Source organism: Oppia nitens, unplaced genomic scaffold, assembly GCF_028296485.1.
Source record: "Oppia nitens isolate AA-2021 unplaced genomic scaffold, nextdenovo-longstitch-racon4-pilon3 scaffold13_pilon_pilon_pilon, whole genome shotgun sequence".
Classification (NCBI taxonomy): domain Eukaryota; kingdom Metazoa; phylum Arthropoda; class Arachnida; order Sarcoptiformes; family Oppiidae; genus Oppia; species Oppia nitens.
In genome coordinates this window covers 2,052,230-2,628,945 of record NW_026533192.1, presented here as the reverse complement: position 1 = coordinate 2,628,945, position 576,716 = coordinate 2,052,230, and the positions used below count along the sequence as shown (strand labels likewise).

Sequence of the window (576,716 nt, the reverse complement as noted above, 5' to 3'; positions counted from 1 at the left end):
TTGAAGGACAGGTCAATGTGTTCAACAATTTAAGTTAATTAATGATTTTATATTTTGTATTATAATTTTATTTAGATTTATTAAGTTTTATATTTTGTTTATTTTAGACAGTCTCTAGACATTATTTTAAATTATAATTATTATAACTTTATTAAAAGTTATATTTAAAAACAAAATTAATAAATTGATAATGAATCAAATATTACTTAAATTTAAAATAATTATATTTAAGTTACGGTATTATTTAATTTGAATATTATTTACAATAACTTACAATAAATTATAAATTAGTCATTTAAATATATTATATATACATTTTTGTGATCATTAACTAAGTAATAATCAAAATAAATATAATTTTGATTTAATTTTGTTTGACACTATTTAAATTAAAAAAAATACTATACTTATAACTTTATGTAAAAGTTTAATGATTATTTTTGTCAGACACTTCAATAATTAAATATAAATTTTGTAAATTAATTAATTCAAAATTAACTTAATTAAATGGCTTAATAAATAATACTAAATAAACAAAAATTAAACTTAGGTTTTTTAATTAATAAAATATTATTTGATTATTAAATTTTAATTATAAATAATTGAATGCAAGTCTATAGAGTAGCCGTCTATTGATTTATATTATATTCAGTAGTTTTGTTATAAAGTCAAGAGATGGCGAAAATGCAGTCAATAATTGTGACAAAAAATACTTTCAAATTAAAACAGTATTAAAAGTGTGGAACAGATAGCGTATGCATTGGCAGAGTATTCGCAAAGACAGGTAATCCAGTGTTAGTTTATACTAAATATCTGATAAACAATACATTGAATTTAAAAATGACATAATTGTAGATAATATTAAACTCAACAATATTGTAATGTATTGTATTATATTGTATTATATTGTATTATATTGTATTATATTGTATTATATTGTAATTGGTCATTTTTTATTATGGTAATTGTAAAATTAACTAGATAAGTCAACTATACTATGTCGATGCTATTATCTAGTTAATTTTACAATTAATAAAAAATGACCAATTACAATTACAATTACAATTACAATACAATACATTACAATATTGTTGAGTTTAATATTATCTACAATTATGTCATTTTTAAATTCAATGTATTGTTTATCAGATATTTAGTATAAACTAACACTGGATTACCTGTCTTTGCGAATACTCTCCTAAATGTATACGCAATCTGTTTCACACTTTTAATACTGAATGAAAACCACTTCATGACTGATCAACACTCAAGAGTCAATCAAAGACATAATTGAAGATATTTTTACATTATTTGAATATTTTTTTGCAATTTGTTTTGTTTTAATTTATGTTTGACTTTACTTTATTAATGTAATGTCTTTTACATTACATGAATTTAATTACTTTATGTTTGAAAATCTTAACTAAGATCTCAACTTATCTTTTGTCTATAAATAGGTTAATCTATTTTTTATAATAATTAACAAAATTCATTGTTTATCACAAATGGTTAAAATTATTGTTAAGCTATGAATCAACTTTTTAATGATATTGAAATGACTTACAATAAATTGCATAAAATATTACAAACGATAACCACCGATGATATAAATATATATAATTAAACAGTTTCTTAATATTTCTAATCAATAATTGTTTTTATATATTTAACGCAAATTTTAATCAATTTAATTGTTAATTCATTACAATATATATTTGATTAACTTTTGGCACATGTTTAATATCAATAAAATAATTATTGTTATTATAATTACAATTAAAATTATTAAATAATGTATGATTTAGAGACCAATTACAATATGATATAAATATAATTATAATAATGTGAACAGTTATTTGTATTTTATTATTATAATAATGACTATAATAAACAATTATATATATATATGTATAAAATGACAAAATTAAGTTAAATAAAAATCAAATAAAAAGTTTAATAATTTATCTGATATGACATATAAAGGAAGCACATAATCGATCGATAAATTACTAAACCTATTAACAGGTCTTTTAATTATACAGTTGTTTATACTGTATATCATTTTTATATAGACATTTGAAACAATATACACTAATGATTAATACTATTATTTAATGGTTTGAAAAATTTACATCATGTCTAAAAATATTTAATATGATATATACTGTATATATATAATATTGATAGATAAATGAAATTATTATTGTTTAAATTAGACACTTGTTTTTTATCAAATAATTAATATTAAATTATACCAGAGATGACCAATGCATTTGATGGCAATTAGTTTGACGGTGCGAGTGATGACAGCAGGAAAGTCAATCTATATTAATGAAACACCCGGTGCTAAATCATATTACTTAATATTGTAGTCTTTGATTTTGATTGTTTTCAGTTTAATATATTACTATCACTATTATTTCTATACTGACATATAAACCATTAATTAATCGAAAAAAATTATATTGTGACGGGATATTAAGGCATTTCTAGATTGTTTGTTTTAATTTATTTAATAATTATATTTCTGTCTTAATATAAACATTTACTAAATATGTTTTATTTATCTAATAATAAGTTGCTAAGAAAAGATAAGTGTTGGGTATTTTATTAAATCTTGATTGAAATTACATTATAGACTAATGATTTAGTTGTCAGTATAAAAATAAATGTAATTAACTTTTAATAACTCAAATAATGTCGATATTATATCAATGATATATTTTATATTGAAATTCTTAAATTTCTTAAACAAACATTATTTTAGTTAAACTAACTAATAATAAGATACTCTATTATTATGACCATTACATTGCATTATTACTGTATGTCTAATTAATTTTGTGTAACTTATAAACGACTATTTTGTTTGGTTTTATTGACTGACTTTCATAGCTGACAATTGTGAATAATTATGGCATAAGTATAACAACTTACTGTATATACATTTTTATAATGTCGTGTTAATTCTGTATCTAATAACTAATCTATGTTTTATAAATATACAATTAAATAATAAATTTATAATTACTCTAAATAATATTAATTTTTGTGTTTTTACATATACAGTTTGTTTATAATATTAATTAAATTAATAAGATTTAATATATTTTATAAATTATTTTCATATTTTTACACAAAACAGTATATAAGAAATCTTAAAATATGATTAAATATATTTTATTATAATTATGTCATAATTATTATTTTAAAAATTCAGAATATTGTTATTAGTCATCTGAAATAAATATTATATTATATTAATTATTATTTTAGCATTTAATTAATTGTTGATCAATAGTCTAATATTTAATGATTGCGATGAGTATTTGGTAAATGAGTTTTGTTTCATAAGTTAAGGCGTTAGCGCAGCACTTAAGACACGAATAATCGCTGCAATCGATGACAATGTCTTATCTGAAGATTTGCAATCATTTTTATGACACGTCTATCCTTTTATCAGCAAAATTCTTGGCATTAATTCCATTGATTCCATTCTTGTCATTACAAGAATCCATAATATTATTGAAGACATTATTCTCTATTTTCTCTAAACTCAATGATTTATTTTCATATCGATTATGACTACCAGTGCTCGCAATAGAAGACTTTTGTTTATTTAATGTTAATTTATTTGTTTGACTGTCAACACCTATTGCACTGATACCCTCTTTATCGTTGACATCGTCATCAACGATACCATTGTTTTCATTTATATCGTCGTTGTCATCAAAAGCAACGGATGAGTTATCTCTATCGGTGTCTAACTCTTGATCCGCAATTCTCAAAGATCTGGGACTTCTTGAGTCACTGTCATCGCTATCATCTTTTATGTCAAAGTCATAGCTATTGCTAAAAGCATTGCAACCATTTGTTTGTTGATCTGATCCGGCATTCTTAGAGGTCGAACAGTAACTACTGTTACTGTTATTAGAAATATTACGAATTGTCTCATCACTTGTTTGACTACTTGTAGACAACTGTCCGACAGTCGACATGTTAGGCGATAAACATAATGGCAAAGGTTTCGGACTATTACTGGAATTGTTTGCAATGTTTTTGGATTTATTAGATTTGCTTTTACTAGAAGACGATCCCTCTTTTGGTCGTTTATCTGCTCCAACCTTATAATCTGCGGCTTCAGTATTGGATATGCCGTCCTGTTTCTTCCATTTGGTTCGCCGATTCTGGTCATCAATAATAAGCACTTTATTAGTTATTTATGTTTTTATTATACATCATTTCAAAACTCACCTGAAACCATATTTTGACCTAAATTTAAAAAAGATAAGAAAAATTGAGTTATTAATCATTTTATTCATTCATATTATCAAATAAGTAATAAAATTCTTTAAAATAGCTGTAAATAAAATGTTAACTCTTTAAGTGTCATTAAACAAGAAAAGGAAAAGCATTTTTCAGCAATAATTTGATGTATTTTTCATAGAAATGCTAATTCAGAGAAAAGTTGTCTCTAAATAACTGGTTAAGTGAAGTAAGTGTCGGTGCGCTGTAAGAGAATCGCTCAAACATTTAGGTGGAGAGCAATGACTATAAGAAATCACACATTAAATGGGTTTCTCTTTGATATTGATTTTGTGTTTCAATTGAAATGATCTCAAGTCTCACAACTGCTGGCGCTTTGAAAAAACTCTTTTATAGTTAATACTCTCACAGTCTCTCTCTTTCTCTCTCTTTTAATGTCTCTCTTTCTGAGATTTATCACTCAATGCTTAATATTTTATTTATTGCTTTTCATTCCAATGACTTTATTTGAAGATTCAATAATCCATGAGTTACTCACAAATAGTTATAAACTCTTTCAACAAAAAAGCGATAAATTATTTTTCTTTTGTATTCTTCCAGTGATTCAAATAATCTCAATGTTTGACTCAATGAATAACACAAACCGTTATTTTTTGGTTCCCAAAAATTACTTTAAATATGTCATCAAAATATGTAATATTTATATATATTAAAAATATTGAATATAATCTTAGAATGATATATAACTTAATTATACTTTGAATATTTTACTATTAGATTGCGGTATTTTGCAATTATTTATAGACAAATAGTTTCGATAAATAATTATTATTTTATAATGAATGACTCAAATATAAAATTGATTTATAAAAAAAATCTATATATGCAATAGTATTATTAATAGTTTTATTATATAAATATAAAAATGAGAATAAAAATAGAAAATGAAGTCAAAAATAATCATAAATAGAAGACAACAATATTTACACATTTTTTGTTTGAATGATAAAACTATAAGTTTTTTTGCTTTTATTTAACGCTCAAAAAAAGAGAAATCTGGTAACAGTAGTAAAGGAAACAATATGTTAAATATATGACAATAGCGGCGTAACACTGCCTAACACTTATTGATAGTGTAACTCAAATATCACTGCCTTTCTTGTAGAGCACAGCCCTAACACACATAATCATTATATGAGTTTTTGGCGAACAAATGTATATATAAAGTAAAACACAAATATAAAAGTGATATTTTCATTGCACATATAGATACTGTATATACTCTAATATACAATATATTATATTGAAGTGTAGTCTCATATAGTAAACGATTGAACTCAAAGACAATTTTACTTTACTTACAGACTATGTCTTTGTCTTTAGTATTATTGATAAAATAGAAACCAATACTATATTTAAGTTTACGCCACTATTCCTAGATCTTAGTCTCCAAACAACGAATTTGGTATTTGTTAAGAAAATATCTCAAATATAAAACATAAAAATAGCTGTATTTTCAGCATTTCTTGTCTTGTATTTTCTATAACTATTTTAAAAAGATTTTTTTAAATTTGTATACAATATAAGATTTTTTTAGGAGAAATAATAATACAATAATATTATGGAAAATAAAGTTTAAGTAATATAGAGAAATAAGTGAAGAATAAAAGGATCACTTGAGACCTGAATATTCATTCATATGTTTGTTTAAAATATTGTATTTATAATACATTAAAATAGAAAATTCAGTGTTTATGCCATTGATTGCAACATTAGTTTCAAACTATAGTAAGGCATTGCTTTGGTTGAGTGTTGTTTGACTTAATTATGTTTTGCCTCAACTCTGCAATTGAGAGTAAATAAGTTAAAAGAAAGACTTTTCTATAATAGTATTATATTATTATAACTGTAAGTCTTGTGATTCTAAAGGAAACATTTGCTTCAATTTAAGTGCCGAGTGTTATATGTGGTGCAGTAGTACGGTATGTATGCGCTCAATGGCACCGGCAGCTGAACACAGGAAAAGCCACAAAACATAAGTTAACATATAATATATTGATTACTGATTGTGCTTTAGATGAGTTGCCTTTTATGACCCACTTTCTCACTGTTATATTGTATGTATGACTTATACATTGACTTTTTCTTTATATGTGCTAACATTTAATCCTTTATAAATACAATCAAAAAGAAAACTCGATTAACATTTGATTTTCTTCACATAAATAGTACCAAAAAAGTGCATCAAATTCTCAAATGTAAACCAATTATCATTAAACGCACAAATCAATTATCATATAATATACTCTATATAAATACATTACCAGTTTTTGCACTTTTTTATTAAATAAGTCTTACATACTATTAATTATAATAGTATTTATCTTTATTGTTTAATTTCAATATAAAAAAACTTTAATTTTAATTTTTTAAATTTTCTAAATATAAATTTTCTTAATCAATACTTTTAAAAATTTATTTTAATTTTGGACAAGTTTTTGATAAATTATAGCTGATATAAAATTTATAAAATATCTTATATGTTATTCTTGTATATGTAACGCACAAATTTTATCTAAAATATATTATTTTTGATGCAAAAGATTTTTTAAAAATATTTAAACAAAATATCCATAAAATATCAAATATATTTATACACACTATATTAAGACTATATATTTATATGGATTATAAAACTTAAATTATTTTACAAGAATCAGAAACGGGAATAAAAGTAAAATACAAATAATAGTTGTAAAGTAATAGTTGTGATTCAATAGTGGGAATCAGTGGTGCATTTTGAACGGCGAAAACATTTAGCTCCTGTTTTGACTGTCACTTACATTCAATGTTATATAAAATTCAAGACATATATATATATTGGAAAAGTGAAGAGAGAGAGAGAGAGAGAGAGAGAGAGAGAGAGAGAGAGAGACTAAATAAGGGAAGAGAAAGAGACATACAATCTCTTTACACGACAACACAGTTCCTGAAGAGTATGTCTGCACTGAATCGATAGCTTCGGGTTAAAGATAGAGAAATGATTCACAAATAGTATGTATTCCTCAATATTACTCTTATATTGGATGCCATACTTTTGTCGCTCAGTTATATTAACGGCAGACAATCCTCACAACATAGAAAATTGCAATAAGAGATCAAACAAATCTATAAGAGAGCGAAAGAGAAAGAGAGAGAGAGAGAGAGAGAGAGAGAGAGAGAGAGAGAGAGAGGCTTACAATAGTAATATAAACGCTTTAAGTAAAACATATGAGAAATGGAAAAAATGAAAGCAAAATATATATAAAAAATAGATTTAAGAATATAAGACAATATAAGATACAATGAGAGATATTTTGAACATAAAAATTGAGAGAGACATACAATAGTAACAATTTTATTAAATATTTGTGTTAAACATTGTTTGGCATAAAATAAGTAACAAAAGACTGATTATTAATAAAAACAAATTTTTTGTAATTTAAAAAATATCAAAATATGCAATTTAAGTAGTTTTACATAAATTTAAATTATTAACTTGAAAATATTTGTTTGTTTAATTAATATGTAATTGTTTATTTAATAAAAGTTTAAAATATAACTAGAATATTGATTATGGTGAGTTAATAAAATTGTTTGTATTAATTAATACCATTAATTCATATTCTAAATATACTGTACATTAAAATATAATTTTTTAATAAAAATGCATAATTTTAAAGACTTAAACTTTGATAATATGTGTAAATATAAATACATACTTGAGTTTCGGTGACATTCAAAAGCTTAGCCATATCTGCCCTTTCAGTTGACGACAAATACTTTTTAACTTCAAATTGTTTTTCGAGTTCAAAGATCTGTCGTCCGGTGAAAGTAGTTCTCGCTTTCTTTTTCTTTGATTTATCACTACTATTGTTACCCGAATCGTTGGCACCGGTATTATCAGTGACCGACCCATTTGAGTCGCCTACTGATGACGGCGACTGTAAATTGCAATCAATGCCAATGTCATCGAAGACATTATCACTACAGGAATGTATAGAATTGACAATTGATTTCTTTATAGTTTTTATCGATAAATTTGTGGTCAACTCTAGGGGTAAATCAGTTGAAAGCACTTCTTTTGTTGACTCAAGTGTTGACTCTTTTTTACGTTTAATTCCTTTGCCATTCTTCTTGTTGTTTGATATTTTGCTATTTTCGAGACACAAATCTGTTGATATAATAATTTAATATTTAATACTTTATAATAAAGTTTAAATTGAACTATAGTTACATACTTTAAAAATAATTAATATCTAATTAATTATTGTATATATTATAAAATTTTTTATAAGCTATAATACAAATAAATTAAATTTAGTCTTAGTTTATTTATATTTATTATTTTAATTTAATTCTAATTTGTATTTTAAATTGAATTTTATATTATACTTTTCTTTGATTTTTCGCTACAATTGTTGACCAAAACAATAGCATTAGTTTTGTTAGTGACCGACCCGTTTGAATCGGCCACTGATGATGACGAGTGTGAATTGCTGTCTAAACCAATGGCATCAAAGACATTATCACTACAGGAATGACTGCAATTGACAACAATTGATTTTTTTATAGTCTTTGTCAATGAATTTGTGGTCAAATCTAAGGGCGAATCGATCTCAAGTTCTTCTTTTGTTTTCTCGCGTGTTGTTTCACGTGTTGTTTCACGTGTTGTTTCACGTGTTGTTTCACGTGTTGTTTCACGTGTTGACTCTTTTTTACGCTTACTTCCTTTGGTATTCTTCTTATTTGATATTTTTTTATTTTCAAGACACAACTCTGTTAGGATAAAAAGTAATTGTTTACTAAAATTTTTAATACAAATTTAAATAAAGTAAAGTAAAGACTTTATAATAAAGTTGTGTATTATTGACACTCTTTATGAATATAAATTATATATCAATATAAAGGCATAAGTAAAACATTAAAGAGATGTGAGGGTAGACTCAATTAAAATGTCATTAACGACCAGTAATGGTGCAAAAATCTGATATATTTTTAAGGCACATGAGTTTAATGGTTTCAAAAAATTGCTGAAAATGCATAAACAGATGCATATAGACATAAGCAAAAATAAATTATTGCAAACATATATATCAAAGATCATTGCATATATGATGTGATATTATAAATAAATTTATGAAAGTAAGCAAAAATGTTTGTCTATTTTAGTGACTAAAAGATTTTTCTGTGTTTTGGTGAGCAAATCATAGCTGAGATCTGTTACAATATTACTTGAATATTATAGACTGAATCAACTCTAAACTTAATTAACTTAATAAATGCCTATTTATTTATATAAATATTTACCACTAAAAATTGATAAATATATCAAAAATTTCAATCAATTTATACATTGATTATTTTAATGTATTACATTTGATAGCATTGATTCAACTCACAAGTCATTACTATAAACATTGATTTGATTTAATTTAGTGAATCACTGAATGGATATATAAAAGCATAGAATTGAAAGCAATCGATGTCTTCAATGATGATCTGTATATTTAATGAAGTAATCGCTTCAATACATCTCAACTTTTAGCAAAATTCAGATCCAAAACACTTTGAATATATTGTATATAAATAAATGAAAATGTCTTTTGCTTTCATTTCAAGCATTACGAAGAATATTGTATATAAAAATATAAGGAATTTGTTTGAATATATGTCAACAAATAAATACATAAAATATACTGATATAGACTCAGTCAATAATATACATGAATTCAGATATAAATTTGATTCAATATAAATTTGTATAAATTTTGACTACAATTTTGTCAATTCCTAGTTTTGAGCCATCATTTATCAAATATATATAGTAACAAAATTTATTATTTAAATAATAACAATAGTAATAACAACTATCTATATAATTTTTATTATAGCATTTTTATTTATTTTAAATTGTGTCTTACTTTTAGTAATTTTTTAGCTAATAACTATTTTTATTATATAATAATTGAATATAAATTAACAATAAAATGATTATGTTATCTATTGTTATGAAAATTTATATATACTGATTTGCATTTTAAAAAACTTAAATAAAATATTTATATAAACAATAAAATTTTGAAATATCATATAATGATGATGTAGCTAATGTAATCAAATTCTTATATTAATTTATAGTAAAATACTTATAATACTGTATTAATATTTAATATAATATTATTTTCAATATAATAATTTATTTCAAATTATTTATATTAAAAAAGATTTTGGATATTATTTATGAAAATCGGTCAAAAGTTTTATAGATAATATAAAATAAATGCAGCATAAAATCAATTTGAAAAAACACTGTTTTAGGGGAAAAAACTTTTTATCATTCAATGAATTTGCGACTGCAGTCAAAAACTCCGGAGATTTAAAACTCATTGGTGTTATCAAAACGTTTGGGTAAATGACAAGTTGTTGCCAATGAAAATGCATTACACAAAACATGATATTTTACATGAATTCAATGTTTAGTTAAAATCTGTACATTTTATTTAAATGTCTTTTATCTCAATATAAACTGTTTTATATACTGTACCTGTTATGCAAAATGGTTGGCAAACATATTTAGCATACATTTAAATCTGTTTTTATAATTAAAAAGTGATAAAAACATGTCAAAATAATATTTAAAAATAAATATATAGACTGTAATTCAGAGTTTTTATTTGCTATGAATTTATATATACTGTATATATATATATTGTGAATGTAATGCAAGTATTTGACTTATTTAAAACATACATTTAATAGTCATTTAAATTAGACTTGAATTAAAATTCATATTAATATTGTAAGAATTATTCAATATATTTTGTTTTATAGTATTGTTTATATTGTATATGCATTGTTTCTCAGCATAAAATAGAAAAATAAAATCTTTTAATTCTCTTATTTTATCGTTTTATAATGTATTATACTGTAGTATACTATAAATATAATCTACTTATATGTGTTAACCAATGAAACATATTAAGTTAAAATAAAATAGAAATTGATAAAAATAAAATAAGTCATTGTAAATAATTTATGTAATATTTTAGAATAAAGTTTTACATTATAAAGTTTTATAATTTATATATTAAATGAATATACTGTATGTAATAAAATATAAAATTTTGACAACAAATGTGAATTTATGTAATTATTTTGTCAACTCTTTATTTTGAATACAATAAATCTCTTGACTTCAATTAATATACGTATTTTAATAAAAAATATGACTTATTTAGCTTCATATATCATTATTGGTTTAATATTACTATAATAATATGTAATAGCATATAAATATATATATATATATATATATATATATATATATATATATATATATCTAATTAATTTAATTATATTAATTTCCATTTGATTTTTTGTAAATCAATATTAAATTTTAACAAATTGTCTAAATTTTATAAATATATTTCGTTAAATTAATTATTTATGTTAATTAAGTATTAAAAATTAAAATATAAGAATTATTTATATATATACAGCTTAATATTTAACTGTTATTTGCTTAAACAATAACAATTTATGAATATTATATAAATATAACAGTGTAACTTAAGCGTTACTTAAATTAAAAATTTTGTACTATTATATAAAAATTATTTAAAGAAAAATAAAATATTTTATTTATTAATTGTATGATATTGATATTAAATTTATCTTATACTAAATGTTTTTAACTATAGTTAGTTAATTGATTTAACTTTTACTTAAAATATATGAAGAAATATTTTATATTGTAACTTACTTAATACTATATACTATATATAATATTATATATTTCATTTAATAAAAGGGAATACAAATATTATTTTTATAATTTTAACTGATTTTCTTTAAATGTTTTATAACGTTGTTAGATATACCGCAATATATTTTATCAAATAAAAGAAGTTTTATGAGTATATATTACTTTATGATTTTTTACAGCCCTATTAATGATGATCACATTATAGCTAAATTAATAAGGATTAGTTATTCTATAAAATTAAAAAACTAATTTTGTTTTGTCGAAATATGTTAATTTTTAATATACTTATTAATTATTTCATTAATTTTTGATTTTAAATAAATAAGCATTTTTCTAACATTTTGTTGAACACAAAAAAATATAATTACGATTATGCTTTGAATTCATATTAAGAGTTATCATACATTGTCATAATTGTAATTTAAGTTAAAAACAAGTAACAAATTGAGGTTTTAAAAAAATTTTCAATATTATAATGTGTTGATAATCTACGTTACAATTTACTTCTTCAAGTTTGGAAATTATTTTATGGATTCCCTTTATATATATATTAAAAACTTTTTTATTCATAAGTTTATATTAAAATTATCGTTGAATATTGTATGTAATAAACAATATTTGTTTTACAATAAATATTAAAACTGATAAATTGACAATAGAATTATATTTAACTGTTATTATTGTACAATAAAAAAATTATGTATTGATAAAAAATATTATAATAAAAATGTTTTACTATTGTATTTTTAGATAATGTATTATACTTTATATAAAATAGACAATATATTATATTGTATTGTAAGTATAATGTATTGTAAATTTATACGCAGTATTAATTAATAAATGAACAATTATTGATAGTAATTGATTAGTAGTAAAATAAAATATTTTTATTTCATGATAACTTTAATAAATATAAGTTTTTAATAAATGTTAGCAAACATATTTTAAATTAATAATCAATGCATAAGATAATGCTTAAAATTATGTATATTTTATTCTCTATATATATATTGTAGTAATATATCGGCAAAATTGTTTGCATTGAATTCATGGCACGCACTGCACTGGTATTACATGTGATGGCAAACCAAATATAATAGTAAAACACTGCTTTTGCATCGATTAACAGTTTTAACACTAAATCTATGTTCACAAACATAACAAAACTTTTATGATAAGACAGAAACTCATTTTGATACCAACCAATCACTTCATACAGTTTTAATTATTAAGATTTCATTTTAGTACCGGTATATTATGAGAGGTCATTGAGTTTAAAAAGTAATAAAACATTAAAAAACTATTTTGCAACTATTAATACATCAGAATTTGTTACATAAAGTATAACAATTAAAATAATATAAATATGTTTATTATAAAACATTACTTAATTATATAAATTATGATTTTATTTGTCTATAAATTTATTATTATGAATTTAATAAATATTAAATACAATTTTAACAATATTCTAACAAATAATTTAAGTTTATTGAATTGTAAACAAATTTTATCAATAAAAGTGAAGTCATATTTATAGCAGAATATTTTTCAATTTATTTTTTATTTTTATAAGATTTATTGAATATTATATTTTAACTAAATAATATTTAGACAGAAATACACAAAAAATTAGTGTTTATATAGTAATAAAACCTCATTATATTTAATAGCCATATAAAGTTACCACCCATTTAAACCAATTTATATTTATTCTGTATATTCACTATAATTTGGCGTTTAAATTGAAATTGATTTATGTGTGTCTCAATTATGAACCAAAATCTGATGATTCAACTCTTGTTTTTCTCATTCATTCATTCGACTAATATATTTATCAATGTATGTATGTATGTATGTATGTATGTATGTATGTATGTATGTATGTATGTATGTATGTATGTATGTATGTATGTATGTATGTATGTATGTATGTATGTATGTATGTATGTATGTATGTATGTATGTATGTATGTATGTATGTATGTATGTATGTATGTATGTATGTATGTATGTATGTATGTATGTATGTATGTATGTATGTATGTATGTATGTATGTATGTATGTATGTATGTATGTATGTATGTATGTATGTATGTATGTATGTATGTATGTATGTATGTATGTATGTATGTATGTATGTATGTATGTATGTATGTATGTATGTATGTATATATGTGTAAATTATGTACTGTATGTATATGTATTGTATTGTACTATATATATGTGTGTGTGTGTTATAACTTATAATGTTTTAAGAGTACACAAAAACAATACAAACAATAGCTCAACAAAATTTTTACACTAATTGTCTTATATACAGTAACTGCTTATATCTATTAGTTTTTGAAATTAAGCCAAAATAGTGTTTAGACATCAATCATTTAAAGTGATATATTTGTCGCCTATTTAAAGAAAATATATTTAAATTTAATTTATTTTTTATTTTTTTAATAATATATTTTTTAGTAATTATTATTAATTAATTGTTGATATAATTATATAACTTTCAATTTATTCAACAATTACTTTCCATTTTATTACATCGTTATTACTGTATATATAATACTTAATAACTGAATGTCTTATTAAAATCATTAAACTTTGTAAACATTAAAGTTAAACCTTATTTTAATTGGTAACTCATATTCAAAACAACGATTACTGGTATTTAAATGTTATATAAATTAAGTGTGAGAGCAATGCAATAAAGACAACACAATAACAGAGTATTATTGTATTTAATATAATAAATAGTGAATATGCGCTAAATTCTTGTGTTTTGTTAATTGCATGGATTCGAAGCTATCATAATATACAGTATTTGTTAAACATTGTAAATACAGTATATATATAAAGAAAAATTTAAAAAAATTATATCAGTATTTTAAAAACCAATAGTTTTATTTTGACAATAAATAAAATGAAAAGAATATTGGTTTAAAGTTTAAAATTCAAAACTTAATCTGATATTTAGTTTTCCGTTTGAATTTATACACAAATTTAATACATGAGTGAAAAAACTATAGTATAGTTATATAAGATACACAACAGAAGATACTATATATAAGAGATGTAAGAAAACAACAAATAATATAAAAGTTTGGGAATTATTTTCATGAAGTTCTCGACTCTCGTTTGATTTGAAGAGCATATGAAGAAAAAAAGAGAAATAAATAGTGAATTGAAAGAGAAAAGAGATTTACAAGTCTTTTATATAAAATTGTTGTTTTGGTTGTGAACGAGAAAAATGTTTCGCTTTATATACCATTTGTTACTTTAGACGAGTATTTGTTTGTTTGCTTCACTGCTGTTGTCTGTTATATAGTTTGTGTGTTATATTATATATTATGTTAGCGATAGTAATGGTGAGGACAAGAAAATAAAAATAATTTCAAACAAAATATATAACACAAGAATATTGTGTAATATAAAGCAATAAGAGCTCTAACATTAAAAATAAGCGATGAATTGAATGAATGAATAGATTTTGCGCTATTTTATAGCTATATATAGTTATATATAGTTATAAATTTGATTAAATCAAGTGATGAGCTCTGCTTATATCGGACTTTACTAAAGCTCTACACTATTTGCACTCAACTCACTAACTCTATTGATGTCTATTCTATAAATACAATATATTTGATAACTGGGTATCACTATTGGCAACATTACTGCCATTGCTTTTACTATCCATATATTGACTAAAATATCATCTCATCGGAGCAGCAAATCATTTGAAGCATTAAAGGGGAGCATAAAACTGACACTTTAATGGCCTATTAATGGTATGAATAATTGGCAACCATTGACAGTACCAAACAAATGAATGACCACAACTTTAAGCATAAATATTGCATACAATAAGTTTCAGCTGAAGTGCACAACTTATATAATCCATATAATCAATAGTATCATATAATACACTTAATAGTCGATATAATATGAAAAAGAGAAACAGTATTTGAGTACTCATAAGATGAACATATAATATATATATATATATATATATATATATATATATATATATATATATATATATATATATATATATATATATATATATATATATATATATATGGACTCATCATTACTTTTAATACTGTATTACACTGAATACTTCAAACTTTATTCAACACATCATAAACTATACACAGTATGTGTCACTACAGTATATTTTACTCTTTTTTCTATTTTTATTATTAACTAATTCACAATCCAATCAAATTATCATTAATGTATTTCAATCAGACAAACTTATTGCAGGTTATCAAACAAATTATCAAACTATAGTCCTCTCTCTCTCTCTCTCTCGGTCTGAGTAACGATAAATTTGTGTAATAATGTGAGTTTCAGTGATGGAAACTATAAACACTTGAGTGACTGATTGGCAGTCATTTAGGCAATAGAGATGAAAATTGAAGAAAACATGTGCCCATCACTATCACTATCACTATATACCCCATACAATATAAGACTGCTGTAAATGACATTAAAGTAGACACATTAGACACGCAAAGCGCTCATCAAATAATGTTATTTAATGCTTACATTACACATATATGCAATATTTACTGTATTTTATACTATCATTGCATTTCATTTTTATTTAGTGCTCTGAATAACACATTAAATACAGAGTTTGCGATTTTCCATATTTTTATACTATCATACAGTAAATAACTCACTAATATATTATACAATTATCAAAGTCAATGATCAATACTTGGCAGTGATAATAAAAGTTTAAAAATTAATTTTTATTTTTTATTGAATTTAAAAATATTTATAATTTTTCAAGAATAATTTCAAAATATAAGCATCTTAATTAACAAAATATAAAAATAAAATTAATTAATTGCTTTTACTTTACTTAAGAATTATTTTTAATATATTTTTTTAAAAGTAAAAACTATTTAAACAAAATCCTATTAATTGTATGCAATATCAGAATTTTCCAAATTCTTTATTTTTATAAATTTATTTAAATTTAAATAATAAATTATATAGTTTTCACTTTTATTTGAGTATATGAATTGAGCATTTGGTAAAATATATAACTATATAAAATATAATGAATCTTTTGAAAGCAGTCATATCTATGAGTATATCTTTTATCGCTATCTCTATGTTTTACTCGCTATAACAATATATGCGCTAAACTGCAACTCAAACATGCATTTGATATTTAGTGTAACTTTTGTGCAAAACTTGCAATCGTTTTGTTGAGTTGTTGTTCAGTTGAATCAATCGATTACAATGTGTTGCGCGACTCATAGCCCACACTATAACTGCTTTTCAATTGTCTCTCATATATATATATTATATAAAGCTATCGTTTTTGGCTTTTATTTGTACTAAATATAACAATATCTAGCAATCAATATTTCAATTCATATTACTATAGCTTTATGATACACTTGGAAAACATAGAAAGCATATACAGTAGTATTTAAATGTTTATTTAAATCGATTGCTATAATGTTTAGATAAAATATAGCAATTAAAATGTAATGACAAATAATATGTGTAAGTTAGTGCACGCGTAATGTTATGTAATCAATAATTATGAGGTGTAGTGTTGTCACTGTTAATCGCAATTCACGTTATAATTAAATGATTTGAAGCTTATGAGCAAAGAGGAAAACTCTGTATGTATTTAAAACCACATCATATAATACTATATATAACAACACAATTTATCTCATATTTAAATATAAATTTATATTAGAAATAGTTTTCTTTTGATTTTATCAAAAAGTTAAGAGAAAATTGTCAATAAATGAAAGCAAATGTGAGGCAAACAAAAGGGAATTACTGGTCGGGGAATACATGGGCTCACAATCGCCTTATTATATAATATCACAGCAATAACAGTGAATAAGGCATACATTTGTATACCATATTACATCATATATAGTGTACTATACTATAGCTAATCCATTACATCAGTGCAATCGATGCAGTCATTAGTCAGGAGCCTAATTGGTTACATAATATTTCCTCTTTTCAATCCATATTGAGGTCTCATCTCATCTGCCATTCCCTCACTTCTCTTCTCTTTTCTATTTTATCTTTCATTTATTGTATGCCTTTTCCTCTTTAGAGCTCAACTCTAATAGAGGTAAAAGAATAGACAATATTGTATATAATATATAGTGAATGACTCATATATACACATATATACACACATTGTACGTATATATACATTCATATACTGTATATATTCAGTGTTGTAGAGTATGTAATATAATGTTATGAAAGCATTGCATAGATTGCTAGTGAATGAGTAAATCCATTTGAGTATCGCATGTAAAATGAGACCAACATATCAAAGGTAATGCTTTCACTGACTAATAACACGTATATCATGTTATGAATACTCTCATCATTTTATACCAACTTTTCAATTTGTAATAACAAATCTTTTTTTCTTTTTTCCTCTTTTTAAATGAATACTTAAATGAATATAACGTGTGATATATATATAATATAATATATTCTTAATATATCCACATTTAATGCATTCAAATAAATTACTCGTTAAGAAATGGGTGTGTTTTTGATGCTTAATAGTAGTGAAACACATTGAGTGGGAGCAGCAAAATGTTAGTTACTTTTAATTGTTAAGCCATGTCTTATGGGAAGACAATGCTTGCATCAGACATGACTGCAACTATTATTAAAATAATAGAGTATTAAACTCAAACTTATAATATAACAAAACCAAAGTTGTGTTAAATTAGGATATTATGATATTTTTAGGAGTTGTGTGAAAACGATTAAACATTTTGTTGCCAAATAAAATTAATAGCTAAAAGTTGATAAAATGAAATTTATTGTTGAGGTGTGGACTAATCGCTGCAAAATGACTGATTGTGTGCCATATTGTTGGGTCAGTAAGTCATTGGTAGGCAATGGTAGTACCGAACAATTACTGGTAGTTTTGATTCAATGATATTGACTGTCATTTTGAATTAAAACGACTCATGAAAAGACTGACAGTTTAGCCCACACAACATCAGAGAAATGAGTGAATAAATAAAAACTTCAATATATAATAATATACAATATATATAGTTTGTCTGCAATGAGACACATAGAGCATAGTATTTATAAGCTTTATATTCACATATCACTAACAATGGCTTTTATAGTTGATGTGTAGTTTAAGCTCAACTCAAACGGTATGATCAATGAGTTGGTGCACCAGTTTTGCGATTAAACATAGCATGAGGTAGTCATTTAGGGCCCGCATTTCAATATCACTGTTTAACAGTGCTCTCAATATAACACAATTGCATTAGTTTTCTGTATTTTGTTAACTAAATACAATAAATGCCAAATATTGTGATTAAATATGAAGTAATTGAGGAATTACCTAATTTCTATAATATATATATAATATTTATACATTATAACTTTATAAACTTTGTATTTGTAATTTAATTTTCAATTATAGTCATGAAATTATTGTAAATTTTAATTATAATATTCATCTTATTTGTCAAACTTGTTAAAATTGATAAAAATAATTTCTCTCAAATTTTCGATAATTTATAACTTTATACATTAACTTATTTTAGTATTAATTTAATGTTTCATATGTTATCAAATCTTTTAAAGTAAACAAAATAACGTATTAAATATAATAACAGTATACCTGTATATTATATATATAGAAGAGATAACATAATAGCAATAATAACTAATATTTAATGAATAACGACATACCACTGCCTTTTGATGAAGTTGTAGTAGTAGTAAAAGTTGTAGAAGAAGCAGTAGTTGTTGTTGTTGTTGTCATTGTTGATGATGTTGTTGTTATAGTTGATGATGTCTTTGATGATAACGATTTGGAACCGTTTTGTTTGATTCCCAGAATATCTTCGATGAGATAAGAAGTGGGTTGTTTTGGAGGCTTTCCATAGACATGCGGGTGCCAACTAAGACCATATGACAGTCCATAAGTTGATAAATTGTTTGATTGGTAAAATGAGTCTAATTTATGAGATCCATTTGTGCCACAATTACTACTCTTGTCAATCATAGTAATATTGTTATTAAAACTTTTATAATAAAAATTATTATTACTATTATTATTATTAGTTGTTGTTGTTATTGTTGTTGTTGTTGAAGTTGTTGTTATTGAAATATTATTATTAATAATGTTATTATTGCTTGTATTTGTACCGGTAGTAACATTAACTTCCTTTTGTTGCATATTTAATAATATGATAAATGCTTTTACATGAATAGCTGATATTAAAGGTTGAGATTTGAAATTTGTATAAATATAATCATATTATAAATGATCACTTTTTGGCACAAATTTGTGGTGCAATTTGAATGCAATTAATTGAGTATTCAATGTTCAGTGTTTTTGTTAAGAAGTTGAAAGTAAAAGTTGTGAACAGTTATGGTGTTATACTTTATTAGTTGAGTGAAGACAGCATATAGTAGTATAGAATTGCTATAATGTAAGCAATCAATTGTTGGTTGTGTGCAATGCTTTTAACATTAAAGTCATTGCCAGCGCTTTATAACATCCAAAGCACTTAACAATCGTTAGCAGCGATTCCATAGCAAAGTCTGCTATCTTTAACTATATTATAGTCAATAGAGAACTGTTATGCTTAACGATGGTATGGTATGTTATACGCTGGTAAATGCCAGACACTATGTGTGAATATATACCAACACACATACTATTAAAGCAAAATACATGTGCCTTATGAGGCTGTGCTCACACAACAAAATAGAGTTAGTGCCGTGAAGTTGGGTATGGATGTGATGTTGTGATATTGTTTGAGTCACTGCAACGGCAACTTATAACAAGTTGGGCTCACATTAACTCAACTTTGTAAGCATTGTAGGCATTGATGCCAAACGTTTAGAGAGATGGCACAGTCATACACAGTCTGTACATACACTGAATCGATAAGAAAGCGGTTACACTTTGCTGTGATGTTAGTCTAACTACACTTTTGCTATTATATCTCATATGTAATACTCTCTCCCTTTTGATGTGTTCACCGTTTATATCCATCTATTATAATAGTCTCATAATATAGCACAATATGTAATGAGCACTGAGAGCAATGAGCATTGAGAGCATAGAGAGCATAGAGAGCATAGAGAGCATCAGCACTTTACTAACTTTCTCTTATAAAAGCATCACTTGTGAAATACACAGTATATAGAGTTGTTGTGGGCTTCAAATATAAGTGACTCTTAATTAGTCGATTGATGTATAGATGCAATAGTCGGCCGCCAAACCACAACTTATATGATATCTATTTTTATTTATTATATAATACATAATTATTTTTCCAGTAAATAGTCACTAATTCACTGGCTCTTCAAATGATGAAAATCACATAAAATTAATGATTAAAAATTAATAATTACTATATAAGCAATATTTTCACTTAATACTTTAAATACTTTATATATATATATATATATATATATATATATAGTGTTTATATTAAATGCGTAAATGCTATGAAAGCAAGTTTCAAATAAGAAATAATAATTTATAATATAATTATTAAAATAATTACATGTCTTAATATTTTACTGATAATTTTTTTGACACCATAAAAAATTTAGTACTGTATTAGTAAATAGTACTGAATTATGCCAACAACAACAACAAAAAACAGATTAAACAAATTAAAAGTTGTCATTGAAGAAGATTTATAAGAAAAATTGCTAAACAATTACTAATATTCACTAACTATATACCGGTATATCAACTATTTCTTGTCACATAAAGTTGTGTCAAATTGCTGTTAAAGTAAGTCATGAGTTGGCAATTAAAGAGAAAGTAAACGATATAAATAAATCTATTTTAAATGTCTTGAAAGAGGCTAACAATTAATGTTAAAAATGTGACAAATATATAGCAAAAATGCATTTCTTAGATGTAATACATAAGCGCTTCTCGTGATTTAAATTTATTAATACATAAAATATTTTTTAAACTAAATATTTCATGTTTTTGTTATTTTATAAAGTAAATGTAAATACTTTAAGTAAAAAGAAACGACTAATTAATAGATTTAACAAATAATTTATAATTTTCTTATTTTCTTTATTCCCAGAATTCACTGCAATATAGCATATAATTTGAGTGAAAGGATAAAAGTAAAAGCAATTATGCAATAAATGGTTAGTCGTGTTTCATATGAAATTCATTGCATCGATAGTAAAGATAGCATTAATAGAGTTTGTAGTGTTTGCAGAGTTTGCAGTGGCAGTAGTACTGTAGTAGTAATAGTACTGTAGTAGTGATGGTGTGATAGACTGATAAGCAAATCAATATATTCTGTGTTAGTGTTTGGGCACTGGTATTACAGTACTATTTTGCCTCAATTCTCATGCGTCTACACACAACATGACGAGAGTATTACTCTTTTATTTAATGACAATACTATGCAATACATGAAATACAATGAGTTTGTTATATGTGACTTCAATAAGGTTACAATAAAGAGTCTTATTATATAACAAAGCTATAAGTTTTGCCAGATTTGGTCGTCAGCACTGACTATTAAATGTGCTGCCATTGCATGTGATGCAAGCGCTGCAAAAATTAAGTGTTAGTTCACTTAAACATTATCTCTAACACAGAGTATATACAGACAATAAAGTAAATCTAATGACAACCCATATATAAAACAGCGCTTACAAGTTAGGCAATTGCAATGAAACACTTATAAAGACTATGCAATATAATAGTTTATACTTTCAAGGCATACCATACGATGCTATTGCTTTAGTGGCTTACAATTGCTATTTTCTATATTATATATATATATAATATATAGTAAATAGTTTACATTAAAGAACTAAACAATAGTGTAGTCAAAGTTATATAAGTTATATACACTTAAAGCACAATTTACTGATATATACTATGTATATACTGTATATATCTATACATTTGATAGAAACGGAATTAACGCATAACTAAATTGTCAGACAAACAGTGAGAGAAAGATATGATGTGAGAGCACACAGAGCTCAACACAGCTGCCATACACTACATATATATATATATATAAAGCATTTGGTTTAACTAAAGTTATAATGTTTCACAATTACAGCATTATTACAAGTGGAGGAGGACTGGCATCTCATACCCACTCTTTCAATAAAAGTTATTACTGTATACCATATTATATACTGTTTTCTGTGCTATTGAAAATTGCAATGAGATCTCATAACGCATTAAATACAATATATGCCACATATATGTTGAGAGAGCACAGGAAAAGACTAAAAATGAGATATGAAAAGCACAGATACTATTAAAGTTGTGAGTAATATAGCAAACTGTGGCCACTTTAGCCCAGATCTTAGTGTCGATGGCTGAGAGACAGCTACATAAACATTGGGAGAAGCGCTTAACCAATGCAACCAATCATAAACACTAAACACTTAATAGCATTAAATGAAGTTTTGAAACTCTATAATGTTTATCAGTTATACAATAAATATATAAATCATTTTATAAACTCACCAAATGAGAGAAAGTATTAGTTTTGAAGTTAACATTGATTTTGTATGAAATGCATTGCATTTATGACAACAACGAGTAGAAGTGCGGCACAAAAATCTTTTAAACGCTTAATTGACAGCATTTTGGCTGCAATTCATTCAATAGCTTTGTGTGTGTTTTGTATAAAAAAATGATTAATCGTTGTCTTATTCCATGAATATCATTGAATAACATTGAATATCAACAATAATTAATAAACATTTTTTACTCAAACACATAACTGATTGCATTTGTGACTAAAAGAGCACAAAATCTCGATTTTTATGCCTTAAAGACAATCCAAAAGCAGTAAAGATATTGGTTGTCGTTATTGTCAGTTGAGATAGTGTTTCAATGAGACAAATGCTTAAAAGTATTTCATAGCTTTCAAACAGACTTTATATGAGAAATAAATTGCAAAAAATACTGTTGTATTAAATAGTGATGTAGTTCTCAATGTTGTCTCGTTTGTTGTGGCACTTCAACCAAGCGTTGTATTACTTGTGAACCAATGCACCGAATATTTGATGGCTAAACATGTCTCACAACTTTCTCTCTCTCTCTCTCTCTCTCTCTCTCTCTTTCTTTCTTTCTTTCTTTCTCTCTCTCTCTTTCTCTCTCTCTCTCTCTTTCTTTCTCTATGTTATTCCCCTCTTTCTCTTTCAATCCATCTTCAAGTGACTTGACTGCAATGCCATGCAATGTGAGAAACGGGAGTTTTCTCTTTCTCTATATGTTCTCTCTGTTTCTCTCATTTTTGTGAGTAATAAAAGAGGATAATGTAAGCGATGGAAATCAAGTGCTGTATTTCTTTAAGTTTTACTTATATTTAAGTAAAGCTCAAAATTGTTAAGCCTGTGAACGACATTAGACTCACTTACAAACAACATGTTTAAAAAGACAGACACAGAAAACTAATAATTTTGACAAAATACCAGTTTCTCTGAATTTATATAATGAGCACTCAATTTACAGATATGATGTAAGACATACTAGAAAATTGAGATATTTTCACTCAAAATACTGTATTTTTCATCATTTACTTCATTCAAATATAACTGAAACTGAATTGTGTTTGTATATACTGGTATATAATCTTATGTGTATGTGTATGTGTATGTGTATGTGTATGTGTATGTGTATGTGTATGTGTATGTGTATGTGTATGTGTATGTGTATGTGTATGTGTATGTGTATGTGTATGTGTATGTGTATGTGTATGTGTATGTGTATGTGTATGTGTATGTGTATGTGTATGTGTATGTGTATGTGTATGTGTATGTGTATGTGTATGTGTATGTGTATGTGTATGTGTATGTGTATGTGTATGTGTATGTGTATGTGTATGTGTATGTGTATGTGTATGTGTATGTGTATGTGTATGTGTATGTGTATGTGTATGTGTATGTGTATGTGTATGTGTATGTGTATGTGTATGTGTATGTGTATGTGTATGTGTATGTGTATGTGTATGTTTGTTTTTTTGTGTTTAACTAAAAAAGAGATTATTTTTAAATATTTTTTTTAATACATAGAATACTTAGTACTTTTTTGTAGCTACAAATTACTGCAATTTATAAAATATACATTTAATAATTATATTTTTTTTATTATTTATTAATTTATTTTAAACAAAATTAACATATTAAGTTTATTTTCTAATTATAATAAAAAATACCGATATAATTTATATTATATATCAGATCTGTTAATATTAAATGTTAAAATGTCATCAAAATTATAATTTTATATTTGATACTAATAGACTAATAGGCGATAGTATGTCTTGCTATTAAATAATCAACTTTTTTAATAACTTAGTTCAATATAGTCATGATTTTTAAAGTTAAATGATTTATTTATGTTCAGTATCCTAGACATACTTGAATCAAAATTATTAATAGTTTAATAAAATAAGTTTATAAAGTTAGCTATCTATTAGTAAATTAATTGATTTTTTCTCAGCCTATTAAACACTTAAGTTGTGTTTTAATAAAAAAAAATTGCAATAATGTGTTAATAGCATTTCATTGAAGATTTTTATTATATTTTTATTATATAGTAGTTAATGTAAGCAACAAAAATGCATAACTTTGACGACATATCAACGCATCAATCATTTTAAACCTCGATTTGCAATCAAAATAGAGATAAGTCGCTAACCTTTATATAACAGTCGTTGAGACACAACTTCATAAATAAGTGAATAAATATTTCAACTGATTTTTAGTTGAAAATCGCATACAATTTTTGAAACAAAAATCAAATATATTTTAAACAAATTCTTGACGAGAAAAATCTTAAAAATAGTTATGTATTTTGTGTTGTAATGAGATTAAAGACTACATAAGACTTATTAGTTAATCATTTAATAGTTTACAATTTAAGGCACAGAAAATGTTTTATTATTGCAAAAGTTATTTGTTTTTTAGGATATATTAGCAATTGCTATAAACATTTAGTGTTTTATTTAGTATTTATAATGTAGTGACAAATTTAATTGTAATTACTATTATACAAAAATTCAAATAAAAAACTATTTTTTATAATACATTTTTAAATTATTTAATATTAATAATTTTTGAGTTGTTTTAATTTAATAATTAAGGTATTATTTAGGTATTCAAAAAAACAATTATACTATATAATATTGAAATTGTATTATAGCAAAATATAGTTTATTTTATTATATTATTTATATTTAGTATAATATTTTTATTATAGATATAATTTTAATATAGTATATTACTGTATGATTTGATATTTATATAAATAAAAATCCATTGTGTTATAAACTAATATATCGCTAATATAGTATATAATATGATATTTGCGAAAATCCTAACAACCACTAGTAGTTGAATTTATATTAGTTATCATTTAAGTAACTATTAAATTATGTGAAATAAACATTTGAAACATAAAACTTGTATAATAAAAATCTTTAAAGTGTTATATTGTTTGAAATAAAGATATCAACTTTAAAATAAGCAAAAGGATGTAATATTTTTAAAGACAGACAGAGTTAAAGAAATACTGTAACAAAAAAGTAGAAAATTAAAGCTTAAACTCAATTGTGATTTTAAGTTTTAGTATTACTTTTCAAGAGCTTTGATAAAAATATAAGTAAATATCTATAGATTTGAGACAATAAATAGAGAACTTGAGAACTGTTATTATACTTACAAAACCGTTAGTTTGTCTTATTTTATATTATTTTTATAAAACAATAATTTCTCAAAAACTTGTACACCAAAAAACAACACACAATTAATTTTAAATGAATGGTAGTCAACAAAATAATATCAATGAAAAAGTTTTAGTTTAACACAAAAATAGTCGATAAAATCTTTGAAAAAAATAATTGCAACAGATTTTGGTCGACATTTTTGGTCTAACAAATCAATAGATATTTTTTAATAGAAAGTAAAACAGATAATACATTGTGTATTATATTGTTATTTATATATATTTGATTGTTGTATGCAATAATATAGCAATTTTTTCGGGTCATTCCTATCTTACATTCCTATTGCTGTACATTACAAACACAAAATACTTTACAATAGATTATTAAAGTAAAAGTAATGACAACAACAGCTGACAAAACAGTAAATAAAATTATTGGTCTCTCAGTTGTCGCTCAAAGGGAGCGATAGAGCACTTAAGGCATACATATATCGGTAGGTTTTGTACCGCTTATTCAACATTTACTGTATATACTGTTTATACCATTTTTTATTAGATGTATTGATAATACAAATATTCTCTTTATTATATTAAATAGCATTTGCCATAAAAATATAATCCTTTTGACAATACTTTATGTGATATTAAATAAATATTACAGAATTGCAATAATTTTAATCACATTTTAAACATTTCTATTTTGTTATAAATTTTTATACTTAAGTTATGTCTAAATAGATTCTAAATAATATGTGAATACTTATAAATGTATTATTAATTGATTTGCACTTTTTATACGATTATCAAAAACATTTTATAAATTCTTGATAAATGTATACATTTTAAATTAAATCCTTTTGAAAAATAAATAAATATTTTTTCAAATAACAATACTCTAATGTTTTTATAATATATCAATAGACTATCTATAGTTAACTGCTATATGAAATAAAATGTTTTTTGAATATTTAATAACTTAGTATTAATATTTACGTGTATAAACCATGCACTAACCAAGTTGTATAAGTACCTGTATATTACACAATACTCTATTTTAAATACTTTGTAATATAATACTATTAGATATGTGTAAAGTATAAACACTTTATGTTTAAAAATAACTTTTAAATATCAATATTTCACTAAATTTTAGCAATAATTAAATTATCATATAAATTTTAAATTTAGTATTTTTGCCATTTATAGAAATTATTCACTTTCTATGTTTATTACTTTTCAAATAACTGCCGACTATTTCATGGGTCAAGTATTGCCTAAAATCCCAATATAAGAGTCAGCACTGACTTTACATTTTATGCTTAGATATATCTGTGCTTTAAAACTAAAATTGTAACAAAATTTCATATTCAATAAAATGATTTAATAAAAAAATACAATTAGTTTTTAATATATTGGTGCGTCAAATGAGTAAATGCAGTAAAATTCAACTTATATTTTACATATGTTATTATAGTATCAACAATAAAATTATTATAACTATTTAGTTATTTTTAAGTGATATAGAGACAAGAATATTAAATCTACGGTATTTATTTTATTTATAGTATTAAAAATATATTAATACTAAATTATATTTAGTTAAAAATAAATTTAAAATAAATTAAAAATATATTTAGTTATAAATAAAATAGCATAAAATTACTATTAAAATAGTATAAAACTTCAACAAATAAAAATCATATTTAATAGTTATTTAAAATAAGTTTTTTACTATCTATTAAAATTAAATTTAAAAAATAAAAGTAAAATATAAGTTGTGTTTTGCAGAATTGACAACAAAATTGTAAGTAAATTGTGTGACAATTGAATGCTTTACAAAGACTGCAATTTTATAAAGAAGTCTAAATTTTCGATAAAACAAAAGCTCAAACAAATGTGTATTTGAATTGACCTTTTGATGATATACTGAAATATAAGTAGAAATTGTGTTAACACAAAATAATTCTTTAAAAAAGTTTAAATTCAAGTTTGACTTTGCATTGTGTGATAAATATTGTTTTTAAAACACAACACTATCTCTAGTTTAATATCGATCAGTGTGTCTGTCAAATGAATTGTTGTAATAAACTGTATATATTATAGTCTATGCATGAAGTAAATAGCTTTCACATCGACTCCAGAATATTAAATGAAAGATTACATTAAAGATTTACTCAAACACTTTGACATTTTTATTTTTACCTAAATCTTCTTTTTGTGCTAACAAACAAACACACACAGACACACACACACACACACACACACACACACACACACACACACACACACACACACACACACACACACACATACATACAAACACATACACTCACTCACTACTCATTTTTAATATTACCCCTTAAGACTTATTTCCTAAATTTTTTTATTTACTATTAAGATATTCGTATGAATCGATTATACAGAATAAGTTTTACACTATTATTATGTGAAATATAATATATTAAATGTAAAACAAAAAATAATTTGTTAGAGACGACTGATTTTTAGTCAATTGAGTTGATGTTAAATGAAACACATGAATGTGTAATACATTTTGTTTAATGTTGTGTTAGACTCTGTTATGTAATATAAGTTTATAAATGATCGATAATATGTTAACTAAATATATAACACAATAGTTTTAAATACTTATTCTTTTTCAAAAAGTTTATCTGAAAAAATTATTTATCTGTCAATAAAATTATGTCGATTTTAAATAATTAATTTTGTTTTCTAAATATTTCCACAAATAATATTAATAGAATAAAGCTTTTAATTATTAACTAATTATAAAGTCATTTAACATACAATTTTATATTTATTGCTAAAATATAATTTTATGTTATATACTATATAATATATAGTTATGTAAAGTTAGATATCATAGTTTATATTTATAGTAATAATACATGTAAAGTACATCATATATAGTTTAGTGCTTATGTTTTAATGTATTAATGCATTGAATATTGATATTTGAAGTAAAAAGTGATGTCAAACACACATCACTTCACCGATTCCTACAACTCTAGCATTTACTCAATGATAGAGATTGAGAGACACAAAGTATTCACAACGACTACTGAATTGCATTGTATGTCATATAAAGCTATTGGGAATTGCGATCAAAATTTTGCTAACAGTCCTTTTACTTGAGTCACTCTATCATTGCTTAGGCATCTGTTGTATGTCTGGTCTCGTTTCTAACCATTAAATCGAGAGTACATGTAATCATCACTGATTGCAACGTTGCGCTCATTTATTGACTCAAACTCTACTTTAGATAATAGATGTAAACAATTCCTTATCTCTTTAAATGAATTTACTCTCTCTCTCTCTCTCTCTCTCTCTCTCTCTCTCTCTCTCTCTCTCTCTTACATAGATTTTATCACTGATTTATGTATCTTATAAATTATATGATTATTATAGAAATAAAAATATTTTTAAAGAAATACCTCATTTTATAAAAAATTAAGTAAAAACTTGTAACGACTTGTTATTATATTACAATTATCTATATTATTATATTATTGTATAATATCATTTTTTAATAATATAATTATAATTTTAATTTATAAGTTGATTTTCTTCCAAATAATTTTTACATTCAATTTAATTTTTAGAGATTATAAAAGTTTTATATTTTATTATTAAGTCTTATTGTTTTTAAAAATATTGTTATTATACAACAGTTATTTGTTATTAACTTTTAAATTAAAAATGTAACTAAAAAATGTTTTATCAGAGATCACTTATTGATCACATAAAATGCTAGCAAAACATTATATGAGATGATCTCAAATAGTAGTTTATATAAAAGACATTATCTTTAAAAGTCTAAAGGGAATAGTAGTCAAAGGATAGATGTTTTGATGATTTGCTGAAACAATACTCTTAACATTGTTTAGATAGCACTGGTAGGTAGTGATGAACATACGGTAAAATAGTAAAGTAAAAGCAAAGCAAACCTATTTGACGATACTATGATTTTTTTTGAAGAGTGACTAAAAATTAATGAGAAAACTAAGAGTCAGTCAATTGGGCACAAAGTTAGATGATTGTGACTATGATTACTAATTTAAGTAGAAATGGTTGAATTGAACAATACGTTACATCAAATCTCAATAACCCCTCTGAGCCCTCATATATAGATATAGCATAAACATAGACAACAAGCAAAAGCAATGACAATAGACGCCCATATCTGCAATGATGAGGCCATGGATTATATGGGTTTAAATGATGCGTGCATTTGATTGTCATCTTTGCTATTATTGAGTAAAACTACTACTGGTTTTGCTATAATAGAGCTTATGTATGCAATTATTGGAGAGTCCCTAAAACATAATAACAAAGTTTGAGGCATATATATAAAGATAACGTTTAGCAAAACCACTGCTTTTTATCTATAAAAAGCATTTTATTGACAAATCCTGAAATTTAAATGGAAAGCCATTGAAAAACTATTAAAGTTTGCACTCGTTTTATGTTCAATAATGCTATGAGAGTTGAGCCCAACATATAATAAGAGTTATTTCATCGATGACTCTAATAGTGAAAGAGAGGCCTTATATAAGTTCGTGTCATATCTGCTTTATCTGTCCAAATCAATTGCATATATATGCCATCGGCTATAATGTTGCCATACATGTCAGGTCTTTCTCCCTGTGCTTAACCACTATATGGCTCATACAGTACTGTAGTTGTGCTGATGTTCTCAAAATGTTATATAACTCACAATTCATATATTGGCCATCAGTTTAGTCCAAAAATGAAATACAGATTCTTTACGTTCACTGCTTTTATGATCACATTTTGCAGATAAATACATATATTAGATACTATATACAGTGATGTATAATATATATATAGTTAAAATGGATCCATATTATATTTTACTTATATTATTTATACATATTTCCAATATGTAGATAGTATATATATATATATAAAATATATTGAATAAAATATCGTAGATACAGTGTTATATTATAGCAAATAGTAGATATACTAAAGCTTTAGTTATTGCTTACTATACTATACTTTGTGTATATATATATATATGCAATGAATATCATACATATTTATTTATAACAGTAAAACACATTTCGTTTTTTATATAACAAAATCTCAGACAACAATTCAAATAATAAAAGAGAAAAGACATCTAAAGATGAGATTCAGACAGTGATACATATGATTTGATGTGCCTTTTGATGGCTTTTCATTTGAAATGCCATTTCAATGAAACCTTATTCAACACAAAGTACTGTATGCACTCATAGTATAATTATATGAAAGAGCATCAAAAACATCAAAATAATGATATTTTTGGCCCAAAGCGTAACATATTTACACTGTTATATCAACTTGTATTTAATAATTATATTTAAACAAATAAATTGTTTAAGTAATTGTTTGTGATTTACTGACTTATTTAAAATTAAATTTTTAAAATGACAATATTAAATAGATATTTATATCATATAGATTTTTAATAAAATAAAAAAATAATAAAAGCTTAAGATTAAACAGTTTTTAATACACAAATTGAAAATTGCTAATATTTCATTATAATTATTTTATAATTTTAAAACTATTATTCATCCAATAAATTAAAAAAATAATTAAATTATTTTATTTAAATCAATATAAAATTATTTTTTAAATTTATTTTTCATTTTAGCAATATATAAAAATTTGGTTTAATAAAACAAAAATTTATGGAAATGTACGTCAATCTGATAAAGCTATCGGCAAATATAAATTAAAATAAAAAGTTATTAAATGATATTTACAAAGCATTGTTAAGTATAAATTATATTCAGTACTAAATCATATATTGTATATATGATATGATAAAAATTCTAAACGAGTGAATCAATGGTTATGATTATTGCAAATGCAGTTAATTGTAGAAATTTTGTTAATAGTAGGATAGAGATGTGAGACGTGACACAAACAATAAGTCACAACAAAACAGCCGCCAGTATTGCTATTGTGATGAATAATAGGTCTAACATTGAAAGTAATATAACATTACATTTAAGAGTTGCCATCAAATGAAGCCATTGAATAAAATCAATACTTTTATCGCTATTTATAACAGAATATTCCTAACAATTACTCTGTAATATGAATGACTTACAAATCAATTGTTGCAATTCTTCATTAAAGTTATATTCAATTTTCTATTATATTAGTCATCAAAATAAGTCAATTGATATTCATTTTTGTGTTAATTCAATGTTACTAACATTATAAACATTTATTTATATAAAAAGCATTGCATTTTCAAAATTTTTTATGTACTTTACAAAAGATATTTGTGTATTTAGAAAAATAGCATAACATTTACCATATTAAGAGAGTGAGTGAGGGTGTATGTGTTTGTGTTTGTGTGTGAGAGAGAGAGAGAGAGAAAAAAAGATATTATATTTAGGAGAGAAGAGTAATGACTAGTATATTATAGCACTGGTAGTAGTGATGCGACCAGAAGTTATCATTGCAATTGATTTTTCATTGGCTATGATTTGAGGAAACTATAAACAGCACACAATAGACTTGAGTGCAATTTAATGCAATGTAATGCAAGTGTACGCATAATATACTATATATATATAATATATATAAAAGCCAAACGTAAAGCCAATGTTGTTTAGTGTACCCATTCTTTAGGAAAAATAAAGTTAAAGATTTGGTAAATGCCTGACGGCTTATACACATATTTTATATAATATTTCTCTATTGTATATAATATACAGTTTCTGTATAAGAGCTCATAATAACTCAAAAGCTATTAGGAAAGGACTGCAAACTATAACTACTCATAACATCTCTCTTTAATACTCTTATGCTTTGATGGCTTTTTCTGTTCAATCATTCAAATACATTAACCATTGAATTATTAGACAAAATAGCAAATGATAACAACAACTGGTTTTATATATTGACTTTAGGGGAGTGGGAGCTAACTATTACTCTCCATAACTTATGCACTCACTAATGATTTTAATTAATTACAAACAATTGTTAGACAATCTTTATATTGTATAATATTTTATGTTTTATCTATATGTTATTGTTAACCGTTTAAGTTAATAACTTAATTATTTGATAAAATTAAGTATAATTTATTCAATTTTTACAAAAATATAATAATTGTTTCCATTGATCAAACATTAATTTTAAATTTGTGTTTTGCTTGTTAATTTTATTTATTTATTTTTATATATAAAATAAGATAATAAAATAGAATAAAACAGATATAGTATTTATATTATTTCAATTTAGATGTATTTAATTTTTAAAAAGTACACTATTAGTCAAAGTTACTCTTTTATCAATAGAAAGTTTATAAAAATAATTTTTTATTGAATTGGAATTATTTTAGTAATAATTTAAATGAATATCTAAACAATTGTTGTATTTTTTATGCATTATTTATACTATTGAAATATAATAGTTAGAGAATAAATGAAGGCTAACTAAATAGTGATATACAGTACATATAAATTTACTGTAGTTTATACAGTACTGTATAGTATGTGTAAAAAGTAAAGAGAGTTATTAATTGATGAAAATGTATGGACTCAAGCAATAACTCATTAAGTCGTTAGTAAAAATAAAAGCGCAAAATAAGTGACAACTTATGTGAATATAATGTCAAATATAAGGTTCACATCAATGACTTACAACTAATTACATCAAACAATGTGTCGTTAATTGACTTTCATGTGTTTGTAAATATATTTGTTTTTATGTATAGTATAAGTATAACCCAAGAAAACTATATTCAGTTGCAATTTTAAGTCTCACTTTTTCAATGATTTTATTATTATTACTGTTTCTTATAAGTGTATATAAAAGTTTAAGTCATTTTATAAGTGCTTATAACGATAGACCAAACGATGATGTTTTAGGTCAAGCTATTGATTGCAAAGGATATACTGTAGACTCAATCATAAAGTCCTGATAAGTGTGTTGTGTATATGATATACTGTATATAATGTTTGTCGTGTATATCATATAATGTTTGTCGACCGGCTTTATGTGGTTCGCAGTACTGTCTGTTTGGTTCATCGATTTTTGGACAGACATTCATATTAAGCTCAGACCTCATGTTCTTCAGAAAGGCTTTCAATGCTTTTTATTTGATTCTAATACATAAAAAGCCAAATAAATGTATCCAAACTTGTAATACTCAAATAGTTTTACTTAAATTTTAATAACACAAACTTATTTAAAACTTATTATTTATAATTATTAGGATTAATAATTACAAAAAACATGATATTATAAATAATATTTTCAAATCACTTGAATAAATTAAATGAAGTCAAATGATTTTAGTTATTTTATTTAGTTTTCATGAATTTATGTATTTTCTATTTAGTACTTTTGAATGCAATCGCTTTTATTGCTATCTTTTTAGCAGAACTGTCATCACTATCACTATAATGAGCTGAGAATTAGAGATGAGTTTAGATCACTAATGTATAACTAAATACTCAATTCACGAATAACTATTAAAATATAACCAAATATAACTCATTCACACACACACACACACATATATATATACATCAATAAAATTATAATTTTACATTTTTTATTATACAAAAAGTAAAATAAAAATTGCTAATTGTTTTATAAGATGTTTGTAAGTTTTAAAATACTAATCTACAAAACAATTATTAATAATTATTCTTTAAGTATTTCCTGTATATTACAATAGAGTATAAAAATGTTTTGTAGTTTATTAATATTTAAATTATAATATAAGATACAATATAATTTATATAACATAAACTAATTAATAACTTATTTAATAATATTATACAAATTATAAATAGTTTTGCAAAATAAATCACTATTTACAAACTAATTGAAGGTTAAATGCTATTTAAATTCAATTTTTATGCAATAATTAGAAACCACATATAAATGAATTTGATAAAAATTTAAATAAAATGATATAAAAAATAATATTTATTTAGTTAGTATAATAATTTATCTTGATAATTATAAGTTATTACTATATATTAATAATATAGAGTTGATAAAACTACAAATTCAGTCATTAGAATCATTTAAGTAAATGCTTTCAAAAAATCTAAAAGTATTTTAATAAAATGTATAATTTTTGAACATAATCTGTACTGAAATTTAAGTGCTATGCATTTAATATAAAGTTATATATAAAACTAAGAGAGCAGTTAGTAAATGGTTTGTCAAAACTTATATATTGCAGTGAATATACAGTAATTGTGTGTACACAAAGAGCACAGGGATGTAGATATATGTGTCATCTTTGCAATGGTTGTGCCTCTCACTCAGTCTCTATAGTTGTAGAGTTAATGCCTGTTTGATAGCTAAACACTAAACGCGATCAATGAATGCTATTCACTGTCTAATAGTAAAATGCAATGCAATGCAACTAAACGTGATGTGGATTTGAGGCTATAAAAGCATACAACAAAAGAGATATAACATGAATAGTATGTGCTTTTCAATAGTAAAGTATTGTATAAAAGTTAACCTCATGGGAGCTCAACATATATATGCCATAGCATTCACGTAACGCATTTGCAGCACTTTCTAACTTTAATAATATGAGAGACTATTACTGCAATTCACTATATATTGAGAGTACAGTTGTCTATTGCATTGCTTTCACACAACATGTAAGCAAAAAGAATGCAATGAAATGCAATGCAATGCAACTCAATGCCCATCTAATTATATTAAATGCCATACCAGTGATCACTGATGCCAGAGATACCAGTGATACAAACGATACCAGTGATACCAGTGATACCAGTCTACCAGTGACATCAGTAATACCAACCATACACCAGTGAACTCTCCATAACTAATATACGATTGACACACAGATAGGCTGAGACAAACATTCAAACATTCACACAACTTATTGATTGTCACATTAGTTTGCATTATAAATAAGCTATTAATATCAATAATAATTACTAAATGTATATCACTATTATTTATATTTCTAATACACTATAATCATATTCATATGGATGGCTAGATTTTTTAAAAGTCAAAACTCCATATATTTGTTGAGTTATTAATTATTTAAATATATCGTACATAAAAACACCAAATTGGTAATTTTTAAGTTTTATTATTTGAAATTATTCAAAATAATTTGCAAAAACTTATTATTTTTAGATTAAAAAAGTTTGAAATACATAATAATCATTGATTATTAATCAAATTAGTTGTTTTAAGTTAATTTTGATTTTTTTATATTCATGTACAAAAAATAATATAATTTATAGATTATTTTTAAAAATGTATCATAAAATTTTTATTAGGTTTTGCAACTATTTGGTTTATAAAATCAAAGTAAATATAACTTAAATATTATTCTATTGTCAACATTATGTATAACTAAAGATAATTGAATATAAATTTCTAAAAAAATATATATATCTGTAATTTAAAATTAAGATTAAATTAAAATTAGGATTTAAAGAAACTAATAATAAGATTTTTTCCATAATATAAACACAACAGTTTAGTTGAATTTATTTTTAAAAAATAAGTTACTGATAATTGTTGTTAAAAACAAATCTAATACAAACATTTTTAAAGCATTTTTGTGGTATTATAATATCAAATGTATAGTATGTTTAATTGTAAAGTTAATTACTAATTAATTATAATAAATTTGAAAGTAATATTTATATTTTTTATTAATAATTTGTATTTAAATTTTTAAAAATCAAATAATATAATTTTTATAAATATAAAAACTTTAATTATTTATTTAAAAGATATTGTCTTTGAATAGTCTTTAGAAATTTTGCTAATGTAATGGTATATTAGTCAGACTGAGTCTAATAAAAGATACAAAAAGTATAAACCCTTTTATTACAGTCAAAAAACAGATGCAATACTTAATTTAGAGGCGGAATAGCAAATAATGGCACAAATGAAGTGAATTGGCGATTGAAAGTCCAGTTTATTATAGTATGGCTTTTCATACAATATAATCTCTGGAGACAATCGACATCCAGAGTCGCAAATACAAGTAAAAGGCGTTTATATTGACAACACTATTGTACTCAATAACAATCTCTCAGTGAACTCACTTTAATTGACTCCAATCTGACAAAACTTTTAATAAAAGTAATGAATTTAGTTTTGTTTTTTCAATTGCTTTCACTATTTTTAAATAACTTTTTTTATAAAATTTTTAAAATACTCTAAAATATTTGTTTTAAGTATTATGTTTATAATTTATATCTTAAAAATACTATAATTTTTCATTATTTTTTATTAACTAATAAATAATTACTGAATAATATTACATAACACATAATATTATAATTAATAGAATATTAGATGGAAATTCATGAATCTTATAACCAAATTTTAGTATTATATTTTTGAAATTTATTATAAAATAAATTATTTTCATTAATTATTAAATATTGAAAAATTACTTAAAATTAACAAATTTGTATTAAACTTTCTAAAACATTAGTTAACATTATTATATAAATTACAATATTTAATCAATATAAGAATTTAATAAAAAATAATTTATTTTTATATAATTTATAATATACTGTAATTTAATTTAATGTTTAGGCATAAGAACACACAATAAATAAAAATTGTGTGACTTATCTTAAAATCTCATTTATATTGTCATTCAATGAATACTTGATTTTGTAAACATTAAAAGTTATAAGAAATAACAATAATTGTATTAAATTGTGATAAGAATAGTCATAAAATATATAACGTATTTAATTTGTTAATAATATATTTAATAAATTCACTAAAAGTTTACTTCTAATTTGATAAAAAGTAAAATTTATTAAAATTAAAATCAATAAAATATTTGAAAATACAAATAGTATACTATAAATAATTGAAATTATAATATAAAATAAAAATTTATTTACTGCAACATTTTTTAACATGCAAACATTAAACTCAATTTATATACGCAATAATGTCATAAATTATTTTAAACTAATAAAAGTTTTCTATTATTAATACAGTATATTGAATACATGATATAATTAAAATGATCGCACGCTATACAAGTATAATATCTAATGATTTATCATTATTTAGTAAATGATTTATAAATGACTTAACAATTAACACAGTCGTGAAATCATTGTATATATATATCGGAGATCTAAATGATAGTGTTTTTTAATGACAATTGAAGTCAATGTTTTGATGATAACTTTGATCCAATAAGACAGACACTCAATTGAAGTGATGTGCAAATTGTAATCATTTAGTATGAGGTATTGCCTAAGGAATAATAGTCTATCAATTTTGAAATATACTGTTTATCTCAAAGTTAGTCTTACACTTTGTCAGACTGATAGAAAAAGGTTAGTTTGAAATGTTATGTAAAAGCAATATAAGCCAAAATACATGCCTAACGCAAAACATGCAACACTGCAACACAAGTATCCAATATATCATTTAAAGTGCAATAGCTTTTTGCTGTCTTTTTTGTGTCTATTAGTTGTGACACTTTTAATCGACTGCCAGTCTATGCCAACAACACTCCAAATACAACAATCCATTGCTAAACATAAACTATTTGTGCTTTCAATTTAATCATCTCTACAGCACTTTTACCAAACATTTCATACATTTTCTTTCCTATCTCTCTGTTGTCATCATCTTTAGTCATATTTTCTTCATTTTATGTTAACACCAATAAAAAGGGAATCGACACTAAATCCTGATCTCCAGTTCCAGTCTGCAAATGACAACCACTATTGCTTTTTATACATACATATATTGTACTTACATTTACAGCAAATAATATTATATATATATATATATATATATATATGTTTACTAAATTTATATCTATATATTTGTACTGAAAATATTTATACTTTATATAATATCTATATTATATAATATATAGATTTTGTAATAAACATGTAAACAATTGACACTTAATCTCCTATTATAATGCTAAGCTTCAATAGTAATAAACTTTTCAAATTTACAATTGATAATTGTTGTAAAATAAGCAAAATTTAATGACAATATTGCCTTATTACAAAATATAGTTTATTAATACATATATATATATATTAGATTATTATTATTATTAAAATTTAGACTATTTTGTCTAAATTATAGTTAAATAAGAAATAACTGGATTGAAAAATATATGGAAATAAAAGTGTAGCCAAACATTGGATGCCATACATCACTAATGACAACAACACGACTCTATGACTAAATAGAGGACAGATATGTGTCCAGAGATTGTATTGAATGTGTGTGTAATATAGCCTAATATAGGTAGCACTTGATTGAGTAAATAACATGGAAAGCAATCTCAGGAGAGATAAAATGCTGTTTCTTTGCCTTTAGAAGGGATCAAATGCGAGACACTGTTGTTGTGATAGCCAGTAGTCGAGGCATTAGTGCCTTAAAAGCCATTCTCTGAGCGCATCAAATGTATAGCAATATATGGCAACAAAAACAAAATTCATTGCTTAAACTTTCTCTACTATTGCAGTAAAGTCTGATAAAAAGCTATTAAATGTTGAGCTCTCTGTTGATTGCTTTCGACCTCAACTTAAAATGTTTAGTTTGGCATCAATTCACTTCACTTTCTATACATTTATACACAATTTAGAGAAAGATATTGCACTATATTTCTAATTACCCATCACTACAGATACCAACTATTGCCAGCAAATAACTATATATAACCATATATTTATATACAGTATTAGTGTATATATTAGTGGTGTAAGTTGAGCCAAAAACATTGTCTTGTCCCGTCTTATCCCGTTTTGTCCCGTCTTGCAATTCCTGCTAAATCTATTCTAAAGCTATTGTACTTTAGTAAACATAATATAAATATATATATATATATATAATAAATTTTAATACATTATTTAAAATATAAATTTGTATATTATATTTTAACATGACTGTGTTTGTAGCAATAAATAACGTATATTATTTTTGTCCCGTCTTTTTTTTCCTGTGTTACATCACTGCCGTCCTGCTTGTAGTATATATTAAAAAAACCGTCCTGTCCTGTCCTGTCCTGTATAAGACCAAGACAGGATCTTGCAAGACCAAGATCCTGTTTTACACCTTTAGTATCTATATATATATATATATATATATAGTATTGATTCACATCATTGACCGACAATTCATGTCTATTATATTCAATGGACACAACATTTTCCATTAGAGATTCGTCTTTTCATTTATATATCAATAAAAATTGCCTCCAATTGTTTAAATGCATTTCATTAGACCTGTAGTTATTCCAAACACATGTAATGACCAGTTATGTTGCTTAAAGACATATTGTAAACACAGTCAAAATAAGTTAAATATTGTCAAAAATTGCTAAAAATTGAGTAAAAATATAGAGTAGAATATGTATGAATCAATGTATAGCATATTAACTAAAACTAACTTAACATTCATTCAAACTGATAACTACTATAACAGATATAGAATAATTATATTACAATGAATAAAGTATCCAAAAACACATTTACATCGATACTAGATATGAAAAATCAAATTTAATTATAGTTTTTATATACAACTATTAGTTTTAAAATTGTTGTCTTATTAACTATAATTTATTCACTATATTGTATTAAGAATTTAATATAAAATGTAAATATACAGTAAATATGTGTTATGCTATAAAAATAACTTATAGACTCTCTATTTATTTATAGCTAAGAACTTGAATATTACCTCTAAATTATGATTTATGTATTAACTAGTATTTAATAACTAAAATTTTGATTTCACACTTAATATAATATTTTACTAAAGCAATACTATTAAAATATTTTTTTTATTTCAAAGCATAGTTTCAATTGCATCTTTATATAAAATAATAAATATATCTGAAAATATATTTCATATTTTAAATATATGCAACAATTTATAATTATTTATTATAATTTTTGAAATGTCTTAGAAAATATTGAAATGTATTTATATAAAAATGTATTACTAAAAAATTTATTATAATTTCAAACATTTAAAGAGACGATACTCTATATTAACTATACTGTATTAAACATCATTCATGTGTTAATATTGAAGAAATTGATTGAAAATTCGTATTAATTAAATCAATGTAATTGTTGCTAACAATTCATAATATTCTACATTATTTCTCAAATGTTTCAATTGTATTATATTTATGTCATTAAATTAAACATCATATGCGACGACAATATTATTTACTGTATTTTCAAAGTTATAGTAAAAAATAAAAATACATTTTGACAAAAATAGTACTAATAAAAATTTTTAATTTATATTTTTTCAATTTTATTTGTTAAAATATATTTTTAGTTATATTAAATAATGAATATATTACAATTTTATCAACATTATTGTAAACTTTAAAAATACATTTTTATATAATATATTGTTTGTAACTAAATGAAAACAATTTGAATATATTTAACTTTATTTAAAAAATCAAAGCAAAAAAATAAGAAATGATAATCGTTAAAAATAACTATATTTTTAAATTTTTATTTATTTTAAAAATTGTATTTGTAAAACAAAACAAAAATTAATTTAATTTTTATACTAATGTAAGCTTTATAGCTAATTCTAAAAAAATAATTATTATTTATATAATATGATAGAATTATTACATTTAAAAATAATTCGATAAAATAAAAATATTGTAAATGACAAGAATATCTAAAAATTCTATATTGTATTGAAATAAATTATGTTTTAATTAAAATATAACTTAACCAGCAAACTATTTATATATTATATAAGTATATACAAGTACTAATAAAGTAAGCAATAGCAAGTAAATACTATACAACTATATTAGTAATATATTGTAAAAATTTATACTGTTAACTTTATATAGTATAAAAATAACAGTATTAAATGTATATCTTTATATAAGACTTATATTTATAAACCATTAAATCACTAATTTTTATGAGCATATAAAATGTAAACTGTTAACAAATACATGAATAATTTTTATGCAAATAATTTCAGTATAAAAAGTAAAACGAAAATACATTTCTCTTAAAATACCTCTCTTTCTCTCTTTGAATCTTTATTTTATTTTTTTTCTCTTTAAATCTTAACAATTATTTATGCAGAACACGATCATAGCATCACTACTCCATTACATATCAGGATATGTATACACCGGTAATATAAGCAATAAAGCACTTATATATTGTACACTAATATATTAGAGTTTCATCTTATAAAATAAAATAAAATAAAATAAGATATTATATATATATATATATACTGTATATTTATAGTTATAATGTCAATGTGGCTAAATATATAGTGTAAATGTCAAATATATATTTATTTTCTTAAAGCATAAACTATATTTTATGTAATAAATATTTTTTGATATACAATAATATTACAAATATAACAATGCACTTCATTTTAATATTTTAATAATATTTTAATTTTAATTTAGTTTTTACAATATTAATGATTAATGTTTTATTATAGATTTTTAATTAACAATATAGCATTGTATAATAAATACTATTAGTAAAATAAAAATCTGTAAATATTATATACTTATATATAATTATTAGATAAAATTTAATAAGCTAGTTAATAATATTTATAAAAATATACAAAATAGTGTTATTTTTAAATTTAATCAATTTTATAATATAATGAGTTTTAAAAATATTTTACACATATATTGTATATATAGGTTTAATTATAATTGCGGTTTAATCACACATAGTTACACATGTAATACATTGAAACAAATATTGTTGTTATATGCAAAAGATAGTCAAACTATAGTTCATGAGCTGTTTGAATGTCTAAATGTCATCTATTGAAAGCACAGTTAGCAACAAAATCATATATTGTATATAAATTATATATATATAATAGTTTATGTGGAATATACAGTATATAATATGATATTATATTATATACTGTATATTATATACTGTATTATAATTTATAAAACATGATTGATATGCAACAGTACTATTATTTATTTATTTATAAATGTGTTAAACTATATTATATTGCTAAAATATTTAAAATGTAAGTAATACTAGTTTAAAATTAATTAGACAATTTTAAAAATTGAATATTAGCTGTCTATTATTTGTGCAAAAATGGTTATGACTTTATATTCAACAATAATATTAGTACTCAAATGATTTAAGCATTTCTGGGACAAACCTCGAATGAAAATTATATTTTAAACAATTAATTACATGATTTGAATTAATAATCATATTATCGGCGAAAAGATGTTTCATATAAGTTAAATGCAACACAAATCTAACAAAAGCCAAACAAAATAAATTAATTAATATTCTGTTTTCTCTATTGTTGTGATTGTTAGCGACAAATCATTGGTTTATAATTTAATTATAATGATTATATAGATAACCCGTATTTTTCAAAACAAATTTTTAAAACACGACACAAACTGTTTGATAAATTTTGATGGAAACATGAGATAATAGTTTGATATGTGTATAGTATTAGACCATTTTCTCGGTGCCAGTCAGGCATAGTATGCTTGTGTTTGGCATCAAATGAAGTACACTTTGAGAATATCAATTGATATATAAAGTAATGCATTGCAATAGATATAAGTTATATATATATATATATATATATATATATATATATATATATATATATATATATATATATATATATATAATGACTATAAGTTGATGTTTGGCACAAAAATTGACAAAAGCTGTTCATTCAATATGGCTTTCCTTTCATACAGTGGTCCTAACATTACAAGTATTGCCAACTTTTCTGCAATCGATTTTAAATCCCATTTTTTGTCACAAAACTATTGGAGCTTTGCTTGTGTTTAAAGATATATAGAAGTGAATTGTATGCTATAGTATGATATTGTATGGTATTGTATGGTATTGTATGGTATAGTATAGTATAAACTTAGTATATATGCTGTTCACAAATGTCTTCGTGAAACAGCATTTGCTTTTCAATCTGTTTTTCTCTCATCTCTGCTGTCTATCACTATTTAGAGAGCATTAAGTTATAAGAGTCAGAAAATTGTGAGCACCAGTATTGGCAATAATGGTATTAGAGTTTCAATGTATACAATATATACTATACATTATTAAAAGCGAATCGCCTGTGCCTTCATATGCCTCGCAGTTACTGCCAAATGCCAACACATAACATGAGATAATAGCACTGATAGCCTAAACCAATGCACCGACTCTTTAATAATTAACTACTCAATTGAGTTCAATACTAAGTTCAGTTAGTTTTTCAAATAAGTTTACCAATAATTGCAAAATCTTATAATCTATTTAAATATAATTTGTAAATATAAATATATTGTAACTATATTTGTTAAACATTTAAATTTAATCTTTTAGTCAAACCAATAGTTTGATTTTATTTTTTAAAGTCTAAATTATAAGTAATTTTTATTACCAATAAATTTTTAAAATTTATATTGAATATAACAAACGATGTAAGTTTACTTAGTATTATAGTTTTTGACACTACTGTTAAAGTTATTAAATATCGACAAATTACTCATCAAAAAATTGAAACATTTTTATAATAAACAATAGATAACTATAATTACATCCACAGTGCTATTTACTAAAAAATATTTAGATAACATTTATTGTTAAAATATATCTTAAATACAGATAAATATTAATTTCTATGAAATATTTTAATACTTTTTATCAGTTTTTTATTCTGTTATAAATTGTCGCTTAAAAACCAGGAGAAATAACCCCTAATATTTCGGAACTGAATTTTTTTTAAGTTTATAAAAATTCTAATTTTAATTAATAATATTTATTGAGTGTTATTATTATCTTATAAAATATATTACTGTAATTATTGATTAAAGATAAGTAAAATTTTTAGGGAATTTTCTATTGATTTCCCCATTGACCCCCATTGATTTTGGATTTTTGAAATAATTTCCATTTAAAAGTGCATAAAAGTCTACACCCACCCTATACTCACCAAGATTTTTAGAGATTTTTATCATTTGACCACTCCCCCTAGGCCCCCTCCCTAAAATCCAAAACTTTGCTTAACCATGATATATAAATATATATATTGGAAAGTAATTTTGCAAATTTTGTGAAAAATTAATTAATTAAATAAAATTTAATTTAATGAAAAAAGTAATATTTTGTCTTAAAGTTTCTCTGAATGATAGACAGTCAGGAAAATAGTGTTCATTATTGTGTTTATGAGGACTGAGATGATTGTCATCTCATTGACGGCACAGACATTTAGGTCTATTTAATAAATTTCATTCATGTCATATAGTATGTCATATAGTATGTCATATACATTATAATCCCATTATTTACTATTTTTATGTATTTTAACAAATATTGTGTATATACAGGTAGTTATTTCCTCAAAAATACAAACAATTTCTATAAACTATAATAGTTAAGTATATGATAAATAAACTAAAAGAGATTTTATATTTAAATTAATTGAATTTAATATAACTTCAAGTAAAAAGTTATGATTATAACAATTACAATAATACGCCGATAACTCTTGTAAATCTAATATAAGTAAAAATAGTTAACTTTTGTGTTTTACTGTATTTTAGATATTTTTATGTATTACTGTATTAAAAGTTAATTATGTTTGCATTCACACATCAAATAGCAGATGACAACTAAAAACAAGATTATCTAATACAAGAAATCACAATTAGTGTATATATTATGGACATTACTTTTATGTCTTCAACCCAAAAGTTAAACATCACTTGAATGAGAAAGTGATAAATGAATGCATTGATTAGTAAAGTTATCAAATGTTTTTGCAATCACACAAACATATAAAATATATAATGTTATATAATATTTAAAAATACGGTACATACAGTATATATATATATCAGGGTTAAGTAAGGGGGAGTAGAGGAGGGTAAGGCCAAAATACCCCCTAAGATCGAGATTTTGAGATTTTACCCCCCAGACTTTTTGACCAAATGGAAAAAATTGTCGCTTAAAAAAGAGTAGAAATGACCCCCCTCTAAAATTTCGGCGCCGAAATTTTTTTTGAAGTTTATGAAAATTTTAATTTTAATTGATACTATTTTAGTTAATGTTTTTATGTTTTTAAAATTTATATCAATCTAATTATTGATTAAAAATAAGTAAAATAGTTAAAATAACGTTAAAACTCATCAAAAAATAACATTATTTTAATTAAAATATTAAACTAAAAGATTAAAAATTACTTATTTGTTTAAAAAAGTAATCATATTACAATTTAAATAGAAATTTAAGATAGTTTAAAAAGTTAATAAATCAATAAATATTTATATTATAAAGTTTTTATTAATAATTTTTAAAATTTTAAATAAAAAATTGAAAATATTTTCAATTTTATAATAATATAACTAAAACTAACGAAAATTGAGTTAAATAATTAGTATTCAATCAATATTTGTATATAAATAACATTTAAAAAATAAAAATATATAACTATAAACATTAAGTATTATTTAAAAACTTAATTATGTTAAAAGTTAAAAATTATTAAAATACTAAAAATAACTCATAGTGTATCATTAATGCTTTTATCAACTATATTTAAATCTTAAATACATTATTATTTTATTTTTTGTTAAAATTTAAGTTAATAATTTTTTTTTAATTTTTTAAATATTTTTTTTGTTAAAATTTAATTTTTTTATTAATTTTAAATTTTTTTTTATTTTTGGAAATTTTATCTATTTTCCTGGGAATTTATACAGGAACTTATGGGAACTTTATGGAATTTACATGGGAATATTCGGGAATTTAAGGGAATTTTAGAAAATTTTCTCTTGACCCCCCCCCAAGATTTTTTGAGAATTTTGTAAATTTTACCCCGGTCTACCCCCCTAAAATCCAAAACCTTGCTTAACCGTGATATATATATAAGTTAACTTAAATTCATTGTTTATAATGCTCTGTAAAATTAAACGTCAAAAGATAAATGAATTATAATATAACTGTAAGGCATATAAAAACACTTTTCATTTAAAACTAACTTTACATTTAATTCAACAACAAAAAAATCTTTATTTTTTATAACATGAAATCGTTGTTTAAATTCTCAATAAAGTTATTCAACAAAAATAATGTAAACTAAATGTTATTTTAAAACTAAAAACATCAGTAAGCAATAGAAATGAAAATAATATTATAATTATAACTTATGGCAAATAGTGTAGTCATTGAATTGTCAACAACTTGCTTACTATTTGCTAATATTGTATTGTTTTTTAATTATCAACAATTATTATTATTACTATTATTAAAATTTATAATTGACAATAAATTTTAAAATTTTGATGCATTTAATATTAAACTTATGCTTTTGGCTTTAATGTATTTATTGATTAATAATTTTATTAGCAATAAAAATATTTAATGTAAATTATAACAGCTATGTATTCACGTCTTACACATGCCTTAACACAAAAACCCTTAATTGGTTTTAATATCAAATTTAGTTAATAACTAAAACTTAATTATTGTTTAATATTTTACGCCGTTTTATATGAAAAGAGGTGGAGTTGTATTAACCCAATTAATCGGTAGTTTAATTGGTTTGTCAATAATAACTTTTAGAAACAATTATTAAATTATATCGTATATGTTATCATTTAATTATTATTGATTGTAACCGATGTTCATTTAATAATGGTATATCTCAATCATGTATCATATAATGTATTATATAATATTAATATATTATATTAAAATGTTTATAATGTAATTATTAGACTCTATAATGAGTATTACGGAAATCCTTATACTTTTATATTATCTAATTATATATAAAATTATTTTGTTTTTAACATTTTAAAAAAATGAAAACTTTATTTAAAAGTTTAATAATAAATAAAAATAGTATTTAAGATTTTTATATTAAATATGAATTTTAATGTTAAAAATTATATTATTTTTTATGTAAAATTTGTTGAGTTTTTAAAATTCATTATTTCATTTTATGATTAAATCACTATAAATCTCATTGTGAATACATTGTATGCCAGCATTTAAATGATAAGCAAACTTCATTACAATTCATGAGTTTCCATGTAATCCACTATTGTTTTCAATTTATTGTAAAATTAATTGTTAGTTATTTGTTTATTTTGTTGTATAAATTTTTGCTTATTTTTGCAAACTGGTAGTTATTATAGTATAATATATTAATCAATCAATATATTATATTAATTAACTAATACAGTATATTATCATTTGTTAAACAATTTATAAAGTATTTAGAGAAAGTTATATCAATTATATAATAAATGCAATATAAATTTATAGTATTAATATGTACTACAAGTGTGTAAAACAAGTTTAAACTAATATTTATAAGTGTATTAATGAACTGAGCAAAAGATAATGACATTTTGATTTTTTAAATACAAATAACACTAATTATGTACAAAATGTATAATCCTTTAATTTTGTTATAATTAAAAACTTCATCAATAGTGTTGTTCGTAGAAATTTAAAATTTTGCAAAAACTTGTTAACTTAAGTTATATTTAATAAATAGATTTTTATATTTTTAAGTTTTTTAGAATAAATAAATTTTTTTATTTCTCTGTAGTTTATAATAAAACCTTTTAATTGACAGTGTGAACATTTTTTATTTAATTTAAGATCCAGGACAGTTTTTCGGAAAAATAGCATCTCTCACATGTTTTGGGGAGTATAAAAAACATTTTAATAAATTTTAACTCATATCAGCAATTATTTGAAAATTTTATAATTTTTTCAAATAGCACTATTGATAAAGTTTTAAATTAATTTAAAAAGGGTCACAATTTAAATAGTGTTATTTATATTCAAAAATCTACATATCATTATATTTTGCTCAAACCATTATTTAATATTAAATTCGTGTTATTATTATATATTTTTATTCAAATATTGAAAACTTAAAACTTAGTTAAAATAACTTTAGTTAAGACTTTAGAAATTAATACTGTTTTTCAAACAAATTTTTCAAATTTGTTTTATGGATTCTATATGTGTTTGGTGTCTTGATTTTCAAACTTCGAATTTTGAAATTCTGATTTCAGATTCAATTAGATCATCGAAAATAAGATATATCGGATCAGCATTCAAATTTTGATATCTCTTCAGGAACATAGAGAAAATGGCGGCCAAAGTACAAAAAAATTAGTTAAAAATTTTAAAGTTTAGATTTGAATAAAATATTAAAAGTAAGATATAGGAATCAGAATTAAAATTTTGATCTCTTCAGGAACAGAGAAAATGACGGATAAATTTTTAAAATTAAGTCTTAGTTATCAAAATTTGAGTTAAACATCTAAATGCAGTTAATTATAATATTAAGTTATAACAATAAATTATTTTATTATAAAATGGTTGATAAATATCCATAAATCAGCAGAAATATTGGATCATAAATATAGTTTCAATATAAATACGTTGTTATGAACATATTGTCAATTAATAGTTTAATAATATGTCTCTTATGAACTAATGGTTATCAGAAATAAATATTTTGTTTATATTACAATAACAAGTAATTTACGCAATAAAAATTTGTTTTAGATAATGCTTTCTAGCATTTTCAACTGGTTTAATTTTGAAATTTTTGATAAAAACCAATTGATATTTAATTCTAGAAAAGCATTGACAGAAAAACTTATAGAAAATATATGAAATTTTTGTGACTTAACTGATGTTATCTTATTCACAGTTTTCACTTCTATTTACACAATCCCTTAGTCATACAAATATAAGTTTATTGAAAACAAAAAATCTTTGTCTATCATAAATAAGTTTGGTTACAAATATTCAATTAAATCAATAATAATAATAATAATAATAATAATAATACAACTATATGATTTTTATACAATTTAACAAGATAAAATAAATGATAAAAATAACACTCCTATAAATGTATCATAATTTTTTTTAATTTTAGCGATAAGTCATTTTAAAATAAAATTAGAAACTAAATAATAATAAGTTGTTAACAACTGGACTAGATTTAGAAAGATTTCATATAACTAACAAATTTTATTTATTAACTTTTTTGTCTGACATTAGTTGACATATCATTTCATAAAAATATATATTAAATAACATTAAATTTTAATAAAATGCTATTTTATTATTTTAAATTATAAACATTTAATATTTGATTTACTACTTATACAATATGTTTACTGTAAAAATATTAAGTAATATTTATTTAAAAGAATGCAATCAAATAAAAGTATATTTAATCATTAGTTTCTTTTAAACTAAAATTAATTATAGACTCAAAACATTTTAAACATTTCTAAATACAATACAGTATTTTAAAGGTTATAACTTTTTATCTCAAATACTAATTTATAATACTGTATATACTGTATAATAATCTACTGTAATATCTGAATATAAAATGCTTTTCAAGTATTAATTTTAAAATTTTATTGATTATGTGATAAGTTTGTCACCTCTTTTAACCACAATCTCAATGATATGTAATCCATATGTAAATAAATAAATGTAAATATAATTGAATGACTCCAAGGAATATGAGTTATCATTATTTAAATTCAATTCATGAATAAGTTTTTTATTAAAACTATTTGAATGCAACATAATTTGTGAAACCTTTCAATTAATCAAATATTAGTAAATATTAGTCTAAGAAAAACAATCTTATTTTTAATATTTAATTTACAATTGAAACTGTGATTGTAATTAATAAATTTGTAAAAATTATTTAATAATATACAGTATTACTCTAAATTTGATAATTATGTTAAATGGTTAAAAATATTTAGTATAAAACTCTTAATTTCATTGCCTTTTTAATCCATTTTAGTAACAATTAATACCGTATATACAATATATGTGAATATATACTGTATATAATTATATAAAAAGATAAATAAACTTTTTAAAAAAATAATTGAAAGCAATTTGTATAAAACAATAAACGATTTGTCTGAGCAATAGTTTTTAGCTTTAAGTCAACGTATGATTATTATGTTATTAATGGTTATTTTGATTACTGAATATAACATAATTTGTTGAATAAAAGCTATATAAAAGCGATTATTGATTAATATGAGAAAACAATGAAATTGTTGAACCAATGGTTGAACAATATCTCATATATTGTACAATAGTATTGAAAGCACTATTTGATAACAAATTGTGAATATAATCGATGATATAGTCGTTAGATTGAGATTCAAGTGATTAAAGTGTCGGCATCTCATGATATGCACTATAAAAATCATTTATTCATTTAATAAAACTATTAAAATTCAGTGTAATATAAAAATGATTAAACATTTGTCTAATAATTAAAACATGATTTTAGCAATAATTGTAAATATATGTAAATATAAAAATTGACTATTTTTTGTTTAATGTTTTCACAGATCCATCATTTGATCCGAAATAAACAACAGAAGTCATATCAATGAAAAGTCCCGTTTCGACGACACCAGCAATCAGTTTGATTTTGGTGTTAACTTCAGTCCAATACTTTATATCCCTTTTTTCACTTTCATTGATTGGAAATATCCAATCAATTATGAAGTTTCCATTATCTGTGACTACAGGACCAGCTTTAGCTTTAGCCATACGAAGACATGCTTTTCCATTCAATTGTTGTTCCAATTTATTGATCACCACTTTATATGCCATTGGAATCACTTCAATAGGCAATCCTTTAGTCCAGTGTTGTCCTAAATATTGAGACTCTTTAGTACAATCGGCGACAATTATTAACTCTTTTGCAGCCATCGCTACAATCTTTTCTTGAGTGAGCGCTGCGCCGCCGCCTTTGATTAGAACCAATGTCTTGGTGTCCACTTCGTCGGCGCCATCAATGGCTACATCCAGATGTGTAGTCTCTTCCAAATCACTTAAACGCAATCCTTTTTCGCGAATCAATTGCTTTGACTGAAATCAAAAGTTTTATTAGATATCATTTGAAATGATGTGATAAGTGGTGGTAAAAGACCTGAAAAGAAGTGGGAATACATATGACATCCAATTTCTTTTGGACGATCCTCTCGACAGCAAATACTATAGTACTTCCGCTACCAATGCCTACATTCATACCATCCTATTATTGAACAAATATCATAAATAATAAATATCTTATGGATCAGCTCATGGGTCACACCTTTAAGTGATTGTCAACCGCTTTAAAAGCGGCGTCTCTTTTGGCTAAAGCAAAGACATCAGGATTTGCAGTCATTATTGATCTTTGATTTGAATATCGACTAAATTTGACTAAATTAGTGTAAGACTTGTCACCAAAAGTCACTGTAAAACCCGTTGACAACAGTGTTGTAAACCTTGAGGTTATGCTTAACATTGACTCATATTTACAACAACTGGTGTTTGACTTTCAATGCAAACAATGCATTGATTTGTGTTTAATGTAAAACATATATCAATTGAATTGACATTTAATTTGAGGAAAACATTGATTTCAATGTATTTTTGTATTACTTTTTCAAAACCAAAACCACTTTCAAGTAATCTATGCTTTCATTGACTATAAGTCTGTAAATACTATCATAATATGAGTTGATTTTTAAATAAATTGTGTTATAAATAACGTCAAAATACAGACAAAAACATGTATTGACTTTATATTAAATGGACTTTATATCTGTTTGACGTAATTGATGTTTAAAACATTTATTTGTGTTTTGATGCAAAACAGGTGAAACACGTGGTGTTGGAAAAGACATACATCTGAATCAATTTCGGTGACAATACATGTGATCGACTCATTACAGACATGACTGACTTCAAGACAACAACTCTGGCAACTTTGCCATCAATTGTTGAACCTCTGAGTGATTCGGCAAAGTATTGGCAAAATTTGTTAGATTCGGCAAAAGTGGCCAAAGAGTTTTCGGGTATCAATTGCATGGATATTGGCCAACACTCTCACGATATTTTGGTGACCTCTTCATCACGACTGGCACTCTATGAATACTATAGTATGGAAGTGAAACGATCCTTCTCTGCCCCGAACTTTGTACAACTATACGGCGGAACATATCGTAAATCAGATTCAAAACTTATTGTCTGTGGCGGTGCTGACGGTGTAGTCAGAGTGTGGGACATCACTAATAGTAAGCCATTGAGAGCTTTGGGTCTCAATAGCAAACACAAGACATTAAAACATTCATCAGCTGTTAGAAGAAGTCATTTTTCGGGTAATTCAAATGTCATCTCATTTGGTGACGACTATCACATCAAAGTTTGGGACATTACTGAAGAAGCACTTATCACGACATTTGGTGACAATAAGAGCGCACACAATGACTACATTAGGGCCTCATATGTCATGGATAACTCGTCAACAATTGTTTCCGGTTCTTATGACCAAACAGTAAAAGTTTGGGATCAAAGATCACCACTGAAGACGGTAAATGAGTTTAACTTTGGATCACCCGTTGAATCTATTACTGTCCGTAATATGATGGCTATAGCTGCCGGTGGAGACGCTATAAAGATATATGATTTGATTGCTGGAAAGGTTTTGAAAACTTTATCCAAAACACATCATAAGACCATAACTTGTGTCTATAATTACGGTCAATATTTGTTGACCGCATCAATTGATGGACATCTTAAAGTTTATGATAGCAATTTTAATATCGCCACATCTCTCACATATACACCATCACAACTACTCTCTTGTGCTTTGGATGATAAAGTACTCGCTGTCGGTGCAAATGATGGACTCTTTTCTGTCAATAAATTTAAGACAGAAGAACAACAACCGATTGACAAATATAATAAACGCTTCAGAAATCGTTATTTTAACGGACAGTTAGTTGACTCGGAGACAAATAAGAGAAAAATAGATTATTTGGAACAATTCGTTGTCGTTAAAGGAAAACACAAATATCAGAAATTGTCGAAACATGAAGAAGCGCTTAAAAAGTTTAACCACACATCAGCTCTTAACACAGTTCTTAATAAACACAGCAATGAACCGGAAGTTATCGTAAGTTTTATGCAAGAATTGATTAGAAGAGGAGCCTTAAGAGCAGCTCTGGCCGCCAGAAATGATAAACAACTTCGACCTATATTTAGATTTTTGTTAAATTACTTTAAGGACCCGAGATTTAACCGTATATTAGTGGATGTGGCGCTAATGCTAAGTGATCTTTATATGAACCAAATTAACAGATCCGATGAAATTAGATATTTGTTTAATAAACTTAATTCTGTGGTTAATTTGGAACTCAATTGTGTCCAACAAATGCTTTCAATTTCCGGTCAACTCTCGGCTATTGTAAATTCATCGATTAGTTAGTAAACAATAAATTATTTTAATATGTGTTTGTAATTAATTATTAATTGTTTAGATCGTTAATAAAATATTTGAATTTTCTAAAAAAATTTTACCTGTAATTTAAATAATGGCTTAAAGGCCTCTAAAATGTATGAATAGTGAAGAATAAAGTACTGTATATTTAGAAAATGGGTTCCTGTGCTTCTTGTTGTGGATCTGATAAGAAACCCAAAGATAAAAGAGCCGACACATTAAAATCACAAGAGACGGGTAGTTCAAGCAAATACAGGTTTGCAAAGAATCATGTATTTCGATTCATACCATCCTTACCACCGCCCGATCCCTTACCAAAAAATACATCGTTCTTGGAATGGATTAAACCTGAGTTACAGACAGAGATTGACAAAATTATGACCACTTCAGAGTATGAGGCCATTCAACTCAATAGACTTCTTAAATTAAGACATGAGTCTAACAATACATACAGTGCTTCCAAATCTATTAGCGGTGATTACAGTCAACACCAATAAGTGTAGACTAAGTATTATTTAGTAATAGATTTCAAGATATATGGTATAAGACTCATCAAAAATATGTATTAAAAGATTTCCAAAATTTATTGAAAATCATTTTATAATTTTATTTAATAACAAAGAAATAAAAGTAATAAAATGCATTTTATTTATTTATTAAATGAAAGTTAAATATGCGTCACTTATTTGCCAAACTATATTATACTTATCATCAATTGATTACAATATCATAAATATTCAAATTATACAATCATTTAGTTTCACATTTTTACTTATCTTAAGCCACATAATGATACAAATTATTATTTTCTTTATCTCTCTCGAGATAATCCCTTTCAATAAGACTTTCGATTCTCTTTTTCAGATCCGCGGGCTATAAGACAAAAGGATAAAATTGATTCATAAATAAAGATAAATAAAAATAAAATATTACTTTAACGGGAAACTTGAGCTGATCGTAGAGTTCAGTCAAAAGGAGATTATGGGTCAGTGTTTTTCTTGTCTTCATTATACGAACAATGGCGGCATCGATCTGGTATTGTCTGTCTTGAAAGACCCTCTCCTGAGTGGTTGCCTGTTCTTCTTGCTATTTACCGAAATTAATTAATTATTAATAAATTATTATCAGTTATTTGTGTGAAAATGATAAAAACCAACCGTTTCTTTGAGTTGTATTTGGTTTATTTTAATTCTAAACAATTTATTTTTAAATTCTATATTGAAAGCGAATCTGTCGTCATCCAAGACATCCCTTCCCTTAGGAATCTTTGTTAGGACTCTAGCCTTTCCACACGCCAATGACTGCAACGTACGGCGTAACTCACTGTCCTCTATAGATGTCGATTGTTTTATATCATCTAAAGACAGTTCGTCGCAATCATTGAACAAAAGCAAAACTAATGCCTGAAATAGTGAGACCTGAAGTTCTTTATTCCCCTAAAAATTATATAAACATTCAATGATTATTGTTTTGAAATAATCCAAAAATAATTACACGAACCGCTGTAAAGCATGCTTTGAGGACACAGTGACCTAAGTTCGGCTGCCACTGAAGTTTACGTCCGCTATGTTTCGATAGATAAAATCTTTTAAATATCTCCTGATAGTCAACCATTTCTGAGGACATATGTACTTCCATTGGCTGATAGGTTGGCCAATAACCCATTGTTAATATATTTACATTCATTTCAATGGAACCGTTAGGTTTGGCATTATTAAGATATTGTTTGAAGTTCAACATCAGTTCTTTAGAGAGTTCCATATCTTTGAACATTCCCTCTAATTTTGATGTAAAGGCTGCCCCGCATTCCTGCTTAAGCTTTGAAAGCATAGACTTTTCCGCGTCAACTGAAGCAGACTTTCCCACTAAAAGTCTTTTTGCTAAATCTTTTTTATAAAATGCTTCGAAAACATCTTTTCCGTGAATAAAACGAAACAAAACCATAATTTTATCCAAAAGTCTTTCCAATTCCTCTTCTGTCGCCTCTTTATTACCGGCTCTTAGTTTTGAATCAACAAACTTAGCGATCAATTCCGCCGGTTTGTTAGCTCTCTGGTTAATGAACTGTTCAAACGCTTCTTTCAACGAATTTGTAAACTTTTCATTTTTAGTGAAACATTGATTCGACACTAAATCCATTTGATCCTTAAAGTCGAGCAATTCTTGAACCATAGTCTTATCTTTTTCAGGACTCGTGACAATCACTTTTCCTTTTTTTTTAATATATTGATTAAAGTGTAAACACAACTCTCCCAAACCCTCCTTCACTCTACTCAATAAATTATACATCAGAGACAAATCAGAAGCACGATTGGCGTCTAACAACTGATCCAATCCTTTTGATAATATGTTTGGCAAATGTTCAGAAATCAACTGTTTTTCCACTGTTTGTATTAATGGTTTGCGCGTTGAATGATCTAAATAGTGAAGCAATCGCTCCCATTCTTCATTGACTCGTTTGTCAACGTGTATCAAATATTCCGGTACTTCCATGGATTGCATCAATCGTTGTCCTTCAGCTGCATATAGCTGTTCCGTCGATTGCAAAAATCTTATTTCAAAAGCGTTTCGATATATTGACAAATCGGAAAGCATTCGCAATAAACTCTTAAGCAATCCTCTATCGACTGCCTCACCATTTCTTTCACTTTCAATCAACTTTAACAGTCCGTCAACTGTTCGGATCTGAACTATAGTGTCGTTTGTAATGTATTTGCGAAACATTTCTAATCCCATATCCCTATAATTTCAATATTTCATTAAATATATTTCATTTAATTTCATAATATAATTAAAAAATATGAATAAAACTAACCAAATGGATAGGATTTGTGCTGTTTGTAGTACATATGTCCGGTCAAGATATAGAAAAATACTCCGAATCATTATCTGTTAAAATAATAATAATACAAATTATAAATTTATACAAACATTCAAACATTGCTTACCATTTGATTACAATGTGATTGCCAACAATTATTCATTAATTTCAGATAAGAGAGGTGATCGACATCTGCATTAAGGAACTGCACCACACAGTTCTTCACATGAATCTCGACTAAAGACTCTAATTGTTTATACAGATCGGGTGACATCTTATGAAAACACAGATTTCCAACTGCTTGATACAATTCTTCCAATGAAGTACTAACCGGTTCCGACTTCTGGATGGCCACAACTGCTTCCTTCAATCGATCCCATGTATGAGTCGAGTAGTTTTCCGGCAATTTTGGCTTTTCTTTAATTGTCAGTCAAATGAGTAAATCATTAAATATATAATAAATTAAATTATTTATCAAATCTATTGATAACTCACCGAAATTTTTAATAATCAATTTCTTTGCCGCTCCAGGTTTGGCGTTAGTAGTGGTCAGTGGCGTCTGTTTATTGATACCATTGGATGACAAGGAATACCTCTGATTTTGATTGTTGACAGCAATTGTGTTTTCACTCATTTTATCACTGATTAGGTAGTCTTGATGGTCAAGACGTTGTCTTTTATAGCAAAGACTATTATTAGTGTTCAATGCTTTTCGTTTATCACTCAATGTCTGCAAAGTCTGTGAACGGACTGTCACTTCAACGCAGTTATTGTCTTTCAATTGGCACTTGTCTTGAGTCGACACCAATCTCTTAGATGTCGATGCATTCAATTGTGACATTCGTCTGACCACTACTTAAGTTACAAACACAACAATATATTAATGATTGACTCATTAAATGTTGGATCCAATCATTGATATGAAAAGACAATGATATCACCAAAATGTGTGAACAAAGTGTTTGTTGTTTTTGTTTTGATCGACACTTAAGACAATAATAATAATAATGAATGAAATGAATGACTGATTGTGTGATTCAATGCATTCAATAATTTAATGCTTTTTTCACTAAATTTCAACAATACATTCAACACATTATTTAACACATGTTTAGTATTTTATATAAACATAATGTGGACCTAAACTATGTATAAAATGCGTGGAATTAATATCACAATCAATGTATGAAACAGTATTATAACGTATTGTATATAGACTTACCAAAAATAATTATTATAATCCTGTATTTTATTATATTAATAAAAATTCTCCCATACATTCATGTACTGTACATTAATTTTTTAAATATACTTACATATAATTATAAATATATTATAAATCATAATATATATTATTTAATAATATTTAACTAATTTATGTTAATGAAATAAAAGATTTTTAAAATTTTATATATTTTATATTTTGTGGTTTGTTTATATTTTAATGTCTATAAATTTATTAAATTTATTTTTAAAATTAGTTAAATTCTTATTATTTTACATTTAAATTAAATCATAAATTTTGTTAAATAATTTATATGATATATAACTATTAATATTATAATAATTGAATTACAATTAACATTGAGTACCAAATGTGTGTCTTTATTGTGAATAAAATATGAATTACTGTACATTCAGTCACTCTTATTGTATGTTTTGTTTAAGAATTAAAAGACAAGAACTGTATTATCGGTGATAATAGTCTTGAATTAGTGGTCAGCGATGGGTGTGACGGGTCTGTGGAGTGTTGTGGACAGTGTCGGACATCCCATCAATTTAGAGACTTTGAACAACAAAGTGATTGCTATCGGTTTGTACACTATTTGTCTAATTATTATCACTAAAACTTTAAATAATTTTATTGATAGATATCTCTGTTTGGATCCATCAGTCGATTAAAGGTTTTCGGACAAAAAATGGTGAATCGGTGGCCAACGCTCATGTGTTGAGTCTCTTTCACCGAATATGTAAACTCTTGTTTTACAAAATAAAACCCGTCTTTGTTTTTGATGGTCGCTGTCCTGAACTCAAGAAAAACACAATCTCTAAGAGAGCCGAACAGCGGACTAAAGCTGTCGACAAAAGCCGTCAATTGTCACTCAAAGTACTCAAAAATTATATATCATTACAATTACCAAAAGATAGTACAAAACAATTGACAACTGATGACTGTTTGCCATCTCTTGAGTCATCAATATTTCAATTACCAGATAATCAAAGTTTTAAAATTTATCAAGAATTAAGTGATCGACAAAACGATAAAAACCAATTGCAAGAGTTTAGTGATGATTCAGATGACGATATTGAACCAAATATTGCATTTACTTATAATCATTTGCAAGATATTGATTCAATTGACTTCAATTCAACTGATTTTAAGAATTTGCCGCCAAATATCAGATATGAACTTTTGAATGAATTAAAGCAAAAATATAAAGGATATCGAAATATGGATGAAATGCCTAAAGAATCAAATGATTTCTCCTCATATCAAATGCAAAGACTTATTAAAAAACGAAGTCTTCAGTCAAAAATCGAAGATACAATTAATCAATTGAATGGACAGCACTCGGAGGACATCATTGAAAACTTTGGTAAAAAAGATTTCTGTTTTGAGAGCAAATCAAATGCCGGACGACTGATGTCTGATGAAAACACAAGATATTTATTTTTGAAGAAATCGCAAACAAATTCTGTAAATACAGATTTACATCAAAAGGATAACAAAAATCAATTAAATAGTTTATTAACTAAAGAAACAAATGTTTCTTCAGTGTCTAAAGACAAAGACACGGTTGAAGAATGTATTATTGTTTCAGATGAGACATCAGATGCTGACAGTGAGTTTGAGTGTATCAGAAATTTGGACACAAATAAAGTAAAAGATAATACTAATGAATGTAATTATGGCGTCAATTGTATAAAGAGTGACAAACAAAAAGATGAAGAATATATAGATTCACTTAATCATGAAATTGATTTATCAGATAAAAGTGATTCTGAAAATGAGTGGCAATTAAGTGAAATTAAATCAATTGTTTTTAAAAATGAAATACAAAATTCATTAAAAAGCAGTTATGATAATGAGATAAAAAATATTATTACCGGTAATACAAATAATTTTACAAAAATTAAAACCATTGAAGTGAATAGCGATTCAAACGACGATGATTTTGAAGTTTGTTCAGAAAATCGCATTAAAGATAATAACATTCAAAATATGTTTAGATTTCAAAACAAATTAAATAATAATTTAGATAAAACTTTACAATTAAATAATGATTTAATTGATGGAGAAAAGTGTAGTTCAAGTCAACGATCGTCTCAATTGACAGAAAATGAATCAAAAGTTAGCTTAAAGTCAAATAATAATAATATCAGTGATTTGTCAAAAACCAGTTCTTCAAAATCAATTGAACTAAATCAAAGTGAATCGAGTTTACGGAAAGAAATTATTCAATCAATGAATGAAATGTATAAACAAAACCGTTTGGCCAATCATACGACAGATCAGATGATGAAAGACTGTCAACAATTACTTCAACTTTTTGGTATTCCTTATGTCTTGAGTCCTACCGAAGCAGAAGCTCAATGTGCGACACTTGAAGAGTTGGGTCTAACTGATGGCACCATTACTGATGATAGCGATGTGTTATTATTTGGCGCACAAACTGTTTATAAAAATTTTTTCACTACAAGTAAATATGTGGAGCTTTTTAAAGCCAGTGATATAGAGAGTAGATTTGGTTTATCCCGATCTTCATTGATATGTATTGCAATGCTTTGTGGCAGTGATTATACTGATGGTGTCAATGGAGTCGGAGCCGTAACTGCTGTTGAAATATTAAGTGAATTTCCCGGCGATGGCATAAAATCTCTCATTAATTTCAAAGATTGGTTAAAATTAAGGCAAACATCGAAAGACAAAAGACCTGATAATTCGATTCGCAAGAAGTTCTTAAAGTTGAAGTTAAACGACTCGTTTCCTAATCGCGTTATTTTTGATGCTTATATGAATCCAACAGTTGATAAGTCAAAAGAAAAGTTCTTGTGGTCCATCCCTCGTCTCGATGAACTCAGAGACTATACAAGACATCACTTTGGATGGTCTCTCGAGAAGACTGATTCGATATTACTTCCCATTATGAAGAAAGTAAATGAAAAACAAGTATAATAATTCATTTATACTATTGTTATATTTATTTAACTAATTTTTTTATCGTTAATTAATTTCAGACCCAAATGACTATCGATAGTTACTTTAAAATTCAAGTGCAAACCAAATATATATCTCAGGCCAGCAAACGATTAAATACAGCAATTAATAAATTGAGTGGAAAAGAGTCGATACCCGTGACATCAATTGCCAAAACATCAACAATAACTAAATTAATACAAAAAGTTAAAAATCAGAGAAAACGTAAGCAAACGAGAAATTATAAAAATGATACTAAAGTGAGTCAAAAGCGTAAAATGTTATCAAATTCATCAAAACCTCAAAATGAAATCAATTTATCTGAAAGTAGCAGTGAATCCGAATAAACTAATTTCTGTTTATTTACTATTTTGCTATAGTTTTAAATATTTCTAATAAATTTGTGTATTTATACAGTAAATGGTTTAAAATGAGACAATTATTGCTCTAAAGTTAACTACAGTTTGTTTAGATAATTCTTTTATTGTAATTCTATTAAATTATATACTTTTTTAATTCTTGAATATTATTTAATATTGAAATGTACTGTAATTTTATAGTTTATATTTTTAAATAATATATGAATATATATACTGTATATATACTGTATTTCCAATTTACGGTAATTATTAAAACATATATTTTTAGAATAAATACATTCAATACTGTAGTCAATAAATGTCATCAAATTATTACTCTATTTGAAAATTTAAAAAAAATGACAACTTTATGCCACTTAAAGCAACCAATAGATGTGCAAATTTTATGGATAACATGATATCAGTAGTTACCAACTCAACTAACTTAGCTTGATAAATTATATTCAATTATGTCTACTGATAAAATAATATATTTAATCTTTGAATATTAATTGAATGGCTGTTTACAAAAAAATTATAATTTCGAAATACATAACTAAATACATATATTTTAATATTTAACTACCATTTGAAATACATAAGCAATTATTGGTTAATAATCTGAATATTAATTAAAATGAAACAAAATTTTTTGAATAACTATTTTGTTGAAAACAATTTGTCGCCATTTATGCGCCCGGATTGGTATCGATCTCTTCCCAGAACTTGCGGGCGGGAACTGCTTTGAACCAATAACCACATTCACAACGTTTAGGTTCACTCAGATGTACCCACATATAGTTAAGATGTGTCTGATCTTCTTCACAAAGACAACCAATCAGTCGTTTGTCCTCAAAGCTCGGCACCAGATTTGGTTGCTCTGCAATACAAATATGTTAACCAATTATACATTAATTACAATATTATATCCAAACAATTAAATCAAATTAAAATTATCAGAGTTTTCCCAATTGATATCATCTGTGACCACACCTTTAGTTCCGGGCCCTCGCTTTCGGGGCTTAAGACAGAAAGGGTCGTCAATGCCTTTTTCTTCAGCTAAAAGTAGTAGTTTTTCGAGACCTGTCGCGTGCTCTACAGGTTCGGCCAATTTTATGTCTTTAGACGACACATCTGTTCCGTCCACTCGACGAAGTTTACCAAATAAATGTCTTTTCTGATCAATCGTTGAATTGGCTGTTAGTGCTAATACTTTGCTTGTCTTAAGCAATGATTGACAAGCGATTGGTTGCGATACTAATCTCAACAACTGAGCCATCGGTGCCACAAATATTAGCCACAAATTAGTCACCAATTGGTCACAAATGGTTTGTTTAGATTCACTCTAAGGTTAAAGTGTAAGCAATGACTGATTCATACAGAGTGTCGAAATCGGTTCAATGTATTTATAGCATTGTATTGAATAACACTTTTAAAATCAAATAAATATCCGAAACCGCACTCTATATGTTTGTAGCAATAGATTGTGTGATAAGCAATGTTTGACTGTTTGTATCAATAGATGTCATTGAATGCAGTGTTGAATGCATTGAATGAATGCATTGAATGAATGTTTTGCTGAATCACTGAACTTCTCGTTACAAACAATTTGACAATTGATTTGATCCATCAATTTATCACATCTTAAGACACATTTAGGTAAGTGTTAGTCAAAGACTTATATGTTGAACATTAAGACGTTTACATCTTATTTAGTGACACCTAATGGAGGGACTGATTGGTATCCGTTTCGATAACTTTTGTTTGATGGCTTCGGACCGATTGGCCGCTCACTCGATAATTGTTGTCAAAAGTGATGAGAAGAAGTTGTATCCATTGAGTGATCACTTGTTGCTCGGTGTCAATGGAGAAGCCGGAGATACGGTTCAGTTTGCAGAGTTCATTGAGAAGAATATAAGTTTGTATTCAATGAGAAATGGATTTGAATTGAGTCCTTCTTCAGCCAATCAGTTCATTCAACGCAATTTAGCCGATTATCTTCGCTCAAGAACTCCATATCAAGTGAACCTTTTATTGGCTGGTTATGACACGATAACTAATAAACCAGAACTTTATTTTATGGATTATTTGGCCACTGCTTGTGCCGTACCTTACGGTATGCATGGCTACGGATCCTTTTTCGGTACTTCAATACTTGACAGAAATTATAAAAGCAATTTGACTGTTGATGAAGGACTGGAACTGCTTAAGAAAGTGGTTCATGAAATTCAGAAAAGATTGGTCATTAATTTGCCCGCATTTCAAGTGGCAATTGTCGATAAAGACGGTGTCCGACAACTCGATGATATTGTCTTCGATCCGAATGCTATTGGACTCAACAAGAGTTTACAGTTACCCGTTGGCCAACAACCGGTTCCAATGAGTCATTAATTGTCACGTTTTGTATTATTTATATTTGCAAACTCTTTGATTCAGTTTAAATAAACATTGAATTTATTAATAAATTTTTTTAAAGCAAATTATATTTTTTATGATTCAAATTGATATTGATTTTAATCAAAGAGTTACTTTAAAAATTAATAAAAATTAATTTAATGTTTGATTACATTTGAAATAACACTTTTAATAATCAGATATATTATTTTATTTTTTCTATAATACCTGTACTATAAAATTAAGAATTTACGGTACGATAAATGTTTCTATAAATAAGTTTATACTGTATTTGTAAATTAAAATGCGAGAAACTAGAGGTAATCAGTAATAATTATTATGAGAAAATTCAGGTATTATACAACAAACTATTACCGGTAAATACAATTTGTTTATTATATTAAATAGACATTAAAAAGTACAGTATATTGACTGACTTCTCTCATAATTACCGGAAACTTTCTCAGATTTTAATTTACAAATACAGTATAAACAGTAGATATACCGATAAACTTATTTATATAAACATTTAGCGTAAATCATTTATTTTATAGTATTATACTTTACTAGTATTTTGCTATAAAATTAAATAAACTTAATTGTATAATATATTTGACTATTCATTCATAATTACAATCTTTAATTATGATGAGTAGATTAGCTTAAAAACAGTGAATAATAATTTTAAGTTAAATAACATTATACTACAGTATATACAGTACTAAAATTATATTACGAATTGCTGAGACGACAACAATGTAATAAAAGTCCTATTCATTAACTAAGTTATCATATTTAATGCTTACAATGACTGTAAAGCTTAGACTCTAATTGTAAATATGATAACTTAGTTAATGAATAGGACTTTAAAATTAACATGTATTATTATACATTGTTGTCATCTCAGGATTTTGTAAAAAAATTTTATATACTATATATACTTTCAAATTTTTCAGAGAGTCTTAAACAGCGGCGATGCTATTAATTTCAATTATCTGGACAACAATACATTGGATTTAAAAGTGACCAAGGGCAATGTTGTAATTGGTCATTTTTAAATTAATTGTATGATTGGCCATATAATGTACAGTCGACTATCATTTTTACAATTTTTAACAGTTGACTGTGTATTACTGCCAATCATATAACTGTAATACTTATTTAGTTGTGAAATGTTTTATACATCTATAATATCTCTTTTGAAACATATTTTAAAATTAATATATTTAGCCAAATTTGATTGAAATGACTTTTAATTAATTTTTTATTATTATATTTTATAATTTGTAATTATTTAAATTTAACTTATTGTTTATATAGAATTATCAATTAAAAAGAGAATTAAAAATATAAAATATCTTTTAGTAATTTACAGATAATTTTAGAAATGTGTTTAACAAAAATCTACAATAATTAATAATTATTTTATTTAAAGACAAACTAAATTCTATATAATATTAAAATTTAAGATAAAAAACTTAAAATTATAAATAAATTAAATTTGATATAATAGAAATTAGTCTTAAGATTGTTAACAAAATAACTAAATCTTACTTAAATTTTGTAAATAATTTTAAGATAAATATAAGTATTTAAAGTAAATTTAAATGATTTTTCAAGAAAGAGAGGACAGTGTGATAGTGTGTCTATTTGTGACCTCAATCTTATAAGTTATAAGCTTTGAAACCTTTTGGGATATTTTGAAAGGATTTTGTATAAACTTTTGCCTTTTATGACACTATTCCTGGTACTGATTATAACTAATTATAGCCTAATATTGTATATTTGATATTCACAACAATTATTGTCTGTTTTTGGACACAACTCTACGTACTATTTCTAAACTGATTGAAACCACCATAAAGTTTGTAATTAAATAATGTTTATTACAACAAACATTTTATGATTTATAATTCAATATAAAACCGTTGAGAAAATGCTTAAAACAAAGTAAAAAAGACAATAAATTAACTAAATTATTACATTTCATTACTTCGTAAAGATTTATTAATTATTTTATAGATAATAATTTTAAAGTATTTGAAAATGTTATTTAAACAATAGTAATAATTAATGTGTTATATTAATAGTTATTTTACTATTTGAAATGCTTCAATAGCTAATAAATTACAAATATAATATTAATTCATTTTAGATCTAATGTTTTGTTATTGATTTCGGAAAACATAAAAATTATTTTTGTTGATTACCTTTAATTGAGACCACAATACTATTAATTTGAAGAATATATTTTGATATTTTAAAATATAATAATTTATTAATAAGTTAGGCGTTGTTCACATATTACGTTCGCACTTGAGGGGAGGGGGGGGGGTTAGCCAAAGCGAACTTTTGCGAACGAGGGGTAGAGACTTTAAGAACGTTCGCATTTAGATAATATCTTATTTCTTGTGATGGGGAGGGAGGGGGTCTAGATTTCTTAAACAGTGCGAACGTAATGTGTGAACCACGCCTTATAATAGAATGTTTTAAAGCACCAATGAATTAGTTAATTAGTTAAAAATTGTTAAATAACTATTTAGAAATAATTACTTTTAATCTTTTAATAATTCAAGCAAAAAATCTGTACACAAAATTATTTATATTAAAAAATTAAACTAAAAATTATGACAACAACATTAACTTTAACACTGTATAGTATATTCAATAATAACTAAAGCATCAATATTTATTTAAAAATTGAAAATATTCAATAAAATATTTACTAAAAACTACCAAAATATTTACTTAAATATTTATTTTTTTAAATAGTCATTTATTAGTAAAAAAATTTATATATTTAATCAATTTGTAATTTATTTAAATCTCTATTTAAATTATAGTATTACAAATTGAAATCATATTTTTATTAAGAAAAGGTAAAAATACACTTAATTTTATTTTCAAACTTAAAAACTAATACAACTCAATAATATAATTTTTACTAATTGATTGCATTCACATTAACACAACTAATGCTGTTTTGCATAATATTTTTGCTAATTTTTATATCATAGAGTTATTTGTATATATTTACTATTCTTTAAACTATAATTTTAAGTAAAAACTCTGACATATTTAGTACTTTATAATCTATTTTTATAGTTTTAAGTTAAAATATTTAATTACATTTACTAAAAACACAAAATATTTAATTAAATATTTCTTATTTATTTATCACCAAAAAATGTATTATATTTAATTAAATATTTTTTATTTAATTAAATATTTTTTATGCACTAATAATAAGCTTTGATTTATTATTACTATTGTAATTTTAATGCATAGAAACATTTGTCAAATTTAATTAGTTATAGATTATTAATGAATTAAGTAAACATTATTATACATTTCTCTAATGTTACCTAAACATTATATAATTACAATAAATATTGCAATTTTAAAATTAATAAAATAAGTTTAGATAAAATGAAAGACAATTTTAGAACAGTTTTAATATATTTCAATATTTTGTAAATTTATTTTATTGCACAATAAATTACATATAATAATATACAGTATATAAACTTTGACAAATTTTAAGGTTTTAATGATTATAATTTTAAAAAATTGTTTTTTATAGCGGCGTTTAACTTATTTTTAATCTTTTAAAAGTATAATTTTAAAATACATTACTTTAAAAGGTATAAAATTGATAAATAAACGAATGACTAAATTGAATAAATGAATGAATGGATAAATGAATGAATGAATGAATGAATGAACAAAATGATAGGATTGTAGTAAAAATGTGTGTAATTTTCTTCAATCACTGAATACTTATTTTTGGAGATAAATGTAAAGATAAGGGATTTTGCAAAAATCAAAGCTATGAATGACAGTACAAAACCAATGAATAAATATTTATGTTTCGCACAAATTATATTTGAAGTACAAACAAATAGTTGGCTATCAATTTGCTGGTATATTATATACTGTGTGTATATATTATATATTACATACTGTATATAATTTAGTATATATTATTATAATATAATGTTAGAGTAGAGTAGAGATTAGTTTATTTGCTAATTGAGTTGAATCATAGACATATATATCAAATATAAACTACAGATGTGTAACAAAATATTACTTTATGTAAATGTTTAGCAGATTTTGACAAATTCAATGTATTAATAATATATAACAACAAAAAAGTGGAAAATATATAACGCATTGAAATCTCAAATAAAATAAATTGATAACAAACTATACATATATTATGAATATTTTTCTTTTGTTAATCTCGACAATAATTCTATACATTTTCTACTTATTATACATTTTTAAAAAAATTATTAATAAAAATTGAGGACTCAAATGTAACACAAAAATTTTGACAGTTTTGTTAAAAGGGACACAAAAAATAAAGATAAATTTGAATATAAATCTACGCTATAATATGAGTCGAGGTTTTACAAAATATTAACAATTTTATATAATAATAATAATAATACGATTGTTTGATATGTAGTAATATATTCACATCAAATGACATATTTTTAAGAGAGTGGGAGAGAGTCTGTCAATGATTTATATATTTTTTGAATACAAACATCGTTTCTAATATTTCGATAACAGAGCCGACAATTGTTGACAATTTGAAAACATAAGTACTTTTCAATCAATGCAATCATCCAATGATTTAAAGCACTTTTACAGATGGCTTTTGTGGCAAATTGTTTGGATCTTTCACTAAAAAAACTATTACCTGATTATAATCAGTAATACAAATGACTCTTAGAAAATATCTCTTATATAAAAATATAAAACTATTTTTTCAGAGATGACTATCACTTGTAAAGTACACGAAGACAGTGTGTGTTCAATGAAAACATAACTTTTTTATTTAGCAATTTCAGTGTTATTTCACTATTCTATTGAATACAATACTAATAATACTAATACAGTAAATACTGCTTTTGTCAAAAGGAATTTGATTTTATTACTCCAATAAATGTTAATTTCATTCAATGTATTCAATATTATTGAAAACGTTTTAACAAACAAACCATTCATTTATCTCATGACATGTCATCTTAACATAAGTTAAAAATTGGTAAAACATTAAAGGAATTCAAATAAAAGTGTCTGAAATAAAATAAAACTGAGCATAAAATGTGGTCAATTCAAAGTTATATTACTATTTTCGATAAATCAAATTTATTTCTGTCAGTTATCATATATTTTATTAATAATTTTTACTATAAATAAAATTTCTTTCATTTTATAGTCACTTATAGTTCATTTAATAGTTAATTAAATATTCAATATTAAAAAAAACTCCAATGACCTTTATTATAATTTTATTATAATTATAAATACTTTTTACAATTGTTAATTTATAAAATACAATCTTAAATTATTTACATTAAACAAATAAAATTATAAATTTATATATAATTAGAAGATAATATAGTTAATAATTTAACTTTTTTTAATTTATAATATTTAAAGTTTTTTATTATTATTTAAAAAATAGTTTTTAAATATTAGTTATTCAAAAAATACAAACAAAAATACTGTGAATTAAATTAACAACTGATTTATATTTTAAACAATTTGATGTAATGATAGAAAAAATAAATAAATCATTGATTCATTATAATTTACTTTATTGGCACAAATACCTTAGTTATTATTTAAAATTTCTATAATTTTATTATAAATATAGCTATTTGAATAAAATTGTGACAACTTATAATACAAAATAAAAACAAAAAAAAATATACACAACATATTTATATTACTAAAAAAATGTGCAAAATAACAATTTTTCTTGAGTTTAGATTTAATTCACAGACAACCTTTTTGGCGATTTTATTTCAATTGTTAATTTATATAATAAAATATTTAATAAATTAAACAAAATAAAATCAAAAAAAAAAAACAATATACTAAATCTAAACTTAAGAAAGTTGTCAATCATTTAATTTATTTTATGAATGTGTTTTTATAAAGAATATTAAATATTATTATTCAAAAAAATATATATAAAAAGCTCACAAATTGGAAATTTTTTGAAAACCCAAACTCGAGATATCAAATATCAATAGATTTTAATATATTTTCAGTATAATAATTGCGTGTATTTTAAAAACACAATATTTTACCACAATTATAGTCAAAAATACCAAATTTGGGTTTCATTAAAAATAACATTAAAATTGACTTAAATTTCAATACAAATGTTGTTTTTGTACAATTGCTTTGATTAGTCTCAAATATGTTTAAACTTAATGTTTGAATATGACTTAAGCCTATAGTTGACTGACTGCTAAATAAATTATAACTAATCAAAAATAATCTTAAATAATTGAAAAAGTATGAACATAATATACAAATTGACATTACGGTATATATATATATATATATATATATATATATATATATATATATACTGTATACTAATAGCTATCAGCGATATTAGCTAAATTCAGTCATTTTAAGGATTAAAAATGAAAATAATTAAAATATTCAATTTTTAAACCTTAAAATCAAATGATTTGTCAAATGTCTATTAAACAAACTATAAGCTAAATAATAATTTTAAATAAAAATATGAATATATATTTATATACTGTATAATGGAATAAATTGATCAGACATTTTGTGTCAACATTTTTATAAATGACGAGATAATGTTATAAAAATTTTGTTCATATATATTATTATTATTTATATACATTTTTATTTAATGCACTATTATAAACGCACACTTTTTTTAATTTTATATCAATTTAGTAATCGTTTAAAAGTAATGTTGACGTAAATGCCAAAGAATTTATTCATAATATTAGTCTATCTTTTATCACATTTCATAAAAACTTGTTTTCCAAAAACATTTTACATTTTAAAATAAAAAGTTTTAGAAAAAAGTCGTCTTTTTCTCATCCATATATCAGTGGACACATCACATATCATCATAAGGACAGTCATCAATAGACATAAACATATAAACAACACATAAAAACACCACTGTTTTAATGCCGTCAGCGAAATGATGTGAATCTTATTGTTAGTTAATTAATTAAAATCCATTTTTGTCACACATTGTAAGCAAACACACAGAATATATTGTATTTATAATTACAATATTTAAAAGTTAATTTAGCTGTCATTTTGACGTTATAAAATTTATGAAATAAATATAAAATATGAAGCATTAATTAATCTTAAAAAATAATTAAAATTATTTTTTAAATGTTAATTAGTAATCACAGTCTATCAGTTGAATATAAAACACAAATATTGATAAATAATGTCCACATAACTAATGAAATCGAAAGACTTGACTTAAATGATGAGTCTTTAGACATGAAAGGATGGTTAGGCTTTGGAGACTTCGACCAATTATTTCTTGACTTAAAGTCATTGGTTTCGCCATCAATCAGGTGAGGCGTTCTCGGTGTCGATGGATTAAAGTATATATCATCAGTGACTACATTGTTAGAACCGGGATCTCTATAATCATTATCCTCGGCTCCATAACCACTACCGGATCCACTACCTGAACCATCCGGTTCCATATCAGAGTCAGCTAAGATTAAAATAAATTAATATGTATAAAAAATAAGTTTCAATTTTTTATAATTTAATAAAATAAAATAAATTGCTTACCAGTGTCAACAAGCTCTACATCCTGTCCATTATAAGCTAAATTTAATTTATTGGTGATTAGCTTAAGAGTCAAGTTTTGTTGATTTATGATAGCGTTGTGACGAGTCGTCTCTATATTTAAATCACTTGTTTGATGGCTTTCCGGCTTATTGTCCATTTCATAACTATATAATAATAAAATTCTATATCATTACCGGTAATCCCATTTTATTTAAATTTCATTTAATTATAAATTTGTTTTAATTTGTAAGAAAAATAAATAAAATTTAATAGAAAACAATTGTTACTTACTGTACATTATCTGAGCCATTAAAACAAGTCATATCATCGTTAGCTACGAGTAAAGACATTTGTTTATCGGCACAAACACTTTGAGGAAGACGTGTCCAAAAACTTTTGGTTTTCTTAATTTTCTTTTTGATGTCATCTATGAGCTGATCTAAGCCCGATATGGTGGCTGAGGTAGGATTAGCCACATAAGGCTGTGGTTGAGCTAATTTGTTTGACTCATTAAAGTTAGCGTCTCTTGTCTCACGTTTTGGTGCATCGATATGAGGTTTGCCACACGATTCAAATAACTATATAAACATAATATCATTTAATATAATATACAATATAATCAAAATAAATAATTGATACAATCTTTTTTATGTCTGATACTATCATCAAAAAAAAGACATTGACTTTAAGTGGTCATACATTACCTTATTAGAGACAACGCCGCCGTTTTCCTGGAAGTTCATAATAGCGTCAGATATCTTGATATCGATTGGATCAACAACTGACTCAATGTTGAAAGAGGTCTCTAAACGTGAGGCTAAAAGTAGAAGAGCGTCGATATAATTGTTCCACTCTTTGTCCAGTTCTGTATGAAATGCTAGACATGTGTTGACAACATTAAGGCAATAGTTAGCGCACGGCTTCAGTTCGTTAGATGTCTGGCAGTGCGGACAATACGACATCTTCATTAAGGCATTACTACATTCGGCAGACGTTTGGATCTATTTGTTTGAATAAACCAAATAAACATTACATATATAGACTGCTATATAAATAGAGTTAAGTATAAACTCAAATGTCTATTAAGTCATATGATATAAAAGCGAGAAAAAGGTTTATATGGGAGTAAACTCTTGACATAAGACTTACTTCGAGTATGTTTTTGATAACGTCTTTGCCGTTATTAAGCGCCTGAACGAAGGTTCGGGTGGCTATAAATGATCGCTTTATTTCTTGGTTTAGCTTTTTGGGCACATCTCCGAAGGGTTTGAGCTCATCCATGTGTTTACTCACACAATTCAAGTACTTATCGTCAAACTTATACTGACTGTTCAACACCTGAAACATCTTTTGGTACAACCGATGGAAGAAGAGATCGAGTGCTTCGCTTAAATCCAGACCTCCATTATTGTAATAGTCTTCAAGATCTTGAAACATATCAGTAAATATTGACGAATGCTTCTCATATAGTAAACCATAGGTTTGTAAAAACATTTGATGAAAGTCTCGCTTTGAGGTCTTCAATAATTCACGAAAGAATTCTTTTGAAATATCAAAGAAAAAGAGTGAAAAATATTTTTAAATATTTCAACAAAAAAATCTTATTTTCTGTGTGTCTCAGGAATGCCCTATTTGTTGGATGGTATGGTTGGTTGCGGTGTTTGTTTGTTTGTCTATAGAAAAGTGGTCTCAAATATTCTCATTTCTCTTTTTTTCTTTGACAGCACATGTAGTTTTCAGTACATCTGCAACACTATCAATGAATTGACATTCATTTTTGTGAAACTATTTGTCACGATTTCCGGTCACTATTACAACAACACTAAAAACTAAGTTCTTATACTAAGACTAAGTACTGAATATATGTATGTATGTTAACGGCATCTCTGAATAACATTAACGCTATAAATATTTTAAATGCATTGTTAATATAATATGTACAATATATGTATACTTATTATTATTATTATTACAGTATTATACTATAGTTTGCTGTATTTCATGGCACATAATAACTAAGAATTTATTATATAAAGAGAGCAATAATTTTACCACATTTTATATATCATTTCGTGTATAGTATATATTGAATATGTATATGTGATAGATATAAAAGTTATTTATGTAAACAATTATTATTTCTCATAGCAGTCATAAATATATGAGAATTCATTTCATATTAAACCTGATTTTAGATATTTTTGTGTTCATTAATAGCATAGCCAAGGATTATAATGGAAAGTGAGATGCGATTGTGGCCCACAAAGTCCTTTAAACTAACAGTTAAATAGTTTTAATTCAATGCTAAATATATATATATATAGAAATAAGATTATAATCAATGATTAATTGAGCGAAATAGTGGAGAAAAACGGCTGAATTGAAGACATTTTGATAATAATTGAGGCATTTATTAGCCCCGAGGACATAGAGTACGTGAATGTGTGGAGTCTTGCTCTTTGGCTTAAGATTTTGGTTGCTTTGCTCCGGTGTGTGTATGTATGTGTGTGTGTGTGTGTGTATGTGTGTCGGTATGTCTATTAAGCTTAAAGTTTGGAGTTTGAGTTACATTCCTTTAGTTGCATACCTGAGAATAGTTAGCTTTTATGAAACAACTCAAAGAATAAGTGTATTCACTATATTTTAGTACTATATAGTTATAGAGAGGAATGCAAACAAATGTTCACTTAAATGCATTTCAATGGCCATACACTATACCCCATACAACAAGGTATGAGCCCATACCATACTAAACCATACCATATATTGCTAACAGCCCTATAACCGCTTCTCTTCATGAATATGTCCAGAGGTTATATTGTGTCCAAATGTTTGTTAAAACTTCAAACCAGAAACACCAATACCTTAAACCTATGCCAACAAACCATATATAGCCAAATAAGTTAACTAAAGTAAAGGCATTGCGTTTCTCTAAATATTGATCCCAAATAATCAACACTTACTTTAAATCACTTACAACAATAAGTACTGTATTTTAGTAGCAAAAATCAAACAATAATTTTCTCATACATTTGTATTCATTTGTAAATTAGATTTCTGTTTTGAACTGTCTTTAAGTGCTTTACTATAGATAAATATATATTTTTCTTATTTTATTTCAAAATACTTGAAAACACATCAAAATATATCTAAAAAGGCATATCTAAAGTGTTGCTTAACGTATAAAATTGAATTTATGAATATCTAAATAATAGCAAAAATAATAATCAAAAACTAATTTGTGATTCAAGAAAACCAGATTTTTAACATAAAAACTATTCATCCATTTTAGTCAACACTATATTCATCCAAATTTGGCAAAAATGAGATTTTTATTCAATAATAATAAAAATAATTTTATTTTTTATATTTTGATCTCAAATTCTATATACAATTTTATTAAGCATTAAAAGAGTGTCTAACATACAGTATATAATATACAATAATATAATTTACTGTATTAAATCAATTTATATTTAATTAAGCTAATATCCTGTAACGCTTTCAACCCAAATAAATATGTAATTCAAACTTTAAACTAAATAAAATTAAATAAACACTGAAATCAATAGTTTAATAACTAAAAAATATTGAGATATAAACTAATATATGAAATATATTTTTTAAATATCATTTGTTTAATCATGATTTTTAAAGTTATATTTACAAAACTCAAATATAGTGTATTTAATATTTTTTATTAACTAGTAATAACTAAATCTATTATTAAATCTATTAGTAGTTTTTTGTTTTATTAAATTGAATGCTTATCATTATTACAAATAAACCCATTTTGTTAACATTTCTTTGAATATAACATTAAAGAGATTTAAGTTATAAAAACAGTTTTGCCGTCACTTTTGGCTATAATTCAATTGTTGACAACAAATCTCCATCTCATATAAGTTTAGCTAAATTCGGGTCAAAAGTTTGTCTCTAATATTCGTTTCATTTGAAATCATTTTTCGTTAAAAATATTTTATTTTTCCTCAAATAAAAAACACTTAACATTTCAAATTATTTATAAATTAAAATTATTAACAATTTTCAAAAAATATTGCTATTAAAATATCTATATATAGTAATGTGTTATATTATGCTATAATTATTCGTTTAGTTGGATAACTCTAATGATGGACTCAAATGTCTTTCTCTTGTGTCATAAAAACGAGTTTTAAGTGAATATATATTATATAAGTATATAAATCTATTGCCATATAATGAATATAAATAATAATTGAATGTTTTTTTTGCAGAGACTGACAAACAGTGAGAGTTTGGACTTTCATTCAAACTTATGGCAACACTTACTGTATATTAAATACAGTGAGCCTTCAATTGTGTCTCAGATAACAAACATCTATACTCTTATGTCAGACACATACCTATTATATACCACACGAGATATGAGACTATTATATCACCAAAATATTAGATAAATTATTACATACTATTTGCCTATTATTTAAGTCTTTTGTTTAAATTTTGATTAATGTTTACAACACTTAGTAATTCAGGTATTAGTTATGACTTTCCTTTCAGTAATTAATATACTCTTTTGTTTTATAAATTGTTGTCAATAAATACAATGCAATCGCTTTTATTATTTCTTAGTAAAACTTTATTTCATCAAATATTGATAATATTTAATATATATAAATGTTTATATATTTATTTAGCATTTATTGTCATCAATATTTATTTTGGCAATAAATCACTAATGAATTTGTGAATATATAAATACAAAAACAAATATATAATACAATATATAGTGAATTAAACTGAATATTAAACATTAATTATAAGTGTTATTTAATAAATTAAATAAACCAAATATATAATAAAAATTAACAAACACTGCAAATTAAAATTATTAAAAAAAAATTTTGGCATTTAATTTGAGATAAATATAAGCTAATTATTTATAACACAATTTAAATAATTTAAATGATTTTATAGTGACTTTTGAGTATTTAAACACAAAATATTTGAGTAAATGAATGGATGTATTAATTATAAAATCAATAAATTTTGTTATCACATAAGTTATTATATTTATTAATATATCATATATTGTATAAAAGTTTTTTAATTAAAGAGTTTGAGAGGGCGTTGTCTTGTATTTAATGATAATATCATATGATATGGACTTACCATCAAATTTGGATGTTTTGTGTTGTAATAAAGTCTTCAATTCATTGATCTGTTGTTTCAAAATAAATTCAAACTGTGTTTTGATGTTATGATTGTTTGCAATGACTTTATGATCAATAGGTATGCCATTGGAGACAATCATTTGGTTACAAATGATTAATAACTTAATTATTATGAAAATCAAATGCAAATTCATTTTCATTTGTTTTATCAATTGATTGTAGTATTTAAACAACAAATCATAATAAATATATAAATATAATGACAATCATTAAATAATTATCGTATAATTGATTGATAATCATATCATTATTGATGTCACATAATATATACAATTATTTCACACAAACTTATAATTAAAATCAATGATTCAAATGATTCAAATAATTTGAAAGTCAATGCAATCAATGGATTGTTCACATAATGTATGTCTCAGAGCACAGGAGTCGAGTCGAGAGGACAGGCCTTACAATAGTCTTGACTAAAGAGTCTGTAAACTCATGTCTTATGTTATGTTTGATGAAAGTCGTGACTCACAGACATTCACAGCAAACAAAAACCGACTAAACATTGCTTTCAATGCTTTCAATGAATACAACGATCGACACTCTCTTCAAGACTTAGGTTAAGACTGAGTCGACTCAACCAACACTGGGATCACCACTGGAGAGGCATATATGACAGACATATCAGGCATTGCATACAAGTTATTATACAAACAACCACAAAGAATTCATATCATAACATTCCTCTACTTTTATACCATCCATTGAATCCATTGAATCCATTGGACTTTCCACTACTTTCTTTCATTTCTCATTACTTTTACTATCCATTACTTAAACAATAAATCTTCATTTGTTTCAAAACTACTTAATAAATACTATAGTATTCATTATATTATAATTTAAATTACAATTTTAAGTCACTGTTAACTAAATGAAAATTAAAAATAAATTGTAATAATTGCATTGTCATCACTTTAATCAATATATAAGATAAATCTCATCAATGTTTGCAACTTATTATTGTTGACCAAAAAATCATAACATATTCATAAAAATCACTCATTTTTAGTTTTATTATTAGTTTATTCAAGAATTTCATTAAAATTCATTATTTTTATAATTTATTACTGACTTATCTTTCATTATGAGCGATGATTTGTTAACTTTTAAATAGTTTTGTTTGTTTTTTTGTTTGTCATAGTGTGTCAAATATTATAATAAAAATACAGGACTGCATGAAAAGGTAAAAATATTTATTGCAAAAATATTAAGTGGATATACTGTAGAACCAAAAATACAATTTTTACAATTTTTTTTGAATTTTCATTATTTTTGTTTGTAATTTTCTCATTTTTATTATATACAGCATATACTGATATATATATAGTCAGTTATATTATGTATATAAAAAAGAGAATACTAAAAATAAATAAATAATTATAATTTTATTGTTACTTATATTTTAGATATTTGGTAAATAATTGATATATTTTTGTGTAAATATCAGATGTTTTATCAAAATATAAATAATTAATAAGAATTAACTATAATATACATTTATTTTTTACACATATATACATATATTTTGTACTTTATTAGTTAAAATAATATGTTTAATACATAGTAATCAAAAATGTAATTAATTGTAAATATTATTAACGCATAAAAATACTAACATATGTTTAACTATTATTTATATTTAATTTAATAATTTAATTAAATTTGTTTTTGACATTTTTTCAGTTTATATTGTTTTGTTTACTGTAAAATTTTAGACATTTATAGTATTAAAATAAAAACAAAAAGTGGTTTAAATTGAACAATGACTTTGAAATTGCAATTTTAATGCCCATAAGTTATATAGTAACTAATTTTGATTTGATATAACAAACAATTGTTTTATTATAAGCATTTTAGTTTAGTTAATAAACTATGAAATAATACTGTATATAAAACATATACAATAGCTAAATTCTTTACTATGATTAATATTTACAATATTATGAATTATATATTTTTTCATATTTATTGTTTTTAAGTGAAATTTATTGATTATAAATTAAAACTTATAATTTTGTTTTTTAATAACAAATATAAAAACATCAGAATTTATGTAAGTTATATGTTATTTTGTGTGTGTGTTTAATCGCATTGTCTATTATTAAAATTTCAAAAAATATTAAATAAAAATTAATGTGTCGCTTAAAAAATATGTTTTTTAATATAAAAATTGTATTAATTTAAAATTAATATCGGTTAATTATTTTTCCTGTAGTACCGTAAAAGTATACTGTAATTAAATATACTATAATTTAATTATTTAATATAAGTATACAACATAAAATCTATAATTATTAAGTTTAATAAAATTGATACAGTTAATACTTTAAAGTTTAAACTAATAAAACTAACAAATTAATGACCATGATAAATTTTTGAAAAGGTTATTCTCAAAAATTATTTTTCTTTATAATAAATCTGTTTTTACAATTTGTTATTGTTTTAAAAATAGTTTGTTTTTTATTTAATAACTATAAACAAGACTATTACAACAAAACCTTTAAGTGAAAATAATTAATAATATATTTAATAAAGTGTTAATTTTAATTTAAAAACAGCTTTTAGTAATAAATCAAAAATATAAATAATTAAAATATTAGTCCTGACATTAATAATAAACTAAAAAATATCCTTAATTTGTAATTAACTAACTTTTTAACCAATAGTATAATTGAATGAGACGTCACATTTGGCTAATGTAAAGATAATTAATAATAGTAATACTTAGTAAATAATAAGTAATAATAATAAATAGTATTATATGTAATATTAATTATATGGCAAATAAATAATATTGTAAGTTATTTATAATATTGTGATAAGTTATTTATAAATTAGTAATATTTAATACAATGCATTGTTTGTATATAATTGAAATTAAATTTATATTAATTTTTGTCAACTCATTGAAAGTGTTTCTACTTTTCAATGCATTGATTATGAGTTAGTGGTTATGTTTGAATCAAACATACGGTGTTTTCAACAATGTTTTAAACGTGTTTTAAGAGCTCAAATTTTTATACTATACTATATTATCAAATATATTGTTGTTATGTGAAGTACAGTATATATATACGGTATACAATATATGTATGCATATTATAATATATATAAACAAAATATTTTTAAAATGCTATGGTGTGGGTCATTACCGGCACTGCTTTGAATGTCTAGTAATATGTAGAGAATGTGAGAACCAGTTTAATAGTAGGGATTGCTGTGAAAAAATTTATGTGTTTTCTAATAATGTAATATAAAAGCTAAAAGTGCTCACAAACTTATACATATATTACTGCTGTTTATAACATATCGGCACTGATAGTGAAAGTATATTTAAATAACATTGCATAAGACATTGCATTTGAAGTAAATTTATGAAATATGTTTAGCAAAGAGTCAATTGCCGTCAGACAAGTGTTTTTTAAAAGCATAAGCACTGGTGAACGCTTAGCCTATCAATTGTAGGTAATCTAAGTTTTTGTTTGTCCGACAACACTCACGAAACTATTTGATTGCATAGTAGTTTCAAATTAAAGTTTAAATAACTTTTTAAAAACATTGTGTTTAACTTTAATATATTTGTTGGTATTTTCTTTGATAAGAATCAACGGCAACACAACAACAATAACAACAAACATAATAACATTAATACTAAAGTATTTTTACTGATAAAAAAATATTATTATTATTATCTATACTTGAGTTAAAATAAAGTTCATCAAAATCTGTTTTACAGCATTTTATAATTTAGTTACACTTCACTAATAATTGTGTTGCGTGTAATGCAAACTATTATTTATGTGTTTTTATTTAGGAATTTTATTTATAATTACTAGTAATGTTATTATATTAAATTTTATTAAATAACAATAGATTTCTTGACAATATTTTTTTGTATCAGTTGCTGTTATTCATCATTTATAATATCTTTATAATTGTAGTACAAATACAAACATGTTGTAAAAATAGTATTTTATATAAATTTCAGTTAATTGTATAAATTGCTACTACGTTTACAATGAAATTATTCATAATCTAAAATAGTAACTTAAGTGAAAGCATTATTGGTTTTAAGTGAATTCAAATAATTAATTCAATTGATAGGTTTAAAAACTAATAAATAAACAGTTATTGTATATTATAGAGATTTATTGACTTTTTAAGTGCTATTTTAAACAAATTCTTGTCTTTTAAATTCTTATATAGAATTATGTCAGAAGTAATGCAAGTTATTATAAATAATAATTCAAATCAAAGAAATAATTCATATGAAAAATATCAGAATTTAGTAACGAGTGAATCAATCAGCACTTCAAATGGTCAAACATTTACACAATCAGCTGTCACTACTACTACTACTATTACTACTACTACTACTACTACTACTACTATAAAGCCGTCGACAACAATAGCAAGCAATGGTCTGTTATCTCCGCCGCCAATCAATGTCCGTAAATATAGTCTTCCTTTGATAAATGCAAAGCAAATATCTCCGAATCAATATATGGAAAGTTGTGAACCGAGAAAATCATTTCAGTCGACAATTTTGGATAGTCTTGATCTGACCACTCATAAGAAACGATTATCTCAGGTGGGAATCGCTGTCAGTCATCACTTAACGTCAACTATTGGTCTTAAGCCGAGTCACAGCAATATTGTGAAGGAATCCAAGTGTTTGTGTTCGCGATTCATAAGATTTAAACTTAGAAAGAGTGGTATCATTGATAACAAGCGTTTTAATCTACAAAAACTACGGAATCTCTGCAATATTACTGTTGACTCGCGTACTAGTCTTGTGGCCAATCAGTTGAAATGTCTGGTCCTTGAGTTAGAGACAAATTATCCCAAACTATATAACAGTGTTCTCAATAATATAACATCTCATCCGTTAAAATCTGTTAATGAAATTCAATCAATTCTTCAGATAATATCACAAGAGTTGTTCCGAAATGACATAACGTGGGCTAGAATTGCGGCACTTTTTGCTATTACTGGTGCACTGGCTGTTGATTGTGTACAAGTAGGTCATCCGGAATATATACTTCCTATTATAGACACATTTACAGCATTTGTTGATAGAGATATTGCAGGTATTTAATTAATTGTATATTAATTAGTTTAATCAAAATAAATATTTGATATTTTGGATTAAGGTTGGATCGCACAACAGGGAGGTTGGGTTTGTATTTATTTATTTCAAATAAGTTAATATTGATTGTATTACTAATACTACAGTATGTTATATTGTATATATTAATAATATAAGTTTAACATATTTTTATCAATTTAAAATTAGTTTTTAATTTGCTATAAATACTATAAATTTTATTTTATTTATATAAAAATTAATACATGGTTTTGTTGAAAAAGATAATAGGTTTGTATAAAAAAATTTACAGTAAATCATTTTTATAATTAATTTCATAAAACTTTATATCATTTAAGTTTATGATAATTATTTAATAGATTAAATAATTATATCATATGCAGTATACACAATATTTTTACTTATGACTATAGTCACACTATAGTATAATTATAATCCAATATTATTAGTTTTATTTTAATATAAACAGTAAAAATTATATATAAGAACTTTAATTACTCATAATTTGTGACATATATTTAGCCGATTTTTGTCTTAGGCTTAATTGCGGACAAATTGAAAATTGTTTTATTTGAAATTTTAATTTTATGAATGTTTTAGAATATAAATTTTAAAAATTATTAATTTTATTTTTTTTATTTCTATAAACTATATTATAATATTTTAAAATGTTAAATTAAGTAAACTTATTAGTATATGTATTTCAACAAATATTTATTAATTAACAATAAACTAATAATTTGTTTAATTCTCATAAATATAGGATTCATTGATATATTGGTTTCGTTCCGATAATCACTACAACAAAGCCATTAATTATATGTTGTTTTTATTTACAATCATATTTTGGATTATATTTACATATTTTATTATATTTTAAATTTTTGTTATTGATTTTAATTAAATTTATTTTATTATTTTGTTAATATTTAATTAAACCTTAAAAAGATTATGAATAATTGCAAATTTATAAATTATACAAAAAATAACATTAGTTATGTTAAATCTGCATTAATTATTACTTTACAACTTATAAATTTATATAAATATTTTTATATTAGATAGTATTTATAAATAGGTAAATATTTAGATAATTTTAAGTAAATCGATATTTTATCAAATTTAAATGTCAAACAAATTAATGGAAATTAATAAGTTTTTGTTTTGTAAACATATACCCATACAGTACTTATAATAAGATTACTACTTATTTTGATTACACAATTATTTTAATAAAAATTATTATCTGATGTTTGTTTTCTAATGTTATTTTCTAAACATTTTCTAAACAATTTCTAAAAAATATCATTGTTATAACATAACATAAACATTATGATTGTATTGTTTTGAAAAACAAATATTAAAAACATTTTATTGCTTAACATATTAACTATATAAACAAACTATATAAGAATAGTTTATCTTAAATAATTGATCAAAAGATAAAGTATAGAAATTTTTAAAAACATTTAAAGCATTTAATAATAACAATAAAATCTTTTATCTATTAAGTCATTTTTATTATAATATAAGACTCTAAAACAAATAAAAATAAATTGAAAATTTAAAAATATAATTTTAGATAAAATCGATGTATTCATTATTTATTTGCAAAAACTTTTTGGTAAAATGAAATTACTTTATAGTATAACTGAAAGTTTTCTGTAATTATAAAAATATATTTATTTTTCAATAAGTAGTTATATAATAAAATGTTAATTTTATTAATCAAAGGATTTGTCAGCAAATAAAATAAATAAGATTGTGATGAATCGTATTATATGAAAACAGTAAAATTTTAACTTGAAATAACTTTTAACTAAATAAAGATATTTAAAATATTTTTGTATTTTACTAATAAAAATAGTATCATAATATTTATCATATGTGAAAATTAAGTTGCTATCACTCAATAGTATTAGATTATTATAAAAAGATTATAAGTGTATATAATATCCAGTTAGTATATAACAATAAGTTTAACGTAAAATTATTATATTTTTGCATTAATAGTCATAATTTAGTAGATTACTATCTATTGATTAAGCCTTCATTAATTGATTAAGTTTTCATGATAAAAACTTTAAAATAAATTTTTATTGTATTATTTATGATTATATTGTAAGGTAACTATGGTTTACATTTATACAGTATATACTTAAATATAATTAAATTTATTTTCAATTAGTTATGAATCACAAATCAGTATTTAATTTTAAAGCTGTTTTTATTTATATTCTATTACAATTAAATTTAAGTGTTATTTTATATTACTAATATTGGTATTTAAATAATAATTGCTTAAAAATTATTTATTTTTATTGATAATATAAAAATTATAACAATAACTGTAATAATACTGTAATTTATATAATATAAATTAATAACTGAAATATAGAATTATTCTCGTATTTTAAGTAATCCTTTAATACTTTTTTATTTTTATTTACTTATACAATAAAGTTGTTGGATATACAGTATATATAAAATTGATAAAACTATTTACCATAATAAAACTTTTTACTTAAAATAAACTTGATACAATCAAGTCATATTACAGTATAATGTTATAAATAAAATCACAAAAATAATTTAATTTGAAATATTTTATGTAAAATTTATTGATTTGATTGGTTTAATAATTAACAATACAAAGTATTTTAATATAAATTAAATGATTTTACAATTTAAATATATCTAAACATAAATTTAATTAGTATTATTATTTAATTTATTATATAAAATCATATGCAACTAATTTATTAATGTCAGACTATTATAAAATAAAACATATAATAATTTATAAACTACTGTAAAACAATAAACGATAATTAAGTTTATTTATTTTTAAATTTTTTTTTAGCTTTTGTTAATTTTGTTTGTAAATCAAGACTTTTATACATTTTATATAACTTTTTGGCTGAATATTGAATTGATTTGTTAAGTCCAGCCGTGAAAAGTCCTTTAAGACTTTGTGCAGTACTTGATTTTTCGACAATAGTTTTAATGGCAAACTGGATCTGTTCTCGACATTCAAAACTATGAGCCAAACTGTCAAATAGATAGTCCACATCAGCGAATTGATGATCATTGTATTGATTCCACTCTTTAATTAATATCTCCTCCAAGGATTTGGGTAACATATTCAAGTGGTAGAGTTTGGCTTTCGGTGAACAGTCTTGTGAATAGATCCGAGAGTTCGGATCCCAAGTGACCAATTGGGACAATGCTTTCGATGTCAATATTGGTTGATATAAGTGACGAAAATTATCAATTTGTGGTAAAACTAACTTTTGGATCTTTTGTCGGTCTTCTCCAATAGTCATCCGAAAGTCGCCGATGTATGAAATGTTAGCGATTCTCATATAGAGTTCCTCTTCGGTAAACCTTTCGGACAATAAGAGTAACGCCGCGTGAATTGCATTTTCGGTATTCTTGTTGATCGCAACCGACAACTCATTAGAGTTGGGTTCGATGAGAGTGACCACCGGTTTATGCAAACGTCCGCTTATATACAATGTCTGCCAATCGAGACAATCACTAATCAGTTGTTTATTTGATATCACACCGTATTTAATAAGATGTCCATTAAATGGGATCAAAGTATTGAAATATACATAAGCGCTAAACTTTTCCTGAATAGTGGACAACCATTTCGGTCCCAATGAACCTAACATTGAATAATGATTTCGGTTTTTGATTAGATTGTGATAATGAAAGTCTAGAGAGTCTTCGGTTACAACAATCAAATCAATCATATTTTTGTCGGTATTTTTGACTACATTTTGATTGAAAACACCCGAACCGTAAGCAAATGCATACGAGAGTCGAGTCGGGAACTGTTGGATCAGTTGCTGTAAAAGAGATTTGGAGACATTTGAAGTGAATGTCATTATCGGTCACCAAATTATTGGCCAAAACTTTTTCGGTCACTAAAACATTGAAAGCATTTGTTTTGAATTTATTGCAAAACTATATTTTCATTATAAAACTTACGTTATTTGTGACCATTTAATGATTGAATGAATGACAACGTGTTTGTCACTAATTGTCTGGTCTTTACTGTAAACACTTGATCCCCGAAAATGTCTTTTTATTATGAAGAATATGAAGAGGTAATCACTTTGTTTGACTTATTTACTTCATATGATAATCAATTGTTATATTTAGGACTTCAACAATCCGTCTGATCCTTATGTTAAGGATAATTTGGATTCGCGTCCCGACGGGGGTTACGGCCAACATATGATTCCCGATTTGGTTCAGGACTTCTTGCTCTTACTCAAGAAGGCTATCATTGAGCGCAATGTTTATGACATTCAAAACTTATATGAAAACACTTTTATCAAACTCTCTGAAAGCTATTACTCTGACAGTCCGTGGCCTGAAAAAGAAGAAGTAGAACATCTGATGCCAGAAGACAACAATATATTCATTATTTTATATAAAGAACTGTATTATCGACACATTTATGCCAAGTGTCAGCCAACTCAGGATCAAAGATTTGATTCGTACTTTAATTATTGCCATTTGTTTAATTACATCTTAAGCTCTGAAAAGCCGGTTTTGTTGGAACTGCCAAATCAATGGCTTTGGGATATTATTGATGAATTTATCTATCAGTTCCAATCGTTTAGTATTTATAAAGGCAAGTCTCAGAACAGATCGGCTGAAGATGAAGAGCTATTGGCTGCAAGTCCTCAAGTCTGGAATGTCCATTCTGTTATTAATGTATTGCACTCATTGGTCGATAAATCTAATATTAATGAACAACTAAAAGAGTATAACAGTGGTCGAGATCCGGATCAAGTGGCCGGCGAGTTTGGCCGACAACCGCTATACAAAATGTTGGGTTATTTCAGTTTAATTGGTTTACTTCGTCTTCACTCACTGTTAGGCGATTACTATCAGGCCATCAAAGTGTTGGAGAACATTGACCTCAACCGTCAACAGTTGCAAATGATGGCAACGGCTCCAGTGCTTGCGTGTCAAACAACTACTTTCTATTACGTTGGCTTCGCTTATATAATGATGAGAAGATATTCAGATGCTATTCGCACTTTTACTAACATTTTGGTATATCTTCAGCGCACTCGACAAATGTATCATCAGTACCGCACATTTCAAATGGACTTAATTGAGAAGCAAACGGATCAGATGTATAAACTATTGTCAATATGTCTGGCATTACACCCCCAAAGGATTGATGAAACAGTTTTGTCGCATATGAATGAAAAAATGTCGGATTCGATGCTGAAGTTGCAAAGGGGAGACCTAAAGGAGTTTGAAAATGTCTTTAAACTGTCGTGTCCTAAATTTCTGTCACCAGTGGTCGGTCATTATGATAATCCACTTTCAAATCAACCCTCGGGTCCAAAAATTGATCCGTGGAAACATCAGATGAAAGTGTTTCTTGATGAAGTTAAACAACAACACCCGCTTATGGAGATCCGCTCTTATCTAAAGCTATACACAACAATGCCTATCGAGAAATTGGCTAATTTTGTTGATTTGCCTGAAGATGAGTTTAAACGCAATTTGCTTTGCTTTAAACATAAGATGCAAAACCTTGTTTGGACTAAAGGACAGTCGGGTCTCGACGGAGAGTTTCACTCGGGATCTGATGTTGACTTCTATATCGAAAAGGTTTACAATTAGTTTGTTATTTTAAACAATTTATATAACCGTAAATTTATTTGTATTTTTCAAGGATATGATACATATCGCTGACACTAAAGTTGCCCGACGTTATGGTGACTGGTTTTTGAGACAAATCCATAAGTTTGATGAACTCTACCGAATCATCAGTAATATTAACGTTTAAATCAATATTTTATTTAAATTTAATTCAATAAAATCTGTCAATTTTTTGGTATTTGAATAATAAAATAAAATAAATTTCAATTTTGGTATATTTGTATAATTATTTTGAATACTTATAAATTGTAGCAATAATTACCAGTAATTTATGGTAATAATTGGTTGTTTACAGTACTATTGAATCAATCATTGTATTGCATTTAGGACTATAGATAGTGGTAATAGAGAAGACAATAATTTAGAGTTAATAAATAATTATAAGTTTTAAAAAACAATTAATTTATCAATTTTAATAAATGCATTATTTTTATACTGTATATCATAATCTTAACTTAGAATTAGTAACTAATGAAATTCAATGAGGAGACAGTCCCCTCATTACTGTAAAGTATATATGTTTTGTTTGCAAACGTTTTGTTGTCATTTCGGTAGTTATGTCCAGACATTCACCGATTAGAGACACTGACCGACACCACTATCACTCGTATGACTCAGAATCACATCGTCATCGAAGAAGACGTGAACCCTCACCTGATTATCACAAAAATCACAATTCAGACAAATATCGTCATAAATACAATGATAATCACATTAATGAGGACTTTTGGACCACAAGAAGACTCAAAAGAGAATCGATTGGCGAATCCGGAGTTATCAGTGTTTGGGGACATTTGTCTTCAAGACATGAAGACATTGATGACTCTGATATGTCTACTGATGGCAAAGTAGTAGGTAAACGACGAAGTGTGTCGACATCGGAGTCAGATTCAACTGATGGACTAAAAGATAAGAAAAATAAGAAACACAAGAAGAGCAGTAAAAAGTCGAAAAAAGATAAGACATCGCATAAGAAGCACAAACATAGAAAGTCAAGAAACAAGGAAAGGAAAAGAAGTAACTCAAGAGACAGATATAAAAAAGACAAGAATGTGATTACAAATGAATACAACAGATATAACAATGAAGAAGAAGAGAAATTTATCAAAGAATTAAATGAAAAGAAGAAAAGAATGGAAATGGATGAAGAAGAAGACGATATGGTTGGACCACAGCCCAAGTCAGCGGTTCAGTTGAACCAAAAAGATTTTGGTAGAGCTCTATTGCCCGGTGAAGGAGCGGCAATGGCCGCCTTCATTGCTGAAGGAAAACGTATTCCCAGAAGAGGTGAAATTGGTCTGACATCTGAAGAAATTGACTCATTTGAAAATGTTGGATATGTTATGTCTGGTAGTCGTCACCGACGTATGGAAGCGGTTCGTCTCAGGAAAGAGAATCAGATTTATTCGGCGGACGAGAAGAGAGCATTGGCTCTGTTTAACAAAGAAGAGCGAACCATACGAGAGACCAAAATATTGTCTCAATTTAAAGATATGATTAGAGCTAAACAAGAGGAACACCAAACTAAACATTAAACACATATTTGTTTATTTAAATTAATTATATATATGTTTATGTAATTTTTTTTATAAAATAATGATTTTTTTTGTCTAAATATGATATTTCCATTATTTGTTTAATTCATTATTTTGTTAATAATTATTTGTAATAATTCAATAATAAAAGGACAGATCATATGTACAAAAATAAAAATAATTGTCAAAATAAACTTTGCATACATTTGAACAAATAATTGATGTAAAAACTATAGATCAGGTTTTAAGTGTAAATGAAAAACTACCGGTAATTACAAAATTAAAATTAAGTAAAAGGAAGGTATAAAGTAATAACTCCTAAAGTAATGATTTTTCGACAAGAATGCGATCAAAACCAAAGGGAGGATCAAATTGAAAGTTCGTAAAATTGACATCAAGTATAGCGCCATCGTCTACGTAGACAACAGGATATATTTCGGAGCCCTTGACACCATTGACAGCAAAATCAATTGATTTATTTTTGATATAAAATTTGAGTTCAATGTGATCATAGGTGACACCAATTATGTCACTTTCTTGTATGTCTTCATTAAATGTATGAAGTATTTGATTTTCAGTCACTACTGTTCCATCTTGTCTTAAGACCCAACTCTGACTGTCGACTCCTAAGGGAACTGAACTTAGATTGGCATTAGTTGTGGCCAACCCTACGCCCCAAATGCCTGTTTTGACGATACATACAATTCATTATTAATTACATTATATTAATGTTTATTCTGGCAAAAGACAGACCCGTTTGCTGTACTTTGACCTCAAAATATGCCTTATTTTGAACTATCGGTGTTGTAGTGATAGCACCACCAGTGCCACAGATTCGGTGACCTCTCTTAACGATCACCACATCATTACCTAATAAATGTATTAGTAATTAGTCAGTGATTGAAATCATATACTGTAGTTGTGGTACCCATAGTTGTTGTGTCCAAAATCACTTTAGGGATCAATTGGTCCTTAACTAGTGAATAGCGTGTCTGACCAGACATACCAAAACACCGTCGGATACATAATAAGCACTCCATTTGTGTTTACTTTTAATGTTTTTTATTCAATCAAACAAATAATACAAATTATAATACAAATAAATCAATGAAATCAATGATATCTATGCCATATATGCCATCAAATAGTTATACAATTGAATGTCAAACATATAAACAAATGTTTGGCATATGTTTTGAGTGATTCATTGCACTGACTCTCACTCTCTCCACATAAACACTACATTCACTAAAGTGACTAAACATTGCATTACTCTCTCATGTCTACAGACTATATATATAACTAATTTATGAATAATTTATTAAATAACTAATGATATCATCTCTTGATATCTTATATTAAAAAGATATCATTTGATAAAAATATAGTTTTCATAAATGCAAGAATAATACGCCAAATCTTTTAACTTAAAAAACTTATTAAATGATTATTTCGCTGTAAAAATCCTAATAATGACATTACTGGTATATATGTATATATAAGTATTACAAAACTAAATAATAAATTACAATTAGTTGAGGTCATTGTTATAGTTGGGATCAATTTGATAGACATTTGTCATCACATTTCATATCAAATTATATTATTATAAGTGAAGTTGAAATTGTAATAAATTGACAAATAAATTACAATTATATTGCAGTTATCATTAAATGAAATACAAGTATTATAACACCTATACATTAGTGCAGATATTATAATACTTAAGTGTCATTATTAGTTAAATTAAATCGTTTGTTTCGTAGCAAATTGTAGTCAACAAAATTGCATTTGGATTCTGTGACAAATGGCACATAAAAGGCCCGAAACAGTGTCGGCGAGTTCTTTGCATCCAAAAATGGTAGCGATTGCAGGACTTCCCAATGGTCGTAGTCTCGCGAAAATTGCGGCTCTAAGTCAGTAGATTCAGTGGCGTCGGTGTCGATCAGGAAATGACAATCAGCTACTTGTATATAACGGGAGAGCTCTTCCCGGTTGAGATCATTCATATTCGAAGGTATGACTCGAGTGCCACCATTGTATGGTTGTGGGAGTTGTCCCCGAAATTCTGATTGAATAAACTGTAACTTCCAGTGTTGGACTGAAGGCAAGAAGAAACTGGATGGGTATCGGTACCACTCTTTACCAACACAAACATTAACTGGTGTTTTGAGGCTCGAAATATTGTAATCGTTGTGAACGCGACCCAAATCCATGTAAATATCGAGTGGCGCGTGATATCCTAAATATTTATTTAAAAAAAACTATTAATATTTTACATATTTTTCATACAGTATCCGAATAAAACCTTTATAAAGAGCTAATCCTCGAGATATCGACAAAAATGCAAATATAATCACAAAAACTAAGACTAGAGACGAATAGAAATAAGTTAATCGGGGGATAATAGCGACCAATGCTTTTTGAACCATTTCTATGGCAAATGCGGCGGACAAACATATCAATGGATAGACAGGAAATATAAAGCGCTCTTCTTTGTGGGGCTGACTGAAGAAAACCAGATACCAAAGCAACAGTGAAGTCACACATATTATATGACTTGAATTTACTATATTTCTCTTTGACTTCACTAATAGCTTGCAAATGACCTGAAAATAAAAAAATACATCAAATTATTAATGTTAATACAGTAATAGTAGTTACAAATATATAATATGATAAAATTCAATTATATGGTACCATAACCGGAAGTGATGCCAAAGATAAAATAAACACGAGATTGAAGTTAAGAAAACCATTAATGAAATAGAAATGCCAGGGTTCAGTACCGTATAGGTTAGGACCGTGCTTACTAAACACGTTATATAATACGATATTGAGCGGTGCTAACACTAACTTCCCATAATAATAGGTGTCTATCAACACTAATGGTAACTATATTATCGAAATTGAATAAATAAAATGATCAATTTTTTAAATAATAATTACAACTAATAATAAATTAGAAATGTTTGTATTTACCAAAATCGATAAACCGATAATAGCCGACCACTTGGCGAAAAAAAATCGCTTCTTTTTGTTGATCAACATCTCAATAGCAATGGGAAGACCGAGTAATGCCGTGAATGGCCAACCAATGAGCGAACTTATTGCTTGTGTTAATATAACAATCTTGTGGTGTTGTTGAAGCCAAGCACCAAATGTTAGAGCTGTCATATACATGGAGAACGAACTCGGGAGGAATGCTGTCGACGATATGAACATCCCGTTTGATAAAACCATAAACAATAGAAACAGTCGTGCAATTGATGGTCCAAATTGACGTAATATTCCTCTATATTTATAATTTAAAGTATAGGTAATATTCAGTTTAAACTCAAAACAAAATTATGGATTAAAAGAACAAAACAATTAAAAATAATGAGATAACTAACCGATAGAGATATGTCTCACAGAGAGCACAACAAAAGGCAAGTATACATCGGGTGTAATAAAAGACAAGCAATTGATTAGTTTGTATGAGATGTGTGTATATAAATGCCGGTAAAGCGTAGATCCAGAGGAAAGCATACGAACGGATGGCATAAAGTGGTGAATATTCCCACGTTTGGAAACCCAAGCCGTGAATCAAGTAATGAGTCGGTTCCCAGTAATTGAATGTCTCGTCGCAATCACTTATGTTGTTCCACACGGCGGCCGATAGTCGGGCCGATAATAAGGCTTTAAATGCCGTCGACGGCGATGGACTCCATGGACCCAACAAATGGTGAACTGAATTATCTCTCTTTTCACTTTCAAACAAAACATATGGTAATCAAGTGGTGATAATAGCAAAGATATGATATAAAATGTGTAATACTTAGTCTTATTGTTGATTGATTTGACTATCGGTGGCATCGATTTGTTGGCCAACACATCATTTGTTGAATGACTTTTGTCAAGTCGTTTGCCTTTAGGTTTGCTATGGGTGTGACCACTTTGGTGGCCACTGTTTTTCCGATTTCGTGCACCCATTCATCTAACGGTGCAATCAATCAAATGTCAATACAATTGACGAAAACAACATTCAATGCAATACTCAATACATTACATAACATAAGGGATGAAAAAATCAATGTTTCGATTGCTTTGCAAAATACAGTCAAAGCTATAATACATTACAAGTATTGCACTGTTTGTTAGACAACTATAAGACCAGACTCTCATTGTTTGATACCATCTCTTCATAAATTGGCATCAATTCAAGTATACATATGTATAGTATTATACACTTAAATAATCTTTTAAAACACCATAATTTGTTATGTGATAAATACATAATATAATTGTAACCTATATTATAATGTCATTATTATAGTATAAATACGAGTATTTGTCTAAATTTGTTGACAAATCTATTTTTATTAATATTCACTACTATTGTTAATATTTGTCTAAAATAGACATCATTTTATGTAAATATAAATTTATTAGTTTTAATTGTCGATTGACTGGTAATTTAATTATTATACTATTATGTTAATTATATGACTGACAGTACAGTATATTCCTGAGAATATTCTTTAATTTTTCACATTTAAAATATCAATATTTATTTAACGGTAAACCAAACATACAATTTGCTTTAAATACCGGATTAGATATAAATGTTAATCACGTTTAAAATATATAAATTATAAGAAAAGTACATTAAGTATACAAATTTAAATTATATGATAAACTTTGTATTGTACTATACAGTAGTACATTATTAATGATATATAATTTAGTGAAAATATTTTTATTTGTTATTTGCATTAAATACATATTTTTAAAATATTAATTTTTAATGTCCAAATTACAACAATTTGTATAAATCTAATATTTAATAATATAAATATACATATTTTTTTATAAATATTAAGTTATCAACAATAAATTTTACATTATTCACAATTTTATGCTTATAGAGTGTATACTATACATCAAAACACGCATTATGTCTATTGTAAATGTGATAAGTATTATAAACATGACTTTCATATAATAATCAATTAAAATTGTTAATTCATTCATAAAATTATTATTTAAAAATAATTATTCAAATATTCAATCTAAGAATTCAATATAATGTAAAATTCTGTAAAAATACAATAAAAATCAGACTAAAAGTAAAGCTCATCTGGTATTTGAATAATAGTCAAACATAACATATCTTTTAGTGTTTTTTTGTTCACCGCTAACATGATATTAAAATCATAACATTTAAAATAAAAATTTTAAGCAAACATATGATTAAACTGAAGTGAATCAACTTCTTGAGCATTTGCGTGAAGCAACTCTTGTCTAAAATAATCAATAGTCCGTTTAAGTCCCTCTTTAAGTGACACTTTTGGAAACCAATTAAGATATTTTATGGCACGAGATATATCAGGTTTACGACGCTGAGGGTCATCCTCTACACTGTCTTTATAAACTATATCACTACTTGTAATTCCCACTAAATGTTTGATCACAGAAGCAAATTCATCGATTGTATATTCTTCAGGATTGCCTAAATTAACGGGAAGTGTTATGTTGTTATTCATGAGTTCAATAAGTCCATCAATTAAATCAGTAACGTATTGAAAGGAACGGGTTTGTCGACCCGATCCGTAAACAGTTATTGAGTGGTTTTGAAGTGATTGAGAAATAAAATTGGAAACAACTCGGCCGTCGTTGATATGCATTCTCGGGCCATAAGTATTGAAAATTCTGGCCACTCTTACCGATACATTCTCTTGTTTAGCGTAAGCATATGACAGTGATTCAGCTACACGTTTGCCCTCATCATAACAAGAACGCGGACCAATTGGGTTCACGTGTCCCCAATACTCTTCACTCTGAGGATGCACTTCTGGATCGCCATACACTTCGGAAGTAGAGGCAACTAATACCTTAGCGCCGACACGTTTGGCCAAACCTAACATATTTATAGTACCGACGGTATTTGTCTTAATAGTTTTCACGGGATTAAACATATAATGTGGTGGAGATGCCGGTGAAGCCAAATGATATATCTGATCCACTTCTATATACAATGGATTGACAATATCGTGATGAATCAGTTCAAAATTTTTGTGTCCAAACCAATGTTCAACATTTCTTTTACGACCCGTAAAAAAGTTGTCCACAACAGTCACTTCATGACCATTGATCATAAGTCTGTCCACAAGATGTGAGCCGACAAAGCCGGCGCCACCGGTCACTAAAATACGCCGGCGATCAGCGTATGACAAGTGTTTCACTTCGGGATACTTATGGCCAACATTTTGCTCCAAAGTGGTCACTCTTTTCTCTAAATCTTTCAATTTTGTCTTAAGATTTTGGTTTTCAAATGACAAGTCGTCTTCAACTGAGTTAACCAAATGGTTATATGTGGACAACACTGCAACACATCCTATACTTATTATATCAATTCAAACACAGTTTGCGGTCATTACTTACCGAAAGCCAGTGATATAATGGACAGTAATGTATATATTAGTGACATCTTATTGATAACAAATCGATTCAATCTTTTCATAACTGGGTTTCAAATAAACAGTTATAATATGTTTCACTCATTTGTTGTCTATTAAGTGATAAACTAATAGTCATTTAATATATGTTTAACAAATAGTTTGCATTCTATTGTCATTTCATTGAATTAAATGCTAAATCACTCAATCATTTCAATCATTATTAACATTACATTGATTTTAATATTTCGATTGAAATTACTTTCAAAACAATGTTTTCAAAACAGTGGACATTCTATTTATATAGAGATCAATGCATTCAAATGTAGAGATGTTAACATTTGTATGAGTCATTCATAAACTTATGACTATTAATACAATCTATGTTTTGTTCCCTCTTTTGTTTCAACAAACATATGGTAAGTATAAGTCATTTGACATTTTATTGTTTGGTAACGTTGTATATGTATGTGTAATGCAGTATTAAATCAACTGTAATATTATAATGTGTTTTCAATATTTATTTTAAATGTATTTTAACTTTTGTTTAATATTTATTTTTATTTATTTATAAGTATTATAACTTACAATAGGTTTCAAGCTTTCAATAGTCATGTAATCACATGACGTGATATCCAATCTATATATCATGTGTCACGTGATGTCAATTCAAATGACGTCATAACTTAATAGCAAACTCTTCACCGAAAGACTGCTTTTCATGACTTTTCCCGCCATTCGTGTCAATGGTTTGAATGTTGTTTTGTTTTTATGGATTAGTTGTGTGATAAACAATTGAAATGAAGGGCAACAAACATAATCAAAGTATTAGTAAAAGCAATGGCGATGTCGGCGACCAACAGATAGTCGACGACCAGGAATTGGACGATGAATTTGACGACGAAGAAGGAGGAAGACGTAAGTGTTTTTTGCATTACTTTTGTGGTGACAATCGGTCATTGGTTTTGTCTGTTTATGTAAGGTATCGGTGATATCTATATCCCGCCCCCACCGGCAAAACCCACTTACAGCGGTGAAGACACGGGAATCCGTTTGGTGATCACAAACATCGAAAATATTAACTTCAAGTCATACGCCAACCGACAAGTGTTGGGACCCTTTCATAAGGTTTGTTATCAATTTGTTTGTTGTGTTCACCGATTTTGTTGACATTTTTATATTACAGAGTTTTACATCCATTGTAGGACCAAATGGCAGCGGAAAATCCAATGTAATTGATTCCATGTTATTTGTGTTTGGATACAGAGCTCAGAAACTTCGGTTAAAGAAGTTGAGTGGTTTGATTCATAGCAGTGACACTTATCCTGATTTGTCGTATTGTAAAGTCATTGTTCACTTTGCACTCATCAACGATAAAGTATAACATTTGATGACTAAAAATGATTATAATTATCGATAACGTATTGGTTTTGTTTTGTCAGATCGGAGACGACTTTGATATTATTAGCGGTTCCGAGTTTACTGTGAGTCGTACGGCTAATCGGGACAACAGTTCATATTATTGTATTGATGACCGAAGGGTTCAGTTTAAAGAAGTTTCAAAACTACTTCAATCGCATGGAATTGATTTGCGTTACAATCGGTTTCTTATACTTCAAGGAGAGGTCGAACAGATAGCTCTAATGAAACCAAAGGCCGATAATGAAAATGAGTCGGGAATGTTGGAGTTCTTGGAAGACATTATTGGGACAACACGTTTAAAGGAACCATTGAATCAATTATCGCTTAAAGTAGAAGAATATAATGAGATTCGAGCGGAAAAAATGAATAGAGTTAAAGTGGTTGAGAAAGAACTGAAGACATTAGAAGATGCCAAGAATGAGGCCATCAAGTTCTTAGAGGCTGAGAATGACATCATGTTTGAGAAGAGCAAACTTTATCAGATGTATAGACACGAAGCCAACAATGAAAAAGATAAAGCTTTAAGTGATTATAATAGAGCTAAAGATGCTTACGATAAAGCTATGCAAGAATGCAATGATTTAAAACAACAGAGAGAAACATCTGAAGCGGAACAAAATCACATGAAAGAAGAGTTTAGTTTAATCGTTAAAAAATGTGATTCTTTGAATGAAAAGTTTAAAGAATGTGAAGGACGTGATGTCCAACTGAGAGGTAAAGTCAAAAATATCAAATCTAAGGGTAAAACTCTGGAGAAAACCGTTGAAGAAGATAATAAAAAATTAGAAGAATTACTTAAAATGCCCGACAAATACAAAGAAGATATTGAAAAGTTGACACAAAAGAAGCAAACATCAGAAAATGATTTAAAGTTAGCGGACGAGCACTTGACTGAAGTGATGGGACAGATCAAGGGAGACACAGAACCGCTACAGAAAAGAAAAGATGTCATCGAAAGAGAATTACTTGAATTGCAAAAAGGTGTCAACGAATCGCGTTCTCGTATGGAAATTGCCAAACAAGAACTTGATCTCTATTTAAGTGCCGAACAAAATGAGAAATCAAGACTACAGCAAATGATGAGTAAATTAAATAAGAATACCTCCGACGCTAAAGACAAACGAGAAGCTCTTCAACGCTTTGAAACTGAGATACCTTTGGCTGAGAATAAATTGAAAGAGTTTACCGATAATATGTCTAAACTTGAACACAATAAATCAAAATTGACTGAAGACTATATTAATCGTAACAATCATTTGCAAAGTCTATTAAATTCTGCGAAAGACATGAATTCAAGGAATAGAGTATTAAATGCATTGATGGAACAGAAAAGAAAAGGCAAACTTAAAGGTATTTTGGGTCGTTTGGGTGATTTGGGTGCAGTCGATGCCCAGTATGATTGCGCCGTTTCAACTGCTTGTGGTCCACTCGATAACATTGTTGTTGAGACCATAGATAACGGTACAGAATGTATAGATTTTCTTAAGAAGAATAACATTGGATTTGCAAAATTTATGGCATTGGATAAAATTAGTGAAAGACTTTATCAAATACCAGAATCTGAAGATTATCCCGAAGGAGTTTCACGTCTTTTTGATTTAATTAGAGTTAATGACGAGAGAGTTAGAGTTGCTTTTTATTTTGGATTAAGAGATACTTTAGTTGCAAAAGACTTAGAACAGGCTCATAGGATATCGGCGCCAAAGAACAGTAACAAACGATATCGAGTGGTTACTCTTAAAGGAGAACTTTGTGAAACAACGGGTACTATGTCTGGCGGTGGACGACCTTTTACCGGTAGAATTGGATCATCGGTTGCCATGACTCAAGTCGACGAACAAGAAATCAAAGATCTCGAAGAAGAAGTCAATCAATTAAAGAATAGAATTAATGAAACAAACAATAGATTAGACGATTTAAGAATAGACGTCGAAAGGTTGTCTAAAGATATCAAAATAATGAAACAAAATAAACCACAATTTGAAATGGAAGTCAATCAGTTCGATAAAATGCAAACTGATCTCAAACGTGCCATCAAAGAACAAGAGGAAAAGGTTAAAATGGCGGCACCCGATGCCAATCGGGTAAAAGAACTCGAAAATAAACATCAAACTGAAGTCAAAAAGTATGAAAAAGAAGAACAAAAGTGTTCCAAATTTAATGAAGAACTCGAAGAATTGAATGATAAGATTAAGGAGATTATGGACAAGAAAGTAGGAACTGCTCGCAAAAAAGTGAATGAACTTAAAAGTCAATTGAAGAAAATTACAACAGATCTTAATAAAGCTAACAGCGATCTGATAGCGTCTGAAAGAAATATTGAAAAATGTAAAGAAAAAATCAAATCATTTGAAGAAGAGATGAACGAAGCAATAAATACTTTAACGACAACTAAAGAAGAACTCAAAACATTAGAAGTATTGGCCACAGAAGTGACGAACAATTATGAACAGGCGGTTAATGAAAAAGAAGAAGCGATTAAAAAAATAAAAACAATTGAAAACAAAATAAGTAAATTGAAGACAGAAGAGGCAAAACTGAATAACGCAAATGTGGACACAAAACATGAGGTCGAACAACAAAAGATAAAACTCGATGAAAAAGAAGCCGAAGTCAATTCTTATACATTAAAAATCAATGAACTTAATCCACATGAAATCGATGGCAAATCTAGACCTTTGATACCTGAACTAAACTCAGAAGAAATAGAAAATTTAAATCCAAATTCATTACAAAAGATCATTGAAAATCTCGACAAAGATTTGAAGAAAATGAAGCCAAATATGGCTGCCATTGAAGAATATAAGAAAAAGGAGACCGTGTTTCTGGAGAGAGCTCAAGAATTATCGGATATTACATCACAAAGAGACGCCTATAAAGGTCAATATGAAGAGGTCCGAGAAATGCGAGTCAAAGAATTTAAAGACGGATTTTTAACAATTGCTCGAAAATTGAAAGAAATGTATCGAATGATAACAATGGGTGGCGACGCTGAACTCGAATTCATTGATTCATTGGATCCATTTTCCGAAGGCGTGACATTTGCCGTCAGACCTAATAAGAAGTCGTGGAAAAAGATATCCAATTTATCGGGAGGAGAGAAAACATTGTCTTCATTGGCACTTATATTTGCTTTACATTATTATAAGCCATCGCCGCTATACGTTATGGATGAAATTGATGCCGCACTCGACTTCAAAAATGTGTCGATTGTCGCCAATTATATTAAACAAAGAACAAGAAACACACAATTTATTATAATATCGTTGCGAAACAATATGTATGAATTGGCTGATCGTTTAGTTGGCATTTATAAGACATACAATTGTACTAAAACTGTGACAATAAATCCGATTATAATTGAAGAGAAGCGATCCGATAGACGAACAGTTACCTTATCGAGTAGTAATACTGTGACCAATGAATCGACAAATCAAGTAATCAATAGTCAACAACAACAACAACAACAAATCGAACAGAACATAACACAAGACAATGGAAATGAACCAATTGTTGACAACAATGACAATACTATTACTGATAGCACTCATTCAAATGATAATTCTGTTTTTGTAAACTAAAATTCATCATAATTTTAGATTATTTATATGTTTTAACGAAAGTTTTAAACATTACATGAAAATTTCAATATATAAATAACTATAAATATACAGTATATTCATAAATGTAATCAATTTTTTATTCAAGCAAAGTTATTTATTGAATAGTAATCTAATTTTAAAATAAACAACAATTCACAATCTAATAATACTGTATAATTTATTAAAATTTTTAATCAATTAAGTTTTAAACTCCTAATAAATTTCCGTACTTTTATTTTATCAGGTATTAGAATATATAGTATTTTTTGGATTTAAGACGACTATTAAAAATGATTGTCAAAAAATTTAATTTATTTAAATAAAGGCATTTAAATGAAAAATATCCATTTTATTTGTCGCAATTTCTAATGAATTATCAGTCAAGTGAATGATCTATTAAATCATTAATATATTTATTAAGTTTTATCCAACAAATTATACTTTGCTTAAAATGATTATAAAAACAATAGTTTCACAAATAGTTCTCATTTTATTGAATTTTTCTATAAAATAAATTGTTTTCTGTATCGTTATGTATACTTATATTATAACGCATTAACTTACTGTACATCATATATAATATTAGAACACAATTTAAATTATATTATATTATATTAATGTATATACAGTACAGTATAAGTATAAGTATTAAGTATTAAAATAGAGATGAGAATTCGTTATTTAATAAAATCAGTGATTCAATCATTGAATGCTTCAAAATTTGTTCATTCATTTGTTAAATTTATTCAAACACTTGATTTACAAATCTAGTAATTACTAAATTTTTATTAATATGTGCTGAATATAATACAATACAAAAAGTGTTGGCAACTAATTTGTAATTTATTTTTTAGATATTCAAGTATTTCTTTTATTATAAATATATTATAATATTTTGATTTTTTTACATATTGAAAACACAAGGAATATAACATTTAATAGAAACAATATTATAGTTAAATAAATCAAAATATATACAATCTTTAATATTAATTATTTATAAACAAATGAATGCCATTATGAATGGGTTATTAAATATATTATATAATACAATAGATATTACATTAAAAATTGTATTAAAATAAAATACTTATATCAACAAAATGTAGTTAAGTAAGTAATGAACAAATAATTTGATATACATTGATATGATATTTTAAAAATATTTGATATAAAGAATAATAAAACTACAAACATTACAATACTATATATTTGTTTATTGTATTAAAAGTTATTTATTAAAATATTTAGTTTATGATGCTAGTTTGTGATACTATTAAATATGTAAAATTAAATAATACTGTATATAGTATATTTTACTATATTGAATAAAAATACCATTTTATAATTTAATTTTTTATAATAATTATAATATTTTTGACAACGGATTTTAGTCCATCAAAAAAGTCATTAACTAAACTACCGATTCCTACCATTGCTGAGCTAATCTTTGCTATAACTACCTAACCTATAAAAATGTTAAAAATAGAAATATTAAATGTTTTTAAAAAATAATATACAATTATTTATTGAAGGAAAATGTCAAAAAATTTTAAAAATTGTTTTTTTACGTTTGAACTATGCTTTATTAATCATTCAATTTTTGTTTCACAACAAATATTACACGCAAATAAAAATTTAGATTATTAATGGTATTTATTATTTTTAAATTTATAGAAGCATATTTTTAAAAATATGTAATAGTTAAAATAGTTAATGGCTAAATAAAATTTTTATTGTGAAAAATATGGAATTTAATATTATTGACTTAATTTGAAAATATAAAAATTTTAAAAGTTAATAAAATATAAATTTTAAAAAATAATTGCAATTATGATTGATTGATTTAATATTAGTTTTTCTAATAATAAAATCAAATAATTACAATTGATACTACAATATTAATATATATTTTAGTTCAAGTATTATATAATATAAATTTTATATTCATTATAACCTATCTATAAATTTTTAGTTTTTATAAATAATACGATATATATGTGAATACATATGAATAAAAATTATATTTCTGACGTAAAATAACTTTAAGAATAAAACTTTTCCAAAGTAACTAAATTTTTGTAAAATCAAAAAATCGATATTAAATATAAAATATCATTATTAGTATTTGTGATGTATTGTATAAATAATTGAAGATAAGGTTCATAAAATACATACTACTGTATACTGTATATAATAAAAATATATACAGTATATTAGTAGATATATATATTAATATATATATATATATAATGTTTATCTACTATTTATTTATAATGAGACTCTGACTCTTACAACAAACTAAATACATATTCAATAATAAGTTTCGCTAATAATGGATATGTTAACTACAATACAAAATTTGTATGACCAATATTAATGCGGATTTGGGCTCAGGTAGGTTGCGATCAATTTTATTTTTGTTATCTCAATATAAGGTATTAATATAATATTATAGATATTTGATAAAAATAACTAATAACTCATATCTTGTTTGATGTAAAAAACTGTTGTCTAATGAGAAACTAATCACATGAGAGCTGACAAAACTGGAAGTGATGGCTAACTAAATGATGTCTAACTTTAATATAATATATTTTTGTCAACAATGACTGTCCTATGTTTTGAAATGAAGTGTCATTTCAGGAAATGAATGGAAAACTAGTCATTAATGAAAGCAAAGTATAATTTATTACATTTTAAATCTATTTATTTAATTGAATATCCATTTTATAACTATACTGTAAAACAGTTTATTATTATACAATATATTTAATATATCACATTATGACACGTACTGTATTTGAATATGTAATATATCATAAAATAACATAAAATCATTTACTTTAATGACAATTTTAAAAGAAATTTTAAATATGAATTTATTGCTACTAAATAAAAAATAAGTCAAATACTGTACGAAAATAAGTATATATTGTATATTTTGTTATCGTTGAATAATTTATCATTTAGATTAAAACTATTAAACTTATATTTATATAAAATATTTTGTGTGATGAATAAAACAACAATGTAATGTAAACTACACATGTTTAGTCAAAAAAATTCTTACAAATAAATTAAAAATTAATAATATTTATATGTATAATTATATATATGTAGATAAATAATTTAAATTTATTGATATTAGTTAATATATTTTTCATACAATTTGTAAAAATTTAATACACTGTAATTTATAATTGGTTTGTATAATAATAAAATTTATTTTTTACTAAAATGTATATTAAATACCAGAAAGTTGCAAATCAGACATAAAAATAGCAAAAAACTTAATAATAATAATAATAATAGTTACTGTTATGTATACTACAGATTATATATATATATATATATATATATATATATATATATAAATTAGATTGTTTTGTGTATATAATCTAATATTGATATACATATGTCAAAGCAAATCAAATCAATTCATTATTTCCTTAATGCACTCAAACCGATGTCATTATTTGTTTTATTTATTTTCTCTTTCAATCTATTATCGTGTGATCTCAAGCACTGTATTTTTGATAGCAAACAATGTAATACTAGAATATATATACATATACTTTATATAGTTGTATACATACTATAGTAAAGAATTACTTTATCGATGAGTTTTAATAACATTTATTTGCCGACCCATCACTTGCAATGCAATGCACTTATTGTGAAACAATACAGTTATTGCAAAAGTTTTGCACGAACTCAACAAAAACGGCTAATACTTTATTTAACAAAATATATTATTATATAATATTAACAAATACAGTATAATTTACGTCATCAAAACAACTTTAAAAGTCTATTACTGCTATTTGTCTGACTGTATGTCTGTCGCAGTTTTTTCAATTTTAAAATTCTGACTTAAAATTTGAATAAAACATAAAGAAAATAAAATGTCTTTTAATAAATGTTGTTAAAATTACAGAAAACTATTGTCTAAAATTAATATTTTTAAATTTTTTAAAAACTTGCTTTATATTACAGTATTATTTTAAGCTAATAGACATTTTTAATTTTATAACTAATAATTTATATTAATCTTTAATAAAATTATTGTATAAATATTTGAGTATTAAAATGAATTCTTATATTTTACAATTGATTTACATTAATCTATAATAAATTATATTATTTATTTTATATAAATACTAACAAATAAGTTTGCATTACTCTATTCAATTCTTTTAGCATAGTATACCACAATACTAAACATTTAAACTTAATTACTTATAAATGATTGGTTTTAATTGATTAATTTAATTTATATTAGATAAAAGTCTAAAGTTTGTAGTATTTTAGTACAATACATTTAATGCTATGAAATATTGACTATATAATACAAATAATACAATTTTATTCAGTATTTTTGAATGGCTTGTCTATCTATTTGTAATACAAGTAAACATTTGTAAATTCTGTGAATTTAATTTAAATTTTTTTTATTGTATTTGACTTTATGTAAGACAAAAATTGATAAAATAATAATAGAGTGACAATCATTTGAATGAAAGGGTCGACCCATATGTATAGCCATTTGATATGTAATAGCAGTAAAAAAGTTAGAAATCGATTGTTATATTTCAAGTAAAACCTATTGACTAACATTCATCTATTGCCTGTTATACTGTACACTACTATAGCTACTTGTAATGCAATCCCTATACGAGATATTTTCACTTTCTATGTATTGGTTCTCTATGTGGTGTCGGTGTCGGTGCTGTTGTGTCTGTGCGCCAGTGGATCGGCTCAACAATAGAGAAAAAGTGGTGTTCAAAACACAACTGCCTTTACTCCAAGTCTTTCACTATTGTGAATGTGTGTTGTATTTCATCAACAATTCATTGTTAATACACTTTACATTTACTGTAATTATAAAGTTTTCAAATCACTTTTATAACATCATTTTATTAGATTTTTACAAAAAAAATCAAATGTTTTGTAAATCAATCATATGTTTAGCTCAACTAAATTCAATTAAATAATTACCATTTATACTGTTGTGTAATATTTTAAATTATTATTTTACAAATATTATTCATTTTTGATTATAACTTATCTAAAAATTAGTTTTTAACAAAAAATTGGTAAGCTTCTTTTTATTAATTTATTATTGTTTTATTTTGTAGCTAGTTAAAATTAATTAAAATCTTTAGTTTTAAAAAATTTATAATATTAAATAATATGCTTAAAGTATATTAAATAGTTATAACCAATAAAATAATATTGCATCACAATTATATCAGATTAATATAATATATTTTTGAGTCTTTATTATAAAAAATAATATATATATTCATTACCCCAGATATTAAGTTTTTAATATATTAGCATTTTGTCTAATTAATTCATCTTAAATTATTAATTTGATTATGTTTATGATATTAATTTCATTTAATTTATAATTAAAATTACTAACTGATTATTTAAGATAATTTTTACATAATAAAAATATATTCTGTGTGTTTATTATAAAATTTATATTTAATGTACGTAACATAACTTTCTATTAAATAATAAAATATTGCTATTATGTATATAAATAACAATAAAAATAATGCATTGATTACTAAGGTTTGTGAAACAATAAGTTTGTACGAGAAGAAGGTTAGAAAGAAAGATAAGAGAGAGAGAGAGAGAGAGAGAGAGAGAGAGAGAGAGAGAGAGAGAGAGAAAACTAATAATTTATCGATAGATTTGTTATGTAATTCTTAAAACTTTGCAAACCTTTAGCTCGCAATCCGTAAATGTGTTATTCACTGACACAACCTATTAGTTAACTTTAAAATATAGCTATAAATCGACAAATTTTGATCAAAAAAAAAACTTTTTAAAGCATTTTTTTATTTTTACTTAATATTATATCCCAAGCAATATTTTTTATGTTATATACAGTATTTGTGCTATTACTTTGTTACTGTAAACATGTATCATATTATTTACAATATTTTTACACAACTAAACTATATTTATATGAGAATAAAATTTTGAAAACAGTATAAAAGTTGCAAACAATTAATGCTTACATTTTATTATTATATAAAATGTTAAAGTATTTTAATCAAATAATGTTTTATATATTAGGCTAAGTTTTTTTGTTATTGAAATAAAAAAAATATTATTTTTCAATTCAATTCAATTCACATCATTATTATTAGTAAATTCAAACACAAATCAATGCTCTTATTTCAAAAGCTTTTCATTTCTTTATTGTAATAATTCTTTTATTCAATTTTCCTTTTTATTAATATTTTAAAGTAAATATACATTAAATCTTTACTTTATTACTATTAATATTATCACATATAATATTAGTTTTTATATTCACATATACTATCATACATTTAATCATGTTTCAAATAAGTGTTTTATATGAAAAACTATTTTCTATTTATAATAATTTATAATTTATTTAACTAAAAATAAATTTCAATATTGTTAGAAATTCGTTTACATATAATTTTATATAATAATTTAGATTTATAATTTATAATTTTGATACTAAATTGATAATTAATAATAATAAAAGATATAACAAATTAATAATAAGTTAATAACAACAGAATATATGTATTGATGTTTCGTACACTTGTAATACATATGAAACATTGTAATGTAAATTATAAAATAATTTCAATATAAACTTAAAATTCGATAATATATAAAAAATTAATGAAACTTAAACTTAAACTAAATACTTAATATGAATTTATGTTTAAAATATGTTTCTTTAATTTAATTGTTTGTTTAGATTTTTGATATAAATAATATTGATAATGATATTAATTAAAAAATTGATAAAATATTAATCTATACTACTGTATAATTTATATATTGTTTGTTTATATTTCACAAAACTTTTTACAAACACGTATTTTAGTTGAAGCTGAAATATTATCAATACTAAGAAGTTAACTTCTAGGGGTCACAACCAGGGTTTTAAAAATGGCAGACATAAACAATAGATGCCAATTTTGCCAAATGCCTGCCCTGCCTTTGCCATGCCCTGGACATCTATATTCAAGTGGTGACACTTATTATTTTGATTTTATATTATTATTTAATTTATAAAACATTTTTTATCGATATATTTGTGTGTATTTTGTTTTGTATACCTTTAATTAAAAGGTAATATCCTTGGAAATAAATATATAAATTGTAAAACACGCTAAAAACAGTAAATTACATTATATTTATAAATACAGTTGCTTTTTAGCAATTTAAAATAGCAGACAAATAAAATAGCAATGCATTTTTGGTCATTTACAGGGCAGGCATCTAATATTTCATACCCTGAATAATACTAATAATATAATATAAATATTTTGAATAATATATGTTGAATCAAACAATATTAGTTATGCATAATAGTTATTCATATTTGTCAATAATTTCCTTTTATTATTAAAATTATAAATAAACTTTAAATTGTAATTAAAATAAATAATTTATTTGGCAACGAAAGAAAATTTTTCAATAAATACATAATATTTTTATATAGATTTTGAATTTATATAATGCGTGTCACAACACATGCAAACTGTTATACTTTTAATCAAATTCTGAAAAAAATTGAATTTTTGTTTTTATTTTTAAAGAATATTCAATTTTCTATATATATTAGTTTTTTAAATAAAAATATATATATATAGTATATATTTATATTTTAATATTAAACTGCTGTAACAAGCGCTCCGATTTAATCATTAATAATATAATTGATACTAAATTTAAAAGTGTAACTATTAATAAAATAAAATAAATTTTTTCAGAAAAATTTTATTGTGAAAATGTTTGTTATATTATAGCAGTTATACTATTACTGATTAAGACTCAGATCAGTCAGACATGTTAGCCAAGACTATCCTCGGATGCAATTTGAGTGTAACTTCAGGTCTGAGACAACTACTTGAGCGCACTCTTTGGTTAAATTGGTTTCGGATAACAATTTTTATTTACATGTAATTTGATTTTTGTCTTAATTAAGACATAACAGTATAGATTAAAACATTGTTATTGATTAAAATCAATTAAATAAATTAACTCTTTATTTAATAGTGTTTAACTAAATGTGTGAATCAAAAATTGAATTAAAATGTTTATTTGTATCATTTGTCTTAATGTTATTTCATAATAAATAATAAATAATTTAAATTAATTTAATGATCTTTATAATTTAATTATAATTAAAACAAAATTTAATAAAAAGATATAACTAAATTATATGATATATTTAGATATATTAGTACAAAAATATGTTTAATGTAAAAGAGCTTTTAGTAAAATATTAAATGACATTAAAAGAGTTGAATTAGTTTAATGTAATTAATGTTACAATTGCACGAAATTTTATAATTTGTATGACAATTATGACATTAGATTTTAGAGAACAAAAATTTAACAAAATATTTATTTTATTTTTGTTAACTCAATATTTTCGATTAAGTTTATATTAAACTTATATTTTAGTATTAATAAAATAATGTTAAAAATACTGTATCTTTTTGAAATTGACACAGACTTACATTAGATATTGTATAAAAATTATACTGAGATTTAATTTTAATGCAATCAAAACATATAAAAAAAGGATAACAAAACTGATTTTAAAGTTTTGGCAAAAAGTCACAAATTTTGTGCTCCGAGTCGTAAAAGAGATACGAATTGACTGTTGACTTAAAATTATTTTGTTTTATATAACCATTGGTTGTCATTCATTACAGAATATTTTTCATAGCAGTTAAAACCAAAATAAATACTAATTGTGAAAATTTTAATAAATAAAGTTAATTAAATTTTATGTATTTAAGATATATTAATATCAAATTATTTTATTGATTTGTTAATAATTGCATAAATTAAGTGATAATGGATTAAATCATTTTTTGTGGATTACAATATTTACAGGTAATAATTAAATCTTTTTAATTGTATATTTTATTTACATTTTTAATTTAATTTAATGTTGAAAAATATGATTAAATTAGTTATATTTTAACTAAATATTAAAATTAAAAAAAATAAAAATAACGTGAACTTAAAAATAAATATGTTAATATTTATATTAAAATTAATATTTGATTTACCTACAATATACTGTATAATACATTATAGTTTATTCAAATTATACAATACTGTATTAACTATAATATAGCAAATGAAAAATCGATAGTTTACCACTAATTATATAATAACATTAATTTAACTAAAATCATAGATAATAACATATAACTTTCGTTATTAAAATTATTAGAATTTTTCAATTTATATAAAATTTTATTTTTATTATTTATTTTTATATAAACAAATTATATATAATATAAATGCTATATAGTTAAATTATAAATTATAATTATATACAGTATTAATACATGGATGTATGTATATGGATTTAATAAAAGCAATAATATTTTTAAAAAATACGTTTTTAAAAAATATTTAAAATTTTAGAATATAAAATTTAATTATTTAGATTTATCAAACATTTTATTTCAATAAATTGTTTTATTTTGTATACAATATATACAATAATATTAAAACAAATCATTAATACCACTATAGATAGTATCTATATTTTCATGAATTTTTTATAATTAACTCCTGAATATAGAAAGTAAAATATTTTTTTTTATTTTTAAGAATATTTTAAATGATTTGTAAATTAATGAAACCACAAATATTAGTTTTATAATTTTAACCGATTTTCTTATAATGTCTTATTAATGTTGTTAGATATACCTAGTGTTGGCAAAAAAGAGAAATTTATAAAATAATAGAGAAATTTCTAGAAAGTTTCTAAAAGAGTTTCTATCTATGGGGTTAATTTTGTTCTCTCGATATTTGTTATCTTTAACATTGTTATTACAAGTAATAATTAAATATTATTATTAGTTAAAGAAAAATTAATTTATTTAATAATATTTAACTATAATATAATAAAATGATGAATAAAATTTTACAAAACTGATTATTATTAGATAATTATAATTATTTATATAGGTATCCTATTTGTATAATATTATGTCTCATTAGTATATTTATAGTATTTCCAATAACTATAGATATGGGAATCCCATAGTATAACAATAAAGTTAAATTTCTATAGAAATTTATTCCTGAGAAATTTTCTAGAAACTTTCTATTTGCCCATCTCTAGATATACCACAATATATTTTATCAAATAATAAGAAGTTTTATGAGTTTATATTATTTTATGATTTTTACAGCCTTATTAATGATGATCACACTTTAGCTAAATTCAGTAAAGATTTAAAAATTAATTTTAATATAAAATTTTAGTAATAATTATAATTTCCTCTATTTATTTGTTGCCTAACCGGCAATCATTTCGACAGTTGGCCACAAACTGCGGTTAGACTTAAAACTTAAATGATTGTCAGTTAGGCAGCAAATAAATAGAAGAAATTGTAATCATTATTAAAATTTTATAATTAATTTTCTTCCTCTAACTAAACCGTTATATAATTTTAATATATTTATTATTTTTTCAATCAGTTTTTAATTTAAAATTAATACGACTTTTTCTAAAATTTTGTTGAACTAAAAAACAATTACGATTTTACTTCAAATTCATGTTAAGAGTTAACATATTTGGTAATAATTATAATTTAATTTGAAATTAAGTAACAAATTGAGATTTTAACAATTTTTTTAAATTTTAAATATTATAATGTGTTGATAATCTACGTTACAATTTATCTCTTTAAGTTTGGAAATTACTTTATGGATTTCTTTTATATATTAGATTATTTTATTGTTAAAATTAAATTTTATACATTTTTTGTTTGTTGTATCAAATATAATACAAATTATAATTTATTTTCATCTAAAATGAATGTTAATATCCTTATAAAAGCGCAAAACTCAGTTTTCAAAAATAAAATTTTTTGGTCCTGATGGTGCTGATCATGGTGAATTTATTGTCAACTAACCCATGTCAATTTACACAGAGGCTACAATATATATAATATACTACCTGTTTATGTACTGTAATTTATTTATCTCGCAAAAAAAAACACTGTGCTTTCATAAGTATGAATTAAATTATTACTATTACAACATTGCACTTCATTTATTTTTACAATATTATTGTAGTTTATTATAAATTATACTAATTTATAATTTTATACAGTATTAAATTGAGTTTTTCCATCCATATCTTGATTATTTTTCTACAAATAAAACAAGGTATATTTATTTATTTTTTAAAAACATCGATTTAAATATTTTTTTTCTCATATTAGTTGTTGAAAAATATTTAAATATAAATATATTTTAATAATATAAATAATTTTTGCTTTATTAATTAAAAAAGTTAAAATAAAATTTATTACTGATTTTTTTTATGTCTACAGCGGTTCTAATGTTTTTGTGTAAAATATAATATATATTGATTTTATGACTTTTATAACATTATTATATTATAGCAATAATTGAACAAATGATTGAATAGGCATTCAATCGATTATTTCTATTTATATAACAAATATAAGTAAATATTATATTTAATCAATAAATGATTAATGCATATTAATATAAGTGTAAATAAAAGATGTTATAATAATTATAATATTATAGATCAGATGTTTAATATATTTTAATTGTATATTATGTAAGTAATATAAATTTAATAGATTCAAAAAGTTTATATCATATAATTGTCAATTTAGTTTTTAATAGAAAATTAATACATATTTTTTAAATAATATAATAACTACTTTGTATTATAATTATTTAAATATTCTACAGCAGTAAGGATCACAATAAATGTAATTATTATACAGTCCATAGCAATTTGTTACGTTATTATTAAAAAAAAGTTTTAAAAAAGTAAATAATATATATATATATTTATAATTTATAACTAATTTAAATATAAGTAAAAAGATAACATTAAAAATAAGTTGTTCAAACTAGAGGTCGGAACCTAAACGGTTTCGGTTTTGGGAAACCGTAACGGATTTGTTTCGGTTTGGTTTATGTTTAACGGTTCGAACTTAGTCTCAGTTTTAATGTTTCGTTTTTATTATTAATAATTATAAAAATTTAAGTTTTGATTTACAAAATTGCATCCTTGACTCCACATACGGTTCGGTTCGGGACCCGTATGACTGAAATATGTTTTGATCTCTAGTTAAAACAGATTAATAATCAAATTTCTACACTTTAACTCTTCTGAGTGTTTGTTCTGATATAATATAACTAAAAATATAAATAAATAAATCAAATATATATTCTTTTGTTATTTAGTTAATTAAAACTTAATTTTATAATTAATTATATGTCTATCAATCAATTAGATGTTTATATTGATGACTACTGGTCACTAACAATCAATATTAGCCGTGATATTAGTATAATAAAAAACCTATGAAATATTGAAGGCCTCGTTACCTAACCTAACCTAAACTCTATTAAATTGAAATACACACACATCTAATAAATTAGTAAAACATAATTTTAAATTTAATTAAAAACAAAAATAGTTAAGATATATGATTTATTTGTAGATATTTACAGTAACGTTGTATCAAAGTTAACATCAGTAATCATATTTTAAATTTTGTACAGTCAAGTGGGATAAACAACAAATTAATTAATAATATTTTATTGTATTATATATTTTGATTATGAGTTTATTTTATAATTTTCAAAAAGTTACGTTTAATAGTTTTATATACAAATAGATGAACATCTATGCTATTGATCCTTATTGTTCTACAGTATAACTCTAGTATATACATATATATATACATATATATATATATATATATATATATATATATATATATATATATATATTATAATAAATTGATAATTTTAGTACTGACCGATACATTATGACCACACAATTAAAGCCCATATATGTTAACTTTAGTCATAATGTATTTAAATAGGCTATAGTTTAATATTAATAGACGATTGTCTTTAATAGATGTGTTTATAATCATAACTTATTTAATGCAAAATTACTCAAATTAATAAACATATTTGTGCTCTAGTTATGTGATTATAAAAAAACATTTATTTTATGATTTCTAATAAAAATGAAATTTAAGATATAATTGTAAGGAGTAGTCATCAAATGCCTCATAAATTTATTTGTCATATATTTATGCTTTAAGTAAAATAATTTATAAGTATATAAATTTTAAGTTATTGATATAACAACTAGTATTAAATTATTAGTTAAAAATAACTTCTATAGTTCTGATATATAAAAATAATATATAATAAATACATACAGTATTTATTATTGAATTAAATAGTAAAAATTATTATACATAAAAATTTAAGATATAATAATATAAATACAAGAAAATATAGACTAAATAAACTTATATAAGAAAAATATAAATCTAATTTCAGACAAAATAGTTTATAAAATAAGGTATTTAAAGATTGGATTAATGATTAGTGAAATATAAAGTTCAATAAAGCAATCAAATCTGATTTGTCTTTTCTTAACGTATAGTTGTCTCACAAAAGGATTACTATTTTCTGTCTTTAATACCAACAGTCGCTTAAATTTGTAATAAATCCAAACCCTATATAATATCTTAAATTTCACAACCAGTTGATTAAATTATCTCTCAATTCATTGAGGATTTAAGAAATAAATTTAATTTCTATTGGTTTAATAGTCTACAGTAAAATCTATTAAATTACAATTATTTATAAAATAAAAATAACTAAAAATAAAATTAAAAATATATTTCTATGTTATATATAATTTTGTTTTTAAAGAATTTTTAAAAATAAATATCAAATATTTGATGTTTTAAATTGAAAACAATTAATTAAAGTAAAGTAATCATCGATTTTGTTTATATGACATTTTGTCTTATTTTTCTCATTACAAATCATGTCATTTACTTGAAAATCCTGTAGTAATGAGTGGTGTCTTAAAAGATTTGAGTCAACACTTAATTCATCACTGATTTGATGTCTTTGTTATTGAATTCCTGTAACAATTGTTTCCGTTTCCGTTAAATACTTAACTTTTACTATTTTAGTGTAGTATTATATATATTACTTATTTGAGAGCATTTATATGTTATTTACTAAATATTGTGTATACTTGTAACTAATAATATCGATATTTTTGTTGAAACCTAAAATATTGAGTATTGTATCATTTATTATAGTATTTTTTAATGTTTTATACTCACAATATTTAGAAATAAATATAGTTTTATCAACAAAAATCAATCTTCAATGTAGTATAAGTAGATGTAATACCAAATTTATTAGAATTTTTAATATATATTTTATTTATTGTAAAATCAATTTATTTTTAATATTTTAAGGATTTTTCATAACATAATACATATTTAGTAAACACGCAAAGTGTATAATATTTCAAAAACTCAAAATTTTTATTTTAGATGTTAATTTATTTTTTAATATATTAATTTTAATATTGTATTACCAATTAAATGGCTTATTTATTAATTTAATTTTTTAATAACTTAATTATTTTGAGTAATATTCTTATTTTAAAATATATTAAATTAACAAAATTATTATAATAATTTTTATAATATATAATTTTTATAATATTAGTAATATTATAATAAATTTACTAATAATATAAATAATAGACATATTATTAGCTAAAAGTGATGAACTCCAGCAATAAAATAATGTGTTATTTAAAATGATATGTCATTGAATAGTGTAGTGAATGTGAACCAAAATAACTGTCATTGAAATATAGTTTACATCTCAAGAGTATTTAGATGTATACTAATGCATAAACAGTTCATAAATTGATATAACATTAACAATATATTTACATTTTGCAGTTTTCCTAATAAATTGTATATTAAATTATATTTTTAAAATAAAACAAAAAGATAACATTTTGCTGCAAACAATAGGTATAATCCTAGTAAATTTATATTATATTTTGTATTAAAATTTTATTATAAATTTTTATCTCACATTTTAATCAATTTACTTTTTCTATATTATATATATATATATACTATGTGTATATATATAGTAAAATATAGCTATAATATTGTTATTCCAATATTAGATAAGAATATTTCGATGATTTAAAAATAACTTAAACTTACGATTATATTTCTGACGACGTTTTTGAGTTAGTCTTTCACTCAAATATATATTGTAAGTCTCAGTGGTATGTCTTACAAAATAACTACTTTTAAATGACTTCAATTAAATTAATACATGTTTTCAAGTAGTTTTAAAATAACATTAAATTTTTAAGATTAATGACTTCTTTGGAGAATTCACTGTATTTTTAAATTTGAAAGCTTTATAAACAATTTTAACTAAATAACAAAAAAAATCCTTAAAAGTAAAGATCATTTGAGACAACAAATTGAGAATCGGTTAAATAATATACATTGAAATACATATTTTTTGTGTTATAAAAGTTTTACATAAAATTATTTTAATTAAATGTTGTTAATATACATGTATAATATTATATTGTATAGTAAGAGTTATCCATTAACACTGGTTTTTGCAAACTATTTTATTTTATTGAATTTTAATTTAACCTAAAAATAATCTAATTAATCAAATTAAGATAATTTATAATAATATAATATAATTAATACAAAAGAAAAATATATACATAAATATTTTTATTCATTAAATTTATCCAACTCAATTTTTTAACTAACAGGTTATTTCAGATTATTAAAAGCAATTTTTTAATATTAAATTTATATTTTTAATTATTTATTAAACATTAATTGTTATTTAAAAAACAAGAATGATTATTTTATTATTTTATACTTTAATTATAATTGACCACAAATTTTTATAATACAAATAGACTAAATGCATTTTATTTTTTTACAATTGTAATTTACAAATACATAATATAAAAAATATTAAATGATAGATATAAATTATATTTACTTACTTAATGATTGATTGATACACATTTACAACACGTGCACTAAATATTTGATTTCGTGACAAAAATTGGCAAAATATGCAATCATTTATAAAATATTTTTACACTAAATCAAAATCAGACACTACATTGTTATCAATTTTATAAATATTAATTTTTTTTAACGTTTATTAGCCTTAACACAACAAATATTTTGTATATATTTAATTTTAGGTAAATTATTCTAAAATAGATTTTTTTGTATTTTTTAAGTAAGTTTTTTATGTGAATCCCATTATAATTAATTAAAATAATTTTTTTTTTGACATTTTAGCAAATAGTTGCATTTGGTTAAGTAAAATTGAATACATAGTTATAAATTATAATATAGATATTATTTAATTCAAACTTTTATAACTTGAAATATAAAAATGATAATAAAAGGTTACAAAAATGTTTTATATTAATTATTATATATTGATATTTAATATCTATACCTACAGTAGAATTGATAGATTCAATTGTTTTGTTTAAAACTACATTTACTAGACTTTCATTATATAATTGATAAGTTGTTGTGCAATGAAATGAAGCGAATAATAATAATTTATTATTGAAATATTGGTCTCAAGAGAAAAGTTATCGAATATTTGAAAACTTATTGTCTCTTAAAACATAACATTATATTAGATAAGTTTTCTTATAAAATCAATACTTACTTTAATATACTATTTACGAGTTTCTTCAAATTTATTACATTTTATATATAGTGATATAAAATATTTGATAATTTTTGATTTAAGTTAATTTATGTAATTTTTTGTTAGATTTTTTGTATTTTAAAATTTATAAACATTACTCTATAGACTATATGATATATTATATAATTTTTATTTAAATAATTTGATTAGATTTACAGTATTATATAATTATATTTTTAAGATATAATTAAACAAATAGATTTATCATTTTGTTATATGATGTCATTTTTGTGTCAAACTATCAGAATATATAAATTTTAAATATTTTTACAAATTGCAGATGCTAATTTATATATATATTTAATTGAAAAATAATAATATTTCATATTGTTATTATTATATTAACATTGAGATATATATTATAGAAAGAACTGACATATATTAACAATAATTTATAAGTAATCAATAAGTCATCGATAAGTCATAATTTATAATAAACAAATTGTTAAATAATTTATTTAACTAAAACCAATTTAATCCATAGTAATCTAATTGATTTTGATAACTAAAGTTAATTTAACAAATAATACATTCATCTAATGAACTAATTTTATTTAAAAAACTAAACTAAATTTAATTTAATTACCAGATGAATTTTAATAATGGGTTTCAATAAATATATTTATTAAAAATAAATTATTACATTTGAAAAGTTAATTAAGTATATCTTGAATATCTTATTATAAAATAGAAAAAATATATAACAGAAACTAATACAACTAACATTGTTTTTTGAAAAACAACAATAATAGTAATAGTAAACAATAAATAATTTTCTTTCAATGTATTAGATGTCAAAACTGTATTTATGAATATTAATATAGTCGTGATATTATTAAAAAGATATGAAAATTGTTGTGTAATTTTTTATCGATTATGTATGTTATGATAAAATTAATGTGAATCTAATTTAAAATATTATATTATATAAAATCAATAATAAATGAAAATTTACTTTTTTATAAACTAAAAACATTATTTTAAAAAGTATTTGATTCTTATAAATAAATAATATAAAATCAAATACATTACTTTAACAATAAAAATATATAGTATTATATAACCAGTAGTTGTAATATTATAAAATAGGAATAAAAGAAATTGAAAAATAAACTTTTGTAAAAATTACTAATATATAATAATTTTCTTAGTCATAATTTCCTTGAAATTACATTTTGTAATATATAATAATTAATTAATTTTAAAAGTTCTCTATATTTTAAAGAAATTTTTAATTTTTCTATCTCTAGTCAGTAACCAATAGGATTGTATAAATGCGATGATATGTTATTATATTATATTATATTATATAACATATGACTGATAATCAATATTTTAGAACTAATAAAATGTTTTTATTTTTTTTGTGTTCTTCTTCTTCTTTTTTAGATCCGATTCAATCACTTCTTGTATTTTTTTTGCTTTTTATTTTCATTCAAACCATACAAATAATAAATAAGAATAGAGTAGACAATAATATATTGTAAAAAGACTGACATTATATACAGTATATATATTGAGTATATCTATTGATTAAATAGTTTGATAGTCAATAGTGTATCATTGAGGAGCCCATTCACCTGTCCATTAGTGGCATCACTTATATATATACACAATAACACTCAAATAACTAACACAATAACAATTTTAATATTATAATTGACTTTATTCTTAAAGAATTTGCTCATAACATAAATTTATATATTGTATTATGTATTGAATAAATTTTTATAATTTTTTTGTAAATAATATATATAAATAATTATTATGATTTAAATATTAAAATAAAGATTAAACATATATTTAATGCAATAATTTCACCAAAGATTTTTTAATTATTAAAATATATTTTCATTCATGTATTTAATATAAATGATAAATGAATATTAAATATCATTATCTAAAATACATGTCATGTATAAAAAAGTATTGTTGCAAAAAAAAATAAAAGATATTTTATTGTTTAAATTTTGATATGTTATCAATTTATAAAAATTGATTTGTAATTTAAAATGAAAAGCATTGGAATAGATAATTATACTCCAAAATGAATATTTGAACTAATGTTTTATTTTGAATGTAGTGTATTAATCAATTTGTTTATTTAAAACAATAACAACATATGGAATATACGGTATTAAACATAAATACAAAACACTGTAATTTAAAATTCTATTGCATTTTTCGTTGTAAATATTTTGAATTTTTTATAATATATATTTTAAAATATGTTAACTACAAATTCCTAAATGCTAGAATTAAATTGTTTTACATATTTTTTAACTTTATATTCAAATACAATTTCATTTAATTTTTATTTAAAAAAAACTTAACTAACTTTTTTATTATATATTTTTTAAGTTTAAAAGTTAAGTATAAAAAATATTTGATAAATAATTTAATTTAAAGTTTTAAATTATATAAATAAACGTTGGTAAAAATATTTATATGCAGTTTAGAAATCATAATAAAATATTAAAGTATTGTTATTTAAAAATATCAAACATATTGTATATGTATACTATATTATGTATATTTATAAAAAAATCTATTATAAAATAGTGTGATTCAAAATATTGTATTAAGTTTATGGCAATATATTTTAAGAACATAGAAATTTATAAATTTAAGTTATCGTTCCAAAAGCATCGCTCAGTTTTATTTCAATGTATTTTCAATATATTTAAATTCAATTGTAAAACGTTTTTATATTCTTTATTATTGTATTTAAATTTATTATAAACTAAAAATTATGTATAATTTGTGATTCAATTGTAATTTTTAAAATTTAATAAGAAATTATACTATTTTTTGAGTATCATTATTATAAGGTATACATCACTAGATGGAAATGCGCTACATTAGTATAGATGAATCAAATATACAGTACATTATACATTAACTATAATTATATTAGTGTTTGCCTCACAACCTAACCCTAATTATAATAGAAATACACATTAATTTTTTATACCATTAGATTTAGATTTAGCTAAAATTAGTAATACTCTATTTAATGTTATTGTGTTATATGGAAAATAAACTAAACTGTATTCCAATGCATTGCATGATATATACAGGTATTGTATAACTGCTATGGTTTGTAATGATCCCTCCCTTGTTTTATGTTCCCTATGTTCCCTATATTCCCTGTACTCTGGAAATTCCTATGGAATCTATTTCTTTGCGCTACCACCTATTGAACTCTAATCAATCCATTTTATTATAATGTTTAAAAACAAATATATTAAACTTTATTTTTAGTGGTATTGATAAATAATATGACTAAATTTATGAATTTGAAATTTATTTTTGAATATTTCAATGAAATATTTTTCAAAAAATTTAAGTTCTGGTATATTTATTGTAATAATATGAATTAAATATTATTGAATTAATAAATCATTTTTAGTATATAAAAAATGGATTATTTTTGTCAAAGATTATTATAACTACAATAAAAATATATAATTTAATTGTTTATATTTTTGTCCCAGCTTAAACTATAATAAAATTGTGTAAATATTATTAAATTAATTTTTATTTACTGTTAAGCCATTTATATAAAATTTGTATTTAAGAAACTGTGGAAAGGGTTTGCTTAGTCGTTAATATTTATTTGTGTTGAAGTCGACAAAAATGAATTGAAATCTAGTATTTAGGGGAATCTAAACATAGTTTGGAGGCAATAGTATTGAGGTTAAGAATATTTGATAAGTTTGTGCCACAAAATAACTGATGACAACATCTCTACGGTTTACACAAAAATCTTTAACTAAATAAGTCGATAAAAATGTAATTCAATTGAATAACTTATCACATTTATGTGCAAAAAACTATTTAACTGGAAGTCTATAATAAGTTATTTTCCATTTTAAATCCACAATACAATCATTTTGCTTATTATTGTATTTATGGTAATAATGTTATATTTAACTTATAGTACTATAATATTGATATATTTTAAATATAAAAACTGATTTTAATATTTTTAAAAATAAGTTAATTTCATAACAAAGTAATTTATATGACATAAAAATTTATATTTTTATAATTTCTAAATTTAAAGATTTAATAAAATTTACTAAAATTACTAAAAATCAATATTACTAATAATATGTTTGTCAAGTAAATTAAATATAAAACAAAATAAAACCAGTGATAATGATAGAAAGCATTGCCAGAAACAAACTTTAATTGCGTAAAGAAAAAAATTTATGAATTGGACAAAAACCAAATCATTACGGTTCGGGATTTTCACGGTTTGACATATCATTGCATTTAAATATTTAATGCTTTATATGATTCTATAGTCAAAATAAATTAAAATTAATTTTTTTTACTTTGACCGCCATTTTGTCCAAATGTTATACGTTTCTAATGAGATGTTATTTTTGATGTTCTAATAGAATCTGAAGGAACGGGATGTGATGTGAGGTCTAATTACTTATATTGTCTACAACTATATAAACTGCAATCTTTTGAAACTAAAATAATAAATGCCTTAACATATACTGAAACTGTTCCCTAAAATTTAATTATATTAATATATTTTTTTGTATTATTATTTGATATAATTAATTTTTACAAAATATATCAAAAATACATGAGAATCAATAGACTATTTAGCATATTTTTATTTAAATAACTAATTGATTAATATTATTGATAACATAATCATTTTATAATAATATATTTTTAAATATTTATTATAAAATTGTACTTGTTCTATTATTTATTAGCTTTAAAAATATTGCATTTTTAGTATATGAGAGTCTAGTATATTGTATTTTTAAAATATAGTAACAATATATGTAATTTATAATATCTATAGTTGTGATTATATAGATTCTATAGATATCTACAGTTGTTCTAATAATTTATCATTTTTTCATAATTTTATTAATGTTTTTAATGTGTTAAATTATTATTATTATTAAAATTACAAAAATGGACAATAATTATTCTAAAATTCAACATTAAAAATATTTTGTTTATTTAACAAAATAACTATTACTAAATAGTATATTATTTATAAATTATAGTTAAATTTATTGGTTAAATGATGAATGGAATCTTATAGTGATATAAATATTTCAGTTAATCAAAGCTTATTTAGTATGCAATGAATTAATTTAATGAATTATTATTTAATATAAATTTAATTTTAATGCTTAAAAATTGTTAATTAGTTTTTAAAAAATTTCTTTGGCTTATATAACTTGTATAAAACTTAATTATTTATTTTTATTTGTAATATTTAAACGTGTTTATTGTATATTTATTACCGTACATATGTACTAACACATCAAATAGTGTTTTATTAGATAATTATTAGTATAAAACAAATCAATAGAAATCAATTACCTTCTAAATTGATTGAAAAAGATAAACACAAAGTAAAAAACATTTAATGACTTTTATTGGTCTCACAAAATAAAAACCATTTGAACAGTTGATATCAACAAAACAGAAAAAGTGATAAAAATCAAAAACTATTTCATTAGGGTTTGAGATTTAGTTCAAAATACAGACTAATCTGAGAGTTAGCTCAAATTGTATACAATTAGTGCTGGTTTTCTCATTAAACGTATTTTAAGTGATTTACTTGTATTTATTTTTACAGATTATATATCCCAAGAAATATAAAAACTAATGCAACAACAAAAATGAAATCAAAGGGAAAAATGTTATTTAAACTAAAAACAAGACAAAAATAAAAATATAATATAATATATGCATTATATGATTATAAATAATTAAATAATAGTTAAAATTAAATTGAAATCAAACATAAATATTATATTATTAAAGATGGCTTTGGATATGTCATTAGCCAACTGGTCGTCGTCTTCTATATTATCAAATAATATGAAAAATAGTTTATTTAATAAAAGTTTATATGAGTTGCAAAAAGATAGAAATGATATTAATTTGAACATAATTTGTTCAAATGATAACATAAGTGACATAAATGAGGAGTGTTTGCAATGGTTAACACAATGGGAGTCCACGCGAGACATTCAAGTGATCCAAATGTCAGATACGACAACAACTATTGATATGACAATCAACTCAATAGAGTCAACAGTTTTTGATCAGTTATTCACAATCAATATAACCGAAAAAGAGATTAACGAACCATTGATGCCGTCATATAAGTGGGCCTTTCTTTTGCTGGGTTTGCTTGTATTCACCGGTGGTTTTGGCAATATTCTGGTCTGTCTTGCAATTGGTTTTGAAAGGAGACTACAAAATGCCACCAATTATTTCCTGCTCAGGTATTTCAACCTAAAACATACAATTGTTTTCTATATATACAAACATATTTAATATATGATTAGTCTGGCGGTGGCAGACCTACTCGTCTCAGTGGTAGTCATGCCATTTGGTATCTTAAATGAATTTTATGGTAATTATTATTTTTTATTAGATAATTATATATTGATGTACAGTATATCTATATAAGTTAGTAACTTATTTATTAAGTTTTTAAATGTTTAAAAATATTTTATAAAACATTATGTTTAAATAATTTTTAATAAAAAATAGTTAGTTTTATATTAATTGCTAATTTACATTTCAATTTTATTGTATATTATAATAACTAAAATATACAATATTTACTTAAAAACAAACTTATAAAAGAAAACAAAATAAATTTATTAGACAAATAAAAACGTTTTTAGATGTGAATTAACTATTTAATTAAATTATATTATTTGAAAGTTAAGATATTTATTTAGATTATTAAACAATAAATGAATTAATATAATATTTTGCTAATTAAGATATTGTTCTTTATTTAAAAAAGTAAATTATTTGAAAACATTAAATTAAATAAATAGATTTATATGTCTTCAGGCGTTAAGATTTTGAGATAAGGTATGATCCACATATTACGTTCGCATTTTTTAAGAAATCTAGACCCTCCAATATGTTAGCAATTGCTCGCATGTATCATTTAAAAAATTACGTTCGATTGTCCCCAAGAAATAAATAAAATATTACTATATTTATAAATAAGATTTAAAATTAAACCAATCGTTTAATTCATGTATTATAAACATGGAATAGACTATAATTTTAGAAATGGTGTTTGAAGTTAAGTTTGACATCAATTAATTTAAATAATTAAATAATGATTTTAATGAATATTTTATAAAATTATTTTCACTTTTTAAAATTCCAAAAATTGGAAATAAAATTATTTCTATTCAAAAGTCACAATTCAAACTTTTTTTTATCAAAATTAATCTCTTAAATTATTTAAATGCGAACGTTCTTAAGGTCTCTACCTCTCCATCCCCTCGTTCGTAAAGTTCGTTTGGCAGACACCCCTTCCTCAAGTGTGAACGTAATATGTGAATCAACCCTAAGAATAAAATTAATTTATATGAAAAATGTAAAGCAATTATTATCTCATTTTTTTATTGCTTTTCTGCCAAAATTTTTGTAATAATCTTTATTTTAGTCTTTATATATATTCTATCAATAGAAGTTGTTTAATGAGTAGAGAGAGAGAGAGAGAGAGAGAGAGAGAGAGAGAGATTAGATTAGACACCTTTGATGCCTATGTTTAGGCACTAATCGATCACTGTTTGCGGCTATACTTTCAATGCTTTCGTTTCTCATGTTTTTTCTTTTACTTTTATTTACTGTTATTTTACTCATTATTTTGCTAACTGTTATAACAATCTTTGTGTGAATCTATCAAAAATGAATTAATATCACATATAAACAAATCCATAACTTATGGGCCATATGTAACATATTATTATACGGATTAACTATTATATATTATGTTTCATTGTTATATTTAATTGTAATTAGTTTCTTTAAAATATAATATTTTGTTTTAAAGATTTTAAGTCAAAATACTAAAATGTTATATACTGTACTGTATGCTGTGTACTGTACACTATAAAATAATTTATAAATGATATATATTTATAAATATATTGCATTCAGTTATAATAAATTATTATATACATTATATATTAATATTTGTTATGTATTATAGTTATAATGCTCAAAAAAATAATTTTTATTATATTTTAGTTAATAATTTTATTTAAATTTTTATATATCTAAAATTATTACTCATCATTAAATTATTATAATATAGATTACATCAGTAGTTATAATATTACAATATTTAAGTTAATGATAATAAAATTAATTATAAAATATTAATAAGATTTATCGATAATATTTATAACTTCAATATAGTGTTTATATAATGTTTATAATTATGATTATTGTTTTCTCATGTTTAATATGTGATAGTTTGTAGCTATAAATTATTAATGATAATAATGTGTCAAATATTTTACTATTTAAAGTATAGAATAGATTCATTTAATGCCAAATATGTTGAGTAAGTTGTAGTATTAATATTGCTTTATATTGTAAAATAAGTAAATAAATTATTTTAATAATATTCAAATTTAATAGCTATTATTTAAAAAACAAATTTTAAATAATTTATGTAAGTTTTATTACTATATTAACTAGTTTTTATATTATTATAAATACCTTATAGAATAAGTATATATATATTATTATATCATATCTTATTAATGTCTATTCAATACATTATGAATAAATTGATTTATTGGCAATTATATAACAAATATATAAAATTAATCAATAATAATGTTTTTAAAGCACTTTATAGACATTTAATGAAAGTTGTGAATATAATTTTATATTATCAATTAAATGAAAATATTTATATAATGTGTTCATTGGATTGTATGATTAAAATCTAAATTTTATTATTAATGCATTAATCGATAACTTTTATGACGTGTGTGTTAAAATATTATAATTTATAATTAATAAAATTTATCGTTAAAATAATTAGTATTTTGGTATAGTATACGTAATAGCGTGACTAATTCATATCAAATAAAATAAATAAATTTGTATAAATATATAAATTTATATTCTGTACAATAAGTTTATTTAATTTAACTGTTTTAACTGTACAACTAAACAGTATATAAATAAGATTTAGTAAATAATTATGTATTATTTATTATTATTATTATTTGGTAATTAATTTATTAGTTATAATTTGATTACCTCTAAAAACGTGTTTACATTAATTAAATGTTTATTAAATGATAATAAATGATAAATAATTGATTTAATGACTGATGTATTAGGCATTTGGCCGTTTGGGTCGTCAATCTGTAACCTATGGGTGACGTGTGATGTTCTTTGCTGTTCGTCGAGTATTCTTCACATGTGTTTCATATCTGTCGGACGGTATGTCTATATATTGACAATTGTCTTCATATTTATCATTTGATAAATTGTTATTTCAATCACTACATGCCATTGACTACGTGTTGTTTATCTATTGTATGATCAGTTATGTGGGAATTAAGAACCCATTGCACGCAAGACAAGCGCCACTTCTGGTTTCCAGAAGAGCTGTTCTCTTAAAGATATCGTTTGCATGGCTTTTGTCGGCAGTCATCACTTCCCCCCTAACTATAATGGGTTTGTATTATAATTAGTTATTGTACTTATAGTATACTATTATATTATACATATATTATATATTATTGTAATACAGTATATTAAAGTTTTATTTATTTAATGATTTATTCATTAGTTATTGTGATGAGTGACCTAATAATTAAATATCGTTAAATTTCTTAACATTTTGTTGTATTAATATTATTGTTGTTGAGGTATAATATGAGGTTTAATATATATAAATATATTAATTAGTTGAGACCAAAATCAAGTTTTCTGTAACTATGAATTTTATTTATATATAACTGTATGATTTATATCTATATGTTTGAGGTCATGGATGTGCAATATCTAGTGTTGGCAAAAAAGAGAAATTTATAAAATAATAGAGAAATTTCTAGAAAGTTTCTAAAAGAAATTTCTAGTTATGGGATCCCCATGGTTAATTTTGTTTTCTCGATATTTGTTATCTTTAACATTGTTTTTATAAGTAATATTTAAATATTATTATTAGTATTTTAATTATTAATTAAAGTAAAAAATTAATTTATTTAATTATATTAAACTATGTTATAATAAAATGGTGAATAAAATTTTATAAAACTGATTATTATTAAATAATTATAATTATTTATATAGGTATCCCATTTGTATAATATTATTATACAGTAATCTACATTATATAGTATAATATTATATGTATAGCCAATATCTCAAAAATTATTTAAATTCTATTAATATATTTACAAATAAAAAATCATTTAATATGTGTTTTAGGATTTCTCTTTGAATTGATTAAATGATTGATAAATATTGTAAATATAAAAATTTAGAAGTTTTAAAAATACCATAAAATAAGTGTCTAGGTTTTTGATAAAATAAGTTAATATATTATTATTAAAAATAAATTATGATATATTTATTATTACTTATAATTTGAGATTTAATTTTTTTAATTATGTTTATAGTATTGTATTATATTATAATAATTATATCATATTTAATTCAATAACATTAATTCAATTAATTCAATTAAATAAATAACTATTCTATACATATATTAAACAATATTATTTTTAAAGCATTAAAGATAAGTCATGAAATATTAATACATTATTAACATAATTACAAATTATTAATTTAAACAAATATAAAATTAGATAAAAACTAATTCAATGACATTGAGTTAAAATTGTTAATAATTTCGGTAACAAAAGTAAATATTTGTTTGAAATTGAAGACAAACTTTGTATTTATTAAGAAAATAAAAATAGTTTCACAATCTCTTTATTACAAATATTTACTCAATCAATGTTTGAGTAAATTTTGATGATTTTAGTGCATATGAAGTAATCAGTGATCATTTTCATCTAAAACCACACTTTATTTATACAGTACTGTATAGTAATTTCCCATTTGATCTGTCCTTTGTCTGCCACCAAAATCTATATATAATATACAGTATTAGTATAGTATTAGTGACGAAATTGACGACATTTGCACAAAACATATGTTTGAATGCAATTTTGTTGTATAATTCAATTGATTTCATGTTTTCACTCATTCTTATAGCTATTCATACAAACCAATGACTCTCAAAATTACAATCAATACTTCTCTTTAATTATACTATAATTGTGTTATTTTTTATATAAAATATAATCAAATTTGTAACAAAATACGGATATATCTGTATGTTTTAAATGGCTATTAATACTTGAGGTATAAATTAAAACATTTTTAATCCCAATTTAAATGTATTGTATGGTGTCTTTAGGTAGTAAAGTAACACATTATTTCAGCAGATATTTAAATTCTATAAAAGTAAAAATATATTATTGATAAATAAAAATTATTTAAATAAGTGTTTCAGAATTTTCTACTAATTACTAAATTAATCGCTAATAAAAAATATAATTAATTAACTATTATATTATAGAATTTGAGATATTAGGCATTATTTATATAAGGCGTTCATAGATGCAAAAGGATTAATAAAATTATAACTGTATTTAAAATGTATATATTTTTGAATATACAGATAGATTGATAGATTATATGCTTTTAAAGGGAATAAGTTTAAATTCTGAGTACCTTTTTATACATTGTAACAACAATTATATGCTATAAACAATTATATTAAAAAGTATTAATAATTAATAATTAGCAGTGACTTCAAAATATGTAATAAAATATGATAAATGTTTTAAAATTTTCATATTTATTGATACCTAAATTAAATCTAAAATATTCTAAGTTTTTACAATTAAAATAATATAATATTTTCATCAGATTATTTTGTCATCAATATTTTGAGAATACATACAATAATATACTGAAGAATAAATAATAGGTTTAATATAAAATCGATTTTTCAATATAATGTATATAAAGAATATTCCTTATAATATACTTATATTACTTTATGTATAAAATTAGATTTAAAAGAGTATTAAAAATGCAAAAAGAAGGAGAAATAGATCTCAAACACAATATTTATAAATGTGAGTCCATTTGATTGATAAATAGCTTCATTATTAGAGAAACATTATAAGTGAACATAATTTTGCTTTTGTTGAAAAATATTTTTTATTTTATACTATATATTCATTTAATAGTTGAGCATATTCTGGTTTATTTTATACATACTTTATATGTACAATGCATTAATAATTTATTGCAGATTTTTTAGTTTGAATTTATTATATTTTAGTTGAAAAATTTCTTAAATATAAAGAGTTTTACAAAATAATAAATTTATTGTAATTTACAGCAAAAATCACTTAAAATAAAAGCAGGTTTTAAAAATAAATATAATATATTTATTAATTATAATTAAAATGAATGAACGAATAGATAAAAACATAAGTATGTAAATATAATTGTATTTATTATTATTTATCAAAAGATATTTTGATTAAATTAATTATTTAAATTAGAAAATAAAACTAACAATTAAATACAAAAATATATATATAGAGGTCATATTTATCAGTACTTGTGTCAAATGTACTTACATTATATCATTATAATGAATATAACTGTTGTACAATAGATATATAACATTATAGTTCACTAATTTGATATACTGTACTGTGTAGTTAATACATGTTTAATATTTATATAATATAATAATTTATTATACATAAATAACTAATAAGTTTAAGGCTTAAATATAATATAGTATACGATAATACATTATATATAATATATATATATATTATTTTAATTACAGCTGTATTCGATAAAACTAATATACAACCGGAACCGTTAGTCTGTGCCATATCCAGTCGTCCCTTTCAGATATTGGGTCAGTAATATTGAAGAAAGTGCTTAATTTGCACAAACATTGTACCCAATAATTGGCTAATATTATTATATCTTTAATTATTATTTTTTTATGTATTTTGAATAGTCATAATAGTTTTATTATTATTATAGTCAGCATATAATTAATCAAATGATGCAAATCCTAGCATTACTGAGTGTTGACAATTAAAACTCGGTTAACATAAATATAATATAATGACATCGATTAACAATTACTGTAATGTAATCCAAATTATAGGTTCATTGAGTGCCTTCTTCTGTCCGATGATTGTTATGCTATCCTCTTATGTGCTAACAGTAAGACTATTGAGAAGAAAAGCCAAATTTTATGAGGACTCGTGTCATAACTTCCCAACAACTCATACATCTGATAATGAATTCATTGAATCACATAATAGATTCAAAAAGACTACAACTTCTTCATCATCAGGTTTGTAGACAAACTCTAATGAATCTAATATATACTAAATATATACTAAATATATACTAAATATATACTAAATATATACTAAATATATACTAAATATATACTAAATATATACTAAATATATACTAAATATATTCTAAATATATTATCTAATATTCTTTACTCTAATAAAAACAACACTTTTATTTGATAAATTAAATTCTCTAATTTAGTCGTTTATTAGAAATAGACAAAAAAATGAGTGAAATAAAAATAAGTTGTAGAATCACCCACACGTTTGCTAAGAATTTAATGAAATTTTTATTAAGTTTGTGTTTGTTTGCCTCAAGAAAATATAAAACGAGTAAATAAAGTAATAGTAAAAAAATAAATTATTTTAAACTTCAATTATCAATGATTATTTATCAATATTTACATATAATTTTTTAATTAGTAAATTATATTTTAAGTATATTAACTAATAATTTTTAAATTTTGTCAAAATATATTTTGTAAAACATATTATATTTAATCCTAATATTATTTTTATAAAACTAATAAATAGACATTTTTTGTTTATATGTATTAAAAAATCAGAATTTTTCAACGTTTAAAGTTATCAATCACTTAAAACTGCTGACTTGTATTTGATAGAAAAAAGGGAACTCATGTCGAAAAACCTATTCATTTCCCACTTTCGTTCAAAATAAAACATTTATATATATATAACTAAATATAATATATAATATCATTTTGTCTGTTCAATATAAAAAACATACAAAACGTGATAAACAAAAAACATTGAAAGGAAGAGAAAGCATTACTCAAACATCATATACAGAATAACGGATCATTACACTCACTCACACACACACACACACACACACACACACACACACACACACACACACACACACACACACATACATACATACATACACACACACACACACACACATACACACACACCTATATATTCGATGCAAAATATGATATTTATGTATTATAATCAAGTACTGTACTATACAATACATAAATAGGTAGTTTTTATATAAAGTTATGCACAAATATACAAATTTACATAATGTTATACAAATACTGCATGTATTGTCATAGATATCACATTTGTTGCATTAAATTGTCATTTATTTTTTTAGTCCAACGTTATGATAGTTAATTAAAGTATGATATATTTGAATATATTTGAATTACTTTAGGCAAAGAGTATTATTTAGGTAATCGCACGGTTAGCTTGAGCTCAACCTCATCAGCAAATAGCGCCACTTCTGGTAATTTACAATTAATGGTCAATCAATGTTCAGTATCACAGTATGAAATGAGTTGTACGGACTCTCACCTTAGGTTATATCAAATGCTAACTTACAATCAAATTGATTATTAATTATCTATTTGTCATAACAGACCAATTAATGTCTCACATAATAACTTATCTGTAAAACGTTGGGATTCTGATTCAAATAAGTCTGAATTAACTAATCACAAGAAAAAACACACGAATCGTAAAACTCAACCATTAATGTTAAGAACATTGGGATCTAGTCTTCAGGTGCGAAATGAACAAAAAGCTACGAAAGTGTTGGGTCTCGTATTTTTCGCGTTTGTCATATGTTGGGCCCCTTTCTTTAGTCTCAATTTCATGTTTGGAGTTATGCCTAACCCTAACATTCCCGATGAAGTGACCACAACTTTCCTATGGCTCGGTCAGTCTTATCTTTTGTCCATATATTATATGTTTTCATTAATTTATTTATATATTTTCAGGTTATATCTCAAGCATTATAAATCCGGTAAAAAAATTTTTATTACAATTTCGAAATTATTTTTTAAAAATTACATAATATTTTGAAATTAGATTATATATACAATATTTAACCGCAATTTCCGTCGGGCTTTCAAACGAATTATTTTGTGCCAAATCTGTGCCAACGATTCTGTTCCGAAAAGTCGGCGCTTTAGTCGTACAGCTTCTCAAACTCGGGATACGACCCATAAAAGGTGTTCCGCATCTCCCGTATCGCCCGCACGCCAAACATCAAGATTATGTGATATCAGCACATCTTTTAATGAGTCAATACATGAAGTTAATGACAGCAATAACCATAAGAGTCAATCTCAGAGTAATTGTCATAATTGTGGCTATCATTACAATAAGTCGCTCTCTTGGAAATTCAATACAACCTTTAATATTCAAAACAATAGCTCAAAATCAAAACAAAATGTTAAAAATGATAATCAAAGCAATAACGAGTGCTCACTATAAATGACAAAACATTTGTTTTCAGATCACAATTGCATTTATTTATAAAATTATTAATTCAATTATAGATTATATATTTTTTATAATTATAAACTTAAACAAAATTAACAAATAATTGCAAATATTCTATGCTTTGTATTACAAAGAGTTACAAATGTAAAAATAATAATCTATTGCCGAAACTAATTAGGATAATAAAGTATTAGATGTTTGGAAATAAAATTAAAAAATAGTTTTTGGTGTTCAATAAATTGATGGATACTTTTGTTGATCAGTTGTATTAGAGAAGCATTGAAAGCCAGGCAAGGATTAGGGTTAAGCCTCCATACGGTGTGTATTTGATTATATCCTTATTATGAGTCAATGAATAGACATAACATGTGCCACAAAACACACACATTCCCGCTGTCATCAGTGTTCCCACCTATTCATCATAATTTGCCAATTCATAGATCATTAATATAAATATCAATTTGTTTAACCAAATATTTTGGACATATATTATAACATCAAAAATAATGTGATTATCATTTGTCACATTACACATTGACAAATAATGCTTTTAATTATTAATATTTAATATATCTCTAAGTACCAAAACATTGTACTACATATTGTACTGTATATAAATTTATCAATATATAAATATATATATACCAGTATATATACAGTATATATATATAGATATATTTAACATAATTGACATGACATTTATAGTCACATTATTTTAAACACTGTATATACAGTATTATACCATATACTATATGACATATAATAAATGTTACTGTTAATTATTTAATAATATTAAATTAATATGTATTATGTAAATATAAAAAAGTATCAATTATTTTATATTTTAGTATTATGCTAATTATAAAATATATTATTAAAATGTGAAAAATATAGATCTTATGGTAATATAAATTTATGATATATAGGAATTTAACGTTTGTAAGCTTAAAATCAATAATTTTTTACATAACAATCAAATCAACACTACAATCGGTTAACTAATTTTAAACAAATAGATGAATAAAATATTTAGTTTTCCTAATACTTTAATCATAATATTTTTTGTAGACAATGATTGTAATAAATCCCTATTATTGTTATTTGTTAACTAAATGATTAAAAATAAAATGAAAAAAATCAGTTATTATATGTATCGGTAATCATATATAATATTAATAATTGTGTTTTGTTGTAATTACTAATTGATGATAATTTGAACCATATATAAGTTAACATAATTAAATGATAATTAAATTATTAATTATAAAAATGATTAACGAAATAATTAAATATTGTTTTAAATATCATTATTTACATATACCATAATTTGCAATAATATATAATTTGCATTATATTTACTTAAATATATATATATATATATATATTAGTTCTAAAAATATATTTAAAAATATATTTAAGTTAATAAACAATTAAAAACTTACGACAAGTGGTCGTCGGGTCAGAGGAACCGCCAATAAAGCTAACGAATGAAAGAAATGGTATTTATTGGCCGTTTCGAAGACATGTTTGTATTCTATCGGTACATCGGGTTTCGGGTCAAGTCCTGTGAATATTAACCAAATAAATCATAATTAAACCAATTATCAGCTCATCTGTTATCACTAGACATCAGGTCATACCGTGTGCTCCATAAGCACCCATTGCAACGGCCGTCGCACCAAATATAGCAGCAATGCGTGTCCAGTGAGATGTCTGCAACAACTCTAAGACCTCCCTTCGGGTCGCAATCTCAGACAGTTTAACGACTCGAGCAGTGGTCACCAATTTGGTTACCATTGGATCCACTGGAGGTGTCTTTTGCCACAAACTCGTTAATGATTTCAAAACATCACACGTCGTATCTTTGATAACACCATTCAATTGATTCAATTTATCCATCACTTGATTAACGATATAAAGTCGACTGTCAGTCAATCAGTGATCAGATAAAGTGATGTCTTTGAGACTCAAGTGACGGATGTTTTTATTCAATATTTTGTCGATCACTGACTCAAACCAGACATCAATTATGACATTATTTTTTGACAAATGTTTGTTTAATTCACATAATTGTCATTCAATTTGATTCATATTTCCTTAATTTTGGACATCTTTTTCATATATTTAGTCATAAAAATAGTTATCAATTGAGATAATTGTTGAAAACTCGAAGTCTAAAGACATTCACTAAAAATTATCTCAAATTTCTTGACGTTATTAATAAAAACAAATTTATTTTATTATTTTTAAAAGTTATTTCCAAGAAATGTATTTTTTAACAATGAAATCAAGTGTTGAATAAATTGTTGAATAAATTGCTAAACAATGGCACCAAAGAAGTCATACACAAGAAGTAAGACAAAGAGCAAAGAATCTTCAATAACAAGCAGTAATCAAACAAACACTGGTTTACGACGCTCTTCAAGAACTTCGTCCAAATCGTTGACCAAATCGACCGCCAAAAGCGTGTATTTTGATGATGAGTCTGATGTCGAAGACATGGATGCCATCAGTGATATCATCGATGACGTCGACGACGAATACGACGAACAAGAGTTTACGCCAAAGAAGAGCAAACGCGAGACAAAACGTAAACGAAATGTAAAGAAAAATAGTAAACGAGTTGTGAAAACAGCGATTAATAGTCAAGAAGACAATAGCGATTCAGATGACAATGCAGACGATTGGGAGGAAGTAAAAGACGACATCTGTCTCGACGACTATAATCCTGAAATACCTTCAGAAGGCGTTGAGATAACTATCAATGGAGTAGAGGTCAAGAAAAATAAGAAATCCATTGATATAAACACTTTGATTCGGCAAAGAATTAATGGTTTTAAACGTAGATTACAAGCAATGAAACACAAAACCTCTTTAGTTTGTCTTATTGCAAGAATTGTGTATTTAAATAATGTTATTAACGATGAGTTGATTCAAGCGATATCTTTGTCTATTGTTGTCAATCAATTCAAATCCTGTTCTCAAAAACTTAACAGTAAATTCTTGAATCAATTTATTGATTGGTTTTCAAAGAATTTTAGTGTCAAATATAAGAAATGTGATATAAATGATAATATTAAAGATATTTTATGTCAATGTCTTGAACAAAGAGTGGCTCAAAATAGCAGTCAATTAAATATGATTTTTATTGCTTTATTGAGAAGTTTGTGTCAAAATTACAATTTAAGACTTTGTTATGCTTTAAATCCAGTTGACATTAAACCAGACGACTTGATTCTTAGTGAAAATCAGATGAAATTAAAGAAATCATCTAATTGTCAGTCTTTGGATGAGTTAAAAGAAAAAACAAAAACGAAGACAAAATCAAAGAAACGTAAAGTTGAAGACAATGATTGCAATGATAACGAAATGGTTACAAATTTATCATTAGATCTCTGGTGTGAGGCTTATGTGGAAAGTGAACGCAAATGGATTTGTTTAGATTTGTTTAATAATTTTGTGGACAAACCAACCGATATATCCTCTAAATCGTTGTCTCAATTAACTTATGTCATTGCAATTGATTCTGATGGATATCTTCGAGAAGTGACTCAACGATATTCATCAGACTGGATGTCTGCTAATTATAAAAGACGTAGAATTGATGATAATTGGTGGTCACAGACATTGCTATTCTTTGAGCGAAAAACAAAAAGTTGTGCCGAAAAATCTGAGGATTTAGAGTTTAAAGAAATGACTTCAACAACACCTTTGCCGACAAAAGTTAGCGATTTCAAGAACCATCCGTTATATGTACTTAAAAGGGATTTATTAAAATTTCAAGGCATTTACCCCTCAGACGCACCTCCTCTTGGTTTTATAAAAGACGAAGCCGTCTACGCCCGAGAATGTGTTCATTTGTTGCGATCAAGAGATTCATGGCCTAGAAATGCTAGAACTGTTAGAACCAATGAAACTCCCTATAAAATAGTAACCTCTAGACCTAAATGGGATAAATATGCAAAAGTATTTCGCAAAGATTTACCACTGGAGGTGTTTGGTGAGTGGCAAACGGATCCCTATACACCACCCGAAGCTAAAGATGGTTTAGTCCCTCGCAATAGCTTTGGTAATGTTGATCTCTTTCAGCCCTCAATGTTGCCTAAAGGTTGTGTGTATTTGCAATTACCCGGACTTTTACGTATTGCCAATAAGTTAAAGATAGATTGCGCACAGGCTATAGTTGGCTTCGACAATAACCTTGGCTGCCAAGGGGTTCATCCAAAAATGGACGGTTATGTTGTTTGCCAAGAGTTTAAAGATATTTTAATTGACGCCTGGGATGAGGAACAAGACATTTCAAGAAAACGTGAAATCAAAAAGAAAGAGAAACGGGTTTACGATAACTGGAAAAAATTAATTAAAGGTTTACTTATTAGAGAAAATGTTAAACAAAAGTTTAAATACAATGAATAAGTTATTGACAATAATAGTGATCCAGATTTTGATGAGACTTTCGCCTCTTAGCCATAATTATGACATTTATAAAGGTTTGCCTTAAGTCTATAATAATGATAATTACAAATATAGATATTATGATAAGCTGTTATATAATTTGCATAATTTGAAGGCAAATCACTTGAATTTTTTAAACAAGTAAAAGTGTTTTTAGTAAAAAAAATTGATTTATTATATAATTAAAATGATAGTTTTATATCACAACTACATTATATTAATGGTTTATTTGACTACAAATAAATTATATATAAATTAATTAATATCACGACAGGTTTGGTAGGAATGTTGTTGTTTTTGCTGTTGTTAGGGTTGGCACGAGATTGTAGTGTAAAATATTTGATAAGACATGAAAGGGTTAATTGTGTTAACAAATTAGTTTTGGGTCATATTATGTAATAATTATATATAATGATGACAATCAATATACCAATTATTTGCTCTTCTTTGAAGAGAAGTTTTCAATTATTTGATTTGTTTTTTATTTGAACAAATTCATTAAATAATTGTTTGAAAATTTATGATATCAATGATTATTTAATGTATAAATTAAATTAAGTAACTATTTTTTAAATGATTTATGATATAATGAGATACTTATTAAAAAAAATTCATATATAAAAAATATGAAAATAATTATATTAAAAGTAAACTTAAACTATGTTTTGTTGCAATTATGATAATACATATTTGCAATAATTGCACAATTATTGCTATTGAATTGTTGTTATAATTTTATATAATTTAAAAAAATAAATTCATTAAATCCAATAAGCATTCGTCTAATAAGCCATCCATCAGTTAGTTATAAGTTTGACAACAAATTAAAACACAGTTTATATGTATTTTGTAATATAATAAATGAACCAATTCATGGTATTCATGGTATATCACCGGTAGCTGACCCATAAAATAATACATATTTGAAAATTGAAATAAATAGAAATAGCATTAGTATTGGGTTAGTCTTACAGCTGAGTGAACTGATAGATGTTGTTCCTGACTCCCTGGCCATTGCCACCTCGTCCTGATCAGGACGACCGTGCATTCGCCACTCTTTGTCATCTTTATCTACTTTGACTATATGTGCGTCCATTGACTTTGATGTGCTGGTCCTCTCATCGGCCATATATTCCATGTCATTGCTATCACCATTGCCAACATAGACGGTGTGTTTGTCATCTTTAACTAAACTGCCACTCCTTGTTATGATACTTCCCTTCTTTTGTTTACGACTAGCGGCCTGACAATCAAACCACCACTGGGCTATAAATTATAGTTCAATCACATTATGTATTAATATTTATCAATTATATAAAATTTATTACTAGACTTACCAGTTTGTCGAGGGAATGGAGGTTTTGCTTTAGTGTCCACCTATTAATAATTAAAAAATATATATGAATTTTAATAATAATATTAATTGATGACAAATGTTAAGTAACTGACCTCAAAGTCGACATCATTGAAGCGGAAATATTGTGATCCTTTGAAGAAATATGACATTCCGTTCTCCCACTTGAAAGCGGCGTCGATATTGTTGGGCAATCCGTTCCAGTTCTTGATTGGCTTTGGATATTGTTTGCTAACCGGCGGATCATTTTTGCTGTCAAATCTCCAATACTCGTTACCTAATAATTTACATACAATTAAATACATATATATTTATAATAAAATTGCTAATAAATTATTTTATATATCAAACATTTATCACATTTCAAGATAATTCAAAGGCCAATGATTTTTAATACCTTTAAAGAAATAAGTCTTTCCATTACCACTCCATACGAAAGCGGCGCCCACTTTGTCTGGAATGCCAGCAAAACCAGTGCTAATAGGTTTAGGGTATCCCTTATCCATATGCATATTCTTGAACCTCCAATACTTATCGCCCTATCATTTGATTTTAAAATAATGATTGCGTTTGACATATGATTGATTAGCTTTAATATTATGTTTCGATAATCTCAATAGTTTTTATTTTTTATAGAGTATAACGATAGGAGAGTTGCAATCATTAATAATTACCTTAAAGAAGAATGTTTTGCCGTCAGCCCAAGTGAGAGCTGAGTCCAAATTGCCGGGCAATCCGTCCCAATCACTCGATATTTTTCGGGGATAGCCATCTGCGATACCAGTTGTCTCTATTTTCCAATAATGCTGTCCTTTAAACACATAGGTCGTACCATCACTAATACGAGTGACCGCATCGACTGAGCTGTCTTGACATAGATCAGGGCCATCGGCACTCGGGTCTGGATCTAATGGCTTTGGTTTATCGACCGGTTTATCTGCCGGATCACTGGCAGTATGGCGAACACCATATAGTGCTTGTATGGCCAGTATATCATCCTGGTGCAATCGGAACTTAGGTTTATATTTTTGATAGAAAGGTGCCATTAGTGAGTCCCGGACACTACTGTGACCCAAACCTAATGAATGTCCTAATTCATGAGCTGCCACTTGAAACACATTTGTACCTATATTTGAATATTTTAATTAATTATTAATTACCTCAATTGGTATTAAAATATATATAGATATTAAATGAAGAACAAACCGGCATATGAAGAGATAGTCCAATACTCTTCATTGTCAAAGTGAGCGTCGCCTCCATATTGAGGGAAGTATGCGTGGGCTAGAGTATTGCCCGGACCATCAAACGGGTCTCCATCCCCGTGCTCTGCACTTACAAATCTGATATCAATGTGTACCCGACCCTCCTTTTTGGCTTCAAATGTAAGCGGTGTTACTTCTGACCATATCTTGAAAGCTCGAGCCATCTCTTTATCGATTTCTTGTTTTTTACTCAAAAATTTTGTCGGATATTGTGATATCCTATACGTTAGGTCTATTCGTCTCCATTTAGAACCTATTTATTTAATAGAAATAATAATAATATACAGTAAATGTTTTTTATCTATTAGATGCCTATCATATCTTTTTTGTGTTATTTGCAGAGTTATGTATTATAGAGATATAAAGTCACTATTTATCGATAATTATTATTTTATTCATTAGAACTAAATCATTAAATGCCAAAACAATAGTATATACACTATATATCAATAATACATCATATTTTTATGAAACTATAGTATATTATAGAGTATTGTATATAAAATTCAATTACCTAATTGATATTTTTATAGTCTAGTAAGTTTTTATAAATGATTTCATAGTAATTCATTGGTTATTAATTTTGAAATTTTCCCATTTCTACTGAAAATTTATTAAATCAAACATTATAATTGCTTATTAACGTACAAAAAAGCATCTGATACTTAAACATTATATCTGATTTGATTTATATAATTACTGTTTGTCTCACTGTTTGTAACTCATTAGTATGCAATCAAGTGTGTCAATGTTTTTTTTTGTTTTTTGGAAATGACTTATTTTAACATTGAATTTACAGGTTTAAGTTGTTAACCATTAAATTATTGAATAGCATTTAAAGGGACAGTTAGATCGCACACCGACCTTGTAATGCATATCGTTTCCTTCGTTTGGCATCTTCGCTGTGTCCGACTTTGTCTTTGTTGCCACAACGCGGAGAATTCATTGTTTGAATGGTTTCATCGTCCAGAAGGCCTATAAAAATCATAATTTTTGATACAAATGTTTAAACTAATAGTTTTTTTAATGTCACACCTGTTTGGTTAAGTCCAGCAAACCTCTGGAACTCCAAGACTGCATCGGAATAAGTCTTTTCTGAGACCAAATTGGCCGCAACCGACTCATTCATATAACCAAATCGTTGCAAATATAACTGAAATTAAAGTATTTATTGAATAATTATTATGTAATTAAAAAATTTATGTGACCTCTAATTTTTGAAGGACCAGTATATTAACATATTTTAAAATTCTATATAATATATAAATGAACAAAAAAGTGTCCTTAAAATATATGTTTTAAGTCTTTTATATATTTTTGTTTATTTAATATCTTCAAAATCGCCATAAAAATATAATTATAAAATAGATTATAAGCTTTAAGATTTTTGATCTACAATATAAAATTATATAGTTATTTTTATGTAATACTATCACTAGGATATTAAATGTTTTACTAATGCATTATGTTTGATAACATTTATATCATATACTGTATATTGTATTGTATATAATATATATTATTCAGTATTGTCTATATAAGAGTTCAAAAACATATTATATGATATTATAATATACAGTAGTATGAGATGAGTTTATAACCTCAAATTATAATGTGTTATATGTTTTAAATATTTATACATCAAAAAGTAAATAGTTTTAAACAAACAATGACTTTATAGACATAAGAGGAGAGTGAAAGTGAATGCAATATAAATAAAATGAAATCAATTGTGACCTTCATTATCAATCATGCATTTAATTTTTGCGTGAATTCATATTTTCAATATTATCATCTATTTTTTATTTCAATTTTAAAATTATTTTTATTTAAAACCTGTTTCGACAGTTTTAAAGCTGATTAAAAATTATATGAAGTTATTTAATAAGTTTTTATTTCAATTATATAAATTTTCTAAAAATTTTGGTAATTATGAAATATTAATTGCAATAATTATTTTTTTTATAATAAATTGATTACAAATAATTTAATACAAGGGATATCCCAAGTCTAATGTTAAAGTTTTCAATTAAACATTTACAACAATAGAATATCTTATAATTTGATCTCAATTTAAAAATTAACTTAAATAGTTATATGAAATTGAGTACAAACATGTAGTAATATATGTTAAATATATATAATTTCACTCTCTCTCTCTCACATATTTATTTCTATAAGAAATTGTCGTTAAAACGGCATTATATTTTGAGGAAGAAATAACAAGAATTATATGACTAATAAAATAAATATATTAATAAACATAAGGTATTGAAATAGCAATTGAATACAAATGTTGTCATTATTTTGCGGAACACTTTAGTCACTAACATATTCATTGATAACAACAGAATATAAGAGTATATTTATTAATAAATATATACACATTTTTAAAGCATTTTTGCTATAATATATTTATTAGTTATAATGTTATTTTATAGTTTTATAGCAATTTTAAAAAAATGTATGTATTTCATTGAATATATAATTTTGCGTCAAATATATTTTAGTTAAGTTATGATACAATGATCTGAAAGTTTAATAAAAGTTAAGAAACTCTTTAGACTCCTGTGGAGACATTAAGAGATATTTGACCATAAAATCAGAATCAGTGGGCGTTTGTATTGAAATGAATTCAATTAATTATATAAATATTGTTAACACTTGTTGTCATTTGTTTGAAACATATCTCAGTTATCAACGGAAGAGTTGTATCGGAATATATATGTAATGTTTGGGACATTGATCTCAATCTTCATTAAAAAGATTTTTATTACTAAATCAAAACAAATGACTCATGAATTTCATGTGAAAATTCTTTTATTTAATTCATAATAATTATTTAAAACAAATATTTTTTGTTATATAATAAAATCGATAACTATTGCACTCAAATGTAGTCATCAAATTTAATGTAAAAATACCTATTTTTAATTATATTGGTTTCCAAGCAATTAATTCAATGTTAGATCATAATTATATGGAAATTAAAAAACAGTATTAATTTTAAAAAATAACTAAAATATAATATTAAAAATATATAAACAAAAAATATTAAAAGAGTGTAAATGAAAAAGTGTTGACATTTAGCATATGATGTCTATTGAAAAGCCATTGATTTCGTGCCAAACAATCATTTGAGAGAATTTGTATTATTTGTAAATTATTTCTAAGAGATGTATAGTTTATTATTAGTACATTTGTATTATGAATTATAAATGTACTATAAGTCTGATAGCGATTACATGTATTTTATTAGTGATGAGTTTTGTGCAAATATGACGGATGGCATAATTCAGGGTCACTCCTAATAATACCGTTCCCTATTGTATTAATTTTATACATAACTATACTATTGATTCAATTCAATACAAAATAATTACAATACATTATAATAGTAGTCTATAAAGCAAACTATAAAATAACAAAACAGTATATTATATATAATTTAAAACAATAAAAAATATTTTAATATTACAATGTTGTTATAACAATTGTCATTGAAATTATCTTATTTTTAGGATTCATGAATATTATATAAATTAAAATTAATTTTCTTTAAATTCACTAATTGTTTTTTCTAAATACGATTTTAAATAAATTTATATGAATTATTTTGGCTAATATTCAAATGCAAATAAATTCAATGATAAAAAGATATGTTATTGAAATGATAATTATTTAAAAATATTATACAAATAAATTGCAGACATATATCTATATGAAGACAATGTCCGATCACAATATGTTTTATTAAAAGTCTTGAGGCACAGGTGAGGCTCATGTAATGGCTTTAAGCTATGCTTTAAGGGTGTCTTCAAAAGTAGTATTATTATTATATAAAATAATAATACAGAGGAAAGGGTCATTTGTCTGAGTTTGTAAATAACAAATTGAGAGAAAGAGAGAGCAAAAGAGAGAGAGAGAGAGAGAGAGAGCAAAGAGAGAGAGAGAGAGAGCATGAAATGCATGATTACATTGATGTTGATTATCATAACTTCAGTAATGATGACACCCACACATCCCAGAGCTTCTCTACACTTATATTTTCAGTCACTTTTACTTTTAATACTGGAGTAGAGCTTAAAGTTTAGAGGACTCCAACAGTTACCCACTATCTGACAGTTCAGTGCACTTAATGAGCAATTTTTAAGTCTTATTCTCGAGAAAATACCACTAAAATTGTTGATCTCTTCACTCAAAAATTCAACTCTCTTTCAAGTTTGGGATCACAACTCCTATACCAATAATATAGCAATGGTTTACATATTGTTTTGATTTAAAGAGATTATTCAACTTTTTACACATTTTTTGTTGTCAAACAATTCACAAATTTATTGATTTTTTATTAAACTTTCTCTCTATTCATCTATCATTGATCTATAATTTATAACAATAAAATCATATTTTATACTAAATCGATAAAATAATTAAAAGTACTCTATAATCATCCTCACTATAAACAATCACTAATTTTTATTTAATCTAAAGTTTTTATTAAATATACAGTATATACTAAATTTATGCACAATATACAGTATAAATATATATTGTATACGAATATACAGTATAATATTTAAAGGAAAATATTAGTTTGAAAAGTTTGTAAACTTTAAGATTAATTCGAAATTTTTAATTAATTAAATTTTACAACATTTTACTTAAAGATTTTTAATTTTTATTTACAATTTTTTATTCTATAAAATTAATTTCAAACTTATATTTTATATTTTTATAAAGTATTATAAAAACGAGTTATAAAATAATGAAAATGAAATTATTATATAAATAAAATAAATATCAATACATACCATCGCACCGACATCTGAGTGCACGTTTCGGGTCTGTCTTGAGATGATTGGTAAGCATATTGTTGTTGATGTTAAACACAACACAATTAATATAATATTAAATATAACTAATATATGATTGTCTTTAACTAAAATCTTCAATAGTGTTGAAGGCCTCAGCCTTGTTGTCAACATTTTGATTGTTTTATATTAAGTTTAAAAGCTTTTATTACTTTTATAACATACTATAGACAGTCACGTGGATATTGTGACAACCAATCAGATATACGATTACTTGTGACGTCAGACTCCGCCCTTTAATGCATTAAATGTTTGGTTATTATAAGTATTAGCTATACTATTGTACAGACATATCGATAAACTTTGTTTTAATTTATTAATTATTTTATTCAACAAATTAAATATACATTTAATAATTTAAATTGAATTGTTATTTTCAAAATTAATACTACTGTTCATAAACACATATTCTTCTATTTAATATTTAATATTTCATTTTCAATAAAAAACTATTTTAATTGAAAATATATATTATTATGTGTTACATTAAAAACTACATTATATATTTTTAACATTTTAATTAATAAATTATATTCAATAAACATACTTTATTATACAGTATTAGAATTTATATACAATAATTTTATTTAATATTTTATTATTTATTATAACTGAAAACCTGTAATATTCTGAATTATATTTAATTATTTTTTAAAATGTATATCAAAGTCACTAATTAGATGGCGCTTTAATTACTTTAATTTTTAATCTGATTAAATAACAGTACAGTACTGTAGAGTTTAAAGTTTAGACTTAAACTTGTATTAATTAACTAAATTTAAATACAAATGTATTAAAATAATATAAATTTTAATAATTATTGACCGAATCGTTTATTTAATAATATTTAATATAAATTTACTTTTTTATATAACAAATTATATTTAAAATGACTAAAACATATAGATTTAACAAAAACAATTAATAAATGATTTTTTATAACTATAAATTCTTTTAAAACTTATTTAATATTTTTAATCTTAATAAAGTTTTAGTACATATTTGTTGAACTATATGTTAAAAATCGGTTTAATGTACTTCTAGTAAATTGATTGAATTCATAGACACATTGTTTCCTCTTTTTTCTCTAACAATGTAAGTCTAATCAATAAATCATAACATATTAATATATTATGATTTGTTACTAAATGTTTTAAAATATATTGTGATGTAATAATCACGTGACACAAACTTTATATTATAAGCTCTGGTTATATAATAAATTATAATTTATAATACAATATAAATATTATTATAATCGTATAATTGTTTATAATATGATTCATAAGTTATGATTCATAACTAAAGTCTAATAAAATAATAAAAACATTTAAACGAATCAATTGGTCTAAAAACAGACCTAAAGTATGCACTGATATGTCTGTGACATCCTATGGATTATTTTACATCAATTTGTTTTAATTAATTGTTAGTTTATAAGTTTTATTTTCTTATTTTAATTATACTTATTAATTATTAAAAAATTTTAATCTGAAAATCGTGATTATTGTTATAAATATAAATTATTAAAAATATTATTAATATGAACTTTTATGTGACGTAAAATAATAACCAAATTAATTCATCTCAAAAATTGATTAATTTTATAACAAGATTACTGTAAATAACAATTTATAATACAAAAGTATTTCATACAGTATTTATTGTATTGTAATTACTTTTTATGGATTAACATAATTACATGTTGTAATACATGTTTATACTCTTTATTATTAAGATATTATTACACATAATAATAATAATAGTGCTGTATGTTAGTAGTAATAGTAGATAGATATTCACACTTTTGACATTTTTGACAATTTAGTGACAATAATTACTTGATTGTTACAAATAAAAGGGAGAGAGAGAAAGAAAGAAAGAAAGAAAGAGAGAGAGAGAGAAAGAGAGAAAGAGAAAGAGAAAGAGAAAGAGAAAGAGAAAGAGAAAGAGAAAGAGAAAGAGAAAGAGAAAGAGAAAGAGAAAGAGAAAGAGAGAGAGAGAGAGAGAGGGAGAGAAAGAAAGAGAGGAAGTTTAATAAAAAAAATCAACAATTGTGTGAATTGTTTGACAACAACAAAAATGTGTAAAAAGTTGATACACTGAAGAAAAAAAGTTGAATAATCTCTTTAAAGCAAAACAATATGTAAACCATTGCTATATTATTGGTATAGGAGTTGTGATCCCAAACTTGAAAGAGAGTTGAATTTTTGAGTGAAGAGATCAACAATTTTAGTGGTATTTTCTCGAGAATAAGACTTAAAAATTGCTCATTAAGTGCACTGAACTGTCAGATAGTGGGTAACTGTTGGAGTCCTCTAAACTTTAAGCTCTACTCCAGTATTAAAAGTAAAAGTGACTGAAAATATAAGTGTAGAGAAGCTCTGGGATGTGTGGGTGTCATCATTACTGAAGTTATGATAATCAACATCAATGTAATCATGCATTTCATGCTCTCTCTCTCTCTCTCTCTCTCTCTCTCTCTTTCTCTCAATTTGTTATTTACAAACTCAGACAAATGACCCTTTCCTCTGTATTATTATTTTATATAATAATAATACTACTTTTGAAGACACCCTTAAAGCATAGCTTAAAGCCATTACACGAGCCTCACCTGTGCCTCAAGACTTTTAATAAAACATATTGTGATCGGACATTGTCTTCATATAGATATATGTCTGCAATTTATTTGTATAATATTTTTAAATAATTATCATTTCAATAACATATCTTTTTATCATTGAATTTATTTGCATTTGAATATTAGCCAAAATACTATTATTAATTATAAGACAATTGATAATTTTAAAACATTTATATATAGAAAAATATATATTAAACAATTATATTATTAATAATTTATATGAGCCTAGATAGTGGTTGTGAAAATTATTATAACAATTTTAAGTTTTGAAAGTTTTTATTATTTTACAAATAATAGTTAAGTCATTATCAGTTTAAAGTGATGTATACGATGAGTACTGAAGTATTATATTAATAATAGGGAAACGGTATTATCAGGAGTGACCCTGAATTACGCCATCCCTCATATATTTATTATTTGCACGAAAGTTACTGTAAATGTAATTGTTATCTGATTTACAATACATTTTCAATATTATATTATACTGTAGTTATAATTTGTAATTTGAATATATTGTAGTAATTATTGCTTTGAATTAATTTACAAAAATTTATTCAAATTATTATTTGGCACGAAATCAATGTTTGTTTTATTAAACATTATTTTCTAAATGTCAACAATTTTATAACTATTAAAATCAATTATTTTTTAATTTGAAACACATATGTTTAATAACAATATTTGGTTACAAAGTTATCAACTAATAAACTATTTATTAAAGTTATTTATATAAACTTCAATTATTTAGAAACTGATATAAATAAATAATTGAAATGAATAAATGAAATTTTTACAATTTTAAATCATATTATGAATTCATTCATAAAAAATTTTCAACAGAAATTCATGAGTCATATAATGTTTTGATTACTTAAATTAAAATCTTAAGATTGAGATCAATGTCCCAAACATTTCACATAAATTTCTAACACAACTCTTCCGTTGATAAAAAAAATAAAACATATGACTCATTACGTGTTAGCAAAAAAATATAATTAATTGTATAGATTTGAATACAAACGCCCACTGATTCTGATTTTATGGTCAAATATCTCTTAATGTCTCCACAGGAGTCTAAAGAGTTTCTTAACTGTTGATACTTTCAGTTCATTGTATCATAACTTAACTGAAAAGACTATTTGTCGCAAAAGTACTTTATTTATAATTTCAAAAAATTCTTTAAGACTATAAAAATAACTGAAAATTCATGTTTAAAAATGTGTGGTATATTAATAAAAGAGCTAAAATACTTTAAAATAAATTTATGTATATTTAAATAGTTATCAATGAATATGTGAGTGTCTAAAGTGTTCCGCAAAATAATGACAACATTTGTATTCAATTGCGATTTCAATACCTTATGTTTATTAATATATTTATTTTATTAGTCATATAATTCTTGTTATTTCTTCCTCAAAATATAATGCCGTTTTAACGACAATTTCTTATAGAAATTATTATTAAAACTAATTTTTTATTTCAAATATTTTTTTGATAAGTTTTTACTTTACATAAAATGTTAAATTGAGATCACATTTAACTGACATTCAATTGTGAGTAATGTCTGAATTAAAGCGTCAAAATAGTCTTTGGGATATCCCTTGTCTTTTATTACATTATTTTGCAATCAAAACATCAATTAAATAATAAAATAGTATTTTTTAATTAAATTTTTATTTTAAAACAATTTTTGAATACTCAGACAATTTAAAATTAATAATTATTAAATAACTACAGTATATTGAATATTGTAAGGTTTGTAAAGTATAAAATTAAGTCTTATTAAAGTTTTTAAAGTTTTAATTTAAAGTTTAAACAGGTTTTATCTAAAAATAAATTTTTATATTGAATAAAAAATAGATGATAATATTGAAAATATGAATTCACGCAAAAATTAAATGTTTGATTGATAATGAAGGTCACAATTGATTTTATTTTATGTACATTGCTTTCAGTTTTTTCATCACTTATTATATTTATAATGTCATTGTTTTTATAACCCATTAATATTTACTTTTGATGTATAAATTTCTGATTAATAAACATATATTAGACATCACATTCTGGGGTTATAAACTGATCGCTTATTATACTCATTATTGATTATATGATAATATTGTATGTTTTTGAACTCTTTAAATCTTTAACAATGAATTAAATAAATGTCTAAAAAATAATAATTTTATATTATAAAACATAATACATATGTATTAGATATTAAAATTTAAGTAAAAATATTCTATTTGCTAAATCAAATTACATAGTTTTTTACATAATTTTACATTTTTGCTAATTTTTAAATTAAGTAATTTAGAACTAAATAAATATTTGTTATTAAACTTTCAAAAATTAAAAGTAAAACTTTTATATTATATATTTGTTATATACAATATTTGTTTATTGACTCAATAATATTTACAGTTAATTGGATTATAGATTATTTGATTTCAATAATGTTAGCAATGCTTCTGTGATATGAATTTTATTTGCGATAATTTATTGTCCGAACAATACATATTCCGATACATTCATGAGTTTCACTGTTTTCTGTACTTTAAATTTGTTATTCATGTGAGACATTCAAACACTTATAAATATTTTATTTAAATATATAATCCATAAGTAATTACTGAAAGTCGGGTACAGCCAACAAATACAAGGTCAGTGTCCTATATAACTATCTATTGAATGGTTTAATAGTTAAATTCAATGTTTAGTTTTTCAAAATTCAAAAAATTTATTATATAACCAAATAAACATTGACACAATTGATAAAATTTAACTTAGATTATGTATAGTATATAAGAATTTTATTGAACATATCATTATTTTATTTTTAAATAAAAATATAAAACAGTAAAAATATATATAAAAGAGGTGTATATAACACTGTAATGCAAATATAAATTAAGCTAAAAATTATTACTATAATCATTGGCAGCAATAATAATGATTAAAAACTTTTCTGCTAATAGTTGGTCCTAAATTTCTGTCCATTAAACCACTTTTCAGTGATGACAACAAATTTTCTTTATCTTTAACAGTCATTCCAATAGAAAAGGCATCCAAAAGACTCTGAAGGGTCGGGTAGTGCTCTACAATAGCCTTGGCTTTAGCTACAGAAATGCCTTTTATTTGCAGTAAATGTTTTAAAAACATCTCCTTTACAGTAAAATTAGTGATTTTGTTGGCATTTCGACCAAATTCATTATAACTCATAAAATGATTGTAAGGAACCTCTTTATTAATGATCTGTTCCCTTAAACAAGAATATATTGTTTTATATCTATACTTTGATTCCAAATATCTGGTCATTAATGTCAAGTATCTGATAGTATCTTCAAACGATTCGCAACGTTTGATTGAGAAGCCATCGACTTGTGCATTGGCAATGGCCTGATCCAAAGTATCACATTTAATGCCTCCAAACTCTGCTTTCTTGCCATGAGATCCAAAGTATTCAATAATATAGAATGGTTTACGAATACCACAATTTCTTAGTCTGTATTTTTGTTCGTCCCAACGTCTGTCTTTTATACTTCCGGCCAAATCGTCTATACGTTTCCTTTCGATCACATAATCTAATACCAATTCCTTTCGGTTTCTTGTATTAATTGACGTAATGTTACCATTCGTATCGACTTTTTGTTTTGCAATCCAAACAAAATCACCGGCACTTAGTGTTCTCATCTCAACTTTTACACCGTTTTGTTGTAAAACAGACATTAATGCAGTTTTTCTCATATCTCGGTTCACACCACTGGCCTGTTCTCGAGTGTCGATACACAACACTATTTCATAAGTATTGGGTAATAATGAGAACCGATCGCACATACGATTAGTCAAAGAGCTTGTGCTCTCCGTAGTTACACTTGTTTGGGAAGTGCTGACCAACCCATTTGAAACCAATGTTTCGGGAATTATAGATTCTGTATCACTGGACAAATCACCAGTACTTCTATCAGATAAATCATTCAATGGTTGTTGATTTGATTGAATGCATTTATTTTTCTTTTCATTATATATTTGATACAATTTTGTGGCCAAATCTCTTCCCGATTCAGTTAAATAATAAGTAGCATATCTTTGAGTGTTTCGTTCAATCAACTTCTTATTGACTAATGTTTTGATTGAATGCCAGCCATTATAATGACTGCCATTGGCTCCCGATGTCATAGACGTTGAGCTGAACTCTTGAGATGCATTCTGGAGATCAGATTTACCCAAACAATCCACACTATTCTCGATTTCCCACTTAATTAATGCCATTAGTATAGCATAACCTCCCGAACCTTCGGCCGGAATATAATTAATGTTTCGTTTAGTTTTTGCCACTTTTTGCAAAGGACTCAATCCTTTGTTCGGTGTATTCATAAGCGATCTCTTCTTCCTTTTCGGTAACATATCTGTTATTTGTTGATCTCTTTGATTACCATTTCCGGGACGTCTGGATGTTTGACAATCAATGGTAATGCCATTCATTTGAGACAATCTTTCGTCAATTCTTTTACATAGCTTATCACCAAATCCTTTGAGTTGTCTGCACTCCTCTCCGGTAGACAATTGGTTCGGATGTTCTCTCAGTGACCGCAATGCCTGTCAAGAAATAAATTGATTGTCAATAAAAGTGATCAAATGATAACAAATAGTGAAATATCACTAACTTTATTGAAGACAAACTCCATCTTAGATCCCATTTCTTTGGCTGAATTTCGCCATTCAGTGAGCCATTTGATGAATAACTGGTTATTACCCGAATCGGTGGTCACAGAAGTCGTCATCTTTGGTAACAATTATGTAAACAATTGATTATATGTTTAAATGGTTTTTACAATAATAATAGTAATAATAATAATAACAAAACATTTAAATTTAAAAAACCGTTTCCAATATAACTGTCGAATCGTTACACAAACAATGTCTTCAAAAGTAAGTTCAATAAAGTTTAAAGTTTTTTTAGATTTATTACTTATTTATAATTTCAAATATCAACCAATTTATTCATATAATATTTAATAATTTCAATAACATTAACATATAAGGCCGATCGGAAGTATAAAGCCCAATGATAAAACAGTGTTTTTTCAACGGAAAATACTTTTTTGGGTCCTAAAAAACATTAAGTGATAAAAATAAAAGTACGGAAACACCTAAAACCTACTCAAATCTAACATAACATAACTGACCCCACATACATAAACATAGTGTAAAAAACAAACTTAAATATATAGAAATTATTAAACATGCATTAAAGCACGAGAATAAAAATTATAATTATTAACAATTATAAAATAATTATAAAAACATTTTCATAATAAAATTATATAATAAATAGCTAACATGGTGTTCCTTCTCAACCTAATCTAAATTTCAATGTTAACCTAATCTATACAGTACTGGGGTTACCGAATCAGTGTTTGTCGCGTTACCTAACCTGGTGTTTGATCCGCAACCTTAACCTAATTATAATGGTATTACACAAATGTTAACATAACCTAACCTAATGTATTAGTGTTCGCTCCGTTACCTAACCTGGTGTTTGATCCGCAACCTAACCTTATTTTCAATAGTAACTTAACCTACTCTATATAATACTGGGGGTTTTAAAAAAATTATTCTATCGAATAATTAATATTAAAAATATTAATCTCGCGCTTAGTTCTAAAAATAATGTATTATTATTAAGTTTTATCAATAGTAATATTCTCGCGCTTACAATAACAATTAGTTAGATTAATGTTATAATAATGTTATGCTATGTATGTCAGGTGTCAGGTCAGGTATGTTAGGCCAGTTTTGAGTAGGTTTTAGGTGTTTCCGCACTTTTATTTTTATCGGAATATGTTATTTAGGACCAAAACAAGCATTTTCCGTTGAAAAAAACACTGTTTTATCACTGGGCTTTAAACTGTAGTGTCCACTACATTACCTTAAGCTAATTTAGTTATAAAGTATTTTTGTATTTAAATTCCCAATAATTTTGTATACATTTATTTTATATCCTATTTTTGTGCTAAATTCTTAGTATTGCTTTTCAATCGGTTATACAGTTCCTTATACTTACCGGTTGCTGACCTCAGACCTCTGGCACCAAACTAACTGTTCAACGGTTCCCACATTCAAACTATCCAATGATAGCTAACCATTCCCTATACCTACCCGTCCTCTCTCAAACACTATAAATACTGTACTACAGTATACACATACTTTAGTACAGTGCCAGCCGTCATACACAACAGTCATACCTGACTCTCACATATCATACTGTACTCACATCATACATGTGCTCCACTGATAGCACCATTTTAACCATACAATCCATTGTATCCTCAATTGTCTTAAACTAATCAATAAATTGTTATAATTATCTTATACCTGTGTTAATCATACGATTCATTACCATCGCTATTATCATCATAGAAACTATCACTTCAAGAGTCCAACCGGTTGTTCACATCATTAAAGACATACATACAACCCGGTTGTCCATCAACTCTAACCTACCGTTCCGTATCGCGTGATATCAAGAGATAGTACAGACATCCAGATTGGGATCAGCTCTAGCTTTACGCTTGGCCACCACTACTGCAAGTGATCTACCCTTTTATCATCCGATAGGTCTCATACCGACCCTTCAGGTGATAATCTATAAGGAATTGGTTGATAATCGGTTGTAGGCCTCATACCGACCCACGCATAACAACCGGTGCTCTCCTATTCCTCTAAGTTGTGTCCAAACATACAAACTCAGGCACAACAAACAAACATTGTATCCTACCGACTGCGCCAATTTGTTTTGTTTTGTTTGTTTTGTCAAAAAACACTGTTTTATCACTGGGCTTTAAACTTCCGATTAACCTTAATATTTTTAAAAACCCATAAAGCACCTTGGCATTTTCAATTATCAATGTCATTTTCTTTAAAAAAGCACTGTATATATTCATAATATGTTATTAAAAAAACATACCAGTACCATGCTAACATACCAGTGTTAAAAACATAACATATATGTTAAATCAATGTACAGTATATGTTACAAAAACACAATTGAAAAGAAATTAATTAATATTTTTATTTAATTTTAATTTACATTAGAAATAAAATATTTAAAAAAAAATTCGTCTATTTTGAAACCGATTTATAACTTTTTTTTTAATTCTAAATTTGTATATAAAAATTTATTCAGTCATTTAAAATAAAGTTTTAGATTAACTGTTTATTATTTTTTATCAATTATCAATTAAATAAATTATTTATCGACTATAAACTACAAAACGTATTAATTTTTCTTAAATAAATTTACAATATTTTTATAAATTGTATGAAATTTACTGAAAACTTTAGAAATCTTTTCAAAGAATGGTTGACCACTCGGATCATTAGATTCATTCAATTGAGAATTGTCTTTGTTGTCCATTAAATCGGACTTAAATGAACTCTTTTGGCATTTAAGCCACCATTTGGAGGCATCTCTTGGAAAGGGAGGGTTAGCGCTGTCGACCTTTTAATGATAGTTAGATATCAGATAATCAAACAATATAAGTGACAAACAATATCAATAATAATGGATAACAACAAACTCACAGAACTTATTATATCATTAAACCGATAATATTGAGAACCACTGAAAAAATAAGTTTTTCCCGTTTTGGGCCAAAACATTGCGGCATCTATTTTGTCGGGAAGTCCTCTCCACGCTTGTGTTGATTGAGGATATCGTCTATTTATTGGATAACTTACTCTTTCGGGTTCATATCTCCAATATTTATCGTCTGAACATTAAATAAGTGCATATTATTTATAATAAATTATATTTTATTATAAAATAATACCTTTAAATAAGTAAATTTTGCCATTAAATCCCCAACGAGTTGCAGCATCTAATGAGTTAGTATCCAAACCTCTAATCAAATTATTAATTGAATCCTTAGCTCTAATTGGTTTATTCATTGGTTCTTTAAAAACCCAAACTTTATTTTTTTTGAAGATATAAGTTCTTCCACTGTTCTGATCAGTGATTACTGCATCAACTTTGCCGATAACACCGGGAAATATATCAGATATTCGTTTGGGATAACCTGGATATACACCGGTGTCGTCATTAATACGCCATATATACTCATCTCTGAAGAAAAAACATTCATCCAATGCATTACAATCTGCGGCATCTATTCTGAAGTCTGTACATAAGTCAGGTGCTGAAGACAACACTTTAGGTATTCGTCTTTCGTTAACATCAAGATATGAGGTATCCTTTTGATCATTTGGTCCGTAAAGCATTTGAATCCCATTAATATCGTCTTTCTTAAGTTCTGATCGTTTTCCGGCATAAGTCGGATACATAAGCGAATCCTTATTATCGGAGTGACCCAAACCTAAGGCGTGTCCAAACTCATGAACCGCAACACTTAAGAGGTCGACCCCTCGCTTGCCATCAATACTCCAACGTTCGTGATCATCAAAATGTGTATTTCCACCAAACTGTGGGAAGAATGCGTGCGCCAAAGTCCTTCCCGGGCCATCAAAAGGGTTACCGTCCCTGTGATCCATCACTTTAAAGCCAATCTCAATCATAGCTTTTTTGTCACCTCTTTCATGAATAAAATTAAGTCCACTGTGTTTACTCCACTCCTATATTTAATATTTTATATTAAACAATATAAATCATATTACTGTAATAGTGTAATAATATTTACTATACATGTAATGCATATTTCATGAGTTTATCGATATGTTTATCTTTTTCCCGAAGATTATCTTGTGTTGAGTATTGGGTTACTTTCCACGTAATATTCTTCGTCTGCCACATACTTCCCTGTAATGAATATCTTCGCAAACGTTTCTTCAGTTTCATATTATAGGGGCGTAAAGTTTGACTCAAGATATTATCTTTGACACCACAACGCGGCTCATTCATCATTCGCATTGTATTTTCATCTAAAACTCCCGTTTCTTGGATTCCCATAAATCTTTGATAATCTGTAAGTATTGGTTTCATTTGCGGTGAACTCATTGTCATATTAATTGGCATTTTCTCCATATATCCAAATTGATTCAAATATTTCTATAAAAAATATCATTGACTTAACTATTATAACAATAAATATAATATGAAATGTCTAACCATTGCATCGTTTTCTGAGTGTACAGACATTGGGAAATACATTCCGTGCGATTCAATCTGATTCTCGTCATTATAAGATTCACCAATTCGTACAATAATTGCTATTATAAAGACTATAATTATCAATGAATTCATTTTTATCGACAATTTGTTTGCCATTAAAATGCAATTCTTGACTATTAGTATTACTTGAAAAAACTTTTGTCGAAATCATTTAAAACTCAATAAAACGGATGAGTTTTGTTAATTAAGGGAAAGAGACATCCGTTTTGATGAACAATTAATGACAATTAAATGTCATCTTTTATCAATCAATGAAAGCATTTTTAAAAATAAAATAAACTTCTTAATAATAAAAAATAATAATAAAACGATATAATATTGTGAAATGTTTTATTTTACTATTAAATTATAAATAAATATATTATAATTTATAAACAATATTAATGTGTATTGATGAGATTATAATTCCATAAATGTAATTAACCTAAAATATTTACATAAGTTATATTATACATATAAATCAATTTACATTTAGGCACTAGAATATGAAACATACAGATAATTATAACAATTAAAGCTATAATTACGGTAATTGTATGTCCAAACAAACAAACAAAAACTATGGATTAGTTTAAAACTCTATCCATAAGTAAATTTAAAACTGTAACCACCATTAGAACCACCAAATGGATTGAATCCATTACCAAAAGGATTGAATCCATGAGATCCTGCGTTGGCCTGAGCCTCAGCATCAAGTGGGTCCTCGCCGTTATCAAACTTTTGTCTTTTTTCTGGATCCGTTAGCACCTCTTTAGCTGAGGCAATGTCGATAAACTTCTTTTCAGCCATCTTTTTCTCGTCACCTTGGTACTGATCCGGATGCCATTGCATCGCTAATCTACGGTAAGCTTTGGTGATCTCCCGTTTGTTTGCATTTCGTGGTACACCTAATATCTTATAATAATCTCGTTTTTTACTTTGCTTTTCCAACTTTTGTGTTCTTTTAATGCCTTCCTCAGCTCTAGACGAGTGTTCGTCTATTTGATGAGCTCTCTTAAAATCGTTTAGAGCTATATAATTAAAAAATTTTATCATTAAAATGCAATTAATTAAATTATGTAATAAAGTATGTCTAATATAAGCAAATATTTTCATTAGGTTAAACAATAAATAATTTACTACATTATTAAGATTTATAATTGAATAAAACATCTGTTATTATAAATGCATTTAAAATTAGATATCAAAATATTTAATCAAATGATACCTCTTTCATAATCTTCATTATTGAGATAAGCATCAGCTCTATCACACAATACATTAACATCTTCGGGATATAACTTTAAAGCCTCTGAACAGACAGTAATGGCTTCATTGGCGTCACCGCCCTATTCATTGAGAGATTATAAAAAATAAGTAAAATTAAAACATATGTTAAAAAATATTGATATAATAAAAAAATGGTCGCACTTTAGTCAAACAGTGGCACATCTTTGACTTAATCATATGAATCATATTAGGATTTTCAGACTCAGTCTTGAGAGCCAACTTTGCTTTGTCAGAGCAGTCATTATATTGTCCTTCGAGTGCAAACTCATTCATGGTCTTCACTTGTGCGGCCAATTTCTTTACTTTCTTATAATGATTGAAACATAGCTTGTGGTCGGGATCTAACTTTAGACATTCTCTAATAGTATTAAGTGATTCATCTGCTTCTCCTAAATCATAGTGAAGTTTACTAATCTTTAGATAGCCATCAGTATTATCGGAACGCATTTTGGTTGTGGCTCTCAAATCGGAAATGGCATTAACAATGTCACCCAACTTTTCATAAGCCATTGATCGCATCTCACGGAGCTTACAATCCCACGGAAGTTCATGAAGTAATCGAGTCAATAGTTCTACAGCTTGTGGCCAATCGTGATCTTCAATCAGAAGATATGCTGTTTGTATATCATGTTTGAGCGGTTCAATCATTGAATAAGAATGAACAGCTTCTTCATTATATGGTTCTAACCGAAGAACCCATTCATAATCTATGTGTGACTCATCGAGTCGGCCCTGTTTTAGAAGAACTGATCCCCTCTGAAGACGTGCGGCCAAAAAATCTGGTTTCAAAACTATCACTTCGTTGAGGTCATCGAGAGCTGCCTTATGTTTACCTAAAGCGAGATAAACTGTGGCTCTTTTGAAGATTGTCAGGTAGTTATTCGGATCAGCCTCTGGTTTAAGATTTAATATTAATGTTATATAAATCTAATTAATAGTTAATCCAAGACATACCAACTGCCATATGATAGTGTGACAATGCGTCCGAGTATTGACCTCGAGATAGCATCTGTCGGCCCATCTCTAAGTGGTTCTCAATTTCTTCATTACTGATGGTTAGACATGCTTTACATATAAAGATAATATCGTTAAATCAAATTACTGGACATTAGTTTCAAATTACTTACAATCGATGACATAACTGATCACTAATAAGAGTTTGACGGATGAAATGATTGATTGCATAATCAACTGACTGTCCATCACTTCCATCACTGGAATAATTGATATAAATGTTAACAATAGTCAACAGTCACTGATGGCTAAACTGAGACAATAGACCTCAAGAACTCATCATTTAATATAAAGACAATTAAATTATTAATTAATTAAACAATAAATGTATGAATAATTGAATTGAAAACAAAATATATATGTATTTAAAGGCAGTATTTATACATATATTGTATGATAACTGCTATTAATATACATTGCATTCAATTGAATGTTATATTCAATGCAATGCAAGTCGTGTTCGATTGCTATTCGACGACAAAATCGATTAAAAAACGCCTACTTTTCTGCCATACATTCAAGTGATGAGTATTTCAGTAATAATTGTTACCATATATTACCAAAACTTATCAAACATTTTCATCAATTTATTAATATTATAGTTAAATATACTTTAATTTCATATTCTTTATATGTTATCTCAAATATACTAATCTATTGATTAATTAGTAAATAAATTTATATTTATTATTCAATCAGAAAATTATTTATATTTAAATTTTAAACAATTATTAAATATAGAGTATTGTATAATACGGTACAGTATTAAGCAATGTTTGAGTGTAAGGAAAAACACAAAGTTTAAGATAATTACTTAAAAATGATTTTTTAAAAATATATACAATATATACCTGTATTTGGCTTTAATTATTATTTAATTAATATTGACTATAAATATATCTTATTTACAATTTATTAATTTTTATATTATATTTTATAGTTTTAAACAGTTTTATAGTTATAGATTTTAACTTATAGTTATAGGTTTATACAATAATTTTAAAAAGTTGCGTATTTTAGACATTTTTTAGCAAACTTTGTAAAAAGTATATAATTAATAAAATATATAAATTTTTGATAAAATAAAATTAATTTCAATTGTATTATTGAAAACATAATATAATACATATATACTGTATATTAATGTATTAATTGTTATATGAATTGACGTAATTTATGTATAGATTTTGTATGAAAACACTAAATAATTTCCTTTTCCTTTTGAATGAGTGTTCAATACATTAGTTATTGTATTAAATCATTGATTTAGACATTGATTTAGACAATTAAATCAATCGTAAGTACCAATTGTGGTGATAATGATTGACACAAACAACTAATGTCTTAATAATTGATTAAACAGATAGACAATGAACTCTCACGTGCGATCTGTTGGTGTCAAAGACGTGGATCAGTCAGAGTTTGTCAAATCATTGGCGGCATTCCTCAAGAAGTAAATGATTTATTTAAATGATATCTAAAGTGAATATAATTAATAATTTTGTCATTTGATGGACAGGTCGGGCAAACTGAAGGTTCCCGATTGGGTTGATTTGGTCAAAACAGGTGTGTTTAAAGAGTTGGCCCCTTTTGATGAAGACTGGTATTACATCCGATGCGCTTCAGTCGCCCGACACATATATCTGAGATCACCCGTCGGTTAGTTGACAATTTAGTTGCTTGTTTTTTTTTACATGTCTTATATATCTATATTGTTATAATTGTATACTTAAGGTGTGGGATCACTGACCAAAATATATGGCGGACGATACAGAAGAGGTGTGCGACCATCGCATTACTGTCGCGGCAGTACTAACGTCGCCCGAAAGGCTTTGCAATCGTTAGAAGGCGTCAAATGGGTTGAAAAGGACGAAAATACTGGCGGAAGAAAACTAACAAATCAAGGAGTTCGTGATTTGGACAGAATCGCCGCTCAATTAAGAAGTGCTACCAAAGCCAGACAATTAGCCGAAGCCGTGGCCCTAACCGCAACTGTTCAACAATAATAACTTCTTTAATGTTTTGATTTATTTGATTATCATTTGAATAAAATATCGATAAATTACTTCATTACACTTGTATTAATCATTTTATAATTGTTGTTTAAACGTAATCTTTTTCACTATTATTACAGTACTGTTATCGTTAATATACTTTTTGTAATTACGGTAACAATATTGTCTAATAAAAAATTGATTAATATTTAGTTTAGTCCTATCGGTAATGAAATTATGCCCATAAGCTATAAAATAAATTATACAAATTTACCGATAAATATATTTATAATTTATAACAGTATTGATAAAAAAGACAAGCAATTAGTTTTTTATTGATTTGATTGGACTTAAAAAAGAATTCATTTTATCTGTATATTCATAATGTATTATATTTACAATAATTTGCAAAAAAACAATAATTTATAACATAATATGAATAAATCATATAAAGAGCAAAACAATTATTATTTATTCATTTATAAATAAATCTAATTGTTTAACTCATTTAACTTACAGTAATATTAATTTATACAGGCTATTTTGTTAACTGTGATTAAAAATTTTATTACATTTGACTACTTACAGGTAATAGTAATTACTAATTAGTTATAGATACATATATTGTCAAAATAATAAATATAAATATTGAGGATATTAATACTAGATAAATATTTTTTATTATATTAGTTTATGATTTAAGGTAAAATTAAAGTTAAGATACTGTAAATTATAATTTACTATAAATTTATGGTAATATTTGCAGAATACTACTCTATATTTGTATATAAATTGATAAAATTTGATGAATTAATAATAAACTTTTTCAAAAGTTATGTTATTTGTTAGTAGTATTAATATTAATATTTAAAAAGTAAGTTTAATATTTATATAAAATTAAATTAATTATTAGTATAAGAAATCAAAAATCAAATTTATTTATAAAAAAATAATTTGAATTAATTATCTCAAATCTAAAAATAAAGTCATAAATTTACATACAGTATATAATACAATATTATTGATAACATAAATTAATTTTATATACAATTTACAATATATCACATATTTTACTGTATATACAATTATTGAAAAGCTTATATAAAAATTACAATAATTTATTGTAAATTACAATTTATGATATGAAATATTTGATTTGATTTGATTATAAGTGTTTAATGTATAAGTGGAGGACAGGTATCTATGATTATATAATAGGTATTCATATAATGAGCGCTCGCTTTTCAACTCAACTAAAGCTATGATAAGTTGATTGCATTATTAGAGTGCATATGACGTCCATATGTAGTGTAGTATTGAATGTATTGAATGTATTAAATATTTTGAATGTTTTGAATGACTCGTTAATACATTACTTAAATTGAATCCAGTATTTGATTAACAATTTTGATTGTCATTCAAGTAATGATTAAGTGATCATTAGGTGAACTTCGCCATCGGTTGTGTCCAATCAAGTGGTGACCAACACTGATAATAATGACAATGAGTGAAGAGAGACCACCCATTTGTTCACAACTCATATTTCCTATACTTTTGCGACCAATTCTTCATAAGGTTTGACATATGATATCTTTATTAGTATTGAAATGTATTGATATTTAGGTTGAAAGACATGACCCGATGGCCGCACAGATATTAATGAATGCCATAATTAAAGTATTATTAAATAGTTTTTTTATTATAATTTATTAATCAAATAATTTGTTGTAATATTGATACCTAAAGGCCGAGACTCAAGAACCGGGACTTTTGCTTGAAATTGTGAACAGTATTTTAAAACGAAGAGATTTAACTGTAAATATGACGGAATCGTTACTCAGACTTCAGGCACATATACCTGAATTTGATGGTAATATCAATTGATAGCAACTTTGATGACAAATAACAATAATTATATTATATTTCAGACCAAAAGTGTAAACGACAGGATGAACCCTTCCAAGAGTTGAACCGAAAAACATATTCACTTAAGAAGATATTGAGTCGAATACCCGATGAGATCAATGACCGCAAGACTTTCCTCGAGACGATTAAGTATATATTGATTTATTTCACAACTTATTACCGGTAATTAAATATAATTACTTTAAACAGAGAGATAGCCAGTGCTATAAAAAAACTCTTGGATTGTGTCAATGAGATATCCAATAGTTCTCAACAAACGTCTTCAACAGATAGAACAGCTCTCGAGAAACGCAAACGAGAGTTCATTAAGGATTCAAAAAAATTCAGCCAAACTTTGAAAGAATTCTTCAGAGACGGACAGTAAGTATTAATTAATATAATTAGTAAAAAAAGTAATGATTTGTTTGTGTCTCAAATCAGAACACAACCGGTATTTCAAAGCGCAGCCCAACTAATATATGCCACGAATACTATTCAAAGAACCGTTAGAACAAAGTTTGATTTAACGGTTAAATGATATTTATATGTATAGCACATATAGTATACTTCAATTTAAATTGAAATTTTATACAATATTTAAATAGTATTTTGCATACAAGTGTTGATATTAATTAAGTAATAGTTAGACTTTCCAAATGTTTAGTAAATTCCAACTTATGGTTAATCGGATATTACTGTATATTATATAAATCTATCGTTTGTTTATAAACAAAATATATAAACTATTGTATTATTTAAATGATAAAATTATTTTAATATTTATTATTATTATATATACATCTAAATAAGTCATTAAAATCCATAAAAAAAATGTGACAAATTTTTCAATGATTTATTATTTATAAATTAAGCAAAATATATAATTATTAAAGCAATTATATAATTAAATTAAATATATTCAAAAATTAAGTTTACAATAGCATAATTTTGCCAAAAAGATAAATTGATTTACCAAAAAAACTTTATAAACTATTATTAGGTAAAACTTATAAAATTGTTAGCAATAGAAACTTTAGTAAATATATCTATTGAATGGTAAACTAAACATTTAAACAAACCTTTAAATATTCATTAATAAATCATACAGTAGTTGCTAAATATTAAAATTAGTTTAGATAGTTTTGTTATTTAATACAATAGATATTTTTATATTAATAATCCAAACTCACTATTAAGCAGTTAATTATTTACCTTTAAATAAAACTCTTTGGTTACAAACATTTTGAAGACCAACAACTCTGATATGAGATATAATTTACAAGTAATTGAGAGGTGTCTATATATAAACACTATATATAAATTTGAGATATTGGAGGAATGGGATGTGCTATCTTATGGTACATTATTTGTTGCCCTTTGCGTCGTGAAGATTGACAATTTGAAACTCATGAATACCTTTACCAGCGAACTCAGAAAATATAACTTTTTTGTTTTCATTTTCATCAATACTTCGCTTGTAAACTAAAAATTAGATAAATATATAGAAATAGAAATCAATAATAATTTAATAAATCAAATACCGGGTGATGTTATCCTTTCCAATCGATATGTTGGTAATGTAGCGCATTCTCTAGCGATATAATAGCCTAAGTTCTTAAAATCAGTTATCGGAGGCGTCACTACTCTATACAAATCTCTGACAATTTGTGTGTCGATATCATAGTATCCACTCTTCATCTTAACCACTAAATCAAACAATGATTGTGGCGGAAGAACTTGACTTCGATTCAATGGCAATACAAAGCATCGTTCCTCATCCAAGTCAACAATTCCAGTCTTATTCTAATAAAAAACAAATTATTTTATTTATTATTCAAAAAAATAGACTCAAATATAAATGAATAAATGACTAACTGTTGAAAAATCGTGAACAAATCGACCCCTCCTTCCGTGTGAAAAGTTGGGCACTTCTATGCGTTCGTATTGTTGTAATTCAACATCGATGTCAAATTCTTCATCAAATGAGTGATCCATTTCTGGCAAATTATTTCTAAAGGTATCGTCCATTTGTTTTGATAAATCATTAATCAGTGACTCGATATCCAGAGGTTGTCCATTATTGTCTCTTAAGTCGTGTGTTTCAATTGCTGGTTCCGATTGCATGGCATGTAAGTCATGATAACGTTGGTTTGGTTCGACATATGGTATTGTACACCAACCACGGAAATGTCTCAACTAAAATATGCATTAATTTGTTGTATAAATGCCAACAATGCTAACAATATAACAAACCCTGTATTGTGCAAATTGTCGATACAAATAGATTCCGCCAACAATTCCAGTGGTCAACACAATAAGTGCTGTCAATGTAACGCAAAGAGTTGTTAAATTGTTGACCCTTTGGGCCCGAATCCTAATACTGGCCAACGATGCTGTGCTACCACTCTCTATATCCTAACAATACGATCAAACATTCAGTAATTCATCATAATTTCAATCTTCATTAAATATTTCTTTTGAAAATTGATATTTTTATTATTATAAAATAGTTTTAAATAAAAATTTCAATTAAATTCAATATCCGATAATAATATCATATGATATTGTACTTTGTTTTAATAATTTATTTGAAAAATGTTCATTAATCAAAATATTGTATTAATATATCATAAATAAAAACTATTTATATACTGATTATATAATAAATATATACATATGTATAACAATCATACAAATTATTCAGATTTTATTGAATACACTAATTTAAATGTTATAATAGTATAAATAATGATAATTAATAAATCAAATAATCAATATATTACTGAATTAAATAAATATCTATTAGAGTAAAAAATGAGACAAAAATACAAATGTATTGCTAACTATGGATATTAATAATAATTGATAAGCAGTTATTTATTTGCTTTCATTTCAATTAATAGTTAATTCAAGATTTGAATGATACTATATTTGCTATAATTGTCTTTAAATTTTAATCTCATTAATGGTAGATATAAATGCAATATATTTGCTAATTAAATGTCAAAATCAATTGAAAATGCATTTTAATTATAAATATCATAATAAAAATGTCAAAAAATTTATATCATAAGACATAGTATAAGATTACAATTGAATGACGTCAGCAATTGATCTCTTCGGTGATCAGCTTTGTATTAATGACACGAGTAATTAGTGTGTCTATACAAACCATTGTCACCAAAATGGATCAATTGGTAATAGTTATTACGGGTGACAATAATTTCAATATCTTAATATTAAAATCAATTATCTTATCAATTGATATTTGCAAAAAAGATTATTATAAGATATATTATAATATATTTATTAATTATATATGACTTAATATAAAACATATTGAATGTATATTTCATATAAAGACATACAATATATGTAAATAATGGTAGAGATTATCATCAAATGTATGACAAATATATGATATTTGGTGTCAAACCTTAGGAGCCGATGCCTCGACCGCACCAACCAATGGCTTACTGTCCGATGGTTTGTTCAATAACTTCTTGTTACTGATTCCTTGAGTTAAAATAGTCATTGCCTTTACTTATCATATAATATCTGCCGATTGTATGGATCAAGTTTGGTGACAATAAAGCAAAAACAGTCAAATTTATGGCACAATTCAATTGACTATAACTGTTGTAGTCTTTAGTTGTCTTTAAACTAAACAATAATGACTGCAATCAATACTAGAGTTATCATTATATACAGTAAAGCACTCCACTATTTTCATCTATTAATTTCAATTATATAAATAATATCTTATTATTATTAGTTATTAAATAAATTTATTAATATTTATAATTAGATAAAAACTGCATTTAATTAACAATTTATGAATCATGAAATTAAAATATTTAATTAAATAAATATGTAATAATAAATGTGATATACTGTAAATAATATTATACTGTAGTTGAATCTAGTTATTCATAACATGACTACAGTACTGTATATAAAGTTAATTTTAATTAATTTTATTTTTTAATTTTATAATATATATATATTTATTTATTTTAAATTTCTTTTAACATTAAAGACTAAATTAAAGTTATAAATTAATGCCAATAATAATCCGTAACGTATTAACGAGTTATAGTGTAAGTTATATATACTGTATTTGATTGAATAAACAGTATATTTATATTAATATAAAAAATTAATCGATTTGTTAGTATTGTTTGTACGCCTACTTCACTGTTAACACCATTTGCTTACACTTATTGATGATATGTCTAACACAACGACCTCTACTGTAGTTTTAAATGCAGACAACCAGTGATGACAACAAACATCATATGATTTGTGATTAATATATTGACAAAACATTTGATGGCATATCATATCATATCATATGATATCTTAATTGATAACTAAATGACTGGTTTGACAACAATTGTCTACAATAATAACCATCAAATTGGTGGCTAATTATTGTCTAAATATTCATAAAAATATAAGTAAAACTCAACTTTAGTACAAATTTGTAAGTTTTATCAAAATTACTGTCAAAGATGTTTGTGGTAATGAAAAGTCAAAAATTATATATTTTTTCTAAGAAATTAATCACAAAATGAATGACGAAGACGAACGTCTGGAGCGACCATTGATTGCACCGATAGGTCAGAGTAGCGGTTCTCGAGATCAATCATGCGGTGAAAGCGATACCATTATTATTGAAGAGTCTGGATGTATGGCATCCCCTTTATGTCATCCACTATACAGTCTTCATCGATATTTTGTGCTTATCTTTATGTGTTTTCTTGGTTTTGGTATGCATTTTGTTTGACATACAGGTGCTGTTAAACTAATGTATTTTTGTTGTTGTTTGTAATGAATAATAGGTAGTTATTTCTGTTACGACGGTCCCGGAGCTCTACAAAAGCAGATCACGACAGACATGAATGTCGGTGTGTCTGAGTTTTCTGCACTCTATGCGTGGTATTCGTGGCCTAATGTCATACTTTGCTTCTTCGGTGGTTTTCTCATTGATCGCTTGTTAGGCATACGATTGGGTGCTATTATATTCAGTGTATTCATATTGATTGGACAATTGGTGTTAGCATTGGGCGCTTTTACCAATAGGTTTTGGCTCATGAATTTTGGACGATTCATGTAATTATTACTTTATTAATGAATAAAATAATATATTTATATTATTATTAATGGTAATTGATCCAATAATAGTTTTGGCATCGGTGGTGAATCATTAGCCGTCACTCAAAACACATATGCCGTGTCGTGGTTTAAGAACAAAGAGATAAATATGGTGTTTGGTCTTCAGTTAAGTTTTGCACGGGTGGGCAGTACTGTCAACTTTAATGTAATGAAACCACTATACGATACGGTTAACAATTATATAACTCATACAACTGGTCACACAACTCTTGGCATAACATTATCATTAGCTGCCAATACGTGTGTCTTTTCATTAATATGTGCTTTGATTTTGGCTTTTTATGATAAAAGAGCCGAACGTATCTTAAAGCGATCCAACTGTCAAACCGGTGAAATCGTACGGATAACTGATGTTAAAGACTTTAAGACATCATTTTGGATGATTACCTTCATATGCATCACATATTATGTCGCAATTTTTCCATTTACTGCTTTGGGAGGGTTTGTATTTAGTATTATATATATATTTATATTATTAATTGTTTCGAAATTTTAGGACATTTTTTCAAAGAAAATATCAAATGGACCAAAAAGAGGCCAATGGTGTCGATAGCATTATTTATATAATATCTGCAGTGTTATCACCTTTTTTGGGAATAGCCGTTGACCTAACTGGTCGTAACATAGTTTGGGTGTTTAGTGCAGTTGTGATAACTTTAATAAGTCATTCATTATTGGCTTTTACTTTTGTGAATCCATGGATTGCTATGATTTTAATGGGTATCGGATATTCAATATTAGCGTGTGCTTTGTGGCCAATGGTTGCAATGGTGATTCCCGAACACCAATTGGGAACAGCGTATGGTGTCATGCAATCGGTTCAAAATTTAGGTTTAGGTTGTATTGTATTGTTGGCCGGTTATATTGTAGACAAAATGGGTTACATTGCTTTAGAAGTATTTTTCCTATTATGGATGTGCTGTGAGTTTGTTATCTTTCAATAAAATACTTATTAATAATTTTTTTCTTTTAAAGTGTGTCTCATCTTTGTTATCATTTTATTTATAAATGATTTAAAACATAATGGTTTTTTAAATATGTCTACAAAACAACGAAAACTTTTAACCGAAGTGAATGAGTAAGAAATATCTTAGTTTATGAATAATTAATTTTATTTTAATCTTATTGTATAAGAAATGACAGACAATCGACAAATAATATATCAGAAACACTTTCATCACATGATATACTGACTTATGGATAGGACACTAATATAAGGAATAATTAACTAAAAATGTAAGCATAGGTTTGTACTGTACTGTACTTATTAAGTTAACTCATTTGTATTAAAGTTAACATAATTATTAATTATCAATCAAATAATATTAATTAAACCAATAAAATATTGTAATTATTTATTTTTAAGTATGCATACAAATATTATAAAATTGATACATTAGATAATTAAAAGATTATAGAAATATCTTAATTGTTTTTAATACGAAGTATTTTATCTTATCCTATAAACTTAATAAATATTTATATAATTTTTAATTATTATACCAATACAGTTAAACATTTAGTTTTAGTCAAACTATCTTAAAAATGTATGCTAATTAATAAAATTTAATAAGTTTAATTAAGTTTAGTTTAATATTATATATTTAGTAAATTTACTATTAATTAGTTAGAATTTTATTTGTTTAAACTTATTGTAATTATAATACAGTATATTTATAATGTGTTATTTAATTATTTATAGAATGTTTGACATTAAACTATTTGATATACAGTAAGTATTTATATGTCATCGATTTATAAAAAAATATATTTATTATTGATAACTTTGTTATATACAAATGTGTATTTACCTGTAATTTATTATTATTAATTTTCAAGACTAATTAAGTATGTATATTATTATTAGCATTTTTATTTATAAATATTACCAATGCTTTATACAAAAATTCTTTTTCATTAAAAATAATAATTATTTAAACAAATATTTTAATTAAGTTTTCTTTGTATTATAACTAGAGTTGGTTTAAACTGTTTTCTCAAAATATCATATATTTAAAAATGCATATTTTTGTTGTTCCTTTGAAAATATCTGCAAACATACTATTCAAATGATACATTTGTTGAACTTTTTCATTGATTAATTAGTTAAATATCACATTGTTTGTCAAAACTATGTAATCAACATGTGTTTATGATTTGTTGATAAAATTATAATTGATATTAATTATTTTTCAAAAATAATCATCTTTACAAATAAGTTTTATTTTTTTAAGACTACATAGAAAATATATATTATAATTTATATCTTCTAACAAACAAGAGAGAGAGAGAGAGAGAGTGTGAAAGAGGTATTAAATATATATATAAACTTGATATATTTTATTACAGTAAAAAACTGTTTATTAAAATAAATGTTTATTAAGTAATAAATCACATTTTATAATATAATAATGTAATATATTAAGGATAAGTTGTGTTATACGTGAAGTTTGTGTAAAATATAAGTTTTATTTATGACCTCATTTACAAATGACTTATAAAATCTATTTTTAAAAATTATAATAAATATTTTTATGATTTTATATTAGCATTTAATACTGTTATCACATGAAGTTTAATAAAACTCATAAATTAATCAATACATTAGGCATCCGAAGAATGTGTTAATGAAATTGATTTGAAAGAGTGGTAAACAATATACAGATATTACCAGAAATTCTTTGGGCTAACGATTTCTCCTTTTATTAATATAATGTCATATTTTATTCACACAATACTTATAATCACTTTTATTATCTAAACTTTTATTAATTATATATATATATATATAATACTTTATTGAATTACAAATAATTAATATTTTAATATAATTTATTATTTAAAAGCTTAAAATTTTAAAAATAATTTTTGTGCTAATTTTTCGATACTACTGTAACTATAATTACAATACAATCTATAAACTGTTTGATTCTCTTATATAACAAATGAAAACAATCGTCGATAACATTGTCTACATATTAGGCAATATGTAGTCATTTTGAGATAACTCTACAAATTTAGTTGTCATATATTATATGATATATTTAGGTCTAAAAGTTGTATTTTGTATTAAATCAATTTCGTAATACAAATGTTTATAATAATGTATATATAATATAAAAGTAATATAATTGTCTTTAAAATTTGTCAGATGTTAGACAAAAATTAAAGAAAAATTAAAGTTTTTAAATAAAATAATATAAATTTACAAATTAATATTTTTATAAATATAAATTAGAAAATATAATGTACTACAGTATATACAATATTTTATATAATTAAAAATTGATTTATTATTAATTAAATAATGATATACTGTATATTGTATTTAAATAAATAATAATAATTATTATAATATATTGAAAGCAATGAGTGAATCGTTGGTTACAATGAATACATTAATTATGAAATGAATGCGTCATTCAATTAAAGACCGATTCTATTGAATAAATAAATAAATTGTTTGTTTTTATTACAACTAATTGTTAAACAATTGATTAAATGATGTACTCATCGGTTGGCTCCAGAAGTGACCAAAACATTGGTTACAATGATCTGAGTGAAGATGGATCAGTCAGTGATGACACTCTTTTAGAGACAATCGACGATTCACTTGATATAAGTTATTTGTGTATCAGTTATAGTGACAATAAGTGTGGATCAACTCTTTACTATTCAAACACTCACTCCATTCAAGTGATACAAGAAGTTGAAGACAATGACTTTGATTCCGTTTTCTTACTTTTGATTCAAACTCAACCAAAACATGTGATAATCAGCTCAAGAACTGATCCAAAGCTGATTGAATTGTTGAAAACATATTCTAATAATAAGACTAATAATGAATCACAAATTACAGATCAACCGATCGGATCCACCACTGGATCGACAAATATATTTACAAATGAGAGTTCAATTGATGTTAATTCAAATATTGATAATAATCTTCAAACGTCTCAATCATTTGCGGATCTCTTATTGCAAATGGATTTAAAGTTTGTGTTACATATCGTTTCAAATAATTTATTCAATTTCGAGAATTCAAAGACACGGATCTTATCGATTGATTTCGACAATCATTTTAATGTTGAGTTTAGTGACGAAAAACAAAAGATTTTGTATATATCGTCAATATTTGACTTTTCGGATAACAATACGTTTCGATCGTTTGGAGCTTTACTTAGATTTTTGGATCAAAACTGTACCGAAATTCATATGCAAACCGAGGGATCAATGGTTGAGATCTCAAGTATATCTCGTCTATATTTACAACAATTAGTGGCAATTAATCGCAACGCTTATGAATCGCTACAAATCTTTCGACAAGAATGGCATCCGTCGGCAGCAAAACAAGGATTCAATGCTAAAGAAGGTCTCAGTTTATACGGACTTTTTAACTGTTGTGTCTCTAAAGTAGGCGCCGCTTATCTGAGAAAAATCTTTCTGTTGCCCACTCAAGACGTGGACATTATTTTGGACCGATTGAATGCTATTGAGTTCTTCGCCACACCAAATAATATGGGACTCAAAAACAATGTTTTACATTATCTTAAACACATCAAGAGTGTTACCACTCCTTTCAATAGATTGATGACCAATAGATTCTCTGTTATGGATTTGAAGACACTATTCAATAATTTAATAAATGCCATAAATATTAGAGCCATAGTTAGCAGACAACAAACATCATTACAAATATTTGATCAAATAATGTCAATTGATAAAGACATGGATGAGATGGCAATTGTTATTAACAAAATTGTTGATTTGGATAAAACATTTAAATTGCAAACGTTTGAAATCAATTATGGCATTGACCATGAATTGGATAACGCAAGAAATCATTACATTCACATCCCGAAGATATTGCAAACCGTGGCTTTAAGTGAAGCTCAAACATATGGACCACTTCTCAAACAATGCGATTGTGTTTATATCCCACAAATTGGTTTTCTCACGAGTAGTCTTTGTGATCTATCTGTTCCCACACCGACTACAAGCTATAATGACTTGAATGAGTCTGGACTTCACTATCTATTAAAAGCTGGTAATCGAGTTTATTACAAAACAATGAGAACTAAACAATTGGATGAAGAATTTGGTGACATTCAACCAGAAATACTTGACAGACAAATTCAAATAATGTTTAAATTACAAGAAATGATGGCAACTAAGAGACATTTGTTTCAATCAATAGTTAAATTTTGTGCAAAATTGGATGCTTTGATAGCTATGTCTCAAACGGCAGTCAATTATGGATATATTAAACCTAATATAATAAGTGGTGAAACAATTGAAATAATTGACGGCAAACATCCACTCAATGAATTAGTTTCACAATCTTTTGTTTCAAATGATTACAAAAGTGGTGAACAATACACTAAAATTAAATTGATTTCGGGTCCAAATGGTTGTGGAAAAAGTATTTATTTGAAACAAATTTGTTTGATTGTCTTTATGGCACACATTGGCAGTTATGTACCGGCAGTTAAAGCAAACATACCAATAGTTGACCGCATATTTACCCGATTGCAAACACCGGAATCCATAACTAGCCGATTGTCAACATTTGTGTTGGATTTAAATCAATTGGCGAATGCAACTAAAAATGCCACAAAACGTTCACTTGTAGTGATTGACGAGTTTGGAAAAGGCACTCAATCTGTAGATGGATTAGCTCTAATGGCCGCTAGTATTGACTATTGGCTCAATAATATTAAACCACATCTTTTAGTGTCTTCTCATTTCCAATATTTGCCATCATTTCTAAGCAAAACTCATTTATATAGCTGTCAAACATTTGAATTTATTAAAGATGAACATCAATTGGTTTATTTGTTTAAACTCATTGATGGACATATCAATCAGTCAATTACATCACATATCGCTTACTTATCATCAATACCTGTACCAGTAATTGAAAGAGGACTTAATATATGTCAATCTATATCGACTAAAGAAATCATAAAACCGTTAAATATTGAAGAAATGCAAAATAAATTCAAAGATTGTATCAGAATTGCCACAGAATTTCTTGAAAGTGACACTAATTGTGATGAATCGATTCATCAGTTTTTTCAATCAAATTTCGTTTCAACTGATAATTCAAATGATCAAACTTCTCATTAATAATTTTATTCAAAAATAACTGTTTTTAACAAAAATAATTTTTTTTATAAGTAAACTATTATTAATATTATTATTTGTTTCTATACTATTAATCATTTTAATTCTAATCTGAGATTAATAATTATCTAATTTATTAAAATTATTATCTAGAACTTAATTTTACGATACATAAATTATTGTACATGTTTTATAAATTTTATAGATATTTTTAAATGTGTTTTAAATAATAAAATAAATTTTTATTAAATAATATATAAAACTTTGTTTATTTAATTTGAAGTAACAATAATTAACAAGTAATAAACTATATTGTTTACATAGTCATCTAAAATAGCAATAAATAAACTAAATGTTTGATTTAGTAATGTATTTATTATAACAATGTTGTATAAATAACACCAATAATATTAACTGGAAAATAAAAATCAATAAAATATTGTATTTGTATCTATGTTTTACTATTGGTCTGAGTTTCAAACATATATTATATGAGAATAATAGCAGAATAAAAATGAACGTATATTTCAAACTCTTATTGAAAAAGCAATCGATTTTAAGCTATATTTGACTCAAAGTATAGTTTTTCATAGAAAACATGTTTTGTTTTTTTATGTTTAGTGTCTATAAGTGTAACACCTTTTTGCAATATTTTTAAAAATCATTAAAATAATTATAAATTTTCAAATATCATACATAAATATATTGTTAATTTGTTATTTATAAATTTATTAACAATATTTTATTTAGTACTCAAATTTATAAAAATAAAGTTATAAACAACAAAAGATAATTTGCTCGTATTGTGTATTATCTACTCCTAATGGGTGGTACTCATGACGTGTATATTATAGAGCACAGGGATGTGAGCACACCATCGGCTCAGTAGAGCATCAAAGCTATGGCTGAAATCTAGAACAAGAGTTTAGCCAACAGTCAGTTATTCCATACTTTTAATGAATTTTTGCAAAATACTGTCATTTATTTGTTTTTTATGTTTAAATTAAACAATTAATTTGACTATCGATTGTATTAAAAATTAATCAATTTTAAAAAATAATATATATATATTTATGTATTTACTTTTTTAAATAATTAATTGTCTTACATAAATTTAACTATTTACATTAATTACATTTTATCACAAGTGAATATATATAATTAATAAAAATTATTACAACCATATTAAAAATAAGGTAAGAATTGTTGAATTTAAATTATTTTTATTTTATATGTAAAATTTTAGTACATTAATGAAGTAATATACATATATTATATGATATGTTTTGTTTTTTAAATAATTTTTTATTAAACATTTAAATTTATTATAACATATATTAATGATCTAATTATTATAACATTATATGGTGTATAAATGTATAAATTTTAAATCATAAATGAATATAAAATCATAAAAATATTGTTTTATTTACAAAAAGATATTTAACAATTCAAGTGAAGCCAAAGTTAAAACCACTTGAGATTATTTTACCGTAAAAACCACTTTTTGGCAAAACATGAATTAATATTATATTTCATTTTATTAGATTCACAACACAGTAATTAACAATATATTTTATCTAAAATTTTGACCATGATAATTATTAATATTATATTTTTTGTTTTCTATTAAAAAAAATATTAATATTTAAAAAATTTATTTAATAAATACTATAAATATACAATTATATAACTAATTAATAGTGTTTATTTGATTAGCAAAATATAGTTTTATTCTAGACTTTTAAATTATCTTTTATATGTTGTAAAACATTTGTTGTTTAATAATTCATACAATAACATGAATTGAATCAAATATTAAATTAAATATATTATATAAGAAATATATCACTTATTAGCATTAGTGTATGTCGTGATGTAATAGCATTAATAGCTTTATATATTTTTTATTTGACACACAAATGACATAACAATGTCTCTTATATTTTGTACTAATTATACTTCAATGACATTTTATTTTGAATATATTATAAAATGCTTTTATAATATCTTTATGAAGGCGTTTATAGATAGTTAAAATGTTTTGTATGATTAATTCAAAAAATATATTTTATATTATATTAATTTCATTTAAAATTTTTCATAACTTTAAAAATTATAGTTTGCAAACATTTTAGATAAATAATTATTTTTTAAAAATCATAGCTTATCTGAAATTGTAAATGAAAATTGATTTTTGGCGGTTTTGTTAGTGAGTATAAATAAAATTTAAAATTGATTTCTTTAGTGTTTTACTTTATAAATATTAAAAGACTACAAATGTATGCAGACATCAATAATCCTTAACATGTTTGCCAATACATTGAAGTGACATTTTAAGCCAAACAAACTAAAATTAGTGGTCTTTATAATAAACTTTATATAAAGTTTTCTCATTAATAAATTGATTTTGTATTCTTTAGTTAATATAAGCAAAATTTAATTTAAATATTTATGTTTTGTGTCGTAATTAATAATATCTTTTAATAACAAATGAAAATAATTATAATTAATTGTTTTTAGATAACTTATCTAAGAAACGGTTAGTTAATAATATTATAATTAGAGATGGGTAAATAGAAATTTCTAGTAAATTTCTCATGAATAAATTTCTATAGATTGAATCGGATCGGAGTCAGTAATACTAGTCCTTTCAGACAGGATATACTGTACACTACTTTACTAAAATGAATTTCAATGTTCAAACTTCTAGAATTTTTTTTATTATTTTAGAAATTTTTCTTTTTTACCAACACTAATTATAATATAATTTATATCTTTTAAAACATTATATATAAATACTGTATATTGTATTATATTGTATTATTATCTATAATCTACTTATTGTAATTTTCTGTAGCTAATTAGTGCCAAACAATATTATATTATAGTACTATATTTATAATATATTATATTAGTTTTATACTAATTGCTATCACTGATAGCATATCAGTGTATTATACTTTTACGATTCAGGTTTATATAAAGCATTTACAATTTATAATATTATTTTCACTTAAATATTGTTTGCACTTTTGTAAAAATAATAATTTCTGTGTATTGTCAATTACATTTAATGTTTATAAATAATTTCAAATACAATTTCTAGATATTATCAATTAATTACTATTTTTATGTATCTATAAAAAAATATTAAGATAATCTATTAAATGTATTTTCTAATTATTAGATTATCCGCATATATAAGTATATCAACAATGATGTGCATTGAATTCAATTTGTTATTCTTGACATTAACTGTATTGATATCATGGACAACAAGTTTATCATTAAATGAAATCCACTCCTTATCACACAATTTTAAAAGCATTTCACATAACAATAATAATGATAAAAGTCTTAAAGATGCCATAAAAACAATACAAAAGCGAAGACAACAAACATTATATCCATTGGCACATCTGTACGGCCCATATAGTCTTCCTGTGACAGCAATTGAATATTACAAGAGATTAGTACCGATTGACACACATTTTGACGAAGAATTAATTGATGTACCGTTTGATGTAAGTTTGAATTTGTATTATTAATATTTTTATAATTCTTAAATACAGTAAATTAGTATACATTTATACATTATTAATAAAAATTATGTGTTTGTGTTAAGTGAAAATTATTTTTATAAATTAAACTAAAACTTTAATTATTAAAATTATTATTAAACAATTTTTATAATGATTAATAATTAGTTAGTATCTGAAAGTTATATGCAAATCGAAACTTTAGTTTAGAAAATAAAAATATATCAAAAGTTATTTTTATTAAGTATTATATGATTTTTATTATGAAAACAGTTCGATGCTATAAGAGATAGTTATAGAGACGATTCAACAAAAAATGATTTAATTTCGACGGCATTGGCACTCAAATTATCACATGTTTTTGACAAACAAAAAGATAAAACTAATATAAATCATAAAACTTTGAGAAAAGAAATCAACAAAAAACGCAAAAGAAGTACAAATGTTAAGCAAAACACATTTAGAAACGTAAAACAAATTGCTTTTAAACCAAAAGATGAAAGTTTTAAAAATAATAATTTTTTAAATTCACATAAAACTAATGGTATTATCAATAGTAATACAAAACCTAAACATAAGTCAGGAAGACGTGTACTTACCGATCATTTTCATATTGAAGAAGATATTATTGATAACAATAAAAATCTTATAACAAAACGAGATATAATAAAGAAATTGTCACCAATTTCTAAAAATAGTAAAAAATTAAATTTAAACAAAAAGTCCAAAACAACTAAAAATCAACTTAACTTCAAACACATTAATAAATCTCAAACTTTGACAAAAAAGAAATCAATTACCAAAAGAAAAGCCGAAAATAAAGTAATAGAAATAAAAAGTTTATCTAATAATAAAAACAATAAAACTTCCAAATTTGAGACCACAATAAATACTGATAAGTCAATTGTTTCTGAATTATATGATATTTTATCGGATGATAATAAAAATAATGAGAAAATTATTACTCAATTAAAATCAATCGATAAAAATACATCAAAAAATGATAATAAAAGTCAGCCAAAAGAAATTTTGATTAAAAACGACACAGAAGTGAAATACATTAAAAAAGTTAGCAAAAGAAGTAATCTAAAGGATCAGACAAATAATGAAGACATAGTAGATAATGGCAGTGATTATAATATTGAAAATGATAACCAAATCATTTATCCAATTGAAACAATTGATGACAAAACAGAAGTAACAGTTGAAAACACGAGTGAAGATCAGTTGCCAATAAATAACAAAGAAATGAATGATTGGCTTAGAAAAGAGTATTACGAAACTATTGCGGCGGCTTTGGCCACAATGAGACGCAAAAGAAGTAATGACATCAATGACAATGATGTGCAAAATGATGAAGACTTGGATGACTTTACAAATATCAATAACATAGAAACTAAAAATGAAGATCTTATAGCTATTAATCAAAACAATAAAAAGCAACCTTTTGATGACAAAGATGATGACTATGTAATTGCAACTCTTTATGATGATAATGAAGACGACACCGACATAATTAATGATAATAACAGAGAAGACAATAATGAAAAGGATGATTCAATAATTTGGGAACCAATTCAATATAATAATAATAATGTCAAACAAAAGACAAAAAGAAGTGTTAACTCAATTGATGAAAGTGATAGCGAAGAAACCAATGATATTGATTTACAACGTTTTTCTCATATTAACAGCAAATTGGAGTCAATTGAAGACACACTTCTTAGTGATGCTCTTGAATTAATTGATGGATCCGCACGAAGAGGATCTCATACTGAAGCAGAAAATAATAAAATTGCCGATCGATTGGATGCCGCCTATGATATCGAAAATATGAGAAATTCTTTGGAAGACTTGCATAACACCATCGATAATATCAACAATGAAAATATCATTCAAGACAATGACTTAACCACTTCTACATCTGAATCCAGTGATAACCAAATTGATATTATAATCCCTGAGGATTATTCAGGTATTTATTTAAATATATTATTAATTTTTGTAAGTTGTGATGAATTATAAATCACTGTATAAATGTTGTTTTAATTAAAGTAAATTTGAAAAATAAATAAATAAAGTAAAGCAAAAACTTACGATAATATAAGTTAAAGTCAAAGCTATAATTAAATAAAATAAATTATATATATATATATATATATAAAGCCATACGAATATATATTAAATAAATGCTAATCTTTAATTTAATTAATGTAATGTAAACTGTATTTAATTGAATCAATGATAGACTCAATAGACGAGTGTTTTGCAATTGAGATGCTTTCGAGTGACTGTTCATCGGTGGCTAATCTGATGCCTAACTCTCGACTGTATAAAGCATTTAAATCTGCCTGTGATTGGCATAACATTTGCTATACTTGTGTATGTTATTCATCTCATAAAATATAACAAATACTGTATTAGATATAAAGTGATTGCATAGAAACCTAAATTAATATAATTAATGAAATGATTTTGATGTTAGGGTGAGATTTATGGTCTCCTGTCCAGTGACTGTGACGCTGGCTTTCTAGAGGCCGGTCGACTCGCTTGTAATGACAGTCCTTCATGTGAAACGTTTTCGAGGATAGTATTAACGCCTTTACGACAAAGCCGTGTCTTCTACAAGAGCTCTGTTCCCGACACTTGCTTTCGTTACCATTGTATAAGAGATTACTTATTTCAGACGCAAACCAACAAATGATAGATATTATGGTACCTATTGTTATACTATAAACTCATTTGGCCTCAAATACTATATAATTATGGTATAACTATTATTATTATAATTATAATTATAATTGTTTTGTTTTTATTATTTATTTATCAACAAATTCGGTGTTTGTTTGTTGAATAAATCATTAAATCATTAATAAACTATTATATAAATAACTAATATATAAATAACTTATAAATTGACTTATTGTATGAATAATTTATTTAAAATACTTATATATGTTACTTGTTATAATATATCTATAATTAAATTATTCAACAAATTTTATTTATAATTGATATATTTTTAATGTTTTCGCATTAATTACATTTAATTATAAAATATTTATTAAAAAACTTCATGTAATTTATATGTTTTTATTATCAATTATTCTTAATATGTGTTTATTTACATATTTTATAATAATTTACTTTAAACGAAAGTAGTATTTGAACTATAAGATTTGTAACAAATTAATTTATAATTTAAGATTATATTATTTATTAAATAAAATTTAATAAAAACAAAATTGTAAAAAATATTTTATTATAAAATATTATGTTGAAAATAATTTTATTTGATTAATTTATAATTTGTTACTTCTGTAATGTGATTTATTAGTATTTAGATAACTTTTATGATTTTAATAAAAGTTTTAAAATAAAAATGTTTATTTTATAATAGTGAATAAAATAGTATTATGTAATATTTTGTTAAAGTTTATATAATTTATTTAACTATAAATTCATAAAAATGTTTTTATTTTAATGACATAAATTATAAAATGTCATTAAATACTAAAAATACTATAGTATTTGCAATAAAAAACATTTAATAAATCTTTCTATAAAGTGAAATGAATAATTATAAACAAAATAATAAAGTAGTTATTAATAATATTTATTTAGGATTTCAATAGTAATGCATTGTTTGCAACGTTGCATAGTCTGGTATTAGACTTACAAATAATCCTAATTATAAGAGAAATACATATATTTAATAAATCAATTAACAATAACTTAAAGTATACTAAATTCACAAACAATAAAATTTAGTAAAATAACAAATTATTTATTAACTTATATATGATTGACATAAGTTGTCCAATACTTTATGATGTGATGTTAATCATACATAAATTTGTATGCATACATACAACAATATCAACAATATAAATTTACATACATGTATAACCAATTAATAATTGAATTTCAATACAAAATGATAATCTAAATAATCGGTAATTAAAGGACAGTTGGGTTCCTTCAACAATATTATATTAAAACATTATATTTTCAAATTTACACAAAAAACACGCAAACAAATACAAAGTACTATTAAACTAATTTTGCTATTAATGCCATACAAATCATAAAATAAATTATGAAATTGTTTAGTTCAGTATATCATATCTATAGTAGTGTTCTAACTATAAATAATAAGTAATTATAAAATATTATTTTTATAATACAATACAATTAGAAAGAATACTTTTTAATTGAAAGTTGCAATAAAAACAAATGTTGTAATTGTTAATCAATAAACCAATAAACAAAAATGAATGATTAATATTTATATGAAAAAATTTCATCATTTATCTCATTTGAAAACATTACAACATTATTTTATTGCATAATTTATACATATAATATAATTTACAGTATATCAAATATGATAGGATAAGTTTGTATGTAAAATAATTATATAGGTTTTATGATATCATTTAATATTAAATAGACTCAAATTGAATGAACAAATCAGTGTTTAGGGACACAATCTCTAAATCTAACGACAATACATTTACTTGTAGTTTACTTTCATATACTATACAAAACATAATTGAATATAATTAATAATTGTCTACACATTTAGTTATTCATATACACAATCAAATACAGTTAATCAGTAGTCAATAATCAAGAAATTGTTAATTATTTAGACATGAGTAGTATGTTTTGACTAAATGTAGGTAAAATATAGTATCAAATTTTGACATAAAATAATATAGTACTGTATTATACAAATAATTATTAGTACTCTACTGTATTATACTGTATAAATTCTCTTCAAAATAATGTAAAATACATTAAAATATTAATGACTTATTCGTATTTTAATATTGTTGATTAAATTGTTGTTTTATTTTTGTTATTGCAGTACAAAGTTTGTTCAAAATAAATTTAAAAATTAAAACTTGAAAAATAAAAACTTAGCAAATATCACATGAATATCATAAATATAAACTATATATAAAATAATATTTTCCAATATATAATAGTGTTTATAACAATTGTATTGTGTATATCAAAAGATACTGACATAACCTCAAAGACTATACTTTACGTCATTTTTACTTTGCTTTTAATTATAAAAAATATTATATAAAATTCAATAATCTTTATATTTATGTATATTTTATTTTTAATTTTTTTAATTTTAAGTTGTTTTTATTTTATTTGAGCGCAAACATGAAGATAGCAATTTTTACCATCTATTTTGTTGATATTTTAACCGTTAATAAATGTCTTTAAAAATATATAAATTGGTAATTTGACAAATCATATATTTATATTAAATGTTAAATATGACAATTTTTTAAATTTAATTTTTAAGTTTTTACAGACCTTTTTCTAAAAAATAGTCATTTTTACCGATAAATTATGACTAAATTTATCTGAAATGTGAAAAATGCAATTATCTTTTTTAAATTTAAATCCAAATGATTTCAAATCTTCAATATAATATTTGTAACATAAAAAATAGAATTTTAATTTTAATAATTAAGAGTAATTTTGAGATTATTTATTAGTTTTTTTTCCAAACATTAATTTTAATGTTTAATCTCACTTTCAAGTTTGACTGTCATTATTAAAGTTAATTTTTATTTAAAAAAATAACAAATATGATGTAAGAGAGGTTGTATAAACAACATTTAATTACACTTTAAAATTTTTTTAGAAATATCATAAATAATGCATTTCATATAATTAGACTAAAATCCTTATACATAAATTTAGACAAATAAATTAATTGTTAATTTTCATTAAAAAGTATTAGCTCACAATTAAATTAATTGTAAAATAAAAAAATACAGTTTTGTTTGACAATGTGTGCGGATATCTTTTGGTATACAACACGTACCTAACATATTAAAACATTCATATTATTAATATTATATAAAATTATATTATTTGCAATGTTGTCTTTTACCACAATTACTATTACTGGATTGTTGTTAATTATTTTCTGATATTATTATCATATATTTTTTCATAATATAATAATTATATTAAAAAGTGCAGAAAAGTATGTAATTTTAGTGAGAATATGCATTCAATAGACAAACAAATATATCTTTTATAAAATTGATGACACAATAAAATAATTTATTCTGAATTTTATTTTTTTCTGCTATAAGACAATAAATTTTGAAATCACTCAATATTTAAGTTTTGTAAATATAAAAAAATATTTAAAATTATATTATTTGCTCTTAAAATTCTAAATGTATATCAATTTAAAATCTAACAAAATATATATTAATAGTTTTCAAAATGTCTTTAAAAGCAATAATGACTGAAATAGACTACTAAGTGATTTCATATATATTCAGATATTGATAACTCAAATGAATCGAACAAAGCTTTTATTATAAATTATTATAACATTTTAGTAAAAGTAAACTATAGTAATGCAAACATTAATTTTAAATATATGCCATTTTATATGAATGTATATATTGTATTAAATATATAAATATAAATATACTGTATATATAATTCCTATATTCCTATATTCCTATATACCTGAGCTGTAAGCGTAAACTGTTTCCATATTTGAATCAAGTGCTGCATAATAAAGAAATACATATACCGTAACTTTAATGTACTGTATATACAATATGTACAATATTTATATTATTTTCAATTATTCAACTGTAATATTCTGTAAACAATAATCATATGAATGCTTCAATGAGTTATTATAATAAAAATAACATTTTATGTTTTCCTTTATTTACATAACATTTATAAATTATAAAAATATTAGTATAATATGTTTTGTAAACCTTATTAGTATTATTAAGATCTATAATATTTTCTAAATATAATTTATACTAATTATAAATGTATTATAATTTAAAATTTTAAAATATATTCTTTGAATATGAAATTTAAAATAAAGGATTTGTCATATATTTAGGATTAAATAATAATAAACAGAATGTATTGAAACACTTGTGTAATGACCCGGAGCTCATTGCATGACATCTCAATACTATAATTTTCAAAATTTATTTGATGTTATTTTTAATGATAAATAGTTTTAAATGACTACTTCTTAATTTGATATTTCTATAGCACGACATTTACTATAATTAAATTATTATTAATTTTTAAAAAGTCGTAGTTTTTTTATATATTTAAATTTTTTAATTATTTTACAAAAAACTAAAATGTAAAATTAAATATAAGTTTAGCTTAATTTGTTGGTCACATTTTATCCGCTAACTAGCGCTACATTTTTGGACAATTGTTTCGTTGAAATCGACTCCTCTTCATCAGCAGTGGTCAACTGAGTATCATATCTGATACTTACAGTTGTCTTAATAGACATAAGCGAAGGGATTGTAAGGAAGAGATATGTGATAATTGGTATGACTTGTGTTAGGATTTGTGTAAAATGTGTTTAAATTTCTTAAATTAATTTATTTACATTTATATACAACTTTTCAATAGAGCCTATAGTACTTAGAAACTACAAAAAAAACTTAATAAATTAATAATCAAATGATAAAGTAATTAAAATAAACACTTTTATCAAATTTATTAAATATAAGGTAATATCATATCATATATGATATACAATAATAATAATAGTTAAATGTATTAAATTAAAGTCTTAAATGTATTAAAGATTTAATAAATAAAAAAATATTTAAACTTATTATTAGAGATCAAACTCAAGTTCACATATATCTTGTGTCCTAACGATCGCAGACTTCTCTAAACCAATTGGTGTGACAAAAGACGAGACAAAGATGTGTCGCAAATCATAGTCACAGCCATCGAAAGTGGCCGACAATACCAGTGGACACTCATATAGTTTTAATAACACTTTTCGCTTATGAAGTGATGATAAAAGTCTTAAGAAATCGCGTCTCAGTTCGGATCGTATGGTTTGTTGTGGAAGAAGTGATTTGCATGTGTTTGGACTCATGAGTGGTGAAGTAGACAAACATGAATTAGTCGTCAGTTTGTCTTCATTTGACTTCTTCACATGACTATCGACTCGTAGTTTATCTGAAGTGACATCAATGGTATCATTTGTCACATGTTTCAAGCTATGGATCAGTTCTTCATCATCACTGATATCGCATATATTATCCATTCAATTGACAATAGTCTCAATACATATGACTTCTTGTATTCAAAAAAATCATTAAATTGTCATTTGTTTCAAGTTTTCAAAATTACAATACAATTGACAACAATTACGTTAAGTATAATATTATACAACAATTTTGTGTTTATTTTAGTATATATTTGTGTACTTTAAATGTGTGTCAAAACAATTAGACTTTTATTATAATTATTAATTGATTTAATTATTATTTAAATGATATGATTACTAATATAATAATATATAACTACTTAAAACTAATTAATAGCATATAATTAGTTGAAAAATCAAATGTTAATCATATGATTCAATTGATATGATTTGCTGAAACGTTATTCACTAAAAATAACACTTTTTTGGCGCAAAACTATTACAAAGCCTTCAAATGTCAGTAAAAATGGATTCAATTGATGAAAAAATAGATGAAAATAAGGATTTGGTCGATGATGTGGTTAAAGAGTTACACCAATTGGTGATTGAAGACAAAAAATGTGTTAGTAATACAATTAGCAAACACTAGATATAAATCTAATTATGATATCAATTGTTTGATTACAGATAACATACAGTTATTTAAGTCTTCGTTTTCGTACTCACGTGAAACTGGCCATCAGGTTAGCCATCATATGATATGATTGTATTCATGATTTTTATTGATTTCTTTTATTTACAGACTTCTGGACCAATTTGTTGAGCGACAATACAAACGAGGGAATCAATTGTTTGTCAATTATCTGTTGTCTGGCAATAATGACAGCAATGATAACGACAACGAAATTAAGGTTTGTATCAAAGTTTTATTTAATGGTATGATTTTACAAATATTTTATATATTTATGAACAGATGGAGAGGTTTATGATTGTCGATGAGTCTGAAGTTGATTCGGTCAGTCAGTGGTTCCGCAATGGTTTCACTAAACATATCTATAGTGTTAGTGTAACTCAAGAGAGCAGTTCACTTGATCTTAATTTTAACGAATTTGATTATGAAGTCAAAGATAAGACTGATTTAAATGATTTACAAAAGTATGTAATAAAAGATTTGATATATTAACAGATACTAACAAATTATACATTAATTTAGGTTAACGTATATCACTAATGATGGCATCGATTTCCGACAATCTAACAGAAGACAAGTCGCTAAGTTTGTCGTAAAGAAAGAACAAAGTGATAACAAAAGCACAACAATTGAGAAACAAGAAAATCATAGCAAAGCTAAACCTAAAATCATCAGCAAAGGAAAGAATAGATCGAAGAAGAAGATCACAGAAATGTTTTCTAAGAACAAAAAAGACAATAATGAAGAACTTGTCAATAATGATGATAACGACCCGTTTAAGAGTGACAGTGAAACTGAAGATAAGGATAAAAATGAAGACTCTTTAACCTCTAAAGAAATAAGTGACGAAGAAATTGAGGAAAAGGTTAACATAATTAATGATAAAAGAAAATCCAAGAATGATTCTAATGACACATCAGATGAAGAAGAAATATTTACCATTAAGAAAAAGTCTAAGAAATTTAAAAGAATTAAAATTGATTCCGATAGCGATTCTGATGATGAATGCAAAGAAAAGACTGCTATCGATAAGTTTGTTAATAAGAATAGTTGTAATAATGATATCAAGAAAGTAATGGAACAAATTGAGACATATGAAGATGAAGACGGATTTTTAGTTACTAAAAAAGTTAAAAAAGAGGTAACAAATGATGATAAAGACAATAGAATTAAAGATAAAGAAGAAAATGCTAATCAAGAGAACAATGAAATAAAGACAAAAAGTGAAGAAAAGAGAAAGAAAACGAAAAATGAAGAGAAGTCTAAACAAGTGAAGAATGAAGTGACAAATGTTGACAACAAGAGTGTGAAGAAACCGAAGACACAACAAAAAGATAAGAATGGTATGACTCAGTCATCGATTACCAGTTTCTTTAAACCAAAACAAATTAATTGATAGAGAATGACAACACATCTATTATATTTATATTATTAATTTACATCAATGTTTTTAATCATTTATTATATTTTATTTACGGTAAATAAATTGAAATATATTTTAATTAATGATGATTTATTAAATTATTCATACAATATACGGTATTTTGCATTAGTTTTGTATATAAATGATATACCGTACAAATAGTACAATACAAATGAATTATATAATTATATTTTGAAATGAAATAAATTATATTATAAATATAAGCACAAAATCATTTACAAACAGACAAAAAATTAATACAGTTTATTATACGATTGTTTCATCATATAATACAGTGTATACTATTTACACATTACACTGTATAGTATGAAAGCAATCGTATAATAAACTATTAATTTTTTATTTGTTTGTAAATGATTTTGTGATTATATTAAAATGGTTTGAGTGTCGAAAATAATAGAAAAAATATTAGTACTGTATATTGAATATAAAAATTGGTCTAAAGTTTAAACTCTAAATTGATGTTTGGTTTAATAGTTAATAATAACTTAAATATCTGATTAAGTCACTAAACTATTGATATATGTTAAATTCAAATACATGATAATAAAATGACAATAACTAAAAATCTAAATTATGTATTTGTTTGCATTATTTTTCAATAAAATCTAATTAAAATTATAAGTGTTTTTATCGCACAAAGTGTTTGTAACAATAGGTTTAATTCTGAGAGATTTCTCCAGTCTTTCTACGCGTGTCTTACAGTTTTGCTGACAATTTATTGGAAACTTTTTTGCTTTTTTCGCTAATTTTTCAACAAATTCTGTATTTAAATGATAAAACATAATTAGGTAATTGATTTGATAAATATTAAATAAAAAATACTTAGTTTGGTTGCACCCAATAATTTAAATTTAAAAGTATTTGATAACACCTTGTATTCATCGTATGTTAAATATTGTTGTGAAAAGTCTGTAATTTTGCCTAAATTTGAGATTTAATTAAAGAAAAATAAATTGAATAAAATATAATATATGTGTATATACTGTATATTAAGTATATAATTTGATTGATACCATCTTTAAGAGTAAAAGAGTATAAAGTGGTACTCCTATTGGTTTTGTTGGTTTGAAAGGCGTATTGATAGTAAGCACTGTTACTGCTTTGAGCGTGACTTCGGTAGACAATTGTGTCCAACTTTAGTGGTATACAAATCTGTTGAAAGTTGTCATTAATTTTGCTGTTATTGTAAGACATTGAATGAGAAAATGTTTGTTGAGTTCTATGGTTATTAAGATCGCTCTTTTGACTCTCTATTAGGGATAAAAGTTAGTCCATTAAAGTAAGAAAAGACTATTAAAAAATCAATGAAAGTTAGTGAAGGCATTCAAACCAGTGTTGATGGGATCGACACAAATAGGACAACATTGGCCTTGAATTTGCTTAGTTTTGTGGCAATCTTTGATTAGATGGTCACAACTAATACGAGAGCACTGGACAGTACCACTCATACAGACACAGATGACACAATCCATTTGACCGAATGGGCCAATCATTGGGTGCCATTTGGCGCCGTTTTCATAGATCTTTGCTCCAGACTTACAGTCATTACCACCAAATGGTTTATTATTGTTGTTATTTGCTGTCGAGTCATCATTAGGACTATAAATACTAACTAAATAGTCATCATTTTTGCTGTCATTGTCTGAATCGCTAATTGGTTTATCTATTAAAAAGTTAAACCATTTGTTTAATTTACATATAAGACTACTATCAGTACAAACAAATATGATTAAAACAAAGCATATACCTCGACAACTAGATCTTAATGGACAGCAATCCTCATTAAGTCTATTACTATTGTCGCCAACTGTAGAACAGCTATTAGGATAACATGTCTTAAGTCTACAGAGTACGAGACCGGCCTATAATGTAATTGAGTTCAATTAAAAACAAATAATTTATCACAAAAACCAATTGTGCGATAAATACCTGACAAATACATTGAACACATTGATTGGATTGACTTTTTTGAATGGAAGTAGTATTTGAAGCAAATATCTGATTGTCATAATAGAGATGTCCGTTATGAAGACAAGACATCTTTTGGATTGTCGGCCTTTCATTATCCAAACCTTTATCTACCCTTCCCTTCACTTGAATTTCTACTCTTTTGGTTTCATCAGTTTCTATCAAATCATTTATATTATGATTAATATAATTTTTAAAATTTTATCAAATTAAAATTTTAAGATAAATAATAATATATTAAATATGTATTCTAAATAATATATTCTAACCATATTTTAAATACAAAGTATGAAATAATATAGTAATGACCTACCGGTGCACTGTTGACAGCAGCCTTTCTCAACTTCATTTAAATTAGTGGTCACTTTGCATATTTCAATCAAACTGTTACATGGTTTACTGGTACAGTTAGATTTTCCTCCCTATTTACCATTATTATTAGTAATCCACAAAAAATGCGATTTGTATAAATTAATAGTTAATGTAAAGTATTAATATTTTATACATTAAGTGCTAAAGTTCCTAATGTATTAAGTTATATTAAATAATAAATAAATTTTTAAAAATAAACATAATTAATAAAAATATCTATATATTCAAAATATTTTATTATTTAGTTAAATCAATTAAATCTACTGTTTTAAACACTTATACAACAAAAAGTATTTTTGAATTCTGTATGATTATATTTGAAATATTAATTTTAAATCAATCTTAAATCAATATTAATATATTACATAAAATATAATGAAAATATTAGCTAAATAATGACTAACTTGACTGCAATTACAGGCCAAACAATATGACAGGTCATGTGTATCGAGTCGTCTAAACCAAGTATCTCCCGGCGGATACTTTGAACCCGAAAATGGACACCATTTGTATTGCAATCCTTTTTCACCATTTTCTTCATTCAATTTAGTTTTTTCTATATTTTTGAATAATTTATTGCATTAATAGGTGTTTATAAATCAAACGGTTTGAATCTTTTTATTAATAAATTTATATTCAATTTAATTTTCTTCTCTCACTTTCACTAACTTTCTTTCTTCTAATGTATAAATATCTACAAATAATATAATACAGTAATATAGACAATATATTAGAAAAAATAGTATTAAAATAAATTTAAAAGTGTTAAAAATATCATTTATATTAGTAATACATTTGATTATTAGAGGATAAACTCTATTACTTTAATTTACTTCAATTAAATAACAAACAATTCATCACAAGCTTTGTCTAGTTTGCTATTATTGTTGAGTTTGACTTATAATAAATTACATCTAATTATAAAAATAGTCTATCATTTATATTATATAATTAGTAGATCATATTAAATAATATAAAATGATGACTAAGTTTATCAAATATTTTATTGATTAATATGAGTAAGATATTTAATTAAAATTACTTTTATTTTAGTTCAATTTTTTATATATTTAAAATTTTAAATAAATTTACACAAATTATAACAACTTACCACAATTTGTTTGCTGGTAATACATAAATATAATTATAATAATATGTAAAACTTGATGCCACCAAACCATTGTATAAATATGTTAAAGTTGTTCAATTTTAATATTTATGATGGTGTATATATTTAATTAATTAAATCATTAACTATAAAATAAAGTTATAAAAATATATATATATTTATTTTTATTATTTCAAGTTTGTTATAATTAGTAATTACAAAACAATTAAATATTAATGAAATCTTTAATTATATATATATATTAAAGTCATGTGTGGGCAAGTCGTCGTTAATTAACTCAAACATAAAATATAAATTAATAAGTGTTGATAATATGTAAAGTTATACTTGATTTCAGTGAAATCTATTGTATCAATCTATTATATAATTATATAAATAACTATATGACATTTTGTTTTATGTAAATTACACCAAATATAAAGTATATTTATTTTTATTAATAATAAATAAGCTATTTAAACAAATTAGTATCAAATTTCATAAAGTAAAAATCAAATACTAAGCTAATAGCTATAGTATAATAAGTTTAACAATTAATGGTGTAAATGTGTAAAGTAAAAACTATAAAAAAAACTTTAGTCTAAATCAGTTATCGTTTATACACTATATAAAATTAAACTGTTCACATAAACTAATACAAATTAATATATATATATATATGAATTTATCTTGCTCATTTTTGATATAAACTTGGGTTCATAATATTATTAAAATTAGTTATTTTCTATATGTTAGACATTTAATAAAAAGTTATCATGATAACACTTATAACGATAACTGGTCTAAATACTATACACAATAATTTTACAAAACAAAACCGATTAAAATATAAAGTTTTTATATAATATTGTATATACAATATATACTGTAATATAGACGAATGCTAAGTCCAATAGATTACAATTTTACTACAATAACAATCTGTTCCGATATTATCAGATATTTACAGTATTTTCTATACAATAAATGTAAAATCTATTTCTATAATAACGGCTAAAATGTGTTGAATGAGTCAAAATGGATATCCGTTTATCAGAAATATATGATCTTTTAAAGTTTGTGACTAAACTTTGTATACTATAACATAAAGTTATAACATTGTTTATTAGTTTAAAATAAAAATTAATTAAAAAATTTTATTTTTATAAATATTATTATATAATATTTAAACTTTTTATGCTAATTGAATTAAGATAAAAATTAAAATATTTCGAATTTGTTAGTGTAAGTGTATTGTTTAAAAATAATTTAATTTCTTATATTAATGAAATTAATGAAAATACATAATCAAGTTAATATAAATTGAACTAAAATTGTTAAACCAATGGAAATATATATACTTTACTCAAAATATTTATTTATTATAAAGTTTATACAACTAGAAAAATAAAATTAAATAAGATATATTGACTTACCATAAATGTTTTATATGTTAAAATTAGTTGTCAAAAGTTATAATTAAATGGTTAAAAGAGTTGTTTTATACACAATAAAGTAATATTTTAGTCATTAACACAAATTATTTTACTAAAAGCAGTAAATTATAGACTCTTTGGAACTTTTAAATCACTGACATTAATATTGTCTCTAAAAACTGATGCTTTAATTTTAGGTCTAAAAAACACTATTATTCATCAAATGTATTCTCAAACTAACAAATGTATTGATACAACCATCACATAAAAACAGTTATATAGTGTACATCTTTCATAGTTTGACTGTTCACTCCTTTATAACTCAAATGCTAAAAGCATTACAATAGCCATACAATCTCTCTCTCTCCTCTCTATTGCAGGTCTGGCCAATGCATGTGCTCCTCCATACACTTTAGTGATCCCTCTATTATTTGTCAATACATGTATTATACTATATATGTTATACTTCATATAGTGTAGAACATAGACGTTGGTATTTGTGACTTACGGTACATATAATGAAATATATAGTAATGTTTGAAACGCATAGACACAACATTGAGTCGACGGGCAGACAAACAAACAGTATGTTTGTTGGAGAGTGTGTTCAGTAGTGTACAGTTGACCCAACAAAAGCAAGTCTATAGCAATTCATAACTATATATACTGTATATATGTTATAATACTCTACACTCTAATGTATGTCTGCAATGTTATATGGATTGTAAGCCCTGTTGACTATAGTATTGCATCCCTTTCAGTACAGATGTATGGGTAGTACGACTACAACAAATCCCATTTCTGTCTTTACTCTAATGTTTTGACCCTCTCTTTAACATTCATTCATATATCACATAAAAGGCCTCTTTTATTATAAAAATATTTACATATTCTGTGTGTTTCACAACTATTATAATAATGAACTACATTTTGTTAAAACCAAATACACTCTTAAATCTTTTTACTTAAAGCTTTTATCAGCAAAAAAAGATTACATATTTTATTTACATATTGTAACCTTAAACTACAAAAATATTAATAGAATATTTCTATTGCTATAAATATTAAATAAAAATATACAATAAATAAACAAATGATATTAAATGATTTTAAATTAAAAATAACTTAAATATTATACATTTGTATTTTTATAAACTAATTGTTTTTTTAAATTTAAAAACTACTAATCTTATGAATTGGTTTTCAAAATATTCACCTGTTTTATAAAAAAAAAATTATATATAAAAAATTAATACAATTTTAGTATAGAAATGTGACTATTTTTAAATTAGTTAACTATAGATTTAATATGAAAAATGTATATTTTATTTATGAAAGTATTTCAAATGAAGCGTTAATTGTGTGTTAAGTGGGAAAGTTAGCTTTAGGGGGGAATAATTGGGTGTATTGTGTAAAAGGGTGCAACTTATTTGTTGACCATATGTTTAAAAGTATTTTATAAAAATTAGGTCATTTCAATAAATGTTTTTAAAAATTATTATTATTATTATTAATAGTATGATATATATCGTACTTTTTATTTATTCTAAAATTTAAATGTAATTCAATTACATTATTAAATATTACTTTTAATAAATAGTTTAATACTGTATAATGTATTCAATAATAAAGTATATAAAACAGCAATGGGGCTTAATTAAACTTGATAAAATTGAATTTTAATTACTATATTTTAACATTTAATGTTATTTTACAAAACAATATATAATTTTATTTCATTTAAATATACAGTTTTAAAGTTCTTAAATAAATTTGATTTTGTTTATAATTAGAAGTATAGAGAGTTTTTTAATTGATTGAAAATAATAGTTTTTAAATGAAAATTTAGGTCAAAAACGGTCGACAAATGGCTCTATTATACATTGTTTATTACCAGTGTTGGCAAAGACAAAGTGTATGTATAATACAAAGAGTATTATACAGTATAATACAATGTAAATTACATGATAATTTTGGCTTACAAAAAATTTTTAGCGCCACCTAGTAACAAAAATTCACAAACAAACACATGTTTTGTAATAATAATTATTTTTTTATTTAAAAAAATTTTGAAATTAACTATTCAATTTAATTCTGGTATTGAAATATATTAATAAAATAATTAATATTAATTTTTAATAGTTTTAGAAAACAACGATTCTAATAATGATATTGAAATTAAGTAATAATAATAATTTTAATAAAAAAATAAATATTTTATCATTGTTAATGTAATTTTTCTATAATTGTAAAATACATCCAGTACATTGTATTTTACTGTAATTTACAAAGCCAAAATTGAAAACCTTGTATTTTTCCAACCCTGTTTATTACATTGTATACCCTGTTATTAGTCCAACAGATAGCCTTTAGTAGGACTTAACTGTAAAAGTTGTTGTGATGTTGGCTAACGTGTAAAACACTTAAATATATTGTTTTATAATAAAGTAGAGATTTTGTATTGGGCTGACACACAATACATAAGTTATGAGTTATTCAAGTAATAATTAATTGAAATATTTGAAACTTTGACTTCAGAAAACACCCGTTCCTATCACAGTCAATGATAACCACTTTTGTCACATTAAGGCTACCTATAGATGTTTTTAGGAAAGTATAGAATATTAATATGAAATATATAGTATATTGTGACGGAACTGTAGTTTAGTTAATACTGTATGTTAAATGTATAAATATATAAAATCATTTGACAAAAAATCATTTTTCGATGAATTTGTAAATTAAGTGATTCTATTGGCAAATAAAGAAAAAACATTTGTCATTAATTATTTTAATAATACAAATAACTGATATTATAAATTAAAATTTATTGGATATTCATTCTTCACTAACTGTTAATAGCGATCACTTGAGTCATGTTTTATTAAATAACTTGATTTTATGTATTTATTTATAACTTGTTAATCTAAAAATCCGTCACAATATATACAAAACTGAAATAAACACAAGTGTTTTGATTAATTAATTTATTAAGAAATGCAATTTACATATTACATACATAAAATAAGTTTACAAATTAAAAATATTAAATATAAATTAAATTAAAAATACACATTAGATAATATACAAGAATATTGTTAACCATTAAATAATAGGTCATTGATTTTAGTCAAAGTAAACGATTGTTATTTTTCTAAGATAAAAATATTAAGAAAAGCAATCACTTTAATCATATTATCAGTACTTAATTTGCATCCTTTTTGCGTCATTTATAACAATAGACAACAACTCAAACAAATTAAATTCAATTACCAATTGTTATGTATGTAGTGGTCTGTCATTTGTGTCATTCATATTACAAAAAATAGTTAAATTACATATTAAATAAATTATAGATTATTGCATTTCTCATATTTATTCTCATATATATTATTATTAATTAACTTTAAATAATTTTATATATTTCAAAATTATTATAAAATAAAATAGTAAATATTAATTCGATAGTATTAATATTAATTTTTTATGGTATACCCATTTTCATATAGTTTTTATATTTACTATCTTGTAATATAATGTAATTGTTGATAGTAACTAAATATTATTATTAATTTTTAATCAATTTTTTAAGTTAACAAAAATAAATCATATTATTGCATATTTTTTGTAAATTGAAAACTGTATTTACTGTTTACTAATCATTTAACTAAAAATAAAATTTTAATAAAATCAATTAAAATTAAAAATGTTTTTTTTATAACTTTATATATTTTAATCCATACTTTAAACCTGAATATATATTGTAATATACATTTTATACATTTTATACATTATCTAGAAAATACTTACCGTTAAATGTGTTTTCTTTCCCATATGGAAATGTCAAAGTCATGGGAAATAATGCGAGTTTTTCCCAAATAAAAAATATATTTTTTTACTTTGAATAATAATTTCCCACTCCTTAAGAATAATAAATCTTTAATTATTCTTAAAAATAGTCTAAGTTTAACTACACTTTTGAAATATATGTTAATTTTTTAATAAATATTTTTAATATCAAGTATATTTAGTATCAAGTAAATATTTAATGCTATACTGTATAATCATTTAAATATTAGTAGTTTTAATTTTAAACATTTAATAAAACGATTTCTTTAAATAAAATATTTGTTATATACAATTTTTTAAATATTGCTAATTAATATTTATCAAAAATATCAGGAACTTTAAAATGTTAATTAAATTAAGGAAATATATTAGAATTAAAAACAATCTCATTTTTTAAGTAAAATGAATTATAATATTAAAATTAATGTTTTAATATAAATAATTAAAAAGTAACATCAATAAATTTCCAATTTTATAAATAGATAAAAAATACTAAAAATATGAATTTTTAATATCTTAAATAATTATACCGCTATAAGTATTATATGAAGAAGTTGTAACTATATATATATACAGTATTTACAATGTTTTCATATAATACTTATTAAAAAAAGTTCATTTTTAAATGTAGTCATAAAGAATAAAATAAATATTTCAAACGTTTGCAAAAATTTCGATACATTTAAATTTAAAACTAATTACATTTAAGAAAATCTTTTTTCAAGTCTGGTTTTTAAACATTAAAAACTGATAAAATTATAAATATGAATGTTATGTGTGTCTGTGTGTTAAATCTATATAATAAACAATTATATCCAAAATTATAGTGTATATACTAAGAATAATATGATATTACTATAAATATAATTAATAAATTCAATAATCTTAAAGTGCAGACACTATAATAATATTAATTGAATATAAGTGTTGGCGAGTCATACAGTATGTTAAAAAAAAGATAGACTAATGTATAATATAAATTAAACATATGTTTGTATATTATATAATTTATTGCGATATTTATAATATTATACTCATCTGTTTATATATAGATCTTTAAAAAGACGAAACAATTTTTAAAATTATGAAATTGATTTAAATACTTGGCTTACAAATACAAAAAAATACTAAAATATTAAAATTTATTTTCCGAAAGATTACATAAGCTAACATAATCTAGCCTTCTATAGATTTAAATTAGATTTTTAGGACATTTAGTAAGTTATATAATAAATATAATAAATATAATAATTTTGATTAATCTTTTAATAACTATTTGCATGTTTAAAATAATTTCAAAATAAAGCTTTTTATTAAACCTTCATTAGTTTAATTGTAATTTAAAAATATGCAACTAATATAATGGCAATAATTGATTTATTGATAAAATGCAAATCTATAAAATTTTCTTATCTTAAGCATATTTATGCACAAAAATAAGCCACAGATTGAAATTATTGATCAAAATGTGTGACATTGAAGTATAGCATTAAATTTATATGAGTTATAGAAATTTTAGACACATTTTTATGGTACCAGACATTCAATATATCAGACATTGTAATGAATGTCTGGCCATAAGTACAGTAAAACAATTGGATTGTAAGCACAACGATATGATATGAAGCTATAAATCGTTAAATTATTGATAATTCAATTAATTACAAGCAATCATGCGATGAATATTGACTTCAATTGTTGTCATTTAAATCATTTTTATTACTTTTGCGAATAAGTGGTACAAAAAATATAGAAAATGTATAAATAATAGTATATATGATATACAGTACAGTATATAATGACAAACTTGTCTTAAACTTTGAGCCATTTATGTGATTCATGTGAGTCGTGATATTTGAAGCAATTGTTGTGAACGTGAGCTCATGAGTGCATCTTCGAGTACATCATGAAAACGGATCAAATTAGTGATATCAGTCTTCATCACCACATACTTATCATTTGCTAAACTGTCAATCAATTTAAATTTCATTATGACTTCAGCTTTCAACTCATCTCTGGCCGATCGGGACGACACTTGTGTCTGTAGTCGCCATTCGACCGATGAGTACTGTAGTGGTGGACACAATTGACCACAATTTACGGGTATAGTTGTCATTGAATCGGTTATATTAGTGGCCAAACATTAATCATATAAACAATCACTTTATGTAATCATTGAACGCCTATTGAAATCACAAACAACTCATAAATAACGTAACATTTGATACAAAATATTTAAAGAATATTCCGAACAATAATTGAATGAAGAATATTGTGTTCATTAATATAATAAATAATAACTAATTAATAGACAAATCATTTCATTATTTTAGTATTAATTTTCAAATATATCTGATTTATTGCAACATTTGTTTAAAACTATTTTCTATATTTATTGATTGGGAAATAATAGTAAATGTTATAAATAAAGATAAATTTGACTGAATTGGCAGGAAATTGGGACAGGGATTGGCAGTAATTCATTTAAAAACTGATTCATTAAATTGTTAACAAATGATTGAATAAATTTTGTAAATAAACACTTTATTTGTCAAATGATTGACATTTAAAAAATGGTAATGAATTTTCATGTAAATCAAACATCAAATGTCAAGTACTGCTAATACAGTGAACGTTATGTGTGAACACTATTGGCATTACAGTGAAGGCCAGTCAGTGTTAGGGCTTATAATGTGAGGCAATGAGAGACTCATTGAGAGTCAGCTTTGAATCACTCACTCATTGAATCTCTGGTCGTGTTTTGCATTGACTGTCAATACATAAGTCAACTGTTATTTGCATTCAATTGAATTGAATACTAATTTGATTGCTATTTAAGTATATCTATCAATAGATTAATTGCAATAACATTACCAATAATTGTCTGTTTAATACATTGTTTTGAGTTATTAATCATCGTTTCAATTAAATAAGTAAGTATTGTATTAATGATTTGATTTATTAATAATTATTATAATCGATAATAAAAATGCGTTTTATTCAATGGTTTTATTAATAATAATAATAATATTATTATTATTAATATTAAAATATTTGATAGACATTTGATATGTTGTTACAAACAATAGCTCACATATCATATACAGTATAATATGATATTGTCATACATTGAGTGTATTGTTAGGATATATATATATATATATATCTAAAACCATATCTCTATTGATTATCAGTGTATCCATTAAGATGTTGTGTAAAGAAGTACGAGTGGGGCCGCAAAGGTATGGACAGTGCAGTCGCACGAATGGTCAAGAATCAGATCCCAGAGTATGTGGTCGACGACGACTCACCACACGCTGAGGTTTGACATACATTGTTGTTGACTGAAGAATATTCTGTTAATAATATAATTGTTTGACAAATGATTTAGTTATGGATGGGAACCCATCCGTCGGGTCCAACAATGATTGTCAGCTCTGATCCGGAATTGGACGGCAAAACACTATTGAATTTATTGCAGACATACCCTGAATATGTGGGAACAGTGAATATAGTGAACAAATATGGAGACAATTTGCCATTTCTGTTTAAAGTATTATCTGTGGGAACCGCGCTGTCAATCCAAGCACATCCAAACAAGAAATTGGCCGAAGAGTTACATCGAACTGACCCATTTCACTATCCCGATGCCAATCATAAGCCCGAAATGGCTATTACATTAACTGACTTCGAGGCGATGTGTGGATTTCGACCACATGCAGAGATTGAGGCATTTTTGGACAACGTTCCCGAATTTAGGGCTGTTATCGGCAATGAGGCGACCACTAACTATAAGAATGCATCCGACAAAAAACAAGGACTCAAACAATTATTTGTGACTCTTATGTCTGCTCCTGAAACTGTGGTCATACAGAATCTCGAAGCATTGGTTCAAAGGTGGTCCAGAGAGGAAACTATTGATCCCGATAAGGAAGCGCTACGACAACTGTTTCTTAAGCTATACTCTCAGTTTCCCAATGATATCGGGTGTTTTGCCATTTTTTATCTCAATTATCTTAAGTTAAAGCCAGGAGAAGCCATTTACTTGGGACAGGATGAGCCACACGCTTACATCGTGGGAGGTATTGACTGATCGATCAATAAATATTTGTTTAATATTTGTTAAGTAATGTAATTCTGATGTAAACCTCTTTAAAGATTGCATGGAATGTATGGCCTGTTCTGATAACGTGGTTCGCGCAGGACTGACACCCAAATTCAAAGACGTCAAAACACTGAGCAATATGTTGACATATATTAGCAAATCAGCTAAAGAGCAGATTTTTGAACCAAAAATTGTGGATGAATTCACTAAATCATTTGTAGTACCGGTTCCCGAATTTGTCGTCGACGAGATCAGAGTTGATGAAAGTCATGTAAGTCTAGCATTTGAATACACGGTAACCAAGAAAGAGAGCGGTTCTATACTGATAGTGATTCGAGGAGAGGCCAGTTGTAATGGCACTCAATTGACTCCCGGATACGTGGGATTCATTCCTGCAGTCACTGCACTTACTATTAATCAACTCAAATCTCCACTTCTCATATATAGAGCTTATTGTAGAACTGATTGATTGCTTAAAAATTAGAATTTGTCTTAATTTGAATTTAACTAATTGTTTATAATTATAATAATGCCTTTAAAAGTAATTAATACAAATTTTATTGTCAATCGATTTATGAAATTGTATTTCAGTTAATCGTCTAATATTTTTGTGATAATTTTAAAAAAGCAATGAATAATCATTCGATTAATTAAATAGTTTTATTTAAATAAAAGTATGAAAACAAGTAATATAATTAATAAAATTATAATAAATTTAGTCATTGCTTTGAACGCGAGAATATTCTTTGTTTATAACCAGTACTTACATTGTTTGAGTCCGGTTTGTTGGAACTGGTCTTTTGTGAATCACTGGTACTTTGATGTGATCCCTCAGCTGTACTATCGTTTTGTGTACGTTTAGAACCGGGTCTATAGATTTCACGGGTCGGACGATCTTTATTACGAATTCTCTCTTTTCTTGTTTCCAATGATGTCTTAGATGTACTTCGTTTTTTGTCTTCTGCAACACCACTAGTTTTGCTACTTTCATACAGAGGTTGTTCACTAGATTTGCTCTTTTCTTCACTTTTTTCTTTAATTGTTTCATTATTATCACTGATACGAGAGTTCAGTTTCTTTTCGGTAACCATTTTCACTACAAATGTCTGATCAGTTGCTTTGGAAGGATTAGCTGAACTGGTCTTTGATTTATAATCAGTTCGGTTTCGATTCGGTTTTTTATCGGATTTTTTTGAATCATATTTCTTCGCACTTTCAGACAATTTGACATCTTTTTTATCACTTTTATTATCAGAATTTTTAGATTCATTTTTATTCTCCAAATCTCTAGTTTTGATTCGTATCTTATCTTCTTCTTTCTTCGTCAATCTTTCTTCAATTTCTTTCTTTCGTTTCTCTTCCTTATGTTTTCGACGTTTTTCTTCTTCTTGAAGTCTCTTTCGTCTTCTTTCTTCACGTCTTTCGTCTTTAATTCTATTTTTTTCTTTCTTATTCCTGAGGAACTCAATCAAAGGAGTGGTCACTTTTAGGACTCCGTGATTGGCCTTTAGTTGTTTATCTCTGGCTTCAATTTCTTCGAGATATACGTCAGCCGATGGCATATTAGTCTCGTTCTTCATTTTGTCTAACTTTTCAAGAAATTCCAGATATTCAGTGTCCTGTTCTATAGTCCCGCACTTGTTGTCCCGTTTTCTGCATGAAATTGGTTGACCATTTGGACCAACTCGACATCGGATTGTTTTATAATAAGGTGCGAACTCAACAATTGCCTGATATTCGTTGCCTTTTGTGTCAATAAAGACATAGCCATCAAATTTATCCTTAAATATAAACACGTCCTCCACTTGAATAAAGTTAATATACGCCCGACAAAAGGCAAACACTCCTAAACTGGGATCTGATTTGCAAAAGTAATATTCATTGTAATCGGGAGTCGGAGATATGGCTTCAATAAACTGTTCCGATGTCATAGTTGGTGGCAAATGACGAATTACTACCTATTCAAAGATAATTCAGAAAATACATTAATAATCATCAATTGAACAAACAATCAAAAGTCTTGACAATAGTTACTCTGGTTTGCGGCAAATCCTTTGTCTTATCCTTCTTAACTGTCGATGAAGTGTTCTTAGTTGTTGTACTGCTTTTGATTGTGTCTTTGTTGACATTGTTTATGACCTCTTCTTTGCTGTCATTGTTAACTTTGTCGTCCACTTCTTCAGTCATTATGACATCAAAAATCAATGATATAAACAAATAAATGAGTGGTAAGAGTGTTGTCTTGTTTTGAATGCAATTTACAATTTGACTAATAATTAGTAATTAATTTAAAGTAAAAATATTTATCAGATATTTCTACTGTAATACAGACTCTCTATTAATACAGTATTTATTATTACTGTAATACATATGTATTGTAAACTATTGTCGAGTATTGCAAAACAAACGCAATTAGTGAGCGATGCTTTTCATTACACAAAAACAAACATTCAATTTAACATTTAATTGATAAACAATTTCTAAACTAATTTCTGTTAAATAATAATCAATAACTAAATTAATGTTTCATTTAAATGATTATTTAATTAAATATTAAATGTAAAAATGTTTGTTATAATTCAACGCTCTATATATTAATGCCAAATGTATTAAATAATACATGTTTGTGGCCCATCTTGTATAACATGTGGCCCAACATAGTGTGTAATATAGTTATTGTTATATATTAGTTGTGTGTATGAGTTGTAATGTGTTTGTAGTGTTTGTAGTGTTTGAGTGAAAGACTGAATCAATGAATGACTGAGTCGTTGAGTGATTGATGTGATTGTAAATAATAGTTGTCTTCAAATTGATTACTAAAACAGTGTCAGAGATGTCATCTTCAGGTGATTTCGGTAATCCTTTACGTAAATTCAAATTAGTATTTCTTGGCGAACAAAGCGGTAAGTAATTGATTTGATTGTCTGATAAGTATTAATATATATATTGATTGTTGGCCACTGACTACAGTCGGTAAGACATCATTGATCACCCGATTCATGTACGACACGTTTGACAACACATATCAGGCCACTATCGGCATCGACTTCTTGTCCAAAACCATGTATTTAGAGGACCGAACAGTTTAGTAGACTTTTAATTTTGATTACTTGACCACCGATGACGATAACAAGTCATTTAATTATCATATATTCATATCTTTATTATCATATTTTATGACTCATTACGAGTTAATTGTCGTAATTGTGTTGTTATATCAATATATTAATATAGATATACTGTATATCTGTTTGAATGCTTGAAAAAATTTTTTTTAACCTAATTTATGTCTGCATAAGTTATAATTGTTTGTTAATATTTTTTTATTACAATTATTGATAAATTGTAAAACTTTTAAATTTAAACATAATTTTGTTTTTAAAATATCTGACTATAACGGAGTTACGCTTTATTCCCATAAAAGATAAATATTTTGATAAATTGGTTAAAAAGTAATTATAACATTAGCTTATTTTACAAATTAGATCAAACATTTTATACCATAAATGTATAAATGACCTCAACATTTAATATATGTTTTAAAAATGTAAATGTAAACATATTATATGTTGATTTATAATTACAAAACATTTTGTAATTTTGTTTTATTGGTTATTATATTTTTGATATGTTTAAAATTTTATGAATTTTAAAACATTGTAATTATTTACCTAATATTATTATTTAAAAAATAGTACAATATTTTTGTTTTACTGTATATATTAATATATCTTAAATATTGAATATTTTAAAATTTAGCCTGATAATTATTGTAGATTTTGTAATTTACTTTTTTTATTTAATATAAATAGTTATTAATTACCAATAATTCTTTTAGAATATAATATATATTATCTATAATAATATTATTTAGGCATTTAAATTTATACGTACGGTATATTAAATATTGACATAAATATTTAAAGTTATCTTTATTATTTTTTAATATTATTTTATGTTAGCTACTGTAAAATCTCATAATATAATAACTAAAAACTAAGTTAAATAATGATGAAAGACAATTATTTTAACTAAAAATATATTACTTATAAAACTTATTTTATATCTACCGCTACTTCACTATTATAGGTATTAAATTCTATTTATTTAATATTATTATGAAGTTTAAAATTGACAAAATATAGATTTATTAATTTTTTTTTAAATAAATATGTCACTCATGTTGTAATTATAGGTACGATTACAGTTGTGGGACACCGCAGGTCAAGAGCGCTTCAGAAGTCTTATTCCTAGTTATATAAGAGATTCAACGGTTGCTGTCGTTGTATATGACATTACAAACGCCAACTCATTTCATCAAACGTCCAAATGGATCGATGATGTGAGGACTGAGAGAGGAAATGATGTGATAATTATGTTGGTTGGAAACAAGACTGACCTCCAGGATAAACGACAGGTGACTACTGAAGAGGGAGAGAAAAAAGCCAAAGAACTGAATGTTATGTTTATTGAGACGAGTGCTAAATCCGGTTACAACGTTAAACAAGTTAGACATAACTCTATTAACTATTAATTTCTATATTATATATCTATACTGTATATACCGATAGTTGTTTAGAAGAGTTGCCGCAGCCTTACCGGGAATGGAGACTAACGATAGAGCACGAGAAGACAGTATCCTTTTCTATTATAATTAACTATTTTTATCATTTTATATAATAATGAAAACATAAGTAAGTAATGTTTTCAAATGTTAGGACAAAATTAATTAATTATATATGATTTTGATGGCATATTTAATGAACATAATAGCTATACAATCAATTGATTGATTTAGTTGTCTGTTATAATCCTTAACCCGCACTCTTATCACTATCTGTTGTCTAGTTGTTGAAGTTGACCTAAAGGACGGTCCTTCAGAGCAGACCAGTCAAGAGGGCAAATGCTTGTGCTGAGAGAGAAACCGAATAAAATTATATTTTTTATTTAATTTTATAGATTATTTACTTTGTATATCTATTGCATGAAATTATCTCAAATTTATTTATTGGAAATTATCGTTAAATGCATGGATCGAAAGCAGCTCTTAATTTGTGCCGTAATTTACATTAAATTAATTTCATTCTGGATATCATTTGCTTTCCAAATAAAACTTTTTCAATAACTATGGTTTTGTTATAATATTATTTTAAATTATCTTTTTATTAATATAAATAATGATATATTATAAATAAATATTTTTAATTACTGCAATGTTAAATATTTTAATATAAAAATTATTTAGTGAGAACTTGAGTTAAGAAATAAGCGTATATTATATTAGTTATAATTAATTTACAGATTGTGTAATATGTATTAAAACTTTAAAAATAACAAATGTTTTATTATAACTGAATTTTTATATTATTTGACTTTTATTAACAATATCTAACAAATGATATTTCCTTGACTTTTATAACTAATTTTCTTTAGCTATACCTTTGAGACCTTTACCTCTGGAAAGAGATCAAAATCAAGGAGAAGAAAGTGGATGTTATTGTTAACTACTCTTTCGATTAAAGACAACACAATTTTTTACTAATTTTTTCTGATAAGCAATAATAATGAATGCTTTTTAAAAAATACTCTTCTGGTATGTCAACAATTTTTTGCTATTTTTAGAGGAAATGAACTATAAATCTCAATGAAATCTCATATTATTTATTTAAAAGTATTAACTTTTGCAACCCTTTTTTAAGTCAATTAAGTCATCAATATACAAAAAATCCAGAAAATATTAATTCAAAAAATGGATAAATTAATAAAGAAATTTTATTTAGAAAAATAGATAATTTTTAATAAATCTAACTAGGATATTTTAATAATATATGAATTTATTCCAGTTTATATAAAGTTTTTACTTTTAACAGATAGTATTATTTATTTAAATTTAACGCTAAAAATATGGTATATAAATATAAATATATATAAATATATTATAGTTTTATAATTAATTAATATTAATATTTATTATGTAATTATTTTGTTTTATTTAAAATTCAATTTTTACAATTAATATTTTTTGTAAATATCATATATTAAATGAAATATAATTTATTTGATTATATTTGACAGGTATTTATCTTATAAAATAATTATTAAAAATAAATGTTAATTAAAAAGTGGTTATAAATTATAATGGTAAATTACAATAATTGTATTGTATTAATAAATTGACATTGGTATTAATAATACTGTATATTACAGTATAGCTAGTCGTGTCATCTATTGTTGGTTATATAGATATCCGGATCCGTTTGTATTACAGAGCCATTGCTTTTGCAGTTAATATTTAAGAGCAGAATCAGTGAAGTATTCATTCATATTATTAGTTGTTATCAATTGAATGCTTGTATTGAAGTAATATATTTATGTGTGAACTGAATGTTAACACAATATTCAATACAATATTGAATACAGTGTTTGACAGTTGTATTGCATTTGATAAGACAGACAAACCAATAACAAACAACACTTGATTTGTGTGACCAATGCTGTGATCATTGCCATCACTGGATGTATCAATGGATAACTCTCCAGATGACAACAGAAGACCCGGAACCAGGTTTGTCACCATTTAGTTGATAATTGTTTTTTGATGACCGCATAATACAGATGTGATGACCATTTGATACTTATTGCTCATTATCTCAAACATCTATCACTATATGACTAGTATTATGAATAGTAACAAAAATTTCATTTTATTTATTAAATGCATTTTCTATATATTGAACCACTTTTTAATATTTTTGATGTTTTTTAGTATTTTTATTTTCTATTTGTATTATCACAATCATTATAATGATTATAAATTTATCTCTTGTAATATTAATATTAATTATATGCATAAACACTTGAAAAAACATTTTCCCAGTTTTTGTATTATTAATAAAACATTAATTAAATACTTGATTAATAAAACAAATTACATACTTTTATGATAACAATTTGTTGTGCTATCTATTAAATTAAATGTCAGATAATTAAAAACAGTAACAAATTAAATATGATATGACTTTTAAAATTATAAGATATGATTACATTTGATGTATATATAAATGGATATAAAGTGTGGCAAATGATTTGACGTCAATTAATCGTCAGTTAAGCAATAATTTAATTTTTTAATTCAATTATCAAAATGATTGCATTGTTTGCGACTCTAATGCAACAAATGATTTCTTGTGACTTCAAATGACTTGACATGAAATGAATGTACTTTTAATAAAATCTCATCCAATGTTAAGCCCTTAATATAATTAAAATTTATGATTTAATTGCTTCTAACAAAACAAGACTAATGTATTTATAATAAGATGCGTGCAATTGTCATATTAATTGATTATAATACTGTACAGTATATCTAACATGAACTATAAAATTAGCTTAAATTATGAAAATATAAATATCACTAACAGTTATGTTTAATATAATTGCAAACTAATTCATAAGAGAATATATTCTGGATTTATATGATATTCAATATAAATATAATAAATATTTGAAATGATGTAAAAATGTCAATATTTTCATACTTTCTTTGATTTTCTTTCAATTTTGTATATCCATTGGATTTTACTGATATATATTTAATTGAATTTCAGTATATATTGTATATCTAAATAAATGTTGGCTTTAGTGGAGATTTTCATTGTTTTTATATCTATTAAATTTATTATGAAAAGACAATTGCTTTGAAGCATTGCTCATATGATTACAAATAACAACTAAACTTTGATTGCAAACATTGTATTACACGTTAGCTTTTAGATGAAGTGATTGATTCAATTATATACGATTTACAGTCTAATCCTCTATGTATACCTTACTAAGTATTATACATTATAAGTAAATTTTTATTATAGTTAACATTTGTATGAATTTAATTTTATTAGATGAATGCAATATTAAATAAATATTGATAGTACGGTACTGTATTAAGTTTATAATAAATATATAACAACATATCGGTGTCATATATAAAGTTATCCTAACATTAAGTTCAGTTAATTATTATATTACATTAAATCGTAAAGTTCTTCCGTTAAGTTAATGATAGTCAAAGTCACTTATATTAATACATTAATAATAAAATATATTTAAAATATAGCAAATAATTAGCATAACTACAGTACTTATGATTGCTATACAGCTATGCTTTTGCAAAATTTATGTCATTTATCGTAAATTTGTGTAAAACTTAATTGATTTTAGTTGAGAAGTAATTTATTTTTGAAGGCAAAACCCATAGATACTATACCACTGCTCATGTATTCGTGTATTCATATTAAACAAATGATATATGTATGCTATTTGCTCTCTGTTTTGACTATTATCTCATTTTCCTAATTACTATTTATTTATATTCATCTCTTTATAAGTATATTTTTAATACATAATTATTTGTTTTTTTAAAGACACACAAACTAAAGATTGTTTATATAATTAATATTACAGAGATATATAACTTACTATACATACATAAATTCATATATTATATACATTATGATTATTCATAAGAAATATATATATATATATTTATGAAACATAATGTCTCAAAAACTGAAATCATGTCTCATATTTATCTCAATGTTATATACCACTCACTAAACATCACTTTCCTCTAAGTCTATACCAATTTATATATGTGTTTTTATAAATTATATATATATATATATATATAAACCAAACAATCGGAGCACATATACTATGTATAAATTACATCCCTTTTACTCGTTTGCAGAGACTGTTTGTTTTTGCACTTGAGATCTGGTTATTAAAGTTTACACATATTTTCAATATTTATTATTATTATATATCATTACTTTTAAAAGACAACTCGTAAAACATTTTTGAAATATTTTATTTGAATGTGTTTTTCAAATGTTAATTTAAGGAAATATTATTTTTTGAATTTTTCATAGAGAAAAACTGTTGATGTGATACACAAAAGTCATAGATTATGTTGTTATGTCATCGAAAGAGATACTTTCAAAAATAAATTAATGAATAAAAATTTTATATTCAAATAATATCACAAACACAAAGAATTTTTATTTTAAAAAATAGAAAATATTGATTTAATTAAATGATCTCAATTTGACTGTTGTTTTGAAAGTATGATTGAATCCGATACTAATAATATAAGGTATGATACTATTTATACTTATTATACCTAACTTATATCAATACTATATCTACTGTCTATACTATTTATGATACAGTATAATAATACAGTATTTATAGTTGAAACATTTTATTTTTATTAACATTCACTGAGACTGATATAATCGCACATTTAATAAATGCTTGTCACACATGTATTTAGTTTTTATATCTGATATTATAAATGCAAAAATTAATTCTATTGTTGTTTAAATTTTTTTAATTACTCTTTATTTTGATATTATAATATAATAATATTATGTGTGACTTATCCAATGATTGAATTTTATTTTAAAATTGCTTTTATTAATCTTAAGTTGTTTGTTAGTAACTTATAAGCATTAATAATAATACAGTTTTTAGTAGTTATTCTATAATATAATTTTCAACAAAATCTGATATATTTATTATATGTTTAATTCTCTGATAGGGTCTTCAAAAAGAGCTCTCCCAACGGCAAAGTAAGTATCGATTTATGTATTATATATTAGTGTATATTTTATATAACATATACAATATATTTTATCTAATCTAAAATAAAACATAAAAATAAAATAAAATTAGTACAGTATTAGCTGTTTTTTTACATTTCCTATGTATAAGTATAATATTTACAGTATTTACGAGTTTTAAATTACAGATCCCTTGAAAATGCATTAAAAGTTTTAAGCAAAGTATTTGTAGCACTTTTGCTTTTATTGATTAGTTTACCTGTAATTGACAATGTTTTATATGAAATTTTACATATTTTTTTTAATAAATTTTAAAATCGATTATCTATTTAAAAAATGTATAACAAGTTATTAGCAATGTTTTGTAAAATTATTTTTAAACAATTGATAACAAACAAAACATGAATATTTAGAATAATTTATTTTTAGTATTGTTAACTAAAGATTAATATATATATATATATTTATGATAACATAAAAGTTATTTTATGTAATAAGGATGTTTGTATTAGGAAATTACGAAAATGGGATTATATTTTTGAAATGCTGTATTTCCAATATAATTGTAGTTTTTTATTATGATTTTTTATTAATATATATAATTTTATTAATTTAATATTATCAATTGAGGCACTATTATTTTTGTTGGAAATTACTTTTATTAAAATTACAGGAATGTTGGAAATTGTATTTTGCATTAAAATATATTTAATTTATAAATAAAATATAAAATTACAAAATAAAGAAATCGAATAAATTTATTATATATGTGATAATCAAGTAAAGAAATTTACATTTATCATATAATCATAAAAATGATAATTACATTTCATATTTTTTTAATTGTTTTAAAATTATATTACAAGTTAGTGATACTATAATGTGTTTTATTTAATTAAATATTATTGGATAACTTTTATTTTCTTTTAATTAACAAATTAATTTTAAGCAAATTTTTATTATTAAATTTATTATATTAAATATTTTTTTAAAAAAAATTTAGATAACAGTATATTTAGGGAAAAGAGATTTTGTCGATCACTTAACACATGTCGATCCCATTGGCAAGTGATTACTTATTTTAAAAATAAATGCTTTTTTAAATGACTAACATATACTGTATGTTAATATGTGATGGATTTAGATGGAGTAGTATTAATAGATCCGGATTATATAAAAGATCGCAAAGTGTTTGGTCATGTTTTGGCCGCATTTCGGTACGGGAGAGAAGATTTAGATGTCTTAGGACTTACTTTTCGTAAAGATCTCTACTTAGCGTCGGAACAAATATTTCCGGCAAAAGACGAACCAAATTCAATAAAAAGACAATTAACTCGACTTCAAGAAAGACTTATTAGGAAATTAGGTTCAAATGCTTTTCCATTTTTCTTTGAGGTAAAGGATGAATAAGTTATAATTAATTAGACAATTATAAAGAAATGTTTTCATAGCTTCCTCCACATTGTCCGGCATCAGTTACATTACAACCGGCACCGGGAGATACAGGGAAGCCATGTGGTGTTGACTATGAATTAAAGGCATATGTAGCTGAAAATGTGGATGAAAAACCACATAAGAGGAGTTCTGTACGATTAGCCATCAGGAAAGTGGTGTACGCGCCCTCCAAACAGGGAGAACAGCCCAGTGTTGAAGTTAGCAAAGAGTTTATGATGTCTCCCAATAAGTTGCATTTAGAGGCATCACTGGACAAGGAGTTGTATCATCACGGAGAAAATATAGCCGTCAATGTCCACATTGCTAACAGTTCCAACAGAACAGTTAAAAAAGTCAAAATATCTGTTCGTCAGTTTGCAGACATTTGCTTGTTTTCAACGGCTCAATACAAGTGCACAGTTGCTGAAGTCGAGAGCGAGTATGTCCTCTAATTATTAACAATTATTAGCACTTTATTTAATTTAATAATTTAATATTTACAGAGATGGTTGTCCAATAAGCCCAGGTTTTACATTATCTAAAGTATATTACTTGAGGCCACTCTTAGCAAATAATAAAGACAAACGCGGCCTTGCTTTAGATGGTCAGCTCAAACATGAGGACACAAATTTAGCCTCATCTACAATGTATGAATATATCGGTTTACTGTATACTATATTATTGATTTTATCAATATATTAAATATTAATCAATAATTATTGTCAAAACAGTGTAACAGATCCAACTCAGAAGGAAAACTTAGGGATTATAGTACAATACAAGGTTAAAGTAAAACTATGTTTGGGTCCATTGGGTGGGGATGTGGTCGCAGAACTTCCGTTTGTTTTGATGCATCCGAAACCCGAAGAAAATGATTTTAATTCAATGCCATTTGATGTCAATAATGCCGACAATGGCGAGTCTAATGCTAATAATCCAAACGAAAATGTGGTCAATGAGGCAAACCTAATACAATTGGACGCGTAAGTCATCCATAATTTATTGATTATATTACTTTATTTGTGCCGTAATTTTAAAAACTGATTATTATTAATAATACTTTATACAGTGATTTTCTTACATACTTTTAATAAATATAATAAATTGAATTTATAGTACAGAAGTATAAGAATTAATGTTTAAATATTTGTTATTTTCTGCAATATTACAATAATAACTCATTTTAATATTTTTGTCGTAAATTTAAATTATTTTTCTATTTATTATAATCCTTAGTGTTTTGTTTTCAAATCAGTTAATATTTTATTACATTTTTATCCCATTTCTATTTATGATATTTGCATTTTTTATTTAGATATAGAAAGATAGGATTGTATATGAATCCAATTTTGAAAGTCACTGTTTTTTAGCTTTTATATATGATATTTAAATTTAATAAACATGTTTAAAATTAATATTAATTATAATTTTAGTTAAGCTTTATTAAAACATAATACACAATATAATTCATATATTTGTATTATGTATTTTGTAATGTATATTATAATTATATAGGGACACTATTTCAACTTTGTTATAATTAAGTTTAAATTTTAAACCAACATTTTATTAAACTAATTGATTAATGAAATTAATGCTCAATGAAAAGGGAGACTTACCGTAATTTAATTAAATAACAAACACTTTTATATAAAAATTAGATATGAAACACTTTTATATAAAATTTATTTTAAGTTTAAGTTATTTATTTCAATTTTATTATACAATATTACATTTATTATATTTCTATTTTTATTACCACACTGTTTATATTATACAATATATTTATTATAAGTAAATACTTATTAACATTAAATTCAATGAAAGATTAACATTGCTTTCAATATTTTTATACAGAGAAGACACGGATGATATTATATTTGAAGATTTTGCGCGTTTAAGACTTAGAGGAGAGACTGAGGCCTAACTATTTAAATATGAAATAATAAAACATCAACTGTTTGTTTACTGGAGATTGCAATACATTATAATTAATGGTTTTGTCTGATCCAATGAATCCCACGTCAAATGTATTTTCATATTGTATATCAATTTCTTAGTTATTTATAGCAATTCTTACGATTACCTCATGTAATAAGTGTAATGTTAAATTGATTGAGTAATTTAATACTTTATACGTGTTTTAAATATAACATTTCTTAAATAATTATTTATAAATTTATTATCTTAATATTTATGTTGTAAATACAGTATAAGTTAAATATATTTTTCAATAATTCTATTTAGTTTTGTATTTTTATGGTAAATGTGAAGCAAAAATTAAAAGTACCTTTAATTGAATTTTTGCACACATTCTGTGTTAAATAAAATTACAAAACATTGTCATTATTTAAATAATTAATTAATTAATAATAAGTAAATTATTTAACTTGTTGCTAATTATTTAAAAAACTTGTCAACACTTTTCAATTAATATTTTATTATTGTATATCTTAATTCATAAAACTGTTTAAAATGTGCCAATTTATTATAATTTTATAAATTTATTATAATTTAATTTATCATTTTAAATATATAATTATTTTTAAATTAAGTTATCAAAATTTTATTACCTTTATACTACTATATACAGTAAAATTAATAAAAAAATAATTTATAATCTTGCATTAGAAATATAAAAATAGTCATATAATTTAAGTGATTTTATTGTGATTATATTTTGATCAGTATTTTGTTTAAAATAATTTAAAAATCTTTATAAAAGATAATTTCATTGTTGTTTTTTAGCTATATTTATATCACATGTATTTTCACGTATATTTAAAAATGTGTATCACTTAAGCACACATTTAATATATCGACACAAAAAAAAACTGATCAAAAAATATTATATCAAAGATGTAATAACGAGATTATCGTATAATTATAGAAAGTTTGTACGTTTTTTGTATATTATTACTTATATTTTAATAATTATTCTGTATTTGTATATGAGATTAGCACTTAATTGTTGATATATTTCAATGTATTTCACATTTGTTTATATTATTTGTATATTTATGAATTACACATCAATATGCATTAATAAGTTATTATATTTATTATTATAACTTGTTATATCACTTGTAATTATAATCATTATTGTATTAACGCATCAATTAATAAAATAATTTAATTTCTCATTTATTTAAAAATCTCAAATTACACATAAATTTAATAATCATAATTTTATAATTAAGATTTATCTTATTTGTTAAGTCTTTACAGTTGCTCTCAATAAAGTTACGATACCTTTTAAAGTCAATAAAAATGTAGTCAACATAATACTGATTGCTAATTGAAGAGTCTCAGCAAAAAATCCATTACCGGTACTTTAAGTTGACATAAATTGACTACAAATCCAAACTAACCGTAAGTATTACAAACTTACGGTAAAAGTACAGTATATACAGTATACGGCAATTTACATAAATTATTAAATACAGTACCGGTGCCAATGGACATATATGTTATTACACTATTTATTATAACAGTATAATAAATTACAATTACCGGTAGGTATTATAATATTTGCCAACTTTAAATAGGATATCAATTTTATTATTAACTAATTATTTTTTTGTCTTTTATTTACTTTAATTATTATTTGACAATTAAATTTAACAGTATATGAGAGAAACAAATTTATAAAATAATTTATTTTACGGTAATATTTAAAAATGTCAATAATTTTCTACAATTATTTTTTGAATTATTTTTATTATTGAAAAAATTATTTTTTACTTTTTTTAATGTCTTTTTTATGTCTTTTGTGTTTCTTCTTATGTTTTCTCTTCTCTTTCTTTCTTTTCTTTTTATTTCTTTTTTTGTTTGATTCATCACTTGAATCATCGGAAGTGCTTTTATTTGAAGCTAACTCCTCTTCATAGAGCTCTTTAAAGCCATTATGAGTCCATCTGAAGTGATAATAAATTGAATTCAATGGTAACCAATAATCAAATGATCAAACCTTTCACCGGACAGTTGTTCCTCTGCGGTCATCAATTTTTTGAGCCAATAGTTATCCTTTTTATTGTTTGATTTGTGTCTTTTGCGATCACCACTGCAACCACCTTCTGTTTCACGTCTTTTGTTGTCATTATAGTCTTCATAATTGTGTCGTTTATGTCTTGTATTTCTCTCCAACTCCTTCTCATTCTTCAATTTACTCCACATTTCTTTCTCTTCTTTAATCTACTCAAACACAAAATGACATACAATTAGTCAGTCTTTGAAGTACTTCTTCGACAACAAAACCTTATTCTGGAGTTCCAGTGATTGAATGGTATTCTTGAGTAACATCTTTCCCGCGTTGGACACCATCGCTGGCCAATAGATGAACCATAAATTGTGATCATATATAGGTAGCCAAAGATTATATCAAATCATCTGTAAAGATGTCAATCAGTAATTCAAATGTTGAGATCCAATGCAAGTGTCAACACGTGTAGCACTTCAGGTGTCGCCACACGTGTTAAGCGATGAGCGATAGTATTGATGAGTGAGATATCATTGACTTTGAGTGCATTGAAAGCCATTGAAAGCAATTGAAAGCAATTGTAATAATAATAATCAGTTAATGCAATCAAATGGCGACTCAAGTGACGCAAAGTGTGGTCTCCAGTGAGGTCTCCGGCGATGACTCTCTCTATCCGATCGCTGTCCTCATCGATGAACTCCGTAACGATGACGTGCAGGTATGTAAAACACAGTCGAGGCCACCAATTGACCAAACAATTGATATGCCGATGATTGTTGTCTTTTGCAGTTACGTCTCAACTCAATCCGCAAATTGTCGACAATAGCTCTGGCATTAGGTGTTGAGCGGACCCGCACTGAACTCATACCTTTCCTCACAGACACCATCTATGATGAGGACGAAGTTCTACTGGCTTTGGCCGAACAGTTGGGCACTTTTACATCATTAATTGGTGGACAAGAGTACGTCCACGTATTGTTACCGCCATTAGAATCTTTGGCGACGGTTGAAGAAACAGTGGTCAGAGATAAAGCTGTCGAAAGTCTTAGGATTGTTTCACAGCAACATTCACCTCAAGACTTGGAGACTTATTTTGTACCTCTTGTCAAACGACTTGCATCAGGTATTTGATTGATTTTACCGGTATTTTAATTATTTTTTAATTAACAATTTTTTTGTGATATTTAGGCGATTGGTTTACATCGCGAACGAGCGCTTGTGGTCTCTTTGGTGTCTGTTATCCTCGAGTTTCAAATCAAGTGAAAACAGATTTAAGAAAGTAATTAATTTTATCTAATCTCAACTCTCATATCATTTTATTTTTCTTTATTAATGAATTGTTTGTCCGATAAATGTCAGTGCGTTTCGTCAGTTATGTCAAGACGACACTCCAATGGTTCGAAGAGCCGCCGCATCTAAATTAGGAGAGTTTGCAAAAGTGTTAGAACCGGAATACGTTAAGTCGGAAGTAATCTCTTTGTGGTCACTATTGGCTTCCGACGATCAGGACTCAGTACGACTTTTAGCTGTTGAGGCGTGTGTTTCCATTGCATCACTTCTTTCAAATGAAGATATTGAACAGCATGTGATGCCTGTCTTAAGGTCAGCCGCTGAGGACAAGTCATGGCGCGTCCGATATATGGTTGCCGACAAGTTTACTGAATTACAAAAAGCTGTTGGACCTGATATTACACGCAATGATTTAGTGCCCGCTTTTCAAAATCTACTTAAAGATTGTGAGGCAGAAGTGAGAGCAGCAGCCGCTCAGAAAGTTAAAGACTTTTGTCAGAATTTAACGCCCGCCGACTCTCAGGAACAGCTAATAATGACTAATGTTTTGCCATGTAATGCATAAACTAATATAATATTATTTATTTGATTTATACTTATTTATGTATTAATTTATTAAAGGTGTTAAAGACTTGGTTTCAGATCCTAATCAACACGTGAAGTCTGCTTTGGCGTCGGTTATAATGGGTTTGTCACCCATTTTGGGCAAACATAACACTATTGAGCATTTGTTGCCAATGTTTTTGTCTCAACTAAAAGACGAATGTCCTGAAGTCAGACTTAATATCATTTCAAACTTGGATTGTGTTAATGAAGTGATTGGAATTCAACAATTAAGTCAGTCATTACTGCCAGCGATTGTTGAGTTGGCCGAAGACACAAAATGGCGCGTCCGGTTAGCTATCATTCAATACATGCCATTACTGGCCGGACAGCTTGGCGTTGACTTCTTTGATGAGAAGCTCAACACGTTATGCATGACTTGGCTCGTCGATCAGGGTTTGGCTTTGAATTGTTTGAATGTTTTGTATTTACTGGTAATATGTTTTGACATTTAGTATTTGCAATCCGAGAGGCGGCCACACAAAACCTTAAGAAATTAGTTGAAAAGTTTGGGTCTGATTGGGCCACGAATACAGTTATTCCCAAAGTATTGCAAATGTCAAGAGACCAGAATTATTTGCATCGAATGACTTGTCTTTTCTCTATCAATGTATTGGCAAACGCTTGCGGACCGGAAATTACAGCAGTCAGTGATTGTTTCAATTTTCATAATTTTGGTTTTTAAATAAATTTATAATTTCTATTATTATTAAAATTGAAATATTAGAAACAAATGCTTCCAACTGTGGTTAGTCTGGGCTCAGACAGTGTACCAAATGTTCGTTTTAATGTTGCGAAGACTTTACAAAAGATTGGACCAATTCTTGATCAGAAGTAATACTTATAATTAAAGTACTGTATATTTATTAAGATATTTATTAATTTGTAGTACAATTCAAACCCAAGTGAAGCCCTGTTTGGATAAATTACAAAACGATTCCGATGTTGACGTGCGCTTCTTTGCCAAAGAAGGTCTTAATTGATTGTGTTTTATATAATTATATACTAATTAATATAATTGTATTTTTATTGTATATATAGCCGTGTCATCCCTTAATGAATCCGGATTTCTATAATTTATTTTATATTATTATTATTATTATTCACATTGAAATCATTGTTTCAATTAAACTAATGGTTTAATTCAGTTATTAATTATCCAAAAAACTTAGTCGTAAAGAAATTGCAATTAATTATATAATTTAATTGCAAAAATTAAATGTTTTGATAATTGGATGTAATTTTTTTTCGTTAATAAACAAAAAAAAGTGACCAAAAAAGTGTACGTTTTATATGAATGATGTGATTTGTGGCCATTTTTGTATGAATTGTTGTCAATGTTTGTCAATGTTTTGATGGTATTATTGGATCACATGATAGTGTGACTCGTGATCTGTATTAGTATTGTTTGCCAAACTTGAATCAAACATTGAATTCATGGACCCATTGAATGATAATAACAGGTCTTATATATGATATATACATTTGATTTGATTTTATTGATTGATTACATCATAACATATGATAAGTAAACCATTTGTTTAAAATCAGTTCACATGAAGACACCAATGAAGAACAGATTACTGCTAATGAAGATGAAGGTATGCATTGTTGACAACTAATGACATAATTAACACAATTTGTTGTCACAGACGCTGCCATCGATTCAAATGAAGAAAACTCGGACTCAATGAGAGGTCAATCTCAACAAAGTTAGCAAACGTTAAGACAATTATTGATTTGAATATTTGTTTAATTTTGTTGATATCATAGCTTTTGATTCAGATAGCGGTTCTGTTCAGTACCAGTTCAAGACTGAGAATGGACAGGGAGGTGATCAGACTATTATTATTATTATATATAATATATGTTGTATTAAACTCATTGCTAACCATTTAATTATAGGATCAGTCACTTATAGAGTGGTCACTGTTGATGACTCGCATCCAACGCATACAGGTTTGACTAATTTGTTGATAAATGTATTATTAAATAATATACAGTAAAAACTGATATTAATATAAATAATTATAAATTTAATTATTATTTGTTACAATATTTGTTTGTCATATCAGTGGTAACGCCAACTATAGTGAGTCCAAATCAACACAGCTCTGTAGCACTTTTAACGGGTCTGTCTGTCCAATGTTGACCTTTTTGTTTAGTTATTAACAGAATCTGTCATTAATGACAAAATAATGTTATTTATGAGAAATTTTATAACTTATAGCCCATTCGGGCAATCCTTTTGGTGCAGCGACTCAACAATTGGCGGCCGCCAGTGGTACCGATGGACCTTTCTATGTGATGATGGCTCCCACTCAAGAAATTATATCTCATTCCACAACTAATATTCGCAGAACAAGTAATTGGTTTTAAAATGTTATTATTTTCTCAGATAATTTGGAATTTGCTATTTGAATGATACAGGAAGTGCTACTGAAGGAGGGGGTACTACTCGAGTGGCTAGAGATGAGAAACGAAGGGCCACTCATAATGAAGTGGAGCGCAGGAGAAGAGACAAAATTAATAATTGGATAATAAAGTTGTCGAAAGTTGTTCCCGATTGCCAACAGGACCACACAAAACAAGTTATTATTTGAATTTAGTAAATATATGTTTAATTAATTTAATGATATATTTATACTTTTTAGGGACAATCAAAGGGAGGCATTTTGGCCAAAGCCACTGAATATATTCAGGACTTATGTGCAGAAAACGCCCGATTAAATGAAGTTCTCAAAGAAAATGAAATATTAAGGTTTGATTATAATTTAATTAATATATTATTTATTTTATTAATTTTTGTAATATTAAAGTAATGAATTGGATGCAATTCGGCAACAGTTTGTTGACACCAAAAATGAAAACCGACGGCTAAAAGCACTTTTACAAAAGTACAGCATTCCTATCGATGATAACAATTAAATAGATTTTAATTAAAATTAACTAATATTGATAAATATATTATAAACTTATAAATTTATTGTTATATCAAGAATATAATGGCATTAAATAAAATGTTTTATTTATGAAAATGCCTTTCCTTAATATAGTTTTTGTAGTTCAATAGTTTTTGTATATATTTGTTATTAATAAAATGATCACAAAATTCAAAATAAATCCACTAATATAAATATATTTCATATAATACTAATTTAATGCAAATAAAAATATTTTTTTAATTATTAAAATTATAGATTTCAAAATATTCTTTATTATAAAAAGTATTGATAGTAAATGTAAATAAATTATAATTAAAACCACAAAAAACAGTTAATTACATTTATTAGAATATATTTAAAATTATGGATAAAAATATTTATTATAGTAGTATTTATTATTATTTATTTTCGTAATTATAAATATTTTACATATAATATAAACATAAAATTAAAATTCATAAAAGCTATGAAAAATCATTTTAATAATTCTAATTGTTTTGAATAAAAATAACAAAAAGTAATGAATTTAATAATTTATTTATTAATAAAATAAATAATAACAGTAATAGAAGCAAAAAAAAATTTTCTTAAAAATTAATTAATTAATTAAATTAAATATAGTTGCAAATGTTAATTTTTATTGTAGAGTTTATTTAGATTAATATATTTATACGTATAATCAATCATTTATTATAAAATATTCACCAAATTAGACATTTATGAGTAAACAAATGATAAATGTGTGTTAAATTATATCCGCAAAAATGCATTCATTAACTTTATTTAAGTATTAAACATTTATTTTGGTCTATACTGTATACCACTGGTGATCACAAAGTGATTTTTGATTATTTTGATTAAAATGCACTGTAGAAGCTTATGGTCTATTAAAATATATTTCATCTAGCTCAAATACACTGTTACATATTTATTTTAATTAAATAGTATATTTTATTTAATATTATATAAAAAAGGTTATTAAATTTGTGTATTAGAATTTTTTTGTTTTTTATCTTGGTCAGTAATTATGTTTTCAAGTAAGGGCTCATTGTGAGTATAATCATTGTGATAACGGCTGCTGTAGACTGCAGTGATAAGTGATTATAAAATTAGTACAGTATGTAATGTAGTAGTAATGTATATATATACATATAAATCAAGGTTAAGCAAGGGGGGGTAGGGGGTCAAGCCAAATGACCCCCTAAGATCGAAATTTTCGGATTTGACCCATGACTCTTAAAAATGAGGAGAAATAACCACTCTTTTTGAAGCTTATAAATTTTTTTATTTTAATTGATACTATTTTAGTAAGTGTTTTTATGTTTTTAAAATTTATATGAATCTAATTAATGATTAAAAATAAGTAAAATTGTTAAAAGCACGTTAAAACTTATCTAAAAATAACATTATTTTAATTAAAATATTCAACTAAAAAATTAAAAATTACCTATTTGTTGAAAAAACAGTAATCATATTACAATTTAAATAGAAGTTTAAGATAAATAAAGTTAGTAAAACAATAAATACTTATATTATAATGTTTTATTAATAATTTTTAAAATTTTAATGAAATTTTTTAAAAATATTTTCAATTTTTATAATTACTATAACTAAAATTTTAACAAAAATTAAGTTAAATAATTAATATTCAGTCAATTTTTATATAAAAATAAAATTATGTACCTATAAACTATAAACATTAATTATTATTTAACTATTATTTATATAATTAATTATGTTAAAAGTTACAAATTATTAAAATATTAAGAATAACTCATAGTGTATCATTAATGCTTTTATCAACTATTTTTATAAATTTTAAATACATTATTTTATTTTTTGTTAAAATTTAAGTTTTTATTAATTTTTAAAAAATTATTTATATTTTGTGAAAATTTACCTATTTTCTTGGGAATTTATGGGAACTTTATGGAATGGGAACATGAGAATATTGGGGAATTTTAGGGAATTTTCTCTTGACCGCTCTTGATTTTGGATTTTTGAAAAAAATGCAGTTTAAAAATGCAATAAAAGTCTACACCCACCCTAGACTCCCCAAGATTTTTCGAGAATTTTGTAAGTTGACCCCACCCTAGACCCCCCTAAAATCCAAAACCTTGCTTAACCCTGATATAAATATAACTTACATATACTGTACTATATATATATTATACTTTAGTAAAGTTTATGCAGTACACACATAAATTTACTATAACTACAATAAATATATTTATATAAATTATAATTTATAATATTACACCAAATATTTAGGGTTAAGCAATGGTGGTAAGGGTAAAGGTCATCTCAGCCCAAAAACAATAATTTTATGATTTAATCTTCAAAAGATTTTTTAAAATAAAAAAGCAGGTAAAAAATGCAAAAATATTGATCAAAATTTTGTACATAGTTTATATAAAATAAAAAATTTTAAAAGTTTATTAATAACTTTTAAAAACAATGTCATATTTAATTTATATTAAATTAGGAAATAAAAATAAAAATAGTATAAACATAAGTATAAATTAATAAATTAAATCAAAACATAATTTTAAAAAGAATGTATGATTATTAAGTTAAAAACAAATTATTTTTTTAAACAAAAATATATAAAAATATTTTTATGATGAACTTAAAATAAAATATGTTTCTAAGATAATAAAGAATAAAATATATGAGAAAAAATGATAAAACTATATTATAAAATTTTGTATATAAAATTATAATAAAATTTCACATAATATATTTAATTAGCATAATTATAATAAATATTTAATTTTTGTAATTTTAACTTACCCCATATCCATCTAAAATCAAAAACATTGCTTAACCCTTATTAATTATATATTATATATTAAATATATTTATTATTTATAAACCATAAGATGTTTAACACTAGTATTACTTACTATAGTAGACAATAGATTAGTATAATTTTATTATTATGATTATTATATCGGCATAAATATTACAATATGTTGGCTAAAGTTTAATCAATTATTTACAACAACACTGTTATATAATTTTATATTCTATATAAAACTGTTTCAAACATTCAATTTAGTTGTAGATAATTATCTGAATTTTAATGATATCAACGCTATCTTCCATATATAACATGTCTTTGATTATCCCTTACGATCTATTAAGCCGTCACTAATCATAACCACTTTCATAATATATGACTAAAGCAATGATAAAGCAATAATCTGAAAGGTTGTATATTTTAGACAAACTTGTAAATGTTATTTAGTAATATTTTTTGTTGAAAAATTATCTGCAAATTATAGCATATTAATTATTTGTGAATTTCATAAATATCTATAGAAATATCATATATCATATAAATATATGCTCTAATATAGTATTGTATATACACTATGTATTGGCATATACTGTAACAACAGGAAAATGAATGGCTAATAATGTTAAAGCACTGTACTATTAAATATTAAACATAATGTATTGCACGCTATGTTGTGATGCGAGAAAAGCTAAATATCGGTAACAACAAAATCATCATATTTTCAAATGTGTTTTATTCTGATAGCACTACATATACAGCACAATATACTGTAATATTTAATATAAAGTTATATAAATCTTAGATATTTTATATTTGATTACAAATTTGTAAATTTACAATTCAATTGATTTTCTCTATTATATTAATAATATAAAAATATAACACCTACAATAAAAGTTTTTCCTATATTATGTGTAGTACTGTATAAATTATAATACAGTATATCATATATAATTCAGTAAATGGTAAGCACTGAATAATCCATAAAACATGTAATAAATAGAAATGTAAAAATGCTATGTTTTAAAATGAATTTTCTCTAATAATAATAAAAAAGTCTTATTTGATAAAGCAATAGCTTTAGTAGCGATCCGATAGTCTTACGAGTAATATATAACTTATATTTTAATATTTAATCAAATAATTTAAATATTTAAAACACTATATTTGAGTTTTGGTATGAGTTATGCTAAGAGTTATAGCAGTGAATGAATTAGATAAAGAAAGGATGAGAGAACTAATATCAATGAATCTCATATAAAATATTATCAATTGACTTAACAAGTGATTTGGTGTCCAATGCATAGATGGCAAGGATGTGCACATAAGGGACTAAAGAGATGCAAGAATTTTATCAGTGATGTTGAGCTTTGAGAGCACAGGGAAGGAGGAAAGGGAGAGAGAGAGAGAGAGAGAGAGAGAGAGAGAGAGAGAGAGAGAGAGAGAGAGAGAGGAGAGAGAGAGAGAGCATAGAAAAGGAAAGCAATTTGTGAATTGGTTTGCGTTAGTCTTTCCTCACTCGAGTTACTGCTATGTTTGCTCCGCAGTCTTCATACTCATGTAATCAAAACATTTATTATTATTATTGTTATAAATTATTATTAGTAGTAATATAATTGTTATTAAACAAAAAAATAATATTTTATGTTATTTTCTTATTTTATTTTGTAAAATGTTAAGTTGTTTCTAATAATAATGATTTAGAAGAAGAATTATGTTAATAATTGAAAAAAATTTAGTATTCAAGAAGTTGTGTCCACTGAATGATGTGTTCAAAGAATTGTGTGAACACTCAGAGTTTGCAATCAGATTCAGTGACCCGAAGGACAGTTTGCTGTTGTTGTCAGCAGTTATTGTCACAATCAACACATCTCTTATTATTGTTGTATTATTTGTGGCATCAATTCATCGAATATTCTTGACGTCCATCCCATCATTGGTCATAAGTAATACTATTGGTGTCGGGTTTGACTTGAATAAAGTGATTCACTCGAGATTATCATATATAGTGAATAATATTAATTAAAGCAAATTATTGACAAATCTGATACTTCCTATTATTGCGATTGTTGTGGCCGTCAAACCTATCTCTTAATTCTATGTTTTTATCGTACATTAGTTGTCCTCATTGTTGGCCCAATCCATGCCCTAATCCCATGAAATATGAGATTATCTGCTAGACATGGGAGGCGTATATTGAATAAGCCGTTGACCAAAGCACTCCATAAATGGCTAATCAGTGTTTCACTCTTAACACCGGCACAGATGTGTGCCATCACTTTGACAATACTCCTCTTAATGAGTAGCTATAGCTATGCTGCAAATGATATGACTAAAGTCAGTCGTCGTCAATCAGATCACACAACTGATAACATGATGGCTGACCACACATCACATAGTCATCCACAGACTTCCGAGGATAGTGACTACTGGCCACTCAAATATACATATAGCCAGTGGTTGCGCAAAGAGTTTATAACTAATGTTAATGATGAAGACTCTATGTGTGAATTAGTGACCAAAAGAACCGACAATTGCCAAACTATATTAACTTCAGATAAATCTGATATTCAAATAATTAGTGAACAAAATATTAATATTTTTTCAAATGTGTCCAATTTTAATGAACCATTTAATGAACCATTTAATGGTGGTTCAAATAGTGTTGGAATTAATACAGAATCGGTGACACCAATGGCCACGACGTCAGTGACCCACGAGTCAGTACTGACGGCTACCTCATCCGGACCTAAGCTTATAGATAATGTATCTAACAATCAGTGCCTTTTTCTGGACAAGAAATCGGCCAAAAGCATCTGTGATTCGCCGACTGGAGTGACCCGACTCAGCCTTTTGGAACGGTATCACCTCAAGTATTGCGACCGATACCCCCTATCAAGTGTGCTCCGGTATGACACTCGGGAAACGCTATTATATGGCAATCAAAGTGATCAATGCCAACACATACTGTCCGAATTGATTACCATTGATATTACAGTCAATCAACTCATTTGCGATTATCACTCAATACTTGAGCGCTACGATTGTCAAAATGGCTTTTCCGTCATCTGGTCCTGTGATGACTGTCGGGTAAGTCTATCATTTAGTACATCCATTTGATCTCTATATAATAGTATATTACTAAAACACATTATACATTTTATTCATAAAATACTATAATCAACATTATTTTAAAAATTATTTATATAAGCTTATGCTTATTACAGTAAATAATAAATAATTATTATATGTGTGTTTAGATTTTGCATTTAATATTTAAAATATACTGCAATATAAATTACATAAAAAAATAATTTTTATAAAATTTTATAAAAACAAATTTACTTTACTTTAACTTATTAAAAAGCTAAAACGTAAAGAATATTTCTAAAATAAAAATACAACATGTATAAATTAAAAAAAATCCAAACTAACATCAATAAAAAATTTAAATAAACATAATTTATTAAAATTCATTTGCACATTACAAATTATATGAATTATTTTATATACTTAAAAATATTTTTAGTATTTAATAAATTTTATTAATTAGTACATTAATGCTTAATGTTGAATTTGTTTTGTCTGAGTATTTTAATCACAGTTAAAGTTTAGTTAAAGTATAGTTAAATATTATAGAAATGCATTATTTGTGAAAATTATATAGAGATATAAGTAGACATCAAAATGATTCAAAACAGACATTTTATTTGATATACACAATACTAAATGACAACTTAAATAAATAACTTTTAATTAGAGGATCACTTCAATTAATTGAATTTTTAAAAGTCTACTCTATTTCATACGATTAAAATAAATATTATTAATTGCAATCGAAAACTTGATTTGTAGTATTAATACATTAAATTTTTATCTGATTTATTAAAATAAATGAAACTGATCATTAATTTCTAAATTAGAGCATCATTATATGAGAATAATAATTATTATAATTTATTATATGATTTATAGGTTATTATAATTGATCAGGTTAATATATATTTAAATTAATAATTATTAAATATTAAATATATATTAAATATATATATATATTGTATATTAAAAAATTATTAATAGATAAAAATATTTGATAATTTTATTCATTAAATGATGGAAATTAAAATAAAATGTATAAAAATAGCATTTTAAAAACATTTTCAACTATGCTCTAAATTATTTTGAAGTTATTACATAATAATAAAATAAAATCATAATAATGAGAAATATTTATTTCCATATGGAAAATGTTTGTTTGATTTGAGATAAAGTATGAAATAGAGAGACAACTAAAGCATCCATTGTTATGATTACCAGACATAAGAGGTATGTATTTGTTAAAAGCATTTGAATGAATCAAATTTTAACTCATCAAAAATGCCGTTTATTTTTTATTTTGTTTGAAAATCTAATTTAATTTCAATTTTCTTTATACTTGAAAAGATAGACAATCAGATGTTGTATTTTCAATAAACTCAATGTATAGTCAATGATGTAGACAAACATTTGACGGCATAGATAACTGTATTGCACTAACACATTGGCTTACTTTCTTCATTTAAATTAAATCATTTCACTTTATTCAACATTTTCTTTACTTTTACTCTAAGACTTAATATTTATTCTGAATTTAAATACATTAAAGATTTTTGTTAAGAAATAAAAACCAAAATTAATTTGTATGGAAGCCATAGACACATAGACTGTATAATACAATATATTTGATATAACTTTGTGTTATAAAGTGCTTACTTTGTTTTAACAATGAAAATACTTTATTGAAAGTAATGTTTAATAGTTAACTAAAAACTATATACTATGTTATATACTGTGTAAGTATTTATATATATAGTACTATGAATTTATTGATTAAAAATAAGAAGTATTCGCAGATGAATTAAATCAAAGATAAAATACCATTTTTTAAAAAAAGGTTTTATCATAAAGAAAGAGAGAAAACAAAGATTAAATAAAATAAAATGTATTAATGGATAGAAACTGTTATTAATCTCAAGTCCTAAATTGAAGCATTAAATGCAATTTCAAACTCTTTTATTTCATAATAATTATTATCATTTTTATAGTTAATTCATTTATTTCACATTTTTAAATGAATTCTGCATTCATTTTGAATCATTTGAAAGACAGGGTTTTCTATTTGCCGTTTGAATTGATTGTTTTGATCTTTAATTTAGTTAATAATAAATAATACATTTATTTTATTATACTAAAATAAAAGTTTAAGTTTATATTGAATGTATTATTGTTAATAATTAATATAATAAATTGTTTTTTGTCATTGCATGTGATTGCGTGACCAACGACTTTATTTAAAGATCTAATAAAAGAGTCTTAACGAAGGATTAAATCATTTGACTATTCAATAGGTTAGACATATGGAAGAAAACTTATTGTGATTTGTCATCATTTGAAGTCATTGTTTGCAATGGATAGTAAAATATGAAATATTTATATAATAATTTAGAAAAATTATGTTAAACTGTATACAGTTAGCGAAGTCTTAAATAAATTAATTAAAAATATTTTTCGGTTTAAGTATTTGCTCTCAACTGTTATTGTAAATTAGATATCGATTCTTTAATTATAACATTATATATATATTATTATAATATATTGGAAATAAAGTAAGATCTTATATAAATATAATATTTTTTTCAAATATTTATTTTCTAATTAGATATTTTGAGAAAAAAATTAGTTAATAAGTATTAATGAAAATGTTTGTTATTATAATATTATTTATAATATATTTTTATGAATGTTTTTTAAACATCTATACAATGTTGAATCTGTAAATTACAATCAAAATAAGTAAAATGTTTTGAAATAAATGATCTCTATTTTTGTATTTTCTGTAATATATAACTATAAAAGATCAATGTTACTCAATGTACTGTACTGTATATCAAATAATATAATTGTTACATTCATACAGTAACTGAAATACAGTAATATTTGACATAACGTGTTGTAATAATCAATTTTAACCACTACTGACAAAACTTATCCCAATTCATACTATCGACGCCTGAACTCCTGTTAAACCGTTTCAATATAAGTTATATTATATAACAGTATAATCATTATTATCTATATTTTTGCAATAAAATTTCATCTTTAATTAAAACCCAACTAACTCTTTATTAAATGACAGTTAAAATTGATGATTAGACCTAAGTTTAAGCATAATAATAGAATTTTAGATATAATAATATGACTATACAGTACAGTACTGTACTATTTCTCATCTATAATTTAAGTCTCCATCAAATAATGACACACCTGTAAGCGTAATATAGTTATAGTCTATAACTAGTTATATAACTTATAGATAATATACAGGTATATTATTTATTACATATAATTTATTATTTTATTTTACATATCTACCACTAGAGTAGGATTAGCATTAATATTAAATAAGTGAATCACTTACAGTATTATCAAAGACTTAATTTATTAGGAGTAAAAATGGCAAATTAGGTATTGTAGTTAAATAAAAATTAATAAAAATAATTTTAGGATTTTCTAATATTTTCTATAAATTTGTTTAAATTAATGTTAATTTATATTATTAAACATAAATATTTATATAATCTAACATGTCTATTGCATTGTATATTAACAAAACTATTAATGTAAACTGGTTTAAAATAAATAAACTTATAATATTATATCAAACTATCTAAATTAAAATTACCAAATGATTAATAAAAACCTAATAAATTCACTTAAAATCACTTTTAATAGCCAAAATTATTAAAAATAATTTGAATAAATTGTTTAAATAATTAAATAATTATATAAAACATAAAATTTAGTTTTATTAAATACAACTAAATAATACTAGTTTTTAAATATTATTACTTTATCATAATATTAAAAAGACAACATTAACTTATGAGTAGTGTTGTTAAGATTTTCAATTCTATTATTTAATAATTGCTTAAACAATAGCAGTTCAAAATAATTATATATAAATTATATATTCTTGTTATAAAATTGTGACAATAAGAAATTTGCGGAAAATTAAAAACACTACTTAAATTAGTTACAATACACTACTTGTAAACTTATGGGCAAATAGAAATATATAATAAATTTTAAAACTTTGTGGTAATTTATATTTATACTTAATTATATATATATATATTAGCATATGTTCTTATCAAAAATATTAGTCATTACATAAGGTTATATGACTTATTATTTTATATTTCAAATATATTTATATAATGATTTTAAATTGATGGTTATATATTTTAATATAATAGTATTGTTATTAGTTTAGTAAAAATTAATAATGCAAAGCAAAATAATAATTTTAATTTAGTTGTTAATAATATAATAAAAAAATTAAGATATTAATACTAAAATTATCTAAAACTGAAAATTCAAACACAGAATAGCTGATCACCAAATTGGAAATCGTGTCAAAAAAACCAAAAATATAAACCGAAACTATTCTCAAACCGTTTTTGTTTACGATGTCTAGTTTCAAGTATTACATTAAGCAATGATATATTTTTGCAAATGTGTATATCATTGCACCAACTAATGAAACTAAATGTGGGCGTATTTAATATGAAATATAAAATCATATTTGTATAAAGGTATCATTTTGTTATAACATTTGATGTCAATCTACATATTATATTTTTATTTCTATTATTTACATATTTGATATATTGTATTATTTAAGTTAACAGTTGATTTCTATTGTATATACAATATGTAATACCGTATAATGCTATGTATATGTAGTAAAATATAAAAATAGTATCAATAAATAAAATTTAAGGTACATTTATTACATTTATAAATAATAATATACGGTATATTTGCAAGTATATTAAATAATATATTGTATTTGCAAACATAGAATAAAATTTGTATGACAAACAAAACTGTAAATCAATTTTAATTATTTTTTTAAACAGTAATCAATAATTTGAGATTATTATATTAATTACTTCATAATTGAAATATTAAGTACCACAGAATCATAAATATTATTTATTAATGAAAATCTAGAGTAATATACTAATATATATATATATATACTGTATATTATATCATTATGATATTTATTAGATATTATACAATCTCAATTATTTTTTAAAGTTAATGTGGACGATTACAAAATATTGGTTATTACAAAACTTAAATTTTTATATCAATTATTGTTTAGCCATACAATATATATAATATATAAATTACTAAACAAATTATTTGTAATTGTTTACAGTATTAAATTAATTAAGTAATTTAAATAAAATGTGTCAATTGAAAAGTCAATTACTTTACATTTGACTGAATAGTAAAATTTACTGATTCTGTTGTATGTGTGTTACGCATGTCTAACTCAACTACTCTCTCTCTCTCTCTCTCTCTCTCTCTCTCTTTCTTTCTGGGCATCTCTGCATCATTTTATATATTGGATATATTTTCTTGAGATTTGAATGAAAAACATATTAAATATAATACATATTATTTCTATAGCAAAAAAGTAAAACCAATTGCAAAACATATGGATTATTAAATAAGATCAATATTTTTAGGCTTTTTATCGTCTCATATGTTTAGCCCAAAGCCATTGGAGACACACTTGAGAAGTGATTTTAGGTTAAGTCTGCTATCAATAACAACATATTTTTATCATTTTTGCAACCATTGCCTCCAACAATGTCTAAACACATTTAATGAATACATTTTTCTATATTTATTACATTGTTTAACTATGATAAATAAGAATAATAATAATACTAATAGTAATTTTGTATTACATTATTATTATTATATGATTTTTGTTGTTGTTGTATATAAATTTATCTATCATGTTGTATATATTGTATAAAATACAGTATTATAGTTTGAATCCATTATTCATCATATAATGTATGACAAAATCTAATTTGATTGTATTCGACAATACTATGCCATACAATGCAATGTTATTTTATGCTAAGCTATGTCAACATATATTCAAACCATTTGGTAAAGCATTTGACTGCTAAAGTCATTTATAATTTTATTCATTGATCTATAAATGATTTTATAATGCTTTTATTTTTTGTTTAGCTTAAACACATTATTCGGTTATTGTATATATTAATATTTAAATGTGTCTCAAAAATATTTTCAAAATAGCTGTTTTTATAACTAATTAAATAATTTAGAAATTCATACTTTAAAATACCTATAACTCTTAGAAATAACAATAAAAACGTACATTTAATGATATATTCGATCGATTGCTTATAAATTATATTTGATTTTTATAATAATTAATTGTATATTTAATAATCATATTTTAGTTCAAAATAAACTTTATATTAAAATACATTTATTAATAACTATACAAAATTTTATTATATTTTAAATACTATTATATATTTATTTATTATTGAATATAAAATATTGCCAAAAATACAATTATAATTCAATAAATTTTATACAAATGATATGTTTAAGTAATTAGACTTATATTCAAACGATTCAATTTAAATTTAATTTGAAATTCTTTTATTATTCACTCTTTTATTAACTATAATTTTAAAAATTGAATTCATTGGAAGCTTAATAATTTATATGTTTTATAAAAGCAAAATCTATTTACTTTATTTATAAAAATCATATAATAACTTACAATCAGTTCAATGTTAAATATGTTAATAAATTTTATAAAAAGATTATAAATTAATATTATATAAACATATAAATAGATTCAAGCAAATCTTATAGAGATAAGCAAATATAAATTTTATAATAAATTTCCCTAATAAAATTTTTAGGGGGTTTCTCAGGGATAATTTTCTATATAAATTTAACTTAATCATTATACTATGGGATCCCCATATTTATAGCTATTGTAATACTGTACTAATGATACATAATATATACCACACACTACTATATTAATGGAACTCTTAGTTATAAAATTAATATAACTATAGTTTTTGTAAAATTTTATTGTATTTTATTGTAAAATTTATTTATAATTGATTTATATTTTTAGTTCAATGTAACTAAATGAATTATTTTTTAATTTGAATGTTAATTAAAATACTAATAATAAAATTTAGTTAATATTTATAGTTATAATGAATTGTTTTAAGACAACAAAATTAATATGAGGATCTCATAGACAGAAATTTCTCTATTATTTTAGAAAATTCTCTTTTTTGCCAACTCTAAGTGTAAAACTATATTAACGAGATTATACATATAATATTATACTATCATATATATCAATAGTACACTACTATAAAAATATGATTCTTATATATAAAATAATTATAATTATTTAATAATAATCAGTTTTGTAAAATTTTATTCATCATTTTATTATATATATATCATAGTTTAATATAATTAAATAAAACAATTTTTTACTTTAATTAATAATTAAAATACTAATAATAATTTTTCATTATTACTTATAAAAGCAATGTATTGTTACAAAATAACAAATATAGAGAGAACAAAATTAACATGGGGATCTCATAGATAGAAATTTCTTTTAGAAACTTTCTAAAACTTTCTTTATTATTTTATAAATTTCTCTTTTTTGCAAACACTAAGTGTATTATGAATAATATGAAATACATTATATATAGCACAGAATAATGGTATATAATGTGTGGACACATAAGTGAATATAAACTGTAATAATAATTCTAACATTAATTTACTTTTCTTTAGATCGTTGATTACAAAATATAAAATTATTATTTATTAAAACAAATTTAATGTATTACTTATAATATTATATAAATTTTTATTATATTCTTAAAATAAGTAACAATAAGTATACACAAAGTAACAAATAATAATATGACAAATTTATTTATATTTTTATTTATTTAATGACTAGTTTAACGATAAGTAAAATTAATCAGATTTTTAAATGAGAACTTCAATTGTTTTCTCATATTTTTACATTTCATATATAATAGTAATGTAAACTTAAATATAAATACTTTACATTAAGACAAAATAACTATTATTTGAAATAAATTACATGATATTATTTATATAACATTAATATATAAATATTAAAAGTGTAATATTTAATAGCTTAAGGGTTATATAAATAAAAATTAATAATTTGTAAATTTATTCTCTCTCTCTCTCTCTCTCTCTCTCTCTCTATCTATCTATCTATCTATCTATCTATCTATCTATCAATTTATTTGTGTGTGTGACAAAAAATCATGTTTTTTTCTGATACAAATGAATATTAGACTAAATATATGTATTATATTTTAGTAATTTTAACAATTTTTAGACAAAATGTTTATTTACTAATATGTTTTGATTTATTAATAAAAATAATTCAAATTATTTCATAAAATATATATTATATTTAAATATATATATATATATAACAGCTTTTATATGAACAAAAAATCTATGATATTAACAACTAAACCGAGTCGATGCCAAAATCGGTGCGATTTCACTATATTATGTACATTATGTGTGTCACACAACTGTTTTCAACATCATAAGCATCCCATAACATATAATACTGTATAATAATACATAAGCTATTATATAACTAACCCAATCATAATTTTAACTCAGCAAAAGATTTGTGTTAGACATTTACATTAGACTAGTAAATCATATAATTTTATGATTCAACAAATGATAAATACTTTAATATAAATTGAAAATTGAAAATTATATATCATATGTAGTAATTTACAGAATTTTAAATTGAAATACATTAATGCTATTAATAATATTTGTAAAATATATAAAATATTTACTAATTTTTTTGGATTATAAATCTCAACGAAAATCACTTGTTTTATTAAATCTTATAATGCAATATATTGATAATAACATTTATATTTAAAAAACTAATGTAATAATATTATTTAATTTAAATTTTAAATTTATTCTCATTTAAAAAGAGGAGTGAATATGTGCTTAAAATAAATAATGAATTCACTCAGCTTTACATTTTGTCTCCAATGAAACTCTTTTTATCGATTTTATACCCAAACACATACATATATATATATATAAGCTATAAATTTATTTAATAAAAAAATATTTTATGAGATCAATACTCATAGTCCCCATTGTTTTTGTACAAAATAATGCTACACATATAATATTACCACAAATTTTGTGAATAAAGTTGTGTTATTAAAATCTTTTTAAATATCTATTTGATGTGATATTAACTTATTTTATAATATTGTCCAAAAATGGATTAGATATTTAGCCATTTGATTTTATACAAATTGTAGAAAAACAAAACAAAAATTAATAAAATAATTTTTATTGGGTATTATAGATAAAACAAGTTTACAATGCTAGATAATATTGTCAAAATTAACTTTACTCATAAACAACTCAAATATGTATTGTTAACATGGATTAGTACATATAAGTTATATTTTACCCGACATATACCCGACATATTTAAGTTTATAGTATTTCATTGACTTTTGGCTGTAATACTAATTTTAAATATTGTATATTATTTTAATATTGCTTAATAGTTAAGATATGTTTATAAAAATATGAATTAATCATTTTAAAATTTATAAAAATAAATTGTCGTCCATTTTTATCAGTGTATTAAAAGATAGATTATTTTTATTTATCTTATTCTATATTTTGATGATTTATTAAAATCTCAATTAAAAATTTTAAACTGTAATCGACACATACGGACAAAAAATTAAATTTTTAAAAAGTGCGGTAATTGTAATAATAGTGTATACTGTAATACTGTATACTGTTTAACAACAATTTATATGAGTTGAATTAAAAAAAATATTATAGACACAATAAATACAATAATTATTGTAAAAAACAATCCTAATAAACATATGATCTAATACTATCTATTTAATATTTAGTAAACTTTGTGTTTTATAAAAAACAATTTTAACAATACATTTAAATGTTTATTATAAAATTGCTTTTTTGTCACAATATTGCAATCTTATCAACACTATTATGCATTGTTTGATATGAATAATATAATAACATATTTGCGTGTTTTGCAGACATTGAATAAATATCAATGAATTGTATGAATATTTATAAACATTAACTTTATTTAGTGCATGAATTTTCTCACCGTTTAATAAAACAAAATCATTATTTATTTCTATTCAATAATATTTAATTCAATAATCAAATAATGAATAGCTAATTATTTTTCAATTTTTCATAATCTATATAATATCGACACTCAGATAGTGTCTACACATTAAATGCCATTTTTAGTTTGAATGTCAACTGATTTTTAATAAATATTTAACTAAATTTAATTTAAGGTTTGTTTGATTTTTTAATTGTGACCAAAAGATTTTAAACAATTTAATTTGTCAATTGATTAGTTGCTTATAACTTATACGCATTGTTATTATTTTATTTTACTTTATACTTCATGATTATAGATGTCAAATGTGACATTCAAATTGAATCATCCAATAAAAAATAAAATAACAAAATAATTATATATAAAAAACATTAATATTTTTTATTTAATATTTATATATAAGGATTCTTTAAAAAACTATATTTAAATTGAATTAATTAAAGATTGCTTACAAATGTTTGTGAAAAAATAGAAATAAAGTTTGTGCTGACATCTCATCTCACAAATTCATTTGTTAAAATTGTTTTATGAAATCATGATTTTACTGAAATTTTCAATACAAACCATTGTTTAGATAAGTTTTGCATTAATATTAGTGTTGCCTATTATAGCAAATTCAATATAAACTAATTATATTTGATGTCAAAAAATTTTACTTTATGTAATACTTTCGTACATAATATGCTAAAGGCGTGTTATATTGATTATTAAATTAAATTTACTGGTACTCGCAATTGAAAGAGACGCATTTTATATATAATAAAGTAACTTTGTTTTTGTGTGACCCATGTGTTATCTACAAATTGTATTTTTTTACAATTAAGTAAAATCATCATTAGTCTATAATTGTCTTATTCAAGATTTTTGATAAATCTTTTTATTAATCTTTTACATGGGTTAAAGTCACATGACGTCTAAGGCAGATATACCATAAAAAACATATATTGTCCTGTAATTATAGAAACAATGGCCGACAAAAATATTAATAGAATATATTCTAAAGCCTTATGTGTGAAGACTTGTCAGACATAATAAAAAAACTAAAAAGATGAATGATTAGATGTGGAAGACAAAAAAAGTTCATAAAAAATATCAAAAGTTAAAATCGAAAATTTGTATGAATTTATAAAAATATTTCACAAGTTTTCTTGAAAATAAATAAAAGAGATATTATATTTTTATTTATTAAATACTAAATAACATTTGCCAACAATTTTCGAAAGATATGTATAATATCTCTAAGTACTATCTACTTTTACTTCTTATCTATGGGCTACATATGCAAAAATATAGCAATTATTATTTTAATATCAAATAATAACGGATTTATAAAATGAAATTAAACCTTTTATATATCATTATATTCAACATATATTGCTTTGTCAAATTACTATTTGCTTTGATTAATCTAACACTTCTTTGAGTGTAAAAAATCAAAATTTGTGAAGGGGTCCAAAATGGTAATCGAAGGGGTTTTCGATTTAAAATCATAAGAAGTGGTTTACTGAAGATATTCAAAATTATCATAACAAATGAAGAGATATTATAGAATCAAATGACATATAAATAATTAATTAAACTTCAATAACTTTTTAAAAAAATTAATTTAAAAATGTAGTTATGAATGCGTCTCTTATAATTGCGATCCCTAGTATATATACAATATAATAAAGCATTATTTATTATTTTGCTTCTTATTTATTTTGTTTAATGTTTAACATTTAGCCATAATTTAAATTTTTTAATAATAAATACTTTTTTGTTTGTCTTTTTAAAATAAAAAATAATATATAATCTGATTTTAAAAATCTTTAATTTAAAAATGAAATTTATCTAAAAGATCTAAATAGTAGTTTAAAATTAATATTACATTATGTTTACTAAACTGTGTCGGTTTAGTTACAATTGGAAATAGTTTTTTTTTTTTTTAATAATTCTGAGTACTTTATTAATAATTTTTAAATTAATTACTATTACTAATAAAAAAAAGATTTCGACATTTTAAATAAATTAGATATTTGTGAAAATTGTGATATTTATATTTGAATATTTACTTAATAAAGATAAGAAATATCAATATTATTGATATTTTACTCACTAAAGTAAAAGTATTTATTACTCACTATTTATTATTGTGTATTTCATATATTATTATTTGATAGATATTTATGGCTAAGGAGTATTATCATTAGAGACATCAAAATATTTGAAAAAACCTATTTTTGAGGTTAAATATATTAATCGGTAAAATGATATCTTTCACAACCATATAATAAGGATCCGTTTGACAAATTTTTAAAATAAACACATTTCCACATATTACTACATTTTTACAAAAATATAACTTTAATATGTATAAAACATTTATTTTTATACAAAATTACTAAATTATCAAATATTTGAAATAAATATTTAAGAACAACGACTTTAGATTAATTCAAACAAATTTCATTAAAAATGAAATGATAAAACATATTAATATATACTTTTTTAAAATTATAGTATAAAATAAATTTTTATTATATTATTGTTATTTTTTAGATAGATAATGTCAAGACAAAATTAATTATGAATATAATACTACTAAAATATTTACAAAGTTTGTCAATTATAAGTAAATTAAAAAATAAACCATTATTTTCACATATTTTGATAATTTTAAACTCATATTTTATTAAATATTTTTGAAATATCGATAAAATAATTTTATCTCTAATTATTACTAATGAGAACTATTAATATATATATATATATATTGATATACAAATTATATTATTACTATTATAAGTAATATGAATAGTTTTTAAATAAATAAATAACAAAACAATTGCATAAACTGTTATGCACTTTATTTTTGATAAATCAATACTATTACATTTACACTTACATTAATGTAATATAAATAATAATAATAATAATAATTTTATTAAATCATAACTATTTTTACTGAAGGGTCTGTCAAGATTAATTATTACAACAATTTAATTTGTATTATGAATTTATAAATCTGAATAAAAATTTAATCAAATGCTTAATATTTTTTATTTATGTTATTATGTGATTAATATATAAAATAATATATATATATATTAAGTATTACATATATAATGAAAATAAACAATTTGAGAGATTAAGTACACAATGAAGAATCATAAGAGCTTTCATTGAATATTCAAGTGCTTTGCAGTGACTGGAGTTAACATATGTGACAATTGTAGGCAATTGTAGGTTCATTATACACATCAACACTATCATCCATCCAAATAAATATATAATATATTTGTATTGTTTTTATAATATTTTTTATCATTACTCACAGATACTTAATATTAATAAAATTAAAAAATGTTATCAAAAATGTTGATAAGTTGTCAAACACTGTTCACATTACTATTAATTACAATATTTGCAGTTATAAAATGATAATTTTTATGATAGTACACAATGTATGGTTGCTATACATTTTGAAAATACTATTGTCTATTGTCTTCTACCCTCTAGTACTCTGCTTGCAATAGGTTTGTCCTTTAATTATAACTATTTATTAGTTAAATCAATATCAATTGCTTTTTAAATATATTTTAGTAATATATTGATTACATGTTAGCTATATTATAATAACCAACTAATAAAATTAATTATTATGTCTTTCAATTGTTATCTGAAATGCTATATTTTTGTTACATATTGTTGCTATTATATTGTTATATTATTCTCACTTTTTAAAATATAATCTAATTAATAAATTATTTTATTTAATTATATTTATAATTTTTGTATAGTATTTTTTGTAATTTATTTTACAATTTCTACATAAGAATGACTTAAAATAATATATAATTTAGTTTTATATATTGAATTATAACTTTTAATCTTTGAATAGCAACTAGGATTGCAAGATGTCCTCCATTTCAGAGGAATTTTCTCCGATTTATGTTTTTGATACAGTTCTCCGATGACTAATCTCCTGAAATGCATTTGTTGTCCACTTTTATATTTTTACATTAATAATTAAAAACATAACAAATTTATTATATAATTAAATATAAATAATATAGTAAAATAAATATTTTTGCAAATTACTGATAAATCATTCATGTATTTATAAATGTTTAAATATGTAAATACTAATTAGATTTTAACAATAATATTATTAAATTTATAAAAAAATCTACTTTTAGATGAAATTTATAAAAGTTTTGAGTTTTGTTGTATTGAACTATTAATGAAGTTTTTAAAAACTATGTTAAAAATTGTTATAAATTACAAAAATCTGTTGAAAACTAATGAAATATATATATAACAATAATTTTATAAATAAAATATTTAATGAAACTCCGATTGACCTCTATTATTTTTTCAAATATACTCTATCTATAAAATTTGACCTAGCAACCCTAATATCAACTATTAATATAAGCATCTAAACCAAAATTGTAAATATATATTGTAAGTTACAATATGTAACATACCGTATATGATATACTGTATTATAATTTAACAGAAGAATAATTTTATTAAGTTTTAAGTACTTTATGTACAGTATATACAGTTTGTACAGTATATTAATATATATAACAATTTATCAATATTAGAGTAATAATAATATTAAATGCCATTAAAATGCTTTGATTAACTCAAATGACTAAATCTATTTGAATGAGTATTTTGTGAACTAAAAAATAATAAAATTCATTAAAAATAAATGTCAGGTAATGATTGTCAAATTGATTAACTTATGTCTACAGCTTTTAAGAATTAAATTGAATTTATTATTATTATATTAAAAGTATTAAAGTATATAAAGATATAAAAAACATTTCAATATAATTATGTTTAATAACAAAATCTAAAATATTTTTAATTTTATTGATTTAATATTATGATACTAAATATATTAATTAAATTTATATTTACTAAATAATATATTCAGGTAAATACTTATTTATGCCTCATGTACAACAAGTTATTATTTTCAGTGTTTTATTATATTAATGGATTATATGATTAATTAATGAGAGAGAGAGAGAGAGAGAGAGATGTATAAGTTTAATGCTAACATAAATTTATAAAAATATATGGTTTACTATTCGTGTATTCAATATTGACATAATTGTGGACAATAACAATAATATGAGGAAAATAATATTAATTTGTTTCAGACATTCATTTTTGGCTTAAATAAAATAGAAAAGTGATTCAAATATGTATTTTGTTATATTATTAATACATATTAAGCATAATATAAAAATATTGATCAATTTTTTATTCATCAAATATATGTTTTATCACACATTCATTTGTTTTCATAACTCTTACAATATTATATATTATATGTCGTACACTATACTACTGTAAATACTAAAATAAAACAAGAAAATGTATCGCATTTATTACAATTGACTTTTATATTGATATTATTAAGCATTTGTTTACAACTACTTGTGATCACTAAGAAGTGATCAAATCAAAGATAATAAGAGAGAGAGAGAGAGAGAGAGAGAGAGAGAGAGAGAGAGAGAGAGCCCTGCGGTGACTATTTGACCAAATAGTGACCCAACAGAGCACAAGTTGAATGGAATATTAAATCAAATATAATATAAAGGTTTTATTGAATATTTATTTGCATTTTCTGTTGATAACAGCTTAACATATCGTTAATATTAATACAATATTGTTATTAATTCAATATTAATAATATGACTCAACATAATAACTAAACAAAGAAAGTTTTTCTATTATTATAGTCAAATGTAAACCCATTAAAAGTATTAATGTTGTTAAAAATATAAATTTAAAAAATTGAAATATCGTATTAAAAATATTATATTCAGGTATTTTGTTTAATAGCAACCTATCTTATAATATTAGTATTTAGTATAAGAATATTAAGAATTGTAAAAATAAGATATCCATTAAATACTTTAGTATAATTTATATATATTTATATCATATTAATTAAATGTTTATATCGACATTGATTTATATTATATAAAATTAACTTATTATACTGTAGTACTCCCTAAGCATAGACTGTCATCAAAGTTGACAATATTTAACAAGTATTGAACATTAATTATATATATGTTATGATATAACTCATTGTTAATTTTAGTAATAGTTATATATTAACTCGGATTTTGGTCTCAAAGTAAACTGATTCGTGAGTTGTGTCACAATATATTTTATATCTTAAAGTATGTGTTTTATTGTTGTAAAGCTAGTGATTGCTGAACACATATAATGCTTATAATAATATAATAGTTCAACTTTGTCTGTACTGTCTGTAATGGTAGCTGTGCTTCAAATATATTGTATATAACACATCACATATAGAAAATAGATTTTTACAGAAACTCAAATCATAACTGATATCGATTAGAGATAGCAGAGAGAATTTGTGTGTATGTGTGTATGTGTGTGTGTGTGTATGTGTGTATGTGTGTATGTGTGTATGTGTGTATGTGTGTATGTGTGTATGTGTGTATGTGTGTATGTGTGTATGTGTGTATGTGTGTATGTGTGTATGTGTGTATGTGTGTATGTGTGTATGTGTGTATGTGTGTATGTGTGTATGTGTGTATGTGTGTATGTGTGTATGTGTGTTTGTGTGTATGTGTGTTTGTGTGTATGTGTGTTTGTGTGTATGTGTGTATGTGTGTATGTGTGTATGTGTGTATGTGTGTATGTGTGTATGTGTGTATGTGTGTATGTGTGTATGTGTGTATGTGTGTATGTGTGTATGTGTGTATGTGTGTTTGTGTGTTTGTGTGTATGTGTGTTTGTGTGTATGTGTGTTTGTGTGTATGTGTGTATGTGTGTATGTGTGTATGTGTGTATGTGTGTATGTGTGTATGTGTGTTTGTGTGTATGTGTGTTTGTGTGTATGTGTGTATGTGTGTTTGTGTGTATGTGTGTTTGTGTGTGTGTATGTGTGTATGTGTGTTTGTGTGTTTGTGTGTATGTGTGTATGTGTGTATGTGTGTATGTGTGTATGTGTGTATGTGTGTTTGTGTGTATGTGTGTATGTGTGTATGTGTGTTTGTGTGTATGTGTGTTTGTGTGTATGTGTGTTTGTGTGTATGTGTGTTTGTGTGTATGTGTGTATGTGTGTATGTGTGTATGTGTGTATGTGTGTATGTGTGTATGTGTGTATGTGTGTATGTGTGTATGTGTGTATGTGTGTATGTGTGTATGTGTGTATGTGTGTATGTGTGTATGTGTGTGTGTGTGTGTGTATGTGTGTATGTGTGTATGTGTGTATGTGTGTATGTGTGTATGTGTGTTTGTGTGTATGTGTGTTTGTGTGTATGTGTGTATGTGTGTATGTGTGTATGTGTGTATGTGTGTATGTGTGTATGTGTGTATGTGTGTATGTGTGTATGTGTGTATGTGTGTTTGTGTGTATGTGTGTTTGTGTGTTTGTGTGTATGTGTGTTTGTGTGTATGTGTGTTTGTGTGTATGTGTGTATGTGTGTATGTGTGTATGTGTGTATGTGTGTATGTGTGTATGTGTGTATGTGTGTTTGTGTGTATGTGTGTTTGTGTGTATGTGTGTATGTGTGTTTGTGTGTATGTGTGTTTGTGTGTATGTGTGTATGTGTGTTTGTGTGTTTGTGTGTATGTGTGTATGTGTGTATGTGTGTATGTGTGTTTGTGTGTATGTGTGTATGTGTGTTTGTGTGTATGTGTGTTTGTGTGTATGTGTGTTTGTGTGTATGTGTGTTTGTGTGTATGTGTGTTTGTGTGTATGTGTGTATGTGTGTATGTGTGTATGTGTGTATGTGTGTATGTGTGTATGTGTGTATGTGTGTATGTGTGTATGTGTGTATGTGTGTATGTGTGTATGTGTGTATGTGTGTATGTGTGTATGTGTGTTTGTGTGTATGTGTGTATGTGTGTTTGTGTGTATGTGTGTTTGTGTGTATGTGTGTTTGTGTGTATGTGTGTTTGTGTGTATGTGTGTTTGTGTGTATGTGTGTTTGTGTGTATGTGTGTATGTGTGTATGTGTGTATGTGTGTGTGTGTATGTGTGTATGTGTGTATGTGTGTATGTGTGTATGTGTGTATGTGTGTATGTGTGTATGTGTGTATGTGTGTATGTGTGTATGTGTGTATGTGTGTATGTGTGTATGTGTGTATGTGTGTGTGTGTGTGTGTGTATGTGTGTTTGTGTGTATGTGTGTTTGTGTGTATGTGTGTTTGTGTGTATGTGTGTTTGTGTGTATGTGTGTTTGTGTGTATGTGTGTTTGTGTGTATGTGTGTATGTGTGTATGTGTGTATGTGTGTATGTGTGTATGTGTGTATGTGTGTTTGTGTGTATGTGTGTATGTGTGTTTGTGTGTATGTGTGTTTGTGTGTATGTGTGTTTGTGTGTATGTGTGTTTGTGTGTATGTGTGTTTGTGTGTATGTGTGTGTTGTGTGTATGTGTGTTGTGTGTGTATGTGTGTTTGTGTGTGTGTGTTTGTGTGTWTGTGTGTATGTGTGTATGTGTGTATGTGTGTATGTGTGTATGTGTGTATGTGTGTTTGTGTGTTTGTGTGTATACAATATGTATTCTTTCCTTTTTCTGGCAAACAATTATTTAACTTTTTTCAGCTAAAAGTTAGTGCCTGTGATATGAGTTATATAGTTAGTATAGTGTTAGTACCGGTGCTTCACATAAATATATCAAACTTAGAGACATTGCTCTCAATACTTCTTTTTAAACCAACTGATTCCTAGTCATAGGTTTTGTTATTCAAATTATTGTTTTTTTAATTATTAAAATGAAATTTTTATGAACATATTAAACATCATTCATTATAATAATGTCAATAAGTGGTCACACACACAACACAATAACTTGGATTATATGTGATTACATAAAACTGCAATATAATTATGTTTATATTTAATTATTTTTATTTTATTTATAAATATATGTTTAATAAATTTTGGTCTATATATTAATTAATTATAATTTTTAGTTATTGAATATTATTTGATAATAAATATAAGATTAAAATCATAAAATCTATTTTATCAATAATCAAAAAGTATAATGAATGTTATTAATATATTCATCTTATAAATTTACATTACAAAGTTACAAATTTAATATTAAATAAAATTTAATTAATATTAATATTATAATGTATAGTTAGTTTCAGTTAATTTTAATAGTAATAAATAAACAATAATCACATTTATATTGCCTTTAAGCATATAATGTGAGATTTATGCATTCAAATGCATTAACACTAAACATATTAATTCTGACTTTTCATTTGATTATTTGTTTGGACATTCAAATTGGGTACTAAACACATATCAATATATTATAAGCTTTTGATTTGAGATTTAAATTGAGACCCATTTAATCAAATAAGTGTTTCCATAGATTATGAAGAATAGTATGTCATTTGATAATTGCTATATTGTTTGGGTATTTGTTTGTAGAATAACCTGTTCTTTGCCATCAAATGAAAGCAATTCATGAATATACAGAATTGGACAAAACAATCTGTGAAAGGTTTGAGACCTATTATCTTAAAAACTACTGGATCAATTTTGATACAGTTTAGTCGTAAATGTAGAGTTTCATTTCATATGATAAATATTAATTTTTAAAAATTAGTCATTTAAAAGTTATAATAATATAACTGAAAAGTTTTGTGTTTAACATTAACATCGTTACCAGCGTTAAGGGTCGCTTCCATACATTTTGTCATTTTTTAATTAATTTTTAAAAATTTTATTATATTATTTTTGAACAATTTTAGTAATTTTATATAAACTAGATTATATACTCTACCTTTACCATAAACTGTATCAAAATTGATCTAGTAGTTTTTAAGATATTAGTTCTCAAACTTTTCACAGATTGTTTTGTCCAAGAGTGTATATATATATTAAATATAATATAGATTTTATTGATTTGCTGATATGGAAGCCGTTTCTAAATAACCTAAAAATAACTGTCAATAGTATGTATTATATAAACTCTTGATATATCGTTTTATTCATAAATTTGTTATTTATTTTAAATGTTCAATTTAATACTAATTGAAAAAAATTGTTAATATAATTATAATTTTTAGATTGAATATTTTTATGAGTTATAAATAGGAGATTACTTACGAAATAAATTAAGGCATTAAATTAATAAAATAGTTTTTGATTAAATTAAATGTTTTTATTTGTTAGAAAATTAGATGTGATGACTATATCTAAATTAAATAATTTTACTATAAAATTAACAATTATAATATTGTGTAATATTAATATTGTTTAACAAAATTAATTAAAACTTTTATTAAATCAAATGATTCTAAGTTAAGTTTTACTATTTGTATTATTACAATTAATATTATACAGTATTTATTTATATTAATGTTTTATATTTTAAATCTTAAAATTTTAGTTTTGTTTTCTATTATCTAAATATTGTCTTTTATTTTTTTTTAACTTACCAATAATAAGTTATGCCATTGTTGCACATTTATATAATTATTACCACATACACATAAACTATTTCAAATTAACTATTATGTTTACTTCACATATACTATAGTTTTGTATTATAATTTATTTTAAACCTTTAATAAATATAATTAAATTGTATATTATGTCATGTTTATCGTCTTATCAATCTTTATTTATTTAAACATTTTATCTATTTTTTCTCAATTTTTAGTTTATGATATATTATCAGTTTTGCAATAAATATATTTTCAAATGAGTTGCGTATAATTTTTGTATAAATTGATTATATTATTTGTTGACATTATAACACCAATAATGTACAGTATATTCATTTTAGTTTAAGATAATTATCAAATAAATTAATACAATTTATGAAACAACATATCTTTTAATGAGTTTTATCTTATTTTTACGTAATAAATAAAATAGTAAAAACCGGACATAAATTGTGTCGCTTTTTGTCAATATTACTAATAAATTTTCGCTTAAATTTGCAATTTGTGTGACTTTTTGTCATTTGTTTTTCTATAATATATTTCAATATTTCAACTCATGTCTCGAATAGCAATATTTGTTATAACATATTATATTTGTTTGACATTTTAATATCTCTATATATTGTTAAACTATAACAAATTGTTCAAAGATATTATTATTTGTCACATATTATTATTTTTTGTTATTATAAAAACTAAAAAGCATTTTGTTATAAAAAATGTTACAAAAGAAATTATTTTATTATATTTTGTTAATAAACGGTTTTTAATATTCAGTAAAAATTTTAATAAAACATATATAACAGTATATTTTACTTTCTTAATCATTTAAGTGTAATTTTATAATTTATTTTAATTGATGTTTATTTAATTATAACCTGTAAAATAGTTAATTTATTTAAATATCATGTTTGATATTATGTATAGTATAATTCATTGAATACTGTATATGATATTTAAATATTTCACTAATTAAAATAGTTTTTGTAACTATAAATCTATAGTTCGTTTACTGTATAATGAGATATTGGTTATTATATTAAATAGATTTTACTTTATAACGTTTTTTTTGACCCACACATCACTTTAAATAGACATTAAATAAACTAATATATTGTCTGTATCTAAAGTTAATGTAGTTTATTGATTAAATACAGTATATTGCATAAAATCTCGGCTATTTACTACTATCACTAAAAGTGGTATAACTTTAAATATAAAAAATATAGAAAGGGGTGATATATATCATTGGAAAGGTTTTTATATACACTTTCCAATGATAATAAACACACCATTCCTAATAGTGAGCGCGACCATTGAAAGTCCGCCCGAAAACATGCCAACCGAAAAAAATAGGGGTAGTGTATGTGCTCTACACATAAATCACTGCTATTGCCCCCACCATCGCTAAAATAACCGAAATTATTTACCCGAATAGCGGGCTTACAGTTAAATTTTTTAATTAATTATACATATTATTAATTATTATATACTTATTTATTAATTTTAAAAATTATTTTTTTCCTGTGATTTATTTACCGATTTTTATGAGCAGTTAAAAAAAGCCGAGATTTTATGAAATATACTGTATGTGTATTACCATTATAATTATAATTAGGATAAGCTTTCACGGCCTATACCAGGTTAGGGAAGGCGGCAAACACTTATAAATAACACATGATTTGTTTTTATAAGTTAACGTATTTTTGTAGGTCTACTCTAAGTTTTATGATATATACTCAGAAATATTAAGTTATAAATAATAAAAGAGTTAAGCGCTAGGGGTATGGGGTATGACTCGTCGAAACTTAAAAGTTAATATGAATTATTTATTTAAAATAAGTAATTATTTTAAAAGTATAGTATGATTTTAAGGTAATTATAATAAAATCTAATATATTTATTAATTAATTTTACATTTTAAATGCAAAATTCTTATTCATTTTTAAAATTTAAGTTAAAGTTAAAGAAAATAAAAAGTTAAGAGAATATTTTTAAAATTTGGGAATATTTATATATTTATTTGGGAATTTTTAGGGAACTTTGTAAACGTTGAAGAAATTCCAGTTTAAAACTGCGATATTCCACTTAGTACTCTCCCCAAGATTTTTCTAGATTTTAGTCATTAGACCAAAAAAACTTAACAGTGAAATAATGAAATAATAACTAATATTTAAATAATATTAAATGCAATTTTTAATTTTCTTAAATATTCAAATATCATAGCTTTATTCATTAATGAATTTTATTTATAGTTCTATTAAATTTTATTTCGATAATTTTCGATTTAGTTTTGAATAGAATTTTCAAAATAAGTCATAATGAACATGGTCAAAATAGAAAACAAAATTATTTATTTTTATAACTATTATATCTGGAATACAATTATTTACATTTAATACATATTAACCTACAATTACTAAAAAGAAATAATATTTTGTTTGAATTTTTCAAATTGTAATTAATTGTTTTAATTTTCACAAAATCTGGAATAAGTAGTTGTGGTCATTGATGAATCATTATAATATTTTTATTATAATATATATATTGGTGATAATATTTTTAGGTATCTCTTATCGCGTTTAAATATATAAAACATATATTTTTTATAACTAAATAAAAACAATAGAAAACAATAAAAATAGATAAAAATTATCATTTTTACAATCACAAAATATGGATGATTCCAGTATAATGTAGTCATACAAAAAAAAACTATTAACATAATAAAGCTGTGAATTTTGAATTACTATTTGTATGTTTAAATTTTGATGATTAAAATTGTAGATTACATTAAAAGACATTTACTATCATTAAATAGTGTCGACACTATTTCTTACTATAAATTTTGTTTATGAGTTAAATATTGAGGAATTAAGTCTTTTACCGTATTCTAGATATTGACACAAAAATATATAAAATAACTATAAATGACAACAAGTTATTATATATTTAAAAATACTAATATACTTAAAGATTATAAATACTGGTTTTTTCAATATTGGTTTTAATTTGTCCAGGTTAACTATACTTTTTAATGAATATATTTAAATTCAATTTACAATTTGGATAACACTTTATGTGTAATAATTAATAGTTTGTTATATTAAAAATTATTAATTTATAAAAGTTTATTACAACATATGAATTTAGAATTAAATAAAATTGAAAGTTTAGAATTTAAATATAATCTAAAATAACTAAATAATTTTTTGAACACATTTTTAGTTTAATTAATATTTAGTTTATTAAAATATGTATATTTAAGCTAATTAATCACAAATTTAGTCAAGCAATAATTTTAAATAGAATGTATTATTATGTTATTTTATTTAAAAACTTAATTTTATACATTTTACTTATTATTTTTTATATAATTAATAATATAAAACATTACAGTGAATACAAAAGTAATACATACTGTTATTTACAACATAATGCTAAAATTATAGTCTAATTAAACTAAAATGTTTGTCATTTACTACCAATTTAATTATTGAATTGATTTTGTCGTTCAATTTTATTATAAATATATGACTGATTTCTCAATTTACATTATAAATACAGATAATGATTCTACACTATTATTAGTTTCTAATAACTTTTTGAAAAAAATAATTAAGATATTTATATTATTAGTTATTACAGTACAAACTATCTATAAATAAGCTATACAGTAATGTTTAAGTTAATTAATTATAATTTTTTAAAATAATTATTTAAATTTTACAAATGCAGCTTATACATTATATTTAAAATTTGCTTTACATTGTAATTTATATTGTTATAAAACATATTTGTATTATTTAAGGATATTAAACTTTATAATACAAAAATTTACATTATATTAATAAAAAATAAAATTCTATTAATATAATTTCACAATACATTGTATAATACATGTAAAAACATTTGTAGAAATTTACGTAATAATTACTTTTTATACTCACAAATACACAAAAAGTATTGTAACTTATATAGGGGTTAGAGTTAAAGGATTTACCTATAAATAGATCGACAGATATTTGAAGATTAATAAATGAAAAAAAAGTGAAATCCTTACTAAATAATATAAAAACTATTAAATTTATGTAAATTTATAAATATAAGCATTTATTTTATTATTTTATAAAATTATTACTTAATTTTGTTGAAGTATTTCCAAATTTAGATTAATTTCAAATAAAAATTATTTAAACTTCACAAACATATTATGTAATAAATAGTTAGACATAATATCCTATTTATGTCTCAATAGATGCCTGAGCTCTAAGAAAGGATACAATGAATGATATTATATAATAGTAACTACTCTATAGTCCAATCAATTTCAATCATTTGTCAACCGTTTTGACTTTTCATAACAACTCAATCTTTTTATTATTTTAAACACTAAAAATATTTATTTTACTTATTATTATTATATAAAAATTATGTCATTAAAAGAAACATTTTATCATAAAATATAGCATATCATAAAAAGACAATAAGATTTTATTAATTATTTAAAATATAATTTTTATTCTCATAAAATGTTGACAATATATGAATAATTTTAGTATACCTATCACAGTATACCTGTCTATAAAATAATCAATATAATTTTATATCTATGAAGTAAATTATATATGTAAAATTCATTAGATAATGCAACGAAATAATAATTAATTACTCTAGATATCTATAATTAAACTTTAATATATAGATTATATAACCTAAACATTACACAATTACTTATATATTAATTTTTATATAATATTGAACTCTACAGTATAAGACTAATACTACTTAGATTTGGCCAAAAAAAGATTTTTTTTTAATTATAAAATTTCTATTTTCACATTTTTATTACTAGTATTATGACTCCGATTATTAGCGATTCCAAAGATTATCGATGAGTATTCTAATAGTAATACTGTTATTATTCTTGATTTATATATTATTAAATTACATTTATATTTTCGTTAATAAATTTTTTAAGTAAATATTGTATTTATACAAAAATAAAAACTTACGATTGTTTAACATTTATACTAAAATTAGTTTTTTAAATGTTAAAATATATCATATTAATTAATATATATTGATCAAACTAATGTAAGTTAACATACATTTGTATTATATTTTAGTATAGATAATATTTAGTACTATGAATGGATAGTTGTATATAAAATACAAAATGGACTTAAAATAAGTGCTGAAACGGCACTAACGATACATTGTATGTATTATTTTATTGAAAATCATATCACTTTCACGACTACATTGTGTTCTCTTATTACAGAATTTGTTGACTTTTTGTTTGGTTTCTAAATTCATTTCTTTGTGAGTTATTGTCTGATATTACACTTTGAGTGTATGTAATAAAAAGTTGTATTAATTTTTATTACATTTATATATACTATAATAAACTGCATTTATTATAAATTCTAAGTTATATAAAAAATATATTACTAAATCTATTATTTATAAATATATTGTATATATTAATTATCTGTGTATAGAAATAAATATTGTTTATTATTTATTTTAAACAATAATTGTTTGAATAATACTTAATTTAAAATGATAAAATATTAAAATTATTGATTATATGTTATTACAGATAGTATACCGTGAATGGGTGTGTTCAATGTTAATCCCATTTCATATAAACCGTGTGTTAATAAAGCCGTGTTGGAGTTTTTGTGAACGCGTTGAACAACGATGTCCTCATCTCCATCCATACGGGAAGGGACAGTATGCTGGAGAACCTGTCTTCTTATGCATCGGTATGTCATACTATACAAACAATGCAGACATTTATTTAAATTAAACTAAATAATATTTTTGCTAATAAATTGCTAATTTATAGATCCAAACATACCATATAATCCATCGATAACACCGGACACTCCATATGGAGAGCCTGGTGTCTGCTACGACACGTGCCATCTACTCATGGATGATGACCAGGACATGAAGGAAAGGCAGGATTGCATTAGCAATAGTGAACTCCTCCATAAGGCATATAATAAGGCAACGAATATGACCAATAATATCAATATTACTACTACTTCTACAACTACTAGTACTACCACTACTACTACTACTTCTTCTTCTTCTACTTCTGCGGCTCCGACTGTCACCGATTCCAATGATTCCAGTGCTGCCAATCATTGATATATTTGCCAATTAAACAAATAAACAAACAAACAATGGACAATATTAAGATATTGTATCATATATCTACAGTATATGTATACATGTATACTACAATTATATATATATAATTTTGATCAAAATTCTACAATTTATTTAAAACCCAATGTTATTTACATAACTAACAAAACAGAATAATTTTTTCAAACTATAAGTGACACCAATATAAGCATGAATTTGTTGAAAAATGCATTTTTTGACATTTACTTATTTTTGTTATTTATAATGTCCAGAGCATACAAACCAATATCATTATAAATTAAATTCTTATTAACACTAATTATATTATTTTTAAATATAACCGTTAATAAATAACATAATACCAAATTGATATATAAATATAAAAGTATATTACAAATCAATTAACTTAAAATAAAATACAAATAACATTGGGATTTTTTATTAGAATGTAAAATATGTTAAATAACAAAAAATTGAAAAAATAGTATCTTATGCGTTTACTGATCAAAATAAATTCATGCTTAATTTATTAAGATACTTTTATATGTTATATATTTTTATGATTTTTAACGGATATTTAAAAATTAACACAATTAATGCTTATAAATTTATATTATTTAAAAATAGATATAAACTAAAATCTATTAATGTAATATTTTATGTTAATTATATTTTGTTTAGAATCAATTTAGTGAAAATGTGTTAAATTTTAACTTTATAGTAAATTTCTAAATTTAGATAACAATTAACTAAATAAAGTTTTGGCCAAATTTGCTCATTAATTAAATAAAAAATAATGGCAAACATAAATTTTGTTGCTAAAATCATTGTCCGGTCCAATACATTAAATAAACTCATTATTAGATAATTATAATAATATAAAACGTTATATTTAATTGATTTGTTTTTGTTTCATTCAATTTGTTTTAAATAAATTATATAAACATTTTAACAGTAATTTATTTCAAGTTAATAATAAAACGAAAGAAAGGTTTTTTGGAGACTATTATATAATTATATAAATAAAAATAATATCTTTTAAAAATTGTTGAAAAATTTATAAAATATAAAAAGTTATTTCAAATTAGTTAAATTATTATTATTATTATTATTATTATTATTATTATTATTATTATTATTATTATTATTATTATTATTATTATTATTATTATTATTATTATTATTATTATTATTATTATTATTATTATTATTATTATTATTATTATTATTATTATTATTATTATTATTATTATTATTATTATTATTATTATTATTATTATTATTATTATTATTATTATTATTATTATTATTATTATTATTATTATTATTATTATTATTATTATTATTATTATTATTATTATTATTATTATTATTATTATTATTATTATTATTATTATTATTATTATTATTATTATTATTGTATTATTATTATTATTATTATTATTATTATAGTGAGAATTTAATTATGTATTAAAGAAAACAAATGTAATAAATTATAAAATACTAAATCTGTTTTTGTAATATTTAGAGTTTTGTAAATTAAATTGTAAATCGTTTATTATTTATCTTAAACATGTGTTATAAATTATTTATTAAAATTTAACAATAATTAACTAACGTATTCAAAATGGAATAACTATGTAGTTATTGAATATTATAAAAAATATTATTTTTTTTATATGATTTGATAAATAAGTTGACAAATATTAATAAAACTATAGATTATTTAAATCGTCAATTGTTATATTTTTATAATCATTCAGATATTTATAAATTAATAAAAGCTAAGTCATTCATTACATCAATTTAATTGTATTTTACAATTAATACATTACAATCTACAAAAGATTTAATTGCAACAAAATTGATGTAAAATCTGAACTTATTATACGATTTTATAGCTAAATAATGTAGAATTTAATTTAATTAATATAATTTATTACTAAAATGATATTTAATATCCGCTTTTAAATATACGACAATATAATTTAGACGCTTATCTCTCTCTCTCTCTCTCAAATTATATTAAATTTATAAATACATGAAAATTGCTTTATATTTATTATATTTGTGATGTAGAGTAATATATTAAATTAGTTTTATAATTTAATCTATTTTTACTGAATCTATATTTACTGTCTTTTACTTTAAATTTGTAACTCTAAGTTACAAATTCATATAATTTTTACTTTTGAGTATTACTTTCAACCTTTTGTGTTAATACTTAGCCGATTGTTAAATCTAATCAATGGCTAACTGAGACCCGTCCAGTCATATCCATAAGTGATTGGATAGACAATCTGTTGTCGGCCTCACACATACCTACGCTAACAATCGGTTCCTTCTAATCGTCCAAAAGTAGTGGCCTAATCCTAAACCAGTCATTACATATTAAATTAATATATACCGATAGTAATATATTTTAAATAATGTTTTATATTATAATTTATCAAATTTTAACATTTTTAGCAACAATTTTATAACACTCTTATAAATATTTTAAAAATAATTCAACTTATATTACAACTTAATTGTATTTTAATATTTATAGAGAAAGATAAGTTAATATATCATAAATACATATATTATAATTAGTAAATATTAAATAAGATGGTAATAAATTAAGAATAATAATAATAAATCGATAATATAATTATATTCAATTGTATAATAATTGTCATCAATTTTTAGATTAAAATATTTACGTCTATAAGTCTCTTACTCTAAGTTTATGATTAATAAATATTGCAATATATTATAAAAGCAAAAAGTGATCAAAAATTGCTAATATAATGAATGCAAATATCAATTTATAAAAAATAAAATTTTGATTATTATAAGTTATAACTACAAAAAAGTGAACTCTAGTTATTATTAATAGTGTTTTTATTTATATATTAATTATTTTAATTTTGTTTTAATTAGTGAAAATAATCTTATATATGATTTTATTGATTTTGTATTATATATATATATATATTTAGTATTATGTATATTAAAAGTAATAAATTTTTATATTCCTATAAAAGTCTATTACAAATAAAACGAGTTGAGAATGCTAGAAAGCATTTCCAGACAAACTCCTTATCCAAATTAAATATTAAATTAAGTCATGTATTATATAACTCAGTACAAAATAAACTTTATTAATATAGGGCATCAGATGACTTAGTATAACAAAATAAAATCAAATTTAGACATGTAGGTTATCAAATGATTCAGTATGACAAAATAAACAACTTTAGTCATATATTGTATAAAATTACTCAAAAAATTATGATACTTAACACAAATTTTAACTAAAAAATTGTTTCAATCTCCATTTTCTCTATTTCTGAAGATATTTTTTTATATTAATCTCTTATATCTTATTTTTGATGCTTTATTCAAATCTAAACTTAAAAATTTAAAATCAATTATTTTTTACTTTGACCGCCATTTTCTCTATGTTCCTCAAGAGATATCAAAATTTTAATGCCGATCCCCTATACCTTAATTTTGATGATTAATCTAAATCTAAAATCAAAATTCAAAATTTATTTTAAAAAATCTAAACTCAAGGAAATATAAAATTCAAATTCGTATTCCTTTGAGGAGTTGGTCAACACTTTTATACATTACTATCATATGTTTATAAATAAAAATTAATATAATAATAATAATAAATAAATATTAAATGAATTTTGAAGGAAAAGTAGTTTGAGGGAGGAGTGGGTCTGTATTGTTGATACCACTCATAACTACAGTATTACTGAATAAACAATTATACTCTTGAGATTCAATTTATATCTAACAACAAATAACACATTAGAAATTATACATAAAATTATAATTATATATCAAATACTGTGTATAAATTATATAATACAGTATATCAATAGTTTCAGATAAAATTTGCAAATATTAATAAGTAATTTTTATTATTGAATAATATTGAGTGTATCATATAAAACAAATATAAGGTTTTTTAATTATTGAAAGCATTTTAATAATACAAAACAAATTAATATCTAAATAGTACAGTAAATACTTTATATAATATAAAATCTATTGCAAATTACTCTTTCTCAGGTTTTTTGCAACTATTTTCTATTAAAAAACTAATAATTTTAAAAAATATTATTTATCAGTTCAGTTATTATGGTAAACGGATGTGTTGTATCTCTAAAACTATAATAAATATAAAGTATATATATTTTTATATTAATATTTTGTAAAATGAGAATCTAAATACCTGTTTGAATATGATTAAACACATTTTTGGCATTTTTAATAGCAATAAAACAATTTTAGTCAACACATTTTTATTCAAAATTTTATTGAAAGTTTTAATCTGAAAATACAGTATTGTATTTTGCAACAGATTTACTGCAAATAATTCATATGAATTTAATAACTTAATAATATAAATCATAAAATAATTGTTAGTTTCTTAACTAAGTTATGGTTTTTGTTTTATCTATTTTTTTCATTATTTTTAAATGACTTATTTAATTCTAAAAAATATTGCAAAAATACTAATATATTGATACTAAATGATATTTGACTTACAGTAATGTACTATAATATTACATTAACACCATAATATGTAATTTATGTTAAATGCAATGCAAATATATCAAAAATGTGACATTGGGTTTATAATTTTAGATGTTTTATATTTATAAATAATTTAGATTATATATGAATATAATGACTTGAAATTAACGAAATGTAAATATAGCTGAATTACAATATAAAAACATTTGAGTAAGTTTTATATTGTAGTAATACTATATTATTATATACTATATAATATATAGTAACTTATATACCATTATTAGAAACCATTAATGCAAAAGCCATAAACCATAATATAATATAATACTATATATACTGTATATAACAATCCTATGACTACACAACAGTTTTATTAATATAAGAGACTAATTGTAAGCCAATACAGACATCGACTCCAAAAGCGATACACTATTTTGAAAATGAGATGAATTTACGGCTCAAACTCATACATACATAAGTACAGCGTTTAGTTAACTTAAAGACAACTGTCAAATGTTTCAATGTTTTATACATTTTTATTTTATAATATATTAAATGATCAGTTATTTTTCACATTTACTAATTTGTGAAAGTATTTGCATTCAAATGTGTTGTAAATGATTATGACTCTTAAATTTGACAGCAATTTGTTAGTATTAATGTTATTATTGCTTAATATAATAATATTATTATGTATTGAAAAGTCAATAGCATTTGTTGTCGAAAGTGACAATAGATATAAACTAAATAATAATTATAATGAATATAATGAATATAATGTGGACTATTGATGATAGAGAAAAGCTCAAGTATAAGATTTGACCTAGTTCATATTGGACCTGCCATTGACATTGCCATTCAAGTTTGTATAATTATTATATATCAATAGATTATATGTTTTTATAATATAGTTTTGTTTATTGACTTATTTAAATTATGAACTGTTATATTACATTTAGGAATATAATAAAAATTAAATTATATTTATTCTATAATAAATTCAATATATTAATAGTTAGTTAAACAAAAATATATATTTTTATTTTATATTATATTCTTATAATCAATTGTATAATTATAATATTTATATTTTAAAACCAAAATGTTTGCATTTCTACAATTATATATTATGAATATTTGTTTATTATTTATCTAATTAAAATGATGAACACAATTGTATGTATAATTAATGATAAAATTTACATTTAAACTAAAATTAGTAAATAAAAATTTTCAGATATATTTAGATTTTAAATAATATGTAAATAATTTTCATTCAAACAGAAATGTTTTGACGATTATAATGTTAACCTCAAAGTACTCGAAGGTAAGTATTCTTTAAAAATTTAATTTTTAATTTCCATTAAACATAAGCAGAAAATATTAAATAAATAATATAAATGAATAATTATATTAATAAATTTACATCAAAATAAAAATGTTTTTAATGTCAGCCGTTAATAGTACACAACAAACTACTTTATATTATATTTTCACACAATTTAATAATAAAAATATTAGATTCTATCATATTATAAAAATTTTAATAAAAACACATTTTAAATTTATCACATTTAATATGAAATAAAATATAAAATTTTTATTTATTGATTTAAATGTTTTATAAAGAATTTTATTTTAATACTAATGATAATTGCAAAACTTGTTGCATTTTAAATGATTTTATTTATAAATTATTATTTTTATAAATAGTTTAATTAGAAATTTAAATATAAAGTAAAAATAAAAGTATTCTAAAATATAACATTGATTCTTGGACATTTTATTAAATGATTTTATATTTTGAATATTAGGAATAATTATATAAAATATACGGTAAAATAACTAAAAATAAAACTTTATTACTAAATTGATGCATAATATTTATGATATGCAATGCGATAATATAATGATTACAATTTAAATAATAATGAATATTTATAATTAATTAACTTATATATTCTGCAATGTTAGCTATTTTATTAAATTTATAATACAATATTATGTAATTTTTAATCAATTATTATTACATTATATCATATAAATAGATTCGTAATATTTTAATTTGAAATTTCAATATGTTATTAAATTGTAAGTTTGTCAGTGAGTTATAAATTAAAAAAAATATTTACATTATATACACTATTAGATTTACATTCAAAAAGTTTATTTTGTTAATGCTATCAACAAAATACACAAATAATATTGTTTTTGTTGTTGTTATGATTAGATCCCTTTCCAACCATAAGTAGATTAGTAGACCAGTTGATCGATCAATCAGGTCAGTGATGGTCCGATCGATCAATTAGTTGCTTGTGTGGGACGGTATGAGTCCAATAACCAGAAGTAACCAATGAATAGGTCTGTTATCTGGTGTGAGTCGGTATGAGACCGATAATAGACATTAGTTTGACCGATAGAGACGGTATGAGACCTAATAGGTTAGTGTGAATCACTTGTGTTATCGGTTGGAGACAAACAAATGATAAGTAGATCAATGCAGTAGTGGTGACCAAAGTGTAGGCCATAATCGATCCGTTAGTACTCTTGAATCACTTGTATTAGCAATAATGAATGGTTAGACAAACAGTAAAATTAATAATTAAATTAAAGCTAAATTTAATGTCATAACAGTTGTAAAGTATAAATACTTATCTGAAAATAACTTAAAAATAGAAATATTTCACTAAATTTTAACAATAATTCAATTAACACTTTTACTTAAAATAAATATTTATGCCATTTATAGAAAATAATCACTTTTTTATAGTTTTTTTTATTTTTCAATAACTACTGACTATTTTATGGGTCAATCTATTGATTTAAATCCCTATATAAGGGTCAGCACTGACCTTACATTTTATGCTTACGACTGCAACATAAAACTAAAATTGTAATACAAATTCATAATTACATAAAATAATAATTTAAAAATAAAAATGAGTTTTTTAGTGTATTTGTGCGCCTAATAAACAATAGCCTTAAAACTCAATTTATGTTTTACACAGTATTAATATATTCTAAAATTTTATATTAAGTTAATATAAAGAATTAAAATGTGTTAGTTATATATTATTTCTTTGAAAATATTTTATATAATAAAAATGTTATTTTTTCATATGTAATTAATGCTATGATATTTACTTATTTAGTAGTGATAATAGTAAAAATTAATGTAAAACTTGTAAATACATATTGTATACTTATGTCTGACAAACATTATTTTATAGATATTATATTTATGATTAATTGTTTTGTGTGTCAATATTTATATTGTTTATATGTTATATGTATTGACAATATATTTGTTGACAAATTGATGACATAAGCGGAGCAAAACAAAATTGACTGCATTTATCATATTAGACACTTTGACTAAACCTTATCCACACATTTCATTATTTTGTCTGCTTATTACATACATATTATTATTATTATTATTATTATTTTAATTAATTTTTATATAAATATTTATTATTTCTATATTTTAAGTTTTTATTAATTATTATCAACTAAATAATAATAACTAATAGTCTTTAATAATAAATAAATGAATCTTATTAATAATATTTATTTAATTCTATTATATTTTTAACTAACTATAATAACTATTAACTATTTAATTTATATCAAAACAATTAAATTTAAAACAATTAATTTAACTTCAAAAACAATTAAACGCTATGAGCTTTCAGTACAGTCTATATGTTAAAAGTTAAGTCAATTATACTGTATTATATGGTATAGTATTTATGATATTAGCTAAATGTACTCAACAATACAAATAACTGTTTTTGACATAACATTAATATCTGGAAGTAATTTAATGATTAAACTAATTACAAGCTTTTTGGTTAATAAAAGAATAAATTATTAAACAATGTTTTTTTTGTTAATTATTATAATTATATTATTTATTATAAGTAAAATTTAATTTACAAATCCAATAAATAGTTGACAACATAATCTCAATATATTCAGACCGCTGACTTATCCAATTTATTTTTTTTAAATATATAAAAGTAAAGATAATTCAAATTTTATTAATATTAAGATAAAAATAATAATATTACAATTTATAAAAAACAGGTTTAATTTATAGGTCAATTTATCAATTGTTGGCTAATATTATGATTACTGTTATTCATAATAAAGGGTTATAATTTATGCTTTGTTATTATTAAGAATATATATCACCAAATATATACAGTAATCAGTGATATTATTTAAATATATTGAAAATAATTTACTATAGTCAACTCAAAATTCACAATCACTAATTTGACAAAAATTAAATTTTTAAAAACATTGATTTGTTATTATCTTAACATATAATACAGGTTTAGTACTACATTACAGTATAGTCAAGTCTACAAAAGTAACCTTAAACTGAGGTCATGAGCGGACACTATAGTTTCAGCACTAAACGATTGTTACAATAATTGGTTGCTTAATGTTAAGAGTTTTTGTCTACTTTTAGGTAAATATTTAGGGATGAGAAAGTCATTTGCAATATTTATGGTAACATTTTACTTTAAAATAATATATTTATTTTTTAGAATAAATATATCAATAAATATTATATTAACAAAATTAGAAAACAAATAATATTTTATTAATATTACATTTAGCTATAAAATGTATTTTTAAGCAATTCAAAAAAGTTATTTAAATAAAAGCTATACTTTTAAATTATATTAAATATTTTATAGTATAATATTCTAAGAATCTATACAGCATTGTCGTTTATAAAGATAAAAAAGTGTCTATTATAATATTTTTAAAAATATACTGTATAATACAGTATAATAACTATTACTATAAATTTTAAACTAAATATTATTTTACAAATCAGTCAATAGATAGATTTGTATAACAATACATTATTATTAAATCATTATGAGGGACTAACAAAAATCGTTTAATTCATTCATTGCTTTATTAGTTGAAATTTTAATACATAATTTACTAGAAAAATATACAGTACTGTACATACAATAGTTTAACTTATAATACTTGTGTTAAAAAATTGATTATTTGTTTGTTTGTGATAAATCTCTTTCTAGAGATTTGTAGTAATTGAGACCTGACTTGTGTTCAAATGAATGTATGAATAAATTCAATGATTCTGTAATTCACTTGATTTTCATTTCCTGTAAAATACTTTATATCTTTGACATCAACTTTAGTTCTCCATTGACTTAAATTATATGCATTTCGTTAATAATCCATTTGAACACATTTAACACATTTAACACATATAAGTATTTTATTATTTATATGTTAAAACATATGCAATCAAAATATTTACTTTTAATCTCTTTAATATGTCATATCTAAAATATTGTATAGTATTTATAATTGTTTTATAATGTATTTAAATATAAAGGAATTTATACAAATAAATGCAATGAGACGGCATCGTTGGGTAAAGCGGTTGATTTAGTTCATAACAACGACATAATAGCATTTATAGGACCAGCTTGTAGTGATGATCTGCAGGTTTTTAATAATTTTTCAGTAATAGTATTTGTATATTATTTAATAATAATGAATATCTAACTAATTAGGCGGTGGGACGGTTGGCTTCATATAAGGGCATTCCATTATTGACTGGTTTAGGAGATGTCATAAGTGGCAAACGATCTACATATAGCACTTTAATTAGGGCTTCATATGATCTCTGGGATGAGGCCCGGGCTATATTGGCATTCCTTCATCAACTGGATTGGCATCAGTTTGGACTTATCTATCGTTACGGTGATGTTTATTACTCAACACTAGCCGATGAACTGTTGAATCTATTGGATAGACCAGAATATAGTAGTTTTTTGTGTACCTGTAAGGAGTCATATATACGAGACATGAATAAAACAATTTTGACTGATTTGGAGAAAGTCATCGATTATATGACTTATTGTGCCAGAAGTAATACATCACTTATTTGATTGATTTTAACATTTAATACAACTTTCATTTTGTGATCACGTTATGTGAGAAATCAATTAAACTTGTTTGTTGTTAGCATTAAAATAACTAATAATGTTTTAATCAACAATTGAATTAAATTGAAATATAAAATAATAGTTATTTAAGTCAATCTAATTGGATTAATAGATAAGATACAACTTATATATGTACTGTATATACTATATTACCAATTTTAGAGATTTCATGTTTCATATAGTTATTATTTGATAATATTGATTTAATATTGTTATAGATTATTATTGATGTTTCACTATATTATTTTAGCTAAAAATGTCAATTTTTATAAAAAGACATTTCATTCATATATGACTTATGAGTTGTTTTGTTTTATATATATATTATTATTATAGTTATAGTTATTATTGGGGGTGAGTTAGAGGTACGGGCAATGATGACTATCGCTCACCGCAAGAAGATTACTCTATCGGGAAAATATGCTTTCATTTACACTGAACTTATTGAAGGAGAAGCCGTTGGAAATACTTCATGGGCTGGAGGTTCAGGTATGGCTTATGTAACACATTGTATTTGATTTATTATTTTATATCATATATCGGTATATTAATCACATCAATTTTTTTAGTTATAAATATTTTTTAAATTTAAGAAATAGTAAAAATTTTATTGATTGACTAATAAAGATTAATTATATTTTGTAAACAATCTATTATATTAATTTATCTAAGTTAGATAATTTATAAAATTATTAATACTTATTTTTGATATACAAAGAATTGTAAAAATATTTTTAATATTGTTATTTAAATTTAAGCGTTTCATAGAAAATTTATAATATTTTGTATTAACAATTTGTATATTATGCATTGATACACTATTAGGAATTAAAAATAATTGACAAAAATATTACCATATTATAATGTTTTCCGAGTATAATATACTTTATATGGTTGTGTATATAATATAATAAATATTTATATAATATAAAATTTAAGTCAATAAGTTATTGTGTCAATATCGGAGAATTAGTTGATATAAATATGAGTTTATTTAAAAATTACTTAGGCTAATATTTATGATATTACATCAAGTTTTTTTTAAATAATTACACAAATTATTATAATAACTAACAAAATTATAATAATATCATCACTTAATGATTTATACTAAATAAGTTAATGTTTTTGTAGTATAAGTTCACAAAAGGTATTAAAGTATAAATATTAAGTAATACTATGCATTGCTGTGTTTATTATACGATCCAATTATATTATAGGCTATATCGACGATCTGAAAATTAAACTATTGTTTGACTAAATAATCTATAGTATAAAGTCTATAATATATGATTGAGTAATGTGTTATCTGTGGTATTGTTATATGGATTGTACAGAAAGTGATGAGACAAAGGAGACACTGAAAGAGGCTTATCAGTCATTACTGATTGTAAGTCTGAATCAACCTCTTGGAGACTTCTATAAGAACTTCTCAGATCAAGTCAAACAAACAGCTCTCACCAAATATAACTACATTTACAACGAAGAGATGGTATGCTTTCATTATTATTAGACCAAACAGTCTTAAATCAGTGATATATTAATCATTTTTTAATAATTCAAACGTTGATTATAAAAAAAATATTCATTTATTCTTTATTATAACATGTTTTAATATTTTCATATACGAGTAATATTTATAGCATAAGAATATTTAAAATTTATTATTACATCAATACATCATGCAATGTATGCAATATATTAAGTTAAACATTTAACTTATTCATTAATTTTATCATTACAATAGTATTTATATTATATAATAAGTCTTAAAAACATAGTTATTATTTAAAGACTATTTTTTCAAATAATATTGAAATAATTATATATAAAAATAGTGTAATATTTTTATCAATACCTAAGCTTATCTATATTACAAACGCATATTAAATAGATGTTATTTTTTAGGTTAACTACTTTACGGCATCTTTTCACGACTCGGTTTTGCTTTTATGTAAAGCCATTCAAGAATATCATAACATAACCGATGGCCAGAAACCCATTGATGGTCGACAACTGGTAGAGCTAATGAAAAATGTTTCGTTTAATGGGATCTCTGGAAACGTCACTATTGATAGTGAGGGCGATCGCATTGCCGACTATGCACTACTCGATCAAACAGATACAGAATCGGGTCATTTCAAAGTAATTTTTAAATCTAATATATATATATATATATCAGGTTAAGCAAGGTATTGGATTTTTGGGGGAGGGTAAAATGGGTTACTTAAATTATTAAAAACTATTAAATTTTGACCAAAATTTTAAAAATAATAAATAAAAATATTAATGTTTACATTATAATTAATTATTATTCTTACTTTTATTATTTTAAAATGATTTTATACTTGTAACATAGTTACTTTAATGAATAAATAGTTCATGTTTTAGTTTTTCGTTTTAATAAATAGATATTTTGTAATAAATTAATTTATTTAGATATTAAAGAAATATTAATTATTATCTTTATTTTCGGCTAATATATTGACTCAGTTAATTCTTAACTCTATAATTATTTTATTTTGACTAAAATTTAAAAAATAGATAATAATTAAGCATTTAAAACTTTTAAAAAATAATAATAATAACCTAACTATATGCTGTATATTTTATTATTATTATCTTAATTATCTTAAAATAATATTTTACTAGTAATATATTTATTTTTTTAAATAGTTAATTTTTAATATTTTGTTTCCATATTTTAAATAAAATAATTAAATATTTAGATTAATTTTAATGCAATTTTAACTATTTTGTTTATTTTTAATTAATAATTTAATTTAAATAAGTTGTTAAAACAGTTAATTAACAATTATTTATTTAAATTATATTTTTAATTAAAATTTTAGGTGTATCTATTTTTATACGTTTTTAAGCGACAATTTTTTGTTGATTGTGTCAAAAAGTCTGGTGGGTAAAATTTTGATCTTAGGGGTAAAATGATCATACCTTACCCTACCATTGCTTAACCCTGATATATATTAATCACTAAATTTAAAATAAATAAACTATTAAAAGGTTGTAATGCGATATTATGGCGCTACGAAAAAATATGTTTCCATTGCATCTATTAATTGGCCAAACGGTCAAAAGCCTGTGGATATACCTGAATGTGGTTTTGATGGCTCTAAGTGTCCACGTATTACCAATTTATTACTTAATATTATAATAAATAACAAATATTTTTATTGATTTTTTTACACTATTTAAATACATATTAAATCATAAAAATACAATAATTTTTCTTATCATAAACATTGATAATAAACATTGTAATTAACTTTAGTGTAGTTAGTAATTTTGAATTTATTGTTAAATAATGGGTTAATAATACTTTACATTATGTATTTAATAAAATTATTAATGTGATGAATGTAATGAATGTAACTTTTTATTTAATTTAGAGTTACCTTTTTGGGATATATTGACGGCTACATTGCTGACTGTTATAGTATTTTTATTAGTAGTTGCAATACTTATATATAGGTATATGTTTTATATAAGATAACTATTATATGATTTAATATTAAAGTGTTAACTCATTGATTATGTTATCTGAATTGGATGTATTGATTGACAAACAAGAAAAGTTAAATTAGAGTCAGCCCTAACCAACATGTCATGGCGTGTCCGCTGGGAAGACATCACTTTCCCCGATAACATAGGAATTAGTGCATTGAGTCGATTAAGTATTTCAAGTCAAGTGAGTTGTAGACTAATTGAATGATTTATATTTACTGTATATTTGAGATCTAAATCTCGAGATTGAAAATTGTAAGCAAAATATATTATAAGACTTATTATTAAAGTATTGATTTGTTACATACAGATGTCAAATAAGATGGAACAGGAATTGGTTTGTTGGGCACCTAATGAGCACAGACAGGTCAGACATACAATATATACTATTATATTAATATACAGTATATATATATCAGGGTTAATCAATAGGGTAGGGGGTATGGCGAAAATACCCCCTAAGATAGAGATTTATGGATTTTATCCCCAGACTTTTTGACCAAATCGGAAAAATTGTTATTTAAAACCATGAGAAATGACCACTAAAATATCGGCGTCTAAGACGCCGATAATTTTTTCAAATTTATTAAAATTAAAATTTTAGTTAATTTATTAATTGTTTTTGTGTTTTTAAAACATTAAAATTTAATTATTTAATAAAAATTAATAAAATAGTTTAAACTACGTTAGAATTGAGCCAAAACTTTAAAATTAATTGTTTGTTCAAAAATAAAACACTACTAGAAAATCATTTTAAGATAATTAAAATAATGATAATTATTTTTATAATAATTTTTTATCTATAAATAATTTTTATTTCTTTACATTTTAAGTTTAAGTAATTGTCGATTTTTAAAATTTTAATCAAAATAAAATAATTATTTTCAATTTAAGAATTAATTGAGTTTAAAATAACAGAAATAACAAAAAAATAAAATAGTATTAAGTTAATATTTATCTATGTAGCATTATTTTAATAAAAATATATAACAGATAAACTTTTAAAATTTAATTTTTGAAAAAATAATTATGTTACAATTAGAATAATATTTTAAGATAATTAAGATAATAATAATAAATTATATGGTAAAATTTTAAAGATCAAATTATTTTTTATTTTTGTAATTATAATTAAAATTAAAGTTCTTATTTATATAAGAAAATATTTCAAAAATTTAAGGTATTTATTTGGGATATTATTAATCTTTAGGGGAATTTCCTCCCATTTAGATGGGAATATTCGATTATTTTCTCTTGACACCTACCCTGAATTTTGAAAGTATTGTCGTTTAAAAATGCAATAAAAAGTTACACTCACCATATACATTTTCGTGATTTTTTTATTTCACCTCACTTTATACCTCCTAAAATACAAAACCTTGCTTTACTTTGATACAGTATATATATATATATATATAGTATATATTATTTATGTTTCTCAACATTTTCACTTTCTCTATATTTTTATTCAATAATTGTTAAGTGCTTTTTCATAACAATTTAGTTGTTTTTATTTTGTATTCAAACTGTGCCTCAAAATAAAACATTTAACGCATTTATATTCTTTAGTCTTTAAGTATCGATTGGTCGCCAAAAAACAGTACACAAATTCTCACCGGTTTTTATAAAGTAAGCAAAACATCGATTGCCAAATATTTTTCACAATAAAATACTATTAAGTTATATATGCTTTTAACAATTTCACATTTAAATATATAGTAGTTTTTACTAACAATATGATAACAATAAAAAAGTAACAAAATTATTTTAAATAAAATACAAAATATTTACTTTTTATATTTTACTAGATTTTGTGTGTGTGTGAATATACTGTAGTATTGATATTTTAAAATTTATTTATAATATATTAAAGTATTCATATATATATACTGTACATATTGTAATTTATATTAATTAGTTATTTATTTTTATTTTTAGGGAAATTTGGTGGCAATTAAAAGATTACTTCAAAAGCGTATAGAATTGAGTCGAGAAATCCTTTTAGAGCTTAAAGTGGTTTGTATTGTATTTGATTAAACATTTTAGTGCTGTTATTGTGTCTTAACGGCAATCACTGACCGATACACAGTAACGGTATATCAGTTTATTTATAAAGGTTTAAGTACTTTATAACATTTATTATAAAAACTTATAATATAGTATAACTTATAGCAATAGATACAGTATATGGTTACATAGCATTTAAAGTGCTATATTTTTTATAAAAGCATTAGAATATTATTTAATTAATATAATATTATATTTGGTTTTGTTTATTAGATTAGTTTGAGTGAAGTCCGTGAAGTTATTAATAATTTGTAAACATTGCAACAATAATTTTATATCATATTTAGTGTCTTTCAGTAAAGTATATTTGTCTTAAAAGTTTTATAATACTATACTGATATAAGTTTATACATTAAGACAGATTGCCTGGTATATTGTCACTGACTTTTAATAATAAAATTAATAATAATAAATAATAATAATAATAATAATTATTATTATTATTATTATTATTAGATGCGCGAAACATCACACGAAAATTTGGTACGTTTTAATGGTTGTTGTATTGATGGCACAGTTGCTATATTGACAGAGTATTGTTCAAAAGGGTCACTCAAAGATTTGTTAGCAAATACTAACCTTAACCTGGACTGGCTTTTTAGATATTCACTCATTAATGATATTATATCGGGAATGTGTTATTTGCATAATTCAGAGCATATATATCACGGAAGACTGAAATCAAGCAATTGTTTGGTTGACTCTCGATTTTGTGTAAAACTAACCGACTTTGGTCTCCGAAAATTTAAAGCTTTAGCCGGTTATCAAACAACAGGAGAGTCGGAGCTTATAATACCACAGAATTCATCAATAATTAGTTTGAATGAAAGATTGAAAAATAAATGTCGAATCGATTCGTTATGTGAGTTCAATACAGGATTATTATATTTAGCACCAGAATTGTTGTGTCAAAATAATCAATGTATGGGTCATACTATGGGATCAAAAAAGTGTAAATTTTATGATTATATTAATGGATATATTGGTACTCAAAAAGCAGATATTTACAGGTTTTATACTATATTTTTTCTCATTTGCTTTCATTCTTATCAAATCAATACTCTATTATTGCTTTAATTTTATATTTTGGTATATCTTTTAAAATTTCTAAACATAATAGCTTTGGAATTATTCTGCAAGAAATCATATTAAGAGAACAACCATTTTTTCCTCATTATATTAATCTGGAAATTAAAGGTTTACTATCGCTTCACTTTACATTAACTGTAAATATATATATATATATATATTTGATAAAAATCATATTAAGAAATTTTGTACCAAAATAGTAAAATTTTGAAAAATAGTTTATTAAAAAAAGTTTATTCATAATTTATTTAAATCAATGTACATTTTAAAATTATAAGCGTATCTTTTCTTTGACATTGTATGGCTTGAAATCCCGGTTATGTTTCATAAACATCGGGCAAAAACCGAAAAATATTTGTTTTTATGTAATTTATAATTTAAAATAAAAGATTATTATTTATAGTCTTTTTTAATTAGAAAATTTGGATCTCTTTTAATTTGTAAAATATATATTTATATTATTACAATGTTTTGTGAAAAAGTAACTTATAATTAAGTTTTAAAGATATTCTATTTAAAATAATTTTAGTTTTTGAATTTAGACACTATTTAGTATATTTGTCTATTTTTCCTAATTTGATTTTTATCGTATATTCATATTTAATATTACTAATCTAATTTCTAATTTTTGTTGATATATTTATATTTTATGAATATTTTTTATTTGATAATATTATACTTATATTTATTTTATTGTATATTAATTTTGTAGTTATTGTTATTTCAAGAAATATAATTTAAATTTATATAACTATAGATATATTAAAAGAAGTTCAGACATCAAATATGAGACCATTAGTGCCATCGGATTCATGCGATGAGAGATTGCATTCTCTTATGAAGAATTGTTGGTCTTCTGACATTGATTTGAGGCCAGAGTTTAATTCAATGAAACATGAAATCCGTGCTATTATGAAGTCTATGGGTGTGGGAGGCATATCAGCGGCTCAGTCGACTCTTACAGAAAATCTATTGGTGCGAATGGAACAGTACGCCAATGAATTAGAGTCTATAGTCGAGTGTCGGACCGCAGAGTTAGCCGAAGAAAAGAAAAAGACTGAAGAATTGCTTTACCAGATATTACCAAAGTATGTGATAATTGATTTAAAAATAAAATAAAATAATTATATTTATATAATAATATTAGTAATACTACTTTTTAAATAAATATTAGACCAGTTGCAGATCAACTCAAAAGTGGGAAAATGTTTGAACCCAACTTTTATGATACCGTTACCATATATTTTAGTGATATCGTTGGATTCACATCCATGAGCTCTCAAAGCACACCAATGCAAGGTATGCTTTGAATTATATTTTAACAGTAAATACAGTATTAATAACATTCTGGCAAAACATTTTCAGTGGTCGATCTCTTAAATGATTTATACACCTTATTTGACTCAATTATTTGCAATTATGATGTCTATAAGGTATTATTACCCTTTATATTAGAGTAAAAATAATTAATATAATTAAAACATTTTTGTAAATATTACACAGAATAAATAATTGATAGTAATTATGTAATTACTATATAATAGAGTTAAATGGAAAAATAATGAAAATAGTTTATTTTAATAATTAAAGTACTGTACAGTATATAATAAATAAATGTATAAGCTTATACCGTTATTAAATAAAATAATACAATATCTAAGTTATACTGTATAATTTATATGGTAAATACAGTATAAATTTAAGACAGTATTATATGTAAATTTATATACACACTGTAATTAAAAATTATATTTATATTAGACAAATTAAAATTATATTTAGTATTTAAAAATATTATTTAAATTATTTTTGTCTTTATTCTAAATATATTTATATGATATGATAGATGTATAGAATAATGAATATTTAATTATGATTAGGTAGAGACAATAGGTGATGCATATATGGTAGTGTCGGGACTACCGGAGCGCAATGGTGTGGAACATTCGCGACAAATTGCAAGAATGTCACTTAAAATTAGAGATAATGTCCAAAGTTTTGTAATTAGACACAAACCTAATGAGAAACTACAACTAAGGATTGGCATTCACACCGGTATTATAACACAAACACAAGCTATGAATAAATTATATTTACATTTCTAATCCTTGTTTTATCTCATTAACAACAGGACCCATATGTGCTGGTGTTGTCGGTTAGTATACTAAACGTTACACAATTGTATTGATTAAAAACAAAATATTTTCCATACAAGACATTAATGTTATATTGTTTTATTAATTTAATAATTTAATAATTTAGGTAATATTAGGCCTCGATTTTGCCTTTTTGGTGATGCGGTTAGTGTTTTCATTATATAATTGCATGAATTTTTTATTGAATATTTTTTATAATAATCTTTAATGATATTTAGGTAAACACTGCTTCTCGTATGGAAAGCAATGGCGAGCGTAAGTGTGTGTGTGTTATACAATTTGAATGATATATTAAATTTATATTAAATCATTTAATTTGTTATCACACATTACATTACTTAAACAAATTTATTGTAATTATACATAATATTAGTTTATTTGATTATTATAGCCCTCAAGATTCACATAAGTCCCTCAACAAAGTCTGTATTAGACTTATTTGGGACATTTGTTTTGGAACCGCGAGGGGATATACCTATTAAAGGAAAGGGTACTATGAAAACATATTGGCTTATTGAAGAAAAGTCATCTCCAATTAATCTTAATTAATAATTAACACACAATTATCTCTTGTATTTTACTGTTATATATTTTATTATATTTTTAAATATAACGTTTCAAATATTAACATTATTTTTAGATTATTTAATATTATTTTGATAATATAGTATTTACTAATAACATTTTTTGTTGCACAATTATTATTATTATATATCTAATTTATTGTAATATTAAATATGTAATGTTACTAATGTAAATAGCAATTATCACTTTATATTACGGTAATATTTTTATTTATACCATATTACAACATTAGATTATAAATTAGATTGTATATGTATTTATTATTTTTTATAATTTAATGTTTTATTTTATTTATTTATTTAAATTCATCCATTAAATAATTATATTATAAAAGCATATTAAAATGAATTTATTGTAATACATTTTTTTAAATGATTATATAAAAATATTACATGTTACAATGTATTAATTTATCTTAAGGAATATATATATATACTGTAATATCCATTAAATAACATTATATTATATCGTATAGAGTATACAGTAGTATATCCTATACATTATATTGTACTGTACTATACATATAATACAGTCTACAATTGCATAGGAATTTGATATTATATGCAAAATAACTAAATGGTCTCTTTATTTACTTGAAATGATTTTATAGTTTTATATAAACAGTTACAGTTCTATCATATAATCAATTATTGATTAACTAAAAATACAATTTTAATAAATTTTACATTTTCCAATATTGACAAAGTATCAATATAAATGATCAATAATAACAATAACAAAACAATTTTTATTGTAGAAAATAATACTTGTTTGTATTTTAAGAATTTTTGCAAATTTAAAATTTTGACTTCAAATTCATAAAAAATAGAATATTATTATCTAAAAAAAGTAATGTCTTTAGTTATGCAAATTATTAAGTTTTATATATCCAGTAATTAAGTTTATTGTTTGCAAAATATTGCTATAAGTTATTTTATTTATTATAATTTTTATTTCTACTATAGTATTATACTTATAAAAATCTTAAATAATAGCTAGAATATTAATAAAATTAATTAATAGAATATAAAATAATTAGCAAATAAAATAACAAAATTCTAACAAATTAAAACTATATTAAATCATTATTAATATTTTAAATCAAATTTTATAAACATATTTCATTCAATCAATTTAAAATGTAATTCAAATTGATAATAATTATGAAAATAAATGTAATATTAAACGAGTTGTTATCAAACATTGTAAAACACAATCAATCAACAATTAAAACTTATTATCATTTCAACATTAGTTGACTTGTTTTAAAATTTCAATTTTAAATATTAACTTCATTATAATAATATACACCATTATGTACATTATAAATATATATACTGTATAAACAGTATATTGTTTATTGAATTATTATTACTATAATACTGTATATTATTATAACAGTAATTTAAAGTATAAAATCTTGTTATCACTATTGTATAAAATTTACAGTAAAATATAATTTAATGATATTTTAACCTCGACTTAATTTAAAAATAAATTTAAAGTACTATTATACTAGGGTTGCGTAAGGTTCTCGATTTCAAGGGGCATAGGGTGGGGTAAATTTTTTAAATTGTATTTTAATATATTATATTTTCTTTTATAGCTATAAAAAATTTAAATATTTGCATTATTTTCCAGGAAAATAGAGAATTTATTAGGGTATTTTCTCCCAAGTGAAATTGTTCCAACTTTACACATGTAGTATTTATTTAATATCTCGATTATTATTATTTTAAAAGCATATTTTGCGTTAATTGATAAATAAATAATTATTTTTTATGTTTAAGTAGAAAAACAATTAAACTTATAATACTGTAAATAACTGTAAATAATGTTATATTGATGTAATTAATTATAATTTATAGTATTTAATTAATTTTTATTTATTTATTTTGTAAACATAAACTATTTATTTATTTTAAAATTCGCTTAGTTTTTATTTTATTTTTTCATTCATATTGGGCCGATAATTGGTATGGGCCCCCCTAACTTTTTGGTATCCAGGGATGGTAAGATCCAAAAATTCGTTATCTCAGAGGGTAAACCGACTTACCTCTACCTACCCCTCCTAACACACCCTGTATTATATATACACACTGTGTATTACACAGTAAATACAGTACATTATCTTATCAGTGATGTCCACATTTGACTTTTTCATTAATATAACTATCTATTTATACAACATTTTAGAGTAAACCATTATAAATATTGAGGTAATTTAGGAATTATGAATTGAGGAATTAAGTAATAATTATTTTACGTTATTAATGCTTTATATTTATTTAAAGGATATTTTATATATTATTTAATAATAATTTTTATAAAGATTCATAATTTTTTGCATTATGAAAGCAATTATATCTTAAATTAGACTAATAATACCAGTTGAGAATGCTAAGTAATTTAGAAAATATTTATTAAATAAATATTAAATAATACAATTATTTGTAAAATTATAATTTATTAGATTATTTATTTGATAAAATTTGATAATTATTTCTATAATAATTATATTTTAACTGTGATAATATTAATATCATTTAACATTTTGACACTAAAATGTTATTTTAATATACATATAATTATAATTTGTTAATTTACTTATAAAAATTTATTTGTTATAAATGTACTGTATATTAAAATGAATTATAAATATTTATTAATTAATTTGGTGCTAAATTTCATTATATTTATACATTGTTCGCCAAATATATTGTTTTTAATTGTGGATGACTTAAGACCTATCTTAAGCAGTTATGGTGACCAACTGGCTATAACTCCAAATATGGATCAAATAGCTGCCAATGGATTTACATTTACTAACGCTTTTGCGCAACAATCACTGTGTGCTCCGAGTCGTACATCACTATTGACTTCCCGAAGACCTGATTCATTGCATCTCTACGATAGTCACTCTTATTGGAGGACAAGTGTTGCAAACTATACAACTTTACCACAATATTTCAAACAATTTGGTTATTTTACCCAAAGTATCGGCAAAGTCTTTCACCCGGGAATTGTCTCTAATCATAGCGACGACTATCCTCTTAGTTGGTCTGCTTTTCCATATCATGGCTCCACTGAAAAGTATAAATTTTCATCAGTTTGTCCTTCAAGTGATGGAAATCTTGGCACAAATATTGTTTGTCCGATAGATGTGACAAAACAACCGGAAAAAACATTACCTGACATTCAATCGACAGACTTTGCCATTAATTTTCTTAAAACTTATAACAATTCACAGAATATTCCTTTTTTCCTGGCAATAGGTTATCATAAGCCACATATTCCCCTTAAATTTCCCAAACAATATTTAAATTTGTATCCAATATTTAACATAAAATTAGCAAAAAATAAATTTATTCCCAAAAATTTCCCAAAAGTTGCTTGGAATCCATGGGTAGACCTTAGGATTAGGGATGATATCAAATATCTCAACATTAGCTTTCCGTTTGGTGTAATTCCTGATTATTACCAAAAATATATACTTCAGTCATATTATGCCTGTGTTTCATATATTGATGATATGATAGGACAAGTTTTGCAACAATTAAATGATAATAAATTAACTAACAATACTATTGTAATACTTTTGGGAGATCACGGGTGGTCTTTAGGTGAACATAATGAATGGTCAAAATATAGTAACTTTGATGTATCACTTAAGGTACCATTGATTATAGCTTTGCCATCAAATAATTTAAAAACACAATATAAACATATAAATCCAATATTAAATACAATCACWTTTAACAAATCTAATAATTTAAGGAAAATAGACTCAATTGTTGAATTAGTTGATGTTTTTCCAACAATTGTTGATTTGTCAGGACTTCCAGTGCCTGATATCTGCACTGAAAATAAAACTGAGTTATTTTGCAGTGAAGGTGTTTCTCTCAGACCTTTACTAATCAAATCACTGATAAAATCAAATAAATCGATAAAATGGAAATCATATGTCTTTAGTCAATATCCTCGTCCATCAACTAAACCACAGTATGATAGCGATCAGCCAAAGCTCAGAGATATTAAAATAATGGGATATTCAATGAGTAATTCATATCTTAGATATACTGAATGGATTGACTTCAATAATAAATTATTTTTGGCCAATTGGTCTCAAGTTTATGCGCGAGAATTGTATTTTGATTCACAACAAAATTATAATATGGCTTATGAACCAAAACTATCAAAATTTATCAAATATTTATCATTTATATTAAAGAAAGGTTGGAGAAGACAATTAAGTTTAAATAAAACTTGATTACCATTAGTGTACAAAATATTTTAATAAAAAATAATATTGTTAAAATAAAATTTAATATTGTTAAACATTTATCGATAGTTAAAATTTTTCATTAATCAATATATTTATACAATTAATAGATTCATTTTTTTAACAATTCTATAAATTAAAAAATACTCTAATTTCTTAAACTTAAACAAATAATTATATTATTTTGATTATTATATCAATATATACTGTATATTGTATGCATCAATACTGTATTGTATTGTATTAATCAAATTATTGTAATTATGATAATAAATAAAATTGATAATTTGTTAAAATATTTAATAAATTCAGATTTTCAATAATTTCAATATAAATTTTATTGTTTTAACAATTAGCGTAATTGAATTAAAACAATGATTTCCATACTTTGGTATAAACAAAACACATAACAATTATAATTTTATTTAAAGTTTTTTATTTTAAAAACATATTTTATTATTTAAATATTTCTTACTTTTTCACAATAATTGTTTCTCAAAAACTTTATCCAATACTTAGATTATAATTTTATTAAATAATCTATAGTTTCTTAAATTTGTTGAGCCATTCAAAAGAATCATCACTTTTGTCTAAAAATTAAATAAATAATTTTGTTGATAATTGTTTAATTAAAAAACTGTTGTAAAACAGTGATACTTATGTATTCAAGTCCCACATAATCATCATATACTTGACTAATCTGTTTGAGGACATAGTTGTGATTGATTTCACCCTCATTTATGGGACAGTCTCTTAATGGCACCTGAGATACCTGGATGTGACCAATGTATGGCTTCAATGCCTGATTAGATAGAAGTCCTAATTAACTTTTGTCGTCATTTAATTAATATATTATAAATACCTCAATATATTGTGTGATATTTCCGTGTAATTTCTGTAAATGATAGGTATCGAGCATTAACTTAACGTTTGGTTGATTGATCTCTTGAACCAATTGTTTGGCCAAATCATATGATCGCAAGTAATAATTGGGTCGTATAGACAACGGTTCGATAACACACATCACACCCAATGGTTGCAAATATCGGGCACCAAATGATATGAGTTCCCGCATCTTAGGACTAATTTATAATATTTATGGTATATTACTGTACAAAAAATACTGTACAATATATTTATAAAAATTAATACATTTCTGAATCATTTTTAATATCTTTAAGCAAAAGATGAACTTTTGAAACATTGAGAGTTTTGACGTAATCAGCAGTTTGTTGAAGAAATAGTTGAAATTGTTGACAATCTGGTGTATTATGACTGTAATGATCCCAAAGAGGAAGACTATTAATCAAAACCCACTTAAGAGTTGGAACTTTTGCCAAGAATTGAGTCCACTCTTCAAGTGACCTCTCGTATGGATTTCCGTCTTCAATGGCATCAAATGTAAAGTCTTTTCTGTTAAATAAATGTCAATTAAATTTATCCATAAAAACACTTAAATTAATACATAGTTTACTAATATTTAATATAAACCTTTTGAGTACTTCTTCATATTTATTGATATGATTGGGTATGTCCTGGAAAACAGTATTGATATTAACACAGAAACGCATCGTCCGTTTGGATGCAAATGTATTTGAAAAGCAAAGACTTTGTAAAATAAATTGACTTTCAATTGATTTTAAACACAATCTAAACATCAATTTGTTTGTATTCACTGTTTTTTAATATTATTTGGCCTTCAATTCATTGACAACTTTATAAAAAAAGTTAGATATTTTAAGTAACAAACAAATTGATTAAAAATAATTATAATATGCAAATAATTATCAATATTTATAAATTATATCAATAAATATATCACATATTCATGATTCACATGATATGATATACATATAAATGTTTAATAAATAAATTAATTAATAGAAATATATGTAATATTATAAACATTTACGATATGTTTTGACATTTTTTGAACATTTTATCTATTGATAAGACATTTATTGCATTAATCATATGATTAGTGAACAAACAGACTATTAGGTTGGTATTGATGATGCAGATGGTGGTCATGTCATGTCATTCAAGTGATTACAATGACAATAATGACCACTATTTACATGAAATATATCATCACATCTGATGACTGATTCAACAGATGAGAGCGTTATTATTGTTATTAGTGTTAATGTTTTGACACAATTTGAATGACTTGTTTGATGATAATTGTCTTCATTTGTTATAATGACAACTGAATGTAAGGTAAAGGGCGTCAAGAGATTGATGTGTATTGAATATCCCGGGTTTGTCCACAACGTGTCCAATGCATTGTCCACTTTAAACGGCATTCAAGCTATTGAACACACGTTCAACACTCCGACCGATAGATTAGAGCTCCGGTTCCGACCCGAAGACAAGTACTCACACCCGACATTCGGTGACAGAGTGGCCACTAATGCACTCTTCATTAAGATTATCAAACGTACCAAAAGTGATGGCACTATTGAATATGAGTCCCGACTTATCGGTATTATTGAAACCACTTATCGGTTCAAGTCTTTAGCAGACTTTCAGTATTTACCAATGATTAAGATTGACGACGAAAATGATGTTAAACCACAATATATGTCAATCATTGATAAACTTATACCAAAAGATCCTTTTAATGTAGAAAAGAAAGACTTTATGAAGCGGTCATTCAATGCAAAGACACCGCTATTTGTTTTGCCAACTCTTTTCTCACGATTTGATTCTTCCATTGATTACTACTTCAGAGATGACCCCAAACATAAAGACGAAACTTTGAGAAAAGAGATTGAAAGACAAGACTCGCTGTCTGTCATTGGAAGAACTAGAAAGTCTCGAAGCGTTTTGGCCACTCTTCTCAATTGGTCAGATCCAGTACCTGAAGCGCCATCAGAACAGGTCCTTAAGCAACTTCAAGCTCTATCTATTAATGATCAGTGGCTGAATCCACTGATGAACTGTTTTGAAGAGCGTCCCATTTGGTCTCGTAATGCACTCGTTGGTCGTCTCGGGTGTGAGAGAGTGGACATTAAATTGCTTTTACCAAAAATTGCTTATTATTTCATAAACGGTCCCTTCCGTTGTTTGTGGATTAAGTTCGGTTACAATCCCAAGACATGCAAAAACTCGAAAATTTATCAAACTTTAGACTTTCGAGTTAAACAAGTCTACGCCAAGAATATGAGTTCCAGTAAAATACGAGCCAAACGTAGTATATATCAATACCAGTTGCCGCTCAAGAAGAAAGATTCCGATAAAATTAAACCCAAAGAGTCTACCATTTCTAGCGATTCATTTATAACCAACACTTATAAAGACAATACCGCTGAACAACATCTCGAATACAGTCAACAAAAAGCGGAAAAACTTTTGTCCAGTTATTTGTTTAGACCGGGACTTATGCCCGCCTATAGACAACTGTTTTACCAATTATGTGACATTCAAGTGCCTGAAGTACAACAACTAATACATTCAAATAATGGCAAAGAACCTGATGTTTGTGATGAAAGAGACGGATGGTGTGTATTGGGAACTGTAGATAAAATTAGAGTTATTATGTCTAATATTATTGACTCAATGCTTGTCAACTCAGCGACAACGGAACAAATGAATGTCAATCACGACAACCAAGAAGTCGATGATATCTATAATACTAATGATTTACAAAATGACGAGTTCTTAGAATACTTTGGATAAATTGAATGATTGAATAATAAAATTTATTAATTATTTCTTTTGACAATTTTTACTATAGTATAAAAAAATTTATAATAATTTAATAAATATTTAGTAATATTGTTGTAAAGTATTGTAAATAAATTGTATTGATTTATATTGTAATCCAATTTTATATTAAAATAAGTTCAATCATTTAAAACTAACCAAAATAAAAGTTATTTCATTTAATGCAACATTTTTTCATTAGTTAAACACATTTTATGTATCCGTATTTATTTATTTTTGATAACTTAATACTGTATTAATAGTATTAATTTAATACTGTAGTATTATAATGAGCTTTTATGTACTATTATTAGTAATAATTTATTACTATTAATAATTTATATTTACAGATATTACACTTTATACTCTACAGTATGTAATATAATAAATATTTTTTGTGGTTATATTTGGCCACAATTTAGTACAACAGAATTATTCACAAAAAAATAATTTACAATTTATAGTCATAAATGCAAATTATTTGTATTAATATGATATAAATTTATATATTGAATAGTTTTACAGTCAATTTCAAAATCAGTATTAAATTAATATTATTAATACTAAATTTTATGAAACAAATTTTGGTTAATTTATTTTTAAATAATTTAATATTCAATTGAATTTTCTGAATATTCATTAATGAATTTTGAAAATTTCCAGTTATTTACAATATTAACTATAATAATATCAATTACTTTATTAATTGCTATTAAATTTAATTTGATTGACAAATCAATTATTATAAATACATTGAATCGTTATTTGTGTTATTAATATTGATTTCAATGTTATTAATAAATCAGATGTTGTTTTGGTTTTAAAAAATATTAAATTACAGCAATAGTTAAGTAATAATTAGTGAGACATTTGAAGACATGCAGACCTATACCAGTGATGTGTCGATGCAATCATATGGTTGTCCTCTGAATGCAATTCAATACATGAATTGCACTTTCAATGCAAACAATTGTATGTCTGAAGAGTTGTCTCATATAAGACCATCACTTGTCGACAATAAGTGTATGACAAGTGTGCCTCTAATCACATCCCAAATGCCATCCTCTCAATGGCTTATAAATCCTTTTTACTCTTCGGCACCACTTATGACGACTAATCCAGAAATGGCATCACTCTTGTCATCAAATTATTTAATAACTAATAGTAATGCGAGTCATTTGCCTTCATTACCATTGAGGACATCATTTGATAATACGAACGATACAAATAAAGAAGTTATTAATTTCAAGAATTGTAGTCTTTATCCGCCAAAAACAAATCCAAAAATCACGACAAGAGAGCGACCTCTCGGCTGTCGGACTGTATTTGTCGGTGGATTACCAGAAAATATTACTGAAGATATTATTAAAGAAATATTTAATCAAAATTGTGGTGAAATTTGTGCCATAAGAATAAGTAAGAAAAACTTTTGTCACATTAGGTTTGAAAGCGAAAATTCAGTTGATTTGGCCATTGGTTTATCGGGATATAGACTAAAAATTAAGGATTTGGATGATGTGGCCAACACTGGAAGACTGCACGTGGACTTCGCTCAGGCCAGGGATGATCTGTACGAATGGGAATGCAAACAGAGATCTCTTCAACGAGAAATGAGACACAGAGAACAACTGGAATATAACCGGTTCTGTCCTCCCAGTCCTCCAAGTGTTGACCACTATAGCGATCACGAAGCCATTGAACTAATTGATAAATTAAAAAACGATCAAAGCTTTACTCAAGCGGTTCACGTACTGATCAATTGGTTAGAGAGAGGAGAGTGTCAGAAACGAAATTGTAGTCAATTTTATACAATGATTCAAACAACTAATAATCACATCAAAAGACTTCAAAATGAAAGAAATGTCGCTGAAAATGATTGGTTAACCGCTCGACAGTCATATCACTCAACAAATCAATCAATTTTATTGCAATGTATGTATTAATAGATATTATAATACAGTAGTTATATGTATTTAACAATTAATTTATTATTATTACAACAGTTAATCAAATCGAGAAAATATTTGAAGCAGCGATGAGACAGAAAGCGTGGGATCACTTCACGAAAGCCCAACGCAAACATATCGACGCCTGGTTTAGACAAACTAAGGTTTAGATTAAATGAGTATTTCTTTAATATTAATATTAAGATTTTGATTTTTTTTGATTTGGTTTTCATCTGATAGGAAATGAAGAATCAACAAATTGAAGACGTAGTCAATAAACGAGAAGAAGACGAAATGGATTTAAGTGATGGAGACGATGATGCAAATGAAATAAATAAAGTTATTACTCAAACAAATGTTGTCCGCAATACAAGCACTTCTACATCTGAAATGAATCTTAGAGACGAAAACGATGTACTTCTTTGTCAGATCGAGTCATTCAGAAATGAGGCCGTCTTTGTCCGCGAGGAAAGTCGTCAAGAAAAAGAGTATTTGGAGAAACAGTTGATTGTCTTAAAACAAACACTTCAAGGAATGCAACACCAGTTGATTGCACTGACAAAACAAAAATCAGGACAACAATCACTATTACAAGAGACACATAAAAATACAAATGATTATAACAATAAAGATAACATTCATAATAGTGATAACAGAGCTCTTTTAATAAGTTTAATATCAATATACTTGAATATTCATCCATTTGGTACTAACAGTGAAGACATCACTACATATCTGTCACAACAAAGTTATATTCGGGACTCGACTCTCCTGTCGACCACTTTTATCGACTCATTTCTTTTACAATATCCTCAACTTTTTACTCAATTAGAGTCCGATTCTAATGGCAAAAAACTTTGGAGGTTTTGTGCTTTTCAGACACAATTGTTTTAGATTTTAAGTTTGTTTTTAAGTATAAATTATAAAAGATTGTTATTAAATGAAATTTTCTCATTTATCGCTATCAAGTATTTGTGTTACAAATATAATCTCACTGCCAATCAATTGATAAAATGCTATAGTTGTGTGAATTTTGTTATTGTTATAATAAATTATACATTAAATGCAGAATTGAAACATTTAAATAAGTTAATTAATAGGATTATTAAAGTGTTATTACTAGTGCATCAAGAAATATTTATTTAAAAATTGAAAATATTCAATAAAATATTTACTAAAAACTACCAAAATATTTACTTAAATAATTATTTTTAAATAGTCATTTATTAGTAAAAAATATATATTTAATCAATTTGTAATTTATTTTAATCTCTATTTAAATTACAATTATTAATAATGCATAACAGTATTACAAATTAATATCATATTTTTATTAAGAAAAGATAAAAAATACACTTAATTTTGAAAATACAAATTTTTAGGTATTAAATAAATAATTATTAATAGAGCAAATTATATGATGAAATTAAATGATAAAAATAATAATAATGTTATTATTAGTAATATATAAATAGTTAAAATATTACGGTAATTAAAAGATTATTATTTTCTTTATATAAAATTTCATTTGAAACTAATGTTAGAAAACATAAAAGTAACGCTAAAACAAAAAGTTAGCCAAATGTTTAATGTATTTTTTGTTATAAAATGTTTGTGTAATCATTAATTTCTATACTACATATGATTACAGTATAATTATATAAAGTTATTAACCAAGAGTTAAATATTATATTAATATATAAGATTGATATTGAATTCCTATAGTCTATATTTAATATATAATTTTATATATAAATAATAATTAGTAAATTTATATAATTATAATCAGAAATGGATTTATTAATAGTTTTAAAGTTTAATTGATCTCAAAATAATTGGCACTTGGTAAAAAATTATTTTATTAAAACTGAAAATGTGTAAACCGTTAAAAATCAAAATTATTTTTTAATATTTTAAAATATAAGTGTTACTATTTTTAAAATTTTTACAATAAATGCACTTCATATTCATGAACTCATGAAAGGAGTACTTATTTGAATTCTTTATGTCCGTCTGTCACCATTTATTCGAATTTTGATTTCAGATTTGAATAAAGCATCAAAAATATAATATAGGTTATTAGCTACATGACTAAAATTAAGTTTATTTTGTCATAGTATCATTTAATACCCTACATAACTAAAGTTGAGTTTATTTTATCACAATGTTATTTAATACCGAAATTTATTAAAGTAAATTATTATTTAATATTTAATTTGGATAAGGAGTTCGTATGGAAATGCTTTCTAGCATTCTCAACTGGTTTATTAATGTTATAAACATAAGTTATATAGTATAATATTAGTTTGAATAATAATAATTTATCAATAAAAACAAGTTTTATAAAAATTTATTAGTTAGACAAATAAAAATTTAAAATAAATTTTTCCTTAAAAAATCCAAAAATATTTTATTTTGTTATTTTATTGAGACCCCCCCCCCATATAAAATTTAGACCAAATATTATCATTTTAGACTACTCAACAAATTGAATCTCATATAGAATTGATATAAATTATATTAATATTTTTTATAATCTACTCTAATATTTTTATAAACTATATTTTAATAAATAAAATTATAGGTAATGTCGGTCTAATAATTTATACACTGAATACTCATTTCTATTATTAAATAAGTTAATCTAAGTATAAAGTATATAAAAACTAATTCAATCCAAATACTCATTGATTTTAACGTAAATATTAATTATTTAATAACAAACTTAATTAAATTAAAGCTAATAAATCTTTTCTTTTTTTTAATTGAAAAATGTTGAAATACTTTTAATAAAATGGTCAAACTTATTATTATATTGTATGTATAATTTATAAATAAATATTTCAAAAATATTTCGACAATCACTTTAAAAATTTCAAAAATGAAGGACATATTAATAGATATGAATTCAATAAACTATTGAATACTATTTATATTTGCATTGATTTCAGGTTTACTAAAATATTTTTGCAGATTCTCTACGTTTTGATAAGCGTTGAGTCAAACAGTTTTAATAAAAAGTAATTTTATTAGTTTTATGTTTTATATATAAGTATTCAATAATAAAGAGAATTAAATAAAATTATGGATAACTTAACTAAAGTTCTTCAAGATTTTCAAATCAATGGTTACGCTATTATTGAGGATTTCTTGTCAAACAAAGAAGTGGAAACATTGAAGAGTGAATGCAAAACATTGATTGATAAGGGATTAGATTTACGGGAAGACCAGACTATCTTCACGACTGGTGATAGTCAACAAACAAACGACTATTTTATGAACTCTGGCGACAAAATTCGCTATTTTTACGAAAGTCATGCCTTTAATGATAGGGGAGAGTTGGTTGTAGACAAGTACTCGTGTCTTAATAAGATTGGACACGCATTGCATTGGATGAGCCAACCATTTAAAGAGATCACATTCAGTGACAAAGTTAAACAATTAGTTAAACAAATTGGTTTTGTTGAGCCAGTGGTCGTCCAGAGTATGTATATATTTAAAAACCCGGGCATCGGTGGTGAAGTAATGCCACATCAGGACGCAACATATCTGCACGCAATACCTGATCCTAAAGTAATTGGTCTTTGGTTTGCTTTAGAAGATGCAACGGTATGTCATCTTAAATGGTTTACTGTATATTATATACTGCATTACAAAAGTGATGTTTTTATAACCAATATCTGATTAGACAGAAAATGGTTGTTTGGAGTTCATCCCCGGTTCACATCATGAAGGACTACATACTCAATGGATTCGTACGACTGATCAAAATGGATCAACTGTTATGAAGTTAACTAAAGAGTGCAATCAATTTAAAGACAGACAGTTTGTGAGCGCACCCGTCAAGAAAGGATCAGCAGTTGTTATCAATGGTTTTGTCATTCATAAGAGTGCAATCAATCGGTCAACTAATCCAAGACCTATCTATACTTTCCACATATTTGAACAAAAGGATAGAGTTTGGGATTCATTCAATTGGTTGCAACCGACACACGATATGCCCTTTCCTTCTCTATATAAAAATTAATTTCTATTTTTAAATATCTAATTATTAATAATAAATCAATGTTTTTAAAGCACTGTTAACAATATAGATAACAATAAATGATAATGGTCATTTATGATTTAATTTATCATAAATTTCCATTTATAACATTAACTTTAAATATTATACAGTATATAAAATTAGATTTATATGATATATTCGACAGAATTTTTAATTAATAGTTATATTAATTGATTGATAATCATTAAGCAATTGTTTAAACAATTATATTGTCATAGATTTAAAATACAGTATAAATATTTAAATATCTATAATTTAAATATACATTTAAAAGGTATGACATATAGTGACATATAGTGGCATACAGTATGCCATATACCTTCAAACGTTATTTGACAACTACAGTATAACATAATTATAATAACAAATATTTATTTATATATTTTATATAATATTATTAAATAATTATTTATAAAGTTCAAAATGTTGTCAATTATTTTCAATATGCATTCGGATTCTTATTTTTATATCTTTTCTGCAATTTTCAAGCAAATGATTGCATTAACGGACATTGTGTCCAATCAAGTAATATGTCTACAATTGAGTTTCTAAAGTCTGAAACCAGTTATAATGATTTAAACTCATTTTTAAAAGTCCCATATTTACGGTTAGAAATAAAACAAAAATAAAGTACGCTTTTAAAAAACAATAAATAATTTATTAATTAAATACAATTAAATACATATATTTTCATCACTTTCTACAACATTATTATTATTATAATTACAATTAATTTCTTTAAAATAAGACAAATAAAATTTTTGGTTATCTATATCTAAATATTTTAATAAACTTAAAATATCTTTATATTTTTCTTTAGTAATACCTACATTATCATTTATTAAACTTGTGTCAAAATTTGATATTTTAATATCTAATAAAGTGGATTTAATTAAATTAATTTTAACAACATTTTGATCGTAATAATTATCATATAAAAAAATATCACCATTAGGATTGAACAAAAATTTTACATAATTTGAAATTTGAATTTTTGTTCTTTTTTCGGTAAAAAAATTATTCAAAAAATTATTAAAATTATAAACTTCTGATTCTATTGTATTAAATTTGCATTCTTTAATTAATTGAATATATTGGTTAGGATTTTGAATAATTTTATTTTTACAATTTTTACTTATAATACCAAAATTTCTATCACATGTACAAAATGTATGACCTTTTACCTTTTACCTATATGTGTTAACTTAATATTTAATTTAATTGAAATATAAGAACAAAATTTAATCATGCACCAATTTTTATTTTGTGCACAAGTATTATCAGACATAAATATAATTTCTTTATTTTTTAAAACTTCATTATTTATAAAAATTTAATACTCTATATAAATTAGAAATAATACTATTAGCGTTTTTTGGATATTTACCTTCAATATTATAAAAAATAAAAGAATCATAATTATAAACATGAATATTTAATATAAAAAACCATAATAATCGTTTATAAAAAACATCTGATATTGTTAAATAAGGTAAAGGTTTATTTTGACCATAGTCAAATTCAATAACTAAATATTTATTATCATTTATATAACTATTTTTTAAATTTTTATGTGTTAATATTGCTAATTTATGATTATTATATTCTAAATCTGTTATTAAACTATTATTATTTACTTTATTATTATATTCAAAACAAAAATCACATTGATCAGATTTAGGTTTTTTAAATTGAATATTATAATTAGCTTTAAAAAAATTACTAAATAACATTAAACTAATTTTACATTGATTTTTATCTTTAACATAATTAATATAAAGTTTATATAATTTAGTTAAATTTAAATCATTATTATAAAAATATAATTTATTACTTTTTGTATAATGAGAAGGTAATGTAGGAAATAATTTAATAAAATCATTAAATATAATTTTATCAATTTTAGTTTTTTTAATATTATAACCTCTTAAATCTATTAAATTAATATTTTTGTTTATTTTATTTTGAATTTTTTGAATTCTAGATTTATCTATTTTTAATAAAAGTGTTATAAATTTTAAACAAACTTTAACCTCATAATTGTCTTGATTTTTAATTGCATAGTTCCATATATTATTTCTTTTTGAATCTTGATTATTGTTAACTTTTTTTAACATTTCTTTTAACATATAATCTTGTTTTTCATGATTCATTAAATTTAAAATTATCTCATTTTGTTGTATTTCATTTACTTTTTGATAACATTTCAATCTTTTGCAACACATTTCAATTTTTGTAAACTCTTTCTTAATAATTTTTTACCATTAGGTGATATATATTCATTTCCCTGTATTTAATAAAAATATAATTTAATTTGACATAGTATAACATAAATTAACATAATTTAACATAAATTAACATAAATTAACATAATTTAACATAAATTAACATAATTTAACATAAATTAACATAAATTAACATAAATTAACATAATTTAACATAAATTAACATAATTTAACATAAATTAACATAATTTAACATAAATTAACATAATTTAACATAAATTAACATAATTTAACATATATTAACATAATTTACCATATATTAACATAATTTACCATAAATTAACATAAATTAACTTAAATTAACATAATTTAACATAAATTAACATAAATTAACATAATTTAACATAATTTAACATAAATTAACATAATTTAACATAATTTAATACAATTTAATTTAATAATATAATTACCGATTGTCTTTTGAGTTTATTTTCTACTTTTTTTCGACAAATTGGATAGCTTTTCTTATTTTTCGATTTACTTTTTTCTTGTTTTTTGTCTTTAATTAAATCTATTAATTTTTCTCTGTTTGTAATATCATTAAAATATTTAATATTATTTACATTAAACGATGCATTCATTGCATATAAAAACACAATATACAAATATTTAATCATTTTAATAATAATAAATAATCACAAATAAATAAATCGCAAATTTAATTTAGTTTAAAAATATTATCAATTAATTTGTATATTAATAAATTAAAAATAATATATAAAGTTTTGAATAAAAATAATAGTTAAAATATTTCAAATAAAATGATAGATTAAGAAAGTTTTACATTTTTTTAAGGATTAGAACTATTTTTGATAAGAGTCATGAGTTTATAACTGGTTTCAGACTTTAGAAACTCAATTGTGGTCATAACTTAACTAAAAATTTATTAATGGTTACACTTTTGTCGACAATCGACTAAAGAATTTACATAAAATGTATTTTAAAAATTATATTAAACTGTATTATATATTTAGATACAAGTGTATCCATAGTATATTTCAGTGCATTTATATACAGAGAACATTTCGATTTATGCAGTATAGGAATGGATACAATAAAACCTAACTACTAATACAATAATATATAAATTAATTAATTAACTTAATTCTTTTAAAAATTTAAGTTATTATTATACCATATAATAATTAAATATTAATGTATCTTAAAAATATAATTTTCTAATAATTTTATGATATTAAAATTTAACAAAAAATTTACGGTTGATGTAACGTTATCAGGAAATTTAAAGTAGCTTTATTATTGATAATTTATAATCATTCTGCCATATTATTAATACTTAATACATTCACAATTTAAATATTTAAAAATAAAATATAGGAAATATTAATTTTATGTTATTTGTTTAGAAATCAAATTTCTAAATGTTATATTTTAATTCTAACAAATATTAAATTTAAATTTGACTGAAAAATGTGATCTAATTATTCAAAACATTTTAATTTTTATTTATAACGTAATGTATAAAGGCTTTAGTTAATAAATTCAATTTTATTTTATTAATTCCTTAATTTTAATTTTATTGTAATTAATTTAAATTTTTTGATTAGTATAGTTTAAACTTATTTTTAATTAGTTTTAGTTCAATTTTGTTAATAAATTATTTATAAATAGTTTTATATAACAGTATTTTTTAATTTTTGAAGTTTAACTAAACTATTAATATTAATAAACTATAAAATTATTACTTTATATATTAATAACAAATAATATTAAACTATAATTTATCTAATTATTTTTATTTTTTAATTTTATTAAAGGGGCGGTTAAAAAATTGAGTTGATAGAATTCAAGCAATTTGGTAATTATTAATATTTAGTTATTTATATTAGTTGTTTTTATTTCCTGATAACGATACACTAACCTTATAAATTAATTATTAATTATATTTAGTTAGTTATATTTAGTTGTTTTTATTTCCTGATAACGATACACTAACCTTATAAATTAATTATTAATTATATTTAGTTAGTTATATTTAGTTGGGTTTTTATTTCCTGATAACCATACACAACCTTATGAATTAATTAGTAATTATATTTATTATTATTTTTAAAGTTTGTGTTATTTCAGTAAGTAATCTTTTTAATTAATATTATTATAGCTTCAGTTTATTTTAGATTTAATTTGAAAATAATATTTTATTTAATACTTGATTATTTGTTTATTTTAATTAACTTTTAGTGGATATCATGTAAGCATAGTATAAGCAGTGCTTTCCTATACTGCACAAATCGAAATGTTCTCTGTATAATAGCTGTCAAATAACGTTTGAAGGAATCGGTACTATATTATGTCTATGAAATACATGACATGTTTTCCACACATTTGTTATTTTAATAAATTTAAAATACATTTGTTTTGTTAAATACTAAATAAAATTCATAATTTGATGAATTGATGTAATAATGGATTCAAATGATGACAAATCAATGGATATGCAATTGATATCAAAATTGTTTTTCAGTAAACAACCCATTAATATCATAACTGATTATTTGGTAAATTTTGACATTAATTTCACTTTTAATATCACATGAAATGTCATACAATTTATATGATTTCTTTGTAATAGAGAGATCACATACAAGAGTTATCATCTGATGAAACTCAAGAACAGCTATTAAATGCAACAATTGGACACAAATTGATGAATAAATATCCCCTTTCACTCAAATACAGACAATTGTTTGCTAAAAAAGTGATACAACTCTTGGAAAGTGAAGACTTTACTATTTGTGATACTTTTTACATATTAAATGGTCATCTCTTGAGTCAATCGATGGACACAATTAAAAACAATTATAATTTTAATTACTTAAATTATGTCCTGACTAGCGGTCAAATTGTTAGTTTACAAGAGTCTAATAATTTGGTTATCGACGGCACCACTGGACTCACCACTTGGTCTGCGGCTAAACATTTGGCATATTTTATTGAATGTAATCCACATATAGTTAAAAATAAAAATATCGTTGAATTGGGATCAGGTGTTGGTATGACTGGCATTTGCGTATTGAAGACCTGTTATCCACATTCATACACATTCAGTGATCACCACCCGTTGGTCTTACAAGTGCTTCAAAATAACATCGATATTAATAATTGTGGTCAAAATTGGCGTATTTCTAATATTGATTGGTTTGATCCCTACTCTGTAGACAACTATCTCAATGCCAACGATCCCGATATCATTATTGCATCTGATGTGACATACGATCCACAAGTTATCGGATATTTATGCGATGTTTTAAATAAGTTATTAAAAAGTTGTCATAAAAGACGAGTTTGTTATATATGTTATTCCCATAGAACTGATGATTCTATTAATTATTTCTATAGTCTTATTGTTGATAAATATAAACTAAATATTAATGAAATTAATTTCAATTCTCAAGAAAATGATATAAAATCATTTTGTTTTAATTCACTTAATGTAAAATCATATATATTTAAAATATCTTATAATTAATTTATTTCAATTTATTAATTACTAACCATTATATAAATATTGTAGAATAAAATAAGTTTGTGACCAAAATTATAAACTCAAATATTTATCACATTTATAAAATAAACATTTGTCATCAATATTACAGTATTATTCATCAATATTTAATGACTTATGATAATTAAAAATTTTACATAAATCTCAACTATTTTATGTACTTAATATTTGTAATAAATGACAAAATTTTAATAATTAAAAAAATTAATTATACTGTACCTACAAATTAAGTACATTATATTTCTACAGTATATATTTCACATGCTTAGCCCATTTAAATAAAAAAATTCAAAAATATTTTACACATTGTATAGAAGTAATTAATATAGATATTAAAAAGAAACTAGATAATTTATAATGGTATATATAAATGTGTAAATCATTTMTTTAAGCGCAAATATTTTTTATATTTTAATAAAATTAATTATATGATAAATAATATAAAATTATTAAATCATATTTAATGTACATTATCTTAAAACTCTAGTTTTTAAATGTTAAATGTTATAAATAAATCTCAAGCTTATCACAAAATTATCGATATATTATCAAAATAATAAAATATTTACATTTAATGATTAGACTAATTTGAACACTTTTTAGCATTAGTCTCCATATTAATAATTAAATTGCATTACTTTTAATTATTTCCATTGAAGATGAAGTATTTGTTAATAATTTTGTTGTCACTTATAATAAGTAGTGGTATTACAAGTTGTGATCCATTGTTTTTTCGTGGCCGACCTTTCAATAAGCATGGGATGATCGGCAGTCCTGTATCTCAATTAGATTTATCTTTAAGACATGCTGTCCAACCATCAGAGCAATGGTACGACCAAAAGCTTAATCACTTCGATCCGGTTGACACAAGAACCTGGAAACAGGTATTTAGTAATAAATAAAAACTATTAATTAATTTAATTATATATTTTAAAAAAATAACTTAAAAATAATTTTAGAGATATTATGTTAGCGACACTTTTTATAAAAGAGGTGGACCAGTATTTCTCCAATTAGGTGGTGAGGGCACAGCTGATCCCATTTGGTTAGTCGAGGGACAGATTGCCACTAATTATGCCAAAAAATTCAATGCATTATCAGTTCTCTTAGAGCATAGATATTATGGAAAGTCATGGCCCACACCGTAAGTATTATCTTTGAAATGTTTTTCTATAAAACAAATTATAACTATTAATAATATTTAGAGATATGTCTGTCGATAATCTGCGATATCTGACGAGTCAACAGTCACTTCAAGACAGCGCTTCTTTCGTTGAATATCTAACAGAAAAGTTATCATTAAATGGCAGCAAATGGATTGTTTTTGGCGGTTCCTATTCGGGTTCATTGGCGGCGTGGATGAGAGCTAAATATCCACATTTAGTGGACGGGGCCATAGCATCCAGTGCTCCCATTCAAGCTGTCGTTAATTTCAAAGAATATTTAGGAGTTGTCAGCAAATCATTGGGCGATAAATGCGATGAAGCCATCAGAGAAGCAACTAATCAATTGGCTGAAGAACTTAAGAGACCAATGGGTTGGAGAACTATTGAGAAACAATTCAAACTATGCGATACTCTCAATGGCACTGTTGTTAATGATGTCTATAATCTTATGCAAACTCTTGCTTCAAATGTCGAAGGAGTAGTTCAATACAATAAAGACAATCGAGATTTTGAGGTTAATATAATACAGTATTAGTTATTAAAATAATTATAAATTGACCATCATCATTTACTTGAAAGGGTGCCAGAGCTACAAACATCACCATTGATGTCATCTGTGACACAATGACAGACATATCAAATCCAATAACATTAGATAAATATATCAAAGTTAATGATATAATTCTTGAAGCTTATGACCAAAAATGTCTTGATTTTAAATACAATAAATTTATTAAACAAATGCAATCAATTGACTGGAAATCAAGTGCTGCTGAAGGGGGTATTATCTGATTTTAAATACCGGTAAATATCTTTATATTCAACTAATTCAAACTTAAATCAATAGGAAGACAATGGACTTATCAAACATGTGTTGAATTTGGATTTTATCAGTCATCTGATCTAAAAACACAACCGTTTGGTCCATATTTCCCAATAGACTTCTTCACCCAACAGTGCACTGATATATTTGGTGACAAATATAACTTGGATTTAATTGAGAAGTCAGTTGACTTCACAAACAACTTTTATGGCGGTTTTGGTCTTAAAGTTCGCAAAGTATTGTTTCCCAACGGATCTATAGACCCGTGGCATGCATTGGGGGTCACCACTGATCTCAATCCAGAAGCTAAGGCTCTAATGATCAACGGAACCGCTCATTGCGCTGATATGTATCCCAATTCAGATAACGACACCATTGAGTTAACTAATGCCCGAAAAATTATTGTCAACACTTTACACCAGTTTCTCAATAATCATAATTATAATAATTATTATGAAGTAACCAATCAAATCATTTTCTAAATTATTTTTAATAATTTACTTTTCTATGATTTGAAAAAATATTTGTTATATAACTTATTAGTTAATACTGTAATTTGAATATTTCAATCAATACAATATATTCAAAATATTAATTAATAACTTATTGATATATAATTGCAATAAATATTTATTCCACTAATGAATAAATTTAATAATTTCCGGTAATTACTGGTAATAATAATAATTTAGAAAATGTATCGATTGTTTTACAATATAATTGTAAATTTGAAAATTTTTAAAATCATTATTTCATAATAAATATTTTGATAAACTTTACTTAATTACTATGATATACAAGTCTATACAATAATCTACATTATACTGTATTTTATAAAATAACTAATTATTGAGTTTAATAAATAGCTATCAATTAAAATTTATAACATAATAGAGTAAAAACAATTTTAAATTTCCAAATGTATTATAAATTTACTATATTGTATAAAACATTAATGAGTTTATAATTGATTATTATATTGAATGCACTATTGATTTAAATGACATTTAAATATATAGTTAATACATGTATTGTACTGAATATATGTTGTAAAGTATTGACCAAATGATGTATTACTGAGTTATGCAAATGTAATGACAATGTAATGTAAGTACAAATCGATTCAATGTATTGTTTATATTATTGACTGAATTTGGCGCCAATTGTTAGCATTGAATGAATCGTCAAAACAGTGATAGCTTTGCATTGCTTTACAATTGATTGATATTTCAATGAATTGTGTTTCAACTGATCACTTGTTTTCGTCATTTGTTTGCATCGTTTCAATACATTTGACACTTAAGTCACACTTAAGACATGAGTTGCCATCAATTGGTAACATAAGTAGAGATTAACACATTGGATGTGACCATGAATTCAGACAATTGTGTGCCAAACGTATCGGTGATTCAGTTGCCATCACTGGTCTATAGATTGTGTGCCAAACATTTGGGTGAAGACAGCAAAGGTTTGATCAATTGATTTGTTTATAGTTTTGTTAAATATTTTGTTGATATATATATATATATAACAGAAGATGTGTCCAAATACTGTATGCTTTCGTTTCAATTACTCGAAGCACCGAAAGCACCGTTAGATGAATGCAATGAGTTTTATGTGATTCAGAAAATCAAACAAAAACGTATGTATTGTCAAAATGGTTACAATTTTGATGACTTCTCCAATGCATTGATTGTCCGCTTCTTTAGTTTCGCGTGAATTCCGCGACGCAGAGAGTCTTAGAGTTGAAGAGTTATATCACAAACTGAAGCGAAGTTCGCACTTATGTCGAAATCCAATGGCTTTACTCGAGTTTTTGTATCACATGTCCGGTACTACTGTTGAAGACTTGAGCGGTGATTCACTTCCTTCGTTGACAACCAATGGATTAGATCCGTTGACAATACAACCGACGACATCACTTTCTCCGAGCTCTCCATTGCATTCAAATGGTGCCATAAATGGTGGACATATATTTCATGACATCGCGAAACTATTGCCAACAGACGATTCCACGACTATTAATCATTTTATGAGTTCACCCAATCGGCAAATGATGACAAAGAAAAGGCCGCATACAATACATTTTGATGCCAACAACTCAAAAGTCATTGTCACTGAACAAGAGTTAATACGCGAAATATTATTTTCATTTCAAGGACTCAATGGAAAGATAATCCAAACGGACACTTCCAAAGACGGAAAGTTTGTAATAAACAGTCAATTTTATATACCGGCGTCACAGCAAAGATTGGCGTTACGTCTAACTCATATGGGATGGCTGTTCAATAAAATACAAAAGTTCTGCAATTATATATCAAAAGAGAAGTCAAAAGGACATGTGTGTCAATCATTTGCTTCTGCACTTCAGGACGAGATACTTGAATATTATCGTTTGATTACTGTAATTGAAGAGCAAATGCATGACAGACGATCCGATAACAATCCTCGCGTTACTTTACATCGACTTCAAGTATGGAGTTATGACTCTTTCTTCAGACTCAAAGTGTTGGCCGCATTGGTTGAACAATGCAAACATAAGACCGGCGGTGCTTTGGCCAGTGTTGTCTACCACGTTATGAGACACGGAGACCCAAACATCAGAGCTTGTTTAACACGAATTCTCAATCAAGTAGTGCTTCCAATTAGACGTATGTTAAGCCAATGGATATTTCACGGAGAATTAGAAGATTATTATAAAGAGTTCTTTATTGCAACCAATCGGTTGGGTGTTACTCATGCATCACCACTCAGTTCTGCCTTTTGGCACGAAAGGTATGTCATAGTTAAGCATCATTTACCCGGATTTATAAGCAAATCACAGGCCGATAAAATTGTTTCGACCGGAAAAGCTATATATCTGTTACATCAGGTCTGTCGTAATGAAGTGTCAGTTCATATTCCCGGATACTCTCAGATGAAAGAGTCATTTGAAAGCTCTAATTTGGAGTCACTTTTTAACCGAAAACGACTTAAAAATGAAGACATTAACGACTTTCATATACTTTTAGAAACGGCTTATAAAGAGATAAGTCGGACGTCGCTTAAAATTCTCAATGAAAACTATAGACTTCAGGACCACTTTAGAGGTCTGAGACAATACATGCTTTTAGGTCAGGGAGACTTTGTTAGACATCTTATGGATGTTCTATCACCACATCTTAATAAACCGGCAAATAAGTTGGCCAGACATGCAATTGTACAGCTCCTGGAAAGTGCCATTAGAGCGACAAACGCTCAGTTCGATGATCCAGAAATTGTTAACCGAATTGATATATTGCTGTCAAACGAGTCAACCATCAATGACTTGGGTTGGGATGTATTTGCACTCACCTATAGAATTGATGGTCCAATAAGTACTATATTTACAAATGAAAGCCAAAAAGCATATCCAAAGCTGTTCCGACATCTCTGGAGATCTAAAAGAATGGAATATATATTGACTTCAATTTGGAAAAATTTGGTCTCTTATATGAATTTACAGAAAGGTATTCCTCGACTTAAATTTGCTTTCAATTCAATTCATATGCTTTTGGCTGAAATGATTCACTTTATTCGCCAAATGGAGTATTATTTGACATTTGATGTGATAGAGTGTGAGTGGACTCATCTCCAGTTACAACTCGAGTCTGTGCCAGACGTTGATTGTCTAATCAGAGCTCACTGTTGTTTCTTAGGACAAGTCATGCACAGAGCTCTTCTCGATACAGAAGCTGAAGATATATATTTGCAATACAGAGCTATTTGTGATTATATCCTTGAATTTCAAACACATGTCAACTACTTTTTGAAAGCAATTGACTCTGAAATAAGTGCCAGAAATAAGTATGAAAGCAATCAAGAAATGTGTGCTAAAGTTGGCGATTGGGGTATTGTTGACGTCGAAGACAAGGATGAAGAGAAACGTAGAGATCAGTTTGAAATGGACACCATTCCCAAAACGGTTGCCTGGATGAACTATGTCACTGATAACTATAGAGATAACGTTCACAAATTTCTTGTTATGTTAGCCGATCATCCGGATCGGGAACTCCAAGAATTAAGTGCAAGACTTGATTTTAATGGACATTATCGCCGTAGAGATAAACGTCTTGAAACATCTTTCACATTTGCATCACATAAACAAAGATTATCCATCGATACGACATCCAAATCACAATAAACACCAATTATCATAATTTTTGATTGCATCCACTTTTACTATACAAACATTATTATTAGTACAGTATATAAAATATATCTTTAATTTAAACATTTTTCATCAGAAAATGTATTTTTATATTAACTTTTAAAAATCTAATTAAACTAATATTAACACTATTTAACAATTGTTTGTTTGTTGATTGAGATTTTGTTTAATTTTTAAAATTAAATCCAATAATAAATATAGAAATTTAGTCTATTTCTACATAATATCTTCAGTGTAATTAATTATCATTGTTTTATAAATTGAATTTTGATAATCACTCCGATTATAAAAATATAGAAACAATTCTAAAACTTCTTCAGGCATTAAATCTCCCAAATATTTAAAAACAGGAATTCCTTTTCTTATGAGATCCGGACCACAGTTTGGGAACCAATTTCTATGTTTGATATAAAATGACAATTAAATTAAAATAATAAAATGTTTATATATTTAAATATGTACTCTAAGAAAGGTATTATCCATTGTTTTCGTTTCATAAAAGTTTGTGTCACGAAATAGAAATAGTCTTTCAATTTTTGTTCGTCAAAGTCCTCCAAATAGATCTTTGGTGTCAAACGAATCAATTTGGCGTTTCCTTCAATTATCTAACAAAACATTTAATTAGTTATATTCAATACAAACAAACGTTAACTAACTTTAGGTTTCTTTAAATTATTATTGCCATATAAGACAAATTGATTGTATGGAACTGTTTCGAGATCATCGATGTCGAAGAGTGTGCTAAATATGACACTAATTGCCCGATAATTTATATAATTATCAACGGGTTTTGCAGTCATATATTTTAACTCTTTTTCGGAGACAATGAGATAGAATTGAGTTCTTCCGAAGTGAAAGAATAAGTCTCTGCAAAGTAGTCTTCGGATAATAAAACGCGTAAAAAGTTTTGAGTAAATCGGCGATAAAATGGCCACAAATTTAATTGGCGGAGGACTCGACCACTTATGGACTTCAATATCCGAAAACCAGTTATTGATTTCAGAATCAAAACTTTGATTAATATTTTTTAAATTAATGATTTGTTTGTTAAATATTGTCAAACTGTTTGGATATTTTTGTTGTAATTTCTGAAAATCAAAATAAATATATAATAAAATCAAAGTATTTTAATTTAATTCAAAAGACTTGCCTTTAATTTGTTCAAAAAGTTGAGTTCGTCTTCAAAAACGCGGACCGAATGGGCGCCGCCTTTGAGCAGTTCTCGCGTCAGATATGTCTCGCCCGGACTCGACTCAAATATGACCGACGGGTCGGCCGATAGATCATCGCTAATATGTTTGACTACCAATCGAGATGTTTGACTATCTTTGCAATACATGTATTGATTGGGAGTTTTCTTCGGTATCTTTAACCCCGACTTTTGTCGAGGCGTTTCAGCTATAGTTTGGTTCAGTCGTCGACTAAGAAGTGAAGTAATGGTTGAATGTGATGGTCGATGAAGACATCTTTGACACACATTTGTTGTCATTGATAGCATTGATAGCATTGATGACATTTTATAGCAAACATTAATTATATAAAAGCAAACATTTATTTATTAAATGACCCCACTTCTATTAAAATGCCTACAGTTTTTTGCCTACAAATTTGCACTATTTATTATACAGTGCTATAACTCCACCCATTTTACACACAAAAAAAGTTAATGTAAATAATAGTACTTAAAGGTCTATATTTATTTGCCTAAAAATTGAGCGAAATTTTATTTATTTTAATTATTAATTTATTTTTATTATTATAATATATAGTTATATACCGATTCCCACAATTATAGTTACAAAAATACAGTAAAACATTTTTATAAGTTTAAAAAATTATAAATATTTTATTTAAATATTTTTTTTACTTATAATAATTTAAAATGTTCAAAATGCTTACTATTATTAATAATCACAAAAACAGATAATAACAATCTATTGATTCAATACAATGGTTGGTAGAGCTCTTTAAGGAATTTAAAAATCCTGAATAGTGATGGAAAATTAGACCACATGAGTCTCCCCATACCACACACATAACTATCTGACGTCAGAAATTCGATATATTCGACTTTAGTCGAATATTTTTTGACGTTAGTTATGAATATGATATTTTCTATGTATTTTTCAATACTAATTATCAATACAAAAAATAATTTTTATTGTGTAGAATAGTTTTCGATATATTCGACTTTAAATTCCTAAATAAATGTGTTAAAATGTAAATTATTTGTTTTACTATAAATAAAAGATATTTTTAAAATTTAATATTTATAAATAAAAAAACATTTAAAAATTTAACATTCTAAAATTATTTTATAACAAAATATTTTATTTTAATTTAAAGTCGAATATATCGAAATCTATTCTACATAATGAAAATTAGTTTTTGTATTGATAATTAGTATTAAAAAATATATAGAAAATATCATATTCATAAATAACGTCAAAAATATTCGACTAAAGTCGAATATATCGAATTTCTGACGTCAGATAGCTATGTGTGTGGTATGGGGAGACTCATGTGGTATAATTTTCCATCACTATTCAGGATTTTTAAATTCCTTAAAGAGCTCTACCAACCATTGTATTGAATCAATAGATTGTTATTATCTGTTTTTGTGATTATTAATAATAGTAAGCATTTTGAACATTTTAAATTATTATAAGTAAAAAAAATATTTAAATAAAATATTTATAATTTTTTAAACTTATAAAAATGTTTTACTGTATTTTTGTAACTATAATTGTGGGAATCGGTATATAACTATATATTATAATAAAAAAATAAATTAATAATTAAAATAAATAAAATTTCGCTTAATTTTTAGGCAAATAAATATAGACCTTTAAGTACTACTATTTACATTAACTTTTTTGTGTGTAAAATGGGTGGAGTTATAGCACTGTATAATAAATAGTGCATTTGTAGGCAAAAAAATATAAGCATTTTAATAGAAGTGGGGTGATTTAAATTTGAATTTTGTAAACAAAAACACATGACTTGTTGTATGAATGCATACAATATATTACTCTAATGACTATACAGTACTGTAGTCATCAAAATATATACAATCGGAGACAAAATTATGGACACAATTATTGGCTATAACTTTAAAAGTAATGAAATTAAAATAATATATATATTAGCATAGCATAAACACATTTTGTACACGGCTTATGATCTACCGAAAACTCGGGCCCTTTTTATGTATATTACATATGTTTTTTGTGTAACTATATCTCTATTAAATAATTATATAATTACATAAATGATGTCGCATTTTTTTAAACAACTCATGACAATATGGTATCTTTTATAATTACCAAATGTAGCACAAAAAACATAAGTAACATAAATAAAAAAGTACCGAGTTTGTTCTGAAAATGTTTAGTGTATAATACGGCTCCGGGATGCGGGGTCAGGGATGCGGGGTCAGGGATGCGGGGTCAGGGATATTCGAGATCTCAAAATCTATAAAGTTTATCAAATCAAAGTCTATTTGCAATTTTCACGAACTCCTGAAAGGAGTACATACTGTATATGCATTCTATAAGTCTGTCGGTCTGTCCCACGAGGATATAGGTTCAAATCCACTCTCTGCTACAAATTTTTTTGAATTTTTTTGATTTTTTAAGTTTATTTTTTAGAAAATTGAAGAAAATGGTGTCCAAAAATTAATAAATTTTTTTTTTGATTTTTTTTTGATTTTTTTTGATTTTTTTTGCATTTTTTCTTTTTTGAGTTTATTTTTCAAGAAAATGGAGAAAATAATAGCTTATTTTGTAATACTAAATCATTTGATACCCTACATGACTATAGTTGATTTTATTTTATCATACTGAATTTAATTTTTAATTATGATTAGGAGTTCGTATGGAAATGCTTTCTAGCATTCTCAACTGGTTAATTATAATATTTAGTTTTTGAGATATTAAAGAAAAACTTTTTTATCATTATATAATTTTGTCATAAAATTTTATTAATAATATTTGTTATTAATTTATATAATTGTAAAAAAGATTTTCTTTAATATCTCAAAAACTAAATATTATAATTAAAAATTGCAAATATAATAGTGTTAGTGATATGACATCTGTTTGATGATTCCATAGTACCAAAAATTTTTGTATTATTTTAATTTCATTACTTAAGTTATAGCCAAAAAACCGTGTCAAACATTTTTGTCTCAGATTGTACAGTATATACTGTAAAACAGGGAATTAAATATCATTTCAAACATACACTATGCGCCAGATATATTGCAGATAAATTTGTTTTATTGAATTTAATGGTTAATAATGACAAAATCAATAATTTAATTATCATAAAAAGTATTTAAAATTATATAGTTAATATTTATATATATTAATATGATTTACCGGTAATGTCATCATTTGGTAAAATATAGTACTGTATATAAACCTATTTTCAGATATAATTATTACATTTTTCATGTTTTCAATACTTGTTTTAATTATTTACAGGTATTCATACTATTCAGTACTTTTAATATTTGATTACATCACTAATTTGTTTAATAATTTATTAGTTAGTTATATAATTAAGTTATGAATAAATTATATTATTCCCTAAATATAATATTAATTTTATTGAATTTAAATATTTATTATTAATTAATGTATTTATTTATACATTAATGTACACTAATTTAGTAGTATTTTGTAAAGTATTATCAACTATATAATAAATTAATTTTATTATTTATAATCAGAGAAAATTCAGTTATTATTATTGATAATACAGTATTAAACAAATTTATACAATACTTAAACATATAATTTTGTATTACATTTAGAAAAATATTACTATTAATACATGCAATTAAAGATGATAACTATTAACTCATCCAAAAACTAGTTTTTAAAAATTTTTTTTTTAATAATTTTGTTATAAAATTTTTAAAAACATTTGACGAATTGTAATAATTTAAAACTTATATATTTATTATATTATTAAACAGATATTTTTTATTATAAAAAGATAATAAAAATAATTATTTTATTAAACAATATAACAAAATTGATCACAAAATGAATCACCAATTCTTAACAAACTTAATGCTATGATTTTGCTTTAAATTTTTAATTGCATTAATTATATCCAATATGTTTTGATCATTGTTTTCATTGTTGTTATCACAATAAGTGACAGCAAAACATAACAAATAGAGTTTATTTTCAATGATATCATATTTATCATTAAGTCCTAACTCAAGACATACTTTCCAACCAATTTTATAACTATTTTTGATAATCATTTCACAACAATTGAAACAATGTTTAAAGTCATGACTATTTAAGGCCATGTTTGCAATCAATGATAAAATGGTTCCATTCATAAAATCACTTCCGAAGTCATGGCAGATATCTAACAATTTTGCAATTTTTAATATTTGTAATGTCTTTGTATAGGCTTTTGGTGAAGACTTCAATATCTTCTCAATTATTTCAATCCGTGGTTGAGGTATGAGTCGGATTTGAATCGGTAATAATTTCAGATTAAAATTGTTTTCAATCAAATTTAAACTTTCAATTAAATTTAGTTCTTCAAGAATTAGTGTATCTTTTTGTTGTTCCTTCTCATCGAGCATTTCAAGACATTCTTTTGCCAAAACAATATTGTAATCGTGACTCGAATCGGATGAGTTTATGTACTCTTGAGCCGCATTTAACAATAACTTCTTAGTCTTCTGTATTGGAATAAGTTTTTTCTTAGATTTTGATTCGGTTTCTAATTGCATATAAGTCGCGGCTAAAGCAAAGTTTGACTTTTGTGATGAACAAAGCAATGTCTGCACAAATATCTCAAACAACTGATCCTCAGTAATGTTGTCACTAAAACACATTTTCCAGACTTCTTCTAAGTTCTTGAAAACTTCAATCCATTGATTAACAGTAAAAGCTTTATCTTTCTTACAACAACTTCTTGTTAATCTAATAAATAGTTGTTTAACTTCTTCTTTATTATTGGTGATCTCGAGGTCTCTGATCTCCTGAATAGTGGGTGGAGTATCGTATTGTTCAATAATTTCCGCGACAACTAAATAGTTCTCAAGTTTGTCGGCCAAATCATTTAAATGATTTAATTGATTGATTTTAGTTATATCATTGCCAGCAATAAGTGGAATCATATCTCTTTGTGGTAAACACTCCATAATTTTAAAACAAGTTTCTAATTGCTCTGAATTTTGCGATTCATAGATACAGTCGATTGCAAACTCAATCAAATCACACGGATCTTCAATTAAAGGCTTTTTGTTTTGTCTATCGATTTCAGTATTACTTAAACTGGAATTTTCAAACACTTTAAGGCAAAAGTTTAAATCAATTTTAGCTACAGATAACAAATAGTCTTTAAATAACTGTCTGCCAATTGATTTCAGTTGTTTTGGATCATCTTTACATATCTTAATTATATAAATATTAAGATAATTATAAATAAAATTCAAAAACTCTTGTTCGTCATTGAGGGCAGAAGTCATCAAAACATCAATTTTCTGTTTATGTGAATACTCTTGAAATTCATTGAAATCAATATCATATTCGAAGTGTGATTCGTAAACAACTAATGAAAAAATGTCGAGATCTAGACAAAGATTATCAAGATTTGGGACCAAATGTTTTATACCAATTTCGACCAAATCAAGAGCATTGGACACAATCCATGTTAGGGCTAATATCTGCCGACTTCTCTCTGAATACCATTGCGTTACCAATGATTTTGATAAATGTTTACATTTATAGTGTAATAAATGTGTGTTTTCCGCGTAAAAGTCAGCCTCAAATTGACTACTATTGAGGCCATGGATTGAGTCAAACTCTGATTCGATCCAATCTTCTTCTCTTAGAAGAATTTGGTTCCATCCATACACTTCATATCCTTTAATCTTAGGTGAAACCAATTTAGGTAATAGTGATGAATACCTTTTAGGTGACAGTGTCTCATCAATATTCGACAGTATAACCAATCTGTGCTCTAAGATATCTTTCGGCTCATAAGTCAACAGTATTGAGATGGCGTTATAATCTGAATTGTGGCCAAAATGAATGGCTGCTTCTAATGAAGACATTTCACGAAACATTTGATAAAACTTATGATTATATCTACTGTTAATGTGTTGACGATTGCGATAACTGAGAATCATTTGATAGACATTCAAACGATCCAAATATTGTAAGAGACGTTTGCGCCAAATGAGGACCTGCTTTGACTCCAAAGACAATTGATTCCAATCTATTTTATTGTCATTGCATTCGCTATAGTCATCCACTTCTTCATGTGTTTTAATATCAATTGTATTTGAATTAACGCGACTATAAAAATGACTTTTAAAGTTATCATAATTAGTAAGATTGAGACCAAATTGAAGCAAATATTTCATTGAATCCATGTCTTCGGCCACACATTCAATAGATTCTCTCAAAATCCACATCTGTTTAGTTATTTTGCTTAAGACATTATCGACTGACTCTTGACATATTTGGCTATTCCTCCACATCGGCTGATACACTAAATCTTTGTCAAAGCCGTATTCAACGGCCAATTCGAGGGCCAAATCAAAGTCATTGTCACTCAATGTCTGCTCAAAGCGTTCTTCAGGTGAGAGTGAAGACGAGTCATCTAAAGGAAACTTTTGCAACAAATTATTCAGTATTTGTTTGGTTGGCTCAACACTTCTTATGCCAGTAATCCTGAAGATGACGAGTCTTATGGTATTCACAATAAACAACAGATAATATGTGACATAAAGACTGAATCGGTTAACGAGTGTCTCGTTTGCCACCAAATCGTTGTTTTGTGAATCACTTGAATTGTCGACTGTTTGGTCATCATTTGAATGAATCCGTGCCGTCAATGGTCTGACATTCTTGCGATGTCTGACCACAAACTGGTCATTGGAGTCAATGATAGTCATTGTTGTCACCACTGGTTGTCATCATTTGGTCAACAAATCAGTAAACAGTTAGTCATTGTATGTATTGTTTTGCAGTCAAACACACGTTTGCAATGTTTGTATCATTAATAGAGTCTTCAAAATACATGTTTACATATTTAAATAAATAATAGAAATCAAAAATTATATTAAATATTATTATAGGTTTTGATGTTTTTTAAATTTTCAATTTTTCGAAAACTGTATTATTTTAAAATAATTATTATAATAGATATTAACACAAAAACAATAATAAACTTAAATGGATTTATTCATATAATGCTAAAAAGTATTATAATTTAATTTTAATAGTAAGCTTACAATACAAATGTTAAATATCATTATCAATATATGCTATCAATTGRTTCAAGTTATTTATATTTTACATAAATACTATTGAATTTAATTAATTTTAAATTTTAAATAATAAGTTAATGAATTTAATAAAGTTTACTGAACTATCTTTAACTTTTTTGCGTGGATACTATAAATAATAAATTTATTTTAATTAATTTTGTATATTAATAATTATAATAGTTAACAAAAATTAATATAATATTGATTAATTTATAATATTTAAAATGTATTAAAAACAATTTATGTTAAATATAAATGACTAAAATTATGGAAAACTTGTAATAAACCAGTTGAGAATGCTAGAAAGCATTTCCATACCAACTCCTAATCATAATTAAAAATTAAATTCAGTATGATAAAATAAAATCAACTATAGTCATGTAGGGTATCAAATGATTCAGTATTACAAAATAAACTACTATTTTCTCCATTTTCTTGAAAAATAAACTTAAAAAAGAAAAAATTCAAAAAAATGCAAAAAAAATCAATTTTTTTTATTAATTTTTGGACACCATTTTCTTCAATTTTCTAAAAAATAAACTTAAAAAATCAAAAAAAAAAATTGTAGCAGAGCGTGGATTCGAATCTATGTCCTTCGTGTGACAGACAGACAGACAGACAGACTTTTAGAATGCATATACGTATTACGTACCATGGGTTGAGTTTCACTGAGGATGACGTCACATATATTGTGTGAATACACAATAATAATATATATAAAATGTACAGTGGTCCTAAATAAATTTCACCAAAATTATATACGAATAAATATACAATGTAAAAGTGTAATAAAAATTTATAATAAATAATTTAAAACATTAATTAAATATTAATTGAAAAATTAATCAAAAAATTAATTAAAAAATTAATTAAAAAATAAAAAAATTAATTAAATAGAAAAAATAATTATAGAAAATAAAAAGTTAATTAAAATTTTATAATAATCTATAAATTCAATATTAAATAAAATTAATATTTTATACCATTTTATAATTGTGTTTTATATATTAGGCAATTATGTAAAAGATAATTATTGAATAATAATAATAAAACTATATGTATAAACTTAATTATCAATGGTCTGCATTTTGGAAATTTGGGTAATTTTTATTTATTGATAACTTATTTTAACTATTTTATTTTTTAGATAAACATAAAAAAGCTAAACTTGATGATAATAACGAGGAAAATGCTGAAATAATTAATGATAATGATGTGTTTAATAATTTTTCTTTTTAAGATTTTTTTAATTTTATTTATGATTAATTTTTAATAATTTATATTTTGTATTAATAATTTAATTAATTAATTTAAATAATAATAATAATAAAATTATTAAATTATCATTTTTATATTGTATATTTATTTGTAGATAATTTTGGTGAAATTTATTTAGGACCACTGTACATTTTATATTTATTATTATTGTGTATTCACATAATACATGTGACGTCATCCTCACTCAAACTCAACCCATATTACGTACTCCTTTAAGGAGTTAGTGAAAAGTGTAATATATTACATATATTTTTATTTATATTATTAAATTACTTATTTTTAGATACACTAGTAATAAAAACGTGATATAAATGTATTAATAATATGATTAATGTATTATACGTTACATTAGATAGCATTAGCCAACTCATTACAAAACATTATGCAATACTTTTTGAATAATTAGTATTTTTTATATTTATAAATAAATTAATTCATAAAATATTTTCAAAATAATTATAAGAAATACTAATATTTATATATTTTAATTAAATAAAATTTTAATGCTTTTTAATATTATAATATAAGTACAATATTTTATCCAAATAATAATATTTAAATTGAATTTACATTATAAATATTAAATTCGATACATTAATTAATTAATTAATAGATTAGATTAATTTGTGCAGAATATTGAATACAAACTAAATTTTAAGCATATATTTAAACAAATGAAATAATAATAAACAAAAATATATATAGAAGTTAATCACAGATTGATTTCTCGTTAAATTTTTTTTGCAGTCTTTAAAGAAAGCGTTGTTTCAATCAATTATTGCAATCATTGGTTATCATTAACTCCGCTATCAAAGTCAGAGATCATTAAAATAATTTATTTATTGACTCAATATATCATATCTGAAAACAAATGGACACACAATCGGTGGTTACGAGAGATGGAAAGAAAGCTGTCCCTCATTTATGGCTATATTAAGCTTTTCGCGCATTATATCAATTGTGATATAATCGGGAAGTTTGAGATAATTGACACAAGTCATCACTGATGGCAAACAATCGGGATTATCCACACCTTCGATCGTTTTGCGGACAATTGTTAGCGGAGGCGATAGACTACGGAAGCCACCGACAGGAAGTCGTGGCGAACCACTAATGAATTGCAAGAACTTTCGTTGATCTTCAACATTATATGAACTCAATATCTCAAACAAGAAATGAATGGCACGACTGTCGTGATTGTATCCGTGATCTGTTTTACAGCACTCCATCAACATCTTAACGTCCCATTGTTTTTGATTACTACCACAAAATAATTGTTCCATTTCTTCGGCATAGAAAAGCTGCAAATGAGATGAAGGAAACACTGAATCAAAACCCTCGCGAAAAGCCTCCATTTGTCGGATCACTCCTTCAAATAAAGTCCAATGAGTTAGCAAACGGATGTAATTCTCGATGTTATCAATAGTAACGCCTAAATCTTTGCCTCCTTTTCTGAGCTCAATATTTGGATAACCGGGAAGTGTATAATCGAGGTTAAGGTCTTCAATACTACAGCCATGAAGTTTAAGTGACTCTAAACTGCTCTCTTTATTGGCATCAGTTGTGTTAAGCTATTGATTAGATATTTATATAAAATTGAGTATTAAATTATGTAAATATACAGTATATATATATATATATATATATAATACTTACAATTTTAAGCTTTTGTTGCGCTATTTTCTCCATTTCAATGACAGAACGAGAAAATGTTGAATCAATTTGTTGTAAATCACCGATACTTAGGGATAACTCATGATTTAAAAGCCATTTATAAAATATAGAACTCAATGGAATGTCAATCTATAATAAAATATATAATTATCAATAAATAAATAAATAAATAAATTTCAATTATGATTACCATTCGTGAATCCATTAAAGCTTTTGCAACAAATTTTCCCAAAAGTTTGAATCGTTGTCGCGCTTTAGAGACTTGTCCGGCACGGGTTTGTCGTCCCAATGGTGCCGGGAAAAGACCATTTGGACTGTAGATATATTGAATAGACTGCTGATTATTATCATTGCTCTCAATTTGATTATTGTTTTCATTAAAACTAGTAGAAGGTGTGGCCGTTATCTTGTGGTTTGGTTGAGGATTAATCACTTTGGGTGCGGAAACAGCCTCTCCTCTCCACATCTCGAGGTCTGCTCTTTGCATTTCTTTTGATACGAGAGCATAAAACTCAAGAGTTGGTCCCAATCCAGTTCCCACTTCATTCTCGTATTGAATTTCGAGTAAAGCTTTAGAGTTACCCAAATCATGTAAAACATTTTCGGCCTGTTTTAAGATATCATCTCTTGAAACGGTTCTCTTTCGTCTGTCAAGTCTTGGAGTTACTCTTTCACTCGAATCATTTCCCGATAGTTCGGGTGCACTGTCTAACAATCTTTGTAATGCTCTGTCTCTATCAAAACATGTTACATAAAATAACAGATATCTTGTCTCAAATGGAAACACAAAAGGACAGGCATATGCTATTTGGGACAACCAATTGGGTATATTACCAGTCATAATGACTACTGGATCTTGAAGTTGACGATTAGCTTTTGCTGTTAACTTAACATTAATGAACTCTTGAAGTGGTAAAGCACTGTTGTATGGGTCGGCCATGGAGTAGAGCCAACCCCAATATCGAGATAGACCATAAATTACTCGCAACAATGCCAGTACTTCTAATGACAAGTCCTGGACAGTTATGTTTGACGGTAAGTGTAGCTTAAGATACATATCTAATGGTGAATAAATAGCAGGTGTTTTGCCTTCAACCCAAAGTTCGTCTTTCTTTTTGTTTGATCCCTTTCCACCATTATTTCCTTTACTACTTTTTTTACCGCTTTGATTACTAGAGATATGATTGTTGTTTGAGTTTTTGTTGGCCAAACTTGAGCCAAGAGTAGATGACAGTGTTGAAGGACTGGTGATACCGTCAACATAAGCTTTATAATAAATAGTATGCGTTGCGACCCATATGTTTGCGTGACCCATGGGTGCCTCCGACTCATCTGTTTCGTGTCCGTCTGAATTGTGGGCGTTATGTCCGTAAGCGTATTGTTTGATTGCCTGATAAACTGTCATATTGTAGGGCAACGCTTGTTCTCCAATATAAAACTGTAGTCTATGTCGTCCTTGATTTTGACTGATCATCATTGCAACCATATTGTCATCAAATTCTTCATCTGAAATATCATCATCACTGGCGTCTTCATCTTCATCCCTAATCTTGCCATAACCTCTAATAACTAAATATCGTTCAATTGCTTGTACTAAAGCTAATGGATCTATTTTGACGGGTCCGCCTCTCCATTGTCTAAGATTAGTACAATCGGGATGTCGTTGTAAATTACATTTCAATTGATGAGTATTGAAAAACTTGAGAGCACTGGCACCTCGAATACTACCAGAGCCAGAGCCCATCAAATCATGAACTTTGACCGGAAATTGTTCCAATTGTGAAACACAAGCATTTAATTTGTTGACTAATGCTTGAATCGGCGCACTGTTAATATTGTCACTCAATATTGAATCCATATTACACGTGTCTTCAAGTGGTGTCCCGAAAAATACGTGAAGAAATGAACGAAGTCTGTCTTCACGACTTACTTTTGAATTATCATTAGATACAAGAAAACTAAGAAATCGTGTAACGAGTCCCGAGTGATTCAATTCAAATGAAGAGATATCACCCTCCATAACAACGACCCGAATATCTTCCAACCCTTTAATATGATTTTCGTCTAACATTTCAATGGCTTTTGTTAAACGATTTATAATATTGAGAGATGGATGTGAATTGTTGTCGTCTCCCAAATAATTTATGTCATTATCTTTAAAATATTTTTCTTCAAATATCTTTGCCTGTTCTCTAATCCATTGTTTTATCTTTTCTCTATTTCCGCTATTGTTAGGAGATCGCGGAGATGATGACCGAGAAATGGACGAGTGGTCAGAGGCGTGAGACGAGAGTTGTGATCGGCCAGAAACCAGTCCACTATTAGAAGAGACGAGAGCGGGTGAACTACTGTTCCAACGCGCCCAACGCGATGGATGTAAACTTTGAAAAAATGCACTCGTCTTAGCCGCGGCCGAACTGAATCTAAAAGCTGGTCGACCCCGACTACTATGGGATGAGCTATGTGTTGGCACTGAAGTGTTTGCGCTCAACAAATTGCTGGAGTTATTATTACTGGCAGCAGAATTATCACCGATAAAGATAGGCAAAGATATATAAGGAGTGCTAAGAGTTGCTGACATTTCTGGTTCATTGGCAAAGTGTCGGTTAACACTAGAGACTGAACTATGGGTGCTGTGGTTATAATTGCGTAAATTAAGGGATGAGGTGTTGTCACTTTCACTTCGGGTCTTACGGGTGGCGCCAGAACTGCTCGTGTTTACTGTTTTTCGCGTTCTCTTCCGTTTTAATGTCTCATCGACTCTACTAATGGCAGCATTTAATATAAATCAATCATTAGGTTTGGGTATAATTGGGTTATATATAAAAACTAATTGTTATTTAAGTGCTATCAATATTCAGAATCCGGTAAAGCAGTAGATATTAATCATTATATATATAAGATTAGGTAAGGAATTCATCATTATTTATACAATATGTATATACAGTATATCTCGAGATTATCGGTAAATCATGAGATTTATGACAATTATAGTTACAATAAATAAATATTTGTTGCAAACCTGGAATTGATTGCTTGATCTGAAATGGCAACCGAATCATCAGTACTTCTGGCAGATGTCATATCAGGTGAAGGTATTGTTGGTGTCACCGGAACAGATGTGCTCAATAAAGTCAATGGTTGAGCTGATGCACAATTAGATACATTATTATTATTGTTGAGTCCATTTTCTAGAGCACTTTGAATTGTATTTGCAAACAACTCATTGGAAACATCACAAGGAGGGGATGCCTCGAGAGGAGATGAGTTGTTTGGAGGACTTATGTTCATAGTGTTCTCAATAAGCATTGAATACGGTTGTGACAGATAATCTGTTGGAGTGGCCAAACCAGAAGTAGAAGTCGACGGTTCCATTTTGGTTATTGAAGAAGAAGGTACGGATGACGTAGATATCAAAGTAGAAGTGTTTTCAACATTTACTTCAACTTTAGAAAGCTTTTGTATTTGATGGATAACACCTTCACGTCTAAAATATATGACAAACACTTCGGGAAGTTTTTCCATAAGAATATTAGCCATTTGAATGGCTCCGACAACTATTTTGAGATCAGGTGAGGCCAACATCGTTGCGATATGGCTCGAGACCTCCTGATTCTTGAGCACAGACTTTAGTAAATCGTTTGGTGCATAATATATGATACGTAATAACGATATGAGGCACTTCTGACGCACTGCTGGTCCCGCACTACTGCTATACACTTCATATAATACATTGAATAGTGACTTAATAAAACCAGTGGCTGTTTCCGGCTCATTCTCAAGACATTCGGCTCTGGGATCTATTAAACGTAAATTGCTTTGGGATAAAGCATTAACATCAGTAGCGCAGTTCACTTTACGTTGAACTGAACGGGAAGTTCCCGTTTCTTCGTTAATTTGTTGCATTGAATTAAAGTCTATGACATAAGTGCGACCCATAGTTGATAAACTGATCTCGTCTTCACCGGACTGATGAGCCGTTTCTATAATACGACTATCAATGCCATTATAGTCGTGCCATAAACCTCTGTCGTCCTTCCACTGCCATATTATGGCATCAGTTTGAACACCATTTTTGATACAAATCAAACTGTCCACTGAAAATATGCCATCCGATGGCAATCTAGGCATAAGTTCTGCAATCAGTGATGTAATTTCAAAGAGTTCTTGTGGACTACGATTCACTAATTCAATGTCATCTTTGGTAGCACTCGTACCCAGTAATAAATATCGTAGTGTTTCACAAATATCTTTAATAAATCAAATATAATTTAGATATTTGTTAATAATATAACTTAATTAATAACTTAATGTATAATAATGTATTACTTACTTAATCTTAATAATTGGACGGCTATTTCAGGACATGAAGAGCACATAACAGACAACATTCTGATAACACTAACGAATGTACCGGTGCTGATGATAGGTGGTATAGCAATCAATAATTGTTGTAAATTAGTTAATAGATTATTAGATGCAATTTCACATATAATAGTGTACTCTAATTGATAACAATCGACTAATCGGGAAAACGCCAAACATATGCTTTCAACCGATTTTTTATCGGGATGTGTCAGATGGGAGCTAAGTGTGGACAACGATTCCTGAACGTACGGAAACTCATCTACAGTTAAATTCTGACAACAATTAGCTGTTATTGAAAGAGCAGAGCGTTGAGCGTTAATCGAGAAAAAATCCAAATATGTTAAACACGCCGACACTCCTCTTGCGTGAAGTATAGCTTTGCTATGACGTCGGGAAAGCATTTCTAAAGCAGTTAAAGACTGTTCTGCGACATCCATACACTGAATTATTTGCAACTTTTCCAGAAATACTGGAACAGCATCCACAACAACGGCTGAAGAACGTGGCAATGACTCCATCATATATGTCAGGGCACGACACGCGTGATTCATAATATCAAAGTTGTGTTCCATTCCCAGTAGTGTTATGAGTGCCGGAACAACTGTTTTGACGGGAAAGCCCGCTAATGTGTCTTCATTGCCCATAACCAATAATTGGCACATTTCCATCACTGCCTGTAATTGTTGTCCTTCATCACCATTAGCCTGTAATCCTTGAAGCAATTGATGTGCTTTACTGCTAGAACTCGTCCCAATTGATCGATTCAACAGATGTTGCATTCGAGGACCTAAAGCGCCAAATAGATGCGGTGGTAAACCTCGAGCTTCAAGTAAGGCCTGCAATCGGCCCATTTCGCTCTCATCGGACTCACTATCAGCTGAGGTCACCAATACGTTGGCCAATGAAGCAGCGACCGATGATGATTGAGCACTCGCTGTTAAACTAGCGGCTGCACTGCTCAAYGGGGCATCTGATCTGGAAGTGTCAGCATTTGTGACATCTTCATCCATACCACTACTCCTAATATTACTTCTAAAAAACGCGARTCGGCCAGAAGTTCCTCCTCCAGAATTAGAGGTAGAGTTAGGTCTAACAGATGACGTTCCGGCACCAGAACTTGAAGACGACGATTGAGTGGGAGCTTTGGTATTGAGGCGGGAGGAACGCCGACGTGAACTGGCACACGACCCCGTGGTAGATGTCCGCTCGGGACCTATTTCTTGCTCCCCCGACAATACTCGTGAATTACTCGTCCCAATTCTGCTGTTTGTCGCTAACTTTGAACTACTTTTAAAACGTTTTGCGAGAAACAAATTATCAATATTTGTTTCTTTTACTTGATTTGATTCGTGACGAAGTGATAACTCTGAAGACGAATCAATTAGCGATGAATCACTTGTGTATGTCTTTCGTGGTCTTCCTTTGCGTTTAGGTATTTCCTCAGAAGAAGAAGAGGCAACACAACTATCTTTATTTAAGCTTAGATTTATTGCAACAAATTCTTTGTCTAAGAAAAAAATGGCCAAAAATGGTCACAAATTTTTTAAATACATTATAAATAATATGTTAAACCTATTGACGACTCCTTTTTGACTCTCTTTCCGGGAGAGCTTTCTTCGTCTGAAAATCTTTTGTTTTGATTGGTTTTGCTTTTAATTAATACGTCGTTTGGTTTATTGTCTTGTATTTGTGATGAACTACTTGTTGAAGAAGTTGTCGGCAGATTTCCACTGCTTTTATTAATTGTATCTCTTTTTGATGCCAAAGATCGAGACCTAATCAAAGACATTGTTTTATACCATACTATAGGTTATGACTCATGAGTTCAATCAAGACCTGGTTCTGATGGGTGATCGCGAGCCGAGATATCGTTGAGACCTTTTCAAAGAAGACGACCCGATTGTCCCCTCTTTATGACCCGATTGTGTGTCTGCCATATAAGACACTAATAATCGAGACTAACATTTGATACTTTCATCCATTCAATTAAAATGGCGTTTTGTTATACATTTCACTCAATTGAGTGGCACTGAGATTGAGTAGCACTGTATGACTGTATGAATGTTATACCAATGTATAAGTAATAGTAGTATTAGTAGTACTATAACCACACAATAGCACTAAATATCAATGTTATCGATGATTACACTGTAGTTATACAGTCATACAATCATACAGTCAAACACCAAAACAGCTGTAATGTAATCATACATAACGTAGTCTTATTTGTGTCAAAACTTTATCAACTTTTACTTAAAACCATATAAACAAGTCTTATATTTTTGAACCCAAAATATTATTTATAAATTAATTAAATTAAATTAAATTAATAAAAGTTTCACTAAACTTAACAATACAACTAATTAAACAAATTACAAATTATTTTATGAAATATAATTTAGTTATTAAGCGATAAAAATGTTTTAGTGATTTTATGTATATTTTTTTATATACCAATGCATCAAATCATTTATATTATTATTTACTTATAAAAAATGATCAAAATTGATGCTATCTATTAAACAATCTATTATTGTCACATATGTTGTGTTAGTTTTAAAGTTTATAGTTATTTAATATTAAATATAGTAGTTTGATATGAAAAATGAGGTTTATATTATATTAATGTAAATAATTATTTGTTTTATTTTGGTATTAATAATAGTCAATGAGTTAATTCACTAATGTTTACAAATTATCACATTTAATGATATATATAGTTAAACACAAATAATAATAATAATAATAAACAAAATAGTAAATCGTTGTTATAAGCATATAATTCATTTTATCAAAACTTATATACAAAATAAAATTATATACAACAAAATAATTGCAATCAAATTACAGTATAGAACTACTGTATAATAATAATATAGAAATACAGTACAGTTTTATGATATATATGATGCGTATACTGTATTATATAACATGATTTGTTAAATATATATATATATATATAGTACTGTATATACAGTATAAACAAATACTGCAATTAGATGACAAAATTAAGGCAAATATAAATTGATAAACAATTGAAATAAAAATAAATTAATCTATAAATCTTGATAATCACTAATCAATGGACTGCATATCAAGTAATTCTTTAGTGGAAAGTTGGTTATTGAGTGTCCGGTAGGCTATGATAACGGCCTCATTGCAAACGACTCGTGCGCTTATCTTTCTTTCCAATAGGTATTCATAGAGACCCGACAAAAACAAATTGATTTGCTGTATAAAAAATATAATTATTTATTAGTTATCAATCAAAAAATTAATTATAAATAATTACATGACTCTTATTATTGGTATTCTTCTTGAATGTGCAATAAATAATAAAATCCCAAAAGTCGTCTTCAATATACTGTAAACTCTTTATTTTATCGATGATATCCGCAAAAGTGTTAGTATGCGGACCATAGAAATCCTTAGAACTGGCCATTCCTTTAGCTAATAGTATTAATAGTTCCAAAACAATGGGTTCTTTCCATTGGTTTTCTGTGAGATTACGAACCAAGTGATTGAAAGACTCGTCATATCGTTTACTTGTCCGCAATGACTGAGCCCTATCTAACATAGATTTGGTGTCTTGAGAGTCCTTTTTAGGTATTTTAAAGTTAAGTTCATTTAAATTGCTGTTATAAATGGAAAGTCCATTATCTTGTGATTTGAGTCCAATTTGTTTACTCGATATGTATTGATATGTCTGTGGCTTTCTTTGTGGTTCACATTTAGATTCAAATTCTTTCAATTTTGTAAATTTAGATCCATTTTTATCATTTGATGTCGATTTGTCGGATTCGCCATTTGTTTGATTATTAGTCTTCAAATATTTTTTACGATCTTTTCTGTCCAATTCATTGTCGATATCATCGTCACCTTTAAAGATATCAATCAATTCATATTTTCTCTTTTTGTTAATTTGAAAATCATTGGATTGTTTGATATCTTTGCGCTCTTTGTGTTCATCATTACTCTCATTATAATTATTGTCGAGTCGTTTACAAAGTCTATTGAGTTTATCGTCAGTTGTTTTTGAAAATCCCCGACTCTTCACATAAAGAGAGCATTTGTCGAGTTTTGAAGACTGACTGAGTTTAACAAATGGTAAGCGATGTCGTGAATCTGTCTTTTCTTTTATTATATTTTTATATTCTTTAAATCTTTTCTTTAAAATCATCACCAATTCATTTGATGTCTTAAATATTATTGGCATTTCAGACACATTTTTAGTAATCGTTTCGTCTATCGTAACAACTTTTGATTCGGTCATAGATTCAAAATCTTTTTTGGCCATCGCTTCGATGTCTGTTTTGGCCATCAGTTCGGTGTCTGTTTTKGCCATCAGTTCGGTGTCTGTTTTTGCCATCAGTTCGGTGTCTGTTTTGGTAATGTTTTGAGTTTCGGTCGTCTTTTCGATGAGACTGTCGTTTGACGATTCGGTCATTGATTCGGTCAAAGTGTCGGTTTCAGACATTTCCGTTTGTTTGTATGCATTGAGATAAGACACCGAACCGTTTAAAACAAGCTTTTCGGTGACAATAACCAACTCTTTGTCAAACAACATGTTATACAATRTGTGGCCAACTGTTGGTTGTATTCAATGCTTACAATTGGAGTTCAATTAATTGCCAAATCTATACAAATATCATATATTACTAAATATTTTCAAAAAATATACAAATGTTTAGACAGTTTGTCAATCAATGTATTGTTTAACTCCTTTAACACATTTTGTTAATACTTTTATATTATTTATTATTAATAGTAAAATACAGTTATTATTAAATTTTATAAACAATAGACTTATTTTATTATTATAAACATTTGTTTGGTCCGGTTATTATAATTTAAATAAATAAATTGATAAAACAATTAATATTAATATAACATATTTGAAAATATATGACTAATGGATGATTAATATATCAATTGTATAAATAGTTGTTTTAATTACAATTGAAAATACTATAAATTGGTTTAAAAAACTAGATATTAATTGACGGTTTGGACCAAATTAATAGTATAATTCACGTCTAATATACTGTATTACTGTAAATAATGTCATGAAATGAATGAATGAGTCGTTATTTATTTGATTAAATGGTTTAATAATTTGGAGTTTTATTACTATTATATGATTTGTTGACACTTTGAGTCGTGACGTGTATTACAAGTGTTGAGTGAAACGTATTTATAAATAAATTGCAATCAATTGATTGAATCAATTAGTCTATGATTTTTGGGCCACAATAAGCTCTACACTCATACACGTGGCAGTCATACACTACACTACACTACACTACCAGTACTCACTACAGTCACAATCTGTTCTCAATTTAAGTCAACCATTAGTCTAGCAGTTGGACCAAAGCTAAGAACATAGTCTTAAGCAATGGTGAGATCGCAGCGCATGAGAGTTGCCAACGAAAAGGCATCAAAAAATGTGGCCAACAGAGGGAATGTACCGAAGACAACGGTAAGTGATATTTATTGGTGACAACAGTGATAATAATGATACATATGGTATATATATATATATATATATAGAAGACTGCGGATGACAAGTATCCGGTGGGTCCGTGGATGTTAGCACTGTTTGTTTTCGTGGTCTGCGGTTCCGCCGTATTTCAAATCATTCAAAGCATCCGATTTGGTTAACAAATGGACACATGATTTCAATAACAACTAAAACAACAATAAATGCAATTCTCTAATAATTTTTATTTGTTTTATAATATAACCTTAAAAGTTGTCTTATTATTTGTAATGCAATTGAATTAATGCTATATTTTTCTGTACATTCCTTTTCAATTCAAATTTATCTTCTAATTGAATGAATTTTAATTAAAATTGTAAAATATTTTTATTGTAATTTTATATTTTTTGGTTTCACAACAAAATTAATATTTAATACAATGCCTGACTATTTTCATGAAAAAAATGTTGAGTATAAAAATTACACCAAATGTTATATAAATACAAATATGGGACTTAAAAAATCAAGTTATAAATAGATATAATGTTTATATAAATTATAACATTTCAATAAATAACTAAAAGAAATAATATGTATTTGAGTTGACAGTTGAGGTGATTGTGTGACCAATTAATTGAATGATTAAATATGACAAATGATTTGTTGAGTTAGTCATTCGTCTTCGGCCTCATCGGCTGATTCTCCTTCGTGTTGATCGTCAGCATCGGCTTCACCTATAAAAACAAATGCGTAATAAAGTTATGCAAACATATGGTTGTAGTAATCATGTGATACCATCTTCGTCGTGACCCCTCTTTCTCGCCCTATATTGTCTTCCGGGCGCTCTATTGACCGGTAAATCAAACTCATTGTGTTGAATAAGACTGGCTCTATAGCTCATCAATGGTTGCCATTCATCGTTATGAATGCCGGGTAAAGCATTTTTCACATACCGATCCAAATATGCGAGTCTGTTATATAGAAATACAACTTTTTACTAAACAATTTGCAAATAATTGTTGTTTAATATCATACACAGTCTTCTTATCATTTTTAATTAATTTGTTAGAGAATTCACTGATAATCTCTAGGAATGGAAGATTAGGTGGCGGTCCCAATGGATTCTCTGGATTTTCAATAGTATTAAATGTAAAATGAATGCCTTCTCGATGAATGGCTGCCACAGCATCCCTGTTCTTCATGTTATCCAAACCAAATGAAAGAGCAAAACGTTTGGCTAATTCTTTCAATGCTTGAAAGTTTTCGTCTTGTTTTGTGAATGCATTTGGATTGGTATGAGCTTCGGATCTGAGTTCTGTAAATACACTGATCAGTGCCGACGCCATAGTCTTAGCACAAATCACTTTATTTATTTCACGGGATTTGCCTAATGTTGTCTTAATTATATCTCCATATTGTCCATAAAACTATCAAAAATTAGTTAAAAATAATATTTTAATAAATATTAAAATACGGTAAATTTAATTGAATTTTGTTTAAATAACATACTCTAACGTAATGTTTTATAACACAAGCTGCATGTCTTCCGGGAATTATGTTATAAACAATTAATTTACAAAATGCTGATAAATAGTGACGCTTTTTGTGCAGAGACTCTAATCCACTGTTTGTTTTATTTGGATCTTCACTTTCATCTATTAAGACAAATAAACCAAAATATGATTAACAAAGCGATAGATAACAAAGCGATAATATTATACAAACCTTCTTCTTCTTCATCAACAAACACTTTTTGTTGAATAAAACTCTCGAGTTTTCTGATGAGATTAGCGTCGGGTTTATATACAAGATGTGAAACATTTGGCGAATCTTTTTCCAGTTGAGAGCAAAATATTATTAATAAATCACAAATTGAATTAAATGCCTATAAAATAATTAATAAAAATAATTACATTTAAAAGGTTAATAAAATCACTAAAAGTTACCTCTTCTTCGAGTTCGTCACTCTTATGGTTAAGTAATGAACGCATTTCTGTCATAAATGCAAACAACATGTTCTTAACATTTTGAATGTTATCCGTTTGAGATCGAGATTGTGTGAAAAGATAGAGTTCCCAAACGAGTCCAAAATAACAGCCCTGTATTGCATATTTGACTGCATTGTATGGCACATCATCGGGATCAGTGTTGGCAGTTTTGATCCACCGCTCAAACATATCATTCCAGAGATTCCAAGTCGTCAAGTCATGACATGAATAAAAAGTTGCAATTTTCTTCAGTTGCATTATTACCATAAGCTTCTCCTCATCGCTATTAGGGTTGAGCTGAAAGTTTTCAATGGATTCCTTGTATTTATTGCAAAGTGTGTCAATAGCTGTGCTCATCGATAGCCAAACATTCTTAGCGTACGGAAAGTTCTCATCGTTCAAGTATTCGTAAGTCTTGACCGCCGAGTCTAAGACATCTTTGTCCGAATGAATTTCAATTATTTGTGAAATGAGTCGCAAAAGTGTATCTAATTGTTGCGTTTGATTCGTGAAGTAACTCAATTCAAAGCACTGCGGAATTGTCAATAGATTGGCCATCTTTTCCGGATCTGTCTTATATTTGTTGATTAAAGCGGGCAATGTTTGAACAAAATGTTCAGAAATATGATTTTTATCGTCTTGTATTTGTTTCGTTTCCTTTGTCGTCAACTGACGCTTTTGTGGACCTCTTCCAATAGGTGTCTCAGCAGTGGCCGCTTGTTTCACACAACAAACCATTAACTCTATTAATGATGTTTCTTGTCGATCATCTAATGCTTCTTCATCAGGTCCGGCTTCTTCAAGAAGCAAATCAGTTATGCATTCCCAGTCTTTCATCATGGGATGACTTTCGATAAGACTGTCCACTAAGTAGGCTCCGTGTTCGTGAAGTTCACTTTCGATGTAAAACTGTATGAGATCTCTTATCAGTGGTGAGTGTGGCGATCGCTTTTTGCCTCTACGGCTGCGAAGATTAGCAGTGGCCTCTTCGTCCACTTGAAACAGTCGTTCATTGAGGAACTCTCCGGCCGCCTGGGCTACCGATCGATGAGTTGCATAAACTAATTCATAGACGTGTTCACAGTCTTTATCGCTAAGAATATCTCTGTGATGTTTATGTATATTAATTATGAGACGGACGGCTTGTACGGCAACTTCAAACTCCTTGTCCAAAGTCATGGCAACAATTCTGTCTTTAAACTTATTGGTAAATAATTCCATTTTACGAGTTATCTCTTCGCTTTCATAAAGTGGTAAAAGAGAGTGAAGACATTTGAGTCGTACGTCACCAACTTTATCGTGAAGAGTCCATCCAACATATTTAAGATACGAGTCATCGAGGAATATTCCAGGCAATCGTTTCATCCAAATTCCGATTTCGGTCATACAAATTGACCGAATCTCGGGTATTGTATCTCTGTATCGGTGAACAAATATTGATTTGAAGAGATAGCCTAACATTGTTTTAATGTCGTCATTATTTTCTTCGAGTTCTTGTCGTTTACTCATTAATAGATCTAATCGTTCTGACGGACGCTTAGGATTTGATGGTGTCTTTTGTCGTTCGGCTTCATATTGTCGCTGAGTGTTGTCTAAGTTAATACTTAATGTGAGCGCAACATCAACTAAAGCTGTCATCAATTTCATGGCTGCCAACGTTGCCGTGTGTCTGAATGCCCGAACTTGAGAGTCGGACAAACCAATCAATAATGATATAATACTTTCCATAAGAAATTGATCGTAAATTATAGAATATTGACACTGACGGACCAATGTATGTATAAATTCACAGAAATTGCTTCGAAACTTCTTCCACTGCGGACCAGTCATTACTAATGGATAATCAGCGCCTTCTTCATCAAACTCTTCCACCAAATGTCTGATAATCTGTCCGTTGTCTAGTGTTTCTCTCATCTGTCGTGTAATCTTTCCCTTACAACCAGAACTCCTAATAAAGAACTGCATTAACTCCAGAATGGCTGCATCCCTGTCCTGTCTGTATGACTCAATCCACTCGTCGACTACTGATTGAAGTGCCGATCGGCCGCCTCTCACGCTCTCAAATAAAGTATTACTGTCTTCAAGACTGCAATTAAGTGTCAAATCATCCGTTCTGTTTAATGAAGGTCTTCCACGACCGCCACCTCTGCCACGACCACCGCCTCTGCCACGTCCTCTACCTCTTCGCCGTCCATCTTCATCAGTGGCCACTGATGTATCATTTGAATCCTCTGTTCCCTGACTCGTATCCATTGATGGCATGTATTCAGTGTCCTGATGGGTGTATGACTGGTCAGCAAATGAAGTTTCATCTGTTTGATTGGTATACATCTGATTGTTTTCATATTGAAGACCAATCTCTTGGCCGTCAAGCGATTGGTTTGCTTTACGTCTTCCGCGCGGCATATCTAACATAATGACATGCATTGCAATGAATAAAGAAAGATTAAGACATTAATAGTGGACTTACTTGCGATGAATGTATTGATGGACACTATGAGTGGTAAATGTAATGATTGGATCAATCAATTGATATTTGAGAAGACATTCAAACAAAATGACAGTCACTCTGAGTTTGCGCACTCATTGCGCGCCAAACATAACCAATCAATTACTCATACATTTGGCGCAAATTTCAACACATTTGACAAACAATTAAATATAATATAAATATTTATTATAAAAATAAAGTAAATTAGTTAGAGTTGAAGCAAATTATAAAAGATTCATATATTTCCCTCTTTCTGGTAAATTCCCAACATATCTAATAAACTAATAATATTAACTAAATGTTGTAAATATAATAATTATTATTATAAAATATAGAATACAATTCAATTAATAATATACCGATATTTTTAATTTACGTTATATTCAAATATTATAATTTTGACATTTTATTAATTTTTTATTCAAATACAACACATTTTCGAGAAAATTCCCAAAACACGTATCTATTTATTTCGGTTGGCATGTTTTCGGGCGGACTTTCAATAGTCGCGCTCACTATTAGGAATGGTGTGTTTATTATCATTGGAAAGTGTATTTAAAAACCTTTCCAATGATATATATCACCCCTTTCTATATTTTTTATATTTAAAGTTATACCACTTTTAGTGGTAGTAGTAAATAGCCGAGATTTTATGCAATATACTGTATAAAGTATACAAAGTATACATGCTTTTTAAAAATTTTCAATATCACTACAGTTTTTCAGATATAGAACATCCCTGTCCCCACATCCCTGTCCCCACATCCCTGTCCCCACATCCCTGTCCCCACATCCCTGTCCCCACATCCCTGTCCCCACATCCCTGTCCCCACATCCCTGTCCCCACATCCCTGTCCCCACATCCCTGTCCCCACATCCCTGTCCCCACATCCCTGTCCCCACATCCCTGTCCCCACATCCCTGTCCCCACATCCCTGTCCCCACATCCCGGAGCTGCAATGTAAAAAATGTGCTAATGCTTTGACATCCGTTCCATGATTTCATAGTACCGAAAATTTTTATATATCTTTAACAGTTATATAACTTTAAAAGTTATTGTCAAAAAACCGTATCAAACCTTTTTGAAACCGATTTATATTAATTATTACTGTATTTAATATTAATTTATTTATTTTATTTACTGATATGTAAACTGTTCAGAAAAATTATATACTTGTGCTGTATATTGTTTACTTTCTTGAATTTTGTTCTGGCAATGCTATCTAACATTTATATAATAAATTATTTAATATATTTTTATCATTTTAATTATTAAAATTATATTATCGATAGAATATATATTTGAGATATTGGCTGAAAGCTATAGCTTTGTGTAAACAAATGAAAAAATAGTTTTAAAACTTTTATTATACACTTTTAAAAGCGAGAGACTGTTATGAGTAGAAAATAAAAATATATTTAATTGATTAAATATTTTACATTTTATATAAATATTATATAATTCAATAATTTGACAAAATCTAAGATTAATTATATATTCTTTTACTTATTTTATTTTTACAAATAGTAAAATGATTTCTAATGATTTGTATACTACAGTATAAAAGTTAATTAATGTATACTATATTACAGTATTGATAAAACATGCGTCGATTAACAAATTAATACCAATTTTACAAAAATTAATTGTTATTCAAATGCAAAGCAAATGTTCCCACTATTGATGACATCTGTAAACACTTAATGTTTAGCATTACGTCAACACATGTATAACACCTCAGCATTTGATAAACATTTGATGCAATCATTGGAAACATAAGACAACAGACAGTGAATGTGTGACTCAATTGTTGTGACTTTCAGTTAAGTTTTATAACAATAGGATATATAATATGATATTATATACAAATATAATATAAATAATTCACTTATTGGCCACATATTAGTGTTTTACCGAAAATGATACGAAACAGAGGTCAGCCTCGGGCGCCGTCTTTTGCCATACTTTTGCTAATTCATGAGTTATTCCGTACGGCCACTACTTATGGCATACCGACGGTTACATTGGCGACAATTGTCTCACAAGTACTCATTCATCTTCATATAATTCCGGTAAACCATTTGATGTCATTATTTTGTTGATATTTATTAGTTGTTATATCATTTGACAATAGCTTCCGATGTCCAGTGTTTGGGACGTTTGTCTCAGTTATGAATCGATAGTTCAACAAAAACAATACTTAAGACTATTATTAAGTCAATTAACACACGGAGATGATTGGCATCTCTATTATAATATGGTGTCATTCTTATGGAAGGGAAGAACTCTGGAGGTCAGACTTGGATCAGTTAGATTTGCCACAACTCTCATTGTTTTCACTATATCGACAGCCTTTACATATGTGTTAACTAATAGATTGATTGCTGATGTGATTGAAGATCACTCATATCTATATCATTGTTCAGTTGGCTTTTCAGGTAGTTTTGTATAGACTTTAATATTTAATAATATATATATAATTACCGATACTTTTAAATAATGCTATCATTTCATTATTATGTCAATATTACAGGAGTTATATTTGCATTAAAAGTTTTAACCACTCATTATAATGACAATAATATTTTGAATTATTTTGGATTTATACCGATTGCGGCCAAATATGCCGTTTGGGCCGAACTTTTCTTTATACAAATGGTTTCACCAAACGCTTCATTTGTTGGTCATTTGGCCGGAATTTTAGTCGGTTTTGCATATATTTATGGACCACTTTATTACATCATTGAATTGATAACAAGTAAGTGGTCTAAAATAATTATTAATTTTCTAATATAGATATTTATTTATTACTACTATTTATAAAATAATAATAACTGATATTATTAATGGTTTAATGTATTTATTTATAGATATATTTAATGCTTTAGTTGGAAATTCAAACACCAATTATCAAAGCTATGAAAGAAGAGGTTATTCTAACAATACTTCCCAAAGATATACAACAAGCGGAAGAAGTGGATACTCCAATCATACTGACAGTCAATCGACATTTCAATCTAATTACGCGACATATTCGCCGAGTGGTATGTCTGAAGAGGAACAATTAAGAAGAGCTTATGAAGAGAGTATCAATGATTATCGACAAACAACAACACAACCCACAGCACCTCCAGATCCAAATGAAGATAATTTTCCACAGCATTTAAATCCGGAACAATTGAGACAATTAAGATTAAGAAGATATCAAAATTAAATATATTTATCACTTTTTTAAAATAATTAAAAACTTATAAATTGTTACAAATTATTTTGATATTACCGGTTGTGTATAATATTATAAATTATATACAGTTATCATACATATTGTATAAATACAGGTAATTTATACCATAAGTTTAAATAATATTTTGAAAATATTTAGATATTAAATATGAAATTAATTTAAATCAAGTTTTATTGTTGCGGATCCTTTTAATGCCCAAATGGACACTCATTTTGTGGGCCTTCATATTAGATTTCTTGGCGAAACATTGGTCACAGACATCACATTTAAATGGTTTATGTTTTGTATGAACTAATTGGTGTTGCCATAGATGAGTCCGTGTGGAGCACTGGACTGAACATTGAGGCCAATCACACGCAAAATTTTTAACACCATTATGTGTCCTGCGGTGAGCCGGTAGTGAACACCGATTGTTTGTCCGATAGTCACAACCGATCCAATCGCATACAAATGGCTTTAAATTCATATGAGTTCTCTTATGAGTTATTAAAGCACTGGACTGTGTGTAACGTTTGCAACATTGAGGCCAATCACACACATGAGGCTTATTGCCGGAGTGGACATACATATGACGAGTCATATTAGTCGTGTATTGTGTCTCATATGAACATCCGGGCCATTGACACACTTTCATCTTCGTCTTATTATTCGTGTCTTTACATCGACTACTTGTTTGACACACATTATTATCGTTGTCTCCAATATCTTCATTGTCCACATTGTGGTCATTGTGACAATTGCTGGCAGTATTGTCATCATATTTGGCACACATTTGTTTAATTTGATAGTTGAGTCCAATGACAACCCTATCGTTATCGTCAACAATCAGTTCAAACTGTTTGCGTAAGTTTTGGTCATTTAATTGTGTGATTATTTCGCGAAACAATCGCTGATTTATCTGTAATGAAATCATAAATGATTTACATTTTTCCAGTGATTTATCTATCAATGAATTCATCATTTGTTCAAACAATTAATACTTGAATATCATATCAATTATTAGTTTAATTTATATAAAATATAATATTTTATAAAACTTGAAAAATGTTGTTAAAGTGAAACAAAACTTATTGTCATTTGAATAACACTTTCTCTATACAGTAGACTACAGTATAGGACCTATTAGTTGATTAATTTAAGTCATCTGTCATTTAAACAATTGTTAATTATTATACACTGTATAGTAGTTTAAATCAATGTTGATTTATTCAAATAAATATTCATATTATTTAATACTGTATTTAAATTGATACATATATTCATTATAATTAAATTTATATGTATTTCACTTTTTTGAGGACAATATTGAATATATGAAAAATAATACATAAACGATGTATTGTAGTATTAATAACTATACACTGTATACACTGTAGTGTAGTAATCAGTGTTGGCAGAGACAAAGTGTATGTATAATACAAAGCGTATTATACAGTATAATACAATGTAAATTACATGACAATTTTGGCTTACAAAAAAAAAATTTAGCGTCACCTAGTAACAAAAATACTAAAATTCACAAACAAACACGTGTTTTGTAATAATAATTATTATTTTATATTGAAAAAATTTGAAATTAGCTATTCAATTTAATTCTGGTATTGAAATATATTAATAAAATAATTAATATTAATTTTAATAGTTTTAGAAAACAACGATTCTAATAACGATATTGAAATTATGTAATAATAATAATAATTTTAATAAAAAATTAATATTTTAACATTGTTAATGTAATTTTTCTATTATTGTAAAATACATCCAGTACATTGTATTTTACTGTATTTTACAAAACCAAAATTGAAAACCTTGTATTTTTCCAACCCTGGTAGTAATACAGTACATGATATAGCCATATAGAAAATTCCCAAAAAAAAGAAAGATATTCCCAAATTAATTTCCATAAATATCCCAATTTCTGTATAATTTCTGGAATATTTTCTCAATTTAATTTTTAAAAAGTTAAATATAAAATATATATAAATTAATAAAACATTACAGTAATACAATAATTTTTACTTTTTTAGTTACAATAGTTTAACTAATACATGATAAATATTTAGTATTTAATAAAATTTCAAAATTATAATGTTAGTAATAAAGAAATTAATACTATTGTATTTATTTTTAAGCTTAAAAATTAAAAAATTATATAATAATTAAATTATAACAAAATTTACTATAAATATTACTTATATTACTAATATTTATTTTAGTATTTTAATCTTGATCATCTTGAAAGCATAATTTGTTTTGAATGATAAATTTACTATTTATTTTAAATAAACAAATAATGCACTTTCAGCTTTAACGACATATTTTTAATTAAAATTATGTTATATTTAAATGTAATTTATATAATTTTGTATTCAATATTTATATTTATTTATTTATATTAATATCATTCATATAAGCAATAAAATTGCAATAAAACATAGAAATTCTTTTGTTAATTTAATTTTGATTTTTAAAAAAATTTGGTGGAAATACTATAAATAAAATGTCAATTCTTGATCTAATAATTTGACAATTTGTTTGTTGTAAAATGTGTTTACTATCGCATTACTTAACACTAATTACATCATTCAGTTATTTCATGTATTCAATTAGCAATCAAAATAAATTATTAAAAATAAACTTTTTAAAAATTATAATTAAAGTTATAAATGTGTTTTAATATTAAATATGAAACATTTGGGACAAACATTATCCCAAACTTGTTTACCACAATCTTTATAATAGTCTAACATATTTTGCACTTCAATTGTATTGCATTTATCCAATAACTTGATATCAGTTTCAAAGTTGCAAATAATTATTTGCTTGAATTCTTTGATTCCGTAAAAATGTTGACAATTGAATACAATTATCGTATCGTCAGTGATGTCAATATCAATAGCATTATTATAATTGTTATTATTATTACTATTAATTAAGAAAGAGTTTGAATCATTTGGTGTTTTAAAATAAGTCAAAATTTTTTGCCACAATTTTTCTGCGGGAAATGCAATGTCTTCAATATCTGATGTAATGCTTTCGATGTCCGTCTGATACATATATAATTTATCGGGTCTTTTGGCAATAGTCTTGATAGTGAATTCAACCATTTCTAACATAAAATTTGATCTAAATTTATATAAAATATTTTGATTATATTTAAGATAATTGAAGAAAGAAATACCAAACATTGAATCGTTAATTTCATTTTTATAACTATTGTCAAAAAGTTTTTCGAGTAATTCAAAACTTAAATTATTTTGTTTCCAAAACTTTATAAAAACATCAAATATTTTGGTCATTATATTCAAGTTATCAATAGCTTTATAGACAAATAAGTTAAATAAAACGGTATAAAATTTGTTAATATTTATGTTATTATCTTTAAGAAATTGTAATTCAAGGGCTTGTAATTGTAAATCTAAAGCATTTGAAAAATCATTTTGTAATTCACAGACAAAAGCTGCCAATTGATAGGATTTAAAGCTTTTGAGACGATTCAGCAGTGAATTTAAATCTAAATCGTGTCTATAAAATGCTATTATATATGCAAGAAGTTGATTATCATATGTGGCAAACGTTTCACTGAATAAACAATTTATATTGTCATCAATTACTGAAAATCGAGTCGATGTCTTCATTGCATTAATATCCAGACTATAGTTAAGACTATCGCAATAGTTTTCAATATCATCTGATATATCAATTTCAATTGGCAACTGTTCTGCACTTCTATCCCCAGAAATAAAAGATAACAATCTTCTGGTAGCTTTCATTGGTATCCTTTTATTATAATCTTCAAGCAATTTCTCTCTAACCATATGTTGTTTTTTGGGACCAATTTGTGAATCGCTGTTATTTCCAAATCCCCAGAGTTTTCCTGATATGTCTAATGTTAATGAATAATCATAACCAGCGGCAATATCAGTGATATTTATATCACATAACGATTCAATTTTTGTGGGACTACTTAATTCCTTAACATTTATGAGACCTAACTGTCCATCTAATCCTCTCCCAAACGAATAAACACTTCCATCAGTAGTTAATAATAGAGAATGCATACCACCTGAAGATATTTTGATAACAGTTTCATTCAATTCTGAAATATCAACTTTTTGTGGCAATAAATGTTTAGAATAAATATCTGAATTTAAAATTTCTTTTCGTAAATTCATTGAACACTTTTTAAGACAATTTGCATCAATTTTCATAAGTTGAGGGTTTTTACCCCAAATATAAAGCGTTTGATTGTCACGACTTAGAGCTAGAGTATGAAAATATTTTGTGGATATTTGACTAATTGGTTCCTTTAAAAGTGAAATTTTTTGTGGTATATTATATTTAGAATTATTGCCGAGACCTAACTGTCCATATGAACCGTTACCAAATGAATAGACGTAACCATTGGAGTCAAGTGCTAAATAAAAAACCAAATAAAATCAAAAATGAATCTTAATATAAACTCAGGGTTAAGCAAGCTTTTCGATTCTATGATGGGAGAGGGCGGGGGGGGGGGGGGGAGACAAAATAAAATAAAAATCTTTTGAATGTATAGTTAGGGAGAAATGTATATTTTTCACAAAATTTTAAAATCAAGTAGAGTAAACATTTTCTAAATTTTTTTTGTGTTGGCAAAGAGTCTGGAGACCAAAATTCTAAAAGTCTTCACCCCTACCCCTACCCCTACTTTGTTTAACACTGTATAAAATATAACCTCTCATCTTAACAAACCTATTGTATGTGAAAATCCTCCAAATGCTTGTATAATTTGAATGTTATGAAAAAATTGAACCACTTTAGGTGTATATACATGACAAATATGACCTAAACCCAACTGTCCATGAATATTCCAGCCCCATGCCCACAATTTACCATTGCTTGTTATGGCCAATGAATGGTATTGTCCGCATTCTATTTTTACTATATCTTTGTTGACCAGTTCATCAATAATCAATGGATTTCTTGAAAAGACAACATCATTACCTACACCTAACTGTCCAAAACGTGACGACCCAAAAGAATATACTCCAAAATCGGTTAAAACAAGTGTGTGCTGAGACCCACATGATATTGATTTGACAGAAATGGCCAAAATATCTTTGAATAAATCCAAACGAGTTGGTCTGGAAATAATTTTATGAGGATTTATAAAATAATCACTTTGTATACCACAGCAACCAAATTGAGATTTTCCCCATAAATACAAACAACCATTTCTTATAAGTGCTGAATGAGAAACACCGGCACTTAAGTTAACACTTTCTATAGTCAATCGTTTTCTGTTTTTAGTAATAATTTCTTCAATAAATGGATCAATTGATATAAATTTATTATCAAAATTTAAATCTGTTTCGTTGTTTCGTAAAATAGTAAGAATAATAAAAATAAATACATTGAGAATATCCTTCTTTTCAATCATCTGCTCATCAATATCTTCAGAGTCCAGATATGTTTGTTTTAATTGAGTTAATGCTCTGTGGAGTAAAAGTTGTGTCGAAGACCGTCTCGGATCAAAAATCACCGCTAATTTAACTAAAAAAGACTGATCCAAATGTGGCAACAAGTTTACCACAAATCGTAAATATTTACCAATAAGTTTCTTGTGAAGTATCAGTGAGTATGTAATGGTTGATGAAGTAAAACAATTCAAATAATTTGTATTTTGGTTTGTATTAAACAAGACTTTGTAATTGCTATTTAAAATAGTTTCATAAAATTTTTGGTTTAATGATTTTGGCTGCAATTGTGAAGACATGAGTAAGTATTTGACTAAAAGTCCCGATTGTGACCTCAATTGTGCACAATATTGGGCCAAATCATAGAGACCTTCATCTATGAATAATTGTAATACAAAGCTCTCATCAAAATATAAGCAATTTTTCAGAAATACTTTCAATATTTCCATAAAGTCTTTGGCATCATTTGAAACAGATTTTTCAATCAATTGTTGAACCAAACAATTGACAGCAATATTAGCAAACTGTGTCCGCTCTGAATCAGTTAATTCAAACATTTTGGTAGAGAATAGATATTCAATATAATTGAATGTATGACTAAAATAGCCAAAAGACAACATATTTGCCACTCTTTTCTTATGACAAGTTTTGGCCAATTGATAGAAACGAGTCGCTAATGTAAACTCTTGTCTCTCAAGACATAAATCGGCGCTCATTTCATATAATTTTGACACATTTGGTATATTAAACATTAATCCAAATTTATTTGCGTTAACTATTAATAATCCTTCATTTTTTAAATTATTATTTGTGATAATTGAATGAAACATTTGATGTAAAGTTTGTTTTTGTTGACATTTATAAATACAATTAGTTGTTATTACAACAAATGAATCAAAGAGTTTGTAACAATTATTATCATTTGATTGAATATATTTAAAACAATTAATTATAATTTCGGATTCATTGAAATGAAAATTTTGAACAATAGGATTATGTTTCGTTAATTTCTTAAAATCTGAAAACTCACGCGATATGATCGCACAGTTGTCTTGAGAAAACACCATAAATAAGCGATCAGTTAAGACAATACCATCTATTGAATGATACGATTGCTTTGGTATCAAATGTTTGGCAAAAAATGCATTCAAATTGTAATCAAACTCTTTATTTAAATACAATTTGATGACGAGTTGGCCCAATGGTTCCGATTTAGGCAACACTTCAGATAAGTTCATAATTAATGAACTCTGATATAACAAAGTGGTTGACTTAAGTTGATTTGTGTCTTCATTATCATTGATAAAGTCAATCAAAGTTGACTTAAAATTCCAGCAATTGTTTGGTCCAATAGGTTCTCGTTCTTCAGAAGGAGTAATAAAACAATTAAAATAATGATTTTCTTGAGTCGACACATAAGTGTTGGCTTTATTTTTCAATGAATTTCTATTTCTGGACTCTTCGAGAATATGTCTAAATTGTGATCCGTTTTGACAGTAAATTATAAGACTCACTGAACTCATGTCGTCAATGATCTTAAACTCTTTGATTGAGTTCATTACAGAAGTACTGCCGACTTCTTGTTTTGTTTTAATATTAATGAAATAAATTTTCCCTAAATTATTGCCAACAATTGCTATTTGACTGAAGTCATCCAAAGATGTCCACCAAGTGATGACCGTTGGTTCGGATGCGTTGCAGCTTTCAATGACCACTACATCGTCTCGTAAGACATTATCGTCTAATTGTCGGTTAAGAAGTGTTTTAATATCAATAACAAAAATCATTGAATTGGCGAATATTATCACTAATTGACTATTATTTGGATTCAAAGCCATTGATCGCAGCTCTCCATTGGTCTCATTCAATGGTATTTGTCTTAAAACAATGTCTTTATTGTCAACATTATAATAAAAATCATTTTTTATATCATTTTTGTTGAGTCGACAGCAAATCAATTGATAATTATCACAATACAAGACTAGAGTCAATCCATCTCTATCTTCACCGCCAATACATTGTTTTATCTTCACTGATGATGGCATACGAAGAATGCCATCCAATGAATATATGTCATACATATTGTCTAATCAATTGATTCACACAAATGACTCAACAATTTAATCAAATATTTTTAGTTTCATTCAAATAAAACATTTCTTAAAAATCATTTAATAAAACATTTATTTAAATGTTATATAAATATCTAAATATTTATTAAAACATTTAAAACATATTTTTAATTATAAATTAGTGTAAATTAATTGTTATCTATATTTAGATCATAGTATGATATACTGTATTGTATTATCGCAATAAAGTATGCAAACAATTATTATCATAATATCAAACATTCAATTGCTATTAACTTTAATAATAATCTCAAAAATTATGGCACAAATTATGGTCTAAATAATAATAATATTTTTAAAAACATATGAATTAATAGATAAATTAAATGACATATTGTTGTCAAATAAGTCATGTATTAAAGTAAATGCAATCATATGTTGACATTCAATGAATTGATTGCAACAAATGTTTGACAATTTGTGTAAACAAAACAAAAGTATTGTCAATGAATGCAGTCTTCACTTAAACACTTAAACACATATATATTGTATACAATGTATTATAACTTGACGTCATTTATGTCCTATTTTTCATTAATTGAAAGCATTGTTCAATGGTTTACACTATAACTTAATTATTATAACAATAATTAATTTAAAATAATTATTAAACATTTAGTTAATAATATATGGAATTAAATTAATTTAATTTTGTTAATGAATTTTTGATATTAATTTATTTAACAGAAAAATAAATATATAAATTGAATAAATTGAATGAAATAATACAATGACTGTATTGTTATTGAAGTGAATAATAGTTGCGATAAAAACTCGTTTTCATTGATTGTATGAATGACTGAATGAAATCGATTTGAAATATAATATAAATATCAATAAAATTGAAGACATTATTAATAAACAAAACAATAATTATTTGTTTAATTTGTTTACAAAATATTTTGTTGTTTTTATTAATTATTGTCAAAACTGTTGACCATTTGATTGATCGCAAACAATGACCAAAACTGCTGATTTGAATCGGGAGCTCATTCTCGACGAACTATCAAGTAATGACTTATTAACCATCGATGACATTGTGATTATCATATGTTTTAATACTAACCGATAATATGTTTTGTTTGTCAGACTTCGAGAAGAAGAGGAATGGAGACATTCCGGACATTCTGAACAAGTATTTGGAAAATGTGGCACAAAATGGTGACACTGTGTATGTCTTGACATTTGTAGACATCAATTGATGTTTTATTAGTTTTATATATATTATAATAACTAAACTAATTGTTTATATCTACAGCTTTTCGTGGACTAAATTGCAGCCATTATTGAGACGAAAGTTGGAGATTGTGATGAATGAGTTTCATCAGATGTGTCCGACTGACCATTTGATGCCATTACCTAATGTCAAACCCTTTGATTTCGATGAACTTAAGAATCAGATCCTCGAATCTATCGATACCTTTGGTTCGGCGCCGTTCACTATTCAGAGGATCTGTGAATTGCTGACCAATCCATCAAAACATTACAAAAGGACCGATAAGTTTATGCGAGGGATTGAGAAAAATATTTTAGTGGTTTCAACCATTGAACCCAACTCTACCAATGGGTTTGTTATTATCTATATTTTAAACATATTTATATATTTATTATATATTATATCATTTTATACAAAGAAATGAAGAAAATGAATTTCATTCGCCATCAAGTTTTAAAAATTTATTCACAGCATTGCACTCAACTTCCTATTCAACAAATACATCACTAACCACAGCCTCCACTTCAATGTTGGTTAACGGTGTAAATGATGTTTTGTGTGACAATCAATTGAATTTAATGCAATCGTCAAACGAGTCGACTCTTCAGCCATTATCAGGTCCCGTATCGCCGACATCATTGCCATTGTCACCGAATACTACATCCCCGCCTAACCAACATTTACCTCCATTACAACAATTGGATAGCTTTACTAATGTATTTGCTTCGTCTTCACCATCTAATCCATTATCTGTAGTATCAGATCTTCATTCATATGAACAATCGTCAAGTTTATATCAACCAATGACTTCTAATGATAAATGTTTATTATCTTCAACTAATATAAAGTCTTCAGATGAATACAAAATTACTTGTAATCAGGATTTAGATTCAACGATAACAACTACAACGAGTTCTTCATTGCAAAACAATACTCTAACTGATATTAGCAATGATGTCAAATCTAATGATAATATTATACAAAATGATTCAAATCATGAAACTAATGAAACAAAAAAATTTAAACCAAATGAATCCATCGATAGTTTAAAAGTTAATGAAGAAGTGTCTCATTCAAACTCTCAAGAAGAGAACAAAGAAGTAATTAATACTAATCTCAATAATGAAATTAAATGCGACGAAAATACTACTGTAATTGAAGACAAGTTAATAAAATCAACTGATAATTCAGTGGATACTAATAATAGGACTAATATTCAAAGTAATGAAGACATTGGAAGTGAAACAATTACAGAGAGTTGTAGTAGTAGTAGTGATATATGTATACAAAGCGATGAAAATAAAACACCAGTGGATAAGGAATTAATTAACGAATCACATAGTAGTGAGACGTTTGACAATAACGACAATATCAGTGAAGAAGATACGAGTCAACCAATGGATTTCTGTGGCTCTAATAATGGTAACTCCGATCAGAATAACACCGATATAACAGACTTGAGTGATAAAAATAGCGATAATAATTCAATGGATGAAACACTGACCAGTTCTGATCTATCGGAGCCCATGGATGAAGACTAAAACATTGTTTTATTATAGTTACAGTTTTACACTTAAATTTAGAAATATTTTTATTTAAAGCTTATATACAATATATTATAAATAAATTATGAGTTTATTATATAAATAACTTTAAATTTACAAACTACTGTTTTGTGACAATTTAAATATTAGTTTTTTTAATCATAAAATAACAAGAAATCAATAATCATTTTGGTTTTGATTACAATTTTTTCAATAATTGTTTTGCTGTTATTTAGCTTCAACTTTGTATCTTAAAAAATCAAATGTAATTTTTATCAAAGGATATAATTATAAATATAAATAATGAAACAATGCAGTGAAATGTGTGTAATTTAATTAATTTTGGCGATGAATTGCAACCATCGTAATCACACGTTAATATACAGCCCTATTTACATAATATAAAAGTAAAATATCATTATTAGGATATTCCGGTAATTATATTTAGGTAGTTATTTATAATGTAAATTATACTTGAAGTGTATCATTTTCAAATCTAAAGTTTCCGCATTGGTTGTCCATATTTACCAGAGAACAGGCTCTTATCACCAACTCTTCACCAGTCGTTGCTATCAATAGATTATAGATAACAACATTTTTTAAAATTCATTTATTATTAGTTATTAATATTTTTTATTCTTATTTCTGTTTAAAATTTTGTAATAAAAATAATTATTAATATTTTTTAATAAAACTATAATATATAATATATCTTATTTTAATTTGAGTCAGTAAAGTTTAGTTATAAATATTTAGATTACCGCTATATCTATGAAAATATTATGCATTTAATTATTAAATTTTAATACATTGAAGTTATGTATACAGTATAGTATACTGTATTTATGATTATTTTTAATTTATAAATTAAAATTATATAATATATAAGATATTTAATTTAATTGGATTTATGTAAATAAAGTAAAAATATAAGTGAAATGTGTTTAAACCTGTTTTGCCGATGACTTTAACACAGAATCTCGCGGGAAATACTCCGATGTGATTCTGTTTGGGAACCTTACAGTTCTCGATATACTTAGACATTGCCGGATGAAAAGGGTCGGCACAGTATTGGTCCGATCCGTTACGGGAACTACACGTATAACAACTTATGGAAGCACCGACTGAGTCATCAAAATATCGATTATTTCAATTTTAATTCAATATTTAACATATAATTCTCATTAAATAAAATATTTATACAAACTTCTCCTAATAGCAGCAAATGATGTAATGAAAAGCATTGAAAATATAACCAAAAATAATATTATTATTAATGAGATATTCATTATTTTGAAACACAGCTTCAGATGATTTCATTCACTTTAATTAATAAAAATAATAAAATTATGATTAATATCTTTATTTAGTCTTAAAAAATAATTAAAATAGCTTTTAATAACACATTTAGCATTAATTATGTATTATAAAGCCATATTTAAATAATGTTTTAAAATTATTTAATACTGTATATTTTATTTCTACTACTGATTACATTAATTTGAATACATATATTTATAAAATTCTATTTAGATAAAGTAAAAAAATGTATTTTTAAAAATATAATCATATAATATGCTAAATACTAAACTCTTTTGTTTATAAATTATAATTTAGTTTTAAAATAATGATAGCATTGTAATACTAAATATTGATAATAATAAATATTTATTTAATGCGTTTACAAAATAAAAAATTTATATAAATTTAAATTAAATGTATTATTCTTACAATATAAATTTTTAAAGATTATTTTTATATAATGCAAATAAACATTCAATTCTCGAAAAACAAAAAATTATAATAAAGTATTTAATTAAATATAATAATTGCTAATAAAATTATATATTAAATTATATAATAATAATTTAAGTATATTATAAAATATGAAATATTGTATTTTACTTAATTTTTAAATAGTATAATAAAATAAATTATACTCAAAAAAATAAATAAATGTATTATAATAATAAAAAATTTACCTTCATTAATTATCAAATTGAAATTTTCATTGAAATGCGACACAACATAATTAATATTATAATAATAATTTAAATGACTACATGCTATTTATTATTAAATATTTGCAATCACTAAAAAATTATTTTTTTAAATATATTTAAAACCTTTTATAATCACAAATAATGAGTAATATATAGAGTATTTTATAGTACTGTGTGTTTGATTATGCCATCACTTCTAAGCACTGGTATGTATGAAACGATTATTGTATTGACTGCAGACTTAAGCTATAGGAGAGAGAGAGAGAGAGAGAGAGAGAGAGAGAGAGAGAGAGAGAGAGAGAGAGAGACTGAGACAGACATCACATCTTATAATAGAGTATTATATTGAAACGGTTTCGTGACATCGCTTTCATCGATTATCAAACAATACAAATCATAAATTTCAGAACAATTATATAAAATGTGTTTTAAGTAAATTTGTATATACAGTATAACCGATATATAAAATAAATGATTTTTATTAATTTATTAGTTATTTATAACTTTTAAATTAAACCATAACAAAAAGAGTTAATTATATGATACAAATGTTTTAATATTAAAGAAATTAACAAAAACCAAATTAACATAAATTTATTTATATTCTATACTATAATATAGTTACTATAGTATAAAATTTATATAACTTTTAAAAAACAAACTAAACCTAAACCGTATGATTAAACCTAAAATATAAGAAAATAGTTTTCGGTTAATAATTTACGGTTAAACCGAACCGAAATATATACAATTCAGTATTTAAAGGTTATTCACATTTAATGATTTAATAAGTTATTATAATTATTGTTTAGATTAAGTATTGAAATATATATTTAGTTTTGAATTATTTTTTAATTTAAAACATAAATTCTATTATATTGTGATATGTTATACACATCTTAACATTTATAACAGTAAATTGTTTTAAAGATTTGCTTAAAACTAAATTCATATCAATATTATATTATTATTAAATTTATTGATTATATGTTCACTTCTTAAATGACGGCAGAGTTGCGCAAAACAAATGGTTACTAAAAATCTGTTCTCTTTTTCCAAGTCTTACATAATTTTATATTTGTTTTAAAACTGAATTTTAGAAATTATTTTTATTGTAAACATTTAAAAACTTTTATTATTCAATATTTTACTTAATTTCTAAGTGTAAATGCAATCATTACATTATTTAAGGATATTTAAGGATACAATTTATTACTTTATTATCATAACTACAATAAAATTATATATTTATAGATATTGTATATTTGTATAAATTATTTATTTAAAAAATTAATATTTGTTATTAAATATATATTTTTATATAATTTTCTATTTTTTAATCATATAAAATCTATTAGTATTTTTGAAATGAAAATAAGTATTAATTGTCAATTTATTGTTTCATAAAAAGTTATGCCAATATTTTAAAGATTATAATTTAATTATAATTGATTCAATTGATTATAACTTATAAGTGATCATAAAAAGTAAGATTAAAGACAATAAATCCGATTAATCCACTCTTATCTCAATTATTAAAGTAAATATAATTGTTGTCATTATATAACTTTGACAAACATTTATATACAGTATATATATATTAGCATTAATAGTGATATCAATTTAATACTAATAAACGCATTACTCTATAACTTAACTATTAATTTACAAACAATTGATACTATTTTAGGTCTAAATTGATGTTAGGATAGGATATAGTGTACTGTATTTAATAATTTCAATTTAAATATTAAATACAAATTTAGGTATATATTGATTAGTTTTGCATACTATTTGTAATCAACAAAATATATGAAACATTTAATATTTAATATATAATTGATTTAATTAATGATTATTAATAGACAACTATTTGATGGATCGATATATCAAACAGTATTGAAAACAAACAGTTATTTCAATAATATATTTATTATGACTTTTAGGCCTTTAGTTCATCACAAGGACTGACTCTTATGTTTTGAAGACATAAATAATTATAAAAATAAGTATCACTTAATTGAGAGGTTTGTGTGTCTTATATGACATACAATTACTATTGAAATGTATGTCTCAAACACTAATCGATTAAAAAGGGAATCAATTGTTTGATAAATAGTAACGATATTTATGTTTGTTTAGTCAGTGATCGCCATTCACTCACTATTTAGTTAACATTAATATGTGTTTTGAAGTGATTTTTTGTCAATCAATTGAAAACACGCTTTGAATTGATTTGTAAACAATTAATAATTAGTTAGTGTTTTGAAAGTCGACTAAATGTTTGACACAACTTCTGATTGCATGTGATTTGAGTGTCATTTGTGAAGACATGACTTGTTTGCTGATCTTAAGCAACACTTTTCGGTAACACTTCTTGTATGACATTTATGGCGGCATTTGAAGTGGTCGTCAAAGTGACCATCAAATGAATGACCGATCGATGAAAAATATAAATTAATAAATAGTTTATTTAAAATTCAATACAATATTTGATATGATTTTGTAAAACGAGTCATAAGAATCACTTCCAAAGCAACCACAAGAAGATGTCTACTAAGCGAGCAATGACTTCAAACAAGACAAACGGCGACTCAATAGACAACTCGAAAACAAATCTAATAATCAATTATTTGCCGCAACAGATGACAGACCAAGACTTTCGGGTTTTGTTCGCACAAATCGGTGACATTCGGTCCGCAAAAATAATTCGCAAGAAGTCTAATGGTTACAGCTATGGCTTCGGTTTTGTTGATTATTTGCTACCCGAAGATGCCGAGCGGGCTATTAAGTCATTGAATGGCCATTTAGTTGAGCACAAGAAAATTAAAGTAGCGTTTGCCCGACCATCCAGTGATGACATAAAACAGGCCAACCTTTACATCAAGAATTTGCCCCAAAATTATAGCGATCACGACATAAGACAACTGTTCTCACCCTTCGGTAATATCATTCAGTGTCGTCTCGTTGCACATAAAGGTCTGGCCTTTGTGTTGTATGACCTCCACGACGAGGCATTGACTGCCATCGATGCCATGAATGGAAAGACACTGCCCGGTGCTGTCGCACCACTTAATGTCAAGTTTGCCAACGATAACAACCAAAAGGTATGATATATACAATATAGTTATTAGTGATTCACTATTTTTAACATTATTTTAATGAGTTATCAATTATCACAGTTTTTAATGAAATACCGCAATTGAATTTAATTATACTACTCATAAGTATTGATCAATATTTCATTGATTTATATAATATACTATAATTTTATATTAGCGTTAAATGAAACATATTTGAATAATTACCGGTACCCGTAAATATTTTTGATATCTGAAATTCATTAAAACAAAATGATATTTATGGTTGAAATTAATTATTATATTGTTATTAACTATTGTTTTATTTGACAGCAAAATAGTAAACTTTATAGCAGTTCAAGGAAGACACGCGTTTCAGGACAAGGAAGTAGTAGTGGTGGCAGTCCTTATGGGTCACAACGTAGTTACTCTTACTCACATATGCCGTATGAAGGGTACGGTTCATCCGGTCCGATGAGACACGTATCTCATAATCCTCGTGAACATCGATTCAATCCGATATCAAATAATAATTATAACTCAATGCCATACCAAAGCTATAGTGACACACAAACGCCATTAAGCTATGATTCAATGCACCCGTCAATGTCTCAGTCATACTCAATGTCTGCTCCACCGCCACCCGCAACATATGGTGCGTCGGGTACTATAAATAATGGATATAATGCTGAAAAAGGAGGTTACATATTGTTTGCATATAATATCGGTCCCGAAACAAATGAGGACAATTTGGGCGCTTTGTTCTCACATTACGGTAAAGTGGTTCGCGTTAATGTCATTAGAAAGGATTCCCGAGAAAGTAAAGGTTTCGGTTTCGTGACAATGAAGAACTATAACGACGCACTCAATGCCATCAACGCTCTCAATGGTTACAACTTTACGGGCAAACCATTGCAGGTGTCATTCAAGAAGTGATGCTTCCATTCATAAAATTATAGTTCAATTACCAATTCATCTCATCTTCAAAACATAAATCATAATTCGTTCCTTTAATTTACTATATATTACATTATTTATAACACAATTTTGATTTTCATTTTTTTTAGTTCTTAATTATATTGTTTAGGAATCTCGACATTAAATTAAGTTAACCGAGTGGTCCATCAATTGGTCATTTGGTTAACTCATAACAATTTGTATGAATTATTTATTTAAAATGTCATACAAAATGATTTCTCTAAATTACATTATATAACAATTATGCCTATCATTCCTATCGTATAATCATTTATTATTTTAGTCCTCCATTTGTCTCAATGCTTATATCCAATCAATGAATTTAATTAGTATTAAAATAAAAATAAATGAACAAATAAATTAAACTTAAACTAAATGAATTCATTATAATTTACTTAAGCCGTAATTTTGTCAATAAATATATAGATTTAAATATAGAAAATATCATTAAATGAGATGTATATTAGTTGTTGAGTAAGTTGACAACTAATATAAAAATCCCCGACAATTATCGGCTCCACAGCGACACAAAACTCGCTTCGGTTTGTCCTTTAGCTCACCCGATGAAGTGTCGATCCCCGAGTCATTACCACTGCATTCGTGATTGTCCTCACTTTCAGTTAAGCCATGAACTGTATTCAAACATAATGTAAATATAATGTAATTTTAGAGAAAGTAAATATAATGTAATTTTAGAGAAAGTAAATAAATAGTTGTTTACCACTAGTAATCTTGTAGTCAAATGTCAGTTCTTCATTACATCGGATATGTCTGACTGCAAACAGTGCAATGTGTGGCATCAATGGATCCAAATTGTTGATCCAAACACAACGTGTGTCCAAATTGGGATCACACTTTCAATTATAAATTTATAACAATTAGCTTATGATATATTTAGTAAAACACTTACTGAATGATTGACAAAATGTGATACATTTCCACATTGTGTGGCATCTAATGTGTATTTATACATTTCGTTAGTATCCTCTTCTGGAGTAAAGTCCAAATCAAAGAGATAAGTACGTCCTTCGGCGTCATATTTAGCACCTCTTCGGTCGGCTTCTTCAACGGCTATGATTTCTCCCACGTATTCCATTACATATTCCCCTCTATTAATAGGTTCGAGTGTTCGTACGCCCCAACCCTTACCATCATCAGTGCGAAAGATGGATAACTTATGCTAATAAATAAGATTTATCGGTAATTAGAAACATCTAATTAGTTCGTAAATAATAAATATTGAAAAAACCAAACCTTTCGTCCCTTTTGTACGACTCTGTTGACACAATTTTGGTCACATTTGCAATGCCTATTACACTCGTAAATAGCATTGACTTTTTGACTTCTTAAGTCTTTGAGGAAACCCTTTTCATTGTAAGCGATGTGCACCTGATTTGTTGACACACAACATGTGTCGTAACTATCATTACAATTAAAACATTGGCAATAAACAGGTGGGTCATCACTTATTTCAATGTTTTTATTTTTGGTAATACATTTGGAAATGTATGTGAATGTCGGTGGAGGCACTTCATAGTCCACATAGTTCTCCACTGTTATGGGCAGTCCTTCCTTATCACTCTTAATGATAGCGTTTACATTGTTTTGCCATTTAATTAACAATTGTTCAGTTAGTTTTCGTTTGTAAAAGAATTGAGTGAACAAATTAAAATCAGAGAAACGTTTTGTGATATTTAATGACTTTAGAAATTCATTAAACTTTTTATCGATTTCATGTACTCTTTGACCAGCCATTGGTTTTTCAACGATTTCATCGATAAAAGACAAATATTTGTCTCTTAACTCTATTCTCATAGTTCTAATGGCTGTCTTTGTGTGACTAAACGATTTGAGATTTATATCGTTAAAAATCAAAAGCATTGTCGTTAAAACATTGGTCTCAACTTTCTTCTCATAGATATCTTCGAGAATACCTTTCAGTTTATAAAACTTCTGATAGATATCTAACAAATATTTCTGTTGAGTACTATCTTTGATAAAACAAATGTGATTATATTCTTCAACTAATTTTTTACAATTTGAAAGATTGTAAATCGGTTCCCATGTGTTGTTGTCGGAGCAATAATTCTTCCATTTGACGAAATACAACGTCTGTTTGGATTCGACATCAAATTTCTTATCATAAATGGCTTCCACTTCGTAATTAACACCACTTGATGATCGTGTATACGATTCGTCGTCTTCGTCGTCATTATCTTCAAAATCAATTCCTAAAGCCATACATTCTTCTCTAATTTGTTTTGCTGATTGTAATGCCGGAACAGTTATCACATTCTCATAACACTCTTGTATTAGTTCCAACTCAAGATCTAGTGTTATCTTTTCTGATTGAATTTCAATTGTGTTGGCCATACATTCAAAGTGGTCATCACTAGTCAATGAAAATGGTTTTACGATTGATTTTGTCACCGATTTGGTTATGGGTTCGGGTATGGCTTGTGGTATGGCTTTTGGTATTGATTGAGGTATTGATTGAGGTATTGATTGTTCATCCATTGAGTCACTCGTGTCTTCAATTGTGATGACATGAGTAGTGGTAGTCGTCTGTAGTTTATTCTTCTTATTTGCCAAATTTGTCACATCTATTGTCAGTTTATTGTTTGTGTCAAAGACTAGTTTTGTTTGTCTCGATCTCGAGTTTGTTGACTTCTTCCGTCGTTTGTTTGGACATAGATTTTCATTCATTTTATCTCTAATTGTCTACAAATTCAATACAAAATCAATGATTCAAATGAAAGACAAAACAAAACACAAACACAAAGTCAATGACTGACTGACTCAGTGGTGAAAAGTGCGCCAAATCTGATTGGATGTCAATTCAAATGTGGCTCTCATTGATGAGCCAATCAAAGACTGCCACAACTTTCATGTGTTGGTTTTGACCAATCATTGTGTGACTCGAGTGATGACTGTATGTATGAACCAATGAGAGCACTGAATATTGTGGTGACGTTACCGGTGTTTGCAATGAATGTAAAAAGTAATCGAAATTTTCATTCAATTCAATGACTTTTAAATGAGATTTTGTTTTCAATTAGTTTTTATTTAATTCAAGTTTTTCTTACTTTCATTGATTTCTTCTTCATTTATCTTTGATTTGTCACCACTTTATCAATACTTATGACAATTATGAACAACTGGTCATCAATACAATGGATGACAATTGTCTACATTTGCTTTCAAATGTTACGATTGAGTGAATGTCTGCGAGAAGGCGAGTGTGAGGGTAGGTATCAATTGGACACACAATACATACGTGGATCTAATGACTTATTTATTTATTTTACCATTTAGTTTGCGTTGGAGTTATCAACAAATTGATCAATAGATTAGATAAGAATGAAAAGTCAGATCCTCTGAAGATTGAGAAAAAGTTTAAAGAGTTGTGTTTGGAATCCAAGAAGTCTGAGAACCGATTCGTTAGTTTTGCTCTTTTATTAATTACTTTATAATCAATTAATGGATTAAATTGTTTTAATTTGTTTCTACTATTTAGTGCTACTATATTGGAGGACTCGAAGAGTCGGCCACCAAAATATTGGGTGAAATGTCAAAACCATTGAGTTGGGGATTACCGGCGGATAAAGTTTGCGAAAAGTTGGTCAAAAAGGACTCTCAGATCTGTGAACTCAGATATGGTTTGTTTTTTCACTCCATAATGAATGAAAATATTTAAATATTGAAACTATTGTTTATAGAAAAGACAATAGACTTGAAATCAGTTGACTTGAAGAAACTGCGGGTTCGCGACCTCAAGAAGATCCTAAACGATTGGGACGAGACATGTGATGGATGTATAGAAAAGGCAGAGTTCATCAATAGGATAGAAGAATTGAAACCTAAATACATTCGCGAAGAACTTTGATTTTAGTGAATAACGATTAGTCAATAGGTTTTTAAATTAAATTATTTACCTTATCTTTTGTATAACAATAACACTTTCACTATTAAGGCTTTCATCACTACATTGTTTTCAAACAATATTTTATAAGTTATAATAAATTAATTTTTAGTTTATATTTATTCATGTATTTATACTGTATGAATATCTCCATTAAATTAAATAATAAATATTTATTATATAAGTTTTTGCAATAATTTATTATTTAAATAAAAAATAATGAATGTTTGAATCATTATTTCGAAAATATGGCCAAAGAGTAAATATTTTTTTTTTAAATAATCAAATAATAATAAATGTGTATCAATTAAAAAGCAGTGTTCAATGTTTTGTTTAGCAATACTAGCTTTTAAAATAATGTACAATAATTGTTATAAAAAGTATTTGAAAACAAACTTAAAATCCCAAATATAAATACAATAAATTTACCGCAAATTTTTATACTATTTTGAAATTTAGCTCAAATTTAAGATAATTTAAATTTTTTGTCAATAATTCGTAAATTTTGTTTGTCAATTAAATTCTCATTCAAAATATACTGTATATCTCAAAAATTAATACTTAGTATATAAATAAAATATTAATATAATCTATAAATAAATACTGTATAGTGTTAACAATATAAAAGTGCACTTACAATAATTTAGTTTAATTTCAACTCAATTTAATTGAATTAAAATTAACTAAAAGTAGAGATCAACATAATTGTTATTGTATAATACAGTACTACTGTATAATTACTGTATATATGGCAGCCTATTAGGAAGTTACCGGTATACTGTGCTTTTAATATACCAATAATACACAATTACAATCACAATAATCTAACTAAAATTGTAAATAGTATTAAAAATTATAGCAATTATATGATTTTTCTATTACCGGTACAGTATTTTGTCATAACTAACACCAAACTAGTTTAACTCATTGCAAACTTATAAAAAGATATTACCGTAATTTGATTTGTTTGATACAAGTATTTTGGTACTAAACAAATCTGTGTTAATTTATCACTATTGAAACATAATGACAAATATTAAATACAGTTTAGATATTGCATAACAATATTATGATACAAATAAATTAATGAAATTATTGTAATAAAATTTTTTTGCATAAAACACTAAAATACCATAGAAATAGATGATACATATAATTAAAGCACAGTATAGTTAGTGTTAATTTAATTATGATCTCTACATATTGTATATAATAAGGCTCTTAAAATTGACAATTATTTAACATTATAATTACCGTAAATACTTGAATTAGCTATTATTAGCTATATTATTGAGGATTGTCGTCAAAATAAACTTTGGTGATAACTATATCTCCAGTTGACAGAGTCTGTACCCCAGAGTCACATAATAACCTATTGTCTGACAGACTTTCATTAATCACTGATCTACTTGTTATTGAATTCAATTCAATGTTTAAGCCGTTTTGATGACAACAACAGTTACAACAGCTCTTGTTTGAGACGAGAGAATCAGATGGACTGAAGACTGTTATATTATGATTATTAAGTTCTGAGCTCGGGATCGAACAGTCCTCGTCATTGTCTGAATCCACTTCATTGTCTGAGTTTTTATCCGAATCATCGTCACTAAAGCTCATAGTATTAGTGTCCAAACTTTGACTACCATTACCCGAAACGGTATTTGCATCCATTGACTTTTTATCGATACGCTCCAGCTTTTTGGCTACTTTTTGTGAGCCCTCAATTTTGGCCCGGATTTCATCCGTCAGATCAATATATCTAAATAAATTAATTATACTGTTATTAAATGTATTTTAATTGCAATAACTTATAATCAATACCTTAATAATCTAATCTCACGATTACTTAAAACAATTTGTTTGGCTTCAGTATTGAAGAGTTTCATCTTCAAGTCTGTCACTTCCATATCAAGTTTTCGTTGTTTTTTCATATGTTTTACTTTTTCTGTGTCTATCTTAGCATAGATTGCCTCAAAATTTAATTGTTTAAGTAATGGTAAATATTGTGTATGAATTGCATTTGACATTTTGTTGTAGACATCGGGAATCAATGAATAGACATCAGATGCCGCATAAAATATCATTTCGTCGCTAAGCGGTCTATGACTCCAATATTTAGGATCTTTTCGATAGATTTTCTTCATTTGATCCTTCTTTGCATTGCAAACGTATGTATTATTACCGTATATTTCGCACAAATTGTTTAGTGATGTATATTTAGCTTTATATGCCGGACGTCCAGTATTTTGTTGTTGTATTATTGAATGCGAAACTTGAGTGTCAAAAATGTTAGCAATAGTTATCCCGTATTGACCATAAAGACAACAGCTGTCGTTTTTCACGTCATGAATCACTTTAACAATATCTTCGGATTCAAGCAATGTTTTCAAACAAGACTTCATAAGATCTGGATTTAAGAAAACGTCAAAAATACAGACTTTAGGTGTCGTTTGATGAGAAGTCATGTAAGCCAACTGAACTAAAGTGATTTGTCCTCCGGTTCCTAAGTTAATCCCTTCGCAATCAATGGCAAAATATTTGCAATTTTTGTTTATATCGTTAACAACTTCTTGTCCTTCTTTTATTTTTGTAATTATTCGTGTATTACGCATAATATTTGCCTCAATATTGGTCGACAAGTTATGGCTATTATTTGTATGATTTATATTCTTGTACTTCATCTGCGAATTGTCTGAAACTATTTTCATTATTTGTGACCGAATTCTCTGATTCATTGAACTGACTGAAGAAGCGCTGTTTATTCTTGAGGGCGAAGATATTGGTGTCGATGTATTGGAAGATTGAGTCGAAGGGTTTGATTGTAAAGAGATATTATTATTAGAATTATTAGTATTATTATTATTTAAATTAAAATTATTAATATTATTATTACTATTATTAGAAATATTATGTTTATTATTAATATTTTTGCTGTTAATATCGTTTAGTTTGTCTTTATTATTCCTCTCCGGTGTCAATGAAACAAAGTGTGATTCAACAAGAAATACCTTTGAATTCATTTTCAAGAATGTTATTAAATCATTTGAATTTTTAACACATTTGGTCCATAATTCTAGATTACAATTGTTTTTCATGTAATTAAATAGTATATCAATAGTTAATTTAGTTGAGTATTGAGGCGTCAGTCTTGTAATTTCTGTCTCCAAAAATGATATAAATTGTTGCGTCAAATATGGATCAAAAGGCACCTCTTCAGGCATTCTGGTTAATGAACCTTTAGTCTTGCCGTCGGCTTCAAGATTATCGATAACACTCTTGAGAACAACATAATCATCAGAAACGACAAAAACATCCGAATGTCGACATAGAAAGTCTTTGAATTCCCTCGAGTGCTGTCCTGAGACATGTCTTACTTCAGGCGGTGCTTGTGATCGATGTCCTAACAGACTCTTTAGAGGCACCTCTGCGTTGCCATATTGTGACAACTTCTCCCTGAAGAACTCGACGGCCTCTTTAGTATAATCTCTTTTGCCAATTAGTCCTCCATTAGTCTCTTTAACTAACGGTGTGATCGACACCTGATCGTCTTGTATACAGAAGAGAGACGGATATTCCAATAGAAACTTCTTGAGTCCCGATTGACTGCCGCCAGCTATTTGTCTCATTTCTTTCGTGAATCCTTTGGTGCCGAACTGACACGAGAGGTCATGCAGTGTCCGCGGCTGGTCTTTCAACATAAGTCGGTCCAAGAAGAACATCAAAGTCATATTCCTCACGTACTCGTAGTCGTCCATCGCTGACATAAAGACTTATTGTTTACCAAAAGTAGACAATTGTTTAATGATTAGTGCAATACAATTGTGGCACTAATTTGATGATTATATGACACTCAATATCACTAATGAAGTAACCATTCATAACAAATGGTCTTTAATTCAAATACTATCACATAATGTCTTCATTGATCAACATATTCACCATTCATTCACTTTATGATATTAATTGCATTTCATTTCATTATATAGTAATTATAATTTAAATTCAATTAAATATTTTTAATTAGAAAAATAAATAAATAAATAAAAAGTGAAAATAAAATAAAATGTTTGAGTTTTGAGATCAAAACACAACAAAACAAAGCAATGGTTTAAATGCCAAACAATTTGAATGCTTTGAATGCACTAAATATTTGGCAAAACATTTGTTAATTGAATTACTTTATTATTATTACATTTAACTACAGTATTAACGATTCATTTATTCAATATATTGACAGTAAGTATGTTTTTGTGACATAAAATACTTTAAATAATATATAAACTTTTTGCTATCAATTTAACATAAATTCAAATAAAAATTACATGTATTTTAAAAAATAAATATCACATAAAAAGTGGTGTTTTAGGTTTAAATATATCAGTCAATTCTTATATGCATTCAATAGTAAATTTTAAGCAAAACTTAATTTGGTTTACATTGTATTGCATTGCATTGCAATCACTTACTGCTTACATACCTTAGACTGCTCTATCATTTTGACTGATTATACAGTATATTACATATTGAATAACTACTTAATACTTGTTGTTTATATGACTTTATAGTTAATATTTACTAACTTATAGTATAATGATTGCCTGTTTTGACTATAAAACTATTTAATTTTATTAACACTTGTTTTTATGACAAATATTTCCTTCATTATTAAGTTGTTATAATAATAATATTATTATTATTTTCCATAAATAAATTTGTCGTTTTCATAAAGATTTTTATTTTTGAAGCTAATTCTCAACTTAAATAAGAAAACTTATGTCTGAGTCTGAGTTAAGACAAAACTATAAAAATAACAAATAAAAAAAATAAAATCAATATAAATGATAAGTATTAGTGAGAGAGTAATGACTATAATCTAGTTTTTTGAGACTTTAAACATTAAAATGTAATGTAATTCTTATCGATTTGATTATAATAACTAACAAAACAATGTATAGTTATATTCAATATATTAATAATAAAGCATTTTTGTTTATAATAAAATAGATTCAATAATTTTATTTAAGTTATAATAGTCATATTTATCATTAAATCTAAAATTTTACTTATCAATTAACATCAATTATTATCAAGTTTTCATAATAATAATTTTAAATAGTAGTTATTATTAATTAGCACATCTAATCATACATTAGAATCGACATTAATTTGTCGGTCAAATTGATTTATTTAGGTGTGGGAGATATCAAACTCTTAGCCATTAAATAAAATATTTTAACCAATAATTATAAAAACTGATTATTGTCACATAAAATGTTGAATATAACTTTTTAAAGTATACTAACAAGTAAAGTAGTTTTTGCTTTAAAGTTTACTTTTAATAAAAAAAATAATAATATAAACAATTGAACACAAACTTGAAAACTAAAAAAAATATTTGTGAGTTAAATTTAATCCTTATATGTATAATTAGCTCAATTGACATTACACTGTATTATTATTACTAATTAAATTATATAAATTATACAAATTATAAAGTATATATTGCTATAATGACAAGCAATTTCCCAAATAATTTTGACAATTGAAATAAAAATATGCATTATTTAGATTAGTTAGCATTTTTGGTTATATTTTCCTTATCATCAAAATATATATTATAAAAAAGTTATGATGTGATATAAAATTTGTATAATGAGTCAAATAATACTGTATATTATTTAAGAGTTTTTAATGGCTATTTAAAATAAATAATCTCGATTTCTCAATATTAATCTAGAATTATGAATATTAAATAAATAATAAGTATATGTTGAGTGAAACATCAATATAATAATTATTTTATTTTATTTAACATACCAGATAATTATATTAACAAACAAATATAATTTAATTTATTACACTCACTGTATATTTATGCTAATAATTTTCTAGTTTTTATTGTAATAAAAGATAAAATTTTTGATTTTTTAATTTCATTTGGCAAACTATACAAGAAATTCATTTTTGAATTTTTTCCCTAAACATAGCAATGCCTGGCATTTAATAATAATTATTGTTATGCCTAAACACGTTTAGCAATTATAATATTATTTTTTCAAACAATACAACAAACTCATGCTTTTTAATTTTTTGTATTAATTTGTTAATAAATAAATTGAAATAAATGATAAACAATTGTGTAAACATCTTTCATTAATTACATTAATCTTAAAATGAAAAAACTACAGGTGCATTTAATTGTTATATAAAATAGTAAAATATTATGAAATAGTAGTATATTTTAAATCAATTATTATTTATGTTATAATTTTTTATATAAATATATAGTTAAGTAATTAAATAAGTTTAAAAATATATAATTATAAATCATTAAAATATGAATTTTACTTAGAATTATTTAAAAATCCCAGAATATATTTTTTATGAATATATATCCCATATATTTTAAGATTATTGAAAATTAATTTAAATTATTAATCATATTTGGGATTCTTTAGTAAATGTAATATTTTGAGTACATTTTCTATGGGTTTGTATATAAATAGGTGGATAAGCCGTGTAACTGAACCCATTATGAGGTATTCTTACGGGAAGTCCTACTTCATTGATATCACCTTTCAATTGTTGTGGTGGTCTCTCATCTTTAAGTTCTGCTTCATCTTCATGTATATCATCCATTAAATGACTAGACATTGAAACAACTTCTTTACAATTTTCTGAAGTCTTTTTTAAACAATTGGATTCTTCTGGTAATTGACTGTTGCTTTCGTTGTCATTAATTTGAGATTTATTACGAATAATAAGAGAAACAATAGTAAAAACAATTGAAAGGATAATGAAAGCACTGCCGATACTCATCAATACTACTGATATTATATATGGAGTTGTATTGAGTTCTTCTCTATATTGAAACACAAACGGGTTGTCCCGATATGGAGAAGTTGGAGACACGGAGGACATGCCTATCACGATAATACCGGCCATCAGTAAAATAACACCAAAGCTGACGGCACAGGCGGCACAACCACAGCTCAATAAAAAAGGATTAAATTTATGATTTGAATCAATAGACATTAGTATTGGTTTTTTTTCACTAATTTTGTTTAATTATTGTTTATTTGATATTTACTTGAGTTTAAACATTTATTATAAATCTAATATTGTAATCAATCATCAAAAACAATGTAAAAAACTAAATAATGCCAGTCATTGAAGAATCCACTTTATATATGAAAACTATATATAGTTTATATGCTATTATTAAATTATTTAGCAATTCATCATAAAATTACTTATCAATTGACAAATTTCAGTAATATTATTATATAATTAAATAAATAATATTCAGTACAAAAAAATCTCCAAGTGATCCAAATCAAAATTAAAAGCAGGAAAAAATATATGAAACAAATAATCAATATTTAATTTTTTTAAATAGAAAATATAATACAATAGTTGGCACATATATTTTAAAAAATTGTTAATAAAATTATGAGCATTAAATCAATAATATATTAAATTTGTTAATAATTAACGATAAATGTTAGAAAATGACAAAATTTAAATTTAACAATTATAACAAAACCATATTATTTAATATAAAACTAATTTGATTTAATTTGTTTGCAATTAGTGTTGAAATAGATTTGTTTGAATTTATTGCGAGAATAGCTTTGTTTATAAAATGAAGCAAAAAGTATGAGAAAAAGCGCCGCATTTACTATCGATAGATAACTGAAGGCTTTCGGTGCGGAACAGTTGGGAAGCAAAAGAAGACGAACACTATTTGTTATGATTAACACAAACTGAATGATCTGTAACTTTGTTAAGTACTTCTTCCACCACAAGTATGTCTGTATTTTCGGACCAAATGTAGACAATGCGTAATAGCAATACATAATAACGTGAACCAATGAGTTGATATATAAGAAGAAAGCATTGTTACCTCCGGGCAAGAATTTGAAACCAATCCATACTAAGATTGGTACCAATGAGTGATGTATTACATGAAGACTTGTCAGTTGATTATATTTTTTACGTAATATAAAGAATATAGTGTCGGATAACTCAATAAATTTGGTTATAAAGAAAACCCAACCGAGAAGTAGTTTGCGATCTTCTATCGGGTCATTAGCCGTATGATTAACTGGTTGACAGCCCCACGTGTCGAGACCCCAATTCAATAGAAGACAGGCCTCTGTGAACATCCAAAGCGATATAAATACCATCAAAATATTATAAATTAAAATCAATTTCTTCAGATTGTATGCATTGCGGCCTTTCATCAGTTCTGGACCATAGAATTTCACGAAATAAAGATATGATGCTATAATGGCCAGTGTAGACCACGGACCTCCTCGGAAAAATGGCCACAAAGTACTACGCGGGTCATCATAAAGTTGCCAAATGTCGTAATAATAAAAGATGAATGACTTGTTTGATATTAATAGACACCAATTGGTGGCAAAAGACATTTTTCTATATTTCTGTCAATTATTATTATTAACTTAATTATTAAAATTATATTTATAAAATCAAATCAATTATTTGTCTCAAATCAAAACTTACAATTTTGATGTACAATTAGTGAGTGATATTATTTTGACCAAATCATCTATATATGATAGTTGTAAACACAATTTTTTACACTTTTTAAACATATATTAAAAGTCACTTTTAAATTTAAATCAATATATTTTTGAAGATAAATACTTTTCTATAAATTAAAACATTTTCATTTACACCTCATTTGAAATATTGCAATCGTATGAGTTTTTTGGACAGTAATTGAAGCATAGTTTGGCCCATCAATTGTTGGCTTCAATTGTATTGTTATATTATTACTCTTATAAAATGAAATTATTAGCTAAACTCACAACTCATCTCAAATATCTTAAACACTATTAGCTAACAATCTTATGAGTCTTGAATAAGACACAAATATTAGGGTCAATGCCTTTACAATGGGAATGTTGGTCACAGAACCTAATAATAGGTCATATGGTATCTCATGTGCGCTAACATCAGGGCTAATGACCACCCATTCAAACAGTTATATACACTCTTTGAGCTTTTAATTTATTACCAAACTATTACTATTATATTATTATTATTATTATTATTATTAGATATTTATATCAAATATTTGATTGCTATACAACAAAATCACTCATTAAATATTTTAATTATTATTAACTTTGTTTCTAATTTTTAAAGCTTATTAATGTGTATAAAAATTAATTTATTTTTAATGTATAATACTTTATAAGCGTTTGTTATATTTGGAACTAATTTTATAATTTTATAAAATATGTATTTAATTAAATAATAATTATATATAAAGAATAAAAAAATAATATTTAAAAATGAGATTTAATATAAGATTTAATTTTGAAATAATTTAAAAATCATATTGTACAATTTTATAACTATAATATTTTTAAATATTATAAACTATATTATTGATATATTTATTATAAACTAAAATAAGTTTTTTAAAATGAATTTTTAATAAAAATTATGGATAGACACTTATAATAGTCTTTTAATAGTTATTAATTAATAAAATAATTTAAACTCATTTTAAAATATCTTAATAATTTTGATACAACTTTTACTACTGTATCACATCATTAAGTACTGCATATAATACTTGTATATTAATCAGTATAAAGTATTTTATGATAATTAAACTTTAATGAAATTTTTATTATAAAGTTAATAAAACAACTAATACTAAATTAAGTTATAAAATAAATAAAATTTAAAACATGCAATCATTACAAGGTTTTTCAAATTGTTGATTAAATGTTGTATTCAAGTAATAATAGTCTAACTGTAAACTAATTGCAGTATTCAATTGAAACTTAATATTAAATACATTTGTATAGTCTATAGTATAGACTCTATAGTTTGTACGTAATTTGTATTACATTAGCTATGATATGATTAATTGAATTGAAGTGATTGTCATCAGTAATAGTGTATTACATGAATAAATCATAAATAGTGTTAAATCGCTAATTGATTAACAAAGATGAGTGTCAGCCGTCGGCTCTTATTGTTGTCCAACTCGACGATGTCGGACAAGCCTTACATGGAGTGGTCTAAAGACCTGATCTATCAATTCCTCGGCAGTAATGTTAAGAATGTTGTGTTCATACCATTTGCTGGCGTAAGCATTGATTGGGATAAATATGAAGATAAGGTTAAGACAGCACTGAATAAGTTGAACATCACATCCATTCATAAGACAAGAAATTATTTGGAAAGTATAGCTACAAGTGATGCCATTATGATTGGTGGCGGCAATACATTTCATTTGCTTCATCAACTTCAACATTTCAATTTGATTGATGCCATCCGTAAGCGTGTCATCGATGATGGCATTCCATACATTGGTTGGTCGGCCGGTTCTAATGTGGCCACTCCTGACATCGGCACCACTAATGATATGCCAATTATATGGCCTCAAACCGAAAGTGCCCTTAATTTGGTTAACTATAATATTAATCCTCATTATAATGAATGGAAACCTGAGGGACATCAGGGAGAGAGTAGGTCTGACCGACTCAATGAATGTATTGTCGTTAAGAAGAGACCTATTGTTGCCATTAGTGAAGGGTTGGCCATTCGCGTGGAGGGCGACCAACACATTGTGGTCGCACCCGATCTTAATATACCTAACAATAAGAGAATGGTTAAGATTTGGAAACATAACAAAGCAGCTAATGGTGACAATATTCAAGTGATTGATATCAGCTATGGTCAAGATATTGCTCCCATTGTTAACAATTGAATCATATTTTCTAATAGTCTTTAAAATATTTTATTATATTACGATAAATATGAATTTAATTTTGTAAAAACAATGTTTGTTTAAGAAATGATTAAATTTATACATTTATAAACTGAGATAAAATATATTTTATAAAATACAAGTACCGGTAAATAAATAAAATAAAATAAGTCAAATTAGTGTAAATAAAATTTATAGTTAATTAGTTTTTAAATTTTGTTTAAATATAATTAAATGAGACATAATTTTATATGAATTTGTATAAATAATAAAGTTTTGACGTCCAATCAATAGATCAGCTAAAAGATCTAAATGTAACACTCGTGAGTATATGTTTAATACATAAACATTAAATATGCAAAATGTAATAAAATTATTACCACTAAAGCAAATGATAATTAAAATTATATGCTATTTTAAATTATAACGATAATAATCAGATAATGTGATGTTATAGATGTTGTGTATAATCAATCAATGGTTACTTTTTCTGAATGTTAGACCGATCTCCGCGACAATTGGGACAAAACCATTTGCCTTTTGGTTTAGTATTTAATGAAACGCATTGAAAGTGAAACCATTCAATCTTACAGTCGCTGTTATCACAACAAATCATTTCACCGAACGAGACCTGATCGCAGAGACAATATGTCGGTTCGTCGGGATCTATGGGCGCGCCCTCATAAAGAGGTGGCGAACTGTCGCCCATTAATAGTGAACTACTTGAGCTGTTTAATGAATTTCTGCTGCGTTTCATGTCTTTGTTGGTCACTTTCATTCCTCGTTTGACCGATCGTTTCGCTGACCGATCGTCGTTATCTTTGTCGTGATTATTACGAGAATTATTGTTACGTCGAGCCGACGCCCTCTTACTCGCCGATGAATTATCATTTTGATGACCATTAGAGTTGCCATTAGGCATGTCTTTTGTTTGCGAATCATTACTTGAATTATTAGTGTTGTTGTTGTTGTTGTTGGTGTTATTATTATTGTTATTATTATTATTATTATTAGTATTATTACTATTATTATTACCATTAGAAGAACTGCTGGTTGAGTCGGATCGTTGAGCCGAAGAACAGTTGGTAGTGACTGGCAATGCATTTGTATTTTGTATTTGAAGTCTTGAGTTATTTGTTTGATTGGTTTGCGAGTTGTATAGTGTGACCGATCGGAAATCGTAGTCCAGTTGCCGAGCCTTACAATCCAATTGATCTAAAATTGATTGAATAAGTAATAGTTTTTCGTCGGCGATCTCTTGTATATCAATTAAACATCTTTGAAGTTTAATAAGTGATTTGCGTTTTCGTATATCATTAGTAGTCTTATTTGAGATGAGATGTAGATTTGTGTCCAAATGTTGTAACAATTGATGATATCTGTGGTTGTGTTCATGCAATTGAGTCATTTGTCGGGCGATATCATTGGGTATATTCTCAACCAAATCCATATAGTCTTCAATGTATTGAACAATTGACTGCAGAGGAGATTCAGACATAGATGTCCTATCACTCAACACGTACTGACTCGACGACCACATTGTTTGGTCAATCAATGGTCAAAACACACCCGAAATGATGTCTCAAATCAATCAAAACAATTGTTGTGTCAAATGTCACACAAAGTGTTTGTTTTGTCAATCAATCAAATGTTTCAAAATATTTATATTATTTGTCTCTCAAATCAAACCATATTTTAAGTCACTTTTGTCAGACATGTGTCAAAACTAACACTAATTATGTCACAAAAATTATCAAATTTATTAATCATTATAACTATTTATATTCAAATATAATTCAATTATAATCAATTAAATGGTTTAATAATAAGTTTTATTTGAATTTATTATAAATAATTCACTAAATAATATAAAATATAATAATATTAATAAATTATAAAATATCTAATGTAAACGTTATTTGTGGTAATTTTACTATTAATATAATAAGTATTCAAACGTTAGTACAAACACTCAAAGTATTTGTTTATAGTATAAACTTTATATACATTTATTTGGTTTGTATTATACATTGCTTTAAATTATAACTATTATATCATATATGATATTATAATACTATTAATTAAAATATATTAAATATTAGATGCAATATATTTTCAATTAGCCATCAATTAGTTATATCTATTAATTTAAATGAATATATAATTTTCTATATCATAAATATATGTATTTATATAATTGTTAGCCTATATTGTACTATATTTACAGTAAATTTAAATACAGTTATATTACAGTAATAACAGCTGACATAATAAACAATCATATTATAAGTTATAACATAAATATGTTATAAAATCTATAAATTATAACAAATCAATAATAATGACACTATTATTGTATAAAATAATATACAAAACTATATAATTGTGAATTAGATATCAACTAAATTAACTAAAATATTAGAAAACTTATAAATAACACAATATATTAATTAGTTATACATTTATATGACATATATTATACTGTACTACACATTATATAATATATTTTAAATGATATATAATATTACCGTTAAATATGATATTAAGAAAATATATTTTACTATTACTAAAATTTTATTTATCTTTAATAACAAATGTTAATAATATTTTTTAATGAAATTTTAAATCAAAGTGTTATAATTTTATTTCATTTGTTCATTACTTAATTATTTGGTATTTGAAATATTTATAAAACAAATATATTGATTATAAACTGCTTAGAAATAACAACTACTGTATTATATAATGTATATATAGTTTAATATCTAATTAATTGTTTTAATGCTATTTAATATTATTAACTCTTATTATAGTAAAACATATCTCTGTTTCTCTTTATATTTATATTTATATTAATTATTAATATATTATATAATAAATTCAATATAAATATTAATGAATTTATTGTCAAATATTAAACTTTTAGCTAAAGAAAAAAGTGGTAGAAAAAGACAATCCCTTTCTCTACTATTATTTGATTACAATTTGTATTAAAAATCAATTGAATTCAATGTATATTTCAATACATTATTTAAATTACAATTGAAAACAATCGTAGAGTCTGTGTATGTATGACGTCATGCATTGACTTAGACTACAGTCATATCATAACACAAATCATGTGATTGTCTAACAATTGATGCGAATTAATGTTTACATTGAAATGTTTCGACCATTTGATGACTTTTTGTTTATTAAAGATAACTCATTTGATTCATTGATTCATTGATTTATTGTTAATATGTCTGTCATTGCAATGACAACCACTACTCACTTACCACAAGAAGTTTCTCAACAATCAATGGACACAAGTCCTGAAAATGTGGACAAACTGCGGACAATCCGTGCGTTTACCGAAAGCCAACTCTTGAGTCTCTATAATAATAGTCAATTGGATGACAACCAGCTATTTGTTGATACTTTCCTCGAGGTATGAGTACTACCATCTGATTAATTGTCTATTTGTTATTACAATTATAATATTTATATAATTATGTTAATAATTAAATTGAAAATGAATATAAATTTATTGATTGAAACACATATTGTGGTCAATTGATTGATAATTATGATAAAATTGGTCCAATGGTTGAAATGTCTATATATTTGTTATTAATGTTGTTATTAAAAATATTTGTAAATTTGAATTTTAAATAGTATTTTAATAGTATTTTAAGCAAAAGAAATAATAACTTTGTATTTATATGAATATCATATATGATATTAATTATAAAATTATAGACAAATTTACGAAATAATGGCAATAAATTGTATGAACTATTTGTTGAATTGGAGAAGAGTCGGGAACGACATAAAGATATCAATAATAAAGTGCAGACTTTGAGAGGCAATTGTGAGACACTTATGGAAAAAGTTTGGAATTTGGAGAATAAGACAATTGTACGGAACGGTCGGTGTTCTGATAATCGGACCGTTAAAGCCATTCATAAATACAATGAGTCGACTCTAAGCAAAGATAATTTGAAACAATTGGATAAAACATTTCTTTTACTTAAAGAGTCACTTTGTAATGACAACTGTCTTAACCATTATTTGTATCAATTTATTCGTCTGGAAATTGAAAACTATTTGATTCACATTATTAATGAAAGAGATGTCGATAAGAAACCAAATCAGTTGCGAACCGCTATTTCAGATTTATTTGCTTATCAAAGAAGATGTTTAATAATACGTGACGAAGAACTTAATAGACTAACACTTAATTGGCTCTTAAATACTGTATGATTTGACACATAAATATTAATTAAATATTTAAATAATTTGAAAATTTATGTCTCTAGACATCTGAATTTTTATCGATTGCCACATTTGAAGATCACCTGTTTGTTCTAAATCATGTACTTCGATGTGCTGCTGGTTCATCAGTGCAGTTCGCATGTCTGATCCAATGTGCGTCTCCATTATCTACCAGTGATCAAGAACTGGCCATTCAGTACATGAATCACTGTATAACTGTTATATCAACTATATTATCACCAATTAAGTAAATATTTCAAAAAAGATTGTTATTTGTGAAAAATAATATATTATTACATAACCGGTATATTATTGTTTAGATTTCGGGTAAAATTTATTGGAATCATACAAAATGACAAAATGAGTTCAACGAAAAACTTAGGCACTGATGAAATGTGGCATTTGGTCGATAATGACTTAAATGTATAAATTTATTTATGAAAATTAATTTTATGTTTCATTAATTAATTATATTTATGTCTTAATTAGGGCGAAGACGTGACGAGTAGTTGTCTTGAAATCGCCGAATTAGATGTCATTCGTTTTCTAAAACAAGTTCCGTTTAACGATGTCTTAAAATTTGCTGCAATTAATAAATGTTCAAAAGGTAATTATATTTATATTACGATATATTTATTTATTTTTGATTATATAAATTTTGATTATTTTTATTATTAATATTAATACAGAATATTCAAATAGTAATTCCTATGGAGAGGCAACTGAGCTTCAAATGCTTAAATTGTTAGCATTTAGTACGAAATTAATTCAAATACTACGACAAGGATTGGAAAGTTTTAATTGTTTACGATTTAAGGAGTTAACTGTTTATATAAGTTCAATGATTAGGTTTGTAAGGAAATTGTTTAATTATATTATAATAAATAAAATTATGAATGTTTTTGTATTAGACGTACTGTTTTAGCCGTGTCTGACCTTTGGGTGAATTGCAAATCTGAGTTCAAAAGTGGTGACAACGCAATGATTCTTCGACTTCAAGTAGAGTTCGATCACTTTATGTTGAGATCAATAGTAGCCATATTGACGACTAAAAGACAAGGCGTTTGGAATTTTTTATCTGTATTTTCTTTTGATGGCGTTTCTGAACCAATGATGTGGCTTATCCTTTGGGTTATATACAACAATGGTAGCGAAGAATTGAATGATTTAGGAGGTGTCTGTCCTTACTTTGATGTCAATCAATGGAAACGTAAACTTAATGATGTAGACATACGCTATCAATTTAGACAAAAGTTAAAATCATTAGCTTTAACTGAATCACATAATATATTGCAATTATTATATAATATGGCGATCTCGAGGAATGAATCCAATGAAATGGACATAATTTCAACCATATTTAAAGAAATTTTTGTTATTTCTTTACAATCGCCTGAATTAAGCGAAAATATGTGTGAAAAGGGACAGCAATTAATTGTTAACTCAATTAGTCGATACAACTCACTATATAGAGTACTTATTCATGAACTCATTTTAAATGATTATAACAACGATAATGAGGTAAATAAATTTATTTATAATGTAATATTAAATATACTAATAATTTGTTTATATATTAAATTAAGAAATACATTGAACTATTCTGTGATCTACCACTTAATATGTGGAATCCAGACGATGAAGATATGAATTTGTTAACTGAATGGTTGACCATTCATCCAATCGATCACTTATTTAACAGAATTGCGAGAATTATTTTCTCAAGCCTTAACTGGTCTTATAATTTGCAAAACAAAGAGTTGTTTATTGAAAAGCAAAAGCATCAGAAGTTAGCCATTGCTTTATTTACTTCAGTTAATAATCAAAAATTACTGAAAACACCAAAAGATTTTCAAAATAGTAATTATAATGATTTTGGTTGCGATTCTTTGTTATTATTTGCTAAGTCTAGTAATTGCAATGACTTTACTAAATGGGTTTGGAATCAATTGATTGTTTTAAAGTTGCAATCATTGGAATTGAGTTTCGAGAATTGGGATTTTATATTTGATGATAATTCAGATAACAATAATAATAATAATATAATTCAATTATATTATGAAACTAATCTCATTCCTCTATGCAAAGCTCTTGAAGAGCAAAATTCAATAGCAATTTATTTGGCTTTTATTATGACTGACTTCGGACAGAGGTTTGTCATTAACTAAAAACTTTATTAATCATATTTATAATATTATTAATTTTTAATTTATTTAAAATATTTAGCAAATTAACAGATAAATGCGTGGATTCATTGGAAATATTGCTAACAAATCATCATTATTTGCCATTTATTCACTTATTATATACATTAATACCATATCATCTAAAACAATATGAAATATTGTTATCTAATTCAAAACTTTTGAATTTATTGAGTCAATTATTTGCTAATTACAGTAAAGAAACGATTTCTCTGATTTACCACCAAATCTCAAGATTTTCTAATCAAGAGAACAAATTAAAACTTATTATTTGTTGGACTGAACTGTTGTTTAAAGTGATTATCACAATAGCAAAAGCAAATTCTAATTCTTGGTTTAATTCTTGTGCTAAAAAGTTTCAACAATTTGGATATATCTTTGAAAAGATTGCAATTATTTTATATATGGATAACGAGTTATTGGGTTTATATTTGAAATATTTAAGTGAATATCAATTTGACAATCAATTCTTGAAAATACAGAACTCTGGATGGATGTCATCGATGTTTAATTTGAACTCTTCTTCTAACAAAAAATATGAGTTCGTGACTCCACTTCATGTGATTTACAAACAAAATGCAACCAATGTATGGCTCGGATGGCTTATCATACAATCAGATATTATTCGTTTTGATAAATATTGGGATCAAATAGTTAATGATATCAGTGATAATCCGGTAATTACTCCAGAAATTGCTATCAAGGTATGAGTTTACAAATATTATATTAAATATACGATAATTACCATACGGTAGAGCATGTAATTAATTACGGTATATGTTTTAGTTTATTTCAATATTTTATATTATTGTTTAATAAATATAATTTACTTTAAAAATATATACTTTTAGTCAATATCCAAGAAAAATAGTGAACAAAATATTTCAACTGATTTATTGCCAATTAATTCATTATCAATACTAACCATGAATTCGCCTTCAAATCCTCCCAATGAGTTGGAACCATATATTTGGTTCAAGTTTTTTCAATTTTATTTTACAAACACACAATCAAATCGTTCAGTTGGAGAACTATTCATCAGTGAAGATAAAGTTAAAAAGTTAGTCAACAAATTGAATTCATTGGTTGATTATCATCTCAAACAATGGCTAAAATGTGATGCAAATGGGAGTGCAGTTAATGATATCGATGATAATTTGACAAAACTATATCGCGCTTATATCTCATGGCTGGAAGATTCACAACTTCATGAAGTGTTTGTCAATATTAATGAACTTCCGCCACAATATCTTAAAGACATACTTAAGTGTGCCATTAGTAACACAGAATTTATTAGTTTCAGACATAAATATTTTAGTATCAAAGTAATTGAAACATCAATCTCAGAAATAAGTAATTTATGGACACAAATACATTCAACGTTTAATAAATTTGATGTCTTTGTTGAAGACTATTATAAAAGTTATGCCATTGAAAGTAATATTATTTTTATAGATTCTTAATAATATATTGTAAAGGAATTTAAAAAATTAAATTTTATGATTGTTTACTAATTGTCTTTACAGATGAAGAACCACTTTCGGCTCCTGAAGTTAAGAAATCAAATTTGGATTCATTTAATATAGATATTGAAACTATAAATAATAGTTCAGCACTTCTTTTATTGATTCAACACAACGTCAGAGTTATCTTAGAAGAGGCGAAGTTAGACATCGATTAACTAAAATATATGTTTATTTAATTAATATATTTTTTTTATCTTTTATTGTTTTACAGGTTTTTTGAAAGTCTTCTCAACAAATTCGTTGATTTAAATAAAAAATTAGTGCAATTATTACCTGATCTTTATCCTAAAATCAAAAAAGATGTAAATCACATTTAAATTTAGTAGTTTTATATATAATTATTATTATTAATTAATCAAATTTAACTATTTTTTAAAAATAAGATCAAATTAACTGCAACCTGCGATAAGGATAATTATGACGCTTATGGATGCGCCGGACCAGCCGTTTTCAATATTGAAGTATATTATAATAGTTATAAGCTGTGTGTAGACTATAATAAATTAAATTATAATATGATTTTAGATAACTGAAGCCATAATTAATCAACACTCGGAAAAATCAATTGAAAGGAATCGCATTGACTTTGAGAACATAATCATCCAATTAATAGAAACGCCGTCTAATAAAGTGGTTTTAGCCTCACTTTTCATCGAGAAAAGCATTCCGTTTGTTTCAATCAATGTTTGATTTATTTGATAACTAATATTAGTTTTATTTAGTTTACTATTGGATTGCTATGACTTTCACGACAAAGATAGTCAAATTGAGAGATCATTATTGGGTTCATTATTGTCATGGATTAATGATACCAATTATATGTATGCGCCATCCAAACGAATGTTTACTAATTTATTGGAATCATTGGAAACGGTATGTCTTATAATGTTTTAATAATTGTTTGTAATTATATTAATGTTATTATTGTAATAATTTAAAGATTTCTGAACAACGATGCGATGAAACGAATCAATTTATATTAGAGACGGCCATAAATCATCCGAAAATGAATGAATACATGACTCCATATTTAACGCCATCCAAGACATCGACCAAATGCTTCCTCGATATGTATAAAATGATTGATCAAAAATTATTAACAACACCACCACAGGTGTCATTTGTCCTCCTAAGCAAAGTATGATTTATTATAACTTTATAATAATATTTTATGTATATTTGTTTAAATTTTAATATATTAAACACAATTATAGTTTGATGTCTCGCTCTGGTTTAGAAATGCATCTCCAGAACAGCGTTTATCACTTATTCAAGTGGTAGGCAATGCTATCAATAAATTTGGACACAATCCTAAAGATGAATATCTTATGATATTAGAGGTACAGTATATTGTGATTATAATTAATTAATTTTATTGTTTTTACATTACTGTAACCAAATATAATTTAACAGTTATATAGAAAACATTGGAAATGGATGTGCGAGTGGTCGCCACTATTTTAATTTTATGGGAATATTATATATTTTTATACATTTGTATAATAAGATATTTATTAAAAATATATTTATAACTAATAATTAAAATTAATGTAATCGATAAGATATTGTGGTAAATAGTAATTTGATATTAGTTTTTTGAGTGTTTGATTTCGTACCAAAACTTGTCGACATAAGTCTTGAAGAAGTGGCGGTTGTTTTTCGGTCATATAAAGTGTTTCATATAAAATACCACTTTTATTAGGTATCAGTTCAATGGGTTTTTTATTATTATTATCAGTTAGTGTTGTTTTAGCACCAAATCTCAACAATTCGAGTGCACTTTCCGTATGGTTCATAGAGACTGCCAAATGAAGTGGTGTTTCATGAAATTTGGTGGCATTTATGTGAGCGCCGGCCTGTAGTAACCGTTTAATACATTTGTATTGGTTTTGAAACACAGCCGCATGTAGTGGTGTCCCGTAATTACAGTCATATGTGTTTAACAGCGCTCCACACGATATCAACAAATCAGCGCAATTAACATTACCTAACAATCAATTATTTTATTAAAATCATATTTTTTGAAAATACTTTTTTGTAAGCAAATTAATATTTGTTTAAAATTATTAATAAAAAATTAAAAGAAAAAATAGAAAGTAGTTGACTAAAAATAGCAATTTGAAAATATTAATCAATTATTAATAAAACAACTAATATAAACACGAAAACATTTGCTCATTTGATTAATTATATTAATAAAAAAGATTTATGAATATTGTATTATTAATATGAGATCATATTTGTGAGTATTTTAAAAATTAGTTTTTTTTTTGAAAACTGAAATGTAAAGTCAATATTTGTTTTGAAAGCTATAATTAAAGACATTGACTTTAGTTTAAGAAATACAAAAATATAAATTAAATTGCCTTAAATTGATAAAACACGTGAACATAAAGTTGATATTTAGCCAAAAAAGCCAAATCTATTGCAAAGACTGAAAGAAATAATTTTTTTGATATAATACATACATAAGTTAGTCATCACATGTTTGGCAAAGAATTGTCTTTTAGAAAGAATGAAATAATTTGTTTTATAAAAAACTAATTTAATGTTTATTAATAATTGCGTGACTATTGGCATAAAATCGAGTTTGTAATACTTTAGGGAAAATTAATGTAGAATTTGCATTATATAAAGTTTTAATTATATAAAATGTTAGTTATCTTTATATCTTTATATAACTTCAATGTTTTTAAAGTAGTTCTTTAGCTCTTAAAAAATATTTAAATAACATTTGATTATTGACTTAAAATCCAATATTTCAATAATATTACGACTATTGATTTAAACGGGTTAAACAATTATCATATTTTAGACAGTATATATCTAACAGTAATTAAATTAAATTATTGTATGTATTGTGGAAATAACTAATAGTATTTATTTTTTAAATTGATAATTTATTCCTTTTATTTTTAACTATTTATCATTAATTTATATGTAATAAAATATAAATTATCAAAAATATAAATAAAAATATGTTTTTATAAATTATAATAGTTTCAGAGATAATTCAAAAAAGCATAATTTACAATTATTAAGTGCAATTGAATTTTGCATGACAATTTTTTTTTATAGATATCAAAACAATTTATTAAAAGCTAGTTTTCATAAAATATTTTTGTGATTAATAATAATATTAAATAAATAATATTTATTGAAATCATTGACACATAACATACCAGCAAAGGCCGCCTCATGTAATGGTGTGGACAGTGAGTGCACGGGATTCACGTGCGCGCCATTCTTGAGCAACAGTTGGACGCACTCATAGTTTCCCGAAGCACTGGCACCACATAGAGGTGTCCCGCCATCGATGCTTCGGGCGTTTACTTGAGCGCCAAATTGAATGAGCATTTGGACGATTGCAATGTGACCCGAGAAACATGCGATATGTAGTGGAGTCAAGTAGTCGTAATCGGTCTCATTTGGCGACAGTTTGTGTTTGACTATCAGAGCCTCAACTGTAGCCATATCTCCCAATTGTGTGGCCGCGTGTAACGGATAAAAACGACTGTATGTCCACTCTTTTAGTCATTCAATTAATATTAAAAATCACAAAAAATCATTAATTTGAAAAATATACCTTCATTCGGTTGGTCATCCATTATATTTTAAATTAAATTATTTTTAAAATATAAAAATTTATGTATATAATTATATTTTGATTAAAAAATATTCAAAAAAGTATAAATTACTATAAAAAATATATTTTAAATCAATTTAATGTCAAATGTGAACACATTTAATGTTTTAAATGCCTTAACTCTCACATCAATGTATTTCACTGTTAAATGTCTTTAAATAAGGACTAAAACTCACGAATATATGATTATAATTATATAGTGATTCTGTTTTAGTATTTTTAGCACAGACTCAGCTAATGTTGAGATTATATATAGCAAATCACATTGAAATTAGGGTAAACATCATTTTACTTATTAATTTTTTCCAATATTATTATTCGTATAATAAAAATTATTTTTTAGATAAATTTAAATTATATTTTCTAAATAAACATTGCTTTAAAAAATATTAGATAAATTAACTGTATAATAAACTATTATCGTGAAAATACTATTATAAAATAATATACTGTATATTGTATATACCGGTATAACATTTGTATAAAATTTTAGTTTATATTATACTTTTTAATTTATTTTAATCCATTTAATTTTATAAGTTTTTCAAAATTAAATGTGTGAATCATTACGATTGGAATGCAATGTATTTAATAAAGATTATTATCATCTAATGTATATCATATAATAGACAATCATATTTTAAGATAAATGTATAATAATTCAGTATATAATGTATATATAAAAAATACATTATATATTTTATTTTGATAAAAAATTAAATATTATTTGAATTATGACAAATTAATCTAAAGTTTTTATGCTTAAACAAGTATTTGATTTTCTGTATTATACTAACGTTACTTATAATGGCATATATTAATAAAATATAATATTAATAGTATTGAATTTAATACATTCGCTAATTTATAATAAATAAAATTAGGAAAACATTAGTTATGATCAGTATTTGTAAAAAATGTTTAAATAGATAAAACAAATTATTACTACTACTTTAAAAAATAATAAATCAAATATTAGAAAGAAATAAATTAAAAATAAATTATTTGAAAATTGGCAAAAGTGGTGATAACTTGAATTTAGTTCATCTTTATAGTGAATGATTGTTGAATAATACTTAATTCAATGTCAGACAAACAATTGTGTAATTGTTGCCAAATTATAAATAAAACTTAATTATTCAATGATCTTATATAAATTATAACATTTTTTAAATATAAAATATATTATATTATTTAATAAAACTCGGGAAGTATTAGACAACATCTGACTCTCAATCAAAACATAAATCTTATTAACATTTGTCTCTTAAAACAATGTATTAATAAATATTATTTATTAATTATATAAATAGAAAATAATACTAATTTGACATTTTTATTATAAACTATATATTATTATATTTTTATACTATCGATGTACAGTATGATAAATAAATCACTATAAAAATCAATGTGTATAAATAAAAATAATATAAAAATAAAATTAAAAATAATAAGTTATTAGTATAATTATATTATAAATATTTGTTAAATATTTATAAATATTTTAATGATCTATTTGAAATTAATGAATTTTTAAATATCTAATTGTTAAATACCAAACTATTTAATAATTGAGTATTTTTTACATAATAAACATTTTGCAAGTAATACTATTTAAAATGTCTTTTAAGCTATTAATATAAAATACTTATTTAATTATTTGTATATTTTGAATTTTGAATTTATTTATTAAAATGTGCAAATATTTTATAACATATTCAACCATTAGTTTTTAAAATTTAACTATTTTTTCATATTTGATTTTTTTTTTGTTTCAGAACCAAAACATTTTCAATTACATACTAATAATGAATTACTTATAATTAAAATTATTGTTAAAATAATTTTTATAACTATGAAAAAACTAAAGATTAAGTTAAAGAAATTTCTAATTTATTCTTATATTTTTTAATTTATAGAAAAATTATTTTAAAATTAATTTAAATACTGATAATCATTGAGTCAAATATCTTAATATGTAATCAAATATGTGTTAAAAATCAAAATATGTTTTAGAAATTCTGTTTTATTGGTATTCAAACCAAATTATTAGATAATTAAAAAAAATATTCAAAATAAGTTAAACGAAGTTTTATTTAATTAAAATTAAATTTAATTTTTTGTTAATATTTGACACCAGTCTTAATAATAAATAGATTTAGATTAAGAATATATTTAAAACAATTAATATATGTCTAAAATTTTATTTGTTTGAACACTTAATTCTCTTTATAAATAATAAAATTCATTTTTTATATATACAGTATTAATACAATAATATTATACTTTTTATGAAAACTTTTATACTATAAATTTGTACATTTTATATTAAAACCAGTTGAGAATGCTAGAAAGCATTTTCAGAAAAAAACTTGAATATTAAAAATATTTTGATAACAATTTGTTTGTATAGTCATAGCGGCTATATGTAAGTTATAAAAATTGGAAAACTGGTCAAACATACATAATAATTATAATCTACAAATTGTATATTATTAAAAAATTTTAAAACATTCCACAAATGGTTTTACTCTCGATTGCAATTTAATTTTTTTAATTTTATCCGCCATTTTCTTTATGTTCCTTAAGAAATATCATAATTTTAATCCTTATACCTATTTTTGATGCCTTATTCAAATCTAAACTTTAAATTTTTCCACTAATTATTTTTACTTTGAACGCCATTTTCTCTATGTTCTGAAAAAATATCAAAATTTTAATACTAATCTCTTATATATTATTTTTGATTATATAACCGAATTCGAAGTCAGAATTTTAAATTTCGAAAATAAAATGCTATTTACATACAAACACATACTGTAGACACACACACAAAGGCCAGTATAGATTTCAGAAAACAAAACTTCAAGTTTTAAAAAATATGTTATTATAAGCAAATGTAATGCGTGGATCTGCTACACGTGCGTGTGCTAGCATGCGTGTCCACGCGTAGGTAAGTGCTCCGACTGTTTACTCGACTTTGGTCCACCAACTGCCGGGTGACCACTGCGCTCAGGGGTGTGCGCAACGCTTATGTGCGGCTAAACGGGAAGTAAGGGCTGACGCCACGTGTCTTGTCTTACGGCTCTACTTTACGGCTCTGATCTCGGCTTTCCTATCTTCTGAGGCTCCCGTCTATGGCTTCCGTCGGTGTCTTCACGATCGATGCACTTTTCATATGACTCAGACAGCAATCAATGGTTAAATTGTTTATTAACGAAATATGAATTAATGTAATACAAAAGGTTAAAACTTATTAAATGATAAAAAGGTATTAATTAATTAAATGACTGCTTCCGGTACTGTCCTCACGAGTCATGGCTATCCGATCGCTGGCCTGATCTTAAGGTCTATTAAACAACCGCTCTCTTCAACGGCTAACACACGCCTGACTCTTAATAGTCTCACTTTAACACAACGCTTCAATCACGTGACCCCTGGTGTCAGCTCCTGTAGCTTAAGGTTAACATATAAAACGTAACTATAATAGTATTGCTTTTCGGGACGGGTATGTCTGCGGGACGTTTCACAAATATGAGTTTAAATGATAATAAAATTTACTGAAAATTGTTATTATTATATGATATGTATAGATCAGCAATGATCAGAATAGTAATTTTTGATCATTTTATGGTTACCCCTCTATCTATTATAATTTATGTTTAATACTCATTACTATGATTAATACAATATAATAAAATTATTTTTAACTATTTTTTAAATAAATAAATGTAATATTTTTGTTGAATTATAATTAGGGGTTATATATTCATTAAATTCTATCTGATCATTGCTGGTATAGATATTAAATAATTTTAAGGATTAATATTTTATACAATAATATACTATATATTTATTATAATATGAATTATACCGTATATACAGTAAATAAATGACTACTTTATTAATACATTTTGTAGTATAACTGCAATAGTTTTTTATTAAAACATTTTATCAATTAATTGGTCGTAATATATGTTAAATCATTGGTTGTATTGAATGTAAAATAATGTAAACATTTGTTGATTCTTACAGTTATTTATTATAATATAATAATTTGTTTGAATTTAATTGTTATTCATTTAATTGATAACTAAAGACAAAATATTATCAAAATCACCGAAAAAGTGGTCACAAATTGATGATATAAAGCAATGTCGACAACTGTGGACCCGAGCGCCACGTATGGCAATAGTGGCCAATCATTGGACGCGTCATCACCAATAACCACATCATCAGCCGATACGTTGTCAGCGGACAAGCAATCAGTACCACTAATGATGGAACCGATGGGCGAATTGGACGGCGCTATCAATAGTCTGGCCGTTAGTGCCAAATATAATTTGACACAAATGTCTCCGAAACAACTGTTGTTCAGCCGATGGGCAGTCATGAAGAGTTGGGGGTCTTTCGTAGACACGAACCGAATGCAATTTCCGACGGCTATTAGTCAGTGGTCACGGCGTTTGGTGCGGAATCTGCAACACTTCCAAAGCAATTATATGTGTGTATTCATCATATTATTTATATATTGTATCCTAACGTCACCACTACTACTACTGGCCCTCTCGGCCTCCTTCGGTGCCGCGTATATACTGACCCTTAAGAATGCCGAACGACCGCTCAAGTTCTTTGGCCGTCGTCTAACATTAGGCCAGCAGTACCTGTGTGTGGCCGTCGTCTCATTGCCGCTCTTTTACATAGTAGGCGCCGGTTCGGCCGTCTTCTGGGTTATCGGTGCCTCACTCTTTGTCATTGGACTTCACGCCAGTATTTACGCCATCGAATCGGTGGACACCGACTCACTCGATGGACAACCTTTTAATTATGGCATACAAAGTGTTTGATTCAAAACACTTGATTACATAATATTATTATAAACGTTAAAAATTGAACTGAATTTCCAATAATAATAATAATTTCTATATATTAAGTGACAATTAATCTAAACTCTTAATACTGTTATTTGTGATCAAACAGTTTGAGACTAAAAATTTTCGCAAAATCTATAAAATATTGTAAATCCACAAAAAATAATTTTTATTACTAATTATCACAATTTGATAATTGTATTATTTGAGTAAATTTGAACAAACTTTAATATATTTATTTAATAAGTAATGTATAGCTATTGTATTTTATAATAAATTGTTATTTTTAATTGTATTTGAGTATTATTTATTTGAGTTTTTTTTTAATAATAGTAAATAACTTTAAAACCTAATGTCAAGATATTTGAATTTGTAAATTTGTATTAAAATACTAATTATATATACAATTATGTTAACTACAAAAAATGATTAGATTTGAATTACCGGTATTATACTGTATTTATCATTATTATTATACAATGTATTTGTTTGACTAAAATGTAGTTTTAACTGGAATTGAAAATCTAATGGACAAGTAATTGATTAATAATAATATTATGTTTGGTTTATAATAAATAAAGGATACCATCTTTGGTCAAACCATATGACGCCCTAAGATCTAGATTTTGTGATTTGACCCCCGGGTTAAGCCCCCAGACTTTTTGACCAAATTATCGCTTAAAAATGACGAGAAATGACTTCCTCTAGAATTTTGGCGCCAAAATATTTTTCAAGTTTATAAAAAATTATAATTTTAATTTATAATATTTTATTGTGTTATTATGTTTTTATAATTTATATATCATTTAATAATCACGTTAATATTAATCTAAATATAACATTATTTTAATTAAAATATTCAACTAAAAATTAACTATTTGTTAAAAAAAACAGTACCGTAATCAATCATATTACAATTTAAACAGAATTTTAAGATAAATAAAATTAGTAAAATAATATATACTTTATATGATAAATGCTTTTATTAAATTTTAAATTCAGAATTATTTTATTTATTGAGAATATTTACCTATTTTTCTGGGAATTTTCTCCCCCTTGCCGTTTAAAAATGCAGTGTCTATACCCTCCCACGATTTTTCGAGAATTTTGTCATTTGACTCCCCCTTCTGACCCCCTCTAAAATCTAAAATATTGATTACTCCTATTATTATTAGTAATTTAAAAGATATGATTTCAGTCTATTTCGATATAATATATAATTTTATTTTATCGTATATTGTTTATATATACGTCAATATTTTAATAACACAGAAAATACATATACAGTATTATAATATTTCATTAAAATATTATACAGTATTATAAACTTATCAGTGAAATAACAAATGATAGGCAATTGTTTGTATAATTCAGTGTTTCACTATTTTATTTCAAAGGATTATATAAATATTTAAAAAATAATTTGATATTATTTAGTGAAATATTATAATACTGTATATGTATTTTCTGTGTTATTAAAATATTGGTAATAATTTCATATAATATAATATTTATATTTATTTTTAATAACAATATAAAAATATTGACGTATCAATCTTACAATACATTACATATAAACTAAATACAAATGAGACCATAATTAGTGGATAGTTTTGTAAAGAATAACTATTACTAATTAAATATTAGTTGAAAAAAATATGATATATTGTATTTCATATTAGACGCTATAAATTATTATAAATATTTATTATTCATACAAACTTATAAAGTATGGACTATTAGGTTAAATTATTTCAGTTGCATAAAACATATTTGTTAAATTATATTATAATTAATCAATAAAAGATATTTAATTTTAAACATAAATTACATAAAATATTATTTTTAAAAATATATAAATTAATATATAATTAAAATGAAAAGAAATACAAATAATATATTATTGACTTATAATGTGATTAATTGAATTCCGGTATAAATAAATGATTGATTATAAAACACACCTCAAGCCCACCTATAAAGTCAATCTAACATATAATCGAGTGATCAGTGATTGATAATTAAGTAAACTTTACAAAAACAAGTCTTTTAAAAATATTATTATATTATTATTTTTATTAAAATATCAAATATAATGGATATTTTAATAATCAAAAAACATAAACAACATAATTTAATATAAACAAAAATAATTAATTAAATCTTTTCAATTTATTATATACCGTATCTTCCCTTTGTTTCAATGATTAATAGCTATAGTTTGTTTAGCTATTGTATAAAAATAGTATGACTCGGATCATACATAACTTAGACAACAGTTATTGAATTTAATAATTAAGTTATGTATGAATTAGTCACTAAAATATCGCAACGATTTCACTATTAAATTAAATTAAAATAAACAATTATTATATCAGTAATTACCCTAATGTTCAAACATTACCGACAAACAGAAAATCAATATAGTATTACCCAAACTAACTAATAATTGTATGACTCTTTAATAACATGTAAAACAGCAACAATTATAAAAATGATAAACCATTTGATATGTTTAATATTAACTAATATTCAAAAATTTTTATTAAACATTTAATTTTTGATAATAATTTACTAAATTAATTTATTATAACAAATTTATAAAATCATAAATATAGATTTATAATAATATTAATTAAATAAAACAATATTTAATTGAAATAAACATTGTTTTAGAGAGTAGACTGTATTTTGTTTAAATTGATTTATTTTAAATTAATTTCGTACAAACAATTGGACTAAAAATACTAAATTTTGATTTGTTTTTTGCAGATTTCACACTTAGATTTAATTAGAAACAATTAGATTTAGGAGTTAAGACAAACATTACTACTTTTGGTAATTTATGATCTAATTGTCATCCATTAAGTATTATAATATATAAATAGATAATATATTTTTAAAATAGTATAATAACTTATATAATAAATAAACAATTTACTGATAAACCCGGTTTAAAATATGTATCAAATAATTAGAGTTCTGACAACTTTCCAATGGAAGGAAGTTCACTAATAAAATCCCTCCAATTTTCCCGGAAATATCTTCACTCCCTTTATCTTAAGAAAAAAAATATTTTATATTATTACAATAAATAATACTAAAACATAAATATTTTACATAAAATTTAATTGAAACACTTAAAAATACTGTTTAATATAATATTTGTTTTTTAAACCTTATAATAAAATTTCTTGTCTAGAGTTCAATGTGTTAGCAAAAGTAAATAGATTCCCTAGGAATTTCCAGGGAACATGCAAAATAGGACTTATGGTTAATAAAACGAGGAATGGGATTTGATCTAACCCTACATATAATAGCACTAAAATGAACTACTAATCCATTAATAATGTTAACGTGAATATACAGTATTATAATGTCTTAATCATATTTTTATTTTTGCAAATCTGATAATTTAATTGTATGAATAATAATTTTATTATTAACTAAAAAAAGTTATTAAAAAGTAAATCTTTAGCTAACAGTAATTTATAATAAAATAATTACTATTTATAAATATTAACTTTTTAAATTTTATTCTAAAAATAAAAACTAAGATTATATTTTTCAAGTAATTAATATTTTTTATATCATAAATAATACTTGACTTGAATTATTACATAATCTTACATTAAATTTATGTAATAATATTTTATAGTTGTTTAGTTTGTGATTTAACATTAGTTTACATATATGTATAAGTTGTTGTACTACTGTTAGCTTATTTTAAATGTACAACATTTTAAAATACAAATTGAAGATTAAATAGTTTTATAAAAATAAAAAACAAATTCATATGATATCAGTAAATAATGACAAAAACTAATGTTATTCAGAGGGGTTTATATTGTTAGCAATTTCTAAGAACTAATAATCAATAAAATGATTGAACTTTTGGTGAAACGCTACTTATTATTGTCACCATTGGGTAAATACTATACTTTTGGGTGCTTTATGTCATTGCTGTATATTTTTCTATAAAACAGACCATTGGTCTAATGGACGCATATCGGTGTGTACTGTAGTAGAGACTCTATATTATAAACTCTAATAAATAGCTAACTTTAAACCTAAAGCAATGATTCAAACCCAAGGGGTGTCCTAATGATAGTAACAATAGAAGACCTAAACATAGGTTCCCATTAGTGACAGTCAGTTGTAAACAATAGCAATAAATGCATTTCTCTTACAATTTTACGATTCAACTAGACTTTCAATTGAATGTATTTATGATTTTACTTTTTTTGTGTCTAAAACTATAATTTGCTTTAGCTATTAATCATCTCTCTCTCTCTCTCTCTCTCTCTCTCTCTCTCTCACACACACACACACACACACACACACACACACACACACACACACACACACACACACACACACACACACACACACACACACACACACACACACACACATAAGCGTCAATCGCCCATAAAGTAAATATTGAAATACTGGTATTGTATAAAAAACAATGAATATGATATAAATTGCAATATTATATGAAAACGATATATGAATAATAATACACTAAACATTTTCAGAACAAACTCGGTACTTTTTTATTTATGTTACTTATGTTTTTTGTGCTACATTTGATAAGTATAAAAGATACCATATTGTCATGAGTTGTTTAAAAAAATGCGACATCATTTATGTAATTATATAATTATTTAATAGAGATATAGTTACACAAAAAACATATGTAATATACATAAAAAGGGCCCGAGTTTTCGATAGATCATAAGGACTGTATATGAAATATACAGTAAACCCAAATTATTGAAATTGCAATTTATTTACTGTATATTTGTTATGATTAGCAAAAAATTAAAACTTAAAATATTTTGCTTTTATAGACAATTATTATTGAAATTTTATCATAGTAATATTAAAAAAGTATTTGTAATTTTTCAATTGATAAATATTGTATATTTGATATCGACATAAAGTAGTTTATAAACTAACAATTGTGAGAATAATTCAAAATAAAAACATAAATTTGATTTGATTGTCATTTCAAAAATAAATAATATATAAATACTCGATTCAAGTGAAAATTGTGATGAAATAAATTTATTTGATATTTTTATTCAAAGCTAAAATCAAATTTCAAGTTTTAGATCTCAATGTCTATTCAACTCAAGCCAGAGAACTATTATTATGATTGCATTCAACTCTGTATTTGAATTAAATTATTTTTTGGCATTTATTTATAAACTTTAATAAATACAAACTTTTTTCGGAGAATGAGTTTTGTATCAAATAATATATTATATAATAACAACTATATGAATATTGCATATATTGTATTGTATAACATAAATACAATACAACATATGATACTACAGTAATATAAAGTTTATATAATAAGCTTAATTAGAGGGCCAGAGGCCCACCGGAAAGAGTAATGGATTGCATAAAATATAATAATAATTTTAATAATAATAATAATAAACTTAAACTAAATATTACGCAATGGTTATGTGCGAAAATAGTTTGTTTATGATATACATTACTGTTCAAACATACGGAACAGCGTACAAACATCCCGGTGCCCATTAGCTGGTGAAATGCAGTGTAAAAACATTTGCAGTATATTTGCCGATAACCGAAACTTTTTATTCAATCAAGTTTTTATGGGTTGAAGTGCTGTCAGAGAGAGAGAGAGAGAGAGAGAGAGAGAGAGAGAGAGAGAGAGAGAGAGAGAGAGAGAGAGAGAAACTTAAAGTGAATAATTGCCGATAAGTAGGAGTGTCTCAGAAGCTTAACATTCAACGATGTGGTCCTCTATAGACACGAACTCTCTTAAAGAAAGAAGATTTAGTAGAGAAGTGTATACTTTTGGTTTCATTAGTTTATGGATTGTATGTTAAATCATGAAAAGTACACCTTTTTGTCTCATATAAGGTATATATTGTTGTTATACCTTATCTTTTGCCATAAGTTTTATTAATGTTATTCTAAAGTTTAGTTGAATTACAGCACCAGTTGTTGTGTGGCTTTCCTCTGGTGTGCAGTACTTATACCGCATAAGTTGTGCGGCAATAGATATACTATATATACATAAAGTCGACGCATAGTTGGTTTGATTGGCCGTTCCGTTGCATCTAATTTTTAATATGTGTTTAGTTGTCTGGTGTGGCACTGGTAGTTGTGTTTGTCTACTAATTTATAGTGTGTGTTATAACTTATAACACTTACTTTATAACACACAATAATTCTAATTAAACTCAAAAACTATAACATAATTATTTAATACAACTTATCCATTGATTTGATTGATTGGATGGTTAGTTTAGGGAACTCATATTTAATGCCAAATAAAATCCATAATTGTGTTCAAAATATTAAAACTTAAAAAGTTTATTTAATAATTTTCTAAATAATAACAAAAATGCAATCGTTTACATATTTTCAAGTTTTTAAATTCATCTCTATTTATATATTACTGATCATTACATTATTGGGACCATTGATTATATGCCCAACAAAGGGACTGTCAGTTTCGGATATATGTGATTATAGTAGTGGACAACAAGTTTATTGTAATTGTGATAATCAAGGAGCGGATGAGGCCCGAGAGGTCACTTGTTTTATCATCAAAAGCGAAGGACTCAACCGGTCTTCTTCTATATGGAAAGGATTCAAACTCCAGAAAAACATAACATCACTGATAGTTACCACAAGATTTGATGCGAGAATCACTTTCATACCGATGTCAGCCCTCAAAAATATTGACAGTTCTCTACAAAGATTAACCATCAATGAGATGAAGTTCGGACATCTCGAGAGATATGCAGTCAATAATTTGACTCAAATAGAAAAAATAATTTTAGAAAACAATGAGATCACTGGTCTTAATGAATATTCTTTTGCTTTTCTACCGGCGCTTAAAAGCCTTTCCATAGCTAGTAATTCATTACAAGTATTAAAAGCTAAATCATTAATACATTTACCGGCGTTGGAGTCATTATTTCTAGATCGGAATCGACTGATAACTATTGAAGACAATGCATTTGATGGTCTTAAGAGTCTTAAAGAGATTGATCTTCGACTCAATGATATATCAGTCATCAGTTGGACCACATTTAATGGTCTGCCATCTCTTAAAAATTTGGATTTGTCTCGCAATCGACTTAAAACTATTCCCGAAAATGTATTCATAGGCGCACCACTTCTTCGTGAATTAAATCTCAATCGAAATCTTATAGAAAGTATTGATGAGAAGGCCTTCCGAAACACATCTCATTTAATGTCTTTACTATTAAGTGTCAATAAACTCAAACATCTTTCGAGTCTAACCTTCAAAGAGAGTCCAAACTTAGTTATTATTGATTTGTCTGAAAATATGTTACAAACTTTTGAAAGCGAACTCATCAGTGATTTAGTGTCAAAAGGACAGCAGTTTGTCGTTTATCTCAGAGGTAATTATCCATCTGTTATATAATGTATTATTATTTATTATACTTATCATATAATAAGATATCACTTTCTATACTATAATTAATGAGCGCTAAAACGTATGATAAAAATTGATGCTTTGTTGTAGAGTTGTCTCAATAATTAAAATTATTTATATTATATAAACAGAAAATAATATAATTTTCAAAAATATTTAATTTAAAATATAATTTACGCTAATTATAATTGCTGTAGTCAATACTATATATGCTTATTTTTTAATATATGTAATTACAATGCAAAATTGAATTATTAATAATAATAATATTTAGTTTATGATTGTAAAGTTTATGTCGACTTTAATCAATTACTGTAAAACGGGGACAGTTGGTAACCATACTTATTAAGTCTGCTAATGAAAGTATTGTATTTTTATTGTTTTTTGCAATTTGTTTGCAGAAAACTCTAAAAATGAATAATAAGCTAAGTTTTTCATATAGCATATGATTTAAAGCTAAAATTTTAATATAAGTGTTTTATGCTATTAGAGTATATTTTACTTTAATGTAATTGTTTGCTATTATAATAAGATATATGACATAATATTACTACTACTTGTGATAAGTTTAAATAAATTGATTTTAAGATAAGAAAAGCAAACATAATATACAGATAAATATTACACAAGATTTTGTTTCCACGTATTAATTGCATTTAATGTTCAATATTTGTATATTAAGTTTTATCAAACTATAAAAGAGGTATAAAATATGTTATCATCGATTGGCGCAGTGTTTGTAAATAAACCTTTTGATTTGACTTCACAATAATATTTTATGTTTACCTCAATCTCTATTATCAATGGCTGTATTAAGTAATAGCACTTCAAAAGGTAAAAAAAGTGCGATAAAAATGAGGCACCCGTTAGTCAATTGTCAGATCAATTGACTATCAAAATGCATGTAAAATTCATTGGTGTGCTGTCTATCTGTCTATTTGTATATATCTTTATTATTAAGTCATTACAATACAAACAAAGGAGTGGTTGGAGAAGGAAGTGGTCTTAAAATATTTGTTTTGGACACATGAGTGCCAATGAGTGCCACTTATTTAGCACTGAGTTATTCATAACTTATGTATGTATGAAAAGCTGTAGTTTCTGGAGTCCGTCCGATCTTTTATATAAAGTCTTTCAAATTGTTTATTCTGTTGACTCTATTTTTAACAGATTTTTATTTAAACAACTTTTTTATCCATTCACTGATTAAACATTTTATAATATGTGAATTAGGGATAAATTAGAGAAACAGACTCTTTAAAAGGCAAATGAATTTGATATCATTAAACTTCATTTAATTTGCAAAACAATGTATAATGTATTAAACCATTTTAGACAATAGAAAATAAACTGTGTTTAACCGAATTTTATGCAATATTTGATAAATAGTAACATAGTTTTATGAAAGTATTTGATCAAATTATTTTATACAAAATAGATTAAAATTTTGTGAACATAGTTTTTTAAAAGTAAATAATTATGTATAAAAATTATATATATGCTTATTTAATATAACGAGCTATAAGTTTATGCAAATAATATACAATAGATTTACAAAAAGGTCAATAAGTAGTTTACATAATAGTTTATATCCACTTCTATTCACAATTAGATCTGCAATTGTATTTATAATACAATATAATTTATATCATAAATTTTTTTAATTTTAATAAATTATGATTAATTGGAAATAATGGATTAATACAAAATTGGATAAGTGGTTAATTTTAAAAATTAATATTTAGTATTCATATATACTGTAAATCATTAATTTTTAAAACTTGTTTCGGGTTCAGTTCGATAACAAAATTGTTTGGGGTTTCACGGGAGCAGTGTTTTACATGTTTTATACCTCCTATAGCACAGGTGTCACGGATTATAAGTTTGGTTTCAAATAGCGATTCTTTCAATTAGACATAAACTGGTTTCAAGAATTTGTGTACCGAAGAGATCGGTTCAAGAGTTTAGGAATTTTGTCTTAATTCTGTTGATTACCAAAACTCATACATTTTTCCGAATTGTATTTCACTTTATTTTGTTTGAATTAAAAATAAAATAATATTTAAGAAATCAATGATATATAGAAATCTTCAATAATAAAAATTATAAATAAAAGCATTTATTTTATTAAATATAAAATATTAGTCAAAATATTTCTTATTATTTTTGCATTTCTTATGTTTGCAGTTCACTAAACAAATAAAATGACAAAAATTCTCTGATTAGATAATTTACAGGTTATTATCATTATATCATAAATTTACTTCAATTTACACATTTAGTATAAGAAGTAAACAACAAAACATCAAATAGTAAATTCACTTTCAAATCAACAAATATGAGTCAAAAACCCTAATAGACTTATTTGTTGATCATTTTTGAATAAATATTTTTTCCTTAATAATAAATAATTTATTGTTTTTAAGATAATTTTCTAATTAAAGTTTTGTACTGAAGTTTGATGTTTTAGTTGATTTCACATTCAGTTTTATTGTTCAAAAAATGTTGAATTACTGCAAACGACTTTTAAAGTAATATTTTTGAGAAATTTTGGGCAAAACTTTATTCAAGTGTTTGATTTTTTTCACAATTATATGCAATACTGTATTATTTTTTAAATATATAATTATTTACTCTCTATAAGTAAACTATTTTACTTAATTGTACTTGTTTATTTTATAAAAAATTATTCGAATCCGCAATGATTATTTATAATTTATATCTATTAGAGTTACCAAATACACAAAATTACTTTAGAAATAGTAAAGGTATCATATATTTATAGTCTATTAGTATAATTTTATTATTCAATTACTTCAAGTTTATACGTTTAATACTTTTTGTTATAATAACAACAAATTTATATTTAATCAATACATACAATAAGTAGTTATATCAAAATAACTATCAAAATATTATTAAAATCTTATTTAATTATTTTAAATATTATTCAATAAATTATAAATAAACATATTGTTTCTAATTAAAATAAATTTAGATTATAATAGAAAATAAAGTATTTAATTTATCTACTAAATAAATATGATAAACACAGTATCAAAATTAATAGTATACAGTGTTGGCAGAGACAAAGTGTATGTATAATACAAAGCGTATTATACAGTATAATATAATGTAAATTATATGACAATTTTGGCTTACAAAAAAATTTAGCTCCACCTAATAACAAAAAAACTAAGATTCACAATAAAACACATGTTTTGTAGTAATTATTTTTTAAAATAATTTTGAAAAAATTTTTAATTGGCTATTCAATTTAATTCTGGTATCGAAATTATTCAAATATATTAATAAAATAATTAATATTAATTTTTAATAGTTTTAGAAAACAACTATTCTAATAACGATATTGAAATTATGTAATAATAATAATTTTAATATAAAAAATTAATATTTTATCATTGTTTATGTAATTTTTCTAAAATTGTAAAATACATCCATTACATTGTATTTTACTGTATTTTACAAAACCAAAATTGAAAACCTTGTATTTTTCCAACTCTGATAGTATATATATATTTAGATTTTTGTATTTGGTCATACTATCTTATAATTGAACAATAATATTTCAAAAGTAAAGTTTATAATGATAAATAAAATGGACTTTAACTCAATAAAAATTTATTTTATAATAATATTATTCAACAAAATGATGTCTAAATACTGTATTTTGTTAATGTAAAACAATAAGCGCTTTACATGAAAGATAACAATAAATAAAATGATTTTATGTCAGAGAAAAATAAATTGCAATCATTTAGCATATAATCATAAATAAAATGAGACATAACTAAAATATAATATATAAATATATAATATATAAACATTAAAATTCGTGTCAAACATATAGACAATTTAAACACACAAATCAAATGAGACTTTAATTCTAACAAAATTTGTTTTCTTTCTAAACAATCTGTGATATGTTTTAAAAATTTAAACATATATTTGATTTGTTGTTGTTATTTGTTGGCTAATAAACATAATTTACGGAAATATTTAATTAATTGATTGACTACATTGCGTCTATAAATACATATCAATAACTGTTATAATAAATAAATGTCACGCAAGTATTTTTATAGTTTGTTTTCAACTAAAATAAATACCTCATAATCTTAAAGACAAAACATTTATTAATGCAGTTATTTGTCAAAAATAAAATTAAATTTAAGCATTATTTTAAATTATCATATACTGGTATAATATGCATAGAAATAACAGTCTCTTAAATGTTAATACAAAGTTCAGTGAATATAGACTGAAAATAAAAAGTATTTTGACTGCAATTTGGCGGAAAACTTAATAAAATAGTAAATATTTATCATAAATTCATTGTACTATTTATTGAGTTATATTATCGTTAATTTTAGCCGCAAAGTGAGTAATGACTATAAAGAGTTAATTGCATATTCATATAATTTATTTTGTGGTCTATATGTACAGTATATACTATAGAGTATTTAACACTTTACACGTAATACTTAATAAATTTTTTAAAAAATATTTAAATATGTTTTATAAATATTAATTCAGTTCTCATTTTTTTACTTTTTACAATTTTTTTTAACTATCTTAATAATTACTCAATGATTCACTGAATACTAAAACATTTAAAAATAATACTCACAAATAAATTGTTTGTAATAATTAGAATCAACCAATAAATTACATAACAATAGTAACATTAATAAATTATTTGTTGCATTTAACAGCAAGCAATTAATTTTTCAGTTATTAACAATTAGTCATCAATTATAGTTGAAATACTAATTGTAAAATGATTTCAATTTTCAAGTGTAAAATACAATAGATTTTAATAGAGATATGTCTAAGTAAAGTAACATTTATTATAACTTACATTATATTTAAGTATAGATCAATAATTTGATAAATTGTAACATTAAATATACAATTTGTTGTTATGGATAATTTCTTATTTTATATGTTATGTATTATTTTGTTTTTAACAATAATCATTGTAAGTCTAATACTAGTAATGTATAAAAAAAATTTTAAAGAAAAAATTTATGACTTTCAGTAAATTTTTTTGTATTTATTTCCAGCAGTGATAGCGATGACAACGACTAAATGCAGTTATGTTTTGCTAAAATTATATACATTATTATTATTGACCTAAAATTTCTTCCATAAATTTTCGCTAAATTTTTTCTTACTTTTTATTTAGTTTTACATGAAATTTGGAAAAAAATATTAATAATATATGATATAATATTTTATACACAAAGTTTTATTACTCAAACAATTACCCGTTTATTATTAAATACAAACATTACATACATTTGGGCGAAGTTTAACTTTTTAAAGATTTTATTGATTGTGTAGAAGGGTTGGAAAAATACAAGGGTTTTAATTTTTGCTTTTTATAATATAGTATAATTAGTGTATTAGTATAATAATAAAATAATAAAGAAATTTCTAGAAAGTTTCTAAAAGAAATTTCCATTTATGTGATCCCCATGGTTAATTTTGTTCTCTCGATATTTGTTATCTGTAACATTGTTTTTACAAGTAATAATAAAATATTATTAATAATTTAATTATTGATTAAAGTAAAAATTAATTAATTTAATTATATTATATTAAACTATGATATATATATAATAAAATGATGAATAAAATTTTACAAAACTGATTATTATTAAATAATTATAATTATTTATATAGGTATCCCATTTATATAATACATGTAGTATTATACAATAATCTACATTATATAGTATAATATATGTATATTATTATGTTTCATTAGTATATTTATAGTATTACAATAGCTATAGATATGGGGATTCCATAGTATAACAATAAATTTAAATTTCTATAGAAATTTATTCCTGAGAAATTTTTTAGAAACTTTCTAAGTATAATACAATTTATATCGTACAATCATGTATTATACATTTATAAAAACTAATATTTATATATAATGTTAAAGAATTTAAAACAATTATTCAATAACTATATAATTGTCAGAAAATCGTTATTTTTATAATAATTGTTATTTTCTAAGAATAAAAATAAAATAAATTAAGGTAAAAAATAAATATCAAATCTATATTATTATAAATCATATTTATTTTTGATTATATCAATATTTTGATACTAAATGGTGCTAATTTTTATTTTGTATAGAAAAATTGTCATGTATTATACATTGTGGTATACTGTATAATACGCTTTGTACTGTATTATACAAACATTTTGTTATTGAAAACACTGTTGTGTAGAAATTTAGTTTTGCGACTGTTTTAATAAATATAATATTTATTTATTTAATAATTAAATATCTGAGACATTTCATCATTTATATAAAAATTTATTGATTATTGATTATATGTTTATCATATTTCAATAAATGTAATACTTAAACTCACATTAAAATATTTTTTGTTATTCATTTAACATTTTACTAATTAATTTAATTTAAATTAATTATGTTATAAATTTTGCATATATGACATCAACTACAGTATATTACACACTAACACAAATTCAAATCAAGGTCTGTCTTAAAATAGTAATAATAATAATAATAATAATAATACAGATTAACACATTTAAAATTATTTAAATTTATGTTATATATTCGAAATTATTTAATATAATTAATTATTAAAAATTTAAATTAAATTTAAATTACTTAAGAATGTAATTTATTTTATATAAATTTAGTTCTCATATTTATTGAAGTACAACACATAGATGTAAACATAAAAAATATTTTTTATTAACGACTTAAAAGTTAAAGAAACCACAATTTAACTAAAAAACATAATAAATAATTGCTACATTTCACAATTTATTAATAAAAATTATGTGATATTTATTATAATGAATTATAATGTTATTATTTGAGATTTATAGAAATAAAAATACATATACAGTATATTGTGATTAATAAATATTACATTTCTAGAAAATCATGATAATTATAAATACTAATTCTTTGATATAAATTACTATTTTAATAACAGTTATAATATTCTATTTACAGGCATTAAAATGGTGTTATGTATATATTAATTTCAAATTTATTATAAAAAATAAATTATTTAATAGAATTTTAACAATAAAATAGTAAATATTAATAATATAATATAATATGATATACAGCTAATAAAATATTTGAAGGCTTGTCTATATCGTGTCTATCCTATATCCCGCAGTTGTTTGAAAGGCAATTATGTTAAAATAGTTTTTATATTAAAAATCTGTTTATTTGATGCTATTTAATGTTAAGGATTGCCTTTATTTATAGAAATCACGAAACCATTTCATTAATTTATGATATAATACTATATGTGTAAAGTTGCCGCAATTTACAGTATTTATATTGTATATATATATTTTATAATAGTTTATATACAATGTATTTTCTATGTATATCATAGTGTAAATAAAAAGAATTTGATTGATATAAAAACACATTAAAAGTTATAAAATATTTTCTATTTGTCAATATTTTATATATAATATTTAAAACAAATTAATATGTGTTGAAAAAAGTAAGAGTAATATCAAATAACAATTTCATTGGAAAGTTGTGTCAACTAATTCAATGAAAATGATGTTTTGCTTCAATCATTTTTATGTAATTTAAGCATTCATTTAGAGTATATTAACCCTGAGTTTGTACAGTATTTCTTGAAGAGATTTTCACATAAAAATACTATTAAATATAATATAACAATAAATGTCTATTTATGGTAAACTTCCTCATCATTTATTTTAAAATATTTTGAAACTTTTCTATAGACTAGTGTTGAAAACAAATTAATGATTGTGTGTTTGTGTGATTATATTTGATGGCATACAAACTCTGTGATACAATATAATAATTGTCGGAAAATATAGTTATATGTCATTATATGGTAATAATCATTAGATTATAATATGATTCTAACATAATATGTAATACAGTATTTACTACTTAATTATAATTAAATTATAAAAATTTCGGGCAATAATTTGATTTAAATGAATCAATGAATACTTACTATTTGATACAGTAATACATAAATATATAATAATAATAATATAATATTTAAAATCAAAGTAAAATTTCTTATTTTGCTATACTTTTAGCTTTTAATTTTCTTTTGTATAAATTCAAGTTTTATATAAATAAAAAACAGATTAAATGACATTAGATTTGACTAAATTTTAATAAAAATTTAGTGTATAAAATAAATAATACATAAATATCAACAAAATTTTTAACTAACTATAACATACAGTATTAAAATATCAATGATATTAAAAATAGTTGATTGTATGGATTGAATAATATGTTTGTAAAAATTGTTGTCATAACAGATGTGACCCAACATTATATTCACTAAATTTACATTCAATTTATCGCAACCACACAAAAACATATTGTGTTTCATATATTATATACATTTGTTATAAACAAATAAGTAAACGTATTTTAATGACATCGGACGCACCCACAGATCATTATGGAAGCACTGGAACCACATTAACATCATATTAAAAATTTTATTATATTTAATATTAATATAATTATAAAAATGCATTATTAGCTTATTAGTCAAAAATACAATATATATGATTAATATATAATATGACTTTTAAATTAATTTTGTCATTATATATACTTTAAATTACATTACAATTACATTATATATATTGAAAAACTCAGTTATATTTGTTTCCGTTATTTCAAATAATTTTAAAAATAATATTTTAGATACAAATGAAAGATAAAAAATAATAGAAATATGTGTAATCAAATAATGGCATTATCTTAACTACCTGTAAGTTTTTATAAGAAAATAATTTAATAAATTAGTATATTTAGTACAATATTACTAAAATAATTGTAATATATTTTTCTAGAAAATAAAGAAAAAAACTATTTTAAAATAATTATTATACTATATATTAAAGTATTATAAGCTTATATCGGTATAATTGGTTAATTTGAATTAACTTTTATTATTATTTATTTAATTTACACCACTTAACATAAAAAATCATTTAACAAGTTTTGAATTTGATTTAAAACATAATAGCTTTAAACCACATAAATTTTCTGACTTATATTATACACAAATTTTTAATTTATTTATATAAAATATGTGCATAAATTATATAATTAACAATGATGTTTTCTATAAATATGTATTATATTTTTTGTTTTCATATTTAAATATTTAATCGTATTTATAGTGTAGATAACAGATGTTAAGAGTAATAGTCGATGTAATAGTCAAACATAAGTCCATTTACTATTAGTTGACGACTTTGCATATATTTAACTTATTTTTGTTGAACTAAATACTGTACAATATTACTATACATTATTGTAGTTGTTTGTACAATATGTTTGACATATGTTAGCTTTTTGAATGACAATAAGTACTTTTAATGCAATTAATGTTAATTATTGTCCATTAATGTAAATTAATTAAAAAATAAAATAATAAATTGCTGTAGTGCATAATGTTACAATACTGTAGATTATTAATATACAAAAAATGTTATGTTAGATATGAAGCAATTTATTTTTTAAAGTGTTATCTTAAAAATAAAAAAATTATATAAGAATGTTATGTTAAATACGGTATTTTATATATTATAAAACATGTATGAAAAGCATAGCTTTATGAATTGCCTTTTAACTTAATAATCACGTATAAGATTTAATAACCATTAAGATTTTATAATAGTTTTAATCTTAAGATTAATTTTTATTTGAACTTTAAAATGGTATTTAAACTCAAAGTGTTATTAGAATTATTAATTTGCATTTTATAAGTATTTTTAAAAATCCTTTTTAATATCTGTAATATTAAGTATATTAAGTATTTTCTGACAACATTAGCATAAATAATAAATTTGATTTCAAAAATTTATCAGGCAAATAACTTAAATATATAATAATAATAATAATAATTTGTTTAAATATTTGTTTTGCACATTGACCCAAATAATTAATACAAATATTTAATGATTTTGCAAAAAGAGTCTCTCTCTCTCTCTCTCTCTCTCTCTCTCTCTCTCTCTCTCTCTCTCTCTCTCTCTCTCTCTTCTCTATAAAAACATTTAATAATAATTAAAATAATGATTATTTGCGACAAAATCAACATAACATAAAAGCGTAGAAATAAACATTAAACTATCAGCAAAAGTAGTGCCATAAAAATGTTTACAAAATACATTTGAAATACTAATATTATTAATAATACTAATTAAAAATAATAATATTATTATTTTAATACTATTTCAAACTTAATATGTATTAAACATAAAATTTAAATTATTGAATGACATTCACATTGTTTTTAAAAATACTGTATTTATATAATAAAAATATAACTAATGAATTATTTGGTTTATTTAAATTATGTTACCAACCCATTGTCAAACCCATTTCCATATATGATAATTAGTGTTATATTTTTTTACATAAAAAATAAGTAAAATTTTCAAAGTAAATTTCTTATAAAAAGTTTTTAAAACTAAAAAATCATTTACAATAATATAAATCTAAACAAAAAAAGAGAAAAATAAACACATCATTATTCATTTTGCAGAGATTATAATAACATTAATTTATATTACATTACACTTAACGGCATTACAGTGTAAATGCTTTTTAGTAAGTAATTGTAAAAATTATTATTAAACAATTAAATCATAACTTACTTCAATAACCGTTACCATCATAAGCATCAATAAAAATTCAAAATATTTCATATTGCATCATACAATAAATGTTTTATTTGAATTTTGAAAAAAACAAATTTATTTGAAAATTACTTTTTAAAATTTTCTAATTTAACAACACTGTTTTTAACAATACTAGTGTCTATTTTATGTATGTTTGTACAATAAAATATGTTAAAAATTTATGTGTATTACACATTGTGTAACTTTAAATAATATATTAAATTATTGTAAACCAAATAAGTAATTATGAATAGTATCGTATAATAAATTAAAATACCATTTACTAAATCAACAATAAATTGTAAATAACTAATGAATAATATATGCAAATACATGAATATAAATCTTTGTTTTTCATAAAACATTAAATTCATTTGTGTTTTATGTTTATAAAAAAGGAAAACGATTTTTTATTCAAACAAATCAAAATCAAATATTTGTTTTTAAATATTTTTTTGTTTGCAAATTTCCATTTAATAAAAAGCATTAAATTTCATTGATTTTATTAAAACCATTTGCTTTGATTAGTTTAAGTGGATATACTGTAGTCACTAAGTATACTATTGTTTTACGTATAAATATGTAGTTCACAGTTATTTATTAAAATTTTATATTTGCATTTTTGATTTTGTTAAATAAATTAAAATATTTATTTTTTAAACCGAGTTATCAAAAGTGTTTTTTTAAATTTTATTTATTATTAATTGCAATTTTTTATTAAATTTTTTTTGTATTAATTTAATTTTAATTGATGATAATTTTGTCTATAATTAGTTTATAAGTCTGGATAAACTATTATTAATATACACTAGAATATGAATTATTTATTTTTATTAAGGCTTAAGAGGAAATTAATAAAAATGAAACACAAAACATTAAGCCTTAACTTTAGGCAATTTATAAAATTTTATATAAATAAAATCTATTGATATAAACAGTATAAACATTGCAGAGTAGATTATTATTTTATAATATAGATAACATTTGTATCAAATATGATATTAAATATATATATAAAAACTCCAATCTTTAAAGTTTCTTATAATAACTATTATATTTGATATTATTTTAAATTGCTTAAAAATAAATTTATTACATAATAGCACAGATACTATATAAAAATATAATAACAATAATCTTTATGTTGAAGTTTTGTTATAACATTATATTTTACAGATTGTTAATTCATGAAAGACTACTATTTGTCTATAAATTGTTTTAAATGCTATAAAGATTTGTTAAAAAACTAGAACAATATTTATCGATAACACAACTAAATTGAAAAAATATATAATAAATAAAATAACAAACAAGTGTTACTGTTTTTCACAAAAATCACTATAAAAATTGCCATAAATATATAAATATTAAAAAATATATTTTGATATTATTTGTAAAATAATATTAATTAAATAATAATTTGATTATGATTATTTATTAAGGTATTTTTTTATTAAATATGATTTGTAATTAATTTTTATTGTTATACAAATGTTAAATTATATATTATACAAAAAGTTAGTAAATCATACAATACTAGTGATAAAAATATTATATGAATTAAATAAATATTTGATATAATATACAATAAATTAATTAATATATAAATTTATTTATAGGTAATCGACTTGAATGTGATTGTCATCTGTTGTGGTTAAGCGATAGAAAACAAAACTTTAGTGAATTACTTCAACGGGAGTTAAGATTTGTTAAGTGTGTGTTTCGTACAAATATTATGGGTTTCAATGTCGACGATGAGATCAAAGTATTGGATTTGGGCCGAAACGAGTCGGTCCGCAAAAGTTGTTCACATAATTCACTTGATTTTGAAGACATTTCAGACAATACCAACAATAACCACAAGAATAACGATGACTCGTATGAGAATGTTATCGAAAACAAAGATAATAATAATAACAATCAAAGTATAACACAATCAGAGTTTGACAATAAAAATGATTTGAGTTTAGAAAATAAAAAAGAAATTTTAGAAACAAAAATATTGTCGACTGAATTGAGTCCTAATGTTAATATCAATGGTATTGACGAAGAGATCAAAGAAAATCATTTAACTGAAACAAAGAGGAAGAAGACTATGACAGACAAAAGTCATTTGGGTGCCAGTCGTGAAAGACAACCGACCAATGGATCATCCATTTCCTTAATTTATTATAACTATTATATTATAAATATATTAATTCCACTTATATTTTATTTTATACAAAATAGTTTTACACATTAATAATATTTAATATATAATTGAATATTATATTTATAAGAGTTTGGACACAAATTCTGTGATAATGATAAACACAATAAATTTTAAATTATTAGTTAAATGAAATCTAAATAACAAACATATAATTAGAATTGTCGTAATTTAATCAATTGAGTGAAATCTATAAATTGATAAATAATATAATAAAAATTATTACATTTTTTTATAAAAACGATAAACAGAATAATAATTAAATGCAATACTAAAAATATTTTGAGTGCACAAAACAAATCAATGCTTATATTTGAGTATTAAGATTATGCTATATTAATATATAAAACATTTTTGTTATAAACTTAGACAATTGCCAAAATGTAAATTATAAAATTTATTGTAATTTAAAATTACAGTATATTTAAAATACTTAAAATGTTAAAATAAAAAACAAATTATTATTTGTAAATAGAAATTATCAAATAACTTAAATATGCACTTTAGATAGTTTTTATATATTAGACTTAAAATAATTGTTGCATCACACATACTTGTATTTTTCATTAAATTTATTCAAATAAAAGTCTACTAAAAATATATATTATTAAATTATTAAATATTATATTACTGTAATAAAAAACAAAATAGTTTTAGTTTCTATAAAATACGTGAGATGTCAACATTGTATTATTGAATTCAATATTTTTCTTATAAAAGATAGTGATTTGGTTTACAGTACAAAGAATAGGAATTTTATATGAATTATTTAATATTTTAATAATTGATGAACATGGTCAATTATTAAATAAATATAATATAAACAGTTAAATAATGATAATTAATTATTTTAGTTTTGTGTATTAAAATATATATTAATATTTTTAATGAAAATTGTTGTATTGTATTTTAACTACTAGAATTTAACAATTTGTTATTAATCTCATAATAGTTAGATAAACTATAATATTAATAAATGCATAACTTATAAATTTTACTACTTGTGTATCACAATTACTTATAAATAAAATCGTTGTTTGCCATAAACACAATTTTATTACATCAATATCTGTAAAATAATGTATAATAATATTGTGAGTTATATAATATACAATTCAATTGTGCTGTAATATGAATAGTACTGTAGATAAAGTAATGTCACGACTAATATTATTTTATATAAATAAAAATATAATAAAATTGTATAAAATAGTTTATGTATCAATAAACAAATTATGTTAAAATGTTTATTTTTATAAAAAGTATGTAACGGAAAGTTATGTTGAATTGATGTTTTCACATTTCAAGTATCAATTAAATTATTTCTGTTGTTGTCAAGTTTGATAAAAATAATTCATAATAATTAAATTTATTTATTTAACTAATAAAAACATGATTTATGATTACGTTTAAAATAACGCCTATTCAATAGTCATATAATTTTAAACCTTAATTTTAAATTAATAATAAATTAATAATAAATATATTTAATATAAATTAACTATTATAATAATTATATTAGCAAATACATAGATAAAAATTATATATATTTCGTCTATTATTTAGTAAATATTACACTTAACAATTTATTTATGAGTCAATTATTTTCTTTAAATTTTATATAAGTACCAAAATTGATCATATATTTCATGTCTCTATATGTATGTGCTTCACAATTGCAACAATTAAATTAAATATTCTATAAAAAATATATTAAATTAAGACAATAATTTAAAAATACAATAAGTATATGAAAAAAAATTCACAGAATGTTTTATTATATAATTTTTAAAAATTATTTTACATTTAAAATGTGATCATACAATTTCTCTACTTAAAATGCACAGTTTATATTAATACCATTACTAAGCGTTTATTACATTGCTAAAAATATTTAGCTTTATATTTAAGTTATAAATTATCGTAGTTTGAAAGTTTAGATGTGATATATCGAGTTAGCATAACATTAAAAACTACTAAAAACTTTATACAGTATTTAAGATTAATATTATAAAATTGGTGAAAATCAAAGTTTGTAATAATTATAAACTTTATAAGCAAATCAATACTTAGATTTGTGATCATTAAAACCGATTTATGAATAACTATTAGTTTCTGATAAATGTTTAAATGTATTCATTTTGTATAATATGAATAGTGTTAGTAAAAATCGTGTGAGTATTTAGTCAAACATCGACTATAATAATTAAGTGTTGAAAAGCAATAAATATAAACTGGACTAATATTTACATCATTAGTAACATTAATTGATTGAATTGTTGGACGACATGTAGTGCTGAGACAACTGTGCTGTTAATGTCTTAATGTAATAAATGGTAGAATAGGAAGATCTAAGAGCTCATCAACTTTTGCAATGAATTCACTACAAAGTGAAGACCAAACAAGTGATGACTCGACAACTATAAGACATTTCGCAAATAAATTAAGGGATTTTCGTTGTCTTTATTGGTAAACAATTCAGACATTGCTTTATTTTTGTAACAATTTAATCAATATGTGGATTAAAGCAAACATTGAATACAAATTTTATTATTTGTTGTTTCTAAACAACATTAGAAAACTTTTATATAATTATCTTTAAATTCAAATGTAATGCTTAATAAAAGATTTTTATGTCTAATATATAAAATTTTTCAAATAAAGTTGTTATTTAGAAAATTTTATGTTTTTCTAAAAATACTGTACTATATATTGCATATATTTAATAAATTATATATTCAATATATCTCAAATGAAATAGTATAAAATATTTATATATCATTTCATGAATATATTGAATATAAATACTTATTTTTTTGCAAAATGTTATGTAAATAATGTAAACTCAGTGTTACATCTTTATTAAAATTGATTTGATTTTTTGCAATTTTTTTTTTGATGCATACAGTTTTGGCATTTGGGAGATATAACAGTAAAAGTTGTTTGACTATAACTGTATTTATATTTCAATATAGAGATAATATATTGTATATAAAAATTGTATATAAACTCATGTTTTTCAGTTTTATAATACAGAATATCGGAATAAATTTGAATTGCATTTTATATAATATTTTTCTATTGATAGAGAGATTGAAAAAAGTGGTCCTTTAAATCACATTTGCTTAAAGTCAGTCAATTGAATGCATTCAGAAAATGATATTTTGATTTAAGTTAAATTCATAATAAATAATTGTTTAAAATTAATTTAAATATCAACTTAATTAAAAATTTAATAGTTTATAAATTTTAATACAAATAATAGAAATTTCCATGAGAAAGTTTCCATAAAATATCTCATGAATAAATTTCTATACAAATTTAACTTTATCGTTATACTATGGGATCCCCATATCTATAGTTATTGTAATATTATAGATATATTATACTATACAGTATAGTACAGTACTATACAAATGTGATACCTATATATAAAATAATTATAATTATTTAATAATAATTAAAATAATAATAATAATATTTACGTTAATGTATTTTTATATGATAGCAATATCGAGATAACAAAATTAAAATGGGAATCCCATAGATAGAAATTTCTTTTAGAAACTTTCTAGAAATTTCTCTATTATTTTATAAATTTCTCTTTTTTGCCAACTCTAATTGTATTGTATAAATACAAATTGTTAAAATGTTTTTTGTAAAAAAACATAATGTGATTAAACGATGATCTTTAAAATATAAAACTATAATAATAAAACTGAATAAACTATTAATTATTATTTTTATAAAAAAAATTATTTATTTAATTTACCATATATACAAATATTATATTTGTAAAAATATTTTTTTTGTTATAATAAAGTGAATAATTTAAATATTAGTAAATAATTAAATTAAAAAATTTTACAAAAATTGATTAAAACATTTGCTAAAAATTGAGTTACAGAAAATTAATTTTATGAATACAATGAATTTTAGATTATTTAATTTTATATTAAACTGATATATTGTATTTGTTTTGAGATAAATTTATGGTCAAACAAACAAAACATAAGTTTAAATCGGTTCAGACATTATTGTGGGATATATTTACTCATTTGTACCATTGATTTGTTCATAATGTATAACATTTATCACCAATGGTTTGACATCTTTTTCTAGTCATTAATCGATTATCTAAATGTTTGTATCATTTATTGCGTTCAGCTTTTTAAAGACCAATACTTTGTGTGCATAGCTTTGAACAACAATTCCCTAAATAGTTGTGTGATTTTGTAGTGAACGCCATTCAAACACGTATTTGGTTTGTAATAATTTTTTTAGGAATTAATCTGTTATTTAATATAACTATTAATTGTAAAACAATATATTAAGAAAAATTCATTAAAATTTCTATATATTAAACTAATTTTACTTTATATATATACATTTATAAATAATTTTACTGTATATACAGTATAAATATATATTCATATATTTTTATGTGTTATTATATATTGGTACTATATGTATAGATAAATATAATTTTATTAATTAATTAAAATTCATAATAGTTAATACCTAACCTAACCTACCTATCATTGGGAAATGTAGTCGCTTATGTATCTAAATGAGCTGTTTTTAGAACAAAGCATACAATCATATTTTAAAATTTTGAAGTTAGATATCTGATTACATATATAAACACATATGCATAATCTCTCTCTCTCTCTCTTTATTTTTTTCTCAACACATTTGGTACGACACCCGGGGTTCGATCCCTGATGGGCCATCGTTGTTTATTGTCATTTCAAAGATAACAGATAGTTTGGGTATAAAAAGCCGTCTCCTTACCAAGTTGATTTACTGTTTGTAAATACTCCTCTAAACTTGTGAGTTTAGATTTTATACACATGCTATAGACACTAATATAAAAATGGACAGGGTCTCCTAAAAGTTTACCATACATGTGACGTGCACTTTAAATCCTATTCCTTTCTCTCTCAAAATAACTTATTTAGTATTTAGATACATAAGCGACTGACTACTTGTCCCAATGATAGGTAGGTATTGGTAAGTGTTATTCATTTTACAATCCCTAACCACCATTACCTTCTGATAAGTTCTCCCGCATAATAATGAACGACGAAATAGCGGTACTGTATTAGTTGTATCGCAGTTTGTGGCCAAATGTAAAAAAAAGGTTTACCAATTAGAAAACAAAACATAAATTTAAAGTAAATTGCATTTAAAAATTTCAATAATAATTAGTTTTATAATGATTTAAACGCTTTCTAAATATCTAAGTATTGAACTAAGATATAATATATTTATAGTTTAAATAAATATTAGAGTTTTCAGTAAAAGAATTATTTTTAAATGGATTTTACAAAAATAAAAAAATGATGATTGAATTATTTAAAAAAAAGATATAACATTAGATTAGCTTTACATTTGATATTTACTGTATTTACTAAAAATATAAAATATTAAACTATTAAAATTTATCTTTTATGAATACTAGAGTAATTTTTTAAATGCATAATAAAAATAGCTATAATATAAATTTATTTTATATTCCAATTTTCAAAAATAATTTTTACAACAAACTATTTTTTAAATAAATTTATTTAATATTAAAATTTTGTAGCAAAACATCTGCCAATAAAAAATTCGTTTATTTAAAATGTAAATTATATAAGAAAAGCCAATTGTTAATGATATGTCATTAACTTTATTAGTAATACTGTATATAATTTTAAATATCATTAGTGTTGAAACATTCTATTCAATGTTTTATTACAAATAATAAATTTATTTTTTTGAAACTATTAAAAATATAAATGAAAATATGATATTTACAGTAATGCATAAAAGTCTCTATAATAATATTCTCTATTTTTGATTAAACATCAATAAGTGCTATTTATGTATACTTTTATAAGCAATTCAATTGTGAGAATAAAATTAGATGACAAGGATTTGGATAAACAATAATTTGAAATATATTTTGATTTCAAATAAAACTAAAAAATAATATTAAAATTTATTACAAAAAACAAATAGTAATATAATATTCAATATAATTATTACAAATACTAAATTGATTAATTATACTTGAATTGAAATATTGCTTTATTTGTATATTTATAATAAATTTAAAAATGTTAATATTAAATGTAAAGTATTTTTGTCTTACAAAATTGTAATTTTATTATTAAAAGTTATACGTTATAGTATTATATAGTATTATATGTATTGTTACACTATACTTAAAAACTTAATAGTTGCAAATTAACAGAATTTGTTTTAATTGATTTTTAGAATTATAGTATAGCTAATTAATCAAATTGTAATTATAAATAACTCATTTTTAGTTTGAGTGTTTAATATAAGATTAACAAAAACTTTTAATAATATATTAATAAGTAACTTTACGTAGATATTATGTATTTAATAATTAAATCAAGTTATAAATATTTACTCTACTAAAATAATATATAAAAATATTATAATAACTAAATAAATACATTTTTTATAATAATAATTGATGTTAATATTTTAATTTAAAATATATAATTATGTTGCGATAATTAATATTAATTAGTATTTTTATAAATAATTTTTAAATTATCATTAAAAACAAATTATCAGATGTTGATAACTGTACTATAATATACATTATATAATTTATATGATAATGACTTACAACATATTCTGTTATTGAAAAGTAACTAATAATATATACTGTATTCTAATATCGTTTATATCTTTATAAAAATATTTATTATTAATTATCTAAAAAATTAAATATCAAAATACAAATTAAATTAAAAGTAAATTAAATAATAAAATTTAAGAATTATTTAATTATATAAAAAATATAACTTGCAATAATATTGAGAAATTGCAAAAAATGGTTATTAGTTATAATTAAATATTTTTTATATAATAAATTTCTAGTATTTTATTAATATTTTGGTAAAATTTAGATAATATAATAAGTATTATATATGTTATAGACTATAGTGTAGTTTGATATAAGACATTCATTATCACATTATATCAAATTATTAGTTGTTTTTAATATAATTTAAGGTTTGAGTGATCTAAAAGTTTGGTGAAGTTTTTGTAACAAATATAAGAAAAAACAGAGTATTACGTGAATTATCAAATGTTGTGTTATTTTTACTGACATATAGTCAACACTCTGGAGGACCAAAACAGTGGAGACACTGATCGTCTTAAAGAAAGAAATGACAGCAAATTTGAACAAAATATTTGACATCTGAAGACATTTTATAGACTTTGATATCAAAAAATTTGAACGCATTGTACGTGACTTATAATAAGCTAACAAAAGCTGACATTACATTCAAACCAAAATTTTGATAAATTTAATCCTATAATATATTTGTTTTTGTTTATAGTATTTAAACGAATATTTTTCACATATTTTGTGTGCAAAAACAAAAAATATTTCATTGTTTTATATAAAATATAATAATTATGATTTCGTAAAATTTTGATTTATTTAGTAATTAATAAATAATGACATTTTACGGTTATAATATTAATAAATATCAATTGTACTCTATTTAATAATATACTATATTTTCATAATAGCATTGAATGGTTTGATTTGAGATAAATTATACAATCATTTTGATCAGTCATTTATAAAAGTTATTGAGTATTGAAAAGTTGACGCTTTTTGGTGACGGATATATTAATCATGCGATACAAGAGCTATAATATTAAACATACTATCAATTGTGGCCTTAATATCCATAGACTTTCATTAGTATAACACAACCCTTAGTTGAGATCAATTTGTTGAACACTATATGTGAACATTTGAACAGAAAATTAATGATAAGATTTGATGTTTTGATGAATTGATTTTGTTATAACCGATGTAAGTTAGTGTAACTTATTATTAGTTAAATAGTAACGAAAATGCCTTAAATATTAATACATTATATAAAATCATATTTAATAATATAAATTTTATGCTAAATTAACAATAATTAATATCTATAAAAATAAATTAAAAACTCTATTTTAAATATATTTTTGTTTATCAACAAATCGCAAATAAGTTTCAATGTACTGCTTAGATATTATAACATATAACATTGAAAATTATTTTATAATACTTCAACTATATATAAATACCAGAAAAATAACAATTAAATATAATTTTATCATATAATTTGTCATATTTTAAAAATATATTCATTAAATTGCAATTACATGTAATTTGAATTACTTTTAGTCCTTTTGTTTTTTCATACATTTTGTTATTCATTGTAAAACTATTTAATACATATTTTAGTTCTAATTTTATGCTTAAAATGCTTTTATATGTTTTAATTATTTAATATCAAAGAGTACATTACTTACCTGTTTCTAGAAATAATCGCTATATGATAGTCATCTCATACCGACTCTATAGTTGAAAAACTGTCTGTTATGTTCTCATACCGTCCCACGTAAGCAACTAACCAATCGATTAGGACAATCACTGTCCCGATTGATCGATCAACTCATCTACTTGTGGTTGGAAAAGGATTTAATCATAACAACAACCAAAACTAATTAAAAAATTATATAATATTTAGGAAATTTTCATTTTTATTTACAGCACAAGTGATTATATTATAATTAAATTATATTAAGAGATAGAATATCTAAATGTAAATTGTTTTCATTAAATAAAAACTAAATTAAAATTATATATAATAAATAGTATTTATATTATATTATAATTAATGAGATTGAGTTGGTATAAATCAATAAAGTAAAATTCAAAAATACCAAATATTATTTTATTAAATTTGGCTTAACTTTAATATTTGACACTAAAATTTTTAAAAATGTGATTTATGTCAAATATTTTTAGCATAAATGCAAAATTTTGCTATTAATGTAGAAAAACTGTCAATAAAACAATTGAACACAAAATAATATTTTATTTTACAATTTTAACATATATTCAATTTCATTCAATAAATATCAAATGAAAGTATATATATATAAAGTATATATATTATACTATACTGTATTTTATTTTTAATCCGATTTTCATTGGTATTCAAAACATTTTAAAATTGAAAAATTTAAGATATTTGACTTTAAGATAATTATTTTTAAATTTTCATTTGGACATGTTATTCAAGAAACACCTAATTATCAATTATGTTCAAAAATATTATTAATAGTAGTTAATAATTTAAATGAAATTAATTTTGTATAAATTTATTAATAATAAAGTATTATAAGTAGTTAATAATAAAATAAATATAATGTGTTTATACTTTTATTTTTAAAAATTATTTATATTTTTCTATATTATCATAAAATATAAAATTAAATCAATAAAATAAATTTAGTACGTAATGAATATAATGTATAATTAATATTTTAGTATATACAAATATTTTGGTAATATTTTTGGTTTTATCAATAATTTAAAATATCAAACGCATATAAGTTTATATCATAAATAATTATCGGTATTTTTTAAATATTATATTTATAGCTTATGTTACAAAACAGAATTGGGATTAAAAACAAAATATAAGAAAATGAAATAAAATGTCACACAAAGACTCATAGAAAAAATTACATTTAATTTGATTTAATTTAATTCAATATATGTCGTAAAAAAGTATTCTGGGTCATTCTTAGTAAAATTACTTATAATAATATGAATATTTTTTCTAAATTTTAACAATTAATATAACTTATACTTATAATATAAAACCCAAAAATAGTCAACTTAATTATATTATATTCTTTTTGAATTAATAAAATATAAAGCAATATTATAATTTAATTATGAATACTACAATATAATCTATTAATGTTTAAATGTTATTTATTATCATTATATTAATAAAAATAGCACTTAAGAATTGAATCCATCTTTTATTTAAAGACAATATAAAAATAAATCAATATTATTACTATTACTAATTTATAGTAATTTATAGTTGTCAATAATGCTATGATAATAGATTTTTAAATTTAACTTTTTTATGTAATGTATGCTAATGTTAATCATATACAATACATTACTTATTCACAAATAGACTCTTATTAATAAAATTAATTTTTATCCCTTTATACTGTTTAGTTGTATACTATAGACTCTATAGTATAGACTCTATACTCTATAGTCAATAGTACAGTATTTAAGTAATGTATATTTTTATAAAACTATAACTTTCATAATATTTGTAATATAATTGGTTTTAAATTTCTTAAATATTTGTATTGTTATTTGAATTTTTTTTCTATAAATAATAATAATAAATTATTATAGATAGTAAATCTTATAATAATTATATTTACATTATCGCATTTAATACTTTTAATAAAAATTTATCAATTGTTTGTTTACAATATACTATATATTAATTTGTATTGTTAATCTAGCAATTATGAGTTTCTGTTTTATATTGAGGAATGCAATGAATAGTTCCGGTAATTTAGGTCAAAATAATCGCACAAATTATATAAAATAATAGATAGATAAAGGGGGGGAAAGGGAGGAAAAGCACCGGTAGGGTTGATGTCATTGTTGATTGCAGTAATGGATATTTTATTGCCGGTCTTTTCCATTCAATTGTATTTTCTTTTGCCAACTAATGGCAAAAATAAGAAAAAAAGAGAAAATCGATTTTATGTTATGTTTTGCCCTATTTTTGGGCACAAAATATAATTCGTTTCTGAAATACATTTATTTTGAATCTCATTTCTGTTAAATCTTTGAATTATATTTTAGTTTTCTTTTCTCTTTTCTATAAAACCTATGTTTTATAAGAAAGAGATGAAAATTTTGAGAAAAATTATGAAACGCTTATATATTCAGTGATCTATTATTTTGTGTTGGATTTTCTACTAAAATCATATAAATTGGCAAATAATCCGCAATATATTTCTCTACTTTTCAAAAATGTTAGCCTTTTTTAACTTGTCGTCAAAAAGTAGGCATCATTTGACTTTTGTTGTTAGGCTTGGTGTTAGCCAAGCACTGGTAGCTGTTATTTGTCTGCCAATCTTTTTCTCTTATTTTTTGACAACTAATGGCTGAGAAAAGGAGTCAAAAAAGAGGTTTGTATTTCTGATAAGACTCTCATCAGTCACCTCTTAAATGTGATTCAAAGTCTATAAAAAGCTGTAAATAAAAGTCAACTAAATATAATAGTTGTAAACCAATCATTTATTAACTTATTTTATTTTATTGTCTTATATTACAAATATAAATAAGAAATGAATTAATAATAAAAATTGAAATAAATAAAAAATACTATTTTTAATGTTTAAAATGATAGCAGTTTATTTAATACTAGTTAACCTACAGTGAAATAAAATTTCAATTTATGTCAAATTGATCTCTAAATGACATTTGGCAATACACTAGCAATACATTTGGCACTACATTGCAAATACATTGACAAAAGAAATCAATAAATTTGCCATCAAATGACAGTATAATACTTTATAGATATCCATGAAAATAGTCAAAATCAATGATTTAATTAAATATAACTTATATGTTGTCTCTAACTCTAGATTTTATTGTAACATATATGATGAGGATATCATTTTGACCAATTAATATAAATGTATTTCTTAATAAACGACATAAATATACCGTTTATTTATAAATTTAAATGTTTATACAAATTAATTATTACAATTTTTGTTAATAATTTAAATATAAGAATAAAGCAAATATATGTAACAATTTATCAAAAACATTATTATAGCACTAAATATGACACAAATATGTGAATAGAATTTAAATGAGACGACAACCAGAAAATTGTTAATCAAAGTGAAGATTAATTCAATTGTTGGCACATATAATGTGAGACAAATCAATGTATTGGTCATAATTTGGATGCAATGCCAACTCCTCACTCACTTACTTATATACAATACTATTGATATAAAGTATATACCGTATGATATATAATGCAATCTAAACGTGCATTTTGTGTCACATATGAGTTTGACTGCAAAAGACTTTATGAAAAATGACTTCAGAGTTGTTGGTAATGATAATGATATCGCCACAGGACTTGAATTTCACAATCGACTACTACTTCAATAGGCCGTCACTTACTTCCCATTGTTTTACTTATAAATATGGTTTACTTATATAACAAAACTAGCGTTTAGGGTCAACACCAAAAATATTAACCGTAATAATTCACTCAAAATTATATTATTTTATCTTTTATTTATTATATATATAATATGACACAAACAATTGCTTTCATTTTTTACTAATATTTATACAGTATTAGTTAAAACTAAATAATTTTAAATAATACATTAGATAATGCAATAAATTATGTAATATAATATATAATTAAAAGATGCTTTATATATATATCTTGAATTTTTTTATTAACATACACCTAAAAACATTTTAAGTGAATTAGATAATATAGAAAATAATATAAATAATATATATTTCATTATTAAAAAATATTCAACTATTTGTGATAATTAAACAACTATTACTTTATAGATAATCAAAATATAGCTTTGAAATTAAATGCAAAATTGTATAGTAAACTAATTTAAATTATAAAAATATATTATTATTTTACTTAAAATTAATTCGTAAATTACAAAATTATTTCTCTATTTAAAAAATTTATATTTTACTTAATATTTTTAACATACATTTAATTTGTTATCTGAAATCTATATGTATAATATCTGTAAAATATATAATCGATAATACTAATAATGTAATGTATATTATAAAGTATCAAAAATTTTGAATTTAAAAAATTATATTTAGAAGAAACTCATAAAATAAATGTATAATAAATGTCTGACTCAAAGATAAATGAATTAATAAACAAAACATTGATTATAAGGTTATCATTATTATTATAGTTATATCAAAAATTGTCGTTTAATGTAATTAGAAAAATATTGTACATTAAGCTTGTGTTGGCATTAGTTGTTATTTATATGTAATGTTTGATAATTTCTCAAATTTCACTGAAAGTTTCTAGAAAATTAATAGAAAATCATTGATTATTTTTATAAAATTTAACTACAATTAAGGTATGTAAAAGTATGGTTTAATATAATTTATTTGAATATATTAGAAACAAAAAAAAATGCTGTAACTCAAATCAAAATCACATAAAAATCAAAATATTAATCCTTTTTATAAATTGAATTAATGTGTTACTAGATATCATACACACAGAAACAAATTAAGTATCATTTTTATAATACAAAATGTTTTATTATTTATTTTCAAATCAAAAATAAATTCTGTACGTAAATTTATATTATTGTACTTATATGTAAACGTATTTATTTTAATATTTAATACTTTTTTGTTATAAAATACATTGACTTCAATCTATCTATAGTATTGATTCTATACAATACTATGTCTATAAAAATCAATTTACAGTTTACAATATTCATTAATTTATTGATATTCATGTAAATTACTATTTCATTGTTAACTTGTATTTAACGTTTAATATGAGTTACTTCTTATAAGTAATATGTTCTCATGTTTTTAAGTTCAAGTATTTATGAAACAAAGACACAAACGTTTACTACTATATAACAAATAGTATATAATTTAATAAATGTATAGTAATATATTGATAAACTTTACAATAAAATTAACTATAATAAATTTTATATGATAATTAACTATAATTTAATAGAGTAATATTATTAAATAAGAAAATAATATCTAGAAAACATGTTATTAAAAATATTGTTGATTAATTTTTATTAAAATAATACTGTATATTTTCTTATCTAACTTTCATTCAAATAAAATAACAATATTAATTAATTATATAATTTTTATAGAGAAATTTTCTAAAAACATTATTTATAAACTTTACGTAATTTTTATATCAACATTATATGAATGACTCGTAACTTCACTATAACTAATGAGAGAGCGATTCCATTAAGTTTTGCTTTCATTTATTGTCTGAAACATTACTAAATTTATGACTTTCTTGTATTATATTGTCTTAAGAGACAATCAGAGAAAAAAAAGAAAAATCGCTATTTTTGAGTCACAAATCAGAGACGAGTATTTGGATACACATATAAATATATAGTTATGTAATGATTGCAACTATATATAAGTTTATGTTTTGTGTAAAATGTATGTGTGTTGTGGAAGTGTATGTATAAATAAATGTATAGTACTGTATATACAGTATGTTAAGTGTAAAGGAGATCATGATTTGTGTCAACTCTTAAAAAATTTCCGGATTTATAACAATAAAAATATGTTGTTATATATATGTTGACCAAAGATAACGATAGGAAATGAAATCATTGATACAACTCTGCAATAAGTTTTAATAAGACATATAAAATAATGATAAATATGATGAGACAATTAAGTAAATGTCAAATATATTAAAAGCAAAAGTTTTGTAAGTTATGCATATAAAATGGACTCAAACTTTTGATTTATATGTTAAATAAAGAATATTTATACCAATTTTTATGTCATTTATTATATGACTTAACAAAATATAAAAAACACTATATTTGAAAAAAATATTTAATATATGTATTGACATTATCGTGATTTGATAATAAATAAATTATTAATAATTTAAATCTAAACATAAATTATTTCATTTATTTTATACAATGTAATTATGTAATTAATTTTAATGTAATTAAATCCAATTCAATTATAAGCAAAAATATCGGTCAAAATTAATATATAAAAAATAAAATCAATATAAAAATATAAATTATGTAAAAATTTTTTAATAATAAATTTTCTTAAAGTTTCTCTTTCATCGAATAAAATGCTTTAAAAAATAATATTTTAAAATTTTTATCATTTTATTTGATAAACGAGTTTAGAATTTTCAAATCATAACAAAAATATCAATGAATTTTGTTAAATAAAAAATATATATTAATGTTTTATGAATTTTGTCTACTATTATTAAATAACATAAAAATTCATTTATTATTTCTATTAATATCATGACTGTCATCTAACAAAGTAATTGATTGTTTGAATTTTCAATTGAATGGTTAAGTAAATAAACAAATATATAACATAAATATATTACATGAATTAATTTTTAAGAAATAAAAATTAAATTTTATAATTCTATTGAATTTTGCCATAAATTAAAAAAATAAAGTCAAACTTTAATAGAGATTTTTTATAATTACAATAAATGCAATATTAGAAATTGCACATCACTTTCGATTTATTTCAATATAATTTAATAAATTTTAATATTAAAATACAATAAAAATAAATAAAAAATACATAGTTGACATATAAAGTGTATTCAGATAATTATTTAAGTGATTCGATATAAGCAAAATTAATGAATTAAATTGCCCGCAGATTCATAAGTGTTGCTTAAAATGACATTTTTAAATGCAATCACTTTTCCTGTTACACATCATCTCATCTCAAGTGTACTGAAAAAGTCATTCAAAAGACACGACTAAACAAATGGATTTGTGTTGAGTATTAGGATTTACAGACTAGTTATACACTAACTGTGTATTTCATGGATAGTAAAAAAGTGAAAAATAATGGCAGAAACAGTAATCTTAAGAAATGTCAAAATGCTTTGAGGGGTTGCTATAACTCATTGATCCGCTGATGACTTTTCCTTTGAATGAAAATACAATAAAAAGTTAAAACTTCTCTAAGTTTCTCTCTCTTTCTCTCTCTCTTTCTCTCTCTCTCTTTCTCTCTCTCTCTCTCACACACACACACACACACACACACACACACACTCACTCACTCACTCTACTGTTACTGTAATAAATATCCTCAAATATCTTATTAAATGAGAGAACATTTAGAGCACAGATTTCCCTTAACTAAGGATTCACTAAAAAAATAAAATGCTATAAATAACAAAAACTTTATTTGTTATAATAAATTTTTGCCACAAATATTTGATATTATTTGAAATAATTTTCAAAAAACATTTCAAAACTTTGTGTATCTAATGTTTGGATACAAAAATAAAAAAAAACATTATAACATGTTTTCAAATATGATAGTCGTGTTAAATGATGTTTTACATGAGTTATTACCAAAATGTATTGACTCAATGATTTTATCTCTAAAATTCTATTTAATTTTAAAATAAAGTATTAGTTATTTTAAAAATTAGTTTTTATCTATAAAGATGTTTACAAATCAAATTTACATTATTTAAAACACAATTATAAATATTATACTATATATCGTATCAATTAATATACTTGTAGTAAAAAAATCACAAAAAACATATTTATATAATTTATTGTAAAATTGAAAACATAAAGTTTGTATAAAAAACAAAATGACTGTTTAGAGATTATGAATTTCAAATGAATCCCAAAACAATATTTTTACACATTTTTGAAGACAAATATGACCCAAAAGAAAAATTGTGGCATAAATTTTTAAATATTTATTGCCATTGTATTGCATTGTGGTTACGTTGCGTTGTGTATAATAAATACTACTATATATAAAAATTCAAAATATATTTAACAAAAAAATTGCTTTTTGCGTTAAGAGGACAATGATTAGTAAGTACTGTGTGTGCCCTTAATATTGTTTGTCATTGTATGCAAAAATAAAAAAGAGATATTAAATTATATTGCATTATATTTTGAGAGCAGTGTTTTGTTCAAAAAATAAAGATCTAATGTTTTGCTTGAAAATGCATACTTGGATTAACTGTTATGACATCCCATATTTTATATGCCATATAATGTTCAACACATAAATATAATATAAATATATAAAAATATTAATACTATATATTCTACTATAATTCTGCTGTAATTACTTGAGCTATATATTCAGGTTCTGTTAATATAATATAAATATAATACAGTATTACACAATATATTAATATAATAAAAATATCAATATAAATATATAAATATATCTATATAAATAACAGACATTTTTGTTTTACATAAGAAACATAAAAATTATTATACATATTATTACAACACCATTAAATTTTAGCTGGCAATCTAATAAAATTATATTTAATATTATTTTAATAAGATTTATAATGATATTAGTAAAACTAATTATATTTTATCAAATAAAATGAACTTTAAAATACTGTATAATTTATTCAAGCACAAAAATATTTACATGATTTATATATTGATTTTTTATAATCATGAAAATATTGCATTAAATTTTAGTATACAATATTTTTAATGTTATATTTCAACAAATATAGTGCAATCTTATGATTTTCTTGTAGTAAAAAATTAAATATATTTGAATGTTAATAATAAATATAAGTTTTGAATATATAATTCAAATAAAATATATTTTATTTGAAACATAAATTTATGTAAGAAACTAGAAGCTTTATAAATTATTATTATTATTATCATTATTATACATAAATGATAAAATAAAAATGTTTTTGAAAAACTTAACAAAAAATCATATATAAGAGCAAACAAATGATAGATGCGGTGAAATTAAAGTTTAAATTTTTTTTATATTTATTAATAAAAAGGATAAAAATGTTGTTTAGTTTAAACAAAAATAACGTTTTAGTCATAAGGAATGCATCATTAAATTCACCAAAAAATCTAAAGATTAGTCTGTTTTTGCTTACATTTCTTTTGTTAGATTTTTTATAGAAAGAGAAAAATGAAACGATTTCTTCTTCTTCTTTGATCAACAAATAAAAGTGATTTACGATTGAAGTTATAATCATTTGTTTGACATAAGAATCATATTATCTATGAATTCATGGAATATTTTGACAACTATTTGCCATTTGCCCCATACATACATCCATACATACATACATCCATACATACATACATCCATACATACATACATCCATACATACATCCATACATACATCCATACATACATCCATACATACATCCATACATACATCCATACATACATCCATACATACATCCATACATACATCCATACATACATCCATACATACATCCATACATACATCCATACATACATCCATACATACATCCATACATACATCCATACATACATCCATACATACATCCATACATACATCCATACATACATCCATACATACATCCATACATACATCCATACATACATCCATACATACATCCATACATACATCCATACATACATCCATACATACATCCATACATACATCCATACATACATCCATACATACATCCATACATACATCCATACATACATCCATACATACATCCATACATACATCCATACATACATCCATACATACATCCATACATACATCCATACATACATCCATACATACATCCATACATACATCCATACATACATCCATACATACATCCATACATACATCCATACATACATCCATACATACATCCATACATACATCCATACATACATCCATACATACATCCATACATACATCCATACATACATCCATACATACATCCATACATACATCCATACATACATCCATACATACATCCATACATACATCCATACATACATACATCCATACATAGAGTTTTGTACTATTTTCTACAGTTTTATATAAAGTAATATACATACATCAATACCATTGTTATATGCTCTAGCTTTGATTATTCAATATACAATATATACTAGATAAATGTGAATGAATATGATATATAATATATATAGAAAGAAAGAGAGAGAGAGAGAGAGAGAGAGAGAGAGAGAGAGAGAGAGAGAGAGAGAGAGAGAAAGAGAGAAAGAGAGAAAGAGAGAGAGAGAGAGAGAGAGAGAGAGAGAGAGAGAGAGAGAGAGAGGGGATATGCATTTATATATTCAATATATAGTTCAAACACAATATTATAGGCAAGTGAGAAAATTTTTGATTGAAATAATATTTGCCATTTTTTATTGCTGACTGAAAAAATCAATTTTCAATATAAGTTTATATATATACTGTATATATGAATTGTGAGAGCGAATGAAGCAAACATTCCTCTTATGTAATCAATTGATAGCTTGAGTACAATCATTGAAGCGATTCTGTTGTATAATATTAATTAAACGGACACTTGAAAGATAAGTCAAAAACTATTGAATCAATTTTTCAATACTTGTATAAAATTATTAAATCCTCCCTTTACTATGAAAACATTTTTGTTTTAAATAATATTTTGATTTATTTTAGTTTTATCTTAAAACGAATGCATTATATACTGTATATAAACAAAATCAATATTTTGTTTTATATGTATTACGCAATATAATATAAATTTTGAAATATATTATTAAATTATATTAAAATATATTACTTTGATTTAAAAAAAAAAATTATCAATGAATTGTGAGTTATATTCTTAATAATTATTAATTCTTGATAAATGCCAATACATTAAACTTCTAATATTTTCTTCTTATTTATTTTTGATCTGATGTCCTAAATATTTAAGTGTATAACTAATTCAAAGTGTTAAACATATAATGTTATTATAAAGTTATGTTAATTATTATAAAATATTCCTTGATAATTGTAAATTATATTAATTAAAAACTAATTTGATGTAAAAATCTATATTATATAAAATATAATATAATATTTTATGATTTATTTAGATTATTTTTCAAATAGTTATTTTAATTTTTTAAATAAATAATTTGAACTAATTGATAATAATAAATTAGTAAAATGAGTGAAAAATCAAATTTTTAAATAATAAATATACCGCGTATTTTATTTTCTTAATTACAAACAAAAATTTTATAATACAATTATTAAATTATAATAAATAAAAATAATATTTAAACTTATATATATATATATATATATATATATATATATGTATTTAATTATGCAAATGAGTAAAAATAATTTGTAATAGTTAATATATATAATAATTATAATACAGTCCATTTGAAACATTGGCCACTTATACAGTATTACTTACATAAGTTATAAGTTATACTGTAGTATAAAATATTATGTTAGAGGAAATACTGTATAATCTGTATGAAAATATATGATGAAAATATCGCATTAGTTATTGTAGCCCCAGACCTATGCTTTATGATTTTAATGTATTATTAATGCTTATTAATGCTTATTAATAATTTATCAAGCAAAACTTTATTTAAAATGATAATTATTTAGATATTTAACTTTAAAATCAATATTTTTTAAAATAAAATAATGTTTAATAATTATTGCCTTATATATATAAAAAAAATTATTTAGACAAATATTTAAATTATTATTTTATTTTATATATTTTGATTTTTAAAAGAACTCACCGTAAATGAAAAAAATGAGAAAAATTAGCACCGATTGTAGTTAAAATATTATATTATTTTAAGCACAATTAAAGGTTTATATTGATATATAATTTTTATTTACAGTGTAAGGGGAAGTCATACAATTATTGCTTAAAATGTAAATATAATTCAAATTGCTATGCTTTGAGTAGAGATGGGCAAATAGAAAGTTTCTAGAAAATGTCTCTATTATTTTATAAATTTCATTTTTTGTCAACACTAGTTATTAATATTAATATGAATATTATGCGCAATACTAGCTAAAGAGCTGAGTTATTTAATGTTGAAAATGCTATCATTATAGTAGAATCGCTTTTTTGCACAATAAATAAATTACAGTACATAAACTGTATAGTATATCATATATTTTGATAGCACCTATGTAAATTGACAAGTTTTAACATGGGTTAGTTGATAATAAATTCACCAGGTTCAGGTTCAGCACCTAACAGAGCATAAAATTTTCATAAAATTTTTGTTTTCAAACTGACATGGGACCATCTCCTCTAATGTTTTCAATAATAACAATTAAACAAGCACAAATAAACTATTATAAATTATTTTATTTATTTACTTATTTGCTTAATTGAAAAAATATAAGTGATATACAGTATAGTAAAAAATGTATTAATTAATGTTATATTAATTAGAATAATAATACATCAAAATAATACAAATAATACAAACTTATATAAACTCATAAAAAATACTATAAAAATTTAATATATTTTAGTTAAATGTAAAAATTTTTGTTACACCAAAAATATAGATTAAAAACTAAGTTATAACACAAAGGATTAGTATTGAATGCAAACGATAAGTGGTTTGGAATTATAGGGTTTTACAAAGTTTTAGACGATATCAGCACTTTTGGGTCTTTTAATACCCCATCAAAAGTATTACAAGAAAAGTAAGTGTTTCCCAACAAAATAAAATAGTTTTTCAAAGTTTGGGATTATTTATAACAGAATCTAATCAAAAGTTTGCCTCAAATTTATTCCTTTATTATTAAAGTAATTCCTAAGAAAACAAATTAATATTTGTATTGTTGTTGTTATTGCTGTTATTGTTGTTGTTTATAAAGTATTTTTTGTGAATCACAGAAACTCAATGACAATAATATTTACTAAAAACAGTATTTAAGGCGAGAAAACATGAATTGGTTTCAACATTTAAAGTGTGCTTTTGATGAGAGTGTGAGAGCAATATATTTGTGAGACATTGAACACACATTGATAGAGAAGATGCCATTTGATTTGATTTGATTACTGGTATACCAAACAAAAGATTAAGATTGCCTTAATTTATCATCAAATCAATGAATTGCACCTATTTTTGCTTTTTATACACTTTTTATGTTATATTTTCTTTATTTTGTTCTCCATTTTAAGCCCACTTCACAAACGCATAAAAATAGCAAATGTTTCAAAATAAGAAAGAAATGAAGAAATAAAAAGATTTGATACTATTTTTGTGTTTCAAATAACAAATGAAAAGATATTGCTTTGCTTTGCTATAATCGACAAACTCGTGAAAAATTTATTACAAATTTATTATTTTATTCTTAACCAAATGATTAATACAATTTGTACTTTTATTTTAATCAATTATTATTTTCAATTAAATTTTGGCATTATTTAAATTAATTTATATTATATAATATTGCTATATATAATATTATATTATATAGTAAACAATACAATATTTATGAAATGGCAGTTAGTAAACTGTATTTAAAATACATTTACAATTAGTGCATACAATTTCAAAATTATTATTAATAATAATGTTTAAAAATGTCAATTTTAAAGAATAAAGTTAGAATATTGAACTTATATAATAATGAGTGTCAAAATATTATTTGACATACATATAGTATTGGCAAAAAAGAGAAATTTATAAAATAATAGAGAAATTTCTAGAAAGTTTCTAAAAGTTTCTAAAGAAAACAGCGGCGGCGGCGATGATAGCAGGGATGCTATTATTATAATTATATGGTCAACAATAGATTAGATTTAAAAGTGACCAATGGCAATTTTGTAGATAATTTTTAACTAAATAAGATTGTAATTGGTTATTTTTTAATTAATTGTTTGATTTGGTAGATAATTGCTGTAATTTCAAAATTTTTCAACAGTCGACTGTAAATTATCTACCAAATCATACAAATAATTCTTAAATGACCAACTTCAATCTTATTTAGTTTAAAATTATCTACAACATTGCCCTTGGTTACTTTTAAATCCAACATATTGTTGACCATATAATTGTAATTAATAGCATCCGCTGTTTAAGACTCTCTGGTATTATTGTTTATGTTTTAGTAATCACATTAATCTAATAGATCTAATAGATTAATCTAAACTATTTATGTTTAAAAACATAAATATTCTTTATTTTTTATTAAGTGAATTATACAGTATATATACACTTAATAAAAAATAAAAACTAGTAACTACTATATAAATAAAATAATAAATAAAGACTTGTAGACTTATAACTTATACATTATAATATTATAAATACATTATACAATAATATACTGTTTTGTATAAATATAAATTTGTTTAAATAAAAACAAAATTAATTTATTACAAATCAAAAAATAATTAAAATGTTATATAAGCTAAACAATTCTACTGAACTATCGAGGCAATTAAATGCTAAAATTAATAGAAAACTTATATAAAACAGCTTAAAAAAGTTTCAAATAAATAAAAATGTCAGAAAATTTATTCTAAATTTTAATTTAATTCCCGACAAGTCGTGCGATAAATATATAAAGTTTATATATATATATAAAGTTTGGTAATATATTTGCTTTTTATGGTTACCTTACAGAATATGCCTTAAAGTCAAAATCGATGTTATTGTCATATATATACAATATATACAGTATATGAGTATTATATAACTGCCTATTTTCACTCACAAACTTATATAATATTATCATCTTATAGTTTGACTGCTATGTTGAGCTCTCAACACATACTCGAGCTTATGGGGTATTTGACGGACTTTGACAACACATACACATAGACAACAACAACAACAACAACAACCCATTTTGTAATAGGAATCTATGAAACATATAATCAGCATTTAGAGTGACTTTCTCGGAGATAATTTAATACTTGTGTCAAATCTTTTACTTATTTTTTCTAATCAAAACTCTTTGATTACTTGTAAAGTCATATAAACAACAACAACAACAACAATAGTTTATACATATAAGAAATATTGATAAACTTATACAATAGTCTGAATGTGATATAATTTCTCTATTAAATTGAATTAATTTAATATTTATTAAATACTTTAATTATATTATATTGTGTTTATAAATATTATCTAGAATATTCTCATATAATTTATTATTGTTGTAGTAATATATAAATATTAATATAAATTATTTTTGTAGCATAAATACCGGTAATATCTTTTATTATTTATACATAGTATCGACTTTGAATATAGTAAACATTTTATGTTCAAAATAAATAAAATTAATTTTATTATATCGGTACTTGATTTATAAAATAATGATAATAATAATAATAATTTGTCAAAACTGTTTTTATTTTGAAATGTATTGTATTTATGTAAAATATTGTACAGTATATAATGAATATAATTTTTTTGTACATATTTTAATTTTGTTATGTTAATTCAAAAAACTTTTTATAAAAATATTATTGTCAAAATTTAATGATATACACTATATAAATGAAAATAAAATGTCACATTAGCACAAATACAGTATTTATATTATATTATTAATAATATAAATATTTTTAGTATTCTAATGTTTTTTTGGAAAAAGTGTTATTTGATATAAATTGTGTAATATATTGTATCAATTTCTATATAAACAAAACAAATCATTCTTTAAATAAAATGATTGTCATTTAAACATTAAATCATAAAATGATATAAAATATATTGTTATTAGTTATGACTAGAAAAATGTTTCAAACATTAGTTTCAAACATTGAGTATAAATGATTGTCACATAAACTATCAGTGCTCTCACCTCAAGCCATAGTTATTAATAGTTTATAATTCCTTTAAGTTTTATCACATTTAGCACAGTTAGCCTTATGGCCAGTCAGTCATGTAAAACGTTAGAAATGTCTTTAATGGCTGAATCTTGTCATTTATTATTTTCAATATACAATATGTAATACAAGAGCTCGATATTAGTACAAAAATTGACACAAATTGTGTAAAAGAATATTTGCATTAAAATAAATATTTAATACTAAATCATATTTCATATTATTAGATATTCAAACACAACTTAAGTTATGTTCAACATATTAATGTTATTTATTTGTTATGCATATATAATACAGTATTACATATACATTAATACTGTATATACTGTATATATATCATATTGATATTTACTATTTCAATTAATCTATATTATTAAATTAAGATGAACAAAATTATCAATATACTTTATTAATAAATGAAAATGTTTATATAATTACGTGTATTATTAAACTTTTATACTTGTATATTTACAGTTTTTTATTATTAATAAATTAAATTGAATTAAAAACACTTAACTAAAAAATATTTTTTTATTATACTGTTAGTTGTATTAAATAAAATAAAAATAATATTCACTAATTATAAATATTATGGAATTATAGAAGAGCTTTATTAAGGTATTAATATGCCATCAAAATTATTAACACTATAAATGTTATTACAATACACTTATAGGTTATGTTAATTTAAATATTGTAAAAAGTTTAATAATTTAAGACAAATAGACATATAGTATAATAAAGAGTATTAAGTTTATATCATATTTCATAATTATAGATCAAATATAGTATTAGAGTATTATATTATAGTTTATGAATATAACCCCAGAAACCAAATTAGATTCTCAAATGACTTACTCTAAAACATGATGTATTAAATGCTAAACCATAGCTATAACTTGATCTCTATTTTTACATTAATGGTCTTAAATATGTTTTCTTTATAGACATAAACTAATTTATTTGTTTATTTATTATAATCCTTAATAGAGTATTACCTAATGTTTAACTAAATTATCCATAAAACAAATCAAAAATGTTTCATAAATAATACAAATATCAAACACTATAAACCACTTTAATAAAAGTACTAATTGACAATAATATATAACAAATAATATTTAAAATAAATATAATATTGGCATCAAGTTTTGAGTTATATATATATATAGTATATTATATTATATACCGTATATGTAGTATATACAGTATAATATATACATATTATGCTCTCTCTCTCTCTCTCTCTCTCTCTCTCTCTCTCTTTCTTTCTTTCTTTCTCTTTTTCTACAGAATCGATAAATGGCATAAATGTCACCAAAAGTTATTGCAAACAAAATCAACTCAGACTATCATAAAATGTAGTTTCCATTTAACATTATTTCTTATTATTGTTGCAAATATAGTAGTAATAAATATAGTACTCCAATAGCAATGGCTGGTTGTATTTTTATATATATCACAAATTAAATTAAATACTAGATTTACTCTTAAGTTTATTTTACTTTATATATACTGTGGCCTGTATATATTATATACAAATATATACTGAATATATATATATATAAACTATAGTTTATATTATTAATCTGAATATAAAATTATGATTTTTAAAAACAATATAAACTTACTAATTAATAATTATCTTAAATAAATATAATTTATATATATATATAATAAACATTTAGTAAAAATATTACATAAGATTCTTTATATGTGTATGAGTTTGCATTAATTTTACAAAATTTATAATTAATTAATTACAATAATTAGCATATGTTGGGAGGAATTAGTTAGGAATTGTATGTAATTTATTTATAACATAAAACTAATTTGTTTGAATTGAGTGCTATTTTAAGTACTATACTTAAATATACTATATTTCTAACTCTACAGATCTACATATATATAGCATATATCTGTAATAAATAAGTTATATAAAAGTATACTCTAATTATTTAATTAGCAAAAGTTGTTCTTATTTTTATTCAATCAAATTACAGTTCAATAATCAAACTATCAATTAATACTCGAAGTAAATATATAATTAAATTAAAAATAAATGATCTATTAGTTTAATGTTTACATTTATATGATAATATTGTATTAGTTCTATTAACTTAATTTATTAGTTAGTTATTATCATAAGTAATAATAATAATAAAACTGTAAAATAATTTAAAAATTGTTGTTAAAGTTTAATTTGCTGAGTATACTATAATGAATATATTAATTTATGATGTATTATATTAATAATAATATATTTAAATTTAGCAAAATCTCGAAATTGATTGTACAGTTTATCATGAATTTGTGTCATTGATTTAATAGTATTATCCATCACTTTATTATACATTTGCAATCCATTAATCGCTTACTAATTCAAAATCGACACAAATTGATTGATTGATGATTTATAACAAATTTACTTTTAGGGTACAAATAAATGTTGAACCATTTTGTAAAGTCCAATTTTCTAATAAAATTTATTAAAATTTTATTCAATGAACGCTATATTATATTAAAAACATATCATTTAAGCAATTTGTAATATTATTCGCATATTTAATCATTTGTTTTTGTAAAAATAATATTTGAAACGTTTATTTAAAGTAAAACTTTAAAACTATTTTAGTTAAGATCTCATTCTAAGACAACATATCTTGAATTCATAAACACATGTCTTGAAGCCATCAAATGGACTGTTGATTGAATGGTTGCATAATTTTGTTATCAATAAGTTTTGAGACAAAATATAAAAACATTGCATTTGTGTTGAATTGTTGTCCATTAGCTGTATTCTAGTCACGAATTTTGTGAACTAAATACAGAAAATAAGAGACATTGCTATCGATTATTGCTGACCGTGTAATTGATGAGCAAATTTGCAAAATAAGAAAATTTGTCAAACAAATTGAAATTGAAAATTATATATATATATACAAATAAATAGTAAATGTCATAATATTCTCTTATTATTTAATAAATAAAACATCTATTTTTATTACAGAATTTTAATTTCAAATAAGAAATTTAATATAAATAAACTGAAAATATTATAGCAAAATATCACTTATGATCTTCATCTGGGAATTAATTCAATTAAAAATTGAGTAAAAGCTTATATAAATCAATGGTTGTATAATAGTTATTATTGTTTTGTGTAAATAATACTGCTGTAGTATAGATATAAAATATAAATTTATATGTCGTGTGTTCACAAAATCAAATCTATTTGTGCGATAAAATCAACATAAAAAAGAAAGAGAGAAAAGAAAAAAACTTATTTTTGTAAACATATTTACTTTCTCTGGGATTTATTTCCAACTTATTTATAATATCGACAGTTTATAATAGAGTAAATATATATAATAAAGAATATTCTTTATGCATATATATATATAGATATATAACTATTCACTATATATAAGGATTTGTTTTCAGATACGAGACATAAAAATTCCATATTTCTATTCTTTCAGTTTTATGTAATATAAAAATACAGCAATAAATCAGATTTTTTTTAGTTTTTCTCAAACCTTTTTAAAAGATGTCTAACAAAGAATTTTACTCTATTTTTAACGATATTTCTCATCCCTAGTGTTCGGGGTTTTATAGATTACAGTATGAGATTGTGTTTATATATACAGTCTATATTTTAGGCAAAACAACGTTTATGATGTATTTTTGTTGTATATGAAATGTGTTATATATAGAAAAAAATTATTGACAAAATAGTAAGATATGTTATGCAAAAAAATGTTGTATAAAAAAGTGTTGAAACTATTTTACATCTTAAGTGATTCCCTTTAGAGATGTATCCCACATATCCATCAGTGAAGAAATGCATTCAATTTTTATACAATCATTAGATGCTGTATAACAACATATAAATTGCTTGAAGGAAACTTTGAATTTTCAATTTACTGTGATTCACAACAACTATCAATATTATAACAACACATTTATATTGTATTTATATCCCAAAAGCTGAATAAAATATTTTGGTCGACAACAACATTATAACACTTATTATAGAATAATATTTTATATAGAAATTATTATTTAACAAACAACATAACAAATACATAATATTTACAGTACATTATTAAACTATATCTAATATAAATGTTATGTATTAATACTATATATTTTAATAAGTTTGTTTTTAATTAATTCATTCATTGTTTAGAGTTATATTTGATAATATAAATGTAATTGTGTAAATAATTAATGTCAGTTTTATTCAATTAAATGTCAACGTTAATTAAATTGATCAAAATAAAGATATATATACTGTATATATTAATATAATTTATATATCATAATACTATAAATTTTATTAAACATTATAAAATTACATGTATTTACTCTATAAATATTGTATGCCAGTACTGAACGTCCTTTTGATTTTGTAAAACATTATTTTTTCTAATAATTAATGAAAACGCATATAAGTATAAGTATAACAAATAAATACAAATTAATTAATTCGTTTACTTCATTGACGTATTTTTAGTATATTTTTTACATATTATGTTATAACAAAAATACTACTAATGTTTTTCTATTTTGATAAATATTATGCTATAATATTTATGTTTTTATTAATAATAGCAACAAATGTGTTTTAAGATAAGTTATGTTATTTATATAAAAAAAATAATATTATGATATTAATAATATTAAAGAGAGTAGCAGTATTAAACACAAATTATAATTTATAATGTATCACAAAATAACTAGACATATACAGTACTTTATAAATAGATGCAATTTATTTGCACTAAAAATTACAGATCAATATAAACATGAAAAACATTTTTATCTGAATTGCTTAAAGATGATAGAAGTAATTGATAAAATATGGATTTATTAATAAATAACATCTGTACAATATATCTATAGATTTACATGTATAAAAAGTACAGTATACCATTTTTATAGTATACAAATTAATACACATAACATAAATTATATTTTTATTAATTAAAAAGAGATCAATGAGAAAGAAAGTGAAATAAAATAACTTAATGATAGACACAAAATTTGTATCATAATATTAATTATTTATAGATAAAAAATTATTATTAATTGATTGATTGGCTCAATGTTTAAATGAAAACAAATGTTTAATAATTTTTCTGTGGATATTATTTATGTTATTTAAATTTGCAAATAATTTTAATAAAATCATATTTGCATTCATGTTATTGAATAACAGTTCAATAAAATAAGTTTATATATATATATATATTATGCATTAAAATAATTTACAATAATCTCATCCGATAATATTCTTACTATATATATATTGTAATATATATGAATAATGTGATGACGTTTGACTGTCGGCAACATTTCATATGTTAAGAATTGCATAATAATAATAATATACTAATATTTTTGTGATAAGAGAGTGCAGTCAAAGGAAAAATAAAGTGATGTCTGATGTTTCATAGGATACCGTATAATACATAAATTGATTAAACCGTTATTTTTATATGATATTTGATACACTAAACAAAGCTATAATTAAGTTATGGATTAAATAAAAAACACTAATATTTTTAAAATACATTAACAATTTATTATAAAGTTTTAAAAAATAATTACTATGATTAATATTTAATATCTAAATTTATTAATTTTTCTATTATTCTAAAAATGTATAAAAAAAATATTATTCTTAAAAAATAATAAAAAATTATGTAATATACTAAGATTATATATTTATGTATACTGAATACTTAATATGTATACTGTTATTATATATAGAGTCACATTATAGACACATAAAAATATATATGAAATAAAAATTTAATATTTATTTTAATAATTCAGTTTAATCAATAATAATTTTATGATTTTTAAATTAAGTTTCCACTTTACTACTATTAAGATTACATAAAGAATTATAGAAAAGATGAATAAATATTATAAATAAATATTAATTATATATTTTCTACATATTTATATTATATATGTATGTTTGTTTGTTATATCATATATATATATAGTATATTTTAATTTCTGTTTGTTTTCATATACTGTAGTTCAGTAACTCTATATTGTTTTATAGATTTTGATATACACTACAGTACAGTATACAGAATATATAGAAAGATATCGTATATTAAATAATACACTAAATATTATTGAACATACATATATTGAACATACATATTATTGAACATAACTTATACATATAACATATATAATGAAAATAATGCAATGTATGAAAGAGAAACTAAATTATCATCAATCAAATTGAAGCACAACTCAGTGATGTTAACGATACCAGTCTTTTCCAATGTCTCACAGCAATGGATACAATGGCATCAATGCTGGCATACTGTATGAACTATATATATATATGAGCGTATATACATATTAATATATAAGACATATTACATGAGACCATATACTCAAAAGCTATCCTCACTTTTTGCCTATCCTTTAACATAACAGTGTATTTGTTAAAGAAATGCATGCTTTATGACATAAGCCTACATACTATATATATATATCTCTCTCTCTTTATCCTTATTGTGTAAGTATACTGTGAGCCCTCATGAGTATCAATGGTTGAGTTAGTGCAAAGAAAAGCACTACTCGTGTCATCAAATTATTCATTAGATGACGTGTGGACTCACATAATAATAATACTATTACTGTATATCAATATATGAGCCCATTTTGGCTCACTTGACAATGCAATGAGTTATTTGAGGTAACAAAAAGCTAACAGTGTTTGTCCTAATAAATACTTCTCTAAATGACCACATATTACATAACATCAACAATTACAAGGAGTTCACCCATTATTCAAATAGATATTTGCTTTTCACATGTAATTTATTTGTTGTACACCAGTTGCCTAAACATACTATATATTTAAATATATCTTCCAATAACTTCACTGACCATAACATAAGTAAAACATTGCTAACAAACACATCAATAGCAATAATAATAGCTTTTATGTAAAACTCTAGCAAAACATTTTATCAATGAATTGTATTTTTAGAATAAATAATTAGATTTTCCATTACTGGCGTCTATTACTCCATAAGCTCTTTATATTATACCTTTCAATATCCTTATCCATTGTAACCATACATTACAACATAGATGATAAGCAATTTCAAAAAACTGCTTCAAAATTATTGTTGAAACACTTTATTTAATGAGTTTATACAAACAGAATATATGCCTCCCTTTTGTTTATCAATACTTTATATGCCTTTCCATCAATTGATTTATTATATAAATACATGTATAATAACTTTGGGTTCTTTTAATTTACACTTTACTCTTAAATTTGAATAAAAAATAATATAAATTTTTATTGTATTTTACCCAAAAAATACAATAAAATAAGATTTTCTTTTTTGCATATAATATAGTTTTTTTTATTACGTGAAGCAAATCAGCAAAACGACTACACATTGTTATAATTTTTATAAAAACTACAAGAGTTTTAAGACATTTGCTCATATATTTTGTACTATCAAATGCAATACAATTTACAAATAAAACTATTTAAAAATATAAAATTCATAGCATTTTTACCGGTCTTTCATTGTGTCATTTCAGATGTAATTTCTTTCTTTTGTCACTTTATTTTCACTGAAAATAATGTGTTTTTTGTGCGATTTTTTGTGTTTTATGTTGTGTTTTGCTATGAATTTAATAACAAATTGAATTTTTTATTCATTTATATTCATATAATTTTCTGTTTTGTTTTTCTCTGTCTCCAGTGTTTTGATGTTTGAATTTATGAGAAAACTTTCTCTTTCCTTATATTAACTCTCATATATATATATATAAAGTTATTTTAATAGAAAATTGTTTTAATTGAAAAAACTCTTAATTATATTAATATATAGTTAGCTATGGTGTCGAGGGCTCAGTTGTTTTTGTGTCAAAATATAAAAAGAAAGTTTAGGTAAAAACTGATGAACTTTTTTTTGTGATTACAATGACAGTCAACTCCATAGCGTCTTCTGAAGGTTTAGTTAAAAAAATTTTGTACCAAAGGATCGATTAATCAATAGTCAAATACAATGTAAGTATCACTTCCTTTGTAAGCAATGATGGTTTTTGTGGAGCGAAAAATAAGAAAATTATTGAATACAATACTGATATGTAATCTATGACTATAAAAGCAAAATGAAGTCTTTCTCTCCCCTCTTATGATCTGAAAGTCCAATATTGTGCTAAAAAAAGTCTAAATCTAAATACAACTAAAAGTATTGCATTTTCAATAATAAATTGACTAAACATTTGGCTCTAAAGAGGTTGTGATTTAACATTCAATTCAAAAGAGTTCGTTAATTTCATTTCATTTCAACATTTTATCCAAAAAAAGACTACATTATATGTCATTTGGTGCCGACATCTTATACTCAAATATAATATATATAATACAGTAATACTTTATGTCTATTTCTGTCTATTTCTGTCTATTTCTTTCTATTAGATTCTTTATTTAATATACTATCTCTTTATTTAAAATCACTTTCATGTTATCGCTGTTTAGAGTCACTTATTTTGTTTAATATTATTAATGCATTAATTAAATTTTGTCACAAAATTAATTTCTATAAAAATACATTGATTATTTGAATAGTACAATAAAATTTAATATTCATATTAAAAAGTTGTATAATTAATATATTAAAATCTTAATACAATTATATATATATATTATTTATATAGATTATTATTTGAATTAATTATTAATTTTATTAATGTCGAAAGTTAAACAAAATATTATATTTCAATTATGAATATTTTAAATACTTATATATATTCGATTCAATGAAATGCATAAGCAATGCAAATAAAAACTATATTTTATATATAAAAAATACTGTTTAGCATGTTGCATATATATTGGGTTATTTTAAATTTTTATTATATAATAAACTATATACTTTATAAAAAATTTAAATTATTTATAATCGGCTTATATAAAGTAGAAATTTACTTTATGTTATACTGAAATGTCTTTCTTTAACTTTTGTTTTGTTTGTGTTTTGAGTTATAAATTAAAATCCAGAAAATATTGAATTAAATTTTTTTATCTTTTGTTGTTGTATTAAATTATTTATTGGTTGAGTTGTTATTAAGTTAGATACCATTGATATACAGAAGTATATCTATATTGCATTTTCATGAGTTAAGATCAACAAAACAGAAAATTTTATAAATTTTCAATACATTATAAATTTCAAATTATATTATGATTCAATATTTTATATGGTGTACTATATCTACAGTGTAGTTATATATTTATTTTATACTTGTTTTATAGTTGTTTGTAGAGGTTATTCAATATAAGTTTACTGATAATAATTCATTACTTATATAGTAAATGTTTGAGAAAACTTTGAATTAATATAATTTATATATATATCTGTTTTTCTCTCTTTCACTCACTCACTATCTTTCAATCTATGAATCTGTGTTTAGAGTAAAAATTCAATAAATATTGCAAAATCCTCTTTCATTTCTTGAGATCACATTTTTTAATCAAAAATGAAAAATAAAGTTCACTTTGAAAATCGATTGCCGGAATCTAAAGAATAAATTCATGGATCCTCTCTCTCTCTCTCTCTCTCTCTCTCTCTCTCTCTCTCTCTCTCTCTCTCTCCCACTCAGAGCCAGAGATTCTAAACAATTGTATTATTTGCTTATAAGTGTAGAGATAGTAGTATTATATGTAATACCGAAGCGCAAGTGTAATACTGGCAGCAGTGAAGCCGATCAAAGTACGACCCAAACATAAAATATACTTTTTATTTACTGTACTGTATATCAAAACTTACAGTAAATATCCTATGGGATCACATTTTTCTTTAACAATTGCTTTTTTAAAAAAACTAGGTATATCTTATAAATAAAACTGCAATTAAAAAATATTTTAAATATTAATTATTTACACGACTAAACCAATTATTAATAAATTTTCCTAGTTGAGAATCCTAAGATAGCATTGCCAAGACAAACTTCGTCAAATTATATTTAATTGTGTATAAAATATTAATAGTTATATACTTGACAGTATCTATCTAACTTAAATCAACTAATATTTAATTACTATTTGGTTATTTACTTATTCAAGTAATTAAAATTTAACAAAAACAACATCATTCTAATAGAATGTGTTTTTTGCAAAATATATAAATTACAGTAAATAAACATGGTAGTATATCATATATTTTGAAGCCCCTATGTAAATTGACTAGTTTTAACATGGGTTAGTTGACAATAAATTGACCATGATCATGATCATGATCAGCACATGACGGAGCATAAAATTTTCAGAAAATTTTATTTCTGAATCCAAAATGCGACTATCCTTTAGAATAATTTTATTATATCCCAAATTAGGGTTAAGTAAGGGGGGGGTAAGGCCAAAATACCCCCCCCTAAGATCGAGAAATTGGGATTTTACCTCCCCCAGACTTTTTGACCAAATTGAAAAAACGAGGAGAAATGACCCCCCCTAAAATTTATAAAAATTTTAATTTTAGTTAATACTATTTTAATAAGTATTTTTATGTTTTTAATATTTATAAAAATCTAATTATTGATTAAAAATAGTTAAAATAACGTTAAAAGTCATCAAAAAATAACATTATTTTAATTAAAATAAATTAAAAAATTAAAAATTACCTATTTGTTGAAAAGAGTAATCATATTACAATTTAAATATAAGTTTAAGAAGTTAATAAAACAAAAAATACTTATGTTTTTATTAATAATTTTTAAATTTTAAATAAAAAATTTAAAAATATTTTCAATTTTGTACTTAATATAATTAAACTTTAACGAAATTTGAGTTAAATAAGTAGTATTCAGTCAGTATTTGTATAAAAATAAAAATATATAACAAACTATAAACATTAAGTAGTGTTTAAAAAATTAATTATGTTAAAAGTTAAAAATTATTAAAATACTAAAAATAACTCATAGTGTATTATTAATGCTTTTATCAACTATTTTTAAATCTTAAATACATTATTTTTTTGTTAAAATTTGTTTTTATTAATTTTAAAAAATTTTTTTTTTAAATATTTATTTTTTGTTAAAATTTAAGTTTTTGTTAATTTTTAAGTTTTTTTTATATTTTTGGAAATTTTACCTATTTTCCCGGGAATTTATACGGGAACTTGTGGGAATTTTATTGAATTTACATGGGAATATTCGGGAACTTAAGGAATTTTTAGGAAATTTTCTCTAGACCCCCCCTCTTGATTTTGGATTTTTGAAAAAATTGCCGTTTAAAAATGCAATAAAAATCTTACCCCACCCAATACCTCCCCCCCCCCCCCAAGATTTTTTGAGAATTTTGTAAATTTTACCCCGGTCTACCCCCCCCCCCCCTAAAATCCAAAACCTTGCTTAACCCTGATCCCAAATGTATTTTGTATTATACAATACAATATCGGTACGAATCATATATAAGTTACAAAAATATATATTACATTAAAATCTGAGATATTTCTCATAAGTCAAATTACACCTCACATATTGATTGCTAACACTGGTTAACTTATATTTAATATTATACCCCATATATGCATCAATAGACTTTCATTTATTATATCAACTTTTAAAAACTATCATTTTTATTAAGTTTTTTAAAAGTTAGGATTTTTATACAATTCTATTTTACTTATCAAAGATGAAATCAGAATTTTAAAATGCGATGATTTAAAGTTTGTTGAAATTATTTATATCATTTAATAAACTTTTTTAAAATATCAAAGTAGAAATAATTAATGTAATATTTAATATGTATGTTATAATTTGTTTAATTAAATTAAAAATCAATTTGATGTTTCATACATTACTGGATTTACTTTTAATAACTGTTGCATATTTTGTCAATACTTTTTTTTATACTGATCTGTTAAATATGATATTTATAACTTAATTCACACAATAAAGTAATGCTATCTCAAGGAAGGTTCGAACTAGAAGTTGAAACCGAAGTATATTTCATGAATCAAACCGAAACCGTTTGGAACAAAATTCGAGAACAGAATCGTAGTTCTTTCACATAGTTTTCAAAATATCTAAATTTTATTTTCATATAAAATACATAATCGAATAATTATAATATAAAATATTTTTACTAACAAAACCATATAAATAGAAACTTATTTTACAACTAAAATAGTTATGAAAACCGGAACCGAAATTTAGGAACCGAACCGAAACCGTTTAGGTTCCGATCTCTAGTTCGAACTTACGACCTAGAGGACACGATACGAGTCTAGAGGACAATATCCAACTCAATAGCTAATCATGTATTTTTCAAAATGTGATAATATATAATATATATATATTTAAATACCAATATTTTAATAGTTAAGTTAGAAAAATATATTTAAATACTATTAATAAGTTATAAATTTTATAAATTAAATATTTAATGAATTAACAAATAATTTATACAAATCGATAATAAACTTATTATCAATTATTAGTATACAGTATTGACGAAACAAAAACGTTTATTAAAAATGAATAAATTTACAGTAATTCAAGTAATTAAATCATGCTTTAATATATTAACGAAATAGTCTATCCTATCAATTATATTTGTCGACTCAATATAATATAAAAATAGTCTATTTTAAGAGATAATAGCTATCATTGATTTTGTTATTTTTGCTGATTATTAGAATATTCAATTATTTATATAACAAATATAAATTGCATTTACATTTTGCAATATTCACATTTATTTTGACAATAGATATAAAATTTGTTAATAATTTCAAATTTATTGTTTAGTATGTATTCAAATAATGTATTCGTGTTTTTGACAGAATTCAATGCTTCAAAATTAAAGTCGACATTAAATTATAGGATATAATTACTATACATAACTTTCAAATGAATATAAATAAATTTATTTATAAAATTATCGATTCTTATTGTATTCATCAGTAGTCACATAAAATACAGTCAAATCCTTTTACTTATTTATTGGGAAATCAAAAATTCTGATTTTATGATACAATACATCAATAATTCTTATTAAAAAATAAATACTAATTAAATAATATTATATAATTTCTAATAAAATCACATTTTATGCTTTTAACTTTAATTTTATGTTTTGTGTTGATTTATGCAAAAAAATTATTTGCTATAATTATTAATTTAATTATCTATACGACAAATATTATTGTTTATTTTTTGTTTAATTTATAATTGATGCACCTTTTATTCATTTAATTATTTATATAAAACATTATTTAATAAATTGTTCATTTACTTAAAACTTTATTATTAAAATATATTTTTTCGTATTTTTTCATAAGTATCATGTGTTTTATCAAGTAAAATTAGATAATTATTTTGAATATTAAATTATATATTAATCTCTTTTAAAATAAAATTTTATTATTCAAAAAATTATATGTATTTATTTATAACATTATCTTTCTATTTCTGTCTTAAAAATATATTCTTATAACTTATTAAAGAGTATTTAACAATAAAATATCTTCAGAATTACTGTATTTTAATCAATAAATTGTTACTAATATAATATTTATCACTAAATATAGTACAGTATATACTTTACAAAAATATATTTCTAACACTCTATTACTGCGTCTAACAGTATATTCTGTGTAAAAACTTTAAAAATAATATATATATATACAGTATATATATATATTTGTAATTTTCTATAATATTGTGTAATTTATATGCTTTTTAAAGTAATAAAAATGTGACAAAATTTCATTTATTTTTTACCTTTGAATGAGCTCTTTATTGTTCTCTGTGTGAATAAATTGAAATAAATCTATTTTAAGATAAAATGCAACAATAAAATTTTGATCCCATTTTATTTAATAATTCAATATTATTCGTATTATAATTCAAATATTTTAGACACAAATATATTTCATTCTTTAAAATTCTCTATTATTTTAATTTATTTTTTCAAAGCAAAAAAATACATCAATTTATGATTAATGTTATTATATACATATTTTTATATATAAGTTTCTAATATAAGCATATTGTATATGCTTTATATAAATAAATTAAATGTTAATAATGAAAATAATGTTGATGATCATAAAAATGTTATTTAAAATATTTATATAATAATTTTTTAAATTTTATATAACAATATAGAGTTTAATCAGTCATTATATATCTACTACTATGTAAATAAAAATATATAATACTATACATACTTCATATAATATCATAAAATCATATAATATAAAACATTGACTGTAAACTCAAGATTGAAAAATTCAGACCCAAATATATGTTAATAATGAAACTATTGATTAAATTGTAGAGAAAATATGCAAATTAAACATCTATTCATTGCGTAGACTATGTTATTAGGGCTTAAACACTACAACAACTACTGCACTGTTTTTCAATGATGTAGACTATGGCCGCGTATTTTGTACAATCACTGTATCACTTGTTAATTTGATTTTTAAAGTAAATAAAATTAATCGCAATTTTACAATCACTTATATATACTTAATATACATTTTCTGTAATATAGTATTATATAACAAATTTTGTAAAAATTTATTTTTGATAATTTCAATGGTATTAACAAACATTATAATAATAATTAATATGAAATATATATATAAAATGTTGAGCTGTTATATATAACTTATATAATGTGCTAAAAAACCATTTGAAAGCAACACTAATTGCTTAATGTTGCAAAAATTGTTAAATTTTAAAACTTTTATAATAGAATTTGCATTATAATTAGCAATAAAAACAAAAAATATGTTAAAATTACAGTACATACAGTTTAATGTTATTGCACAAACATAATATTATAATAACAATTTTAACTTATAATATTGATAAATTTATAGTTTTTTGTGTAATATTATTAATAATAATGGGTATATTAATAAATATACATTTTTATATAATGCATGTTTAATGCTTAACAAGCAAATCACAATTAACAAATTAATATGTGTTTGCAACTTTTGTAATTTAATAAATTAATGTATATTATTAAAAACTATATTTTTAATTTATATTATAATTGTTTGAATTATTATACTTTTAATTCAAGAATAGCGGTATATAAATATTAGTACATTTATTCAAATAATAATAAAATAATAATATATAGTATTTATTGTATTAACTCTTTTTGTTTATAATGAATGTTAGATGTTTGTGAAGCGCCGGTATAAGGCATGAGAAGTGGTTGACAGTCAATAGATGTGCCACTATTTGCTGAGTTCGGTACTGATATGACGTCCGGGTCGTCGCCAATACAGAGACGAGGGATGTCTACTCTCAGACCACATCCCGGAGTGTTCTTCTTGAGTCTGAGAGTTGACTTTTGCTTATGTTTGGCACCAAATAGTCTCACTCTTATGTATTCATTTAACTGTAAAGTTAATGCAATGTAATGTACTGTATATCCATTTACAAAGCAACAAAATATTTGTCTCATTTTTATGCTAATTAATGCTTTTATGTGTAAGTTATTCATGTTTTTTATTATTGCCACTAAAAGACAGTTCACTAACATATAAGTCATTTTTTGTTAAGTTTACTCAATAAATAAACACAAATATAAATAATTCTATAGAAAATAATTCTCAACTGAAATTGAATATAAATTTTATAATAATGTTGTTTAATGTATTGTATAGATATAATTGAATGTCAATAGTATATGAATCTAATACTTACATCATATCTCTGGTAACAGTGAAATAGAAATACCATATAAGAGAGGACCAGATTTGATGCACCGAATATGCACTGGAATGATGTGGTGTAGGTGTCCTCCAGTGCCAAAACACTGAGAAACCAATTGACCGCAAATAGAGGCAAAAGAGTGACACCGGCTCTCAAAGCGGGTTGGGTTTTGTCGATCTCCCTCTTGTGGGTCAATGGCTTGGTCTCAAAAAAACGCTTCAACACTAACAACATTATAGCCGTATTTGTCTGCAATTGAAGTCATCAAAAAATGTTAGCCAACCAACCAATACATGCATTATATTGAATAGTATTGTATACTATGGCAGTGTTGCACTTAAAACTCATCAAACATCAAAAGCACTAAATGTTTGCCACAAAACATTGTATATTACACTGTATTATATTATAGTTATCTATTTGTGTGTTTGAATTGAGAAAATTTGTGTGTGTGTTGTGAAAAACATTTGATAAAAATTGAATGAAAACGTGAGAAACTTACCAGAATAAGGGTAGAGACAGGCACTATAAACGAGTATTGCATCCCTCCCTCAATCGACATCCAACAGCTAATTGAGACACAAAATAAACATTACATTATAGTGAGCACCGGTAGCACAACATATACACTATTATTATATAATTTCTAAATCTAACATTCAATACATAACACGCTTTTCCATCAATTCTTTTTTATATTTCATAGTATTATACTGTATATAACACAATGATATTAAGGATATTTATGTAAATTATTTGCTATAAAACATAGTCTTCATATCAAATATTTTCTATCCTTTTCTTTATATTTAACATTATTTCTGAATTTATGGAAATTATATTCATTCGCATTTGGATTAATGCTACCAAACACACACACATAGAGAGAGAGAGAGAGAGAGAGAGAGAGAGAGAGAGAGAGAGAGAGAGAGAGAGAGAGAGAGATTTAGTTCATATTTTAATATAAATTTTAAGCACAAACATAATATTCATTCAGTATATATCTATACTTTGTGTAAATTTAGAAAATATTATAATATAAGAGACATACATAAATTCAATTTATTTATAGAGTCTTTAATAGCTACAAATTGTTAGATAGCATTTAGCATTTAATTATATAAATATACATATTATATACATAATTTATTAAAATTGTATATAAATTATATATTTTTTATTAACTACAATATAATAGATAAAAATAAAGTAATTAAGAATATAACGAGAGAATACTTCAATTTTTTAGAATTAAATTATAGATAAAAATATATATATATATATAAATAACATTTGACACATATCTAAATTGTATGACATATTTAGGAAAATATTATAGAAATTATAAACAGAATTTAATAATAAATACTTTAAATATATATTTTTATTTTTCATGTATTCCCCATTCTTCCAGTTTATCATAATATATCTCAACACTTATAATAAGAATATTATTACTATAGTTAAAGTCAAATACAAAAAAGTAATATTTTATTCTTTAAAATAAAATATATTTGATATTTACGTTTTTGAATCTCAATTTTTGAGTTACAGTATTGCCTATCGAGTGTTTTATTGATTTATGGTGAGATAAACTTTGTGTAAATTATAATATTTTAAAACTATTATAACTTTAATATTTATTTATATTAGATTTTGTTTTTATCTCATTTGAATTGAATTTTTCAGTAACGCTCTATTGATATACATATGAAAACATAGTCATTTGAAATGCAAAAACATAATACACTGATGTATTAATATAATAATAGCATATCTACAGTAGATTTTATATAGATATAAAGTATTGATATTACATAGACATTCAGGTCTATCCCCAAGGAATTGCATTGAAAATTTCATATTAAATATTTGAATACCAGTACTATATTTATGTTATAATATTTCTATACATTTACTAATTTATTATAAAACGGTTGTGCAATAGACACATAATAAAGTATTACTGTATAAAAGATAAGTAAAATAAGGCTAATAAATCATTTATTAGGAGACAAATGGGTTGCCATTAATTTTGCTAATACTTTATACATCATATCGGAAGCAATTTAAACAATTGATCTTAAAAGCTGTCATTAATTTTCTTAATTATTTCTTTTTAAATTTAATAACGAATTATTTTAATCATTAATTAAAACTTTTATATTAATTTGTTTAATTTTGTACTTATAATTAATAATTTAATAATTGCAAACAAAATCTATATTTATTAAATAAATTTTTAAATAAAAATATTTGTTAAAGTTTAAAATCTAAAATTAATAAAAAAATAAATATATTGTATATAACTTGATAAAAAATATTAAATTAATTACAATTTATATTTTCACTAATGATTATATATCACAATGATATTATATTATATGACAATATACTGTATGTATATATATATACACTGTATATTATACAAAATTTAATTCTAGTATACTGTAATTACAAAAATTAATTAATTAAATAAATAACAACTATTACTTAATTAATTTTTTTAAAAATTTTGTTTACCAATTAATTTACAGAATTTCGTTTATTTTATATTTTTATGTTTAAAATCATAAAGTAGTAGAATTTTATAAAAATATGACGTTTGGACAATAATAAAGTAACATTTTTTCAATTAAAATAGCATTTATTTTATACTATATATCAAAGAATAATTGAGAACGAATAACGATAAATACAAGCAAAGAATAACGATAAAATTTTTTGGTAGCACATAAAAATATAAATACAATATATTAATATCTAAATAAATATTGAATATAAACCAAACTAATTATTTAATTTATTATAATTTTATTTTCACATAATTAAACAGTATTAGTAATATATAAGACAAATTATTATTTAAAAATTAAAGTATTAGTTTTAATGTTACAAAAAAATAATACATATTTTATATTAAGAAATCAATAATATCTTTTAAACTTTTAATTAGTTAATATTATAAATAAATATATTTATTTCTATACTATATAACTATATATTTATATATTATTACTGATATAAATATAAAATAGATATTGAGTTCATTAATCAATTGATTTAGTTATTAGATTCTAAAACATAAAAAATTTCATTTGACTGCAAACATAATTCCCATTTGAATTGCAATGAAGGAGAGTATCTTAAAACTCGACTGATTTCAACTGTTCGACTATTTATATTATATGTTAAATATCTGGTTAACCATACTTTAAATTAAAATGACCAAGGGCATAATTATAGATAATATTAAACTAAACATTATTGTAATTGGTCATTTTTTGATTAATTGTAAAACTAGCTATAAATAGATAATAGCATCGACTGCTACAACAAAAATAGTCAACTTTTTCTAATTTTACATTTAAAGTATGATTAATCAGATATTTAACATATACTGTACTATCAATAGTTCATCAGTCGATCAGTCGAAATCAGTCGAGTTTTAAGATATTCTCGCAGTGAAGCACTTCATCAATAAAATATTTTTAAAACCCATTTACAAAAATAATCATTTTAAAAATTTTTATTTATGTTATGCATTTTAATTTGTAAATTGATAATCTAGAATTTTTATTAGACATCATTTAAATTCATGTCCCAAACTTAACATTATCTGCTTATTTAATATAAACAAATAGTTTGAATATACGATAAATTTTGAATTGCTATATAGAATCTAATTTATATAATTTAGTATTTTGTTTATAATTATAATATAATTTTATGAGACAAACATACTATACATTATATAGCTTTATTAATTTTATGCCTATATATTGTACTTATCTTATACTGTATAATAAATTGAAGTCATTTCATATGTTTTAATAGCATATCTTTGGAAAAGTTTTAAAATTTTAATAATGTTTACAAATTAAATATTATTTATATGTTTTCAAATTTTATACTAAAATGTGATATATTTAACAAAAAAATTTCATTAAGCACTATATTAAATAACTCTTTTGTATAATAATATTAACATTATTTACCATTAGTTAGTTATTGTAGTCTATGGCCTAGACTCAGCTAATAGCAGGTTTTGAAAGCCATTAACAGTTTAACAGTTTTTAATAATAAAGATAACGAATAAAACATAAAGTAACTAAAATTTAAACTCATTTACTATTTTGTTGTTGTTATTATAAAGTTATAACAATATTTTAGTTTTAAAATGAGTTAAACACATAAATGCAAAGTTGTGTTCAATTTTGAGAGAGAAAAGCCTTTTAGCGTATTATTAGTGATAGAAAAATGCATTTATAAATAATCTAATTATAAAAGGCATATGTTATATATAAATACAATAAATTGAATGTATTGAATATTTTTTTAAATTTTGCTATTTTTAAAACACTCGAGTTGTCTAAAGTATTAAAACTAATTGAATGGAAATATGTTATAAAAAAGACTTTAAAATAAAAAAACAATAAAAATCTCGTCACTTACTATCGTTTTGTTTCATATCCTTCTGGATTCAGATAATACGATATGAGGACAGAAAGTGCTGGAAGTGCTGTAGAAAAAAGTGTGAATTGTTTGCAATCCCACTGTTGGTTAAAGATCCAACTGGTTGGCAATGAAGACCACTTTGACCAACACTTAACCGATCGCTTAATTGATTGATGAGATTCAGAAAAAGGTAGAGATGTCGATGATGTTCTCGACAGTGGTTTCCATAGCCGTTGGTATAGAAATATGGTGTGCGATAACATCCAAAATGCTGAGACAAGATGTAAAAAGTGAAAAATAAGAGGAGCTATAGAGCAGAGTTGGTGACTGTGCGTCCATTTTGGTGCAAATGGAGCCCCGGAGAGGAACATCAGCTGAATGGCCATCAATGATGACACTAGACTTATGAGGATAAATGATGCCTCATATGATTCACGACTTCTTTGGACAATTTGACAGAAAAGCGAAATTAAAAGCAGAATCAATGACACAGAAAAACTCAGGTAAAGAACTATAGTGTGGACCAGTAGTGAGTGGTTGTGTCCGGAATTGTTGGCCATAGAGTCGGTTAGGGATGTCTTATGAATGAGTGCTGCAATTATTCCGAGTTCATCGCAAACACAATGAATCGATGATAGATTGCGTGCTATTGTTTCACAACCTTTCCTCTGCCATAAACTAATTAAAGAAAACAGTGAACCAATTGTTAGCAATGGTAGTCAACTGATATGTCATATATTTATATAACACAATGGATATGAAAGCCATATAACAAAAGAGTAAAAATAACAACAAAAACATATGAAGTTAAAGAAAAGACAATATAAATAGACAACAAATACAATGACAAATGACAGATACAAAGCACTAGTAGTTAACTCTAAGATATACAGTATATTATAACTTAGTTATGACTTACTCTCGGCTAGATTTGATTCGGCCACAACTGATGTGATCACATTGTCTAACGGGTCTCTTAAAATGTAACTCAACCTCTACTTTAGGTGTCTCTTCAAAGTCCACTTCAATACTAACTGCCGGCACCACTGATACTAATACAACATCACTGATTACTTCGTAGAGAGCGTTATCCAAAACAGATCCCATATCTCGGATCCATACGGAAGATATACCGACACCTAACTTATTAAAGTCTAATATATGATAAATACAATATATTAAATAAATCATATCAATAATTAGAATATATAATAATTATATTCAAAATTTGAATTAATATATTATGTTGTATTTTATTTTGTAAAAACTTATTATTATATTTAAATAAAATAAAATAACAAAACAACTAGCAATATAAAATAATTATTATCTATTTATTATTATCATTAAAAATTAAGAGATTTATATTATTATTTAAGTCAAGTCATGTGAATATAAATTGTTTTAATAGTAAGAGTACTAATAATAATATTACTCTTATGAAACTGTTTATTGTATACTATATGCATGTATAATACTGTATATTATAAGTAAGTAATAGTATAAAAATTAGTTGAATATAATGTTAATCATAGTTACCTTCGAGATGAATGATAACTTTTGGTATAATAGTATTGTTAATAAGTGTGGTATAATTGGATGGCTGGACGAGTGGAATCAATGATCCAAATGGAGTCCTATGTGTTAGTGTCATGACTGCAAATATTACAGACAATCATATATAATAAAAGTTATATACAATATATTTATTTATTTATCAGTAAAACATTACATAAGAGGCACTGGCATCGTATGACATACAACATAAAGAGCGAGAAAATTGATATCAAATAATAGAGTTTTAGAAACAAAAACTTAATATAGAATTATAGGGCAAAACATTAACTATCATTTATCTATAGATTTCCTCATCACATATACACTGTATATATACATTGATATATACACTGTATATATGGACTTAACTGATATATTACTTACTTATATTGTTAGCAAAAGGAACGATAGGTTTGATTCTTCTGATGGTTCCGTCATCGCAGACAACAATCAGAGCTCTTAATATATTTTCTGAAAGTACACGAAATCCAAACAAAGCCTCCGCTGTCTTCTGTGTTATCAATGACTGTATTGTCATGTATTGTAGCGTTTATTTTGCAAACAAAATTCAAGTCAAATATATATTTTTTCAAAATATTATGGTCTAAATTACATCAAACAATGGGTTAGTATTTATTAAAGTGATAGATAAGCTTCAATAAAATTGTGTCACAAATCTCATTTCATTTTATTTACAGCCATTTCAAAGCATCACTTTTTCATCCTTTTTTAAAACTTATATTTTGTTTTTATTATATATTCGTTATTTTAAATATATAGTTTTATATTTTATATATATTGTTAGTCATCTGTATTATATTATTATATTGTTACACAGTATATATATATATATATATATATAGTCATTTATATTTTTATCAGTAATTTTATCATAACTTTTATTTTAATTTTCAAATTGTTATCACAAGTAAAATATTATCAAAAATGTATATATTTTATAATTTTAATGTATGTATGTGTGTGTGTGTGTGTGTGTGTGTGTGTGTGTGTGTGTGTGTGTGTGTGTGTGTGTGTGTGTGTGTGTGTGTGTGTGTGTTAAGAATGTTAACTAAACAAAATTAGATTATATTAAAAATAATGTTCTCTAATGTGCTGTTAGAGAGTGAGAGTCGATATGGGAATTGGTTGACGATATGGTAAAGAATTTGAAAAACCGTTAAATACATACATTTTTTTCCGTTTCAATGGTAAAGACAACAGGAGTTTGTGTTAAAACCTGATCGCAAATCGTCGTCAATGACTGTAAATACCATACAAATAAAGTACAATAAGTATAACATCAATATTAATGAACATCTATACAGTAGTATAATACTGATGGCATAGGAGGAGTGCAATGGGATTGATATATGAAGTGATAGTATAGATATAAGTGAAATATAAGACTGACTTGAATTAGATTAACATTTTTGTCTTCATCTTCCATACGGATCTTAATTTTAGCTCTCAGTATAGCATTGAGTGAATCGATGGCATCTAACCTATCCATTGGACTCCTGAGAGGAAATCGTCCCGAAGTTACTAATCGACTCAAGTCTTCTGCCAATGGGTACAGACCATCGACTAAATGCTTGTGAACGTGATATAAGATCTACATATATATACACAACAATACCATCAATTAATCACAATTTCAAGTCAAATAGAGTAAACAACTTTTACTTATATTATATAATTTATATATTATACCCGATTCTTAATTAAATAAATTATTATCAATAAATCCAACAAAAATACAAATTTTTTTTTTTCTTAAAATTTTGTCACAAATATTGATATGAGACACTAATATTAACGCTTTAATATTAATTAAAAATGTATACAAAAAAGGTAAGTTTGTTTGAAAAATAAATTATATGCTATAAAAACTGCTAAAAATATGCTAAAATCTTGTGATACTATTGATTACCTTTACTCACAAAAGATTAGATTTTTATAAAACATTACGGCATACAGTTTGAAAACTCATTGAAATGTTTGTGTAAATATTTGGTTTTTAATAGTTATAATTTTTGCCTATAAAATAAGAAAAAATAGTTGTTTTTGTTTTTAATATAGAGATCTATAAATTGTTATATATGTATATATATTAAAATAAATTATTGTTTAGAGAAATGAATTGTTTAATTATTTGTTTTTTATATCAAATTAATAAAATATGTTTAATTTATCATTAAATGAATTACAACATATGAAAAAAATATATCATATTCGTCAATATTAGACATTTGTATTAATATAATTTAAATAAAAAAACTAAAATTGCTTTAAAAATATTTTATTTATCGGATTCTCTTTTTTTGTTAACAAATTCAATGGTGTTTTGTACTATCAGTCATACTATGTGAGCTAACGGTGCCATTAAATGTATAACAAAATTGCACTATTCATGTACTGTATGTGAAGCATAATTTATACGTTCATTTCATTTACAATTAAATAGACAGACGTTTTCTTATAATGAAATGAAATCAATTGCATAAATGACTGTCTTTTATCAGACAATAAATAATAGCTAAACAAAAAATTAAGAAACATAGTAAGTATACAGTACTTGTATATAATAATTTTATATCTAAAATAACAAACAATATTATGTAATATTTTCAAATATGAAGGATTCTTAATTATGAATATTATAATAAAAAATCTTAAACTAACAATTTATTTGATGTGTTATTAGTTTAATGTGAAAACCTGATTAACTTTTTTTTACTATTAATAAATAGTGTTTGTTTATATCACAATTAATATATATATATATATATATATATATATATATATATAATATTACTTAAAATATCCAGATATTTAATAGAACTATTTGATAATAAAAATTGAGAAATAGCTACAAATAGACAATTTATATAAATTAGGAACAAAATTTTATGCTAGTGTATTTTAATATAAATAATATAATATTTACTATAATATATGATAAATATTACAATCAAACTATATGTAGATTTATTTGTATATGTTAATTATTATAATAATTAAGACTTATATTGCTAATGATAAAAAATAAATCAAAATCTAAAGCAATGCAGATATGTTAATATTTTTTATTTATAAATAAATATTAATTGAAAATAATAAAATTAAAATCTAATAAATAAGTACAGTATTATGTCATATTTAATATATTTTATCATAAATAGTATAATTAATTTTCTAAATGGTATAATAGTCTATTTGATTACTAAATACCAATATTATCAATTTAAATTAATATGATAAATTATTAGAATTTTATAATAAATTATTATTGCCATTATATAATTTAATAATTCAGTATACAATACATTTAATAATCTAACAGTGCATTAGGTATAAAGTGTTATGTAATATAAAATGTTAAATACATACCAGACTTTGTATTTCTTTTAGCTGTTCAAGTCTACAGTCACTATAGTCAGGTTCACCCCAACTACCCGATGGATAACACGGTCGATACAAAGTTCCGCTGTATGGCTGCGGACATAATTGTGAGGATAATATTCCCGTTTCACTAGACGTCCAATTGATGCCATTATATTGTTGCAAAATACAATGTCGTTTATCCTCTTGAATAGACTCATTATCATCGTATTGGACTTCAATATACTGTTCACTATAATTATAATGTATTTTTGAGTCTATAGTTATTGTTGTTGTCGGCAATGTTAATGAATTCTTAGTGACCATTGATCCCAATAGAGAAGTCCTTTGGGAGGACTGGGAATAAAGCAAAAGAAAAATTGTAAATAATGTGGACTTATATAATGTACTGATATATACATTGTATTTATATATATCAGTATTTATATATACTGTATATTTGATAAAACTAATTATCACATATAAGAAACATAATATGACTATTACTTCAATTGAATCATCACTTGAATTCATTGATAATAAGCTGTTGGCCGTCCCATTGGCTGTTAAATCGGTAGTATTATCTACAGTCCAATAGTATTGAGGACCTCCCGGCATAGTTATAGTTGTACTTGTAATAGTAGTTACTGTAGTTGTGGAATCTACCTGAGCTACTAGTGTTGGTAATTGAGTATCATTGCCATCAGATATGTCCAGTGGTGGTAATATAGTGTTAGTAGATTTAAGAGCAATTTGTTTAGTAGTATTTAAATAAACGGAAGTATCAGTAGATATATTGCTGGCGGAGTAGAGTATAGTCAGCCCAATGGATCCCTTAGTAATGGACTTATTTGAAAAGCTCAGTATTCCAGTAGTGTTTGATTCACTAATATTTTCATTATTATTAATAATGTCTATCACATCAACACTACTATTGTCACTGTATTTCATTTGATTTACATTAAGATAGTTTTCTGTTGATATCATTGATGCCAATGTTGTCATGAATGTGTTTGAAGTGACTTTCGGTTTATTTGAAGCAATATTTTCATTGAATAATCCAAAAGTATTAATGGATTTATACGATTCATTGGCTCTTTCATCCCATTCCCCATTAGCTGCCAATTTAGGCCAACTTTTATTAGACTTTTGCTCAATACTGGCATTGATTTTAGTAACGGAAGGCATAGGTGTCGTCCAACTAATGCCATCAAAGCTTTCATTATGTTTGTTAGCTTTAAGCTTATTGTCACTCAACACTAAGTTATAATAATAATAATAATAATAATAATAATAATAATAATAATAATAATAATAATAATAATAATAATAATAATAATAATAATAATAATAATAATAATAATAATAATAATAATAATAATAATAATAATAATAATAATAATAATAATAATAATAATAAAAATAAAAATAATAATAATATTTACTATTTTTATAACTATAAATATCAACGTTATTATTATAATTAATTTGAATAAAAACAATGTTATTTAAGAACAAAATATTTTAATTAATACAGTATTTCAATTATAAATTTTTAAATTTAAAAAATAATAAGATAAAAATATTTTTTAATTTGAAGTTTGCTATATTCAATGTCATTAATAATATTAATAACTTATTATATACTAAATTTATATTTTACATAATGTTATACATGTACTATATAAGTACTGTATAATAATTATATACAGTCAAAATGTATTCAAATGTGTATCTAAAATAGTATTGACAATTTTTTAGTACTTTATATCATATCTTTATAAACATTGAAATTTAGATTAATATATTATACTATTCTAAAGTATTATTACAGTAAATATATATAAATAAATTAGTACCTTGAATAATATTTGCCAATAATGATGGCAAAAGTAATGATGTAGTCGTAAATATTAAACATAAATTTATTAGATATGACATCATATCCTCAATAATTATAAAGAATTTAAATGTTGTCTAAGATTTAGTGAAGTATATTGTAATCCATAACTATTTTCACATTTTAGTCAATTATTGAGAATTCTCTCATGAATTTTAATTTGATTAAGTTTTTTGTTACGTCTAAATTCCATCAATTATTACAATAACATATAAAATCATATACACATATTGTATATAAAAGTTAAGTCATATACTCTCTATTGACTCTTACAGTAAGAGATAACCACCGTTTGTAAAGAAAAATCAGTGAAAACTGTATGGAGAGAGCATTGAGACACTCGTAGACCCGGTATCTAACAGTTAGAGAGAGAGAGAGAGAGAGAGAGAGAGAGAGAGAAAGAAAGAAAGAGAGAGAGAGAGAGAGAAAGTTTGTAATACAACAGTGCATGCGTTCAGTGATGTACTGAATCCTGAAGATTGTTGAGACCATTGGTGTATTGCATCGGTTTTCCATTGATTGTCACTATAGTGCCAAACAATATAAATGTTTAATTCATTAAAAAAACCCATAAAAATCATTTATTTATAATTTATAATATTAATATACATCATAAATAAATTACAAAAATAACTTTTTTAACAAAATACTGTAGAATTACATTACATTTTTGAAATAATACACTTTTAAGATAAACAAATAGCTCAATACATAAATGTCCAGACAAAGCCGGATAATTTGGTTACTATAATAGTAATACTAACTCAGGGATCGACATCTATAAGACATTAGCAAAATCAATGTTGTTTTATACTGTAGTGAGTCCTCGAAACAAATGTATAATTTAAAAAATAATATATTTGGTTAAATAATAGAATGAACTATAAATTATTAATTTATTGTAATATTATTTTACAATAAATAATGAAAATATTGAATTGTAACAAATTTGACGTAACAACAGTAAAATAATATACAATTACAATAAAAATAAGATAAAATATTTAATTATTATTGACTTAAATATATAAATCGATTAAGACTTATGCTCTAAAATTATTAAAATCAAAATTATTATATAAACAGAATAATTAATTAATATATATATATGATAATAAAACTAAATCAAAAATATTTTTAGTTATATAATATATAATTATCAATAACATAATATACTGTATGTACTGTATATATTTAACACAAATTATATAGAGTTTATAAATATTAAAATAATTTATTTTTATTTATAATTTTATACTTAAATTTTATATTATAAGCTCTAAATTTAAATTTGTATTAATATGTTTTATATCTTATTATTATAAATAATATAATTAAAAATTTTAATAAAAAATCGTATTATTATCATAATATAAAAATTATAGTCTATTTAAATAAAAACAATATTTTAATTTTTACAATTATTTGTGTTTCATAAGTTATATACATAAGTTAAGTTATAATTATGTTTTATAATAAAAAATGAAATAAAATTATATTTTTGCATATATTAATATTTGGATAATTATATTCATTATTTTTTTAAAAAATACTTTACTAATGAAAAAATATTATTTAAAGATTATTTATAATAAAATCTTTATATAAAACAATTAAATATAAGATTTGTTTTGATTTCTATGTGTTTGTGATGTAAAATGAGAAGATAGGGAATAAAATGAACAAAAATGAGTTTTTGTTTCTTATGCCGCAAGCATTTAGAGATAAGATATGATATGATTGATGGCATTATACTAAATGTTTTAACAGCACCGGAGCCAACAAATAATTCAATGCAATGAATTGAATGCAATGTATTTACATTTTTGCATAGATATCAAAATATACAATACACTACTGTGTTATGCTATAACATTGGACTACAGAATATTCTGTAAGTAATGATTTAGACTTGCATTACAAACAAAAACACACACGCATATACATACACACACATACACACACATACACACACATACACACACATACACACACATACACACACATACACACACACACACACACACACACACACACACACACACACACAAACACTTATAATACTTTTTGTATAAACCAAAGTTAATGTGATTGTCGGAGTTTACTTTTTTGTTGAACACCAAATTTCTTAGTGTTTTTGAGACTTATATTTAATGTGTTTATACGTCGACAAAATGCGAGCCATAATGTGTTTACTGTTAGTCGTTATACGTATAGTCTTGTAATGCAATTGACAGCACACTCGTAGACCATTTCCTCGTTAAAAATTTATTAAAATAACACTATTTTTTGAAAAAAAACTGTTTTTGATGTTCACATTGAATAAAAAATTGATTTTAAAAATCATCAAATTTATAGAGTTCATAGTCAAAGAGAAAATTATGCGAATAATTTAAATAATAGATTCAATGGCAATATAAATACTCAATAAAAATTATTTACTATTTTAAAAAAGTTAATTTTGTCTGTACTTTATAATGAAATATTTCTAAAATTCTCAAATAACAATAATAATAATAATTGAATTGGTAAAATATTTTTGCAAATAACATTAGCAGTGTATTCAAAGATCCCAAGCATGTGTTAAAATAATAGCTATCAGCTATTATAATGGCAATGATATGTCATAGAAAATAAAATGTTAACTCTATTGATGGCCTCACGTATTAAACCTATTGTAATGTTTGGTCTGTCTGTTTGACTCAGAGAATGCATTACCACATGAATAATGACAACAAATATATAGGAGAGACCATCACAACCATCAGTACCAGTATTATTGCCATCAAATAATGTCTTACGATAGCTAACAGTCATAACTATGTGAATAATTCGGTGCCATTAAGTTATTGCCAAATATGAGACTCATTTTATTTGAACAACAGTTATCCTAATAATTTTTTTTATATATAACTATAAATTATTTATTTGACATTTGAATATTTGTAAAAAATATAATTAGATTTTTTACATTAATATATTTTTTAAATATAAAACATTATAATTAATTAAAAAGTTTAATTGTCATATACTGTTTTATTTAAATTAAATAAATATTTTGAATTATTTTAAATATCATATTTAGATAATTAATGCCTGAATTCAATCATAAGTTTTGTTTTCATAATTTTACGAAAAAAGTTTTATAATTATTTTAATAGTAATATGCAATTTATTTTCACTTTTCATTTAATCGCATCAATAACTCATTTGTACTAAAACTGTTATATCATATCATGTAAATGAATGACTTCAATAAGCACTACATACACATACACATACACATACACATACACATACACATACACATACACATACACATACACATACACATACACATACACATACACATACACATACACATACACATACACATACACATACACATACACATACACATACACATACACATACACATACACATACACATACACATACACATACACATACACATACACATACACATACACATACACATACACACACATACACATACACATACACATACACATACACATACACATACACATACACATACACATACACATACACATACACATACACATACACATACACATACACATACACATACACATACACATACACATACACATACACATACACATACACATACACATACACATACACATACACATACACATACACATACACATACACATACACATACACATACACATACACATACACATACACATACACATACACATACACATACACATACACATACACATACACATACACATACACATACACATACACATACACATACACATACACATACACATACACATACACATACACATACACATACACATACACATACACATACACATACACATACACATACACATACACATACACATACACATACACATACACATACACATACACATACACATACACATACATACTATTGCACACATCCTATGCACTCATCTCTGAGTTTCAATAGTTTTTTTTTTGACAAAAATATCTGTTATATTCTCTACTAAGTAAATGAATCGCATTACTGAACGCTTAAAATGTTTTATATATTTTATTAATGTAAAGCCATAGGTTGGCCATCAGTGATACAAATACAATACGATTGTAATATACAGTAATATTATTAACATTAAATATGTTATTATTGTGGGAATACTTTAAGTTCTATTAATCTATTTGTCTTTGTATTAAAAATTACAAATTTTTTAAATATTATTATTAAATTTTTGTATTAAATCAACTTTAATATATGAATTAGTAAACAAAAATCTAAAATATACTTTTATGTAAAGTTGTTGAATGTGGTCTAGAGTTGGCAAAAAAATCTAAAATAATAGAGAAATTTCTGGGAAGTTTCTAAAAAATATTTCTGTCAATGGGATACTCATATTAATTTTGTTGTCTCGATATTTGTTATTTTGAAAGAATTCATTATAACTATAAATATTTATTAAATTTTATTATTAGTTTTTTAATTAATATTCAAAGTAAAAAATTCATTTATTTACATTGAACTAAATAAATGATAAATGAATAATTAATAAAATTTAATAAAAAAATATAATTTTAATTAGATAATTATATTAATTTTATAAATAAGAGTTCCATTAATATAGTAGTGTGTGGTATATATTACATTGTATGTATCATTAATACAATAATATAATAGCTATAGATATGGGGATCCCATAGTATAATGATTAAGTTAAATTTATATAGAAATTTAATCATGAGAAACTTTCTAGAAGTTTTCTTAGAGAAATTTATTAGAAAATTCTATTTGCCCATCTCTAATGTGGTCACTAAATGTTTTAGTTTCTAAATTTTCTGTCTGAAAGATAACAATATTATGATAGTTTGACATAAATCTGTTCAAATTATTTTGATAAAATAAAAATTACTTATTAAAGTATAATAAAATGTTGTAAATTTGAATGGACAAAGCATCCTATTTTTTAAATTAAACATTATAAAATTTTATTATTACAATCTATTATATAATATGTTATAATATTTGTATTATTTTAATATACAATATTATTTGTATTTTATTAGTTTTGCTAATATTTTGTTTAAAAAAGTGTAATTTATTTCACAATTTTATGTTATTAAATTTGTATAAAGTATGTTATAAAATGTATTTTTTATATATTTGAATATAAAAGTAAGATTATTTGCTTTTGAAGAATTAGATCCGGGTTCGAGCCCAAGGCATAAGACTTGTTTGGTTAAAAATTGGATTAATAGTTTGTACTAATTGTTATTAATTGGTATTAATTATTATAAACTAAATTACTCTTATAATTAAAATAAACTAGCTAAAGTAAATTTAAACATAAATAATAAAAAATAAAATTGAATAATTAAACATGATCAATATTACATTTTATTAACTATGTTTTCTTGCATCAATGTATACATTATAATGCACTTTATTAGATTTCGACACAGGAGTGTGAGGACAGGGATGTTTAATGATATTTTAAATAAAATTATTTTATACAATAAAATAAGTTTTAAAATGTTATTTAATATTAAAATGCTAAATAACAAAATTTATTGCTTTATATAAATTTTTCTTATCATTTATATTATAAATTTATGTAATACATAAATCTATTCTTTTTTTGACATTTTATAATAAATTAAATATGATAATATAATATAATATAATATTTATAACAAGAGTGGGATGATAATTTTATTAAATACAAAATATAACATATAAAGTACAAATCAAAGTTTATTTCAAAGTACAATAATGTTTCAGAAGTTTTGGTAATATTTGTTTCATAATTATTCTAATTATAAGTTAAAAATTGTATATAAAACACAAGTATTTTGTTTTGACAAAAAAGTGAGTTTTAAATAGTTTAGTAAAACGTAACCATTATTTATGATAGAAAGAGTCATTAAAAATATAAAATTATGTTTTACAAAAAACTAATTCAAAATGAGAGCTATTAATCAAATTTGATTATCATTTAAATAACTCAAAAAATAAAACAGTGCTTTAAATGGTTTATCATCTCAAGTGTGTATGTTTTGTCAGATTATTATATTGAGAGAGAAAAACTTAAATGAGTTGTGATGTACTCTCATTGTATATGATATACAGTATATATTGTATAAACATAAAAGTTATCTGAATTTATGCTTTGGTTGACAATTAAATTAGTTTAAGTTCTCGACTTTAAGCACAGTTAGGTTCGTAGTAATAGTGTTATCCATCGACTAATGAAACTCTAAGTCAAATTAGATGCTATAGATTAGTCTAAAATACAATGAGTTAACCCATTGACTCACTTGATAACTACCGTTACATCAGAAAATACTTTCGGTTCAACTATTTTCACATATAATGTTTACTTTCGTTTCATTATATGAAACCCATTATTATTAATGAGAACTTATTTTGTTTATATCATATTTAATATAAAGGACATTAAAAGTTATTTTATTCTCAATGAATAAATGTTTTTTTGTATTTTTTATGATTAACTTTATAAATATTTGTTTTTATTGTCATTATTATTGTAATAAATGTTATTTTTTAAAAATATTCATTTTTAAAATTTATTATAATAAAATACTTTATTAAATTGGCTTCAATTCAAGTTTTCTTAAATAATTTAGTTCAAAAACATTTGTTTATATTTATTCAAAACAATTATTCATGAAAAGTATAGTTATTACAAATTTATTTTTTAATCAATTTTGTTTAACATAATCACTGCTTCTTACTAATAGTCATTATAATATAATTTATAATGAATATTATTTTATACTATAGATATAGAATTATTTTTCTATTATAATAAATATGTATATTTTTGTACATACGGTAATGTCAAAATAATGCTATTTTTAATTACTAAATTGCATTTTATCAACTGATATATTTAATGCAACTTTTAAATAACATTTAAAAAATAACATTATTATCTAATTTAATGATATTAACATAAATTACTGTATATAATATATAATAATCAGTTTGCTCATATTTAATCACTTAACATTATAAATATACGTAAACTATGTTTAGATGATAATTTTGTGTTTTTAATTTTAACTATCAATATTATAACTGTAAAACAAACTACTCATATAATTACTAATAAAATGAAATACAAATGTTGTATACAAATAATGTGATGGACTATGAGTTTTTAATATTGCAATCAATGCAATGACACAAAAATAAATTAGTTTAGTTTGCTTTGATGTGTTTGCTTCCCACTCTGTTTTAAGCATTTTCAGCTCTAAATTTTATAACCTCTCTCTCTCTCTCTCTCTCTCTCTCTCTCTCTCTCTCTCTCTCTCTCTCTCTCTCTCTCTCTCTCTCTCTCTTTCTTTCTTTCTTTCTTTCAGATTGTGTGTAATATATAGTTAATATAAAACATTATAATATACTACTGTATACTATGTATGTATAGAAAAGTTATTATAAGTACATATAATCCAAATAAATGTTTAAGATTTGTGTGTATCGGAAATGTCCATTCATTTCCTTACCATAAATAGCAACGACTACTATGTGTCACAACTTAAATGATTTAATGCAAAACTGTCTATGAATAGTAACATTTGGTGATTAAATTAAATTATATATAAGTATATATATGTTTGAAAATTTACATTTCACATATTAATCAAATTTTTAATTTAAATAGTTAACGAGAATGATTCATTATATATATATATATATATATATATATATATATATATATATATATATATATATATATATATATATATATATATAGAGTATTATATACCATAAATATATCTTCGTTAAGCAAGGTTTTGGATTTTAGGGTGTATAGGGAGAGTCAAATGACAAAAATCTTGGGGGTATAGTATGTGGTGTAAACTTTTGTTTCATATTTAAAGAACAAAAATCCGAATTCAAGAGAGGATCAAAAAATAATTTTATTTAAAGTTTCAATTTAAGCGATTATAAAATTGAAAATATTTTTTTTTATTTTTAACAAACATTTTAAAAAACATTAATAAAAACATTATCATATACAGTATATATATATTATTTTACGAACTTTATTTATCTTAAAATTCTATTTAAATTTTAATATGATTACTGTGTTTTCAACAAATAATTAATTTTTAATCTTTTAATTGAATATTTTAATTTAAATAATGCTAGGTTTAGATTAACTTAAGGTGATTTTAATTATTAAAATAATTTTTACTAAATTCTACTCAAACTTCATTCATATAAGGTATAAAAACATAATAACATTTAATTAAATATCGATTTAAATAATAATTTTTATAAACTTAAAAAATAATTAGAAAGGGATTATTTCTCCGCTTTTTTGAGCCAAAATTTTTTCAATTTGGTCAAAAAGTCTGGGCTTAAAATCTTAAAATCAATCTTACTTTTTTATCACCTCCTACCACCCCCCCCCCCTTAGATTAACCCTGATATATATAATAAAATGTAAAGTAATTTTTGCTGATTTTTATTTATATTAATTAAATTATACATTTTTTCAATTATTGATTTTCTTTAGTTCAGTAATATTGCAATGTTTAGTACCGGTGATCATCAAAATATAGTGGAGAAGCAATTTCACTATTTTCTAGTCTCTGAATGTGTTGTCGAGTGTTTGCTGGACTCATGTGTTGTGATAATAATGATTAGTCAAATAGAAAGTATAAAATACCATATAATAGGCTATTCTGTAAATTATATGCTATAAAATCAATATTTCTTTTTAGGCAACATCTCAATCATGAATTGCCAATAATACCCAAAGTCTTACTTAATCTAATGCCAAATGAATCGTAAATAAAAAAAGATTTATTTTTTATAAGAATTGGACCTAAAGATGGACATCACAGACACCACACATACAGTAATCATATGATATATTTTTGTGAAAAATTGTAGTAAAATTCAGAGATACTGTAAAATAATCCAATGGTGTTGTATTGATATGTGTTGTATTATATCATACAAGTTGTACGACTAGTAGGCTAAACATCAATCACTTTATTTCTCTCTTTTAGCTAATGTTTAGGCCATAAAACTTACTTAACTAAAACCCTTTTATTGACTCCCATATTGACTATAAATATAAATAATTTAAAGTAAAATTTCTAGCATGTGCTGTACAAATTTTTTTCAATAAAAACAAAAAATAAACCATAAATTTATTTGTAAGTTTTATCAAATTTAAGTTAAAACTAATTGTATTATATTAAAGTTTCTAAAAAAATCTTGATTAAGACATAAATTTTATTTGATTTAAAAGATAGATAAATACTAATAAAAGAAAATTGTATAATTATAAGAAGCTTTTTATGCACAATAAACTCAAAATTTATATTTCATTTTTTAAATACTAATTTTTTATTTTTAGTATAACATGTCTAACATTTTTGTCTTCAATTTGCTTTATTTTTTTGCCGAAAGCAGTATTTTATGCGTGAAATGAATTTACTTGACTTTCAATTAATATTATCTTAGATAAGGATATTGTTATAGTATTAGTAGTGATATTCAAATTGAAGTCACTTTTGAATCTTTAATTTACAATAAAAACCTTAATTCTTCTCTTAATAAGCCTAAAGACATTTGACTTAGTCATCAATAGTTTGTTATATTTTATTATATTTTTTTTTGTAAACACTTCAATAAAATACAGTAGTTTTTATATATCATACAATAAAATAGAAATAATAATAAATATTAAAAAAAACTTAAAATAGAAACTAAGCGTATTATCCTAATAACTTTAAGACATTTGTTTTGTCTGTTTGTTTGTTTGTTTGTTTGTTTGTTTGTATGTGTGCACACTTCCTCAACAACCATTTTTTAATTCAAAGCTAAAAATATATTGTTATATTTTCAATTTTAATTTAAAGCAATATTATTTCTATGGGAAATTTTAAATGATTATTGAGCTCAGGTAGGTTTTAGGGACAGGTAGGCTGGTGTCGTGTAATTACACTTTGCTATATTATATGAGTTACAGGGCACCGGGAGGTAAGCTACCTGTGCTAAATTTTTGCAAAATTTTCTCAAATGCAAAAATTTTCAATTTGTGTTAAAATTTTCAATTTTAATTTAAAGCAATGTTATTTCTATGGGAAATTTTAAATGATTATTGAGCTCAGGTAGGTTTTAGGGACAGGTAGGCTGGTGTCGTCTAATTACACTTTGCTATATTATATGAGTTACAGGGCACCGGGAGGTAAGCTACCTGTGCTAAATTTTTGCAAAATTTTCTCAAATGCAAAAATTTTCAATTTGTGTTAAAATTTTCAATTTTAATTTAAAGCAATGTTATTTCTATGGGAAATTTTAAATGATTATTGAGCTCAGGTAGGTTTTAGGGACAGGTAGGCTGGTGTGTCGTGTAATTACACTTTGCTATATTGTGTGAGTTTATGGCACATGTTAGCTACATGTGTTAAATTTCAGTAAATTTTTTTCAAATGCAAATTTTTTTTCGCAAAAATTAAATTTTCAATTTTTATTAAAATTATTTAAATATATATAAAAACTAAAATTTCTCAAAAGTTTAGTCGAATTAATGTGTATTGGTTCAGTAGTTTTGTTACATTAGGTTATGTAGTAGTTGTATAAACAAATTAAGTCTCATTCAAATTACTTATAGTAAATATTTTTAAATTAGTAAAAGAATTGCACGGCTATACATGTTGCTCGGGACAAACTAGTTAATTTTAATAATTTAGTTTTTTCACTATTTTTTCATAAATACGTTTAAAATAGTCATTTAATAAGAAAAAATTATTTTATATTCAATATAAATATTTAAAAAATTAAATACATATTAATCTACCGTAAAAAATGTGTTTCCCCATATGGAATTCAAAAAAAAATAAAAATAACATTTTCATACGGTAAAAATTTACCACCCCTGGTAATAATTAAACAGTAAATTATTATACAAAGTAAAAAACTATATTTTTGCATATTATGGTACAAAACTCGCATTATTCCCCATGACTTAGACATTTCCATTTGGGAGAAAAACATGATTTTACGGTAAATGTATATTTTGTTAAATAAACTAAAAGTTTTTATTTTAGTAAATATAATATTCTTATTAATAATATTAATACAAAAATATATTAAGAATATCCATAAATTACGTCAATTTATTTAGTTTCCATTGAATATAATATTAATTAAATTGTAATTAAAAGTAATTGACGTAATTGTGTGTAATTAGAGGCCAATCACTGAAAATAGTAATCAAATGTAAACAAAGTGTCACTTATTTGTTGTCCGATTAATAAGTAATTGTTATTATCATTGATAAAGACATGAGAGATGATGGATGTGGAGGACAGTCACCTGAATTTGGTCATTGATATGATCAACACTATTGTCATCACAAGCTGTCAACCACTCAAGCATTTGTCTCAACACTTTAATCCCTCAGAATTGGTCTACAGATTGTGTCAATTGATAATAATTTACGAGAAGAATATTGGAAGTGATTCGGCAATCGATAGTCTTCTGCAAACTGATACAAAATCTGCAATATTTAGTCAAACTATGTGTTCAATCGTCAAGTATTGGCTTCTGGAGTACTATAAGACTGATTTTGTAATCATCAATGGTTTGAATGTAAACAATGGATGTGAAGATCAAATGATTTTGACAACACTTATGGTTTTGAGAGTCTTATATCGTATGAGACATTTGATGGATCAAAGGATAAGACAGATATTAACCAACGGATGGAAAGATTTGCACGACTTTGACAAACAATTGGATGATATGTTTCAACAAAATTCACTTAAATTTACGACACTTTTGGTCAAACAATCAAATAATTATATTTTAAGAGTTAATTCTTATGTCAAACAAATTAATGAATTGAACCAAAAGAATAAGGATTTAATGGATCAGTTAAGGATAGCTGAGGAAAAAATTGCAAATCAAAACTATTTTAATGGTCTGTCACTCATGAGGATTGCGACAACCTTTGCTAATAATATCACTTATAATGATAACTCTATGACACAAAAACCTAAAAGAAAGACATCACCGAAACGAACCATAAAATCTAATAATGAATCCGCTATCAGAAAAAATACAGTTATGACTGCCAGCACTCATAAGACTAATAATGCTGTAAATGGTATTATTTTTCGTAATCTTAGAAAAAGTCAATCACCAAACAAAACGGTTACACCAGTAGACCAATCATCAGTTCCTATAACAAGAAGTTGTTCGGCAAAAATACAGCGCATTATTAATGGTATGTCATCCGTAAAATCAGTCGAAACAACTTTCAGGGAAATTCGGGCCATTTTTAGCGAACCCGACGATTCAGAATTTGAATATTTTGAGGCCAAACAACAAACACAACAAAATACTGAAATGATAACAAACTTTGTAACTTCAAAGAAAAGAACCCATTCCTCAAATCACATGGAAATTAGTTCACAAACATTGAAGAACAATGAAAATAAAGTTTGCAGAACTTTATGGCCGTCGAGAAATCGGGAATATCCCCGCAATAAACGCTATCCATGCAAATGGATGGGATGTAACTATTTGGCTGACAGACCATCAACTCTTGTAAGATAATGCTAACATAAATACAGTATAAACAGAAATATTATTTATTTTGAATAATCAGATAAGACATGAGCGCCGACACACTGGAGAGAAGCCATTTGCTTGTGATTGGCCCGGTTGTGATAAACGCTACAAAATGAGTTCAAATTTAACGCCACATAAATTGACTCACAAAGGTATTAGGCCTTATATCTGTGATCGGCCCGCGTGTGGACTCGCTTTTACTTATCCGCAACATTTAAAGCGCCACCGAATTGCACGACACGGCCTCTTATCGTAAGTCCATTACCGATGTTTTATACAATTTATACAGATATACAATATATAATATACAGGTTTAGGTTATTATTGATTATAATTTAACTTTTATATTACGGTAGTATCTACAACTAACATATTATCAAATTATAAATTAAAAATAATGTCATTAAAAACTGATGCAATTATATATATATTATAAATATTAAAAATTTTATAATACAGTAGATACAATATTGAACCCATTGGTAAAATTAACAGTATTTAATAATAACTGAATTATAACAATTGAAATATTTTTATAGAAATATAAGAATTTTAATATTAGTGATCCTTATAGTGGTTATCATCAGTAAAGTGTTAATTACTTCGATATTTTCATTATTTGATATTATAGTAACTATATTATAGTCTTTAGGTTTAAATGCAATGTTTTGTCATTTCTAACTATACTTAGTTAGCATTGTGTTTGATATTAATTAAATAATTTGTTTCAATCATTTTGTTTTGTATACCACAACCACTCCTTTATCATATCATATAAATACTCGATCTTTTCTATCGTTTGTTTTATAATCATCTGGTGATGTCATTAATATAATACTGTATTAGGGATAATAATAACACTTTGACAATAATTGGTACATTATCTTAAATAAATATCATTATCTTAAATAAAAACTTAAATGATGGCAACTATAATTTATGAAATTATATAATTCAATATATAATTTAATATCATTAAAAATGGGTGCAACTAAATATAAATTACGGTAATTGCATCACTTGCTGACACTAGTGTATACAATTATTTTGTTAAATTATAAAAATTATTGAATGTTAAAAATATTTAAACAATTATAGTATAGTAATATCGCACATATTTATTATAAATTTATTTTGTTTATTACTGTAATGTCATTTCGATTTTTTCATCTTTTGTATGATATTTGAGCTTAAAATATATAAATTGTTAAATATTGATAATTTGAATCATTTATTAACTATATATTGTGATGTTATAAGTCTATAAATTCATTTAATGTTAAGTTATCAAAATTTATCTATCAATTGTTATAAATAATTAAACATTTAAAAATTTACAAAAGTTTAGTATAATATAGATAATTTATTTATAATTGTTATTTAAATATACCGGTATTTTTTATATAAAATTCACATATATATTATATTATTATATACAATCTAATTTATTTATGAATAAATGTTTATTATTTTTACAAATAATAAACATATAGTTTCTAGTAATAATTTATTGAATTTTTTTAATTTGAAAATTAAATTATTACAAAAAAAAACAAATGTTAATAACCAAATTATTATATCAATTTGTCATATATAGTATATTTTTAAAATTTATAATTGACATTTGTATTTTAGCAAATGTTGAGCAATGTATTTATAGTTTATTTGCTTAACATATCGACATCGTTAAGTTATAAATTTACAAAATTGTTTAAATTCAATTGTTTAAAATAAAATTAATATATCAAATAAATATATAATTTGTATATAAGTTTGTTTGCTTCAGTGATTTTTAAAAAATATACTGTAATGTCATCCAAAAATCAAATCAATTGCAATGGTATTCAAGGTATTCCTTTTTGTTCGTGAGATTTCTGATGAAAACAATAAGTGATTCCCTGATCCCATGCCTTCTTCAGTATTGTGTCCACAATATTGCGTTTGTCGGGAGAGTGGAACCAATCGGAGAGATCGCGGTTGCAGTCAGCGTCTGGCGGCGGACTCTTAATCGGTATATCATTCATACAATTTTTACAGTTAAGCTTACGATGCGTATCACTTTTGATCCCTTCCTCTAATCTGAACAACTCTTTGAGTTCGGAAAGAGTGAAATGTCTTTCGACATTCTCTTCATTATCGACAACACAACTGCTCAACGCTTTCTTATGTGTTTGTCTTTGAAATATTTTTTCTTCAATAGTTCCCGTCGATAGTAATCTATAAATAAAACATTGTTTGCGTTGGCCATCGCGCCAAACGCGGGCCATTGCTTGTCCATCATTAGCTGGATTCCAGTCGGGATCGTACATAACGAGGCGATTCGCGCCGATTAGGTTAAGACCACAACCACCAGCTTTACTGCTTAACATGAATATGAATTCAGAACTGTGAGGGTTATTGAAGTTTTCGACTACTTTTCCCCGTTTCTTGATAGACATGGAACCATCTAAACGAACAAAACCATAGCCACGGCTTCTGCAAAGTCTTTCAAAGAGATCTAAAGTTTGTGTATAATTGGAAACTAAAACAACTTTGTCTGTCGTTTGGCTTTTAATGAAAGCTAAGAGTGTGTCCAATACTCGCATCTTTCCAGACAATTGTGGCATAACTTGTTTGCCATTCAATGTTCCGAAATCGGAAGGAAATAAATCTAACAATGAATTCAATTCATTTTTCGGGTTTTTGCACATATCGTACGCTAATTGAGGACTATTACAAAGTTTCTTCAAAAATGTTATCGCAATGAGAGACGCATTTCCTCCACCTTTTGCAGATGAAGTCTGGTTTTGGGACCCATTGACAGCTCGAGTAACAGCTTTTGATTTCAGGAAATATGAGTACAAAGTTTTCTGAAGTGGAGTTAATTCACAGCAAACTATTTGTTCATATTTTACGGGCAAATACTTTGACAATATTGAAGCAGTCCTTCTAATCATACATTTGTTGACAATAGACAACAATTCATCCAACCTTTCTTTAGCAATAGCTATGTCTGCATCTATGGCCACAGCATCTCTTCCTCTAAGTATTGGGTTTTCATACTTTTTCTTAAATTCTTGAGCCGTTCCCAGTATGCCTTCATTGACAAACTGAACTAAACTAAAGTATTCGAGTAAATCATTTTGAATAGGAGTTCCCGATAATAGGATTCGTCTTTTGGCATTAATTTGGTTCAATGCGTGGTATGTTTGGTTGTCCTGATTCTTGAGCCGATGTCCTTCATCACAAATAATGAGTCCAATCTCTCCTGAGTGAAGAACATTTGCGTGCAATCGAAATGTTTCATAGGATATGATAAGTATTGGATTCACACAACGCCTCCCTTTAATTGTATTAATAAATGAATGCAATTTCTGGTCGATCTCAGCCTTTGATCCGCCATCGATGGCCATTGCATTTAGTTTATTGCCCAACCATTTGTTAAACTCATTATACCAGTTCTTGACGAGACTACTCGGCGCCACAATCACTACCTTATCAATGGTTGGCTTACATTCAGGACTTTGTTTCAGAAGTGTGAACACAAGTGAAACGCATTGAAGAGTTTTTCCTAAACCCATTTCGTCGGCCATAATACAGCCATAACTGCCGGGCAATTGTACGCCCGTCACACAGTCCCACATAAATTTAACGCCTTCTCTCTGATGCGGTCGAAGCACATCCGTTAACAGCGGATCCATCACTACGTGAACCAAACGTTCGTTTTGTTTCACTTTCATCATCTCTTCTTTAGTCATCGGCGGCGGAGTGTATAATATTAATGCGTTTTCTGCTTCGGGATCGTGTAGTGGATGTCGACCACCACTCAGACGTACACCAAGTGATCGGTAAGAACCACCTGAAGACAAAATAAATTGATAATTAAGCTAATCATCAGATTTAACAATAATTGCAATCAAAACCTTTATATCCATTGATTGGTATAACAAATGGTTTGCTTAATATCTTTCGGATGTACTCTTCGTGAGCTAACCGTTGGTCGGGTGTGAGTCCAACTGATTTACCGAAAGTGATGTTAATATTATCTCTTTTGGATGGACTCAATGGTTTTGATCGGCCATTGAATGACCGTTTTCTTGCTGTGCGGACATCATTGTCATCACTTTTTCTCTTCTTGAGCTGAGACGGACACAATCTTCTTAACATTTCATCAGTTCTTTGATGACTTGTTTTGTGACAAACAATCAAATCATTGTTCAATCAGTTATGAAATGCAAACAATTGATTGAAAAACATATTTAGTGTTGACTTTAGAGCCAAATAATGCATTCAAATGTGACATTCATTCAAACTATCAATAGATGGCATTCATTGATATTTCATGTGATGTAATGATTACTTAATTTATACATTTTTATTGCTTTATTGATTGATTGCATTAAATTACAAGATATTGATATTATTAATATATTATATAATATTTTGTTATTTTGTTAACTACTTTTATTAATAATTTTATTAAATTTACAAAAACTATATGTTTTTATTAATTAATTAACTAATTTTTAACTTACTATAATGCTTTAAGTTAATGATAAAAACCAAACTAATTTTGAAAGTATTAATTTAGTACTAAACATTATAATATTTATACAGTTTAAAATTTAAATAGTATTTTTGCTTTATCTGATTAATTTTTACATTTTAATTATATAATTTTTTTACTTATTATATAAATTAAATACCAAACTTATAATATAATTACATATAAATAGCATAATTTTATAGTTTATCTTATAAAATATAAATAGAGAATATAATTTTAGCTTTACTAATATTTATGATAAAACATTGTTAATAATCTCATAAAGTAAATGAAAATATTAAAAATCTAAGCACTTATATAAATAGTTTTATAAATAACCAAATTATATAATTTACTGTATGTACAGTCTGTATACTTTCATAAAAAACTTATGATAATTGGTGTATAAATATAAAAATTACAAATAATAACAATTATCAACCCATAACTGTAATAAAAACTTAAACCATTGATTAATTAATATCCGGAACCTATTGGTTGATATGAATATTCTTCAGTAGTGGAGCCTTCTGTGACCTCTGCAGTTGTAGTCGTAGGACTGGTTGTTGTTGGTGTAGTTGGTTTGGCTGTAGTTGTATATTGTTGTTGTTGATACTGAGAAGCGGGCACCGGTACCAGTAAGACAAGCAATGGTTGATAGCCATTACCACTGGTGTATCCCATTAGTGACTGCAGACCACCATTTGAATAGCCGTTGTAAGTGTTGGCCATAGTTGTAGTGCTGGCGACTGTAGTAGTGGTTGTAGTTTTCGGTGCTTTGGTTGTAGTCTTATATAAGTTAGGCATCGATTGGTACTTCATTCGCATTGATTTGAAATTTCGATTACCATTGAAACACACGTTAAGATCAATTAAAAGATAACAAAATATCAATATTACAAACAATTTATTGCAAACCATTTTTTACAAACATTTATCACAATAAACATAAAAATATGAAAATATAAATTTTTTAGTAAACAATTATTATTAGGAGATTGTTTTTATATAACAATTAATATCTAATTATAGATTTATAGTACAGTATATTACTTTGAATGACTTTTCACTTATTTTTGTGTCAAATGAAAATATTACACAAATCTTATTTGACATCAGATGAACCCATTTATGTTGACTAAAAATATTTATATTTTTATTTAATTTTAATTAACTAAATTACTCATCAATTAGTGTGATGTTATAACCTAAGTATTAGTTAAATTCTATAAAAATCTTAATTTAAAAATAATATTTATAAAATAATTTTAATATTTTAACGACTATTAAATACAATACAATGAAAAAATGAAAATAATAAAGAAATACTAAATTACAATAATATAGAGTACAATATACAATGTATTTAAGCAAAATTATTATATAAATTCACAATTAGTTATATGAATTAAACAATATTTTTCGTTGATCTTATAAAACATAAATTTATACTACATTTTCAATTAAATTAATTTATAATTATTTTTTATAAAATATTTTTACAGTAAATATTACAATTTACAATTATATAACAATATTACAAGAATATTACATTTTTGTTTTTATCAAATAATTTTTTTTTGATTTTTCAAAATGATTAGAAAATGATTAAATTATAATATTATTCACAAAAATTAAAACTATAAACATTTAAAAAATTAAAATACTTAATGATTAGAAATTAAGATTACAATAATCAAAAATGTTTAAATTGAAACAAAAATTAAATATAATTTTGTTAAAAATATTAATGTCTTAATAAAAACATATTTATTATTTAAAAAAAAGATTTACTAATGAAAAGTCATTAGTCGTTAAAGTTTTTAAATACAGGAAGTCGTGAATCAAAGATTTAATTAAAATTGAAGCCATCATTGGTTATATCACTTCCAAGACTAGTTTCGGCGCCAAATTGTCTCATCTCTGCTGTTGAAGTGGCAATCGGTGGCAAACTTCGGGTCGATTCAGCAAAACGATTGAGTTGATTGATAATGGCGTTGATGTCTGGTTTAGTGTGTATATAAGCACATCGGGGGCCGAAATCGCACAAACCTTTTGTATGAAATGGTCGACACAATTGGGTCTTATATTTCTTATGCTTATATGTTATTGGCCTCAGGTCTTGATCCGAATGGGCATAAAAACAGCGGTCATTGAACCGACAAACCCCTAACTCCATGAAATTTTTGCAAATTTCTGTCCGATATCGGATCGGATCAAACGTCGGCGCAGATAATATTGATTTGGGAACCGATGACAACAGCTCTGAAAGACTGTAGACTCGGTTCGGAGATAAAAATAGTGACGACGAGTGACCACTTGACGAACTCGACATCGGAGATGACATTATTACTAATTGGACGCTCGGGTTAGGTCTTTGACAATCACTAGATCTGATCTATAAAGAGGACCGTCTGTTGTGACACTTTAGGCGTCAATCAGTCTAACAATGCTTTCAATGCTATAAAACTTAGTCCCCATTGTGTCTAACGTTTTGTTTTAACCCCTAATGTATGCAATATATGACTAATGAGTCTATTGAATGACGAATTGAAGAGTAATAAGTTTTAAGCAATAATGCAATGCTTTATCAAAAGCTTTTAAAACATTTTAATAATAACTAGAGATTGTATTATTCAAAGTTTGTTGTATTATACTATACTAATGTGTGGTATGTACTGTCCAGTCCAGTATGTGGTACAATATACTGTACTATATATATATACAAAAATATATTTCTATATTTATTTATATTTTTTAAAAACCAAGATTATAATATTTATATTGAAATAACACATTATTAAATAAATATTATTAATATTTTAAAAAATTTACATTACATAGAAAAAAACAATATTTTACAATTATTATCAAATAATAAATTGTATAAATATTATATGATACTATACTGTACTGTATTATACAGATTAGTATACAGTACAATACAATACAATTGTAAACTACAGTATATATTATGTCAAACCTGCAAATAATATGTTTTTAGCGCCAATTGCTGATGACATGCTTTTTGATGTAATTTCGTGACTTCCTGTTCCGTCCCGTTACCACTAATTTGGTGACAATTGTCAACAAGAGTTGTATCAATTCAATCGCAATCAAAACAAATTGTATTTCAAACAACATTTAGTGCACTAAACAAATGACAACTGAATTTTTATTACCAAATATTATAAGAATAAAAATTTTATTTAATGTTAACTAAACTTTTAAAAAACTTTATTAAATATTTTTATATTGATTATAATAGTGTTAAATAATTTTTTAAAAATAATTTAAAACAATACAATTGTAACTTATATATTGAACAATACAGTATCTACTGTACAGTATTTTTAATTTTATTGTAATATATTTGTATAAAACTTGATTTGTAAAACTAAAATAAATTACAAATAATTTAGTTATTAAATCTTATTAAATAGTTGTTAGAAATAAAATGGGTATTAAATACAATTATAAGATAATGATTAACTTAGATGTGTAGCGGTGTCTGTGATTTGATATTGATTTGAGGACTGTTACCACTCTTAGACAAGTCTTCCTGTGAGGACAGCGATGATGTCTTGTTCTTCTTATTTCTTCCGGTAATCATTAAAAAAGCGGTAAATATAAAGCCGACAATCAATACGATAAATCCGACCAAAATGATACCAAAAGCTACCGAATTGACAGAACTGGTTGATGGTTGAGGTAACAGGTATTTCATTATAAGACCCATAAATATCCAGAAGAATCCGGTGAATGTCGAGAACAAACCGCAATAGAAGAGCATTTGTCGACTTTCATCCAAATGTGAGATACAAGAAGGGGTTAATAGTAATTGTGTAAAACCAGAGATCATTATTCAATCAATTTTAACCGTATATACAGTATATAGAAAAGCACTGAACTATGGGTTCAGTTGTTAACTCTCTTATGACACGAATATTCTTTGAATGCAATTCTGCAACCGTTTGCTTAACGCATAAATCCAGTGAACTCTCAGTTATTAGACATAAGGCTAATGGACTTCCTATTGATTTGTCTCACAGTTTAATGTACTCTTATTTTTTGTTGTTTTGTTTGTCCTCACAATAAATGTTATGCTTTTTAAATGCTTTTATACAAATCAGTTTCGACTCTTGTTTTGAAACCTTAGCGACAAAATAGTTAATCGAAAGTTTTATATTAAATGTATACAAATATTTTGTAAAAACTATTCTTTAGTTATGTTCACTACTTTTTTTTAATAAATATATTCACACTTTATATATAACTCGTTATTTTTATGCTCATAAAAATCGATATTATTATTTTTTTATAATGTTTAATAATAAAATAATTGTAACAATTATCATTTTATACTGATTCATTATATAAAATATATTGGTAAGTTATATAGTGCTTAAAAATCAAGTACCATAATACAAAATTATTGATATTATTAATAATAATTTAATTTAATAAATATTTATTCAATATTTAAGTCTAAATGAAAATTATTTGATTTAAGAATAGAATAGTTTTGTATGAATTTATCCGACTCTTCGGGTGTCAACTGTTTAACCGCTTTGTAGTAAATATCTGCCACTTTGTTGGCGTTGTATTTCATCTCAAACATCACATAATCGATCCAAAGTGTGGCATCATTTGAGCCAAAATTATTGACAATTTCTTCATGTATGCCATGAATTAAATGATAATTTGGATTTGCGTTTTGTTTTTCAATTTCCAACATTTTTCTATGAAATGATAACAAATTTGGGGGAAATTTTTTGTATGAATGATAATAATGTCGAGTCTTTTCAAGACCATAGACAGAGTTAAGTGCGTCCAATATTTTGGGTTTCATATATTCATTGATTTGTTTTGAAGTTTTTCCTGAACTTAATTTAGATAACTTTTTCGTTATATTCATCACTTCAATTGGTTTTAAATACACAGTCGACCATTTGATATATTGTTCCCAAATATCAAAAACTATTGTAATAGACTCGTCACTGATCTCCTTATAACCAAATTTATGTAAAATCTTTTCAAAGAAGCACTTAATTTCACTCTTGGAATCAATTTTCATGACATAGGGTATACAGAAATGCCAAATATCCATATTATCGGACCATCGCTCACAACCTTTAACTATAATTTGACTAATTTTCATACAATTATCATATTTGTCTTCAGTAGAAAAGTAAAGTTTGATCCACTCTTTAAACATCTGAGTAGACAAACAATTTTGATTCCACGCCCTCTCAATCACATCCAATCCTTTCAATAATATCTCTCTTTTTTTGGTCTCTTCTTTACATTTAGACAACTGTTGTAATCTATATTCTATATAATGTGTCCAAATGTTTTCACTTTTAAATTCATTGATCTTTGTTTCAAATAAACCAATTACTTGTCTTTCAAACTCTTTTTTCTTTAATTGTTCTTCAGCTTCAGTTAAAGTGTCATCCAATTGAATCATTGCATTTCCATCTTCTATAATACGTTTAGCCATCAGATCCCATGTTTTCTCTAATGAAGCAAATCTTAATTTCAAGTCTTCATATATCATATCTTTATGTCGTTCAGTAAGTCTGTGATCAAACTGTGAACAAATGGGAAGAAAGTGTGCGGCGAACTCAAAGTCATCGAAAGTGAGGACAGCATTCTTGTAGACAATACAAGCAATGACTCCGTTATAGACCTCGTCTTTCATATTGTCAACTACTTGTTCTTCATTATCGATCTGTTCTTTACTATTGTTTTCACTAATAGTGGGAACGTTTAGTTCAAGAACTTCACGTCGTTTACGGATTTTTGTGCAAAACATGAGCTCAAGTTTGAAGTATTGATGCCAAAGAAGACGAGAATCACTATTAAATCTAATTCCTCGTTGAAGTAGATTTCTGGCCGTTTCGGGAGAGTTGTTGTCCTCAAACTCAAACTTTGCGGCTCTGATCCAAAGCCAGTCTTTGTTGGAGTGAACGGAAAGCATTCGCGTATAAATAGACGACACTTTAGCTAATGATTTGTTGTTTCGGCAAAAATCAATAAATGTGAGCCACATCTGAACGTCAAACTGGTTCCTGAAGACTACTTTGCGATACAAAGACATGATATGTAATGATATCATGTGTTCAATGTGTGCCGTCTTGTATTTAATGCCACTCTTGTCTCTTCTTAAATGGATTAACTTCATTAACGATTGCTCGTAAGCAATATATTTGAGATAATCCTCTTTAATCTTCGTATTCCTCTGCAGTCGATATTCAAAAGCCTTTCTCTTTTTGATAATGGCTTTGATCTCAATGTCTGTCAAAAGTCCATATCTTTCCAATTGTTCCAATTCACTGATTGTCTTCTCAATGTTATACTCAACCACTTCAGCCATTATCTTATAAATCTAGTTGTCGTCACCAATGGATCACTTGTTAAGACTGGTTATTATCAACAAATAATTTCAATCAATGTTAAGACAACACACCATAACATCAGCACATGTTTTATGCCATACATTGAAACACCAATTGTTGTCATAAATAACGTTAATTTCATTCCAAATATTTATTAAATTAATACTTTTTTTTGTTAATTTCTAATTAATTATGTAATAAATTATGACTTATTTTACAATTAGTTTGTATTATATATGATGTAAATTGATTTTCCAAATAATTATTAATCTTGATATTTATAATTAATAAATGTAGACAATATTTGTAAAATTATCATAATAATAATTATTGTTGATCCATGAAATATAAATAATTGAAATGTATTATTAATCTTATTTTTAATTACATTTAATAAATTTATTTTCTATATAATTGTGTTTAAGATTTTTTTCAAATAATTGAATTAAATTGAATGAGAATTTGAGTTTTTATTACTTTTAATGTAAATAACATTTTGTATGATTTATCAAATCATTTATAACCACATATAGAGTGTTACAGAGTTTGTTATAATAGTAAAGACCTAGTTATTACTAATTTTTTTATAACTACTTAATTAGTTGTTTAAAAAATTTAAATAAAATTATTTTTTTTCAATTGCTATGTTTTTTCTGATAAATAATGATACAAATTGAGGACAAACTTTTCACTCGATTTTTTTGGTGACATTTCAGTTCAAATAAATTTTCAAAAACTCATTTGATTATATATTAGAGGCAAACCTTAAATTTTAAAATAAATAATATTTAGTTTTCCATATAAGTATAATTTTATTAGTTTACATTTAAGATAGATTATGATTTGATATATAAATAGATTCAATGTAAATAAATCGTACGTGTGTAAAAATTTATATCTCTATTTATTTGTGTTAAAAATATAATTTATTTTATTTTTCCATAATATTATTAAATTTATCGCATATATTAATAGATACAGTATTTTATTAGTATATAGCTAAATGTAAATAATTAATACATGTACTGTACATTAATGACTACTAAAATAAAACATTTTAATTAGAATTTTGGAAATTAAGTAATAATCTAATAAAATTGTATTGTTTTATAACTTTATTTTAATAATATAAATAAATTTAATTATAATTATTTTTTTTAACTATTTCAAAGATATTAAATAAATTATATTATAATCATAAGTGAAATACAAGTGAGAAGGAATTATTAATATATTTATTTAACTGGTTTTTCAAATTGGTTTTACTTACATATCAATTGTGATTTTTAGTTACTAACTATTAATATATTAATATAATTTTTTATTCAAAAAATTCATCAATTAAATTTTGAATAATTAATTTTTAAAACATTTGTTAATATAATACAATTTTTATTCACTGTAAGCTCTTGTTTGATTTTAATAATTAAGTGCTAATATTAATTTTGAACTATAATATAAAAATCAATATATTACTGGTAAATTAAAAATAAATTATATTAGTATTATTAAATAAAGTATAACGGTATAACTGTATTAATATTGTAAACATTTAAATGTAATTAATGTAATTTTAAATTATTAATAAATATCAATATTGTACATAATAATTATACTACAATTAATAATTATAAAAAATGTAAATTATTAAAATTATAATGTTTACAATTTACTATTTATTTGAATAAATATTTATATTGTACAAATATAAATATAATAATTAAATTTATTATATATTTAATTGAATACAAATTGTGATATAATATGTTTAGTGTATGAAAAAAACAAATAAAGTAGTATATCCAATATCCTCAACATTTCATTGAATATACTATTTTGAAATCATATAAATTAGATATTCATTTAAAATTTTTTGAAAAATTTCAATTAAAAAATATTTATTTACTTATAATTATTATTTTTCGTTTGGTTGTTAATGAATAAATTACTAATATATATTTATAAATATATTTTCTAATTTTAGTAAATTCTTAATTAGAATAAATTAATAAATTAATAAAATACTAAATTATAAATAATTAATTTAATGATACGTTAAATATTACAAAAATATTTATATCTACCTTAAATATGGATTTTAATTTTCAATTAATTGTATGTGATATACAAACTATTATATTATACTCTAGAATCTATAATATAGATATTTGCATTAAATATAAAAATAGACGAAAATTATCAATAAAAGCTATTAGATTCAAAATTACTGCATAATATAAAAATAAATAAAACAGAAATATAAAAAATAATATTTTTCAAATTATTCTTTTACTTAATTAAAATAAATTTTATTAATGTAAATCGATTTTATAGATATTATAATGTATAATAGTTTTTAATAGATAATACTATACCTGTATTGAATTAGAAATAATAAAAACGATAATAGATATACCACTACGTTTAAGATATTTATTATTTTATAAATTTGTGTTACAAATACATTAATATGTAATTAAGTTTGTTAGTGTTTTAACGATTTATTTAATATTTCAATTTGATATTCATTATAATATTATTAATATTATGGTTATCTAAAAACAAAACTTCAAAACCTTGACCTCAATTAGCATATGATTTGCTCTCTTTTAAATTGCTAATTGCTTTTTTATAAATCAAATGAATGCCAAAAATATATTGTAATAAACATGACATATAATATATGTCTATGATGTGGACATTTATTACTGTAAATACATTAGACTGTATAAAACAGTAATTATAAAAATTTAAATTTGTTTTTTTGTATTTTAAAATTATAACACATTTTAATTTATTTTATTAATTGAAAAAAAGAGTTGTTTTAAGGAAAGGTTGACCACATTATAAGCAACGATAACAAAGAAATGGTGTATTTGTTACACATATTGTCAATTAACCTCAACTTTCACTGCAATATATTCTCATTATTTTACACTTCATTTAACTCATATAATTGACTTTTGTTTAAAAATACAAAATAGTTGTAATTATTTTCATTATTGACTGCAATTTAATAAGATAAAGTAACTATAACTACTAAGAAAATTAATCGCAAAAATGTTATCAATTATAACAATATAATACTTTTGTGAAAAAATAACATACATTACATTTTTATTTAAGTATTATTATTATACATTAAGTTATTAACAAAATTACAGTACATTATAAAAGCATTTCAAACATTATTGATATAAATGTTATAAAAGGATTGTATGTGATATTTGTGATATTTTTTATATAAAAAATTATTTTAAATAGTTATTCAAATCGTAGTTATAAATAATAAATTAAATGACATTTTGATAATAATTAATATAAAATTGATTAATTATTTATTAGACAGTTTGATTAACTATGAGATAAATATAAGCTTAAGTAAAACTGAGATCTAATGACAATTTAATAGTTGTAAAACTAAATATATCAAATAAAAAAAAGTTTTACGCTGTTTAGCAAAATATTTACATAAAACTAATCAAATGACTGCAAAGGAAAAATTTTATTACAAAATATGTGATAAAAACATATGAAAAGATGTTTTTAATTTTTTTAGTCACATAAATATCCTTGACTTTAGCTTTTTATGATTAACACATTGATATAATATATCATACCTGCAGTCTATAATACTGTACTAATGAATATATAAGTTATTTAAATACACATTTGAAACATTTCAATATTACTACAAAAGTGAAAAACCATTAAACAATATTAAACGCGTTGTTATCTTAATAGTTAATGAAGCGTTCATTCAATTAATTCATACATTCATACAATGTATTTATTAACTTACAATCATTTTAACACTATGTTTGACTAATTGACAAATTTTCACAAATGTTTTTTCACAATTTCATAACTATTCAGTTCAGTCAAACTTAACGACTCATTGCTTTAATAAATTGCTTATAAAAAATGAAATTTTTTGAATACAGTGTTATATATTATATAAATTTTTATTTAAATATAGCGCTTAATATCAAAGTTTGCCTCAATTTTAATTCAAAGATGACGTTAGTGTGATATTTGAAGTATTATTAGCATATATTACAACATTTAAAATAAATAATTATTTTAAAATCTCCTAAACATAGCTAAACGATTGCATTTTAATCATAATGGGGGCAAACATTTTAGTAATCCCTGTGAGACATAATTTGTTAATTATTTGATTAATTTTTCAATACAGCTGTCAAACAAATGTTTTGCGAAAATAAATAATGTAAATAATATTAGTTTTATAATTTATTTATAATTGATTATTATTTCAAAATATAATATAAATTATAATATTTTATAGATTATGTAATTTTAAATATAATTTTAATAATTATTAATTAATAATTTTATTGTAAATATAATCTATTAATAGTTTATTAATTTAATAATATTTGTCTATTTTTTAGTCATAAGTCGTTATTTAGTGTTTAGTCATTAATAGTGACGTAAAGCGAGTACTAATTTGTGGCATATTTTTGTATTTGTATTCATATACTGTATATTACTGTATAATACTATATATACTGTAATATATATGTTGTGCGCTATATATACATACATATGATATATGTTTTGTATAATACATTAGTTTAGAGATAAAAGAATTGACTGCAAAATGAATGCATAACTAAAACAATAATTAGTTTTGAATTTAGTGTTAAATCAAATAAAAGCCGACTTTTTATACTATAATTGTTTTGAAAGCAAAAAGAGTTAAATATTTGTTGAAATTTATGTCTAATTTATCGCAAAAGTATTAAAACGATTGACTAATAGTTGTGTTTTGTATTATATTTGAAGCGTTTGTCTCACATATTGTTTGAATAAAAGGTTGTGTTTTGTGATCTTCTCTGTACTTAACCATCGATTTGATCCAAATATTGTATTCAATTGAATAATGTCTTTATCGATGTCTTCATCGTCTTCGTCTTCATCGTCGCCATCATTAGGAGTGGGATCTAATAATGAGGTTATATTTGACTCTTTATGGTCATCGATAACAACCAACACAATGAGAGCAACTGATGGAAACAATGGTGATGTCCTCCAGACTATCAATTGTCTAACGAATACCATCGAAGCAAAACTGTTTGCAGTGAAGAATAATAATAATAATAACAATAAGATGAGTGCCTTTGACGACAATAATGATGTGATAAAAGCGTCTCAAGAAGTGTCCAAATTATATGCCATCCGCTGTGAATGTTATCTAACAATAGGTTTATATCAATTGGCTTTTGATGATGCAGTCCATGGATTATCTTTAGACCAGAAAAACGCTAATTTTTATCACCTAAAAGGTATTACTTTTATTATATTTTTATAAATCTACTATATTTTACTCATATGAATCAATTAATTTTAAACATAAGTTTAATGTTTAAGATATTTAATATCAATTATTTCTATGACTTAGTTTTCAATTTAATATTTAATTATTTATTTTAATGATTTAATTATAAATTGAAATGTTTTTAAATTGGTATCAAATGTCTTACAATAGTAATCAAACATTTGGTAAACATATGAGTGAATGCTCTAACCATTTGATGTATTGAATAGCATTGAATAGCAATTGCTTTAATTTACTGTAATATATATATATATCATATAAGTTTAAAATATAAAATTAGATATGAATTGTTTATTTATATAAGTATTTGTTTATAAATAGTGGTTTTGCGCCCATTATTTCATGTATTGATTGAATTTAACGTAAATGTAATGACAGAGACATAAGATATAGTGAATAGCAAACAGAAACCGTTACCAACTGAGACACTGACACTTAAACATTGGGTTTTAATGATTTATTATCACTTATTACACGATAACAGTATATTACTATTGTTTAATTTTATTTAAGTAAATTATTTCATATAAATATCGCTATTTTAATATTTAGTCAATTTATTTGTTTAAATGCTCACAAATTGTGTCAATATATATATAAATTACAAATACATATATGACATCTAAAATATATATTATAAAAAATAAGTAATGATTTAATTGTGACACTGAAATCGATATAAATATATAATATTTATGTGTTTTACGTATATATCTTAATATATTTATATAATATAAATAAATTGTTGATTATATTGTTTATTGTCTAACAGGTCGAGCATTGATAGGATTAAATCAAAAGAAGAGCTCTGAAGAAGCTTTTAAAATGGCGTTAGAATTACATAAAAATACTTCTGATTCTTGCGATGATTGGTTTAAAAATTATAAAATGAAGTCATTAAGTGATAATAAGACACCAAATGCTAATTATAAGGAAGACAACGACAGATCAGTTGACAATACTATTGATCAGATACTTAGCGCGAGTCTAACTTCAGGACAATTGTCAACACTTAGAGATAGCTATACTCGTAGTTATAATAGTAATGATAATGATATGAACCAATTACTAACACAAAGCATTGAATCACAATATTCAAACATTTTTGGATCAAATAATAGTAAAACAAGTATTGGTATAAAAAAAGATAACGACGCCCCACAATCGTTAGGTCTCAAACTAATCAATGATATTGATAACTGTTTGGGAAGTATTGGTGATTCAGATGAAGACAAGGACCAGAAATTTTTTGATAAAGAAAATGATAACATATTCAGTGCCACTAATTATAATACAAATTTTTCAAATATTGAAAATAGTTTTAATATGAATGAAAATAATATAAAAAGTAATACTTTCTGTGATATCAGAGATAATAGTGTTTTACTTTCACGAAGTATTTCGCCACAAATATCGCAAAATTTGTTTGGGATCTCTTCTGATATGCAAATCAATCAACATTTACAACAAAAGACAAATAGTTTTTCTATTGATCTCAATAAGGAAACATTGGGATCTCAAATCATACCCAAAGTTGTTAATAATAATAATAATAATAATAATAATAACAATAATAATAATAAAAGTAATAATTATAGTAATATTAAAACGTTTGCAAAGGTGGCTTCAGTTAATGCTAAAAAACCCATACAAACAGTCAAAATGGCATCAAAAGGACAACAAAATAATAATGAAATGAAAGATATACGACTGCAAAATGTTTTAGATTTAAATATTAAGACAAAAGTATCGGCGTTGGAGTCATTTGGAGGACCGACCAGTGCTAACACTGGCGACTGCTTAGAAAAAATTGAGAAAATGAGTCAATTGATGGTGATTTCAGAACCGACTAAACCAACAAATTTGATGGCATATAAAGGTCTTTGGGTGTGCAATATATCACCCGATGCCTCGTATATGACCCTAAAAAAGGTTTTTCGCAAATATGGAAATTTTACAGGAATTCAGACATTTGAACGAAAGGCGACCAACGGTTCAAATATAGTTTTTGTTCACTACGACAACAGCCAATCACCTATTGATGCCATCTCTGACTTATTTGGTAAATATCATAAAGAGATTTGTATCGATGAAAGTACACCATTGAAGCTGAGATATACACCGAGTATGGAACAGACAAAGAATGGAGAATTGCCATCAATGGAAAAAGCAAAAAGAATTGTCGAAAAAAGTGGTGAATGTTTCAATTGGCGGCTTTCAACCGGATGTCATCGCGGAGATCGATGTAATTATAAACACATCCCAATTAATAAGGCTATCGACTCTCAGCCATGGGTTTGTTAAACATTTTTGTTATTATTGTAATATTTATTATTAATTGTCATATTTTTCTTATATTTATCATTAGGTAAAGGCATTGAAAAAGAAGGCAAACGAGACTTAAAAAAATACATAAAATGTTTTACTTTTTTCAAAAATAAATATATAAATAAATAACTATTAAAAAAATCTTAGGAATAACTATTACAGTAATTTATATATTACAGTATGCAAAATATCTATAACATAATTGTATTATTTTAAATATTAAAAAATAGCAAAATAAGTACACTATTTTGTTTTTAAAAATTACAATTTTCTATTATTAAAGATTAACTAAAGTAATTATGAATATTAATATTTTAATTTTATTAAACTACGGTATTTATTCACAGAAAACAGACATAATTTGTTAAAAAACCTAAATAACATTTAAATTACTTTTCAGTAAAATAAAGCAAAAAAACAATAAATTAAATATATTTAAAATTTATACAGATAAAAATTAACTTACAAAATTTTAATTATTGTTATTTTCTATAAATTATAAATTGAATATACTGTATATTATCTATAAATAAAATACTTTTTACAAATTGATAATTTATTGTCTACAATAATGTAATTTTTTATATTACCGGTAATTTATCTAAATATAATACATCTACTGTAATGCTATTTTATTAACTAAATAATAATATAAAAATTGCGTCAAATAATTCGTGTGGTAATGTATTAATTTTGGTAAAATGCATAATAATTGAATCCATATTGAAGTAGTGATACCACACAAGATTTCTATCATATTTGTAATAATAATTTGCATTTGCGGTAAAACTTTACGAGTGATGTCATAGAAATTTGTATTTCATTTTTCTTACATTTCTCTCACTCATTCAATCACTAATTTAATGCTTTAAAACAATTAATAGATTAGTAAATGATTAAAATAGTAATTATTTATTTTATGACTTTTAAGTTATTATTAGCATTTATTGAGTAATTGTTCACAATATGTAAGACAAATGCATTGAAATATAACAAAATAACAATTAATATATCAATATTATTATATTTGATGATATGCTTTAAACAATTGCTGTGATTATGAGTCTGCAATTTTTATTAGATTTAGTTCACGCTTTCATTGAAATGATTGAAAATAATTGAACGAATACAGTATATAATGTAATATACAGTACAATGAAATTATTACATTTAATTCTATAAATATATATTAATATTCAGGCATTACTAATGTTAAATATAAATGAGTTGTTTTGCTGGATAACTGATTGGTAGTAAAGACGATACGATGTCATCATATCATGACATTTGAGTTTTATTGTTCATTAAATTTGAATATCAATAAAAAGACAATATTGAAGAAATCAAACTATTTTTGTATTACAGTATGTCTGATAAGAATATTGTTAAATAAGACATTTGTTGTAATCATGTCAAACATATATAATAATAGCATATTAAAAAATAATAACAACTAAATAACAAATTATTTTGATTTTTTTAATATAAATTTTAAATATATTTATATTTATTACTTTAATAATTATAGTGCTATGCATATTTATAAATTGAAAACTAAAAATTAGTCTCATTTTAATTGAATACACTTTTGTGATAATTATTTTTTTTGTTTTGAAAAACAAGTTGTTATATTTTGTTTTATAATTTAGACAATAAATTTATAGTCCATTAAAAATGCCAACGACTTTCATGTGGAGCGTAAGTAATTTACACATTTCTTACTTATTGTAATTTTATTTTATTTTTAATTTTAAATACTAGATAATTTTAAATTAACAATTATATTTTATATGTTTTAATAATAAAGATAGAAATGTTTATATTGCAGAAAAAATAAATTATTAATAATGTAATTATTACTTATACTTACACACAGAATATTTTTAACTTATATAAATTATTATAAATTTATATAAATAATATATTTATGATTTATGTTTCATATGATATTTAGATTCAAATAAAAGATTGTCGTAAAATATTTTTACTATTAATCGCTTATATTGTTTATTTGGTTTTCGGTGCTTTTGTTTTTCAATATTTTGAGGAACCGTTTGAACATTCGATGCGATTAAATGTTGGAAACATTACTGAAAACGTTGAAAGTATGTTAAGATTACATATGAATAACATTTACAGTATATATGAAAAATAATGACAATTAAGTAAAAATCTATTAAAATTTTCTAAAGATTCTCAATAAGTTTTTTCTATAAAGATTTTAATTTTGTTACTAATAAATTAAGAAATAAAACATAAAAAATATAATTTAATATATAAAATTCAAATATATAATTGCAATCAAAAATACTACAATTTTCAAGGTTTTTTGCAGATAATGCAAAAAATCAATTTTGTTAACTGTTTAACAACAATCATAAAAGATTTATTTATTAATAATTAAGTCAATATACATTGCTTTTCAAAATTAAAAGCAGTGTATATATAAGTATGTATTATTTTGAATAATAAAAATAATATAAAAATAAATTAAAAGTAGCTATATTTTAATTATAGCAATTAAAATAAATTTAATATATATTTATATAAAACTTTTATAATTCTCTTAAGTAATTAATATAACAGGATATCTAACTTATAAGTAATTTTTATTTATTTATACTTTATTACACACTTCATTACTCTTCAAATTTACCTTTTATTTATTGATTGAATTATAATTATTATAATATCATTTAATTTTATATAAAATTTATAATATAAATTATAATTAATTAAATTTTTTGGTGAGTTATTAAAATATTTAGTTTATAAACTTAATCAATCAAACAATTTACAATACTTTTGAACAAGATACTATTCAATTTACTCTATTATTATGTATTTAAAGTTTATTTAAAGTTTATATAATTTATGCATTATTGAATACAGTATATTAAATAATATCTGTTTATTCAACTAAATTAATTAAAAACATTTAATTTAATGACAAAACTGCAACTTTCAACTAATAAATCATCAAAAAATAAATTGAATCTCTTTGTTTTTTATTAATTTCATGTTTTCAGTTCACTTAATATCCATTTCTAATTAAATAATTTTTAAGCTTAAGTTTACATTTTAATTATTAGTTATGAAACAGGAAAACAAAAACATTTGATTTTATTTACTATATTTAAAACAAACTTCACATGAAATGATAAATAATATTGAAATTGATTTATAAAATTTAAAAATTATCATAAAAATGAGTCTTATTGCATAAAAATTATCAATTAATAAATTTATTTATAAGTTAGGGCTCTAAAAATCTAGTTGCAATTGTTTAATTAATATAATAATTAACACAATATTAAGAGTTTATAAATAATGGTTTTATAAATATTTTTAATTTCATTTTTGTTGTTAGTTTTGGGTAAAATGAGGTTATGTTAGGTTAGGTTAGATAAGGATGTTTAGGTTGGATGGGATAGGAGATTATAAAATAGACATAAAATACAATTGATAATAATATAAAAATAGCATTATTTAGAACATATTAGAATGATTACAATATTTGTTTTTTGTTTAACAATTTATGTGATTATTGAATGAAACCAATTATATTAATAAATTTAATAACAATACAAATTGATAATTAGTTTTAGATAATTTATGGAAATAATGTTCTTTACTTAAAATTAATTTCTTAAGATAAAAATAAATTAATGACTAAATTTGTATTCATATAATTTGATAATATATTTATAATTATTTATTATTTAAATGACAAATAGAAAAGTTATTGAATGGAAACATAAGTGTATCGGAATTTAAAGAAATATTACACAAGTATTTGTTAGCTCGTGATATAAATTTGGTCGACCAGTTCGGGGTCTTAACGAACCAGAACTGGAATTTTCATAATTCGTTTTTCTTCTGTACGACAGTCATCACAACCATAGGTTACGGCCATTTCCTTCCGTCAACAACAGCCGGCAAAATGTTTTGTCTATTTTATGCACTCTTTGGTATACCGATGACCGGTATATTGTTGGGCGCTATCGGACAACTGTTTAGTCGGTGTTTTATGATTAGGATTAAACAAATCAAAGAAAGATATAAAAATAGAAACGGTTTGAATGCAGCCATTGTATGGCGTTATTTGGAGACAGCCGTACTGTTTTTCATCCCCTGGTTTATAGTATTTTTAATCATACCGTCCCTCATATTTGTCGTAATAGAGCGCTGGTCTTTCCTCGAGAGCTTTTATTATTCATTTATCACTTTAACAACTATTGGTTTTGGCGACTATGTGGCCGGTATTTACTATTACTTTACTTACTTAATAATTATATGACAATGTTTTGTAAAAAATAAAAATATTATATATTCTAATAGAAAATAATTTTTTAAAAATGTTGTAAAACTTATATACAATTGGTTAGGCAATTATGACGGCCAAACATGGATTGTTATCTACAAATTGTTGGTTGTCTTGTGGATCATATTTGGTTTATCATATTTATCGATGACATTAAATTTTATTGGAAGAGGATATAAAAAGGTAGAACACAGCGAAATGATTCATTCATCTATTGCACACTTATCTGAACCATTTCTTCATCGGAAACCCAAAATAAGCGTCGAGTTTATGGAAGAGTCGGATAATGAGAGCATACAAATAGCTGCCGTTGCCGTCAAAAACCAGTTAACAGCCTCTGACCTTAACATATGCTCTCAACTTAGAGAACATCATAAACATCACAGTAATCATAATCATCACAACCATCACAACAAAACCAATGACAGTGTTTTGCCTTATATTATATAATAAATAGTAATAATTATAATTCTATTATAGATCTGATAAAACTATAATTAATTTAAAATAATTTTTTAAACAGTAAATAAAACTATATTTATATATTAAAGATCCACTACACATATACAATTGCATACAAAATTTTATAGTATATTTATATTCTAATAAATACAGTAAAAACAGTGTATTAATATTTAATAGTTCCTAAAATATATTAAAATTATTTCTATGTATAGTATTTTATACTGCATTTTAAAATAGATAAATAATTTTTAATAAATACATAGATATATAAATCTTTATATTATTATATAATAAGATATAAATATAGTTATTATTTAGTACTAATGTGAATGACATATTTCTAACTATTAAAAAATTATTAATTAATTTTTAATCTTTGTTAATTAAATAATGTGATGTTATCTTATCAATACATTTTATTGATGTTAAACTTTTAATAATTATAATAATTATAATATTTATTTTTAATTTTTATTTATTTCATAAAAATAATTTAATTTATATCTTAATTATTTATTATGTTGTTTCAACATATTAAAAAACAGCTATAATATTGCTAGTTTTTTTTACTAATTGTTTATTATCTTTAAATGTGAATTTATTAATAAATTAATTTTTTATTACATTTACTATAATATATATATTTATTATAATACTAAATAATACAGTATAATAGTACTAATAAAAAATATTTAGATACTATATAAATATTATAAATTGTTAAAATAAGTATTAGACATTAATTTTGTAGAACTACCAAATGTAATAATAATAATATTAGTGTTGATCTATAATTTATTTATTTATTATTAATGCGATAAGATTTTGGTCGCATAGACTACTGATTTATTTAATATTTTTCAACATATATTTGTTTAGTAAATATAATTTGTAACAAATTCTAAATGATTTATAATTATATATAATTTGAATACAATACATTAAAATATACTAAAATGATCAATAAAAAGTTTTATATAATATTCTGTTATATTATTGTAATTACAAATAGTGAGACATTACAGTTATATGAAGAAACAACTGTAGAAAATTTGATTGAAGAAATGGGAGGATTAGGTAATACATGCAATGAATCACAATTATGTAATACCAGTGCAAACTTGGTGTGTAATGATATTAGTTTATGTGAATGTGAATCCAATTACACGGATATTCAAATCAATAGAACCGGTGAATACAATTGCTATTCAAAAGGTAATATAAAAGCTAATGTCTCTATATATTTGATGATTTAATTAAATTAAATTACTTAATGAGACACTTGTCTATCATAAACAGTTAAATTTAATGAGAGCTGTATTCATGATAAGCAATGTCAGACATTGGATAGTAATACAATTTGCGGTCATTTTGATGTCACTGGCAATAGGTGTCTTTGTGCTCATAGCTATATATTTGATGGCTCCCAGTGCTATAAAAGTTGGTCCCAACGGTTACCAACCAAATGGACTAAATATCATATTATAATTGTTTTTATCATAATTATAATTTCAGTTGGGCTAATAAGTGGATTAATATATATACTGATTATACATCTAAATAAGCTAAAGTAAGTCAATATTTATTAATATTATATATATATATATATATATATATATTAATAAATATATTATAAACTAAAAAGCATTTAACATTCAAATTTTATAACAGGATTATCGATTCATTCAAATATCCCAATAGTTTATCACCAAAAGTGGTTGTCTCTCGATATTTCTCAAATCCTAATATCAATGATTCAGACGATGAAATTTATCTAAAACCTCATGATTTTAATATAAAACCTTTTAGACAATAAGTTTCATAAAAATTAATTAATTAAAATAAAAAATATATGAAATTAAAATAAATTGAAGCAAATTAGTATTAATAATATTGGTTACTAATATAAAATTGCATCATTATTGTAAAATTTAGAAAATTAATAAACATAATTTTTAAAAATAATAATTACTGACTTAACTATTGGTTAATAAAAAAATTAATTTTAATGCTAATCTCATTATGAGATATACTGTAATAATTTATTATAACTTATAATTATAATTATAAGATGTATTTTATAGGTAGTGTATAAATATATATAATTTATGTAACAATTATTACATAGATGTCAGGTTAGAGCAGTTAAAGTAAAATTAATACATAATGTAATCTAAAATTATTAAACTTAAGAAAATGTTGTATAATATGAAAGTGAAACCATTGATTCAATTCAATTGCTATTATTTTCACGTAAATGTCATTAATTTTAACCTATCTTTAGATTAATGTCAAAATCATTTAAAAATAATATATTTTAGATTAACGAATAACATTTCAAATGAAAATAAATCCAATGACCAATTCAGTGGTCAAACTAATAAATTATTGTCAAACAAATATACTGTATATTTGATGCAAACATTAATACAATATGCACTTAAAAAACAGTATTATGCAGACAAACGTATTGTCGGTCAAACAAAACATCTTATAGTGTTATCAGTGCTGACCAGCAAACAGGAGCTAACAAAATACCAGTGCTGTTACTGTTGACAGTCTATAAAATTGATGCGTTGGCTAAAAGACCTGCTGTTCCGGCGCTTACTACCAGTCTTTATGACTCTCTTTCTCTTTCTCTCTCTCTCTCTCTCTCTCTCTCTCTCTCTCTCTCTCTCTCTCTCTCTCTCTCTCTCTCTCTCTCTCTCATCCATTCATTCATCAGTCAGTTTGACTGTTCATATATTTATGGATTGATTTTCTCTCAACCACTCAATTCATAAGCATTTCACATATTTATATTAAAGTTTATTATATTGTCAATTGGGTTGATTGATAATCAATATATGTAATGAATTTTGATTAATTTGACTTATTATACTACAATAGTTTATTTTTCAGTCAAATATAATCAAATTTTAGATATTATATTTTTAAAAATTAATAAACTTATAAAAACATTATATAATATACTGTATATATTCTTTGCTTTAATTAGTAAGCATTGCTTATTATTAGTAAAAATATTATTATAAAATAATTTAAATGTTCGTATAATTAATATCAATTAAAATAATAAATATATAATAAAAAATTTAATAAACAACAGTTTTATGATCTGAGATGAGTTATCAACAAAAGTTTTGTCACAAATGAGATGTTTTTTTTGTTATAAATTTGTGTTAAACCTCTTATGAAAAATACAACATCTCTTGTAGAGTATGTAAAACCATTGGAAAATTAAACGAAGAAGAGATCAGAATTGCAAATGGGATGCCATTTAACAGTATAACCAGTGATACCACAGTTAATACTACCAGTGCTGGTGTGCTATATATACTATGACTACTAACTGACAGAAACTCAACTCACCTCTGGTTCGGAAGCAAAGGCAACACAAAAAATAAAGTCATTAATCATTTGATGAAAGAAATTAACTTTTCTTTAGATGTTATAATACCCGACAATAACACCGTTTGGTTTGCATAGAGAAACAAATTAAACGCTTCTTTTGGTGTTTTGTTTTATTATACACATTAAGTACAACATATTATATATACACAAAACCACTACTCAATTATAATTATATAGCTGTTTGTGAGTTTGCAGAGTAAACTAATTTTGTTTGTTTTTTGCGTTTAAAATTTTGTTTAAATTATTATTATTATTTTTATAACGAAAACACTGAATATCCTTAATATGAATTAAACAAAATATTTTTTTATTAAATAAAAAGTAAATAAAGATATTTCAGTTTTATTTAATCAAATGATTTTTTTTAAATTCTTAATTTCTAATAATATGGTTATAAAATTATAAAATTATTTGTTTAAATATTTCTATAAAATTATTGTTTTTCTATAATATTTTATGTGTTATAAATTACTATAAATAATTAATTTACATAAATTATTAGATATGCTTAATATTATATTATTGTTATATTAATGTTAATTATTTTATTGAGGCAATATTTGAATTGTACTGTATTATACAGTTTAATAGTTATTTATACATTATTTCATTATTATTAATAACATAAAATACAATATGTATTACGAAACGGTAATTATAGATATAATAAAATAATTAAAATAATTAACCATATAATTTTAAATTATTTTATATATTGTGTTTTGTCTTAAAAACAAAAGCAATGTTATATTTTATTTGAATACATAGAATATGATTGATATATGAAAATTATAATGAAACCAATATTTTAAAAGAAAAACTAATTTATTTTAATAATAAACAACTTAATTGACAACAATTTATTTAAACTCTATAAATAAAATATGATTTAATTAATTTTTATATAATGGGTTTATTATATTTAACCGTTTGCTATACTTTTATCTTTTGTATAATTTATAATATAAATGTAAATAATTTTTGCATATATTTTCATTAATTTTTGCATATATTTTCATTAATTTTTATTTACATATATGTTAGTTCATTTCATATATCTTAGACACCTTTTAAAATAAAAACATTAATAATTATAGCAATTTTTTTTATTAAATATACAGATATTTTGACTGAACATTATTGTAATAAACAGTGATCTACTAGTCTATTTGGTAAATTAATAATATAAAACTAATTTTAAATGTATTAACTTTTGGGTAAATATTATATAATCTGAAAGGTATTACATTAAAAACAATAATACAATTATATATGAAATAAATTAGTTTCGAGAAATTTTTCGCTTCAATAATACAAATGTGAGTTCAGTTAAGTTCAGCTTAAAGTCATTTGTGTCTAATTATTGCCAAAAACTATACTAACAAATGAAGAGTCGCTTAATAATGTTTGTGATGTCTGTAAATCAGTTTAAATCCAATGATAATACTTTTGATACACTGATCTCTTTATCTCTTTAATCAAATCAAAACCTATTTTTTGTTTTTTCACAAATTAGTTACAAAACACATATATTACTAAATAATTAAATAAATAAAGAGAGAGATATTATTGAATACTTAAATCTATGATTTAATAGTCTATTTGATGCCGACTTTTGCAAAGATATGCTGTTAATAGTCACTCAATTACTGAGTTTTAAAATCATCAACTATTAAGATAGTTATTATCACTGATTACACAAAATTTGTGGAAAAGTCTATGTTATACCTGTAATAATAGTCAATAGAGATAATAGTCATAATATAGAAGTTGTGTAAAATTTTTTGTTGTTGCTTTCGGTTAGTTTATCAGTAAACTCGATAAACTATTTGCTAAAACATTTGTTTAATTATTAAATTGATGTCTTTAGTACATTAAACTTCACAAATGGTATTAATAAGAGTTAAATCCCATAATAAAAACATTGGGTCTTTGAAATTAAATAATGTATTGCAAATTATAACATACACAACAATTTGTTTGATAACTTTATTTTACAAATAAAAATATTTTACTTCTAATTTAATCAAATATTTGTTTCCATTTATCAAAACTATTATTTAAATAAACTATAAAATTGATAAAACTGAAAACACACCAAAAACTAATATTAAACATTGACAGCTTTTTAATCTATTATACAAATCGCCTTTATTATTAAACATTATTTAGAATTAATATATTATATTTTAGATGAAAAATGTATTTAAAAAATGCTAAATTAGAGGAACATTGAAAGTCAATATAAGGGTGGGAGGGATGTAAAGTATAGGCAGTATAATGAGGAACACTATGTGACTGAAAGAGAGAGTCCAGTGATAATATACTAAAGTTTAGGCAAATATTATACATCGAAACTAAAAGTGAGGAAAACTAACGACCGATGAGAGACTCGGAGACAAATAAATTGCAGTTTTGAATGAATCAATAAATGGGAGATTCTTATGAATAATAGTAATATATATATATATATATATATTCAACAATAATATTATCCCCAAAATAGTTTTGAAATACATTCAAACACATCAATAATATTGGTGTTACAGTCATAGTATTAGTAAAAGTGCTTCACTACAGTAACCCCCGTAGAGTCGGAGCTGTTTTATTAAAAAAATTGTCCACAAAATGCACTCATACTGTATTTCATGTAAAAAATGAATAAATTTTTATTTATTCAATTGATAATAAAAGTCATAAATACAAATATATAATATGATACAGTATAACACTGTATATACAGAAGTATTGATCACTAATATAGTTGACTAAAATTATCTATGAAAAATTAATATTATCAAATTTATTTATTTATGTGTATATTATTTAAATATCTTATTAAATATATATATATATATAAGGTAAAAATTAAATATTTAATTAAAAAATAGATAAATTTATTATACAGTAATTTATATTATTATATTTTAACATTAGATTTTGCAATAATTTGTTGTACATTTACAGTAATAGTCAATATATGGGAAATATACTGTATTTGCTTTTTTTATTAATCTTAAATAGTAAATCATTTCAACTAAATGATCATTACATCAATTATTCTCTAATATTATTGATATATAGTATTACAAAAGATATATTAGTCATAATAGAAAAATACATTAGTGTCAAAACAGGTAAGTATTTAGTATTTGATATACAGGACTGTTTGATAATATACTTTAGATTTAAAAACCATTATAACTGAGAGTCTATTGAAATAAAAAAAACATTTTATTGATGAACAAAAAGTAATTACATTTTTGCGACTATCATATAATATTAGAGACAAAACAAAACTATGTTATTAAAGCATATGTCTGTTTTGGTTGTATTAGTTAGATATGCGTTAAGAATGAGGTATAGAATAGTATAGATAGTGAATGTTATAATCAAATGTTAGATTGAAGTCTAAATTATAAACTATAGCCCAGCGGGTCATTGGATGGGCTATTCCTACATCTAGTGTTACATCTGTTTCATGGGTAGACGTCCTCACAATTGACTCAATAAACTCATTGAACTCATATACTGTATGATATCCTCTGTACAACTGTGGGCTTTGCCATTGGGTTAGGGGTTATAATAGCGTTGTGTCACTCAATTACAGGGCCTCAGAGGCAATGGAGTGCAGTTCAGACAACCGCACAAATAAATGCACTGAAAATAACAGACAGACACAGACTGACAGCAACTGTATATATGATCAAACACTAGCCTATTGTCATACTGTTGGGACACAACCATACTATTACTCAATGAGCTCATAGATCAAGTGATGTCAAGTTCAGGGATCACTTAGAGACAGACAAATGCAGACATCATAAGACAATATATACTTTTGATGGGACACAACACACGACAAGCTATGAGACGCTTGAATGACCACTATTTTCTGCCCACAACAACATTACCCATATATACAATATATGAGAATATCTCTTACATCCCTCAGCTCTCAAGTAGTCTTCACTTACTCTTATTTATTGCAAAACATTTAGTAGCATTGTATTGATTTTATAGCAATTATTCGTTAATATTATAAGTATGGATGTGATTAATAGCAATAACTATATTAAACCATTATTTGCTTTATTATTTGACTATAATATTGTTGATACAACAAATAAGATAAACATTTTTCTCATTTATTTAATAATTTTTTATTTGTTTGTCAGATTTAATCAATTGTTAAATTTTGTTATATGAGTATATAATTTCATTAGTTTAATATTTATCAAAGTGATTGATGCTTTAAAATATTTAAGTAATAAAATATTAAAATTATAGAGAAAACAATTATCTTATTTTTATTATTATAATAGTGTTTAGCTTATCAAAGATTTTATCTTATTTTATGCGATATCTAATGTGTTTTAAAACTATTATTACGTATAGTATTTAATAACATAATGCAAACAATTTAATTAGATTAACGAAAATACATTAAGTCTTGCATTCATTTCAATAATAAATTATTTTGAGACACACTTATAAACACAAACAAAGACTTTACTGATATTTATATAATAAAAATTACAAAGAATTTAAATGTTATTTTTTATTTATATATAAAAATTATATATAATTTACAGTCAAATTAACTAAACAAATTCACTTTTATTTTGTTATCATTTTAAAAACCTAATAATAAAATTTATATAATATATTAGTTTAAAGTTAATAAAAATTTTAGTATTTAGGTTTTTATGTGCTAATTATTATTATTAATAATATTGTTAATTATTGATTAATAATAATTAGAAATAACAACAATAATAATCATTATTTTGTAAAAAATTTTAATTTAGTATTGTTCTAATGGTAATTGCTTTTATTATAATTTATTTACAAAATATTTATCATAACAAAACTGTTTCTAATTACATAAAAATTTTAAAACTAAAATTAGAGTTAAAACAAAAATTATAACCTTTTTGAGTAAATGTTATGATTGTTGAATAAAAAGTATTTTTAGTTATTAATAATTAAATATTTTTTAAAGTACATAATAAACTATACATACCGTAAAACTAATATATTAACTTGTACTATATCTCCAATTATACTTTACATATATAAAACAATATAAATTTTAGATAAAATTATTGCATAATAATAGTTTATATAGAAATAAATACAATTTTATGCAACTATTTTTTTCTTTAACCAACTATATAATATACATAACTTTATGTTAATAATAGTAACATAAATTTTAAACAGAGATAAGATAAATATTACCCAGAAATGTGAATTGTCATAGAAATGATAATTATATTAACAATAATATTTATAACATCTGGTCATTAAATATAATAGCGATTAAATAAAATTAAAAGTTTTTACTTTTTGTCTCATAATGTTGTTTCTAATTTTCATATTATTTATTAAGTAATTTTAGCATAACAATAATTAAAACTAAATACTAATATGCATTATATAATATATAATATTCTGAATTAACAAATTAACGATATAACAAATAAAAAATTTAATTTTGTATAAAAATATAATATAGATTCAAGTATTGCAATGATATGTCATATATTATATGTCTATATTGTGTTACTAATATACAGTAAAATAATGTACAGTATTGTCTAATATATAGTTAAGTTAATACTGGACTCAATTAATGATTGTATTGAAAAATTGTGTGCTAATGATCATAATTAGCCATCGATGTCATCGGTCAGTGTCATCCCTTATAGAGTCCTATATAATAGATATACAATATATTAGAGAAACTAATTCTTGGAGTGGTATTTGGTATTTGTCTTCTTCTCAATTCAATGGTATTATCACTTTGTGGACAATCTATAAAATTTCAACAGAAGTCTTGTTTCTTTGATATTAAATGTCAAAAAACGGCAGAAAAATCAATAAATGCTTGAATCGCGTGCTTAACAGTACTTTAATGTCACCCGTTGTGAGGCAGACACATAAAAATTGGTCCACAAAATGAATAAGTTTGCTATGACTGGGCTCAGGGATTGGCCTTTAAGTTATTATTGTATATCGTATATACATAGAGAGGATCACAACTATATTGTATTATATAATATTAATGTATAATATTTATTAAGAATCATCTAAAAATAACCCATAAATTATTTGTCATTATATAATCACAAATTACTTTTAAATTAAGTATAAATAAAAATGCTTTTTAATTAAACAAAATGTAATAAATGCGTGGTTTTTCACTAATTATGCTAAATGTTATACAAATTATAATATCGTATAAACTTTGATAATTTGTTGTCGTTTTATATAATGATATATGTAATACAATGATGTTAATACTAATGATGAAGATAAAAATAAAATTTTTATTATAGTATCAATATATTTTTTATATAATATTATAAAGTAAATAAAATTATTTTAGGCATTTATTTTTTATATCAATAAACATTTAAAAATATATGTTTAATCAAATTTTTAGATTTATAAAAGTTGAATAAAAGCGGAATATTTTTATAAACATAAATATTGACTAAAATTTGCATATATTTGTTGTATATAAAACAGTTATGCATAATATTATAATATATATTAAAATATATGTAATGGACTACTAGTGGTTTGCATGCAATCTCTTGTTATTTAACAAAAGCATAAAACCGTGGTTTACGTATCTTTTATTATATAAGGGAATACAAAAAGTAATTTCCAAACTTTAACAAATAAATTCTAACATAGATTGTCAACACATTGTAATATTGAAAATTTTAAAAACTTTTATAAAACCTCAATCTGTTACTTAATTTTAACTTAAATTAAAATAAGGACCAAATATGATAACTCTTAATATGAATTTAAAGCATAATTTTGTGTTTTTTGTGTTCAACAAAATGTTAGAAAATGCTTATTTATTTAAAATTATAAAATAAATGAAAAAATGAATAATTACATTAACTTTCATATTTCGAAAAAAACAAAATTAGTTTTTAAAAAATTCAGAATAACCAATCATTAGTAATTTAGCTAAAATATAATCATTAATGAAGTTTTAAAAAATCAAAAACTAATATATACTCATAAAACTTTTTATTATTTGATAAAAATATATTGTGGTATATTTAACAACATTAATAAAACATTTAAAGAAATTCAGTTAAAATTATAAAACTAATATTTATGTCTTTATTAAGTTAGAAAAGTAAAAATTTGAGATCTTATTTAGTAAAATTGATGTAAAATATTCTTTAAAATTTCAAAAATAAATTTTTAATTTAGTTTCTATATTCTGGAATTATTGTTCTTTAAAACTACAATTTGTTTTATTTCTTAAAATTTTTTATTATAAACATATTTTATGAAAATACAGATACTATTTATAATGGTATAAAAGATTGTCTAACGTTGTCAAACAAGATAGTAATTACATCACAATTCAATAACTTATAGTTTTTGTAAAGTTAATACTTTAAGTAAATTATATTTTTGTGCAATGAATTAATGGATTCCCTTATAAATACAATTCAATGTTTCGTTGGTTTCTAATGAAATGTATTATATATAAGTATATATTTCATAATATTTTAAAAAATATATTTTTATATTTGTATTATTATTATTACAGTTACATGTGTTCTCAATTTTTATTATAAAATGTGTGTAATAATATTATATTTCTATGTTATAATAAATATATTGTACCGTATATGTTAAATAAAATTTTATGCATATATAAGTGTATATTGTTAAAATTTACAAATACTAAAAACATTTTAAACATATAAACCACAATATAAATAATAAAATATTTTTTTTCTTTTCAAAATATTATGTACAGAATTTAATATACTGTATAATATAGTATTTGGGTATAAATTATGTCATTAGAATAAAATTGATAAACGAATGAGAAATAATTATTTTTAATTTAAAAAGAATATTTCTATTTTTTAGTCATCAAATTTTTAAATAATTTATAAATATTTTTGTTGTAAAATTATAATATATTTAAATAATTGTATTTATTTATTCAAACATGTTCTAATTTAATAGTCAAATAGTCATTAAATTACTAAATGTTAAACATTAGTTTATTTAAAAGAAAAATATGTAAAAACTTTTTAAGTGACTTTTTAATCCTTAACAATATATTTACACATACACATACACATACACATACACATACACATACACATACACATACACATACACATACACATACACATACACATACACATACACATACACATACACATACACATACACATACACATACACATACACATACACACATACACATACACATACACATACACATACACATACACATACACATACACATACACATACACATACACATACACATACACATACACATACACATACACATACACATACACATACACATACACATACACATACACATACACATACACATACACATACACATACACATACACATACACATACACATACACATACACATACACATACACATACACATACACATACACATACACATACACATACACATACACATACACATACACATACACATACACATACACATACACATACACATACACATACACATACACATACACATACACATACACATACACATACACATACACATACACATACACATACACATACACATACACATACACATACACATACACATACACATACACATACACATACACATACACATACACATACACATACACATACACATACACATACACATACACATACACATACACATACACATACACATACACATACACATACACATACACACATACACATACACATACACATACACATACACATACACATACACATACACATACACATACACATACACATACACATACACATACACATACACATACACATACACATACACATACACATACACATACACATACACATACACATACACATACACATACACATACACATACACCACAAATAAAATAAAGTAAAATCAACTTATGGTTTGACATGAGAAACAATTTTGATCTCTTGAATGAAGTGTTGTCTAATAATTGTATTATATTAAGCAATAATTGCTTACATAAACCTCACCCTATATTCTATAAGGTTTGTTGAGTCTGTCATTAAATAACTCAATTACTGAGTCACACCACCAATAGGTAGGGACCAAAAAACGTGACAATTTTGTCGACTGATGTCAAGTGAAGACTGAATTTTAGCAATTTTTGTTGTTTTATTTCATTTTTCTAATAATGTTTTTGGTCTTTCATAGTATCCATAGAGACTCAATCATAGATATTGTACGGTCACTACACTGACGACCACCACTACCACTACCACTACCCGTACCATAACTAGTGTACACTTCACTCTAGATTTTGATATATTCTGCAATATTGTAGTAAATCCAATGCCTTTCGTTTAGTGAAACATTAGTGAAATAAACCACATTATATTGTATACTATATAATATATTTTATTATTATTATACAGTATATATAGTATATATATATATACTGTATATACAGTATAATGTCAAATATTAACAGTATATATCACTCCATATACACTAAGCTATATAATACCAGAAACCATAATAAATGACACACGACTTGCATATCAAATACATTACTAATATTTAGAAGAAGTAGAATAATAGCTAAAAACAGGACATAAATAACAAAACATTTGATTTGAGTTAAACCAACTTTTCTTCAAAATTATAATATATTAAACTTGTAATCAAAACAATAATAATAATGTTATTATTTAAGTTTTATAATTCAAATAATATATAGAAACTATATTATTATAACTTTATATAACGGTTTAGTTAAAGGAATCAAAATTAATTATAAAATTTTAGTAATGATTACAATTTCCTCTATATGTTTGTTGGCCTAACCGGCAATCATTTACGACAGTTGGCCACAAATTGCGGCACAATTTATACCTTTATAGCCATATTTCGTCCTCTATTGTCGCGAAAGGACTTATTAGAGGGTACCGCGAGATATGGATAACAAAAATTTAGGTCATTATATAAAATTATTAAAAGAAAATAAAAAAACTTACTTCATTTTAAATATAATGCAAAATACAAAAAAGATAATTTAATAATATATTTTCTAAATTAAACGATTATCTAATCTATTAACTAATCAATATATTTATATTATTGTGTAACTATATTTATATAATATTTATAGACTGTAATAATCAATTAAAATAAATTTTTATTAATTTAAAAATTATTGAATATGTTGTATTAAATACAATTAATATAAATGTTATGAACAAACTCAACAATAATTTAATATAACCTAAACTTAATATAATTTATAGATTCATTAGAAGTGAATCATAACTTAATCTAAAATAAGATCTTGAATTAAATCAATACAAATACTGAGTATTAGACAACTACTACTACTACAACAACAACAACTACTACTACTACTACTACTACTACTACTACTACTACTACTATTAATATCTTAAAATGATATATTTTTAACACAAATATTAAATATATTTATTTTGAAAGTCGATTCTTATTAATTAACTGACAATTTTATAAAAAATTAATATATATATATAAAAGTATAAATATTATTATAATTTTAAATGTAATTTATAACAGTTTAATCAAATCATAAGTTATCATTATAAAATGTTTGCCAAAATTGATTCAATAAACATATGATATTTTACTGTTTAGTATTTATATAAAATCTGACTCTTTTTATGTATAGATGTGTAAAACAAAAGTAATACAAAATATTGTGTGTATTATAACTATAAATTGTGAACACATTTCTTATATAATATTCATTTCATACGATTTGTAAGTTTTATATCAGCAAAACATGAGAGACAACCATAAGTTGTTGACAGTTGTTATTTGTCTCAAAAATATTGGGATTAAAACATCTCATAAAACTTGTCTATTCATCCATTTATCTAATATTAAAACAGATATTAAGTACAAAAAGTTACACATTTTAACATAAAAATTCATAAGAATTTTTTAGAATTTTAAAAACTATTGATTATTATTTATATTAAGATTTATGTTATCATTAGAGACATCAAAATATGTGAAACTCATATTTGTTACGATTAAAAATATTAATCGGGGAATCGATATATAACCAAATCATATAATAGGATTCTTTTTGACTTTTCTAAACACAAACACATATTTTCACATATTTACAATATTTATAAAATAATTATAAAATTAATATTAAATACTATATTATAGGTAATTAAGACAAACAATGTATCAAAATTTAATTATTAATAATATATTACTAAAATATGTACAAAATTGTTTAAGTTATAATTGAATTTTTAGAAAATTAAACATAACTTAATCATTTTGAGCGCATATTATATTAAATATAACTAACAAAAATTAAATTTTTGTTAAAACATTGATTGTCTTAATAGATTGTATTTTAAACTAAACTACAATAATATTAAATTTTTGTAATTAGATAAGTGTTTATACTATTATATTTCATAAAAAATATACTATAATTATAAAATTAAACTACAAGTATTTTAAATTAATTAATTATTTATTTATATAAATTAAAACAAATTTTTTAATAAATATTACAAAATTAGTTTTATTTATTACATGTTTTCAAATGTTTTAAACAACTATCGTTATCATCAATGTCTGAATTAACACTATTTAACACGTGATTTGAAATATTACTATATTTTGATAGAAAACTAATTAAAAATACAATTTAAATATTAGTAGAAATAAATAATGTTTTTCCACGAACTGATGAAAAGAATACGTATATAAATTCTATATGTCTGTCTGTCAGTCTGGTTGTATCTATTTTTATTTTAGAATTTTGATTTCAGATTTTGAAAAGAAAAATAATGTATAGGAGATCAGCACTGAAGTTTTGATATTTTTTAGAAACAAAAAATGCCGGCCAAAGTAAAAAATTTTATTATTAAATTTAGATTTGTGTAAAGCATCAAAAATAAAGTCTAGGGTATCTGCATTTAATTTTTTCTTTCCAGGAACATTGAAAATTTTTATATTTATTAATTTTGATTTAGTTTAAGCAACAAAATGAAATAAAGAATGTTTTTAAATGTTTTGATATTTAAAAATGGCATATTTTTAAAATTTTTAAACTTAATTTAACATAAACATTAAAAACATGATAAATTTGAGTTTATTTTGTAATACTGAGTCATTTGATATCGCAATTTATAATATTAAATTATGATTTAATTTGGATAAGGAGTTCGTATGGATATTCTTTCTAGCATTCTCAACTGGTTATTATTATAATTTAATTTAAGAATCTAAATAGACAACAAATTATTATTTTTTTTATTGATTATTAATTAGATAATTTACATGATTTTTAAATAAATATGTAATATATTTTAATTGAGATATTTTTTAAAGATTTTTTAATTGTTTTATTACTTGACTATATTTTAAATAAAAAATTAATTTTACTATTAATAATATTAGTTTTATTATAATTGTTTATATTTAAATTATTTTTGTGCAAATATACATTAATGATTTATTTATATGAATAATAATAGTGTAATTTCAATATAATTTTATTGCAATAATAAATGCATAAATTTTAAATATACTGTAAATACTTTGTAATAAAATATAGTTATTTTTGTTAATTATAAATATGGACTGTAATTAAATACTGAGAGGCTTTTAACCTAATTTTATACTTGTATTTTAATGCATTGTATTTATATTTTTATAATTATTTCATTAAATAATGAATACAATTACATATAGTAATAATATTCATATAATGTTTTAAAATGAATCTTTTTATCCAATCATAATGTATATAAATATTGATAATATATATAACAATTACAATTAAATTAATTGTTAATTTTTATAAAATTTTATAGTTGTATTGTTTGTAAATATGCTTAATATACTATACTTAATTAAAAGTATCATCATACTTCATTGCAGTTTATTGTTTAATTTTACAATTTTATATTATTGTTTTGATTTATGTAATTAAAATAAGAAATTAAATTACATTATGTAAAAATATCAGTAACAAAATAGGTGAGACTGATTTATGAGTTATTATTTTATGTAAACTAATTAAAATAAAAATATTTTTGTTTTTAAATATAGCAATTTGGCACATATACAGTACATTAATAAATAAATACGATTTACTTATAAAAATAGGTAAAGAAAGGCAAAGAGTATTTTAAGAAAAAAGATAGTTATCTCAAAATCAAAATTTATTCATATTTTATAAAAGTTTAATTATGATAGATTAAACATGTTTCTAATAATTTTTAATAATGATTATTATAGATAAAATTGCTGTTTATTTAATATATAATATCAATTAATTTTTAAATTTGAATACTAACAAATATTATTTATTCATTTATTAAAAAATATTTAATAGTCATTTTATAAATACTTGAATATTTATAATTAAATATTTTTTTTGAATATCTAATAATCTATGTAAACTATCAAAGTAAAATTAAGAGATATTATAAAACATAAAATATTATTTTCTATTATTGTTTTTTATTTAAAAACTATACAATAGTATTAAAAATCTTAAAAGATATTCTAGTACAATTTATTTCTTACATTATTTGATATATTATAATACTTTTGTGTTAAACTGCTAATGTTTTATACATAAATGATATCTATTACAATTTATACTTTTCATAAAATTATAATTGCAAATAAAATATTTTATATATTTCAAAAAATCAGTCTCACCTATTTTGTTATATAATTATTTTAATATACAGTATAATAATAAATATCAAGTTACAAAATAAGAGTAATTAGATTTTTGGGAGTTTAATATATTTTATTATTTATTATATATTTACTAAATTTGTTTTTGTAAATAAGTTTATAACATAACATTTAAACTTTACTGATTTTAATTAGTTAAAAAATATGATATAATTTTAAATATTGCTATATCCTAATTTATTCTGAAATAATATTTAAAATCTAAATCTTGAATGCAAATATTTAAATAATAAAAATAAAATTAATTATATCAAGAAAAGCTAATATTTTATAAAAGATTTTACAATTTATTAGTAATTTTGATATCACACCATTAAATATAACTGTTATGTATATTGTTTTAATAAGTTTTGTTTTACTTGTAATTTGGTTTATATATATACAGTATATATATATAAAATAAACAAACATTAAATCTAATTTCTTAGATTTTTTTATTAACATTGAAGACATCAAACAAATGTTTTGATATACAGTTTAATGACATCTATAGTTAAGATGTGTGTGTTTTTCTGTCTCAGATTGCATTACATTTAGCAAAAGCATCTCAAGTGGTTTAAATCAAACCAGTGATACATTAAGTGAATGGACTCAATATACAGAAGCGCTCATGTAGTTAACGAAAGCCTAAATTCGTGGCACGTTATTCATCCTTATACTCACATATCATTCACATATACTAATAGTTACCACATTTTAAATAAATTTATTTCATGCATTTTTAAAGTTATCGAAAGCTTAAAAATTGAAAAGATATATAGTTTTTATAATTTTTAATTTTTTATGTCAAATCATTAAAAGTCATAAATTATCCGATTATATTAAAAGTAAAATTTTAAGATATTACTATTCATTTTATATAACTATTTAAGTTTAAATTTTAATCAATTTTATTTTGCTTACACATAAGATAATCATTAATTTAATACAATGAATTTGTGGGCTGTGAATTTATATATGATATAAATATTGTAAATTTAATGTGAATTGTGATACAGTTAGTGTTGGCAAAAAAGAGAAATTTGTAAAATAATAGAGAAATTTCTAGAAAGTTTCTAAAAGAAATTTCTATCTATGGGATCCCCATGGTTAATTTTGTTTTCTCTATATTTGTTATCTTGTAACATTGTTTTTAAAAGTAATAATTAAAATTAGTATTAGTATTTAAATTACTAATTAAAGTAAAAATATATTTATTTAATTATACTAAACTATACTATAATAAAAAGGGCAATAAAATTTTACAAAACTGATTATTATTAAATAATTATAATTATTTATATAGGGATCCCATTTGTATAATAGTATAATATTATATGTACAGTATTATGTCTTATGTCAGTAGTATTATAATAGCTAAAGATATGGGGATCCCATAGTATAACAATAAAGTTAAATTTCTGTAGAAATTTATTCCTGAGAAATTTTCTAGAAACTTTCTATTTGCCCATCTCTAGATACAGTACTAATTGATACTGAATATTAAGATATCAATTAAAATATGAAAACTACTAATTGAAATATTAATTTATTAAATAGTAAAGTAATTATCTTAAATACAAAATATTGTTTTGATACCATAGTTATCACATCACTGCCTCTAAAACCATGACTAATCTGTAATAGATTGATATAATTATGAATATAATTTCAATTTCAGCTATAATTTATAACTAAATGATTAATGATTTTTGATATTAAAAATTGAAAATAGTCAATAAATTGTTTTATCTTAAAATTGATAGATTACTAAAAAATAATCTTAACAAATTATTTTTATAAATTAAAATCATATTTTAATAAACTTGAAAAATTTATTTCACATATAGAGTTATAAATGTAATATATGGTACATAAAATTATATTTCAAAAAATAAAAATCATAAAATTTACTTTCAGTTAAAATACAGTACAAGTTTTTGATTTATATAAAATAAATCAATAGTAATTAATGTGTAAAAAGTAAAAGCATTTAAACAATAGTCAATTTGTTTATGAATATTAGTAATACTAAATTAGTAACTAATTTAACATTATCTTTAACTTAGGATTTGTCGACATTTAAAGACTAAAGTAATTGCTTTAAACCAATCATTAATAGTAATTAATAGTCGGTTTTAAAGCCACAACCTTTACATTCTTCACTTGAAAGGAGTGTCAAATTTGACTGAAATAAACGATTCAATCAATCAAACAAAACGAAATAAATAAAATTTTGAAAAATATATTACAGATTAATATAACAGTAAATCACTAATAAATATCTTATAAAACAAAGACTAATATAAAAAATAATTTTACTTATATTTTCCATTTAATATTTATATAATAATATTATTAAATTCAATACTAATAATATTGCAGTAGTAATTCTTAATGTAAATTTAAATTAAAGATATATTTTCACAATTATTTTATTTATACTTTTTTAGTTTGGTTTTGATATTAATATTGGATGAATTATATTTATTATAATTTTATAACATATTATTAGTAATAATATTTTATTAAAAATTGTTGTAATTGAAAACTTTTCTATTATTTAGTATCTTCAATTACATAATCTTGAAAATACATATGTTTTTATTACATTACATTTATTACATATTAAATATTGTATTTAAATATCAAATGCAATCTACGGACAATTATTAAAAAATACAAAATATAATAAATATTTCATATGTTATGCAAAGCGTTTCCAACATTTGTTAAAATATTATTCTCTAATACAATAAAACTAATATAATTTTATTGTAATTTCCTTTTTTCATAGGACTTGTAGATTGAAGGGAAATCCAACTAAAAAAGTAGTTTACATAAAGTGCATATTATAATACTTACTCCACAATCATAGGCAGGATTTAAATACAGTGTGTATTTTATTTTTACGAATAGCTAATGGCAATGCAATTGTCTGTATATTATATTACTATATAATATTTATTATTACTACAGTATTTTTGTACTAAATTTCTAATATAATATAAAAACAAATTATTTGTTATTTATTTTGTTAACAATAAAAAATATTTATATGAATTAATCAATATTTAGATCAATGTAGAGTATATAGTATATTACACAAATTATATTATACTATGATATATACATTATATACAAAAAAAGAGATTTATTGTATCAATGATATTCACAACATATTTCATAATTCACTTGTTATGCAATATATTATGTGTTATAATATTGAATACATTTTCTCATATTTATTATTAACATATTTGTAGGCATATTGGTATAACTATTATATAATATTTTGTTTTAATAAATCAAATTGAAACTTATTTATAAATTTCCATTGAAATAATCACAGTTTTAATATTAATGGTTTATTATAACTAAAAACATTTACAATGATTTACCTTTTTATTTCAAAACTATATCAAAAGTGAACTTATTTATTTCAAAGCAAACAAAAAATTTAAATATTTAACATAAAATCATTTATTGTGTAATTTAAGTAAAAACTTACTTTAATTGAAAACACTTATAATCACTAAACTAGTGAATTGTTGTACGATATTGTTTGTGTGGCTAACAGCACACCATCACTATTGCACTGTCTTATAGTCATTGAGACCAACACTGTAAACAATATAATGGTTAAGACAGGGATAATGATACCCGAGATGTGTGGAAATATCTTTATATAATTTGTATTTTTAATATTGATGTTTTAAAAAATAATAAACGATTATCTAATACTGTATATAACTAAATATAACTAGAAATTATAACTATAGCCACAAATCATTTATTATGTTATTTTTAAAGTATTGACACTATTTATGTTTAATACAGTAGTGGACAAAACAATAAGGTTCAGGAAAACATTAAATTTCTTAAAAACTGCTAAATCAATATTGATTCTGATTTTTGTAATTTTTAGCATAATAATTGCCATTTAAGAAAAAATTAAAATATTTTTTAATTTTTAAAAATTTAGATTATAAAATATATTATAAAGTAAAATTACTAAAAGCTTAATATTTTGACAATTGTATGAGATAATCGATTTAATACTAAATTATAGTATTTTTAGTCTAACTTCATGTGAGTTTTAAAATTTGAAAATATACTTAATAGTTATTGAAAAAATAATTTCATTATTAATAATATCATAAATTTTTTTATAAAAATGAAGTCTTTATGTATTTTATAATTTTGTTAATAGAAATAAATTCTATATTTGTAATAAAACATTTCATCCATTTGTTTTATTTAACTAACTTATATAGAATTTTAGATATTTAATTAATCTATTTTTCTTTTAAAAAATTAAAATTAAGATTAAGATTGACAACTAGTTTTTAAGATATTCAATATTTTCTTGTAACTCATTGTATTGTATAGTACTATATAATGTAGTTAACTAAAGTAAAGTAGTAAATATTGAAATAAATAAGTTTACTTTTGAAATAAATAAATATTAATAAATCTAAATGTATACATTAAATTAAGCAAAAAATATAGTGAAATAATGTATTGAAATAATACAAATTTTAAATCTATAAGCATATAAGTATGCATTAAACTACTGAAATATTACTAATTATAAACTAAAGTTATGTAACAATTAGTTAATAGTCTGTTAACAGTTTGTATTAAATATTGACTATTAATGTAAATACTGTACTTTGTTATTACTGTATTGTATATTAGATATACAGTATTTAAATTAAAAAGTTGATGAAAATTGTATACAATATATAATATACAGTATACTAATAAAAAATAATTAATTGGTAAATCATATGCAAATTATTGTGAAAAGTTTTATTACTTAAACTCAATATAAGTGATAAGTTTTAATCAAATTATAAAATATAGAGTATATATACAGTATGTATATATGAGTGTCTGTTGAGTGACGGTTCACTAGTAATGGGGATTTTGTGAGGACTACCGATGCCGTGTGTGACTCATTCATACAGAGAGATGTCTGTTTTGAAGGCAGATGTGACCGCAATAGTTATAACCTTATAAAATGATTTGATGTCAATCTGATTGAATGAAATACCACACAATATATATATATATATATATGAGTTGTTTTGTCGGAATAGTGTTTGATGTAAACCAGTGTTGTATCCCATTTGCACACATCATATATTATGTAAAACATTTTTATCATATTTTTCTCTATAGTTATTGCCGACCCTTTCTACAAATATATATTATAAAAAATAATTATATTTAAGAGTTATATACTTTAAATAATGTATCAAATTTATTGATAAGAMCATCTTATAATTAAATTACAAACAAACGATTCAAATTATTGATAGTTTTATCATAATTTTAAATCGTAATAATATATTTTAAAAAATAAACTTTTTAAACAATAAATTGATAAAAATATTGTATTTTATAATTTGTATAAAATGTTATATAATATTTTGATTCATCATAAATACAGTTGTGATCGATATGTTATTTATTGATTTTATTCTCAATATCTCAGGTGTTTTGTGCCGACAAAGAATGCATTATAGATAAGAGTTATACAATTATATTGTATATAACATTGGTTTTCATAATATACTAACTATTGTTTTAAATCATTACTAATAAGAATATACTCTATTTTTATGTTATTGTAAATATAAAACAAAATCTATATGACATTGTGTATCATAGTTACTAATATTATTTAATAGTCAAAACAGTCATAATTTAAAACAACTTATTTGTATTGCTAAGTGATTTAATTGAATTAAAATAGAAGATAATGTTATGGTTATTATAATATGAAAATACATATAAATTGTACAGTACTTGAATTCAATTATAACTATGTTATTCATGCAATAAAATTTGACTAACAATAAACACTTTACAATAAGCATTAAAGTTTAAAATTTATATTAGCATCTAATTATACTATTTTTAATCCTATTCACACTTTTTTAATTTATATAATCAATTAGAAAATTGATTTTATTAAATTAGACCATTTTTAATATTTTTATTTGTCAAATATTAAACAAAAATATTTTAATAAAGTTTATTAGTGCTGAAGTCGAGTATAAAATAAATTTTAAAAACGATTTTTGTTGAATTTATTTAAAGCGGTGCTTTAAAAGAGAAAATAACTTATATTTGAAAATATTTGATTCATATTTATTATAAACAAAATTTTATGAAAAACATTCAATTACTTTTTATATTGCTTTTTAAATAATGATCTAATTTTCAATTTAAAGCAATAAAGTTTTGCTAAAAAACTGATATATTGTATGTTATTTATTATTTTGTATAATAATTATATCTATTATTATTAAAATTTGATATTTCTTTAGTAAAAATTAGATATTATTAATATTATTTTAAAGCAGGATATTATTGTAAATAGTTTTTGTGTATAAATAGAGATACTTTTATGTATTTTAAAGCCAGTCGTTTTTTTAACTCTAAAACGGTCGACACGTGTAACTGTCGTGCCGTAAGTTCTATACATTTAATTATATTGTTTTTTATATATTTTAAGTTTATAATTAAGTTTTGCTTTTAATCGGACGGCTCTTGTAGTAGCCGTACCGTACAGTACTGTATATTAAATAATTATTTTGTTAATGTTAAGCATTTAAGTCGCTTAGTTATGTTATGTCACGGCAGGCCTACAGTATAGCCGAGCCGATGATAATATTGTGTTTAAGTTAATAATAATAAATAGTTTTGTTGTTTGATTGCTGTCTTGTGTTGCTTATTGCCGAGTGTTTAGATGCCGACGGTTGGGATACCGATCGGCCAACATCTGAGTTCCCCTAACAAGCAGTTCAAACCTCTCCATTATAACCCACTGGGGTTCGGGAGGTTTGCCTTAACCGCTTTAATTATAACTATAAATATTATATTATATTATATTTTATTAATTGTTTATTATTAGTAGTATTTTAATTAATATTCAAAGTAAACAAATAATTAATTTATTTACATTGAACTAAAAATATAAATCAATTATAAATAAAATTTTACAAAAAATATTATTATAATTAAATATTTATATTTATATTAATTTTATAAATAAGAATCCCATTGATATAGTATAATGATAAAGTTAAATTTATATAGAAATTTAGTCTTGAGAAACTTTCTAGAAATTTATTAGAAACTTTCTATTTGCCCATCTCTACTTATAAGGTAAAGCTATAAAACAAATTAACAAACTTTTAAAATGATTTATATTTTTGAGATTTTTTATTTCACTAAATAGAGGGTTAAATGTTTAATACGGTAATAGTTTTCCAAACTATTGATAACATAGATATAAGTTGAAAGTTAAGTGTTATTGACTTTTTATTTTTATGTAAAATTTGTTAAACAAATGAGCAAAAAATAAATGTTTGACAACTTTATTATAGCGTTTGAATAGGTGGTCGCTGTGGACGAACCGATCTCACAGACAACTGACCCCAACAGTGATGTTCATTCGTAAAGTTCATACAATGTTTAGTACAAACAGTTCAGTCATAGCCATTGCAAACATCAATACATCATTGATTGGTATAATTCTTGCGGTCATTGAATCAACAAAACGCTCGGAAACACGCCTTTCCTCACGAGTAATACAATTATAACATCCGGCAGAAGCACTCATAATGTCTGATATGTTGGTATGTTATGGTTGTGTTGTTGGCATCGTTAGGCCTGCAGTGAGGGGTGTGCTTATAGCTGACCATCACATTCAATGAATTATCTCATTTATTATTTGTTCAGACAAAATGAGAGATTGCAAGAAAAAACAAAAACATTTTTAGGGCTAAAAAATAAATGAGAAATAAGAGAGAGAATAACAAAAAACTAATATAACATAACAGCATAACAACAGTTGAATTAGAAATTTGATGCTTAAAACATATAGAAATGTTTTTTGTGATTTTAGTTGTAGACATAAGTTATATATTATTTTACTATATTTTGTTGTGAAAAACTAAAGTGAAAAGCAATAGAAAAATCCAAAAACAGATTTTTCTTTTTTTTAAAAACTATTTTATAATTCCTGTTGTTATATATGTCATTGTGTTGTGTAATGTATTGTGTCTTATAGTGTAATCGTCAGCACAACCAAAATGTATTGAATTGTTAGCAAAAAAAAAGAAAATGTAATCTTTAAATAAATTTATGACATTTTAAATTGAGATCAAGAAAATTGATTTCTACTTTTATTTTTCATAAAAAGATCTCTTTTTAATTTATATTTTTCAGTTTCAATTTTAAATGTTTGACAAAATATTTGAAAACAGATCAACAAAATCTTTTATTGCTTTTTAATGTATACTTCAGTTTAAGTGTAGTAATATTAAGTAAAAAAGAAATAATTAATAAAAATTATCTTTATATAAATTGCTTTAGTAAATATTAATATTTTTTAAAAATTCAATAATAGATATTAGAAAATCAAGTGTTATTTATATTTATTGCATTTTCATTTAATTAAATGTTTAAAAAAAGCATTTTTCGCACTAAAATTGCTAATTATCATGACTTCGGGTTATAAATTAAAAAATGCAAAACTTTAAAAGCAAAGATACATAGTATTTATGATTTAGATCTTATTTTTCAAAATGAAAAATTACATTTTGAATTTTTTTTTTATAAAGAGTAGTTTTTACAAAATATATTTAGAAAAAAATACTTTCATTATTTTTCACTTAAAACATGTATTTAATTTAAAGACTCATAATTATGTGATTAATGTAAGTGTTATCTATTGGCACATAATTTTAAATTCTGATGAAAAATTGTGAGCTCTGATACATATTTTCTTTGTGTTACTATTTATACCAGGGTTGCGAAAGGGGGGGGGGTAGGGGGGGTAAGGCCATCTTACCCCCCTGAGGTCGAGATTTTTAGGTTTTACCCCCCCCCCCCTGGCCTAAAGCCAAAAAGTTAGGGGGCCCCCTACCAATTTTCGGCGCCGAAGGCGCCGAAAATTTTTTTGATTAGTGTAAAGTTTAAAATTAAATAAAAATATAAATACTTTATTAAGTTTTAATATAAATAAATAGCTTATCTTAACAAAATAAATAGATAAAAATACTTAATTACATCAATTTAACATTATTTACAACAGTTGGGGGCACTCCACTAGTTCCCTAATAAATTCCCACCAATTTTCAAGAATTTTTTTTCATTTATGTAAAATTTAATATTAAACAAAAATATAAATACTAATTGAGTTTTAATATAAATAAATAGCTTATCTTTAGAAAATAAATAAATATAAATTTGTTAAGTACTAAAAAAACTATTTAGAGTTGGGGCATTTCAAGGGTGGATAGTCCCTTAATAAATTCCCTCCAATTATCAAAAAAAATATTGATGTTTTTATTTTATAAATTTATAATAATTGTTTATGCTACTTAATAAACAAATTGATCTGTATTTTTCAGATTTTTTAATAATTACTAATTAAATTAACTAAATTACAATTTAATTTTTTAAGACAATAAATTCACTACAATATCATTAATTTTAACAACATTGTAAATAATTAATTAAATAGTAGACAAGTAATTATAGTAATTGTTTTTATCTTATATATATTATGTAAAATTTCATTTTTTAATATTGTAAAAATAATATTGAAAATATATTTTGAGTCTTAAGAAATTAAGTTGGAATATTTTCCTTTTTTAAGAAATTTATGTGAGAATTTATGAAGAATTTAATGGGAATTTAATGGGAATTTAGTGGGAATTTAGTGGGAATTTAATGGGAATTTAGTGGGAATTTATTGGGAATTTATTGGGAATTTATTGGGAATTTATTGGGAATTTATTGGGAATTTATTGGGAATTTATTGGGAATTTATTGGGAATTTATTGGGAATTTACTCAAATTTGGGAAAAATTGTCGTTTAAAAATGCAATAAAAATTGTTCACCCCCCCCCCCCTATACCCCCCCCCCCCCCAAGCTTTTTCAAAAATTTTGACATTTTACCCCACCCTATACCCCCCCTGAGATCGAAAACCTTTCGCAACCCTGATTTATACATAAACTGTAGTCATTTGTAGTTAATATTTATGCTAAACTTTTTGTTATAATTTGATATGTAGTGTAATGTTGTTAAACACAAACTATAAATTATGACCTTTATAAGAGGCTTAATAAAATATAATATTGATGAAACAAAAAATACTGTATATTATATATATTTGATTTATAATTTGATTTAAATATATGCAGATTTAGGCATTAAAAGAATAATGTGGAGCACCTGATGGGAAAAGCAAAATAAGATAAATAATAAATTATAGTTTATTATAAAAATTTAGTTGTGGTCAATATAATTATTATATAAGAGCACCGGCAGCTCATCTCAGTTTCGTTACAATAACAGCAAAGTATAGCCAACAATGTGTTTGCGATGAATACTCAGGAATTTAGTTCATAACTAATAAAATGAAAGCCATGACTGTATCGCCCGTTACTATAACTCAATGAGCCCTGAGATTAGAGGCGGACACTAATGCATAGCAAAGATGATAATCAATGATATAATATAAGCCCACTATTGTCTCGTATTGTTTACGCCACTCGTGTTATATTCTGGTCATAACTGCATAACAATATAATAGTAAATAAATTTGTGATACTCTATAAGCCCGAGTGCTCCGGGATGTAGTGCTGGTTGTATTGAGACACTTGTATTACACTTTATTTCGATAAAATTCTTCAGACTCACCATTCACTTGTACGACACTATTATGTTATACAGTATAATAGTTTAGTAGATTTGGATATATCTAATATAATGTATAGCTTTTGATATAATAACAAAACAAAGAGACAGTTAGAGAGAGAGAAAAAAATAAGGGATAAAGTTGTTTGTATTAGACTAATAATAAAATAAGTCAATACAATTGCTATACAAAGACGATTTGTACACTATTTGCTGGATGACTACCATTACAGTTAAGGCAAATATATTTGTGCACCAAATTTAATATATAAAGACTTTGTGATAACAAATCATTTTTTCAAAACAAATATTAAACAAAACAACTCATCTTTTTTATGTTCTTTTCACTGATTTTTTATAACATTTATTTTTTGTTAGTTATTATTTCAATTTAAGTATATTCTTGTTATAATCATTAGTTTATTACTAACTAATCAATTGTGATAAAATAAAAAAAGTAATAATTAACTAATTAATTTTTATAAAACAAATAATATTTAAAACTTAAAATAAAATACAAATCTATTATTGCATTAATATAACTAAATTTTAATTATCTATTTATTTTAATCCTATTTACAGACAATTTTAGATATTAGTTAATATGTATATACATTATGAGTTAATTAACAGCATAGTCTAGTAATAAATATATACAATTATTAATGATATCATATAACCTGATATAATTAATTACAAAATTGTGTTAAAAAACAAATAAAATTGCAAAATATAACACATTATTTTATTATAAAATATAATAATAATTATCAAATAATTTAGCAACATATACAGTATATAATTTTGTATATATATTATTTTATTATAAGTCATAATTATTCTATTAGAAAATTATTTTTACATTTCTTAATCATTAAATAACAAATAAATTATTATATATTTATAATAAGTTAGAAATAAAAAAGATATTATATATAGAAATAAAGTATTTAATCACTGTCTTATTGATGGGTCGACCTATTGATCCCATCCCTTACATCACTTTTCATTATTTAAGTGTCAATCTATACGAGTGCCAGACATTTGCTTTAAGGGTCTGAATGGCAAACAAACAGTGAAACTGTTTTCATATATTAAGTAATTCAATTCAATTTATTTCATTGTATTTGTGTATTACAGTACTAATGCTTTAGGATTTTTAACAATAATTATACAAAAATTAGACATAAATAAGGCATATAAAACATATTTTTATACATGCAATTTATTTATATAAAACTATACAGAGAAAGTTTAATGTAGTGAAAAATAATCAAATAAATGGCATAACATCATTAAGTATATAATTTATGGTAAATATCAGAGTATAGTCGAGACGTACAACAAATAACTTATTTGAATGTTTGCCTAAAATATATTTGTATGGCATTTGCTTGTATTGAGAAATGTATATTATATTATATAAGGAATGCAGTTATAATGTAGTGATTTGACCGACAAATACACCAAATTATTGGTTTCACATCATTAGCTGTTTTTGCTCCGGGCTATTCATTGAGGCACTCAGGTAGACATGATTTGTAAGAGAGAGAGAGAGAGAGAGAGAGAGAGAGAGAGAGAGAGAGAGAGAGAGAGAGAGAGAGCTAATGCTAGTGAGTGATTGAATCATCTGATACCTAGAATGTCTATAATACAGGTGCTTCCTTTATTAATTTTAAGACTACTAATATGATCCAACATGAATATAACTATAATTGTAAATTTATAAATAATAGTTATTGTTATGAAAATAATTAATATTTTTAACAAATAATAGTTTACAAATTAACTTTATTTAAATAATTTATTTTTTAATATATTTGTCTATAATACAGGAGTTAATATATATGATTGGGTCACTATATGCATATACTATTAGAAACTCTATTTAATAAAGTTTTTATCTATAATTTAGACTATTAATGAATTTAAGTATAACTTATAGTTAAAATTGACAAATACATGCAATAACAGAGTGCTAAACTGCATAAGAATTGTAATAAATATATTTTATTATTTTTGAGACATTAAATTAATATTTTATTTAATAAATAGTGTTATTTGCGTTTCAATAATAGTTAGTTTTGAAGACACGAAAGCATATTATCAATTGCTATACAAATTGTTATTATATATTAATGAAAAAGCGATGTAATACTTAATATTTTAAAAGAAAATAATTTGATGTATGAATTATATTAGCAAATCAATCACTAAATTATACTCTTTTGACTTTTTCTCAGATAATTTTCACAAATATATTTATAATACACATTCACACATACAGTATTAATATCTAATGTACTAAAAAATAAGATTTGAAAAAATGAAACCTATTTTTAATCTAATTGCAAAAACACGAAAATGTAAAAATTATATCGTTATAAATATTTATTTAAAATAACATAAAAAATATTTTTATACTATATCTAGTGGACTTTTTATTAAAAATTAAATATAAAAATTTTAATAAATTTAAAAAATAATTTATTATAATTAAAAATTTATGAATAGTACCAAAATAAAGCAATTATCGTACTTATGATAAATTAAAATTATAAACTTATTATAATTATATCAGAGTTAAACAAAATTTCGATTCTTAGGTCAGTTAATGAGTGGTTGTATTGGATTTCTAGAAACTATTTTCTATATAAAAACTAATTATTAATATTTAAATGTTTTTCAAAATTCAATATTTTAAATATAATTCTCTTTATATTTATGTTATTGTTTTTATAGATATATTATTAATTATTTACAGTGAGAAATTTTACAGCAATTAATATTAAAATACATATTATATAAAGTAATTTCCTAGAAATAATAAACACAATTGTGAAAAACAGCGCACATTTTTACAGCACTTTTTTACAAAAAAAATGTTAAAATACATTATTTCTTTTAATTTAATAAAATAAATAATAATACATTTGTGGTCAGTATTTGTTGTAAAAAAGTGCAGAAAAATGTGCGCTGTTTTTCACAATTGTGTTTATTATTTCTAGGAAATTACTTTATATAATATGTATTTTAATATTAATTGCTATTTCTATAAATATCTAATAGTCTAAACTAACATATATAAACTTTAACTCTGTATTAGTTTTAATAATTGTTTTGTCTATTATAATGTGATCACTTGTCCAGTGCTTTAATAAATGTTTTTTAACTTTAAATTTATATTCAAACTTGTATTGCATTTTATCATATTATAGTACAGTATATGCTAATAATTAAAGTAAATTAATGTAATTATAATTAATGTATTTAAAATTATCACATTAATGACAAATTTTGTCTAATATGTACAGTTAGTCATGTAGTTAGAGTTAGCAAAAAATAAAATTTCTAAAAATTAAAGAAAAGTTTCTAAAAGAAATTTCTGTCTATTGGATCACCATGTTAATTTTGTTTTATGAATTTTTGTTATTATGTTATAAACTATAATTATTTTTATATTAACTAAATATTATTATTCCTATTTTAATTAATATTAAAAGCCAAACAATTATTATATTTTATTATATATTTTATGATTTTAAATTAAAATTATTTAAATAATGAGATTTATATAAATTTTAAATTATAAAATATATTTACATCTGACTTTTACATAGTATTTTACAGTACAGTATAATATAAATTTATATAATTAGACAATAATTAGTAATAGTGTTTATGGGAATCCCATAACATAATGAAAAGTAAAATTTCTATAAAAAAATTTTATTACACTTTTATTTCACTTATTACAACATTTCTACTAATATTTCTGTTAATATGAAATCATTTACGATAAACCTCTAATGATATTATATTGTATATTATATTCAACTGTGTTTCACATTCTCATCAGTAATTAATAACATTTATAAAACTTTTTATTTTTAGTAAAAAGTTGTTTCGCATCAATGAATCAAATTATTTCTGTAATTTTCATTTTAAAACACATACACATACTGTATAAACATTTGTGTAAAAATATTTAAGTATTAGTCAAATAAAAACGCTTTTTAAATATAAATTATTAAATAATTTATTAGTAATTTTGTTTATTAAAATTAAAAAATTATTTAAAAATCACTTTAATTGACAAATATTTTATTTTTGTTATCCAATAATTTTAAATATATTTTTATATTGAGAATATTCTGTACAATAATTAATTTTTATTTTAAATATTATTACAATAAATTTATTTAATAGTTCCTTATAATTTTTTAAATGTTGTTAGATATATATTTACAATTTATTATATAAAAATTTATATGTTTTCACGTATATAACAACAAATTTTATGAATGGTATTGATTTTTAATATATGTTTTTATATATAAAAAGTTTTTTGTGTTTATTTAATAAAATTCAAGTAGTTTTCAATTATATAAGAAATAATATAAATTATTTGTTATATATATATTTTTTAAAGATATTAAAATTGATTTTGTTTAAGATTATGTCAATAATAAAATAATAATAATAATTAAATCAATAGTTATTATTATTAGTACAAAAAATCAATAAAAAAGATTTAAATCTTATTATAATAATTGTTTTTCTTAATTTACATTATAATTGAATGTTTAATTGGTAATTTTTTTATAATTATTTAATGTAACAATAATTTAGTGATGAAACACCCATTTATAATATGATATAATCTCAAATATGATGTCAAAAGTCAATTGAGTTTTGTTTGTTCACTAAATTATTATATGAAACATGGATTTTATTGCAATTTTCAGATGCCGTCTTTAAATTGCTTGTATTTATAAAAATGTTGTGAAATACAATCACAATGATCATCATTATTATTATATCCGTGAAAATGAGGCAAAATAATGATTGGAAACAACAATGACTTCACAAAATTGGCTAAAAATAAGAAACAATAAAATGATAAATATTATTATTTTATATATAAATTTAAGATTAACTTAGACTCTAGACATTTATAATTTTATATTAAGTTTAGTATTGTCCTCATTATTGTTATTATTATTATTATTATTATTATTATTATTATTATTATTATTATTATTATTATTATTATTATTATTATTATTATTATTATTACTTTAATTATTTTGCTTGAAAATAAATTATTTGCAGAATATTAGAAAAGCAAATAAAATAAAATATAATAAAATATAATATAATATACAAATAAATAAGAAAAAATGAAAGTAAGATAATGTAATAAAATTAAATCTTAATGCAGTTTTGTAGCAAATAAACAATTGAAGTTATTTTTTGGATGGACTGTATGTCAGTGCTATTACTTGTAGTATAAGTGCTGGGCTTATAGTAGCAGTCAATGGATTATATATAAGCATTGAAAGGTCGATACAGGAGTTCATAATAAGAGTGAACTAAATTCAAAACAATTGGCAATACATTCAACACTTGAGGGATAAAACAGTTTTATAAAGTTTTGGTACATATGGTTATGACAAGCAGTCAATTCATTTCATTCATATATTTTTGGGTCTTATATTGAGTTTTTTGTTCAGATTTATATATTTATATAAAAAATATTATTTATAGATAATATATGAGTACAGTTATGGACTTAGTAATTGACTTTAAAGTTTAAATCATATATTAAATAGATTTACATTTGTTTCTGTCATATTCAGGTAATAGCCAATTATATGTCAAATATAAGTAATTTTTAGTTTAATTTATATATAAAGCTTCTAAATTTAATAAAAAAATAACTTCCAAAAATTGTTTGCAGAAATTTTAAATTCAATTTTTAAACTACAATAATAAATTTAAATGCAAAATAAATGTAAAATTTATTATCAAAACTTTATTAAAATAAAGTAAAACTAATTAAATTTATATTAAAATGCTATCTTATTATTATTTACATCAAACCATAGATCAAACGTCACGATAAATATAAGAGAGTAGGCTTTAACTGTCATTTACACAATAATTTTGACTTTTATACTAACTTTTGTTTTTATGCATACATTTGACCCTTTTTTAATACAACATATTATATAACAAGAATCTAATAAATAAATTAACAAACAAAATGCTAACAAATCCTATGAATACAAAAAAGGTTGAATTAATGTATAATAATAAAGATAGCAAAGGGTTGGGCATTTGATGGCCATATATTTATATATGAATATAAAAGCTTTATTTTACTAATACAATGCATACAAAAGCGTTGGCAACTAATTGGCTTTAAAAACAAAAGAAAAACTTTAATGTCATTCACAGCAGTTTTGCGATTATATATTAAATATGTAATGAAATTCTTGCCTTTGATTTGGTTATCAATAAAATAAATTTTATTTGTTTCAAAAACGTTTGTATAAATTTATGACCAATTGTTTTATGGACTAGAAATTTATATACAATGATGAGGTGATAATTGTATATTAAATAAGTGCTGAGACATAGAACAGGTAGGCTAGACATCGGTGTGTTGATGAGTATTGATATCATCATTGCTTCGGATGGCTTGCGGAGGCAACACCCGAACCCTCCGCGGGTGTTGTAATGTACTAAACACTGGATGTTGTGGCGGACAGTTGGCTATAATATAATTAGTATTAAGTGCTGGCAGTGGATGTGTTGATGAACTCGACAGACAATTTGAAGGCACTTGTAATGGCATTTCAACATATGATACGTTCTTTAACTAAATTTTTGTGATTTAGTTGCGTTTATTAACAAATGTTATTCAATTTAATTGAATGTAATATTACAAGATTTTATTGAAGATTTTGATGATATTTTAGTAAAATATTGTAGATTTGTAGATATAATTTGAAATAGATAAAAGTCATAAGTATTAGATTAGTATGTTTTTAGAATAAATGTTGAAATAACAAATTATTATATAAAAGGGCAAAATAGTGAGAGAGAGAGAGAGAGAGAGAGAGAGAGAGAGAGAGATTAATGATAACAAAAACATAATATTAGTAATCAATGATTAGATTTTTGTAAAACACCAGAAATAGTGTATAAACAAACTATTAAGCAATTCGTGAAGTAATTAAAACAATAAATTATATATTTTTCTAAACTTTTAGTTTGTTTTGTTGTCAAAACATAATATAAACCAAATATTTTATTTGCTTTTAGTTTACTTTTCTGTTTCTTCAAGACAGAGATTGAGTGAGTGTTAGCTTTACATTGATTTTCAAAACTAGAAAATAATTCAATAGAAAATTGTTTGATTTAATATTGATTTTGTTTGTGAGTAAATCCGAGACTCGTAGCAAAAAAAAATATAAATTTTAACTTAAATTTGGTCAGAAATTGATTGAATTTCTAAATCTCTAAAACTTTATAAGTGATAACAAAATAAGTTAATTGAATTTATAAATAACATATTTCAATATACAGTATTTTCCGACTCTCATCTAATATATATTTCATACAAATCCCAACATTTTTCATTGAATTAATACTAATCTATAAATTTTATTTCAAATAAATTACAATAAAGAATTGTAAAGACAAATATTTTCTTAGATTTAATTTCTGGTAAAGAAATATCGATTTTATTTTAAAACATATTTGAAATAGATATAAACTAAATGAAAATTGGCATCTATTTGTGTCATTAATTTGTTTTAAAACTAAATAATTTATACGTTTCATACAAAATACACTATAAAACTATTAATAGTTATATACCGGTATATCATAAACATTATACTTAATTTATATTTTGTATTTAAATTTTTCTTATATGATAAAATAATGAAAATATACATTTAGATATAAATTATCTAAATGAATATAAATAAATGTAAACCCTTATAAGAAAAATTGAAAAATAAAAAATGACAAAACTGTTAAACAATAATATAGATATTATAATATAAAAATAATTTTCATTTAGTAAACTATTGTGATTTTGAAGGCAACATTTGGTATGTCTCTTGAGGCTCATCTCTATTTGGTTTTAAAAATTAGATCTCTTTCTCTCTTTATGTGCGGGAATATGTGTTTGTCATATAATTTAAATGGTTTTTGGGTTTTAGCATAAAATGACTTAAAAAACGATAAAAAGAAAGGGAAGGCTTTAATAAAGACAACGAGATATACAAATCATACCGTTCTGTGGTTTGATGGCGGAGATGGTGGTGGAGAAGCCCTCCAATGGGCTGTCGTGTTGTGCGGATTGTGTTGAATCTGGTGGTGATGGAGGCCATCGGGACCGCCATTCATACCATTACCGTAGGCTTGTGTTAGTGGTGTTGTTAACGAGTTGTTGCACTTCTCGCTCATGTCGTCATCGATCTCACTGTTTCTGGTGATGGCCTCACTCGAGGCTAAACTTATATCTGTATTAGTCATATAACAATTTAAACAATAATTTATATTTATATCAAATCATGAAATTGCTTTTTTATATTAAAATATCAATAATTTTATGCATATAGTGTCATACAATTTTGTATTAAAAAAATTATAAGAAAATTATAGTATAATTATAAAAATATTTGAATACTAAAATTTTAAATTAAAAAAAAATATTAATAAAGTTAAGGTAATATTTTGCAAATTTAATAAATAAATAGCATAAATTTCTTAAATAAAATTATAATATAAATATTTATAGCAAAATTTATGGACATTAATCATAAAATTGTTTCAATTAAAGCAAAAGCATTTTAAAAATTCATGTGAAGGAAAGTTATGCAAAGCTAGACATAAATTGATGATATGGTTTGCAGTGTACATGCATTTCATATGTATGGCAACTGAACATCACATACGCCTATATAATATAATATAAAGTAATAACACAAAAGTTGTTGCAAATTGTTTTCCAATAAATTGATACAAAAAATACTAAAACCGCAAAATATATGGCAAACAAGTAATGCATTTGCATATAAAACGAGACTATAAAAAGTGCCAAAAATGTTTAACCATTACATTCAATGCAAAAAAATGCAATTCTATAAACAATGTAAAACTATTGCAATAAAACAAAACGCAATGTTTCTAATGTTTAATAAGCAAATAAGCAACAATATTAAGTGTGCCATTATCTGTACTACTATAATAATAATGCTGTTTATATGTATTGGTAATGTTAGTACCACTAAATTACCTGGTATAATATCTGGACACTTATCATCACCCACTTGGTCCCCCCCACAAGTGCATACATCGCATATGTCTTCAACCGATTTTCTAATAGCGATTGTTGTCTTGTCTTTTATATTACGATTTTTTGCTATACATTAAGTTAAAAATTTTATAAAATTTTAAACTTATATCTATTAATAAATCCCTTATATGTTTGATATGATTTAAAAACAATTAAACTAAAGATCACATTTTATTTTTTAAAAATTGTTTAACAATTGCATTGCTTAAAATCTTAAGTCATTTTTATAATTAATTTTAGTTAATTTTATAAAAATACTGGATATAGATTAATGATTTTAACAATATTATTTAAATTTGTAATGAAAAAATTAAAATTTACTTTACATTAGGATAACTAATATTTATTGTATATAAAATTATATTACATTAAATTTATTATTTAAAATAATTTTATTAAACTACTTATTTTTTTAAATTATAAAAATTAAATTAAAAAAAAATTATTTCAAAATTATATCTATAAAATCTCTCAAAACCATAGGGACAAAAAATCTATGAAAATCTATGAGCATATATTAAACTTATTAATTAAATAAAAAAAATATTTTTAAATATATTTTTAATAGTATTTTTATAGTAAACAATCAGTTTTAGTTATTTTCCAATATTAAGCTATGTTATGAAATCTGTCATTTAAATATCAATATATTTTTTTAATGAATTAAAGTTTAATATAGAATTTGTATAATTCGTCCGTCACTTTTTAGCTTAATTTGTAAACAAAATATTAGCAAAAATAATAAAATTAAAATATTAAAAATTATATAAATTCAAATAATAAAAAAATCTTATTTGCAATTAAATCTAAATTGCTAAACTATTTTAAGAAATTTACCAAATTTGTTTAAAATAAATACATTCAAAAAGTTAATGTTTAATAAATTTTTTAAAAAGTTATTATGAAAACATTTTTCTAAAATGGTAGTATTTTAAACAATAAAATTTAATATAATTTTACTTTCAAACCATATTATTATTATCATTATTAATACTTAGAAGTACTACTTATAATATAATATAAATATTACTTAAGATTAATTATATTATAATAATACAATTATTGTATTCACATAAATTAAAATTGTTATTTTTGTATAATATCTATTCTGTATAAGTAAATACTGTACTGTAAAATAATATACTGTTTGTCTAATCTAAAGTAATAAAGCTGATTATTATTTGTTTTATTAATTTATTAATTTGAATTGAAAGTAAAAATATTTCATAAAAATGTCACATAATTTATTGTTTTGTAAAATTTGCAAAAAAAATATGTAAAAATTCAATTTTATGACCATCTTTCCCACTGTGATTTATACATATATAGCTATAACATTATTAATATTTTTAAAAATATTGTAATAATAATAATTTCATGAATTTCCTAGAATTTTATTGAAATATTCACTAATATATTGTTAAAAATTGAAATGTAACTATTATTTGTATATAAAATATAATATTAGATGTAATATTTGTATAAAACATTATTTAATAATGATATTGATTTTTCAGTCTATAAAACATTAAGAAATACATAAACTCAATATCATAGAAAACATATGAAAACTTTTGTTATCAAAATATATATACTTTTTGGATATAAATTTTATAAATAACTAAAAAGGAAAAGAATTTTAATATTCTTTAGATATAACTCTAACTGAATGTTAGTCTAAAATACAATCAATTCTCTGATATGTCTTAAATTTTGTATCAAAAAAATATGACCCAAAAGAAAGTTTATACCAATTCTTACAATATATTCACACAATATATACAATACATTGACTTAAATCTTATTTGAATTTTTTGTGATATTTCTTTTGAGTCAATCTTTGACTTTTGTCACCAGTTTTGTTACTAAAGTGGTTTACGAGATATGAGAGACAAACTGATCAAAAATATTATAGTATAAAAAATTTATTCAATTCATTACATATCCCGAAGCTATAAAAACATACCGAAATACAAGTGAAAATTTGATAACATAAATGTCACTCAAATTTTTTTTATTCACATATAAACTCATTTTTTATTAATAATATTGCTATTCAAAAATTTCCAGTATTTGTCGATTGTTATGAGAAAAAAAAGATGACATTTAAATAACAAAAAATATAAAAACACTTTCTGTTAATATGAGGTTTTGAGTATTTATAACTTAATATAATAGTTTAAAATAGTTTAACGCAATAAACATATGAAGACTTAAATCATTCAAACAACACTCGTATTGAATATTCAATTATATAAACCAATGATTTAAATATCAAAATAAATATCAAAATTCATTTTATTTTTACTTTCAATTATATATTTCATGAAAATCTTTTCTAAAGCCAATGATTTGAATGCAAAAAGTTTTTAGAAAATGAAATAAAGAATGAAAGAAGAGAGAGAAAGAAAGAAAGAAAGAAAGAAAGAAAGAAAGAGAGAAATAGTATAGTTTAAGTGAAATATCTACTCATTTAATGTTACGAGTGTTTTAGGAGTAAGTGTTGTCCATTTGAGGACTAAGTTTATGTCAATTTATTGAATTGTCGGTCACTATTGAATGCAATTGTCTTTCTAAACGATAGTATTTCCAATGAATACTATAGTATAGTATGCAATATAAATGGCACATCACTTACCTCTTTCATTACGAAGTCGAGCAGAACTGGACCTAAATTTCATAACAATTACGATAACAAAGGCAATGATGACGAGTGCACACACTATGGTTATCAGTAGAGCCAGCACTGGGCTAAAACTTAACTGCCATACATTGCCTGAAATATAATATATGGCAATAAATAATATAGAAATATATTAAAAGAAAAACTAAGAGTTAGTGATAAGGTTTTTCCTCTATTTATACAGTAGTAATGATATCACAGACAACACACGTTTGCACTTCAAAACAATACTAAAATATATGATATGTTATAAATGTTTTTTTTTCTCAAAATGAGTTTTTCCTATCATATAAACTTTATATATAAAAATACCTATTTTTCGAAATCCTTTTATATGTTTTTATATAAAATAAATTATAATTATTATACTTTAGTTATTGTCTAAATAAAAAATTTCATTTTTCACTCATTTCTCTAAATATTATCAGTAAGACATCCCTTTAGGGATAGGAAAAGGAAACAAACTATTATTTATTATATTATATAACTAAAGACACAATTATAGATTGAGATATACTGTACTAACTCAACTCCCATAACACAAAAAAATAATGAAATTATTTACTATTATCAGTAAATAAAACTTCAATTTAATATATATATATATAACTTTAAAATAAAAAATAATTTCCTCTTAAATAGATTGATAATTTTTTTGTAAATACCTAAAATAATTATTTATCTACTGAAAGAGTAAATTGAAAATTTAATCAATTATTTTGTATGATAGAGATGGGAAACAAAGATAACAATAAAAGTAAAATTGTTGTATTGAGTGTAAAACTAATTGTAATCAAGTAATATATCACTTGGCATTTGGGACTCACTTTCCCTCAATAGGATTATCCCAAAAGTATAGCGAAAAATGTTTGTTTACAGTGTGTTGTCATGTATTTGAACGAAACAATCGATTAATGTGTTTGTCTGTGATGTGCTGTTAGGTCAAGAAATGGTAGTTTTCTAAACAAAGTCAATGACATACCCCTTCCCATTCTGTTCATGGATTCGGGTAATGATAGCGTGTTTGCGGTCAATGCGACCCCTTTTGAGCGCCCCTTAGCGTTGGCCGCGTATATAACTATAAGAAAACTACTGCCCGATGGAAGACGTTTAGCTGTAAATGAAGGCCAGGCAGAGGTGATATTGGCCCGCAGTTTGTGCTGAATTGTGTCGTGAATTTCTAGTATGAAATGTTGCAGAAGACCCCCGTCGTAGCCTTCGACACAGTCTACTTTGATTGAGTCCTCGGTTACATTAAGTACTGTACAATTCTTGACAGCATCGGGAGGTCCGGCAGGTATAATAGTGAAAGTGCACGGCTCCACTTGCGGACCAACCGAATTGCGAGCCCAACAAAACAGGGCCCCGTAGTCAAACTCAGTCCGCGGCATATATGTAGCCACACTTGTCGACCCTTCAGTCATATGGTTCATGATCTCCATGTGCTCACCGCTAGAGTTAAAACCCCATCGAAAGCTGACTTCTGGCGGATCGGAGTCCACTTCGCAGTAAATCTTGACCGACTCATGTCTGGCCGCACCGTAAAGTATTTTTTGACCTAAAATTTATTGCATTTTTGTGTTAATATAAATAAATAAATAAAACATAAAATAACAATTTAGAAAATAGCAAAAATGTATTTTGTGTTTATGATAAACGATACAAAATTATTTTATGCTATAAAAGAAAAACAAGTGATTTGTGAAACACATGTCATGTACTGTATGTCCACAAGAGATAAGTGAATGTAACAAATAACAAGAAACAACAAAAAATCGATACAAACCTTGTTTACATACCGGTGCGTACTGTACTCTCAGATGAACTGAATTACTTTCACCCTCGCCCTCATTGTTAACAGCACTGCACGTATAGCGACCCCTCTGGAGGCGCTGTACTCGTTGGAGAACAAGTGACTGATTGCTGACTATAACTCCTGCCGATGTGTTGGTATGTATTTCTTTGCCCTCAAACCACCACCTAATCTCCGTAACCCAGGGCGCCGCCCGAATATTACACTCAAAATATACATCATTGCCCTCTTGGATATGTGAATGCCTTAATTTACTGCCCAAACGTAATGATAATTGCGGAACATCTGTATCGAGAGAGAGGAAAGACCGACAAAAATTGAAAAAATTATTTAATAAAAATTATTTGAAATTTTGTTCACTTGAGAATTCATTGTTGAAATACTCTATATTACATAAACATAGTGTAAAAACTAATGTTTTATTGCAAATTGTGTTTCAAATCAAAAAATTATATGTTATATGAATAAAGAATATTTTCCAATAAAAATCTATATAAAATGTAATCAGTAAAATATATTTATAAAAAAAAATAATTAGCATATTATCTAACTTTAAATACTGTAAAACACGATAGTTGTTATTAGTGTTGCATAATAGCACCGGAAAATAATTTTGATAAATGAGTTGAGTTTTTTTCAATTAGTCAAAAATTGACTTAATTTCCCGAAACTATAATCACTGAGAAATATATTTTGCATAATACACATGCATATACATTATATATAAATATAATACTTATATATATAATATTATTATCCAAACATTATTTATAGTTTGTAAGTAAAAAGTATATAAAATAATATAAGTATATTTGCATTAAACTTAAATATCTGTAAAAACCTTTCAACAAAGTCGCTAACAAAATGGTTTGTCATTAGTTTCGCATCAATGACATAAAGTTTGACTAACTTTGTATTTTTGCTGTTCTCTCTCTCTCTCTCTCTCTCTCTCTCTCTCTCTCTCTCTCTCTCTCTCTCTCTCTCTCTCTCTTACAGTGATTATTATATTTATGAGATTAAATAGTGGACTTCATTGTAGTTGTACTCAAAATATACGGTAAAGCTGTGTTGCGCTCCGATATTGTACTCAAATATATTATATCTTAAACCCATTGGGGATGAGGGAGACGAAAGAGTACACTCATAGAAAATGAGTTATACGTTAATACAATTAATTGCTTTGAAAATTATACCCAAATGCTAGTGTCAATAGTTTATTGTATTTATTATTAAACTGTACTAAATTACTATAATAAGTTACTATTGTTTTTCAATAATGTTTATAATTTTCTTTATAATTATTAAAGTATAATGCATATAAATTACAGTAATATTTAAATAATATATAAATAATTTAAAGTAACTAAATATTTTGGAAAAATTATAAATATATATATATATATATATACAGTATCTATTAATCAGTATATATTAATTTAAACTTGTTAATATAGTCATCAATAAAGTTATTTCTTAAAGTTATTATGATACTAATATTCATCAAACAATTATAAGCATATATTTAAATATTCTAATAAATGCTAAATTCTTAATATTTGTTATAAATTTGTAAAAACTAAAAATAATTTTCTAAAATATTTTACTAATATTATTAATAAAAGTAATATATGACACAATAAACTATCGATTCAATTATATAATTCTTTATTTTACAAATAATTTTCTAATATTATATCATAAATTTTTACATACATTATAATCTATTTTTCAATTATTTAGGCTTTACTAATATTAATTATTTATATGAATGACATAACTATACTAAATATTCTAGAATATACTCTTAAAATAATAAAATTTATGCATAATATAAATTATTTACAGTATTTTGATAATAATGTATAAATACTCGTTTACAAAATAAAATAATTATACAAAGTAAATACAAATTCAATTTTTAATGTAAATAATTTTTTTTAAAAATAAAAAACGACATCAACTTAATTTTTATCATAAATAAAGGAAATGTGAAGTAAAAGTCAATCATAATTTCAAAATATCTAATCTATTTATTTTTCTGTATTATTACTTTTTACTCTAAAAGCAATTTTTTAAAAAACATTTTAACTTATTCAAACTATATATCATTTAGTTTATAAATGTCTACATTATTTTATTTAATTTATTGAATGGCATATCATAATTGCAATTAAAATAAAATTTGTGTCTCACGTGTATATACTGTTTAATTTATGCGTTTAATATTTAAAAATGATTATTTAAATATTTAATTAATAGATTAAAAGATATTTTCATTTAAGTTAACATTTAAAAGAAATATATACTTGTTTATTTCAATAATTAAAAATTTATATTTATTTATAATAATTATTTATTTTTATTGTATTTATTATATATTTTGTATTAGTACAGTAATATAGTATAATACTAACATAATATATTAAAACTATTGATATAAAATTTGTTTAAAAAGTATATAAAGTAACTTCTAAATAAAAAACAAGAGACAATTTTAATATATAACAAATTAAAATTAATTATTTTCTAAGTTATAAATCTTATAGGTAAAATTTCAGAGTAATTTAACTTAATTAACATAAAAGATTCAATTTATATGTTTAAAAATTTCCTAAATTCCAATCCCATAACATTTCAAATTAAATAATTAAAATTAAACTACTTTTCAAGTTTTTTTAATACATTAAATAAGCTTGGTAGTTCCAAGTTTTATTTTTATCTTTTTATTTTATATAATAATAAAAATATAAACAAATTTATATTATTTTTAAATTAATATTTAAAAATACTTCATTTTATATTCATTAATTGTCAATTTATGTTTAATTGCTACAAATAAATTTATTAATCATAAATATATTTAATAAAACTTTTAACAATATGTTTTGGTGTTAAACGTCGATTAATTGTAATAAATATACAGTAATTACATACTGTATATTCAAAATCATTTTATTATTTTGTATATACTGTTATATGTTGTATATATTGTATATATTATGTTGTATATGTTGTATATAATGTTATAAAACTTAATGATAAATCATCTGTTATTGTTAATTATATATAACAACTTGTAATTTACAACTCCACAACATAATACTCATATTAAAAAACAGCTTAAATATTACATTTCTCAATGTTTGCAACAAATAAATACGTGTAAAATATGTGAGATATTTATCTTGAAAAACATGTAAATATTTTACTGAAAATTTAAAAAATGATGTAAATTCTGATGACATTATAAGTCATATTAAATGAGTTGTAAAATGTTGATATATTTTCAGTAGTTTTTCTTAGATATTGCTGAGAAAGACTATAAATATTACTTAAAAGTGTCGCCACTATTACCGGTGACTTATCAAACATTCCCAAAACGTGCAAACCTTAAGCAATGGTTGTTCACAAAACAACAAATCAAATAAACTTCTCTATGCTTTCACATCTCATTATTGATGTCTGTCCTATGGTTAGGTTATATAACTTATCGCTATCTAATTGAGTGCATCTTATTTATAATAGCACTAAAATTTAACTGAAGAAGAAGTCAATGATTTCAATAGTTATAACCAGTCAATGGTTTGTCACTTCGCATCAAATTAAATGTTGCAAAGTGTGGCCTAAAACACAAAATCATTGTCAAATGGTTGGGCACTGGGAATGGGAATCAACTTTATATATAATACACGAAGAAATTAATGATATGTTGTCTGATTCACACTCTAACTGACTCTCACTTTCATTGATTTACTATTTCCTATTGAATAGTAAATTAAATGAATAAATAATTGGAGAGTAAGTCTCTTAAGATATGTCTTCTTATTTGATAATATGATCGTTAAGTGTTATGTCAGCACTCGATGTGAATCCAGTTTTTCACTAAACATATGAAATATTAATTCTCACAAAAATAAGTAATAAAAGACAACACAATAATCGCAATGATATATACAATGAATGTCTAATAAATGGTCTGTTATGCGACCATATAGTGTATTAGATCATCCAAATAGTTAATAGACATAAATCTGGCGGTTGTTTAATAGATATGTACTTTCTATTTGTTTTTTCGTGTTGTTGTCTATAAAATATATTCAATTAATTTTAGTTTTATATTTAGTTCAATGGACTAAACAAATGTAATCTGATTTGGGTTTCAGTAGTTTTTTTGTCGATGCTTTCAGTTTTATATATTATATATAAATATATAAAACTTTATACTTATATGTATAATTGATATATATATATATATAAACTACAAGATTTTGCTTTTATTACATTTAGGAAAAATAATTTGCTTCACATCTATTGGTTTCGCATCAATTCACAAATTATTTATAGATTTTTTGGTTTTTTTGTTTTAAATCAAACTTTCAGTTAAAAAAATAACAATAAGAAATCTTTGAAACAGTAGATGAAAACAACAAATAAAACAAAATATTTATTATAAAAGCACATCTGATATTTAAAATGTTAAGGTTTCGTATAATTATATGTTTAAATATAAACATCACTTGCAATGTGTGTATATCTCTTGTATGACATGTAAAGAGTAGCGGATTTTTTGTTATCTCAAGTGTGAAATTTGAGTACATTTTGTTGGCCAACGGTTTGCTCTTCAGATAAAATATTGACTCAAATACTATAACAAAAATTTTGTATTACCTTCGCTTCACTTCATATATAAAAACCAATAGATTTTTGAGTGTCTTTATGGGGGGAAACCATTCATATAAAACATAAATAAAAATCTAATGTTATCTTAAAAATGATATATCTATAGTTGAATATTAGAGTATATTATTAGAGAATATTATTAAAAAAATATTAATTTTATCAAATATAAAAAACAGAAATATTTAATAATTGATAAAGTAATATTTGAATAATTATTATTTTTAGATAAAAGATATTTCTATAAAAATAACAAAATTTAAGTAAAATTTATTTTTGTTATACAGTATGACATCTTACTGTATATTTTAAATGTTATTAATAACTTATTATTGTTGACCAGTTTACTCATAAGCATTTGTACAAAATAGACAAATATATTATATACACTATAGTATATATATATAAACTTTATATATTCAAAAATAAGCAATTTTTCAGACTTTTAGTTGCCATAAATTATATTGTCATTACTATCCCCATAGGGACAGCCGTTTTTGCAAACACTATAAGACTCTCTCAATACTATATAAATTGACTGTTTTGCTTAAAAAAGCATTTCATATACTTTGAAAAAAATCCCAAATATTCAGATTGAAATGTCAGTAAATAGCAAAAGAGATATTCAAACATAAGATATAAATTTAAATCAATGTCATGAAACACACAAAATAATAAAATGACCAAAACTTTATGTATTAAAACGTTAAGATTGTCTTGAAATGAATGACAACAATATATTGATATAAATATTAAATGTTTTGTTAATAAACATTTGATTGAATAAATACAATAACATTTAGTCGATTCTAAAGTTTCAAATGTTATACATTATAAATAAAACCTTTTTTTTTGAATTCAATAGTAATTTTGTGTCAATAATCACTGTTGAATACAAAGAGGACATAGATTACATCAATTTGACTGACAATTCATATAAAAATTTTAATTTGATTTGCAATCGTATTCAAAGATAGCACAAACAAATAAAAATGTTTGTTTTGTGATTTATTTATATTTTTAAAAAGTTAAATTAAAAATAAATATAATAATTATAATAATTAAGTATAAAATATAACTTACAATAGATCTCTAGTTTCCATCCGTCTTCAATAGCACTGGACTGAATCAAATTGTTTTCAGCCCTACAGGACAGGTATTTGCCGCTATCATCACTGCTCGGTGTAAATGTCAACGTACTGGTCGTCACATTTCCGTCGACTGATATCTTATCTCTGGTTTTCTTCATTTTGATGCTCCCTTTCCACCAACTGATGGTTGCCGGCGGACGCGAACCGGCAGAAGTGCAGACAACTTCTACCGATTTGTCGGCCGATAACGGCTTGCGGTCGCCTTCAATGCGGACCAAAACTGGACGAACTGTTCAAATTAAATATTTTAGTTTTAATAATACAAATAATTATAAACAATATAAAAGTAAATTTAGTAAATAATAATAATTATTATTTGTTGTTACATACAATATAATTTAATATAAAGATAGTAATAAAAACTTTTTATAGTGAAAAGTAATTCTCATAATGTCATCTAAAACAATATATAAGCAGTTATTTATAAAATAAAATACAAATATTTTTTTTAGTTTAAAATAAATTGAAAGTATTATTATAATAAAATGGTATTTTATAAATTTTAAAAAGAAATATAATCTAATAAAATTTAAAAAGTGTTTTCAATTATATTTAATTATATATATAAATGCTATTATTCAATAGTAGTATAAAATATTTTATATAAAAATATAAAGCAAATTATAAAAATAAAACAAAAATTTACTGAAAATTATTTTAGTTTTATCTTTATTTTCAATTTATTTTTCATAATTCGTTGAATATCTGAGCTTATGTTGCATTACTATGAAGTTTATAATATGTATTTTACTATATATTCTGTATATAAACAGTAAATAATATAATGTTTTTTAATAAAAACAAAAAAAAATTATTATTTTAAAAGCATATCTTCATATGTTTTGTATATATAATAAAAAATAAATTTTATGTAAATTAATATAATTTAGTTTTAATCATTTATAATCATTTTACAGTTAATTTTTATTTTAATGGTTGGCTTAATGAAAATAAATATTTTTAACTAATGTAATATTTGTATGCTTAATATTCATAATTAAAAATTAAGAATATTATAAATTGAATAATAAAAATAAATTTATAAAAATTTATATTTATTCTGCATATTAATTATTTTGTTTTTATACATTTACATTTAGCATTTTTAATTTAAAAATTGAAATAAATTATTCATTTTATTTGTTAATTTATAGTAATTAATTTTTAAATTTCACTCATATAAAATAATTTAATTATTTTTATAGAATAATACAATAGTATAGAATTAGTATTTATTTAATATTAAATAAAATAAAATAATATTATACTACAAAAAGCAAAATAGAAATATGATATAATCAATAAATTTAAAATTTTATTTTTATTCAAAATATCAATTGTTATCAATAAATATAAAATTAGAAATATTGTTGATATTATAATTCATGGCAAACCAACGTATATTTAATATTATAAAATGTTTTCGTGACCTAATTTCATAATTATTTATAAATTAATAACTTATTATTATATTTACTTATTTGATAATTGGGACATAATCATTGTAGAAATTGAACATTTATAACATAAACATACTGTACATATATTATAAAGTATATATTAGAGAGAAAAAATAATAGTAAATATTTATGTCAATAAAATGATGATCTCAGACATTATATAAGTCTCCTTTTTATTACTTAAGTATTATAATGTGTCTCTAATATGTGCCCTAATATCAACAATAGCAATCATTAATTAAAATTATTATTATATAAACTGTAATATACTGTGTATATAATTACATATAATTAATCAAGAACAACTATCTATTAATATAATATTATTTTATAAGTTATATATATAATATGTTATAGTTATATAGTGTATAAATTATATATAGTAATGCTTCTTAATATTTTTGCTTTTGACAGATATTTTCCAATATGAATAATATGTTAAATATATTATTATATTGAAAACAACTATAAATAAAAATATAAGTAATGCAGTTAAATATTAAAACATAATCCTTGTATAAATATAAATAAAAAATACTGATTTATAATATTTACAGGAATACTATCATTATATAAAAAATCTTATTGTAAATAATAATTATTTTATTGTTTTCTATTGAAAAAATTTCCGGCTTTTAGTTCTATCTCATCTATCGATATATTAAACGATTACTTTAATAAAAATCTTATAATTGAAAATTCATTGGTCAATAATATATCCTTTTTCTACAATAATAATATTAATACAATTTCCTAATTCTTGATAAATGTTACATTCAATGTATATATTTTTGTTGGCTTATATTATTGCCTTAAGTCTTAGGAAAAACTATATACAATATAATATATATATATATATATATATGTATTGGTGATTACAAAAAATAATATTATTTCAATTATATATATATATATAAACATAATCAATGATATTAATGTTAACAAAAGATAGGAATGTTACTTATTGGATGTTATTAAACATATAAAATATAGCATTTGTAATGATATATATAAAAAAAACCATAAAATAGTTTGTAAATATTTTTAATTTTCAGTGGTATTTACAGTAATATCTAACAAATAAAAAATCAAAAGAAATTTTATCATTCCTTAGATATAAATTCAGTCAAATAGCCGACAGCTATACTTCTGTACCAAAAAGTTCAAACCCTTTTCCATTGAGATCTCACTCTCCTATCTCTAGAGTCGTGTCTATAGCTATAAAAGACTAACTAAATAACAGTAATATCTCTCACATTTCCTTCATTATAACAATTATGGCTAAAAATTAGATAAAATATTTATTTAATAAAATGCATTTAATTTAATAGTAGAATAAAGTGTATTAAATTCATATTGTATGCTCAAAGCCATTATAATTATTAGTGAAAACTATTTAATATACTAAAATTTTTCAATGAAAGGTTATATTCATAAACAATTTACACTAAATTTTGTCTGTAAATTATTTGTTGGCACATTCATTGCTAGTATTACTAAATTACAGTAAAGTGAGTTGTGTTAATAATGTGGAAATAATTAAAAGTTGGACTGTTTTTTAAATAAATAGACAAAATATTGTAAAAATGAGGCAAAAGTAAACTGAATACGGAATGTAAATTATTTTGTGAAAAATGTCAACGCGTTATATAATGATAATAACAACCACTGTATAAATATACTGTTATACATATGATATACAGTATATGAATGCATATATAGTTATAATATAAACAGTTAAGGATATATACGAAATAACATTATAGTGAAGATATTATTGTGTTGTCATTGGCGTACATTTGGCTGTGAGTTGAATGACATTCACCGATAACACAAAAAGCATTGCAAATATTGAATCTCTTTTCGCTGAATATCTCTTTGTTGTTGTTTTGTTGTTATTCTAGTGTTTAAACAACAACAACAACATCAACAACAACTGGGATAATAAAATTTAGTGACAAAACAGAGCGACAGAAATACTAGAAAATCATAGAATATTCTGTATTTGAATAGAAAGATATACACAAACAATGTTTGAATAAGTTATGGCATTCATTGTATAGTATATAACAATCTTATATTAATATAATCTAAGATTGAAAGCTAAGCGCTGATTATTTGCTTGTCTTATATAAGTAAAACGGGTCTTAATGTACATATGAGTTGACTTATGGCGCAGTCATTATAGTCTTATGTTTATAATTAGATTAATTCCTATTAAAATCTCAATCTCTATCCTAATTTTTATGGCTTTCAATTTCCATTGCAATCTCTATCATCACATGTAATAATTAGATGATGCGATGCTTTCAGTTTAGGAAACGGTAACTAAAAAAGCAATTTCAAAGTCATTTAATACTTTAATGTTGTCTCTCTTTTTTTCATTTAAAAAAGTCGATTGTTTTTGCTCTCAATCTTTCACTAAATAATACTTTAATTTTGAAGAAGAAAATTATAAGTTTAAAAACAAAAGACAAGTTAAAAGAAGAATAAATTGCTTATAAAGTAAATGAAAAGTCATTGCAAAAAAACAACCAAAATCTCTCTGTTCTCTCAATTTCGGAGTTCAAAGATTACAAAATTGAAAGTAAATCACAAAAAAATAGTTAACACAAAAAAAAAAAAACAAAACACAGTCGACTATAATATAATATCGCATATAGTTATGTGTATCTAATGCAAGAGGGAGTGCAATATAGTTGGAGTTTAGATATATTTTTGTTTGTGTATGTCTTGTGTTAATTTGATGCCAAAAAACAATATATCGATTTCTTAGTTTGTTTTTCTTTTTCTCACAACTTTCCACTCAATTCATGAAAACGTTTTGTTAATTTTGGTGCAAATTTTCACACAAAAAATATTCTGTTGATTTAATTTGTAATGTCTTTGCAGTGAAAATAAATTTTATTAAAATTTTTATTTAATAAATTACTTATTTAAACAATAGATTTATAAAGCATTATAAGCTATACATAACTTCTAAACAAAAATAATACAATTAAAAGATAATGTTTGTATTAATTGTGACTCAAATAACTCATTTTTATCTAATAACAGTATATAATAATTTATAACAATAATTAGTTTAAAATTACGCCAAACAATTTTGGCATAGCTTCTAAAAATTTTAATATATTTAACATTAGCTGTTGTGTTAAATATAATTATTTTTCCTTTAATTTTAAACAAATAACTATTTTATAATTTTAAAAATTGTTTTATTATATGCTTAATGAAATAAATAAATCTATGTAAATCATAAAAGTTAAAATAAACTTATATTTAAGCATAAAATAAAACTATTTATTTGACATCAAAATAATTAAAAAATTGTTAGTGACATACATAAGAATAATCTGTATATACTAAACAAATAATGTTTGGTTTTATATAAAACTATGAAATATATTTTGTGCGCAAAAACAATAATGAGATGCAAAGACAACACACAAAAAGTGAGTATAAATTAGGAGACAAACAATTGACTGACAGAGTGTTGTCCGCAACAAATGCCGTCAGACGTCAAGTGGAGTGCAAAACAAAAAACTCTTTTGTGATATAAATCTGGTTTACAAAACACAAAAGCAATCTCACAGTCAAAGGAAAACCTTTTTTAATTAATATATTCATTATAAACACAAACAAAAAGTCTTATAAATTAGTGGCAAAGTTTGTTTCGATAGAGAAAATATAGCAAAAATTTATTCATGAGTTTGTATGCCTTTAGTTACAATACAAAAAGCAATTAATCTTTGAATTTCTTTATTATATTATACTTCATATAAGAATTTGTTATTAAATATATGAAAATCGAGATTAAGTGTCAATCAATAGTCTCAACATATAAATTATTAATGCATCAAATTTGTAATTAAAATATAAATTTAATCCATGAAAACACTGTATCATTTATTAATACACTATAATAATCATAATAAACCTATTTAATGTCAAATATTTTTTTTGTAAAAAATTATATGAATAATAAAAAATTTCTAAATCTAAAATATTAAACAATGATTCAATAATAAATTTGCTTTATTTTTATTTTTGCTTAAATTTATATAAAAAAATCTGATTATAAAAGTCTCGGAAAGCAAACATATTCACAAATGTTATCTTTTATTGTAAAAAGAAAAAGAGAGAAAAACATCAAAAAAGAGAGAATAATATAAATTATTTTCAGTTCAGTTGTTTTTCTTTTTAAAAATTTCTTTCGATTAAACTTTTGATCGCAAAATATTCACTATTTTTTTCGTTATATGATTTTTCAAATGCAACAAAAATGTAATATAAAACTCAATCTTTTCTGTTATATTCAATGCGTAGGGTATATGTTATATAACAACCACTCAAACTGGTGTACATATAATTTATATATCATTTAATATATACATTGTATAAATATATATCTAATGCCATAAAAATGATTTTATACTTTGGAAAAATGTAAAAATATAAATTGCTTTACTCAAAAATATTTAAATAATAATATTTATGTATTTATTTATGAATTTCTATAGAATAATAACAAAAAATAAACAAAAAATTTAAAATCTAAAGTTACTCGTTATACTAAATATATATTTTTTGTTTATTTTTTAATGTAAGAAATAAGTCTTTGTCGTTGTAGTCAAGTGTTAACACCATATCTCATGAGATGTCATATATTGTGTCAAAAAACATATCGATAAGACATGGATCACATCAATAGGGATAGTGAAAAGTAAATAAGTGAGTGAGTGGGTGTGATATATATATATATATATAAAGTTTATATATAATTTATATATATATAGTGATATAATGACAGGATATATATATATATATATATAGTGAGTAAGTGAATGAAAACAGAGAGAAAAAGAGAGAATGTATTAGAAATAAGTCTTAAACTCTTTTTCTTTACATTGCTTTCAGTAAATTGAATGCAAAGGTCAACACAAAAGCCAATACACATCAAACCTATCGCTATATTGTAAATGGAAATAGAAATGCATAGAAAATATCAGTTTATCGGTTGTATTCACAAATGAAAACTTAGATACAGTTTTATGTTTAACATTCAATACGTTAGTTGACTTTTAAGACCATTTTATTTGTGAATACAACCGCATATACTATGTGTTTGTGTGTCTGTGTTTGGCACAGGTTTTCAAACTTGTTACTAGGGTTGGAAAAGTACAAGGTTTTGAATTTTGGCTTAGTATAACACAGTATAACACAGTATAATACAGTTTAATATAATGTACATATTATACATTTTAAAAACTAATTTGTTGAAAAATTTATTAAAATTATTTAATGACAATATATTATAATTATTTTTATATTAATAGTTGTTTTCTAAGAAAAAAGATAGAAATGAAATAAAAACTTAATATCATATATTTATTATAAACATGTTTATTCTTGCTTATATCAATGGTTTTGATACTAGGCTAACTTTTATTTTGTATGGCAATATTAGTCATGTATTATACATTGTACTATACAAAAATGTTGTCTCTGCCAACACTACTTGTTATAGATATTTATGAAAAAGTATTTATTTTCATAGAAATGGCATTAAAATGGATAAAAATATTATATTATACTATTTGTTTGACTGAAATTTCTTGGTCTACAATATCTCATAGATTGTTGTATTTAGAGTTTAATGGCGTGACTCTTGTGGTGATATCTTTACACCAAAAATCCATGAAATACTAATCCGTTAAAATAATGGCATAAAACTAAACAAAAACAAAACTCACAAATAAAGTTGAAATCATTGGTTTGATTATACACTAATAGCGCCAAAAGTATGGATAAATTGAAAGGTTTTGGTGATTGTAATCCAATGTCTTTTTACGGAATAATATCATATAAATCGGTATATTTTAAAGCGTTAAGTCGTTTAAAGTAAGAAATATTGAGTTAAAACTTGAGTTCATTTTTTGGGCTTTCAATGTTTTAATATAAATTTATATGTACTTATATACAGGCTATATATAATATAGTATTTATAATATGATTGAAAACGTTGAAAAATAGTATAGAATGACCAAAACATACATTTTTCATGGACTATTTAAAAAATCAAATTAAAGTCTAGAAAATTAAAAAAAATTCTTTAATTTTAAAGTTATTTTACAATTATAAAAATTTAACAACAATTGTTAAAAATAAGTATAATTATTCAAATGTCAATGTTTGTCATAAGTGTGTATTTGGTTATTATAGTAATAAACTCTCTTTCGATGCTATCGTGAGCCCAGGGCTTAGAGACTTAATAAAGAAGCTTATAATTCAATGTTTAAAATGAAACAAACTGTTAATATACGGCTTGTGTTTCACATAATATTTGATATGAAAAATATAATATTTTGGAGATTTAAAAACTATTTTTCTTATAAACGCATTAAAACTCAACTAAAAAATATATTGTAATATAAAATATAAAATGCAATGCTGTATAGATATATTAGAATTTTATTTATTATTATTTATATAAATATTGTCTATTAATAGGTATTAATAATCTAAAACAAACAAAAAATACTTTAATTAAAATTAATATTAAACTAATTTTGTTATCCATATTATGATGGAATAAGTTTAATTAAATAAAATATAAATTAGCTAAATTTAGTAATTTTGAAATAACGTTATCATTAAATATAATGTCACTGAAATGTAATAATATCAATTATTTACTAATTACAAAATATATAATAATTATATACATTATAACTTATAACAAAGTGGACATAACTTTATTGTTATATTATTATAAAATTATTATTTATTTATTTATAAGTTGTAATTTGATTGTTAACCGCAAACACGGGTAGATATTTGATTGTTAGACCCTTTCGTTTTCCATAAGGTTAGGCAATGGCGTCCAGAAAGTAATGTTATCAAAATTGCTTAAATAATTGATAAAAAGCGGTGAAAAAACTAATTTCTAAGAGAGTAAAGATACTAAAGGCCTCATAAATGTTACATTTTATACACATATCACCAATAATGCAGTAATCATCATAAATGTCCATTAGGTTGTTCCTACTATACAACAGCATAACTACAGTACATTGACTATAACTACATTATATATCATACTATTGCCAATGATATGGTGTTTTGTGTGGTATATTATATAACAAAAAAGTATACTTTTATTTATTGTATGATATTTGTGTGCATATATTATAAACACTAACACATTTGTAAATATATTTATATTTTATACATTTTTACTGATATGAAAAGTACAAAATATAAAGTAGTAGTATATCTACAATATTATGTTTGCAAAAAAAACTCATTTCAGCGATCAATATCTTAAAAGTGGAAATAAAAGTAGTGATATAATAATAATAAAAAAATATAGTTTACAGTATTATTATTCTTATATTATTATTATAACAGATAATATGAAAGTGCACAAATTTTTATATATACAGTATTATACTGTATTTTACAAACATCTAATGTTATATTTGATAAGTGATTTTGCTATTTTCAAAATAAATATATTTACTAAAATATAAATCATATAAATTATTTAATATACTCAGAATTACAATATAATGTATTTGTTAGAATTTTTCAGAATTATAATATATATTGTATATATAGTATATATATTATATATTTATATACAATTATGTATAATTTTGAAATATTTATATAACATAATTTTTATTATCAAAAAATAATCTAAACTATCATCATATAAATATAAATTCAATATTTGCAACATTTGTGTGTAACAAAACCTTAAATGACATAAAAAATGTTTTAATAAAATAAATTGTACTTTTTTTTAGTTTATTCAATAATTCAATAATTTAATAATTTATTTAATATTTAATAACATTTGAATGTAACCCAAGTCTTGACTAAACACGACAATTGCAGTTCAGTAATGTCATTGTTGTCTGACATTTGACAATAGATCAGAGTTTATGGCAAAACTGCAAAATTTTATTAGTAATCACCAAATATTGTGAGTTTTGGATTCAAATTCACTAAAATCATTGTCATTATTATGTGAAGCGTGAGAATTATTTTATGTGTTAAAGTTTTTATTGATTATTATACAACAAATACAGTACTATAAAACCATTATATATACAGATATTTAATACCAGACTAGTTGTCCTCCAAATCCCACATATAATTCCCAGGTATTGCTATAATACAGTACTATATAATGTATAGTTATATTAGTTTTTTGCAATTCATTGAATTTTTTTAATACTACTAATAAGTAAGTTAATAATATAAATAATAAAGTAATATTTATAATTTTGACTCATAAACAAAATATAATAAGCATTTTTGGGTTTGTCTTATTTTATAACTTATTATTTGATCGACCATATGATCAATAGTTGATTTTTCATATGTAATTCATAATTTCAAACAAAATTTTAGTTACAAAGTAATATACAGTATTACTGGGTGTATGACAAATGTAAGGGTCCATAGATTAGCACAAAAATAGTCAATCAATAGGTTAGGTTGTGTTTCAATATTTGATTGATTTTGAATAATAAACATCAAAAGTATGTGAGGACTGTTAAAGTCTCAATATAGCAAAAGTACCTGAGCTTACAATTTCTAGTTTTGAAGACTTATTGAATTTTATTTGTAAAAAGCTTAAAATGTGGGAAATGTCTCAACAAAATAGGGCAAAATCATAGCAATTTCTCGACAAAAGAAACGCTTTCTAAATAATGTGATTTAAATACATTTAAAAATGTTTTTATGTCACAAAAATCAATGGAAAAATAGTTTTTAAAATCGTAGGCTTTTATAATATAATAAAATGTAAGGACGGGTATGCAAAATGAAACTTACAATTTAAATCAACGCTGACTGCAGAATATGTAGGCATCGATATGTTATTGTTAGAGGCCTGACATGTGAAGACAGCCATCAGGTCGTGTCGTTGAAGTGATTGTATTTCCAGTTCATTGCGAACGGTTCCTCCATTGGTCATCACTTCAAAACTGTCGTCCAACAGCACCGACTCCCTCCACCAGGTCAGGGATGGCGTAGGTTTGCCGCCCTCTACTTCACAGACCAACACCAGTCGGTCGCCCTCATTGTACGGACCGATCAATGATGGCTGCGGTTCACTGTTTGCATCCATTATGACTGGTTTGTCGGGTGGCACTAACACAACCAATTCATTTATGTTAAATTTAACTTAATTATTGATTATAATATCTATTAATATAATTATTAATTACATATCTCTTAATAATAATATAATATTGACGTATAAATTTCATTTTGTCATTAATATTAATCTAACATTTAATATATTTATTTAAAAAAACAAACCAATAATTTCTAAATAAATAACAGAGTTTCTGGTCTGTGCTTTCCTGAAGTCAACCCGACACCGGTATTCACCCGCGTCTTCAATGGACAGCATTTCTAGGATTAGATGTGCGGGTCTTTGAATTGTATTCATATAAGACCGCGATATTAGATTATCTTCGGATGCGTGTCTGGCCTGATCTAAATTGCCTTTCCTCGCGTCCAAACTATAATAAGATATTGTAATAATAATGAATTAATTACATATAATAATTGAAATTGATTTGTTATGACAAAAATGCCGACCTATATAACGGTGTGGTTGACTCATCCTTATACCATAGTATGAGTGACACGGCGTCATCAGTTGTCGGCGGCGTTATATTGCATGGAAGCGCCACTTTGCCACCGGACACACCCAATACAGTGGTCGTTATGTCTGCAAATGTTTAATTAAATTAAAATTACTATACATTTTTCAAATATAATGCATATAATTGAATTAATTATAGATAATAATGCAATCAGTTTAGTATTTAAACATTATAAATAAAACAAATCTTAATTCAATCATCTATTCATATAATATTTGTGTCATTAATTTAAGTGCTGTTATTGTATTAAAATCTTAATTCTAAATATATTAATAGAGATAAAATAAGTTATTTTTAAAGTTTGGCATTTGTTTGTTATATGTTGTATTTGATTTTAATATTTTTATGCTTTATGATATTATAATATATAAAAAATAGTAATAAACATTAAAATAAAGCAAAATCAAAGCGAGAGAAGAAAAAAAACTCAAAACAATTGATTGAAAGACAAATTATATACACAATTAGTTTTGTTGTGCAAAACAAAATACATGTTATTTTTGGCTTCCGATTTAAAAAACATAAAATCAGCAATTTTTTCAAACACTCCTCTATTTTTAATTTTAAACTCTTATTTCAATTATAAACACTAATAAGTTATTTTTATATATGATATATAATTCCTGGCTATTAAATTGTCAAAATGACACAAAATGTGATTTTAAAGTGTATTTAAAATATTTATTGTTAATTAAGACTTTTATTGTGTTAAGAATAAGTGGATTATAAAAGTAGTTTAGTATAATAATAGTATTATAAAAATAACATTCAGCTAAAGATTTAATGTTTTTATTGTTTATTATATTATTAGACGACACTAACAACAAAATAGTAAATATTATATAATCTAAACTTTTATACGATTATTAAGCTATAACTTAACAAAAACAATAATTTTGTTGATCTTGTGTTTTACATTAAAACTAAGCAAATGCTATAAATGTCATAAAAATGATATAAAAACTTTATTGTTATATTAAAAGTATAATAAAACAAAAGATTTAATAATATTTGTATCCCTCTATAATAACTTATAAAATAAAAAAGTATTTTTAATATTAAATATATCATTTTATATATTTATATAGGTATATACACCCTGTATTTTAAATGATTATAATAAAAATATATAAATTATAATATAATATATTTTTGTTTATATTAAATTTGAAGTTTTCTCATTTTGCCAAAACATAAAAAGATGTTTGATTACAATGATTATTTTTAAAATGTTATAATATTTAGTATATCTAATTTATATACTTATAGCTCAAAACTACAATATTAAAATAAAAATATATTTAAATTTACTATTTTGTAAAATAAAAAATATAACATTGTAAATAAAATAAATTTGAATACTGTATATTCAAATGCATCAAAGTTGAAAATTTAGAAAATTTGTCATTCAATTTCCAAAAATAAATATAAATTAAACATAAAAATATGTTTTTATTAAAATAAATAACATCTAATAATAAATTTCTATTTTGTAAATATCTTTATTTAAAATACAAATCTAAAAATGCATATAATTTGTAAATAAATCACAAATTCTATACAATAAAATATAACAAAGATTTTTTAAATCTTAAAAAATTGAGACAAACATTATTATGATAATTGTAAAGAAACAAAACAAACACACATTTAATAAAAGAAAAAATTTGAATATTGTATGTACTTTAGTGTACAAACTCTACTGTATATTATTTTTGTAGTACAGGTATTGAAATTAAATAAATTATATTTAATTCATTTAAATATTTGTCTCAGTCTTTCTTCAACTTCAAATCAAAACACTCTTTAAATATTTGAGACAAAAATTTGTCACAATTTTCTGACATTAAATATTAAAATTATTCTCTCATTGTTTTGTTTTTATATGGATTTGTATTTGAATGATAATACAGTATTTTTAATACTTAACATTAGTATAAATTTATTTCTAATAATATTGTATTTAATGTGAAATTGATTAATAGCTAACTGAATAATATAATATATCTAAAACTTATATACAAATGACATAAATATGAGTTATGAAGCATATTGTAATAAATACAGAAATTTTTATTGTAATAAAAAAATAATCTATTAGTTTATAATAAAAGACATATATGTATTGTTGAAAATAATTTTTTAGCAAAAAAATGGTTAAAGAAAGACACTTAAGATTATGGTAAGTCTTTCAAGTGGTTTATTATATATGTGTTATAAAATACAATATAAAACAAGTGTTTTTATAGCGATAAGAGTTAGTGAATGGCAGGCAATGAAATAAAGGGCATTCAAAATATAATACAAGTTAAAAGCCAACACTACTATCCTATTATATTGTGTAACAAAACTATACACAAATCGGTACTAATATTTCTATAAAAATAACTTGTATTTTATATAAGCGAAAGTCACATAACTGTAGTTCATGTCATATAAAATACAGTAATTGATAGACCATATAATCATATACTGGGTTTGTTTATTGACAACAATTCAGCAATACTTAAATAAATATTATACTATTTTATTAATTTCTATTGTTATTACAAGCAATTATAGAAAATTTGTTTCTATTTATTAGTTTTAATAGTATAATACTTTTGTTGTAAAATTTTTATTTTGTTTAACTACCAATAATTTTGAATTAAATAAATTGATTTAATAATCATGATTTATAAAAATAGATTAACTATTTGATTATAATTAGAATATTTAAAATACACTAAAAGATTAATATATAAATGATTTCTATATACATAATATATATATATAGTAGACATAATTTTTGATACAAATCAAAAGCAAAAATTTTTAATAAATAATTGTATTATATTTTTAAAGCTTATTATATTATTAAAATTGTATTTAAATAAAAGATTATAAGTTATTATCCAATACTACGTAAATTATAATTAAAATCTCTTCAATAAAATAACTGTTTGTTGAAAATTTTCAATTATACTACAAATTCATAATACAATGATTTTTATTTACGTCTTGAATATAAATTTTTTAACAATAAAAACCAAGTAAACAATATTTTTAATTAAAAAATGTTTTTCACTACAACTTTACTTATTTAGTTTAGATATAAAGCAGAATATAATGCGATCTAATATTTATATAAAACATTTATCATTAGTTTAATGCAAAGTTAGTTATGGCACACATTTTGTTAAGTTTATATGTTTAGAGATAAAATTTGTAAGTTATTTGACACAAATGTGAGATAATGTTTAGAGAAGTTTTGTGTGCAGAGATTATCATCCAATTAGTTCATCAAACAATAAGAAAGCGGGTGAGTGGGTGAGTGAATGTGTGAGTGAGTAAAAAATTGAGTTAGACTGAGATCGTTAACATTAATATAGTCGGCAAACATTTTGAAAAATTATAGTAAATAATATTCAATATATACATATAGTATAGATATAATATATCTTATTTCTGAATGTTATGTATACCTCTGAATCTTTAATCTTATTTTTTCTAATAATAAATAGCTTTAAATTTTGTCTAAAATGTATTTTCCTTTACAACACATCAACACATACTGTATTAACTATAAAGAAAGGCATAATACGAGAGGTACCAAAAATTTATGGATTCAAACAAATTGTGAATAATATGAAAATAGAAGTATGAATGAGGATGAGTGAGTGAGTGAGTGAGAGAGAGAGAGAGAGAGAGAGAGAGAGAGAGAGAGAGAGAGAGAGAGAGAGAGAGAGAGAGTTATGTAATGAGATGTGAGGATAGGGATGCATAACATCTGCTTTCAATAAGAAAAGAAAATGTTAGAAAATGTGTTATATTTGCCATAAAAGGCGGCTTTTTATGTTTATACGTTAAGTACAAGAAATAACATATTTTTAGAGGTGTTGTTGCCTTACATTGCCTTTCAATATACTGTTATATTCATAACATTCATAGCATTGCTCTGTTAACTAATATTTTATTAGCTCTTCTCTTATAAACAAATAGTTATATTCAGAAAAATATCAGTAGTGTATCTGTTATTGTTATAACAAGGCATACAAATACTATAGTAATGTTAACAACAAATTGCTTAAAGTTATTGATAATATGATGGTTGGCCTCAGTATATATTAGGACTGTTATTGTTGTACTCCAGGAGTTCATGAATTAGCGCTTCAATTAAAATTGAACGCAAAAGACCACAACTTTTCTCTCATATGACTTAAACACATAAACACCAAAAACGGATATAAACTTTATTTTTGTTGTATATCTTATAATACATTATTGTCTAAATATTTTTCCAAAATTGTCAAAAAATGTTTAGCTGTTTAAGTTCATTAGCAAACTTTTGTTGAGTATAATATTATAGATTAAAAATAAAACATTATAACAGAGTTTTGCCGAATAAAACAATTTATATTTTAATTTAATCCATTTTAGGTAATATATTTTTTAATTTAAATTTTAAAAATAATAATAAAATAAATTAGTTTTACTAATGAAACCTTTAGTAATAAAAATGCACTTTAATATTGGATTTATTTAATGAATATAATTATCAATCTACAATTTACAGTATATTTTTAATTATATATATATATATATATACTGTATATGTTTGATTTAAATAATTTGATTTTGACCTTAAAATAGTATTATCATTGAATCATATTTAAGACAAATAACCATAACTTAGTTAAAACATGTGTTTTGACTGTAAATAAATGTAAGCATCAATTCTATAATATTTTGTAATTTTGTAGATAACTTGTCGTAACATACAGTATGTTATGTTAATACATATATTAACTGTATGTATGTGTTAACGACTTAACACATATTATACTGTATTATACAGTACTTTATGATATGTCTGTAATGTAAAGCCTTCTTTCAATTTCCGTTTTGTACTAACTTTTCCTTTTGTTAATTGACTTGAATGTCATTATTTGTCTATATTTCGTGTAATTATTTTGATTGTCATACTTTTTCTAGCTTTATATAAAGTATATATACTGTACATATATAATAATATATATACAGTATATCATTCAAAACTAACTTTTCATTGAATTTATATAAAATATTGTGATACCGAAAAAGGGAAAGCCATAAAAGTTATTATTACTATTGCTATTATTTGTAGCACAAAATTGTTACACAAATCAAAAGGTTGAATGAAATATTTGAGAGTCGATACCCAATTAGTGATAACTATATATCTTATGCAATTGTATGAAATACTGGACACAGAATAAAACTAAAACTAATAAAAATGATGTCTCGTTTAGTTTTATTTTACGTTCTTTGATAGATATTAAGTCATTAATTAATTTGATTCAACAGTGATGAGTAAGAGAGAGAGAGAGAGAGAGAGAGAGAGAGAGAGAGAGAGAGAGAGAGCTCAATACAATAATGACTTATATAACAAAATGATTTACTTATTTAGGTTATGTTTGCTATAATTATGAAACCCAATTGCAGTACACTCTCTATATCTATGCATTTATTGTCGCTTCTAATTTAGTGACAAAACAAATATATTGCAAAAACGTTATGCAAATAAATCTAATCGATTGCAATGAAAATCACTTTTTAGTCTTTTTTATTGCATATTTATACCATATTTAGACAAACTCTTAATGTGTTTGTATTTGTGATATATTAAGATTTAACAGAAGATATGTTTCCATACAAAATGTTTTCAATTTTATCAAAAAAAAACAATCTATGATTTAATACTTTTATAACATCAATTCATATAATTGCAATAATTTTAATTTGAAATATTATTATGTAACTCATTAATCAGAAATCATTATGTAACTAATTATATTATATAATTAATAAGTTAATGAAAAATATGGTGTCTAATAATTATTATTATTGAATGGGAGTGAATTTATTTTATGTAAAGAAATACCATTTTTTATCAATGAGTGACACAATGTAAGTGTCCATTGCATTGAAAGCAATTAACCCTAATATTTGGTCAGTCATCTAATCTAATAGTCTCGTGCCTTATCGCACAAACATTTGATTACAAACTATTAAACAATGAATAACATTGTATTAGAAATATGTGTTAAAAAAGTCAAACCAAATCAAATGAATCACTAAATAGAGAGAAATCAATGGAAATGACAAACCAATGTAAAAGGGTTTTCATCATTGCATTCATTACTTTATATTTTTTATATCTACCCGTTCTCTAGATATGACTTTTCAAAAAAGTCTTTCTTTTTGGGTGTTGTCTCACAAAACATTTCACATCACTTTCTGTGAAACTTTTTTGTCTGACAAATGTATATGTATTTTATAGCGCAACCAATGATGACATAACTAAACAAAAATATTAATAAAGTTTTTCTTGATATTTCATAATAAATTTATTTCTAATTATAAAATATTGTTTTCTAAGTATTTAAAAAATTAATTTCAAAATATGGTTAAACTAGTAATATAAATTTCACTTATTTATTAAGTAATGCATATTATAAGCTAAATATTAATTTATTATTAATAATAGTATATACTGTATTTAGATAACTACATTAAAAATATTAAACTAAGCTTCAATTTAGCAAATTTCTTCGGTATATTTACAGGTATTTGTGATAATAAAGTTTAGTATTTAATTTATATCTATTAATACTGAGAGTGCTATAGTTATAAAATATAATATTATCTAATATTCAAAATTGTGATCTCCATTGCGTGATATTTAAAAAATTATTTTAGGGTAAAGACTTAACACAATTGCATAAAATATTGTTAGATTATTGAGTGGGAAAGTGAGAGTAAGTGAGTGAGTGAGAAAGCGAGAGAGAAAGAGAGAGAGAGAGAGAGAGAGAGGAGGGAGAGAGAGAGAGAGAAATAATATTTTATCAGATATTGTGACTAATTTACATATTTTTAATACTCACTTACATTTTGAATTGCATATCACGCATACTCTCTATCATATATTATATAATAATATGTCTGCATATCATATCATATAATGATTGAGCCAATACTCACCAAAACTAATATAATATATTAGAGTATTAAACCATATATAATATAATACAATAATACAGTATTATAATATAATATAATAACTTATTATTTTGTGTCAATTTTTAGGCACAACTCAAGCGTATATAATATTTAATTTACTTAATTTTGTTATAATATACATTTTTTATAAATTGAATTTCCACTAATTTTAGATATAATGCAAGTTTAAAATTTTAAAAATGTTTTAAAACATTTTAGTTTATTTTGATTTTCAAGTGTTAGAAAATAAGAATATTCCCCTAATTATCAAATAAAATATTATTATAAATTAGTATAATATTTTCAAAATTTCATAATAGTTTTAAATTAAAACTCAAATTACATTTAAAATCAACTAAATGATCTTTAGTGTTATTAAGCTTAACATTAATCTCTAAAATTATAACATAAAAATAGATTTTACATAAAAATCTCATTAAAAACAGTTTAGACTTGTATTTTAATCAAGATATATGGATAGGGAGTCTATAAAAATATTTTAAACATACATTTAGTGGTAGATATTTGTAAAAAATAATATAATATCACAAACAGAGAGAAACTAATATATTTAATATAAAAGAGAGAAATATAATGAATGTTACTTTAAATAACTGTATTTAAAACATTGAAAGCCCTCCCAATCCTTCATTTAATTGCTTTACAAAAAAAATTTCACCAATTTTTGTAATAGAAATTTGCTATCAAATAAAATAAGTCTTATCTTAAGAGTTTGTGCTAAAGTGTGTGTATATAAAAATATTATTTTACTAATGGTATACCTTGTAGATAGTGTTACCGAAATAACTAATGATTATTTTATAATTATAAGTTATAAGTCAAATGTTGAATGTGATTATCGCACCTTATTTTTGAGATACATTAGTAGTCCATATAAATTGAATAATAGAGAGAAATGAAAAAAATGTTGAATAATTTCATAAAAACATTTAATGAAAATACCACAAAACATTGTTTTACGACATTTATATTTTATAAATAGATTTTTACGGTATACCGGTATCAAAATAAAAGATAATATCTGACATTTAAGTGAATCGGAAAAGGTATGAGAATTTTAATTACAGATTTTTAGTAAAAATACTTTTTTGTTAATATTTTGTAATTATAATAAACATTAAATTAATTTAACTCTTTAAAATTAAATGATGAAATTTACTTAAGTATTATTTTATAATTAATTTCTGTATCTTTTATTAACATTAAAATGATAGACAATTTTTGCAAACATTAAGTCAATTGAAATACACAATTGCTTTATTTTTTTTATATGAATTTAGAAAATTCATTACTTTAAATGAAATGAATATACAATTTATATGTTTGTAATGTATTTAATTAACAGGAAAAGACCAAATATGTATGAAAAATAAAATAAATTGATATTTTAATCTAAAAATATAAATAAATAAAATTCTAAAATAAGTTTTAAATTATTATTAATTTAATAAAGCATTAACAATAAAATAACTCACGTTAATTATTATAAGATTATATTTTATAGTATTTATAATAATAATACCTGTACTTCTATAGTCGTTACATATATTATATAATCAAAATATTACTAAAAATACAATAGTATTAATAAAAATACATTATATTAAATTAAGATACTGTATATACATTTATCGATTTACAAATTAATCAATAAAATATTAATATGAGATTAAATATTAAGTTTGTATAAATGCATTTAATTTGTTCTCTTTTATGTGACTTCGGTGGCTGAGAGGCTGAGAGATCCCGGGATCGAAACCCGGACAGATTATTAACAATATTAGTAGTTTTCATAAGACGTTAATAGTAATAGTAATAATGCCGGATAAATATATTTATACGAACTACGAAGCACTGTCCATATATATATATGTCTGGCCGTTCATCAATAGGTGCTACTCTGACACTACACTACAGACTGTTATAGTAATACAGTACAGTATATGCAAAAATATAAGCAATATATCGCTAGAGAGAAACATAGTTTAAGGTTTTCAAAAGCTCGTTAAATGCATACTATGCAAAAACGGGTCATACAAATCATAGATTGGGTTATCTCTCTCTCTCTCTCTCTCTCTCTCTCTCTCTCTCAATATACATATCTTAAAGTATAGTTTAATACAGTTATGTTATTAAATTTATAATTTAATTATAATAATATTTTGTAGGATCAAAGATTTTGTTTTTCAATACTCTCTCTCTCTCTCTCTCTCTCTCTCTCTCTCTCTCTCTCTCTCTCTCTCTCTCTCTCCCTATCTATCACTCATTCACTATTAATAAAAGAGTTACTTTAAGCGAAAGTTTTGATAAAAAATATATATAAAGAAACATTTGATTTACAGTAATTAAGTAAAATATTTGCTGATATTCTCTGAATCATCACATTAACTGAATTTCAAATTTATCATAAATATGTAAAACAAGATTTATATTAAGAATATTTGTTGATTTCTTTATCTTTAAATTGCAAAATATGTTTATATTATATAATTTTGAATTGTTAAGTATATTTTTAATTTATTTACAAAAAATCACAAATGTCTAAAATATTATAAATTTTCATAAATAAATTAACATAAAAATTAATGAAAATTATAATATAAATTTAAATATTTATATAATAACAATTATCAGATATTGTTTTGAAAATTTGTTAAATTATTTCGTATATTATACCATTATTTTTCTATTAGATTTATTATAATGTAATTAACATATTATTTATTAAATATAGTAATTGATGTCATGTATAAACAAGTCATCGTATTTATAAAGTATTATTTAATTGTTTTCTATTGTTTAAAAAAACTGCAAATTTTCACAGATTATTAACAAGTAATATAAAACTTTAAAATAATAATCAAAATATTTATATTTATTGAGTCATTATGTAGAAACTCAAGTAATTTTATTTATTGTTGAATTGTAAAAGTAATTGAAAAACATTATATTAAAATTTATGTTTGCAATTGTTTAGGAAAGTAATGTTTGATCTCTCTCTCTCTCTCTCTCTCTCTCTCTCTCTCTCTCTCTCTCTCTCTCTCTCTCTCTCTCTCTCTCTCTCTCTCTCTCTCTCTCTCTCTCTCTCTCTATTGAGAGCTAAAGTATAGTCGGTGTCGATATAAATAAAAGTTGCGATTCTTAGCACATAATTGTGATCAATTGAATTGTATTGTTGAATATGATATTATAAGTTAATATATACAGTATTAACAAACGTTTTCATGAGTTTGCTTACTGTCAGCAATTGTAATTGATTGATAAATATAGTACTCTATTATAGTTGTGTTATTCAAATGTTAATTGTATTAAAAATGTTGTGCATTATAATTATGCAAACATACTTTTGATTTTAATTTTAAATTTATTTGCATAATATTACAGTTTTATCATAAATTACTTGAAATTCATCTAGCTATAAATTTAAGACTATGTAGTATGTAAAAACTAAAATGCTATAATTAATTTTAGTATTTACAAAAAAAACTTTATATAACCTTATACTTATATATTATATATAATATAGTAAATAAGTATTAAATTATACATTTATTTGATTGATTACATTATATACTAATCAGTATGTCATATATTCATAATAATTAAACAAAATTTTATTATTACTTGACTCCGGCGCCGTAATATATAATTTTAGAGTATAGTATGTTTGTGTTAAATAACAAATTAAAATCTAATAAAAACATTTTTATTAAATATATTCGGTTAAGCTTATAGACTATTATAAAAAAAGATTTAATAATGTATTTATTATAAAATATTTATAATATTATAAAAATGTATGAAGATATTAAACAATATTTTATTAAATATTCATAATAATAAAAATGATTTAATAAGTTTATTGTATATCAAAAAGATATTTATTGAGAATTACAGAGGATATCAATGAGACATTTATATGTCATTAGTTGTTAGATATTATTCAAAAGTCACTTATAATTTACATTAAAAGTCCTTTCAATTGTATTAATGAATCGTTTCAAACAACAATTGTCAATACAAATACACAGTTTTATATTAAATATAAACTTAAATTATGCAATATATGATATTCGTGTTATATAATAATTATATGATATTTGTTAATTTAATTGAGAAAAAATCAGTAATTTAATTTTTTTTGTATATATTTGATGAATGTTTAACATGTCTTTCATGAATAAAAGATTAAAACTTTTTGTAAATTTAGTTTAATGTTTTTATTACTAATGTCAGACATATATAATATAATACAGTATAATGTATATACTGTAAATAACAATATACTTATATAATACAAGACATAAATCAAATTTATTTTAAAGATTCAATTTACAAAAAAAATATTGATTGGTATATATTTTGTCATAATAATAAATATATTTTAAAAATAAGTAGGTTATTATTTGGTTAAATTTTAATTTATTATATTATTTAACATAAATTTTAATTATAGCAACCATATAAATTATTACCTATTATTTTTATTAACAATATATCGATTAATATTAAATGAAAAAGTAAATATAAATTTAATAATAATAAAAAAGTTAAAATAAATATCTAATTTATAAAATGTCATATAAAAAGCTAAATACAAAAGAGTAAACATATTTTATGCATAATATTGTATTTATAATAATATATGGAAATAAAATGAGACAATAAATTATAAGTAAAGCTAATGGTAGTGTAATTTACATTTTTAATATTTATTGCTCCCGATTTTGCCATTAAATCTATGTTTTTTATTTATTCAAACATAGATCTAAACATATATGTATTATGAAAAATTAAGTCCAAAAATGTAATAACAATATTTTATGATGAAATCAATATCAATCTCAATATAATATTATATACTGTACCTTATGCTATGTTACTAATAATACTGTAATAATAATAAGTACAAAAAATAATGTTATGTTTATGCTATCAAAAATCAGTGCACAAACTATTGCTAATAAATATAAGCCTTAATGGAGGTTAAGAATAAATATAATATTATATAATAAACTTATGGCTCATAATAACGACATATAATATATTGGCGTTTTGTGTATGGCTTATACACTATTGTTTGGTATTATCCACTTATTTAGTGAAAATATCTTTTATTTATGATAACATATTTAATAAAATTATGTTATATAAAATATATCTCTTAGATATCTGAATAAGACTAAAATCATTTAATTAAAAAATCATAAACAAAAATTAAATAATTTAATAGCTAATCAAATAAAAACGTAATTTTAAAAAATACATTTACTAATTTTAAATTATATTATTGATATTTTTATTAAATTCAAACCTTATTTAATTATTTTTTACATTTGATATCGTAAATACTGTACTCGAAAGTAATAGTGCATTGAATTAATATTCACTGTATTATGTTATCAATAAATATAATAAAAGTTTAGTAAAACTGAATAAAAGTATTAAAAGTAATTTTGAGTAAAATTCTTAATTTACGCTTTGATTTCATGAATCGACTCTTATTTCCTAACAATATGTTTGCCGTTTATAATAGAAAAGTAGAGATCATTATAACTGATCTGAAAGATAGAGAAAGAAAATCCCAAAACCAGTTCATTAATCACAAACAAATCAAGTCTATAGTATAGATATATACTATAAATATCTATAGTATATGCATATAATAGTATACCTTATATTATATAAACTTACATATAATTTATTATATATATATATATATATATATTGTACTGATTATATATATATATACATTCTGTATACAGTATTTTTGTATAACATATGAAGAGGTTGTGCCAAAAAATATCGTTTTTGGATACAATTCACTGTTTATTATAATGCAAAGCATTGTTATAATGCATTTAAATAATAAAATAATAGTGTTTCAAATAAAAAAATAATGCAATTTAAATAAAGAGGCATTAAATTGCTTATAACAAAAATTTATATACAGTATATACTGTAATAGTAAAAACAAAATTATAGTCAAAATCTATTTTAAAATTCAATTTCATATATAAAACGTTAAATTGTAACAAATAATCATTTAATACAAATTTTCAAATGTTTTCGTCAAATAACCAAAATAATGATTGATATTATGATAGGCGTGGAAAAAATTAGACAATTATGTCGTTATCATATAATACAAAACATATAATTTTCTATAATCTAAAATATTTATAAAATTACAAACTAAAAACAAATTTTATTTTTAAATAACACTAGTTTAAATGTCAGAACAATTATATAAAATTATTAACTTAATTAATTTTTTAAATATATGTAAAAATATAAAACATAAACACTAAAAATAATATATTACTTAATTTAATAAAAAAAATGAGATTTGTGATTAAATACATATAATTATTTATAAATATATTTTCAGTTAAGCAAAAATTAAATTTAAATAAAAATAATAAAATTTTCTATTTCTATTACATTTTTAGATTTCAACTTTTTTAGTCTTACAGTACATTAAATATCAATTTAAATGTATATATATTTGAATATTATAGTAAAAGCAAAATCAATAATATAGCACAAAATCAGCCAATAATAAAATTACAAGATTTTTGCTTAGTTTATGGAGAATATAATTCATACTAATCTCTCTCTCTCTCTCTCTCTCTCTCTCTTTCTAATGTATAATATATTTGATAACCTTTTTGTTGGTGAATCGTTATCGCATCTTTCAACTTATATAGTATGTATAAAATGTGTGTTTGAATGAAAATGCATAACAAAATCAAGAATACATAAGTAAACCGATAGTACTGTACTGTATATATATATAAATATATATATATATATATTGTAAAAAATAAATACAATATTTATTCATACAATATGATACAATGATATACATTAAGAATGGGATCAAAAATGTAAAATTTTTGTTATAAATCACATGAACTATAAAATATTGAAAGGCCAGTGAATTTTACAAAAAAAATCTTATAAAATTTAGAGCTGAGTCAAACATATTGTATATTTAATATTATCAATGATATCGAAACTCGGGGTTTGACTGAATTCATAGAAAACATAGTAATAAAAAAATATAAGGAAACATAAGAAAAAATTACAATAATTTCAAATTTATATTTTTTGACATAAAACCCGATAAATTGTATAAAACACATGTAAATTAAGTGACAAACATTTCAGTAAATGATTTGTTGATAGACACAAACCACAAGAAAAATAGTAGAAATTGTATAACAAATGTATAGATCAATGGCTAAACAATTCACTCAATCTTTATTTGTTTGATGATAAATGAAATAATATGTTAACATTTATAGTTAAGCAATAAATTTATTTTTATTTATAGTAAAATTTCTTATGTAGTTTATATAAATTTATATACAATATATAATAATAAATTAAAGTGTGTTTATATATACTGTATACAAGTCTCTAATACAATAAAACATATTTTTATGGTAATAGCATGCAATCAATTAATATATTGTTATTTAATGTATAAGTTATCCTCAAACACAATACAATAGATCAATATTTTACAAAAATGTGATAATTTATTACTTTGAATTATGTTATTATAAAAATATTTACCGTATATGCAATTTTATGACCAATAATTATAAATATAACATAATTGAGTATATAATTTATGAGTTTTATCTTAAAGATAGGCAATTAATTAATAGTTATTTTATTTTATTGTTTGGCTTCACTAATGATAGTCATCAAAAACACAATTGTTTGGATCAGAAACTTTCACATTTATCATTTAGTTATTTATAATAACTTATTACTACTTTTTATTAATAATGTCTCAGTCTATACATTTTAACAAAAATATTTTATTTTAAAAAATAATAATTTACAATATTGTTAGTAACGTATGTATAAATTATTGATTTTTACACATAAAATATAACAGTATACGGCATATATCGCATACTAAATATTAAATAATGGTGCGATCACTTATTATTTTTTATGTACAAAACAAATCAATATAATGTATAATACTATATTAAATACGAATAAAAAACATAAACGAATCACAAAAATACAATTTTACTAAAAAAGTTTACTAAACCTTAATTTTTAAAAAAAAATAATAACAAAATCTATTCATCGCTTCATATGTAAAAATATGTGTCTCTCGTCTCTTATTTTTTTATCAAAAAAAGTTAAATCCCGGCTATAATTGAAATGAGATTCAAATCCTTATTTCAAAGCGAATCACTATTTGTTTGTTTTGTTAGTTTTATTTAAAGCATAACTCCATTGGCAACCCGTTTGTCTCTAATCTAGAAATGAGATGTCTTGGGATTTGTGTGTTTGTGTGATGTTTGAAAAAATTTGTATTTCATTTGAAGTGACACTCTGTGGTCGTATGCATCGTCAACCGTGAAATGAATTTGCAGTTTTAACTTATATTTTCAGATATTGACTACAATAGAGAAAGAGAGAGAGAGAGAGAGAGAGAGAGAGAGAGAGAGAACAAAATATTTGGTTGTGTTGTATGTTATTATTGTTGTTGTTGTCTAAGAATATAACTCTAAAGGTATTGCAATATCAATGGCAAAGTCAGACAATTTTGTTGGTCTAATGCAAGTCTTTTACGACAATTCAGTCTCTCATTGTTGTGCCATATAATACACTATACTATTAATAACTTCTTAAGCAGTTGTTCCTAATCGTTAGCCATTATACTAGAGGACAGTTAGTGGTAGTTCAGTCAATCAGGCAAACTAAATATGGTGTGCACTGAATAAAATAGTACAGGAAAGCCATAGTTATAAGCCATACAGTATATACATTATATAATATAAGTTAAAATATAATAGAGAAAATACAATAAGTTATATCATAAAATATAATATTTGTGTTATTGATATGGACTGACAGTATGGCAACCAATGAAAGTATTAGATATACAATTGGTTTCTTCAAAAACAAACCAAAAAGAGTGAAACACAAAAGTGTAATAAAAGTTATCTTTAGTTTTCAAAATACGATGAGATGTGATGCTAGCATATAATATATAGTACATACTGTATGTACTGTATTTCTATACAGTTATAGAGTATATATGATTATTTTTTCTGTGAATAGTATGGATATTTGATGCGCTTTTAGATCAAATATGTAATATCAAAGCAAATAAAATATAAGTTCAAAGTATAGTATAAAATAAAGATTAAAGTATAGTAAATTCATATATCACTTATGCCAATGGATTGGTATAATATTTCAAATCAAAATAATGTATTTTTAGATATCATGCAAGTCAACTATTTATTTAATTTAGAAATTGTAATATTTTATAATAAATAAATATTTATTGATATACATGAAAACTAATATATATTAATATTATTTAAAGTTATAGCTTAATGTATATAATATTTATAATCCATAAAATATCTAAAATATTAAACTAATAGCAAAATTAATATCACAAACGCCTTGTACTGATGTGCAAAATGTAATATTAAATTGCAAAAAAATAGTATTAATTATACTAAACAAAATAAATATAATATAATAATTAGTTTTTTCAGCATATTATTTGTTTTAAAATATATCAATAATTATTATAATAATTACTTTTAAAAGTATGTTACAAAAATATTTATAGTGTTATATTTGTGATATTTAATCTTTTTGTAGTTTTTTGTTTGTGTATTAAATATTCATTATTTATTTTATTACATACAAATCAACTAAGAAAATATATGACCGAACATCACGTGAGTGTTTGCGAAATAATAATATAGAAATTGTTATATTATATAATATTTAATATAAAATTTAATCATAAAAATAATTATTATTCCAAACAATAACAAAAATATCTTATTTCAAATGTAATAAATAGATGATAAAAGATATTGTTGCGATGTATATATTTGATATCGCATAACAAAAATAAATAAATACCAGTTATTTTAATAAGAGAGAGAGAGAGAGAGAGAGAGAGAGAGAGAGAGAGAGAGAGAGATCAAACTGTCATTGAAAATAATTTATTGATAAATTGAATCCAAATATTTGATAAGAAATCAAATCAAGAGTTGCAACTATAAGTAGACAGAAAAATAGTTGCGGAAAAATAATATTAATAAAAAACAATAGCAATTTGTATCGATGCAAAAGTAATACACTTATTGAGGTTCACATCAAAAAATATGTTTATTTCGTTACTATTTTTGTTTCAAACATTATTATAATAATCTTAGTGTAGTTTTAAGAAATCAGATTCAATCCTATTTTAAAATGTATTTTTTTAACTGTCAATCATTCACTTTAAAAAACTTAGAAAATAATATATATTCACAAAGTTTAATATTTTTATCTTTAGTTTTAAATGAATGTTTTTCAATCTTATCTATCTCTATACTAAATTTTGTTTACCATAAAAAATTATGAATATTTAATATAATGTTTATACTTAAATATTAAATCCAAACATATTTTTAACATTTTTTGCAGATTTTTTTAATTACATGGAATTTTGTTTATAAAACAAACAGTTAAAGCAAACAAATATCATAAAATGTAGTTAATTTATAAAGAGGAACGGTATGTACAGCACAACCATAGTGTATAACTGGAATCTAGTTATTGCCTAAAGCTTTGTGTGTGTGTGTGTGTGTGTGTGTGTGTGTGTGTGTGTGTGTGTGTGTGTGTGTGTGTGTGTGTGTGTGTGTGTGTGTGTGTGTGTGTGTGTGAAAAGAGACTTTAAAATTACAATATAATACAATGACAGTCAAATTATTGTGTTTAATAATAACAAATATTTCACAAATATTTCACAAAAATAACATTAATTACATTCATTTTTTGTCAAATAACAAATAATATTTTTAATTTATTTTTAATATTCTAAATAAAATTAAAATTAATTTTTAAATATTTAATAAACTGCTTATTATTTAATATTTTACTAAATATTTTATACATTGATATATTTCTAACAAATGTTAACATTTAAAAAGGATTTATATTTTTTTGTCAATTCAATGAACACCAGAAGTTAAACATCAATCAATCATTTGATTAAAAAAACAATAAATAAATGTTTGTATTTTCCATCACATGTCAAGGAAAGTGATCTCAAAGAAAACTTAAGCCAAAAAACTTTTATTTATTGTTTTTTCAGATTACGTATTCAATAAACAGACAAAAATCAATTTAGTATTTTATTATATCAAATAAGAGTCACTTTTTGTTGTATTAGAAATAAAAAAATAATTTAAAATAACATTCATTTTTTAAAAAATCAAATACAATTTATTTATAGATTGAAAATTGAGTCAGAAATAAAATATAACAATGTATTAGATTAACAATGTATTGAAAAGTAAGTGAGAAATATTTGGTCAAAAAATTGATTTTTTATTCCTAGAAATGATATCACGAGTGGGGATCTGTTTTGCCAAAACATACAGCAATTTAATACAAAAGAGTAGCAGAAATTGGAAACGTTGTGATCACAGGAAGAAGTGGTGGTGGTATCGACTGACTGTCTGTCCCTATGGTTTGTCTATGGTTTGTGTGGTTTTACTGTATTTAATATACGAAAATGTTGTATACATTAGTAGAGTTTGCTTTTTGCAGAAGTGAAAAGTCGTTAATTATTAAGAAATACTTCACTTTACTCTTACTTTTTTCTTCCACACAATAATTCAATTAAAGCCAGACTTTTCCCTAATTTATTTGCTTTTTCATAATTAATGTGATGTTCACTATATAATTGATTTGTCGACTCTTTTTTCTATCTTTAACTTTATTATTTATATCAAACCATAAAATATTTAGTTAAGATATCTAATATAAATTTGATATATGGAGTATATAAAAATAAATACAAATGTTTGCTATAAAATTTTATATAATCAAATAATATTATGTTATTTTAGATTTATTGGATACACTATAAATACTGTATATTGTTTTATAGCAGTCCAAACCAAATATGCTATATAAATATTAGTATGAATATGATAAAGTAAAAGTTTAATAAAGTTAAAAGTAATATATACTGTATATACCGTATAACGATATATATTTTTATATAAGTTATATTATGCATGTGTAGTTATGATGTACATTAGATAATTATACAAATAATAATTAAATTATTTAATACATAAAATATTAACATAAATATCACAAATTGTGTTTTTATTAAATAAAACTTTAAAAACATATGCTATTTTTAAAAACAATATAACTTATAATAACAAAAATATTCAGATATGGAGTTTGAAATCAGTTTATAATTAAAGCCTTGAAGTTCTATACACTCAAAGTGTTGTTTCATGTAATGTAATGCAAACCATAAGTAATTTGATAGAAGTATACCTAAAAAGCCACTTCAGGGCATTACTCGACAAATAAGATATTTTCGGTCAATTGGACAGTAAAAGCAAAGATATCTTTGTTGAGTTGAATCCCAAAAAACCTGTAATTATGGACTGCATTTTAGATCTGCCTCTCACTAACAAACAGACTTTATTATCAGATGACACCTTCACATGAGTTCCCACACATATGGACAGCGGTTATTGCATTTGACTGTACTTTTGTGTTGACACCAACTGTCCATTTAGTTGATGCGAAAAATCATTGAATTTTTTGTTTCTCCAAAAAGACATGGATAACAACAATGTAACACAAATGCTATACAACTAATGATAAAAATATAAAAAGAGATAAAAAGGGAAAGCAATGAAAGGGAATCGGATTTTCCTTAGGAGTGATTCCTCTGGAGAGATACAGACAGTCAGACAGTCAGTGATGGCAAAGCTCTTAACTTTCCTGTTAAGTCTCTATCTCTCAATTGATCCAAACATACAATTGCTTTATCGATGCAATAATATAAAAGTTTTTTTTTGTATGTGTTTGCACCTCTTGATGCCAATATATTATTGAACATCAAAAGATACTATATTTAGTAACACTTTCAGTGTATCACTAAAACAAATGTCAGTTTAGCCGTAATTAGATGAATGAGTAGTCAGAGGACCGACTATTCATATATCAGTTATTTTACACATAAAGTTAAATTTAAAAAATGAATTTACGTATAATATTTTAATATAAATATTTTTTGTTTTATAACAATATTTTCATTTTCAATATTAATAACAATATCTCTTTCTCTCTTATATTGTATAAATTAACATTTAATAAAAAACAATTAGTTGGATGTCTATAAAGATAAAATATTAAATTAAATACATAGATTATTTTCATTTTATATTTATTTTTGGTATAATAATAGAAATTTTTATAATTCTAAGTTAACTCTATTAATATAAAAGTAAATCAATTATTTTTCATATATAATTATTTAAATATAATAAAATATTTCTAAAATATAGATAATACCGTTAGATAAATAATATCGCAAATAAAATAGAAATGGTATTCAAAACACAAAAATATAATCAAAGAAATTCTTTAGACAACAAAAAGTGAATTCAAAGTATAAGAAAATATTTAAATCAAAAATAGACGACAAATGAAAATATAAAGACATTGAATGAATGCGTGAAGACTTTAAATAAACAAAACCCTCTTCACTTCAATTGTATTGTTCAACAAAAAAAACGACTTATCAAACAAAAAATGAGTTCAATTTTTTAAAGTGATGAGAGAGAGAGAGAGAGAAAGTGAGTGAGTGTATATATATATATGTGTGTGTGTGTTTGTGTGTGTGTGTGYGAGAGAGAGAGAGAGAGAGAGAGAGAGCAGTTGCGCTTAGTTTACTTTAAACAGTGACTTACATTGTTGTTAAGCATTGAGTTTTATTAAATGATATGATTGTCACTGCGGTTGCATTTAACTAATGTTTTCCTCAATTTGATAAGATATAACATATAAACTAAATTATGTTATTCTCTCTGATACTTATTTTTTATTTATATTTAGAAAAATTAAAACATAAACATTAATATTATACATATACAAGAAAATCAAACAATTATTATAGTCTAGCATTTAATATTTTTTGATAAAGTACAACATAATACTGTATAAAAAGATATAGTTATAGACTCTAAAGTTAATGTATTTTTATATTTAATATAACATTTTATTTTTAAGACATCCCCATATCTTAATGTCTCAATAATTTGAAATATAAACTAAGAAACAACTTTTTATTTTGTTTCGCACTTATTATCGTTTTGAAAAATAACTATAAAAACCACAAACAATAAAAACGTTAGTCATATAGTTTTTATACGTATATCGAAAACTTTTCTTTGCTATTATAGACATTAAAGTCAAAGTTAAATGTTATGTTAAAATTGAATTTACTTTTTTGTGAACAATATCTCCATTTCAGCTAAAATTCAATTTTATGAAGTATTTCACAATAAATAAATATATATATTCAGTATATTATATCTCAAAATTCAATATATCTTTATATTTTATTTTATAAAAACAAAGTTGCATTTTGCAATTTTTGTTATAAATATTTAAGTTTATTTTATTGAACATAATTTTTGTTAATATTTTATGTTATTGTACTTTATTTGGTGTTTGTTTGAAATTGTATTATCTCATTGAATTTGGTATTTGTTTAAATTTGTATAACAAAAAACAACACAAATGTGTTATACATTGAACAAAATGCTGATATCGTTATATATATACTTAAAATATAGTTTATATAACGTAGTTATATAGTAACTTAGTATAGCTATGCAACATCATATGCAATTTATAAAACTATTTATATTTTTATTTTTTATATAAAATTGTTATCTTTATTTAAACAAACATTATTCTCCGTTACCGATTTACAACATCCATATTATTAAAATAAAATAAATATATATATATATATATATATAAAATATTTTTCTTATCTAAATTTTTTATGTTTCATTGTAATAGGATTTTCTATGTCTTATAATATTTGTGATAATATTTATATATATAAAGACAAAAAACAAAATTTTCCTGTTTATCATAATATTATTTTATGCATATACAGTATACAACATTATACTTAGTATACATTATATTTGTATATTTATGAAATAACTGTTTGTTGTCGTCATTTGATCCCATTTTTTCTATATATATGTTTCATCTTATTTACTATTTCTTTATTATTTTTGTTAATATATATACATATATAATGTTTTATTTTATCTTATATCTTGTCTCTCAATCTAAACTTAATTTCCATTATCCTAGCAGTTGTCGCACACTATTTAATATAATATATTTTGTTATTTTATATTTTTTAAATATTTCAATTAAACAAAAACAAAACATGACAAATATAACCAAAGTTGACATCAATATCTTTAAATAAGCTAATATTATGAAAAAATATTTGTCTTAATTTAGAAAATAATATTTTTTAATTTGATTTTTGTTTTTAATTTAAAAATGCAAATAAATGTTAAAGTGTTTGAATGTTGTGGTATATTTAAAAGCATTTGACTTTGTATTTACTCTAAAAAATTAAACAAAATTTTTTTTATTTATTAACTAACTAGTTTAGATTAATATAAAAATTAAAAATAATATTCACTTAATTTATCTAAAATAAAGCTAAAAAAACAATCAACAATGAATTTAAAATAAAAAATTATAATAAAAAAATCAATAATAATAAAAATATTTATTTATTTATAAAACAGACATATAAGTTTTATAATAATATTACATACATTTTAATAATATATACATATATATATAGTTTTACTAGATATTTATTCTATAATTTTATTATTTAAAAAGATATAAAAATAAATTTTATATATTTAGATAAAATATAAATGTAAATAACATTAATTAAAATTAAAAATAAATTTGTAATTAAAAAATAAATAATTTGTCAAAATTTAGTTTTTTATATAATACAGTAATTTATTTACAGTAATAATTTATTTTAAAAATTAAATTTAAATTATAAATTAATTAGTTATAAATATTTGACACATTTTAACATTCTATTATTTGTAAATTTAAATTATAAATATTATCTATTTGAAATATTTTTTTAATAATAATAATTACAGTAATTATTTTTTTTTAAATTAAACAAATATGTGATAGCTTAGTTTAATTACTGTACTGTAAAAATACTGTAAATTATCTATTAATAAATTATAAGTATAAATAAAAGACAAGTTATAAATTATATATTTAAAAATAAAATAGTTGTATCAAACTTAAAATGATTAATAATGTTGTTATATATTCAAATAAAGTATATTTAGTAATAATATAAAATAAATAAAAATAGATAATTATAAAGCATTTTAATTTTAAAAATAAGAGTAATGTTTAAAAAGTAATTAAATCTTTATTTTATATTTCTTTAAAATCAAAAATTAAAACAAACTGTAAAAGCAATAAATAGCTAAAATTTCATTTTATTTAAAATTTACAAATGTGTCAGAAAGAGTATTACATAATTTAAATCTAAATCCTTTAATATTACTATTTGTATCTCTTTTGCTATTTTGGTCAAAATGTTGTATTTGGTTAAAAATGTAATTTTCTAGTATTTCATTGTAAATAAAGTTTATTATGTATAAAATAGTACATAAATATATAATATATAAAAATAAATAAATAAAAAGATATAATAATGAGAAAAATAAAAGAAAATGGTCTCAAAAAACAAAGAAAAATGACTTTGGATTTAGTTTTCGTGTCTCTCGTTGTGAAACATAAATCACATAATGAAATAACACGTATGTATGCAAAACTATACGTGTAGTACAATATGTAGAGAAAATAAGATCAAATAAATGGTTGAAAATGCTTTTGAAACTGTATATCACAAAAGTTTTTCATATACAATATATATATATTGTAAATATTTAATAATAATAATTTATAATATTGTTTATATATATGATATTTTGTTTATACAAGTATATGAATTCTTTACCAAAACATCTTTTATTATATTATTTAGTATACGGCTATATATAATATATTGAACATTACAATATAACAGTCTAATTATATCAATTATGATAATTACAGTATATTAATTAAAACAAATATATAATAACTTTTAATACATAAAAATAATTCAGTTTCTTCTAATATTAAAAAACCAATGTAGATACTGTATTATAAATAAAACAACAAACAATTTTTATACTTTATATTTAAAAAATTGTTGTTGAAATAAAACATATAATATACTAATAGAAAAGTTGATTTACCTTATAATAAAAATTTGTTTTTATAAAATTGTTTTTTACAATAGACATATTGTGAAACACATTTCTTAGATATTGATGATATAATAACTCTATAGTAATGTATTGGATATTAAAAACATTTGGCAATGATTTGATATTAATGCGGTGATAATGCATGTGATGCCGGTTCCCAATGTGATGACTGTATGAGTCGCACACCTATTTTATCTTCATTAAAATCCGGATCAATTTATTGATGCATTTGAGTTAGCATTTTATTGAAGTGCAATATCTAACAGTGCTTTTATCACTGATTTGGTCTCTAATACTCTATACTCAACTCACATCTCAATAATATACTCAATGTTTTATCTCTTTATTTTACACTATATTTTGAGGTGAAATATCATGAAAAATACTGATTTATCACAAAATCCTATATTTGTGTCTTTACGACAGTGACGGTGATCTGGGAATAGATTTTTACATCAAAAATATAATATCAAATCAAGAGTGAAGAGGATTGTTATCATACAGTACTTCCCAATTGAGTGACTGTTTCATCATATAATCATTTTGTGATTTTCTTGACTTATTTTTTTGTTGTCCTTCACTACACAATAATAGCCCAAACAATCTTAAAGTTGTCAAACAACTTAAATTAGAAATACATTGAAAAAATTCTTTAAATAAACCGACATTTTTTTGTCCAATGATATATCACATACAAACTATAATAACAGACAGCACATGGACTCCAAAACATTAAATATCATTAAATATCGCTAAACAATTGAAAACATCAATAAATGATAGATTTTGTTGAACTGAATTTTCATGTTTTGAAAATGTATGAATTGAAAAATGCTTTCAATAAAATTTGATTTCCCATACAATTATTAGCATTCATAAGAAATATGTAAATTATAAACTTATTTATATATTATTATACGATTGACGGTCATTGCATGTCTTCTCCTAAAGCAGATAAACCCGCATTCAAACCGATCCTTATCTTAAAATTACAGACTTATAATACATTACTAACATATTGTCCTTAATTTTAAACTTTGTGTCTACAGTTTAAGTCTCTTAAAAAACTTAAACGATGCGATGAAAAAAAATGCAAATTTTAGTTTTTTCAACAAATTTGTCTAATACATCATTTTTTATTTTATTTTAAATTATGCTATAGAGTCTATAGTATAAAGTATTAAATATCTGCAAAAATAAGTAATAAAAATTTTTTTATACTACATTATAATGACAAACAAATAAAATAGTTTGGATACAATTTAAGGTTAAATTCATAAAATATTTATTTTTTCAGTCTATTTTAAAATAACTTACTACAGTATGAATACTATGACAATCTTTTAATAATTAACACTATTAGATAAAAACAAAAATATTAGATCAATATTACATTTATAGCAAATCATCAGTTAATCCTTAAATTATACAAATGTTTACTTTAACAGTAAGTGTATAGAAATATACAGTATATTTGCTAATTCACAAACTTTATATAAATTTAATAGCAATAAAATATAAAGACATATATTGTAAGAGTTTTCTTTAATTTTATCATTTCATGCTATAAAATCTCTTAGGTTTAATACCAAAGTTATACTGTAATATATATGATATTATATAATATAATTTATATGTGCTTGATCAATTATATTTGTTATAACTCATTCTCTCTCTCTCTCTCTCTCTCTCTCTCTCTCTCTCTCTCTCTATGTGTGTGTGTGTTTAGGTGGGTATAACTTCAACAACAAACTAAATAAGAGATAATTTATTGATATATTTGCTGGTATTATAAAAATGATATATAAAAAACACTCAACAGATGTGCACAAATGTATTAAAATAAATAAAATTTAAAATTAATTGATTGAGTGTATCATTAGTTTTCAGTCAATTCTTTTGTTTGTTTTTTCAAAATTTTTATATACTTTTTATATTTAATAATAAATCTTTGTTTTTTTTAAATATGTTGATTTGTTTGAAACTAAGTTAAATGATATAACTACTAAATTATCTCATTTGTAGTAATATAAAAGATTGGAAATTGCAAGTTTAGTGAATGCAAATTAATTTTGTGTGTATGTGTGTCCTGTAATTAATTATCCAAAAGATTAGAAGTCATCTAAAAGCAATTAAAATTAAATTAGTTAGTTGTTTATACTTATTTTTTTGTATTTATTGTAAACATAACTCTTTGATATATAAAATATAATTGAACATTAATTTTATGAAAAAATCATTAATAAAGTAATTTATTTCATAAAAACTAAGTCATTGCAAAATCAATTATTCAGTCACTCTCTTATTTGTTTGCAAAATAATATTTAGACTACTTTATAATTATATACAGTATTTTCATGCTTTTAATTTTTAATCTAATAATTAATTTAATAATAATCGACTATTAGTACAATATTATAATATTTCAAATATACTACTTTTATGAAATATTAATCAATTTCTCTTTTATGGATAAAATGTTTTTATTGTTAGTAATACTTTATATTGTTGGAAATACATACTAAATAATATTATCTATAGATAAATCCAATTGGGATGAATGACTTCACTTAAATATTATTGTTATTAAAGTAAAAACACTGATAGAGTACTACATGAATAAGAAATGACACAAATGTTGTAATTGTTATCACATTTTTCTTATTCAATCCAAACCATTAAGAATTACATTAATATGTGTTATAATGTATGTATTATTAAGTAAATTATAAACAATTATTCACTTTATAAATATTTTTAAATAAACAAGAAATTCTAAGCACATCTAATTCACAGCAATCACATTATATAATTAATTTGTAATATTTAAAAAATATATTGTTTTGCATTTAATTTTTTCATAATTCTCTAAAAGATAAAATCACAATAATATTAAATTATTTTTAATTAAATTTTACAAAAAAATAGAATAAAATATTTTGATACATTAATAATATAATAATTTTTACTTTTCTGATTGGACTTATATTGTTAAATATACCGTATATATATAATAAGATATGATATGGTTAGGTTAGGTTGACTATAAAATTTATGTGGATTTGTATTTGGATTGTATGTCAATGTCCGGGATATGTGATGACCAAGTTGTTAGACATATAAATTTATATATATATATATATATATATATTTATTATATATGATATATATAAATAAATATATATATATGTGTGTGTGTGTAGTGAAAATTGCATTACATAGACGTGTCAACTGCATCAATGGCTACAGATGTTACACTGAAATATAGTCAGTCATTCATTCAAATAAAATCACAAATATTATGAAAAAATGAAAGGAAATGATAGAAATTGTAAGACTCACTAACACAACGACCAAAATTGTGAATCCATTTGTAAAACAATTGCACCAAAAAGTGGACGACAAATATTACATATAAAATATATATCTATATATATATTATTATGAATTTAATGCTAAATACAATAAAATAGAGATGAGAGTGGGAAAGCCATTATTAAAAATATAGATTAATGTTTTAATAATAAAATAGTAATCGCTTTATTATTAACAATTTTGATCCATAGGTACTTATCAAGCAATTTGACAAATATATTTTAACTTTAATAATATATTTGTGGACAAAATTTTTAATAAACTTTTTTTTTTAATATAAATTGATAAAAATATTTTTTTAGTAAATAATAATAAATTCTTTTATAAAAATATAAATTTCTTTTACTGAAAATTTTTTAGTCCACTTTATATCAAATAATAAGCTTTTATGTGTTTTCTCTTATATTATAAATATCTAACTTCACTTCTCATATGTTATAAAATGTTTGAACTTTTTTTTGTTGAATTTTTTTTACTTCAATGAGAAAATTTAAGAATTCTTTAGAGAGATTTTCATTGTGTTTTTAGTTGTGAAGTATTCTTGAAAATTGTGATAAAATTTTATATTATAAAAACCATTATTTCAAATATAATAATATCACACCTCTTATTAGTTTCACTGAATTGCATTTTAGAAAACTTTAAGTTTCAACAATCATTTTATATAATGAATAATTATTATAATTATTTATATTTAATTATGTTTATACAGTATAGCATACATTCATTGTTAGGATAATTATTTTTGTTGTTATTTCAAACTTTTTTTAGTGTCCGCACATATATCATGACTTGTTTGGTGACACGCCATGACTGGTAAGGCCAACACCATATCAAACAAAACACATTAAATATAAATCACAATTTAGATTATGTTTGTGTTTGAAACATGTTTTTATTTTTTAAAAACTTTGTCTTCAAAAAATAACATGAGTTTAAAATCTCGGCCATAGATCTAAATCTAGATTCTGAGCATAACTTCTTATTTATTATAATTATTTTGCTATTTACCTATCAATAGGTGTCACAAATACTATCAAAATATATATCGTTAATACCTTTCTTGCAGCTCAATAAAAATTACTATATATTTGAAGTGTAAAATAATTTTAATAGATTTCATTTTATATTACAAAATAATTATAAGGATTGATAAAAAAATCCATTAGATATAAGATATGAATTTAATGGGGGAAAAATTTAAAATTTAAGTTAAATACTTTACATTTAACATTTTACAACTATAATTGAGTTATAATTATTTGATTATCGACTTATATACAAACCAATAAAAAAAAGTTAGGCATTAAATTTATAAGATAACAACAATTTATCCATAAAAACAATTGCCAATAAAATCTTTTATAAAAAAATCCACGTTTTACAACCCACACAATACACAGTAAATACATTATTTACAATATAAATCTCAATTATCATAATCAGCTTCTGGTAAATGTAATTATTAAAAATATATTTTTAAATTACATTAAAAATTTTATGAAATAAAAACTTGAGTATCAATGCAATATACGATAAAATTTTATTTGAATTATGTTTACGGCTAAACACTGTATATAAATATAATACAGTATTTTATAAAATATATATTTTCTTTATGTTTCATTGTTTAAATAATATTGAATGACACAAAATATTAAGTATCCCCTAAATTTTATACCCTGATATTTATAATACATTTGCATACATAATCTATTTGTATACTAACTATTGAAAGGTATTTTGATAAGTGATATTTACCTCTGTATCTAATTTTCAACAAAATAAAGGAAAAAAGGGAGACAACAAAATAATATGAATGCATAACAAAAATATATTATATAATAATAGAAACTACGAGAAAATGAGAGGGACTGTCGCGTGCAGGTAAAGTTCAGGGCGTATACACACACATGCATTATGTAATATACTATATGTTTTGATATATAGTTTATACTGTATATAAATTTATATGGTATGAGTTGAAACAATAATTCTGCATATCATATGGCAATAAATAAGTACAGGTATTATATTGTGTTTTTCAAATTGTATAAAATGATATGTATAAAAAAGACACATAAATTGAGTTCATTATAGATTTATTATGGTTAACATTACATTATGGTTTGAGCAAGGTGCTTTTATTTATACCGGTATATTAATTAGTTTTTATGTTCAATATTTAAAAATATAATTAATAATTATATAATTTTATAAGTTACATATAAATTTATATGTATTTTTAGTATAGATTAGTATTTACTGTAGTGTATATCTGTTGAATATTTTTATTTATAAATAAAATAATAAAATAATTTAATTATGAGATTTTAATTACATCTTCAATAAATTTGTTATAAAACAATTTTTATAAATAATGTTTAAAATAAAATAAATAAATTATTTATTAAAACAATTTTATATGTTATTTAACAAAAATTTTCATGTAAACATTTTTAATCAAACAAGTACTGTATTATGTGTTAAAATATTACAAATGTTAACATAATATTTTTAACAAAAACCATTTATTCAATATTTTTCATTAGTTATATATTTAAAACAATAAAACATAATTTATTCAGATCTTTACACAAATGTGTTTTCATTATTAATTAACGCATAAAATACAGTACACATAGTTAGATATAATATAAAATGTAAGAGAGATTATAGCAAAAAATTTTCAATTATTCAAATTAATATTTCAATTAGTTTTAATGGATTTTCTGATAAGTGATAAGCACTTTATAGTATATAATATTTAACTTGTTATACAAATTTATATTTACAATTGCTTTGCATGTTATATGTTAAGCGTAAATATTAATGAAAAGAGTAACTATAGATAATCACAATAGAGGTATAGATTTAATATAAAAAGAGATACACTGTTATTAGGAGATGGAGATAGTGTGATATAAATGGTGTGAGCGATGATCGGGTATTCAAATAAATACTAAACTAATGAGATTGTGTTTGTATATATCGATGACATCATTTCCATCAGTACTGTGCTTATTCATCGACACATTTACTTCAATACAGATAAATAAAGTCTCATTTGTGGACAAACATATACTCAAACAAATAATACTATTGAATGTAAGAGAGAGAGAGAGAGAGAGAGAGAGAGAGAGAGAGAGAGAGAAGCAACTATTATTTGACAGATGGGAGAGAAATAACAGAAAAATTATATTGCATTTTATGGTGTATTTAATTATTAATACACAAGACATTGGTGTCTGTCATATGTATGCATCTGAAGCTCTGTTGCCGTATAATACAAATACTATTTGAAAATAAATATATATTATTGTTATGATTATATGATAATATATATATATACTGTATATACTTTGCTTAATAATTGACTTTACTTTGTTTATAGCTATTGTCATCATCAGTAGTGTGTATTAGTGTATGTATTCCCAGTGCCAATAGCCGAGTGCAATACCAACCCTATTCTCATTAGTCTGTCCTCTGAACACATCATTCATTTGTTGTGTTGGATAATAACAATAGCGATCACAAACACACTCACAGCTTATAACAAAACAAACAATCAATTGTTTTATTTTTATTTTTATATATATTTTTCTACTTCAATGATATCCCTTTGATATATATTTGTGATTAATTATTCAAAAATCAATTAAAATTATATTAAAATTTGTTTAAACAAAATTTTCACATATAAAAACATATATTTATATATTGCTTTATTATCAAAATAATAAATACAAATATTAACAAATACAATATATTCACAAATTTACATTAAAATTAACAATAAATTTATAAAATTCCTGATATGCTATAAATTGTTTGTTCAAAGCTAATGAAATATGGTTTGAATCGTAATATTTGTCAAAACTATACAACTGTTAATATTATATTGCTCTCCATCCATGTGCTCCCTGTGCTCTCTAAGCTATACTTTCAACAAAATTTAGTCTATTGTTAATTTTGCGCAAAACTTTTGGTATAAATGTCAGTGAATTAGTCAGCTTTTGGGTGAATATTAAAGCCCTTTTTGGTCACAAAATTTCGGTGCAAAACAAGGTCTAGAAAATTAAATGTAGAGTCCATCTGAAACTATACTAACATTCATCAGCTAATATCCATCAATAGTACTAATAATTAGTACAGAGAACGGGTAGGGCATCGGTATATAGTAGCAAATGACTCCTACTATAACTGAATTAGTGTTTGTTGTTCAACAAAAAAAGGAAATTTAGACAATGAATGGTATAATGTTTTCAAGTCATTCAATATTAAACACATCTCTCGCTAGATATCTATGTTTACAATCAGTGATGGATTCAACTTCTGTCTCACTTTGTATACGAGACACCACTCCATAAGCATCACTATTACCATCACTGACACTAACTTTCATTTTCACCGTAAGTCCACTCAAACGGTAGTATCCCTGGCGTGTGAAATATTAAACAGAGAGAGAGAGAGAGAGAGAGAGAGAGAGAGAGAGAGAGAGAGACCATACAATATATAAATAGTAAAATACACAACTTATCCAACGGCAAAGTGATTCACAATACATTTAATACATTTTGTTAATAAAAATAGCAAAAGTGTACATATATTATACACTCTATTGCCTCAACAATTATTATAACACAATCCTATGTTATATTACAAGTGGTGTATAGCATATTCATGTGTTATAATATATTATTGTATGGTATATATAGATATAAAGCACATCATAAAAATGGCAGTAATAATAATAACATCAAAAAAGTAACCAAAAAACCAATACTGTACAAGGATTGCATTAAAAAGGATACAAAACTAGATTTTTTAATACTTGTCTGGCATATCATAGTGTATAATATCATAATAGTATTTAATGATAGCATCGGTAACACACAATGTGTTGTATATCATATATTATACCACTATTGTTATTCAACTCTACTCTCTCTCTCTCTCTCTCTCTCTCTCTCTCTCTCTAAATGTCATATGTTTAGGAAAAGAGAGAAATAGGACAAACAGTATAACTATGAGTTGACCGTCCATTTGGTCCATACATTTGAGAGGTTTTCTGTTTACTGTTATTGAATAGTCTGTATAACAGACCACTCATTGTTACCTAAATAAAGACTGCAATCTATAGCTTACTGTCCGATAATAGTGTCGCGACGACAAAAATTTGCATAAAAATATGCTATATTTGAGGCAAAACTAAATTTCATAAACTATTTGCAGAGTTTGCTCTCTATTTTAGTGAAGGTGTTTGTATAACAAGGGTTGAGTTTAACACTAAACTAATAATTTATTTGCCAAAACTTTTTGCTTAATTATTGAATTGTTGACTTTCAGTACATTAAACTTAACAAAATTACAAAAAAATAATGTACACAAATAATAATACATATTTCATATAGTTTTTTGCTTGAATCATAGCAATCAATACTATATACCGGTAAATATATATTTATTTTGACAAATTAAATAAATTCAAAAATCTAATATTTATATCAATAAAACTTATTAAATATTTATGTATAATATATATCTATCTAAATATTTTTTTATTATAAAATATATTATTTGAAATGCTACATGTTAGCTTATTTTAATTATATAATTTTAATATATATAATCATATCCTAATAGAAAATGTATGTATCATGCTAAATTATTAGATCATAATTATACATGCAATTTTTTAACACATTTTTAACAGTTAGAAAAACTGTTTAGTCATATAATTTGTATTTATATAATGTATTTATAATTAATTTTATTATTATAGCATAACTTATTATACATTGAGATCAAGTTTAGATTACTTGACACTTGATATACGGTATAAATACCTTGAATAGTGTGCGCCAAAAGTGATGGCAAAAGTATTGATGTGATTGTGAATATCAAACATAAATCCATTAGACATGACATCATATCCTCAATTAATGCAAGGGTTTAAATGTTGCTTTAAATCCACTGAAGTGTGTAATAATCCATAAATAAGTTCACATTATAGTTAAATTAGAGATTATTTTCAGCTAATTTTAATTTAATAAAGTTTTGTTCTTATATCTAAATCCCATCAATTATTGCAATGATATATAAAGTCAAACACACTGTATATACACTTAAACTTATTATTATAATATAAAGTTAATATCATATACTATATATTGACTGTTACAGTGAATGATAAACACTGTTTCCAATGGAAATACACTGAAAACTGTATGAAGAGAGCATTGAGACACTCGTAGACCCGGTATCTGACAGTCGGAGAGAGGAGTTAAGCACCGTT

General features: G+C 23.9%; 74 protein-coding genes across 84 annotated transcripts; 37 read left to right on the top strand and 37 right to left on the bottom strand.

Moving 5' to 3' along the window:
• Positions 1 to 3,287: 3,287 nt before the first annotated feature.
• On the bottom strand, positions 3,288 to 20,130 carry LOC128957599 (homeobox protein 10-like). The gene is made up of 5 exons (XM_054303394.1): positions 19,815 to 20,130; positions 8,701 to 9,084; positions 8,028 to 8,479; positions 4,255 to 4,272; positions 3,288 to 4,187 (listed from the first exon to the last, which is right to left on the bottom strand). Exons 1-5 carry the CDS (start codon positions 20,128 to 20,130, stop codon positions 3,438 to 3,440), a joined length of 1,920 nt encoding a protein of 639 aa, XP_054159369.1. The 3' UTR covers positions 3,288 to 3,437.
• A 31,991-nt stretch (positions 20,131 to 52,121) lies between these two features.
• LOC128957832 (ribose-5-phosphate isomerase-like) lies at positions 52,122 to 53,450 on the bottom strand. Its single transcript, XM_054303650.1, has 3 exons — positions 53,053 to 53,450; positions 52,888 to 52,992; positions 52,122 to 52,826 (listed from the first exon to the last, which is right to left on the bottom strand). The coding sequence occupies exons 1-3, from the start codon at positions 53,245 to 53,247 to the stop codon at positions 52,275 to 52,277; spliced, it is 852 nt and encodes a 283-aa protein (XP_054159625.1). The 5' UTR covers positions 53,248 to 53,450; the 3' UTR covers positions 52,122 to 52,274.
• Positions 53,451 to 53,564: 114 nt separating this feature from the next.
• LOC128957788 (U3 small nucleolar RNA-associated protein 15 homolog) lies at positions 53,565 to 55,241 on the top strand. Its single transcript, XM_054303605.1, has one exon. It carries the CDS (start codon positions 53,680 to 53,682, stop codon positions 55,210 to 55,212), a length of 1,533 nt encoding a protein of 510 aa, XP_054159580.1. The 5' UTR covers positions 53,565 to 53,679; the 3' UTR covers positions 55,213 to 55,241.
• A 664-nt stretch (positions 55,242 to 55,905) lies between these two features.
• Positions 55,906 to 59,052, bottom strand: LOC128957759 (cullin-4A-like). Its single transcript, XM_054303575.1, has 7 exons — positions 58,541 to 59,052; positions 58,173 to 58,462; positions 58,040 to 58,113; positions 56,725 to 57,964; positions 56,382 to 56,660; positions 56,158 to 56,310; positions 55,906 to 56,097 (listed from the first exon to the last, which is right to left on the bottom strand). The coding sequence occupies exons 1-7, from the start codon at positions 58,884 to 58,886 to the stop codon at positions 56,002 to 56,004; spliced, it is 2,478 nt and encodes an 825-aa protein (XP_054159550.1). The 5' UTR covers positions 58,887 to 59,052; the 3' UTR covers positions 55,906 to 56,001.
• A 630-nt stretch (positions 59,053 to 59,682) lies between these two features.
• Positions 59,683 to 62,590, top strand: LOC128957587 (DNA excision repair protein ERCC-5-like). Its single transcript, XM_054303383.1, has 4 exons — positions 59,683 to 59,858; positions 59,917 to 61,270; positions 61,334 to 62,216; positions 62,285 to 62,590. The coding sequence occupies exons 1-4, from the start codon at positions 59,771 to 59,773 to the stop codon at positions 62,588 to 62,590; spliced, it is 2,631 nt and encodes an 876-aa protein (XP_054159358.1). The 5' UTR covers positions 59,683 to 59,770.
• A 497-nt stretch (positions 62,591 to 63,087) lies between these two features.
• Positions 63,088 to 63,993, bottom strand: LOC128957915 (cytochrome c oxidase subunit 5B, mitochondrial-like). Its single transcript, XM_054303734.1, has 2 exons — positions 63,596 to 63,993; positions 63,088 to 63,482 (listed from the first exon to the last, which is right to left on the bottom strand). Exons 1-2 carry the CDS (start codon positions 63,879 to 63,881, stop codon positions 63,292 to 63,294), a joined length of 477 nt encoding a protein of 158 aa, XP_054159709.1. The 5' UTR covers positions 63,882 to 63,993; the 3' UTR covers positions 63,088 to 63,291.
• A 73-nt stretch (positions 63,994 to 64,066) lies between these two features.
• Positions 64,067 to 65,057, top strand: LOC128957882 (proteasome subunit beta type-2-like). The gene is made up of 2 exons (XM_054303700.1): positions 64,067 to 64,261; positions 64,319 to 65,057. Exon 2 carries the CDS (start codon positions 64,328 to 64,330, stop codon positions 64,991 to 64,993), a length of 666 nt encoding a protein of 221 aa, XP_054159675.1. The 5' UTR covers positions 64,067 to 64,261; positions 64,319 to 64,327; the 3' UTR covers positions 64,994 to 65,057.
• Positions 65,058 to 71,698: 6,641 nt separating this feature from the next.
• Positions 71,699 to 77,981, bottom strand: LOC128959574 (glypican-6-like). Its single transcript, XM_054305570.1, has 6 exons — positions 77,771 to 77,981; positions 73,766 to 74,157; positions 73,321 to 73,617; positions 72,908 to 73,194; positions 72,617 to 72,780; positions 71,699 to 72,536 (listed from the first exon to the last, which is right to left on the bottom strand). The coding sequence occupies exons 1-6, from the start codon at positions 77,970 to 77,972 to the stop codon at positions 72,214 to 72,216; spliced, it is 1,665 nt and encodes a 554-aa protein (XP_054161545.1). The 5' UTR covers positions 77,973 to 77,981; the 3' UTR covers positions 71,699 to 72,213.
• Positions 77,982 to 82,097: 4,116 nt separating this feature from the next.
• Positions 82,098 to 83,489, top strand: LOC128957577 (bcl-2-related ovarian killer protein homolog A-like). The gene is made up of 3 exons (XM_054303371.1): positions 82,098 to 82,928; positions 82,992 to 83,017; positions 83,484 to 83,489. Exons 1-3 carry the CDS (start codon positions 82,343 to 82,345, stop codon positions 83,487 to 83,489), a joined length of 618 nt encoding a protein of 205 aa, XP_054159346.1. The 5' UTR covers positions 82,098 to 82,342.
• A 2,323-nt stretch (positions 83,490 to 85,812) lies between these two features.
• On the bottom strand, positions 85,813 to 86,839 carry LOC128959748 (phosphatidate cytidylyltransferase, mitochondrial-like; the record flags this gene model as incomplete). Its single annotated transcript, XM_054305757.1, has 1 exon — positions 85,813 to 86,839. A coding segment is annotated over exon 1 (1,026 nt), but the record flags the coding sequence as incomplete, so codon positions are not given.
• A 102-nt stretch (positions 86,840 to 86,941) lies between these two features.
• Positions 86,942 to 88,798, top strand: LOC128959737 (eukaryotic translation initiation factor 3 subunit L-like). The gene is made up of 3 exons (XM_054305746.1): positions 86,942 to 87,060; positions 87,116 to 88,591; positions 88,656 to 88,798. The coding sequence occupies exons 1-3, from the start codon at positions 87,031 to 87,033 to the stop codon at positions 88,767 to 88,769; spliced, it is 1,620 nt and encodes a 539-aa protein (XP_054161721.1). The 5' UTR covers positions 86,942 to 87,030; the 3' UTR covers positions 88,770 to 88,798.
• A 323-nt stretch (positions 88,799 to 89,121) lies between these two features.
• On the top strand, positions 89,122 to 90,177 carry LOC128957567 (NKAP family protein CG6066-like). The gene has a single exon (XM_054303360.1). The coding sequence runs from the start codon at positions 89,200 to 89,202 to the stop codon at positions 90,175 to 90,177; it is 978 nt and encodes a 325-aa protein (XP_054159335.1). The 5' UTR covers positions 89,122 to 89,199.
• A 242-nt stretch (positions 90,178 to 90,419) lies between these two features.
• LOC128958096 (SPRY domain-containing protein 7-like) lies at positions 90,420 to 91,492 on the bottom strand. The gene is made up of 3 exons (XM_054303913.1): positions 91,106 to 91,492; positions 90,931 to 91,047; positions 90,420 to 90,860 (listed from the first exon to the last, which is right to left on the bottom strand). The coding sequence occupies exons 1-3, from the start codon at positions 91,215 to 91,217 to the stop codon at positions 90,496 to 90,498; spliced, it is 594 nt and encodes a 197-aa protein (XP_054159888.1). The 5' UTR covers positions 91,218 to 91,492; the 3' UTR covers positions 90,420 to 90,495.
• A 343-nt stretch (positions 91,493 to 91,835) lies between these two features.
• Positions 91,836 to 94,323, bottom strand: LOC128958015 (alpha-1,2-mannosyltransferase ALG9-like). 2 transcript variants are annotated; one of them, XM_054303832.1, is made up of 6 exons: positions 93,998 to 94,323; positions 93,573 to 93,929; positions 93,160 to 93,472; positions 92,878 to 93,072; positions 92,486 to 92,786; positions 91,836 to 92,419 (listed from the first exon to the last, which is right to left on the bottom strand). In XM_054303832.1, exons 1-6 carry the CDS (start codon positions 94,150 to 94,152, stop codon positions 91,902 to 91,904), a joined length of 1,839 nt encoding a protein of 612 aa, XP_054159807.1. In that variant the 5' UTR covers positions 94,153 to 94,323; the 3' UTR covers positions 91,836 to 91,901. The 2 variants fall into 2 exon arrangements, with proteins under 2 accessions (XP_054159807.1, XP_054159813.1); XM_054303838.1 differs by lacking the exon at positions 92,878 to 93,072.
• A 975-nt stretch (positions 94,324 to 95,298) lies between these two features.
• Positions 95,299 to 96,912, bottom strand: LOC128958063 (UDP-glucuronic acid decarboxylase 1-like). The gene is made up of 2 exons (XM_054303882.1): positions 96,604 to 96,912; positions 95,299 to 96,544 (listed from the first exon to the last, which is right to left on the bottom strand). Exons 1-2 carry the CDS (start codon positions 96,680 to 96,682, stop codon positions 95,397 to 95,399), a joined length of 1,227 nt encoding a protein of 408 aa, XP_054159857.1. The 5' UTR covers positions 96,683 to 96,912; the 3' UTR covers positions 95,299 to 95,396.
• A 339-nt stretch (positions 96,913 to 97,251) lies between these two features.
• On the top strand, positions 97,252 to 101,620 carry LOC128957556 (structural maintenance of chromosomes protein 4-like). Its single transcript, XM_054303348.1, has 4 exons — positions 97,252 to 97,535; positions 97,600 to 97,745; positions 97,804 to 97,995; positions 98,060 to 101,620. Exons 1-4 carry the CDS (start codon positions 97,418 to 97,420, stop codon positions 101,618 to 101,620), a joined length of 4,017 nt encoding a protein of 1,338 aa, XP_054159323.1. The 5' UTR covers positions 97,252 to 97,417.
• Positions 101,621 to 124,222: 22,602 nt separating this feature from the next.
• LOC128957548 (5-hydroxytryptamine receptor 2B-like) lies at positions 124,223 to 133,825 on the top strand. The gene is made up of 11 exons (XM_054303337.1): positions 124,223 to 124,593; positions 124,657 to 124,724; positions 127,486 to 127,588; positions 127,695 to 127,825; positions 131,040 to 131,114; positions 131,373 to 131,564; positions 132,758 to 132,902; positions 132,963 to 133,261; positions 133,323 to 133,348; positions 133,414 to 133,678; positions 133,800 to 133,825. The coding sequence occupies exons 1-11, from the start codon at positions 124,349 to 124,351 to the stop codon at positions 133,823 to 133,825; spliced, it is 1,575 nt and encodes a 524-aa protein (XP_054159312.1). The 5' UTR covers positions 124,223 to 124,348.
• Positions 133,826 to 133,981: 156 nt separating this feature from the next.
• On the bottom strand, positions 133,982 to 135,861 carry LOC128958106 (transmembrane protein 256 homolog). The gene is made up of 3 exons (XM_054303924.1): positions 135,471 to 135,861; positions 135,273 to 135,394; positions 133,982 to 134,242 (listed from the first exon to the last, which is right to left on the bottom strand). The coding sequence occupies exons 1-3, from the start codon at positions 135,727 to 135,729 to the stop codon at positions 134,099 to 134,101; spliced, it is 525 nt and encodes a 174-aa protein (XP_054159899.1). The 5' UTR covers positions 135,730 to 135,861; the 3' UTR covers positions 133,982 to 134,098.
• A 217-nt stretch (positions 135,862 to 136,078) lies between these two features.
• On the top strand, positions 136,079 to 138,246 carry LOC128958127 (DNA repair protein complementing XP-C cells homolog). Its single transcript, XM_054303945.1, has one exon. It carries the CDS (start codon positions 136,156 to 136,158, stop codon positions 138,244 to 138,246), a length of 2,091 nt encoding a protein of 696 aa, XP_054159920.1. The 5' UTR covers positions 136,079 to 136,155.
• An 819-nt stretch (positions 138,247 to 139,065) lies between these two features.
• Positions 139,066 to 145,877, bottom strand: LOC128958030 (stromelysin-3-like). The gene is made up of 9 exons (XM_054303849.1): positions 145,716 to 145,877; positions 141,940 to 142,057; positions 141,769 to 141,879; positions 140,846 to 141,157; positions 140,314 to 140,765; positions 140,037 to 140,178; positions 139,735 to 139,916; positions 139,623 to 139,662; positions 139,066 to 139,551 (listed from the first exon to the last, which is right to left on the bottom strand). Exons 1-9 carry the CDS (start codon positions 145,716 to 145,718, stop codon positions 139,166 to 139,168), a joined length of 1,746 nt encoding a protein of 581 aa, XP_054159824.1. The 5' UTR covers positions 145,719 to 145,877; the 3' UTR covers positions 139,066 to 139,165.
• Positions 145,878 to 151,350: 5,473 nt separating this feature from the next.
• LOC128957542 (crossover junction endonuclease MUS81-like) lies at positions 151,351 to 153,254 on the bottom strand. Its single transcript, XM_054303324.1, has 2 exons — positions 153,084 to 153,254; positions 151,351 to 153,015 (listed from the first exon to the last, which is right to left on the bottom strand). Exons 1-2 carry the CDS (start codon positions 153,198 to 153,200, stop codon positions 151,351 to 151,353), a joined length of 1,782 nt encoding a protein of 593 aa, XP_054159299.1. The 5' UTR covers positions 153,201 to 153,254.
• Positions 153,255 to 154,678: 1,424 nt separating this feature from the next.
• LOC128957532 (matrix metalloproteinase-14-like) lies at positions 154,679 to 157,678 on the bottom strand. The gene is made up of 6 exons (XM_054303311.1): positions 157,544 to 157,678; positions 157,121 to 157,483; positions 156,252 to 157,050; positions 156,004 to 156,191; positions 155,759 to 155,920; positions 154,679 to 154,762 (listed from the first exon to the last, which is right to left on the bottom strand). The coding sequence occupies exons 1-6, from the start codon at positions 157,676 to 157,678 to the stop codon at positions 154,679 to 154,681; spliced, it is 1,731 nt and encodes a 576-aa protein (XP_054159286.1).
• Positions 157,679 to 158,084: 406 nt separating this feature from the next.
• Positions 158,085 to 160,264, bottom strand: LOC128958041 (dnaJ homolog subfamily C member 3-like). Its single transcript, XM_054303860.1, has 5 exons — positions 160,003 to 160,264; positions 159,830 to 159,940; positions 159,017 to 159,768; positions 158,814 to 158,934; positions 158,085 to 158,616 (listed from the first exon to the last, which is right to left on the bottom strand). The coding sequence occupies exons 1-5, from the start codon at positions 160,085 to 160,087 to the stop codon at positions 158,186 to 158,188; spliced, it is 1,500 nt and encodes a 499-aa protein (XP_054159835.1). The 5' UTR covers positions 160,088 to 160,264; the 3' UTR covers positions 158,085 to 158,185.
• An 809-nt stretch (positions 160,265 to 161,073) lies between these two features.
• On the top strand, positions 161,074 to 161,959 carry LOC128958117 (40S ribosomal protein S19-like). Its single transcript, XM_054303934.1, has 4 exons — positions 161,074 to 161,186; positions 161,253 to 161,342; positions 161,409 to 161,548; positions 161,624 to 161,959. The coding sequence occupies exons 2-4, from the start codon at positions 161,260 to 161,262 to the stop codon at positions 161,893 to 161,895; spliced, it is 495 nt and encodes a 164-aa protein (XP_054159909.1). The 5' UTR covers positions 161,074 to 161,186; positions 161,253 to 161,259; the 3' UTR covers positions 161,896 to 161,959.
• Positions 161,960 to 163,148: 1,189 nt separating this feature from the next.
• LOC128958084 (programmed cell death protein 10-B-like) lies at positions 163,149 to 164,335 on the top strand. Its single transcript, XM_054303903.1, has 6 exons — positions 163,149 to 163,458; positions 163,507 to 163,560; positions 163,630 to 163,753; positions 163,812 to 163,938; positions 163,999 to 164,169; positions 164,230 to 164,335. Exons 1-6 carry the CDS (start codon positions 163,381 to 163,383, stop codon positions 164,324 to 164,326), a joined length of 651 nt encoding a protein of 216 aa, XP_054159878.1. The 5' UTR covers positions 163,149 to 163,380; the 3' UTR covers positions 164,327 to 164,335.
• A 632-nt stretch (positions 164,336 to 164,967) lies between these two features.
• On the bottom strand, positions 164,968 to 167,509 carry LOC128958073 (integral membrane protein 2B-like). The gene is made up of 5 exons (XM_054303892.1): positions 167,225 to 167,509; positions 166,042 to 166,203; positions 165,664 to 165,984; positions 165,330 to 165,591; positions 164,968 to 165,270 (listed from the first exon to the last, which is right to left on the bottom strand). The coding sequence occupies exons 1-5, from the start codon at positions 167,321 to 167,323 to the stop codon at positions 165,152 to 165,154; spliced, it is 963 nt and encodes a 320-aa protein (XP_054159867.1). The 5' UTR covers positions 167,324 to 167,509; the 3' UTR covers positions 164,968 to 165,151.
• A 519-nt stretch (positions 167,510 to 168,028) lies between these two features.
• LOC128958052 (major facilitator superfamily domain-containing protein 1-like) lies at positions 168,029 to 170,717 on the top strand. The gene is made up of 8 exons (XM_054303871.1): positions 168,029 to 168,274; positions 168,348 to 168,560; positions 168,633 to 168,903; positions 168,976 to 169,407; positions 169,463 to 169,887; positions 169,942 to 170,044; positions 170,101 to 170,202; positions 170,669 to 170,717. The coding sequence occupies exons 2-7, from the start codon at positions 168,362 to 168,364 to the stop codon at positions 170,168 to 170,170; spliced, it is 1,500 nt and encodes a 499-aa protein (XP_054159846.1). The 5' UTR covers positions 168,029 to 168,274; positions 168,348 to 168,361; the 3' UTR covers positions 170,171 to 170,202; positions 170,669 to 170,717.
• A 1,753-nt stretch (positions 170,718 to 172,470) lies between these two features.
• Positions 172,471 to 175,095, top strand: LOC128957523 (mutS protein homolog 5-like). Its single transcript, XM_054303298.1, has one exon. The coding sequence runs from the start codon at positions 172,471 to 172,473 to the stop codon at positions 175,093 to 175,095; it is 2,625 nt and encodes an 874-aa protein (XP_054159273.1).
• A 1,175-nt stretch (positions 175,096 to 176,270) lies between these two features.
• Positions 176,271 to 181,376, top strand: LOC128957514 (protein PFC0760c-like). The gene is made up of 5 exons (XM_054303287.1): positions 176,271 to 176,288; positions 178,283 to 178,619; positions 178,908 to 180,609; positions 180,883 to 181,016; positions 181,120 to 181,376. Exons 2-5 carry the CDS (start codon positions 178,311 to 178,313, stop codon positions 181,336 to 181,338), a joined length of 2,364 nt encoding a protein of 787 aa, XP_054159262.1. The 5' UTR covers positions 176,271 to 176,288; positions 178,283 to 178,310; the 3' UTR covers positions 181,339 to 181,376.
• A 4,924-nt stretch (positions 181,377 to 186,300) lies between these two features.
• On the bottom strand, positions 186,301 to 186,830 carry LOC128957504 (uncharacterized). The gene has a single exon (XM_054303275.1). It carries the CDS (start codon positions 186,739 to 186,741, stop codon positions 186,301 to 186,303), a length of 441 nt encoding a protein of 146 aa, XP_054159250.1. The 5' UTR covers positions 186,742 to 186,830.
• Positions 186,831 to 187,072: 242 nt separating this feature from the next.
• On the top strand, positions 187,073 to 188,770 carry LOC128958330 (myb-like protein X). The gene is made up of 5 exons (XM_054304175.1): positions 187,073 to 187,246; positions 187,312 to 187,367; positions 187,427 to 187,535; positions 187,598 to 187,779; positions 187,838 to 188,770. Exons 1-5 carry the CDS (start codon positions 187,139 to 187,141, stop codon positions 188,709 to 188,711), a joined length of 1,329 nt encoding a protein of 442 aa, XP_054160150.1. The 5' UTR covers positions 187,073 to 187,138; the 3' UTR covers positions 188,712 to 188,770.
• A 597-nt stretch (positions 188,771 to 189,367) lies between these two features.
• LOC128957493 (chordin-like protein 1) lies at positions 189,368 to 191,559 on the bottom strand. Its single transcript, XM_054303263.1, has 8 exons — positions 191,507 to 191,559; positions 191,044 to 191,152; positions 190,692 to 190,888; positions 190,510 to 190,624; positions 190,093 to 190,425; positions 189,776 to 190,012; positions 189,585 to 189,683; positions 189,368 to 189,522 (listed from the first exon to the last, which is right to left on the bottom strand). Exons 3-8 carry the CDS (start codon positions 190,800 to 190,802, stop codon positions 189,368 to 189,370), a joined length of 1,050 nt encoding a protein of 349 aa, XP_054159238.1. The 5' UTR covers positions 190,803 to 190,888; positions 191,044 to 191,152; positions 191,507 to 191,559.
• Positions 191,560 to 199,259: 7,700 nt separating this feature from the next.
• On the bottom strand, positions 199,260 to 199,742 carry LOC128960326 (uncharacterized). Its single transcript, XM_054306401.1, has one exon. It carries the CDS (start codon positions 199,609 to 199,611, stop codon positions 199,333 to 199,335), a length of 279 nt encoding a protein of 92 aa, XP_054162376.1. The 5' UTR covers positions 199,612 to 199,742; the 3' UTR covers positions 199,260 to 199,332.
• A 417-nt stretch (positions 199,743 to 200,159) lies between these two features.
• Positions 200,160 to 202,155, top strand: LOC128960304 (mannose-6-phosphate isomerase-like). The gene is made up of 4 exons (XM_054306380.1): positions 200,160 to 200,428; positions 200,690 to 200,817; positions 200,887 to 201,577; positions 201,654 to 202,155. Coding segments are annotated over exons 1-4 (1,236 nt in total). The 5' UTR covers positions 200,160 to 200,427; the 3' UTR covers positions 202,070 to 202,155.
• Positions 202,156 to 202,319: 164 nt separating this feature from the next.
• LOC128960745 (regulator of nonsense transcripts 3A-like) lies at positions 202,320 to 203,939 on the bottom strand. The gene is made up of 2 exons (XM_054306879.1): positions 203,635 to 203,939; positions 202,320 to 203,558 (listed from the first exon to the last, which is right to left on the bottom strand). Exons 1-2 carry the CDS (start codon positions 203,785 to 203,787, stop codon positions 202,320 to 202,322), a joined length of 1,392 nt encoding a protein of 463 aa, XP_054162854.1. The 5' UTR covers positions 203,788 to 203,939.
• A 342-nt stretch (positions 203,940 to 204,281) lies between these two features.
• On the top strand, positions 204,282 to 206,704 carry LOC128960315 (ras-related protein Rab6). Its single transcript, XM_054306390.1, has 5 exons — positions 204,282 to 204,503; positions 204,571 to 204,683; positions 205,796 to 206,107; positions 206,172 to 206,235; positions 206,449 to 206,704. The coding sequence occupies exons 1-5, from the start codon at positions 204,434 to 204,436 to the stop codon at positions 206,514 to 206,516; spliced, it is 627 nt and encodes a 208-aa protein (XP_054162365.1). The 5' UTR covers positions 204,282 to 204,433; the 3' UTR covers positions 206,517 to 206,704.
• A 1,185-nt stretch (positions 206,705 to 207,889) lies between these two features.
• On the top strand, positions 207,890 to 214,726 carry LOC128958920 (beta-arrestin-1-like). 2 transcript variants are annotated; one of them, XM_054304886.1, is made up of 8 exons: positions 207,890 to 208,165; positions 211,199 to 211,229; positions 212,224 to 212,284; positions 212,365 to 212,615; positions 212,672 to 213,093; positions 213,158 to 213,301; positions 213,386 to 213,637; positions 214,512 to 214,725. In XM_054304886.1, the coding sequence occupies exons 1-8, from the start codon at positions 208,125 to 208,127 to the stop codon at positions 214,579 to 214,581; spliced, it is 1,272 nt and encodes a 423-aa protein (XP_054160861.1). In that variant the 5' UTR covers positions 207,890 to 208,124; the 3' UTR covers positions 214,582 to 214,725. The 2 variants fall into 2 exon arrangements, with proteins under 2 accessions (XP_054160861.1, XP_054160869.1); XM_054304894.1 differs by lacking the exon at positions 207,890 to 208,165 and adding an exon at positions 210,684 to 210,751 and having other exon boundaries at positions 214,512 to 214,726.
• A 1,598-nt stretch (positions 214,727 to 216,324) lies between these two features.
• On the bottom strand, positions 216,325 to 217,041 carry LOC128958960 (uncharacterized protein NKAPD1-like). The gene is made up of 3 exons (XM_054304932.1): positions 216,912 to 217,041; positions 216,625 to 216,848; positions 216,325 to 216,571 (listed from the first exon to the last, which is right to left on the bottom strand). Exons 1-3 carry the CDS (start codon positions 216,975 to 216,977, stop codon positions 216,388 to 216,390), a joined length of 474 nt encoding a protein of 157 aa, XP_054160907.1. The 5' UTR covers positions 216,978 to 217,041; the 3' UTR covers positions 216,325 to 216,387.
• A 124-nt stretch (positions 217,042 to 217,165) lies between these two features.
• Positions 217,166 to 219,713, top strand: LOC128958911 (serine/threonine-protein phosphatase 2A 65 kDa regulatory subunit A alpha isoform-like). Its single transcript, XM_054304875.1, has 9 exons — positions 217,166 to 217,351; positions 217,423 to 217,756; positions 217,822 to 217,912; positions 217,993 to 218,477; positions 218,545 to 218,922; positions 218,982 to 219,172; positions 219,254 to 219,360; positions 219,416 to 219,498; positions 219,568 to 219,713. The coding sequence occupies exons 1-9, from the start codon at positions 217,244 to 217,246 to the stop codon at positions 219,600 to 219,602; spliced, it is 1,812 nt and encodes a 603-aa protein (XP_054160850.1). The 5' UTR covers positions 217,166 to 217,243; the 3' UTR covers positions 219,603 to 219,713.
• Positions 219,714 to 219,778: 65 nt separating this feature from the next.
• Positions 219,779 to 221,514, top strand: LOC128958937 (upstream stimulatory factor 1-like). Of its 3 annotated transcripts, none has more exons than XM_054304913.1 (10): positions 219,779 to 219,989; positions 220,078 to 220,127; positions 220,179 to 220,223; positions 220,300 to 220,359; positions 220,432 to 220,485; positions 220,602 to 220,658; positions 220,757 to 220,891; positions 220,957 to 221,117; positions 221,181 to 221,287; positions 221,346 to 221,514. In XM_054304913.1, exons 1-10 carry the CDS (start codon positions 219,964 to 219,966, stop codon positions 221,452 to 221,454), a joined length of 804 nt encoding a protein of 267 aa, XP_054160888.1. In that variant the 5' UTR covers positions 219,779 to 219,963; the 3' UTR covers positions 221,455 to 221,514. The 3 variants fall into 3 exon arrangements, with proteins under 3 accessions (XP_054160888.1, XP_054160896.1, XP_054160881.1); XM_054304921.1 differs by having other exon boundaries at positions 220,179 to 220,238; positions 220,784 to 220,891; XM_054304906.1 differs by having other exon boundaries at positions 220,179 to 220,238.
• A 4,923-nt stretch (positions 221,515 to 226,437) lies between these two features.
• Positions 226,438 to 254,141, top strand: LOC128960734 (uncharacterized). The gene is made up of 3 exons (XM_054306868.1): positions 226,438 to 227,364; positions 253,498 to 253,663; positions 253,747 to 254,141. The coding sequence occupies exons 1-3, from the start codon at positions 226,438 to 226,440 to the stop codon at positions 254,052 to 254,054; spliced, it is 1,401 nt and encodes a 466-aa protein (XP_054162843.1). The 3' UTR covers positions 254,055 to 254,141.
• A 5,242-nt stretch (positions 254,142 to 259,383) lies between these two features.
• LOC128960723 (atrial natriuretic peptide receptor 2-like) lies at positions 259,384 to 284,847 on the top strand. Its single transcript, XM_054306858.1, has 26 exons — positions 259,384 to 259,455; positions 259,878 to 259,920; positions 263,983 to 264,095; positions 264,164 to 264,521; positions 264,935 to 265,087; positions 265,936 to 266,090; positions 266,507 to 266,743; positions 267,620 to 267,740; positions 268,006 to 268,087; positions 268,187 to 268,304; positions 268,431 to 268,487; positions 269,690 to 269,749; positions 270,059 to 270,136; positions 270,644 to 271,197; positions 271,308 to 271,384; positions 272,034 to 272,364; positions 272,451 to 272,575; positions 272,642 to 272,709; positions 273,157 to 273,331; positions 273,408 to 273,431; positions 273,539 to 273,576; positions 273,651 to 273,687; positions 273,824 to 273,956; positions 283,206 to 283,939; positions 284,011 to 284,117; positions 284,194 to 284,847. Exons 1-26 carry the CDS (start codon positions 259,384 to 259,386, stop codon positions 284,845 to 284,847), a joined length of 4,704 nt encoding a protein of 1,567 aa, XP_054162833.1.
• Positions 278,793 to 280,008, bottom strand: LOC128960858 (putative hydroxypyruvate isomerase). The gene is made up of 5 exons (XM_054307003.1): positions 279,791 to 280,008; positions 279,452 to 279,712; positions 279,162 to 279,381; positions 278,957 to 279,101; positions 278,793 to 278,889 (listed from the first exon to the last, which is right to left on the bottom strand). Exons 1-5 carry the CDS (start codon positions 279,955 to 279,957, stop codon positions 278,840 to 278,842), a joined length of 843 nt encoding a protein of 280 aa, XP_054162978.1. The 5' UTR covers positions 279,958 to 280,008; the 3' UTR covers positions 278,793 to 278,839.
• Positions 284,848 to 286,949: 2,102 nt separating the features above from the next.
• LOC128958410 (phytanoyl-CoA dioxygenase domain-containing protein 1-like) lies at positions 286,950 to 288,015 on the top strand. The gene is made up of 2 exons (XM_054304263.1): positions 286,950 to 287,562; positions 287,642 to 288,015. The coding sequence occupies exons 1-2, from the start codon at positions 287,038 to 287,040 to the stop codon at positions 287,978 to 287,980; spliced, it is 864 nt and encodes a 287-aa protein (XP_054160238.1). The 5' UTR covers positions 286,950 to 287,037; the 3' UTR covers positions 287,981 to 288,015.
• A 4,686-nt stretch (positions 288,016 to 292,701) lies between these two features.
• On the top strand, positions 292,702 to 294,150 carry LOC128960713 (protein-lysine N-methyltransferase EEF2KMT-like). The gene is made up of 3 exons (XM_054306848.1): positions 292,702 to 292,823; positions 292,898 to 293,608; positions 294,145 to 294,150. The coding sequence occupies exons 1-3, from the start codon at positions 292,731 to 292,733 to the stop codon at positions 294,148 to 294,150; spliced, it is 810 nt and encodes a 269-aa protein (XP_054162823.1). The 5' UTR covers positions 292,702 to 292,730.
• Positions 294,151 to 294,409: 259 nt separating this feature from the next.
• LOC128960702 (putative serine protease K12H4.7) lies at positions 294,410 to 296,301 on the top strand. Its single transcript, XM_054306844.1, has 5 exons — positions 294,410 to 294,714; positions 294,790 to 294,974; positions 295,036 to 295,510; positions 295,576 to 295,777; positions 295,844 to 296,301. Exons 1-5 carry the CDS (start codon positions 294,490 to 294,492, stop codon positions 296,299 to 296,301), a joined length of 1,545 nt encoding a protein of 514 aa, XP_054162819.1. The 5' UTR covers positions 294,410 to 294,489.
• Positions 296,302 to 296,993: 692 nt separating this feature from the next.
• On the top strand, positions 296,994 to 300,021 carry LOC128961034 (gamma-tubulin complex component 3 homolog). Of its 2 annotated transcripts, none has more exons than XM_054307249.1 (3): positions 296,994 to 297,287; positions 297,357 to 297,461; positions 297,529 to 300,021. In XM_054307249.1, exons 1-3 carry the CDS (start codon positions 297,191 to 297,193, stop codon positions 299,979 to 299,981), a joined length of 2,655 nt encoding a protein of 884 aa, XP_054163224.1. In that variant the 5' UTR covers positions 296,994 to 297,190; the 3' UTR covers positions 299,982 to 300,021. The 2 variants fall into 2 exon arrangements, with proteins under 2 accessions (XP_054163224.1, XP_054163216.1); XM_054307241.1 differs by having other exon boundaries at positions 297,354 to 297,461.
• A 203-nt stretch (positions 300,022 to 300,224) lies between these two features.
• On the bottom strand, positions 300,225 to 301,082 carry LOC128960685 (dimethyladenosine transferase 2, mitochondrial-like). Its single transcript, XM_054306843.1, has 3 exons — positions 300,665 to 301,082; positions 300,471 to 300,613; positions 300,225 to 300,405 (listed from the first exon to the last, which is right to left on the bottom strand). The coding sequence occupies exons 1-3, from the start codon at positions 300,806 to 300,808 to the stop codon at positions 300,225 to 300,227; spliced, it is 468 nt and encodes a 155-aa protein (XP_054162818.1). The 5' UTR covers positions 300,809 to 301,082.
• Positions 301,083 to 305,067: 3,985 nt separating this feature from the next.
• On the bottom strand, positions 305,068 to 308,072 carry LOC128960675 (NBAS subunit of NRZ tethering complex-like). The gene has a single exon (XM_054306834.1). It carries the CDS (start codon positions 307,945 to 307,947, stop codon positions 305,068 to 305,070), a length of 2,880 nt encoding a protein of 959 aa, XP_054162809.1. The 5' UTR covers positions 307,948 to 308,072.
• Positions 308,073 to 310,235: 2,163 nt separating this feature from the next.
• Positions 310,236 to 317,780, bottom strand: LOC128960864 (E3 ubiquitin-protein ligase TRIP12-like). 4 transcript variants are annotated; one of them, XM_054307025.1, is made up of 7 exons: positions 317,479 to 317,780; positions 317,215 to 317,417; positions 315,608 to 317,149; positions 314,297 to 315,524; positions 311,465 to 314,036; positions 311,257 to 311,403; positions 310,236 to 311,171 (listed from the first exon to the last, which is right to left on the bottom strand). In XM_054307025.1, exons 1-7 carry the CDS (start codon positions 317,577 to 317,579, stop codon positions 310,491 to 310,493), a joined length of 6,474 nt encoding a protein of 2,157 aa, XP_054163000.1. In that variant the 5' UTR covers positions 317,580 to 317,780; the 3' UTR covers positions 310,236 to 310,490. The 4 variants fall into 4 exon arrangements, with proteins under 4 accessions (XP_054163000.1, XP_054162991.1, XP_054163008.1 ...); XM_054307016.1 differs by having other exon boundaries at positions 310,237 to 311,171; positions 311,465 to 314,039; positions 317,479 to 317,779; XM_054307033.1 differs by having other exon boundaries at positions 310,237 to 311,171; positions 311,465 to 313,655; positions 317,479 to 317,779.
• A 900-nt stretch (positions 317,781 to 318,680) lies between these two features.
• LOC128958619 (anaphase-promoting complex subunit 6-like) lies at positions 318,681 to 320,290 on the bottom strand. Its single transcript, XM_054304511.1, has 2 exons — positions 318,935 to 320,290; positions 318,681 to 318,873 (listed from the first exon to the last, which is right to left on the bottom strand). The coding sequence occupies exons 1-2, from the start codon at positions 320,207 to 320,209 to the stop codon at positions 318,718 to 318,720; spliced, it is 1,431 nt and encodes a 476-aa protein (XP_054160486.1). The 5' UTR covers positions 320,210 to 320,290; the 3' UTR covers positions 318,681 to 318,717.
• A 1,146-nt stretch (positions 320,291 to 321,436) lies between these two features.
• Positions 321,437 to 325,720, bottom strand: LOC128960819 (cohesin subunit SA-1-like). Its single transcript, XM_054306958.1, has 7 exons — positions 325,580 to 325,720; positions 323,068 to 325,517; positions 322,847 to 323,006; positions 322,631 to 322,776; positions 322,157 to 322,548; positions 321,917 to 322,092; positions 321,437 to 321,855 (listed from the first exon to the last, which is right to left on the bottom strand). The coding sequence occupies exons 2-7, from the start codon at positions 325,513 to 325,515 to the stop codon at positions 321,794 to 321,796; spliced, it is 3,384 nt and encodes a 1,127-aa protein (XP_054162933.1). The 5' UTR covers positions 325,516 to 325,517; positions 325,580 to 325,720; the 3' UTR covers positions 321,437 to 321,793.
• Positions 325,721 to 327,289: 1,569 nt separating this feature from the next.
• On the top strand, positions 327,290 to 328,815 carry LOC128960667 (rhomboid-related protein 4-like). The gene is made up of 5 exons (XM_054306822.1): positions 327,290 to 327,423; positions 327,508 to 327,673; positions 327,736 to 328,039; positions 328,135 to 328,359; positions 328,472 to 328,815. Exons 2-5 carry the CDS (start codon positions 327,521 to 327,523, stop codon positions 328,813 to 328,815), a joined length of 1,026 nt encoding a protein of 341 aa, XP_054162797.1. The 5' UTR covers positions 327,290 to 327,423; positions 327,508 to 327,520.
• A 193-nt stretch (positions 328,816 to 329,008) lies between these two features.
• On the bottom strand, positions 329,009 to 329,803 carry LOC128960663 (zinc finger protein 286A-like). Its single transcript, XM_054306808.1, has one exon. The coding sequence runs from the start codon at positions 329,801 to 329,803 to the stop codon at positions 329,009 to 329,011; it is 795 nt and encodes a 264-aa protein (XP_054162783.1).
• Positions 329,804 to 331,348: 1,545 nt separating this feature from the next.
• Positions 331,349 to 336,445, bottom strand: LOC128960654 (uncharacterized). The gene is made up of 6 exons (XM_054306795.1): positions 335,245 to 336,445; positions 333,577 to 335,076; positions 332,301 to 333,262; positions 332,032 to 332,114; positions 331,551 to 331,971; positions 331,349 to 331,360 (listed from the first exon to the last, which is right to left on the bottom strand). Exons 1-6 carry the CDS (start codon positions 336,380 to 336,382, stop codon positions 331,349 to 331,351), a joined length of 4,116 nt encoding a protein of 1,371 aa, XP_054162770.1. The 5' UTR covers positions 336,383 to 336,445.
• An 829-nt stretch (positions 336,446 to 337,274) lies between these two features.
• Positions 337,275 to 339,207, top strand: LOC128958399 (serine/threonine-protein phosphatase 4 regulatory subunit 2-B-like). Its single transcript, XM_054304251.1, has 4 exons — positions 337,275 to 337,443; positions 337,523 to 337,604; positions 337,692 to 338,000; positions 338,068 to 339,207. The coding sequence occupies exons 1-4, from the start codon at positions 337,392 to 337,394 to the stop codon at positions 339,188 to 339,190; spliced, it is 1,566 nt and encodes a 521-aa protein (XP_054160226.1). The 5' UTR covers positions 337,275 to 337,391; the 3' UTR covers positions 339,191 to 339,207.
• A 224-nt stretch (positions 339,208 to 339,431) lies between these two features.
• LOC128960648 (U-scoloptoxin(05)-Cw1a-like) lies at positions 339,432 to 340,444 on the bottom strand. The gene is made up of 5 exons (XM_054306782.1): positions 340,401 to 340,444; positions 340,144 to 340,317; positions 339,668 to 339,762; positions 339,504 to 339,581; positions 339,432 to 339,443 (listed from the first exon to the last, which is right to left on the bottom strand). Exons 1-5 carry the CDS (start codon positions 340,435 to 340,437, stop codon positions 339,432 to 339,434), a joined length of 396 nt encoding a protein of 131 aa, XP_054162757.1. The 5' UTR covers positions 340,438 to 340,444.
• Positions 340,445 to 343,323: 2,879 nt separating this feature from the next.
• On the top strand, positions 343,324 to 345,376 carry LOC128958004 (ELAV-like protein 1-B). Its single transcript, XM_054303822.1, has 2 exons — positions 343,324 to 344,303; positions 344,610 to 345,376. The coding sequence occupies exons 1-2, from the start codon at positions 343,746 to 343,748 to the stop codon at positions 345,210 to 345,212; spliced, it is 1,161 nt and encodes a 386-aa protein (XP_054159797.1). The 5' UTR covers positions 343,324 to 343,745; the 3' UTR covers positions 345,213 to 345,376.
• A 167-nt stretch (positions 345,377 to 345,543) lies between these two features.
• LOC128960638 (uncharacterized) lies at positions 345,544 to 353,249 on the bottom strand. Its single transcript, XM_054306770.1, has 6 exons — positions 350,998 to 353,249; positions 350,467 to 350,935; positions 346,509 to 347,975; positions 346,165 to 346,434; positions 345,976 to 346,108; positions 345,544 to 345,886 (listed from the first exon to the last, which is right to left on the bottom strand). Exons 1-6 carry the CDS (start codon positions 352,938 to 352,940, stop codon positions 345,741 to 345,743), a joined length of 4,428 nt encoding a protein of 1,475 aa, XP_054162745.1. The 5' UTR covers positions 352,941 to 353,249; the 3' UTR covers positions 345,544 to 345,740.
• Positions 348,174 to 349,252, top strand: LOC128960982 (mesencephalic astrocyte-derived neurotrophic factor homolog). The gene is made up of 4 exons (XM_054307174.1): positions 348,174 to 348,501; positions 348,570 to 348,694; positions 348,772 to 348,913; positions 348,974 to 349,252. Exons 1-4 carry the CDS (start codon positions 348,396 to 348,398, stop codon positions 349,138 to 349,140), a joined length of 540 nt encoding a protein of 179 aa, XP_054163149.1. The 5' UTR covers positions 348,174 to 348,395; the 3' UTR covers positions 349,141 to 349,252.
• A 5,803-nt stretch (positions 353,250 to 359,052) lies between the features above and the next one.
• LOC128958539 (peptidase E-like) lies at positions 359,053 to 360,080 on the top strand. Its single transcript, XM_054304422.1, has one exon. The coding sequence runs from the start codon at positions 359,174 to 359,176 to the stop codon at positions 359,933 to 359,935; it is 762 nt and encodes a 253-aa protein (XP_054160397.1). The 5' UTR covers positions 359,053 to 359,173; the 3' UTR covers positions 359,936 to 360,080.
• A 139-nt stretch (positions 360,081 to 360,219) lies between these two features.
• On the bottom strand, positions 360,220 to 361,626 carry LOC128958560 (inhibitor of growth protein 2-like). Its single transcript, XM_054304441.1, has one exon. It carries the CDS (start codon positions 361,473 to 361,475, stop codon positions 360,417 to 360,419), a length of 1,059 nt encoding a protein of 352 aa, XP_054160416.1. The 5' UTR covers positions 361,476 to 361,626; the 3' UTR covers positions 360,220 to 360,416.
• Positions 361,627 to 366,291: 4,665 nt separating this feature from the next.
• On the top strand, positions 366,292 to 369,417 carry LOC128958437 (ectopic P granules protein 5 homolog). The gene is made up of 11 exons (XM_054304297.1): positions 366,292 to 366,344; positions 366,419 to 367,100; positions 367,248 to 367,833; positions 367,923 to 368,061; positions 368,134 to 368,224; positions 368,306 to 368,383; positions 368,448 to 368,590; positions 368,645 to 368,795; positions 368,863 to 369,060; positions 369,137 to 369,262; positions 369,336 to 369,417. The coding sequence occupies exons 1-11, from the start codon at positions 366,325 to 366,327 to the stop codon at positions 369,384 to 369,386; spliced, it is 2,265 nt and encodes a 754-aa protein (XP_054160272.1). The 5' UTR covers positions 366,292 to 366,324; the 3' UTR covers positions 369,387 to 369,417.
• A 37-nt stretch (positions 369,418 to 369,454) lies between these two features.
• Positions 369,455 to 371,552, bottom strand: LOC128960629 (ankyrin repeat and SOCS box protein 13-like). Its single transcript, XM_054306758.1, has 3 exons — positions 371,509 to 371,552; positions 371,105 to 371,449; positions 369,455 to 369,909 (listed from the first exon to the last, which is right to left on the bottom strand). The coding sequence occupies exons 1-3, from the start codon at positions 371,528 to 371,530 to the stop codon at positions 369,455 to 369,457; spliced, it is 822 nt and encodes a 273-aa protein (XP_054162733.1). The 5' UTR covers positions 371,531 to 371,552.
• A 3,978-nt stretch (positions 371,553 to 375,530) lies between these two features.
• LOC128958637 (prenylated Rab acceptor protein 1-like) lies at positions 375,531 to 376,484 on the top strand. Its single transcript, XM_054304532.1, has 2 exons — positions 375,531 to 375,582; positions 375,671 to 376,484. The coding sequence occupies exon 2, from the start codon at positions 375,726 to 375,728 to the stop codon at positions 376,416 to 376,418; it is 693 nt and encodes a 230-aa protein (XP_054160507.1). The 5' UTR covers positions 375,531 to 375,582; positions 375,671 to 375,725; the 3' UTR covers positions 376,419 to 376,484.
• Positions 376,485 to 382,292: 5,808 nt separating this feature from the next.
• LOC128960620 (slit homolog 3 protein-like) lies at positions 382,293 to 396,802 on the top strand (the record flags this gene model as incomplete). Its single annotated transcript, XM_054306746.1, has 3 exons — positions 382,293 to 382,349; positions 382,425 to 383,866; positions 396,261 to 396,802. Coding segments are annotated over exons 2-3 (1,572 nt in total), but the record flags the coding sequence as incomplete, so codon positions are not given.
• A 39,511-nt stretch (positions 396,803 to 436,313) lies between these two features.
• Positions 436,314 to 448,259, bottom strand: LOC128957994 (adhesion G protein-coupled receptor B3-like). Its single transcript, XM_054303811.1, has 12 exons — positions 448,168 to 448,259; positions 446,816 to 447,567; positions 446,318 to 446,665; positions 444,339 to 444,539; positions 444,117 to 444,188; positions 443,312 to 443,453; positions 442,910 to 443,026; positions 442,290 to 442,524; positions 441,368 to 442,048; positions 437,415 to 437,481; positions 436,904 to 437,161; positions 436,314 to 436,595 (listed from the first exon to the last, which is right to left on the bottom strand). The coding sequence occupies exons 1-12, from the start codon at positions 448,250 to 448,252 to the stop codon at positions 436,335 to 436,337; spliced, it is 3,219 nt and encodes a 1,072-aa protein (XP_054159786.1). The 5' UTR covers positions 448,253 to 448,259; the 3' UTR covers positions 436,314 to 436,334.
• Positions 448,260 to 459,546: 11,287 nt separating this feature from the next.
• Positions 459,547 to 461,117, top strand: LOC128960611 (zinc finger protein 286A-like). The gene is made up of 2 exons (XM_054306734.1): positions 459,547 to 460,803; positions 460,865 to 461,117. Exons 1-2 carry the CDS (start codon positions 459,547 to 459,549, stop codon positions 461,081 to 461,083), a joined length of 1,476 nt encoding a protein of 491 aa, XP_054162709.1. The 3' UTR covers positions 461,084 to 461,117.
• A 1,495-nt stretch (positions 461,118 to 462,612) lies between these two features.
• LOC128960755 (DNA repair and recombination protein RAD54-like) lies at positions 462,613 to 465,117 on the bottom strand. The gene is made up of 2 exons (XM_054306889.1): positions 464,730 to 465,117; positions 462,613 to 464,665 (listed from the first exon to the last, which is right to left on the bottom strand). The coding sequence occupies exons 1-2, from the start codon at positions 464,971 to 464,973 to the stop codon at positions 462,672 to 462,674; spliced, it is 2,238 nt and encodes a 745-aa protein (XP_054162864.1). The 5' UTR covers positions 464,974 to 465,117; the 3' UTR covers positions 462,613 to 462,671.
• A 2,087-nt stretch (positions 465,118 to 467,204) lies between these two features.
• On the bottom strand, positions 467,205 to 467,699 carry LOC128960599 (mRNA decay activator protein ZFP36L1-like). Its single transcript, XM_054306723.1, has one exon. The coding sequence runs from the start codon at positions 467,697 to 467,699 to the stop codon at positions 467,205 to 467,207; it is 495 nt and encodes a 164-aa protein (XP_054162698.1).
• A 2,101-nt stretch (positions 467,700 to 469,800) lies between these two features.
• Positions 469,801 to 471,866, bottom strand: LOC128958300 (U3 small nucleolar RNA-associated protein 6 homolog). Its single transcript, XM_054304121.1, has one exon. It carries the CDS (start codon positions 471,729 to 471,731, stop codon positions 469,824 to 469,826), a length of 1,908 nt encoding a protein of 635 aa, XP_054160096.1. The 5' UTR covers positions 471,732 to 471,866; the 3' UTR covers positions 469,801 to 469,823.
• Positions 471,867 to 476,334: 4,468 nt separating this feature from the next.
• On the top strand, positions 476,335 to 479,583 carry LOC128958320 (histone-lysine N-methyltransferase, H3 lysine-79 specific-like). The gene is made up of 3 exons (XM_054304163.1): positions 476,335 to 477,062; positions 477,888 to 479,410; positions 479,484 to 479,583. Exons 1-3 carry the CDS (start codon positions 476,660 to 476,662, stop codon positions 479,517 to 479,519), a joined length of 1,962 nt encoding a protein of 653 aa, XP_054160138.1. The 5' UTR covers positions 476,335 to 476,659; the 3' UTR covers positions 479,520 to 479,583.
• Positions 479,584 to 481,473: 1,890 nt separating this feature from the next.
• Positions 481,474 to 484,217, top strand: LOC128960588 (potassium channel subfamily K member 10-like). The gene is made up of 3 exons (XM_054306712.1): positions 481,474 to 481,548; positions 483,181 to 483,705; positions 483,832 to 484,217. Exons 1-3 carry the CDS (start codon positions 481,509 to 481,511, stop codon positions 484,215 to 484,217), a joined length of 951 nt encoding a protein of 316 aa, XP_054162687.1. The 5' UTR covers positions 481,474 to 481,508.
• Positions 484,218 to 516,974: 32,757 nt separating this feature from the next.
• LOC128960908 (kin of IRRE-like protein 3) lies at positions 516,975 to 576,348 on the bottom strand. 3 transcript variants are annotated; one of them, XM_054307093.1, is made up of 11 exons: positions 576,268 to 576,348; positions 542,722 to 542,854; positions 542,437 to 542,642; positions 541,948 to 542,265; positions 531,570 to 531,866; positions 525,783 to 526,094; positions 524,979 to 525,554; positions 523,952 to 524,089; positions 521,254 to 521,379; positions 520,248 to 520,477; positions 516,975 to 517,031 (listed from the first exon to the last, which is right to left on the bottom strand). In XM_054307093.1, the coding sequence occupies exons 1-11, from the start codon at positions 576,335 to 576,337 to the stop codon at positions 517,020 to 517,022; spliced, it is 2,418 nt and encodes an 805-aa protein (XP_054163068.1). In that variant the 5' UTR covers positions 576,338 to 576,348; the 3' UTR covers positions 516,975 to 517,019. The 3 variants fall into 3 exon arrangements, with proteins under 3 accessions (XP_054163068.1, XP_054163051.1, XP_054163059.1); XM_054307076.1 differs by lacking the exon at positions 516,975 to 517,031 and adding an exon at positions 518,520 to 518,820; XM_054307084.1 differs by lacking the exons at positions 516,975 to 517,031; positions 521,254 to 521,379 and adding an exon at positions 518,520 to 518,820.
• Positions 576,349 to 576,716: the final 368 nt, after the last annotated feature.

What these genes read in the sequence shown, in the direction of transcription:
- LOC128958320 (XM_054304163.1), top strand. Translation starts at nt 476,660, where the DNA reads ATGTCTTTATCGATGTCTTCATCGTCTTCGTCTTCATCGTCGCCATCA. An exon ending in TAATTTTTATCACCTAAAAG is followed by an intron (nt 477,063 to 477,887) that starts GTATTACTTTTA and finishes ATTGTCTAACAG; the next exon opens with GTCGAGCATTGATAGGATTA. An exon ending in CTATCGACTCTCAGCCATGG is followed by an intron (nt 479,411 to 479,483) that starts GTTTGTTAAACA and finishes ATTTATCATTAG; the next exon opens with GTAAAGGCATTGAAAAAGAA.
- LOC128957548 (XM_054303337.1), top strand. Translation starts at nt 124,349, where the DNA reads ATGTCAGATACGACAACAACTATTGATATGACAATCAACTCAATAGAG. An exon ending in TACAACTTCTTCATCATCAG is followed by an intron (nt 131,565 to 132,757) that starts GTTTGTAGACAA and finishes GAATTACTTTAG; the next exon opens with GCAAAGAGTATTATTTAGGT. An exon ending in TCTCAAGCATTATAAATCCG is followed by an intron (nt 133,349 to 133,413) that starts GTAAAAAAATTT and finishes TTTTGAAATTAG; the next exon opens with ATTATATATACAATATTTAA.
- LOC128960675 (XM_054306834.1), bottom strand. Translation starts at nt 307,947, where the DNA reads ATGACTATCATTGACTCCAATGACCAGTTTGTGGTCAGACATCGCAAG.
- LOC128957994 (XM_054303811.1), bottom strand. Translation starts at nt 448,252, where the DNA reads ATGATGTCATATCTAATAAATTTATGTTTAATATTTACGACTACATCA. An exon ending in CCATTGAAACGGAAAAAAAT is followed by an intron (nt 443,454 to 444,116) that starts GTATGTATTTAA and finishes ATGACAATACAG; the next exon opens with TCATTGATAACACAGAAGAC. An exon ending in TCCTTTTGCTAACAATATAA is followed by an intron (nt 443,027 to 443,311) that starts GTAAGTAATATA and finishes TAATATTTGCAG; the next exon opens with TCATGACACTAACACATAGG.
- LOC128958127 (XM_054303945.1), top strand. Translation starts at nt 136,156, where the DNA reads ATGGCACCAAAGAAGTCATACACAAGAAGTAAGACAAAGAGCAAAGAA.
- LOC128960667 (XM_054306822.1), top strand. Translation starts at nt 327,521, where the DNA reads ATGATACGAAACAGAGGTCAGCCTCGGGCGCCGTCTTTTGCCATACTT. An exon ending in TTGTTCAGTTGGCTTTTCAG is followed by an intron (nt 328,040 to 328,134) that starts GTAGTTTTGTAT and finishes TCAATATTACAG; the next exon opens with GAGTTATATTTGCATTAAAA. An exon ending in CATCATTGAATTGATAACAA is followed by an intron (nt 328,360 to 328,471) that starts GTAAGTGGTCTA and finishes ATTTATTTATAG; the next exon opens with ATATATTTAATGCTTTAGTT.
- LOC128958096 (XM_054303913.1), bottom strand. Translation starts at nt 91,217, where the DNA reads ATGGAGTGCTTATTATGTATCCGACGGTGTTTTGGTATGTCTGGTCAG. An exon ending in TTTGGACACAACAACTATGG is followed by an intron (nt 91,048 to 91,105) that starts GTACCACAACTA and finishes TACATTTATTAG; the next exon opens with GTAATGATGTGGTGATCGTT. An exon ending in GGTCAAAGTACAGCAAACGG is followed by an intron (nt 90,861 to 90,930) that starts GTCTGTCTTTTG and finishes TCGTCAAAACAG; the next exon opens with GCATTTGGGGCGTAGGGTTG.
- LOC128958015 (XM_054303832.1), bottom strand. Translation starts at nt 94,152, where the DNA reads ATGGGTGCACGAAATCGGAAAAACAGTGGCCACCAAAGTGGTCACACC. An exon ending in TTATCGGTTTATCGATTTTG is followed by an intron (nt 93,073 to 93,159) that starts GTAAATACAAAC and finishes TCGATAATATAG; the next exon opens with TTACCATTAGTGTTGATAGA. An exon ending in AGGATTAGCTCTTTATAAAG is followed by an intron (nt 92,420 to 92,485) that starts GTTTTATTCGGA and finishes ATAAATATTTAG; the next exon opens with GATATCACGCGCCACTCGAT.
- LOC128957532 (XM_054303311.1), bottom strand. Translation starts at nt 157,678, where the DNA reads ATGAATTCATTGATAATTATAGTCTTTATAATAGCAATTATTGTACGA. An exon ending in CAAAATTTACTTATTTAAAG is followed by an intron (nt 156,192 to 156,251) that starts GTATTATTTTAT and finishes TTTAATGTTCAG; the next exon opens with ACGATAAATATTGGAGATAT. An exon ending in TTAATGATATAATAAGTTCT is followed by an intron (nt 155,921 to 156,003) that starts GTGAGTTTGTTG and finishes TATCATTAAAAG; the next exon opens with GTCGACAGCGCTAACCCTCC.
- LOC128958030 (XM_054303849.1), bottom strand. An exon ending in GAAACGATATGCATTACAAG is followed by an intron (nt 141,158 to 141,768) that starts GTCGGTGTGCGA and finishes TTAAATAAATAG; the next exon opens with GTTCTAAATGGAGACGAATA. An exon ending in TCAATGATGTCGACTTTGAG is followed by an intron (nt 139,663 to 139,734) that starts GTCAGTTACTTA and finishes AATTATTAATAG; the next exon opens with GTGGACACTAAAGCAAAACC.
- LOC128960723 (XM_054306858.1), top strand. Translation starts at nt 259,384, where the DNA reads ATGATAGAGAAAAGCTCAAGTATAAGATTTGACCTAGTTCATATTGGA. An exon ending in CTTGTAGTGATGATCTGCAG is followed by an intron (nt 264,096 to 264,163) that starts GTTTTTAATAAT and finishes CTAACTAATTAG; the next exon opens with GCGGTGGGACGGTTGGCTTC. An exon ending in TCAATCAATTTTATTGCAAT is followed by an intron (nt 283,940 to 284,010) that starts GTATGTATTAAT and finishes TTATTACAACAG; the next exon opens with TTAATCAAATCGAGAAAATA.
- LOC128960588 (XM_054306712.1), top strand. Translation starts at nt 481,509, where the DNA reads ATGCGATTAAATGTTGGAAACATTACTGAAAACGTTGAAA. An exon ending in CATTACTGAAAACGTTGAAA is followed by an intron (nt 481,549 to 483,180) that starts GTATGTTAAGAT and finishes AATGACAAATAG; the next exon opens with AAAAGTTATTGAATGGAAAC. An exon ending in TTTTGGCGACTATGTGGCCG is followed by an intron (nt 483,706 to 483,831) that starts GTATTTACTATT and finishes ACAATTGGTTAG; the next exon opens with GCAATTATGACGGCCAAACA.
- LOC128958063 (XM_054303882.1), bottom strand. Translation starts at nt 96,682, where the DNA reads ATGAAAAGATTGAATCGATTTGTTATCAATAAGATGTCACTAATATAT. An exon ending in CATTATATCACTGGCTTTCG is followed by an intron (nt 96,545 to 96,603) that starts GTAAGTAATGAC and finishes GATGTGTTGCAG; the next exon opens with TGTTGTCCACATATAACCAT.
- LOC128957504 (XM_054303275.1), bottom strand. Translation starts at nt 186,741, where the DNA reads ATGGATAATATATGCGATATCAGTGATGATGAAGAACTGATCCATAGC.
- LOC128958437 (XM_054304297.1), top strand. Translation starts at nt 366,325, where the DNA reads ATGACTGACTTCGGACAGAG. An exon ending in CAGCCGTTTTCAATATTGAA is followed by an intron (nt 368,384 to 368,447) that starts GTATATTATAAT and finishes ATATGATTTTAG; the next exon opens with ATAACTGAAGCCATAATTAA. An exon ending in TTCATCGAGAAAAGCATTCC is followed by an intron (nt 368,591 to 368,644) that starts GTTTGTTTCAAT and finishes AGTTTTATTTAG; the next exon opens with TTTACTATTGGATTGCTATG.
- LOC128958937 (XM_054304906.1), top strand. Translation starts at nt 219,964, where the DNA reads ATGGACCCATTGAATGATAATAACAG. An exon ending in CCATTGAATGATAATAACAG is followed by an intron (nt 219,990 to 220,077) that starts GTCTTATATATG and finishes GTTTAAAATCAG; the next exon opens with TTCACATGAAGACACCAATG. An exon ending in GACTGAGAATGGACAGGGAG is followed by an intron (nt 220,360 to 220,431) that starts GTGATCAGACTA and finishes ATTTAATTATAG; the next exon opens with GATCAGTCACTTATAGAGTG.
- LOC128960611 (XM_054306734.1), top strand. Translation starts at nt 459,547, where the DNA reads ATGGATGTGGAGGACAGTCACCTGAATTTGGTCATTGATATGATCAAC. An exon ending in CTGACAGACCATCAACTCTT is followed by an intron (nt 460,804 to 460,864) that starts GTAAGATAATGC and finishes TTGAATAATCAG; the next exon opens with ATAAGACATGAGCGCCGACA.
- LOC128960326 (XM_054306401.1), bottom strand. Translation starts at nt 199,611, where the DNA reads ATGACAACTATACCCGTAAATTGTGGTCAATTGTGTCCACCACTACAG.
- LOC128958911 (XM_054304875.1), top strand. Translation starts at nt 217,244, where the DNA reads ATGGCGACTCAAGTGACGCAAAGTGTGGTCTCCAGTGAGGTCTCCGGC. An exon ending in GTGAAAACAGATTTAAGAAA is followed by an intron (nt 217,913 to 217,992) that starts GTAATTAATTTT and finishes GATAAATGTCAG; the next exon opens with TGCGTTTCGTCAGTTATGTC. An exon ending in AATGACTAATGTTTTGCCAT is followed by an intron (nt 218,478 to 218,544) that starts GTAATGCATAAA and finishes AATTTATTAAAG; the next exon opens with GTGTTAAAGACTTGGTTTCA.
- LOC128957577 (XM_054303371.1), top strand. Translation starts at nt 82,343, where the DNA reads ATGGAAAGTTGTGAACCGAGAAAATCATTTCAGTCGACAATTTTGGAT. An exon ending in TGTTGATAGAGATATTGCAG is followed by an intron (nt 82,929 to 82,991) that starts GTATTTAATTAA and finishes TTTTGGATTAAG; the next exon opens with GTTGGATCGCACAACAGGGA.
- LOC128959574 (XM_054305570.1), bottom strand. Translation starts at nt 77,972, where the DNA reads ATGAAAATGAATTTGCATTTGATTTTCATAATAATTAAGTTATTAATC. An exon ending in GCGGCGTTGTCTCTAATAAG is followed by an intron (nt 73,195 to 73,320) that starts GTAATGTATGAC and finishes ATGTTTATATAG; the next exon opens with TTATTTGAATCGTGTGGCAA. An exon ending in TGTAGAGCTTGTTGACACTG is followed by an intron (nt 72,537 to 72,616) that starts GTAAGCAATTTA and finishes TTTTAATCTTAG; the next exon opens with CTGACTCTGATATGGAACCG.
- LOC128958330 (XM_054304175.1), top strand. Translation starts at nt 187,139, where the DNA reads ATGTCAGTAAAAATGGATTCAATTGATGAAAAAATAGATGAAAATAAG. An exon ending in TGATTGAAGACAAAAAATGT is followed by an intron (nt 187,247 to 187,311) that starts GTTAGTAATACA and finishes GTTTGATTACAG; the next exon opens with ATAACATACAGTTATTTAAG. An exon ending in ATAACGACAACGAAATTAAG is followed by an intron (nt 187,536 to 187,597) that starts GTTTGTATCAAA and finishes ATTTATGAACAG; the next exon opens with ATGGAGAGGTTTATGATTGT.
- LOC128960819 (XM_054306958.1), bottom strand. Translation starts at nt 325,515, where the DNA reads ATGCCGCGCGGAAGACGTAAAGCAAACCAATCGCTTGACGGCCAAGAG. An exon ending in TTATAAAACATTACGTTAGA is followed by an intron (nt 322,549 to 322,630) that starts GTATGTTATTTA and finishes AATTTTTGATAG; the next exon opens with TTTTATGGACAATATGGAGA. An exon ending in AAAAATGATAAGAAGACTGT is followed by an intron (nt 322,093 to 322,156) that starts GTATGATATTAA and finishes TCTATATAACAG; the next exon opens with ACTCGCATATTTGGATCGGT.
- LOC128960734 (XM_054306868.1), top strand. Translation starts at nt 226,438, where the DNA reads ATGAGATTATCTGCTAGACATGGGAGGCGTATATTGAATAAGCCGTTG. An exon ending in GGTCCTGTGATGACTGTCGG is followed by an intron (nt 227,365 to 253,497) that starts GTAAGTCTATCA and finishes ATGTTATTACAG; the next exon opens with ATAGTATACCGTGAATGGGT. An exon ending in ACCTGTCTTCTTATGCATCG is followed by an intron (nt 253,664 to 253,746) that starts GTATGTCATACT and finishes GCTAATTTATAG; the next exon opens with ATCCAAACATACCATATAAT.
- LOC128958410 (XM_054304263.1), top strand. Translation starts at nt 287,038, where the DNA reads ATGGATAACTTAACTAAAGTTCTTCAAGATTTTCAAATCAATGGTTAC. An exon ending in TTGCTTTAGAAGATGCAACG is followed by an intron (nt 287,563 to 287,641) that starts GTATGTCATCTT and finishes ATATCTGATTAG; the next exon opens with ACAGAAAATGGTTGTTTGGA.
- LOC128959737 (XM_054305746.1), top strand. Translation starts at nt 87,031, where the DNA reads ATGTCTTTTTATTATGAAGAATATGAAGAG. An exon ending in ATTATGAAGAATATGAAGAG is followed by an intron (nt 87,061 to 87,115) that starts GTAATCACTTTG and finishes TGTTATATTTAG; the next exon opens with GACTTCAACAATCCGTCTGA. An exon ending in TTGACTTCTATATCGAAAAG is followed by an intron (nt 88,592 to 88,655) that starts GTTTACAATTAG and finishes GTATTTTTCAAG; the next exon opens with GATATGATACATATCGCTGA.
- LOC128958300 (XM_054304121.1), bottom strand. Translation starts at nt 471,731, where the DNA reads ATGGCTGAAGTGGTTGAGTATAACATTGAGAAGACAATCAGTGAATTG.
- LOC128957523 (XM_054303298.1), top strand. Translation starts at nt 172,471, where the DNA reads ATGTACTCATCGGTTGGCTCCAGAAGTGACCAAAACATTGGTTACAAT.
- LOC128960908 (XM_054307076.1), bottom strand. Translation starts at nt 576,337, where the DNA reads ATGGATTTATGTTTGATATTCACAATCACATCAATACTTTTGCCATCA. An exon ending in TTTGGCGCACACTATTCAAG is followed by an intron (nt 542,855 to 576,267) that starts GTATTTATACCG and finishes AAACATTTGCAG; the next exon opens with ACATAACGACCACTGTATTG. An exon ending in TCAACCACACCGTTATATAG is followed by an intron (nt 542,643 to 542,721) that starts GTCGGCATTTTT and finishes ATCTTATTATAG; the next exon opens with TTTGGACGCGAGGAAAGGCA.
- LOC128958117 (XM_054303934.1), top strand. Translation starts at nt 161,260, where the DNA reads ATGAACTCTCACGTGCGATCTGTTGGTGTCAAAGACGTGGATCAGTCA. An exon ending in TTGGCGGCATTCCTCAAGAA is followed by an intron (nt 161,343 to 161,408) that starts GTAAATGATTTA and finishes TTTGATGGACAG; the next exon opens with GTCGGGCAAACTGAAGGTTC. An exon ending in ATATCTGAGATCACCCGTCG is followed by an intron (nt 161,549 to 161,623) that starts GTTAGTTGACAA and finishes TGTATACTTAAG; the next exon opens with GTGTGGGATCACTGACCAAA.
- LOC128957514 (XM_054303287.1), top strand. Translation starts at nt 178,311, where the DNA reads ATGATGTGCATTGAATTCAATTTGTTATTCTTGACATTAACTGTATTG. An exon ending in TAATTGATGTACCGTTTGAT is followed by an intron (nt 178,620 to 178,907) that starts GTAAGTTTGAAT and finishes TTATGAAAACAG; the next exon opens with TTCGATGCTATAAGAGATAG. An exon ending in ATAACATTTGCTATACTTGT is followed by an intron (nt 181,017 to 181,119) that starts GTATGTTATTCA and finishes TTTTGATGTTAG; the next exon opens with GGTGAGATTTATGGTCTCCT.
- LOC128958399 (XM_054304251.1), top strand. Translation starts at nt 337,392, where the DNA reads ATGACCAAAACTGCTGATTTGAATCGGGAGCTCATTCTCGACGAACTA. An exon ending in GCACAAAATGGTGACACTGT is followed by an intron (nt 337,605 to 337,691) that starts GTATGTCTTGAC and finishes TTATATCTACAG; the next exon opens with CTTTTCGTGGACTAAATTGC. An exon ending in GAACCCAACTCTACCAATGG is followed by an intron (nt 338,001 to 338,067) that starts GTTTGTTATTAT and finishes TTTTATACAAAG; the next exon opens with AAATGAAGAAAATGAATTTC.
- LOC128960982 (XM_054307174.1), top strand. Translation starts at nt 348,396, where the DNA reads ATGACAATTATGAACAACTGGTCATCAATACAATGGATGACAATTGTC. An exon ending in AGAAGTCTGAGAACCGATTC is followed by an intron (nt 348,695 to 348,771) that starts GTTAGTTTTGCT and finishes TCTACTATTTAG; the next exon opens with TGCTACTATATTGGAGGACT. An exon ending in GATCTGTGAACTCAGATATG is followed by an intron (nt 348,914 to 348,973) that starts GTTTGTTTTTTC and finishes TATTGTTTATAG; the next exon opens with AAAAGACAATAGACTTGAAA.
- LOC128958560 (XM_054304441.1), bottom strand. Translation starts at nt 361,475, where the DNA reads ATGTGGTCGTCGAGTCAGTACGTGTTGAGTGATAGGACATCTATGTCT.
- LOC128957832 (XM_054303650.1), bottom strand. Translation starts at nt 53,247, where the DNA reads ATGTTAAGCATAACCTCAAGGTTTACAACACTGTTGTCAACGGGTTTT. An exon ending in CGGTTGACAATCACTTAAAG is followed by an intron (nt 52,993 to 53,052) that starts GTGTGACCCATG and finishes GTTCAATAATAG; the next exon opens with GATGGTATGAATGTAGGCAT. An exon ending in GTATTCCCACTTCTTTTCAG is followed by an intron (nt 52,827 to 52,887) that starts GTCTTTTACCAC and finishes TTTTGATTTCAG; the next exon opens with TCAAAGCAATTGATTCGCGA.
- LOC128957556 (XM_054303348.1), top strand. Translation starts at nt 97,418, where the DNA reads ATGAAGGGCAACAAACATAATCAAAGTATTAGTAAAAGCAATGGCGAT. An exon ending in CGACGAAGAAGGAGGAAGAC is followed by an intron (nt 97,536 to 97,599) that starts GTAAGTGTTTTT and finishes TGTTTATGTAAG; the next exon opens with GTATCGGTGATATCTATATC. An exon ending in TTGCACTCATCAACGATAAA is followed by an intron (nt 97,996 to 98,059) that starts GTATAACATTTG and finishes TTGTTTTGTCAG; the next exon opens with ATCGGAGACGACTTTGATAT.
- LOC128960663 (XM_054306808.1), bottom strand. Translation starts at nt 329,803, where the DNA reads ATGAATTCATTGATAGATAAATCACTGGAAAAATGTAAATCATTTATG.
- LOC128958073 (XM_054303892.1), bottom strand. Translation starts at nt 167,323, where the DNA reads ATGACTATTTTAACTCAAGGAATCAGTAACAAGAAGTTATTGAACAAA. An exon ending in GACAATTTGCACAATACAGG is followed by an intron (nt 165,985 to 166,041) that starts GTTTGTTATATT and finishes TGCATATTTTAG; the next exon opens with TTGAGACATTTCCGTGGTTG. An exon ending in GGAAAGGATAACATCACCCG is followed by an intron (nt 165,271 to 165,329) that starts GTATTTGATTTA and finishes TCTAATTTTTAG; the next exon opens with TTTACAAGCGAAGTATTGAT.
- LOC128957493 (XM_054303263.1), bottom strand. Translation starts at nt 190,802, where the DNA reads ATGTCTTGTCTTCATAACGGACATCTCTATTATGACAATCAGATATTT. An exon ending in ATTAAGATCTAGTTGTCGAG is followed by an intron (nt 190,426 to 190,509) that starts GTATATGCTTTG and finishes ACTTTTTAATAG; the next exon opens with ATAAACCAATTAGCGATTCA. An exon ending in CTCTTTTACTCTTAAAGATG is followed by an intron (nt 189,684 to 189,775) that starts GTATCAATCAAA and finishes TCTCAAATTTAG; the next exon opens with GCAAAATTACAGACTTTTCA.
- LOC128960599 (XM_054306723.1), bottom strand. Translation starts at nt 467,699, where the DNA reads ATGTCATCTCCGATGTCGAGTTCGTCAAGTGGTCACTCGTCGTCACTA.
- LOC128957915 (XM_054303734.1), bottom strand. Translation starts at nt 63,881, where the DNA reads ATGGCTCAGTTGTTGAGATTAGTATCGCAACCAATCGCTTGTCAATCA. An exon ending in GCGAGGGCCCGGAACTAAAG is followed by an intron (nt 63,483 to 63,595) that starts GTGTGGTCACAG and finishes TTTGTATTGCAG; the next exon opens with AGCAACCAAATCTGGTGCCG.
- LOC128958041 (XM_054303860.1), bottom strand. Translation starts at nt 160,087, where the DNA reads ATGGAAGTGATGGACAGTCAGTTGATTATGCAATCAATCATTTCATCC. An exon ending in GATCAGTTATGTCATCGATT is followed by an intron (nt 159,941 to 160,002) that starts GTAAGTAATTTG and finishes TTATATGTAAAG; the next exon opens with CATGTCTAACCATCAGTAAT. An exon ending in TGTGCCACTGTTTGACTAAA is followed by an intron (nt 158,935 to 159,016) that starts GTGCGACCATTT and finishes CTCAATGAATAG; the next exon opens with GGCGGTGACGCCAATGAAGC.
- LOC128961034 (XM_054307241.1), top strand. Translation starts at nt 297,191, where the DNA reads ATGAATTCAGACAATTGTGTGCCAAACGTATCGGTGATTCAGTTGCCA. An exon ending in TTTGGGTGAAGACAGCAAAG is followed by an intron (nt 297,288 to 297,353) that starts GTTTGATCAATT and finishes TATATATAACAG; the next exon opens with AAGATGTGTCCAAATACTGT. An exon ending in TCAGAAAATCAAACAAAAAC is followed by an intron (nt 297,462 to 297,528) that starts GTATGTATTGTC and finishes CCGCTTCTTTAG; the next exon opens with TTTCGCGTGAATTCCGCGAC.
- LOC128957788 (XM_054303605.1), top strand. Translation starts at nt 53,680, where the DNA reads ATGACTGACTTCAAGACAACAACTCTGGCAACTTTGCCATCAATTGTT.
- LOC128957599 (XM_054303394.1), bottom strand. Translation starts at nt 20,130, where the DNA reads ATGATTGACAAGAGTAGTAATTGTGGCACAAATGGATCTCATAAATTA. An exon ending in AACTTCATCAAAAGGCAGTG is followed by an intron (nt 9,085 to 19,814) that starts GTATGTCGTTAT and finishes TTATCCTAACAG; the next exon opens with AGTTGTGTCTTGAAAATAAA. An exon ending in TAGCGAAAAATCAAAGAAAA is followed by an intron (nt 8,480 to 8,700) that starts GTATAATATAAA and finishes TTATATCAACAG; the next exon opens with ATTTGTGTCTCGAAAATAGC.
- LOC128958084 (XM_054303903.1), top strand. Translation starts at nt 163,381, where the DNA reads ATGACAATGAGTGAAGAGAGACCACCCATTTGTTCACAACTCATATTT. An exon ending in TGCGACCAATTCTTCATAAG is followed by an intron (nt 163,459 to 163,506) that starts GTTTGACATATG and finishes ATTGATATTTAG; the next exon opens with GTTGAAAGACATGACCCGAT. An exon ending in ACTTTCCTCGAGACGATTAA is followed by an intron (nt 163,939 to 163,998) that starts GTATATATTGAT and finishes TACTTTAAACAG; the next exon opens with AGAGATAGCCAGTGCTATAA.
- LOC128957567 (XM_054303360.1), top strand. Translation starts at nt 89,200, where the DNA reads ATGTCCAGACATTCACCGATTAGAGACACTGACCGACACCACTATCAC.
- LOC128958960 (XM_054304932.1), bottom strand. Translation starts at nt 216,977, where the DNA reads ATGGTGTCCAACGCGGGAAAGATGTTACTCAAGAATACCATTCAATCA. An exon ending in CACTGGAACTCCAGAATAAG is followed by an intron (nt 216,849 to 216,911) that starts GTTTTGTTGTCG and finishes GTGTTTGAGTAG; the next exon opens with ATTAAAGAAGAGAAAGAAAT. An exon ending in GAACAACTGTCCGGTGAAAG is followed by an intron (nt 216,572 to 216,624) that starts GTTTGATCATTT and finishes TTATCACTTCAG; the next exon opens with ATGGACTCATAATGGCTTTA.
- LOC128957759 (XM_054303575.1), bottom strand. Translation starts at nt 58,886, where the DNA reads ATGTCACAATTGAATGCATCGACATCTAAGAGATTGGTGTCGACTCAA. An exon ending in ATTGATTATTAAAAATTTCG is followed by an intron (nt 58,463 to 58,540) that starts GTGAGTTATCAA and finishes TGACAATTAAAG; the next exon opens with AAAAGCCAAAATTGCCGGAA. An exon ending in GCACAAATCCTATCCATTTG is followed by an intron (nt 57,965 to 58,039) that starts GTTAGTTTTATT and finishes TTGAAATTATAG; the next exon opens with GGATATGGGATTAGAAATGT.
- LOC128960304 (XM_054306380.1), top strand. An exon ending in ACGACTCACCACACGCTGAG is followed by an intron (nt 200,818 to 200,886) that starts GTTTGACATACA and finishes CAAATGATTTAG; the next exon opens with TTATGGATGGGAACCCATCC. An exon ending in ACACGCTTACATCGTGGGAG is followed by an intron (nt 201,578 to 201,653) that starts GTATTGACTGAT and finishes ACCTCTTTAAAG; the next exon opens with ATTGCATGGAATGTATGGCC.
- LOC128958539 (XM_054304422.1), top strand. Translation starts at nt 359,174, where the DNA reads ATGAGTGTCAGCCGTCGGCTCTTATTGTTGTCCAACTCGACGATGTCG.
- LOC128958920 (XM_054304886.1), top strand. Translation starts at nt 208,125, where the DNA reads ATGGATAACTCTCCAGATGACAACAGAAGACCCGGAACCAG. An exon ending in GTTGCTGAAGTCGAGAGCGA is followed by an intron (nt 213,094 to 213,157) that starts GTATGTCCTCTA and finishes TAATATTTACAG; the next exon opens with AGATGGTTGTCCAATAAGCC. An exon ending in AACCTAATACAATTGGACGC is followed by an intron (nt 213,638 to 214,511) that starts GTAAGTCATCCA and finishes ATTTTTATACAG; the next exon opens with AGAAGACACGGATGATATTA.
- LOC128958004 (XM_054303822.1), top strand. Translation starts at nt 343,746, where the DNA reads ATGTCTACTAAGCGAGCAATGACTTCAAACAAGACAAACGGCGACTCA. An exon ending in CCAACGATAACAACCAAAAG is followed by an intron (nt 344,304 to 344,609) that starts GTATGATATATA and finishes TTTATTTGACAG; the next exon opens with CAAAATAGTAAACTTTATAG.
- LOC128960629 (XM_054306758.1), bottom strand. Translation starts at nt 371,530, where the DNA reads ATGGATGACCAACCGAATGAAG. An exon ending in GGATGACCAACCGAATGAAG is followed by an intron (nt 371,450 to 371,508) that starts GTATATTTTTCA and finishes AATGACTAAAAG; the next exon opens with AGTGGACATACAGTCGTTTT. An exon ending in ACATGAGGCGGCCTTTGCTG is followed by an intron (nt 369,910 to 371,104) that starts GTATGTTATGTG and finishes ATTGATTGTTAG; the next exon opens with GTAATGTTAATTGCGCTGAT.
- LOC128958052 (XM_054303871.1), top strand. Translation starts at nt 168,362, where the DNA reads ATGAATGACGAAGACGAACGTCTGGAGCGACCATTGATTGCACCGATA. An exon ending in TTTCCTATTATGGATGTGCT is followed by an intron (nt 169,888 to 169,941) that starts GTGAGTTTGTTA and finishes TTTCTTTTAAAG; the next exon opens with TGTGTCTCATCTTTGTTATC. An exon ending in CTTTTAACCGAAGTGAATGA is followed by an intron (nt 170,045 to 170,100) that starts GTAAGAAATATC and finishes TTATTGTATAAG; the next exon opens with AAATGACAGACAATCGACAA.
- LOC128960654 (XM_054306795.1), bottom strand. Translation starts at nt 336,382, where the DNA reads ATGTATGACATATATTCATTGGATGGCATTCTTCGTATGCCATCATCA. An exon ending in ATCCGAAATTATAATTAATT is followed by an intron (nt 335,077 to 335,244) that starts GTTTTAAATATA and finishes GATTATTAATAG; the next exon opens with TTAACGCAAATAAATTTGGA. An exon ending in CCTATCAATTGGCAGCTTTT is followed by an intron (nt 332,115 to 332,300) that starts GTCTGTGAATTA and finishes GTTTTTATAAAG; the next exon opens with TTTTGGAAACAAAATAATTT.
- LOC128960745 (XM_054306879.1), bottom strand. Translation starts at nt 203,787, where the DNA reads ATGACTGAAGAAGTGGACGACAAAGTTAACAATGACAGCAAAGAAGAG. An exon ending in AGGATTTGCCGCAAACCAGA is followed by an intron (nt 203,559 to 203,634) that starts GTAACTATTGTC and finishes ATCTTTGAATAG; the next exon opens with GTAGTAATTCGTCATTTGCC.
- LOC128957542 (XM_054303324.1), bottom strand. Translation starts at nt 153,200, where the DNA reads ATGACGACTTCTGTGACCACCGATTCGGGTAATAACCAGTTATTCATC. An exon ending in TGGAGTTTGTCTTCAATAAA is followed by an intron (nt 153,016 to 153,083) that starts GTTAGTGATATT and finishes ATTTCTTGACAG; the next exon opens with GCATTGCGGTCACTGAGAGA.
- LOC128958637 (XM_054304532.1), top strand. Translation starts at nt 375,726, where the DNA reads ATGTCGACAACTGTGGACCCGAGCGCCACGTATGGCAATAGTGGCCAA.
- LOC128958106 (XM_054303924.1), bottom strand. Translation starts at nt 135,729, where the DNA reads ATGGATAAATTGAATCAATTGAATGGTGTTATCAAAGATACGACGTGT. An exon ending in GGGTGCTTATGGAGCACACG is followed by an intron (nt 135,395 to 135,470) that starts GTATGACCTGAT and finishes TAATATTCACAG; the next exon opens with GACTTGACCCGAAACCCGAT. An exon ending in TGACCCGACGACCACTTGTC is followed by an intron (nt 134,243 to 135,272) that starts GTAAGTTTTTAA and finishes TATGATGAATAG; the next exon opens with GTGGGAACACTGATGACAGC.
- LOC128960685 (XM_054306843.1), bottom strand. Translation starts at nt 300,808, where the DNA reads ATGACTGCAAAACCCGTTGATAATTATATAAATTATCGGGCAATTAGT. An exon ending in ATAATTTAAAGAAACCTAAA is followed by an intron (nt 300,614 to 300,664) that starts GTTAGTTAACGT and finishes ATGTTTTGTTAG; the next exon opens with ATAATTGAAGGAAACGCCAA. An exon ending in TGGATAATACCTTTCTTAGA is followed by an intron (nt 300,406 to 300,470) that starts GTACATATTTAA and finishes TATCAAACATAG; the next exon opens with AAATTGGTTCCCAAACTGTG.
- LOC128960755 (XM_054306889.1), bottom strand. Translation starts at nt 464,973, where the DNA reads ATGTTAAGAAGATTGTGTCCGTCTCAGCTCAAGAAGAGAAAAAGTGAT. An exon ending in ACCAATCAATGGATATAAAG is followed by an intron (nt 464,666 to 464,729) that starts GTTTTGATTGCA and finishes TTTTGTCTTCAG; the next exon opens with GTGGTTCTTACCGATCACTT.
- LOC128960713 (XM_054306848.1), top strand. Translation starts at nt 292,731, where the DNA reads ATGGATTCAAATGATGACAAATCAATGGATATGCAATTGATATCAAAA. An exon ending in ATATCATAACTGATTATTTG is followed by an intron (nt 292,824 to 292,897) that starts GTAAATTTTGAC and finishes TCTTTGTAATAG; the next exon opens with AGAGATCACATACAAGAGTT.
- LOC128960638 (XM_054306770.1), bottom strand. Translation starts at nt 352,940, where the DNA reads ATGTCAGCGATGGACGACTACGAGTACGTGAGGAATATGACTTTGATG. An exon ending in ATTTTGACGACAATCCTCAA is followed by an intron (nt 347,976 to 350,466) that starts TAATATAGCTAA and finishes TTGAATTTGTAG; the next exon opens with ACAATTAGAGATAAAATGAA. An exon ending in TGACTACAAGATTACTAGTG is followed by an intron (nt 345,887 to 345,975) that starts GTAAACAACTAT and finishes GTTTGAATACAG; the next exon opens with TTCATGGCTTAACTGAAAGT.
- LOC128960315 (XM_054306390.1), top strand. Translation starts at nt 204,434, where the DNA reads ATGTCATCTTCAGGTGATTTCGGTAATCCTTTACGTAAATTCAAATTA. An exon ending in ATTTCTTGGCGAACAAAGCG is followed by an intron (nt 204,504 to 204,570) that starts GTAAGTAATTGA and finishes CACTGACTACAG; the next exon opens with TCGGTAAGACATCATTGATC. An exon ending in TGTATTTAGAGGACCGAACA is followed by an intron (nt 204,684 to 205,795) that starts GTTTAGTAGACT and finishes TTGTAATTATAG; the next exon opens with GTACGATTACAGTTGTGGGA.
- LOC128957882 (XM_054303700.1), top strand. Translation starts at nt 64,328, where the DNA reads ATGGAGGGACTGATTGGTATCCGTTTCGATAACTTTTGTTTGATGGCT.
- LOC128960702 (XM_054306844.1), top strand. Translation starts at nt 294,490, where the DNA reads ATGAAGTATTTGTTAATAATTTTGTTGTCACTTATAATAAGTAGTGGT. An exon ending in GGAAAGTCATGGCCCACACC is followed by an intron (nt 294,975 to 295,035) that starts GTAAGTATTATC and finishes AATAATATTTAG; the next exon opens with AGATATGTCTGTCGATAATC. An exon ending in AAGACAATCGAGATTTTGAG is followed by an intron (nt 295,511 to 295,575) that starts GTTAATATAATA and finishes TTTACTTGAAAG; the next exon opens with GGTGCCAGAGCTACAAACAT.
- LOC128957587 (XM_054303383.1), top strand. Translation starts at nt 59,771, where the DNA reads ATGGGTGTGACGGGTCTGTGGAGTGTTGTGGACAGTGTCGGACATCCC. An exon ending in GATAATAACATTCAAAATAT is followed by an intron (nt 61,271 to 61,333) that starts GTTTAGATTTCA and finishes AAATAATGATTT; the next exon opens with AATTGATGGAGAAAAGTGTA. An exon ending in AGAAAGTAAATGAAAAACAA is followed by an intron (nt 62,217 to 62,284) that starts GTATAATAATTC and finishes AATTAATTTCAG; the next exon opens with ACCCAAATGACTATCGATAG.
- LOC128960648 (XM_054306782.1), bottom strand. Translation starts at nt 340,437, where the DNA reads ATGCTTTTCATTACATCATTTGCTGCTATTAGGAGAA. An exon ending in ATTTGCTGCTATTAGGAGAA is followed by an intron (nt 340,318 to 340,400) that starts GTTTGTATAAAT and finishes TTGATGACTCAG; the next exon opens with TCGGTGCTTCCATAAGTTGT. An exon ending in TAAAGTCATCGGCAAAACAG is followed by an intron (nt 339,763 to 340,143) that starts GTTTAAACACAT and finishes ATCTATTGATAG; the next exon opens with CAACGACTGGTGAAGAGTTG.
- LOC128960858 (XM_054307003.1), bottom strand. Translation starts at nt 279,957, where the DNA reads ATGTTTAGATTGTGTTTAAAATCAATTGAAAGTCAATTTATTTTACAA. An exon ending in ATATCACACAATATATTGAG is followed by an intron (nt 279,102 to 279,161) that starts GTATTTATAATA and finishes CTATCTAATCAG; the next exon opens with GCATTGAAGCCATACATTGG. An exon ending in TGTGGGACTTGAATACATAA is followed by an intron (nt 278,890 to 278,956) that starts GTATCACTGTTT and finishes TTTAATTTTTAG; the next exon opens with ACAAAAGTGATGATTCTTTT.